This window comes from Phyllostomus hastatus, unplaced genomic scaffold (assembly GCF_019186645.2).
Source record: "Phyllostomus hastatus isolate PE091 unplaced genomic scaffold, TTU_PhHast_1.1 phas_contig_210, whole genome shotgun sequence".
Lineage (NCBI taxonomy): Eukaryota > Metazoa > Chordata > Mammalia > Chiroptera > Phyllostomidae > Phyllostomus > Phyllostomus hastatus.
The window spans coordinates 27170413-27723234 of record NW_025333737.1 but is presented as its reverse complement, the minus strand read 5'-3'; the positions used below and the strand labels follow the sequence as shown (position 1 = coordinate 27723234).

The 552822-nt window shown below is 47.3% G+C and overlaps 9 protein-coding genes and 6 long non-coding RNA genes across 29 annotated transcripts; 6 read left to right on the top strand and 9 right to left on the bottom strand.

Moving 5' to 3' along the window:
• Window positions 1-37274: 37274 nt before the first annotated feature.
• Window positions 37275-61955, top strand: SP2 (Sp2 transcription factor). Its single transcript, XM_045837215.1, has 7 exons — window positions 37275-37374; window positions 52499-52575; window positions 53361-54335; window positions 57702-58017; window positions 59582-59756; window positions 59953-60146; window positions 60745-61955. The coding sequence occupies exons 1-7, from the start codon at window positions 37368-37370 to the stop codon at window positions 60843-60845; spliced, it is 1845 nt and encodes a 614-aa protein (XP_045693171.1). The 5' UTR covers window positions 37275-37367; the 3' UTR covers window positions 60846-61955.
• On the bottom strand, window positions 46748-53352 carry LOC123817496. Of its 2 annotated transcripts, XR_006785434.1 has the most exons (5): window positions 52932-53352; window positions 51241-52306; window positions 50701-50823; window positions 47442-48081; window positions 46748-47017 (listed from the first exon to the last, which is right to left on the bottom strand). It is a non-coding gene; the product is annotated as an uncharacterized LOC123817496 (long non-coding RNA). The 2 variants fall into 2 exon arrangements; XR_006785433.1 differs by lacking the exon at window positions 52932-53352 and having other exon boundaries at window positions 51241-52489.
• LOC123817497 lies at window positions 54342-69632 on the bottom strand. Its single transcript, XR_006785435.1, has 4 exons — window positions 69575-69632; window positions 62690-62837; window positions 55375-55500; window positions 54342-54506 (listed from the first exon to the last, which is right to left on the bottom strand). It is a non-coding gene; the product is annotated as an uncharacterized LOC123817497 (long non-coding RNA).
• A 142-nt stretch (window positions 69633-69774) lies between these two features.
• On the top strand, window positions 69775-75618 carry PNPO (pyridoxamine 5'-phosphate oxidase). Its single transcript, XM_045837406.1, has 7 exons — window positions 69775-70031; window positions 71200-71324; window positions 72531-72630; window positions 73520-73573; window positions 73803-73931; window positions 74281-74351; window positions 74560-75618. The coding sequence occupies exons 1-7, from the start codon at window positions 69987-69989 to the stop codon at window positions 74726-74728; spliced, it is 693 nt and encodes a 230-aa protein (XP_045693362.1). The 5' UTR covers window positions 69775-69986; the 3' UTR covers window positions 74729-75618.
• LOC123817629 lies at window positions 71341-72629 on the bottom strand. Its single transcript, XR_006785466.1, has 3 exons — window positions 72506-72629; window positions 71631-72142; window positions 71341-71488 (listed from the first exon to the last, which is right to left on the bottom strand). It is a non-coding gene; the product is annotated as an uncharacterized LOC123817629 (long non-coding RNA).
• A 284-nt stretch (window positions 75619-75902) lies between the features above and the next one.
• LOC123817628 lies at window positions 75903-76898 on the bottom strand. The gene is made up of 2 exons (XR_006785465.1): window positions 76560-76898; window positions 75903-76469 (listed from the first exon to the last, which is right to left on the bottom strand). It is a non-coding gene; the product is annotated as an uncharacterized LOC123817628 (long non-coding RNA).
• Window positions 76899-78966: 2068 nt separating this feature from the next.
• PRR15L (proline rich 15 like) lies at window positions 78967-83709 on the bottom strand. Of its 3 annotated transcripts, none has more exons than XM_045836861.1 (2): window positions 83472-83709; window positions 78967-80097 (listed from the first exon to the last, which is right to left on the bottom strand). In XM_045836861.1, exon 2 carries the CDS (start codon window positions 80067-80069, stop codon window positions 79767-79769), a length of 303 nt encoding a protein of 100 aa, XP_045692817.1. In that variant the 5' UTR covers window positions 80070-80097; window positions 83472-83709; the 3' UTR covers window positions 78967-79766. The 3 variants fall into 3 exon arrangements, with proteins under 3 accessions (XP_045692817.1, XP_045692819.1, XP_045692818.1); XM_045836863.1 differs by having other exon boundaries at window positions 83668-83698; XM_045836862.1 differs by lacking the exon at window positions 83472-83709 and adding an exon at window positions 81676-82011.
• A 12988-nt stretch (window positions 83710-96697) lies between these two features.
• Window positions 96698-106770, top strand: CDK5RAP3 (CDK5 regulatory subunit associated protein 3). The gene is made up of 14 exons (XM_045837501.1): window positions 96698-96817; window positions 97046-97091; window positions 99805-99936; window positions 100253-100353; window positions 100725-100773; window positions 101456-101634; window positions 101842-101978; window positions 102201-102345; window positions 102734-102844; window positions 103240-103327; window positions 103912-104000; window positions 105624-105829; window positions 106158-106329; window positions 106431-106770. Exons 1-14 carry the CDS (start codon window positions 96812-96814, stop codon window positions 106494-106496), a joined length of 1527 nt encoding a protein of 508 aa, XP_045693457.1. The 5' UTR covers window positions 96698-96811; the 3' UTR covers window positions 106497-106770.
• A 34977-nt stretch (window positions 106771-141747) lies between these two features.
• On the bottom strand, window positions 141748-151649 carry COPZ2 (COPI coat complex subunit zeta 2). Of its 3 annotated transcripts, none has more exons than XR_006785472.1 (10): window positions 151511-151649; window positions 150687-150761; window positions 149032-149113; window positions 148424-148515; window positions 147549-147604; window positions 146763-146840; window positions 144692-144743; window positions 144086-144124; window positions 143254-143369; window positions 141748-142085 (listed from the first exon to the last, which is right to left on the bottom strand). XR_006785472.1 is itself a non-coding variant. In XM_045837478.1 (9 exons), the coding sequence occupies exons 1-9, from the start codon at window positions 151619-151621 to the stop codon at window positions 142038-142040; spliced, it is 633 nt and encodes a 210-aa protein (XP_045693434.1). In that variant the 5' UTR covers window positions 151622-151649; the 3' UTR covers window positions 141748-142037. The 3 variants fall into 3 exon arrangements, 1 of the variants encoding a protein (XP_045693434.1); XR_006785473.1 differs by having other exon boundaries at window positions 150687-150755; XM_045837478.1 differs by lacking the exon at window positions 143254-143369.
• An 8619-nt stretch (window positions 151650-160268) lies between these two features.
• Window positions 160269-172066, top strand: NFE2L1 (NFE2 like bZIP transcription factor 1). 4 transcript variants are annotated; one of them, XM_045837601.1, is made up of 6 exons: window positions 160269-160394; window positions 161918-162948; window positions 167595-167810; window positions 168223-168312; window positions 168532-168690; window positions 169474-172066. In XM_045837601.1, the coding sequence occupies exons 2-6, from the start codon at window positions 162439-162441 to the stop codon at window positions 170815-170817; spliced, it is 2319 nt and encodes a 772-aa protein (XP_045693557.1). In that variant the 5' UTR covers window positions 160269-160394; window positions 161918-162438; the 3' UTR covers window positions 170818-172066. The 4 variants fall into 4 exon arrangements, with proteins under 4 accessions (XP_045693557.1, XP_045693558.1, XP_045693556.1 ...); XM_045837602.1 differs by lacking the exon at window positions 160269-160394 and adding an exon at window positions 160653-160799 and having other exon boundaries at window positions 167628-167810; XM_045837600.1 differs by lacking the exon at window positions 160269-160394 and adding an exon at window positions 160653-160799.
• LOC123817758 lies at window positions 171190-175883 on the bottom strand. Its single transcript, XR_006785485.1, has 2 exons — window positions 174849-175883; window positions 171190-173988 (listed from the first exon to the last, which is right to left on the bottom strand). It is a non-coding gene; the product is annotated as an uncharacterized LOC123817758 (long non-coding RNA).
• Window positions 175884-178524: 2641 nt separating this feature from the next.
• On the bottom strand, window positions 178525-197127 carry CBX1 (chromobox 1). 2 transcript variants are annotated; one of them, XM_045837537.1, is made up of 5 exons: window positions 196918-197127; window positions 183782-183958; window positions 183128-183305; window positions 182242-182336; window positions 178525-180049 (listed from the first exon to the last, which is right to left on the bottom strand). In XM_045837537.1, the coding sequence occupies exons 2-5, from the start codon at window positions 183919-183921 to the stop codon at window positions 179905-179907; spliced, it is 558 nt and encodes a 185-aa protein (XP_045693493.1). In that variant the 5' UTR covers window positions 183922-183958; window positions 196918-197127; the 3' UTR covers window positions 178525-179904. The 2 variants fall into 2 exon arrangements, with proteins under 2 accessions (XP_045693493.1, XP_045693492.1); XM_045837536.1 differs by having other exon boundaries at window positions 183782-183955; window positions 196918-197044.
• A 12632-nt stretch (window positions 197128-209759) lies between these two features.
• SNX11 (sorting nexin 11) lies at window positions 209760-228997 on the top strand. Of its 6 annotated transcripts, none has more exons than XM_045836795.1 (8): window positions 209760-209939; window positions 212960-213014; window positions 213446-213532; window positions 213831-213931; window positions 215155-215250; window positions 215470-215682; window positions 216415-216490; window positions 226882-227084. In XM_045836795.1, the coding sequence occupies exons 1-8, from the start codon at window positions 209839-209841 to the stop codon at window positions 226948-226950; spliced, it is 798 nt and encodes a 265-aa protein (XP_045692751.1). In that variant the 5' UTR covers window positions 209760-209838; the 3' UTR covers window positions 226951-227084. The 6 variants fall into 6 exon arrangements, with proteins under 6 accessions (XP_045692751.1, XP_045692753.1, XP_045692748.1 ...); XM_045836797.1 differs by lacking the exon at window positions 226882-227084 and adding an exon at window positions 228926-228997 and having other exon boundaries at window positions 209761-209939; XM_045836794.1 differs by lacking the exon at window positions 226882-227084 and adding an exon at window positions 211646-211821 and having other exon boundaries at window positions 209813-209887; window positions 216415-217934.
• SKAP1 (src kinase associated phosphoprotein 1) lies at window positions 227157-492339 on the bottom strand. The gene is made up of 13 exons (XM_045836790.1): window positions 492169-492339; window positions 463333-463438; window positions 437418-437443; window positions 420333-420452; window positions 274969-275046; window positions 274031-274114; window positions 270964-271088; window positions 268382-268445; window positions 266052-266246; window positions 257704-257754; window positions 249370-249470; window positions 229319-229427; window positions 227157-227508 (listed from the first exon to the last, which is right to left on the bottom strand). The coding sequence occupies exons 1-12, from the start codon at window positions 492239-492241 to the stop codon at window positions 229326-229328; spliced, it is 1125 nt and encodes a 374-aa protein (XP_045692746.1). The 5' UTR covers window positions 492242-492339; the 3' UTR covers window positions 227157-227508; window positions 229319-229325.
• On the top strand, window positions 230136-255715 carry LOC123817229. The gene is made up of 3 exons (XR_006785384.1): window positions 230136-230673; window positions 251556-251613; window positions 253800-255715. It is a non-coding gene; the product is annotated as an uncharacterized LOC123817229 (long non-coding RNA).
• Window positions 492340-552822: the final 60483 nt, after the last annotated feature.

Genomic DNA, 552822 nt, shown 5'->3' with positions numbered 1-552822 from the left:
GGGGACGAGGGACGAGGGGCGCGGGCGGAGCGCTTCCCGGGTTCGCAGACCCTCCCGCGGCGGGGAAAGCTGCCCTGCAGCCGGCTGGGTCCGGCTGGGAATGCGCGACGGGGCTCGGACCGCGGGGGGCGCAGAGGAGGGGCGGGCCCTGGGGTGACGCCGAGCCACCTTAGGGCGCCGTGTGCCTCGACGGCCCGCGGCCCACCGGCGTGGCCGCGAACCTGAGCGGAACGGAAGGAACAAGACTGAGCGCCCAGGCTGCGTCCGCTCTACTCCCCAGCCCTAGGCCGTGAGAAACCTATCTTGGGCGCCGCGCTCCTGCCCCGTCCCCCACCCCGCCACTCCTCCGCACCGCCACCTCGCTCCCCGGGCCTGCGCGCGCGCGCGCTCGCTTGCCGGTTCTCGCTCACCGGCCGCTCGCCTTTCTGGGTGACCGCCTCCCCCTCTCTCCCACCCTCTTCACCCCCCCACTGGCCCGTCCCCAGCTGCCCCCGCCGCTCCTGCAGGCCCGCCGGCTCTCACTCTCCAGCTCCCTTAGAGCCGCACCGCGGCGCCGACGAAACCCACCCTCCAATAGCCCCACCACTCGCCCCCTGCGCACCGGGCCCTGGAAGCCGCGGCGGGCGCCCCAGTAGCCCGGGGCAGGGACGCTTCTGGGAAGGACTGAGCGACCCCTTGCTATCACTGCTTCCCGGTTGTCCCGCCAACGTTGGGAACCTTAGGTTCCTAACTTGGAAGGAGGGTCTGGGATGTCTTTGAGATAAACAAACGCGCATAATACGTCATTCTGGCAAGATTTCGGGGCGTTCGTGGCTCCCACCCTCTTTCAAGAGGCGAGTTGATGGAGATGCAGAGCGCGGGTCCGGGCCAGTGCCCCCTTCCCCCGGTTCCCGCCGATCCGCCGCCCCCCGCCCGGCCGGCCCCCGCACCCCCGTAGTCCGCCGCGGCTTTCTCGGCTGGCGTCTCTTCCACCCGCCGCGCTGACCTCCCGAAGTGACCCTTGTCTTGTAAGGGAATTCTGATCAATTCTCGTAATTTTTTCTTTCCTTGTGCCAGTTGGCTTTCCCTAAGCGCTCTGCCATCGGCTTTTAAATTTTTCGTGGCTTATTTTTTTTTGGGGGGGGTGGTTCTTTACAGTTCTTTTCAAACAGCCGAGCCGGAATTCAGATCGATGCCATCTCGCTCCTGCAACCGCGATCCCGCCACCGCTGGTTTACCCGCCTCGCGGTCCCGTTTGGGTTGCGCTCGAAAGGCGAATGTGGAATGGTTAAAGTGAATCCACAAGCCGAGTGAAAATCGATCTTCGTGTACGTGTTTCCCAAGTAACACACACGTTCTCACGTCCGGAGCCCAAGTCTGATTTATCTATGCGTCGTCTTTTCTGCGACTCAGTTTCCTCACCGGGACAATCTGGGTACACGTTTGGGAGAGTTTCCTGGGGCTTGAAGGAATTGATGTACGTAAAATACCCAGCTCCGTGGGCACCTGGCCAGCAGACAGTAAACGAAAAGATGTCGTTGTCGTCGTTGTTAATAATTATTTTAAAAGTCTTCCGGCACCTGTTTGTTGGATTAAAGTATATTCACAAAGGTCTTTGCACTAAAAGTTGACGCACCTAAATTCTAGCTGCAGCCCTGTACTCGCTAGGCTGACCTGGCCCCCGTCAGGTTGCTCTGAGCCTCAGTTTCCTTCTCCTTGAAGTTCCGTTAGATCAGCTGCCTTCCCCCCGACCCCAGACCCAGCAAGTCGGGGCGGGACTTTCTGATGGATCTGTTTCCTTCTTCCTGACGCCAGGCTCCTGAGTGCAGAGGATCAGGGACTGCCCTGGGGGGCCTCCGTGACCGGCTCCGTTGACAGCCCTCTCCACCCTCAGGCTTTTATCATTCAGCCTGCAGACGTTGGCTGTGCAGGTTTGCATCCCAGTTCACTTCTAGAACAGATTGAGGGGCTCATGGCACAGAGCCCGTGACTCGGACTCCCGGGGTTAAGCCCAATCCGACCTCTAGCCATTCTTTGCCTCCTCCTGCCTGCAGCCCTGGAGCCTTCCGGCTTCTCCCAAAGCTGCTGCTCTTAAGGTGCTAACAGTTGCTCAGAGATCTGACTCAAGGTGGGCGACCCATTTCCCACCTCCCGTTATTTACGGGCACCAGATTGTCTAATCTTTCTGGTTTCTTCTGTCTCCCTGAAAAGCAACAGGGAATGAGATCCAGCCCCTACCTGGTCGACACCCCGCCCCACCCCCACCCCACCTCACCCTGACCCACAGACACTTGGGCTTCCAGAAGCAAAGACCCTTCCCTGTGGCTCATCAGCACGAAATCGAACAGCAATGCAGTTGTGTTGGAAAGTCAGCCTTTCTGGTTTCCTGCCCTGTCTCGGTTTATGCTTCTGACTCCCAGCGCGCACTGGCTTCCTTCCGGGTGACCTTCCACTTGCGTTCCTCCGAGTCCAGCCCTTTTCATTGTGCACAGGCCGGGTGGTTTCCCACTGAACAGCGCTCGTGGTCTGATGTGGACAGAACTGCCCAGGACCATCTTACCTCAAAGCCGAACCAGGCTGCCCGCAGCATCTCCCGCACGACGGAGACCTGCCCTGGACGTGGGCCGTGTCCGCTCCTCTCTGTCACTCCCCCAAAGGAGTCCATAGACAGGTTTGGCCACACGTGTCCGTCCCCCGTTCCTGCCACTCACGCCTGTGCCCGCACCTCCCTGAGAGGCGGCGATCCACTTTGTACGTGGAGCAGTCTCCACGGTCCCCGTGTTCCTCATACCCCGCATCTGTGTCTTGAGCATCTTTGGTTCTAGTGAGTGTGCTGCTAAGTGGTCACTCTTACCCCCACGGTATAGATGAGGAGTTCCGCCAAGGACCGAAAATGTGAAGTGGTCTGGCCAGGTCGGCATGGCCATTAAGGGGCAGAGGAGGAAGGCACGTGCGGACCTGTCGGGCCCCCAAGCCTGGGTTCACGCCTGGGTTCAAGCCTGGGTTCGACCCTCCAGCGTCGGTGGTGGCCCTTCTAGTCTAGATCCTGGAGGTGGGGTGGAGAGCATTCTTTTTCTTTTTAAATTTTTTTAGATTTTGTTTATTTATTTTTAGAGAAGGGAAAGGAGGGAGAAAGACAGGGAGAGAAACATCGATCAGTTTCCTCTTAAATGTGCTCCCAACTGACTGGGGACTGTACCTGCAACCCAGGCATGTGCCCTGATCTGGAATCAACTGGTGACCTTTGGCTTTGTGGGCCAACGCCCAACCAACTGAGCCACACCGGTCAGGGCAGAGGGGACAGCATTCTTAAGCTGATCCTTAGATCAAAGCCATCTTGAATTGCTGGGACAAGTCCCAGCTGCAGCCGTGGTCCCTTCCAAGCCTCAATTTCTGTGGTGATTGCACGATGAGAATATCTAAGCTAGACTACCCATAAAAATTGTGTGGTGCATGTCCTCATTTCACTAGTAGGGAAAGAATTCTGGAACAGAGAGAGAGGCAAATAGCTCCAAGTCACACAACAAGTTCTAACTTGCTTCTGAGCAGAGCTGGGACCAGAACCCCCGTCTCCTCATTCCTGACTTCCTAGCTGTTCACTCCTCTCTACTCCCCACCCAAACCTCCAAGCTGCACTTGGAAGACTGCAAGCTGGTGATCTCAGGACACCAACCCATTCCTCCTTTCCTTTCCTCTTCCACCCTGCTGTCCCAGGTTCCTGGGAAACAGGACAGGGTCCAGAGCTGGGGCCAAATAGTTTTCTTTCGTTCATCCATTATTCATTCAGCAAACATTTACTGAGGGTCTACCTAGAGCCCAAGCACTAGGCTGGACATTAACTCCATCGTCAATCCGAGTATCACTAGCATCCGCATCTGTTTTCGGTCTGTAGGGGAACCTAGCTGAGAACAGTGCATCTGTGTGTGTGTGTGTGGGGGGGGGGTTATCTACAAATGTGTGTGTGTGTGTGCACGTGATGCCTGTGTGTGCCTTCCGAGCTGGGTGGTGGGGTGTCTGTCTTCTCCCTCTGTGACAAAGGGAGTTCCCCACCAGACATGTTCGGTGATGTTCGGTGATTTCTCCCCTGCTGTCTCTGCAGGTTTATCATGCACGAACCTTTGTGAGGTGAGTGCGTGCCCTGTACGTCTGTTCATGTTTGCCCATCTTTTCTATCAGAATGAAGCCCCCCATCATCTACTAACTGGTGACTCCACCGGATCCCAGCCCAGCCGTGTCCAAAGACCTCCAAAGAGAATCTCTTTGGTTCCCCACACAGAGACCTCCCAGACCTCGCTGTTCTCTCTCCCTCCCCCACTCAGAGACAATCAAGTCTTCCAAACCCTTCTCGATGACCCCCGTTTAAGGGGAGGCCTCCATCCCCTGAACTGGCCAGAGAGCAGCCCCTCTTACCAGTCCATGGAGCCCAGAGCTGGCAGCGGCAGTGAGGGGCAAGTGGGGGTGATGGGAGAGCCAGGCTTTATAAAGGAGGCGACAGTCAGAGCGGAGGGGGAGAGGAGGGATGCTGGCAGGGGCGCTGCCAAGTCCTCACGGCCTCGGAAGCTTTTAGGATAATCCAGGAAGCAGTGGCCCCCAGCTCTCCTGGGGGAACGGTGGGGGATGAGATCCGAGACTCTGAGGAGTGCCAGGAAAGGCGGATTTCGGCTGGAAGGGGGGGGGGGCGAGCAGGCCTTCCTTCCCTCCCCAGAGGTTGACGGGGCAGCGGGAGAGGGACAACGTGGTTTCTGAAGGATGGAGGAAGGGAGAGCTGGCGTGGCTGGAGCTCTCCAAATTTTACGGCTCCCACCCCCGTCTTTTGAGGTTTCCTCCATGGGCCAGGTGGGAAAGAAAGTACCACTTTTATGACCCAGGACACGTACACACACACACACACACATACACACCCCAAGTCGGTCCCTCCCCGCAGAACCCCACAGCAGTGATGTCCACCCCACCAGCAGGTCTCTCCTGCTGCTGCTGGAGCCTCCCTCCTCCCTTTCCTGTGTCTCCCACCCAGCTTAGATGCCCACAGGGTCCAGTGTAACCTGCCTTGGGGGTCTGGGCTCTCTCACTGCTCCCTGGGGAGGGAAAGCCCTCTCCCTGGCTTAGGGTAGGGTGAGGCAGCTTGGGAGAAATGAGAGGTCACCTAAGAACAGAGGCAGAGCCCAGCCAGGAGCTTTTATAGACAGTTGAGGAATCCTGGGACTCCAGCAGAGGGAAGAAGCTGGGGGACGAGGCCTGGAAGGGGAGAAGGGGCCTGGAGGGAAATCTAGGTGGAGTCCCCCCCCGCAAGCCCCAACTATTTACAGGAACTTAATTTTAGGGTGCTTGTAAGTTCAGGCATGCTGACTAACAGGAGCAGGTCCTGGAGCGGAGAAGGACGAAGGACCAGGAAGGAGAAAGGAGATGAGACGGAATAAGACAGGCTCCCCAGAGCTCTCTGAAGCTAGGAGTCCTGGCCCCCATAGGAGAGTGGCCTGGAGACTTTTCGTGTGTTCACCTTCCATGCTCGGCCACAGCTCAATGCCCTTGGCGTTGAACACAAAAGGTGCCGTGCACCCCCTCCACAAACACCCAGAACCCAGTAACCCAAGGCCTGCCTGCCACCTCCCCCAAGCCCCCCACAGGGTGAGTCAGGCAGTCTTGGCCCTGAACTCTTGTCTTGTTCCTCCCCCTCCACCCCCAGAAACCTCTAGATGGGGGATTCCCAGTCCCTTCATTAGCTTTTCAGTAATTATCCCATAAAGGCCTCGACAGGTCCTTCCTCTACCCATTTCAGAGATGAAAACATTGAGGCCCGTAAGTGAGCTAAAAAGCTCAGCAGAAAGCCACCATCAGGTAGGAGAGAGCAGAGTGGTGGGGGGCTTAGGGGGCAGAGCTGCACCCCTTCCGTCCATCATCAGCACAATTAAGAGGACAGGGCCAGCCCAGCTCCCTGGGGGCACCCAGGCGTCAGGACGGAGGCAGGCTCCAGGGAGGGGCTTCCCTGTCCCTCCCTACCTTCCAGCCCAGAAAGTCAGAGTGAGGGGGGGAGACAGGCTGAGGAGACCACACAGGTGGAGTAAATAATGTTAATACGGGAGCATTATCACTAGGGCATTTCCTCATGGATAAATGTCTCAAATACCAAAGGATGCCTCCAAATTATAGTTAATTACAGAGTTGATTTGCATAAATTATAAGGTGAGCATACAAATTCTTTCAATCGGTTCCATATGCTTAGGTAGCAGGTCCAGTCCAAAAGATGGGAGAATCTTGGGGTGAGGAGAGTTGGGGGGAGGAAAAAGACAGCTCTTGGGCTGGCCCACACCCTTTCTGCAGCTCTGGATCAGTGAAGGGTGTACGGAGACCCTGACTGGTTCTCGGGGAGGGGAGCTATTACCACAACACTGGCCCTATTTGGCAGGAGACCCCCCTTTCTCCTCCATTTGCACCTCAGAGCAACGCACTTTTTCACCACCAATGACGAGGCAGGGAAGCTGGGGGTGGGTGCAGTGGCGCCTGGAGCTACACACGGAGGGTGGGACTCCCCAGCAGGGTTATTGGGAGATACAACCTTTCTCTCTTGCTCTCAGCTCCCCCTGGATCCACAGCACACCCCCCCCCACACACACACACACTGCAGCTCACTCCGGAGCCAACCCTCGGATCCCAAGTTTGATGTTGCCGCTGCCTGCACCTTCCAGGTGGCTCCTCAGGGGCTCAGACCCCCAGACTTCTGTCTCCAGCGCCTGGGCCTATTTCCTCTGCCCTTGCCGCCCAGTCCCCCACCTCCTCGGGCTGCTAAGACTCTGCTTCCTTCTCCGGCTCTCTAATTTGCCCCTCCCTCCCGGCCCCTGTGCTCCCTCTCACCGTCTTTCTCCTCCTTCCCAGCCTCGCTCCCCCAGAGACCCCAGGTCCCCCCTACACTCAGCTGTCAACTCGGCCCGTTTCCTCTCACCAGCAGCTCTCTGCTGCCCAAGCCGCTCGCCCTCCCACCTTCAAATTGTCCTACCTCATGCTGCCCCAAAATTCTTACTGCCTGTGTTTTCTGACTTTTAATCCCCACCCCCACACACATACCTGCTCCGAAGGCAGAAGCCTTTGGATAACTTGGGTTGGGGTAGTGACAGGGGACTGGGCTAAAGTCCCCAGGTACATGTGGGTGAGAGTTGACCTTCGTCTTCAAATCCAAGAGTCAGCAAGAGAGAGGTGGGGGTGGGGGGTGCAAAGAAACCCTAAAATGGTTCCCGGTACTCAGCAAGTGCTTAATAAGTATTTGCTCAGTGAATGAATGAATGAATGAATGAGTGAACGAACAAACTGGGAATGGCAACTGGTCTTTGCAAATCCTAGAGGAGGGCCAACTTGGCCCAGGAATTATTTCTCATCTGGATTATTTTTCAGATCTCTTAGAGGTTTTCTGCCACTGCTGTGCCCAGCTACCTAACCCGTCCTGCAGACCAATAACAGATGAGTCATCCTGAAATGCCGCTCCGTCCTGGAGCTCTCCATCTCAAACACGTCTGGTGACTCCCTGGCGCTCACCATGACATTCAAGACCCTGCTGCCTGGCCTCCATCACCTTTGCCGTCATTACTTCCTTCGGTCCTTGTGCAAACTCTCCAGCCAGGCCAGCCTGCTGGGCTCAGTGTTCACCAAATATGTCCAGCCTTCCTACTTAAAAAAAAAAGATTTTATTTATTTATTTGTCTTCAAAGAGAGGAGAAGGAAGGGAGAAAGAAAGGGAGAGAAACATCCGTGTGTGAGAGATTCATTGGTTGACTCTTGCGCACCCCCCACTGGACACCTGGCCTGCAACCCAGGCATGTGCTCTGACTGGGAATCGAACCGGCGATCTTTTGGTTCTCAGGCCCACGCTCATTTCCCGGAGCCACACCAGCCAGGGCCGACCTTCATACTTTTGCTCCAACTATGTCCACCTTGCCACCCCATCCCTGCTGTGGGAAAGCTGACCATCCCTCGAAGCCCCAGCTCAGAGACGGCTTCTCTATGAACTCCCCTCACCAGCAGCTGCGCTGGCCTGCTTCTCTGAACTTCCCTTGTGCTTCCTGCCGTGCGACCTGCTTCCATGGAGTTGTCTTCTTATCTCTCTACCCGCTGGTCGGTGGGCTCCTGGAGGGCAGGCACCGAGTCTTTTTCACGCCGCACGGTCCTCAGCCCAGTGCCTTTCTGGGAGAAGGGGATGGGTAAGCCACAGCTAAGTGTGTTAGAAAAATGTTTTCCTGAAATCAAAGCTTCCAGAATCTCCCACCTGAGGAGGGTCATGCCTCTCACCGGAGAAGCATGGCTCAGGTTGGAAGACTCAACAGAGGCCTCGAGGCCCAAAGACCCAGGGAGGGAATGAGCCCAGTTTCCCTGCCGTTCCTCCTCCGCCCACCCACGCTCCCACCCCGCAGCCCCTACACTGGCCCTGCGTGTGTGAGGGAAGCAGAGGGACACCCCGAAGGGTGTCTGGGACAGGCAGGGTTGGCGTGAGAGCTGGGCTGGGGGGTTGAGGAACTCGGCCCCGATAGCCTGCTTGGCACAGTAAGTTGGTTGGAGGTTTGGCGTAAAAGGAGCCAGGGTGCAGGGTGGGAGCAGGGAGAAAGGGCTGGCTGGACAGCAGTCGTGGTGAAAGGCAGAGGCATAAAAAGCGGAGAATCCCCTTGTCCCACTGTGGACAGCTGAAATTCTTCTCAGGGCGGCAGTGTCCCGATCACGGCGTGCCTCAGCTCAGAAGCATTTGAGCCCCGGCCGGTGTGGCTCCGTTGGTTGGGCGACAACCCACAAGGGGAAAGGTCACTGGTCTAACTCCCGGTCAAGGGCACATGCCCGGATTGCAGTTCGCCCCCCCCCAACACACACACGTGTGCATGTGGGCACAGGGCATGAAGTGGGTTGGGCTGTGTCTCTGACATCGATGTTTCTCTCCCTCTCCTCCCTTCCTTCCCCTCTCTCTAAAAATAAATAAATTAATTAACATTTTTTAAGCATTTGCTAGCTCCCCATTACCTACAGGAGAAAATTCATGCTCTTTGGTCTGGGACTGAAGCCCCACACCCCATCTGGGCTCATCCCACCTTTCCCGCCTCAGCCCTTATACCCCCCGGGTTCCAGCCACAGGGGGACTCGGCCCGTCCTTACAGCTCATCCATTGTCATGCCCCATGCTGCTCCTGATCGGAGATGATCTTCCCCTCTCTGCCTCTGAGCTCTTGCTGACCCTCCCCAGCCCGGCTCCGGTGTCTCCCTCCCCTCATCAGCCTCCTCCAGTTCTCCAAGTCGCCCTCCTCCGTGTCCCTTCAAAGTCCTGAAGAGCAGGGGGCTTTGCTCTGCCCCGGGGCGAGGCCCTTGGCTGTGTGCGTGTGTGAGGTCACGAGCTCCCTGAGAAGCTGGAATTTTCTCTGTGCATCTCTGTGACCGCCCACCCCCCCCCCCCCGCATCTCGTACACTAACTAGTGCTGAGTGTGCAATGAACATGTGTTGCACGCGATCGAATAGTGCCCCTCGTCACAGCCATCCAGAGTGTGCCTCGCGGGCGTCGAGTCGCCGCACTGGAAGCCTGCCCCCGCCTTCCGCCCTCCGCCCGCACTGCGCCCAGGGCCTGGCCAGGACTCCAAGATCCGGCAGGCAGATGAGGATCCCTGCGAGGCCCCGCGAGGACCCCGTGTCCCGGCCGGCTGGGCACTGCCACCAACCTGCAGTCAGGGTCACCCAGAAAACCTCCAACTGGGCCCCACCAGAGCGGAATTGGGGGGGAGGGCTGGGTACCAGGCCCTGGCAGCCGACCTTGGTGGGTAGGGGGAAGGCGGGCAGTGCCCTGGAAAGGGGGCCGGCCTCATTGTTGTGGTCTGTCTGGGAGATTCCTCCCCTTTTTAATTTGCTTCCTGATTGAGGGGTTGGCTCTGCCTGCCCAGCTCCCCCGTCATTATCTGCTGCCGGTGGCTCAGGTGCTGGCGAGCCTGGCGTGGCCCCTGGGTTATTACCTGGAGCTCTGGGGGTGGCAGAGGCTGCCCCTCCAGCCCGGGTGGGGGCCTGTCTGGAATTTGCCCCGATCCTACCACCCACAGGGGCAGCCCTCTTGGTGCCTAGCAGGGTGGACACCCTCACAAGGTAGGGGGCTGCTTTGAGCTTTTACGAGAGACAGCTGGACCCAAGGGGACTTCAAAATCTAAAAGAAGTTTCATGCGCAAGGCACCTACAATATTGATTCAGGAACTTAAGGCGGGTAAGACTTAAACGCTGGAGCTGTTCCCTAAAGGCCAGTGAAAGGTATTGAAGTCAGACGTCAAGAAGGACTTCCCGGCCAAGTTGGGAAGCAGGAAGGGGAAACGCAATGGAGGCTGGCGATGCCCACCCTGAGAGCCCCCTGTTCTGCATGCAGCATTAGAAAACCAAAAGTCATAGAGGAAAAGGCATGTCATGGGTTCAAGAACCTGGGATGACCAGCACCCAGAATCCAGGAGCTCCCTGCAGTATGGGGCAGGGGGCCTCGGGCTCCTTACTCAGTGCCCTGGAGCATCAGCCCTTTGACCTGTGCCCAGCGCCCTGGGGGCAGCCTAAAAACCTACCAGGGAAGGGCCCCCTTGCCTCACCCTCTCTCCGAGTCCCCAAAGCTCCTGCCCTTTGCCCCATCCCCGGTTGGGCTTGTGGGCTTCAAGGGCCAGAGATAATATCAAGACAAACAGGAAGTGCCCAATTAGAGACACGAAGTTTGTTGTTTTAGAGGGCGCTCAGCGCCAAGCAGCGGTGCCAGGTTGGCCGCCCTGGAGCCTGGCAGCTGCCTGCTCTCCATGCAGCCGGCTGCCCCTTCACAACCTCGCCTGGACCCCGGCCGGAGGGCTCCCTGGAGAGGAAGGGGGAGAGGGCAGGCAGAGCATGACAGGGAGGGGGTTAAAAAGAGATTCTTTTTCTTCGGCAGCTGAACCTCAGGGGTGTCGCCTTTGATCCAGACCGGACATTTAGTCATTTATTCAGCAACTACTTGTAAGCGCCTGCTCTGTCCTAGGGGTGTGCTAGGCCCCCCCACCCCCCGCCCCCGGAGCTAACGCAGGACGCACTGGAATGTAAGCTCCATGGAGCCAGGGGTTTTGTGCATCGCTCCGCTCCCAGTGCTTGGAGCGGTGCCCAGCACGCTACAAAGAATTTACAAGTTTGCGAAATGGATGAATGGAAGGATGGATGGGGGGAAGGAAGAAAAAGAGGGAGGGGAAGAGGGAGAGGCCAGGGTTTTTCAGTTCACCGGACTTCCTAACGAGAGTACTGATGACCCGCAGGTGCGCCCCTCCCCCTCCTGTCCCCCCCAGATGAAGGTCAGGGTCCTGAGGCCAGCAGGTGGCCAATGGTTCATTTTCTTGCCCCGACGCCACCATGGAGGTCAGCTTCTCGGTTGCAATGAGAGAGAATGAGCAAAGGGCTGATCGGAAGTCACGGGCTGTCCACGCAGGAGAGCCCACGAGGTCACGGCAGGTCTCTCCCCTGGCCCTGGTGAGCTGCCTTCTGCCCCAGCCCCCTCCCCCTCCCTCGGTGACGGTGCCAGGGAAGGCTTCGGGCACGGGCACGGCAGCGGCTGCGCCGAGAGCCACCCCACCTTGCTCCTGTGGCTCCATCCCCCTATCCACACCCAAGAGGTGAGATCCTGGGGCAGTTGGCATCTGACAGCCTGGCATCGACTCATGCCAGCAGCTTGGAAGCTGCAGTAATTAGAAGGGAAGAGGGAGAGAGGGGGAGAGAAGGAGAGGGAAGGCAAGCTCAGGAGAGAAACCTTCTCCTGCCTGCCTCCGGGCAAACTACTTCAAACGAATTCGTTTCACTCTTGTGAAACTGAAGACAATTTCCTTTTCTGTCATAAAACAAATTATTGCTCATCAGGAGCGCTGGGCTCAGGACTGTCTCTCTCCTGAGGGTTCGCTCCGGCTCCAGTGCAGGGCCCCAGGTGGGCAGGGAGATGGGGTGGGTCCAGGGAGGAGGCCGAGGCCCAGGGGGCGATTCGTGGGGAAGCACCCTAAGGTGGGGCGGGGAAGAAGGTGTGGAGAGATTAATGTTCCCCTCGGGAGTGAAATGGCACTGTACCCCCCTCATCACCCTCCTCCGCCGGTCAGAGAGAGGGTCCAGGACGAAGCCACTGGCCCCTGCCTCGGGGAAGGCCCTCTTATCCGTCCTCCTGCCTCAGAGCCAGCCTGGAGGAGGCGCCACCTCCTCCCCCAGGCACCTGCTCACGGGGCGGACGGGTGGGAACAGGAAAGGGAGGCCCAGAGAAGTCAAGGGCCCTGCCAAAGATCACTCAGCAAATTAATTAATGGCAGATCCAGGATTAGAACCCAGTGGCTCTTCCAGGCCGAGACTGGAGGATGCCTGGGGGCTTTGGTAAGCGATTCTTATGACTCTGGGTTGCAGCAGTGAGCCCCGGGCATCCACGGCTACTGCTTAGCATGTGGCCTCGAGGAAGAGGAGGCTGACGGAGCAGATTTCCTCCGTCCTCAACGACGGCCGCCAGCGCTGGCCTCCCCCTTGTCTGCCTGTATCACAGGAACTGTCACCTGTCCCAGCCCTCACTTTGGTAAACTCTTCTGGGGAACTTCTGGCCAGACCCACCAGAGGCGCCATCAAAACTGTCTCTCTCCCCACCCGCTCCTCTCCGCCGAATGTTCCCATCTCCTCCTTTCTCTCCTCTGCCCCGCCCCCTGGGCCAGGGCTCAGGGGGGACACAGTGCCTATTCACACCAGTTCTTTCCCATCCCTTCCCCTCATGATCGTCCTCTTCAAGTGAGGGAGGACACGGGGAGGCTCCTGTCTCTGGGGTGTCTCTAACCGGGGTGAAGGGAGATCTAGGCCGCATCTCAGGGAACTCCTGGCTTACCTGAGCAAGATCCAACCCACACACCCGGAGAGACCCTGGCGGACTCTGGCTGAAGGAACAACGGGGGTGGCGGGTGGCGTCAGGACTGGGGAGAGGGGGCGGGGAGGAAGAAAGAAGCAAGGCCGGGTGGTGAGGGCTCCCTGGAGGAGGAGCGGGAGGAAGGTGTGAGGTGTTTGGAGTGGAAAATCCAAGCCACAGAATCCTTGGAGATGAGGAGGAGGATGAGGAGGAAGATCAGCCGCGATGGCTGGGGAGGGTCTAGAGGCCTGGACCCAGGGTCAAGCAGGCAGCCGGGAGGGTCCGAGGTGGGCAGCATTTCCAGTGGCGTGGAAACCCGGGGCCGAGCCAGGGTGCACGGGGAATTGTTTGGGGACTGGCTGCGGACTGGAGCAGCCAGACATCTGCGGGGGACACAGGGTCAGGGATGGCATCCAAGAGCGGAAGGGAGAGCGGAGATGTCACCCTACCTACTCTTTGCCCCGCGGCACCCGGGTTCCCTTCCCTCCCGGTGTGCTGACCGGCACTGTTCGGCTGCAGGGACACTGGGGCCTACCGCCTGTCCAAGTTTCCCGTGTGAGAGTGCCCCTAAAAGTTCTTCCTCGGGTCTGACCACAATTGCCCTGGTGGCAGGTGGCAGCTTGGCGAGGAGAGGGGCAGGAGGGGGACTGCGAGCAGCTGCCCCCTCCCAAAGGCGGTTTCCCCACGGCTGGGAGGGAGGCGGGGAGGAGGAGGGGAGCAGAGGGCAGGGCCGGGAGCAGATCGTGTCCGGGCGAAGACTCTGGCTCATCGGATACGCCACGCTGGGAATCCGAGAATCCACTGTGGGAATGGGCCGGGTCGACGGGAACAAAGGATGAAAGGGAGGTTCTGTGGCCGGCTGGGACAGACACACCCACCGCTGACGTCCTCCAGTGGCCGGTGACCTCAGCCAGGCCGGCAGACCCCATCACATCGCTCCGTTCCAGTGGGGTCCCCCTGCACCCAGCCCCCAGCCCCCAAACAAGGCCTGAGGACATGAGGGAAGTTGGTTAGACTCTAGAAGGACCTGCTGTCTTTTGGGTGAGCTTGGGGAGTTATCTCGCCTGAGATGGACAGGATCAGAGGAGGGGACGTGAGAGGGTGAAGAGAAACAATGAGGTTGAGAGGGAAAGTGGAGAAACCGTGATGTTAGCACCTCCTGACTTGAGGTTCCAGGGTTTCCACGCGCCGTGGTTCACGTCTGTGTAAGGATTCTGACAGTGGGAGGGCAGAGACTGGGTTGGCCTGGAGTATAGAGGGTTTAGGCTAGACGCCAAGCAGAACTTCCTTGCATTGAGGTAATAGGACCATGAAGGGCCCGAGCGCAGAACCCTGCAGCCAACACATGAGGTGTGAGTCATACCTTCCATTCAAGGGCGAATCACCATTTGCTTCCAGAGGCAGTCAAGGGCTCTGACCCTCCTACCCCCACCTCGCTTCCTGGCCTCCCAAGGAAACCCACTGCCAGCCCCTCAGCCGCCCCCTTGAACCAGGAGGAGGCGGAGGACTGTGGCGTTAGGGTGGTGGCTGCCTCCAGCTTACTCTGCTTTGGGGGAGGGGTGCACCCTTCCTCTTTCTCTCCCTGGTCAGGGACCTTGGAAGGAAGAAGCTCCCTGGCTGGGGGTCTTATCTGCTCTGCGAAGAACTCGCCACCGCTGAAGGCCCTAAACAGCCCCTCAGGCACAGCCACGCTTGCCTGTGCCCCCACCGCCCCCCTCACACCCGGGACACAGATGACTACAGCTCCTCCCGCTTAGAGTTTCACATGAAGTCACACACGTAGATCCTCTGCCGTCACACACATGCACGCACGCATGCATGCACGCATGCACACACACACCCTCAGATGTCATCATCCACTAGGAGGCTCATCCAGACCTGAGCTTAGACAGGCGCTGTGGACTCACCCTGCTCCTCATACGCCCGCAGTGACCGCTGGTGTGTCCCCACACGCACATCCCCCCTCGGGTGTCACTGTGGCGCACAACGGCCACGCACACTCATGCTGACTCAGAGACCCTCACACTCTTCGTTCACATGCCCCCGTCACAGTCCACACACACAGCAGCGCGTGGTACAGGCAGCACCTGCCGCTGCGGGGCACTGGGCTGCAGACAGATGCAGTGCGGCGGGCACCTCAAGGGATCTGTCTGCGGGGTGACAGGCGACTCAGACTAAAGGCATTGTTGCAAAGCAGGGCATTAAGAGCTGAGAGAAGAGTAAACGTCACGAACCATGGAGACTATAACCCAGGCTTGGGGGTCCACAGAGCCTTCCCATGTAAAGTGGTATCTCTGCCATGCCCAGGTGACTCCCTGCTGAGGGCTAAGGGTTTTATATGCCCACGTTTGCCAGAAGAGGAAACTGAGGCTCCAATAAGCGAGAGGCAAAGTCACGCAGCCAGTAAATGATGAAACTCGGGTTCCAACCGGGAGCTGCCTGACGCAGAGCCCAAGTGCCCGGCCTCCGTGAAACTGCTTCCATCACACACTTGAACTTCCACACTCCGGAGGCTCGATTCGCCTCCTCCCCAGGGCCTCTCGGCAACCGTCCTAACGCCGCCCAGCCCCTCCAGCCCCTGACCCTCATGTCCACAAACAAGCCCCCCTGCCACCCTCTGCTCTCCAGTGCCCTCCCTCCCGGGAGACGGGGCCACTTGTCACCAGAGGAGCCATAATTGGCAGGTGCCGAGGCTGCAGCCAGAGCTTTGAAACCGGCAGCAGGGAGGGAGGGGAAGGGTTCCTGAGGCAGGGGGCTTGCGAGCTGGAACGGGGAGAGGGAGGGGCTGGCTCCAGTGCCCTCTCCTCCGATCTGCAGGTGTAATTAGCCCTGGCAGATGAAAGGGCGTCTTTGAAAGCGGGAGAGATCCTTGTCTGTCAGCAGGGCGCTCTGGGTGGCATCGGCAGCTTATCCTGAAACCACACACGGCACCAGAGCCGAGCTGTCTGGGCGCTACCTGGGGGTGGGAGGGCAGACCCTGGGGCCCGGGGCCTGGACTCCCGCTCCTCAGTGTCTCGGCCCGGGCTCCCTGCCGCTCTGGGCAGGAGCGTCTCCTGCCCAGGAGCCTGGCAACGCCAATCCCAATAGGCTGACGCCCATCCCCAGAGCCTGAGGGGACGGGGTCCTCCCCGCCCTCCCCCGCTAAGCTGGACAGGAGGCCAAGGACAATGGCCCTAGGCAGTCCTTTCATCCTGAGATCTCAAAGTGCCATCTAATGTACCCCACCCAGGCCGGGGACTTCCTCTAGAGTCCCTATGGAGGGGTGTGGTCCGGGGCCAACAGTTCTCAGATCCCAGCTCGGATAGGAGCCCCAAGAAGACAAGGTCTTCCAGAGTGTTCGTCCTGCTTGGAACCTGGGAGTCCGGAGAACCAGCAAAGTGGGGGTGCTGACGCGGGTCTCTGAGAGCGGGGTTCAAAGGACTCTCCAGGGAGCCTGAGCTTGACATCCGAAGGGGGCGACCCCTGATACATCCCACCCCTCCCCTCACGGCTGGGCTCAAACTCAAGCAGGGCACGCATGTCACAAACGTGCAGAGTGAACGCGGCCAGATGCGACCCTACACGGGACACGACTCCATCAATATGGAGGACAAAACAAGCGAAAAATGTCTATGCTCTTTGAAGTCAGAACAGAGATGCCGTTACCCTTGGGTGGGGGGGTGCTCAGTAACCAGAAGGGGCACAGCGAGGGCTTCGAGGTGGGGTTCTGTTCTGTCGCGGGAGACGCCTGCCACTTGGGGAAAGCGCCTTGCAGTGTTTACCTATGACTTACTTATGTCACCTGTGTGTGATGGTTCTCTAGGTGCATGTCATAGTTCATAAACATTTACGTTAAAATACTTTCACAGGTCAGGCCCAAACTTGGCTTTACGGTTCCTTTGAGGGGCCCTCACATGCGTCTCCCTTCTCCGCGGGGAGACCGCAGGGCTCCCTCCAGAACGAAGACCCCGAGGGGAAGCTGCGCCGCGTCTACGCATCGGGTGGGATCCTGGGCCCGTTCACCACCATCGCCGTCACCACCACCACCACACTCAACACAAACACCCTAGTCGGTTCTGCTTTGCTGAAAGCCGGTGGATGCTTTGATGCCAAGGACACCAAGGAGACTGTCAGAATCCCTGCTCTTCACTGCCCCACACCCTCTGACTGCTCCTGAAATCCTTCCCGGTCAGGTCCCACCCGCTCTCCCCTCTGCCCACCCCACCCCTGCCCAGGGTCAGCTCTGTCCCTTTCATCTCCTCTGCTGCAGGGCCTGGAAGAGGTAGCTGGGGAGAGGTGGGGAGGGATGTTTGTGGAGGAGCCTCTGGTCCCCACCTCATCAAATGACATCCTTGCTTCTGTGTCCTTCCTCCACCCTGAAAAGGGGCAGGAGGCACTGCTTTCTCTGATGCCACGGAGGGAGAGGGCTTTGAAATAGAAAGAACAGGCCAGTTCTTTCTAGCTGGGGTGGCAAGAGAAGTCCTCTCGGAAGAGGGAAAAGAACCAGGAGGGTGACGCAGATTTCTTTGAAGACTGAGCTGCCTGGAGACGGAGGGAGACAGGAGAGCATGTGACAGGCCCCTGGGTGTGCTGGGCTTTCCCTGCGACAATCCCCGCACCCAGGGGAGGAGCTAGCTCCCGACATCACAGCACCTGAGTGGGAGCTCGTCCTCCACGCCTGGGTTTCCCAGCTGGCATCGCAGAGCTCACAGCCACACCGGATGCCGAAACTCTGCTTCTGCCGTGTGGCCTCGGGAGGGATCCGCCCCTCCTGCCCCGAGCTCAGTGGGTATACCATTGGAGGCCTGGTCCCCGCTGGTTGGATGGTCTCCGTCGTAACCTGGAGCCGGAGCTCACCTCCCCTGGTTTTTTGGCAAATCCCACCACCCTCTGAGCACATCCTGTCTAAGGAGCATTCCTAAAACGTGCTGAAAAGAGGAATTTGTACTTTGCCGGCCTTCCTTCCAGCAGGCAGCGTCCATAACCCCAAGTATTCCCGAGGGTCTCGTTTTGCTCACTAATTACGTCAGAAACACTCAGAACAGTGTCAGACACATAGTAGGAGCTCTATAAATGTTTGTTGACGGCTGTGACTGGCGAGGCTCGGTTGGTTCGGTGTCATCAGGCAAAGCAAAAAGTTGCTGTTCATTCCCAGTCAGGGCACCTGCCTGGGTTTTGGTATTGACCCAGGGGGTCAGGGCTCAAGGGAGAAGCAACCAATTGATGTTTCTCTCACGTGTCGGCGTTCTCTCCCTTTCCTTACCCCTCCCTTCCCCTCTCTCTAAAAATAAATAAATAAAATCTTTCAAAAAATACTTGTTAAGTGGGCAGATGGACAATAGACACATGAAAAGATGCTCAATATCACTAATCATCAGAGGAATGCAAATTAAAACCACACTGAGATACCATCTCACACCTGTCAGAATGGCTCTCATCAATAAATCTACAAACAACAAGTGCTGGGGAGGGTGTGGAGAACGGGGAACCCTTTTGCACTGTTGGTGGGACTGCAGACTGGTGCGGCCACTGAAGAAAGCAGTAAGGAGATACCTCAAAAAATTAAAAATGGATCTGCCTTTTGACTCAGCAGTCTCATTCCTGGGAATATAGCTGAAGGAACCCAAAACACTAATTCGAAAGAACATAAGCCCCCTGTGTTCACTGCAGCATTATTTACAATCGCCAAGATACGGAAGCAGCCCGAGTGTCCATCCGTAGATGAGGGGATAAAACAGCTACGGGACATTGACACAATGGAATTCTACTCAGCTGTAAAAAAGAAAACTTTACCATTTCCGACAGGATGGATGGACCTGGAGAACATTATGCTAAGTGAAATAAGCCAGTCAGAGAAAGACAAACACCACATGATCTCACTCACACGTGGAATCCAGTGAGCAAGCGGAACTCACAAGGGAAATGGGGAGGGCTCGGACAGAGAGCTGAGTGACAGCTGAGGGAGGGGGGAGGCTGGGGGCGGAGGGCTCCAGTACAAAGGGAAAAGGACTCATGGACATGGGCAACAGTGGGGTGATTGCTGGACAGAGGTGGGTACAGGGGGACTAAGTGGCAATGAAAAATATACAATGAAAGTTAAATTTTAAAAAAGAAAAACCAAACAAAGCATATTTGTTGATGATGGCTGGTTCTCACGGGTAGAAAGTCCCTCCTCCAGAACTCCCCCCCAATATTCCTGTGGCTGCCATTTAATACTCAATTGTCCTAGTCGCAGCAGAGAGGGGTCACCTGCTGCCAATTACGCCGGACTGAACACCTACTGTGTGCGAACCTTTGTGACATGTGCCTGTCTCTTCATGATCTGAGAGTCCTGGCTTATCTATCCCGGGGCCTCTGACTGCCCCTCCCCACCTCCCTCTCCAGCCTCCGCTCCACCCCAGCGGTCTGTTCTCCAAGGGCTGCCTGAGATTTAATAAATATCTTGCTTTTTCTCATTATATCGGCCCATTCTACTTCTAATGCTGCCTCGGTTTGAGAGGAGTGAAAAGCTCTCCGTTCCTCTGTCCCTCTGCGTGCCCGAGGCTCTGGGAGTCGCCTGCCCTGCGGCTCCCCTGTGTCTGTCTGTCCCTTGGCCGGCGTTTATCTCTTCCTTGGCGTGTGAATGTCTCAGGCACGCACTATCTCTCCTTCTCTCTCTCCTTCCTCTCCTTTACAACAAATAGATAAACTGGTGATTAAGGGGAAAAAAGAAGAAGAAGAAGACGAAGCCGCAGCTGCTGCGGAGTGTTTTCTCTCAGGCATCATCAGGGTTGCAGGTCGCTCCAGCCGCGGCCGGGAACGAGTCCCGACAGGTGCAGCTCCTGTCCAGATGTTGCGCAACGCGAGGCGCGTGCCCGGAGCCCCGTGCTGGGGCCGGTTCTCCGGGGAAGGAGACGAGGTAGGGATGTCATGCAGACCAGAAGTGGCCTTTCAGGTCCCCGTCCCGGAGACCGACCCCAGCCGGGTCTGCTCCTCCCCTCCGAGCTTGAGGGAATGGGGGGCGGGGAGGGGGGGTGCAGGCAGAGAGGCTGTTTGCCGGGAAAGGGCAGTTTGGGACGGGGAGGGGAGTTCCCTGCGTCTGGGCCGTGGGGGGGGCTGCAGGCCGGCGGGGTGAGTAAGGCCCAGCGGACGCAGGAGGCTCAGTGGCGGCGGCGGCAGCGATGGGGAGGAGGGTAATTACGCAGGGAGGCTCTCGCCACAGCACGTCCCCACAAATGAGAGGCCCCGGGCCCCAGACACCACACAACAAAGCAGGAGGCAATTATTTGGCTCCAGTGGGAGGGGACAGCCCTTTGCCGGCCCACTGCCGCTGAGGCCCCAGCCTCTGCTGCGGGCGAGGAGGGTGGGGGTGCGGGGACCACTCTCACCAGCCCCGCGGGCAGGGGAGGGCCCGAGGGACTCCCGCTGGGCTGCCCTCCGTGGGTCGGGGGCTCGGCAAGGCCGAGCGGTGGGAGGCCGTCAGCCAGCCTGGAGCCTCCCGGCCAGGCCTCCTCCGCCAGGCCTCGGCGCAGCCCGCGGGAGTGAGGCGACTCGGGCCTGGGGCCCGGCTTGCAGGCCCTTTGTGGGTCCCGGGGGCTGCCAGTGGCCACCATCTGAACCCCCTCTTCCCCGGCTGTGGCCACACAACTGGCAACCGGGAGGCTCTCAGACAGGTGGGGAAACCACAGAGGAGGGAGCCGGAGCCAGGGAGATTCCAGAGCGCTAGGCCAGGCCCGGGATTCACACAATTGATATGCAAATAAAATGCAAATCTGGCAACTTTTCCCCCCTGAAAAATCTTCAGATCTGGCCCTTTTGGAAGGAGAGCACTTCTGATCAGCTGGGGGGCTGGCCTGCCCCTCCCGCCCCATCCACCTGTGCTCGCTGCAGGGGAACTGCCAGCAGGCCCCACCGAGAACTTGGATTCATCTGGGACCTTCCTGCGAAGGACTTTCCCGCCCTTAGATGAAAGAGCCCAAAGTACAGATGGGGAAACAGAGGCCTTAAGAGATTCAGGTACTTTCCCCGGTGCTAACAGCCCACCTGGAGGATGGCAGGGCTCTCGCCCCCCCCCCCCCATTGCCCAGGCGCCAGCTGGGGGAGGGGAGAGAGTGCGGCAGGAGGGGCCTGAACACCTGCTCTCTGGTCTCAGCTCTGCCTCTCAGGGGCCGGGTCATCCTGATCAAGCCATTTCTCCCCTTCGAGCTCCGGTCTCCCTGAATGCCAGCGACCCGTCTCTGGAACAGAGGCTCTTGCAGAGGTGGAGACTCCCCCTTCCCCAGGGCCACCCAAGCCCCGCTGCCCAGAGGTCTCGGAGTCAACTGTCCCCTCTCCATCCTCACCAGCTCACCCCCACCCCTGCTCCAGGCCAGGGGAGGATGAACCCCCAACCCCTGTCTTTCTGCCTCTTCAAAGCCTCCTCACTCAAAATTCCCTTTTGGGGAGCCTCCTGGGGTTGACCCTGCTGAGCTGTTGCTACTTTATCTTGGGGTCCCAAGACAGGGGAAGGCTCAGTCTGTCCCCGTGCTTATATGTTGCTGAAAGAGCCCCCAAGTCATTTTGAGAACGTGTCCAGGACCAGTCTGTGCCCCACCCCCACTGCAGGCCGGAGGCAAGGGCTCTGTGTCCTCCCGTGGGCTGTGGGCCCCCAAGGACCTGGGTGGTGTCCTTGGGACGGAGAGCTCCCTCCCTTCAGGGTGGGACTGTGCTCTGCCAGCAGATCAGGGTTTTCCTCTGAGGTTGAGGACTCCGCCTCTTCGATCCGCCCCCAGCCCGGTTCTGCAGGAAACATTCTATAGACACAGCAGGGAGCCACCGGGACAGCCCGCCTCTGCAGTCCTCAGTGGCTGATTTCTCAGCTCTCCCTTCAGCTCCCAGCCGCGGAGAGGGCCGGGCGGTGGCCCTCGTAGTCGCTCTCTCCTGCCCAGGAGGATTCTGCCTCTTCCCTCTTCAGGAAACCGGCGTGGCATCTGTCTCCTCCTTTTCCTCCTCCTTCTCCTCCTCTCCCAAGCCTCCTGCCTCCAGCATCTCTGCCTAGGGCCTCGGGGCAAGCATTTGCCCAGTGCCAGTGCACTCCTGGGTCTGGCTGCCAGGCTCCCCGCTGCCCCAGGGGTCCTGGGACCCCTGCCCAGCTGACCTTCCTCAGCAGAGCTGCCCTCCCTACCCCCAGAACACCTGGGTCCCTTGCTCCCTTCCTTCCCAGGCATCCTGGCTCTCACAACGCCAGGGCTCCTGGAGTCCTGGACCAGCTTCTCTGCTTGGAGCTGGAAAGGCTTTAGGGGAAGCCCGAGGGTCCACCATAGCTTCAGGCTCCGTCCTGTGCTTCCCTCTTGCACATCTTCCCTGTCCACCTCAGAGAGCCTCCTTCCCTGGGAAGCCCACTACTTTCTATTCATTTGCATACTCTGGTACCACATTTATTCATGCAAATGCCATGCAAATCAGATGCAAAGGGCAGCCACAGTGGATGGCCTTGACAGGAGAGGAGGACCCCACACCTGCAAGAGCCTGGGCTCTCTGCCCAGAGATGGTCATTTGTCAGGAAAACTGAGGCTTAGAGGGGAGGCGTGACCAAGTCACACATTCCTGGCTGGGATGCCTGGTCCTGCGGAAAACTCCAGGGGCCACTGACCCGAGCTGTGCTCGTCTCTTCCTTAGACCTCCTCCAGCTGTGTGTCTTCTGCCACAGAGTTTTGATCATTTTCCTTCTCTCTGATGTTCCTCTTCCCTGGCACCTGCCACTCCCTGCCCCGGGCACAGAAGCCCTGTACCCCATCCCTGCGGATGGGCGATGGAGGTGGAATCCAAGGAGAGCCTCACCTGCCCCAGTGAAAACTGCCAACCTGCCCCAGGCACCCAGAACCCCTCCCTTGAGATGGTTTCTGTGAGTGCCAGTGACTTGTGTAGGTGCGTTCTGTTTAAAGACAGGTGACCCTTGTGTGTGGGGGGCGGGGCTGGCTGAAATATTCTGGCATTACTCCTTCAGCAGAAAGCAAGGACTTGAGATTCCGCCTCCCCATAGATTGGGGTTGCTGGAGAGGCCGGGGAGAAAGGCCTGCGGTGAAAGAAGGGGCATTTACTCTCTAGAAATGCATTCAGTCATCGGATGCTTACGGGACACTTACTAGGTGTAAGGCACTGAGCTGGGCACTGAGCTGGGCACTGAGGATGTGTCGGAGAGCAAGAGAGCCTGCCCTCCCCTGGCACCAGGGGGTGGTTCTCTAGCTTGAACTACACCAGCATCACGTGGGACGTTTCTTAACATGGAAGGTCGCTAGCCCCTCTAGACTTAGTAAGTCTATGGGGGCCCAGGCACGTGCATTCAGACAAGCATGTCCCTCTCTCTTTCTCGGTGACGTTGGCACAAGCGGCCTGGGGAACCACGCTTTAAAAAGCTCTGCTGGCATGTCCTGGGTTCGAAGAACAGCCCAGCGTTTCCTAGGACCCCAGGAAAGCAGAGAGGGGAGGAGGGTGTTCAGAGGAAGAGCCAGCTGAGGTAGGAGGGGACAGGCAGGGTCTTCTCCCCAAGGCCACCACATCCTGGGGGAATTAGGGCTCCATCTACCAGGCTCACTGCTTGAGCGTCTCTCTCCTGGCCCCTCAGCGTCACCACGGAGCAGGCCCAGCTCCCTCTCCTGGCGCTGCTCCTTGAAGACACTCAGGTTTCCCAGCATCCTGTTGGTTCCCACCCTTCACCTCCCACCCGGCCCCAGGCATCTTCTCTGGAGTCCAGTAAGGAGAGATGGATGGCACGGCTGTTTGGCAGAGACCCCAGACCAGGCTCCCAACCCTACCTGCCCCTGCCTACTTGTCCCGGAGGGCCTCCTAGAATCGGCGGCCGGGCTAAAGCGAGAGGGGCTGAGAGGAAGGGATTTGAGGAAGCAGCAACGGAGGCTGAGAGCGGAGGCCAAGGGAGGGAGGCCGCCCCCCCTTCCTTCGAGCGCCGGTCGTTTGATGCCAGGGGTGCTGAGACATCCCCTCTTCCGGAAACGCCAGGCCAGACAGATAAACACAGATGGAGGGAGAGACTCAGATGCTTTATTTATGGGCCTGGTGACAGGCCCTCTCCTGTCTCAGAGTCACTAATCTACCGGGCGGAAGAGACATCCCACCCCCTCGCCACCGGCTTCCCTCCCTCCTGCGACTGGGGCTCAGCCAGGCTCTGAGCCGCCCCCAGCCAGTCAGGCGCGGGCCTGCGGTGCCAGCTCCCGCGGGCTGGGGAAGAGCGTCCAGGGGCTCAAGAGACACCCTCCCCCTGCCTCTCTTTCCTCCTACGGGAATAGGCAGTGCACATCTCACCCCTTGCTTCTCTGCCTGTGGCCCGTCCTGTCCTGAATGGCTGTCAGGACCCTTAGGCTCTGCTGAGAAGACCCACCCCCACGGACGTGCCTGGGGGCAGGAGGATGGCCTGGGCCATCTGGGTCTTTCCTCCTGAGAGGGTGGGCAGTCGTCCAAGCGTCAGGACTTGGAAAGTACCTGAGAAGACCCCCAGGGCCGGCCCAGCTGGGGCTAACCAGAGCAGGGGCTGGTAGGGTTTCCCCGATGTCCCCACGGGGTCAGACCCAGAGCTGAAGGGTCCTGTCCCCTGCACCATTTCCTTCTAACGAACCCCCTCTAATGGGAATTAGCACCCACATGGGGGGGGCTCTGGAGACCCGTGTTCATTCCTCCTTCTCTCCGCCTTCCCCTTCTCTCCACCTGCCCACACTGCACAGGCCTGCTCCTTACAAAGGGCTAAATTTCTCTGTGGCTATTGGAGAGGTGGCCAGCAGTGGCCAGCAGTCCCATTAGCTGGACAACATGGATGTCTCTGGCCCCTCTGGTCTGTGCCCAGCTGCATAGCCCCTTCCTTGTGCCATTTTTATCCATGTCTACCCCGAATTTGGGTAGGGGGGCAAGTAAGGCAGCTTTCCAGGGAGAATGGGTTCTTCCAGCTCTGGGGTCAGAGGTCAGAGAGCAAGAAGAGGGCAGGAAGAGGAGGAGGAGAAGGAGAGGGCAGATCACTACCTGGCCGGTGGCTTTGAGGCCAGACACAGGGAACCTTTAAAGCCCCGGAGATTCTGAGAGTTGGCTCTGAGGATCAGACGCCGTGGCTGGCACCTGACTCACTGGGGCCACCACTGGGACCTGTTCGACTGGCCTCTCTCTCTCCTTTTCATGGAAGTGACTCTGGGTCATCCGCGGGCCAGGGAGGAACTTCACCAAAATAACAAGCTTCCCCTCCCTGCCCCACTCACCCCTTCCCTGCCTGTCTTTTAGCCCCTCCACCTCCTCCTCCTTCTGCACCTCATCCTCCCACCCTCCCCCAGCCCGGGGGAGAGGAGGAATTTGGAACCCTGACTCAGATTTACGGTAGCCTCAGGCAGTTTCTTCTTGGGATCAGCGGGCATAGCTTAAGGATAAATGCTGTCCATTCATTGGCCTCTCCTCCCGAACCTTTTGCATATTCTCCTCTAGGAAGCTTTTTTCCCCCCAACAACGGCACTCGGCTCCCCTCCCCAGATGCTCCTCTAGCACAGCCTCAGGAATCCCATTCATTCGCTATCTGTCCTCATTCCTGGACTCTGATGAAGGACCAGGAATGCATTCTAGCTTCCGCATCAGGCTGAGTGATCTTTGTGGTCGAGAACGATGTCTCCCCCGTCTGACCAACCGCCCCCTGACAGTGTCTCCTCCTGGGCCTGCCTGCGGCCTGGGGACAGAGCCCTAAGTCCAGGCAAGGGCGGCCAACAGCAGACGGGAGGGGGAAGGGGGCAGTGGGGGAGGCACCTGCATTCCCGCACTCCCGCGAACAAGTCCCTCCAGAAGCAAGTGCGGGGAGGTCGGGGGCGAGTCACCGCAGCATATGGAGAGGCTTCCCAGTGGAGGCGACTTTTAAGTTGAAACCAAAAAGATGAAACGAAGGAGAGAGAGCATTTTCCTTCAAGATTTTCCCAAGAGCTTCACTGCCCCTCCTCCTGCTCCACTTCCCCATTCCAGCTTGCTTCTGCCTTGGAGGCCCAGCACGAGGCCAGCGGGGTCGTCCTTCCTCCTCCCCTTTGCCCGCCCCACCTGCCCAAGGGCTCTGGCTCCGGGCCAAGTGTCAGAGTGTTCGGCCCCACCCAGGGTCCTTCCTCAGGGTGGAACGGGCTGGAGAGGCAGCGCCTCCTCTTCCTCGAAGCCGCTGCCCTGCCGGAGGCCCCCTTCCCTTCCCTTCCCTTCCCCAGGAGAGGGAGTGTGGGTAGGAGAAGCAGCTTGAGGACCACTCTGCACTCTGGGGCGTGTCTCTAACCGCGAAGGAGAAGGGGCCTTGTGCTCAGCTTGGGTGTGGTTCTACCGCCTCCTGCTCTCTCCCCTCCTTTGGGAGACTTTGCAGTCCGTGGTCTGGGAGACATCATGGCGCCCGTCCTCCTGTCCATGCCCAGCCCTCCACCGTCCTCCAAGCGTTTCTGTTGGGTTCGAGACTGCTGTCAGCTGGCAGAGAAGCCGCTGTCCTCCTCCCTGGCCTTCTGAAGCAGTGACACACAGCTCCTCCTCCTCTCCGCTCTGCCGTGGCAGTTGGGTCGCAACTTGATACACATTTTATTACCGTGCTCTTGGCTCCGGGGCTCTGAGATGGCCCACGCTGGCCACAGGTCTCCTCGCTCACTCCTGGAGGTAATGGACGGGATCGGTCCACCTGGACTTCAGCCAGAGACCCACACACAGCCTCCAGGCCAGCTGGCTCCTGTCCCTCCCAGCCCCATCCTGTTTTCCCATGGGCAGAAAGCTGCTGCCCGGGAAGGAGTCTCTTCCCTTTTGCCAGATTCCCAAAAAGCCAGTGAGTCTCTCGTTTACGGAGCTCTCCCTGTGGGCTGGGCTTCCATCTCCCCAACAGCCCCTACGGTGGGTCCTAGTATCACCCCATTTTACAGATGAGGGAGTGGAGGCTCTGAAAGGCTCTGGTGGCCCGTCCTAACCAGAACGTAGGCCCCTGTGGGTCAAAGCCAGAGTCACAGTTCTGAGGACAGCAGAAGTGACCTGCTGCAGACAAATCTCTGCCCTGGGCACCCGAGGGAAGGGGCACGGGACAAGTGTGGCAGGGCCCTCTCTGAGGAGTGTTCAGTCTGATGGAGGAGACAAAACCACTGTCCTCGGAGAGCTCCTGGTCGGACAGAGAAGTCAGAGGGTACTGCGGAGCCTGGAGCTCCCTGACCCCTGAGCCAGCATCCGGGGAAGCACCCAGCAGAGGCCTCCAGGACTGTGCAGGTGGCCCGCCCCCCGCTGACCCTGTCCTGGGACACATGGGGATGGGACACTAGAAAACCCCTTTCTCCTGTGGAGGGGCTCTCGGCAGACTCGAAGACCTGTTGGTTCCAGGGCTGCAGCCTCACTCGGGGAGACTTCTCCTGGATGGCATTTGGGCTCTCCCACGGGGAAGCTTGGGAGGCTGGGAGGGAGGGCCCCGATGCCATCCACCCCGGGGAATGACTGGGGTGCACTCTGAAGGCAGCTTGGAACTCCATCCCATTTCCTCTTCTCCATCCTGGCCAGGCTGTGAGGACTGTGACGGCGCGGGCGATAAAAAGTGCTTAATTGGTTGTTGCCCAGCGGAGGGTGCTCCCCGTTTCCCTCCGTGGGGGCGGGAAACCAGCTGAGTCAGTTTCACTTTTGTTATTGCCCAGTTTCCGGGTGGCTGCTGGGCGCTGGTGGAGGCAGGCACCCAGGGGAGTCAGCGACTGGTCCCTGATGCTGCCTCAGAGGCGGGCCATCCCTGGAAGCCAAGGGGACCGGGAGGACCTGAACATTATGAAGTCTCATTGCTCGGGAAAGAGGCCAGCACCACTGCTGGCCTCTGCGGGAGTCTGGAGGAGATACAGCAACGTCCTTGGCCCTGGCCTTGGTGATCGCGCCCCTTATTTCTGCTGTAAAGGGCAGAGGCCGAGAACAGGGGCTCTGGTGTCTGACTGCCTGGGTTGGAACCCTGACCGCGCCGTTGCCCAGCTGGGTGACCCTGAGCAAGTCACTTCGTTTCGCTGTGCCGCAGCTTTCTCGTCTGTAGAGTAGGGCTGAGTACACGGAATGCGCCCAGAGCAGTGCCCGGCATGTAGTAAGTGCTCAGTGCGTGCTGGCCGCGCCCTGACCGCTGTGGCTCGGTTGGCCAGGCATCGCACCACAAAGCAAGAGTTTGCCAGTTTGATTCTGGGTCAGAGCACATGCCTGGGTTGTGGGTTCCACCCCCAGTCGGGAGAGTGTACGAGGGGCAACCGATCGATGCTTTTCTCTCATGTCAGGGTTCCTCTCCCTCCCTTCCTCTCTCTCTAAAAATAAATAAAATCTTTACAAAGTGAAAATAAATGACAGCAGCTAGCAGTATCGCAGCCCGGCAGTGACAGTGGGAAGGTCGGGTGTCAGGCAGGCTGAATCTGGGCACGGCGGGAGGGCAGAGCGGTGGGTGAGGGGACTTCCACAGAAGAGAACATGGGTGTCCTAACATCCTCTCTTCTGGAAGGAAGCCAGAGTCCTCCCGGAAAGCTGGGAGTTTGGGGAGACCCTGGGGTGAAAAGTTCTCTGCTTGCAAGGCTGCGTTCGATGGCACCACGAAGCCCTCTCTCTCCCAGCCCACCTTGCCCCTCCCAGCCTCCGGTTTCACCTGATTCCAGGAAGGGCAGAGCCAGGCACGGGCTCCTCACCTTCCTGGCAAACCTGCCCGTGTCCTCTCCCCCTGGGGAACCTTTGGACAGACTGTTCCCTCCGCCGGAGACACCCTGTCCCTCGGCAGCTCTCCCCTTCTCCTCCTTTCTGAGCCTGCCCTGCCTTCCGCTCCTCTGGCCGGAGGTTTCCGGGCACCAGCCCGTCCCTCCCTTCCCACCCCGGCCCTGGCACTCACCCCAGGGCCTGCAACCCGGCCCCCTTCTCTCTGGCCCAGTCCCTGGAGAGTGTCTCTCGCCTCCACCACCTCCCAGACTGGGAGGCCGAGAATTGTGTTTTACTACCGAATCCACCGAACCCTACGAGCCGTCTATGGCCCCTCCAGGTCTCAGCCACTATTATTCCCACTCCCACCCTCAGGCTCATTTTGATTCAGGAAAGTGGCACAGTCACTGGGCTGCCTGCCACTTCTGGCTGCACCCGGGGGCTTGGCAGACAGACAGCCACCTGTCTCGGGAGGCTCAGCTGGGTGCTCGCAGGCAGTGGAGGCCAGTGGCCTTCCAACTGGAGACCCCTGTCCTCCCCCAGAAGCCCCACCAGCACCGAAGCTGCCGCAGCAGATGCAGCAGACCTTTCAGTCCGAGCCCAGGCCCACTGGGCAGCGGCTGGTGCCGGAGGGGCAGGGGAGGGGGAAGCCCCCAACAACCCCCGTCCTATCGCTGCCTTTCCCAGGAGTCCTTTGCCTCGTTCCCTGCCAGTGCTCTGCAGTCTGCCATCTCTCTGGGGGAGTGAGGCTCATGGCGGGGAGGTGGAGTGGGAGGAACACTGCTTGGCCCTTAGGGGGGCAGCCAAGATTTATGGGACTGGATTTTTACAGGCTGGGGAGAGGCCCCAGGCAGGAGCTGTGGAGCCTGATGCATGAAACCTCCTGACATGAAAGTCCCGGCAGCTGGGGGGGGGGGGCGGGGGGGGCAGGCCTGTGGGTGGTGAGGGATTTACAACTCTTGCACAAGGCCTGGAGGGGGTCTGGGGAGCCACGAGGACACTTCAGAGCCAGAATAACTCCCGCCAAGGCCTTCACCTTTCTCCTCTAGGAAAAAATATTACTCACCGATAGAACAGGTTGGAGCTGCCAGAAAGATGGTTATCGCTATAGGGACCCCGCCCCACCCGGAGACTGGGCGGCTCCCAACTTCCTTCCCCACCCTGAACTCTCCTCTCTGCCCCCAGTCAGGGGGAGGTGACTGGGGCGAGGTGGGGGGAGCCCCTTCTGCAAGTGTCCCTCCTCTGGGGAGACTAGGGCTCACGTTGCCATGGCCACTGTTCTCCGAGAAGGACAGGGCGGCAGTGGCCTGGAAGCGGGGGCAGGAGTGGGGGCGGGTTCTGGCGACGAAAGGGGTCTGCTATTGAGGGGACACTTTCGGAGCATGCGCCTGTGGTGGGAGCCTTACCTGGAGGGAAAGATGGCACAACAGGGACACAGAAACACACACACGGCCCCTGTTCGTGGTGGGCCTCTCTCGGTTCAGCCAATGAGTCTGAGCTGGGAATCTCAGGAGCGGGAGGTGCCCGGCGCCAACTCCGCATCCTCTGTTCTCGCCCCCCTCCGAACCCGCAGCCGGTTTTTCCCCGTGGGCCAGACCTCTGGCTCCTTCCGCCTGTGGAAGGGTTTTTTAGTGGGTCAGTGGTCCTGTGTCTAGGGCTGGACGTCACTGGGGACAGCTCAGCGGGTGTAAGGGAGTGTTTCTGCTTTCTCCCAGACTCTGGACTCTGCACCCCACCACCCTGGCCCCCAGGGTTCCCTGCACCTGCATGGAGAAGCCCTGATCCTCAGCTAGGTGGGGGAGAGGTGCCCTGCTAACCACTTAAAAGGGCAGGGAAGCATCTGGGACAGGTGAGGAGCCAGAGCCTTTGAAATGGGAGGGAGGCGGGGCTTCTGCCCCGGAAGGTGGAAATCCTGGGCTAGGGCCTTGCAGTGCTCCAGGGAGAGGAAAGGAGAGGAAGCCCCATTATGGGGAGACACAGGGAGACAGTGCCCACCCTCTCTCCAGCCCAACCTTCCCCTCCCTACCCCTCAGTCCAGCCTCCCAAGCCCAGAGCTGGCACTGAGACAGCCAACTGAGTAATGTCTGGGGTGCCCAGCCAGGTGGGCACAGACTTGCCCACGGCCAGGCCCCACCCGAGTGGTCGGTCAGCACTTCCCAAGGCAGGGCCAGAGGCACAACAGGGAGAGGACAGAGACACTGCCCTTCCGAGCAGGACGCTGCTCTAATCCAGCCCCATAGGCAAGAGGTTTGGGTGGGGACCCCAACTGTCGGGGGAGTTGGTGAGGGGAGCAACTGAACTGTCCTCATGTCCTTTCTCCTGCGGGTCTGCGGGCAGGTGGGACTGGAAGAGCAGCCTGAGGCCAGTGCCCCAGCAAGGAAGGGAGGACACCAGAGAGGAAGGATGCCTTTGCTCCCTTGCCCCCCAACCTGCCTGCCACCAGCTCCAGACTACAGGCTCAGGGAGGAGTGGGCCGGGCCAGTCCGGACCTGCTTCCAGCCCGCCTTCCTCCCCAGCAGGTCGGGGAAATTACTCTCCTGGTAGTGCTTTTTATTTTTTGAAGCCAGATCAAAGGTGGGACCCAGCTGGGAGCCCTAGTAAAATCTCAGCAATGTGGAGCCTGGGAGTTTCTGCTGGGGAGACCGGGAGCTGGGGGCGGGACCATCCACCCCAGGCCCTGGCTGCAGGGGTCAGGGGGTCAGAGGCAAGAGGAGAGTCAGGAGTGGAGCTGGTGGGTGGGGGCCAGTCGGGAAGGATCAGCGACTTGAAGAATTCAGCCTGGGCTGCCTTCGAGTTTGTTTGGTTCCCACAGCTCTTCTCCAAACTCGGGCTCACCCACGTCTAACTCGCCCAGTCCCGGCGTCCAAGCCCACGGCCACCGGAGTCCACGCTAGCCAGATGTCATCCAGCTTTTACCTCCCTGCTCTGGGCTGCTACCTGCTCGAGGGCATTATTCTGTGGAAGCAGGAAGCTCTTAGATTGGATAACCTTGCTCCCTCCTGCTATAAATAAAAGCACATTGGAATTCAGGTTAGAAAGAACTTCTTGTTTCCGTTCTGCTTTTCTAGTAGAGACTGGAAGTTCAGGCTGAGTCACGAGCTGTAGCACCATCTGGCTCCTGCCCTCAGGTCTTCTTCCGGAGGCCGAGGCCGAGGAATCGCCATTCTGGCTGGGGGCAGCCTTCCCCTTCCCCTCCAGCGTGCCCCCCCCCCACCGCTGGGAACCGCATTGCCGCCCCTGACACTGTAGCTGGAAGGGGTTAATGGGGTTCTTCATTCACGCTGGTTTTTAGGGTGAATGTCTGCCCGGCACTGTCAGTGACAGGCATGCTGTGTGGGGGCCCCAGACATGCCACAGGTCTTTCGTCATGAGTTCTTCAGTCAGGAGCGGCTTGGTCCCGACCAGCATGCTGGCGGACGTGAGGCGTGTCCCGCAGAACAGAGAAAGATTTCACCAGAGCCTTGGCTGGCCCCGAGAGGGCCTCCTCGGTGACAGCTGGGAGGTCCCTTCTTATTACCCCAGACAACCGCCCTTTACCCCCGTTCCAGCTTCTCCCAGATCCTGGGGTCCCTGGCAGCACCTCCGGGGTGGGCAGTGAGCGTGCGTGTTCGGGGGCACACACATCTAGGCGGGTCTGGATGGAGAAGAAAGGAAGGAGAGAAGCTGCTCTACGAACTCTGCTGTCACTGGTGCACTGTGTGACCTTAGCCAGCTCCAGCACCTTCTCAGGCTTCGGTTTCTCCCGGCCATAAAATATGGGGCTAATTGTCCCTCGTAGGGAAGCTGGGAGGGTTAATTGGGCGATGGCTCTGAAGTATCTAGGAAGAGAAGGAGATCTATAAATATAAGGGATCATTAGAGGCTATTTCACAGCCGTTTTGTGGGCCCCGGTGTTATTATTAATAGTATTATTGTTATCGCCATCACGGCCCACTTCCCGAGTCTCTGCCAGCCAGATCAGCACTGCCAGAGCCTGTGAGCCCACCATCCCAGCCAGTGGCCTCAAGGAATCCACACCGTCCACTCAGGGTGTCTGGGGGACCCGCAGGGAGCTCTTAATGGCAACAGAGAGGGGGCTTAGACAGAGGGACCCAGAAGAGAGAGGGAGACGGTGCCCGCCCCCAGGAAATTCACAGCCCACCTTTTCTCTAGGGGTGTTCCCAGCCTGCTGTCCTGGAGTCCGAGAAGCAGTTAAGGAGCTGGTGTCAGGAGGGGTGGAGAGGGGAGGGGAGGGGCTGCGTGCAGGGAGGAGGTTGAAGTGGAGAGGGGACACTGTTACCAGACGCGCTAAAATGGGCTGATAGGAGGAAATGAGGCCTTGAAGCCAAGTGGCTCTTTCCAAGGGGTCGCTGTAGAGGCTGGACCACACTCTGTTTCCAGGGGAAGCAGGGAACTGGTGAACAGGCAAACAGTGGGCGCTCAATGCATGCTTGTTAAATGGAATTTTCGTGACTGCCTTTCTTTCTGTAAGATTAAAAACCCTGCGTATTGGGCCCTGACTAGTGTGGCTTGGTTGGTTGAGTACTGGCCCACAAAGTGACCGGTCTCCAGGTTGATGGATCGATTCCGGGTCAGGCCACCTGCCTAGGCTGCAGGTTTGGTCGCTGGTCGGGTTGGGGCAGCGGACTGATGTTTCTGTCCCTCTCTTTCTCCCTCCCTTCCCCTCTCCCTATAAACAAGCAGGCAAACAAACCCCAATGTTGGGTATTTAACAGCGGCTGGGTGAGTGCAGATTGAACGTTCTCATGACCAGAAAAAAAGGTAATTTTGTAGGATGACAGATGATGACCAGACCTGATGTGGTGATCTACGTACACAAATATCAAATCATGATGCTGTGCACTGGAAAGTAATATAATATTATATTTCGATTGCACTTGAAAAAAATACAACCAGCATCTGCTTTTGGGGATGCCTTGGGCTTGGGCGCCCCCTGGTGGTGACATGCAAAAGCTGAGGGACACCAGTGCCTTCCACCCTAAAGGGCTCCCTCCTTCCTGGGGGTGGGGAGCTGCCCTTTCTTAGCACCACACAGACCTCATCCCAAGGGAACCGGGGTAGAAAGAATCAGGGAAGAAGAAAGAACCCTGCAGGAAGGGATGGGTGGGGTGTCTTTGCTGCAAGATTCCATGGCAGTTGGTGGACAGCCAGCCACGGGCCTGGGCGGGGGAGCCAGGGGGCAGAGGAGCCAGGGGGCAGAGACAGTGGATGAGTCCGGGGCACAGGTTGGAAGGGGCATCCCCGGGCAGAGGAGAAAGAGGGGCGGCTGTGGGTGCACCCTGGGTGCTGAGTGGGGTAGCTGCCGAAGCATGATAGGGAGATGTGTTTTACAGCTTCTGCCCATGTTTTATACTCTCAGAAGACTGGGGAAACTAGGTAACCGAAATCACAGGTGGCCTGGGGAGGAAAAAAATAACCATGACTTATTTAAACTAGGTGTTCGCCTCATCACATCCTCCATGAGCGTCAGGGTGGTTCGAAAAGTCTGCAACGTGGATTTCGCTGCAGGTGGGAAGAGAAGAGACCGTAGAGAACCAGGGGAGGGGAAAGGGAGAAGCAGAGGCTCCTGGGAAAAATCCTTACAGCAGAATGAGCCGCCTTTAGAAGGCTGCGTCGGTTGTAACTCTTCAAAAATAAACAATAAAGCTGAGGTCATCGCTATGAGAGTGGACCGACAGACAGTCAGCAGCTGGGACATTGATAGTCTTCTCGTTTCGGGACATCCAGCACCAGCTGGAACATGTGCTTCCTCTCAGAGGAGGCCCCAGAGCAACTGGGAGCTTAAGGGCAGAGACAGTGGTTGTGCATCCCTCCCTCTCTCCTTCTGGTTCCTCAGCGTCCTTGGGGGTAGACACTCTCTCTCTGGGGCTAATCAGACGAGGGCAGCCACATTCAGCAGAGAACAACGGCGATGTTAGGTAAAGCATGGGGAAATGAAGAGGGAAGGGAGTTAAGAGGCAGACAGGGAAGCAGATGTGAAATGGAGGTGGAAGAAGATAGGCCTGGAAGAGAAGGGGATAAGTCCTTAGAAAGTGTTAGGACCCAGTTAGTCAGTCAACAAACATTTAGTGTGTACCTAATATATATCGAGCCATGTGCTGGGAGTGGGAGGTGCAGCAGTGGACAAGAGAACATGGGGCTTTTTAGGGGTGGGGTGTGGTTAGCTTTGTAAATTAGACATGGGGAGAAAGCGACTATTTGGAGCAGGAAGGGGCTGAAAGCCCTGGAAACAAGAAGAAAAATATCACCGAGAGAGAACGGGCCCCAGACACATGGGTAGCGACTGGTAGGGAGGTCTCTCACATCGAAATACAGAAGGAACCACCAGTTGGCTCTGGCTCTGCAGACTGATGCAGGGAGGGTGGGGAAGGCGAGAAGTCAGAAAGGGGAAGGACGGCAGTGGGTGTGTGTGGAAGGTAAAGACAGTTCAAGTAAAAAAACTGTTTACTTGAGCACGGCCCCCCACCTTGTGGGAGGACACCTTTGGGCGAAGGAGCGGTTCTCAACAAATGGCGGCTGCAGTCACCTGGGGAGCTTCCTCGTACATGCGTCTGGTCCCAACCCAAGGTTCTGATTTCCTCTGCGCAGGGTAGGACTCAGTATTCAGAACTTAGGAGAAGCTCGCTGCTAAGTGTCCAGTGCGGTTGGGGAGAAAAGGGGCACTTGGAGGCTGCCTGGCCTGGCCTCCCCTCCCCGCCACACCCCCCCCCCCCCCCCGTGGAGCACAGGGCCCTGGTCAGAGATGCCGATCTGTGAGAAGGGAAGTCTTGAGGTGGTTGGGGGGGGCGGGGTGCGTGTTGAAAGTGAGGCCCAAAGACTTCAACGCTCCTGACAAAAGTGTAAGGGGGCCCTATCCTAAGGGAGCGCCCCTTTCCTCGGTGGTACCTTTGGTGTGAGAGAGGCCAGATGGACTAGAAATTTTAAAAAACAAACAAAACAAGAAAGTGGCGGCGGCTTTCAAGAGCAAAGAACCATTCAAGTAACTCAAAACTGCTGCCAAATTCTAAGTGTTTGCACCCTGTCTTCCCACATGCGCACGTGCCCCCCCTTTTTTTTTCACTTCCGCTGTCTTCATGATGGGGCTCCTGGGGTTGGAGAATCACAGCTGACCCCAGCTTTCATCCCACAAAGGGTCTGGCAGTGGCCCAGCAGGATATGCAACCCCACCTCCCCCCCAAATCCCTGAGTCACTGAATCCGGGTGGAGTCCTCAGCTTGACAGTGAAGCAATCTGAACATGAAAAATGGCCTGGGAACAGAATGTGTGGTCTACATAAACAAGTCACATGTAGATGTAATTGTATGCAAATATTCATCCTTTAACTCAGCAAACATTTCCTGCCAGTCCTCTGTGTACCTGCCTCAATCCTTCCAGGGTAGTTCAAGGTCTAGCAGGGAGTCAGAAGTGAACATAGGTGTGCAATTGACTCACGCTTGTGCCAAGAACTGTCCAGAGAAGGAAGATTGTATGGCTGGGTGGGAGTTTGGTGTTCAGACTTTAAGCAGAGTCTCTGAGGATGCATTAGGAATTTACCAAAAGAGAGGAAGGATTAGTAAGGAACAGAAACGGTAGAGAAGTGTACATTTAGGAACTTACAGGTAGTAAGGATAAGCATTGTTTTTGGAAACTTTGTTATCCACGCTCATAGAAACAGGAGTGTAAGTGTACTGGGCCAGGATGCCAATGTATTTCTCACTGTGGGTTATGGTTTAAAAAAAAAAAGAAAAAGGAAAGCCACTGTTCTAAAGTGTAGGTGTGGTTAGCCTCATTTTACAGGTGAGGACACCTAGCTTTGGTATCCAACCTCTCTGCACGTGGGATGTGTAAGTTTCGAACCAAGGCTTGGGAGGAAGCCAGAGTGGATTCTTTCTCACTAACTAATGTGAGGTGGCCTTCCTAAGTTACAAGGCTTAGAGATCTGGGAGAGAAAGATAAACCTACACAGGCAGCACCTGCCAAGCACTGTATTCCCAGCACCTCCTTCAAAGAGAGAATTGAAGAAGACACCACCTCCACACTCGAGGTGCCAGTTACAATGCTTATTCCAGGAGTGCCTCAGTGGCACGTAATAGGATTAAGAAAAGCGGCCCGGGAATCTACTTTTAGAGAGCTTCAGGGGATTCTGATGCCAACTTTTGGGGACCGCCAGTTAGGGGGTGGCCACAATAACCAGGTGAGGATTACAGGGGCTTGAACTGAGACGTTGAAAATAATCCCCTCTTAGAAGTCGCGCAGTCCCAGCTCCTGCATTGTCCAATGCATCGTTGTACAAAGTTGCCCTGGAGATCTTTTCCGTCTCTCGAGGCAATGAGGAGAGAGAGATTACCTAAATGGCTGGTGGCTTTCCACTCACCAAGAACGAGACTACAAGGCTAAGAAGCCGGAGCTCCCAGCTACACCACAGCGACGCGGGATTGAGGCGTAATTTATACACTACGTAGAGGACTTTTCAGGGCCTTACCCTGAGGACTTCTGATTGGCTTTACGGAAGATCTATCATTCATCTTCTGGGTTAGAGGTGGGTGGAAGGTCAACCACAACCAATACAAAACCAGTCCTCAGCTAGGCCCCGCCCCATCTAGCTTCCTGTTGCTGTCCATCAACCACCTCGTGGGCGGGACTTTTCCTCCTTCCAGTTGGCTAGGGGACATGTCATTTACTCTACAGTAGCTTTTCGGTTGGTGCGTTCTACAGTCCATCAGTTACATTTCACATTTCTATTGGTCAAACCAACGTCGCTCTAGATTACTCTCTTTGATTGGTTAGTAGTGCTGTCGGTCCCCAATGTACAGCACTCTTACTGGTGAACGCTGCCGTCGCTCGGGCGGTGGCGGGCTCCGGGATTGGCGGGTGCTGGGCGGGCGGTGTCAGGCTCTCGGTGGCGGCGGAGGCGGCGGAGGCCAGGGAGGAAGATGTCGTAATGAGCGGTGGGTCCTGGCCACTGCCGGTGGGGTCTTCCCGGCCCCCAAGGGTCGGGAAGACGGGCAGAGGCCGCAGGGAGGGGGAACCGGGGCTGGGGGTTGCCCCCTGGGGCCGGGCCTGGCGCCGGGGCCCGGCTCCGGGAGGGGCGGGGGAGGAAGGATTCCCGCCCGGAGGAGGAGCGGGGCTGGCCAGCCGGGCGGAGGCACCCGGAAGGGGGCGTTCGACTCCCCGCCTCCTCGGAGCCCGCTGGGCGGGAGGGCAGCGCTTCCGGGGGCTGGAGAGAGGAGCGGGCACCTGGGGCCGACTGAGCACCCCCTCCGCCAGGTCGCCGACCCCTCCCCGCCCTCCACAGCGCTGTCTGGCCTTTGGATAATGCTTGGGTCTTCTCCGAGGAGGCGGCCAACGCCCCTTCGTGCTTTGCCTTGTGTTCAGAGGACCCTTCTGCACTCTTAACTCGAGATGCCCACCAGCGATTCAGGGCTCGCCCGAATGCAGAGAGGGGCAAGGGGAATGGTTAAAATTCAGACAGTGCCAACCATATGGGCACTGCTGGATATAGAAGCCAAAGTGGTTACCAGTGTATCCCAATTGAGAGATGGTGTCAGGACACAGGGGCACTCCCTAGACAGAAGACCTTTCGCCTTAAGGCTGCGAGTAGGCAAGACCTTTTAATATGTTCGTTTCACTTGGATCCTTGACCCTCCAGCTAAATATTTTGCAAGAACTGTGAGATGTTTAAGAACTTGTTGACAAAGCTAGCCTGTTAACTTGCTGTCCCGTTGGGGGTGGGGGAGGCAGGTGAATCCCAAAGGCCAGGCACAAACTTAAGAAATGAACAGAAAAAAAATAAAACAAAATGGATACTTTCCTTTCATCCTGTCCCCATCCCCTTTGGTGACTTATGAATCAGCCTCTTACCCGTGCTTCTTGGCATATGTGTCTGGTGGTTTTATAATTTTAGTTGAAAAGGAACTGTCTTCTCTGGGCAATTGAGAAACCTGTCTTTACTGCATTCTTTGGTTTTGATTCCAATATCCTGTGATGTAATTTTTTCTGAACTAACTTGATCCAAGTCAGCTGGGTCAGTCTGGTTTTTCTCAGGGCACATGCTCCAAACTTTGTTTCTTCTGAGGTCACTTCTTATTCACTTGTTGAAAAAGGGTGGGAGGAGCCAGTAGTCTGGCCCTCCGTTACACCAATTGCACTGCAGATAGCAGGGTGATGACTGTTTTAAGGTACACTGGTAGGAATTGTCTAAAAACCCACATGTTCTACACCAGAAAGCATTAAGTGTTACCCTAGTGGAGGGCTAAGTGTTGAGTTGGTAATTTGGATAAAATTATTAGGGCTAGAGAGTTTAGGGTGTTGGCCAGCTCACAGAGGCAGTGAGAAGAATGATGGTAGCATTCCTACCACATGAGTAATTTTGATGAATGGGACAGAGAAACCTGTTGTCTGCAATAATGAATATAACTGCACTGACTTGTTTTTGTTTTAAATTCTCATGTGTGATGAAGGGGGCACGTCTGTCTGTCATACAGCCTATCAGTTGGGTTGATTAATAGGCACTAATACCTTTTGGAAATGGATTCTCTTTGGGACAACTGGGAAGATTTCTAATTCTGGTTTTTGCACTTGGTTGTACAGAGGCTTAACCTCTTCATTTAAAAGTAGCAGCAACAAGAAAAAAAATGCTGTTCTGACACATTATGAACCCCTGAGCTAAGCTGTTAAAGATACGGTCTCTTTTTAAAAAATGTATATGTATACATATACATATACACACATACACACACAGTTACTCTCTTGGCAAAGAAGACCCAAGTAGGGTAGTTCCTAAACTTACCCTGACTGCCCAGCAGGGAGAAGTAGCTCCAGGAGGCAGAGTTTGGTATCACGGTTTTTTTAAAAGATTTTATTCGTTTATTTTTTTAAGATTTATTTATTTATAGATAGAGGGAGAGAACCGTCAATATGTGGTTGCCTCTTGCACCGCCCCCTACTGGGGACCTGACCTGCAACCCAGGCATGTGCCCTCACTGGGAATCAAACTCATGGGTCTGGTTCGCAGGCTGGTGCTCAGTCCACTGAGCCATATCATCCAGGGCTTATTCATTTATTTTTAGAGATAAGGGAAGGGAGGGAGAAAGAGAGGGAGAGACATCAATGTGTGAGAGTAACATTGATGGGTTGCTTCCTGCCTGTGCCCCAACCTGGGGTGGCCCCACAACCCAGGCATGCCCTCTGACTTGTAATCGAGTGGTGGGGTGGGGGGCATCCCTTTGTGGTACACCTACCCAGCTGAGCCACACCGATCAGAGCGGCATCATTGTTGATAGCACTTAGATTAACTGGCTTTTTCTCTCAGAGTCTATTAAAGTTTGTCTCTCTGGAGTCTTGTCAGAGGAGAGAGGAAGCTGTAAGAATATTTTGGCAAATGTCTGGGTAAAGATGCCTCACGACCTAACAGCAGGTAGGGTAGTTCATTTGAGTATCTCGGCCTTGAACTTCCTAGTTGTTGATTATAAGCAGTCTTTTGGAGAAGTTGCAGGGTCCCTCGTAGCTGAACAGTCCTTTGCTACAGGTATGTAGTAAGTCTCAAACTTGCTTTAAGCAAGTATTGCCCAACTAGGGCCCTGTGAAGACATTCTAAGCTTGTTGCAGCCAACCAGTACACCCTGGTATTGACGTGGGTTCAGCAGTGTTCGAGACCTTGCTCACCCCCATTTCTGTGATGGGGATGCAGCACGGTTTTGTGAGACTCCCCTTCACTCATCTGTCCTCTGCATGCACACAGAGTGGAAGATGCAGAGAGACGCTGTTTTAAAGGGTGTGTAGAGCATCAGGAAGTTTAGAGGTACAGTTGCGTGAACACTTCTGAGTTTACACAGTTATAATCTGAGGCCTTGTGGGCTGTAGACTTGGAGTAAAATCTTTTTGGAGAAGCTGCAATACTTACGAGTTTATTGGGTGACAGTATCCGTTTGGGCAGCTTACCTGGATTTGTGAACTTATTCCCACCAAGTTTGAAACCAGGGACCCTTGGTCTACATGCTGGGCCAAACCAGTACCAGCAGGGCTGAGAAATGGACATTCTTGTGGAATACGTTTGTCGATGTGTTTGCTTGCTTGTTTTTTGCTTTGCTTTCGTTTTGGATACACATGCAACTCCTTGTGACTTCTAGAGCTCTTGAAGGAGGGGGCAAAGCTTTCTCTCCGTTTCTTCCTTCATAGAGCCAGTGCTTGGATCTTTGTATTTCTGAAATGCAGTTGAAACTCTCTCTCCTAAGAAGTTCTTCCTCACCCAGGCCAGATGGCTAAGTTGGTTGAAGCATTGTCCTGTCCACCAAAAGGTTCCAGGTTCAATTCCTGGTCAGGGCACATACCTAGGTTGTGGGTTTAATTCCAGGTCAGGGCATGTGAGGGAGGCAGCCAGTCAGTGTTTCTCTTTCACACTGACGTTTTTCTCTCTTCCTTTCTCTCTAAAATCAATAAACATAGCCTCAGGGGAGGATTTAAAAAATGACTAAAAATAAGTTCTTCAATTATCAGCAGCACTTTTTTGGATGGCAGCATTCTCTTAGGAGACCTCAGGGTGGGGAGGTCTCACTGTTCTGTCAGTTATCTGCCAGAATTGGGGGAAAGAAGCAGGCGAAAATGTGAGGCATTACCAGTTCCAGGGGCATTGTCGGCCTGAGTAGGAAAGGGATTAGGGATTACCCTTGAGGAGATGCTCGGAGGTTGCACTGGTGGATTCGTTCCAGTTGACAGGATTCCCAAATGGAAAACTGATTTTTCTGTTGCTGAAGAGAGCCCAGGAGCCAGCTCAGCACTCGCAGCCTGGGGGAGGCTACAGCTTCCACTGCGGGTCTGGGAAGAGTTTTTCTGAGGCTCTGAGGCCGCTGTTGGCACAGGGAATGACTGCACTTCTCACCGGGGTGGGCTTCTGGCTGGTGGACTCTGGACTGAGGAGCAAGGGCGCATGGAAGGGTGAAGCTCCCGGTTTAGACGTTTCTCAGTTTACCCCCCGGCGAGTGGCTCTGAGCAGTGTGGCAATTTCAAAGGCCATTTGTGTCATAGGAAGAGCCTGCTGACCGACCCAGCTGTTTGAACCCTCCCTTTGGATGACAGCTCACTCCTTAGCGACCACTTGTTTCCATGTCACAGGGGCGTGCCGTACCCAGCCAGGAGCCCCAGAACATCACAGTGCACTGGGGTGACTTGTTTCTGATGCTAAGGGCCCTGAGGTGCCAGTTTGTCCCCAGGTTGTTAGGTGGCCTTTTTCATCTCAGCAAGAGGGTGACAATGGCTCAGGAGCCAGGAGGCACTGGCCTGTACATTTTCAAATGTCCTCTTTCTAGAGCTTCCTGTCTGGGTTATCTGTTACATCTCCTGTGGGACTGGGTGGAAGCACAAAGCAGCGTCTCTGGAGAGTGTGAACAGAGTGAGAGAGAGCGGGCAGGGCCGTGTGATTGCGAGTGGAATATTTCTGCTCCAGGTCACTGTCTAATTGGAAGTCTCAGATTCGCCTAAAAACAGACCAAAACATTTCCCAACCTTCAAAAACATAATTGGTAAGCCAACCCTCTCTCCCCAGGACAAATGAAGTCACCACCCATTTCAGAAGCTGATCTTAGCCCGGGGTTGACTCACAAAGAAATGTGCCAAAGCAGAGGAAGCATGCGTTTTCACATACTGTTATTCTTTTTTTTTGGGGGGGGGGCAGTATATTTTGGTTTCTTTTTTCTTCCTGTTCTCCAGAACAGAATTCTTTTTAATTTTAAGACTTTATTTATTTATTTTTAGAGAGAGGTGAAGGGAGGAAGAGAGGGAGAGAAACATCAATGTGTGGTTGCCTCTTGCACACCTCCTACTGGGGACCTGGCCCGCAACCCAGGCATGTGTCCTGACTGGGAATCAAGCCAGCGACCCTTTGGTTCATAGGCCGGTGCTCAATCCACTGAGCCACACCAGCCAGGCTCCAAGACAGAATTCTGAGGACCAGTATTCTTTGCACCATTTCCTGGGACTGCTTCTCCGAGAGGGAAGAGTTCTCAGCATTCCCTGCTGCCCCGTGTTCCCACTCCTCCAGAGTCCCTTCCAGTATTCAGAGTGTGACCCAGGCAGTATGCATAGTAGCCCATGACAGTCACATTTTGGGGAGAGGAATTCAGGGTGGGGACAGATAAGAGGTATTCATGTAGGAGGTACCCTCATCATCTTACCTTACTTGGAAAAGAACTTCCCTCCAGCGGATGTTAATTGAAAGCAGCACTGAAATGTAGTGCCTGGGGCATGGTGGTGAGAACACGTGTGCTTTGCAGTATTTGTCCGGGAGCAGGACTGGACTCATCCTATGGGAGGTGACTGACGGGGTTCAGAGTTCCATCTGGGACTGGATAGGCTGAGCCGACCCAGTGAGCAGAGCCCAGCTGAGTGCCAGGATGTGCAGCCTGCAGGTTTTCTCCTTTGGTTCTTAGGCTCCGTGTGGGCTTTCCCACTCCACGGTCTCCAGGATTCACGCATCCATCCATCCAACAAATATATATCAAGCACCTACTATGTGCCAGGTGGGGTGGTACATCAGTGACTGAGGCAGACAGAGGTCCATGCCTTTAGGAGGCTTACCTCTCAGTGGGAGACAATAAATAACTACTAGATTTTAGACGGTGAGACGTGCTGAGGAGAAAAATAGGGTAAAGCACAGGAAGAATGTGAGCACTGCAGTTTACAGAGGGTGGTTGGGGAGAGTCTCAGTGAGAAGTGACATTGGAGTGAAACTGTGAAGGGGGGGAGCACTGACCCATCCTCAGTCTGGGCGAGGGGCAGGGGGTGAAAACTGAGGCAGAGAGAACAGCAGGTGCAAAGACCCCGGGAAGGGGCCACACCTGCCGTGTTCAGGACCAGCAGGGAGGACCGCGGGGCGGAAGCCGTGCAGGAGAGGGACAGGGAGAGGTCGGGAGGACAGGCCCCACGGGGCTCTGGCTCTTTCTTCGCCTCACGGCGGGATGCTATGGGGGGACTCCAAGCGGAGGAGTCATGTCATGACTTAATTTGACGGGTCTCACCAGATGCGTGTTGAGGGCGGGCCAACAGGGACAAGGTGAGAAGCCCAGCTAGGAGGAAGGCGTTCGCAGTTACACAGGTGAGAGGATGGGGACCTGGGCCCAGGCGACAGCCAGAGGGGGTGGCAAAAGCAGTCAGATTCCGACTGTGTCTCCAAGGTGGAGCCAGAAGTGTTTGCCGACTCGCATGCCGAGTGTGGGGAGGAAGAAGGGTGACTCCCAAGGCTTTGGGGCTGAGCCGCGGGAGGGCTGGAGTGCCTGCCGTTCACTGCGGTGGGGGGCTTTGATGGAGGCGCAGAATTAGAGAGAGATCAGTAGCCCTGTTCAGGGCTAATTAGATTTGAGTTGCTTATTAATGCAGTTGCCAGTAGTCAGTCAGATATGCAAATCTGAAGACATAAATTTGGGAGTCACCATTGTGTAGAACCTATATGTTACTGGTTTTTAAAACCACGAGACTTGATGAAATCACCCAGGAAGTATGTGTAAACTGAAGAAAAACAGGTCTTAAGCTAGAGCCTGGGGGCAGCCCAAGCATTTAGGATTCGAGAGTTGGGGAGGACCCAGCCAAGGACGTCCTAGAAGAGGTGGCCAGAGACGTGGGCGGCCAGCCTGGCAAGCGTGTCCTGGAGCCAAGTGAAGAGAGTGTTTTCCAGGAGGAAGACGGGTCAGCTGTCGGAGGATCCACTCAGAAGATGAGGCCTAGGAATGAAACCTTAGACTTAGCGAGGTAGAGGTCAGTGGTGGTGTGCGCAGGCTCTGTGTGTGGGTGGGGCAGGGGCTGCCTGGCTGGAGCAGGTTCAAGGAAGACTGGCAGGAGAGACACTTGGGATAGCGAGTGCAGGTGACGCTTGCAAGGAGTTTTTCATTGAGAAAAAGAGAAATAATAGATCCTAGCTAATGAAGGGAATTTTAGCTTCTTGATGAAGTTGTGGACACACATCAGGGTCCTGGGCTCAGGCTGGGGTCAAAGTTCAGAGTCGGGAAGACTGGGTGGCCCGGTGCGGTGCCTAGGTGGAGACACAATCTCCATTCTTCATTCACTTTTCTCCTTTGGCTAGTGGTATTAGCCAACCAACACCCCGAGTTGTTCCTCTTTAATAAAAGTCAAAGGAATTCCTTTTACTGTTTGTTATTGAGCTCCTTTACAAGGTTACTGTGACGGCTGGAAACTTGCTTCTCGGCGACGCTCAGTGCGGTTTGGAGTCGTGCACAAGCTGGTTCCCTTAGCTCGTTTGTCAGCTCCCTCAGAGGCTCAACTCTGTTCTCCAAAACCAGCCTGGCTCGCTCTTCCCTTACCAGCTCCGAATCCTTCCAGGCCAGGCAACTGGGAAAGACGAGGCTTAGAAACTATTTTGTTGGCTCTTGGCCCAGCTGCGCTGACCAAAATAGACAGCAGAAGGACTGTTTGTGTGGAGTGAAATTCCTGCAGGCGAAATACCAGAGCGGGAGGCCAAGAAAGCCGTGGCTGGGGCGGCAGGAACCTTCGGGGGTGGGGAAGGCTGGGTGCCCACGGCCCGGCTGGGGAGTGTGAGCCAAGCGTCCCTCCCAGAGAGAGGGGAGCTTCGTGAAGCCTGCTGTCGGGGTGTTTCTTTCGGCCCCTCTTCTCGCTCGTTCCCTGTCTCAAGGGAAAGAGCAGCGGAACAGCCCCTAGCCCACAGCCAGGGCTTCTGGGCCCCTCGGGCCGGTTCCTGTTATGCGGAGCTGCCAGTGTCCATCTATCCATGGAAAGACCCCCAGGACGGAGACGCGCTCCCGCCGGCATGGGGCATGGTGGGGGAAAGCGGTGCTGCACACGGCCCGGCCCCTGCCCCACGCTTGTTGGGGCGGGAGGGAAGGGGAACATGTTTCCGGGGCGAGTTATGCATGAGCTCCGAAGGAGGACTGCGGATAGACAAATGGAGGAGAGCACGCTTAGGTTCCGAGTGAGAGGGCTCGTCGGGAGCTGCAGAAGCGGAGAAGGCGAAGGCGGGCGAGAAAGGAGGGGGGTGGAGGGGGAGGAGAGGTAGGAGGGCAGATGGTTTTGGCCTCTCTGAGTTTATCCTAGATCAACTGGAAGCTCCTGCAGGGTTTATGCTGGGGAGTGGCCGAATGGGATTTGCATCATGGGAAGTTTCTTCTGCCCCGGCCCGTGTGGCGCAGGGGGTTTAGCGCGGCAGTGAACCAAAGGTCTCTGGGTGTGAGTCCCAGGCAGGGCACAGGCCTGGGCTGCGGGCCGGGTCGCCAGGTGAGGGCGTGCGAGAAGCAGCGGTCGTATTTCTCTCGCACGTCGCACAACGGTGTTTCCCTTCCTCTCTTTGTCCCTCCCTCCCTCTCTCTCTCTAAAAAATAAATAAATGAAATCTTAAAACACAAAAAAGATTCTCCTGACCAGAATAGGGAGACTGGACACGAGGGGCAAGACCAGCGCTGGGAAGCCCTTTGGACGGCTCTGGGCAGTATTTCAGGCCGAGCTGACGGCGCTTAGTGCCGGGACAGCGGTGATGGCGACGAGGGGCGCTGAGGCTTGTGCTTGGGAGGTAGAATCACAAGGACTGGATGACTGGTGATGAGGGTGGCGCTCAGGTTTCACTGTGATCGGAAATACCAGCAGAGAGGATGTTTTACCCAGACCTTCGCTCAGCCTGCGCCACGGAAGAGCTGCCTTCGCCGTGGGCCGGCCGGCGTGTCTGTTTGGTGGTGCAGACAGACCGGGTCCACCCGGGGCGGGGGCCTCCCGTGAGCACGAGGGAGACGTCAGGCTGTCGTTCCTTAGTGGGCGGTGAGCGTCACCAGAGGCATCCACCTCCTCTCATCTCAGGGGCCTGGAAGACCCCTGTGAGGAAGTCCCCTGCCTGTCACACACTGTGCTGTCAGTAAGTCTGGCTGAGTAGGCGTTAGCTAGTAAGAGAGGAGAAAGCTCTAAGCAAGGAAAGGGCATCAGCAGAGATGGAGGCTCCTCCAGGGTCTAGAGGAAGGCCCCTGGTGCCCGGGGACCGGAGAGCTAGGGGGAGGGTGGGCGGAGGCGGCAGCTCAGTGTCGGAAGTCCTGCGGGCAGCCCAAGTGGAAGGCGCCCCGAGGGCTGGATGCACGTGGTCTGCACTCAGCGGAGAGACCTGGGCCCCGCGCGGCCGACCCGTGGAAGATGCCTGCAGCCATGTCTGTGGGCACGGTCACTCACGGAGTGGGTGTTGGCTGAGAAGGACGGATTCTGAGAAACGTCAGCATTGAAGGGGTGGCAGAAGGAAAAGGAACCCACAAGGGGAAGAGATGACCAAAGAGGCAGAAGAAAATCCATGGTGTTGTTTTTTGTTTGTTTTTTTGAAGAGTTTATTTATTTTTAGAGAGAGGGGAACAAAGGGAAAAGAGAGGGAGAGGAGCATCGATGTGTGAGAGAAACACAGTTTGGGCGCCTCTCGCGTTCCTGCCGCAGCCCAGGCACGTGCCCTGACTGGGAATCGAACTGGTGACTTTTCGGTCTGCAGGCCGGCACTCAGTCCACTGAGCCGCACCAGGCAGAGCCCATGGTGTTTTCGAGGAGGCAGGAATGGTCGAAGGTCAAGAACTGAAGAGGGTCTCTTGGCTTTGGTAATGAGGAGGTGACCTGTGAGGAAAGGCAGAGAGCCAGGGTGAGAGTCCCAGTGCCACTGCTGGGGGTGCGAACAAGTGAGAAATGAGGGGACGGGGTCGGCCAAGGACAGAGGAAGAGACGGCTGTAGCTGGAGGGGACAAAGGTAGAAATACACTCTCGGTCTGCCCACCAAGAGCTGGGATGCTCAGGGCATGCTTTACTCATGGCCTTAGAGTTTAACTGGCTTCCAGTCAAGGGAAAGGAAAGACAGGCGTGGCCCCATCGGGCACTGGACGTTTTCCGTGGAGCCAGAGCGAGCTACTATTGCTTGTATAGTAAATCACTGTGCAACTTCACCGGCCAAGGGACTCTGCTGGGGAAGTTTTAGCCAACCTGACACAGAACTCTGAAAGAAATGCTTCCTTTTCTTCCAAGAACATGCAGCCATCCGCCTTACCAGTGTTGTTGCTGAATGTCGGTCTCAGTGACTGGACATAAGCTGCTGGAAAGGGCAAATGGCCCAGTTAAAACGGTGGAAGTGGTGTAACACAGTTACGGTACATAACTGCCTGAGAGTCCCTTTGCAGCCTCCACGCAAAGGAGAAGCTCAGCACAATGTAGGTCCAGAGTACACAGTTTAAATATAAGCTTCCGAGTTAATGAGGTTCTAAAGTCTTTGATCACAATCTTGTAGTTCCGTACCTGCGCCATTTCTTAGCCACTTTTCATTTCCAAACACCAACGGGAAATGCTTCTCGTTTCCCTCGCGTGGTCAGTTTGAGGGTGCAGCTCTGTTCATCTCAGGGTACCATGGCAGGGAGATCGGTGGGTCTCGGTTTTGGCTGCCCAGGTCCGCAGCGCAGGGGCCACAAAACTCTGAGTGGTCCCGGGAGAAGTACTTACAAATGCTGGTTTGCAGCCTAGAGGAGTATCTCGAGAGCCAGCTGGGGAGGGAAATGAGACCCCACTGAAACGGTGCGACGGGGGGCGCCAGCAGGCTGCAGCTCACTTCAGTCAACTGTGCTGTCGCTTCCAACGGAAGGCTCACTCAGAGCCCAGCCCAGCCTCCCCGCGGTTTGAGTCCAGCGGAGTAACAACTGCGGAGGGACAGAGGGAGATGGGGAAGGGCGATGAGTGAGAGGCTCACGGCCAGTTTTCATTTCCTTGGCGCTCCGTCCTGTGCTGATGTCCTTCCGCTCCACAACAGAAGATGTCTGCGGGAGGGTCACTCACCAGTTTTCGCTAAGTGAGCCCGAGCCCAGGGAGCCCCCCGGGAAAGCCTCTGCCTTCCCTTCCCAGGCCTGCCAGCGACTAACTCGTCGTGTGTGTGTAGGGGCCTTTGTTTTCATCTTGTGTTCTCATCAGTAGCACGGTCTGAGAATTGTAAAAATCTTAGAGGTGATTCAGGCCAAGTGTCCACCCCTCCACCCTGGACACCCCGGCTCTGGCGGACACACATTCTGCCTCTGGTTAAATGGCCCCAGGGAAGGGAGAACATCACTTCAAAAGGCAACTGATTGTATCTTCTGAACGCTTTCCCTGTATTAACCTGAAAACTGCCTTCTTGAAATTTCTTCCCTGAAGTTTTGGTTCCACCCTTTGAGCCCACGGGTGGAACAAAGACCCTGGTGACGGTGGCTGCTCTGCATCCCCGTCACCGCTGCCGTCCTCCGGACCAGCTCCCCGGCAGGTCCCGCCCCCTTCCAGAGCACCCCCCAGGATGGAACCTGACCCTCCAGATGTGGCCCAAGTGTGCAGAACACACTAGGACTATTCTTTTTCTCCTGTGACTGAATTTTTTGGAAACGCAGCCCAAGATTGCAGTAGCATTTTTGGCAACCGCGTCTAGATTCTGCTGGCTCCCATTTAGCTTTGAGTTAAAACCACTGGGGCTTTTTCATATGACTCACTATTAAGCTCTGTCTTCCTGTTCTGTATACATGTGACTTAAAAAAAAAATCTTAAGTGCAGAATTTATTCAACTTCAAAGTTTAAAGCCACCATTTACTGATTACCCACTGTGTGCTTAATGCCTCTCATATCAATTGCCGGCGCCTCCTGGAATCCCGAGGATCACATCCCACCCCCCGTCGGACAGGACGGGGCGGTGGGGGCTGGGAGGGGAGTGCCCCGGACTCCCCACAGAGGGCCGGCGTGGGGCGGATTCTCCCTGAGACCTGGGGCCTCCTGCACACCCCAGTCCCTTAAGGTCTCCGTGGACCCAGTGCTGACTCCCGCTGTGTTTGCAGTCCTCCTCGGTCTTGTGACATCTGCAGGCTGAACTTGCCTGCGAGGTCCTTGGGGTTTCCCAAAGCTGGGAGGTGGTTAGACTGCTCTAAAGCGTCATCTTCCAGCTTCTCGGGCATAAAACCAGTGTTTAAAAACACGAAAGAGAATAGAAAAATATCAGCCCCTCACATGTAGTAAGGGCAGATTTTGTTTCCGGAAACCTGCTGCGTGAGCACGGGGCAGGGAGGTGTGTGAGTGTGTGTGTGTTTGTGGGTGTGCGTGTGCCCTGGGTCTTTGGGTATTTTGTGTTTGTATAACCGTGGTTGATGGTCTGAATAGTTTGAGCACTTTTCCAAAGAAAAAAATGTTTTTGAGTCAACTGAGACTGTTTTCATTATAACACTACAACTTAATTATGTACACACATAAATCTGTGTATCAACTCAGTGATCTAGCTCCTCTAAAATTAATTGAATAGCTACCAAAAAGCCAGTAAAATTCAAACTGGCCGCACCACTCTGTGAGGGCGACATTGGCTGGAACCTGACTCGCTGCCGTCAGCGTAAGTGCAGCGCGGACCTGACACCCTGGGCTCCGTGACTTCCGCACGCCCACCTCGCAGTGTCTGGTGTGCAGACACCGCCTGCCCACGCTGCTGGGGAGCTGTCATCCCTCCCGTCGCACCGACGCATCATGAGTTAATTGTGCAGAATTCCGTTGCCTTCATTAGCCCACGCAGTGAGAGGGGTGCCACTCGGCACTGATACAGCTGTAAACACACGGGCCCCGAAATGTGCAGATCTGGGGGTGCTCTCTAGTATTTGTCCTTTTTTAGAAGATGATCTTTGCAGTGAAAACAAGAATAAGACATTCTGGTAGAGAAAGTGTGAGCCTCCACGGAGAGGCCCACAGGCCTGGGTCCTGGGACCCATCCCTAGCCTGAGGTGCCCTGGTGGACAGTGGGCTGGGGGGGGGGGGGCGGGGCAGCAATCTGAGACAGCACGGATCTCAGAGCTTGGGTGCAGGCATGTCCGGCTTAGCCCCCAGATGAGCCTGTCATCCTGCCTGCAGTATCTTCCTTTCATGTTCATAAAAATATTACAAAAATTTGCCCTGACTGGGGTGGCTCAGTGGATTGAGTACTGGCTTGCAAACCAAAGGTCGCAGGTTCGATTCCTGGTCAGGGCACATGCCTGGGTTGTGGCCCCGGTTCCCCAGTTGGAGGCGTGCGAGAGGCAGCCAGTCGCCCTCTCTCTCACACATTGATGTTCCTCTCCCTCTATCCCTTCCCCTTTCTGTATAAAGTAAATAAATAAAATCTTTAAAAAATATATTATAAAAATTTCAGTCAGGTGCCTTGTTGAAGGAAAATGTGCACTGTAGGCCTTTCTCCTGATGCGTCCCCCCCAACCCTCGTAAAACAGTAGTTCAGCCTGGATGGTTTTTAGCACCCCCGAGCGTATTCCCGAGGATCACTGCTTCCTTACCCCCATGATTGTGGCGCCGTACAGTCACGTGTTCTGGGGTGTTTGCTGTACAGTTACTTGTTATTTCAGGGTCCCCCTGTACTCCGGGTGCTGCTCAGAGTGCCCTCTGGCTCCTCGCTCGCTCTGCAAGTGGAGTGCAGGTTGTGTGGCCTTAGGACCTGGGAACCATTCGGGCTTTCAAGGCACAGGTGTGCTTTCTTACCCATCCATCCCCTGCCCTGGCTTCAGTGCCTCCTTTGCCTGCACTTTTTCCCATTTAGGAATCTTCTTCCAATAGAGAGATCAGCCAGAGGCCAGCCAGGATTAACTGGTTCCACTTTCTCCCCAACTTCTGTCCTTTTCTGGACCAGATATCCCGCAGGGGCTCGAGGCCCTATGAGTCATTCTGCCTTGTTGAGCCTCTGAAGTAAGGAGCGCCCTTATCGTTTCAGTGCTTCCTGAAATCTGCCTTCTAAAGGCCTGGGGCTGCTCCCCCCACCCCCCCGGGGCACGCCCGCCTTTCCCGCCCCCTCCTCCTCCCCGTGGGCACGGCTCCTTTACCTTCCTCTCTCCTGCACTCCAAGGGCCCTCCTCCTGCCTCTGGAACTCGCTTCCTGAGCCCAGTCTTCTGTGGATTACTTCTTCCACCTCTGTGACTTTCAAAATGGACTTTCCCTCATAAAAAAAGGAAAAGAAAAACTAAAGGTCTCGGACACAGGCCAGGCTCTGCCCGTGTGCTTTTCTGTAGTGGTTTGTGGGCCGAGATGGCATGGGTTCTGTCCCCCAGCTCTCACGGTTTCCACTGCGCCTGCGTTCCACTTATCTCAGGGCAGAGGTGAGAGGTTCCCCTTGTTGCTTCCTCCACACTCTTTATTGTTCTTTATTTAAGAAAAGTACAGTAGAATACATTTACTGTGAGAAAATGACAAAATACAGAAAAACAAGGTAAAAATTCTTCTAAGTCAAGCAAAATTCAACCACCAAGCTCTAATGGTTTTTTAACATTTTAGCATGTTAAGACTTTTTTCTACTATATTCATATATTAAAATATATACACATTTAAGCAAAAATAGCACTTACTCTATTTTCATTCTCATAATATTCAGTGATTAGCTTCCTAGTCTTGATGATACCTACGGGGCCAACTAGGCGACACCTAGTATGGCCCGCACCCACTGTCCTGCGTTCAAGTGTAAATGCACGTAAAGCAGTTCTCCATCTGCTGTGGACCAGTACTGGTGGGCGTCGGGCCTCTGGGGTAGAGGCAATCGTAAAAGACCCCAGACTTTCTCATGGGGCGGGAGTGGGGACATCCTCCTTGTCAGGGACCCTGACTGAGTGAGGCTTCTGTCCCAGGCTGGCTTGGCACCTGGAGACAGCAGCACTGAGCAGGAAGTTTGGGTTGACGCTGGAGGGCCCTGCCACCCAGCGTACAGGGGTTCCGACCTTGCTAGGGGGAGTCAGCATGCCCTGCAGAGAGGGCTCCCTGGGCGGTGGCGTTCAGTTACTGAAGCTCCTCCTGCTATAATCTCAGCCTCTTCGTGTTATCTCAGGCTTGATGATGGCTGGAGGGGACAGTCCAGGGAAGACAGGACCAGCTGTCCTCACAGCCGTGGATGGCTGAGTCTGCGGAGAGGGGGCGGGGTGTGTACTGAGACCAGGTGCGGAGCTGCTAGGCCCAGGTGGGGTGAGTGTGGGGAGAGGTCGTCAGCCTCTCTCGGAGAAGCAGCAGCAAACAGAGACAGAAAGAAAATCTGAGACACGTGGGTCTGGGTTCTGTTTTGGCATCTTGTGCATTACCTTCTTTTCTCCCGGCAGATCCACAGACCAGCATGGCCGCCACTGCCGCCGTCAGTCCCAGCGACTACCTGCAGCCCGCTGCCTCCACCACCCAGGTGAGTGGGCTCCGAGGGCGCGGGGCTGCATCAGGCTGGAAGGACCCACTGGAGCGGCCATTCAGCCACAACTGAACACTCACTATAAATACCCCGGGATGTAAGCCAGGGAAGGTTCGGTTATCCACTGTTTCTGAACTGAGGAGCCATGGCCACTTAATCCGAGGTGCCACAGTTGGGTCAGGGGCGAAAAGCAGGATTCAACTCTGGTCCCGTCCACCAGAACCCGCTGACTGACTGTATAAGGAGAATAGAGCATGTGTCCCCCGCCCCCCCCCCCAAGTCTCCCTGTAGCCTCAAAAGAACAGCCCTCTGTGGTCAATGAAGTCCTGTCCCACGCACTCGGAAACACTCACCCAGAGGGTTGATTCCTCTTGTTGCCCCTCCTTTATGCTTTCCCTCCTTGCCTTCCTCAGTCGAGGAATTGGGGATCCCTGAACCCCTGTGACAGGCCAACAGAACTCCAAGAGCTGAGGGTGGTTGTGTGTCCCTGTTAGAAACGAGGCCCGGGGAGGGGGAGTAAGTGGTCAGTTTATGCTGCTAATTCAACCTGTCATGGTGTGCTTTAGGGGTGCTCCCTGAGAAAGACATGCCCTCCCCTTTTTCCCTTAACTCAGTGGAGAACCCAGCAGGGGGGATAGCACCTCCGCAGGGGAGGACGCTGGCACCCAGCCTGCCACAGAAGTGGGGAGGGGCCTGCCGAAAGGGGAGGATCGGAACGGGCAGAGGGTGCTGGGCAGCGGGCCCTCACGCCTAACCCCGTTTCCGCACTCGGTGTTTTGCAGGACTCCCAGCCGTCTCCCTTAGCCCTGCTCGCCGCAACATGTAGCAAAATCGGGCCTCCGGCTGTTGAGGCTGCAGTGACACCTCCTGCGCCCCCCCAGCCCACCCCACGGAAGCTCGTCCCTATCAAACCTGCCCCGCTCCCTCTCAGCCCCGGCAAGAACAGCTTTGGAATCTTGTCATCCAAAGGAAACATACTTCAGATTCAGGGCTCACAGCTGAGCGCCTCCTACCCTGGCGGTCAGCTGGTGTTTGCCATTCAGAACCCCACCATGATCAGCAAAGGGACCCGGTCGAATGCCAGCATCCAGTACCAGGCGGTCTCCCAGATTCAGGCGAGCGGTTCCCAGACCATCCAAGTGCAGCCTAATCTCACCAACCAGATCCAGATCATCCCCGGCACCAACCAAGCCATCATCACCCCGTCGCCGTCCAGTCACAAGCCTGTCCCCATCAAGCCAGCCCCTGTCCAGAAGTCGAGTACAACGACCACTCCCATGCAGAGCGGGGCCAACGTGGTGAAGCTGACAGGAGGGGGTGGCAACGTGACCCTCACTCTGCCTGTCAACAACCTCATGAACACCAGCGACACCGGGGCCCCCACGCAGCTCCTCACGGAGAGCCCCCCCACTCCGCTGTCCAAGACTAACAAGAAAGCCAGGAAGAAGAGTCTCCCTGCCTCCCAGCCCTCCGTGGCCGTGGCCGAGCAGGTGGAGACGGTGCTGATCGAGACCACGGCGGACAACATCATCCAGGCAGGGAGCAACCTGCTCATCGTCCAGAGCCCTGGCGGGGGCCAGCCGGCCGTGGTGCAGCAGGTCCAGGTGGTGCCCCCCAAGGCCGAGCAGCAGCAGGTGGTGCAGATCCCCCAGCAGGCCCTGAGGGTGGTGCAGGCGGCGTCTGCCACCCTCCCCACTGTCCCCCAGAAGCCCTCCCAGAACTTTCAGATCCAGACGGCTGAGCCGACGTCTACTCAGGTACCACGCACACCCTCTGCACCTGCCTCCTCTTCCTCCTCCTCCTCAGCCCCGACTGGCTAGCGCTCCATCCTGTCCAGCTTGCTTTCCAAGATGATGCTGAGGCATCTCCCAGTGCGATCCGAATGTTGGGAGTCAGTATCGTTTGGGGTGGGCGGTGCGCGGCCACTTCTGTAGAAATCAGACGCAACATACCTATTACCTATGTTTTGGCCCCCTTTTTCTTTATGGGGGTCTTTTAGGGGGTATGGAGGGGATAGATACCTACTTCTTAATAATAAAATGTATTTGGTATTAGAGAATGACATACTGAAAACAGTAGCAGGAATGAAAAAAATCCCAGTCAGAACCATAGAATCCGATGTGAAGTGAGACTGCGAGACAAACGCTGACTGTTGCTGATGACGAGGGGAAACAGGAAGCAGCAGACGAGCCCAGGGACGGGGGCACATTCAGGCTGGTCACCCGGGACGGGGACCCTGGCGAGCCCGCTCCTCTCCTTGGCATTCGCTGAGATGCTCTGATGCTCGGCTCCACGAGGTAGGCTTTACTCGCCATGTGTGCCCACGACATGCCCCTGGCGCGGGCAAGAGACCCAGGGCCCAGAGAAGGCACAGGGTGCCCAGACCTCACTCACAGTGCACGGGTGACAGGGACCGGGACTGAGCTCGTTTCCCACCCCAAACTCGTCTCCATCTTTTCCACCTTGACTCATCGTGTCTCACGTGTGGCAGGTGCTACCACTAAAATTGAGGACAGGGATTTTTTAAAATATAAAAAAACAGCTCCTGCCCTCGAGGAATCGGTAATCTAGTCATCTGCAGAGAGCTCTGGGCACCAGTGAGTCACAGCAGGAAGTCGGGCGGTCTGCCGGGGGGAGGAGCGCCCGCCCTTGGGTTTGAGCTGTGGGCATGAAGTCGGGGGAGCCTGGCCTCAGATGCCTCCTCCCTCCCGGCACACTAGGTATCGCCAAGTGATTTCTTCTAAATTATTTAATTCACTTATTACAATACCCGCGAGGTTCCATTCTCAAGCCTACCTTGCAGATGGAGAACGGGGTGATGACGCCCTCCCAGGTGCACACGTCCTCAGCGGCGCCTCCCCTCCCTCTCCTGGGGTTCTGGGTCTGAAGATTGGCGGAGGCAGGGTTTGAACCCAGGGCTCCCTAAGGAAGTAATTATACAGATGGAGAAAGGTTTAGCTACAACATAATTTCTTAATGATAACACAGTTCTCCATTATCCTCAGGTGCCTGTCTACTGTACAGCTAATACTCTTCTAACTGTGTATCTAGGCTGTTTCCAACCTTAGAGCTAAGTAAATTCCTAAAAGTAAGTCAAAGGATATGCACATTTTTTTTAAAAATCTATTGTTTTCTGCATCAGAGATTGTCAGTCCACAGCCCTCAGATCAAGCCTGGCCCACCCGTCTGTTTTTATAAAGAAAGCTTAAGGCGTGACCATTGAAGCTGAGACACGCCCAGGAGTGCAGCCTGTGCTCTCCAAGGCAGCGGCCCTGCGGCCCGTAGAGCACGCCACATCCCCTGCCCGCCCTTTGCAGGGAGAGGCTGCGGGTCCCTGCTCCGAGGGGTGAGCGGGACGTGTTCTGGTAACAGAGACTTGAAACACACAGAAAGTAGCAGTGACTTTCAAAAGGGCACACACCGGAGCACTGGAGATGAGATTTGTATGTTGGGATGACCTGAGATTGGTTCGTTGGCTTTTAACTGAGGAACACGGCCCTACATAATTTAGGAATCAAAAATAACCCCCGTCGCAATCACAGCAGGATTTTTTTTTTTTTACAAAGAATTTTTCCCCTGAACCATTGGAGCATAAGTTGCCACCAAACGTTTTATGGAAAGTGTGTAATCCTTACACACGGGACCTTCCACACAACAACTGCACGGCCATTGGACGTGGGAGATGAGCGGTGAGACACGCAGATGTCTTAATTCAGAGACCCGTTCAGGGCTCGCTGCTTTTCCTAGTAACTCCTCTGTGGCAGCAGTTTCTCGCCCACTGCCACCCACTGCGTGTTGTCATCGTGTCTCCTTCATCTCTTAGTCTGGAGCAGTGCCTCCGTCTTCACACGCTACAGGCCGTTCATTTTGTAGAATCTTCCTCAGTTTAGGTTTCTGCGACGTTTCCTCAAGACTGGATGCCGGCTGTGTGTGTGTGTGTGTGTGTGTGTGTGTGTGTGTGTGTTCGTTCCCCAGGAGTGTCGCTTGGAGACTGTCAAGACCCCATTCCTCATCAGACCTTTGCCCACTTGTTCTGATACCTTGGACTATGGTAGAGATTGTGAAACTTTACTTTAGAGTAAGTCTGTGTTTACAGAAAGTCTGCGGTGGTGGTGCGGTGTGTCTGTCCCTGGCGCCCCCATTGTTAGGCATCTTAACGCCAGGGTGCGTTCGTCAACACTAAGAAACCGACGCCGGACATTACTGTCAACCACACTCCCAGACTAGTTTTGGATGTTATTGGTTTTTCCATTAATGCCCTCTTTCTGTTCTCTCTCTCTCTCTCTCTCTCTCTGTCTTTCTATCTATCTGATAGGTGCATATAGATATAGATATATAGATAAACAGATAAACCCAAGAGTTTTTACCAAGACCTCTAATTCCCACCCAGCACCACGGGGTTTGTCCTAGTTTTCGTTCCTCCCGTGTTTGTGGCTCCCTTCTCTGACAGTGCGATCCTCACTCCCACTGTCCTTAATGTATGTCCTGTCCGGGTCAGCTCCCGTGCACGGGACCGGCTCCCACGGCCGCCGCGGCCCTCCCAGGCCCTCCTTACCCCATCAGGCTCTGACACGCACATTTTTAAGGCTTCCGATGCAGACTCCCAAAGTTCCCTCCAGCGAGCCTAGATACTCACTCCACACCCCACTCCTGACAGGAGAGCGAGTGCCTGTGCCCCTGCTGTCCCACCAACAGTGAGCGGTGCGTCTTCTTTCCCCATCTTTGCCCATCTGAACTGGAGAAAAGCCTTTTCTCCAAGTTAAGAAAAGAGCTGTCCTCATTCATTTCACAGTGATTGTGTCTTTTGTGAAGTCATCGTTTAGTTGCCTTCTGATTCTCCAGTTCTGAGATTTGGCATTTCTCTTTTTCCCTGCTAAATAAATTAAATGTGTGGTTTCAAATCAACAGCCACTGTTTGCCAGCTTAGCACAGGGATGCCATGAGACCTTTGGTGGGCGTCGGCATGGACGTATGGAGGTTTGGGCAGGTCGGAGACGACTTGGGCAGACAGAGGGGCACTCCCACTTATCACGTGGGCAGGGAGATGACGCTGCCCTCTCCGAAAGGTGCTAGGAGCCCAGTTGCTACTGGGACACTGACTTTTTCCCTCTGGTCCCTCCCAGGTCTACATCCGTACGCCTTCCGGTGAGGTGCAGACAGTCCTAGTCCAGGACAGCAGCCCCCCAGCAGCAGCTGCGGCCACCTCTGCCACCACTTGTAACAGCCCTGCGTCCCGAGCTTCCCATCCGAGCGGGGCCAGCAAAAAACACTCAGCAGCAATTCTCCGGAAAGAGCGTCCCCTGCCAAAGATCGCCCCTGCCGGGAGCATCATCAGCCTGAGTGCAGCCCAGCTGGCGGCGGCAGCTCAGGCCATGCACACCATCAACATCAACGGTGTCCAGGTCCAGGGCGTACCCGTCACCATCACCAACACCGGCGGTGAGAGAAGGCCCCGGGCCAGGGTGTGGGGGGTGTGCCTGCACACTCCTCACGTGGGAACTGCGGGCCAGCCCCGTGCTGCCCAGTAACACGGCGAGGGTACTGCCTAGCGCTTGCCTCATCCCTGCCAGCTTTAAAGCATGTCCACTTGGCCCGTAGGGTAGCCCTGCGAGACAGTTTAAGGTGTATGTTGACTGGCATGGCTCAGTGGGTTGGGCATCACCCAGCGAACCAAAGGGTCACAGGTTCGATCCCCAGTCAGGGCACATGTCTGGGTTGCGGACAAGGCCCCCAGCTGGGTGCATGTGAGAGGTAACCTATCATTGTTTCTCTCATAAGTTGATGTTTCTCTCCTTCCCTTCCCCTCTCTCTAAAAATAAATGAACACAATCTTTTTTTTTAGATTTTATTTATTTATTTTTAGAGAGGGAAGGGAGGGAGAAGGAGAGAGAGAGAGAAACATCAATGTGTGGTTGCTGGAGGTCATGGCCTACAACCCAGGCATGTACCCTGACTGGGAATTGAACCTGCGACACTTTGGTTCGCAGCCTGTGCTCAATCCACTGAGCTACGCCAGCCAGGACTAAAGAATACAATCTTAAAAAAAAAAAAGGATGTATGTTGGCCCCCTCTGACAGTAGAAGACCTTGAATATGGTAGAGAAAATAAGATATACTCAGGAAAAGTCTCCAGCTGACATGCAACTGCACGTTAGTTTGGTCCAGACCATAGACGGATGTTCCAGGGAGGCCCTGGGTGAAGGAACTCGGAGGAAGGCCCCCGGGATGAGGACAGCCCGAGTCAAGGCTGGAAAGAAGGGAGGGAGCCTTTGGCAGCAAGAGTGGCTTGTGCTCCACTTTAGCTGAGTGGGAATATTTGGTAACACTTAAGGGCATGAAAGCAGCCGTGCAGATCATCAAGGGAATGTTGTAGCTGCCTAGCGAAACGGTTCCCCGCCAAGCCCTCCGCTCGCCGAAGGGCCCCGTCCGGGCGGCAGCGCTTGCACGCTGGCAGGGGGTCAGCGGCACTCCCAGCTCTGACAGGCGTTATGCAAGTCCTAGGGGACTTGATTTTTCCCAGAGCCCTTAGAACTGTTCTCTCACTCCTGTTAACAAAAATCCCTGGAGACCGCTGAGAGCAGAGCTGCTGTCTCACAAGGCCCTAGGGCTGGAGGACATTCTGTAAGAAACGCTCCTCGAGACAGCCCGAGACAAGACCCTTCCAGTTCAAATGCGTGGGCGGCGTCTGAAAGCCGACCCGGCCGGTGGGGTGAAGTGCAGCGCACTGCCTCTGAGGCTCGGGTCTGAGCTCTGCCACTTACGGGCTGTGCGACCTCGACAGGGTATTGAGCCTCAGTTTCTTCAGCAGCGAGAGGAGGATGATAGCACCTGTCTCACAGGGTTACGGAGGTGGAAGGAGTTTCAGGCCTCCCAAATGGCACTCGGCATGTAACAGGCTCTCGAATGGTCACCCTTGTGACGTGCAGAAGGGAAGGAGGGCATCAGGCCCCTGCTCTGCCCCATCAGGCCTCTCACTGCAGACCACGCCCCCCGGCTCCCCACAGGGCAGCAGCAGCTGACGGTGCAGAACGTGTCCGGGAACAACCTGACCATCAGCGGGCTGAGCCCCACCCAGATCCAGCTGCAGATGGAGCAGGCCCTGTCTGGAGAGGCCCAGCCCGGGGAGAAGCGGCGCCGCATGGCCTGCACGTGTCCCAACTGCAAGGATGGGGACAAGAGGTAACTGGAGCCAGACCGGCAGCCTGGCACGCGCCCCCTTCCCGGGACACAGATCGAGAGCAGACAAGGCAGCGGCCCCATGCCGCCGGCCACTGGCCTCTCCATGCTCTCTGACCTGACCCCACACCCTCTCTGCACCCTGTCCTGCCCCCCTCACTCCTCATCCCCTTCCCTCCACCGCGCCCCCCACGGCCAGGTCTGGAGAGCAGGGCAAGAAGAAGCACGTGTGCCACATCCCCGACTGTGGCAAGACTTTCCGGAAGACGTCCTTGCTGCGGGCCCACGTGCGCCTGCACACTGGCGAGCGGCCCTTCGTCTGCAACTGGTTCTTCTGTGGAAAGAGGTTCACGCGGAGCGACGAACTCCAGCGGCACGCCCGCACCCACACAGGTCTGTCCCCCGCCCGGCAGCACACTCCCACCCAGACAGGGCTCCTCACCCCCCCCCCCCCGGGCAGGTCTGCACCCCCTCGGGTCTGCCCCCAGCCTCTCCCTCCACCCCCCCCCTGCATGGCCCCCCGAGACATCCGGGTTCCGGGGCCTGCCAGGGCGCTGCTGCGCTGAGCCAGAGCCGCAGCCTGTCTTCCAGGGGTCCCAGCCTGCCCGGGGCCGCTTTCCTGCCATTCCTTTGTCTCGGTGTTTCCTTCTTCACAGACCGACCCGTTTGATCATGTGGGACTCTGGGGAGGGCGCTCTGGTCATGCCCGGTTCACAGAGGCTTGGCGAGGGGGCCGGGTCGCGCAGCCAGTGACCCGTGGGGGCGGGTTCGGACGCGGGCCCTCTGGCTCCCAAGTCCGTCCTCTTAATTGCTTCCCCACGCCACCTTTCCTACTATCACTTCCTGAAATCGTGTCACTGTTTTTACTCACTGATGTCGTCACTGTTGTTTTGACATCACAAGCTCGATGTCACGTGTGCTTCTCCTCTTTGGGGGCGGGGACAACGCCCGTGAATGGGCTCTGTGAGTGACGGGCTCCTCCTCTTCCCAGGGGACAAACGCTTCGAGTGTGCCCAGTGTCAGAAGCGCTTCATGAGGAGTGACCACCTCACCAAACATTACAAGACCCACCTGGTTACAAAGAACTTGTAAGGCCCACGGGGGCGGGGAGCCTCGGAGATGCAATCCCCCCGGCGTCCTGCCCGGGCTGCTGGGGGCGAGGAGGCCCGCCGCGGCCCTGGGCCCGCCCTCAGCCCCTCCCCCCTGTTTCGCAGCTGTCCCCCCAGGAAGGGGCTCTGCTGCCCCGTACTCGCCTCCTTCCGAAGCCCCTTGGCTCTGCCCTGGCCCTCCCCTCTCACCAGACCGTGGACACTGGCTATGCCCAATGAGACGTTCTAAACCAGGACGAGTGGGAACCTTTATTTCCAAAGGAAAAACATGAATTTCACTCCGTCGAGGAGCAAAGTGAGCCCCCCACCCCCTGACACTGCCCGAGTCGCATCATTGTGCCATGCCCTCCTCTCCCACACCTCCTTGGCCCCCGGCCACTTCGGGTGCTCCGGGCCCTGCACCCAGGGCACCACGGCATCCACCCACCTCCTGAGGCGCCCGAGAGGCCGCCTGCACTCCACAGGCCCCGGCCCCAGCCCCGCCACGACTCTTCTCCAGCACATTCCAACTTTCTATTTAAAGACAAAGCTGCCCACGGACTCCCTGACCCCTTTTCTATGGAGAACGTTGCCTTATACTCGACTTCAGATAATGAACACTGTGTATTGTGTGTGCTTTAAAGACGTTTTATTTAATTGCTCCCTCCTTCCTGTCCTTGTTACTTGCCTCCCCCATGCCTGCTTTCAGTTTAGGGTTCTGGGGGGCAATGATGAGCATATGGATTTTTTTTCTCACTCTAGCAATCCTCTTTTCTAAATGACACAGCATTTCAACTCGAATTTGAATCCACACCCCGAACCCGCCGCGCTCCCTTCAGCTCCCCCAGCCCTGCTGGCCCGAGCTCTAGTTGTGTACAGTGTATATTGTATAATAGACAATTGTGTCTACTACATGTTTAAAAACATATTGCTTGTTATTTTTGAGGCTTTTAAATTAAACAAAATCCAACTTTATTTTTAGTTGTAACTGCTTGAGGTATGTTTTATGATTGACAGATTTGTTATCCTTTATTAACGATGTACTTTGTTGTTCAGCATTGGGCTGACAAAATTTTTTCTTGCTAATAAATTTAGTTGCCTGAGGCAAAATCTGCATGTTGGCAGTGCAGCTTCCTTTGTCTCTGACCCCAGAGGGCTCGGTGACCCCAGAGGGCTCGGACGGGGGGTTCCGGGGAGGGAGCCCTGGTTTCCCAGAGTGACCTGCCCTGGGACCAAGGCAGGGCCTTGCTCTCCAGACCCGAGAAGGGCCTTGGCGACACCCCCCAGAGCACCCGGGTGGGACCTCCGGGGGACAGGGCCCAGCAGAAGTGGCTCTGCGAGCCAGACCGAAGCAGGCACACGCTGCTTGGACTCAAGTGACAGTGGTGTCCTCCTCACCAGCAGACTACTTCCACTCCACTGTGACCCTGGACAGAGGCTCTGGCCTCAGAGCCTGCTAGCTAGTGAGGAGCACAGAGAGCCAGAGGGGCTCGGCTCGGTAACGTCCAGAAGGCCAAGAAGTTGGGAGAAAAATGAAATTTCGTAAGGGCCGAGATCCCTTCCCAGGGCGGAGTGCCAGGCCAGGAATCCGTCTCTACCGAAGAGATTCTGCTTTTCTTCTGCCCCTCGCCCCAGCGCCGGGGAGAGCAGCGAGCTGATTCCAGCAAGTGCTGCAGACCTGATGTGCAGGTGCAGAGTGTAGGGGGAGCAGGGCCACTCAGGAGGTCAGGGCTGCGCAGCTGCGCAGCGTGAGACGAGCTAGCTCAGTGCCCCGGTGGGGGCCTGAGAGCGTCGGGCTGGAGGGAGAACAGCGTGTGCTCTGCTTACGCCACGATGCCTCTCACTCACCTGGAAGGGCACGCCCAGGGTGGCGTGCTGGACCTGCGCCACAGGGCTCTCTGTGGGCTGTCCATCCCGTTACTCGCTCCTGTGTCACCAGCGGCCTGTGTGTGCAAGCACACAGCTCTTCCTTAAAGCCAGTCCGCTCTCACACCAGCTAAAGACAGAAGAGGGAGATGGATCTCAGACGGGTCACGGATTCTCTGCCCCGGTCGGGTCTTCATTAACAGGCAGGAAGGCCCGAGACCCGTCCTACCCATACGCAGGTCCTTCGGGTGACACCAGACCAACACCTGAGCCTACCCTGGCATAGACGCCTCTTAATGAGCCCATCAGCCCTACATCTCATCGCGGCACCGGCAGCGGGAGGCAGAAGGAGTATTTCTCTCTTCCTCACACGTGGACTGTGCGACTGGAAAACTGCCTTGCGGAGTTCTGAGTTGGGATTGGTGGAGGGAAGGGGAATATTAACAAATTGATCTCTTTCCCCCATATGTTCCCCAATGGCTTTCCTGAGAGCTGATTCCAAGTCATCTGCTTCAACTGCGGAAACCGACCTGACTCCGTGGCCTCCTCTGGAAAGGATGTGGGTGCCGGCCCCCAGGAGGCAGGACTGAGTGCCGACACTTGGGGTTTCCCTCTCCAGTGAGGCGGGTTCAGAGTGAAGCCCGGCCATCTCTGCCTGCCACGGGCCGCCCGAATGACACAGGGGGCAGAGAAGGTATTCTGCCCCGCCCAGGGATGGCATGAGGACAGGATGGAGAGGCCTGGTGGCATATCAGCCCTCATCTGCTGGAACCCATCCCCTAATTGACTTGGCATTGCAGGGGGTGGGGGCTGTGGGTGCGATGCCTCCCAAGCTCACCCAAGGCCAGAGCCCCCTCCCAGGACACCTGATGGGCCCTGGTTGAAATTTGGGGGCAGACTATTCCCAGCAGCTTGAGAGTGTGGGGCCATGCAGCCCGAGTTCCCTCCTCAGGGTCTTCTGCATCAAAGCCACTGCCCTGCCCCTCCCGTCTGCTCGGTGATGCTCAACACAGCAGCTCTTCGACCCCAGATCCCAGGATTACAAGCTGGAAGGAAAAGGGGGCTGGGGAAGTTCCCCTCATACTGAAGGCAAGTCCAGGCAAAGTACCTTTAAAAAAAAAAATCAGCCCTGGCTGGTGTGGCTCAGTGGGTTGAGTGCTGGCCTGCAAACCAAAGGGTCACCAGTTCGATTCCCAGTCAGGACACATGCCTGGGTTGCCGGCCAGATCCCCAGTAGGGGGCACATAAGAGGCAACCACACAGTGATGTTTCTCTCCCTCTCTTTCTCCTTCCTCTCTCTTTAAAAATAAATAAATAAAATCTAAAAAAAAAAACACCCCAAAACAAAAAACAACCCAGCAAACAGAACTTCCTTCAAACCACTCAGTCCATTTTTACAATCACCTTTTGAGGGCACTCTGAGGCCCCACACGAGTATGACGACGGGAGCCACCTGCAGCATCTCAGGTGCTGGGACCCATCAGGGGCTCCTGGCTCGTGGATGTGGCTGTGGCCTACATGGTGTGGGGTCCTGGGGACCTAACCCGGGGTGAGACACTGTCTCAGACCTCTGAGACCCATTATGACCTGACTGAGGTCTTTGGGGCGGGGATAAAGCCACTAAAAGAACTACCGTCATCTCAGGACAGGCAGCAGCTGGGTTTCCTCGGGAAGGGGTCCTCAGGGAGTGGAAGAGGCAGGAAGTGAGTCTGGGAGGATGGAAGAAAGGACAGGGGTGTGGGTGAAAAGAAAGCAGACCGTGGTGGGAAATGGCAGAGAATCGGGGCTGGAGAGGAGAGTCACACACCTGCTTGTTCATGAGGATCCCGGGCAAGAGGAAATGGGAAATGACCACTGGGCAGGCCAAAGGCAAGGACCAACCAGATTTCTCAATAAAACTATGAAGCCGCCAGGTCCTCTCCTTTGGGCCTACCTGGGAACCCGCCATCAGGCCTCCTTCCTCGGCCTGTGGCTCACGCGCTGGCTACCAAGGCAGCCGGTGCCCGGGCTAAGACTGATGCCTTCAGACCTCACTCAGTCTGGGAAAGCTTGACATCCCTCCAACCAACAAGGACACTTGGCCTGGCTCCCACCAGGTGCAAACCACCCCCAAGCCCACTCACGATGCCCAGCACTCGGCTACAGAGAAGCGTAACCCAGCAGTTTATGCATAAACATGACAGATTCACATTTCCTGGCCGGCATGTTGAGAAGGAGCCCTAGAAAGTCCATGATATGGTGGATCCCACAAAGAGGCCTCTAAAGGGGAATGTGTATGAAAAGCACGGGATGTATTTGCAAAGTGACCCGTGAGCACATACATGCAAGGCTCGTGTGAGGGGTCAACCACACAACCACAGGCAGGACGCTCGGGTGAAAGTCAGCCCCCTCTGCATCCATCCCTCTTCTGGGCCCTCTGATAACCGCACTGGGGACTCGGGCATCTGTTGGCAGAGCACCACGTACCCACCCTTCTGTGGGTCCTGAGTTCACCCTGAGGCTGGGCCCGAGAATCCCTGAGCTTTTAGGGGTCCCAGCACATCGACCCCCGGCCTGCCCTCAGCCTCCTGGAAAGCTGGGCGCTGTATACCACCAGCATCGCTCCCGTCCTCCTGGGCCTCTCCCCTCCCTCACCGTCTTCCTGAACTCTCCCAGAAACCTCTGCCTTTCCCAGACACTCTCATCCTCCCTTGTGGCTTCAGGTGCCACTTCGGTGGCTTGTGACACCTACACAGGTCTCATTAGCCCGGACCTCTATCCTAAGCTCCAGACGTGATTATCCTGCCAAACCAAACATGAGTGTCCCATGAACCCTCACATTTCACAGGCCGGGTAGTGACTTCATCCCCGCCCCCCGCCCCACCCCAGACACCCTCCTCCAACATGCCCCACCCCAGTGAACAGCACCACCCATGTCACCTGAGGTCATCCTGGTGAGTCAACCCCCCCTTCTCCACCCACCCATGCACCCAGGCACCAGGGTCCGGCTTCCATTTAGACAACACTCCAGTCCTGACCTCCCTCACTATCCGCTTGGTCACCAGGTCCCAAAACACAACCACTAAGCCACAACTGAACTATAGAGCCCAACCAAACCATTAGACTGAAAGACAGTTCAGTTCCGATGCAAAAGCATCGGAAAGGAACAAGCAAAGCACAGGCTCCAGACCCACCCACAGCCTCTTCCTTTCACGTGGACAAACCAGTGTGCCTTTTTGTGCAATGAACTATTGCAATATATTTTCTGTTCATTTAAGATTCTCTCAAGAAAAGATTAATAAATTTACAAAGCTTGGGGTGGGGGGGAGGGTGGCAAAATATTTAATGAAAAGCAGTAACCATAAAAAGTTCAATTCTCCCACCCAGGCAAAAAAGCCCTTGCTGAGGTTACAGCCGGAGAGGCCCAGCCGACGGGAGTGCCCCCTACCCTTTGTAAAAGCACCACGGGGCTGTTTTGTGATCCAGACACCAAACCCCGCCCGGCCGAAAAGCGCAACACAGCCTACTTATTATTTTCAAGACAAAGGGAAAAATACGAAAAGGCCACCAGTTGCAAGCTTCCTCGCTAACTGCCAAGGATGGGAGAGGCTGTTGGAATCTACTTTTTTTCCCTCAGCTGGCCTTTAGAAAACAGGATTCAGACGCTCGGTTTGGACAGCAGCACAGGATAAAGAAGAATCGTGTAAAAGCCTAACCCGGGCACCCACCTGGCCTGTGACCTCACCTCCCGTTCACGCAGCATCCTACCTCGGTGCCACCTTTCCCCACCGCACCCGCCCTTCGCTCACGCTGTCCCCTCTTCTGGGCATGGCCCTCCCACTGTCCACCTGGCAGACACGTCCTCATCCAGACAAATCAAGTGTCTGCTCCTTTACCAAAGCGTCCCTGACTGCTGGAACCCCAGACCACTTCCTCTTTCTTGCTCCCCATTTCTTCACAGAAGCACCGGTAACTCTTTGGCTTACAGATCTGTGTGCCCCCAACAGGCTACAAATCCCCGTGGGCGGGAACCCTGCCATCTTCCTCTGAGTATGCTCAGACCTAGCTCAGTACCGGGCCCAAAAGAAGTCTTTTTTTTTTTTTTAATTTATTTTAAGGTAGGTGTTACCAATTCTTTTTTTTAAATATTTTATTTATTTTTAGAGAGGGAAGGGAGGGAGAGAGAGAGGGAGAGAGAGAAACATCAATGTGCGGTTGCTGGGGGCTATGGCCTGCAACCCAGGAATGTACCCTGGCTGGGAATCGAACCTGGGACACTTTGGTTCCCAGCCCGCGCTCAATCCACTGAGCTATGCCAGCCAGGGCCCAAAAGAAGTCTTTAACAAATGTCAACTGAATGAATAAATATCTACACAGCGGACCCTTGAACAATATTGCTTTGAACTGCATGGGTCCACTTATACACAGATTGTTTTCTCAATACTGTTTATGTGTTTTCTCTTCCTTATTTATGCTTTTCTCCATAAAATTTTCTTTTACTTTTTTCATGTAACATATAAAATTTGAGGGGAAGCCCCCTCCAAAAACTGGAATTATCTTCTGGAGGGCAGGCCCCTTGTAGTACAGGTTTCCCCCACTAAGGGGTGTTATAGGAACCCCTCTGTATCAGTGTACCAGCTGGCATTGTTGTGAGAGGCTGCGTTCAGCTTCAATGAATTTTTTTTGAAGACTCTTTCAATGAGGTTGCCTATTTCATGATGGCTGATTTATGAGCACACGTGCCCACACCGCATTGAGTGTTCAGCATTTTTTGACCAAAACTGGCATTACTCCCTGTGTCCCACCTCCCAATCTTGCCCTGGGTGACTTTTGTTTCCCCATATGAAAAAAGTCAACAAAGGGAAATGTTTTGCCGATGTGGAAGAAGTGAAACAAAAACAGCAGAAGCCTAAAAGCCATCAGTTCAAAAACTGTTTTGAGCAGGGGAAAAAAAGTCTCGACAGGCGGATTGCATCAAATGGAGCTTACTCTGAAGGCAACTGACACTTAAAACATGTGAGAATAAATACCCAATTTTTTATAAATAAATTCTGGAGTTTTTTTTTTGGTCCCTCCTCGTATGTGGCAATCAACTGTTTATGTTATTGGTAAAGCTTCTGGTCAAGAGTAGGCTACTTACTCGTAGTTAATTTTTGAGGGAGTCAAAAGTCATATGGGAATTTTCAACTGGGGAGGGGTCAGCAGCTCTAACCCTTGCGTTGTTCAAGGGTCAACTGTACTAAACTCTTGGCTTTTGAGCAAACCACTCAAACGGTCCTTGTCTTGGCGCCCTGGGATCCTGGACCTAGGGTAGCCCAGCCCAGGAGTGCTAAGAGTACTGACCCATGAGCAAAACTATCTGCATCGAAGGGCACTGATGACTACATACACAGATTTAAGTGCAGGTGCTTGGAGGGAGGGGAGGACAGTAACGTTCATTTGTGGGAAGACAACCTCAACAAGAAAGAAAGTCCAGTCAACTCTCTCAGTCACGTTGATGGAGGAAATCAATGCACCAAACAATTCCAACCAGTAGAGAATCCATAGATCACCCTTATTAAGCCCTGAGACATGTATTATTTCTTTGCAGAAATGTGTCATCCAGACTCTATTTGGCACAGGCTCTGTGCACATGATAAAGGGTGATAGGGACCTAATGTAGTGCCTTAGGAAGCTTAGCAATAATGCAGACACCTGGGCAAAGCAGGCAGTTCCCTTACCTGACACAGTCCTGAGGTGCCTGCCTAGACGGCTCTTGCAGCTCGCCTTTCTGATGACGGTGGAAACCAGGACTACAGAGAGGCCCTGACCCATGGCTGCCCCGGCCAGATAAAAGCTGGAATGGGCACTTACAGGTTTCCCATGTCTCAGCCCTGCATCTGACATCCTGGAAATGGCTTTGCACAGCCACTTACTCTCCTATGCCCTCAGCTATGGTTGGCGTTGACCAAGGTACCAGACCCCAGCTGTCTGGGAACAGCAAAATGTGAAAAAGGGGAAACTCAACCCTGTCTGGTGTCGCTCAGTGGACTGAGCACAGGCCTGCGAACCAAAGGGTTGCCAGTTCAATTCCCAGTCAGGGTACATGCCTGGGTTGCTGGCCAGGTCCCCAGTAGGGGGCATACTTGAGGCAACCACACATTTATGTTTCTCTCCCTTTCTCTCTCCCTTCCCCTCTTTCTAAAAGTAAGTAAATTAAAATCTTAAAAAAAAAAAAAAAAGGCAGTGGGAACCCAGCAAACAGGAGGAAGGCCCAGGAGAGGTGGGGCAGTGGCCACCTTCCCACCTACCTGAACACTGACTAGTCTGCTGCACCAGGAGAGGGGAAGCCATGAGCATGCTCTGGTCTGAGGTGAAAGAAACGAGGCTGGAGAGAGGGGGGTTCAGAGCTGGAAGAGGAATATGGCCCTGGTCTGGGAATAGCTTGATTGTAAATTTCCTCCTTGTCCTTTCCCATTCATCTGTCTTCCTCCTCACCCCACAGTCTCTTTCTAACCCCACTGCACCTACCCAAGCCCCAGAGTTGCGCCCCCCCGCCCCCCCCCAAAAAAAAACAACAACCCACATACACACTACTACACAGCGCCTTTTTGGAAGGATCACAAGTCACTTCAACCTCTCCCGCTCTGAAGCACCGATTTCTTCCCCTCACCCAGATGGCCCCTTTCTCTATGTCCCCTTGCCTCAGGGTGCGGCCCCTAATTCCATTTTCCATTTGTCTTTCCCAGGCCACCAGCCTCCCATCTAGGGAGTACTTCCTGCACTGGGCTCGCTTTTAGGCACCTACCAGGGGCCAGCCGCTTAACACTGATCACTACCTCCAAGCTCCTAGCGGCTCATCCCCCGACCCCAGCTAGGGTAGCAGCAGTCCCTATATCTTTAACAAACCTCCACGTGCGTATTAACGGCGGTGACAGAATTTCCTTGTCTCCCTGCTCCCTCCCCCAGAGGCGCCACCCATTGGCCGCTGGGCTCCTCTATTCTCGCTGTAATTGGCCTCGCTCTGGAAAACTGAGACCAATGCTCTTCCAGCGCCAGTATCCCTCCTCCAACCCTGGGCTCCCATTGGCTCCGAGGATTTAGGGGGACCTAGGCTTGGCGACTGACAAATTCTGCCTTTCCCCGGGTAGACTTCGGACTGAGAAACTGGCTCCGAACACAACCGAACCCGGCGCCAGGCGACGCCGGGTCACGTGGCTGATGGCCCCGTGATGTGCAGGCTGCGGGCGTCACGGTGACGTTCGGGCGATCGGCCAAGTGTCCCCACTACCTTCGTCCCCTGTGCATCCGTGGAACTATCATGGACCTGGGACCGATGCGCAAGAGTTACCGCGGGGACCGAGAGGTGTCGTCTCTGGGCAGGGTCTCCGCAGGGGCGGGGAGTCGCAAGTCGTTTGAGGAGAGGAGGGGGAGTGGGAGGAACTCCACGGGGTTTATGCGGCCACCCCATGGGGCGAGGGGGCTTGGGGTTATCCTTGTGGGACAAGGGCGTTCAAAGACGACCGACGTGGGAGGCGTTCTGGGGAAACCGGGACGAAGATGGGCTCAAGGGGCAGCTTGTGCTGGCGGATAAAGGCACGGTCTCCCGGCTCCGCGGCTTTAATCCTGTCGTTCACGGGGTGCGTCCCCTCGGGCAGAGTACTTAACCTTTCTGGCCTCAGTTTCCTCACCTGTGAAGTGATGGTGCCTACCTCACAAGAATGTGATGAACTCAGACGTTCATAAAGCGCTTAGAACGGGGACAATCAGCATATAAATGTTTGTTAAGTAAAAGCGAGGGGGAGGGGGACTAACGCACGGAGGAGGCAGGAGAGCGCTACCAGCTCTTTTTCCCTCCTCTGGAGAGGAACCAAGAGACCTGTTTCAGAATGAGGCCCAAAGCACTTCCAGACATTATTTTTTTATCTTAATTTTTTATTGATTGATTTTAGAAAGAGTGAGGAAGGGGGAGAGAAGGAGAAAGAGGGAGAGATTGAGAGACACACCGGTTTGCTGTTCCCCGTATTTATGCATCCATTTGTTGGTTCTTGTATGTGCCCTGACTGGGGGGAGGGGGGGTGGTCCGGCCACCTTGACTCATTAGGACAACGCTGTAACCAAGTGAACCACCTGGAGGAAGCATTTCCAGAAATTCTTGTTAAACACGTGGTTTTCCGTTAAACCTTAGACCCACTGAATGAGAATTTACAAGGGCTGAGCCCAGAATTAGTCTTTTTCTTCTTTGTTTGTTAAGGCTTTCCAAGTGATATGTTTGACACCCATGACATGAAACCTTGATTCGTCACCCCCCACTAGCCAGGGGACCCAGCAGGTTATTCCACCTTCTTGTCCCCACGTCCCCACCTGCAATATGGGGCCAACACAACCCCTTGCCGGGTCGTTTTTTGTGAAGAGGTCATCGTTACGAGGACTGAATGCGTTAACATTTGGGCTGTGCCTGGAATAGTTCTACACACACAGTAAGCAATATAGGTGTTGTATTTGTTAAATGAAATAAAACTCTCCCTTCCCAGGCATTTGAGGAGGCTCATCTGACCTCTCTGGACCCCGTGAAGCAGTTTGCTGCCTGGTTCGAAGAGGCCGTCCAGTGTCCTGACATAGGGGAAGCCAACGCCATGTGTCTGGCTACCTGTACCAGGTGGGCACAGCTGTGGGCCCTTCCACGAGTGGGTACAGAGGAAGGAGGACACTAAGGAAGCTCTCAGTTGGATGGATGACAATTTTATGGTTCTAGCTCTTTTATTAACGTGCTGTGTGGCGGCAGGAAAGTGACTTGTCCTCTCTGGGCCTCAGTGTCCCGACCTGTAAACCAAAGATCATACTGCACTGAATTCCATTTCAGTGATGAAATGCAGTGCCTCATTCATCTCTGCCTTTGACACAACCCCCCCACCCCACCCACGCCCCCGCTGTACATCCTTGCCTCCCTCATCTCCCCACCTACCCTGTTCCCAGCTGCCATTTAAGAGCTGTGTCTCCCGGGGCCTCTCCGTGAAGCTCTCTCTCTGGAAATGTAGACAATGCCTGGCGGTATCATTCACTTGATAATCAGTCATGGAGACATCTCTCAGATTAGCCTCTTATCCAGCCCTTCTTGTCCCCCCTCCCCTCACTAAAATGGGGGGCCTGGAAGGCAGGGCTCTGGTGCTGTGCCCTGGGTGTCCCCTAGAGCCCCGGGCAGGGGATCTGATATAACCACACCTTCCATGATCCCTAAGCACCAGCTGATCGCATTATTGCTTGTGGTTGCCCTTAGAGCCTCTCCACTTTGCTAGGGCTGCCACAGCAAAATACCACGGCCAGGGTGCCTACAACAACTGAAATTTATTTTCTCGCAGCCCTGGAAACTAGAAGTCCAAGATTAAGGTGCTGTCAGAGTTGGTCAGTAAGGCCTGTCCTCATGGCTTGCAGGTGGCTGCCTTTTCGCCGGGTCCTCACGTGGCCTTCCTTTTGTGCCTGCAGGGAGCGCCAGGGAGAGGTCTTTGGTGTCTCTTCCTCCAGTAGGGACACCAGTCCTTTTGGATTAGAGTCCCACCCTTATGACCTTGTTTAACCTTACTTCTCGGAAGTCCCTAATCTCCAAATACTCACACTGGGGGGTTAGGGCTTCAACATAGGATCGTAGGGGGACACAGTTCCGGCCCTAACAGGGCCCTGGGCAGCAGTGTCATACTGTTGGTCCAGGACAAATCCCCAGGGGCATGTGGGGGTGGGTGGCCTGAGTGCCCAGACAGTGCAGAGTAAGGGGACGCAGACGGAGGGCTGCTCAGTCACCCTGTGGGGCGGGGCAGCAGCGAGGACATTGAAACAGGCTCTGACCGTGGCGCCGTGCTCTTCGTCCCAGAGATGGGAAGCCCTCCGCCCGCATGGTGCTGCTGAAGGGCTTCGGCAAGGACGGCTTCCGCTTCTTCACTAACTCCGAGAGCCGCAAGGGAAAAGAGCTGGTGAGGGTTCACGGTAAATCCTCAGCGCTGCAGAGTCCAGCGCTGCCTCACTGGTCACCTTCTCGTGCCACCCCCACCCCACCCACTTGCGACCTGTGCTCACGCACCACCCAGTCTGCGGGCCCCTGCCCTCGCCGTTCTCCTTGCCGTGCGTGTGAGCGCTCTCTCCCCGCACCCCCAGCTCTGCCGTCTATTCACCCGCGTCACTCCTGTCCCTCCGGTCTCAGCCCCAATGTCGCCTCCTCGACTGCTACACTGAGTCAGCCGCTCCTGCTTTTGCTATCGTTGTAACTAGCCACTTCCCTGCCCTTTTTTCGGTTTCTAAGTGTGCATTCCTCTAATCACGTGACTAGCGTTTGTGTCCTCGGTTAAGTGGTAAGCTCTGCGGCGGCAGAGCCTGCATCTGTTGTATCTGCTACACCCCCAGGACCTCTTCTGGCGTGGAGTAGAGAGCTGGCACTTCATGGACATACGATTCATAAATCCAAATGAGTCACCCTCCCTGAGTCCCTGCCTGCCAAACGTGCGCTTCTCAGAACTTGCAAATCTGTGGGTTTGAGAAGTGGCAAGCATCACTTTGGAGTCCAGCTGGCTTACGTTTCCAGCACAGACCTGCCACTTGCTGTGTGAACTTGGGCATGTTACTTAGCCCCTCCGTGCCTGTTTCCACAGCTGTAAAAGTAGGCCCGCCTGTGAGGGTTTAAATGAGATGTTACACGGAGTGCGTCACCTGTGAACCCGCACGCTGCAGACTCCCCGCCTTCCCCCTGCACGCTGCAGACTCCCCGCCTTCCCCCTGCACGCTGCAGACTCCCCGCCTTCCCCCTGCATGCCAGAGGCGTCCTCCCCACCATCCTGATTGCTGTCTGCGGATTCCCTTCCTTTCCAGGACTCTAATCCCTTCGCTTCCCTTGTCTTCTACTGGGAGCCCCTAAACCGGCAGGTGAGTGAACACGCCCAGGACAGCCGGGGCAGGGGGACTGCATTGGGAGGGGCCTGAGTTTATATATGAGCTCAGTGGAAGTCCCCGGGCTGGGCAAATATCCTGCCTCTCAAATAACACTCAGTTAGCTGTTCTAGTCCAAGCCCACAGTGGTGGGGCCGTGGGGCCTGTGCTGGTGGGGAGGGGGGGCGGCCCCGAATGCCATGCGGCCGGGGCCATCCCTGAGCAGGTCCGTGTGGAGGGCCCTGTGAAGAAGCTGCCCGAGGAGGAGGCCACAAGCTACTTCCGCTCCCGCCCCAAGAGCAGCCAGATTGGGGCTGTGGTCAGTCACCAGAGTTCCGTGATCCCCGATCGGGAGGTGAGTGGGGCTCCCCCTTAGTCGTCCGGGGGGGCACGGCGAGGGCCCGGGCTTGTCCCCAGCGGTTGTGTCCCAGGGAGGAGGCCGGGGCCTGCCCTCTCCCGCCAAGTGGGAAGGATGGTCTCCCCGGGGGAGCGGGGCGGGAGGGGACCGGAGTGGCGAGAGGCGGGCCTCCTCTGTCTGTCTGACCCCCCCCCCCCACCGTCGGACTGTGTTCCTGGAGAACAGGCCAGCCCGCCTCGCTCACGTGTGTCCCCAGCACCTGGCACAGAGCACAGGCTCGGTGGGTGGTCACTAAATGCATCATTGACCGGGTCTGGCCCTTCCTCCGTCTGCTTCCCCCGGACAGTATCTGAGAAAGAAGAACGAGGAGCTGGAGAAGCTCTACCAGGAGCAGGAGGTGCCAAAGCCCACATACTGGTGAGCGATGCCGGCCATCACGTAGGAAGGGACCCCAGGACCCCTGTGTTTACTTGGAGCCACCCTGCCTGTGGAGTTACGGATCTGTTCCTCCCCGTCAACCCTCATCAGACACATCCCAGCAACCTCTTCGGGGGGCCCCGGGGGGGGGCGGTAATATGGCTGAGAAAAATGCACAGAGCCCCAAAACCTCTGCTTCTCTTTGTAGGGGTGGCTACGTCCTGGACCCACAGGTGATAGAATTCTGGCAAGGCCAGACCAACCGCCTGCACGACCGGATTGTCTTTCGGCGGAGCCTCCCGACAGGAGACGACTCCTTGGGGCCCATGACCCACCGCGGGGAGGGGGGCTGGCTCTACGAGAGGCTTGCTCCCTGACACCCGGGCTGCGTGCGGCGCCCACTGGGGCCGGCCGGGCGCTGAGGGAGGGTGTGGGGTTGGGAGCCAGGCCCTTCTGAAGCCAACGTATTTCCCTCCCACTCCTTGTCTCCAGGGCTCTTCAGAGTTTACCCTTCAAGCACCCTGTACCTACCTGGCTCCTAATCAGCTGTCTGATGGAGGGTGACGGAGGCACAGAGGGTCACAAACGGAAATAACCCCACAATGATTTTCTTGATTTTAACAATCATTGATTGGTGTAGCTCTCTCTAGAGCAGGGGTGCCCAGCCTTTTGGCCTCTCTCCACCACACTGGAAGAAGAGTTGTTGTCTTGGGCCAAACATTAAATACATTGTGACACGTAATCACAAAAAAATCTCACAGTGTTTTAAGTAAATGTACGATGTTGTGTTGGGCCGCATTCGCAGCCATCCTGGGCTGCATGCGGCCCGTGGGCCGCAGTTTGAACGCCCTTGCTAGAGGTAGCAGCGGATGGGATTCCCTCTGCTGGCAGCTGGGTGGGTCCCCAGCAGCCCCGACTTAGCACTGTGACTGAGCCATTCCAGCCAAAGCTGACTGGTGCCAGCATAAGCCCCTGAGCTGACCTAGCCCTTCAGTGTTTCTTGTCAACTGTTGGATATTGGAAATGGAGTGGCCCGGAGCATGGCGCGTCATTGTAGCCAAGTCACTAGTGGCCGCCAAGGAGCATTAGGCCCTGGCTGCTGCTCTCGCCGCTCCCTTAGCGACCCTGGGTCCCCCCTCCCATGCCCGGGCTGTGCAGGGCCTCCTCCTGCCTCGAACACCCACTGTCTCCAAAAAAAAAATTCTTCTGTTTACATAAACTAGCTGGATCGATTTCTGTTGATTGCAAATAAAAGAACCTTAACTTATTTATTAATAGATATTCAATCTTTTATAGTACTGACCCTAGTGATAGCTGCTTTTTGTTGTCTGAAGCACAGTGACATGGAAAAAGGTTACACTTATTCTCTGTAGCTCCAAAGGACCCAAAGGTGACTATCACCCAGAAATCGATTTCATCTCAATACGGGGAGAGACTTCGAGAGGGGGTGTGTAGTGAGCATTCGGTAGTGAGTGTGCTGTTACTGGAAGTATTCAACTGCAGTTAGGAGTTTTGCAGGAAGGATTCCTGTGCTGGTGCCTACAGACCAGGGAGATTTTAATCAAGCTTTACTTTCTATGTTTTTTTATGAACAGCATTGATTGATTTTAACTTCCAGGTATCAAACTAATTACAGAGATTATGCCTTCGTGACTACCCCGACATCCCCTCCCCCTGCTCCTCCTGTCTCTGGTTGTCATCTACACTGGAAGTGCCCAGGGAGAGTGGGGGGCTTTAAAAATCCTGATGATGCCTAGATCCTCCCGTTAGCGAAGATTTCTGAGTGCAGCCGGGTCTCTGGGAAATTTAAAGGCTCCCCAGAGCACTCTGCAGCCAAGGTTTTACCCCCTGGTCTGGATCCTTGTGTGGTGGGCAGGACGCAGACAGCACTGGCATCATCAGGAGCCCCCTTGAATCCCATCCTGCATTTAGCACGACCCCCCAGGGCGACTGCTGCCCTGGCCTCAACCTCTAAACCTACTGCCTGTCCTCCCGCCCACCCCCCCACACCCGTTGGGGTCTTCAACAACGCTGGGCCGAGTCCTGTGTTGAACTGTACTTGCCTTCCTTGAGCACACGTCTGGTGACCAGGGACATCCCGGATGAGTGGCCTATGGGCTGTGGAGAAAAGCCAGGCTGGGTAAATGTTTGCTGTGACTAAGTCAGGATAAGAGAACTATTATTTGCACACATTGGCGTTGAACTTACCACTCTGTAAACGGCTCCATTCCCACTGTGGGCGTGCACCTCGGCATCTCTGTGGTTGACCAGCCCCCCAAGGGCCTCCCTCTCCGTGTTGATTCCCCGCTAAGCCTGAGTGCAGGAAGACTCAACGGCTAACCTTCCTAAGGCCCACAGAAGAGGGTGTCGGGGTGTCCTTGCCCACCTTGTCCTGTTCGTGTTATGGGGAGCTGTGTACCCTCCCCCCAGTTGTGAGCCTGGTCTCAGCAGTTCCTTTCCTGTTCTCTGTCCGGTACTCACTTTGCCAAATCTGTAATAAAAGCTCATCAGCTGTGTGTGCTGTAAATGTTCAATCTGGCCGGGTCTCGCCGGGAACCCTGGGAAGGAGGGGATTTAAGCAACGCCACACTTCTCCTCTCCTGGGAGGTGGGGCGTCCAGCAGGGGGAGCCCGCTGCCCGAGGTTGGCCCCTTCTGGGCAGCGCAGGCCAGTCCATTCGGCCCCTCCTGCCTCCCCCTCCCCCTCCCCCTTGGGTTGAGTCCCAGTGAAACTGTGGTCGATAACCCATAGCCTCTCCCTGGCTCCTGCGCATATTTGCACTTTCGGTTCCTCCTTCTCCAGCCTGGTGAAAACACACTGCTCCCTGGGCTCTGACCCTCTGGGCAGGCAGACCTCCCTCTGGCCTTTCCTACCCATCCACTGATACCCAGCTTCGGGGGGGATGTGCAGCCTCCCTGGGTTTTCCTGCAGCCCTCACTGTGGGGCCGTGGAGCATGGTCGCATGCACGGGGCGGAGGGGTGCGCAGACCCTCTCACCTGAGAGAGGACTGGTGGCAGTGTGGCGCCGGCATTAGGTCCCTATAGGCCGCAGCAGGATCCGTGGCCCAGGGCCCAGCCCCATCCCCCATCCTCGTGTCAGGGAAGCTCGGGGCAGGCTAGAGCGGGAGGTCCCTACCATCGGGGTCTCAGGGCACGCTCAGCCTCCAAGCTGGGTGGCTTCCCCTGGTTGGTCCCAGTCTGTACAGCACCCTCAGAAGGTGCTCACCCCCCAGAGCCCCGGGGTTCAGGCCTTGCCCTCTCTCACCCCACCTCCCCTTCAGCAGAAGGTGACCACGTTCCTGTCTTTGTCCAGAGCCTGAGTTTCCCACCCCCTAAGCAGAAGAAAATCGAGAGTGGAAGGGGCCGTGTGGCTCAGTGGTCACAGGCTCAGGCCAGGTCTGCCTTCAGTCCCAGCTCCTCCCTGGCTGCGAGGGCAGGCCCTCAGGTGAGTGACTCAGCCTCTCTGAGCCTCAGCTAACTCGCCTGGAAACTGGGAGTAATTCATGATAGCCCCTGGCTCGCGGGATGAGAGGATTAGATAAGGAACCCTGGGGAGTCCTGGCCACCGGGCCTGGGTCAGGTACGAACCCTGGGCGGGGCTGGAGTAGGGGAGAGTCTGCTCCTCCCCACGTGGGAGGCCTTACGGACTGATGATTGAGGAGACCCTAGGAAGCTCCAGGGGATGAGGAGGGGTAAGGGCAGAAGGGTCCTCCTTCCCTCCCTCCAGCTCCTGGTCGCCCTCACTCATCCCCACCACTCCCCTGCCCTGAGTGAGGCCACCTGACAAAGGCCCCTTGTGCGGTCTGTTTGTTTGGCTAATACATTTCCCGGGAAAGCTCCTTGGGGTGCGGGTGGCCCGGCAGCCTACAGGGAGTGACCTGGAAGCTGCTGGACCACATTGTTTAGTCTGGTCTCCACCTCGGTCTCTCCCTCCGTGTTCCCAGTACAAGCTCCAGTGATCTGCCCGTTTTTTTCCCAGTTCCCAGCTTCTGGGGCTTGAGAAAGATCTAGACCCGACAGACAGCGTAAGGAGTGTGGTCTCTCCTCTTCCTTAAATGGGAGCTGTGGGCTGGGGTGCAGTTCCTTGGTACAGGGAAGGGGGGAGGGAGCCCACGGTCACTGAGCCCCTGCCACGGGACTACTCGCGGCGCTGCACTCTGGCAGCTCCCCGTGGAATCGGTGTCATCACAGCCCCCTTTATAGAGGGCAAAGCTGAGGCTCAGAGTTGTTTGTTTGTTTGTTTTCCCAAATCACCCAGCTACTAAGGGGTGGAACCAGAATTTGCATCTCGATCCCAAACCAAACCGTGGCGACTCGGGGGCCAGTCACTGAAGGTCTGCTCCATTCTCTGGGCTCCCCCGATGGCCTGTCTGTTGACCAGAAGAACTGACCCCTGAGGCGTCACAACCTCCTTCCTCTGTTCTCTCTGTCCCCAGATGCTGAGGGTGCCCAACGGTGAGATCAGTGTCCCAGTTACTCCACTCAGACACCTGGGGACCTTCTCTGAAGTTGGAAAGGAATAGTTTAAGCACCAACTTCCAATGGACTTACATGAAGGGAGATAAAGGCATGAGAAACAGTTAGTGAATGCAAAGCAGGCATAAAAAGCGTATAAATAGGTTCTCTGCTTTTGCAGCATTGTTTATTACAAAGAGAGAAACCTACAATTATTTTTTTAAACAAAATTCAAGGCTTCGGGATTCATGGCTGGGGCCGATCGTCTTAAATACAAGGAGGGGAGAGAACTGGCTGCTTTCGGCTCCCACCAGGGCCTCCTCACCCCTCCGCTAATCTGGGCCCGTGGGGTCCCTAACCTGGCCTTCTACAGCCCCCCCACCCAGGGCGTGCCAGGGTCCGCCTCCCCCTGCAAGAACTAGAGTCAAGGTTCCAGCAAGTCTCCCACACGCGTGAGGAGGTGAGCTCAAGTTCAGGAGACCTCTGGTTCCTGGAATCAACCCCCCGTCACGTGGCCTCTGGGAAACGCACTCTCAGAATGGGCCCAGGGAACAGTCATGGGTAGAGAAAGCAGAGGGAGCGGCTTTCTCTACTCACCCTCGACCCCGTGCCCTGGGAGGAAGTGAAGTCGGACGGGCTCCCTCTGTCCATTCCGTGGCCTCCTCCCTGCCCGCCCCCGATGTGGCTTCAAGGAAGACTGTCCTTCCCAGGTGGAACCTGTCATCCTTGAACTGGAGTGCCTTTGTGTGTGGTGGGGGGACAGTGGGAGGACCCTGGGATCTCCCAGGCTTTCCAGAGAGCTGAGGCACATGAATACAAACCTAAAACCACACGTTTCCTGCCCGCAGGCACAGCTGCCCCCACGGCTCCAGCTGCGGCCACAGAGGCCAGCGTGGCAAGCTCCTGTCGGTGCGCCTGGCGGCAGGGAGCAGGGAGGTGCTAGCATCCTCCACGGCCCCCTTCACTGTCCCTTACCCTCCCTGTCATCGAAGAGGTTGGGGTTCTCCGCCAGGGTGGCTCGAACTTTTTTCTTCTCCTTGAAGCGGCCGGAATTGGAGACCTTGACATGCTTGCCCTTTGTGCTCTTGTCCACAATCTTCTCCAGGCGGGTGTTAAAGTCATGGTTGGGGTCCGTGCCCTCGGGCCGCGGGGGCTCCGCGCCGCCCTCCGTCTGGGCGTAGGTGTCCGGGATCTCATACAGCACCTTGGGGGTGGATTTCTTTTTCCGGAGGAAGGTCAGCTTCCACCAACCAACTTCGGTCATGGCGCTCCCTGAGTGGAGGGGGGGCTTTCTGCAGGAGCAGGGGGTTGGGGGAGAGAAAGGGGTCAGTGGGGAGCAAGAGAGGAGGGCCTTGGAGCCGCCCTGTCTAGACCCCTAGCCACAGGCTATTTGAAGAGCCCAGGCCTAAAAGAATTAAAGGAGGGGCAGAGCGAGCCTAGGATTCAGGTCAGCGACGCAATGCGCAATGCGTTTGGAGAGAAGGAGAAGGGCGAGTCTGGGGAAGGGGCGGCCAAGTACAGGTCGATGGGAGAGCGGCCCGAGCCGGGCGGACGTGACCCTGAGGAAAACCACCCGCCACTGCCGTGCAGCTGCCAGCTTCCAGGTGCCCCGGGGCTGCAGGAAGGTGAAGGGGGTCAAAGGCATCCAGGCCTTTGACATCCTCTGAGCAGATGGGCAACTGGATGGGAACACCCTGTGCATTTTGCTTGGAATTCATTATGACATTTAATAGGATCTGTTGTTCAGAGTAATTTGGACTTCCCAGGGGTGACCAGCAACACTACAGACGCTGCCGGGCTTTTTTCTAAGGCAGAGGGACCTCAGGCTGGGAGTGGGAAGGCCTGGGGACTGTTCCAGCTGCGTGACCTCACCCAGCAGGTCACTTTCCTGGACCTCAGCGTCCTCATCCGTCCTTTCCAGCCCTCATATTCAGCTCTGACATTGATGTCTGCCCACAGGAGCAGATACGCCTTGCGAAGTACAGCTGACCATAATGGTAATGAGTTATTGAAGGGTGAGTCCCTTCCCGCACCCAGCTTCCATGGGGACAGGAATTTGCAGGGGAGCTGGAAATTTGGGAGGAGGTTTGGTGGAGCCAAGAGGTACCTGTGAGGTGTGGTTAGCACAGGTCGGACTCCCCACTCAGCTCGGCTGCCCACAGAGATGCGCTATGGGGGCCGAAAGGGCTGACATCCAAGCGATGTGCCCTGGATGCTACTTCGCCATGGAGGCTCACTGTGGTGAATCCCCACAAAAGTGCTGTCTGAGCGAGTGGACATTTTGGGAGGTAACATTCCCTGGACGCCGCTGACAGGCGGGGTGTGTGAGGCAGAAGGAGACAGACAGGAAACCAGAGGAATCGAGGTCCGCGCAAAGGCAGGCAGAGTGCTGAGAAGTCCAGGCACCTCTGTGCCCGCAGAGGGGTCTCCGGACTCCGGGCTGTGGCTGCGAGGGGGGAGGAGGGGCAGTAGCCACAGTGCACCAGAAAGCTGGATGGGTGGTCAGCCCGCCCAAGCGCGGGCAAACACATCACCCCACTTCAAAAACTGATGGTTTTAACTACCTTTTCTAAAAAGACCCGTGAGAAATACGATAAATGATTAGTAGCGGCTTTCTTAACGTAGAAGTGATATGGGATGCTTTCTCCCATCCCTTGTTCTGATTTCCAGATTTTCCATGGTGAGTACAGAGTTTGTGGGGGTTTTTTTTAGAGGGGGAGCATAACAGACTCAGGAGAAATGAAGCAGGAGCTGCCCTAGGCTGGAATGAGCTGAGTGCCTCCATCCACCTGCCCCCTTGTTGTTGCCCCCTGCCCCCCCATACACCCGTCTCCTAGCCCAGAACACACACCCAGACGACTCCTTCTCACCATTCTGTCCAGACAGCAGACCCCACATTGCCGGCTCCGTCCCTCTAGCTGAGCTCAAGTGGCAAAAGAACCCAGGGGAGCTCCCACTTGGAAGTGAGGGAAGGCTGAGAGGGCCAGATAAATACTTTCAGGGCACTCTGGAGAGGTGAGCGCACCGAGGGGACAGCCTGAGAGGTTTGCTTTGGCAGCGTGCCCCGCCTGCGCTTAGCACGGCCTTGCACAGAACTCGGCGTTCCAGAGTGGGCGTCTGGAAGGAGCTGCGAGGAGGGCAGGGAAGGAGGCACAGGACGCTTGTTTAGCCTGTGCGTGCCCCGGTCGCCACCTGGTCTGCCACAACCGCCCCCTCTCACCCACCCGGGGCTGCCAAGGAACTTGGGGAACTTCAGGATCCAGCCCCTGAACCAACAGTAATAATCAGCTGACTGCCGAGCTGCACTGGAGGAAGTGGCGTGTGCCTGTGCCAGTTAAAATACACCCGCGTTCACGGGTAGTTCAGCTTGGCATCGGCAGGGAGGGGCAGACCACAGGGGCCTTGTCGGGAAACCATGCAGTCGGGAACGGCCCTTGGACCCTGCCCTGGCCTCCGCGGCACCAAGGCCTCGGTACCCTGGTCTCCCGGCTTGAACTCTGGTCTCGCTAGAATACTTTTGGCCGGGCTTTGCTGTCCCTCTGTGTAGAACATTCCAGCACAAGTAAGCAGGTATTTGCCCGTTTAGGCAAGCCTGACCTATGGAAATCTGAGTTTGCAAAACAGCTCAGTTATTTGTTTTGCAGAATAATCCAGCCAACTATAAGATTCTTGTAAATAGTGAGTTACTCCAAGAGGATGTAAAACCTGCCTTGCTTTTAGAAAAAGAAAAAGAAAGAAAGAAGTGATTGCCAAACTTCCCAGCTCCCCAAAGTAGCCAAGAGCAAGGTACCTACAGCCACACGCCCATGCCTAATCACAGGAGACTGGAAGGGAGCGGGGGCGTACTTGGGATCTTGAGCAGATCCCGTAATTGGTGACACACGGCCTGCAGTCTGCTTGTGCGGAGCCCTGAGCTGGCCACGCTGAGGGCTCAGCCCTTGCCCTGGGGCCCTGCAGTTCATGGAGTGATAGAAATCTGCCTCTGAGGAGGCCCGCTACACCTCCGCTGTTTGCACAGCTTGGGAGCCCAGCCTCTCGGGGCCTCACGGGATAGCCTGCCGCCCCTTGTCTAGGACGGCCAGCACAATGGCCAGCATGTGGGCACCCCCAGTCAGGCCCCACCGCCGCTGCTGAGTTCTTTGAGCTGCTCTAAGGGCCTTGTCCAGACCAGGGAGAGCGCCTTCCTAGCTGATTCAAGTTAACCACTGCCTGGGGCAAGGTGGAGGGGTAGAGGGATGAACGGAACAAGTCTGCTTCTATGTTGCGAGACGAAACCCAGCGCCCCAGGCCCTCAGCCCTCTGCAGGGCTCCTATGGGCATTCTCCACTCGGGATAAGACTGGGGTACCCTCCACAGGAACAGGGAGAGGTTCCCACCAGCCAGAAACAGTCTCTGGGCTGGAGGGCAGGAGCTGGAAGGTTCCAGTTCAAAAAGAGTTAATGGGACTGCTCTGGAGTGAAACTTTCCCAGAAGGAGCTCTGCTGAAGGCCTGGATTAACTCCAAGAAGCCATGGGACGAGTCCTGAATGCTGCCTGCTCACCTAGGGAGAGGTGGGAGCTGGCCTGCCTGGGTTCTCCTTCCCAGCTGGGCTCAGCAGCTGTGGAGGCAGAACGGGGTGCCCTGTGCCTCGGTTTCCCCACCTGCCCACCCTCTCTCTGCCTGTACCTGTGATCCTGACTGCTGCAGGCTGGAGGTGAGACCTTCCCTAGAGAAGGAGCTGAGCACAGGTGTTGCCCGGAGGGGAGCCTGGGGGAGCTGGGGGTGCCGCCAGGGTGCTGAGCCGGACAAGGCTCAGTCCAGGCAAGCCGAGTAGGAGCAGCTGTGCAGCAGGTGCAAGAGAAACAGGTGGAGGAGCGGGTACCTGCTCACAGCGCCTCCAGGAGTCAAGGTGAACCTGAAACCCAGCCCCTCCCGGCTAAGTAAACAGAAGCAGAGGCCGGCTTGGGCTGATGAATATTCATTACCCCAGTAATCCAATCCCAGTGCCCCTGCACCCACCCAGAAGCCAGGGTCCTCCAGGGACCGCCTTGCCTGGAGGAGGAAATCCCAAGGGAAGGCTGGGGTTGGGGGAAGAGGGGAGCCTCTCTCCTCAGTTTCCCCACTCTCGGGGTGCCTGGTTGCCGGCCAACTGTAGCCAAGTTCACCTCCACCTGTTTCATGCCCCAAGGATGTTCAGACCCCTTCCAGCACCAAAGAGCCTGGACTTTGCCCCGGGCACAACTGGGAAAGGGTTAAGGCCCGCTGCTCTCGCTGTTGGCTGAGAAGGACAGGGTGCACCCAGTGCCTTTGAACTCCGGAGTCGAAACCAGTCCCTGGTTAAACTGGTTGGCAGACCGGTTCCCTGGCGGACCGCTCCGCCCCAAGTTCAGTGCTCCTCAGGTGGGCGCTGGCTGGGGGGCTGTGCTTCCCCCCTGACCCAAACGGCTCCTCCTCAAGATCTCCCTGGGCTAGGGTGGGAAGGGGACCCTGGCCCCTCCTGGGGCCAGACTCTCTGACCCACCACAAGCTGGAGCGTCCTCACCCCCACCCCCCTTGCTGAGAGGTGGGCTTCCAGGTCCTTAAAATCATATGCAAAACCCACAACAACAATTTAAATACAATTTTTAAAAAATCATATGCAAAATCCCATGTGTGGGGGCAGAGGGGCGTTCATTTTTCTGTGTACGAGATCGTACTTTTTTTTTAAGATTTTGTTTATTTATTTTCAGAGAGGGGAGAGAGGGAGATAGAGAGAGAGAGAAACATCGATGTGCGGTTGCTGGGGGCTGTGGCCTGCAACCCAGGCATGTGTCCTGACTGGGAATCGAACCTGCGACACTTTGGTTCGCAGCCCGCGCTCAATCCACTGAGCTACGCCAGCCAGGGTGAGATCATACTTTTATTAGCCTCTACAAAGAGACCTCTGATAGCCTCCCCTGCCCCAAAGTACCACTTCATTCAACTGCCCCCAAACATCCAGCTGTCCCGTGGATGGACCATACTGGGTATCATAAAGCAAACAAACGCTGGGGCAAGCTCTCCGGGAAGGAGGTGGGGAGGGGTCCTGGTGAGGTGGGCAGAGAAGGGAAGACAAGGCAAGAAGGCAGGGTGTGCGCACACTTGGCGGGGGTGCCCTCATTGGCCCCTCACTGATCTGCGGCCACACCTCCTCTTACAGAACTCGGTCAGCCAGGGCCGGGCGCAGCCAGCCCCCAGCCCCTGCTGCTCTTACAGATGGCGTGCGGGTTGGAGAAGGTTATTCATAGCCACCTTTAGGTGGCCTGTTTGTGTGTGCATTCTCTGTCCCCTCACACAGAGGGGTGTCACTGGAGAGTGGGAACTGGCTGCATGTCGAATGTCCCTGCGGCTTCCTGTCCCAGCACTGGCCAGCTTAGACGGATGCTCAGTCCGCCTGCCCAGCCACCTCCCTCCACAGACTGAGCATGTACGTGCCAGGCTCCCAGGGCGGCACTAGGTAGAGAAAAGGCACACAATTCTCCCTTCCCCCGTCTCTCCCCCCAGGTTATATTTTTAACCCTAACTAACCCACTCTCAGACCTGCCGCACTGTCTCCAGCTCTGCTTCTCCCCAGTTCAGCTTCTCGTGGCCTTGTGAATGTATCCCCCCATCCTACACAGGGGCCCCTAGGCCTCAGAGGGACAGTCCTTCAAAGGCTCTGCGTGGCCCACAGTGGTACCTGCCCGGCCTGGCCCTCCTAGGATGGAGCTTCTGCAGCCTCCTCTCCCAACCTTCCCGGAAGGTGTACACTAGGCCCTTCCTCTGCCCACCTTCCTGGGCGCAGAGGCTACCTAGGAGGGTGGGATCAGGGATGCACGCTGTGCTCTCCTGGCCGGGAATGGCCTCCCCACCCGCTGTGTAAACCACGATGAACTCCTATTCATCCCTCAATACCCAGATTAACTATTTGTCCCTGAAGTTTCTCATTCCTATGGAGCTTGCTCATATGCTTCTATTTTACATGATATATACCAGAATTGATTATATGTGTGTGTATATATATGTATGTGTGTACATGTATATATGTATATATAGTATACATGTACACACACGTAGTATTATAATGATCCATTCATATGTTTACCTCCCTTATAGAGTTTTAGGTCTTTGAGTGTAGAACTATCTATCACTGCTGCAGGCCTGACATATAATATAAATGCAAACTTTAAACCCCAACTGAGAAATAGAAGCAGTCTTTGCCCGAAGAAATCCGTAAGGCAGCCACGTGCTTTCATCCCGCTCTCCCTGGGGCAGGTGGGTGTGGGAGAACCCCGCTTGTTTCCGTTCCCACGGCTCCGGCTACAGCAGGCTTGTTGTCGCCTCGTCTCCCCAGGGTTTATGTGAACTGAAGACATTATTTTTGCAGAGTCCCTGGGCTCTAGTGAGAAGAGTACATAGTTGTCCCAGGAAGACGCCCACAGCTTTCTAGCCCTGTCACTTCTCTGGAAGCCTGGTCTGTGTGAATGGGGACGTCCTGCCCAGAAGACACTGGAAGAGGCTAGAACCTCATCCAAGCTCAGGTGCTGGGAAGAGATCGGACAGCCAGACTGAGGGACTCTAACCAGTGGCCAGGAAGCCATTTCCTTTTTCTTTTTTTTTTTAATCTTCCCCCAAGGTATGTTCATTGCTTTTCGAGAGAGGAAGAAAGGGAGAGAGAGAAACATTGATGTGCGAGAGAAACATCCATTGGCTGTCTCCGGTACGCGCCCCGACTGGGGATGGAACCTGCAACCCAGGTATGTGCCCTGACCAGGGATCGAACCCACCACCTTTCTGGTGTATGGAAAGATGCTCCAGCCCACTGAGGCAACCCGGCCAGGGTGCCATTTCCATCGTTACAGGAAGGGGCTCATGTTGAAAGCCCTCAATTCCCCTGGACTCTGAAACCCAGGCCTCTCTGATTCCTGGGACCCACAGGGGCAGGATCCTGTTCTCTCAGCCCCGCACTGCAGAAGGAGCCCCAGTGAGGGCCGCAGTGGCCAGGATTCCAGGACCAGGTCCGCAGCCCACCCTCCGGGGAGAGACCAGCCTAGGAAGTCAGGCCCAGTCCCTGGCCTTTGCGAGATTTGTTTCTAGGAGGAGCGGCGTTGGGAGGGAGTTGGAGATAAGGCCGCAACCACGAACAGCCCTGTAACAGATGACTCCCACACAAGCTGCTGTACTGCTGCATGAAGTCTCACCTTTCAATGCCCCCTCTTAAAACTAGGTTCAAGTGTGATGTTCCACACACACATCCACGGGCACGTTTCCAGAAATGCGTCCTTGCTGGGTATGACAAGGAAAAGACACTCAGGGAGTTCCGTGGACCTTGCCGGCCCGCTGGGGCACGGAGCCTTGTCTTTCTGCCATCTCTGCGGATCCCGTCTGGCCCGACAGAGGTTCCTACTGTGCCGACCTCGGCCCAGGGAGGGGACCCAGGCTCCAGGGCTATTTCTTTCCCAAAGCAGGGAGGAGAGAGCAGCTGTCACTCTCCTCAGCTCTGCCCCTTCTCCGGAAGGCCAGGACGCTGGAGACCCTGGGGGTGCTCCACCCGTTCCGGGTGGCAAGTGGGGCAAGACCAAAACTGGTCTCTGGGGGCCAGGCCAGGTGCAGCTGGGAGCCGGGCGGGGGTGGGCAGGAGCTGCATTCTGATCTGAGGTGGGGGGTGGGGTTAGCGCTGGAGGGAGCTTTTTGTGGAAAGGCTCCCCTTCCAGGGGCCTGCCGGAGGGGCACAGTGGGAAAGCAGAGGGATGGGCGGGCAATGTTCACAAGGGCTGTGTTCCAGCACAGTTCCAAATGCTCTCCCTGTGTGAACTCTTTTTGTTTTTAAAGATTTTATTTATATATTTTTCAGAGAAAGGGGAAGGGAGGGAGAAAGAGAAGGACAGAAACAGTGATGTGTGAGAGATACATCGATCGATTGGTTGCCTCTCATGCTCCCTGAGCTGGGGACCTGGCTCTCACCCCGGGCACGTGCCCTGACTGGGAATCAAACCAGCGAACTTTCGGTTCAAAGGTCGGCACTCGGTCCACTGAGCCATACCAGCCAGGGCTAAATTTCTTTTTTTTAATGTTTTTTTAATTTAAATTATATTTCATTGATTATGCTATTAGAGTTGTCCTGATTTTCCCCCTTTGCCCCCTCCACCCAGCACCCCTCACTCCCTCAGACAATCCCCCCACCATTGTTCATGTCCGTGGGTCATGCGTATGTTTTGGCTGCCCCATTTCCTGTACTGTAGTTTACATCCCCATGGCCGTTCTGTAACTACCTAGCTGTGCTTCCTAATCCTTCCCCCTTCACCCATTCCCCCCAAACCCCCTCCCCTCTGGCAATCATCAAAATGTTCTCTGTATCCATGATTCTGTCTCTGTCCTTCTTTGCTTAGATTGCTTTTTAGATTCAATTGTTGATAGATACGTACTTTTGCCATCTTATTGTTCAAAGTTTTGATCTTTTTCTTAAATAAGTCTCTTTACCAGTCCATATAATAATGGTTTGATGAGGTTGAACTCCTTTAGTTTTTTTCTTGTCTGGGAAGCTCTTTATCTGCCCTTGGATTCTAAATGATAGCCTTGTTGGGTGGGGGAATCTTGGCTGTAGGTCCCTGCTTTTCATGGCTTTGAATATGTCTTGCCAGTCCCTTCTAGTCTGCAAAGTTTCTTTTGAGAAATCAGCTGACAGTCTTCTGGATACTCCCCTGTAGGTAACGAACTGCTTTTCTCTTGCTGCTTTTAAGATTCTTTCTTTATCTTTAACCTTTGGCATTTTAATTATGATGCATCTTGGAGTGGGCCTCTTTGCATCCATCTTGTGTGGGACTCTCTGTGCTTCCTGGACTTGTATGTCTATTTCCTTCACCAAATTAGGGAAGTTTTTTTTTCTTTTTATATATTTTATTGATTATGCTATTACAGTTGTCCCATTTGCCCCCTTCACTCCCCTCTACCCACATTCACTCACACCCCCTCCCACCCACATCCCCCCCTTTAGTTCATGTCCATGGGTCATACATATAAGTTCTTTGGCTTCTACATTTCCCGTACTATTCTTACCCTCCCCCTGTCTATTTTCTACCTACCATCTATGCTACTTATTCTCCGTACTTTTTCCCCTTCTCTCCCCTTCCCACTTCCTTGTTGATAACCCTTCATGTGATCTCCATTTCTGTGGTTCTGTTCCTGTTCTAGCTGTTTTCTTGGTTTGTTTTTGTTTTTGTTTTAGGTGCGGTTGTTAATAATGATAAGTTTGCTGTCATTTTACTGTTCATAGCTTTGATTGACTTCTTTTTCTTAGATAAGTCCCTTTAACATTTCATATAATAAGGGCTTGGGATGATGAAATCCTTTAACTTGACCTTATCTGGGAAGCACTTTATCTGTCCTTCCATTCTAAATGAAAGCTTTGCTGGATAGAGCAATCTTGGATGGAGGTTCTTGCCTTTCATGACTTTGAATATTTCTTGCCAATCCCCTCTAGCCTGCAAAGTTTCTTTTGAGAAATTAGCTGACAGTCTTATGGGAACTCCCCTGTAGGTAACAAACTGCTTTTCTCTTGCTGCTTTTAAGATTCTTTCCTTATCTTTAATCTTGGGTAATGTAATTATGATGTGGCTTGGTGTGTTCCTCCTTGGGTCCAACTTCTTTGGGACTCTCTGAGTTTCCTGGACTTCCTGGAAGTCTATTTCCTTTGCCAGATTGGGGAAGTTCTCCTTTATTATTTGTTCAAATATCTTTTCCACTTGTTACTCTTCCTCTTCTCCTTCTGGTACCCCTATAATTTGGATGCTGGAATGCTTAAAGATGTCCTGGAGATTCCTAAGCCTCTCCTCATTTTTTTGAATTCTTGTTTCTTCATTATGTTCCGGTTGGATTTTTCTTTCTTCCTTCTGGTCCACTCTGTTGATTTGAGTCCCAGTTTCCTTCCCATCACTATTGGTTCCCTGTGCATTTTCCTTTATTTCACTTAGCATAGCCTTCATTTTTTCATCTAATTTGTGACCAAATTCAACCATTTCTGTGAGCATCCTGATTACCAGTGTTTTGACCTGTGCATCTGATAGGTTGGCTACTTCTTTGTCGCTTAGTTGCATTTTTTCTGGAGCTTTGATCTGTTCTTTCGTTTAGGTCATTTTTTTTTGTTTATTTCGTTTTGACTCACCTGTTATGTATTAGGGCAGAGCCTTAGGTGTTCACCAGGGTGGGGCAACCCACGTGGCTGCGTTGTGATGCTGTGTGGGGGAGGGGTCTGAGAGGAAACAATGGCACTTGCTCTGCTTTCTGCCGAATTTCAGTCACTTTCCCCACTTCCCACAAGCAAGCTGGGCCCTTATGGTGCTGTTTCCCGGTGGGTGGGCTTGTGTTCTTTCTAGGACCCTGTGCATCTCTCCAACAAACTCTCCTGTGAGGCTGGGAGTTTCTCCTAGCACCTCAACCCCCACAGGTGTTTTCAGTTGGTGTTTTGAGGCTTTATTTCCCTGAGCTGGGACCCTGGGTTGTGTGGTCTGTCTGGCTCCCTAGTTTCACTTGGTTTATCTGCACGAGAATGTGGGACCACCGGGTCCACCAGCTGCCTTGTGTGCTGCGCCCCTCTACAATTCACTGCCTCACTGAGTCTGCCAGCTACCGCCTTGTGCTCCTGAGGTCTGCCAGCCACCACTTTGTCACGACCCCTCTCGGCCCGGCTGCTTGACTCTGCCCTTCCTACTGATCTGGATGAATGTGTCCACTTTAACTCCTTGGTTGTGGGACTTCCATACAGTTAAATTTTCTGTCAGCTTTGGTTGTTTTTGTTTTTAAGTTGTTGTTGTCCTTCTTTTGGTTGTGCAAGGAGGCAGTGTGTCTACCTACACCTCCTTCTTGGCCGGAAGTTGGGAACTTTTCTTTTTGTATTTTCTCAAATAGAGTTCCAATTTCTTGCTCTTTTCTCTTCTCCTTCTGGCACCCCTATGATGCAAATGTGGGAATGCTTGAAGTTGTCCCAGAGGCTGCTTATACTATCCCCATGTTTTTGGATTACTTTTTCTTCTTGTTGTTCTGATTGGTTGCTTTTTACTTCCTTATGTTCCAAATCATTGATTTGATTCTCAGCTTCATCCACTCTAATGTTTTTTCCCTGTAAAATATTCTTTCTTTCAATTAGTGTGTCCTTCATTTCGAACTGGATCTTTCTTATACTGCTGAGGTTCCCACTAAATTCCTTGAGCATCCTTATAACCAGTGTTTTGAACTCTGCACCTGATAGATTGTTTGTCTTCATTTCATTTAGCTCTTTTTTCTGGAGTTTTTATCTATTTTTTCATTTGGGCATGTTTTCTTATCTCCTCGTTTTGGCAGCCTCTCCATGTTTGTTTCTATGTATTAAGTAGAGCTGCTTTAACTTCATGTCTTGGTAGTGTGACCTAATGTAGTAGGTGTCCTTTAGGTTCCAGTGGCACAGCCTCCCCTATCACCCAAGCTGGGTACTCAAGGTGTGCCCGCCCTTTGTGTGGGCTGAGTACACCCTCCTCATGTAGTTGAGCCTTGATTGCTGTTGGAAGATCAATGGGAGGGATTTACCCAGGCCAGTCAGCTGCAAAGATTGGCTGTGACCACTTACCATCACCCTCTGCCCCCGTGGAGGGTCAGCTGTGCAGGGGCAGGGTGGTGGTGCTCCAACATGATCTGTAGCTGTCCACTGGGTGTGCTGGCCCTGTGGTTTCCCAGGTGGCACAGGCCAAGGTCAGCCCCCATTGGTGTTTTGCCTGGGGCTACTCTGCCTGTCTTATAAAGCAATACGAGATGGCTGCTACTTGTGCTGGGCTTGGAGATTCCCAGGTGAAGCTGAGCTGTGAATCTAGGCTGGCTGCTGCTAGTGCCTGGCCTGGGGCTCACTGAGGCCAGATGTTCCTTGTTTGAGGGGATTTAGGAAGTAGTGAAGCATGAGCCAGGACACAGCCATTCATATGGAAAAGCAGCTTGGGTGGGGCAGGGGCTTTAGGGATCTCCAAGGCGGGTCTAACAGTGATAGCCAGGTTGATGGAAGCTCAGATACGGCACCAGCTTGCCGGCTCTGTGGCTCACAGGCTCTCTGTGTGGAGGGTTTAGAAAAGGGACAATGGCCTCTGCTCACCTTGATGTCAGACACTTCATTTCCTCCCAGTATACTGGTGCCTTTCAAGCTGCTGCCCCAGGGCTGGAGCACATGCAGAGAGAGTGAGTCTGAGTAGATGAGTCCATGTGTGGGTTCTTTAAGAGGAACTGCTTGGGGCTCCAGAAGTTTCTTCCACCAACCCAATCCCTGCTGGTTTTTGCAGCCCGAAGTTGTGGGGACTTATCTTCCTGGCACTGGAACCCTGGGCTGGGTAGCCTGGTGTGGGGCCGGGACTGCTCACTCCTGAGATATCCCTTCTGAATTTTTATCCTCCACACGTGGGTGTGGGACCAGCCTGTTCCACGTCTGTGCCCCTCCCCCTACCAGTCTGGATGGATGTGGTTTCTTTAATTCTGTAGTTGTCAGACTTCCATTCAACTTGATTTCTGATGGTTCTGAGCAATGGTGGTTCTATATTTTAGTTGTAATTTTGATGTGGTTGTGCAAAGAGGCGAGCCATGTTGACTACACGCCATCTTGACTGGAAGTCCTCCAGGATTAAATTTCAACCCATTGTCATGGACTTGAGCGTCCTTCGTGATCTTCTCTGGCCAGTCTCTTCGACCAAATGTCTTTCCACTCTCCCCGTAAACATGCCCTGCTCCCGTGCTAAACTTCTGGGAGAGCCACACTCTCTCTTACCTTGTGCTTCATCCATGAGGTTCCCTCTTCCTAGAATGACACCCGTCACTTCTGTTCCTCTCCTCTCTTCTCTCCCTTCTGCCACAGTTCATCCCCATCCTGCAAGACTCAGCTCCCGTGGCACTTCTCCTGTGCCGGCCTGTGCTTAACTTGGGACACCAGCGAGCCCTGATGTCTTCACTCTGGTTTCCTCCCTCTGGCTCCAAGTGGTTCAGGGTGGACTGACTACAAGCCCTGAGCTTTAGAGAGAGGGAGAAGGAAAAGAGCTGGGGAACACCGACCCCTCCTCCCAGACCAAGTGGTCCTGGTCCCCACTCATCACTAACTGCTTTCGTGCTCATGCCGCACCCTCTCTTATTCCTTCCTTTACAAGCATCCACTAAGCACCTCACATTCAAGGTCAGGTGTCAGGCCAGGTGCCAGGCCTACAGAGGTAAATAAGTCTGTCCTCTCTGCCCACAAGGTGCTTGCACACTCGTTGGGGAGACAGATTGAAAAACATTACACAGAGATTATACCGCAAACAGCAAGAGGCCCAGCTGAAGCTGCTGAGTTTCCAGCCCAGCAGGCAGATATTTCACACACACACACACACACACACACACACACACACACAGAGTTAGTGTGGCTGTAAGCAAACACACAGAAAACATGAAGCATAAAGTAATACACATATGGCAGATTTTAAAAAATGGATTGCTTGAATGTCAAGGGTAAGCCCTCTTTTTATAGATATGGCAGGAAGATGAGTAATGGGCGTCCTTGCCCAGGATGGGGTGTGGTAAGAAAGAACTTTGGAGCCCTGACCGGTGCGGCTGAATGCCGGCTGCACCCTGATAGTTGGTTGAACGTTGCCCTGCAAAGCCAAGGATCACCGTCTCACTTGCTGGTTGGGCGCGTGCAAGAGGCAGCTCATCGATGTTTCTCTCCCACATGGATGTTTCCCTCTTTCTCCCTCCTTCCCCTCTCTCTAAAAATAAATAAATAAAATCTGTTTTAAAAAATAGAAAGAAAGAACTTTGGAAAGGGGCAGGGTCGGAGGGTGGGGGTTCTGAATGTTCAGCACAGCAACGGGACAGAAAGTGGAAGCCGGGCTGAAGGGGAGGGAGGGAGAGGGCCCCGGGGCCACGGCGGCTGAGCTGCGGGAGGGGGCAGGCGGGGCTGCAGGAGAAGCCACCGCCTAGAGAATGGGAATGCAGGCTGGGCAGCTGGACAGGCCTGGGGCTGAATCCCAGCCCCACCAGCTGTATGATCTTGGACAATTTTCTTAACTATCTAAGCTTTGGATCCCTTGCCTTTATTATTATTATTTATTATTGTCGTTGTTATTATTATTATTATTTTGAAAAGAGGAAGAGGGGAAGAAGGATAGGAGGGGGGAGAGAGAGAGAGAGAGAGAGAAACATCAGTTTGTTGTTCCGCTTAGTTATGCATTCATCGGCTGCTTCTTGTACATACCCTGTCCGGGGATTGACCCTGCAGTGTCCGTGTATTGGGGATGATGCTCCAACCAACTAAGCTACCTGGTCAGGGCAGGTCCCTTGCCTTTAATATCTAACTAATAATAATAGCCCGCATTATAAGATTGTTGGATCAAATTAGATAAGACTTGTAAAACGTGTAGTTCTGGCCCGGGGCACCTGGTTATCACTTAATAAGAAAACCAACAACAACAGCAACAGGGAGGAAGGCATCCTGTACGCACGGCACCCTGAGGGTATGTGCTCTCCTGTGGAAAGCTGGCACGGGCTTACGAGATCCTCCCCTCCTCCCTGCCTGTGCTCCTCTCCCACCTGCCAAATCAGCAGAGAAGTGAGAGGCGCACAGTCAGAGGCATCTCCCTCCTCCCTCTGCTGCTTTCCGAATGCTGGGAGTCCCTTGGAGGCCAGACCACTATGGGCTCATCTGCCCATGGGCCCTGAGGTTTTCTGCAGCCTTGGAAAAGGACAAGCAGTGCAGAATGCTGCCTGAAGCTCACACTCCCCTAGGGCAGCCACCCTGAGGCCAGCAGCTAGGTGGGACTGTTCTCAAAAGTCCTCTGTTTCACATGAGTCACTCGGGAGCTGAGGGCGAGGCAAAGTGCCAGTGGTCTGTATTCCCTCCAGGTCCCCAGGGCTGGGCCTTCCAGACTCATCACACCCTGCTCTGCCTCGCCTGCTGCTTCTGGGAGAGATGCCCCCTGAGGGTGGGGCAGGGCCAGGCTTCCTGGGATGTCCCAGAGAGCTGGAAACACACACAGGCGAAGCCCAGTCAGTGTTTGTTTGATCAAGGGGGGAGCCCTGGCAACTGCTACAGCCTGAGTACGGACTCTGAGATGGGAGCCCAGTTCCCGGGAGAGAGCCACTCAGAGGCCCTCAGTTCTGCTCTAGGAGCCATTTTCAGGAAAGTCTTTCAGCTCATGCTATCATAACCATGAACGTTCCACACAAACCGGGTTTACAGAGCATGAGAAACTATATTAAAGCGTGCTGTAAACTGTAAAGAGTTATGTACACCTGGTGTGTTTATTTAAGTGCATAAACAGACATACCTTGAGCTTGTCAGGATGGGTGCTATCTCCGTGTTGAGGAAACTGTGGCTGGCAGAAAGGTTATGGCAACAGTCCAAGATCTCACTGGGCAGGAATCTAGATCTTCTCACTGTTGTATCACACCATGCAGTTTAATAAAAAATTTATGGGCCCCAAGTGCTGCGCTGGCGCAGAGGTGGGGGTCATTTAGAAAGAACCTCCCCTGGAAGGGGAGGGCCACAGAATGGCACACTCGGCTCTGTGAGGTGCCAGGAGTCTCTCTCATACCCTCCCCCAGCCTCAGCCACCGCCAGGACCACAGATCAGTCAGCCCGTGGCTCTCTGAAGCTGTATCCCCGCCCCATGGCTGCTCTGAACTCTACACCTACAGACCCTAGTGGCTCCTGCGCCCTTCCTACATGGGGTCTCCCAGCACCACCAACCCTACAAGCTCAAAGCTGAGATCCCCTCTTCCCCAACCCATGCTCAGCATCCCGCATCCCTGTCTTAGGTGGTGGCTCCCCCATCCAATCATTTAGGTGTCATCCTTGCTGTCCCACATCTCCCCCCCCCCCCCACAATCAATTGCCAAGTCCTGCTTATTTTTCCCCCAAATGTCTTCAAATCCAGCCCTTCCCTTCCTCCTCAGGCCCCCCTCCCAGGTCAGGCCCTAACTTCCACTTCAGCCCCTGACAGTCTTATCTCCCATCAACCCATCCTCCTTGCAGCCAATCCGTGCAGCTGCCTCCCTGCCTCAAACCCTTAAAACCCTTCAATGGTTCCTCTCTGCAGGTGTGAAGTCCAAGTTCTTCAAGGAGCCTCCCTATGATCTGACCCTTCAACCTTGGTCTCTTCTCTGGCCAATCCATGCCTCACGCTTTTTGCTGCACGGGGGCTAGACCACCTGCAGTGCTCTATGGAGTGTTCTCTGAAATTCATAGTTTTGAGCAAGGGCTCTGCATTTTCATTTTGCCCTGGACCCCACCAATTATGTTGCCAGTCCTGCTGCCTCTTGTTCCCTGCACCCTTCTTGCAGTTTGTGGTGTGGCCTCCAAAGCGTTGTCTGTACAGTCTCCTCCACCCGGAACACCCTCCCCACATCACGCCTGTTTCTGTAGCACTTCCTTTAAGACTCGATGTGTTACGTTTGTGATGCCTCCCTTGACCCTCTTCCCTCTCCTTCCCTACCCTATCAACACGTGACACGTAGCAGGTGCTCAGTACATGTCTATTAGATAAACCGAATGGGAAGGCAAAGTGTGACAAGTGCCAAAGAAACCTACAAAATACAAGAAATAGTAAGACGACGCCAGATGGGAACAACGCATTTTTAATGTCCTCCAGGTACCGCATCGGCGCTAGGACCCTGGCTGCAGACGCGTTAATCTGTGCGTTGAGGGCTCCAGGCGGCAGCGACCAGCTCTCGTGCGCCGCCTGCCGTGATGGTGCCGCCACTGCAGCCCTTCCTTGGCGCCCCGCCCTTCTCCGGGCCTGAGCCCGCCTTGCACCTCCCATTGGCTGTCTCCCGTTCTCCCGCCCTCCCCGGGCTCAGCCATTCGGAGCCCTGGGGTGGGTGGGGCTTGTGGCTGGGGGTGGAGCGAGCACCCCGATTGGCTCTGAGGAAAGCGGCGACGTGGCCGGAGGAGGCTGGTTTGTGCATAAGTTGAAGCTCTGCCACACAGGCGCTGGGTTGGTGGTAGGCGGGGCGTGCCTGGGTCGTCGGCCGGAAGCAGAAGTGGAGGAAAGATGCAGGTGGGGGGACTGGAGCTGGAGAAATGGGGGGCTATCACGGGATCCGTGGGCTGGGTTCAGTTCATCCGTCCCTGACTCGCCTCCTCGGCCACCTTCCTGGGCTTGCTCGGTGCTCCCGGGCTACTCGTTCTGGCCCCGCAGGGTGGCGGTTTGTGCCCGTGAAATTAGCGCGTGAGTGGCACGCCCCCTCCCCGCGCTCATACCCCTGTTTGTCGTGTTTCCCGCCAGGACCATCAGCACGTGCCCATCGACATCCAGACCAGCAAGCTGCTCGGTAGGGCGGGGTGTCCCCGCAAATCCATCTTTAAGGGGGAGTCCTGGTCCCTTGCACCCTGACCTCAACAGCTGGGAGCCCTGACGCCCCAAGGCCCTTGTTAAATCGCTGGCCATTCACCTCGTTCTATGTCCCTCTCTGTGGCCTGACCTGTCTCACTAATAGGAGCAGGAAGGAATCGTATATAGTCTGTACCTGACCTGCGTTTTCTACTTGTAACATTTATAGCGTGTGTTGTCAAACCTCAAAGATAGTCTTCAACTAAGTGGCAGATCTGAAATTGGAACTTAAGTGTGTCAGGCTCCAATGTCTGTGCTTTTTGTATTAAACTGAAAAACGCCCTGGCTGGTGTAGCTCAGTGGATTGAGCCCGGGCTGCGAACCAAAGTGTCGCAGGTTCAATTCTCAGTCAGGCCACATACCTGGGTTGCAGGCCATGGTCCCTAGCAACCGCACATTGATCTCTCTCTCTCTCTCTTTCTCTCTCCCTTCTCTCTCTAAAAATAAATAAATAAAAATCTTTTTAAAAATCTTTTAAAAAACCTGAAAAAACACTCTCCCTCTTTTAAAAAAAAAAAAAAGCTTCCAGTCTTCCCTTGACTTTAGGAAGAAGAGGGACATAGAACCAGTTGGAAATAAAGACCTTTTAGTGGCCAGGCTGTCTGTCTCCCTGCTGTCTGTGTGTGATCTGCCTAACTCCTTCCCAGTTCAGGACCAGGGAAGGATCTGTTCGTTCTGACCCCTCCAAGGGCAAGTGCACAGCTCTGGGGTTTTTAAATTTTTTTTACTTACTGATTGATTGTAGAGAGAGAGAAGAAAGGAGGGAGAAACACTGATTTGATGTTCCATTTGTTTATGCATTCATTGGTTGCTTCTTGTACGCGCCCTGACCCGGGATCAAACCCACAACTTTGGCATATTAGGACGATGCCCTAACCAACTGAGCTACCCAGCCAGGGCAACTCCTGGGTTTTTAAATGTTCATTGGATTAATTGATTTGTTGCCAGTTTTGCTGTTTGACTACCTCGTTCCTTTGCTTCTACTTCTGTGACATCCACAGAATTTTTCTTTCTGAAAAATTTAAAGGAATACAGCAGAGGGACAATAACGGTAGCTAGTGTAGGGCCCCAGCGTTTGGCCAGGTGGCAGATTTACTGATGAAGGCAGGGTTCTGAATTTCCCTCCGGGGGCCGTTTAGTCAGCCCTGTGTGGGGGCCGCTTAGTTAGCTTCATTTCAGATTTGTCCCAGGTCTTTTAGCATACATGCACTTGGTGCATGAACTTGCCATTGGCCATGAAAAGCACAAATAAAACAACCACCACTCACTGAGGAATTGCTCTGTACCGGCTTCGTTGTTGGGCATTTGCCATTGTAAAAATAAAGATCACTAAGATTTTCTGAGGCCTTGCCATGTGCCAAGCTCAGTGTTCAATGTTTTACCTACATTTTTCCTTACACTCAGTATCTTATTATCCCCATTAAAAAAAAATTTTTTTTAAGATTTTGTTTACTTGCTCTGGCTGGTGTGGCTCAGTGGTTTGAGTGCTGACCTGCAGGCTAAAAGGTCGCTGGTTTGATTCCCGGTCAGGGCATATGCCCAGGTTGTAGGCCAGGTCGTCTGTTGGGGGGTGTGCAAGAGGCAACCCATGGATGTATCTCTCACATCGATGTTTGTCTCCCTCTCTCTCTTGTTCCTTTCTGCTCTCTCTAAAAGTAAATTTTTAAAAATGAAATAATAAAAATGAACTGATAAAAGGAATGAATAATAAAAGTGAAATAATAAAACTAATGAGTAATAAAAGAATGAAATAGTTTAAAAATTTTTAGTGATCTTTTAATTTATTTTTACAGAGAAGGGAAGGAGAAAGAGAGAGAGAGAGAAACATTAATCAGTTGCCTCTCATATGCTCCCTGCCTGGAGATCGAACCCACAACCCAGGCATGCACCCTGACCGGGAATCGAACTGGTCAGGGCTTTATTATTCCCATTTTACATGTGCGGAAACAGGCACAAGAGGTTGAGAGACTTGCCCAAGAAAGCTAATACTCGGAAGCCAGGACCATCTGACCCACAAAGCCTAGCCCCTAGCTCTCTCCCACCAAGAAAAACATGCCTGGCTCTCAGCCACCCACGCCTTCTGCTAAAAACATGAGCCTTGGCCCCGATCCCAGGAGGTCAGCCACATCGGCATTCCCGTGTCCGGGGTGGTGCTTCCCTGGTAGGAACAGACCGGTGCTATCTAGTCTTTAGGGCGCTGTCGGCGTCAGGGGCTTTGCAGTTGTTTGCGCTCCCGGTACTTGGCATAACCGTCCTGTATTTTCCATTGTCTTGGTTAATCCCGGCCCTGAGGACGTGGAAGTGGAACAGCATCCTCTGTCGGGAAAGTTATAATTACCCCGGGAAGCAAAAATATTATGGAGAATTTAGAGTGGTCACAAGTGGCACTTTGATGTCAGGACCAATGTAAAGTTGTGCTTTATCCCTGTGCCGAGGCAATTGCTCTGTGCAAGTCAAGGTGCCAAAGTCTGTTTAGCCCCAAGCACCCCCTCGGGCCGGTCTTTATTTCTGTCTTCGCATGACCGCCATCCCTTAACCAGCGTGAATAGAACTTGTAGCCACAGTCTTAGCGTTCGTCCGTCACTTGAATGAGTGACGGAATTTCGACCGTGTGACTGAGGAGGCTGTGATTTATTTGAGTGTCTCTCACGTAGACTGGCTGGTGGACAGAAGGCACTGCAGCCTGAAATGGCAGAGTCTGGTGCTGACGATCCGAGAGAAGATCAACGCCGCCATCCAGGACATGCCCGAGAGCGAAGAGATCGCCCAGCTGCTCTCTGGCTCCTGTGAGTGCTTCGGGGCTACGTGACTGGGGCCCCCCTCTTTCCCGGAGTGGTCTTTTATCAGCCGAGCTGCTCCCCCGTTGTTTAGCCATGGGGGCTGATCCCTAGAGAAAGAGATTTTGTTGGGGGCATAGCTGCTGGTTCCTTCCAGCACAAACTGGTGCAGGGGAGAGCTGTGCGTGGTGGGAGAGCTGTGCATGATGGGAGAGCCATGCACGCAGACACTGATGGCCTACGTGAGAGTTAGCACACGCGTTGGCCAGAGTATATGGGGAGGATGCTGGCATTCTCGAAGCCTTCGCTCCGCCTTGCTTTGCAGACATTCACTACTTCCACTGCCTGAGGATCGTGGACCTTCTCAAAGGCACTGAAGCTTCCACCAAAAATATTTTTGGCCGGTACTCTTCGCAGCGAATGAAGGCAAGTGTGGGCGAAGGGTGGTAATGGGATCAGAGCCTCTCTGGTCTCTCGGAGGATCCAGCGGACACGCCCACGTGGAATGTTTCCTGAACTTTTCCTCTGTCCCCCTCGTTGATGCCAGAAATAGCTCCTACCCCGGGTTTACATTTCAGACCTGCTGCTTTGGGGGATTGCTCGTTGGCGCCACACTCTTAAAATACAGTGGGTGGTCCAGCCAGCGGTACAAAGGAGGACAAGGAATTTGCGTTTAATGCGATGATGATGATGATGATGATACGGAGACTGGGAGAGCGTCCCCCGTTTGGGGGTTGAGCTGGGCTGTGACTGCTGAGTGCAGTTCTGACTCGCTTCCTGTTTCTCTTCTTCCTCAGGATTGGCAGGAGATCGTGGCCCTGTATGAGAAGGACAACAGCTACCTAGGTGGAGTGGCCCCGTCTGGGCATCCTGGCGTCCAGGACGCCGCTGGGGGAGCCCACTCCCGCAGTTCTAAGATGCGACTAGGCTTCTGGGAGGCCCAGACTGTGGGGGCGGGGGGCAGAGGCTGGGCTGTAGCTGTTTGCAAGGCGGGAACACAGATCCCACAAAGAGTGTTGTGGCGGGGAGAGCCAGGCAGGTAGTGGGTAATTGCCAGGCCTGACCCGGCAGGTGTGTGTGAGTTCTCTACTACTGACGTCTTGATATGGGGAGTGTGGAGCCCCCCCCCCCATTCTGCACTACACAGAAGAGGCCTGGGTCGTCCTTGGGGCCCTACTGGGTGCCTGAGACAGTAACCGAAGGGCTGATTATAGTTTGGGTGCGTTTTCTAACATTAATAATAATAATAATAGTATTTACCAAGCACCTACTAAATATAAGGAATTATGCTTGGTGTTTCATATAGATTCCCTGTTTTAATCCCCATGGTCAGTATTACTATCTTTGTGACACAGATGATTCTGGACTAGAGAGGTTAAATGACTGTCTCAGGTCCCACCGCGAGGAAGGGGAGGAGCTTGGAGGCCGCCCCAGGCGCTCTGCCACCGAGCTGGGGTCCGTGTGCGCGTGCCCTGAGGCTTGCCTTACGGGGTGGGTGTCTGAAGTGCATTCCCCGGGCCCTTCCCAGTGGAACTCTCCAGCCTGCTGGTTCGGAACGTCAACTATGAGATCCCGTCGCTGAAGAAGCAGATCGCCAAGTGCCAGCAGCTGCAGCAGGAATACAGCCGCAAGGAGGAGGAGGGCCAGGCCGGGGCCGCGGAGATGCGGGAGCAGTTCTACCACTTGTGCAAGCAGTACGGCATCACGGTGAGCGGGCGGGGTCTCACTGAGGTGGGGGGGCACCCGGGGCCTCTGCCGTCCTCTGGGCCCTGCGCCTTGGCGCCTGGGTGCCCTTCTCGGCCTGCCCGCGCCCTTTCTGAGCCAGCTTCCCTCCAGTCTTCGCAGGTTTCCTTCAACCTGTCGGGCCCCGCCTCCCAGCGCTCCGTGTTAGCCCACTTCTTTCATCCTCTCCAGGGAGACAGCGTCCGCAGAGAGCTGCTGGCCCTGGTAAAGGAGCTGCCGAGCCAGCTGGCCGAGATTGGGGCGAGGGCACAGTCCCTGGGGGAAGCCATTGACCTGTACCAGGCCTGTGTGGAGTTTGTGTGTGAAAGGTGAGGAGGACCTCGGCTTCTCGCCTGCCGGGGGCACAGTTTGCCTCTTCTCCCTGGCTCTTCTCTCCTCTCTGCTTGTATCTTTCCCAGATGGTACCTGAGTTTTAGTCTGCACACTTGAACCCATGGGGCTTTGCTCATCGGACCTCAGGGCCCAGGCCGCAGCCCACAGCTGGCTTCACGAGTGGGCGGCAGGAGGGTCAGTTGTGTGCTCCGTTGCAGCGCCGGAGAGCAGGTGTTGCCGATGCTGCGATTCGTGCAGAAGCGGGGAAACTCCACGGTGTACGAGTGGAGGACGGGAACGGAGCCCTCCGTGGTGGAGCGGCCGCAGCTCGAGGAGCCTCCGGAGCAGGTGGAAGAAGACGCGGTAAGACAAGCTGAGGGAGAGCTGCACCCCACCCCCAGCCCAACGCCTCAGGACCTGAACTCGGGGTCCCAGAGGAAGAAAGGGGGGGTTGTGTGAGAGGCTGCGGGCGGAAGGGCCAGAAGGCCCTACTCCCTTAGTTCTCTGGACTCCTTGAGGTAGGTGAGTGCCGGACAGTCTCAGCAAGCTGGTTGGCTTTGAACGAGGACTTCTTCAGTCCCGTGAGCTCTCCGAAATGGGCTTGGGGGAGCCCCAGGCTCTTTGGGGAGCTCGGAGGCCACCTCGTGGAAACAGTGTGCTGGCTGGCCCCCCTCCAGAAGCAGTGGAGCCCGTGGGGGGGGCAGCTTCCTTCTTCACACCCGCCTTCCGTGAGCCAACACTTTCTTCCTAGATCGACTGGGGCGACTTCGGGGTGGAGGTGGCTTCTGAAGGGACTGACCCTGGCATCTCAGCCCAGGCCGCTGGCATCGACTGGGACATCTCCCTGGAACCAGACTCAAAGGTGAGGATGCCCTCTCCGTCCATCCCTAAGGACTTTCTGTGGTTACTGCTTCGGTGAGAAGAAAAGGATCGTGTGTGTCTTTAAGGGCATCGCTCAAAGCTCATGGCTCTCAGGCCAGGTGTGGCCCAGGGGGGACGGAATTCCCAGAACAACGTGTCTGAGTCCTGACCTCCTTTCTCCTGCTGTTTGGGGCAAGGCGAGGGGGTGTCGGCGGGTGGCAGCTCCGCCAGCAGGGGTGAGGGGTGGCGGCACTCACGGGCCCACTCTGCCATCCCCGCCACTCGCCTCAGTCGAAATGTGCGGGCGTTGAACTTACCGAGGGCTTTGGTTTATCTCGGCTCCCTGTGCTGGGGACACTCTGCCAACGCCCCTGGGGTTCTTTGCTCTCCACCCAGGAAGCCGGGGATGGTGGGATAGACTGGGGCGACGATGCTGCCGATGCTGCTGCTTTGCAGATCACTGTGCTGGAAGCCGGAACCGAGGGTGAGTGCACCGCCCCTGCCCGAAGGCCCCCGTGGCTCTAGAAACAAGAAAAAATGCATTGCGCAGACTGGGCTTCTCACGCATTTGAATATTTTGATGAGGGTGTGAATGCAGGGGGACCGAGAGTCCTTAAAGTTAGGTCTAGAAACGCTTGACTTTTTGATTGTGCGTCAGCCATTCCGGTGGCAGGTTCCAGGAATGCTGATAGGCTCTTAAGTCAGGCCCGCTCCCGCTGAGAGGCTGTAGCAGTGCTGTGGCCACTAGAGGGCAGTGCAGGACGACACTTCACCTCCCGCCCTCCGAGCGGAGGACTGGCCTTCCCACTCCTCAGAACCCAGTTGGGGGGCGGGGTGGGGGGAGGGGGGCGGTCCTCACGCTCCGGGTTGGCAGTAGGGTTGGCAGTAATGCCCGGTTAAGGCCGAGACCTGGGGATGGGCGAGCCTTCCTCTTTGCGTTGGAACAGAAAGAGGCTTCAGTTCAGTGAATCCACGACCATATTAACCCATCAGAGCTTCTCAAATTGGGTGGAGGGGGTCTCCTCTGGTCCTCAGTTCCTTTATCACTTCTCTGTCTCTTCCTGGCAGCTCCAGAAGGCGTGGCCAGGGGCTCCGATGCCCTGACACTTCTCGAGTACCCCGAGACCCGGAATCAGTTCATCGATGAGCTCATGGAGGTACTCTCCTGCTCTGGGAGAGGCGTGGGGAGGCCTGGCGCCAACCAGCGTGGGGGGCGTCTCTCCAGACCTGTGACCTGACTCTTCCTGTTTCTGTGAAGGGCGCCAGAGGTCTCCTTGTTCTGGAACGGGGGCGTTGCGTATCAGTAGGATGCCCCCCCATTCAGTCAGCGGGTGTTTATCGTGCCCTTCCTAAGCCCCGGGCCCTGCCCGAGGTGCCGGAGGTCAGCAGGGAATGAGGTAGTCGAAGTCCCTGTCCTCCTGGAGCGTGTGTTCTAGTGGGGCATGCGGCCGAGAAGCGAGGCAAAGTGAAGTGGGCAGTACGGTGGGCGTGGACACACGTGCCGGGGAGGCCAGGGAAAGCCAGGAGGCAGGTGGGGGTTTTGGGGCTGCCGGGCTTTCCCTTGGGTGGTCAGGGAGGGCCTGGTAGCGAAGGGGAGCAGGAAGGCGAGACCTGCAGGGGTGCAGAGAGAGCCGTGCCGAGGTCTGGCCAAAAGCTCTTCCGCCAGAGAGCACGTAGGAAGGCCCCGAGACCGGTGTGCGCGTGCCCTGCACGTGCTCCGTGTTCGGTGGACGCGGAGGCCGGCGTGGCAGCGCCAGGAGCTGGCACGGGTAAAGGAGGCCAGAGCAGCGAAGGGCCGGAACTTCGGCTTGTGCTCTGAGCGAGCTGTTGGAGGCTCTGAGTGGGTTCGGAGCCACGTGACCTCGCTTGCGTTTCAGTTTTGTCCCTGCGGCTAAGGTGTCAGCTAAGGTGTCAAGCAGCCCAGAGGAAGGAGCCAGTGTTCTTGGGCCATCTTTGTGGGACTGGGAAGCTGGGGGCCGGCTCTTGTCTCTCTGGGCGTGGTCCCTGCCCAGGGGCCTGATGGTTGGGGAGAGCCTCATGGAAATGCTTGTCCTCACCAGTTCTATCCTCTTTCTGCCCAGAGAGTTCCCTCCGAGCCTCCATGGGAGAGGAGGGTGAGGGGGATCAAGTTTCCATGGTTGAATAAGAGTGACAAGATATGTGGCTGGGCCCTGGCTGCTGTGGCTCGGAGGGTTGAGCGCCAGCCTGCTAATAGAAAGGTTGCCGGTTCGATTCCCGGTCAGGGCACAGGCCTGGGTTGTGAGCCAGGTCCCCAGTTGAGGGCATGTGTAGACATTTCTCTCCCTTTCTCTTTCTCCCTCCCTCCCCTCTCCCTAAAAAAATAAGTGAAATCTTTAGGGGGAGGGAAGACATGTGGCTAGTTCTTAGATTCTTTTGAGCCTTTTCTTCTTCCAGGGCTCCTCAAACATGGGTTCTGTGCCCCGAGTCTCATTCCTCCCACGGAGAGAAAGTCCCTTCACTGGGGCTGAGGGAACCCTTGAATCTTCGCACTCTTAGTTATCTGATCCACAGGCTGCGGGGAGGCAGTGGGGTCCAGGGCCAGGTGGGGCTGAAGCCGGGGAGACCGAAGAGGGGCAGCTCAGGCTACTCCCAGCTCTCACGTTGCAGCCAGTGAGTTTCTACAATAGAAGCGTTGAGAAGAGAGAACCCCTCCTCACCCGGAGTCTAACCTTACACCTCAGTCTTCGTTATGAGCAGTTTGAGGGCCCGGCCTCTGGGTTGTCCTCTCGGTTTGACCCAAAATCCTCCTTGGTCCTCAGCTCGAGGTCTTCTTATCCCAAAGAGCGGTGGAGATGAGCGAGGAGGCAGACGTCCTGTCCATCAGCCAGTTCCAGCTGGCGCCCGCCATCCTGCAGGGCCAGACCAGAGAGAAGATGGTTGCCATGACGTCGGTGCTGCAGGACCTGATTGGCCGGCTCACCAGTATTCGGATGCAGCACCTGTTTATGATCCTGGCCTCACCAAGGTCTGGCTCTCCTCTTGACGTTGACTGTCCGGGGACCTGAGGCAGGGTTCCGCCATCTTAAGCAGCCCCGAGCCCTCGTGGTCTTCTCCTCCTGGACCCCTTAGACCTCGTCCCATGACCCGTCCCAGCTGGGGACACTGATTCTCCATGGGGCGGGGTGGGGTGGTGCTTTGATGTATGTAGGAGCGGTAACCCTTCCAACGAAGGGGGGAAGGCCGAGACTAGTCGGGGCTTTGGTTTCTGGAGCTGCTCTGCCCCAGCCGTCGAACGGGAATGCTCAGGTTGCGCAGCTGCCCCGAGCGCTTACCTGAACGCCCTCCCTGCCCAGGTATGTGGACAGAGTGACCGAGTTCCTCCAGCAAAAGCTGAAGCAGTCCCAGCTGCTGGCGCTAAAGAAGCAGCTGATGGTGCAGAAGCAGCAGGAAGCGCTTCAGGAGCAGGCGGCTCTGGAGCCCAAGCTGGACCTGCTGCTAGAGAAGACCAGGGAGCTGCAGAAGCTGGTAGGACAGCAGAGGGAAGCCCACCCGCTGGGGGAGGGCCCCCGGCGTCGGCAGCGTGAGGCCCCTCTGCTTCCCACCTACTTGGCATTGCTGTCTTTCAGATCGAAGCCGACATTTCCAAGCGGTACAACGGGCGCCCCGTGAACCTCATAGGAACCTCTCTGTGACACTCTCCACGTTCCCCCTGCTCGTCCCCTGGGCCTTCAGGACGGAGCTGGGACAGCCGGGGCTGATGTCCTGGGGCCCTTCTCGGCAGGAGGCCAGGCCGACTGGAGGGTGGAAAGCCACGCACTGGAACCATCACCCAGGCGGTGACCTTGGCATTCACTGTACTCTGCAAGAAGCTGTCCTGATGGGCCCTGTGGCCTGTCAGCCTGAAACCAGCCCCTGCTTCTTGCCATCGAGTTGGACTTAATAAAAGAGGAAGAGACTCTGGCTTCATTCCTGGCAGTTTTGACTTCTCTGGGCCTGGAGTTGAGCCCACGCACCTGTTTGCATGGGGTTCTCCACCCCCGTTGCTACAGAGAGCCAGGTTAGGGACTTTTCCTCTCTGGGTGTCAGGGAGGGCCCAGGTTAGTACCTACAAGTGGTTCAGCCAGGGCCCCTGGGGTAACTGAGTCAGTTGGGCCCCTTTCTCACTGCGAGGCCCAGCCTGCGGTCAGGAGCCCGAGAGGAGCAGTCAGGTGGCAGCCTCGCTGGAGCCGGCAAAGCCGTGTCTCCCTTCTAACCACAGCTCACCAGCAGGCAGCGGGACGTGCGGTTTGGGGAGGAAGGGCCTGATGAGCAAGGTGGAGACAGGCGTCGTCACCTTCACTAGCTGCCCGTCCACTTCCTGCCCGTCACGGCCTGCTCTGCGATTGGGCAGAGCCCACCCCGGGATCGCACCCCTCTCCCAAGCCACCTACCCATCTCCGTTTCCCAGGGAGGGTAGGGGCTGGGGGTGGCCGGCAATTCGATTTTAATTTCATAGCAGAGCAGTTGATTCATGGCTCTTTGTCGCCGGCGTTGACTCCCGTAATGACTTTCCATCAAAATGAAAAGTGGAGTGACACCACTCATTATTCCTGCTGCTTGTTATCTCAGTTCTGGGGAGGGCCGCCCCTCCCTGCTGCCTCTCAGCCGTCCCGGACAGTGAGTGATGGCCCCTATTAATCACCGACCCCGCGGACTCCGGCGGACACACGCTCTCCGAAGGAGAGAGAGATAAGGCAGCGTGAACTGCTTGGAGCTGCTCCTATCAATTAATGTCAGCCCGTCGCTTCCCCCAGTCCTTGCCCATGCACCTCCTTTTGGGGGGACCGGGGGTCGAAATAAAAAGTCGGAATTGGAAAAGGAAAAATATTAGTGTGGCCTGCCGAGGTAAAACTGTCCTTGGACCAGAAGATCGTAAAGCGACCTGAGTGGGCTGCGTCTTGCCCTCGGCCGCTGCGGAGGCTCTCGGCCCAGGGACCTGCCTGTGTCTCGTGGCCCCTTGCCCTCCGAGAGAGTGGCTGCTACCTCCTGCCCCACCTGTTCAGCTGCTGGCTCCATTGGCCTCTGGCCTCCCTCTTGCTGCAGCCATCAGCTCAGCGAGGCATGCTGCCCTTGCCCACTCTAATGTCCCTCATCCAATCACCAGCTGTTGCCCAGACGCTATTGCTTACTGGGCACCGAGCTTTAGGGAGAAGCCCTGTGGGTCATGTGACCCCACAGGCAGGGTCGGCGGAAAAGCTCTCACTCCTGCCCTTCCAGAGGAGCTGCTTGCCTGCCTCCTCTGCCCTGCCGAGGGCCCACGGGAGGAAGTCGTGCAGGCTGAGGCCTGGCCATCTGTGCGGGAAGGGAAGTGGGTTTGGGTAGAGAGGGTTTCTCAGCAGATTTTGGCCTCCTTGGTAAATGGTGTGATGAGGCAACTCCTCTTGCAGAGGGATTAGGCCCATTTCACTGCTTATCTGGTGAGAGGAAGGCCCACCCGACCCCTAGGCTGCTGTTAAGTGTTTTTTAAAGGCCGTTAAACATGCACCTGGGTTTGCTCTCCAGAACCTTTAGCCCCATTTGCCTTTGGCTTTGTGCTTCGCTTCCTGAGGCCCCTTTCCCGGCCGCCCTAGAACCCTAGAGCCCGGAAAGTGCTGCCTGGCTGTTGCGCCTCGAGGGACGGCAGCCCCCCCCCCCCCCCCCGTGTCTTTCCGACCTGCTCCCAGGTCGCCCTCACGTCACTCTGACGCCGTCTGGGTTCCTGCTCTCCTGCTCCTTTCTCAGAATCGCCTCAGTGGTGGTGGTGAGCGCTAAATGAGTTAGTGCTTGCAGAGCCCCCAGAACGGGGCCGGGCACAGAGGGAGTCCTCGCCGCTGCCGCCGGACGAACGTGGACTCATACTTTCGGTTCGTGGGGGGATGATAGGGCTCTTCGTGCTCGTCCAACCTGCCTTCCCGGGAGGGAGGGGTGAGAGCCTCCTCGTGGGGCTTAAAGACCAAGTTTTGAGCAGCCACGTTTTTAGGATTGAAAAAAAAATCTGGGGAGAGACGGAGGTGGGCCAAGATCACACCCTCAGAATGTTCCAGGTGATGTGAATTTGCTGCCAAGAGCACACCCGACTTCCATGGTTAACTTTTATGCCACCACTTTGCAAAGAAGATGGAAGGCTCTCGCTGCTCAGATAAGACTCGTCGCCCCGCTCCAGGTGAGGAAGCAGAGTCGCCTTTTCAAAATCCTCTCCCCCTGCTCACTCCAGCCACCGCCCGAGCCCCATACTGTCTGGGCTCAAAGGAAGCCTTTCCGCCTGCAAAGAGTGCGCGGCTTGGGGCTCTCCTGACCGTCAACAGCAGGAGGGTCCCCTGGCGCTGCAGCCTGCGGCGGCTGATGGGAAGCATGGGCTGCGTGGACTGTCCTGGCTGCCCACTGGGGGAGGCGGGGGGGTCCTACACATCCAGAGCTAATCTCCCATTGCCAGTGCAGGGCCGGGAATTAGCTGCACGATTCAGACCGAAAGTCTCAACCATCTAAAGAATCACCCGCTCCAGACAACTGGCCCAGAGCTGCGGACCAAAGAGAGAAGCGCGTGCCAGGCCCTCAAGTGCGGGCCGAGCCTTGAGCTCTCCATCGAGAAGCCTCCCCGTCCCCCGCTCTCCCTCCCCCTCATCGATTCCCAAGATTGTGCTTACAGTTTCTCTTCTAGAAACACAGGTCCTGGGGCTCTTCCTTGCCTTTCCCCCACCCCTGCAGTTTATATTCCATCTTTTAGCTGTCGCTTGTTTGTCCTCCTCTCCTTCCCACTCCTGTACACACACACACACACACACACACACACACACACACACACACACACATCTCAGGACAGTAACAGTTTAGGAAGATGGCGGGTGAAGCAGGGTGGTAGTGACTCATCTGTTCTCCAGACCCGGGAGGCCTGGGTCAGACCCTGGCTGGCTCTTGCTGTCTGTGTGAGCGGGAGGCGAGCTCCTGGCTCTCTCTGAGCCTCGTTTCCTGCACCTGGTAAATGAGGACAAAGATGCTGCCTCCCCCAGGGGAGGCAGCTGCTGTGGGTATATAAGCACCAGGACAGCGCCTAGAACAGTGAGACTCAAACGTCAGCCGCTGCGAGAGGCCGGTGGATGGGAGACACCCTGGGCCGAGGTTAGAAACCTGCGTTTGCTTTGGGTCCTGGCTCTGGATGTCCCAGATGTTCCTACATGTCACGCCCCACCCCATTTTCACCTCAGTTCCATCAACGGGCCCCCAGTCTGCGCTAGCGCCCCTCTCACCCACCTTTTCCATGTGCTAAGGGCTTCGCCGCCCTGATCATTCCTCTGCTTAGAAACTCTGATAGCCCCTTAGCTCCCCGAACTCCCAGTGGAGCAAGCCGCCTCCACCGGCCGTTCCAGCCTGGATATCCATCCAGGACACCAGGCTCTCCTGGTTCCCAAAGCCCCCGCCTTCTTCTTGGCCCCTCCTGGCCCTCCCGATCCAGAGGTCCAGACATGTCTCCATGGAGATTCCCAGCCCCTCCCTCCCCAGCGACACCCCTGAAGAAGCCGTGTATATAGACAGGTGCCCTCCCGGCAGCATCTGCGGCCGCACCACAATGCCCACCCCGAGTCCAGCCCCACGCAGGGCTGTTCACAGGCGGGGACTGGGTCTTGCTCATTTTCATGTCCCTTTGGAATCTCCAGCTTCTCTGAACTCCGGTTGTCTTCACGATCTCCACAGTGACTTTGACCTCTCAAACATGACCATCATATGGATCACAAATCAGGAAGAGGAATAGTCCCACAGAACATGAGACATTCGGGAAGAAAACTGGGTTTGAGTAGGCCTTTCGAGTGGACCGATGGTCGGAGTGAAGTCCTGTCTCCCAGCTCCCCAGTGAGAGCGCCGCCCTGAGAACCTTGGTGCCTCCTGTCCCCTCTTCCCTGTTTGCTGAGGACTATGGGAGAGGACGGGAGGAGGCAGGGGTGGGGAGGGGCGGAGAGGGCTGTCACCCAGCTCCTGGAGATAGCATCGCTTCACAGCCCAGGTCTGCCGCCTTGAAGCTGGGGTCAGCCCCCACTTACTGAACGTCGCCCATATGCCAGGCTCCGGAGTTGTTCTGCACCCCGAGAAATCAGGCCCCAGGAGCTGCTTCCAGGCCGCCAGGCTGGCATCCTGCCTGGCAGATCCCCGGGCCCAGCAGGAGGGTGTCAAGCCTGCTCCAGGGGTGGGGGGGCAGGGGTGCCAGCTGACCGCAGATTCGCCTTGTCCTCCAAATGCCCTTCCTCGCAGCCGGTGGGCGGGGCCTTTCTCAGGAAGTTGGCCCTGCGTAAACTCTTCCTTCTCCCTGTCTGCCACCCTCCTCTCGCTCCCCAGGCTTCAAAGAAAACCAGTTTGAATATTTAAACTTCTCCTGTGTGTCTAATAAAAAGTTCTGCACTATTTAACGCCCCAGCTATCCATTACTGTCGGGAGCTGCCCTCTCCTTCCCAGCCTCCTCCTCCCTCCCTCTCTCCCAAACCACTCGCAGCAAAGCCATTTGTCAAAGCTCCCTCCGCAGGCTGCGCTTGGCTGTGTCTGAAAGGACAAGCCGCCCCACAGGGGAAGGTGGGGATGAATAAAGGGGCTATGCAAATTGCCGCTTAATCTGCAGAGAAACACCCAGGCTTTAGGGAGACACTCATTACTTCTTTTAACTGTGATTAACGGGCAAATTAAACCCAAGCCCTTAACTCTCTCCTGGCAGAGGACTCGAACGCAGAGCCCTGGGCGGGTGAGGGGAGAGGCAGGCTCAGCTCTGGGGCTCTCTGCACTGCAGCCCCTGGGACTGGGGCAGAGGAGCCTGAGGGAGGGGAGCCCCGGGTGGGCGGGGCAGATGCAGTGCGGCTCTCCTTAACTCGTGCGGAAGGGAGGCCTTCGTGCTCTCTTTCTGGTTCCTGCCAGCCCCCCAGGAAAGAACCAGACCAGTGGCTCCTAGATTTGCTGCTCTTTCACCTACAAAAAAAAAAAAAAAGAAGTGGGAGGACCCCTGGACCTCACCTGCCGTGTCAAGCCGAGGGTGTGACTGGGGTGTCTTTAGCCACATGCTGAGTTCGTGGTAGTCGGACTGGCCCCAAACTGGGGCTGGGAAAGTGTATATATAAAAGGAACTTTGAGATTTTTGCCCCCAAATCAACCTTGAGCCCAGGGTAGGGGCAAAAGGCCCAGGAGTGAGAGGTGATGGGTGGAGCATTTTCATGGGAGCAGAGACCCCTCCACCGGTCTTGCTACAGGCACAGGCTGTCGAACACACGTGTTAGAGATCCGAGGTACCTCTGTTTCCTACTGTGTGTGTGTGTGAGAGAGAAGCTCTCTGACCCAGCTCATTACGTAAAATTGACCACTTTACCCCTTTTGAGCGCACAGTCCAGTGGCATTAGGTACGTTCCCACTGCTGTGCAACCGTCCCGACCACCCACTGCGTGTGTTTCAGGAGGTGGCCCAGCCGTCCTGTGAGACCTGTGGCCACCTCTAGCAAACAGCAACAGGTGAGGCAGAGCCCCGCAGGCGGAAGCGCTCAGTCCGAACTCCGTGAAACGGGAGCGCGCCAGCCAGCGCGCCTGGGAAGGAGGCCCGCGGCTCGGGAGGCAGGTCGGGTGGGAATCCCGCAGGGACTCCCCGTTACACGCAGGTCCCCGAAGCCCCAGTGATTAGGAGGTAGAAGATGACATGCGACGGTGACAGACTGTCTGTCAGCCTGACGGGGCCGAGGACAGGCACGGCCCCGTATTTTATTTTGTCGTCGAGTGGATCAGTAGGTCTGTCATAGAAACCAGGCCTGACAGCTCGCTCAGCGACTCAGCCCTCTTTCCTTCACTCCCGCGGCCCAGCTCCGCCATCTATTAAAACATCCCGGGCTGTCAGGGATATTAAAAGGCTCTGTCACTCCTTCTTAAAACAGTCATAAATACAATCTGGACATGAGCATTTGGGCAGAAGCCCCGGTGCTGAATGAGAAGAGACAACAGCAGGCAGGCAGGCCTGCCTTTCGTGACAGCCGAGGCTCTGCCCCATTCAAACAGGGAGCTTCGGACGAATCCCCTCCCTCTCTCTCTCTCTCTCTCTCTCATCAGGGCCAGCTCCAACATCTGCTGAGGCCTGGCGTTTTGAAACAACTGCTCCTGAGCATAGGGTGTGGCCTTTGTCAGCACACCCACAAGCCTCAGCTTATCTCTGGCGCCCAATGCACTTAAGCAGCACCTACTCGGGATGTCTGCCTGTGTGGCCTGCTTCCCAGGCCTCCGCAGAGAGGCGGTACAGCAGGTGGAGGAGGGGAAGGCAAGGTAACAGAGAGAGCCCTAAGTTCTCCCTACACAGCAGACTTTGCCTCCCGTCCCTCTTCCATCCTCCTGGCCCCACGCAGCCTCATGGCTGACCCCTCTTGGTAAGGAGAGTCTTGCAGGGGCCAGAAGGAGACCCGAGGCTTCCCGGGTGGACAGAACGCAGGCTGGGACTGGTCCTCTTGACCATGGAAGGCCTCCCCTTAGCCCTGAATCCCTGACTCTATCCAAACTGTGGAATCTCATATATTTTTTCATCTGGAAACCTCCAGCTCCCAAAGAGGGAGGTCCCTTCCTTTCTACATCTCTGATGAGAACACAGGGCCTCTGGCTGCTCGCTAGGAGCTGGTCCCTCTTTTCAAGAGCATCCTATTTGGGATGGAGGAGGGTTCTCCAGCTTGTAGCCGGGATACTGAGGCCTAGAGCCCAAGGCCAGCCACGGTACCCCAGCAAGTTCTGACTCTGAGCCCCATCTCTGGGTCGGGCTGGCTATTCACCGAGCATCTCCTTTGCTGGGATAGGCTGCAGGCCCTGCCCGTGACCTTCCTGGTGGACGTCAGAGCAGCACCCAGGACCCTGACATCTTGATCTGGCCTCTCCTCTGCCCACCCAATGTCATTCCAATGGCTGGAATTGTCCTTTTTCCCAACACAATTCCCTCCTAGGCAACTTCTTCCAAATATTTCACATTGAGAATTGTCAGGTGTTTATCCTCTCTCCCTATGGTATTTGTTAAATGCCGCTTTCCTGCTGTGCGGTCCCAGAGGGCAGAGCTAGGCCTGTGGGTAAGAGGGAGACAGGTTTCTCCCCAATACAAGGAAGCCCTTTCTGACAAGCGGAGGTGCTCCCCAGGGCGCCGGTGAAAAAGTCACCCTCACTGAGGACCTCAGGCTGACACTGGGTCGATGTCTGGTAGGGACACTGCCCAGGGCGGGGACACTGGTTGGGTGACTCTAAGAGCACTCAGGGTGTCCAGGCACTGGACACGGCCTGGCAGCTGTTCACCAGCTGCCCTCCATGTGGCCGTCTTGCAGTTGAATCCCAGATGGTCAGACCCCTCACCCTCGAAGGTCAGAGGGCCAGCTGCAGGGTAGTGGGCAAACCCTTCTTGGCCCGGGTAGCTGACCCCCCTCCCTGGGAGTGTCTGTGACCCCACAGGCAGAATGTGGAGAGGAAGTGATGGGAGAGAAATGAAGGTGAGAGGTCCCAGTAGCCCCCCCCCACCTCTGAGGGTTGAGAAAGAGGAAGAGCCTCCTGCTCCCACTGCTCCCCTCTCCCTGGTTCCCACCACCACCCCCCTTCTGCCATCTCCTCCCGTTTTCACCTGCCTAGAATTCTCCCTCCCTTTTTCACTCTCTTGTGGTCCCCCCTCCCCCTCCATCGTCCCTCATCTCCATGGGGATAAAAGGGGAGGTGGAGTGAGCTGCGCCCTGTGCTCTGAGTCGCTCCATAATAGCCCCTTTCTCTGGAGACACAGGGGCTGCCTGTGGAACTAATCTCCCCCTGCCCATCGCTCACAAAGGGCCAGGGAAGCCCCTCCCTCAGCCGGGCCGCCCTCGGTGACCCCGGCCCATTTCCGGGTGCGCTTCCAGCCCTCGGGGCCTGCAGCTGGGCCTCTCTCATGGGATCCTGCACACAGGCAGGGTCGCCCCGGCTGACCTCCCCCGAGGACAGAGGTCAAGCCCCCTCTGGGGTGTCTGATGTGATTGGAAGGGAGCCGAGGCAGGGGGAGGGGAGGGGCCTGGGGGAGGGGCCCTTCCCTTTTAATGTAAAATTAAAAGACTCCCTGTGCCTTCCCGTCTTTGCCTGTCTCCGACCGACCAAGCCGCCTGGACCTAGGACCCCACCCTGGGGCATCTGGGCATCTTAGACATGGGTTAACTCCTGCCAATGGGGCTTGGTCAGACCTGACCCTGGGGCATCACAGCCATAAAAACCCTGGCATAAGTTGGGGTGGGGGCGAGACAGTCTTATGCTGCAGCCAGTCACACCGGCCCCCACCCCCTCCCGTTTGAACTCTGGTGCTTGCTCCCTGCGGTCTGTCTTTCTGAGCCTCGATGTGCCCATCCGCAGGTGGGGACGATCACAGCACCGACCTCACAGGCACTGGTGCGGCGAGATCAGGCGCAGGACTGAGCTTCCCAGCACAGTGCGCGGGGCTCACCGAGGGCAGGACGGCTGCGCCTGCGCCCGGCAGGACGGAGTTCTCGGGCCTCGGGAATCAGCTCGTTAACTCAGGCCACCGGGGCGGCTCCATCTCGGACAGTCAAACGTGAAGAAGCCACATCCCCATGGAGAGCGTTTGTGGTGGCGTAGCCGGTGGGAACACAGCTGGGAAGTCGGGATGGGGCTGGGAATCGATCCCAGATCCACGACCGGCCAGCGGGAGACCTCGCTCGCTCTTCCGTGTGTCGAATGGGAGTCCTGACGGTGCCTGCTGCCGGGGGTCGTCCTCAAAGGTGCTCGCACACGAAGAGGGGCGAGCTGGCACTCGGTCCGCGCGATGTACATGTTACTTAGGATTAGCACTGATGTTATTACTGGGTCTCTGTGGACCCGATTTTCCAGAACGGTGCTTGTTCCAAATATTCAAAGCCTTTGTCCCTACAAGTCCCCTCTCTTTTTCCACGTCACAGGGCATGTTCTGATTTCCGGCCAAGAATAATATATGATCACTCTTACTCGCTTGGCTGATGGGGAAAAACGCGCGTTCTGCCCACACGCGCAGCAGCTCTGAGTGAGAGGCAGGGCTAGCCCCGAGGGGAGTGATTGCCGTACAAAACGAGGCCGAGCGAGAGAGGGGAGTTCAGCAAGGTCGGAGGAGGTCGGGCGGGAGCCGCTGGCAGCCCTGCTCACCTGCCCAGCTTGTTACCGGAATCATTTCGCGAGATAATTTAATGTTCTCCCTCTGTGACCCCGTTTGCTCCTGAAGAGAAAAATAAATATAAGCAAACAAACCCCCCCCCCCCCAACCAACACGTGCTTCATGAGAGCATCGCCGGCTGGTTTATCAATACGACCGTCCCGGCACCGCCCCTCCACCGGAGCAGGGCGGAACACGGGCCTCGAACTCTGATGGCTGCTCGGGTTCCCACGGACGTTCCCATCGGTGCTGACGGGAAGGGCGAGCCAGCCTGGCCGGGGCAGGGGGGCTCGGGGGCTGGAGCAGGCCTGGCCTGCTCGGCGCTGGGGTCGAAAGTGGGGGCGAGGCGGAGGGGCGGGGCGGGAGGGGGGGGGACAGAACCGGCTGGGCGGCGCGGGAAGGCGCCCGTCACCGTCTCTGCTTCCATGATGAGGCCCAAACGCTCGCCTTCCAGGACCTCATTGTCTTCACCTATAAAACAGGGATTTCAAAAACAAGACTTTTTCCCGTTGCCACTTTTAAGCATGTTATAATGTGCCAGGCGATGTGCTAAATGCTTTATGTTAGAATGATCTCATTTAACGGATTCCCGTGACCAGTGGGTTTGCTGATTCTAGTTTAAAGCCCGTTTAGTAGAAAAGGAAACTCAGGCTCCCAGAAATTCAGCCGCTTGCCGGAGGGCACGCGGCCCGTGAGCCGGGACGCCAGTCGGTGGGCAGCCCGGACTTGTCTGACGCCAGGGCCCCAGCCCCTGACTGCTGGGCTGGGCTGGGCTGCCTCCAGGGACAGTAGCCCTGTCCTCCTAGCTGGCAGCCTGGGGAAACGCAGGTTTGCCCAGGGGTGTGAAAGGGCTCTGACTGGCGGTAAAGAGCTTTTCCCATGGAGGGCAAAGAAGAGGTTGGGGAGGGATGAACTGACACGGAGGAGGCACCAACCCCCTCCCCCCAGGGGAAACTGGCAGAGCAGCATCCGGAGGAGAATGGGATTCAGCAACAGGCAGGCCACATCTTAACGACACTCCCTTGGGAAGAGTGTGCTGTACTCGGTTGCATGTGGCAGTTGTGGCTAGACAATGACAGGGAAGACTAATCTCATGTCCTGAGTCTTTCCACCACCATTGCAAGGGCGTTTTTATTCTGGTCTTGCTGGGCCGTCCTCAGAGGCTCCGAACTGAGCAGGATTCTGATCCGGTCCAGTGGGGGCAGATCCTGCTGTTTCCTGCTTCCAAAGGACCCTGGCACCACACGCGGCTGACGACAGCCCTGGGAAGGTGACACCCCGAGGAGAACCACCCCCAGGCTCTGGGAGTTCGGCCACAGGGAGCTGGTGGAACTGGCACGATGGTGCAGAGGTGGCCACCGGCTGCGGAGGATGGGAGTAGACTCCCTCCCCACCCCACCCCACCCCTGCTGCCTTCACTGGCCCAGCCCAGGTTTGCTGGTCAAGAGGGGCAGCCTCAGGCTGAGCTGCTTGGTACTCCGCTCAGGCCCCTGCGTCCTGCTTCCCAGCTCCTCCGCCTCCTCCCCCAGCCCAGCCTGGGCCATGCATTATCCTCGCAAGATTGAGGACCTAATGGAGGCCATCAGCACCCGGGGGAGCCATTCCATCCAGGCTCAGAAAGGAGGGCAGAACAGTGTTAGTTGGCTGCTTTGCCCACCCTGAGAGCGGGGTGTGCTCGAGGGATCCCTGCAATTGAGGAGGGGCTCAGGGCCCCCTTCTGGGAGAGCTCTGGGCAACTTCAGTCCAGGCAAGGTGGCAACAATCCCTCTCCCCCTCCACACCTGCGGTCCCTGTGGGGGACGACAGTGACTACCAGCTCTCTTGTACTTTCTGCTTGCTTTGGGAGATCGTGCCCCCACACCCCACCCCGCCCCCATCCCTCCCCACCCCCTTGCCTGACTGCCAGCTGTCCAGCGTTGGAGCCGGCCCTCCACTGTCCATTGTTCCTCAGCTCTCCTCCCACGGTGGCCGGGAGGAGCTCAGGGCAGCCCCTCCCTTCCTGGGGGCTTCAAAGGCTCGGAGGGACTAACCCTTGGCCCTGTGGGGCCTCCCGTGGGGGGGGGGGTGGTGAGGGGCACAGCTGCCTCCAGAGCAGCGCTCAGCAGCTCCCTGGGAGTGAGCAGGCCAGGCCAGGAGGTGATCCTGGGCATGTAGGAGGTCACTCCCGTGACGGGAGGTCCCGAGCAGAAGGCCTGGGAAAAGCCTGGGGAGGAGTGAGAGGCGGCAAAGGTGATCCGATCGTGAAAACCACACTGCCGCCTCCGAGAGCAGCTAATGCGCACTGAACACGCGCAGTGGACCAGGTGCTGTGTTTTCCACGCACCGGGCCGCGTCTTCCTCACGGGAGCTGGTTACGTGAGATCCACACTGTACGGATGGAGACCTCAGGCTCAGAGGGGTTAAGTAACTTACCCGGACTCACACAGGGAGCACATGGACCCACACTGGATTTGGACCCACATCGTTTAACCCTGGAACCTGGCTCCTAACCAGGTGCTTGCTGGGCCACTAGAACACACAGCGAGCGGGAGAACAGAGTGGGTCACGGGTACCCAACCCAAAACACTCACCTGACTGCATACCCATCAGCAAAATACGTGTTTCTCGCCATAGAGCATCTAGGGATCCAAGAGGCTTTTTTTTTTTCACTGAGCCCACATAGAAAAGGATCCCCCCCTTCTAGCCCTTCTTCCCCTTTTAAGCTTCTTCATTCTTCTTCCCAGGCTAACAGTCTCTCCTCCTACCATCTGCTCCCAAGATGGCCCACACTGCCCACCTAGCTTCCCCGGGGATGGATGGGTCCAGAACATATCCCTCCCCCAGGTGCTGTAATTTGAGGGGCTGCCCAGCTGGAATAGACCCAGGGCCTCCCCAGGCTGCCCTCCGACACTGTGAGTTAGCTGGCCTCTGCCCTCTGCCCTCTTCTGCCATTAACCCTGTCACCTGCCGGACATCAGCCCCCGGGCCCAGTCTGTCATCCGTGGCCAAAGATGGATGGGGGGCGGCTGGGAAGCATAAGCAGCGACCCCTTAATGAGATCTGGCGGGGGAGGGCTGGGCTGTATGGGGCAACAGCAGGGCCGCGTCGGCCATAATGGCCCTTGCTTAGCCCCGGCCCGTTTTCCTTCTGTGAAGGGGAAGATGGGGAGGAGAAGGTGCAGGACAGCCTGGTGGGGGTGGGGGGGGGGCGGGTGTCACAGGGTTCTGCTGCCACCACCCACACCCTCCCTCCCCTTCAGCGGCAAACCAGACCGGCGGGGAGGGGTGTGGGGAGAGATGGGCAGAAGCTGGGGATGACCCCTCCTCTCATTCTTCTCAGCACAGCGACCCCAGCTCCTTGGGAAGAAGCACAGACACAAAGAGTCACTAGGAGACAGGAGAGCAGCTGCGGGACTGGGGCAGCCCCAGGGCAGTCCCCGAGACTTCGTGTCTGCTGCCCCCGTGCGTGCGGAGAACCCAGAGGCAGGGAGCCTTTCCGGGCGTTGTCTGCAGAGTGGGGGGCACCTTCAGAGAGAGAGCGGAACGCAGGGGGTGGGGGGAAGAAGCGTTACTGGGTGGCCTCCTGCACATCCCCCCCTTAGTGACTCGTGGACTTTTAAAAGAAAGAGATGCTGGGAAGTTTCCATTCTCACTTCTCAGTGTACGGATGGGGAAACTGATGCCTTAGGGGAAAGACACCCCCCAAATTAGCAGCAGAGCCAGAGCTAGAATCCAGGATTCTAGAAAACCATGTCCCTGTTCTTAGCATCCACCACACTCCCAGCTTTCTTTTTCCCCAGGGAGAAAATACAACAGCAGCTAAAATAATCTGGGCTCCTCTGAAAGGGGCTTGTACTGGCCCAGTCCCCCCTCCCCCAACCATACACAATGCATCGCCCTGGGGCAGTCAGTAGCCCTGGGAGCCTCTGCACCTGGGGAGAAGGGGAGGCTGCTTCCAGGGTCATCCTAGCGGGGCCTGGGGAGTGAGTCACTCCCCGAGGACTGGAACGAGGTTGGTTGAACATAGCGCTCTTTGAGTTTGAGGCTTTTTGATGGCTGAATCTTCATTTTCTTCATGAAGAGTAAAGAGAAGCATGGGGAATACAGCCAATGATATTTTAATAACTCTGTGTGGTGCCAGGTGGGGACGAGACTGATCGGGGGACCACTTCATCAGTTATATAAATGCCTAACCACACCTGAAGCAAATATAAAATAATACTGAATGTCGGCTCTAATTGAAAAAAAAAATGACTTAAAGGCAGAAAGAGGTTCAAGTGCAGGAAAAAAAAAGTCAGGAGAAACACCGGATGGGCACCAAGCAAAGGCCGGCGGCAAGACGGTTTGGCCGCCAGTTTTGACGCGGCTGTGGCCAGTCCTCCCCAGGGCCCCTGCGCTGGTGCTGCCTGCGGTGACTCATCAGCCTGCGGTGACTCATGGTCCCCTCCCTGCTTCCTGGCACAGGCTCAGCGGCGTTTGCAGTGCTGTTTCAGGAGGTTCCCCCAGAGGGGGTCAGGAGGCTTGGCTTCTGGTCCTGGTTAGCTGTGGGACCCTCAGCATCTCTTTTTTAAAAGTGTTTTTAAATTTATTGATTTTTGAGAGAGAAACATCGATTGGTTGTTCTACTTATTTATGTATTCATTGGCTGATTCTTTCATATGTGCCCTGATAGGGAATCGAACCTGCAACTTTGGCACAGCTGGACGACGCTCTAACCAACTGAGCTACGTGTGACCAGGGCTCGCAGCAACTCTTTTCATCTTTCCGGGCCTCAGTTGCCTCATCTTTAACAGGTGATGCTAGTCAGTGGTCCTCACACTTCTTTTGAATAAAAGGACCAGAACGAGTGCTGAGACTTGCTGACGGGCCCCGGCCCCCAGGAGCTCCTGAGACCCCGTCGTGCTGATCTCCCAACCTTGCGTGAGAGGCTTCCGGTCGGTAGCTTGGAATGGGCTTTGGCAGGAGGATTTACGCCACAGAAACTGGCGAAGGCTACACGTCAGGACTTCTCCACTCCCACCCCAGCGAGAAGTGCGAATCGACCGTTAAAATTTTCACCAGCACCCCGCTGGCCAGGCTCCAATCTTGTACAAGAACACAGCACCGCTTTGGCTGACGCCGGAGCGCCCCTCCTCACCACACTTTGGCCAAATCCAGGACTTGCTTGCGACCTGTCAGACCAGAAGCAGCCTGAGAGTCACTGCAGATCTAAATGCTGCGAGTCTCAGTGACAGGCCGAGGAAGTGACGCAGGTGGGAGAATGAAGGCTAACAGAGAGCCCTGACTCGTGTAGCTCAGTTGGTTGGGTGTCGTCCTGCAAAGCAGAAGACCACCAGTTTGATTCCTACTCAGGGTACCTGCCCGAGTTGTGGGTTCGATCCTGGGTTAGAACATGTCCAAGAGCCACACTATTGATGTTTCTTTCACACAGATGTTTCTCTTCTTCCCTCCCTTCCCCTCTCTCTAAAGATAAATAAATAAAATCTTTTTTTATATTTTTTGGCTAAAGATGTCATTTATTTGTAGAGAGAGGGGAAGGGAGGGAGAAAGAGGGAGGGAAACATCGATGTGCAAGATCCATGGATCGGTTGCCTCTGGCTCACCCCCTACTGGGGACCTGGCCCGCAACCCAGGCCTGTGCCCTGACTGGGGATGGAATCTGCGACCTTTTGGTTCGCAGGCTGGTGCTCAATCCACTGAGCTACACCAGCCAGGGCTAAATAAAATCTTTTTTAAAAAAGAATAATAAAGAGGCTTGGGTTTTACAAGTATATTTGACTAATGAAGACTTGCCTGTGTGGGCTAGTTGGCTTCAAGAAGACGGGAAGCAATTCCAGGAGTTACTGGACCCTGAGGTCCCAAGGCCTTGAGGTGGCTTCTGAAAGTGGGGACCCTCAGGAGAGGTCTTGCCCCAGAAGGCCCCTCCCTGGGTGGCAGGAAGATGGGCTCGCTTTAAGGGAGGGCACTTTATCCATCTCTCCTGGCCTCCCCTCCCCTAAACTGTCCCTTGACCTCCTGGGTGGAAGGGAAGGGATGTCCTCTTGGGCTCATTCGGGCACAGACAGAGCTGGAGCCATCCATCTGGGGGAAGCCCGGTGGGCTTATCAGTATATGGTGAGGACAGGCCCAACCAGGAGAGCTGCAGACCGGACATGAAACGCAGGGCTCCCCCTTAGTTCCAGAAGTCCCTGACCTTGACGGTTTTTTATTTCAGTACCATTTTGTGGGATGGGGCTGCTACACCGGGGCTAAAATCATATTCATTTTAACTTTGGTCTTTTCAATGCGGAAAATACAGGGTGGCCACCAGGGACCATAACCTCATTCCTCGTGCAGGGAAAGGTCCACTCAGCACGCAGCCATCGCTCCCACATTCGCCTAGTCACTGCGAAGGGCACGGAAGTCAGCATTCCCAGAGCTTGCTTTCTTGTAGGCCTCCTAGAATCAGCCAGGCTGATCTGTTCTTGCGGGGGTGGGAGTGGGGGTGCAGCAAGCAAAAGGAAAGGAAATCTAACATTTGTAGCTGAAAGAATCCTGGCATTTACTTCAGTGGTTTCTAAATCTGCCAATCACCAGAATTACCCGGGAAGATTTAACAAGTGCCGTTTCTTGCCCCTGCCCTTAGCCTTACTGATTTAGAAGTGTCCAGTGGAGGAGGGGTCCTGCTGTTGGGGAACCATTAAATTCCCTCTCCTGTATGGATGGTGCCTGCGGTGGAGACAGAGCTACACTCGGGGTTGACCATCGATGAGGCTTTGTCCTCTTTCCGTTTCTGAAGGAGATTCCCTCATTCTTCCTTAGCAAACCCAGAAAGATTTTGAAAGCGCTTCCCTACCACTGACCTATATATCTCTGCCGCAATGCTAGCCCTCTCCTCTGTACGACTTTACCGATGGTTTTCTGAGTTTGTCCGTGCACTGAATGTTCTGAGTTTGTTTCTTCGTTCCACAAAGCTTCCTTGAGCGCTTACTATGAGCCGTGCTCTATGTCAGGTGCTGGGGAGACAGCAGTCAGCTAAATGGACGTATGTGACCCTTAGCCTCTGAGCTTCCAGCCTGTGTGGGGGGTCAGAACCAAACCAGCAATACTGGGATGCTGGGGTAGGGGAGATGGTGGGATAGGGGTAAGGCGTGAGGGATAGAGTCCTGAAGAAATGGGGGGGGGGGTGCTGTGGCCTTAGAATAGTCTAGAAAGAGAGATGAAAGGGTGGGGAGCGTAGTTCCTGGTAGCAAGAACAGCATGTGTGGGGCTGAAGGTAAGACCGCAAAGCCAGCCTCCATGAAACGGGTGAAAACCCATGCAGCCAGGCATTGTGCTTCTGGAACCTTCCTGTCATTTCCGCGGCCCTTCCCAGAAAACCCTCTGAGCTCCTCCACGACTCTCTGGGCTCCAGGGAGCCGGGAGCAAGACAAAGAACTTTTGTCTGATCAGCTGAGCTGGAATGAGAGAGTGACCCCCGGGTTCCTTATTTATGCATCCACCCGGAGCTTGCTTTTGCCAGAGCGGGCCTGTGTTACGCACTCATGGTCCGCTATGCATTTCACAATAATTCCACAATGTCTATCTGGCATTTTATTTCTGCCTAACTTCCCTTTCGGCTTTCTTTTTAAAAGCCTTGTCTCTTTGCTCTTTTTTTTTTTCCCCTTATCTCTTCTCTGAAGTGGAACATGTCGAGAAGATGTGGGTTTCGGGGAAATCTGCCATCCCCAGGGTCCTTCTCCAATGAAATGCAGGTCAGACTGAGATTTGGAGTTGAAAGCTGATTAGTCTAAATGCCCACATTTTAGAGAGTCGAACCAATCTGCCCATCAAGGCTGCTGATCCCATCCCATCTTAGTTGCTGCTGAGGGGCGGGGGCAGGGGTGGGGGGGAGGGGAGGAGAGGATGGGGCCGAGTCAGCACCGCACAGAGATGGGCCAGGCAGCAGGGAATCTCTGCACAGTGGCTCCTGGAGGGGAGGGCGGTGGGGTGGGGGGCAGATGCCAAGAGGCTCATGGGAGCCATGCCAACAGCTGGGCCCGCCTGAGTCCCTGACTAAACCAACTAACCCTTCCCTAGCCGGTCAGGGTGAGGGGCCAGAGCCCCTTATTCCTCCCTGTGATCCCAAGCGAAGCAATAGGGGCCACAAAGGAATTCGCCGGTCAAAGCTAGTTTGGTGGGTGGGAGCGGAGAGGTCAGGAGGAGGCGGGCGGGGTGGCGAGTTTGCTTTCATCGGCCCCTGGGAGCTGAGCCAGCTAGGGCAGGGAAGAAGCGTTGCTTTGGCATTCTCCCGCAGTTACCAGGCCTCCCGCCTGCCAGACTGCTGGTGTGTAGAGCCCAGCCCCCTCCTCAAAGAGCCCCTGAGAGGGGCCAGGAGTGGGGGGAAGGCCACCCGTGGCCTTGTGAGGCTGAAGCACAAGCTCCTTCCTCAGCTGCCAGGGAAGAATTTAATTACCAATTAAAGCCCCCTCCATCTGTTTCGGGCCTGCCAGAGAGCTCTCTCTACCCTTTAATTACATCTCTGACAACAATTTAACTCAATTAGCTGGTAAACACAGCAGAATGCAGGCAACCCAGGGCACCCTCTTGTCCCTGCCATCTGTCTGTCTGTCTGTCTCCCCACTCGCTCCCGGTCTGTCTGTCCTGCCCCTGTTCCCCATCCCGTTCTGACCTCCCCCTCATTTCCCTCTCTGCCTTCTGTCTGCCTCCTCCAGCACCCCTGGTCTGTCCCACACCAGCTGGGTGCCCCCACCCCCCAATCTCTGTCATTCCATTTTCTGTCTGTCCATCCTTATCTGCCGTCTGTCTGTTCCTGTTCCCTTCTGGAGTGTTCTGTCCATTCTGGCTTTCTCTCTTCTGCAGGGCAGTCTCTGGGGGTCCTTCTTTTCCTTTCCCTTCCCTTTCCCAGTCTCCTCTCTCCTTCTTCGCATCCCTCCTTCCTTTAACCAAGTCCGTCCCTTTCAGCGTCTCTTCTTTGATCTTCCCTCCTGGTTTGCTTCCCTGACCCTCAGCAGCTCCTTTTGTTCTGTCCAGTTAGCACAGGCAGATGGCAGCCCCAGGAGTGACACCTGCCGTATTTTGAGCACTTACTTTGCCCATGACTGGCTAAGAGCTTTGTGGATAGTATTTTATTGCATCCTCACAAAAGTTCCGTGAGGTGGGTAGAATTCATCCCATTTTACAAATGGAATCACTGACTCGGAGAGATTTTGCAAGTTGCCCAGCGTCACACAGCTTGCAACAGATAGAACTAGGGTTCAAACCCAGGCCTGTGCACCCAGTGCTGAGTGCGAGAGATGGCCCGGGCGAGGGAGTGGCTTTCTAGTCCCCGAGAGGGTCTGAACGTGTGGGGACAGCTCCTGTGTGGCTGAAAGGAAGAGCAAAGCAGTGGGTTCCCAGGGAACACTGAGTGAAAATTCGGGATGATTTCTGAGGCTTCAGCCTCACCAGTTCTGCTGGAGAGAGCCTTCCAGATTCTAGTTTGCCACAGTATGGAACAAGTTTCTAGGTCCCCTGGGAAAGTAAAACATTTCTAGGACCCCAAGGAGTAGGGCAGAAGGAGGGAGAGAGAGAAGGAGGCTGTAATTACCCTGGCAACCCTCTGCTGGAATGAGGCTGGGGCGGAGGGCGGGGGAGAAGGGCAGCCTGATCCGTCTTGTGGACAGGCGGGGACGTGATGGAGACCCCAGGTCGGCCAGGTAGTCACATGGCAGCGACTCAGGCAGACCCCGGCCAGATAAAACTCATCTGCTTTCTTCCCCTGTCCTTCCTCGGCTGACTAATCGTTCTTCTTGTGATTAAAACAGAAAAGAATTTCGGGAGTCGTGGGGGGGGTGGTGATTACAGCGGAGAACAGGGGCCTATTTCTTATCTGTGTTTCCTACTTTCCTTTGGTTTTAAGATTTGCAGGCCATCCTCAGGGGTTAGCTTCACTTTAGCCCGAGAACTCAGGTATGCCACTGATGGACACCGCTCCCCGCTCTCGGCCACCTTGAGCAGAAGTGCTGGGGTCCCTACTAAATGCCCCAATTGTGGGGACTGTGCTCAGAAAGCAAGTGTGGACTATGGGTTTGAATCAGCCTGGAGAGGGAGACTGGTACTTCACCTAGAATTTTCTTTTCTTGTCTTTTTTTTTAGACCCCTCCCTCTCATATTCCCAACTAGGGACCTGGCCCGCGACCCAGGCATGTGCCCTGACCAGGAATCAAACCGGCGACCTTTCAGTTTGCCAGCCGGCACTCAATCCACTGCGCCACGCCCACCAGGGCCACCTAGCATTTTCGCCATTACAGATCTCTCAGGGGACGCCCCATCCTGCAGGCAGATAATGGGAAGTTCTCAGCAGAGGCCCCCAAGGGACAGATGGGAGGCTGGAAAAGAGGCCTGGCCAGAGAAGCAGGGAGAGCTCAGAATGAGGCCGCTCTTCGTTCAGGCTTCCCCAGCCTCATGCAAGTGCTGGGTTTGTGGGCAGTTCTGTAAACATGATACAACGAAGACCACAGATCAACGAGGTTGGTGCATTTGCTATTGTTGCATTTTTCCCCTAAACAGACCCATGATTACCTAGAATTTCGGAGTTCAAGGTACCAGGAGGTTTACCTAACCCGGAGTCCTTTCTGCTGCAAGAATTCTTATTACAGTAGCCTTGATAATATCCTTCTTTGAATAATTCCAGTGACACGGAACTCACTGCCTTACTAGGTAACCCCTTTCCATTTCCAGACTGTTTAGGAAATTCTTTCTCATGCTAAGTCCCCCTGTAATTCCCATCTCGCCGTCCTATTTTCACCTTGCAAAGCAATGGGCACTGCCAGTCCAATGCTGTAGAAGGCAGCCAGCAGGAACCCTTGCAAATTAAGTGTTCTTCGTTTCTTCAGTTATTCCTCAAATGCTCTTATTTCAAATGTCTTTCTCTTCCTTCTCTGTCTCTCTCTCTCTCTCTCTTTTTTTTTTTATCAGGAATGCTCTTCTTTGTAAATACTGTCCCAGGCCTAAATCAAATGCTCTAGATTAAGTCCAATGAGCACGAGACAGAGAAAGCATATCACCCCTCTTGTTCTGGAGACTGTATTTTTATTAACGCAGCTCTGACTCTGTGATTTTGTTAATGGCAGCAACAGATCATAGTGGTTTTTACATCATTAGCATATGGAGGTTGCAGTCAGCTAAACTTACAGTTTGGGGTGCATGCCACCCTTAGGCCACACCTTTCTCATCCCTACTGAGTTAATGCTTTCGGCGATAAGTATCAAACATGTCATTGAACCCTTTTAAATTCCATCTAACTCAAATCAAATAACCATTTGGAGCATGATGACGAGCCCGTGTCCCCATCCTGCCTCGGTCTTAGATCCTGTTCCCCGCCACGGCAACCAGCTCTGTGTCATCTCCAGGTGTGATGAGTTTGCCTTCCGTGTTTTCATCTGATCCCCAGCGAAGTGTTGAAGAGCATCACACCTTCTGAGGGGATTATTTTGGAAAAAAAAATCTATGTCTGACTGTCTCTTTCCTTCAAAGGGAGGCTGTAGTGTTTTTCTCTTTGATAACTTAAAAAACATTTATTTTTACTTGAGAGAGAGGTTTGTTGGTCCACTTGTTCAGCATTCACTGCTTGCCTTGACCCAAGATTGAACCCACAACCTTGGCGTTGAGCAGGACAATGCTCTAACCAACCGAGCTACCCAGCCGGAGCTCTTCGGTAACATTTCATTTGGATTTCAAATTTACAGAAAAGTATCTAAAATAGTACCAAGAACTTCCGTGTTCTCTCTACCTAGATTCATCCACTGTTTACATTTGCTTCATCCTGCTCTATTCACGTGTTTACACAGGCATATGTTTTCCGAAGTTTTTGAGATTAAGTTAGAGACATGGTGTCCCTTTACCCCTAAGTATGTTAGTATGTACTTCCTAAGAACAAAGGCATTCTCTGACACAAACAACCTCAGTGTAATTAGCAAAATCCAGAAATTTAACATTGCTGCAAGACTACCATGTAATTCACAGTCCCCGGTCAAATTCCATCAGCTTCCCCGGTAATGTCCTGTATGGCTGTCCCCACCTCCACCCCTGCCACCCAGCCCGGGGCCAGCCCAGGGCCAGCCCAGGTCGCACTGTGTTCAGTTCTCATGCTCTGCAGCGGGAGGCCGTGGTTTCAGCTCAACACTTTGCTCAAAGCAACTTGGAAACTTTTTTGAAAAATGCCACCTTAAGAAAACAGTCAGACCACCACACCTTCCAAGGACAAAGAACTGGCACCTCTGAGGACAGCGAAACGAATGTGCTGCAAACTGTGAAGGCAATTTCCTGGAAGACTTCACAAATGTTTTAAGCAATGGAAGCAACTGGAAGCAATGACTAGGAGTCATTCCTGGTGAAATGATTTTGGAGGGAAGGTCCTCAAAGACAGGAATGACTCCTAGCACATTTGCTTATAAATTCGCCTCATCACTTGATAGTCAAACTACACGCCGTCTTAGAGTTTCAGCTCCCAGAGAATGAGGCTCATGTGATAGGTGTGTCCTTGGCTCAATTGTGAAGGTATTGGGCTGCTGGAGCTGAGCCCCAGGTTTAGCCCCCCGAAAGGGCTATTCGTATCTGCCATAGGATGAACCCTTAACCTCTAAGATCAGTCATGGGGAATATAGGTGGACAAACAAAGACGAACTGGTAATCGATTGCCAACTACTCAGAACATGCATCAGGCTGATGGAGGAGGGTTAACCTTGACTTCCCAACCGTACTCGCTCCAGAGTGGACACCCAATAAAAGTGAAAGCGCATCAACAAGCACGTGGCAGCAGGCTGGACGGTCAACTGCTAAACTGAGGCAACTTGGGCTCCAATGAGAACTCAAGTTAACGATGACCAGCATTTCTGTAGGTTTCCTTCCCAGCACCCAGGTTCAAAGCTGTAGAACTTAATGCTTAATCGTTGTTTCTCTCCATCTCTCCCTCACATCCAGTCAAACTTTTTCGCACTTCTCGCATTCCTTCTTTTCTCTTCATTCTGGTCCAGGGCCTGCTTCACTGGTTCCCTGGTCTCCAGTCTTTCTCCTGTCACTTCATGCTACAGACTGCCGCTAGGTTCATCCACACACATCTATATCCACGGCTCAATACCCTCCTCGTTTCCAGCTGGACTCCTTCATCCATGAGCAAGCCATCTTCTTAGCCTTTGCTCTTGACACCCATTCCCGTTTCCACTCCACTCCAACCCTTGCTTCCTTAGAGACCTTGTCTCCTGGTCTCCATGGCTCCCGGTCCTGCAGCCCTCCCCTCTGAGCTGTGTGTTTGCACTTGGCATCTGTACCACTGATACGGTGCTTGGCGTATGACCCTTTAGATGATTCGTAATTTTAGTGTAGCTACTCTTTCTCCTACGAATATGGTCCCATCTTTTTTTTTTATCTTCACCCAAGAACATTCCTTCATTGCTTTTAGAGAGAGAGGAGGGGAAAGAGGAAAGGAGAGAGAGAAACATCAATTGAAGAGAGAAGCACTAATTGGTTGCCTCTAGTACACTCCTGAACCAGGGATCAAACCAGCAACCTAGACACGTGCCCCAACTGGGAATCGAACGTGCAACCTTTTAGCTACGGGATGATGCTCCAACCAACTGAGCCACACTATCTCTTCCTATCTTATATTTAATGTAACACCATTGATATAGTTGGAGCACAATGAACGTTCAATGCTAGGGATCATAGAATTTGTTTGTAAAGGGTCTATAACCAAATAATAAATACAGCCAATGCCTGGCTAGTGTAGCTCAGTGATGTGAGCACGAGCCTGAGAACCAAAGGTTCGACAGTTTGATTCCCAGTGAGGGCATATGGCTGCGTTGTGGGCCACGTCCCCAGATGGGGGCCTGTGAGAAGCAACCGCACGTCGATGTTTCTCTCCCTCTCTTTCTCCTTCCCTTCCCCTTTCTCTAAAAAATAAATAAATAAAATCTTTAAAAATAAATAAATAAAAACAGCCAACATGTATTGCACCCATAATAACGACCAGACACAGTGCTATGCACTTTATGTGGAGTCTCGCATGTATCCCTCCCGCAGCCCAGCAACCTAGGGACAAGGATAGTCTCCACGTCACTGGGGAGCAAACCGCGGCTCAGAGAAGCTGACGAATTTTCCCATGGTCATCCAGCTAGTAAGCAGCAAAACCAGGATTCGACCCAGATGGTCTGATTCAGAGTCCCCGCTCTTAGCCACCACACACACACACACAAAAGATAATCCCACCACCAAGACTTCGAATAATAACAGTCGTGATGCTGATGATAATGAAAATCTTCCAAAGAGAGTGAGACTTTGATCTGCTCGAGCAGCTCCTTCACTGTCTAATAACTTCACCCTTGCAAAGCTCTCTAGAAGCACGCCTTCAGTCCTTCCTTGCACAGGAAGATGAAATAGGCTGCAAAGTCACATTAGAATGTGGCCTGGGCTTGAGAGGGCTCCACTCTTCTTTTGGTGTGTTTTGTCAAAGGATGGAAAAGCAAGCCTCTGCCCTCGGATCAGTCCAAGTTTACAGGCCCCCTCCTGGGTTTCAGAATCTCAGCTCTGCTAGAAATCTGCATTTTGCAGCTTCCACCCCACATTCCTAGTGGGCTGGGCTGAGGAGGATTTGGTGAGGAGGGTTTCCATAATTCAGGCCAAGTTTGGGGTTCCAATGGGGTTCCCAGTTCTCCCATGACCCCGGAAAAGAAGGGAAAGAGCATGGGAAGCATTGGATGCGTTCAGGCTGTGTCCACAGCAGACAAGCATCCAGGCCGACCCTATCACATCAGCTGATGTCACCGGGAGAGGAGGGGAAGAGGCAGGAAGGAAACAATGGGAGAAGAGACAAAGAGAAAGGGGGCAAGATGGAGCCAAAAGGGAAGATGGGAAAGATGGCAGAGGGAGGCGGTGAGAACGAAATCAAGACAACCGTGGAGGAAAGGAAGAAAGAGGGAGACTTCGAAGCCATAGTCTCCTGCTCACCTCCCCTCTGACATCCCTAACCCCTCGGGCGAAATCTTCTTTGAGCTCCTTGTAACCCAGAGGGGACATGCACCCCTGTTCTCCGCCCTCTGGTGCTGTCTCAGGGCCCATAGGTTGCAAACTGGGGAGACATGTAAACACTGTGCGCAATTTTCCTTCGGTTTCCCCAGGAGTTGCCAGTTTCCTGGGGCCATTCCTTTCCTTGCAGCCCTCGGGAGTACCCTCCCCACAGACCCCAGCCCGGCTCCAGCGGCCCCCGTCCCCTCCTCCATTCCCCCAGCCCTCCGGAGGGGCTTGCGTCTCCCTGATGCGCTCCGGTCTCTGTCTGAGCCATCCATCAAGGGTGGCAGGCTGAGGGAAACATGAAAAAGAGCCTATTTGGCTATTAACATCCCCTCCCGCTTTGTTGTCTCTCTCCTCCCCACTCCCCGTCCAGCCCCCCACCCCACCCCTCCCTTTCCCCTTTTGCAGGAGACAAAACCAGACTGACAAGCTGAAGACTCAAACATTAATCAAACTGCGCTCCGGAACAACCTTTCCCTCGCATTAATAAATACATTTGCGGCCCCTCATTGGACAGTTGGCCTAATTTGTTTCTTTTTTGCGGGGTGGGGGAGCAGCCGCGCCCGCGCCCCCCGGCTCCCAGCAGCCGGGTGCAAGGCAGATGTTCCGTCGCGGACGCGATGCTGCGCTGAGCCGCGCGCCCCGGAGGCCGCGGTTGCCATGGCGACGGCCGGGCCGCCTGCTGTCGCGGAGCACGCTGTCTCGCCCGCTCAGTGATTACCTCCATCTCCTCAGCGTTCGCCATACGGCCCTGATTCTAATCAGATGCCCTCCCCTCCCCCCTCTCTGAGGCCCGTGGAGCCCACTCTCCTCTGCCCAGCCGACTGCCCTCCGGCTCCCACATCCTTGGGACTCATTAAGAACTGCCCGTGCATCCCTGATGGTGCTGAGGCAAAAGGAGGGGGAGACAGGCCCTTGTATTCCCGCGTTTAGGAATGACCGGCCCCGGTTGTGCACCTGAGCCCACCTTTGGTAGTACTGCCCCCGGAGGACCACCCCTCCGCCCTCCTTCTTGGTTATGTTGAGGCAGGTCACCTGAGGTCCCTGAGGTCAGGTGATCCTAGCTCCCCCTCCACCTGGGCAGGAGTCTTACATTCGGACTGTGGAAGTTCTAGGAAAGATTCCTCCTGCGCAGATGGAGGTACGGAGGGTTTCTGGAATGAACGGAGCATCGGTCCAAGCTACGTCCCAGAGGCTCTCAGATTAAGGGAGGGAAGCAGCGGCACAGGTCTGGTACGCAGACGACGCAGGCCTGACCCGAGGGAGGCCCCTGGTCACTTTCACACGCTCAGCAGGCTTTCCATGCTCCCAAGCCCAGGTGACTCGTTTACAGGTCGTCTTAGGTGACTACAGCGGGCAGCCTGGCAAGAGACGGTGCACTGTGTCCCTTCTCCAGCCTTGGCAGTGGGCAAGGGTGGCAGTGAGGTATTTTGGGGGGTGGGTGTGGGGCAAGAAGGAGGGTCCTTTCCCTGAGACTTTGAGTCTTCATTGCAAGATCCCAAACAGGACTCCCTTTCCAGCCATTCCTGGCTCCAGGAGAAACAGGGTCGTAACAGAGGCCACTGGCAAAAGAGGACGAGGGACTGGGGTGAGGCCAGCACGGAAGCAGCGCAGAGCAGAAGGGGCAGGCGAACAAGACTTGGGCGATTCCACATTCCAGGCAGGAGTCACAAGCCAGGATGTTGGAGGCGGTGGGAGCAAAACGTTTCCAGGAAGGGGCGCCCTCGGAGTGATGGGAAGTGGGAAGGTTTGCTTCAACGTTCCCACAGCATCCCGAGTGCCAGCTTCCTCCCCACGTTTGCCTGCAAAGCCCTGAGCAGTACCAGCGAATGGGAAGAAATGCTGCTATTCAGCGATCTCTCTCCCGAGTCTACTAAGAATCTTCCTGTCAGAGCTGCAGGGGCCTTTCGGGATCTAAACCAGTCATTTTACAGATGGGGAAACGGACCCAGAGAGGGGCCTGAACTGGCCCTAGGGCCACAGAATAGCGGAACCGGCTCTGCTTTCTGCTCCGGTGACTGCGAGTGCCCTTCCCTTCCCTCTGTCAGAGGCCCTGCGTGGCTGGGAAACTCTGGTTTCCAAGAGGCCCAGGCAGAATCCCAAAAATCTCAGGCCTTTCCCAGCCTGTCGTCACCCTGTCTCGGGAAGGCCTGTCGCCTGAAGGCAGTTCCACTGAAGTGACAGCTCCCCTCGGCCAGCCCAGGGCCTCTCTGGGGTGGTGGGTGGGGAGCGAGCTTTTGTGGGGCCTCCTTCCACCGATTGTCCGCAGCTCTGTCTTTGTCTGTCTGTCACTCAGACGTGAACCGCTGCGGGGGGGAAAGGTCAGGCTGGTTGGTGGAAAGGAGAAAGGCCTGTCCCTGGCAGTGAGGGGTGGGGAAGAAGGCAGGGAGGGAGGCGGGGTGGGATGAAGGGGTGAGGGGCAGACCGCAGCTCCTCACCGTTCCCTCCCCCACTCCCCGGCCCCACCCTGCAACTCCTAAGCTCCCCTCGGGAATTCCAGGCTTTGCTCACTTTAAGACCAGGACAGCAACTGCCCACAAGGACCCTTCTCTCCTTGCCCAGTGAGATGTTGAGTCCCCACTGGAGATCTACTCCCTATCCTGCCCTGTCTGGAAGAAGGGGCTTCCAAGAAGTCTAACTCAAACCTATAAGGAAAGGGGTTCCATTGTGCCCCGTTTCACACAACCGCCTCTTGACTTCACTCCCATGTCTGCGTGTCTTCCTGCCGCAGCCCCTCATCAGATTCCCCAGGCTCCCCCAACCCCCACCGCGTGCCCCCACACATATCCTCCCCTGAGAGCCCCTGTTTGCAGGCTGCCCAGCTCCGGCTGTACCCTGCCACCTCTCCCCAGATTGTGCGGTTTCCAGTCTCCCCCTGCTCCCCCTGCACACGGATCTTCCTTCCCGGCTTCCACTGTTTTCAGGCTTCTCGCTCTCTCTGCCCCCCTGTACACGAACTGTCTCCCCAGTTCCTGCTGTTTCCAGGTTCCCCTATGTTTCCCCGGTACACAGATCGGCCTCCCTGGGTTCGACAGTTTCCAGGACCCCCTTGTTCTCTCACTAGGCAGTTCCAGCTCCCCAGATTCAGCTGTTTTCAGGCTCCCCTCATTTGCCCTGTACACGGATAACCTCTCCCAGGTTCTGCTGTTTCCAGGCTCCTCTATTTCCCTTGTACACGAATCAGCTTCTAGCTTATGTTGATCCCAGCTGCCTAAGGGATTCGGTGGTTTTAGGGAGAGTGGAAGGAAGAAGTGAGTCAGAAAGAGGAGGAGGAGGAGAAAGCATGTCATCAGGGAAGCTTCTTAACTTCCCTTGCAACCCCGAGCTCTCAGCAGCTTGCGCAGGGCAGGTTCGGACTATGCCAATTGGTCTCTTGAGCCCACCTGCCCTGGGACACTCCAATTCCCCACTCCTCGCTGCTGCCCAGGGTCTGAGCTTTAAGTTGAGAACCTTCTGGAAAGCCCCACCTTTGATGTGCTTGGGCATGGGCACTTGGGGGGCAGGCAAAAGCTTTCCCAGGCCCTGGGCCCTTTCTCAGCCTGGCCTCCTAGTCTCTCCCCACTGTCCCCTCCTTTCCTTCCAGCCCCTCCTTGTCTCCACCCCACCTGCTGCACCTTAGCGCCTCTCAGTGTATCCGGGCAGAACTTAAGTGAGACTCCACGCACACCCCCACAAGAACAAAGGGGGTACAGAACTAGAGACCCTACTTTTTTTTGCCCAGTTTTTCAGGATGAAGTACTAATCTAAGGTCCTGGGAATTAATTGTGCCTGAACTTCCACCCTGGCATGCTTCTCCAGCCTGGGAAAACACTGCTTTCATCCTTTTTGCATAAAAGCAGCCTCCCTGCATCCTGATCCTCCTTTTGGGGGGAGGGCGCAAGAGGGGGTGCAGTGTTCCGCAACGTTTCATACTGGCAGGGGCGTCCAACCCGCAGCCCATGGGCCACACGCAGCCCAGGATGGCAATGGATGCGGCCCCACACAAGATCAGAAATTTACTTAAAACCTTTATTTTTGCTCACCAGTTGTCATTAGTGTTTGTGTATTTAGTGTGTGGCCCAAGACAACTCTTCTTCTCCCAGCGTGGCCCAGGGATACCAAAAGACTGAACGCCCCAGGTTACCTTCTCCGATTCCTTTCAATGTTGCCCTCACAGGCTCTGCTGGAGTCTGGGCAAGTGTGTCTGATTCCCCATCGTCTTCCTCCACTCACCCATCCACCCACCGGTTAGCCTCACCCCAGCCGTTTGGTCAGGCAGGGGGCGCCATGCTGCTGGCTCCAGGACCCTGTCCCAACCAAGGAGAGACCTCCTTCAAAGGGGAACCCCCTCCTCTGTTCAGACGTCACTGCTTCTGCTCTCTGCTTTAGTCTCCCCACCTGTCAAGTGGAGGTGACGGTGACTGCCCACCTCGCCGCGGCAGGGAGTGCAAATACAGTTACCTGTGTGGAGGGGAGACTGCTTTTACAGAGCTTGGAAGCATGAGTTATTTGCGTAAGTCTCATTTTTTTAAGGAAAACCCGTGCAATAATTCTTTATTTTGTAGATAAATTCTCCCTCCTTCATTTCTTTGAAAATAAATGCAGCTGATGGCACTCATTGATTAATTTCAATATTTTGAGAACACTGTTGGAGCTTGTAGACCTAGAAACTATACCGCAAATTCATACGCAGTTGTTAATACTCACGAAATGTAAACTTAAAATGGATGAATTTTAATGTATGTCAATTATCTCTCAATACAGATTGCAAAGACAAAATGTGACTGGGGGTTCAAGTCAAGAACCCTGCTTTTTTTTTTATTGCCCAGAAATGCATTCCTTGTCCTGGGGATTCTGTTTATAAACGCTGGATTCCGACGCTCGGCAGGAAGCGTGGGGTAGCAGGACACAGGGAGGGGAGCAGGGCTCCAGGAAGCCCTCATTCCTGTCTCAGTTGTCACCTGTCAGCTGTGTGACATCGGATAAGTCGTCCTTTGAGCTTTACTCTGCTCATCTGAAGCCTCTGGCTTGTTCTCCCAGAACCAACCAAAGAACTTCATTTTCCTACCTCAGAGTATAAACCTTGTTCATCGCCCAGGCCCCTCGGACCCCTTCTCCCAACGGAGCAGGGTCGGATCTTGAGTGTTGACAGGGGTGTCTGGCTTTCTGAGAAGTGTTCATCAGGGGTCCAGTTTTCTCAGCACAGCAGTCCCTGGCTCCTAGAGTCTCTGCACCCCTCCTTCCCACCAAAGTGCTCACACCTCTCCTGCGGGACCCCCGCCCAGGGTTCTGCGCTGTGGCCTAGGGCATCTGCAGGAACGGACTCCAACGCGCAGCACCGTGGGACGGATAACCGCGCCAGGCACGTAGTAGACAGAGATGCGCCTTCGATCTACTTCCTGCAGGTCTTTCCACTGCCCCATCCTGGGACGAGCCGGGCAAAGAAGTGGCGCTTGTCCTCCAGCGCCATCTTCTGGACGGACCTGTAAGAGCTGATTCTTGGTGCTCTGCAGAGAACACCGAGATACTTTTTGGTCTCAGGTTTTTGTTTTGTTTTGTTTTGAAATCTCATGGGCTTCCCCATAACCAAGTTCTGAATTCTGGACTTTCACAGCCATCTCTTCGAAAAGAATGTTCCGAGAGCCCTCCAACTCCACAGGACCAAACCCTGTGGACTGGCAGGGATGACCCCTAACCCACTGACAACCAGAAGCAGCTGAGGCTGGTCTCTCCCAGTCATTCCGTTAGGGAACTCCCGTCTCCACCTATCCACCCGGTATGTCCCCAATACACGCGTCTCAGGACTCCCTGTCAGTCAGCACGACGCTGTGGCCTGGAGGCAGTGCCAAGCCTCATGACTCGCGGAGTTTTCTTTTATCCTCAAGTTTTCCTGGCTGAAGGCGCACTGACAGCTATGAGAATAACACACACGTGTTCGGCATCTTAAAAATCAGATGTCTGCATGGAGAGAAATTGTGGTTCTGGTCCTGTGTGTGTGTGTCCGCACGCGCGCGTGTGTGTGTGTGCACGGGTCAATTTTCAGAGTGGGGGCAGGCGAGAGTGACAAGCAGGCACCAAATATGGAAGCTATGCAATGGATTCACTACTTTTTAATATACTTTTCATGAGCTAAGTGTCCAAATGATCACCCCTAACCAAGTGGTCCCTTTGTGAGCTCTCTTTGGGAATGTATTGCTTGAAATTACCTAAATTAATTCAAACTCCGGGTGGACTTGATTTTTGCACGTGGTTTGGTGACAAGACCAGCCATCAGTCTGCCGGGCACTGTTTTGTATAAAGCACGAGAAGTGACTGTAATGAAAAGAATCGCCTTCTGTGGATCTTACACTGACCCTCAATTCTTATTCCCCCTCTTCAGGCCACCTTCCGTGTCGCTGGCAGAGTTCCCTGCTCAAAACACAGAGCTGATGCCACTTAACTGCTTGAAAATTCAATGGCTTCTCATTACTTTCAAAATGCAAGCCAAGCTCCTGTGCTCTGCAGTTGGGGCAGAAAGCTATGGGCAATGGAGTCAGGCCAGCATGGGTTTAGACCTCACCTCTGTGTCTTCGGGCAAATGATCCAAATTATCTTGCCCTCAGTCGTAAAAACAGGGCTAACAACACCTACTTTGTTAGCTTGTTTTGAGGACAATAGAATTTCTAAGGGGTACAAAGTAGTAAACTCAGTAAATGGCACTTATTCTTCCTCATGTCATTCAACGCTTGCTTTGATCCAGCGGCAACCAGTCTGGGGAGAAGCTTCAGGTCTCGACACACCCCAGGTTTCCCACGGAGACACACAGGCTCCATGCAGCTGTATTTGCCTGCCTGCGATTCCTTAGACAGCTTCTCTGCTCCTTTGCTTTGCTGGTATCATCGCTCCCTTTTTAGTGTCTCTTTCTCTGCCTCCTCTCTGCCAAATACTATGTAATACACCATCACCTCAGTGAATGTTTATGATTTCTGCAAACAGGACTTCGTGGTAGTCGGGTTGTGCGTTTCTTGGGTGGGAAACTGTCTTCCAATTCAGCTTAGAAGCTCCCACCAAGCCCCAGCAAGGTGCCTGGTTCAGAACAGCCACCTAGTAAATGTCTGCTAAAAGAATTCCAAGAGAAACTTTTTTTTACTAGTACTACTTTTTTTTTTAATTAAATCAATGCTGCTTCTTACTAGAGAGTCCACTTTGAGGGATCACACTCATCTCCACGTACAATGTCAAGTCCTCGTGTGTTCCACGAGCACTCTCATTTCTTTGGATCCTCATCTAAGATATTTTCAAGTGTTAGCTGGTAGAGATGAGGAAGAGGAAGCAGATGAAGGCCATACAGATGCTGATGATACAGTAAAATTCAGCAGCCATTTGGTTTTTGAATGAAGTATGAATTACCTACAGGAAGAGCACACATCTTAGATGTAAGCTCTGTGAATTTTCACCAGCACTCGGACCAAGATTTAGAACACCGTTTGATGTTAAACAGTATTTCTATCTTGAAAGATCTCTAAAATCCCTTCTCTCCTTCTAACTCCTGCCCCGCTGCCGTGTCTGAGCCCAATCACTTGCTAATCAGTCTCCTTCCCCATTCCCCGACCCGCTCAGTGGCTGGCTTCTGGCAAACACTCAAATAATTAAATAAATGAATGAGTGAGTGAGTGAATGAGTGAATGAATGAACGGACGGACGGATGGACGGAATACACGGATAGTGTTAAATGGAGGAGGACCAGTTTGGAGGGCCCGGGAGGTCTATAGGGTTGTGCCCAAGCGACTGGAGTAGATAATTCTACTTTGCCTACATCAGTTCAGGTTCCGGAGTTAAAGGATAGCTACTGGGAATTCAAAGGTAAGATTTTCTTTTTTCTTTCTTTTTCTTTTCTTCCCCCCTCTGCAAAGAGTTTCAAACGGAGACTGAGGGCATGGAAAGTTTGAGCCGCAGGCGGGTCTCGGGCCCACCGCCCGCGCCACTCCCAGGCCCAGCTGGCTCCGCCTCCCCCAAAAGCGCTACGGGAGAGAGACGCCCCCTCCGCCGCAGTTCTGTCCGCTGGGGGCCATCTATCACTGTCTGGGTGCGAGCCAATCGGACCAGCTCTGCCTTCCTGCCAGCCAATGACCGGAAAGCAGGGGGCGCGCGGTGTCAGAGAAGGGGGGGGGGGGTGGCCGGCTCGGGGTGGTATAAAGGGGATCTGAGCGCCTGGCGGTACTAGTTCTGTGCCCCTCACCCGGTGTAGGTGTGGGTATCGTCCCCCCTTTAACCAGGGCCCCGGGGCCAGTGCTTCCACGTACGCCCTCTGTCTAGACCCAGGCCCGCGAGGTCTGCGTTTCTGACCGTCCTGGGTACACATCAGCAGGAGGAAAGGGAGTTCCCGAAAGCTCCTTTCCCCACGTATGCTCAAGACCCTCTTGGTCGCCCACGAGGGCAAGGGGAAGAGGGATGCAGACAGACAGAGAGAGGCCCTGGGGCGGAATGCCGGCCCCGATGGCCACTCGCGCCGGGAACCGCCGGCTGCCCTTCCCAAAACCCGGTCCTGGGCAGACGGCGCCGGGCCCACCCGGTGCTCCGCGCTTCCCTCCGCGCCTCCCTCCGCGCCGGTCGGCTCGCGCTGGTGGCAGCGTAAATTAGGCCGTCTGAGCACAGCCGGTGCCAGCGGTCAGAGCTGTAGGCAGACGCCCAGGCCCGCCGTCCTGGTGGCTCCGCGGGGCTACAGGCGCCGAGAGGAGGCCGGGGACACTACGGAGTCTCTGCTTTTGCCCCCAAAGTCTTTTGCAAAGACCTGGGCGGGTCTTGCAAACTGGGGCTCTCCAGGAAACAGCACTGTCCCTCCGTGCCAGCCTTCTCGGCTTCTCCCGCAGTTCTGCGCAGCCCTTTTTGCGATGTCCTCTTTCCCGCTGCAGGCGTGGGTCGGCTGCTTTGTAGCAACTTCCTCCCCATGGTTCTTTAGCTGCAGCGAGCGAGGACACCTTTCTGGTCACTTCTGTGCATTGCCATGCCCGCTCGGCTCATTGCTCTTTACCCAGAACAGTCCCTGTGTGGGTGAGGGGTGAGGGACGGCTCCAGAGCAGGGGTGCGAGAAAGCCTCCTCCAAGCCCTGCTCTAGGGAAACTGCTGCAAACACTTGAACCTTTCAGAGCCTCGGTGTGCCCCTCCGCGAAGTGGGGATAGGATCGCATAGTCCACGGGATTCAATGAGCCAGTTTGTGGAAACCACGGGCCTTCAAATTCTTGTTCCTACACAGTTGGAATTGCAGGCCCGGGTAGGACGCCACTAGATTGCTAGGAAGCGAATTTGCCCTTCCCGTCCTTGAGGTCTTTCAGAGGCGGTGGATGGAGCCGGATGAGGTCTCATGTTTGCCAAAGTATTTCTGGAGAATTTTTCATTTCCCGTCTCCACACTGGCCCCTGAACTCTACAGCATTTAATTGCATACTCTGTTCCCTTTTAGAGTTGCCTTTTTGCATTATTTACTGGAAACGATTATGTACACGGTGTTTACAATGTATATGTTTACATTGTATGTATATGTTACATTATATGTATATGTTACGATGTATATGTTTACATAATTATATCTTTATCGTTTTCTCTAATTACGGAAGTACTCACGCCCATTATAAATATCCAATCTAAGAGAGTTTTATAACGGAGGACGTGAAACCCTCAAGGTTTCAATTAACACAGGGCTCGCCACTTTCTTACCATAGCGGCTGGCGCGGAACTCGCAGGGCGGGTCAAGCAAGCTGATTGCTAGTGTGGCGCTCTCAGTCCTCGGCGTAGGAGCCCACCACTGTCAGGCAGGAGCAGGGGTCGGTTCCGCCCTGAGAGGTGGAGTGAGTCAGGAGTACGGGACCCAGAGGGAGCGCGTTTCCCTCCTTTCCCTCCAGGTGGCGCTACAGGATTGCGGATGCGGTCCTGGGGCGGAGCTCCCAGCTTGGGCGCCAGCGAGGGGCGGTGCCGGGACGGGACGTGGACTGGCGGCTTCAGTTAACAAGGTATCCAAGGGAAACACGTTCTCCGGGAAATGAACGCTAGACACTCCGGGAATTTAAGTACATAGACGCAGAAAGTGTACGCGTCAGAGAAAGAATGGGAGAAACAGGGGGTTCTGGGACGGAGACAGAAAAGAGGAGTCGCGTCTCCCAGAAAGTCACTCCATCCTTCTCGTTTGCCGCCGATGTCTCTCCCCTCCCTTCTCTCCCACCGGACCTGCAATTCTTCACACCCTCTGGAGTGCACTGGGGGCTCTGGACACAAATGCACGGGGGCTGGGGATGGTGCTGGCTGATGCTTCCTCGCCCCCAGCATCCGGTCCCAGCTTTGACAAGCTTGCGGGGCTCTAGTGCCCAAGGTATGTGCCAGTATAGGAATTCCGCAGTCCCAGCCATGCCAAGAAAAACGGGCGTGCTGTTCCTCAGTTTGTCCAGAGGAAGCCTTACGCCCTTCCCTTCTGGAGGCTGGTAATAGGAAAATGACTCAAAGAATCCCCAGCGGGTCCACCGGGTGTGCGCCTTCTTTTGTCTCCTTTTCCTGAACATGCACCATTCCTCCTGTTACTACCCTTTTACTGTATCACACAATCATAGTGTCACATATGGGCCCGGGGGGTATTCGTGTCACACCCCCTCACTATGTTAAATTGTCCCCTTTCCCTTGACCCACCTCTCTCCAGTCTCACAACCACTGGGATACGCCCTGGTGAGGGGCAGCCTAAGGGCAAGGCACAGAAAGTGCAGGGGCCCTTAGCAGAACACACACACACACACACACACACACACACACACACACACACACCAGGCCAACAGAGAAGGAGACCATGACAGGGGACAGCAGGTTTATTTGGGCTCTGGGGTCGGGGATGCCTGAGGTCTGAGTTAAGGCGGCTCAGCTGGGTCTCAAAGCCCGAGGGGCAGGCCAGGGCAATGAGGAGGGGTGACTCAGTGCTAAAGCCAAATCTCTTCATTTCGGAGTCCCCAGCCAGAAGCTTCAGGAGTCAGTTCTGGGAGGGCCTGGGGATACAGAAGGGTGTCTTCTGTTCCCTGGGGTCTTTGAGTTGTTTGCCAGGATCACGGAAATTATCTGGGGGAGGGAGCCTCAAATGCACAGCTTTCATTTCAGTAACGACCATTTAATTTGTTCCTTGGCAGACTGAAGAACCTGGAGGTGGGAGGAAGGATGAGAGAATTTGGGAGCGTGTCAAGTACCTCCCTACCGCAGTGAGAGGGAGGTCTACAGCCCACCTTCCTTATGTGTCCCTGCAACTCCCGGTCACTAGGTGGCAGCAGCTCATCTCTGCCTGACTTCAGCTGGGTCAGGCCAGCCGGAGAAAGAGCAGTCCAAACTGGCTGCAGCCAGCTCCCAGCCCAGGCCCAGACCTGCCCAGCCCTCTGCTGGTGTCTGCATCCGCAGCGGTGGGTGTTGCCCGAGGCCCGGCTTTCCCATACCCTGTCGTGCTAGCTGCCGCCCACAGTGCCACGTCCAGGCAGGAACTGGGGCCAGGCCTGACACTTCTGAGCCCAGACACCTCAGCAAAACTCTAGGGCTGGCTCTGGCTGGCAGTGTGTCTGCCCTCCACGCCCCACCCCAACCCACTGCTGATGTGGCACAGCTGGCAGAGGGGGGCTGGCCACAGGCTGCCTCGGGACACCTGCACTCAGATTGTTCATCGAGTCCCCTGCAGCTGAGAAAACAGGCTCATTCGGTGCTTATGCAAATCCCCACAAATGTGCACACACGGAGGTTGTCTGTCCCTCCAGCCACCAAGCCTCACTGCCTTTGGAAGGTTCATCCCAAACTGTCTGTCCCTTCTTTCTGCACAGCCTCCCTTCCTCTCTCAGGGACCGCCTGGCCCTGGGGGTTCTCCTGCTTCTGGCCAGACCCTAACCTCCTCCTTGTTTCATCTCCCACTCACTCCCTGCACCTTCCCTGGTTTTTACTCAATCATTCCATTGAAAGTGCTGCATCTTCATTCTTCCCCCCACTCCCTGGAAAAATAGGAGCAAAGGGTTTTTGAGCACGTGTTAGCTCATCTGATGCTCCTAATAACTCCGTGAGGAGCGCGCCGTGATCACGTGAGGCCCGGAGAGGCTGAGGGGCTTGCCCAGGTCACCCAGATTCTAGGGGGTAGAATGGAACAGACACACTGGGGTGACTCACGCCAGCGCCCATGTTCTTATCCACTCTGCCCATGCTCCCTAACCTCTTTGGGTCAGAAAACTGCCACGGGGCTGCGCTCCTCCCAGCAGGTGTGAGGGGGCCTGGGGACCCAGGAGGAGGGAGTGCAGGGTGGGCACCAAGGGCAGTGACAGGAAGGTGGGCGCCACACCTGGGGCTCCACACGGGACATTATGCACCCATCTCGGCCTGGGCCACCACAGCAGGAGGTGGTTAGTGCCAGGGCAGGAAGCTCCGTAAACTCAGGATTAGTCTGTGCAGGGAGACCTGAGGGCGGACAGAACAGAGGGCAAGTGGTCAGCCTGACGAGCAGGAAGTTTGCGCAGCTGGGAACCAGTCCAGCCGCAGATCCAGGGACCTCCCCCTGGCCCCACATGCACCCCCAGACAGGACCATGCACCCCAGACAGGACCATGCACCCCCAGACAGGACCATGCACCCCCAGACAGGACCATGCACCCCCAGACAGGACCATGCGGGGGCCTTTTCCTCAGCCAGGTCACTCAGGGGTTAGGTGGCAAGTGAGGCGGGGAGAAAGTTAGATGCTATCACAGGCTTCAAGTTCCCTTAACAATTCCAGCTTGGACCTCGGCGTGGAGGGGCAAGGGTTTGGAGGAGAACTCCTGTTTGCCATCCTTTCCGGGCTAGGGGGAGAATCGGGGACTCGAGTCCTCGGATTGTGTTAGGGCACAAGTGACTCAGCCATCTCTAGGGTGGGCAGCTTACTACCCCAGGGGTTCAGCCTAACAATACTGAGCCAGGAGAGGAGGTGGTTACCAGTGAGGACTGGGCATCAATTATTAATGCCCAGCTCAGCACCACCTCAGCGTCACTAGAGGCCCCCTGTGACTGTCCCCAACAGATGGCCTGTCACTGCCTCATCCCCCCCACACCCTGACCTCTCAGCCTTGATAGCCCCCGCTGGGTCCCCTGGGAGGCTCCGCTCTCCTCCCTGGAGTCTGAGGCAGATGTTGGGGACCTACCTGAGCCACGCTCTGTTCAGTCAAGCCGCTGTCATCTGCCTGTGGGGAAGCAGTGTCATAGGGTGGTCAGGTCCGGATGATAGGACTGAGTTTGGAAAGGGAGACGGAGGGGCTCGGGGTGGTGGCGAGCGATGCAGTGGTTTAGGAGGATCCAGGACCAGACCTGTATCGCCCGTTAGTGGACGCCAGGACCCGCGCCCCCCCGCATCTATGATGCATGGAGAGTAAGGGAATGAAGTTGGTAGAAAAGGTTTCATTCCAACAGGAAAGCCAAACTAGGCAGGGTGGTTCTATCTGGAGCCCCACTCCCCAAGCTCAAGGCCAAGGCAGCCACCTGGTGTCTCTTTGAGAGTTTATTTCTCCAGTCTGTACTTCCCACCAGGGAGGGTGGTGAGGTGCTTGGGGCTTCTACAGGGGAAGAGGGCAGGAGGTATCTTCTACTAACAGCCACGCCCCGAACTGCCACGCCCCCCACGAGTGCATTGCCGGGGGAGTTGCTTCTGCTGGAGGACCAGCGGCCCCATGCACAGGGAGGACGGACAGCGGGCGAGGAGGACGGCGAGGGCAGCCTAGAGGAGAGGAGGGGGCATGGGGGAAGGCTCTTACCCTAAAATTCACTTTCTGGATCACCTGCTGGGGGTCACTCTCCAGAATCACGCTGCAAGATGAGAGAGAAACCGGAAGGAAAGTCGGTGACATGATTCTCCCCTCTGCCACCGCTCCGTGCGAAGGCCTCTCCCCTCAGCCGCCGTACCCTGCAACATCCCCCTCGGGGCTCCTTCCCTCTGGAGCTCCTCCAGCCAGGACTCTCCCTACACTCCCCCGGCTCTGGCGCCTCTACATTTCAAACCTGGTGGTCTCACGCTTGGTTGTCTCTGGGCAAAAGCTGTGAAATCGAGGGAGTCCAGTCCAGGACAATTGGGGTGTCAAAAGCAGGGGCTCAAAAACCGGGTGCTCTCAAAAGTCCGCGGTCCCTTCTGGGTCAGGGATGGGTTCAGACGCAGCGAGGGAAGGGAGGTGCCTTGGGGTCTCTAGCTGAGCTGACTTCACTATTAGTCTATGCCATAGACGAAAGAAATGGAACTCTAAAAATCAGAATCTATCTTCCCGTTTGATGAACCCAGATATCAAGACTTTTTTCAGCTAGCCGCACTCTTGCACGGTGTCTTGGGGTGCTGTGTGGCCATTTGCCGGGGGTATGTGTGGGTGCGGGTGGGAGGGCCTCTTTGTGGGAGGCACAGCAGCCACAGGGACTGGGTGAGGCTCCTCCCCCTGTGAGGCTCCGCCCCCTACCCCACCTTGAGGCTCCTCCAGGGCAGAAGCCTAGCTGTATCTCTGTACCAGCTCTGGGGAGTGAGGAAACATTTCCTGGGCGCCTTCTCCAGTTCTCCAGGCCCTATTCCTGGGGCACCCCCAGTCCCGGGTTCCCTCACCAGAGGTCTTTCCTCCGCAAAGACAGAAGCACCCCAGGCCAATGCTCTGATTGAGGCCATTGACTTGGCTGACAATTCCCTGATTTTCCTGGGAGGGAAACTGAGGGCTACTGGAGGGGCAGAAACTGGGCCTGCTGGGGACACAGACCCAGAACCCCACAAAGCGTATGCCCTCCCTTGCCCGGGCCCTTCCCGGGCCCCGCCCCTCACTTTGTGGTTCTGTGTGTGGGCTTTCCGTAAAGAGGTTCCACCCAATGGGATGTCCTTCTGGCTCCACACAACCTGGGCTTACTCCACTCTCTTTCGGGGGCCCGGGAAACAGCCCCAGGCCTTGCAGGAGCAGGCAGTCAACAGGGAGAGAAGGGGGAGGAATTCCACCACCCAACGTCCCAGAGCAGCCTGGTCCCTGGGCACATGGCACGGTGGTGTGGAACCGGGCCTGTGGCTTTGGCTCTTGGCCCTGCCGTGTGGCCTTGGGCAAGTCACTTGATCTCTGAGTCTCTGTTTCCTCACCTCTACAATGGGTGTAATGATAAAGGAGCGTGGATGTTTTTAAGATGATCAGTTTCTACTATTCTTTGCTCTACAGCCGGCCGGAACGTCTTTTTCTCCCCAACTACTGCCCCCCATGGAAATTCCCTAACCAACCCTTGTCAAAAGGGCACCCAGCTTCCAAGGACATAATGGCACCCCAATAGCAGGTGATACTTGTTGAAGGAGAATCAGGGGCTTCACTAGCATCCCCTTATTTCCTCCCCGCCCCCTGCGACATAGTTCCTTTACATCCCCATTTGAAAGATGGGGAGAGTGAGTAAGTGACTGGCCCAGGGCACGCGTCTAGCCGACACGTGCCCTGACCAGGAATGGAGCTCTGTGAGTGGGAGGCGTGGACGCGGCAGGGCTCTGCCAGGATGAAGCCCTTCTAGGGAGGGGCGGGTGTCTGCTGCCTGCTTCTCCCGGGCCCTGGAGAGCACACCACTCCCCCCTGAACCCTGCCTCTTCCACAGTCAGCCACAGTTGGATGTCGGATTCCTTTCTTGTTTGCTTGACTTTGGCTAATGCGGACACCAACCTCCATCCTTGTGAGTGGGGTTGGGGGGATGAGATCACCGGGGATATGCTGGGGGAAGGGAGGGAGGAGTCGGCCCGAGAGAGCCAGCAGTGTGCTGGGTGCAATCTAGAGCGAGTGACCTTCAAAGAAAGGCACCTCCCACCGTGAGTCTCCCTGACCACCTGCTCCTCACCCGCCATCCACAATCTCGTCCAGCACCAGGAAGGCTCCGTCCATGTTCTCCAGCAGCCAGCGCTTCTCCACGTTCTTCCTGAAGGGGACACGGCTCCTGAGCCTCCCCTGGCCGGGAGGAGCCAGGCCCCTGCCCAGGTGAGACAGGCCCCCCTCTCTACCTATACCTTGCCACACCCCCAACAAGCAATGGGAAGGACAATGTCAAGGGCAGTGAGGGCAGGGCCTGGGCTAGGGACTCCTAAGCAGAGCACAGGCCTGCTTCCTGAAGCGCTCCTTGCCCAAGTTCCCACCCTTGGGGTGTAGACACGGTGCCCCCCATGGTACCCCTAGTGCATCTCACAGCTGATTTCGATGCTATAGCTCTACTATAGTCAGTTGTGTGGACCGGGGAATTTATTTATTCTTGGATTATCCTAGTTTGGTTTCCCCAGGTCATGCTCACTGGAGTAGACACCAGATAACAGAATGGGGGTCCAATGAAAACCACCCCGAGCCTCAAGTCAGAAAGCCTGAGTTTGAGTCTCTCTTCTCATATAAACCATCTGCAACCTCAGGCAAGTCCTTTAGCTTCTCCAGGCCCCGTTTTCTGGACGCACCCTCACGGGGCTCTGCTCTGGGCAGTACCATGGTGGTTAGGTAACGGCAGAGGCCTTGCGGGGGATGCTCCGGCTCCAGCCTTAGTGTTGTAGGGACTTCGGGACAAAAGCAGGGAGGAAAGGCCCTGCCTCTTTGACCTAAGAAGGCACGGGGGTGGGGGCCTTGAAAGGCGGAGAACCTCACTCACCTTAACATGTGGTTCAGGGACTCAAACAGGCAGGTGAGAACGGACATGAGCATCAGCTGGGGGAGGGCAGGCGCGGGAGGAGAATGAGAGAGCGTGAGGCTGGGAAGGCCGGAAGGAGACCTCAGAGTCTACCTGAAGGGAAACTTGTCCCTTTCTGGGACAACAAGGCTGGAGCCCGGCTGCAGCTCGCCCTTGGAGAATGCCTCCTGTGTACAGGCGGGAAGCACAAGAGCGCCCCACTGTGGGACACGGAGTGTACCCTTCTGTAGAGATGATTTAAAAAGAAATAGCCCTGGCTCGTGTGGCTCAGTGGACTGAGTATGGGCCTGCGAACCAAAGGGTCGCCGGTTCGATTCCCAGTTAGGGCGCATGCCTGGGTTGCAGGCCAGGTCCCCGGTGGGGAGCATGTGGGGGAAGCCACACATTGATGTTTCTCTCCCTCTCTTTTTCCTTCCCTTCCCCCTCTCTAAAAATAAATAAATAAATTGAAAGAAAGAAATAGAGGCTCCTGCAGAGAGTGTCATTGCTTGTTCCTAAGGAACCTAAGGGGCATGGTGGGTATGCCTTGTCCCAGAAAGAACCACTGTGGCTGCTGACCGACCCCCAGGGTCTAGAAGAAGGGGGACCAATGGGACCTACTGATGCCCTCCCTTGTACGGCCCTTCCGGGGCCCTGCCCCTCACTTTGTGCCGGTGTGTGTCCTTTCCATAAAGAGGTTCCACCAAATGGGATGTCCTCTGGTTCTACAAAACCTGGACTGACTCCACTCCCTTTTGGGTCCCAGGAACCAGCACTGGAACCCAGCTTCCACCCCAGACTCCAAGCCATTCCGCCCACGAACAGACCCTCTTTGTCACCCCAACCCCTGAATTCACCTCGTTCTCGTAGGACGAGCCCACCACATACAGGAAGAGGTCAATGCTGCTCTTGTAGACGATGGTCATGCCCCCGAAAAACGCGATCTCACCTAGAAGTTGGGGCGGGGGACGTTCAGCTCTGGCCGCCCCAGCTTGGCCCCTCCTCCCCATCTCCAGCTCTGCACCTCTCCCTCCCTGCTTCCCTCTTCCCTGCCCAGGGAACCCTCGGTAAGGCTAGCACTGGGGACACCACCAGGGCTACTCTCTGTCCTTCCCCCCACCCTTTTTTTCTAGCAACTACCTCGTTCTGATGAATCAACAAACCCAGTTCAAGGTCGACCTTCCACGCCCCTCCCACCATGTGCAATGCCTTGGACCAGCCCCACAGCTCAGCTGGCCTCTTCCCCCGGGAGGGGTCCAGGTGTGCTGGGGGTGGGAGGTGTGAGCGGCATGGGGTGGGGGGTTCCCTGGAGGTAGAGATGAACAGCTAGGCAGGGCAAAAAGAGCCTCCGAAGAAAAGGAAGTGGCCTGTGGGCGTCCAGGGCCGTCGGGGACAGACATGGCCAGACGGAGAAGGGGACAGTGAGTGTCTGAGAGCGCCGGGTGAGGAAGAGGAGGACACTTACTGTCCGTCCGGCTGGTCTTATTGAAGACATTTTTCTCGAAGGCCATCTGCTCCTTCATGGAGGGAAACGTGTCATCATAATACTACGAGAAAGGGAAGGAGAAGGGGTGAGAGCCGTCCCACAGGGTGTGGGCGCTCCAGGCGCGGGTGGCAGGCAGCGGCGGGCGCCGGCCCACGGTCCCATCTCACTGCCCTCCAGGCCCGACAGCTCACACTGTTCCCCGGGAACACCAGTTCTAAGCCAAGAAAGTAGTAAAAAGTGGAGACACTTTGAGGCCTATTTTTGAAGTCGTCTCCGATGCCTGGAGGTGTTTGGACACTGAGCAAACGTGCGGCGTGCTGAGGACTGGGGCGGCCACCAAGTCGTCACCCAGAGTCCACGTGAGCCTGAGTCTGCTGGAAGGAGGGCAGAGCCCGGGGGGCCTGCAGCAGAACAGTAACAATCCTGGCAGCCACTTCATCCTCCCCATTGTACTGATGGGCGCTGAGGTGCGAAAGGTCTGGGGAACTTCCCTGACACCTCCCAGCTGGAGAGGCGGAACTGGGACTCAACGCCCAGGACAGCCGACTGGCCGACTTCCGACTCCGGCAGGGCGATGTGAGGATGACACATCTAAGGAAACGTTCCCGGCATACATTGCACGATGAAATTGGCGCCGTTTTGCCTGGGTTTCGTGAGCCTCTCTCCCTGACTCCATTTCTTAACCTGAACATGGATGTGCCCTTCTGGGAGGAGGTCCTAAAACCTCTGGCATTGCCAGTCTACCTCTGGGGAAAGGTGTGGTGAGGCAGGGTGTGGTGAGGTCGGCTTTCAATTTTCTGGATGTGGATTATCCTACTTAGTACCCAACTGTGGGCAAACTGTCTCCCTGCTGACCACTACAGGCATGAAGACAAAAAGTTTCAGCCCCAAACAAACACGGTAATGTATTTCATAGCTAGTTTACATGCTGTATCCCTACTACAGTTAGTCGTACTGATGGGTGACAGTCACTTTTGGGTTATCCTGCTTTGGTTTCCCCAGGCCATGGTCACTGGGACAGATGCCAGGGGACTGACGCGTTCGTGCGGTGACAGCCATCCTCCTGAGCTCCGAAGCAAAATACCTGAGCTCAGCCCTCTGTTCTGATGTTGATACTCGTGAGCCCAGGCACCTCACGTAGCTTCTCTAGACTGAGTTTTCCTCATTTGTGAGAGTCGAACTGTGCATGTGGACTCTAAAGCCCCGACCGGTGCTAAGTTACGAGACTCTTCAGACTAAATCCTGAGTGTTTACTAAGCTGTGGGAGAAAAGTACAGGTTGCTTGTTTAAAATGTGGGGACTAGAATTCCTGGGCCCCAGGCTGAACACGCCATTGACCCCAGAGAGTTCCTGTCCGAGCTCAGGGCCCAGCTGGCCACTTGAAAGGATGACGAAAAGACAGTTCAGGGGACAGGATTAGAGACTGCGAGGCGCCCTCCCCCAACCAGGGTCCAGCCATCTGATGAGGCAGGAGGATGGACACAGTGACCCTTGGAGGGTCTAAGCTGAGCTGCTCTGAGGCACAGAGCCCGCAGTGGGGGTCTCTCCTGAGACAGGAGTCAGCTGGGTGGGGGCTTCTGTTCTCGGGCACTAACACAGTTTTCAGGGGCCCTCGGGTGAGGGTGGGAGGTTACCTTGGCCAGCAGGCGGTGTCCGTCATTATCTAGGATGAAAACAGCCTTGATGGTGTAGAGAGAAGGCTCCTGCAACTGACACGGGGTGGGGTGGGGGAGTCCATTGGCCCCTGACTCAAGGCAAATACCCTGTCATTGACCTTATGGGATCTGCTGGCCCTAGGAGTCCACGATCAGGGTCCAGCGAACCCAGCCCCAAAGGTTCATAGCTGGTTCTTGCCCAACCCTGTGCCACATGGGCTGCCTCCTGTCCTGCCCCCCGCAGATGTTCCACTGCAGGCCCCTGGCGGGCGCGCTGCACGGTGAGTGCGGAAGGTCCGCCCGGGCCCAAGTTCTGTCATGCACTGACTGCCGCAGAGCCCGAGTCGGAGTGTATCACAGAACCTGGGCCGGGGGGACAGCGGTGTGCCTCCTCCTTCCAGCGGAGCTCGGGGCGAGGCTGGCCTCACTCTCGGAGCGCGCCCCCAGCCCCCTGGCGCGGGCGGGCTCCGAAGCACGCACATCCGCCCACCGGCCCTCCGAGCACCTTCCCCCTCCCTGCAGAATCTCAGTCCACCCCACCCCCAAGCCGTCTCCATCGCTGCTCTGAACTGATCCAGAACTTCAGCCCCACGCGGACTTTCAGGACAGGCCTCCTGGAGAGTCCACGCCCGCGGGAACTTTTTCTCGCCGGCCCGGCCCGGGCCCCTCCCAGCGCTGCTCAGTGGTGGCACCAAGTTCCCGGCGCCAGGCGTGCGAGTTGTGAGTTGGCTGCCCCCGCTCTACCCCACCCCGGCCCCGATTCCTGCCCCCCGGACCCTGGCGCCCGCCCGCCTGCTCCGTACCCGCGACCCCGCGGGCTCCCCGGCTCGGGCGGGCGGTGCCGCGCCCCCGGCCTGGGCGGCCGCGGCCCCCTCCCCCGGGTGCGGACGTGGCCAGGCCTCGGGCCGCTGCATTCCGCTCGCCGCCCTGCGCTGACAGCGCCTCCCGCCGCCCCGCCCCCGAGCCCGCCCGGCCCACCGGGCCGCCCCCCACCCCCCCCGGAGGCCACCGCCCTCCCTCCCCCCCCGCTCTGTGCCTGCCTTTCCTTTTCCCTGAGGCCCTTTCCTCTTTCTCGCCCTCCCTCCTTTCCCTTACCCCCCTCCCCCTGTGCCCCACACCCCAGCTCTCCTTCCCCCAACTCTCATTTCTCTCCTTCTCGGCTCCTTTCCCCTCTTGAAAGTCCTTTCTCCGTCTGTCCCAGACCAGCCCCCTCTCCGTCCCCTCCTGCCTCCTTTCTGGCCTGTGGGTTTGTTTGCACCCGTGTCCAAAGGCTATCCTGGGGACAGCAGAAAACACAGCAAAGTCCGGTTTTGTCTCTTTACTGCTAGGTGCTGGGCGGACAAATACAATCGGGTTTCAGGGACGGTGACAGCGGTGGGAGCAAGGGAGGACAGCTCTGGAGAGACCCTCCGTTCCTGACAGGTTCTCCCACGCCTTCCACTTCCTCCCAGGAAGCCCATGGTTCCTGGGGACCCTCTGCAGTCTCCCAAGACACAGGACACAACCTAAAGCAAGACAGACAGACGCCTAGCAGCACCGATGCTCCACACCAATGGCATCAGGCTTTGCCACACTTCGGCTTCTTGGGTTGAAGCGATACCAGAACACATGCTTCCCCTTCAGGGTCCTCAGGGCCAGTGGGAAACTCACACTCCAACGCTCCAGAGTGAACAGTGCTTACCCATTTCCTCTTAAAACCGCCAGGCGTGTATTTTGCACTCAGTTTCACATGCATTACCTAATATACCCACACCTGTGAGGGAGGTGTTTCCACCCCCATTTTAAGGGAAGGGAGGCTCAGACCTTTTCCGGATTGTGCAGCTGATAAACAGCCGAGGGAGATAGCATCCAAGGTTCAGGCTGGACATTTCCCCCGTGCTTCGGTTCAAGGCCTGCTGTGCGGGGCGCCAGCGGCACTGGCCGCAGAGGGCTGGCGAACGGGGCCTCCCTCCGCGGCGCGGGTCCGGTCTTCCCGTTCTTCAAGTCCCCACTTCGGTGTCGTCACCAAAAGACCGTCTCTGACGTCCTCCAAACGGTCTCTCCTGCCACATTCTCTAACTCAGCACCCTGCTTATTTCTTACATCGCCCTTTTCTCAATCTCTAAATATTATTTTTACGAATTTGTTTACAGATGTGTAGGATCCTTCTCCTCACCAGAGGCTGAGTCCTCTGAGAACAGAAATGACGTCTATAGTGTTCACGGTGGAGTTCCTGCCCCCCGCCCCCCACCCCCACCCAGGGCCCAACGCAGGACAGGTACTTAATAAGCATTTGAGGAGGAGGTGAATGAGTAAATGAATTTAGGATGAAGGAGAGCGTGTGTAAATACTCAGACGACCTATTTTAAACAAAGAATTGAAATGTACTTATCAATGAAACCATATTTTGTGTTCTGTACAAGTACTTATGGAGTGCTTGATGAGTCCCTGGGCTTCGAGAGTGGAAAAAACAAACAGAGTCTTTTTGCTCTCGTGGAGTTTAGATTCAAATGTTGCTGTTTGTGTGCAAGACAGGAAATAAACAGAGTGGATGTTGCGTAAGTTGTTGGTACGTGCAAGGATGGAGAGTGGAGCGAGACGGGGATGGGGAATGTGAGGGCCGAGGGGAGCAGGGCAGAACGCCGTTCTCCTTGGGGAAAGCCTTCAAGAAGGTGGCGTTCAGAGAAAGGGCTGAAGGAGGTGAGGGAGGAAGCCATGCAAACGTCTGGAGAAAACGCCTGAACTTCTTTCCATGCTTTAGAAGGCATACCTGAGTCTTCCTTGCAGGCTGTCAGAGCTGTAACAGTGAACACTCACCGACACTGCTTGGTGCCATGGGGGTTAGGGGAGGGACAGGCAGTGTTTTCTTTGGCTTCCGAGTCATCAGAAGCTATGTCAATGGTCATGCCAGCCTGGTGTGTTATTAAAAACACTGACTTGATTATTTTGATCCCTTAGCACTTCTGTGAGCTGGCCCATTTTTTAATTCATACGTACAGAAAAGCCTCCTAGCTTGTGTGTGGTATATGCGGTACCCACAGGGGGACGGTCAGTTTGCGGAACACGGGAGGGAGGGAGGAAGACCTAGGAAGACAGGGGCCTTAGGGGGCTGGCGTGGCTCGGTGGGGAGAGGCGGGGGAGGCGTCAGCTACAGGAGGAGAAGGTGCTGGAGAGGGGCACAGGGGCTGGCACCAACAGAAGGTCGGGGAAGGAAGCTTAAGGACCACAGAAGCCTTCTCGCCACCACCTCCATCATTTGGCAGCTCTGGTTTTAATCACCAGGACCTCTTTCCATCTTGAGTGCTGTGGCGAATGTCAGTTCAGAGCCCTTGAGTTGAACTTTGCAAGGAAGAGATCCTCCTCGTGGATGGCTGCGCCCTAAACCCCCTCAATAGAGACCCCAGGGCTCCTGTCCTTTCTCAGGACCCCGTCAATGAGGTGCTCCTTCAGTGAGATTCTGTGCGAAAATACAAACTCAGTGTGCATAGTGCTGGGGCAGTGTCATGCGCAGAGCATCAGCTCGGGACTGTACAGTGTCAGCCTGGCAGAACCTGAGCGCGTTCGGGTGGAGCAGGAGAGGAGCAGCCCGGGAGCCTCCCCAGAACGGGGAAGGCAGAGCCGGGTTCAAAAAGAGCGCAGCCTTCCTGTCTCCCTGCTCCCTGCGGGGGGTGTGCGCTGGGATGGGGCGTGCACACCTCTCACCTGGCATCTGTGGAGTGGCTGGGCTCAGAGTCGGGCCTGAAAACACACACGTGTGCTTGCGCACGCACACACTGCCCTTCAGAATCTTTGGGAGGCAAGTGATGCAAATAGGTTCTCCTCTGGACCTTGGTTTATCTCGGAGGTGAGACCATTCTGTTTCCTCTGACTCACCCTCCTGCCACCACATTGCCGCGCTGTCTGTCCTAGGATTTTGGCATCTGTTTTTGTGTGACAAGAAGAAACAGCTCCCTTGGGTAACAGTCTCTCTCTCTCTCCTTCCTGCTATAATGTCAAGAGGGGGAGGTGTGTGCGGAGTGTGGGGCATGGGTGTGTGCTTGTGGTAGCCTCCAGAGAGAAAGCGCAAGCTTCGGGGCGGGTTTCCAGGGGGCCATGCTATGGACGACGGCTCTGCTCTCTTCCACGTGGTCAGCTTCCTCTGGGAGAATGAGGTCCTAGTGTGGGCAGAGAGTCGGGCAAGGAAGGGACCTCAAGCTCAGCTCTGTGCACTAGTGGCTTTACACATAGGATCTGATTTTAATGTTTTTAAATTTATTCTTAACCCTCACCCAAGGATATATCCACTGATTCCAGAAAGAGTGGAAGGGAGATCGAGAGAGTGAAAGAGAAACATGGATATTAGAGGAACATCGATCGGCTGCTCGCTGAACATGCCCCCCCAGGGGACCAAACCCGCAACCTTTCGGTTTACGGAATGACGCTCCAACCAACTCAGCCACGCTGGTCAGGGCCATAGGATCTGGTTTTTAAACTTTGAATATGTATATTGTCATTTTCACCTAACTCAGGAGGCCCCAGCTAGCAAGTGGCAGAGCCAGATTTTTGAACACGGCTCTGAGTCCCAAACACCCACTCTTCCCGCCTCACGGTAGCGCCTCCCTGACTGCCCTGTGCCATGCTGAGAGCTGCACAGAGCAATTCCTCCCACAGTTTGGGACAACATGGTGAGGGCATGCCGGACAGCCGAAGTCAGCCTCATAAAATGTTATGCCAAGACATGAGTGAACAAGGAGGTGCTTTCATTGGCCAGGTCTGGGAAGAGAGCAGTATGGGATTGAGAAATGGTGTATTCTTTTCCAGGTGGTGATGCTCGTGTGTGCTCATGCATTATTACTCCTGTTGTCCTTTTTCATTCAACTGGGATCCCTGCTCCAAGCTAGTGATTCTCTGGCTGTACAGCAGAATCACCAGAGGAGCTTTTACAAAATCCTGATGCCCAGGGCTGCTCTGGGAGACTGATTTAACTGGCCAGGGATGGGACCTGGACATTAATATATTTTTAAGATTTTATTTATTTATTTTTAGAGAGGGAAGGGAGGGAGATAGAGAGAGAGAGAGAGAGAGAGAGAGAGAGAGAGAGAAACATCAATGTGCGGTTGCTGGGGGTCATGGCCTGCAACCCAGGCATGTGCCCTGGCTGGGAATCGAACTTGTGACACTTTGGTTCCCAGCCCGCACTCAATCCACTGAGCTATGCCAGCCAGGCATTAATATTTTTTTAAAAAGCCCCCCCACCAGGTGATTCTAATGTGTAGCAGAGTGGAAAAGCAACCTTCTCAGACAGGTCAGGTACGGGTACACAGAAAGACAGGCTGGCTTGCAGAAGAGCTTTACCTGTTTTGATGGTTTAATGGTAACAAGCTTGCTAATGATGTTTACCATGTAAGAAAGGTGCCAGATGTCTGGATTAGGCGGCAAACTGATTTCCTTGCAAGACACGCTAACGTTTACTATTGATGGGATGTAATCCTAGAATCTCTCCGAAGGGTGTAAGGCAATCTCAGGCAGACATCTAATCCATTCCTCTGGGCTAGATGGAAGCTGGAAAGGGAAAAATAAGGACAACCAAAATAGCAGAGAGATTGCATTTCCCCTTAGGGGAAAAAGCAATTCCCGCTATTCCAGAACAAATCCAGTCCCAGCCAGTCCACCTTCCCACATCCCCTTCTTGGAGGGTTTCCTGGCAGGTGTTGTCTTTGCAGCATGCCTGGAAGACGGCTGTGCTGGCTGGTGCCTCGGCAGCTCTTCCGAAGAGGAAGCTGGGTCAACAGATACAACCAGGACGAGTGGGGACTTCACAGTTAGCCGTCTCCTTTCATGGCCTGGAATGCCTGTGCATTACAGTGAACCCTCTTCCTGGCTCCCCGCAGCTCTCTCTTCTCTCTTGGGCAACCTGGAGCTGCAGGGGCAAGGCCTCGGTTCTGCAAAAGGCTCTCAGCCTCTCCCTCAGGGAGAAAGTGCATGTGCTCACTTTTTCCAATGGTCTTTTTGGTCTGATTTAATGGACACACCAGGATGGATGACACATCAGCATGAGATCTTTCTTTCGCTTCTTAGGTGAACTTCCTATTAACAGCTTGTCCCCGCAAAGGGTGGAGGTGTGGGGGCGGGAGGGAGGAGGGGAGCTCCCTGGGAGGACACACCCGGATTTTGCAAGGTTACTCAGGGGATTCTGGGAAGAAGGTGTGCACCTGCTCCGACTTGATCTGGAACTCCAGACAGAGTGGAAGTCAGTTTTTCTATCTCAGCTCCCGACCTCGGAGCATTCAATGTCCTGGGAGCCCACGCCCTGCCAGGCCCAATGGCCTGCAGCTCGCTGACATTTTCTCTGTATCTGGATAGTAGCCTCCTCAGTCCTCGCAATGGGCCAGCAATTCTTTGTCTTTCCCTTTTTTTTTTAAAGATTTTATTTATTTATTTTTAGAGAGAGGGTAAGGGAGCGAGAAAGAGAGGGGCAGAAGCATCAGTGTGTGGTTGCCTCTCATGTGGCCCCTACAAAGGACCTGGCCTGCAACCCAGGCATGTGCCCTGACTGGGAATCTAACCAGTGACCCTTTGGTTCACAGGCCGACACTCAATCCACTGAGCCACACCAGCCAGGGCTGTCTTTCCCTTTTGTGTAACTGCTAAGCAGTAAACTTTTCTAACACCAATTATCGGGTTCCTTTAACTTGATAATACAGTTCCTGCTACGTCTTTCTCCTTGTACACTGAAATAATTCTTTTACGACTTTAAACACAGTATTGGAAGTGGGGAGGCAGAGGACCCTGAACTGGGCAAAAACAAAAGACCTCTCCACCCCACCTCTAAGAATTAACATAAAGCGCCCTCCCCCCAACTTTCCCAGTGCCTGCCACTCCCTCCACACCCGGGACCCCCGCCCCCCCCCCCCCAAAATGAGGAAGGAAAGGGGAGGACGGGTAAGAATGCTACCTCAAGAAACTGAGTCATCAGGGAGAGGCGGGTGGGTAGAGGTAGAAGGGGGTGTAACTGTTCATGGGAAAAAATACAATAAAAATAAACTATTAACAAAAAGGAACTGTCCCCTGGCTGGAGTGGCTCAGTGGACTGAGCGTGGGCTGCGAACCAAAGTGTCGCAGGTTCGATTCCCAGTCAGGGTACAAGCCTGGGTTGCAGGCCATGACCCCCGGCAACCGCATATTGATGTTTCTCTCTCTCTCTTTCTCCCTCCCTTCCCTCTCTAAAAATAAATAAATACAATCTTAAAAAAAAAGGAACTGTCATTAAAAAGTGACCAAATGAATTTAGGCAAAGTTGTGTGGAAGACCACACGGCCTTCCCACCTGCAGCAGCCATTTCATTTCAGTGAATATCTATCTTGTTTGAATTCACGTTGGTCCTATACCAGCTGTACAACTTCATTTCTTGTTCTAGGCACCCGGTGCCTGCTATACAGCTGAAAAGAAACTTGGAGAACACAAATGGACTTTTCTGAAACTCAATTTGGTTGGAGCTAAGGTTTTCTGACTCCCCAGAAAGAACTGCCCAGTTTATTTTTGTGTGTGTGTCAGGATTTAAAATTGTTCTGTATTTGCTGTGTCAAACAAATAACCACACCTACCTCCTCAAAACAGTCATGTATTTAAGCCCCATAACTTTAGCCTTGAAATCTTTCAGTTCTATGGTTTTTAAATTATTTACTTATTTTCAGAGAGAGTGGAAGGAAAGAAGAGGGGGAGAGAAACATCCATTGGTTGCCCATAGCATGGCCCCTACGGGGGACCTGACCCACAACTCAGGCATGTGCCCTAACTGGGAATCAAACTGGCAACCTTCAGGTTCACTGGCCAGCACTCAACCCACTGAGCCACACCAGCCAAGGCTCAGTTCTATGAGTCTTGTTTTTAAATATTTCCTTTCTAACTCCCCCCCCCTTAGAATGTCCTTAGAGTTATTGATCACACCTCATTTCTACTCCTTTCGTACCCAATAGTTCTTACCTTTATAGCCTTATTAGTTCAGGGACCAGTCGGTCTCTCATTTCCTTAATAATATGCCCTATCCTTCAAATCCAACTCCTTCAGGTATTAACTTCTGCTTTAAACAGAAATCACAGGCCTGCCTGCTTGAGCTCTCCTTCAGTTATTCAGTATTTATTGTCTACCAAGTTCCAGGCACTGTTCTAGGTTTTGAAGACTCAACAGTTAATGGAGAAAATGCTAGTCCTCATGGCGTGTATTTATATTCTAGCATTTACAGGAAACAAATAGGAAAAGGAATCACTAAAGCATGTCCTCTTTGAATTAGTGTATTAAATGGGTAACTAGCTGGGTAGTTTTCTGAGGACTCAATGAACAGGTGCTGGCGTATATTTCTATGTGGTGAAAGTGGTTTGTAATCTGCAAAACCGCCCAAATGAAGCCTCCTAACTCTCCGAATACGTGATGGACGCTGTGTTCTCGTTGAACCAGTTACCAATTGGCCTCCTCCTTAAGTCGTACAAGGACCGATGGATTACTAGCATCCTCCAGAGTCAAGAATTTGAGTTGACGCCTTTTTGTCCCACAGCTGGGAACAACGCAGTACAAACCCCAACTCAGCGATTGCCTACATGTGGTCTTGGGACCAAGCTGCATAAAATTTACCCAAGTCATTTAATAAGCAGGCAGGTTATTAGGCCGCCACCCCAGAGTAAGTGAATTAGAATCTCTAGACTGGGGCTTCACAATTTGCGGGCTTAACAAGTTCCCCAAGTGATGCTGGGGATAAACAAATGTTTGAATATCACAAGGATGATGGCTAGACAAGATTGGAGAACACCAGAAACTGAGAAAAGTTCCTGAAAGGCTAAACTCGCGGGAGGTTGGGCGGGGAAGACCAGGGAGGGGAGGCGGAGCTCTTCGGGGTGTTTTCATGGTAACAAAAATCTCTAATTATGCCACATCCTTCACACAAGCAGCGTCCCACCATTGCCGTGGCAACCCGTTCCCAGGGCTGTTCCCGCGTTAACTCCTGCTTTGGACACAGATGCACTCATCCCAGACTGGAGAGAGGCGTTCCTCCAGGCCCGGAAGCTAACACAGCTGTTTCCGCTGCCAGCACCCAAGATGGCGATACAACAGTCGCCACCACCCGAAACACATGCTCTGTACTCTGCCTAGACCCGCCCCCACTCTCGGTCTCACTGGACTTTTGCAAGTCACTGTGGGAACCCTCAAAGGGGTAATCCCGCATTCCGGCGGTGACACCGCCTCCCATCCCCAGCCATAGGCCTTTATTCTCCAGCCGAAGAAAGCACTAGAAGCGCTCAGCCTGCACGCTTTGCTCCGCGCCCACCTTGTAATACCTCCTACGGCCGGCGCATGGCGGAGGGGGCCAGGATGTCGGGGGCGGCAGGGCCTTCGCCCCACTTATTGGTGGGCCCACGCCGTGAGGCGGGCCTACATGCCCATTGGACAGTGGATCATGCCCGTCTTGGGAAATCGGGAAAAGAAGGAGGAGGCACACTCAGCCATTGGGCTCTTTCTGCTGTCAATCAAAGTGACATCCGGCGACGGCCACCGTCTCAGTTCGTTGATTGGAGGAACGTGTTGGCCGCAGAGGGTGGGCTTCCGAGTGAGGTGGGAGGAGGGGGCGGGGAGGGAAGCGGAGGCTCGGGAGCTCTAGGCCGGCCGGCGGCGGCAAGGCCGGGACTCGGTTTGAGGACCTGCTGTGGCGGCAGCGGCGGACGCCGAGCTCAGCAGCGGGTATCCGACACAGTCCTTTCCCTGACGGGTGGCGCGCAGCGTCGCGGGGCCGAGGGTTAGGGGCTGAAGGGCGGCGGGGTGGAGCTGAGGGGCAGGAGGCGGGAGCGGGCGGCCGAGCAGGGTTCGCGTCGGGGCCGAGCCCTGGGCCTGTCGGGGAGGGGCCGGGAGTCCGAGGAGACTGCGGGCTCCCGGGTGGGTTGGACTGGGGAGGGCTGAGAGCGCGAGAAGGCGTGGTGGTAGGCCCGGGCTTGGGCGCGGGGTGGGGCCACAGCGCAGGGCGGGATGGGGTTTGGCCGTAAGGGTGGGTCACGGCCAGGAAAGTAGCACTTGTTCGTTGCTGCCCCAGAAGGCTGGAAGCCGAGGACCCGAGAGCGGGCATGGCGACTTGGTCTCAGGCGGACTCTGGTATCCGGGACAGGGTGGGACCGGGCTTAGATCAGAGGCCTTTAGCCTTAACTTGATCTTTAAGGGATCTTGTTCGGTTTCTCGAACTTAATTGGCTCTTGATAGTAATAAATTGCGTGAGAACGGGCAGGCAGTGTAAGCTGAGACTCTGGGTCGCAATTGTGTTTACTCTAACCAAGTAAGCGTGCGTGTGTGTGTGTGTGTGTGTGTGTGTAGGTAGGTGTAGATCCCTATTATCCCTTAGGATGAATTTGGTAGGTGGATCACAACAGTGAAGAGAGCTGTGTCTTGCTTTAAAAGGTTAATTGAAACTCAAAAGTCGAGACCAGAAACTGAAAGACAAGCAAATTTATTACCTCCCCACTTGGCTATCTGGGTTGAGAACTTCGCCATATCCTTCTGTTTTGGCTCAGAAGGTCATGTGAATGAAAATAAAACCTGTCTGTTCAAATGCTGGACCGAAAAATACTGGCTCAACTCCCCCTCCCATATTCCTCTTCGGATACCCTCTCCTGCCTTTTTTTTTTTTTTTTAAATGTGAGGATGATGGGAAAGGGAAATCAGATTTCAAAGTCGAGAAAACAAAAGGCGTTATCCTTCTCTGCAGAGTGGTGACCTGAACGGAGTACGGCCGTTTACACTCTCATCCATTAATAACCTCTTCCTTCCCTGTAGAACTGTGAAGGGGCAGAACTTGTAGGTAGTTTTCTCCTGAGAGCTGGACAACCAACTTTCCTTTAAGATAGGAAATGGACTTCTCATGCTAAAAATAGAAGCTGGGTAGTGGTGTGTGGGGTAGAGGGGAGGGTTGGTCAATCCGACAGCATGTAAACTATTCTGGATGTCCAGGCAGCGTCTGACTTGTCCCCAGCAAGCTGCGTGTTAGGGTGTTGCAGATTTCATATTCAGAAACGGGATCCTTTGATCCTTCGTGAGCAGTACTTCCTTTTATAGTTGTTTTGTCTATAAAAGGTTTTTGCTTTTCAGGGAGTATAATAATTGACTTGTTTTTTCACTCCTGTAAAAGTGGCTGTATAATGTATGTCCTACCTTCTGCCTTGATCCTGGTGTGAAAATTCTGGAACCTTATCCTGGTGCTCTCGTGATTGTCATTTCAGGTTTCTCTGGAAACCCCCCTGGTAAGTGTGGAGGAGGCGGGACACTCTGACCCAAGACAAAAGGCCGGTACCTCCAGCCAAAGAAAATAAACCTTAGGAGAGAGAAGGAAAAACAAAACAAAACAAAACAAAAACCCATCGGCTGTTCCAGAGAACAGCCTGCAGTGGAATCAACAGCGAGGACGACTGACGTGAGTGGGGAAGTGACTGTATGTGGACTGTGGAGAAAGTAAGTCACGTGGGCCCCGAGGGCCTGGACTGGGTGAGGAGCAGCCGTGCTTGCAGAGGTGAGGTGTCGCGAAGGGAGAAGTGAATGTGGTCTGGAGTGTGGCCTTGGCTCCACGGGGTGTGCGTTCCTCCGAGGCCGTCAGGGAGCTCAGCCCCCGTGTTCCGCCGGGGCGGGGTACAGGGTTTGGCACCGAGGGGGGTAACTTGCTGGCTGGAGCAGCAGAACAGTGGCCTTGATTTGTCTTTTGGAAGATTTAAAAACCAAAAAGCATAAACATTGTGGTTCTTCAGCAATGCTTTCTCTGAAGAAATACTTAACGGAAGGACTCCTCCAGTTCACCATTCTGCTGAGTTTGATTGGGGTGCGGGTGGACGTGGATACTTACCTGACCTCACAGCTCCCCCCGCTCCGGGAGATCATCCTGGGGCCCAGTTCCGCCTACACTCAGACCCAGTTCCACAACCTGAGGAACACCTTGGATGGCTATGGTATCCACCCCAAGAGCATAGACCTGGACAATTACTTCACCGCCCGGCGGCTCCTCAGTCAGGTGAGGGCCTTGGACAGGTTCCAGGTGCCGACCACTGAGGTGAACGCCTGGCTGGTCCACCGGGACCCGGAGGGGTCTGTCTCTGGCAGCCAGCCCAGCTCAGGCCTTGCGCTCGAGAGTTCCAGTGGCCTCCAAGATGTGACAGGCCCCGACAACGGGGTGCGAGAAAGCGAATCGGAGCAGGGATTCAGTGAAGATTTGGAGGATTTGGGGGCTGTAGCCCCTCCAGTCAGTGGAGACTTAACCAAAGAGGTTAGTGGCCACGTGGAGGGGTCGGGAGGGGGGAGGGGTCCGGTTGGGCGTGCCGGTGGGTTGGTGCTGGAGAGCTGTGGCGGTCACAGCACTGACCCCTGTAAAGAACCAGAGAGGTTCTGGTGTGTGTGTGTGTGTGTTGGGGGGGGGGTCTCAGACATCGTTCTTGGGTAGAAATGGGCTGAATTGTCTGACGGGGACTGGGGGCTGGAAGCATTTCCTGTGTTGAACCGTTGGCCCACCTCTGAACGTGCTGTCAGGGCGGTGGGAGGTTCTCAGAACATGCCAGTGTGTTCACTGCTCAGATTTCAACATGCCTTCTGGAGGCCTGGGGTGGGGGAGGGAGTCACGTTGTGATGGGCTCCGGCGCGGTGTGTATCTGTTGCTAAGATGCAAATACTTTGTGGACTCTTGCCTTCTGCCTCCCCCCACATCCAAAGCATACTTATCCTGAAGTTCTCCTTTGTGGTTAGTCTCCTTGTTTTAAGGTCCTGATAAGTACTGTCCTGGGCCTGAGCCAAAGGGTAGATTTAGATAGTTATTCTCGGTGCAGTGAGGATCAAGGCTCCATCTTTGCTAAGGCCCCCTGCAGGGAGGAGGAAGGTGAGGCCTGGGAGCTAGAAGAGGAACTGTGTTCTGCGACCTAAATCAGCTTGCTTGGAGCTGTCAGACCATTGGCTCCTGACATGTGGTTGACACACTGTTCTGGGCAGAAAGTGATGCAGATGCCTTTAACGATAGTAATGGCTACTGCTGCGCCTGCCCTACCACCGTGATGATAAGATGGCTTTGAACTCTTACGTTTGGGTCTGGTTTGCCTCTCAGCTCTAAGGAGCTTTAAAGAATGCCCACTGCAGTCTCCTGGCCATTAGGGAAAGAGAATATGAGGTTGCACTGGGTTGGGCTTCCCAGAACCGAGTTTTGGGCATTGGGGTTGGGGAGAGGGGATGTAAAAAGTGTTGGAGACGGTGAACTTGCCTTTTTCTGCCCACCAGTCAGACCAGGTTTTGCCTTCAAGAGTTCTGCCCTTGAGCCTGTTCCTGAGCTCAGTTCTCTGAATGGTAGTGACTGTCAAAACATATGGCTTCCTCTGGGCCAGAGGTCTAAACTGGGGGGATTTTGCTCCCCAGGGGACATGTGGCAGTGTCTAGAGACAGTTTTGGTTGTTACAACTGAGGCAGTGCTGTTGGCATCTAGTGGGGAGAGGCCAGGGATGCTGCTAAACTTCCTAAAAAGCACAAGACAGTCCCCAAATGCCAGTAGTGCCGGGGCTCCGCTGGCTCACACTGGTCTACTTTGAGAGAGACTATAGTGGTCTGAGCATGGGAATGCGTCTTTCCTTAGATCTTACAGTGCCGCTGGGAACTTGGACCTCTCTTCCGCTTCCTCTGTCCTTTCCCTTCAGGTGGACTCCAGCCTTGGTCCACAGTGGTCTGAAGAAGTAGGCCTCCCAGCCTCCTGTTCGGTCCTCCTGCTGCACTGTAGCTCCCCCAGGGGTGGGTGTGACCGGGCTTGCTCTTGGGAACCCTGTAGGGTAGCTCCATTCCCCTTCCTGCCGGAGCCCTCCTGGGATGGCACGTTTGGGTTGTGACGTGCACGGGCGGACTTTTCACCCTGCTTTCCTCCGTTTCTTGGCCTTCACGATGGTTATGTTTTCCCTGACACCAGGCCTTCCCTGCTCCCTTGGGGGGCTGGTGGAGGGTCAGCATTAGGGGCCCAGGTTGGGCATGGGGCAAGGGAGGACTATTATGTGTCCAAAACATTCCCTCAGCAACTCATGGATAAAAATACCCAGGTCTAGAGCATGTGACAGGCGTCACTGGAGCTGGTATTTCCCTGGGTGGCAGCGCTCCCCTGCTGTCAGGCCTGCTCGATGGACAGCCATCGCCCAGGCCCTTGTCAGGGATAGGATTCCCCTCGAGGCTGGCACTCTGCCCAGAGCGAGGTGGCCGGTGTACAGCTCTTTCCAGGCGAGGAGCGGCCTGTGACCAGGGGAACGGACTGTCCCTGAGCTGACCTTAGGCTCTAGGGGAGCAGCAGTGAGGAGGGGAGTCAGAGCTGTGATCTGATTTGTGTCAGGGGCTTCTTTCCTGCTCTCAGAGATGTGGGCCAGGGGCCAGGCAGCCATGCTCCAGGACAGAGCAAGGGTAAAGAGAGTGAGGGGTGCTTGTGGCCCGGCCCTTGGTGTTCCAGAACACCTGCCTACCTCAGAGCTAGCTAGCCTTCAGGCTCGTGTCTTCCTCCTCCTGCCTGGGGCTGGGGCTGGGGCTGGGGCTGGTCAGCACTGTGACATTGCTGCACATGTGCAAGTAGCGTTTTCCCTTCCTCTGGTTCGGCCCGTTGCGGGGCGACAAAGCCACTGGCTGGGTCTGGGTGTACTGGGTTCTCCTGCCCAGCCTGGCGTGTGATCCTCAGGCTGGAGGACGACTGGCCACAGCCCTTGTGAGGAACCGGAAAAGAAACTCCTTCCACTTCCAGGGAACAACTTGAATTCCCGCAGAAGCTTTCAGGAGGAGTGTCTGCCCAGTCCTGAGTGGGTTGGGGAAGCTGGATGCGACTGGAGGGAGAGTGGCACCCCTTCCCCCCAGGGCTCTCACTGCGCCACCCCCGCTGGCTGACTGGGCTGGGTGGGGCTGCCCGCCCCTGGGTGCGTCTCCTTGAGGAGACGGAGGCGGCTCAGAGATGGGCTGGTTCCTTGCGGCAGCTTCTCCAGCTGCCCTGGTGCAGAGATTGGCTACCGGCTGCAGCTAGGTAACAGGCGGTGGGAGGGGATTGGCTCTTTCCGCATCTCCAGCGGAGACTTGGGGGAGGAGATTGGCTCTCGTCGCATCCTAGGTAACGACAGTGGGAGGGGATTGGCTCTTTCCGCAGCCCAGCTGCTGACCTGGGGGAGGGGATTGGTTCTCTGCAGCCTCAGCAGTGACCTGCGGGGTGGGAGGGGGAGGGGATTGGCTCCTTGCTGCAGCCTAGGTAACAAGTTTGGGGGGCGTGGGGAGGGGGAGAGAGGGAGGAGTGGGAGGATAGGCCCAGGAGGGAGCTCGCTTTCCTCTGCAGCCTGAGCACGGAGCATGGGGTGGGAGTCCCATCTCACTGCAGCCTCTGCGGTGAGCTCAGGGTGGGGGCTGCCGGGTGCCTGAGTGGAACTGGGGTTGTGAGGTGGGAGGGGGCTACTCAAGGATGGAGGAAGAGGGCTGGGCTGGGCCGCCCAGGCAGCAGTACGGGCGGGGCACCTCCTCAGGCCCCTCGGAGCTAGCTCGGGGCCACCCTTCCAGCCTGGTGTGCTCCCTGCAAGCCAAGAGCTCCTTGCAGCCCCCTGTCCGGCTTCCCCGCACCGGCTGCCCCGGGGCTCATCTCGGAGACCATGACCCGCCTGGACCGCAGCTCTCACAGTGGTGGGGGCCCTGCCAAAGGGAGCAGACCCCTTAACTCTTTGCTGGCTGGTCACCGGGTGGCCCAGCCCCCCTCTGCTTCTGGGTCCAGGGCTTCTGTTCAGGTTGGTGTATGTGGGGAGACCAGAGGGAAAGGTACACGTGGTGGGAGGTCTCAGGATCCGGGAGGGTTGTGGTGGGGAAGGGTACTTGGTCAGGGCTAGGGGAGGTGGGTCTCATCTGTGGATACTGCTTTCTGAAAAGTGCCGGCTTTTTAACCTCTGAGTGGAAGGCAACAGTGTAGTGTTTCTTTAGCCATAGGGGGTGGCGTGTGTAAAAAAAGCCTGAATAGCTCTTATTTATTGGGGTTCTATGCTGGTGGCAATGGGGGTGGCAGTTGGTGCAGGAACTTTCAGATCCACCAGGGTAGGGCAGAAGGGAGGCGTTTTGGTACCTGAGGCAGCAGTTGCGGCCAAGTGGTGATGGGGGCTGTGTCCTTGAGTGGATTGACTGATGGGGAGTGAGCCCTGGGGTGTGGTAAGGAAGTGAGAGCTCTGGTGGAAGGGGGCACCTCCGAGCAGGCCTTGGCAGGGGTGGGGTGCCCAGTGAGAATCAGCTGACTGCTTGAAGCTCTCCTGGGATCAGCAGCTTGCTAGGATCAGCTGAGAGTGGGGGTTCTGGCAGGGATGGATCTTGAGGTGAGCCTGGGCTTTAGGAGTTGTGGGTGTTCAGCCTTACTCCTGCCTTAGCCAGGGAAGGGGGAATGACTTTAGGAAGGGCTGGAGACAGCCAGTCGTTGTCATTGGTTGCATCAGGTGGTTGCAAATGCAGGGATTTTCCTCTCTAGCCCACCCCACCCCTTTATGCAAATGAAATGGCACCACAGGCTGATGCAAGCCTGGCCACCACAAAGCAATTCTGCATGACAATTCACCTTTGCTTGCTGTGGCCAGCTTCCTACAAACCATGTTTTAAGGGATTCCCATTTCCCCAGTGATTAATGTCTGAACTTGCCCTTTCCTCCTCAGAGGAGGTGGCTCTACCTTTTGGCTGGGCTGTTTCTGGTTCAGTTCCTCAGCCCACAGACCTCCTGGGGTGTTTTGGAAGCTGGTGTCTGAAAGTGGATAGATGGAGCCTTGCTGGCACAGAGTGGCAGGGAGTAGAGTCTGGGAGGGAACAATGGGAGTGATGCTAGGAAGGACCTCTGAGAAGCAGGGCAGGGAGGGAGGGAGGGGCCGCTGGACCAGCGGGCTAAAGTCATGGTGATCTGTCTTTCAGGACATAGATCTGATTGACATCCTTTGGCGACAGGATATTGACCTGGGGGCTGGGCGTGAGGTTTTTGACTATAGTCATCGCCAGAAAGAGCAGGATGTGGATAAGGAACTGCAAGATGGAGCGGAGCAGGAGGACACCTGGCCAGGCGAGGGCGCAGAAGTTCTGGCACGAAACCTGCTAGTGGATGGAGAAACTGGGGAGAGCTTCCCTGCCCAGGTACTCTCACCTCTGTTCAGTCCCAGAAACTTCTTAGAGAAGGCAGTCGTGTCCATGGGAGGGACGTGTATGTATATTTTGGGCTGGGGTCTCCAGGTCAGTCCCAGTGAATGGACTGAGAAAGGAGGAGTGGATGAGCAGAACGGAACAGAGGGGCCAGGCCTTAGCAACAAACAGTCCAGAGGAGGCAGAGCACCTAGCAGACCCTACCACCGTCAAGGCTCCTCCACCCTCTTGTTCTCCCCTAGAGTTGGGGACCTAGGGTTAGTCACTGGCCCAGGAGTGGAGGGAGAGCGCAGACACAGACACAGGTCCTCGGTCCGCAGCGCCTTGGGGAAGCTGAGGAAGAGGCTTCAAGCCTGCAGGCAGCCAAAGCCCAGATGAGTCAGACTTACAGTTGCTGTTGCCACAGGTGCCTGGTGGGGAGGACCAGACAGCCCTGTCCCTGGAAGAGTGCCTTAGGCTGCTGGAGGCCACCTGCCCCTTTGGGGAGAATGCTGAGGTGAGCAGGACTCCAGGAAGAGCCCCCAAGCCAGCAGGGCACACGGAGTTCCTCTGTGGGTGCCTGGGGGCCGACTCTTGGTGCTGCTGGCCTTGTCCTGGCTGCTGGGGGTGAATCAGAGGAAGGAAGGAACAGAGCCTCAGGTGGCAGTCTTTGGGAGGAAAGCAGAAGGCTGGTCTTGCCTTCTTTCTCTGTTAAAGCTTCTGTGTTTTGCTCTAGTTTCCAGCAGACATTTCCAGCTTAACAGAAGCAGTGCCTAGTGAGAGTGAGCCCCCAGGTCTTCAGAACAACCTCTTGTCTCCTCTCCTGACGGGGACAGAGTCACCGTTTGATTTGGAACAGCAGTGGCAAGATCTCATGTCCATCATGGAAATGCAGGTAGGACTATCAGAACAGGGCACGAATCTACCGGACTTTGTGGTGTCTTAGCACTCAGTTGCTTTCCCCCCGTGGAAGAGAAAGCCTACCATCTCTACCTAATCCATAGGAAAGTGGGGACACCGAGAGGCAACTGTCTAGGTGTCTCCCTGGGCCAGTAGGGGGAAGTCAGGAGTAGGGTTTGGGTGAAAACCCCAGGGCTTGAGCCCTTTGGAGTGGGCCTGCCTCCGAGGCATGCCGTCTTTCCCTTCAAGCAGACAGCCACTTGGCTGGGTGCTCCCAAGGGCCAGGGTGAGTAAAAGCTGCCATCCGAGCAGGGCTTCACAGCCACCGTCATCTCATTTGGCTCTCGAAGTCATCTAGTGAGCCCTTTATCACCTTAAAGGTGCAGAAATGGAAGCTCAGAGAGGTTGAGAGAGATGCCCATGGTCATAGAGCAAGTAGTGTAGCTAGGTGTTCGCACTCCAAGGCTTGGTTTTCTTTTTACTGTGCTGATTTTGCAGTGAAACGGTAGTCATTGTGAGGTGTTTTCTTGAGTCTCCTTCCAAAATGAGGAAGAGTGTGGCCAAATACGAGCTGGTCAGTCCCGCACTGGGGTGGAGTACATGGGGAGGAACCCATCTCTGCCCAGCCTAGTGGAGGGACCGGGGCCAGGAGCTGATGCTCTGGTCTTCATACCCATGCGATTGTGTCTGTGCTGGGTGCCTGCTAGTGTTAGCCCCCAGCCTCACCTGGGGAGGGAGTCTGCACTGAGTGAAGGGTGACACTCTTCTTCCCTCCCAGGCCATGGAAGTCAACACATCAACCAGTGAGATCCTGTACAATGCCCCTCCTGGAGACCCACTGAGCACCAACTACAGCCTTGCCCCCAACACTCCCATCAATCAGAATGTCAGCCTGCATCAGGCGTCTCTGGGAGGCTGCAGCCAGGACTTCCCGATCTTCAGCCCCGAGGTGGAGAACCTGCCTGTGGCCAGCAGCTCCACTTTGCTCCCACTGGTCCCCAGTAATTCCACCAGCCTCAACTCCACCTTTGGCTCTACCAACCTGGCAGGTCTCTTCTTTCCGCCCCAGCTCAATGGCACAGCCAATGACACCGTAGGCCCCGACCTGCCTGACCCACTTGGGGGTCTGTTAGATGAAGCCATGCTGGATGAGATCAGCCTGATGGACCTGGCCATAGAGGAAGGCTTTAACTCCGTGCAGGCCTCCCAGCTTGAAGAGGAATTTGACTCTGACTCAGGCCTCTCCTTGGACTCCAGCCATAGCCCTTCCTCTCTGAGCAGCTCTGAAGGCAGTTCTTCTTCCTCCTCTTCCTCTTCCTCCTCCTCCTCTGCTTCTTCCTCAGCCTCTTCCTCCTTTTCTGAGGAAGGTGCTGTCGGCTACAGCTCTGACTCTGAAACTCTGGATCTGGAAGAGGCAGAGGGCGCTGTGGGCTACCAGCCTGAGTATTCCAAGTTCTGCCGCATGAGCTACCAGGATCCGTCTCAGCTCTCCTGCCTGCCCTACTTGGAGCACGTGGGCCACAACCACACGTACAACATGGCACCCAGTGCCCTTGACTCCGCTGACCTGCCACCACCCAGCACTCTCAAGAAGGGCAGCAAGGAGAAGCAGGCCGACTTCCTAGACAAGCAGATGAGCCGGGACGAGCACCGAGCCCGAGCCATGAAGATCCCCTTCACCAATGACAAGATCATCAACCTGCCTGTGGAGGAATTCAATGAGCTGCTGTCCAAATACCAGCTCAGCGAAGCCCAGCTGAGCCTCATCCGGGACATCCGGCGCCGGGGCAAGAACAAGATGGCAGCACAGAACTGCCGCAAGCGCAAGCTGGACACCATCCTGAACCTGGAGCGGGATGTGGAGGACCTGCAGCGCGATAAAGCCCGACTGCTGCGGGAGAAGGTGGAGTTCCTCCGGTCCCTGCGGCAGATGAAGCAGAAGGTCCAGAGCCTGTACCAGGAGGTGTTTGGGCGGCTGCGAGATGAGAACGGGCGACCTTACTCACCCAGTCAGTATGCTCTCCAGTATGCCGGGGATGGCAGTGTCCTCCTCATTCCCCGCACCCTGGCTGACCAGCAGGCCCGGCGACAGGAGAGGAAGCCAAAGGACCGGAGAAAGTGAGCCTGGGGTGGAAGGGGGGTTGACGCTCACCAAGATTGAAACTGGAGAAGGGCTGGGCCTGGACCTGGACCTACAGCAGGGGGACTTGAATGCCTTCTTATCCAATAGATCTTCTCAGATGGGATGACTGTCGGTCAGTGGAAGAGGCGGGCGCAGGTGCTGTCTGGCTCAGCTTCCCCCACTGGGGAGAGTGGAAATAGCCAGACTGTTTGGGTGGACAGGGTCCTCACTCATCCCCCTTTCATTTGAGGGAAGGGGCAGGGTGGTGATGGCAGTGATGGAGGCTGACAAAGGGAAAGGAAGGGACTTGTGAAAGGAGACAAAGGTAGTAGAAAGTCTCATTCTAGGAAGAGGAAGGAAAGAAACCAAAAAAAAAAAAAAAAAAAAAATCAAAGCTTGAAGAAAAAAGTGCAGGTTAAGATTGAATCTGACCAGGATTCCAGGCAGCAGGTTTTAGGTGGGACTAGGTCATTGGTGTGAGTAAACCCCACTTCACCCCAGGGGAGGGGTGGAACAGACAGGGTGGGTTCTGGGAGGGGCTTTGTGAACTCTTTCTGCTCCCACACTTTGGCATCCCTGAAGGGGAGGCTCTTCGATATCTCCTTGAATGTTTCAGTGCTGGGGAGCCACTGGGACCCGATACTAGCTAGCTTGGAGAAGGTTAGGGTTAAAGGGTGGGGCGAACAGGAGAGGATCACAAGGCCCAGTGTTGCAGGAGCCCCAACACCAAGCATGCCACTCACTGCCCTGCCACTCCATCTCCCTTGGTGCCCAGTCACCCCTGAGCTGAGGCTCCCACAACTCCATCAGAACCTGCATGCAAATGCTGTTCTCTTCCTGGCCCCTCACTAGCTGCCCAGAGCTCTTCCGCAGCTGGGGTGCTGGCAGTGCCCCCAGTGATGGGCCTGCAGCCTCTTGGGGGCTGTTTTGAGGCAGGGGGACGATGTGGAGAAGCCAGGCAGTATTCAGCACAATACTGAGGAGTGACCCCCTCAGGTCTCCCACCAACAACTGGGCTTGTCACTGGAAAAGACAAACTACAAAACCCAGCAACAACAAAACTAGTCCTCTTAGAGTTTCCTGCGCTTTTTTTTTTCCCCTAAGGGCTTTGAGCCCTGTTTCACTTATAGGGTCTAGAATGCTTGTGTTGAGTAACAAGGAGATACCCCAATATTCAAAGCTGCTAAATGTTCTCTTTGCCATAAAGACTCCGTGTAACTGTGTGAACATTTGGGATTTTTCTCCTCCATCCCGAGGTCTCCGTCTGCTTTCTTTTTTGGGTGTCTTCCTAGGAGAATGAGAAGTGCATGTAATGGCGGTTGAGAGCACCTTCCCCCACCCCAGGCTCTTGGCTACAGGCGGCTTGTCAGCACCCCCAGCTCAGCTAGGGCTCCTGGAGGACTGCCTGGGGGAGGCAGAGAGGGAAGTGCCAAGGTGGCCATATGGTTCCAGGACCAGTGTCTTTATTTTTTAAAATGTCTGCTACTGCTGCCCCCCGCATCCATTTGGAATAACAGGAATGCTTTGAGTGGGGGAAGTGCCGAGTCTCCCCATTTGGAGTGGGGCGGGCAACACATTAACTGAGCAGTAGGAGCCTGGGAAGTGCTTTTATAAATTATTTTCCTTGTAGATTTTATTTTTAATTTATCTGTGACCTGCCAGGGAGGGGAGAGAAGAGAGAGGAGGTTGTGAACACAAGACAAAATAAAATAAAATGGATGATTCATTCTCAAGTGCAGTTTTTCCCTATCTTGGAATTAAACAGTGAATAGGCCTCACAAGCGCTGGCCATTGTGTGATTGAGGCAGAGCTCACACCAGAAAGGGAGAGGCTGATGAGTTAAGTAAGACAAAATAGTCTTAACTGCTGTATTGGTAAGCCTTCCACGCAGGTGTTACGTACCTCTACAGGGTTTGCCAGCTCTGACCTCTCGGAGGAAGGATTCAGACTCCTTTTGGTCTTTCTCATAGGGTAGGCTAGGTGGAGCTGGTGTCACCTGGCCCAGCTCTGTATTTCCTGTCCACCTGTAACAGACTGCATTTATCTTGACTATGCTGTTACTTCTCGGGTGGCCCCACCTGCCAGAGAGCTGCAGAGCACTGGAATGTAGTCACACTGACAACTGTGATGTGAAAACCTGAGAATCAACAGGACCAACACATGCCAGGTGCTTCTGTTGAAGAGAGTAAGGCCATAGGGCTTGAGAAACAGGAAGCCAGACTCCAGGTTTTGAGGCATCGGAAAACCCCAGCTGAGGTGACCAGAACCTGTCCTCCCTCCAAAACACTGGACAATACCAAGCCTTTGACGTGTTGAATGTGACAAGGTACTGGGTGGTTTCTGGAACTGCCACATGCCCATCTTGAGGTAGGTAGCAAATGCCTGAGGAATGATGGCTCACTGGCAGTCTGAGATGCTCGGACAAGGTTTACGACCAGAAGCTGTGATCTTGAGTTCCCCTGTACCACTGTGTGACCTGGCTCGGCCTCGTCCTTCAGTGATGCTGCGAGTTTATCCTAAGGAATGGAATAAAATTCCGGGAGTAACGTTGATTTCTTAAATTTGTTTCAGTTTATAATGGTTTTCCCCTCATCTCTAGTTGGAAAGATTTGGTCATATAAACAAGCTCTTCCCTAATTAGAAATTAGTATTTGTCAGCCAGATAAAACCAAGACTCTTAAAGGAAAAAAAGACTATAAAAATGTTTGAAAAACTGACTTGTTGATAAAAAACAAATTATATATATATATGAGTAAACTGACAAAATTCAGAGAGTAATACTTTTTTATCCCTTCTAGAACTGTGTAGGTACTTGGGTCTGTTTCATATAGTATTAGGCTATAAATTTTATCTTTTGCAACTTACATTTTTTAGCTTATTTGATGTAAAGATTTTTCAAGGGAAAAACCCTCCCTCACCCCCTTTGCTAGAGTTGCCTCTGCTCTTGAAGTATTTTGTCACGCCCCTCTCCCATGTCCCCTTGTGGAGACATGCACCGTTGTGTCTGAGATCACACTGCTGATTAGCTGGGGCTGTGAGCCAAGTTGGTCAGCACTGCTGTGGGGCTGACCTCTTTTGCTGCTGGCAGGTGGAGTTGGTGTTCAGCTTCAAGGTTTTTTCTGGCAGGGAGATATGAGGACTCAAGTAAGGTCTGTGAAAGAGCTGTTACACCTAAGACAGGAAGTGAGAAGAGATTGTAGGGTTGGCAAGGAGATGAACAGACTTCGATCCTTAACTAAGGACCAAACTTCAGCATGACCTGCTAGGGTGGGGATAGGAGGTTTGCTTTGTCTTGACCTCAGCAGTTCTGGGCGTCATTCAAATCAATTTTCCATACATCTTAATTCATGCAAGAAGATGAAAAGAGACCCATTGTTTCAACATCTGCCCTGCACAGAACTCATCAATGAAGGGGGTGGGGGGAGCGCTATAGTGATCTAGAGCCAACGTCTGCAAGACCTGGCCTCGGAGGGTGACTCCCTGCCCTCACTAGGGAAAACTAGAAACAAACTAGTCAAACAGCTGGCAGTCTGGCAGGTACTTTCCAAAGAACCTGTCATCTTCAGGGTACCTTAGTCCCCACTTTCACAACCCCAGGTTACATCAGACCTTGCTGCTCTACAGGTTCCTTTTGCAAATAGCTGGAAAAACAAGTGTCTTGCAGGCAAAACAACAGCCCCACCACCCTCCCGGTCATCTACGTCATACCCAGTAGGCACTGACCTAGAGCAACAACGTAGAAGCTCAAACAGTAGTTTCAAAGGCACATCCAACCAGAAGTTAAATCCCTTAACCTAATTTCGTTAATTAATGCTATCTATACACAAATACAAGTACCAGACTGGTGTCTCTCTGGAAGTCCTTTTCCCAGCCAAGTGTAGAAATTTTCTAGCAAAACCCATGTGCTTGACTGGTTATTGTTAAGTGGTTAAGCCCTATTTTAGTACCATGAATTCACCCGGGAAGTGGATAAGGACCCAAAGACCCCTGACTTGACCTTTTGTCAGTGTACCAAGAACAGTAACTCTCACCTTTCTTCTCACACAGAGGTCCATGATCCTCCTTGCCTCTAGTTCTGACTTCATCGTGGAACATGCAGGGACTCTGGGGAATACATGGGACTTTAACATCTGATTGGAGTTCTAGTCCTTGTTCTGCCCAGGGATTCTTTGAAAGTTCACATCTGCCTGAATTAGTTGAGAAACAGAACCCAGCGCACAAGTTGTCTCCTGAGGAGAGGATGGGCCTTGCTAAAGAGGTGTGTTTTCAAAACTAGTTGCATAGAAACTCATCTCCCTTTTTTGGTACACAAAAATACCAGTGACAGTCTTCAAGTTGGTTCTTTTCCAGTCTAACTTTAACTACAGACTGGAAGAGAGAGGCTGCACAGTATCTGTTACTTCATTCCAGATGCTATTTCATCCAAGGAAACAAAACCTGGTTCAGTTCACATGGGGAGACGTGGAAGAAGACCAGAGTTGGTGCTCTGCCCTGTCCCAGAGCCAGGCCCCAGAGCTGCCCAGCTTGACCCCAGGCTATGCAAACTGTAAACAGGGCAGGACTGGTCAAAGTCAACTGGACCGAAAAGTCCACGTGGGGCAGAGAGGAGAGTGGCTTTGGTACTGTCACCACTATGCAAACCAACAAGGTCACAGTGCAGACCCAGACCTGCTACTGAGTGTTTTAACACAAGTTATTTAAAATAAAAAAAAAACTATAGAAATGAATTGTCAGCACATACTCTAATTTAATGTTTCAACTTTACCTTGAAGCTCTGCCACATCAATGGCCTAAGGGGGAAAAAAGCCTTAGACACAGATTACAGTTGACCTTTGAACAATGTGCTTGAATCACACAGGTCCACATATGTGGATTTTTAAAAATAAATACTGTAATTGTATTTCCATTTATGATTTCAAAAATAACATTTTTTCCCCTTTAAGAATATATATAGTATGTAACACATAGTACATTTTATAGTACTTAAAAATGTGTTACTTGACTGTTAGTAGTATTGGTAAGCCACCTTCTGGTCAACAGCAGGCTACTGACCTACTGTTTTTCAGTAGACGGGTTACTTGTGGATTTCAACTGCGTGGGGTAGGGGTATCAGTGCCCCAACCCCCGTGTTGTTCAAGGGTCAACTAACTGTCCTACTCTACTTGCTGTCACAGAGCAGAGCCAACTATACTTTTCATCCCTGCAGATGGTTTCATTTCAGATTTCATTTGCTTTCAACGTTTAGCAGGAAGCTCTCAAGGCCAAGGTCAATTAAAAGTCATTCATAAAAGGGATGAGCAACTCGAACACATTGGCTAGGAGAGCAGTAACTTTTGGAGAAAACCTCAATGCTGGATAGTCAAACCAAGGGTAATGTACATACAGATCAGGGAATGAAGGTTGTCTGGGGATCTTTTAAGCTCCTCTATCAAACTTCCTCATCCACACACCAGAACACCAGGACGCCTCTGGTGAAGCCAACTCCTTCCTTTACTAAGCTGAATGCTGGCCTGGTAGTGATTCTAGTACTTAAATTCTAGAGGAGGGAAAACACTGAGTCTGGACTTAATTCAGTCCTATTAGGTCTAAATTTTTAAGTGAGAATATCTTCATAAAAAGATCCAACTTGCAGATCAAACTAATACTAATACCAATCAAATAACCTAATCGGATTAATTTGATCTCAAACAGAATCCAGCTCCACACATAATTCAGGATCTGGAGCCATTGCCGAAAATTTGCATTTCAGAGTTCCAGTTCCACCAAATTATTTTGTAAATGGGCTGCCAAAACAAGCACGCTACCAAATCATTTTGGAGTAGCAATTTCCTCTATCATTTTCCCTTCCTGTTTGAAGGAAGTGATTACTTTATAACAGACTCCCAATACCACAGGCCATAGACTACAAAAATGTGCTGAGCACACATGGCCCAACACCAAATGGCCATGGGTTAAAACCAAACTGAGCTGAGTGTGAATGAGTTGTGGCATATAAGATTATATTTGAAAGTAAATACTTAAACACTCAACTATTAAAAATTAGTTAAAATTGGATGTCAAAACTTTCAAATGACACTGAAAAGCAAAAACAATTATTCCAGAGCACTCCTGTGGGCATTACACTGGTCATTTACTGTACTAACTGGAAACTCAGCTGAAGACAGTGGAGGAGCAAGGTGTTTGGTTTTTTTTTTCTTTTTTCTGACTGGCTCTGCCAGTGTAAGACACCACCAATAATGATGCTGTCACCGTATTAGTAAGCTCTTTCTTTTGTAATAGTAACTAAGGCCATAACCTATCTCCTCTTGAACTCCTGGACAAGAGGTCTATGATGATGCAATTTCACCGAAGCCATCCAACAAACATGTTTTGCACTACATAAAGAAATGCTCTCCGCGTGCTTTATGAAAGGGACTTGAGATTTCTTATGCCTATGTGCATTTTTCATTTCTAACATTTCTGCACGTATTTGTGGCTTCAATAATCACATGAGAAAAATTTATTCTTAAACCTTGAATCTAGCCCTGACCAGGTAGGGTAGCGCGGCTGGTTACAGCACTGTCCCGATACGCCAAGGCTGCGGGTCTGAATCCCAGCCAGGGCACATCATGAATCAACCAATGAATGCATGAAGGGGTGGAACGGTAAGCTGATCTCTCTCTCTCAAACCAAGAAAAACAAAAACTTGAATCTAGAAATGTAAAAAACTGGCTTTTAAAGATAAAATTGTGAATATCTCCACTTCAATTTCCATCAAATGCATTATTAATTTCAGTGTCTACCCTGGAGAGAATGATCTGGCCTTACAAGAGTTCAAGAATCCAGATATGACAATGAAGTAGGTTCCAAAGGTGAAGGCTATAACTGAATAGCAGCACATTCTGGACACATACCAAGGTCAAAGGTTAATTTCAGTGCATCTTATTATGATGCACAACAGAACCAGAACACCACTGCCCACTTCACCTCACTCTTTTATCTAGCTACTGACTGCTTGGCTGCTGCCAATTACAAGGACACACTCAGACCTCTGCACAGAAAAAGCCTTCCAACTCCATCATATTTATGTTTCCCCAAACTCCTAGGAAGCTTTTGGAATGGAATAAAGTATCAACATAGCAGTTTACTTAAAACAAATGCGTTGTGCTAAAGAGCAGATCTGAATTATTACACTGATTTGATCTCAGTGGAAATCCCACCTTCCATTTTTATAAATGACCAGAGTCTAGCCCCATTTTGGTTCTAGAATTATAGGCAGAAAGCGACATTAAGGAAATAGATGACATTTTAATTCAATATCAAATCCAAGGCCAAATCCTGAAAATTCTGGGAAGCTGACTTCAGCTAAGGTCACACAAATCTATGAAATACATAAGCTAGGATCTAAACCTAACTCAAAACCCCATGTTTCCAAACACATAGTTTGGAACTGCTATCAGGTCACAGGACGCTAAACAAAAAACCTTTGAGTAATATGAAGACAGAATGATGTGATAATATTTACAGTCTCTGCATCAATATAAATGCTCAATAAATATTTACTCAATTTATGTGGTGAGACCACTCAAAGATTCAGGCCAGGTGCCAGATTCTCAAGCCTCCCGTGTTCAAGAAACAGGAGCATCCGAGTGTGGAAGTTGTTTTCAACAGTGAACCTGTCACACAATAAAAGGCAAGGAGGGCTTCTGGCAAGACTTAAGACAAATCAAGGATTATAAATCTATATAGTTTTATTAAGACAAAAACTGACAGTATGGTATGAAGTTTACATTTAAACAAAGTTTTCACAGAAACCTAACACATGCCTAAAAATTTTACAGTGAAGTTCTAGATGCAGGTCTGGATGATGTCAAGAATTGATGGATCTCATGAGCCAAGACAGCATTTTGGGTTATTAGTTAATTCTTAGGATTAAAAAAGTGTGTGTGTGTGTGTGTGTGTGTGTGTGTGTGTTTAAAGTGAACCACTGCCCCAGTATGAAAGTTTAATCTTCTCCTGAGACCAGGGCTATTGAAATAATCCAACTCTTGAAGCGAGTCAGTGAACTTGTGCTGTCAGTGACTAAACCCTGCCATCAACAGTTTCAGAGTCTAAAGTTCGAAAAACAGAGGCTCCGAGAGTTTTCTACCCTAAGAGCACGGGCCTTCCTCTCAATGCTCACGCCTCCTATGTCACCCTCTTCCCCTCCCCAGATACCTCAGCCAGTAACCTGGATGGAAAAGCTATTATTTGTGGCATCATAACTGGAAAAGAAAGGGTCTTCTTGTCAATTTCAAGAATTAGCACCTCTAAGACAGAATGATCTGCCTATTGTATATGCTCCAGTAAAAGACTTTCCCTTCTCAACCAGTTTCCATCCGTAAAATGGCAGCTTTGGTAACTTATCAACTGGCTTAGTCCTTTGTTGGGAAGAGCATTCAGTTCAGGCAGGGAACACCTTGGCTTGTAAGTTTCAGGCATTCACAGCTTTTAAACAGTCTCTTACAGTCCTCAGTTAGATTGGCAATGACATTTTTTGAAAAGATGAAATATTCTGGACACAGAACCAACTCATTGTTTGTTCTATCCATTGTTTTACCATTTCCCCAACATGGCCCCAAATTTTAACAAAACAATACTACCCATCTTCCTTCCTTCCCGCCCCATCCCTCCCACCCCAAAATAATACACCAGTAATAGTCAAAAACTACACACATGCTACGCTGTAAAAATGCAGTTAACACTATTGGGAAGAAGGCTGTGGGTTGTGGAGATGGTCTTTGAAGATCTACAGTATCTTTCTGCTCTCCCACACACCCATTCTGCAAGTTTTGTCCTTCATAGAAGGCCCTTTGCTTTTCTCGGCACAGCGCAGAATGGGTTGCCTTGAAACACTTATCCTTCTTCCCTTCCACTTGGATGGGTGTGCAAACTATACAGCATGGAACGGCTTTAAAGCACTTGGGCTGCTGTAGGGCACAGAAACTATACTGGCTCTTCAAAGGACATCTTCTCAAGCCACCTCTATGGTGTCAAGACAAGTAGAACTCCTTCCCCTCCCCACTTGAACCCACAGTCAGATGTGACAGGGGCTGGTACTCAGGAGAGTTAATTCTTGTCATCTTTTTTATCATCATCCTCCGAGGGGTAGGAATGCCACGTCAGCCTTTCCTCATAGAAGGATATGACAACCTGGGGGCACTTGACATTGGCTTCCTTGGCTGGGACCAGGTCAGCCTCATCAGAGTTTTTCCTGCAGAACAAAGCACAGAGAGACTTTGAGACCAGGTGCTAGTGGTCTCCCAACTTGGATCATCCAAGAGATAGAGCTTTAAAAATATTAATTCCAGAAGCATAAGCTAAGGAAGGGGACTAACAGGCCCAAGGAGAGCATTTACTGTCAGCTTTTAGTTAAGTGATATCCTTGTAGATCTCCTGTTAAAATCCCCTTCTGGGTTATGTTTGTCCAAAGGTAGGTGATCTAACTCTATCACAGTTTTTGCCAACTCTGGGAAAGGCAAAAAGACTCTTGTATTCTGAGGGAAGAAGAGAGACTAGCACACTCTTTCAAAAGCCAAATACCAGCTGCTAAGAGCCTGTGGAGAGATCTTGGCTTTGCAATACCTTTTCCTACCATGTTGGATATGTTGGATAACATTGAATACCGGTATGACACTGGCCAGAGCCAATGCAGGTGGCCATACAGAGATATGCCACAACTCCCAGGTGCTTTGAAATGGTTCTTCAACATGGTTGGCAGAAAATGAACGGACTATTATGCAATTCTCTATACTCTTCTAAATTATAAAATGTTCTCAAAATTGGAAAATCACATCCATATTACAAGGGACAAAGGACTAAACTCTATCTTCAGGTCACTGGGAATGTCTTAGATAGCAGCAGTAGTGTAGGGCAGGCAGCAGATATATGACAGGATCTCTGACAAGGCATCACTCAAAGGTTCCAGAAAACCAGCAACAGGTAAACCAAAGCCACACAGCAGCACAAAACCAAAGAGTAAGCTGCTGTGGTATAGTTCTGGACAACTGACTCAAGAGAATGGAAGGGAAAGGAGTATAACAATATGGGAGCTGAAGCAGGCTTCCCCTCGACAATTCAATAACACACTCAGAGGTAAGTTTGGTCATTTGACGGCACAGGAATATCTGCTATTTTTGGAAATGGACAAGTATCTCTACTCCCCAGGAAAATAACTTCAAAAGGAACTTAGTTTTATAATCAACGTCAATCTTAACCTGTGCAGTTATATTCAGCTATAATCCTTACACACAGCAGTAAGTCAGCCAAAGAGGTGTAATCTTAAGTAATACAGAGATACTACTATAACTTAAACTGGTCAAATGCAGAGAAAGTATATTCTAGTTGGACCGCATAACTCCTGGAATCAATTCTTTCCCCTCAAATGCAGCACCTTAAAACAAAACCTCTTCTTCTACAAGGTGGCAACAAATCAGTTAAAAGGACAGATTCAGTAAACATCTAGGGAATGCATAGGAAGAAGAGAGAAGTTTAGCTAGTGGTGACACAGGCTTTCTGTGGTGTTTAAGTTAGGCTCCTCTGGCCACCTTCTAAAAAAGACGAACTAGCACACACATAAATTTCAGAGAAGGTTCTAGACTCACAAAAGGACAGAGTACCTACAATGCTGCCTTCATAAGCAAAGGCTTAGAACTATTCACTCTTAATTTATATTTGAACAATGACTGAGATACACTTGAGGAGGAAAAAATACAAGAATTTTCAATAAGCCAAAAAAGCCTTCCTTTTGGAGAGAGTAGGGAGATTATATAAAAATTTGGCTTAATTACAGTTCTTAAGATTCTCAAGACAACTGCTTCCATTAAGCTGTTTCATGGGGTATTACTATCATTGGTATTTGTAGTTAATGGAGAAAAAAGTAGGCTTGCTCTATGTTCAGTATATAGGAAAAAGGTCTTGCTGCCCCCTGCTGGCTGATCCTGAAATTGTTGATTCTGCACAAAATTAGAAAGAATCTAAAGATTATGGAACAAAGCAAGAGCTATAGAAACTCCTTCCTAACCCAGAGAAGTTAACAGAATTTCTGAGCCTGGGGCCAGCCCAATCTTTATTAAGGAGGTGGTAGAAGGGGAGGGTAGTTCAATCACATTTCACATTTTTTCCTTTCACTTAGAAAAGTGAAATGTGATTCCTCCCCATACCCTCTCCATTCTGGATTTTCTCCCACCTCCTAAAAAAATGGCCAAAGATCTGAAAATCCTAAGGGCCCCTACCTGTAAATGAGTCCAGGTTGGCAGTCAGGCCGAGGGTCACTATCGAAGGACTATGCCATCTTAAAGATTTCATACTTGGGTGACTGGAATTTCGAAGGTCCAGCTCTTTTCTCTGGCATGGAACAAACAGGAAAAGAAAACAACAACCACACACAGCCACTGGCAGACTCACCATTTCATCAGGAACATGAGTTCTCCACTGGAGTCTGTAGCTCCAATAATCCTTTCCGGCTCCAAACCCCGGGCAAAGCCCCGTGGCTTTTCTGACTGCAAAAACCAGAGGGATTGAACAATTTTAACGATGTGGGACTGCTATGCAGATCGAAATCACTCCTGTTTCTCTGATCCATGCCTTAAAACTCTTTTTGCAAATATCTCACCAATACATGAGTCACAGGCCTTTTCGAATAGTTGAATGATATTCCATCAAGGTCTGACGTGCTTGAGGTGTCCCCGCATGTAAAAAGGGACATACACCTCAAGCAAACTAAATGTTCGCAAGTGTTTCTTCACTCTCAAAAGACAACTTACTTTAAGGTACTGAGAATAAATTAAAATGGCTACTTCAAACCTATGACTGAAACACTGAAAACAATCTACTAACAGGAATGAATTGTTCTTGAACCTTCAGATAGAAAAAATGTAGATTACGTGCCTTTTGAGAATAGTGAGCTCCCAAATCCTTTATAATACTAGCCTATCTAAGATTCCAGAAGGACTGAGAGATGACCGCTGATATTTAAAAAGAAGTATAGCCTGGACAGGTGTGGCTCAGTGGCGTCACGCCACCTTTTGATTTACATTATCCCACAAATCAAAAGGTCACCAGTTGATTCCCAGTCAGGACACAGGCCCTGGGTTTCAGGCCAGGTCCCCAGTTGGGGGCACAACTGATCAATGTTTCTCTCCATCTCTTCTCTCTCTAAAAGTAATTTTAAAAACTAAAAATGAGTTTTTCTTCTAAAGCAATAGAACAAAAGTGCTAAAATTATCTGCTTTCAGCCTCTTTGACAGCAGTAAAAATTCTGGCTAGTAACAATTCTTACTCCTACCCCTACCTCTTCTTTCTTCTTCTTTGGTTTGCTCTCCTCTCCTTTATCTTCAGAATCAGAGTCGGCTTTGCGCTTGCCTCCTTCTGATTTATCTGTCTCATGTGCTGTTTTCTGGGACTGTAGAAACTCAGCAATAAGGTCAGGGCAATCCAGGTTCTCTTCTGGCTCCCACGTGTTGTCCTCACTGAAATGAGAGGGCACAGTGAGTCACTCTCCACTCCGAGTTAGCACACTCATACAAAGAAGATGCACAAAAGGACAAACTTGGTGTCCTTGGAAAAGAAAAGCCGACAATGAGTGACTACGTTTTGCCCAAGACCAAACACTGGGCAAAGTTCAGACCTCTTGGTGGAATGCGGGAGCTTTTCAATACAAAGTTAAAGTTTAAAAAGTTGCCTCTTTCAAAGGAAAATTACTTTCTCTTTGCAAATCTGGATCTGTCTAAAGTCACACGCAAAACTGCTCCTCCAAAATTATTGTCTTGTACTATAGCACTTTACACATATAGATCATTTCCACAGTTAGACTGACTATAAGCCATGAAGGCCAGGCCTGAATCACACTGTAGCCATCAGAGCACCCTAGGCCTGGCACATTACTAGATTCCTAAGAAGTAGTTGGCGACCAAATGGATGGATTTCCCCAGGTCAGTGAACTTACTCTGAGAACCCCTTCCACTTGAGGAGGTACTCCACTTTGCCCTTTACCACTCGACGGTCGAGAACTTTTTCCACCACATATTCCTCTTCCTCCTCTTCTAGCACCTCCTCCACTTTCTTCTTGTTTTGTTTTTTCCCCATAGTGCCCGCCAGCTTTCTAGTATAAAGGGTGACGCTGCTAAAATATAAAAAAATAAAATAAAATAAAGAGGACATAAAGGCATACTCTTGTCGGTTAGGTAAATATATGGATGGTAAGAAAAGCAGGGACATTGTAGATGACTCTAACAGTGTGCACTGCTTATTTAAGTGCTATGCCTGTCCATCTTCAGTACACAAGGAAATTTCTGATATACTCGCCTAGAAAGCAATTTCATAAAACAGCCCCAACTAATCTCACAGCAAAACTTCTTTATTCTTGCATAGTCACTTAAAACTTTTACATGTATTCTAAGTTAAAAAGTTGCCCATAGCCCTTTTACTCTAAAGCATGGTATCTAAAATATTACGTTGGATTGAAAGAAAATCCTCCAAAAAATAATGTATATATTTCAAATATTATGTGTACACCCCCCCGCCCCCCGCTGATCCATACTTCCTCCTATTCTGTTTTCCATTTCATTACAGTACCAGACCTGACTATCTACTGTGGGAAATAGCTGGTTCTATTTATTGAACATCTAGTTTAATTTTCTCTTTGAATGCCTATAGCCATTCTTTCATAATGTTAAAAGATCTTCTCTTTTGGAAAATAATTTTTTTAATTTACTGGTTTAGAATTCGGTGCCCTGGCTGGTGTGGCTCAGTGGACTGAGTGCTGGCCCGCAAACCAAGGGGCTGTCAGTTTGATTCCCGATCGGGGCACATGCCTGGGTTGCAGGCAAGGTCGGTGGTGGTGGTGGTGGTGAGCGCACAACAGGCAACCACACATTGATGTTTCTCTCCCTCCTTTCTCCTCTCTCTAAAAACAAATAGAGAGAGGAATTGGGGATGGGGAGGGAGAGAAAAAACAATGACTCATTCTACTTATTTATGTATTCACCGCTTGATTCTTCTATGTGCCCTGACCGGGGATCAAACCCACAACCTTCGCAAATGGGACAACCCACTAACCAACCAAGCTACCTGGCCAGGGCAAAACCCTCTTCTTCCGAATCCCCTTAAGGTTCTTTGTGCAGTCTTTTCTGAATGCCACCGTTAATTTACAATTCACCAAGTTTCTTGTTAACATACAACTCTGACTGCTGGTAGGCTTAAAGCCTTATGTTTACCAATTTGTGTCAGTAGGTGGCACCATAAGATATCAACACAACTAAAGTTATCTACAAAATTGGCCAAAATCTACAAATTGATGGATCAGTTGACCAGAATGGGATAGGAAGAATTAAGAGTATGGCAGATGATCCAAACAAGAACAGAGTTACTGTGGGCTGGGATGGGAGTAAAAAACAGAAAACTGTACTTGAACAACAGTTAAAAAAAAAAAAAAAAGAAGAAAGAAAGGAGTTACTACCATGTCTGAATTTAAGTCAATGCCAATTAATGGGAACAGACTCATAGATGGAGAGCAGGATGATAGGTAGTGAGGGGGAGGGGAGGTCAGTGGGTTGAGGGATTGAGCAAAAAGGAAAAAGGACTCATGGACATAGATAGCTGTGGTGATTTCTGGGGGCGGGAGAGGAGGGTATATAAGGAAACTAAAAGGTAACATAAAAATATACAATAAATTTTTTTTAAAAGACTGCCAATTTGGGGTTAAAGTGATTGTTCTAGCATCCTTGTGAAAAGGAGTCTAACTTAGTAAGGAGAAACTCTTCAAAATACTTTAAACTGGACTGTGTAGATAGAATGTATTTTAGAAACAGTCCATCTATAGACTATATGAATATAACAAGAAATGAAATATAACAAACTTCACAGAAGTCAGGATTGTCATTAAGAACCAGTTATAGTATCTACAGATGCTCAGGCTTCCTTACACTCACGTATCTCCATGTCTGTATAAAGGAGAAATGGTGACTTAATGAAAGAACAAACATGTTTGGCTATTAGAAAATTCTAGACATTGATGGATACTAGAGATTCAGTAGAATAAGAAATGGTCCCTGTTTTCCTGGTGCTTAATGTCTGGTTAGAAAAAATGTAGACATTCTCCCACTAAACGTATTCTGAACTTTTGTAGAGTGACACAAAACAGTGTCTTCTAAGATACTTTTAGTGTGGCCTACAGCAACACCCAAGCTCTCCCCACCTTCGGAACACAAATTGATGCGTATCTTTTCAACACTCTCCCTTTCCATTTACATACTGGAGACTTTCCTTGCCTCTCCCCAAATCCTCTTTCTACCTTTTAGAGAAAGTGCCAGGAGTCGTCCTTTCCTTCAGTTCCTGAACAGACTAATCACTGGATCGAATGCAATCTCTGACTAACTTTATCGTGCCTCTGATTCAGAGGCTGTGCTTCCAAAGGGAGACAATTTCAGGTTTCCAGAATTCTGATTGCCATATGACGTGTTATTTTATGAGTACAGAAAAACCTAACTTTCCTGTTGGATAAATGCAGTAGTGTATTTTCCCCAAGGGTAAGTGCTACTCCTTGACTGCTTCTTTTCACTGGTGATTGACGGGGTGCATGATTTGTGGTCAGTCTTTGGTTTAAAAAAATGCAGGGAAAAGTAAACTGACGATCACCTTTAGATGACAAAGGGCTATACAACCTCCTATATGAATTTGTTCTTAAAAAGTGTAAGACATTCCCCTTCTCAATAGACGGAAGGAAAACAATGGGTTACAGAGAGTCCAAAAACAGTAACTGTCCCCTAGTAACCCTTACTATGGTTTCAAAATTCAGGGCTATTTAAGGCTCCGTGTTATCTACATTGATAGCTTTAATTGTCTTACAAAAAGAAACAGCACTTCATTTACACGGTAAAGGAAGGAAATGATTTCGGGCGGGGAGCACACAATGCAGTATAGAGATGTCGATTTATAATCTTGTACCTAAAAATTATGTAATGTCATTAACTAATGTTACCCCAACAAACATAATTTAAAGAATGATAAGATCTATCCTAAAAAGGAAAAAGAAATAGCATTGAACACTGCCCCTCTGATGTCTGACCCAAAAGGGTCAGCACAGCTTCTGACTCATCTTCAGCTCCCGCAGGCCTCTCCTCCCCTTATCATTAGCATGCCCCAAGGAGCAGCAGTCATAGAAAAGAATAATAATAAAACTCTTTAGGTTAAGTAAAGAAAATCGCCCCAATTGGGGAAAAGACCTCGTGGTTGTAGCTTAAATCACTGTCCTAAGAACAACTCAAATAAGAAGTAAAAAACGCAGAAAACAGACTTTCAACTTTCTTAACTGGCTCATCCCAGCATCTGCCTCCAGAGACTGGATTCTTCTTTATATAGGAGATTCTCAGCCAGGCTACCCGAAGTGAGTCCCCCCCACCCCTTTTTGTAGGTAGTTCTCCAGGGTCCTGAATAAGCTGTTTTCAAAATCAGTAGAGAAATAGACTAAATACGCAACCCATTCTTCCTAGCACCTTCAGGAGAGTCAAGAGCCCCCCTTAAATATTATGACAGGCCAATTATTCTCATAGTCTCCAAATGGGTTATATCAAGAGAAGCTGCCTCTACCTGAAGATGGCAGTCTCTAAATACCAGCAGAGAGATCTAGAAGGAGAGTTCACAGTTGGAATGGCTTGGCAAGGAAACTTCAAAGTAACGCAGATCAGTGTACCAGCAAAATAGAAAATTGCCTTTGGCCAACACTATTTGCCACTCTCCCCAAGGATCCTGGCACCAAATTACAATATCAAAAGTGCCCTTTTCTTTGTTTTTAAAGATTTTATTTATTTACTTTTAGAGAGAGAAGGGAGGAAGAAAGAGAGGGAGATAAACATCGATGTGTGAGAGAAATGTTAATTGGTTGCCTCACCCCCAACACCCAACAGTGGGGTGGGGGTGGGGTGGGGGCATCTAGCCTGTAACCCAGGCTTGTGCCCTGACCCGGATTTGAACCCTGCAATCTTTCAGTTCGAAGGCCAGTGCTCAACCCACTGAACCACACCATCCAGGGCAAAAGTGCCATAATTTTTTAACAAAGGGTTAAAATACATGAAAGAATGTCATAAGAGGTCTACACAAGGGCAAATAATTCTAGATTAATTTAGAACTCTTAATCCTTGGATAAATCTCAAAGTTTATGAAGTTGCAGACAAAAAATCTAGTTAAGCCCTACCTGGGTAGGTAGATTAGTTGGTTGTAGCATCATTCCACCCCAAGGTTGCATATTTATGAATGCAAAAATAAGTGAAACAACAAATTGTGTTTCTCCATTACTCCCTTTTTCTAAAATCAATAAATAAAAATTAAAAACAAAAATAAAAAAATCTAGTTAAATATGATTCTATTAACTTTGACTAAATATTTACTGGGTCTGCTACATTTTAAGATGCCTAGAAAAACAATACTTTACATTTGTATTGCACTTTACAGGTTATAAAGTGCTACTACATACCTTATTTGATCCTAAAACAGAAACCACCCCGTGAAAAAGACATTCAAATGTTACTGATACCTCACAGACCACAGAAGAGATTTATGTAAAATAAACCATCTAAGGTCACACAATTAACAGAGAGTGTAACACTTCAGTAAGGACATCTCCTAGCAGAGCTGGGCTAAGTGGCCCTGCTGCACACACAGACTTAGTAGCCAGCTACGCCGGGAGCATTCCCTCAGGCTGCACAAGGGAAAGGACAGGGAGGGCTCTTGAGATGGATCTTCCCTGCAATGTCATCAGTAAATAAGGAAATGACTGACAATGATTTTCTTTCAGAAAAGACCTTGGGAGATATCCCTGTTTAAAAAAACAAAAACAGTGATTTTTAATTGGATGCTGGAATATGAAGGTATTCATTGTTAATTAAATCAGCAAGCAGTAACAAAGCCTTTGTCTTTAGTGCCCACAAGGCTTCGGAGTCTTTTAAATAGACAAATGCTACATGGGGCAGAATTTTTGAAGTTAAACAACTTACAAGTAGTCTGGAGAGACGACTACTGGGAAAAATGCCAATTTAAAGAAATCAAAATACATCTATAGTGTCCCAATGAATCCAGGAATGGTATACATCTGAAGCAAGAGTCATGAACTTATAGCTGTTTTTTTTTAAAATTATTTTAGGCCTGATGATGAGTGTGGCTCAGTTGATTGGGCATCTTTGTCACCAGTGCAGCTCCTGTTCAGGGCACATGCCTAGGTTGTAAGTTCAGTCCCTGGATGGAGAGGTCAAAAAAAAAAAAAAAAGACAAACGTTGATTTTAGAGAGAGAAGAAGACAGGGAGCGAAGAGGGTTGTTTCTTCTACATGCCCTCCCGGGGGATGGATCCCACAACCTTGGTATGTCAGGATGATACTCTCTCCAAACTGAGCTCCCTGTCCAGGGCCCCAGAGCTCTTTAAGAGAAGTGGGGAAAGGACTATTGCAATTCTCTTCACACACCCTTCACTCCTGAAGTTAGGAGACAGAAAATGGGAAGGAGGGACAATGCTACTTGAAGGCAGAAGGCAGTAAAGTATCAGACACAAGATTAGGTATTTTATTTTGAGTAGTTGTTACTGAAAGGGTATGAGAAAGATCTGGGAAGATAACGTGGACATAGGCTCCTGATCCATCAGACACATGAATTATAAAGGGCCACCCCAGGAATATCCCATACTGATTTCTTGCCAGCTTGAAGTATCAAACTCCAGATGTGAGGACAAGGTAACACCTGCAGACCTCTGAAACCAAACCAGTAGTAGAGTTTTTAGCTAAGCACTAAGGTGACACATTTAGAATGTTAGTCAGGTGAGGTGACTATCTTTACTAAGAAAAGATTCACAGAAAAGCAGACCTTGAGTAAATAACTTTCACCTATAATAGCATCAGAATCACCTATGGAGTTTATAAATACAAATGCTGAGATCCCAATGAATAAAAAAGTAGGGTGTATTATTTTATTTTATTTGTAAAAGATATTATATGTAAAGATTTTACTTTTTTATTTTTAGAGAGAGGGGAAGGGAAGGAGAAAGAAAGGGAGTGAAACATCAATGTGTGGTTACCTCTCACATGCCCCACCCCACCCCAATGACCTGCAGCCAGAGCATGTTCCCTGACTGGGAATCAAACTCACAACCCTTTGGTTTACAGGCCCGTGCTCCATCCACTGAGCTACACCAGCCAGGGCTTTAAATTGTTTTTCTAATTATGATATAATACATGTATTCACATTCAATTACAAAAATACTAAATGAAGGAAATCAAAGTTCCCTGGCTCAAAACCTGTCAAAGCTTGTTTTGTTCTTTTATATATAAACTAATACAGATATACACTTGTGAAAATAGATATTACAGTTCTACAACTTGCCTTTTTATATTATATACTTTTTCATTGTTCCATAAAAGATCTCCATTCTCACCACCTGCACAGAAGTCTATACTGTATGGACACACTATACTCTAACCACTGACCTGGTGACAAAAATTTGGGTTGTTTCCAATTTTTCATTATTGCAAACAATGTTGCTTTGACCATGCCATCTGAATCTTTAAAGTCTCCTTAAGCAGCCTGATGTACACTCTTGGATAAAAGCCCTGCTGTAACAGGACTGGCAGGAACTACATTCTTCAGGTGAATTTACACACATTATTGCAGATATAAATCAATTCTCATAGTTAGCTAAAAGGCAAGTGAACATTTTACTTTCTCCGTAAAATTTAGAATAAGGCTAGAGCAATAAAAAAAAACAATTGATGTTCTTGAAAACAAAAATCTTCTCGCATCACATTCCACATCATTTAATCTTAGACTTTTTTTTGCATTTACAATGCAATTGAAAGAGTACTGTTTCAAGTGTCCTCATAGTTTCTTTTGCCATAAGAAAGCTAGTAGGAGCACCAGAAGCATCTCTCTTTCTTCCCGGATTCCTCAAAACAACTTTATGTCTACAGATAATTAAACATATATTCCGCATAACTCAGTTTCCTCATCTATAAAATAGGTGTAACAATCCTCATGGGATTCCTTTGAGATGAGCTTTTATGACCTTCTGGCATTAATCATCTATTTATATGTTTGCACCTACAGCCTACTTCATTAGATTATTTACTGTTTTAAGCTTAGGGATAGCTCTCTGAAACCCAGTGCATTATGAGCTCAAAGGGCAGCTCGGGTGGTTAGAGCATCATCCTGATACGCCAAGGGTGCAGGTTTGACCCCTGGTCAGGGCACATACAAAAGTCAACCAATGAATGCGTAAATAAATGGAGCAAATCAACATTTCTCTCTCTCTCTAAAATTAAAAACACACATGCACAAAACTTAATGAGAAAACACCATTTTTATTCTATGTATCTGGCAGAAATTCACAGCTAGCTTTTTCTAAGAGCAGAGCAGCTCCAGAACAAACTCAAGAAGGCCCCAGGTCTGGTTGGTATAATCCAGTAATTATAAAACAGAGAAACCAAGACCTCATTTTGGAACACTGAGACAGAGGAGCTGCCAGAAACTAAGAAATCACATTTCATATACCTAAAGGGCAAGATTTTCTTGTGCTCTTCCTTTTATCTGGCCCAGGCAGGAAAATAAAGTAACAAAACTCTTATAGTAAATGGCAAAAGGAATATAGCTTCCTATGAAGATAGATAAGTGAGAAAAATAAATTTTGGATACAAACGGAAAATTTCAGTAAAATAATTTATTTGCAAAAACAATTTTAAGATCTCTGAAGACATTTGTCAAAACTCAAAACAGTTGTGATGATCCACATGGTAAAGGTCTTTAATAAACTTCAGAGGTTAGGACTTCAGTCTCAGATTTTACATATATACTTTTTAAAAAGCCAGTAACACAATGAAGTGAACAATGGTCTTTTTAAGAGTTCACATAGCTTTACTGAGTTCAACACAAAAACATGACAATCACCCTTGATTTCTCCTCACCCATCCTCCATGGATCTAGTCTCTTAGTAAGAGACTATTGATTTTGTATCTTAAATATCTTTCAGTTCAGACATTTTCCTAGTCCCACTACTACCATCTTATTCCAAGTCACCATCACCTCTTGCCTGGATGACTCCTAATTCAATTCATTCTCAACATTAGACACTGATTTAAAAATGCAGATCTCACCCTGGCTGGCGTGGCTCAGTGGACTGAGTGCCAGCCTGCAAACCAAAGGGTTGCTGGTTCAATTCCCAGTCAGGGCACATGCCTGGTTTGTGGACCAGGTTCCCAGTGGAGGGTGTGCAAGAGGCAACCACATATTGAAACAAAAAAATTAAAAATAAAAATGCAGATCTCTTCATATTATTATCTGTGAACATTTGAGCTGAAGACCACTGTACTTAACCTATTAATCACCATCACCTTGCCTTTTGCACCAGTCTTTACGTGACCAATTTTTCCTTAGCCAAAATGTCACTGCGTCAGAAGCTTCCCTGAAGCCCCAGACTAGGTTTGGTTAACTCTTTCTATGAACATGTTCCTACAGTATTCACTCATTTAACAATTACCCATTGGGCGCCTAGTATGTGATTGGGGCTAAAAAAACAGGGTGACTATGACAGGCAAAATCCCTGGTCTCTTAGAATTTTTCTTTTTCTTTTTTTTTTTTTTTAAAGATTTCATTGATTTATTTTTTAGAGAGGGAAAGGAGGGAGAAAGAGAGAGAGAGAAGAATCAGTGTGTGGTTGCTTCTCACACACCCACTACTAGGGACCTGGCCTGTAACCCAGGCATGTGTCCTGACTGGGAATCAAACCAGCGACCCTTTGGTTTGCAGGCTGACGCTCAATCCATTGAGCCATGCTAGCCAGGCAATAGGTAAAATCTTAAAAACAAAAAACAAACAAACAAAAACCCAGTGAGTTAAAAAAATTCTTAAAAAACAAAACAAAACCAATTGAGCTCTGGCTGGCTGGAGCATCCTCCCGTAAACCAAAAAAGCTCAGAGGTTCAACTCCTGGTAGGGCATGTGCCCAGGTTGTGGGTCTGGTCCCTGGTCTAGGTGCGAACAAGGCAACCGATCAATATCTCTGTCTCTCGCTCACATCAATGTTTCTCTTCCTCTCTCTCCCTCCCTCTGTTCCTCTCTCTCTAAAACCAATAAGCATGTCCTTGGGTGAGGATTTTTTTATTAAAAAAAAAAAAAGTCAATAAGCATTTACTAAGAACCTGGGTGCAATATAGGGTGACTAAGTCACCCTGGTTAGCGCAAGGAAAGTCCACGGTACAGGAACCCTCTCAGACCCTGGCGAATGAGGCTGTCTGGTCAGGCTAGTGGGATATGAGGACAGGCAAGAAGTACAAACTTCGGAGAATCCCTCAAGAGTAATGATAATAACATAATATTAACTAACACTGGTTGAATACTTAACAACACATAAAGGCACTTAATTCAATCCTTGTAACAACTCCTCTAAATCCATTTCACAAATGTGGAAATGGAGGCTTACTGAAGTAAAGAAAATTTCCGAAAGTCCCCCAACAGTAAGACACAAAGCCAGGACTGAAAGATAACACATAAAAAGGTAAAAAATTTGAAGTTCATTTCAGCAGGACAAAGGACAAGTACATGTAATAACAAAAGAAATATACGCAATAATAAGTAACCACAAAAGCACTACAGGACTTGGAGGAATAAATGGCTAGAGTAATTAGGGAAGGTTTTGAAAGGTGGGACTGCAGCCAAACTCCAAGAGCATTTATTTGAAAAGGTGGATTGGAGGAAGGCAATTTGGCTCAAGGAACTGCCGTGAACAGACGCAATGAGGCATGTCTGAGGTAGATGGTGTGTGAACCAGCTTGGGCGGGATCAGACTGAATAGGAAGGTGGCAGGTAGGTAACTGCTACAAAATTTTTCTCCAAGGCCTCTTCCTCCTTAAAGTCCAAACTCCACAATGTTTTAACATCTAACACCCTTTGGTTCCCACCATTCTATACTCCTACTTCCCTCACAAATCCTACACTGCAGTCAAAACAGAAAGGTGCCACCCGAACGCAGGCTGCACGTTCGTTCCTCAGTGCCTGGCCTGGCTCGTTCCTTAGAAGTGCGCTCCTGCCCAAGACCAGCACTCAGAACCCGACCTGTCCTTCCAGACCCAGCTTATGCGCTACTTCTTCCGTGAAGCCCACGCAATCAAGCCAAATACCACTTCACTTTTCCTTGCAGTCCGAAAAGCATTCTGTTTCTATTTTCACTCCAAGGTAGGCCTGGCTCTGTGAAAGGTGTTGAGCCCTACATGGGCAATAAGGATGAATGCCCCAGACTCAGATCACCAGGGAGTAAAAGTCCAAAGCTGTCAGCTCTTTAGGGAATAAGCAACAAGACTAATCTGACCTACCAACCCGAAACGGAAAACAAGGAAGAAGTACCTTTGCTGAGCATCGGCAACTCCGTACCGGTCTTCAAAAGGCAGGTGAAGGCATGTGTAGTGTATTTTTGTAGTTCTCTGATTCATGTTTCTACACGCTTTCAGTCTGTTAGCTGTGGGTGTTTGTGAGGCAAATGCTTTCCAAATGGAAAACTTGACTGAGCAGAAAGCAAGAACTTGTGCCACATACCAAGTGAACAGGTGTTTCATTTTAAAGGAATCCCTGCCTTCAAATCCCAGGATTGAGGACTAAAGTACTGGTGTGTGAATAAAATCAGAATACTATCTGAGATGTGTCCCAAAACTTTGCTAACCCCATCCCAGTATGTTGACATGGATGAAACTATAGATTTGGGGTGAGAGGCCACGGTTATAGACGAAGCAAATCTTTTAGTTTAAGATGAAATAAAAGTGATTCTAGTTTAAGGTGAAATAAAAATGACCAGAATTATGACTAAATTGAAATTAAAAGCAGAGACCAGAGCATTCACAGATCACACAACAAAACCAGATTACTGACATTAATCTGTCAAATACCACAGTTCTATTAGGACTTCAATGTGTTAGCTATTATCAAAGAGAAAGGCACAATTTCACAGACAAATTACGTTACCCCCTTTGGTCAGCAAATCATGGAGACCAAAGGTAGGAAAGATTTAACACAAGTTATTAAATTCAAATACAGAGAGAATCTGAATTTTGTCCATATTTGAAAAACTTCTCCAGTTAACCTTAGAAAGGCTATTCACTTTTCCAATAGAGTTCGCTACTGGAAAATACTTATTTACCTATACAAAGGCACAAAAGATTTTTCGAATACTTTTAAAACAGAAAATATTCAAACTACATAGCTTGCTTTTGAAACCCACAACCTGAGGCTTTCCCTAGTCCTTGCCTAAGGTACTTAAAGTTGTTATCTGCACATTCTGCATACCTTTTCTGTATTTAATGCCAAGGTGAGTATATGAAAAACCGAGGTTACGACAAGCAACAATTTTCCTCTGCCGTAGGTCGTAAATTGAAGGCATGCAAACTGACTACATAATTGCACATTAACTCATCCTGCTGATTAACACATGGAATTCTCAGAAAGGATCTCAAGGCCCTAGCCATTCGTTCAACAATTTAAACTGCTTACCATGTGCCAGACACTTGGATAAACAAGAGGCATGGCCCCATCTTATGTAGGCCCATAAACTAGCTCTTAGCGTTTTATTACAAAAACTCTTCAGAAAAATTACCTATGAAGTGAAAAGTATATCAAGTCTAATGCAAAATCTGTTAGACCTCCAGAGGGTTAGAACAGGGGAAATCAGAAATGACTGAAGACCCTTAACTGCCCGAAAGCTTTATTAAGGGGCAACTGATCCCAACACGGTGCCCTTCGACCACACCGCTTTCTGTGTGCACGTCTGCCAGCACCTACGAGGGAACACAAGCACTGCGTTCCCAAGTGGACTCATGCATCTTTCCCCACACCATGGGCCTTTTAGAACTATTTCAATCTAGCTATTCACTCTGGGCCAGAGCTTCTAGTGTATTTGGTCTTTTAGTAAACTCCACTTCAATCGATTGAAACCAAAATATGTCTGAATACAACACAAATGCACGAAAAACCTTCATATGAAGTTTTGAAAAAGGAGCAAGTGGCGGTCACTCTGTGTTCAATTTCTTCAACCACAGGGGAAGGCGGGCCAAAAAACTGAAGAGCCCAAGAGGGAAAAAATGTCACCATCTAACGAACTTTTTCCTCTCTGTCTCCCAATTTCCCACATCCCTCAAAATCTAACTTAATTCCTTAAATATTAACTCATGTACACATTTCTACAATCCCAGATGAAAACATATGAAACTAATTCTGAATCAAAGCAGGAGCTGAACTTCGACTTTTTAGCTTCTCGAAGGAGTCATGGAATGAAGGTAGCAGAAAACCTGGAAAGGGGAAGAAAGCGTGGACCATCCTTGCTCCACACGTTATTTTTACAGCCTCCTCACTGTTCAAGGACCCTCAGGAATGAAGGGCAGCCAGGGTTCCCCTTTTATCTTCACCTTAGAGAAATGTTTAAGGGACCCTCGGAACGTCCCGCTCCGTCTACACGAACAGCTCTTTCCTCCTCTAGAGCCACGCCGTCAAGTAACTGCCTCTCCTTCTACCCCCCTCCCCAATTTATGAAACAGAGCTCCCCCAGCAGCACACCTTGGGCTGCCCAGCACCCTCCTAGAACTTACTCGAAGTCACTTCTCCCTAGCCTTGCAAGCAAAATTCCTCCGAGAGCCCCGTCCAGACACCAAATTCTCAGGTTACATTTCTAAACCTCGGTCTCGAAGTTGCGAGCCCTCCCCACCCGTGTCCCAGCATCGAGCCTGCCCGACCCACAGTCCAGACTTTCCGCTCCAGCCCACTCCCGCAGCCGCCCACCCGACGCAAACAGCATTATCCGAGTCCACCCCGGCCGCGAATGAGCGCCCCGCCAGGGCTGGGCCCACCCCGAATCGCTACAACGTCCTCCTCTGGATACACCGCCCCGCCCTCTCCATCCATCAGGCGCGCGGCGGGAAGCGCGGCGCGGGGAGGACGCAGGACCCGCTCGCAGCCTCCGCGGTGGGCGGGCGGCCCCCCGCTCGGGGCTCCCGCTGCTGCCGCCGCCGCCGCCGCCCGCCTCCCTCAAAACCCCCTCCGGCCGCGTCCCCGCCACTAGCAGACTCTTCACCTCAAAGCAGCGCCCGAGAGCAGGAGAGGAATCGGTGCCGCGCTACTGGCAGGTCGCGTCAGGCGGGCCGAACGACTGGCGCGCAGAAGAGCAACAGGCCGGCGGCGGCGACCAAGCCCCTCACTGAAGCGGCGTCCCGCAGGCCCCAACCAACGGCCCTCCCCTCTGCCGAACAAAAGAGCTTCGCACTCTGCGCGGCCCGCCGCCCGCTCTGCGCAGGTGCAACGACCTGTCGCACTGCTCTATGGGACTCGGAGTCCGCCAGAAACTACAAGATCCGACGGGCTGCGCGCGTCTTACGCCGCCACGCACTATTCGTGAGGATTTCAGGGAATTTTAGTTTTCCAACCACCGAGTGGTTGAGCAGTGTAGTTTAGAACGTTGTTACCGAGGAAATTAGAGCATGTGCTTTTACAAGCGAGTCCATGGATGCTTGGTCCTAAAAATCAACTACTTCTGGACAGAAATTCACATTCTTGGCGTTTTTGAATCTTACCAGGTTTCTCACCAGAACTTCACAAAATCTCCAACGATCTCTGAAACCCTTAATTTCTTCTTCCTCAAATCTCTGTAACGCTCCTACGTCTCAGCGTTTAGATTACTTGCCCTTCGAGGCCTCCCCTGACCCCTTAGACTGGGTTAGGTCCCCCTGGCAGGTGTCATCACGGTCTCTTGAACTAACCTTTTTTTTCATGGGCTATGCCAATGTGTAGTTTTTGTGCAGAATTCCTCCGTTATCGCCATGAGCGCTCCTCACCCAGTCACCCCAAAGAAACAGAAATACGCCAAAAGCCATGCTTGTGTCGAAGGGTTCAGAATAGCCAGAGTAAAACCAATGAAACACCACTTGTAATGAATTACACGTAGTAATTAGTAAAAACTTACTGTGCGCACACACAAAAAAAAGACAGTCTGCAGACTGCGAACACTCAAGCCAAAATATGGAATGGAGTTTAGAGTTATATTTTTGTAAAGCGTCATATATGAGAAAGCAATGACTGCTTATTATTCACGGTGAAAATAGAAAAGTCGGCGTTGGAGCTGCCTGTCCCTACTAGAACCAAAAAGTAGAAACAAGGATTGAACCTTTATGGGTGCTTAATTCAGATGCCAGCAGTCTGAGAAGACGGTGGGTTGTGTACCCTAAAAACCGTCTTCACATCTCATCTCAAGTGAACCTTTTTATGAGAAGAAAAGGGTAGGTAAGTGGTTTGGAAAAAGGTTAATCAGATAAGAGTCACAGTCCTGCAGCAATTTTCCTAGTATTTCTTTACTTGCTAATCCACAATTTTTTACCTGAATTACTGCCCTTCCCTCCCTGGAACACAGTGGCTCAGATACCATCACCTTCCTTGCAGACCCCCTGGAGCACAAAGGCCAAATTGCTTGTGGACCTCTGAGAGTCCCAGAGGTCATACATTACAGTTCCTGGAACAATAGCTTTCCACATGCATAATCACATAAGCTTATCAACTATAACTAAAGATCAAATCTCTAACTTTTGAATTCCCCTATCAACAGTTATTATTTACAATATTAGAATTTTCTTAAATGATAGGGAATTGGTCAGTGGTTACCTCACATCAACCTTGGGAAACAGTTCAAGTTTTGCTTATGATTTCCAGAGGCATAAATAAGAAAGACCCAGATCAAGCCCTGGCTGGCGGAGCTCAGTGGATTGAGCTCGGGCTGCGAACCAAAGTGTCGCAGGTTCGATTCCCAGTCACGGCACATGCCTGGGTTGCAGGCCACAGCCTCCAGCAACCACACATTGATGTTTCTCTCTCTCTCTCTTTCTCCCTCCCTTCCCTCTCTAAAAATAAATAAATAAAATCTTTTAAAAAAATTTTTAAAGAAAGACCCAGATCAAGTTAGTCTTTCAAAATAAGCTAAATTAAGCTTTGCATGTATGACTAAACTGGTTTTGTCTGCTCAGAGAATTTTTAAGGTTGGTCTCCGTTTGCTTTTTATTTTAACTGTTTCCCCCTTTAGGTCACTCTCTCAACAATCTGAGAGTATGACCAACCATTATATTGCAGTATTCCGTTACTACCTTTGATCTAGTCAGGCCAAAGAATCACACATTTGCAATTTCCATTAGTGAGTCATCAGGTCAGAGGACCATGTAGTAGTCAGTTTTCATCATTTATGTGGTTATTATTAATTTAACCCAGTTGTCTGATCCTGATGGATTCCACTGGCATGTGAGTGGCACCAAAAGGCATTTAAAAACCTCAAATGTAGCCGTGGCTGGGAGCTCAGATGGTTAGAACATCGTCCCAATACACCAAGGTTGCAGGTTCCATCTCCAGTCAGGGCACATACCAGAAACGATCAATGAAAGCATAAATGGGTGGAGCAATGAATGAATCAATGTCTGTCTGTCTGTCTCTCAAAAATCAATAAAAATGCCCTGGCCAATGTAGCTTAGTTGGTTGGTCATGCAAACTGAAGGGCCACAGGTTCAATTCCTGGTCAGGGCACCTGCCTGGGTTGTGGGTTGGGTCCCTGGTCGGGGTGTGTATGAAAGGCAACCAATCGATGTTTCTCTCTCACATTGATATTTCTCTCCCTCTCTTCTTCCCTTTCCTCTCTCTAAAGCCTCTCTCCAAACCCTCTCTCCCTTCCTCTCTCTCTTTCTCAAAGCAATGAAAAAAAATGTCCATCGTGAGGATAAAAAATAAATGAAAATGCAATTAATTTTTAAAAAAATCAATACAAATTCAAAACCTTGAGTGTATACATCCACTAGAGAGGTTAATATGGCTGTAAGGAGAACTATAACCAAGAACTGAAAAATCCCCCAGAGCAGAAACTCCCAGGAGCCAAGGTTTAACCAGTTAAATAAACAAATGGGTTTCAATTTTTCTGCTATTTACACAGACATACATAATGTATGAGCAACCACATATCTCTATGTGGTTAGAACAGGAGGAATGTGTGGATGTTTCATGTCAGGAGGTGGTGTTGCAGGTGAGTTTTCACCTGAAGTAGGTCTCTATATGATGTAATTAATAGGCAATTTAATGAAAGGATTTTCCATAGAAACAAAAGAAAAATAAAGGTTACTTCAAACAAATGATAGATTTAGTTTCTGAGTCTGGACAGTGGCCCGTTGAGAAATTTCTACATATCGGGTTCCAAGCATCTTCAGATGGAGTAGGGCAAGCAGTGGCACTTGGACAGACTTTCCTGGGTTGCAGTTTGAATGTCTCCAGCGACCTTTCTGAGTGGCCAGATAACAACAAGCACAAAGACTGTTTACACAGGAGCTGTTGGGATTTCTCTGAAGTTTATATCAAATAGTCCATCTTAACCTTTCCTGGCTTTGGGAGAGGGACAGATTAGTTTCACAGTGATTCCAAATCAAAAGAGTGGTAGAAAATTGGAAGTGTTAGTTTGGAGAGTTCTATCAAAATATTGGAGGAAATTGGAAGAATTCAGGATACAGTCCAATATCTAGCTAGAAAATAAAACCTCAAAGGTACTTAACAGATCTAGAATTCAATATCCACAAAGGTGTATTACTGAAATATAATTATTCTCTTTATAATCATCCTTATTTCTATCAAAGATGACCTTGTTAAGACTGATTTGAGTGGTATCAGAAGAATGGCGGCGTGAGGGGTCCTCCTGGTCCTCTCCTTGAAGTTGCAACAAGTTGAACAGTATTATTCAATAAAGGATTCCCTGCTTGGCTCACGGACACAGCTGAGAGATCCATGCATCAAAACACCCGAAGCATTCCTCACAGTGGCCAAGACAAGGAAACAACCAAAGTGTCCTTCAGTAGATAACTAGATAAAGATGTGGTATACTCACATATATATAAACCTTCTTCCTTACCCTCTTTTTCCTTATTCTAGTGATTTTTCAACCAGTGTACTGCAAGAATGTTTAAAACATGCAATACCTGACTATTTTAGTCAGGAGCACATCTCTTTCCCTTAGATTGTCAAATAAAAAAAATGACAACAACCAACACGTCAACAGCTGTCCAGGGTGAATGCCTGTTTGGGACTATAAACATACTCGTATAGGTCATACAATAGAATTGCATTTTATTGGCCATTTTGCGTAAGTTTATGTCTGATTGGTCAATTCTGGGTACCAAAAATCTTTATTTTATTTTATTTTATTTTTTTATTGTTGTTCAGTTATAGTTGTCCCCATTTTCCCCCAATTACTCTCACCTGCCCTACCCACTCCTTAAGAAATCTTTGTATACAAAGTATAAGCGCCTGACATTTTTTTTTAGCACCTGATTTTTTAAAAAGTCACTTTGGAGTAAAAAAGGGTAGGTAATTTTTATTACTGTTTTTTTGTGAATCAATCAAAATTATACATATTTTTTTCAGATCAGCAAAAATACATTTTTGTTGTGCTGCAGAATTTTACTTTTTATCTTTATTTTTAATTTTTTTTTTTTTAGAGAGAGAGGGAAAGGAAGGAAGAGAAATATCTATATGAGAAACATCAGTTGGTTGCCTCACCTGGGGTCCGAACCCACAACCGAGGCATGTGCTCTGACCATGAATCCAAGAGGCAACCTTTCTGTTCTCAGGATGATGTCCAACTAACTGAACCATGCTGCTTAGGGTAGAATTTCAGTAATTAGTTTCCTAAATTGTGCCACTAGATGGAAAAGGTTGAAAATTGCTGCCCTATCCAATCAGGAACTAAACAGAACTACCAGAAAATGACTTTTTTTTCTCTCATTCTGTGTATTCAAGTATCCTGCTATGGGGCGGGGAGGAGAAAAGCAGCTAGTCTACAGCATTTTACCCACAACGCAGAAGCCTGCATTTACGTAACAGTTTTACTGAGCCAGGCTCTGTGCAGGGCTCTGAAAAATTACCACATAAGAAACCCAGCTCAGCAATATCATCATAGTGTTACCTGCATTGGGGTTCTTGAGTTCCCTAAGATAGAAATGGAGAGGAAACCCCAGAGATATTTCCAGACAGGCTTTATTAAGCTTACGTCCCATCACAGGGGAGGCAGGGCAGAGGAAAGAAAGGTCTCCTGAACTGGCTCCAGGACTGGCTCTATTTGGCTGCTTTTCTAAGCTGGGGAGAAAGCGGGGAGAAGGGCAAGGGTGCTTGCTCCAAAAGGCAGGCTTTTTGAAAAGGTGGGTCAGGGGGTGGGATTTTCCATGTCAGGGTGGGATTACTTTGGCCTGTGGGTGGCTTGCCAACTATCTCCTGCCTATGCTGTGCGGGCAAGATGCTGAAATTGCTAATTACTGCCACCCTCAGTTGCACATGCAGAAAGGTGGTTTCAACATCTTCTGGCCACCTGGCCTTAACTTGGCTTCCTGGTCAGTTGGTATTTTTCTGTTCCCGGGCTGAAGTCCTTACACCGTCTCAATGGAGTTTTGTTGAAAGAGCTGCCAGAGCACACAGAAGAGGCCAATTCTTCCCGAGACATTTGGGCTGGGTGTCCACGACGAGTCAAACATTTTGCTGCTCACTCCCCTGTCCTATTTTGTTTTCAATAACTTTAGTTATAAGAAAATTAGTTGTAATAATATCAGCTAATATTATTGAGAGCTTATCCCAGTGCTAGGACTTTTAAGACTTTGATGAATGTTTTTTAATCCTCACAACACACCCAGCAGGTGGGAATTATGATTTCCATTTTGCACCCAGCGACAAAGTGGTGGAATCAAGATTTGATGTTATTTCTGTCTCACCCCCAAACCATATTTCTGCCTGCATGAAATGCTGCCTCCCCCGATTTCTCATTGAGCTGAATTCTGCTTGCCCATGTTAATGGCATCTATTTCTGATGGGGGAACCCAAGAGTTAAATTTTTTTTTTAGCTTTAGTTGTAGTTAATGACTATAGTTTAGTGGTGAATGCATGTAGAAAGCTATTGTTCCAGGAATACCGACTCCAGGATGCTTGCAAACAATTCAACCTTTGTGCATTAGGAGGCCTGCAAGCCATCAAGATAGTATCTGAGCTATTGTGCTCTGGAAAGAGAACTGCGCACTGACCAGGGTGCAACTAAAGAATCACTGGTCAGCAGATGGGGAAATGCTAGGAAAATTTTGCCAGACTGCAGTTTTTATCTGATTAACATTTTCCCCTGAATTCCAAATCCCTTATCTATGTTTTTTCCTGAATTCCAAACTCTTTTCTTTTCCTTATAAAAAAGGTTGGCTTGAGATGAGACGTGAAGATTTTGTTTAGCACACATAACCCACTGGTCTTCTCCGATCACCAGCATCTGAATAAAGTGCCCATAAAGATGCAGTACTTGTCTCGACTTATTTGTTCTGGTAGGGATATGCAGTAACAAATGCTGACTTTTCTGGTTTCATTTCCTCTACTTCTGGCTTCTTTAGCTGCATACAATTCTGTTCTGTAAACCTAATTCCTCCTTCCTATTGTCCTTCTAGTATTCAAATTCAGCCTTTATGTTCCCTAAGGGCTCACATTTCTAGGCTCAGTGTGACTGTTTTCTTGAACTGTACATCACAGGACAACAGTTGCAGAGCTAGCATGTCTACTTTGTTAGTAAATTCTGGCTCATATGTGCTTATTTCAAAGTACAGGGAGCATGCTGTCCTGGTACTCTACACTACTCCTTGAATTAAGGGAGTCAAAGGCCACCTTCTCTTTTTAGGTAGCAGAGCACCACTGGTTTATGCTAATCTGCAATTAATGTAGAGCTCTTAATGATCTATTCTAAAATTCTGCCAGGGAGGGATGTCAAACTCTCAAGTCTAGAATCTCCGCATTAACAAGATTTCTTTTCTTTTCTGTTCTTTTTAAGTCTTTTGGGATTAAATGGGTTTAATTCTTTTCCCTCCCCGGGAGAATGGCGACATTTTAAATTATTCAGACCCTCAGAGTTTCTTTTCTTTCTAAGGGTAATGGCAACTCGGTCATACTAATCTTGCTCAAGACACATGAAGCGACATTGTTCATACCCACAGGAGATGTGTCTGTCACGTGGAGTTTCTCAAATCACAAGCAAAGAAGTGCGATGTTGCAAAAAAGAACAAGGGCTTGGAATCGGGCTGGACTGGACTCAGTGCTGTCTGTACTATTGTTTGCCTGCTGTGTAACTTTGGACGAGCTGCTTCGCTTCTCTAAGCCTCGGCCTCCGTGAACATCTAAAACATGAGAATATTATTTAAGATCTACTCTGCAGCATTTCTGTAGGGTTAACAGTTCCACGTAAAGGAATGGCCTATGAACAGTAGCTCTTCCAGGTGTAGCGGATAGCTGCTTCTGAGGCGTGACCTAAAAAGTGGAGGAATGACAAAGCTTTCAAAATAGTTTCCTCTGCATTATCTGAAATTCTTTGTTGCATTTTCTTCCCCAGTGTTAAATATTGTGGGAAATATACGTATGTATATGTAATTTACCATTTTAGCCACTTACATGTGTACAGTTCAGTGGTATCAAACACATTCATAATGTTGTGTGGCCATCACTACCGCTCAGCTCTGTAATGCTTTTCATTTTGTAGAACTGAAACTCTATACCCATTCAACACTAACTCCCCATTCCACCTCCCCCACCCCGTCCCTTGTAACCACCACTCTAATTTCTGTTTCTGTGATTTTGACCACTCTAAGTATCGCATACAAGTGGGATTATATAGTATTTGTCTTTTGGTGACTTGCTTATTTCATTTAGAATATTATTTCATAATGTTCTTGAGGTTCATATGGACATATGTTGCAGTATATGTCAAAATTTCCTCCCTTTTTAAGGCTAAGGATATCTCATTGTATGTATACATCACATTTGCTTATCCATTCATCCATTGTTATACACTTGGGCTGCTTCCACATTTTACCTATTGTGAATAATGCTGCTATGAATATACGTATCCAAGTATCTCTCCCAGAGACTCTATTTTCAGTTCTTTTGGTTGTGTACCCAGAAGTGGAATTGCTGGATCAGATGGTAATTTATTTATTTATTTATTTATTTGAGAAACTGCCATACTCTTTTTCTATTACTGGACAGGGCCTCGGGCCGGCCTGTAGTGTGTGGGTTCTTGACTTCATGTAGGAGAGGTTTCACAACAGGAGTCCAGGTGATTTGGACAGTATGTTTATTAAAGCTGGGGACAGCGAGACAAAGGAGGGACTTGGGGTGGAAGAAGTTACAGGAGAGGAACAGAAGAGATAGGTGGTGCTCAGCTTTGGCTCCCTACAAATGTCCTAGGAAAGGAGGAGCCAAGGCTTGGCTGCTTTTAACCCCCCGGGGAAGTCAGAGAAAAAGGGGCCCTTGGAGACAGGATCCGGGGGTTACCTGGGTCACCGCTGTCCACTGCTCCCCTGGCTGCAAATCTCATGAGGACCCTTAGAGTTTAGGGGGGAAGTAAAAAGTTCCTGCCTTGCAAGGGGCATGGGGGAGCTCTAGAGTGAACCCTTCCTGCGTCTTTGTCCTGGGGGCTTTTTATCTCCCCCCCACCCCAGGGGAGAGTTCTAGGGGAGGGTTTCAGTGGAATATTCATCAACTTTCGGGTGCATTTTTAATACGTCGATGAGTCCACATGAGGTATGGGGGTGGGGGTGGGAATATTCTTTGGTCTGCTGCACTGTTTTACTTTTATCTTCGGTCTGTCTGGCTTTTCATGGGGTTTTTGTTATTTGTTCCCGTGACTTTATCTGTCCTTGGGTTTCAAAGTGTGCCAGCTGGCACAAATGGCATTAATTGGGTCTCTGTTCTTCATTTTCCCAGACCAGAGAGATTTAAGCTATGTATTCTTTGGTTAGAGAGGACAGGTATAAAGTATTTGCTCTCCAATGTCCTCGGTTAGGGGAGATAAGGCCTTAGAATTCACCAGCTGGCTGTAAGTTGCTCAAGCTGTTTGGCCTTGTTTAATTTTCTTGTCTCAGTTTCCCCATTGTACTTGCCTAGGAATTTTCCTAGCTCTTTACTATCCTGTCTCATTTTTCACAGCGGCTGCGTCATTGTTTTACACTTCCAATGTGCACAAGGATTTCAGCTGTTCCCGGAGAGGGGCTTTCAGGGTTTTTTTTCCTTTTTAATAGCAACCATCCTACTGGGTGTGAGCGTCTTTGTTTCACTGATTACTACTTGAAATTCTATTGCCAAAGCTTTATTCATTTGGGGTTAACAAGCGCTCTTTTAAGAGGCAAATATCCTTAAGAGCTGTCTGATTCTCTTACTTCCCCTTGTCAAACTGATTCTCATGTGACTTCCAGGAAGTAATGGGTGATAATTAAAACCTCCACTTCTGCCCTGGTGGGGTGCCTCAGTTGGTTGGAGCCTTGTCCTGTGCACCAAACAATTGCAGGTTTGATCCTCAGTCAGCGTACACACCTGGGTTGCAAGTTCAGTGCCCACTGGGGTGGGGTTCATACAGGAGGAAAAGCAATAAACACCCTTAGCCCTGACATTGATTAGTTTTCTTCAAGTGAAGGGATTACTGCTTGGAGAAGTATTTATATCCTTCGCTAGCATTTCTGGTATAAGGATTGGCCCCATTATCAAGTGTTGGAAATTATTCTTAAAAAATCAAGCTCCGGATAGGGCTCCACCTGTCTGTGAAATTTATATTACATTCAAATTATTTAATAAATGTATTTTGAAACAGTGATTGAGTAATATTCTGGGTGGATGGTACTAAGCTAAGCCCTTATACTCTTTAAAATATAAGCTCCAGGGCGTCAGGATATTTTTCTGTTCGGCTCACTGCTTTCTTGTTAATGTCTAAAACAGTGCCCAGCTCATAGAAAGGACTCATTAAATATTGGTTGAATGAATGGATACATTCTGCAGATATAATCTATGGTTTCCAAGTGTAGTCCATAGTCTGGGGTGCCTGAGAAGGTTTCAGGCAAGTCTGCATGGTCAAAACTATTTTCCTAGTAATAGTAGGATATTACTTGATCTTTTCCAGCGCTGACATTTTCACTGATGGTACAAAGGTAACAGTGGGTGAATCGGCCAGCATCTTAGTGTGAATCAAGTCAGCATGGCATCAACTTACAGTAGTGTCATTATATTCTCCACGGCCACCCCTATGCAAAAAATTAACAGGTGCCACTTTCATTTAAGACTAACCTTGACAGTACAAATTATGAACTTTATGAAATCTCTTTCCTGGAGTATATGTCTTTTTAATGTTCTCTGTGATGAAATGGAAAGTGTATATAAAACACTTCTGTTTACTGAAGTATATGGCTGTGCAGTTGTTTGAGAAGTGTGAGTTGAACTAGTTGCTCTATTTCACAGAACACCATTTTTGTTTGAAAAAATGACTGGCAGAAAAGCTATGGTTATTCAAAGTAGGATATTTGAGTGAAATGAGCCTGCCGCTCTGAGGAAAATGACAGAAAGTATCCTATTTCAATATTTGAGCTTTCAAGCCAAAATGGTAACTTTGGAAAATATGGTATTCACCAAAGTGAGATTAACAGCTTCACTGAATGTCACATTTTAATAAATGTGATTTTTAAAAAATATTAAACAATGAAATGCACCAATATTTGGAAGATCTGCATTACTTACTAAACCAGTATTTTCCAAATGTTTTCAGATACACCATTGTAATTAAACTTTAAGAACTACTGTTTGTTGAGTTTTGCTAATATCAAAGGGTATCCACAATAATTGAAGAAGGCTAAAAAAAATCTGTGTGAGATATGATTTCCTCATTTCCCAGACCTAAATAACATAGTACAACAGAGAATGGGGAAGCAAATATGATAATTCAGCTGTTTTCTGTTAAGCCAGACATTAAAGGAATTTGCAAAATTATAATACAATGCCACTCTACTCAATTTGTTTTTAAAAGTGTAGCTCTAGTTCATAAAATATATTCTTTTTAAAAAAATATATTTTGATTATGCTATTAGTTATCCCATTTCCCCCCTTCATTTCCCGTCACGCTGCATACCCCTCCCACCCACAACCCCCCCTTTAGTTCATGTCCATGTGTCATAAGTTCTTTAGCTTCTACATTTCCTGTACTATTCTTGCTCTCCTCCTGTCTATTTTCTCCCTACCATCTATGCTACCTATTTTCTGTACCTTTTCCCATTCCCACTCCCCCTCCCACTCCCCTGTTGTTAACCCTCCATGTGATCTCCATTTCTGTGGTTTTATTCCTGTTCTAGTTGTTTGCTTAGTTTGTTTTTGTTTTAGGTGTGGTTGTTAATAATTGTGTTTGCTGTAATTTTACTGTACATGTTTTCTATCTTCTTTTTCTTAGATAAGTCCCTTTAGCATTTCATATAATAAAGGCTTGGTGATGATGAACTCCTTTAACTTGACCTTATCTGAGAAGCACTTTATTTGCCCTTCCATTCTAAATGAAAGCTTTGCTGGATAGAGCAATCTTGGATGTAGGTCCTTGCCTTTCATGACGTGAAATACTTCTTTGCTATTTGAAGCCCCTTCTTGCCTGTAAGGTCTCTTTTGAGAAATCAGCTGACAGTCTGATGGGAGCTCCTTTGTAGGTTACTGTCTCCTTACCTCTTGCTGCTTCTAGGATTCTCTCCTTCATTTTAATCTTGGCTAATGTAATTATGATGTGCCTTAGTGTGAAAATATATTTTATCTTAATATGTAATGGTTTATTATTGTTTTGGGTGAATTAATACATATATTTTTTAAAAAGTTAATTGAATTTATCAGGGTGACATCGGCTAATAAAATTACATAGGTTTCAGGTACATAATTCTATAATACATCACCTGCATATTGTCTTGTGTATTTCACTACCCTAAATAAATGTTTTTAATTTTTCAATTTCAATTTCTGATTTGGTGAATATCCCACATAAAAATAAAGTTCCCTGGGGTTCTTAATCTTTTTGAAGAATATAAAGTGAGCCCTGGCAGGGTAGCTCAGCTGCTTAGAGCAATCTCAGACACCAAAGTTGAGGGTCCACCTCCCGTCAGGGAACGCACAGGAAACAACAAATGAACGCACAAATAAGTGGAACGCATGGGTGTTTCGGTTTCTCTCTCTCTAAAAATCAATTAAGAAAAAGAAAAAAGACTCTAAGAGGATCCTGAGATCAACAAAATTCAAGAAAAGCTGCTTTGAAGTATGTGCAGTAATCTCCACTTTACAGATGAGGAAACTAAGACTTAGAAAGATTTAGGGACAATTTAAGGCCACGGGGTCAGTGTAGTGCTGGGTATAGTACTTGGCTCCAGAGCTTGTATTTGTGACCCCTTTTCCTCGATATTATCTTTTCTAACATTATCTTTAAACTGGTAATTAAAAGACATTTCAACAACAGAAGAAAGTCTTCGTCATACTCAACAGAATGCTCATTGTTATGAACTAAGCGGCACCATCCTTCTTTGGGGTCTTTTAGGTGAGTGAAACGTTGCTGAACCATCTCAGTCCCGGTTTTCGCTCTGACAATCTGGGGTTTTACGAACCTGAGTCGGAGTCTTCTGATAACTCCGCTAGGGAACTGCAACCACCCGGGTTGAATTGGGGACTCTCTGGAATTTGCGAAACTCCAAAAGCAGGGGCGTTTTCTTCCATAACCCTCCCACAATCAAGACCGTGCCTCGCAGAACCAAAAACCCAAGGACAACCTCCCCTCAGCCCCTGGGCTCCACGGACCCTCTTTCAGACCGTTGATTATTCCCCCTGGCCGCTGATTGGATGGACTGACGACGATGGGCGGGACGCTGCCCGGGATTGGACGCCAGAACCTCCGGGGTCACCCATCACCGGTGTTTACCGTCCAGCACCCGGAATGATTGGCGCGCAGTCCCGACTGCCGCCAGGGCCTGGGTGGGGCCAAGCGCGCCTCGGGGGTAGAGGGCTCGCCACTAAGAGCCTGGGCCTGCAGGGGTGGGGCGTCCTGGGCACCCCGGATTGGAGTGTCGGGAGCCGTCTCCCGTCGTGCACTGGGGCACCGGCCACTCACCCGGAAGGAGAAGCCGAGACCGGCTATATGGTGGGGCGCTGGCGGTGTCGCTGTGGAGAGTGGGTGCTGCTCTCAGGTGAGGGAGCGTGGGCGGGGCCGCGGCCGCGGGGAGCAGGTGCTGCTTTGAGGTGAGGGTCGCTGGCTTAAGCGTCAGTAGCGACTTTTGGGATGGGGATTTCGCTTGACATCCTAGGGGCTGTCTTTCCTTCCGTAATAAAGGCCGTTACTTGCTCGGGAACCAGGGAAGGAAACCCGGCTTTTGCATTTATTTTTAAAGGAATGTAAAGCATCTTTCCTTCCCACTCCCCAAGATTAATAGGAAAGAAGAAGAAGCACCATGTGGCTCTTTGCTCCTAGTTCGTTAAGAACGGAGGGGGAGTGGCCGGAGCCAAAGAGTTTGTGTGTCTTTACCCAAACGGCTGGGACTAGGGACAGTGGACAAGGATTTTAGGGGGACAGGGGAGGCCCTTGCGCTGGACTGCGGTAGCCTTTGTGACTGACCTTCCAAGTGGAAGGAGTGGCATATTACAGAGGGACCAAAAGAATGGAGCAGAGCTGGTTGAGAACACTCGGAGGTTGGTCAGACAGGAAGCTTCCTTTGCCACCTGTGGGGGCTCAGGAAGGAGAGCTTTTCGAGTTGCGTCTGGCTCAAGAATAGGTAAGAAGGGATGGGAGTCTCGGTGGCTCAATATACTTCTACCACCTGATTGGTTTTCTAACCTGTCTCTTGAAGTAGTTTAAATGGGAATGAAAAGCGTGGAGCTGAAGCCTTGAATTGTTGTGACATGGGAAAGTTTTACGAGGAATCTACTTGGCAGATGGCAAACAACTAGATTCCTCTTGCAGTTATTGGTGCTGGCACAGAGGGAGAAAGGAAAGGAAGCTTCAGATGTGGTTGAAAGGGCACAGGAAATGGAGTTGGCGTTGAGTTGCATAAGTAGCGGAGAGAGTCACGGACTCTATCCTTATTTGGATGACAGATGGCTCCATCTCCCAGATCATGGAGCTAAACTTTAGAACTTCTTCCTTTTTGGAGAACTGGACTTCATTTCCTTCTGAGGAAGTGGCATCGATGGGGAGGAGAGGAAGCTAATGGAGATTGCTAGAAACTATTACTTGAAGTCTAGGTTTTTGCATTTGTTCCAGTGTTTTTAAGGAAAGTTACAGCTGAAACTTTCTTAGTGACCTTTGAATTTAGATTTAAGTACACAGCATCTTGGGGGACAGGGGTCATGGGTTGTTTTTTTTTTTTAAATCTGTTTATAGCTATTTGTTTCTAAGTGGCATTAGCCCCAAAGGAAAGGAGAGGAATTTGCAGCGGAGGTGGTACAGGGCCCTAGGCAAACTCTTGTTGAGTCCAAGAGAGTGATGAGCATTTAGTTACTAAGTTATAGTTCTGTCTTTGGTAAACCTTTCAAGGCGCAGGAGGTGTGTGAGCTCCCTGGACCTTGGCATGGTCTTTCCTGTTGTTACTTCTGTGAAAAGACACTATGGAATCTTTTAACTCTGCTCCTGTGCTGGCAATTTACCTAATGCCTGGGGAAAAAAAAGGGAAAAGTATTTTAAAATCTGAGTAGGTTCATCTTTCATAGTAAGGTGGCCTGCTCTTTTTGGTCACAGCCGTTTGAGTGCCTACATTGGGCTTTTATGCCTTGGTTGTAACGGCCTTGGGATTGCTATTTTTTCAGTTCAGGAGCCCTTTGCAGTGGCGACTGCATCAGACAAAAACTAGATGGTCAGCAGGAATGCTGTTTAAGATGGTACTGCAATCATAAAGCCTTCGGTTTGCTTGACTGTGTCGCCCGTTTTTTTTTTTTTTTTATCTGCTGTGCAGCTTTTCTCTGAGTGCAGTGTCTGTGTGGAGAGACCTCCTGGTACATTGGAAAGAATTCGAAAAGCTGTTTGCTCTGCTAATTTTGTGGTGTAAATGAGTTCCCCTTCTTTTGAAACATTTGCCTTGTGTTAGCAAAACATAGGAGAGAAAGAAACTCATTACACGCTCTTCTAATGGTAAGGCAGAACTAATAAGGGAATGTGTTTAAAATTAATTGTGGGACTGTAAAAATGAGTGGATGTGAATGGGCATGGGGGGAGGAGAGGGAGATCTTAGAGAGTCTTGTTTTCCCGGGAGCCAACGCAGATCATTTGTTGGCAGTACATATTGGCTGAAGTCAGTTTTCATTTCAAGGTAAATTGAAAAGGGAAATTAAACCTTATTGTTCTGCTCTTAAGAGAGGAGAAGGGGGTGCAGGTGGCAGCCAGGGTGGTTGCTGTCGGAGTGGTTCTAGCAGTGATAAGATTAGTGCTGTATTTTAACAGAAGGTGACATCATGGGCCCCTTTGGACTTGAGTAACCCTGTGCTGCAGCCTTCATGGTCCCCTTGTTGGAGTGGGCCATGTCGCTGCATATGTAAAGTACCACGTTGGGGGAAATCAGCAGCTTAGGCTTTAATGAATCTTTACAAAGGAGTGGAAAACATCCCGAGTCGACCTGTGTAGCTGTGGGGCGTTTGGGCAGAGGTACAAACCGGGTGGCATGTCCAGCAAGGAAATAATTAGAAGCTTGGGCTTGCGGTCTGGAGAATAAATGATTAGATAAGGGAAGGTCGGAACTGGGTAACCCACTATTGGGGTGCTCCTGGTGCTGTCAGACTCTGATTTACCTCTGGGGAGAGGACTGGTTAACAAGACAAAGAGAGACTTAGGAGCATCTGTGTTTTGGGGGGGGCTTGGCTGCCTGAACAGCCAGAAGGGGGCGCTGTTAGGTTCCCTTGCAAAGCTGTGCTGTGTGTGCCCACAAGGCCACTCTGCCTGCAGTCTTCGGGCAGACAGGGTTTGCCACCCAACCTCCCTGTTCGTGGGGCTCGAGGCCAACACCGCACAGACCCAAACGTGCCTTGGTTAGAGGTGGCATAGTTAAGGGTCTTGGCTGTGGTCTGAAAAGGGAGGCAAACCCCCAGGGCTTGTAGCTGTCCTGATGTGGGGGAGTTTTTTTGCTTCCTCTTAAGTCGTACAGGAGAACTAAAAGAGGTGCCTGGGTTTCCCCAGGAGGGTTGATGAAAATTTTTAGGGTTTTGCCCTGGTAAGGACTGATAAGAATAGAAGCACACTAACCACAGTTGTTCCCTTGTCAACTGTCCCTCTTCAGATGTTTTCTTCCAATGGGCCTTTGGTGTAGGATGTTGGAGAACCAAGAGCCGGAGGTAAGCAAGTGGTCTCCAGGGAGCAGTGGGCAAGTTTGAGGGGGTTTAGGGGAAGATGCGAGTCATTGCTCTGAGGTGTCCTCTGACAGGAACGCCTTGGCGATTCTGATGGGCTCCAAGTAGAGCCAGGAGAAGGAAATCAGTGGTAAAGGCATCTCTGGGAAACGAGCTTCCGTTTTGACTGACTTTTCCATTCCTTAGAATAGACTGGACTGTAAGCTTCGTGAGGGCAAGGATTTTTGTCTCATTGCGGTTTCCCCCCAGTGTGTTAGAAGAGCGCCTGGCATATCCTGGGTCAATAAGCATTTGTTGAATTTAGTGAACCAATGAATAAAAGTTGGTGCTGTTTGGAAAACTCTGCCCGCCTGTGTTGTCAAAGCTGCCTTACTGTGCGGCCGAGCTGAAGCTGACGGAGCATTTCTTACCTCCAGGAGGTGATCACTGTGCGTGTTCAGGACCCCCGTGTGCAGAATGAGGGCTCCTGGAATTCTTACGTGGATTACAAGATCTTCCTCCATGTAAGTGCATCACACTTCTATACTGGGATCAACACTCCCAGGGCGGAGGGACAGTGCTGAGGCAGAACCTGTCTGGGGGTGTTTTTGACAGGCCCGAGACAGAGACAAAGGAGGGAGGAGAGGAGCGAGAGCGTGGGCGCGCCTGAGAGTTGCTTGCAGGCTGGTAGCACCTTGCTCTGGGTGCAGCCTGTGAGCAGGACTGTGGCCTGTGGCTTAGATCCGCAGTGAGAGTGATGATGGGGAGTTGCGTGCTCTTTGTCTTTTTCTGCTAACCCCTTTCATGTACGTTTTCCTGCAGACCAACAGCAAAGCCTTCACTGCCAAGACGTCCTGTGTACGTCGCCGTTACCGTGAGTTCGTGTGGCTGAGAAAGCAGCTACAGAGAAACGCTGGTTTAGTGTGAGTCTGCGTGTGCTTTCTTTGGGGGTCTGAGGCTGGCTTTTAGATGCTTACTTGGGGATTAAGAGTTGACAGTGGGGAAAATGTGGCAACGTGCCAGACACTAAAGAACTTGAGAAATGTGTTCTTAAAGTATGTTTCTAAATCAGTGAAAAAAGGAAAGACAGAGTTCTTATTTCTAGTATTTTGACCTAACTGTGCCATAGGAATAGCAGACATATTTTTTGTGTGTGTATTAGTATAGAGCTAAACAAATGTGCTGCTAGCATTATAAATGTTCTTGTCACTGGTTATCGGGAACTCTAGCACCTGGACTTATTTGACGGGTGATCTGGTCCATTTGACATGTAAAAATTGTGATTTTTTTGGGGTGCAAAGCCCTTTTCTCAGAGACACAACAGGCTGAGAACCTTAGGAAAGAGCTCCCACACCTTAGGAAAGCCCTAACACTGGAGACAGTGTAGAACAGTGATCCCACCACAGAATGGTCACAAATGCTCTGGTGATGGGTGGCCTGTTGACGACCTAGCTAGTGAGTTACCATGTGGGACTGGTGAGGACACTGTCCTGGGTCTGGCCCTCTCAGCCAGGCGGAGCTTCCCCCCGACAAGCTGCCTGTCTAGCCTTGCCGTTGTCTTTCAGAGTTGTGTGCTGAGCCTCACAAGAGAGGCGAAGGAGGTTTGGAGTGTGTGGATGACAACTCAGCTACTTTTAGGAAATTCCAAGCGTGTGACTTTCTGGGATTGGCATAGGGAGTCTTAATCGACACATGAGGACCCAGCATTCTCTGTGTCTCTATGTCTGAGTCTCTCCCTTTTAAGAATATAGTTGAGGGTGGGCGAGGGTTTTGTAAACAGTGTAGTATAGAGCATGGGGTTGGAAGTCATAGGCCTGTTTCGTACCAGTTCTGCTGCTTACTAGCTGTGTGCACTGGGACATTTTCTCAACTTCTCCAGTTGTTATTTCCTTGTAAAATGGGAGCGCTAATGTCTTTCTCGTGGGGTTTTGGGGCAGATTAATGAAATAAGGTGTGTACAACATTAAACGTAGTCCCCGGCACAAGGCATGCGGTCAGTCGTGGTTAGCGTCCCACCCCTGCCATCTGATTAGAAGCCGTGTGTATTGATTTGTGCCTCCTTTGGGAGGATTTCCTTGATCAGGGGCTGAAGTGACAGTCTCGGATGTGACCCTTATTTTGGGCGCTACATTATGTGACCCCACAGGCCTGTCCCTGAACTTCCGGGGAAGTCAGCCTTCTTTGGCGGCTCAGATGAGTTCATCGAGAAGCGCCGACAGGGCCTGCAGCACTTCCTCGAAAAGTAAGTGGGCGCGCCGGCCGGCCGGCACGGGCCTCTGAGGCGGGGCGGGGAGGGGCGCGGGGAGCGGCAGCACAGCCCACGGAGCATGCAGGCGCTTTGGGGTGGACCCCTTCTTTGTACCCCCATGCTCGCTCGGGCCAGAGTCCTTCAGAGGTTGGGGCCGGGGAGAGCAAGTCCTCGGGGTGATGCTGTGTGTTGTCCCGCCTGTGTTTGCCCCAGGGTCCTGCAGAGCGTCGTCCTCCTGTCAGACAGCCAGTTACACCTCTTCCTGCAAAGCCAGCTCTCGGTGCCCGAGATAGAAGCCTGTGTCCAAGGCCAAAGCCCCATGACCGTTTCCGATGCCATTCTTCGCTATGCTATGTCAAACTGTGGCTGGGTCCAGGAAGAGAGGCAGGGCTCTTGTCACTTGGCTAAAGGAGACCAGCCTAAGAGGTAACTGAAGCTCTCTTTCTTGAGACGCTAGGAGCTAGGATTACTGTAGCCTGCGCTAGAGAGGTGCCCGCTTGATAGAGAGGAGAAAGTCGCAGCAGCGTTGGTAGTCTTTCAGAAGGAGCCTCATTCTCCTCGCGTGTGTCCCGCATTCCATGCGCAAGAGTCAGTGTTAACCCTTCCCTGGGTAGCAGGCTGTCCTATAGAGACCGGGGGAGAAAGAAGAGAAGGCTTTCCTATTTGTCCTATCCTTTATGTTCCCCCCACTTTAAAACAACTTCATTGAGATACAATTCACATTCCATAAAATCTACCCTTTCTGTGTACAATTCAGTAGTTTTTAGTTTATTCACAACGCTGTACAACCGTTAATCACCACAGTCAATTTTAGAACATTTTCATTACCCCAAAAGGGACCTTGTACTCATTAACGTGACTCCCCATTTTCTCCAACCCCTAGTCCCCGACAAGCACTAATCTGCTTTCTGTGTCTGTGGATTTACCACTTCATGCAAGCGGAGTTGTAAGACAACGTGGTCTTTTGTGACGGGCTTCTTTTACTTGGATGTTTTCAGGGTTCATCCATGTTGTAGTGTGTGTCAGCGCATAACTCCCTTTTATGGCTGAATAGTAACCCATTTGTATGCACATACCGCCTTTTGTTTGTCTTCATGTGTGTCTATCTGTTCACTCGGTTTATCTGTGCCTTCTTTCCCCTCTCCCACTCTTTTCTAGTTGCTGCTTTTTTCCAAGATCGGCCAGGAGGAGTTCGCCCTCACCGCCTCCTGAGGAGGAAAAGAATCATTTTGAGGTGTGGGCTCCTGTTGTTGACTCTGAGGCCCCCTCCGTGGAAAGCCCCCCTCTGCCACCCCCTACCTCGCCGTCATGCTGTGACTTTGCAAGACCTGATGAGGGACCCTCTGATCCTCAGCCTGTGAGGAGGTCCCTGGGAGGGGACCATGCTGTGCCTTTGGGTCCGAGTCAGTTAGGAACAGTTTTGGAAAAGTGAACTCTGCTCCGAACTCGAGGGCCTGCTCTGAGGTGGACAGAGGAGATGCAGACGAGGCGATGCAAGCGCCCGGGTGGGACTGGGCACAGGGCAGGTGTTGGCGAGGCCGGGCTGCTTCACAGGTGCCTCTGTGCGCGTTGGTTGCATAGAGGTCGGTCGCGACGACTCCTCAAGCTCTCTCCGTAGAAATAAACACTGTGCAGATGTTTGTAAGCTAAGCGCAAGGTGCAGGGGCTGTTGGTTTTGAGCAGAATCCCATGTTTACTCCCTTGGGAGCTGAGTTTCTTATGATGTTTGTTAACAGGCCCAGGAGCACTGCCCCAAGTGACTGATTTTGGGAATCTGTAAGTGGCAGATGTTAAGCTGCCGTATTGAATATTGTCCCGACAGAATTGCTGTGCTGTTGTATTCCCACTGGCTCTGCTTTGCTGCAGGCCCTGGAGCACTTCGTTTCTGGCAGGCTGGCCCCTTGCCTACCTCCTTGCACGGCCAGGGCAGTGAAAATTTATTCTCCCACCTCCTTGCTTTTCCTCCACTGGTACCACTGAACGGAATGGTCCTGTGGCGGCTGCCATGGGGGTTTCCTGCATATCCCGAGGCCTCAGCCTGGCTGTGTAGGGCCCGGGGCCCACAAAGTAGGTCGTGACTACCCATGGAAGAGGAGTGGCTGTTCACGGCCAGAGGAAAGGCAGACAGCCCGGGGAGCTTTGTTTTGGAAAATACTGTCCTGGCCTGTCACTGTCTCTTCTGGTTATAGAGCAGAGATGCAACCATCTTTTCTGCAGAGGCGGAATGGGCTCCTGTCTTTGTTGAAACCTTTTCTTCTCCCCCAGTGACAGCTCCCTGCCTCCAGGGCTGCAGCCTCCGCAGTGCCCCTCTGCTGTGCGGCAGGGAGGCCGTGTGCTCAGTCCAGTGGGGCGCAAGGGCTTTGTTTCTTCCTGGAGAGGACCTGGGGGCGGGGGCGGGGGTGAGGAGCAGCATGCCTTCCTTCAGACAGCGAGGCATCCTGCCGTCCTGCTGCCGCGGTTCCTCCCCGCTGAGAGCCAGAGCTGGGAGGAGAAGAGCGCCGCTGGCACTCCGCATCGCTCTGCACTTGGGTTTGTGTGCGGTTCCTGCCCACGCCTCCGCGCGCCGGCTGCCCCACCTGTCTGCGGGCTCTTTAACTACCAGCCTAAGCTGTGGGACTGTCATGGCATTTAGTTCAGAGTTGAGGGGCTTTGGCCTGAAATAAAATTCAACTATTTAAGACTGTTGTTGCAATTTGTGTCTAACAAGCTGTAGCAGAGAAGGAGGGAATGGAGGCTGGCAGTAGTTCCTTTCATAAATCATGAATTTATCAGTGTGGAAATAATGGTTCAGAGCTGTGCACCGCAGTTCTCCTGCATTGTGTGTGCAGCTCAAGTTCACCACTGGAGGAAGGACTGTTTTCCAAAGAGCCAGGATGCAGCTCTACTCACGGTTATGGGCATGAACCTTGTTAGGTATAATTTACCTGATGCTGCTTCCGTCCTCGCAGCCTGTCTGAGGTGCCAGGTGCTGAAAGAGAAATAAAGTTTGTCAACAGGCAGATGCAAAGCCCTGGCTGGGACTCATCCCTCTTTCCTGCCTGCCTCCCCTGAGTCTCTCCTTTATATGATGCAGCAGAGCAAGGCGAGGATTGAAAACCTACAGAGGCAAATCCAAAATGTCAAAAGAAGTTCATTTAAAAGGGGAAAAAAACTCCATACACAACCCTCACAAAAACCCGACAGATGCTAAGCTAATGGCATCCGCTCTGCCGATTGGTGGGGATGACTCATGAATATTAATAAGTCCAATGCTCCAAATGGTGCAGCTGTGAACCCAGCTGTGCCTGAAGCTCTCTGATCTCGAAACTTCCAGACAGGAGCCGGAGGTGGTCTGTGTCAATTCCCTACTCAGCCAAAAAACAGCAAGCTGGGTTGGCCTTCTTCTGTTTGTTCCTTTTCTTCCTGGAGTTGGTGCTCAGCAGCTAGTTCTGCCAGCAGGGTAGGCTGCTGGGACAGCAGGAACCATTCAAAGACACGAATGCAATTTTTCTGACTCCCAGCTTTTTAAATGATCCATTAGCAGCAGTGCATATAACAGCACTTCAGTTACTCTAAGGCCAGGAACCATCCCCTCATTCTCTTCTGCGGAGTTGAGTGTAGTCCACGGAAGGAACTGTCCTAAGAAGGAAGATGTTTTCTTATAATGCAGGCGTGGAGTCTGCAGAGGAGCAGCAAAAGTGGACTTCCTTCTCCACCCACGAAATCCCATTCGCCTCTGTTTTGCTGTGGTTTGGCTTTGTCCCTTCGTATATTAAGGGCTAGCCACTGTGGCTGATGACCCCTGTGTGTGACCTACTGAGCACTGCTCAGTAGGAAAGTATTTTTTTGTTAGAATTTAGAATTGAGGTAGGTTCTATGCCTGATGTAGCCACCTTCCTTCCAATAGCCACTTCCACAGCCCAAGGCTAGTCCTCTCCCCCGTTACTCAGGATAAGTGACCCCAAGCTCATGGGGTTCATTTTGTTTGGGGGAAGGAAACGTGTGTGTGTGTGTGTGTGTGTGTGCATGTGTGTGTGCATGTGTGTATGTGGGTGGAGGGGGGTGGGATTTCTTGAATGAAAATCATTAGTTGCACATGCATCATTTTTTGACTTTGGTGCCCAATGAGGAGGGCAGAGCAAGTATTACACTCAATTTCTATCTGAGGAAACTTTTGAGTTGAGCTAAGCATGGTTTTTAAAAATATGCTTTTAGATGGTGTTAGAATATATTCAGGTGAGAGGTCCTTTATAAGCTCTGTAAGACAAGGTTGTTCCCCAACTCCCACTCACCCCACCCCCGTGGCGGGGGGGAAGCTTTTTAAAAAGCTAAAACCACCACTACTCAAGGGAAAAAATCCCTCTGCTTTTCAGTTCTCAGAAATCAGACCTCCTCCACAGTTCCCAGTATTCTGACTGCTGAGGCCTTCAATCCACACTACCAAGTCCTAAGCACCTTGTACCGTCCCTGGTAGCTTGGGAGGTGACCAGGCCTTGTTCACGATCTGATCGAACATTCAGTTAGCTCCATGTTTGTGAATATGTTTGTATGCCTTAGTGGTTGCTGAGCATTTTTATAGTATTTAGGGATGAGGAGGACAGCGGGCCAGGAGGGTGCAAGGTGGGATGGGCGTAGCAATGGAAACAGACCAGCTCCTGGCTTGCCTCACGGAGGCCGCAGGAGCATTCAGTTGGGCTGGAGTGGCATCTGCGGATTTGTGTGTGAGCAGCCAGCTGAGACACAGCTAAAGCCAAGCAGATAACCGCTGTAGTGCGAGATAGTGACTTCCTCAGTCAAGCCTGGGCACCGATCCCAAGCCACCCCTCTCGGGCGGCCCTCTGCCAGCAGGGACTCGGCTCTGTAGAGGGCATGTTGCCCAGCACAAGGTAACCTTTCTTTGAACTGTAAATGAGTGTCCTCGTTCCTATTCTTAACCACTGTACCACCGTTCCTGAAGGTTTCCTTCATCGATTTGGAAGTCCCCCCCGCCCCCCCCCGCCCCCCCCCCGCCTTTACCTCTCTCTCAGTGATGGCCTGCCCCAGCTCTTCTCTCTAAGGGGCTGTTTCAGGAACTGCCGCAAAGACCAAGTGGGTATCTGGCTTCCAACAGGGCAGCAGGAGCTGGTCCCCGAATCTTGCTAGAGAAATAACTTGGGTAAAATCAGTTCTACCTTAGTGATGGAGCTGGAAAGCTGCAACCTCAACTCTCAAGATACAATACATCCAGACAGTTTATACTCAGAAGGATATCAAGAGCCACAGTTTTTAGGGGACAGCACTCCTGACTCGCATAAGCGGAATGAATAATTTTACTTCCTTTTCGTTACGGGGAGACCTGGTCCACTTCTGCAGGCAGAGGAGGAGAAAAACAAGCTGTGCTTACATAGCAGGGAAAGGGGCCTGGACAATATACAGGGAGAGACGGCAAAGCTAGAGTGTGAGAACTGACATCACCTGAAAGTCTTGAAGGCTTCCTTCCCCCTGGAAGGGCACGAGCATAATATGCTTCTGGAATCTTTGGGTTACGGGAAGCCACCAGCCCCAATTATTACCTGTGGCCATCAGGTCCCTCCTTCCTGCCCTTTCAGCCAAGCACTTTTTCTTTATACCACCCATTTGGAAGGGGCAGTTCCTTCACACCCTTCAGCGTTCTTGCCCTGTGTGTGTGTCCCTTCCCTGGAGGCCATGCTATGGGGAGCCAGGCCCACCAGCAGCCTGACCTGAATTCCTCCCGCAGAAGGCCCAGAATAGCGAGAGCCCGAGGCGGTTTGTTGGAGGCAGTGCAACCTGCCCGTACGAGACTTAGATATATTCTACCAATTAGGGCACATCTGTTCCAAATGCTGAAAGGCGGGCACTGTCTCTTTAAGAGCCATCCCACTCCTCTCCTTGAGTGATGAGGGCTGGGAGCACAAGGGAGTCAGATGCTGATTAAACAGTCCTACTGCCGAGCTCTGTTAGAAAATTACTGTAATTATGATCTAGTCCCAGCAGAGGGATGAGTTCCAATCCTGCTAATAACCCTTCCAGGTGCCTCAGATTCAGGCCCATGGGAGGCAGTGTCGACCGGGCTCTCGCTGGCACCAGGGCCGGCGATGGCCCTCCTGTCTGGCCCGTGCAAGCCAACACGACAAATGCACTGGACCCTGCATCCTGTCTCGGCCTCCCGAGAAAGCAGTAGGTTTTGGTTGTGTCGTGGGGTTTTTTTGTTTGTTTTTGTTTTTGGTTCTTGATAGCTCCTGGGAGTCATTTTGTGGGAGGAAACTTTCCCCTAAACTAACATGAAGGACCAGGAAAAATCGCAGCTGCGAGATGCCAGTGTGTCCCGACTCCTCACGTCCGCCTGGGGACTGCCGGGAGGAGCACTGCGCCTGCCTGACCTACGGCAAAGCGGAGGGGATCCGAGCAGCAGCCTTCCGCTGCACTGTCTCCCGCACTTGTGTCTGCGAACCTGCGTTTCTTGTTCTGAGGTAGAACAGCATTTCCCTTGGTCCTGACCAAGAATTTCAGGGATCCTGCCACTGAAAAGGGAATCAGGGACAGTGAACAAAGCTGCAGAGAGAGATTCGCTGTCATTCAGCTCTCCAAATGGGCGAGTGCAGGCTTATTTGTGTGAAAACGTCAGTTTCGTAGTGCAGCTCTGCAGCAGTGCCGGACGGCAAATCTCAAAGGTGCTTGCGGAGCGTGAGGGCTTGCTTGCTGTCTCCTAAACCAGCAAGGAATTCATGGCATTTGTGCTCTGTCTGTGTTCCAGCCTAGCCTTGAGCTGCTCCTTATTGTTAAAGCACAAACTTCTAAAAGGTAGGGCAGCCTCTCAGTGCTTGGTTCTAAGCACACGCAAATGCCCCAAGACAGCGGTTCTCAGCTAGTGGTAATTTTCTGCCCAGGGGACATCTGAAAGCATTTTTGGTCGTCAGAACTGGGGGTGGGGGTGGGGGTGCTGGGTATTACTGATATCTAGTGTCTAGAGGCCAGGGATGCTGCCCAACAACATAAAATTATCAGGCCTAAACCGTCAATCACTCCAGGTTGAGAAACGCTGCACTAACAGAGGGAAGTACTAAGCTCCAGGTTCTGACTCCGCCCCCCCTCCCCAAACGCCCATTACACCACCCTGGAGATGTCTAAGAAATGATGGCGAGTTCCCAGACACCAGGTGCTTTTCCAGGGGCGGAGTCTATCAGTGGCGGGCTGAGCGGGGGCGCCTACCGTGGGAAGCTTCCAGTAAATGTGGGTGGCGTGCATGTGCTCCCGGCGATTCGAGGCAGGACATGCTGGACGGAGTGTCTGACTGTGGGGAGGAGGGGAGCGTCTGGAGCGTGTTTTCTGTCCCATGATCAGACGTGGGGGGATAAACGGTGGCCAGCTGCTCACCATCAGGTTAAGAGTGTCTGCGGTAGAACCAGATGCCCTCTTTGAGGACCAGCACTGGAAGACTCTTGGAATTTATTCCCATCACAGGAGGCAAGGAGGTGGCCCACTATTGCCCAGTGCCACAGAAATGCTTTCCTCAGTGGCACTCTGCCAGGTGGAGGGGTGGCAGGCTGCGATGGGGCCCCACGGGGGACATGAACACACACGGCTGCTGACAGACGCCAGCCCCACAAGCAGCATGACACCAGAGACACCAGGCCCCTCGGAACTGCCTGCGTGTCTGGAAAAGAAGGCCTAATTGGCAGGGTTTGCCCAGGAGTCAGGCCTGCAGAGGAGAGGACTTCATCAGAGGGACATCGCGCCCGGCGAGCCAGGCCATCTATGGATCGGCCTCCCGCTGCCCTGGCGACGGGGCAACTCATTTTGCCTTACTGACCACTCGTCCTGGTCACACCCGAGGTCTTGGAGTCGTTTTTGATAACTGTCCCTTTTGGTCTCAAAAGTGACCTGGAAAATAAGTTGTATGGTCATTCTATTAATAGATTGGGGGGGCATTATATAAGATTTTTTTTTTTTTTTTTCACAAAATGGGCTACATCTTAAAATTAATTGAATCTTCTCAAAAGATTGAATTGAATTGTCATTGATTTTTACTAACAGAAAAAAAAAACACCCCAGCATGTTTTCTAAAGTTAGTTTTTGATAAGGAAATAGGGCGAAAAATTCCAGTCCTTTGAAAGAAAAAAAAATCTCTTTTTAGTTGTAAGTTTCAAACTCCCTACCCAATCTCTGTAAATTCTAATGGGAAATGAAATGGCTGGACAGAAGGGGAGGGGAGGAGCAAGGGACTATGGTAATCCACAAACTAGAAAATTAGTTTGAGTCACTGGGCTGTGTAGCAGAGAGAACCCTCTGTGTAGACGGCTGCTTTTTCTAAAGTCAGCTCCGCTGATTTTGCTGGTGCTCTGGGAATTGGCAACTCAGCGCCACTCAAGATTTATCCTTTCCGAGCCACGCCTGGTGGGAGACCAGCTTGGGGGGAGGGCTTCTTTTTGGCCAAAGATGAAAGCACCTCTGTCCCTGGCATCTGAGAGTGTTGTTCTTAAGATGCAAGAAAAAGAGAGAGAGAGAACATACTTTGGTGTCTTTTTTTTTCCTTTCTTGCTTTGCTCCATTGTTTTCAGACTGGGTTTTGAAAAGGCAGGAGCATGCACAGCTCCCCCCACCCCTTCCATCTTGCTTTTTGCTTGGACACCACTGCTGTGCTGTGTCGCAAGCACGGAATGTGGATTTTGAAAATGTGTCATTTGGAGGTGTCTAACTGCGACCGAACGTGAGTGATTCGAGAAGCAAAGCAGCAGGCCGAGAATTTGAAGTCATTGCATTTCCCTTCTGCAGCAGATTTGGTGTGAGTTCGTCTAGTCACCGCCTTTCAGACCCTCGGTTTTGCCACTTGGCAAGATGAGCCGATCACCAATAAGGTGGTTCGACTGAGGAAGCTGAAGTGCTACCAAAAAGCAAGTTAATGAGAACTTGAAATCTAGGCCCTCCCTGCCATGTTATGTTCGGGTGAAACATCTCCCCGAAACAGGGGAGACCACATCTAGCCCGCCCCGCCCTTTGGCATTGTTCTCACTTTACGTGGAGTCGCACTGTCTGGGTTTAGGAAATGAGACTTCACAGGAACTCTCCTTCCCATTTTCAGTCACCAGAGGGAAGGATGCAATCGGTTTCGAATTAAATTCAGATTTCCAAGAGATGTAACAGGCCATTGTATGGGAAAATTTAATATCGAGGTTAACGGCAAAACAGTGTCTATGCTATTTTGCTACATGGATGACAGAGAAAACACACCAGAAAAAGGGTGGTTTTAATGAAATGTAGCCGAAAGATTGCTGTCAGTGCATTGAGTATTCTCAGATATTAGTTTGGACAACACAGGCCAAACTCAACCAGCCCCGGGTCAGATTATCCAGTGGGTGTCGGTGAGCTCTGTGTAAATAATTCATCTGTAAAAGGCAGATACACGTTTGCTTCTTAAATTCAGGATCTGAGCGTTCTTATTTTTTCTTCTTCACATGAAATCAAGGAAGGAAACAAGTCTCCCACCCCTAACTCTCTCCTATCTCACGTGCCAGAGCAATTAGTGGCGATTAAGAACCCATTCTACATTTAATGTGGTTAGTTAAGTGGTCTAATACCCCCAGTTACCCAGTTAGTCACAGGCAGTAAGGTGGGGATCTGGTTAGTGGCGTCAAGCAGGGAGGTGTTAATCTGATTGGCCAGTTGCCTTCGGAGGCTGTTGGCTCAGATGGTGGCTGGCGAATTGAGTGGGGAGCAGTTTTGCTAGGTGAGGTTGATCTCCATCCAGAAAGATGGGAGGAATCCGCTGTCTCCAAAAGGTCTCCTTTCAAACCCTGACAGAGAATGGCCTTCAGCCCGGAGATGGTCTCACCAGCACTTGGGACGTGTTCTCTCTTTTCCTGCATGTAACAATGCCAGGGATAGCTCTGTGGCTACGGGCCGTATTTGCAGTCAGTTCATTTGCTGGTATCTTCTCGGGCCATTCTGATCGCTGTTCCCACTGAGTTCGGCAGCTAAAAGGGCGAGAGGCCTAGGTGTGGTGCCTGCCCTGCAGGTAACAGAGGTGCCGGAAGACCTTTGCAGTTTGGCAGACGGTGGTTTCCTTGGGTCCACAGGTACAGAAGGGACTACTGCACTAAGGGGATTTTGTTTGAGATGCTGGGAGCCAACGGCCGTGCTACCGAGAGGGCCTTGAACTGTGCAGAGAGTGACATACCTCCATCCCTTGACCTTGTGCCTTTTCATCCCCTCTGTGACCCCGCCCCAGGTACCTGCTCTTCTGGCATGTTTCTCAGTCACAGCGGTGGCGCAATGGTGTCTCTCCTCTTAGCCACCCCCCACCTTCCAGACTTGGGTCCCTGGGGGTTCTCCAGGGAGGGGATAGTCAGGGGCATGGAGGGGCTTCTGTTTGCTCCCTCTGTCAAACACTTGAGAACAATACCCATTGTCCTTACCTGTAGGTTGGGATTGGTGCAAAGGTTCCTAAAGCTGGAGGCCATTGGTTCTCTTTGGTTCACCTGCTCATATGCTGCCACCTAGTGGCTCCTTCTCCTTCAGCACCCTGTGCAAAATGGAGGGGACATTAGGGATAGTTCTGTGTTGTCTTTTATCTCTTTTCTCCGCCCCCCCCCAAGACCGGAGGCTTCCTCTTTTCTTACCTCTTTATCCAGAGCATACACCAAAAGTGCCATTGTTTTTACTCCTGGGTCAGAAAACCTGGCAGTAAAGAGCTGGCATAGGATCTTTCGAGAACCTTGGGAATCACTGATGACATCCCCCATGCTGCCTGGCGTCTCTCTTTGGTGACGTGAAACGCACATCTCGCTGCGGGGCTATGGCGCGGTATCGGGGTGAGATGCACGTGTCAGTGCAGGGCTATGGCGGGGGGTCACGGAGGCGGGAAAGGCTGCCACCGACCCAACACTGCTCCCTGGGCAGCTTCAGAGAGAAAACATTTTTTCTTCTTTTTATTTATTTTCTTCATTTTTATTTTTCAGTTACAGTTTATATTCAATATTATTCTGTATTAGTTTCAGATGTACAGCATAGTAGTTAAACACTCATGTACTTTACAGAGTGGTCCCCCCACCCCAATATTTCAAGTACCTACCTGGCTCCATGCAGAGTTATTAAGATATCATTGATTCTATTTCCTATGCTGTAATTGACATGAGAGAAAATTTCTATAGCTGCTCTGTTGCCCATTTTTCAAAACTTGTTGTGTAGACAGTCAGGCAGCAATAATAGCTAATCCTTACTGAGCAGTTACTATATACCCAACATTAGTTCTAAGTACATTACGTGTGTTTTTTTCCTTTAATTTTCCTGATGACCATGGTGAGATGGAGAATACCTTTTCTAAGGTGAGGAACTTGAAGCGTAAAAGGTCAAGTAACTTGCTCTAGAGAACGTATGTAGTAAATGGGGAACTGGGGGTTTATTTCCAGTCTGCCTGGTTCTGAGTTTCTGTTCTTAACCACTGTGTGTTGCTGCCTCTTCAAGGTACAGGTAGCCCGAGCGCTGGGTGCAGGCGACAGGGAAAGGAGCGGAGCTGCGTGTGCACACGCCTTCCTCAAAGCTCTTGCTCGGACCCTGTCTAGGACTTGCTGCCTGCAGGACCCAGTGGGGTGGTTAACGAAGGCCAAAAAGGAGCTCTCCAATGTGCTGACCCCAAGGACGTTCTTCCAGTCCTGTCTCGTTTCAGAGAGATTCGGCACGCAAGAAAAAATAGCAAGGGAGGCAGCCATGGAAGTCTGAGAGGCCAAGCAGAAACCAGGCAGGTCTGGGCTCCAGAGACGATCCTGCCCCGAAAGACGACCGCGAGCCCCCTCCTCTGTCCGGGCTCTTGTTTTCCGTCAGGCCATCCCTTCCTGCCTTGCTTGGGGTTGGCAAGGATGCCCAGAACCAGCACTTTGACACCACTACGGAAAGAAACTCAACACCATTACACATGGCAGGGAACCAAATCTGAATTTATTTGTGCTTTTAAAACCAGTCGAAACACCCAGAAGCTCCCTTCTCCAAAGACTTCCTTCTCTGTCGCCTTCTCTGCGACAAGCCTGTGGAGACCGCAGAAGTGGCTGTGTGGACGTGTTTAGAGAAGCAACGAGCTATGACGAGGCAGGTTTAGTACCAGGTATGCGGAATGCGCCTCTTCCCATTTGTCTGGCTGGTGTTTACGGTTGCTAGGGAAACGGGTCAGTGAGTGTGTCTCTTCAGTAAGGAGCCTGCAGTGGTGGTGGTGGGTGGCAGGGGTAGAAAGTGGGAGCTCTTGATGATCAGTTTTCTCAGAAAGGCAGGGTGGAGAGGTGTGTCCTAGAGGAGGGAAAATGCATACATTTGCTTTTCTGATTCAAAATATAGAAGGTACAGAAGGGCACAGGGTAACAAGTGTCTCCCTGCCTCGCAGTCATGCAGCTTCGCTGTCCTTGGAGGCAACCGCTGTTAGCATTTTCTGTCTCCTCCCGGAGGCGTCTCACACACATGGACACAACCGGAACTCCCTCTTTACACCAATGGATCAAATTAGGCCGATGTTCTCTGCTGCGTTTATTTTTTAACTTACCGACGGATCTCAGAATGTATTCCATATCAGTGCAGAGAGCTGCTTTTTCTCTCTCCCTGCTGCATAGTATTCAGTTCTGTGGATGTGCTACAGTTCCCGGGCTGGGTGTCTGTGGAACACTCAGGCCGTTTCCAGCGGTGTGCGGTTACAAACAAAGGACCTCGTGTGCATGCGGTTGTGCGTGTGTGCAAGTGTAGCTGCGGGGTAAACTCCTAGGCCCGGAATGGTTGGGTCAGAGACAGTGTGGAGAGAAACAGCTTTGTCATTAGGTAAATCGAGTGAAGGAGGGTGAATCTGCGTAGACTTGACCGGAAGAACCCAGCCCTTCTACAGTCACGGCCAGGGACGGAGCCCTCACTGGGGAAGCCGCACAGTCAAACCTTGTGCGGCCGGCCCGAGCTGCCGCTTTCTGGCTGTGCAGGGGCACTGGGAAGTCAGATCAGTCCTCAGGTGTCTTACTCAGCACATCCACCCGGCTGCTGCTGCACACTGGAATGGGCCTTGGTCCGGGAGGTTCCGAGGACAGTTCGTGTCACTGTCACACACGTCACCCCTCACCCCCAGCAATAAAGTTGGCTCCCATAGGTTGGAAGATGGAGCTAGCGACATCATGCTGGCTTGGGGTGCCTTCCATCACCATCCTAATTCTAAACAAAATCCATTCTGTGCCAAAGCAAGTGCAAAGTTACCCCACCCAAAGCAAGCACTCCACTGTTTTAAAATATGATATGGTTCTTGGTCATAAAATGCAAGTCACATTCTTTACGACCTGGAAGTTCATTTCTGTTTCCTAGGAATCCTCATACTGGGCCCCTGGTCCTGGCCAGCCATTGTTAATGCACGGGCACTTGGAGGAGGCGGTGCCCGCCTGGGTCTGAAGCTGGGGACACAGACACCCAGACCCATGCTGGTGGCTGGTGGCAAGCATTCCTAGCTGTCTGCAATACCCATTTTGCCCTCTTCACTGTGTTAACGAACCCCTCCTCCACTTTTAACCTAGACACAGGTTCTACCAAGAATGAAGCTTTTTTGCAGCTTTGTGTGTCTGTTTGTTTAAGTTCTGGCCAAAGAAATGTAAGCAGAAGTGGTGTGTATGACAACTGTAAAGCGTCCTTGAAAGGACAGGGTGTGCCCTTCTCTTTTCATTGTGTCTTTCCTGCTGGGTAGGAAACAGATGTGATTGCTGGAGCTGGTGCATCCATTGTGGGCCACGAGGTAACCTGAGGGACGTTGGCCACGCACCGTGGAACAAGAGAAGGTGTCTGGGACTCAGATACCTTGCATCACTTACCACCAGATTTTTACTGAAGAGAAAAATAAATTTGTGTGTTAATGACATCGGTTATTTTTGAGTTTTCTGTCACATGTAGTTTGAACCTTAATCATAACTGACACAGTCCCCTCATTTAGGGAAAACAATTCCAGAATCACCTTCTTTCAATGGTGAACTACTGGCATCACTTTTGGAAATGAGGAGGAGCTGCTTCCTGGCAGCTCGCATCCTGCACAGAGAAGCGCAGGCACGGCCCCCAGAGGCATTGGCAGTGACAGTCCCCCTACCTGGGCTTCATCTTTCTTCCACTTCAAAGGCAGTTGTGAGGTACTCCTTCGGAACGATCCCGACAAGGCTGTGCAGTTCTCCTACCCACCAGCCGTACATGTTGTACTCCTGGAGAACGAGAAGAGGATGGTTGCGGCGGAATCTGGTCATGCTTCTGCTCATCTCTCACGGTGACTGCACGGGACATTCTGTTGGGGGGTTTCTTTGTTGACACTATCAGGATGACTTGTTAACGCCCTTGACGAGACTATTAAGTTTTAAAAAGTCATCCAGCCCTGGTTGTCGTAGTTCAGTGGATTGAGTGCGGGCTGCGAACCAAAGTGTCGCAGGTTCGATTCCCAGTCAGGGCACATGCCTGGGTTTCAGGCCATGGCCCCCAGCAACTACACATTGATGTCTGTCTGTCTGTCTCTGTCTCTCTCTCTCCCCCTTCCCTCTCTAAAAATAAATAAATTAAATCTTTAAAAAAAGGCATCCAGAGGGGGAAAGCAAACATCATTTTGCCATCTTCCTGTCTACACTGTAAACTCGGCACATTTGATGCCATTGCTGGACCGGAAGAGGTGTTTTTTTTTTTTTTTTTTTAACTAAAAAGAGTGAATGGCTTTTTCAGAGAAAGTTGGGCACACTCTAAAATGTCAAAACACTAAAAAAAATTCAGGGAGTCAGGTCAGAGTTCAAATCAATATTTACCAACCACCATCTACGGGCAAAGTGCTGTTTGAGTTCCCGTGAGACACGTAATGATGAATCAGAACATTGTTTGCTCCCTGGGAGCTCACAGCAGAGAGTAATGGGTTCTGGAGTCAGACAGACTGGGACCTAATCCCCGCTTGGTCACTTAGTAGCCATGTGGCCTCAGTTCCCCTAGCTTTAACTTCCCCTTCTGTAAGAGTAGGGAGGCCATCGGCCCCTCCCCTATGCTGTGGGGATGTAAGTGACGTCAGAGAAGTGAAAACAATTCATGGTGTCTGATACATAGTAGGTGCTCTCGACATTAGAGGTGGAGACTGACAGTTCCATCGATGATGACACGCAGGACATAAAAGCCACAGGGAGGGACAAACAAGCCAGGAAAGGAGAGGGTTTAGAAGGCGGGGCAGTCCTGGTGTTGAGAATGGGGCTCCCTGAGCCCAGAAGACCCGCTCAAGGCACAGCGGACGTGGAACACGATAGGAGTATTCCTGAAAACACCAGAAAACGTTTCCTTTGAAGGGAGTAAAATTTAGGAATACATGGGCAATAGAGTGTATTCCAATTCAACTGCGTCTGGGGTGCCACAGAGTTGACTATCTGCATCTCCACATCTAGCTGCTGAGTTCTACTAAGAAGAAAGAGAAAGAAACAAAACCAGGTTGGTGACAAAACTTCTGGGTCAAGTGGTTATCTTTTTTTTTTTTTTTAAGATTTTATTTGTTCTTAGAGATGGGAAGGGAGGGAGGAAGAGAGGGAGAGAAACATCAATGTGTGGTTGCCTCTCACGTGGCCCCCACTGGGGACCTGGCCTGCAACCCAGGCATGTGCCCTGACTGGGAATCAAACCTGTGACCCTTTGGTTTGCAGCCCACGCTCAATCCACTGAGCTACGCCAGCCAGGGCCTTTTTGTTTGTTTTTGATAGTGTCGCTCCCCTCCTCCAACTCTGCCTCTCCTCCCCCTCTCAGCAGATAACCACTTTTCCACATCCAAGGGGAAAAGAGAAGCCGTTAGACTTAACTGCCAGCCACTGAGACAGGAACGTCCTTGCGCTGACAACCAGCCTTCTGTCCCATGACCGTGGAGGGGCGTCCTCCCCTAGTTTAACACCATCCCTTGTCACGTGTGGTCATAACCCTTCCACTGTCTTAGAAACGAGGCTCTAGGGAGTCGGACCTCTGCCTCTACTGTAAATGGTTCCTTCCATCAGCCTTGAAATGTGTTCAGGTTTCTTTTACCTTTGGAAACAATCACTAAATAGTCCCCCCAACATGTCTTCTTTCTGTGTCCGGTAGTCTATGCTGATTGCCAATTCCATTCAAACTTACTGAGGTTCCTTCACTTCACTGCCCCGCCTTCTGGCTTCCCATCCACTCTTCAAGCCAGTTTAATCAGGCGCCTGCTTCCCCGCCCCACTTACACTCTCTCTCCATGGTCTCCTATGGCCTCCTGTTGCTCAAGCCCCTGTGGGTGCTTCTCAGTCCCTAACTGACCTGATCTCTCAGCAGTGCTGCCCCTGCAGACCCTTCCCGAGGCATTTTCTCCTCTTAGTTTCCATGGTAATTCTACTCTCCTACTTTCCCTCCCACTTTCCAGTTACTTCTTCCCATTCTCCTCTGTGAGCTTATCTTCCCCTCTCCCCCTCCTTTCATTGTGGAGGTCTTCCAGGGTTCTGTCCTCGCTGTCCGGCTTGGGGCACCTGCCTTGAGCACACGCCTCTGCGGTTTAGCCATTGTGTCCGTGTGAATGACTCTCAGCCGGAACTCCAGCCCGGCTCTGAGTGATGGGTTCCCAGTACCCAAGTGCATGTCTGTCAAGCTGCTCAAACTCCACAGATCCTAAATTTAACCCATCACTCTGCTGCTGTTTCCAGCCCCACCCCCAAACTTTCTTTATCTGCTGGCTTCTCTCAGTGAATGGCACCACGACAAAGTCAGTTACTCCAGCCGGAAACCTGAGAGTCATTCATTCCCAGCTGCACCCTCCTTTTCCAATCGGTCCTTGAGTTCTGTCTGTTCTTTTTCTAAAATATTATGGGAATCCACCTACTTCTCTCCATTCTCGCTGACAATACTCCAGAGTCATGTCACTGTCATTTCTCGTGAGGACTGTGGGAACAACCTCCAGACTGTTCCGTATACCCATTCTCCTCCCATTACTCTTCATTCTGCAGCTAGAATCTTTCTAAGATTTATTCTAAGATGCACATTGAAAATATCACTGCTGTGCTCAAAACCTTGAAGTGGGTTCCCACTGCCTACTGTCAGCTTCTTAACCAGGCCGACAAGGCCCTGCGAGACCTAGTCCCACCCACCGCCCAGCACTTCCGCTCACCCCCTTGATCTGCTGGACCCACGGTGAAACAGACCTGGTCTCAGCCATTCCCATGGGCTACAGGCTCTCTCCTCTCGGAGCCCTTCCCCTGCCTATTAGCCTCTACGTCCTTCCTCCCTTTCCTGAGCTCAGTCCTGAGCAACCTTCAGATCTTAATTCCTGAGTCTTTCTAGATTCTCTAGAAGCCTCTCCTTGCCAATCTCTGCATGGGGGGTGGGGGGCTCAGCTACGTGGTCCACAGCACTGCGCCCTACACTTCCCCGGAAACGAGTCCATCATGCTGTCTTGTCCTGGTCTGCTTTCGTCTCAGTGCCGGTCATCAGAGGGAAGTTTTTATGAGAGCTGGGGTCTTGTTGGTTTCTTTTGCCGTTGTAGTCCCAGCACTCAGCACAGAATGGGGCCCCCCAAATCCTTAAATGAGGTTATGGAGAAATGAAGGGCGCAGTGGGGATTCGTACTCCCAGTTGAGCAGATCTAGTTACAACTGACTCCCAAATATCCCCCTGGCGATTGAACCGGTTGTGGCAGGAAGAGAGCGACTGCCTTTGGGAACGGTTTTCCCACACGGCTCCCTAAACACCGTGAAGACAGCCTCAAGGGGCCTAAGAAGTGAGACTACTGAGTTGGTCCTAAAAAGGAACAGAGCACTACTTTTAAACGTCAGTCTGAAATAAATGACTGTGTCCACGGCCTCTCCCCCATTGTCCCCACCGCACGTCAGCCCCTCCCTCCCCCGGGCTGACTCCCCTACCGTCTGCACTGCCTTCCGGGAAACTACCCAGAGTTCCTTAGCCTACGCTGTTAGAACATTTTAAAGCTCCGATCGGTACAAGTTATGTTCCTGTCCGTCTCCCAACACTGAAGTTGGGGCAGTTCCTGCCGTCAGTTTTCTTGTAGGAGTGCCTCGGTCAGCAGGTCACTGCAGTGGCCGTGTCTATACAGAGCCGTGCTGTGAAGGGGAAACACGTCCTCCTGTCTCGTGGTAACTCATAAAAACTTTAGCTTTAGCTCTTCCACTACCTTACGGGCGGGGTGCAGGGGCACAGTGTTGTCTGACAGTCTTCTGATCGTGGTCAGCTTGCTTAAACATGCGTGGGAACTGGCCTCCCACCTGCCAGGTGCTGTCATCGTCATCACCCGAGGGGGTCCGAGAGGATACTGTCTCCCCGGGGACCGTTCAAGCCCCCTACTCTGCCTCGCACTTGGCAGCATCCGCCTTTAGCCGTCATGCCAGGAGTAGGGGCTGAGCCCCGGGAAGGTGCTCTCTGCCAACTCGGAGAGGGTGCAAACGGGAAGCAGATGAGGCCCGGCAGGGCACCTGCGAAGGCCAGCCGCCCAGTCAGCGTGCTCTTGCTCGCGGGGCACACTGACCCTGCCGACCACAGATGTGGCAGTTCTCGCAGTGGTGCGAACCGAAATGAGTGAAATCAACTCTCTGCCCTTCAAAACCAAAGAGCAGGCGGGAGTGAAAGGAGAATGGCCCAGTCTCAGAGACCATATGAATCTTGCTGGGGGGAGCCGAGGAGCTTAATCAAAGCACCCACAGGTCTTGGGATCTGACTGCCTTTTCCAGATTTCATCCTTGGCTGGATACCCGCAAAGGGCTGCAGGGCTGAGACGCTTAAAGCATGAATGGAAAATTTCTAGCCTACTCTTTCACTGCCACCCCCCACGCATTGCTCCAGCCCAGTCTGAACACCACGAGGTATTTTAAAATAATTTTTACTTTGATGAATTGCTGGGGAGTCCACAATTGCTCATAATCAAAGAGAGAAAAATGCAAATGAGATCCGGCCGAGAACTATCACCACCAAACGTTTATTTCACTGCACAGTGCCAAAAAGAATTAAAACAACATTAAACTCACAGCAATCATGTTTAAGCCCTCGTTTCCAAGTGCCAAATTGCACCACTCTGGATCATACAGATGTTCGTTAATTATGCTAATTTTTATTAAACTATTAAAATGGAGAGAGCACTGGCTCAGCCAGGCAGACCCCGGCTCTGAATGAACTCTGCTCGTGTCTAGAGGTGCTAATTTACTGCATTTTTATTAAGTTGCTGATTCTTGGATTTCAGTTCTGGGATGGCAGAGGGAACTGAATTCCTGGGATCAACAATTTTCAATAAAGTTTGACTTCTTTTTGCCCAGATGTTTGGGAAGATCGGAAAAATGCTGAGACACTCCCAGGAGACCTGAAATCCTCCATGTGGGGATACGTCCCTACAGGTGACAGTGTTAGGGAACCAGAACTATAAAGGCTCCCCACCCTGTAGCCCTGTACACACTGTGTATGGCAGAGCTGAGATGTTAATTATACAGCATTGTTAATTGAAGATACTTTAGATAACATTATAAAAAGCTATTTAAAAAACCCTCCACATCAGTGCTTGCTTCTCGCCCCCCAGTCTTCAGAAGCCTTTCGCTTGAAAACAGTACAATGTATGGTTTGTTCTCATCATCGTATTTCCAGGCTCGATTAAACATCTGTTTCCCTCAACATCAAACCTGCCCCACCTCACTGAACCCCCGCCAACGAAGGAGTCTTAAAAAGGACGGTAGGCTACTGGGATTCCATTATCTGGTTGGAGAAGCTACAGGCCCGGATGGGCAGAGCACGGAGAGAACCCGGAACAGACACAAGCACTCACCATTAGCAACGATCAAAAGTGTTTATGGGGGATTGCACGCCGCCATAAAAGGATTTATGCTGCTAATCTCCATCGACAAGGAAAAAAAAAAAAAAACACCCACCCTACTAAACCTGCCATAAAAAGAACAGCAAATTCTATAAACAAAAAGCAGTATGGCCACCAACCACGGGCGCATCACGCAGCGTGACGCTGCCTCCAGTGGCTTCCCATTGCTGTTTATGGTTTCGAGGCTGTCACGGACCTCCTCAGTGCTCCTCCTGTCACAGGGCCCCGAGTCCCTGTGCGGGGCTGCAAATACCCTGTCAGTAGGTGTCAGGGGATATCGGGGGGAAAACCAGCAGGCGCCCATCATAAGCCTTAAAAGAGATTACATACCCCGACGCCGTGATTGCTGCATTTTAATTTCTCTCCTCCCTGCTGGTTCCTATTTGTATAAGCTCTTCCATGGCTCCCCTGGAGTAGCACAGACATGACCTGGAATGACCATCCTGTCTTGGGATGAGAATTCAATTTCCAGGCTCAGTGACTCCTAGGCTGTTCCAACAACAGGAAATCACCATCCTCTAGGACAGATTCTTAAACTGGAGTCTGTGAACCCCTTGCCTGTCTGTGGGTGGACGCCAGGGATCTTTGAACTCTTTGAGACTGGTGTGAAATTTTGTGTGCGCGTGTGCACACACGTCCTGCCCCTGGGGTGAGGCCCAGAGCGTTCATCGGATTCTCAGAGGACTTGTAAACCCCCTAGAGTTTGCGGATGGCCACTCTAGGGGCGGGGGGGGGGGTGGGGGGAATGCAATGGTCTTTGTGTCCTGGATTGGCACTGGGGCCCAGTGTGGCCCTCGTCACCTCCCTCCCCCCTTCTAAAAAAAAAAGTGAAATCAAGAATCCTTGTTCCTGCTGCCCTGGGTTTTGGTGGCTTCAGTCCTCTAGCTGCAGAATCTACTTCTTCTTCAAATGTTGACCAAGCTTGCTTTTCTCTCCTATGGCATCAGCCCTGTCATTGTGACTTGAAAGTCGTGGTGTCTTCCCATAGCTTCCATTCGAATTCACATGATAGCTTTTGGAACAAGCTGCTTGACACTGTCAGCCCCCCTGAGAATATTCCTAATAGAAATGTTCCCTTTTCACACTGAACTGGGCTTCGACAAGCCTCTGTGGAACAAGGTTCCCAGAAAAATGTCTCCTACTTTTGTCCTAACCATCAAAGTTCACTGTCTCAGTGCTTGTAAACAAGAGAGCTCGTCTTCAAGAGAACAATCAATCAGCCCCTAACATGAAAGATCAATAAATGCTTGATATATGTATGGGAAAGGCCAATCAATCTCAGAATTACTCATTTATGATTGCTTATTTCTCTTATTAGTGCTTGTTGTGCAACATACACTATCATCAGTAAAGATGGGGAATTGGAGTGCCTAGGTGGCGTAGGTTGTAATATTCTGGGGTCAGCCAAAAGCATCATATTTTTACTCTGGACTGGCCCACAATTTCTGTATTCTTAAAACCCAGCTTTGGAAATTTAATGCTTTCCGAAGATACCATAAATTATTAAATAAATTGAGGGCTCTAACTCAGCACCCTTCCGACTTCTGAGAAAAGTAAGACTGGGGACAGGAATTGCTGGTGAAAGGCAAACAGGTGCCTGTTTTCCAGCACAAGTGGTTCTGGGAAGAGATTCTGCGGAAGGAGAAAGGAAGTGGTCAGCTGGGTGGACAGTGGGTTAGTGGCGGTATTGGAGCCTGTGAAAGGGTTGGAACTCGTGTGTGGCTAAACCCGGGGTAGCTTGGTGGCCTCTTCAGGCTGTTTCATACTGCATTTTAAGTTGGCAATCATTTTCTCTTGTTTCCATTATTCAGAGTTTTGGTCTATGAATCTTGAAAATGAATCATGAGATTTGCCTTAACTGAATCGGTTGTTACATTTCAGGGAGCTTGCTAACCTGGAGGTTGGAAGGTGCCAGGATTCGGGGTAGTAGGGGAAAGGTAAACGTGGGGACACGGAAAGCCTGGCCGGTCAGTGAAAGTAGTTGGGGGAGGCGCAGGGCAGCAGCGTGCAAAGGCCACTGCCCGGCCAAGAGCCGAGTGTTCCGAGAAGAGGAGCGGTGTCAGCCGGACGGAGGGTCTGCGAGCGCTCCAGTGCAAGGGAGCATTCGGCCTCAGGTCTGGAGCTTACGTCCTGTACTGGGTGTGAGTGGATGACGGTTAAGTCAAGGCCTGGGAGGTGTGCAGGACCTGTGCACAAACTGGACATAACTGGTGATGGAAGTGTGCAAAACTCGGAGTGTGCATGGCAGAAATATCATGAGCTGTAAAGGGAACAGAGGCGGTGGAACAGGGCGATAAGGAAAGAGAGAGAAGGAAAACATGCAACTTGAACTTTGCCTAAGGAACAGAGAAAGGGTAAAGGGAAGGTAAACACTCTGTGGTTGGGAGAGAACAAGGTGCCAAGTGAGGAATCCAGGAACAATAGAGACAGCACCATTTTGGAGCTGATAGAATTGTGATACCATGTGAGACCGGCGTATTAATATGTATTCCATAAACTGTGCAGCTCGCAGCTCTGCACCGCTCTGTTTTGCTCTGACCGCAGTACCAGCCTCAGGCACCACAACACAATTTGGAAACAATGTGACGGAAATGTTTAATCTGCTCGGCCCATCTGTGCTGCGTATTTCTCCAGATCTCCCTGAGAGAGGCGCCTTGAATCTCCACATTGCCTTTAATATTCTCCTAAATCACCTCCCCACTGCACTTCAAGGGCCATTGCTACAATATCACAGGTTCATCTAAAGTGCAATGGGGAGGGGGTGGGGAGGAGGCACAGGCCGGGATATTTTTTATTTTAAAATAATTTCCAGAGATGGTCTTTTCTGCTTCCTTTAAAGAAAAAAAAGGAGAAAAGTTATTCTACTGTTGCCGTAAGGTTATTGAGGTTGTTTGGTGCAAAACAGGGTAGGACAGAGTGGAATCATTCTCCAAAGAATTATTTTTATTAATCTCGATTCCCTCAATTGGACATGGGAGGGGGTGCGCAGATGCTCGTTTTCCCTTATCTCTTTCCCTCGCACCTTGCTGGGGTGAGGTGCCCCTCTGAGGCTGGTGCCTCTCTGCTTCTCTGTTTATGCCGCCACGTTGGGTATGGGCTCGACTCTGCCCTGCCCCAAACAAAGCCATCTTGTTCAGGACAGGTACACATTTAGTCCCCCACCGACATGCCTTCATCAGAAAGGGACACTGTCTGTCTCATTCATTTCAGTTTAAAATCTTAGGTGTTTCTCTTTAAGTGCAGACGTTGAGTGTCAGGTTTCTGCTGCCTTTGCCCCACTCGGTTTTGCCAGATTCTGTGACTGGGGGGCCAGCCTGTAGGAGGCTGGGGTCGGTTTCAGGGAACGAGAGGATGACAAGTCACCATGTTCCAGACTGTAGACAAATGGAAGTGAGTTGCACATCACCATGAAAATTAGGATTCCTTTTGCTTTGTGAATTAAAGAAATGAATAATTTAATCCTCAAGATTGTTCCGGCGAGGGAACGGCAACGTCCCAGTTGCGGAGCCCTACAGCCTGTCGGTGTGTTACATCATCTGCACACACAGGCGTTTCCATGACAACCGCTTATAGCTTCATTTCCTGGATCCCTCTAGGGGGTGTCACAGCCAGATCCACCTGCTTTTCACCCTACCCTCGGTGGGGTCATGGTAAGGTCGCCAGAATAAATGAATGCGGGCACTAATGATCTGTTTACTGCTGTTTATGCTCTGTGTGTGTCAGGGGCACGCACATTTAGAGAGCTCATTATGGTTGCAATTAGAATGCACCATCGCTAGATATTTAACTCCTTTTTCTTTTAAATTAGCATTTTAATAACATTCTTTGAGCAGAGAAACAAAATGACCATTTTTCACGGACAAACTTCTAGCTGTAGGTGCAACTTTAATGGCAAAGTTGTGAAGGGGAAAGAAGGGAGGAAAAAAAAAAGGCCATTTTTACTACTTTCACCCTCCTCTTTACCAAAAGGATATTTTTATTTGCTTTCTAACACACTCAATTTCCTAAATTTGTTTTGAATCCAATTATTTTGGGTGGTTTAAAGTTCCGTGTTCTTGTTGGACGGAAATTAGCAGCAATTGGAATTAACTTTCTTTGTGACCTGTGAAAGGGGCTAAAATAATTACCAGTGTGTATAAGCAACCCTTTCTCCAAAAGACCCTCGCTGTAGGATTGGGCTGTGATCCAATGATACTATTATCAGAATATCTTTATACAGTAATTGCACGGCTATTTTCTTTAAAAAGGTGATTGCAATGATCATTTCTGTTTTATAATTCTTAGGGTCATCTTAAAGAGGATCAATGATGACAAAAGCATCATTGATGGCAGGATAAATATGAAGCAGAAAGAATGAAAATAACACCCCATGATTTGCCAGTAAAAATGGCGCGATCTTACAGTATCAAAAAGCACGGGAGACAGACCAGGAGAGATACAATGTAGAGACCCAGTGGCTCAGGCTGTTCCATAAGGCATTTCCTTTTAGGAACCTGCCAACACCTTTGCTAGGTGTTTATAGATGCTGCGTTTGCGAAAAGTACAGTGAAAAATAACAATTTGAATGTTTCGATTATCTTTCCCAGTCCATTCCATTTTCATTATTTATTTCCTATAAATCGGGACCTTGCTGCACATAATTCTGCAGACAAGGAGGTGGATGGGACAGCCAATGTGAACGGGGAGATGGATGGTGGGTGCGTGGAAGACAGATGCTATGCGTTTATGAAAAGGAGCAGTATGTCTGCATGTGGACATCCACGAAGTAGAGCAAGCGAGCGTGTAAGCTGTAGCTGGTATTTATAGGCGGGAAAAAAAAGTGTGAGGGAGATGGTATGGGAGCGAGCGCGCCGAGCCCGGAGAGGGTTTGCCTCTTTCCTATCCTCCCGGAATCCACGTCCAAGTCCCGCAAAGATGCCCTGCGTTTGCTGTGGCTCCTGTGATACCTCTCACGCCTTTCCATGACGACAGACGGGGGTCTGCACAGCCAGAAGACTCAGGAGGTCAATAGTTGAAGAGCAAGACTTAGAAAGAGAGATATTTATTGACACCATAACAATCCCACTAAGAAACCCCCCATAGAAGGAGGAAAAAAATTTAAAGACGCAGCGGGGTGGTGGTGGGGGGGGAACAAGCTGTTCTAAAAAAAAATTCAGGTTTAAAATGTTTATGCTTTTTGAATCAGCCTCCTTGCACCTTAGAAGCTGCCATTTCATAAATAAAATACGGGTGGCATAGCTATAATTTGGTGATAGCTACCCCAGGACATATCTGGATGCACTTCTGTTATTTTAATTAAATACTGCATTATGGTTTGTGACAACTACATAGCTACAGCGTAAATGAATTCGGAATTAAAGTGTTACTTAGGCATCCAGTAATTTTTGTTTCATTCCTCAGTTTTACAAAGCAAATAGCTATAAAATCAAGATGTTTGTTCATTTACAGATGGAGCAGGGTTGTTGCTGCTGTTTTTTTTCTCCTTAATCCTCATGCACAGAAAAGGAAGACAGAGCTGGGTCTGGCTCCTCTCAACACTCTCAGCTTATGAGCCACATCACAAAGAAAAACACATCCTCTTCACTGTGATGCGAAATGCTGAATATTAATTGCCGGTATTATGCTTATCTTTCTAGCCGGGTCTGTCTTTCCACAATTATTCTGATGAGCTGCAGTCTTGCACTGCCAGGAGATTTTTCTTCTTTGTTTAACAATTAGAAACCTATTGTATTTTATTTAAAAAAAAAATCTTAAAGTTCACAATGCTCCTTGGAAGTTTTTAGTATCTGGAACTCTTCCCAAAGACAGAATATTAGTGGGAACAGAGAAGCTGCTGAAGCTCTTTGCTAAAAAAAAAAAAAATGCACATTTCTGCATCTAAAAGAAAATATATTTTTTCATTTTAGCAATATTAATATTTCCTTAATGAAACTGGAGCAGGTATAACAATTTGACAGAACAGCTGGTTAGTTTAAATGTCACTTCAGTAGCAAATCATAAGAAAGGTTCAGAATATTCTCATTTAACAACAGATTTTCACTCAAAATTAATGTGGTCAAGTAAAGGGAATTTTGTTCAAATCTGGCCATTTAATTGTAGCTTTAATGTGTCATAGGTCAAGATGAAAGTTTTTAGAGAGCAAGTTTTCTGAAACCTTGTCTTGTTTCCAGTTTGACAATCCATATAATTTTTTATTAGTCCTAAACACCGTATGTCTGGCAATCTCTGCTAACTCGAGCTTTTCTGTGTTCTCACCAATTACCCCGGGTCCCACATTACTAATCCTATAGCCTCATTTGCAATGAGGTTATAATTTGCTTCAATATTTTGCTAGTTTGGTTGGAGAGCTGGGTGCACACGCTACCAGGAAACACTGGTAGATAGAGGTTTAGGGAAGCCGAGTTCCCTTTGAGAAAATAATTACACGGAAACAAAGCTTTTGTGACTCCTTCTAAATAGAGCATCTCACTGAAATGTCACGCAGCCTCTTTGGCAGTTTAGTGAGGAGTTTATTACTAAATCTCTGTCTAATAAACGTGCAGTTGACTCTGGAGGAGCTGCTTGTTATAAGACTGGCGGTGGGAAATGGAGGGAATGTCACAGTTAAAGACACAAATTTTCCCCATAATATATTCGAATGGAAACCTCTGAATCCAATACTACATGGGCATATCTAATAAATTCACAATATTTCAGTCTCAACAGCCTTCACCGGTTAGTTTTAAAGATTTATGTGGTAAAAAATTACTCAGTGATGAATATGGTTTATTCTGTGCAGTATTGGAGGTATAAGGAATTAAACTACCGTCTTTAACAGTGAATTTATTATTACCTCTGTCAAAAGACGAACACTTTAACAGCACTTGTTATAAATTCACTGCAAAATAAATGGCTGGAATTTTTTTACGCTGGAGTTTGTACAGCACTGGGCGATGCTGAGCATTAACCTAAACCTGCCGGGGCTTATGTGGTTCTAGGTAAACATTTCTGTCTGGGCCTCATAGTTAATTATCTGATCTGGGGCTCTCCCCCTGCCTGAGGAGTGTGTGTGTGTGAGTGTGTGTGTGTGTGTGTGTGTGCTTGCAGAAAGTGCAAGGTCCCGTCCAGGATGACAGTTGAGGAGTAGTAAGGAGATGAGAGTGGAAAATGCCTATTTTATTCTCTCCCTTTTTAAAAGTGGGTTCTATAATAAACGGCCAGGATTTGGAGGGCACAGTCGTGACGGGGAGCGGTCTCTCGTTAGCAGGTCTGTGTGCACGTGTGTGCACACACACAAACACCCTCTCCCTTTTGTCCTCTCTCGGAATGGGTGTCCCCTCATTTATAAAAATTACCTGGAAGGAATGAGGCTGCCAGGGTTTGTTCTAGACGATTGGTTCCTGTCTGGGGGAAAGGAATGGCCCCGACTGAATTTGACCGGTGTGTGACCGTTGCCTTCCAGCTGACCCCAGATCTCATTCCCATCCTCCTAACTCTGTGGCTTCCCATGGGGGTTATTAATGAGAGAAAACACCATCATCATCATCATCTTCGTCATCACAGCACAGTGTTGACCTGCTTGTTAACATGGAATGGGGTGGTGCGGACAGCCTCTGCTTCTCTTTCATATCATCATAAATAAGAAAAGATATTTTCCGACGGCATCCCCCTTGCCCGCCCCCTTGGGTTAGGTCAGAGGTGAAGAATAGCTCTTTGACAGGCATTGATCAGTTTCATCACACGGTTTGGGCGGCCAGTGCCCCAGGCCTGCATTCTCCCCACTTTCTACCCCCGAAATTACCTCCCAAACAACCCCGCCCATCCCCCACGCGGCCAGGCGGAGGGCAGCGGTGCCTGAGGAAGTCCTAAATGGACACTAGATGTCACCAAACACCTCCTTTCCCTCAGAGCCCTGAAATTAAAAACAAAACAAAACAAAACAAAAATCCCTTCATTTAAAGCAATTGAAGGAATTAACCTATCTGTTTTTACGAGGGTTCTTGTCACATTCAACTAAGCACACTTAAAAGAGGAAGTATTGCTGCATTCGGTTGATTTTCACAACTTACAAACCTCTTTCGGAGGGGACGGCGGTCAAGGCAGGGGAGAGGTCTGCGTTCTGTAAGGGGTCCTTGGAGGGGGGAGGTGGAGAACGCTGGGCTCTCAAAAGCCCGTCCTACCGGCCACGGGGCTTTGTTAGCAGGGGCCAGGTGTGGGGAGCGGGCCTGCTGCGCTCAGACAACCGGGAGCTGGGTGTGGGGCGAGGATCCAGCCCGGGTTTAAGCAGCTCCAACCCTGTGCTGGAAGCTGAATATCACTCAAGGTGACAAAATCAGTCCATCCTTGTCCACATACAGCCCATGGCCACCTCACAGCGCCGTGTATTATTTGTTAAACTTGGACTTAGCTCTAAGGCTCCCTGTTTCCATATCAACTGCACTAGGAGAGAGGACAAGCGAAGCCTGGTATGTTTGGGCCACAAGAATAGCGCCCCCACCCCACTGCAGCTAAGCCGCCATGTAACTATAAACCTCATGGGGGGCCCAACTTGTCGTTCCATGGCTGGCTTCCGGGGGAATAAAGTGGCTGGGCGGACCTTGCAAGAGCCTCAGGCTAGCTCATGAGGCACATAACACAGCCCAGGAGACGCAGTCCGCTGACTCGGTCTACCTTCAGTGCGAGACCGCGTTCATTCAGGGACCTCCTGTCCCTTCTAGTCCACGGAGAAAGAATTTCTCTCGCCTTTCCTCTCTAATTCACCCTTATCTGCTGGACATCTCGTGTGATCCATATAAACGAATTCCAGAAAGGAGGCTTAATTTCTAAGTGGGCATCGAAGTTACCTTGCATGGTAGAACAAGCATGTTTATTATTCTGAAAAGAGGTTCCCTAGTGAGGGACCCGGGAGCCAGGAAGACAGAGTCACCTCTCTGGAAGCCGGGACCTCTGACTTGTCCCAGCCACACAGCGACTTCGTACCTCCCTCCCTCCCACTCGTAATAAAGGCCCGCGGCAGTGCTGGTCCACGGAAGGGCCTTGCAGCCCCCACGTAAAAGAAGCGAAGCCAGGGCACAGCGTTACTGCACGGAGGGTGATTCAGCACCTGCCCTGTCATGCCTGGTGCCCAGGCTGAATGGATTTCTGGAGTCCACCTGTTGTTGAACCCCTGCCAAGTACTGATGGCCACTAACCCCCAAATCACTTTCCCCCGCCGTTGATGTTGGGAATGTCAGACAGGACTGAGCAGCAGCCGGCATGTATTTCAAACACAGCAGATGGATTTTTATATTAGCTCCTATTTCATGTTCAGGCAGAGCGACCGCCACACTAAAACCGCAGCCTCAACGCTGCCGAGTTGCTTCTGTGAGATTAATTCTGTGAAATTAATTGGGACAAGATTGAAAAGGAAATTAAAATGCAGCTGAGTGAACAGGCCTTTCAAACACCTTTTCCCTGCTCTATTCAAACTCGAATTCTGCCATGGTCGCAGGCATCGTGGGAAGTAATTTACGAGAGGCAGGCTCTCAGGAGCCATCGGTTACGTATGAGGGGACTTGCATAAGCGCCACAATCTGGAGGCACTGAGCGGCGCTCGACACCCCGCTGCGGCCTGAGCTGTGTCCCTGAACCGGGTGGCAACCGTGCTCAGTCCCTGCCTCAGAAAGAGCGGCTCAGACTCTCTGGGCCTGCAAGGAACGTGGGGACATCCCCATCCGCTGGGCCCACGGATCTTCTGCGTTATTAAAATCTCCCTTTAGTCTATCCGAAGACCCCGCCTGGAGCTCAGAGAACTGAGTGGGCATGAATGGCCTGGGGCTGAGGGATGCACGGACGGGGCAGGGGTGGGTCCGCGGGCGCCCTGCTGACTGCGCCGTCGGTCTCGGTTTCAGAGCCTGGACACAGGGCTCTGGCCTCTCCACAGAGAACGTTGAGTGACCGATTTGGTTTGTCAGTGATGAAGTCCCAGACCAGGAAAGGCACGGTGGGCTTCCATGCAGGCCTCTTCGCTTCCACTTCTGAGTGAGAAACTTTTGTGCTTTTGAGCGTCTCCATGAAGAGGTCTCGGCAGGACAGGCTACCTTTTTCTCTCTCTCAACCCACCAGTGATTTATTGAATTGCTAGTATGTACCCAGTATTGACCCCAAAAGTTTACCATCCATGGAAAAAGGGGGCCGATGGTTGCCATCTCCTAGGTGACAGGCACCTTATACAGAGTTCCTAATGTAAGCACCACAACGCCCTGCGAGTAGACGTTAGCCCGGTTTGTATAGATGAGGAGACTGAGGGTTAGCGAGATTAAGTGACTTCGCTCAGGGTCACACAAGTAGCCCATGTGTTACAGGCTTGCTCCCCTAAGAGTGGGACAGGTGGGGGGCATTTGGTTATCTGCGGGGTGCATCTTTCTTGCCCTGCCACTCACCCGCTCTGGAATTTTTTTTAAAGGGTAAACAACTCTCTGGGAGCCTTCCTAGGCCCTAACAGATTCAAGATCGGGTCGTTCTTGGGCAACTACTGAAAAACAGCAGGGGGCAGCATGACCCCAAGAATAAAGCTGTTACCGCCCCCCCCCACCCCACACTCCCACCCCAATTCCCCATCCTGGGGCCATTATCCACCCACCACCTTTGAAATATTTCTTTTATCACACAATGAGAGGCGGCAGGGAGGGGGCAGACACATTAATGAGGGCCAAAAAATGTAAAAAGCCTACAATTGGAATTTTTTGTTCATTTACTCTGACTAAACACTAAAAGCTAAGGCACATTGTTGGGTGGAATTTCTTTGGCGGTTCTGCAGGGTCAGGCGATGTCTGAGGTGGAAGGAGCCTTAGAAGTCATCCAACGCGGCTCCCTCCTGGTATCAGTGAGGAAACGAACTGGTCCAGGTAAGCTGAGCTGTGTGCACCCTGGCCAGTCTCGCCTTGCCTTCCTCAGGGAGAGAGACTCCCTCAGGTTCCTTCCTACACAGCAGGCCTTTCTTGCCTGACACAGGTTCTACTGGCCAGAGAGAAAAGCAAGATGGAGAATTCTAGAACTCTTTTTCTGGACTAACCTCAGCTTGGGTCAGTTTTGTCCCTCCAGATGTGAGGGGCAGGCTGCAGAGTGTAACGGACTCCAACAGGGGGAAAGCCAGCTGGGGCTACAGTGGAATGCGTTTGGGAGCCGTACGGGGGAAAATTCCTGGGATTAGGTATTACCGGACATACGAATGGAAAGATAGCTGAGAGGGGTGGTGGAATCTCTTTTTCTGCCTGTCCGAACTGGTTAATTTGGGTTTCTTGGAGGCGAGGGAATGGATTGGGTGGCCTTTTAAGGTTCCTTCCTGTCCGAGGACTTTTATTGAGTTAGGTAATGTAATAAAGGTAAATCCAATCAGAAAGGCTCCCCAAGCTGATGTTAACAGGAATGGAGCTTTATGAGGGAAACTTCAGTTGAGCTCCTAGTTTCTCATTTCCTCTTCTGCAGTTGCAGGAGTTAGCAGCACGGAGAAGGGAGGCAGCTGGGGTGGCTTTGGGGGGAAGAAATGTGCTATTACAGTGGTGAGGGATGAAATGGACTCATGACCTTCCGGAGATGGAGAGAGCAGCCTGAGAGAACCAGGGAAGCAAGGCATTCTCACTGAATTAAATTCTGATATATTAGTTTTGAGTGATGGAGGAAGGGAAGGGGGTTGGTTAAAAAATAAACAGGCCTGGGAGCTCCCCATGTTCTTCGTTATCTCTTAAAAATACAACAGCCATGGCAACTACGCACAGCTCCTTACGGCTGGGCAAGTCACCACACGGCCCCTTCTAAATGGAGGAAAGGGACCCCCAGTGAGAAGCCATTAACAAAGGCAAAAGACATGCAAAACAAACAAAATAATCATGACCCAGAGAGAAGGCCAGCAGACAGTCTGGCTCTGTTCTCCCCACCTCCTGCTGCAGGCACCTCAGACAATGTAAACAGCTAATTTGTTCACCTGCAGGCTCTGGGCAAACAGAGGCCTGGTCACACCTGAGTGGATAACTCGATTACCCCTATAATGCCAGCGTGGTAATGTACACAAATTCTATTACACGGCAAACCTTGCTTTCGGGCATTTGAAATACCAATCAGGCCAATGTCCACTCCCTTCTTTGCTTCCAATTTATTTTTGGTGTTAGGGCTGCACGGGAATGGCACGAGGGGGGTGCCGACTTAGGACTTGGGAAGAAATGACTAGAAGACTGTGATCTCCCTCGGGAGGGTTCTTGCAGGCCTCCGAGTCCCTTGAAAAGCGTGAGGTCTGACTTTGGTCCTGGTTCGGAGGGAACTCGTTAGAACCACTGAACGGTACCTTGGGCCGACCCTCGTCTGTTTCCTAAGAGCTTACAGTGTATTTCAAACTGGGACAAACCTTAGACAAGGTGGTTGCATTCACAGAAAACACATAAACTGCCAGTGACGGGCTAATGACACAGTGGGTTTTCAAGATTCCTTTATGGGATCCACATACTCATCATTTAGAGAGCAGATTGTGCCTAGTTCAAAAATGTGTTTGTACAAATGTACTACATCAAACTAGAAAGTTTTTTCACAGCAAAGGAAAACATCAACAAAATAAAAAGACAACCCACAGAATGGGAGGACATATTCGCCAATACGTCTGAAAAGGGATTAATATCTGAAATTTATAAAGAACTTACAAAACTCAACACCCAGCCCCCCCCCCCCAAAAAAAAAAACATAACCCAGTTAAAAAATGGGAGAAGGAGCTGAACAGACACTTCTCCAAAGAGGACACGCAGATGGCCAACAGACACATGAAAGATGCTCAACATCACTAATCATCAGAGAAATTCGAATAAAAACCACAATTAAATACCATCTCACACCTGTCAGAATGGTTCTCATCAATAAATCAACAAACAAGTGCTGGCGAGGATGTGGAAAAAGGGGAAGGAACCCTTTTGCACTGTTGGTGGGACCGCAGACTGGTGCAGCCACTATAGAAAGCAGTATGGAGATACTTCAAAAATTTAAAATTGAATCTTCTTTGACCCAGTGGTCTCACTTGTGGGGATATATCCAAAGGAACACAAAACACTAATTCAAAAGAAATAAGCACCCCTATGTTCACTGCAGCGTTATTTACAATTGCTAAGATACGGAAGCAGCCTAAGTGTCCATCCGTAGATGAGTGGATAAAACAACTATGGGGCATTTACACAGTGGAATACTACTCAGTTGTAAAAAAGACAATTTTACTCTTTGTGACAGTTTGGATGGACCTGCAGAACATTATGTTAAGTGAAATAAGCCAGTCAGAGAAAGACAAACACCATGTGATTTCACTCATATGTGGATTCTAATGAACTAAACTAACAAGCAAAATAGAGTCAGACTCATAGATACAGAGCAGGATGACAGCTCAGGGGTGGGGAGGGGAGGGGGTGGAGGGATGGAGCAAAAAAGGTAAAAGGACTCATGGACATGGACAACAGTGTGGTGATTATGGGGGGGAGTATAAGGGAACTAAATGATAATGGGAAAATACAATAAAAAGGTTAAAACAAAATAATATTTAATGTCATGAGAAAAAAATTGTGTTTGTAGATCTTGATTGGCCTCATGGAGAGAGAACTTTTTAAAACATTTTTTCAGGGAGGACCTACTTCCTTAGTCCACCTAACACAGAATACATGCAGTCTTTCAATACAATGATGCTGCTGATTCCTTAGTAGTCAGTACATTCTGAATCTTCTTCACACTGGTGATGGATCTATAATAATCTATCCTCCCCACCCCAATTCTTTTATGATCAGAAACACTGTTTGTGAGGTGATTACCCGGGGCTAGGGGTTCACTTTGTGACGGAGGGAGAAAATAAAGTTGGCTGGTCCTTTCGGGGTTCGATTCACTGTCTTGGCCTTATCAGCACTTGCTCAGAGCAACTGAGCCAGCTAGCTCTGACTCCCATACATGGTTATCTTCAGTTCTGTGTATCGATAAATGAAATAAGAAAGCCGCTGACCTAGCCAGAATGTTTTCAAGAGTAATATATGGTAATAAATGATGCTTATGGTGATGATCTTTTAAGCATCACAAGACCCTAAAAAAATCAAATTTTGATTGGTATCATTCTAGTATTATGTGTACCTAATTGTATTTTTTTTAATTTGAAAATTGGTTCCTGGATCTGGATTTTCAATTGAAATTTTTCCTTAAGAATTATAAGTCAATGGGAATTGATATGTGAAGCAGCCGAATACTACACACAGGAGGAGAGCACGACACGGGGCCATGCTGGTTACGGCGACTACACCATCCAGAGCGAAGAAGCAGACTTGTGACCCATGCCCCACACTCTGAGTCCTTACCTTGCTCAGGATGCGGATGAGGTCGCCCCGCTGGAAGGACAGTTCATCTGGCTGCTCGCCGTAGCAATCCCATAGGCCCTGGTAGTAACTGGCATAGTCCACTGGTCAAAGACAGGAGAAATCAAAGTTAAAAAGACTGTCTTTTTCTACAGAGCCCACATTTGTGCTTCCAATGGAAGCCAGTGTTCTGATATCGCCCCTAGGAAACCTAAGATCCATGGGGGCCGGGATGAGATACAGCTAGACCCTCAGCGTGAGCAAAGGACTGTGGGAGAAGGAGATCATTAACTAACATTAAATATTTACAGACCACCCTTAGTCGGATGCTATTCAATAATATGATAAACATATTCACTTATTAACAAAAGAAAATCAGGCAGGTGATTTTTCACTTGGGTGGTAAGTAAGCAGCACAAAGTAATTTCCTGCTAGACTTTTCTTGATCCGGGGCGTCGAAACCATTGGTGTGCTCCCCTTCATTACGCATTTGAAGGAGTGGGGTAAGTCTCTGACTTCCTATTTGCAAGCGAGGCCACGTCCGTCTGCCAGCGTGTGTCTCCGTCAGTCTTGCCAGCCGGCCTCCTCTGTTGCGGAGGAGCTTCTTCCTGGGCCCTTCCCACCCAGGTACCATGTGAGGTAATCACCAATAAATATGGAAACAAATGGCCCGGTCTTTAAGTGGAACCAAGGGGGTGTCTCATCCATTACAACTGAATTCTGGGTGGGCTGGCCCTTTTCCAGCATCTCATTTGTAGACCCTGCACATGTCTGCCAAGATTTATCTGCAAGCCCCCAGGGGAGCAGAAACCAAAGTGATCTGCATTAAAAATGAAAGCAACTCAAGACGACAAACCAAGCTTTAGAAGCAGCGGGAGAGATTTACTGAGCTTCTCAGCGAGACTAGATGGCAGTGATGCCACAGGACAGCCATCGATTCTTAACAATGAAGAATTCGTATTGATCTTCTCCTACCCGGAAAGGTTAAACACTAGAGTACAAAGTGGGAGAGGATCTGGGGATTTGAATGGCAGGAGAGCTAATGCCCACTGGAGCGGGGTAATGCCGCAGTGCTCCTCCTGCCTGAGGATGCTGTGCGTGGGAGCTGCGAGCAAAGCACCTGTCGTTGGGAGTCGAGAGTCCTGAGTTCTCATGAAAACCTAAGGGATTTGGGGGACCCGAGTTTTACTAGTTCCCACCCTTCCCTTCATTTGTCTTGCCCCTCCCATGAGGAGTGATGGTGCTAGTTGCTGAGGATGGGAATCGATCAGGGGCAAGTGGGCATTCAGGGGACACAGGCCCTGGCTATACTTCCTTTTTTTCCCCTGCTTGTTACTAACTTATGAGCAATTTAAATAATAAAGGCACAGGGGAAACAAAATCCTTATATATGTCTCTGGAAAAGAACTTTAGTAGGAACCTTAAAGTGCACAGAAACAGAGGAAGGACGGAGCCATTTAGCTAAGACTCAGCTATTGCCAACAGAAGTAGACACGTTAACCGTGCAGAAACTCGGGTGTGTTTTCTCGGCACAGAGAGTGGTTTGTACGTGCAGCGGGCAACAGAGGGCAGCAAACGAGACAGCTACGCTGGAAACGTTCTGCCACAGAGGTTAAGAGTATTTTTGGAAGGAACAACACTTTGGGATAAAAATGCTACCTGTTGAAAGGGCAAGGCATCTACTTCTTGGATGTCAATGCATGAAATAATAGAGAAATACCAGTCCCTGAAAAGTAAAAGTAGTTTTCCCAGAAGATACATTAATACATTTCAGTTGTAATAGAGTTGATTAATCACCCAAGAGTTTGACTAAGTTTAGGGATGAAAAGTATAGTAGCATCAATGTAACATGGTAGAGAAAATAATTTTATAAAAATAGATATTTAAAACATAACTTGAGCCCTGGCTGGCGTAGCTCAGTGGATTGGGCGCGGGCTGGGAACTAAAGTGTCGCAAGTTCAATTCCCAGTCAGGGTACATGCCTGGGTTGCAGGCCATGACCCCCAGCAACTGCACATTGATGTTTCTCTCTCTCTATCTCCCTCTCTTCCCTCTCTAAAAATAAATAAATAAAATCTTTAAAAAAAGGCTGAGAGCAACTGGCTACCACTTTAAAAAAATAAAACATAACTTGATATATCTAAATGGTAGGACTGACAACATTATCTTGTCTTTTTATGGCCTAGCAGATGGTCACTGCGGAGCACTGCTTCCCACAGGCCTGCGTGTGGGACAGCGCCTAAGACTGTGAGTACCTTTTGGCTATACATGTAAGAAAATGATTCGATATTAAGGATATAAGGCAACTGGGGAGAACACCCACACAAAGATCGATTGTAGAAGCACAATAGATCACAGAGAAAGCAAGAAGATAGGAGGAAAAGGAAGACCTTTTAAGAAAAAATAAAGATAGAAAATGGAATACTACTCGGCTGTGAAAAAGAGGAAAATGTTACCATGTACAATGGCATGGATGGACCTGGAGAACCCTATGCGAAGTGAAATAAGCCAGCCAGAGGAAGACAAATACCATACGATGTCACTCATATGTGGGACCTAGTGAACGCGCAGAATAGAGATCAGCTCACAGACAGAGAGCAGGTGACAGCTGGTGAGGGGTGGGGAGGTTAGAGGGCAGGGGTACTGAGCCAAAAGGAAAAAGGACTCGTGGACATGGACAATAGCATGGTGATTGTGGCAGGGGGAGGGAGGTATAAGGGGACTAAATGGTAATGGAAAAAAAAACTAAAAAAAAATATATAATTTAAAAAAGAAAGATACTTTTTGGTGTGATTAAAAAAAGAAAGAAAGAAATGCCTTCAGTTCTCTATCAGCTGAAGGCCAAACTAAGACAGAACTCAGGAATCTGGGAGACAGGTGAGCCTAGCCCAAGAACTGGAATTGTCAGAACCATAACAAAAAAAAAAGGTCTAAAAAAATAAACAGAATGAAGGGCTACAATGGGCAAAAGGTTGAACTTGCTGTTTGGGTAGAAATATTCTGGTATTAAGAAAATCAGGGAGGAGAAACTCCTTAACTGGACAAGGCTGGATTCCGTATTTTAAACTCTCAGCTTAAAACCACATGTACTGCCCTGGCTGGCGTAGCTCAGTGGATTGAGCGCAGGCTGTGAACCAAAGTGTCGCAGGTTCGATTCCCAGTCCGGGCACATGCCTGGGCTGCAGGCCATGAGCCCCAGCAACCGCACATTGATGTTTCTCTCTCTCTCTCTCTCTCCCTCCCTTCCCTCTCTAAAAATAAATAAATAAAATCTTAAAAAATTTTTAAAAAATCAATTATATGATTCTTTAAAAAAAACCCACATGTACTCTCATACTCTCAGTGCGCGTGGTTTGCACTCACGTGTAAGTGTGAACACAACTTCGCTGCATTCACTCCTCAGCATTCACCAAACATTTCCCTAGTGCTAGGGACTCCGCTAGAGGCTGGGCTTTCTGCACCGGCCACACGTGGTCCCTGCCCTCAGGGCTACCATCCGGCGGGGGAGGCACCGTGGGGCAGTCACACGAACGCCCCCTTATTTGTGACTGCACTATGTCATGTCTGCGAAGGAGAAGTTGAGGGTCCTGTGGGTGACGGGGAATCTAACCTAGTTCCGAGGCTTTAGCTATGGAGTAAAAACCTGACGGAGAGTGCGTGTTATCTACAGATCTTGCAGAGGGGAAGAGGTAAAGGCTCTTGTTGCTGAAGCTTGGCCCCAGGAAGAGCTTGAAGGCGGGAGTCCGCAGGGTCAGCGAGCTTCTCCCTAAACTCGCTCAGCATAGCCCACAACGAGGGGACGCGTGAGGGCACTTCGGTGTCTTTAGGTCAGTGAGGAGGGGGGACCCCGAGAGAGGGAGCCACTGCGGGGGCCGGACGGGGGCTCCTTTGGGTTTGCGCCACTCCGGCAGCCGTCTGAGATCGGCAAACGGCGCGGCGTTCTGACCATTTAATTAATTCGAAACATCCTCATTCTCATTTTGAAGACATTATTCCATCTAATTATTTTTTTTCCAGTCTGTCCATTTGGAAGGAAAAACAAAAGAATAAAGCTTAATGCCAGTATTTCTCAACGTCTCTCCAAAAAAACGAACTCTGCACTAAATAAAGCCTGGTAATTCAAAAGCAAAGCGCTAATATATTCAGCATAAAACAGACAGAGGACCTAGAGCAATAATGACACCACTAATAACTAAAACAGTTATAATAATTAACAACAATTACAATGATAGAGAAAGCTAATGGATACGATCATGGCGTTTAAATTGCTAGCAGAGCTCAGAAGGACTTTTACTAGAGAAAAAAGTGGGGGGGGGCAGCGTGTTACCCTGTTTATCTCATGTAAGAGAACCTAAGCTCCAACCACACAAAATGTCGTAGAAAAAATTGCAACAGACCAAGTTAAAAAAATATTGTTTCTCTCTCTTTTGTAGGTGTTTCCTTCAAAGCATTTGTCATTGCACACCACGTCCTTTGTAACCAGTGGTAGTAAGTTCTCCTGTGACTGAGGCCAAGCTGGTGCTGCTGTTGACAGAGTTAGTATATGCAAATGATCCTCTAGGATGCAGAGTGTCCTAGGGCAAAAGGGCCAGGATGCCCTTCTGCCTCAAGCCTTCCTTAGGGACAACAGAACCTGACCATGTTCCTTCCAGAGTTCAAGTGTGGCCTTGGGCTTTTGTTTGGGGGTCACTGGGAAGTTCCAGAATTCAAGCTGTGACCAAGAAAAAGAGGCTGAAGGCAGGTCAGCAGGTGATGAGCGAAAGGATTGTGCCAACGAGGCCTGGCATCGGGTCTTAACTACTTAAAGATTACAGAAAAGAGAGACAGAGTGGGAAGACAGGTGAGGCCAGTCCCTCCGAGAGCCTGGGTTGCTAAGACTTGAACAAAGGAGACCAGAGCAGTGGCCTGAGGGAAGGAACTTGGCAACGTCACCATGTTAGGTCCATTGAAGCAGTGTGAGTGTCATTCCATGTAACTAACTAATTCAGAAGGAAATGGCCCCGGCTGGGTAGCTCAGTTGGTTAGAGCATTGTCCCAATATCTCCAGGTTTGATCCCTGGTCAGGGCACATACAAGAATCAACCAATGAATGCATAACTAAGTGGAACAATGAATCGAAGTTTCTCTCGCCCTCTCTAAAAATCAATAAATTAAAAAAGAGAAAGAAAAATGAAGCAAGATGCTAGGGCATTGTTTAAAAAAAAAAGAAGGAAATGCGTGAAAAGATTTGCCAAGCTTATTGACTATGATGGCAGAACAGAAGAGCAACTGACCAATAATACCATTTGCTTGTTTTCATAGCCCTTTAATCTTGCTTTGTGAGGTTATTATGTTCTTTCATGTTATAAGTCTTATCTTCAAGCGGGAACACTCAGAGACCCAGATTCTCATCTCCTGTGCCCTGTTTACTGGGCCAACATTGTAGCTGGCTGAAAATCAACTCCTGTTTGGTCCTGGGAAATAAGTTTCAAGAAAATAAGAGCTGCAAACGCCCCTGTGGTTTCCGTTTCTATGTGTAGCCGTTTACTCCCTGGCGGGCACCACAGCGGGAAGAATGCCTCCGGGATGGAAGGCTCATCAGCGACATTTCTCCACCCTGCGGGAACGACAGAACATCGGCTCTTCCTTGGCTGAGCTCGCCCACACTTTTCAGAGTAAAATGAGACTGTTTCAAGGCCTTTCTTGGTCAGAGATTTTACGTATCTAAGGATGGTATGTGTCTCGAGCTCTGCTTTTTATTGGACGTGGCCGACCCAAGCACACGGCTAGCAGTTTTCATAGAAACACCAGAGAATGAGCTTTACTTTTGGTTACCTGGACGTTGCCTTCTCCCGATCGGCAAGGGAGATAAACGCTCATCGCCGAAGACACTCGTGTTAGACTGTTAGGCTGATGGGTTGGAATGGAGCGAACATCTGAGGTGTTGAAGAGTCGCTCATTAAAATAACCCTGTTACTAACAGTCATGCTGTAAACCAAGCTCTTTATAGATTGAGCAATCAATACTACAAGGCTGTGATAGATTTTCTAGGTAACAGAATAAAATAAAAGAAATTACATCTTACAGGGTCATTAACACCCAATAAGGATAAACTGAATTCCTTTTTTTCCCCTCCTTCTGATACGATCTGGTTGGGCTTTAAAGATGTTAGCAATTCCATTAGCAGAAAGCACAGCATCTTGGGAACAAAATCCCTGGAATGGTAGGGGAGATGAACTTTAAAGGTAGGCTTGCTAACCACAGTATCTTTTAGGAGAAAAGATTCTGCCCCCCTCTCAAAAGGCATGTGTCACCTGAGAAAAACTAAGTGAGCCAAACTTGTGTAGCTTGTCTATTACATAAGAATTCACATTGTTTTATTTTTTAAATATATTTCATTGATTATGCTATTACAGTTGTCCCATGGTTTTCTCCCCTTTATTCCCCTCTGCCCTGCACCCCCTCCCACCAGCATTCCCCCCCTTAGTTCATGTCCATGGGTCGTACGTATAAGTTCTTTGGTTTCTCCATTTCCTGCACTTTTCACACTGGTTTAGAGCTCCCTGCCATTTTCATGCCTTTGTTGGGGCTGCCTACCTTTCCCCCGGACCTCTATATTTTATTGTTATAACGCTAAGTGATGGCGTTTGGATGCTACATATTTGTGGCTGTTTCTATAGCTCCTTTGGAGAACAGGCACTATATAAATTTAATAAATACATAAGTAAACACAAATCATAAAAATTCCGCCTCAGATTCGGCAGAGAGCGCAAAGCCCCCTTCTGTTTTTCAACCACCACGTCACCAGTCACTGTGACTGGTGGGACGTAGAAACCGCAGAAACATATTTAGAGCCTACCGCACTTTAACAACACCTATTTCGGAGGCACGAAAGGGGATTCTTAATGCACAAAAACCTACTTGAGTTATAGCTGCTGGAACAGTTAAGAAATAAGTCTCCCCTCCTCCCCCTCCCCCAGCTAGAACCTCAGAAAGGGAGGCAGAAGGAGCAACTGAGAGGAAGGAGGAATCTGAAACGGAATTTCAGAATTTGCCAGCAGACCGCAGCTTGCTGAATGCAGTTTGCTATGACGCTGGCCCCAGGAAGCTTGCAGTTGTGCCACGCAGGCTGCCCACGTGACCGGTTTCCTTCCCGCTCTGGGGGTGGAAGTCGGGGGGGGAAAAGACGTACGTGGGACGTGGGTGGGCCAGCAAACGGAGTTTCTGTTGGAAGTCTGTGTAGCAAGTAGAAAACGGTAGAAAACTGGTGCTAGAAGGGACTAAACCCCATGTGTCAATTGTCATGAGGTCCTTGAAGCTACTCGAACACTCGCCTCTCTTCTCTCTCTCTCCCTCCTGCTTTAGCACATGCCTCTTTGCAGCCTTCTCTCTCCCTTGGGAGAAGCTGGGCTTTTATGAAGTTGGGTCCTTCGCTAGACCTGTTACATATTCGCTCCCCGTAGAGAATGAATGAAGGAAAGGGATTTCGCTGAGTGGATAAAGGAGAGAAGAAAAGGCACAAGGGAAGGACGGGAGAAGGAAAGGGAAGAAATGGGAACAGAGAAATGGAGAGGGAGCAGGGAGGGGAAGGGGAAAAGAACTCCGAGGCTTAAGACTTTAATAGAATCTCTAAGGAAAAACCAGCCAGGGTCTGAATCAACCACGAGGAAGGCTTTGCTGGTGGAATGAATGTCCTGCAGGTGGCCCTTGCAACACCTTCCTTTCCTGACGACGACAGAACAGGCCCGTGGTCCACTTAAAGAGGCTTTAGAGGGGCACCTGACCTCAGAAAGGATGGGCTCACTAACCGCCTGAAGCATGGGTAACGGTCTGGGATGAGTAAGATGCGATTCTGTATTCAGCAGACCTGTTACATATTCATCGCCGAGTGTGCCTGGAATCAGACCGGGCCATCAGGAGCCAGCGCCGCCACGCAGCTCCATCCTTTACCCCTCGCGCACTTTGCAGATCTGACACATCTCCATTCCCCTCTGAACCCCCCATCTCGGGCCTCTCAGAGAGGAGGCGTTTCCATTCTTCCCATGCTCAATCCTCCGATCTCTTAGAGATGAGGCAATTCTATTCCCCTTGTGCTGATTTCAGAAATACTGATAGGAAAAAAAATAAATATCTGGTTTGGCTTCCACCCTCTCTAGGATCAATCTCAGACGTTCTGGGAACATTCATTAAAGTGAATAGGTGGCCGCTTTGAAAGTTAAGATACTTCCCTATGCAGTCATCTTAGTTGGGGCTTTTGAGGCCTGCAGACCAGTATCTTCCTAATTAGCGAGCCCTGTATGATGAGGAAGCCGGGGGGTGGGGGGGGCCCGCGTCCCACCCAGCACGCCGCGCTCGTACCTCCTTTGGGTCCGGCGCCACCCTCCTCCTCCTCCAGGTCGAGCTCGTCATCTGTGGGGGAGACACAGCATCAGCACCAGCAGTTCACGGGCAACGGTCTCACGTTGTTTGTATCTCTCACCTCCGCACGCTCTCTGCTTTAAGGAAATAGTTACCGTGTTCCTTTAAAAAACCATCGTTCACCTTCAGACTGGCTGTCTCCTTCTCCCTTCCCTGTACCTTCACTCACCAACATGTTAAAGGGCTTACTCTGTGCAAGGTACTGCATGCGGAACCGGACAAGCCCGGCACAGCCCTGCCCTCGCGGAGTTTCTGATCCGCTGGATTATTCGGGAGCCTATCCCTAAATCCTAGGCCTTTCCCTCAAACCCGGTTTCCTCTCCTCTTCTGGAATTCTCTTCCAAATGTATCGACTCCATGTAAATGTCCACACTTAGAGGGCGTGTGTGTGTGTATGTGTGGAGTTGAGCAAGTGTTTAAACCCTCCGTGATTAATTAGTCCTTAATGTATCGAGCTTTGTTCAGCTGTAACGGAAGCTGGCCATGTACATGATTTTATGTTCCTAGTACTCGGGGCTTGTAGTTCTCTTTTTACTGGCGTTGTTCAGCCTGCCTTGTTCATTAGAGTGTAAGCTCCTGAAGGCAGTTGGAATGGCCTTGTAATTAATTGCTACAGGTGCACAATGGGTTCTAAGTCAGCGCTATTGTCTAACTCCAGTCAAGGGTTTCCGCGGTCAAAGTCACAACATGATTGGCTTGTGTTTCTTACCCTCATTAACCTGTTCCAGCTCAGGCGTCACACTATCTGATAACGCCGGGCCTTTGTGAAGGAAGCACACGTCCTTGCACACTCACGCAGAGTGAATGGGGCATAATTAGTATCATCCTGAGCTCTGAATACTTCGTTTCTTCTGGCTACATTGCCTTTCCTTTCTCTTTTGGGGTCTTAGGGCACTTGCCCCTCTTGCTTCCCCATAGTTATGCCACTGAGTGGAACTTCTTGAGGAGATGGCTTAGGGGGATAGTCCCCCCACTTATTTGAAAATATAAGGTTTATGGGGCAATATAAGTTCTGATATGTCAGACTAGGGGAAATAAACTCTAAGCTCATAAATAAGAAGAGACAACATAACAGAGTTTAACAGAGTTTAGACTATTAATGAGATCATTGACTTTGTATACAAAACGATACAATTCCCCTGCAAAAATAAAAACCAATGGGTTAATATTCTGGAGGAGTAAGTCACCTGTTATCAAGGCAACAGGTACATGTATATATGTTTACCGTACAGGACACTTCGACTCAATGCTCCTTATCTCTGTGTGGGACCGAGCGGCAGAGCACTTCCCCCTTGCCACTTGCAGTGCTCTCTGTGCCCCTCCGTCAGGACTGAGGGTGCGACATGTTGGAGGAGTAAGGTCAAAGGTCAAAACGGATCATGATAAAAGAATTCATGTTAGACATCAGTCTTGGCACATTGCCTGCCTTCCTTCCTTCCTTCCTTCCTTCTTTCCTTCCTGATGATGCTTTTCCTTTTTGATGTGGGACTCATTTCAGAGGGTTGAAAATGGCTCTTAAGAGTTGGTACGTCCTCTGTTTTAGAGATGCCCAGTGATTTGGACGGAGCGCGGCTCCTTTGCTGATACGGAGCAGCTCAGTCCCGAAGCCCAGCAATCTGCTGTGCTCCGGCACTTTCGCAGAGAACCTCTGCCGTCTGTGCGCGGATGTCTCTTCCTCCCAATTCTAATCAATGTAAATTGGGTCAGATCTCCGCTGTGAATTACAAATTGGATCCGAAGTTGGAGGGTCACCGTGCCTGCTGCTCCACCTCCTTCCCACCGCCATTAGATGGGAAGCTGCACCGAAGATCTTTTCTAAATAAATCAGACTTTATTGTAAAACTCGGCCACTGACGAGACATAACCTCATTAGCATTGATTTTAAAATAAATTATTGAAAGTGGCTTGCCTGCTCTTTGCATTTGTAAAATAGGAGAACGTAAATGTATTTGCAATGATAAAAATGAAAACTAAAACTTGGTTCCTTTATCCTTTCAGGCAACAGCGCTTAAACCAGTCATGACACAAAAGTGGAAAAAATAAACATTTGTTTGTGGGGTTTAAGTCCGGACAGAACACTCTGATTTCCATTGCGCCTGTGGAGACACCTAGAAAGAAAGTGAAATGCTGGCCACAGATCTTATACATCATTCACCACCACTGCTATGCTCTACGGCGGTGGATGTGAATGGGGAAGCTCCCACCCCCAGGTCTGTTCTGTCTAACGTTGTCCTTCCCAGGTGGCCGGAAGTGGGCTCCAGTCAAGAAGCCCGCTGTTGATGTGAGAGGCTGGGTGCTGTGCCTCTGCTGTGCTTGGAAGAGTGAGGATGGGGGCCCCACCCCAGAGCGAAGGGAAGTGCCCTCCACAGCGGGGGGTGAATGGCACAGCTCTCAGCATGTTCCCAGCGTTGGATGGCACCATGTAAACAGAGGCATACAGTTCATCCTGCATCCTTCAATGAAACCACACTGGTACGTTTCAAACTCGAAAGCCAAGAAAACCGATTATATGGCAACAGAAAAAAAAAGTCTCATTGCTCACAGAAGAGGGCGTGTTAATCAGCCAGATTTTGAATTTTATTCATCTGTAGCGTGAGGCTTTGGTTTTAAAGAGATTATTTTGAAAGATATTTTTTTTTTAGTCTAAAAGCTTATTGTACTTCTTTAGAAGAATATTATTAGGCATCTTAGCATTACATCTACTGAAATACATCTTCATTTAAGAGAGAATTAAAATTTATGTGCTAGCTCAACTTTAAACAGTAATAGATTATAATGGTCCTTGCTCCTAACAGGGCATATGGGACCCCAACCTTACACAGGTTTTAAACAAATTAACCTCCAAAGATTATTGTCCACTTATTACATTAAATGCTCTGCTTGATTCCCAAATATCTTGACTCAACTGGGAAAACAGTTGAGGAAGATTCTGTTAACTGTGCGAACATGTAAGAGAAGCATGAGGCATCACAAATGAGCACTAGCATCCGGAGAGTTGATTTCAATCAACACTCTTGGCACAGTGTCAAGGACGCTAATGAGAGGCTGAAAGGAACAGGACACTGACTCCACTTCGGGGGCGCAGAGAGGAGCCAGCTTCCCATGACACCTGGCTCCTTTCTGAAGTGCTGCTCTGACATGGGCCGAGCCAATGCAGGGAGAATAACATGAAAAAATGACTAGATCAGAAAGAGGGAGATCACTTGCCCCGTGCAAAGCAAAGTGACAGAAGCTTAAAAAATGCCAACTGTATCAATGTGCAAGCAGATGTCAAGGTGCTCTGGTGACAGATGCAGCAGAAATACAGACTCGAAGTGCAGAGGGAACGTGCAGAAAAGCAGAACTGGAAACCACTCCACAGCATGCACATCTACCTTATAAATCTGCGGGTGCCGTAGCACGTCTTTAGACAACACGGAAAATATGAGCAAGATGCTAATAACGCATTTAATTCTCTGGTGTGTAGTTGGTAATCTCAACCGCTACCTTAAAATATTTGCATTCTATCTCTGTGGTATGGTCTTGATGTACAAGATATTAAACTCAATTGCTGCTAACTGCAATACTTGGAATGCACTGAACTTAATTTCACAAATAATAGTTGAGTGCCTACTAATTGGAGGGAGAAAGACCTGAATACAAATCCCCGCGGTAAAGGCTAAAACAGAACTCAATTCCAGTTGAGTCACTGAGGAGACACATTTGAGCACAATGTGTAGGATTTCATCAGCTGAGATCAGCGGGGGGGTGTTCCAGCCAGAACAAAACAGCATGAATCTGGCTTTGGTGCTGACCAAACACGGTGTGGCTAGGACCCAGCGTGCTTGGGAGTGACCGGGAAAAGGCCAGGGCGCTCAGAGGGAGCTTGATGGTGGCCCCGACTCCTCTTTGATGTCCCCCCTGCCCCCTACGCAGTGCTGCTTTTCTATGAAATTGAAATTTGCTTTCTTCATAATCTTTGTATTTTGGGTGTCTGCTTTTTCTTCCCTTAGACCTCCTATGATCGCTGTTTCCTCTCCCTGTGAGTCTGGACAATTCTACACGGGAAAATAATTCCACAGAATGCTTGTTCCCATTAGAGTCAAATTAAAAACAAACAAACAAACAAATCCAGTTATATGCTTTATTCTAAAGCAATCTGGTTTCTGGGTCTCTAATAACCCTCGGTGGCAGTGCGGGCAGCGTTGGAATGTGCACAGAAATTCCCAGGAAGGGCTCTTTGTCTCTCTTTCTGTTTGCTCTCCCGAAGTCTCTCTAGGGGACAGAGCCGGATTCTATTGCCACTGCAGCCGCGGCAGGGCCCTGGTTACAGCTCTTCAACGGCCTCAGGCGCCTTGCTGGATTCCGGCCTCGAGGCCACAGAGAGAAACCTGATAAAAGTTGTCCTTTTATGGAATCTCGAATCGTGAAACTGGGCCTGTGCTAGCCTGTAAAATGATTTTTTGGGAGGGGCGAGAGAGGGCTGAGGAAAAGCCTGCCATTTTCCACATATTGCTTTAGCATTTCTGCGTGGTAGTTCCCTGCAGTTTAATCTATTGCAAATGAGATCTTAAAAATCAAGGGCCCCCATATGCTCAGCGAGGATGTTCAGAAATCCCTCTGGATGCCAACCTTGAAACCACATGATCCAGGATGAACATTTCTGTGGTCTTGGCTGCAAACCTCGAGTGTTCTGCTTTTCTCTCATGGGAAGGAGGACGCTCGCCACGTAGCAAATGCTAATTATCCTGTGATGAATGCGATGTAGTGCATTTAATTTGATGACCCGTACATTATTTTGATTAGGAAAAAGTATTTTTGCATTGACTTGTTCTGTGTTACAGGCACTTCTCTTTCTGCTGGGAGGCCCACTGAGGGAGATGTCACCCACGAGGTGACATCGTGGCACAGAGACCACGAGGTGTGTATGAGCCCCATGGCCAAGAGGAGGGAGGCAGAACCATCAACGCTAAAGCGTCTCTACAACGCGCAGTGACCTATGATAATGACACAAATGTTAGGGGCCCAAGTCGCTCGACTCTTGGTGGGCGCGCAATGGTAGCACAACCCAACGTCGCTGTCGCTGTCCCTCTACCTGGCACCTGTCCTCCCCGTAAAAATGGGCCTGAGCAGAAGGTGTGCTCCGCATTCCATCTGCTCAGAATGTTCAATTTCACCTGCTTCATCCTTAGAGCTTGGAAACGTCCAGCTGAATTTCCAGCTGGATTGTCTCAGGCCTGGCTGGTGGAGGCGGGAAACCAGCCATCACCCGACTCTTCAAGGGAGTGACACTTCCTGTTCAAGCGCCGCTGCACTAGCGACAGCCCGCGTTTGTGGAGTGCTCCCTGCATGCTGGGGCTGCGCTCTCAGAGCTTTACACGCGTCGGTTCTAGATTTCCCACAGCACCCCTCTCTCACAGCTACTACTGTTACCCCCGGTTCACGGATGGGAAAGTCACGCGGAGACAGGGCAGACGACTTGCGCAAAGCTTCACAGCTAGCAGATGGCAGAGCAGGTCCATCCTGACTCGGGGCCAGGACTCGTACCTGTGGTACCTGTGATACCACACTGTCTCTGGCGGGCCGCTGCTCGGCAGGTGGTCTTGCGAGATGGGGGCAGAGGGGAGACAGCGTCCAGCGCCTCGCATTCCCTCCCAGGCCCCCCAGGACTGGTGGTGTGGCACATGCCGAACTGACAGCAATCTCAGAAGCGACAGTCTGAGCGGAGTGGGCGGGAAGCTGGGCGATGGGGACTTGTGGCTGAAATACTCCTACCACCATGAGATGCCAATATGTTCTCACCTCCAGTGCTAACGCTAAAACCTGTGATGGATAGAAGGAGGCTTTTGGGGGAAAACCCGTTAGCTGGGTACAGCACTGTCCTTTGGAAGCTTATAAGCAAGTTAGCTGCCTGGAGAAAGAGACCCCGGCTCTCTCACAGTGGGGCCTTCCTCACTCCTGAGGGACAGCTGTGAGCACAGGCTCAGTGGCTTTCCTTGAGGAAGCACACCAGTCTCCATGCCCTTGGAGGCCACTCCAGCGACTCTGGGGGGAAGGCCCTGGGGGTCTGGACAGTGCCACAATGGCCAAGGGTAAGAGTGTCAAGGGCAGGGGAAGGATGACACTTAAGAAGTCAATCATACACTAAGTGATCCACCTGAGTTAAGGTGACGATCCAAAACTCATCTTATTTTTAAAAGATTATCTATCTATTTATTTATTTGAGAGAGGGGAAGGGAAGAGAAAGAGAGGGAGAGAAACACTGGTGTGTGATGGGTTGCCTCTCACAGGCTCCCAACTGGGGACCTGGACGCAACCCAGGCACGTGCCCTGACTGGGACCAGGTGATCTTTCCAGTTTGCAGGCTGGTGCTCCAGCCACTCTGCCACACCAGCCAGGGCAAAACTCCTCTTATTTTTTAACGCTTCTGTCCCTTTCCTCTCCTTTGCTCCACTTCTCTGAGCATCCGGTCCCTCCCCGCTGGGTCCCTTGGGAACTAGACACGCTGCAGGAAAAGGTCCGTGTTGGCTCCGGGGCGGGGAGGCTGAGCGACTCAGGGAGGTTTTCCCAGCGCACTCTTCCCCCGCTGTAACCCAAAGCCGAGGGTCACCCGGATATTTCCCCAAGCCTGAGCAGGAGTGAGCGAGAGTGCGAGCTCACCGGGAAGGTGCTGGCCAAGCTGGGGCGCGCATCTCCTTTTAGGGAGCGTTGTGAATTAGATCCGTTTCTGCACCCTGCTGTTGCAATGGAGCAGACTGTGAAAGGGAAGATTCTCAGAGGAGCTGTGTTTTAATGTAGCAATTTGATTCAATTTTCCACTCTATAAAATTACCCATCACTGCTCGTTGCTTTCTAACAGACACCTTCACTCTTAATTTAACAATCCTATCGAATTCTGCCAGGGAAATTGGAAAAATTTATCACCTGTGAAATTTTATTTTCCTTTGGTTGTATCTGTTTTTGTAAAACTTCATTAACGACGATGACTTGCTGAGGAAATTATCATTTTTTTTTTAACTTCAAACACAAGAAATGGCTCGACCTCAACCAAGATATCATTTGCATAATAAAACACAACAGAAAGGCTGGGGAAGTTGGGACTGGCAGAGGCTGGAAGTGCTAGGAGAAGAAGCAGGCTCTGCTTGGTGGGTGGTGCGTGGTGGGTGGTGGGCGGTGGGTGGTGGGCGGTGGGCAATGGGTGGGTGGCTGAGGTCCCAGCAAGGAGAAAATGTGTGGCCACAGCCCTGACCCTTGACTCTGGAAGCAATGCTGTGTCTCTTCAGCCCCAGGGAAGAGACACATGCAGGGTTGGTGGGGTGGGGCCCTCTTCTTAGGAAGCCCTGAAATACACGTTGTTTACTCAGGGCGCTGCTTAGCAACCAGCCCTGTGTTCAGGAGCTGCAGTGTTAGATTCACCTTAGCTCCCAAGTTTATCTGGGATGGAAGTTTAAATTGCTATAAATTTAGGCTTAACTTGAATTTCTCAGCAGAGCACTGAACTCCTGGCAAATTTCCACAGGAGCCATCTTTCTGAATGGACTTGAAGATTCAGCGTTCCCGCGGTCTAACTACCTCACAATTAAAAGGCGCAGGCTTCGGTTTTCTACAGTCTGACCCCCACTGTGCGCTGCGCTGCTCAACAGCTGCTGCTCTCCCCGCAAGAGGTGGCTCCGTGGAAGCAGTGATGACTGTACGTTTTTTTGAGATGCCGGTTATCATGCCGTTGGAACAGAAGAAATACGTGCAGTAGACCTGCTGTGATGGTGGGCGAAGGAAACACGTGAGGGGGGTTCGTAAGAGACGCAGTGTGATGCACGGTCTACCTGAACTAGGGAATAATGAGCTGTGCTCCACCAGGGTTTCCCTGGGTTACAGAAAAGGTTTGTCAGCATTTGTTCCTTCAGACTTTTAATATAATAGCCATAATTTTGGGGGCAACTTTCTGTTATTCTCACAATGACCCAGAAAAGAAGTTGAAACTGGAGTTTTGAGGATTCACACCCAAACTCACAGGAAATCAATGAAAACCAACTTAAGCATTCTTAACTCTTTCACCTTGTTGACATAGTTACTACATTCCTTCACACTCGCACAGACGTGCGGACGAAAGACCCTTCCTGAGTAGTTCACTTTCCTCCCAGGGCAAGGGAGAACTTCTGATCACAGAGGTTCCGTTGAAGTTTCCTTCCCTACATGCTCTCCTCGAGAGAGCTGGCTTCCTCTGAGTTATATTTTCAGAGTTATATTCTTCTAGCAGGTTAAGAGTTTCTAAAACAGGAGAAAGGTAATCAGAAGATGAAGTTTCTCACCTGGTAAGACTTCATAAATATCTTCTTCTTCTTTCTCCTCTGAGGCCTGCTTTAGCCCCATGCTCCCGGGCAAGGTAATGGGTCTGCGCTGGGAACCAGAATGTTGGGAGTCAAGATCATCGATATCGTCGTACATCTCCTCCTCTTCTTCCTCCTCTTCTTCCTCTTCATATGGAATGGTTAAGGAACTCAGATCTGCCAAGGTCGAGATGAGAATGAATCAAGATAGGGAGGACAGGAAGGGAATAAGGCCGGGAAGAAAAGAGGGAGAAGGAGGAGGGGGGGGATGAGAATAAAACATGTCAGGAAGAAATGAAACACTGGGTTAAGTGCTATTATTTCTAATGTGGGCCTCGGTGGCAGGAAATCTACAGAAAAGGCCAGGCCGGCACTGCATCAGGTTTAAACCATCAACATAAATCCTTCCTTGCAATAAAACTTGATCAGGATGAAGCAGTTCTGAAAAGTATGGGTGTGCGAATGAGCGCACGAGGTGAAGGGAAGAAAAGAGGCCAGAGGAGGAAAGGCCAGCGTGCCACGCACCACTCGCCAAGTAGAAAACTGGAGGGGTGAGTGATGGCCGGTGCCTCCCTGGGGCGCACGGAGCTGTGGGGACGGCGGTGGCTTCTGCAGGGGGTCTGAGCTGTCGGAAGCTCATCTCTCCCGTGATCTCACGGCCGAATTTCAGACAAGTTGTCTTGTAAACAGAAAAAGGGGCAATCGTGGAAGAGGAAGAGATAGCGCGAGGGATGGGAAAAATATAACAGCAATACGAGACCGAGTGGAATGGCTTAGCGAGGTGGTTACCATGTCCTTTTTCAACTGTACGGTCTGGCTGACCTTAAAGTGGGTCACCGCCTAGAGGATGTGGCGACATTGCAGCGCCGGGGAGCCCAGGGCAGGGGAGGGAGATTGGTTTTTTATTTTAGTGGGGAGCTGGGAAGGCTCGCTCTCCGATGTGCAGTACGGAGCGCTCCTGGAACCCCCACCGAGGGCCCCGTGCGGGACGGGCGGGCGCAGTCAGGGTGCCCTGGGGAAGGCCGGGACGCAGAGACATCCGGCGTTCATTGCGGAACACAATCTAACCGTTGGGCTTGATTAGGCTTTTAATAAAGATTTCGCAACAATTTTCATCTGAATTCTGGTGCCACCTCATATGAGGAAAGGATCAAAGACACATTTGTGGCTTAAACCATATGTTATTATTCTGCGGGTTTTAAAATAAAATGGAATGAATAATTTCTTCAATGCGGAATTCTGAAAGTACCACAGGGTACAGCTCAATAAAGCTGCTTTGAGTTTTATTGAGGTTTACACACTTAGGGGTATATTACACGCATAAATCTGAGGCACCTAGATGAGAGTGTACCCTGTAGTCCCGCCGTCAATGTTCATGTTTGCCTAGTTCCACTCTATTATACGTGGCGCTCTTGGTGGAAGCGATAGTTTGTTTTTGTGAGAGCAAAGGCATAAACTGAGTAAAATAGGCAATTCTTGTAATTAAAGCTCGGGTGCTCCTTCCTTTTTATCCACAGTAAAATCTTGGAGCAGAATGAAAAACAGAGAGGCAAAGGCTTGGTGGTTTGAGGTGGATGTGCTCCCCCCACCTCCCCCCCCATCGTGGGCCATGCACGGAGTTGGAAGTTCTGTCTTTCTGCAGAGGCAGGGTCCCGCCATGATCTGTACTGTCGCGAGGGTCATCGGATGCCAAGCGACAGACACAAGGTTGGCTACTTCCACCTGCCAGGCCACACCCAGACAAGGCTTCCTGGGCCACGGCCACTGCTGTGCCTGCAGGCTGGCCAGCAGAGGGTACTCTAAGAGCAGTCATTCAACATCTCCAGGCAGGACTCTCCCCATCCTAAGGCAAGGAACGTTTTGTTGTGGGTTGGGGACAGCAGTTTGTTTTTAATGGCCAATGTTGTTGAAGGCCACCTGGATGAGTTTAGATTTCTAAGACCAAAACGGCAACTGGAGGACTTAAGTTTGATATCACAAATTTCCTTTCCGGAATATAAGGGCTTAGTAGACAGTAACTTGACCTGAGCTGGTTTTCAGAATCTCCTTTTCTAGTGATTATGAATATTCCAGACTTGCCCGTAGGTAGGTGGACGCACTGGAATGACATCAGTGGTCATCTCCAGGTTGACGGTTTCTTTACCTTCCGATTTACACGTGGCACTATTTGTTGTTATAACATAAGGAGTGTGGTAGGGAGGGGAGAAGGGGGCAGGAGAAAAACACACATTCAGACATGTGGATTATATTTATGCCATGTAACTTCAACAGCAAATCCACTCAAGTATTGTTTCTTTAATAATGACACTTACCCTTTAATAAGAAACTTATTTGATCCACCCAGTCTCTGGCTTCAGCGGGATTAATAGCTGTAAACTAGAGAAAAATTAATGAATTAATTTTTCATCTTCACTAACATTTCCATGAATCCTACTGGGAGGTTCAAGGGAGGCAACTTGTGAGTTAAGTTTCAGAGTCACGTTGAAAGCTCAGGATTCTCTTCCTGCTTAACATTTTGAAAAAAGGCCAAAATATTCAAAGTGATCTCTCCCTTTGGCAATTTTGTATACCCAACGTTGGCAGCTATTTGAGTTCAGAATTCATGTCCGTGTGCATTCATTTGATTATCCATTCATTCATCGTCAGACATGTCTTTCATAAGAGGCTAAGAAAAGAAAGCAACCACAACCCCTAACCTCAAGGAATAATGCATCTGTTATGGAGACAACACACACACTGGAAGTGGGAACACTGCAAAGCAGGTGCATTTGATGACAGCTGAATGCTGAGAGAGGATCAGGAGCACTTGCCACCTGGAGTAAGCAGGGAAGCTTGCGGAAGTAATACTGCTCTGGCTGCATTTTTTATGCATGTATTGATTTTGAGATGGGTGGGTGGGGGTGGGGGGGGGGAGAGAGAGAGAGAGAGAGAGAGAGAGAGAGAGAGAGACCCATTGTTCCACTTATTTATGCATTCATTGATTCATTCAAGAAGCATCTTGTATGTGCCCGGGCTGGGGATCGAACCCACAACCTTAGAGTATCGGGATGATGCTCCAGGCAGCCGAACTACCTGGCTAGGGCTGTTCTGGTTGGATTTTAAAAAGAGTTATTGGGAGCTGGTGGAGGAAACTGGACAGTTTAGGGAGCGAGAACCATGTGCAAAGTATTAGGAATGAGACCGTCATGTACGGGGAAGGGAGGCAGATCAGCTTGATTGGAGAACAACTACCGATGAAGCTGGAGGGTTGAGGGTCAGAGGAGAAGCGATGAAACCGGGAGTGCGGGCTCACGGTGCAGGCAATAGGAAGCCACTGTCTATCGTAGCAAAAGGAGCGGGGGGCTCAGTAGTTCTGGGCAGGAGAGGCTGGAATAGGGAGGAACTGGAGACTGAAGACCAACCAGAAGGCTATTTAACTAATCCTCTGGGTGAAGCGATGAGGACCTAGCTGTCGTGATGGCTGTGGAGATAATAAGAAGGGAAAGATCCAAAGGGGATTGCAGGGGAAGAGTCCACGGACCATGATAATGGCCTGGATTCAACGGGCCAAAGAGAAGAGGAAGTAAACAAACTCTACATTCTGATGCACAAAGCAGGCCAGTCAGGCATCAGCTCTTAGTGATTTTTTAATTTTAAACGAATCAACGAGAAATGACTGCTCCTGAAAACCATTTTTATTACCTGGCCATTAGGGTAAGACAAAGGTGTGTGCTGTATTAGAAACCTATATTCCTACTTAATACTTATTAATAGACATTGTCATTCTCGATTTCTTAAAAACACATTTCTATAAAAAATGTCTAGGGACATGGATTTAGACTTGTCACATACATTTTTGCCTGGATGATGCACCATCAGAATGGAATACTAAAAATAACTTAGATACATACCCAGTGCATACATCTATAGAATAATTTAAATTAAAAAATTAACATTATATAATGAAGACCTAGGACATTTAACAAAATAAGGGTTAAAATATTGTGGAAACATACAAGGATGAACGTGGAGAAAACCTCGGAGTCGAAGGGTTACATAAGTGGTTAATAGTAACCTTAGCATAGTTTTTCCCTTTTTCACCAGCTAGCTAAAGGTTTTCTAAATTGTCTCAGTAAAATTTTGATGAGATACAAATTACCAATGAGCAGGAAATAATATGTATACACACACACACAAATATATTTTTGGTGAAAATCACTATATTCTCATAGCTGGATTTTTTTTATTGCTTTGATTTTGTAATAGGTAATAAATACATTGCGTGTTGTATTTTATATTATATCAAAATTATTACAAATGAATACAGGGAGGAATAACTCTTCCTCACTCCACCCCCCAGGTCCGTTCCCTCCGTTATTGCTACTACTATTCAGTCATCAGTGTCACCACTATCTTAGAAATCCTTCCAGAGATATGTGGTGCATCCACACACGGGAAGATTATTTTGGATAGCAAAATGAATATGGGAAAATAAATTAGTTTTCACTCGACAGTCAGATTTTTCTTGTTCTGGATTTCAGGGAAAGAAGTGAAGATAGTCCGTTGAAAAATAGAAAGGGAATTAAAGCTGTGAAAGGAGAGGCTGTGAATGAGGAATTGGATTGCGGGCTGCACTGGACCGGCCTCTCGGCTCTGGAGTGAGTGAGACCAGGAGCGGGAGGGATGAGGAGACGGAAGCCCAGCAGAGGCAGCAGCTAGGATGCGACTGGCAACGGGCAGGAGAAGGGAGGGCACAACACAGTGAAGGGGAGGACATGTCGAGAAATAAGATCTTGGTGGAAGATGAGCAGGTGTCAGAGAAAGGATGGAACCCGGCACAGCAGCCACACTCGCATGCAACGCGGAGGGACACGGCAGTGCCAGTGAGGACCGCCATCTCCTCGGGTCATCCTACCTCATAGCTGCGTCTATCCTGGGAGGTCAGTTCAAAGCAGGATTCTTTCTTGGAATCTTTCCGCAGGTAGGGGGCCATCCGGATGCTGTAGCCCTTAATGGGAAAGGTCCCTTTGGGCTGCTTGCCTGCAAGACAGGAAAGCTCCCTGCATCCCCTGAGAGACACAACTGCCAAGGGAAGACGTCTTCTCTGGTGTGTAAAATAAAAGCACGGGAACAGCTGTCACGTCCCTGAGGACCCACAACAGTCAAGGAAGGGTTATTAGGGAAGCTTAAGAAGAGGCTACCGCGACAGCAAGGCAGATATCACTGCCAAGCTAGGGAAATGCTACATGGAAGGTTATTTTGCCAAAAGAGTACAACGGAGACAGAGAATTTATTAGAATGTTAAGATATCTATAATAACAGAAAGAAGGAGTTATTACAGCAGGGAGAGCGTGGCTGTAAACGTGAGGCCCTTGAAGGCTGTTACAGAAATGAAACATGATTATCGGGTCCAGCAGAGCTCGCATTGGAGGGGAGGGCAGCAGCACAGGGGCGTTAGGAGTTCCCAGGACCACCTGCTATGCCCTCGGCAGCACTGGGGCTAGACCATTCTCCCCCTCCTGCCTGCTGGTCAGTAGCAACGAATGCTGGAGGGAGAATAACTAAAACTCAGTACTTTACCCTCTTTCCAAGAGGTCAGATTGGGAAGTAGCAGAGCACGGTTGAGCATCACTAGCTGATGAGGAAGGAGATAAAAGGCAAAGGACCCTAAGTGAGAGAAAGGAGATAGTACTCCTCCTGGCACTCCTTTAAAAACAATATGAGAAGTAGGCAAAGAAGAGGTGGTTGCCAAGGATTCTGGGTCCTCATGGTGTGGTTGGGGCAGAACGTGTAGAGGGCAGGCACCACGGCGTTTGGCCGATGCTTTGCGTCCTGGATCGCAGAATGAATTGCTTACTAAGTGAATTTTGCTAATGATGATGGTGAGGATGGCAGTGGTCTGACAAAAGTTAAAAGAGAAGAAAAAAAGATTCTGTCCTTACCTGGTTGAGCTAAAAGAAATACACAAACATTCTGTACTCACTAAGAAAACGTCTGGGGCACAATAAGAAGTAACTGGCGAGGAGGGAGCCATGCAACGGTGCTTTTTGACACCGGAATCTTTTTTGTTAAAGTATCTCGCCTTGTTCTAAGTGGCCACTGAAATGTTTTGTTGTTTCTTTGGTCACCAGATTTTATTTTACCCTGACAGCAAAATGGTCAATAAAAGCCTCCTAGTCTCCTGCTCCTGTTCTCTCTCACCTTGAGTGCAAAGGATTCTGAATAAACGGACACGACACATTATTTTCTGTCCAGATATGCCAACCACCTACTCAAATGCAAGGGAAATGATGACCATTTTTACGAAGACATAAATGTTATATTAGTTCGAAGGTTTAAAATAAGAAAATCACAGCTGGCTGGCTGGTATGCCTGGAATTCAGGGGAGAAATTGTGGTTACCGGGTTTGGAAGAGGGCTGAGGTTGGGTAGGGAAATCGTTACTCAGTTTTGGAGCTAAGCTGCTACATTTCCAGGTAGGGCTCCACCCTTTACCCCTAGGTGGGGAAGACTGAGGAATCCAAGATGGCGAACCCAAGGTGAAGGTCAGTGATGCTTGCTATAGGCAGACAGGCAGGGTGGGGCAACTGTCTCAAAGCCCACAGGCAAATCTTAGGGATTCCAAGTCCTTTAAGGTAGCAGTCTTTTCTGCTACCTTAGTGTCAAAGATGCATAAAGTGCAAATCTCTTAGACTGGATATCCAGGCATTGGGGGTGGAAAAAATCTGGGAAAGAAGGGAGACAGGAGAAACAGAAAATGATCGGAGGGAAAGAAGGAATTTACTGGCCTCTGTACCAAGACAGTGGAACACAAGGAAATCCACCCCCGCCCCAACAAGAATTGATGTTTTACTTTGCTTTATCCCCGCTTTGTTTGAGGCAGTCTGACTCTGTAAGAGGATATCCTATTTGAAAGTTTGCATTCACCTACAGCACAGGTGGAAAACGCAAGGCCCCTGGGCTGAATCCAACCCTCCACCTTGTTCTATCTGGCCAGCACCTTGTTTCTATCTGGCAGTGGTGCTGAGCTCCTTGCCCCTAATTAAGAAGTAGTTACATGTATACAGTCCTCAAATTACATTCGGCCCTTTGAAGGCAACCGCGAGGCTGATGTGGCCCCCGGTGAACATGAGTTCGACACCCCTGACCTGCAGTGATCATTTGTACCTTGTGCTTCAACTTGGGCTTATATCTTCTATTCCTTCTCATGAGTTAGGCAACTGTGTGAAGCATGGGTGGGGCATCTTCTAGTGGTAACTCGTGAGGGTCATGTTTGACTGAGTCAGTGGTGGCTGATTAAGAAACTGCTTCTGGCCTGAGTCGACACTTTGCTGGGGCTGCCAGCTGGCTGATGGCTGTCCCCTGAGCACAGCGACTCTTTGGGCCTCCACACTCCTCGGCTCTAGGGATGAACACTGGACTGCGTCCCAGGTGTCAGCCGGATAAAGCTTGGAGCGTGCTCTTAGAGAGTCCGGACTTGAGAGTTCTTTTTCTGGGCCATTGGTAAGCTCTTTAAATCTTTCTCAGAGTTCATTTAGTTTCCATTTTTAACTATATTATTAAGAGTTCAAGGTTCTTTTGGAAAAAAGAATGCCAAAGTGTTCAACCTTGATAATGCTGTTATTAATCATAATAAAAGATAAGCCTTAGATATGCTGACCACAATATCCTAGTGTTTAAGGGGAGATAAATCCTATTTTTATTTATTTATTTAAAGTATATTTTATTGATTATGCTATTACAGTTGTCCCATTTTTTCCCTCCCCTTTGCTCCCCTCTGCCCAGGGGAGATAACTTCTAAATTGGCATCTGAGTGTTGGGTGATAGGCGAGGTATCATTTACCCAGGCCTACTTCTTTCCCCGAGCAGGTCTCTTTGTGGGTGTTAGTTAAGGACTGCTATCATGAGATCTAAGTGCTTGAGAATTTACGAAGTGTTTGTATCCAGGAGTGAGGCGCTGCTGTGCAAATGAAGAACACTTACTTTTCTCATTAGCATAGTAGTAGAAGAGGCCTCTGCTGACAACACACCATCTCTTCTGCCACTCCGATCCAAAGAAACTATGATCTAAACGGAACAGCAGTCAGGGGCATAAATTCAGGTAAGCACAGCCGCCGAAGAGTCCGTAAAACCCAACAGCACAGTCCAGTGTGTTATTGTTTTATTTCCCAGGTTAATGGGCTGTGAAACCCTCCCGTTCACTCCCACAGGTTATCCCGTATTGACTCGGGGGCCCAGAGGACTGGCTCAGTGAAAGGTCCAGGTTCTAAACAGGGTCTGCCTGCTCTGACCCCTCACGGCTGTCTATCTTCTTTTATGTCAGCTTCAAATCTCATCTTGTACTTTTCAAATTCGTCATGATGTTGTGTGTTGCCTTTTAGCAAATCAAAATGACGCTGTAGGCCACAGGCACGAGAAAGGCTTCCTTTGTACGAGGCCCACGTGTCTGACGAGTGTTAAACCCGGGACTCCGGCCCTCGTGGAGCCTGCGCTACTCAGATGAGAGCTGGCTTAAGATTTGCGCCCCTCTGGAATTTGAAAGTGGCCGCTTCACATGTGATACAAAAATTATACTCTTGGCCATATACTTTCACTCTTCATGGGAGCACACTGAGAGATGAGAATAAGAATATCACTCGTTCATTCATTCATTCATTCAACAAGCGCGTATTAAGCTTTTGTCCTGTCCCAGGTGAGCAGGGGAGGAGCAGACCCTGTCTGGCTGAAGCTCACAATCTGCTGAAGATTCTGAGCCGTCTCTCTTTAGCCCGCACACCAGACTTCTCTTCTTCCCTTCCTTTTGCCTTCCGCCTGCCTGGCCCAGCACTGGGCACAGAGCAGGCGCCTGCTACATTAGCCCTCTTTTTCCTCATTTCCCTTCCTTTCTGGAATGTTCTGACATTGATGGGTCTGATCAGTACCTTTACTTTTCTTCTCCAGGTATCCTTGCTTGATGACGTTGTCAAGCTCTTGAGCTCCTCTTATGATGTCTTCCATTCCTGAAAGGAACGACAGCAAAATGCTTTGTTGAAACTTGACAGAATTCTCATTTATTCAGGCTACTTTTTGATCATCTACATTAGTGAAGGGGTACAGAAGGGCAATTGCTTAAACACAGCACAAAATAAAACAACTTCTAGATGATTGCGGGGAAAAGCACATCTTCTTTCTTCCTAATTCTATCTAATGCTAAAATTGCTTAAAATGATCTAAATATACATTAGTTTTTACAAGGGGGGTGGGTAGCCTAAATAGGTATTGATTGGAAAGGAAATCAAGAGTTCGCTGTGGATATAAGCTCCAAATTGGATAACCTGCACTGAAATAATCAGAAGTCAAATGAACATAGACAAGCTTTACTGAGTGGCAGTGTTCACCACGGCCATAGTTACCTCAGGAGCCGTAAACACAAATACACTTTTTAAAAAACAAACAGCCACCTTCGTGAACATAAATTTTATTCTGTTCACACAAAGAAGGGCTCTGCAAGCTGAACTTGGCAATAACTGCCAAATCCTGGTTTTGTCAAAGTATGGGAAGAGGGCAAGAATGGTAGAAGCCTTTACAAAGAGAAGATACTGGAACCGACACCAGTCTTTAATTGCACACTGCTAACGTTCTTGGCTTTCAATGAGCCTCATGAGGTAGGAATTTATTGAGGAGTCCAGATCCTAGTCCATCTCCCACCACTGGAGTTTATATTTATTTTGCAGAAGGGAGGGGCAAAGGACAGAGACAAGGAGGAAGGAATTTACTCCTCAAAAAGTAAAGGGAAAAGCAACAAAAAATCCAAAAACTCTTAAAAATATAATTTTATATTTCTTTTTAAAAAATATATTTTGCATTTTCTTTTTTTAAAAGATTTTATTTATTTATTTTTAGAGAGGGAGATAGATAGAGAGAGAGAAACATCAATGTGCGGTTGCTGGAGGTCATGGCCTGCAACCCAGGCATGTGCCCTGACTAGGAATCGAACCTGCGACATTTTGGTTCGCAGCCCAAGCTCAATCCACTGAGCTATGCCAGCCAGGGCTATAATTTTATATTTCTTAGTCAGGAGAAATGAAGGGGGTGAGCTAGTATTATCTGTTGATTAGTCTGTTCTTAAAAAATTTAGAAACCAAACAAAATATACACCAAATTAAGGCACAATCTATGCCAGCAATTTTTAACCTTTTTCATCTCACGGTACACATAAACTAATTGCTAAAATTCTGAGGCACACCAAAAATATTTTTGTTTTGCTGATCTAACAAAAACTATGTATAACTCTGATCCATTTACACCAATGGCTATTGTGTTGGCCGTTGTCATTTTTTTATTTGACAATCTAAGGGAAAAGAGGTCAGTGCCCCTGACTAAACAGTCAGGTATTGCATGTTTTAAAGATTCTTGTAGCACACCGGTTGAAAAATCCCTGACCTATACAATATCTTGGGACTTCTGGATGGAATAACTTTTTTTTCAATTACACAATTATTTTTTGAGTATCTCCTACAATAACTAACTTTTACTCAGTGATGGCCACTTTGTTCAGTGCTTTACATACTTTTTATTGAAAAATAACATTTTAAGACAACGTAAAATGCAACTAAAATGACCTCTTGCTTCTAAGCTGTTCCAAGCTGAGTTTTAAATATGTGAATTAGAAGAGCTTTTCTTTTCTTTTTTCCCCCCACTGTGTCTGATAAAGAATCAGGCGATTCTTTATCCTATTGGTTCTTGTTGTCACTTTCCTTGTTCATGGGCTGATCCCCTTTCTGTGTGTTACAGTTAGCAGACCCCGTGGCTGCTGTGAATCCTCCTGGATGGGTCTCGGGAAGCACACATGAGAGTAACAGCAGCGAAGGAGAGTCTGTCTGCAATCCTGTCATCCTCCTACCCCTCTGAAAATTCTACTCTCTCTCTGAAAATGGTCTCTGAGAGAACAGAAACAAATCCCACTGCGGGTGGGCTGAGGACCCAGCAAGTCTGAGGAGGCCCTCTGGAGCAGAGCCCATCCTCTGCAGCGCTGTCAAAAAATTGCTCCCAGAGGCCGAAAAATTAAATGAAAAACACGGGAGATAAGAAAAACAGGCTCCCCTAAGCTTGAAGTTTCCATCTCTTCTTTCCACGTTTTTTTTTTTTTTGGTCATTTTCTCTATTTTTAAGGTCTTGTTATACTTAGGCACATAGCTACCTGTTAAAGATGCTGAGAGTCTGAACCGTAAGAGACACGTTAAACGTTCTATTAGAATTCAAACCTCCTTTTTTTAATGCAAATCTAAATGCCATTTTATGGAACATCTATAATTATGAAAATGGGAAGACATTGCCTCGTGCGCGGGGAGAGTCCGTGAGTATGAATATTACATTAATGTGCCCACACCAGCTCGCTGATCCTGCTGGCAGGAGCATAAAAAATGCTTGAGTGAAACTTTTATTTAGATGTTAAGACTCCAGGCCCCAGCGGGGTGACAGAGACAGTCCCTGGGAGTTGCCATCAGAGAGAGAGCTTGAATTGAATTACCCAGGGGGGAAGGAAGTAGTGATGAGCACTGCTTCGCTTATTTAATTTCATTTACTTTCAGTACATTATCAGCATGAGGCTTTTCTCTCCCTACCAACCGAAACCCAAGAATGCCACCACCAAGAAAACAAAGGCATAATGGGGTGGACATGCTTGAACTTCAAATCGCTAATTCTGGGAGACTGGAGACAGCACCATCTCCACCTTCTCTCCGCGGCGTCACCCTTGGTGTTCTAAAATTGGGCACGGAACGAGTTGCTGAATTTCCTTTCTTGGTCATTTACCAACAAGATTCTGAACAGTCACAGAGCTGGAAAATGGGGTATTATATACTCTGTGTTTTTGTAAGATGTGCTATGTGGCTTTCTTATTAGAGGAAGTCTGTCCTGATGAACTCTGCTGCCTGGTTTCTCTTGTGGGCAGTGGAAAAAAATGGGATTCGAGGTGCAGTTCGGAATGGCTATGGAAAACCCTCAGGAAATCAAATCAAATCGATCTCTGCTCTCGATTGCCTTCTCCGTGCGGGGCACCGCACAGTCACAGAATTGTTCTCCGTGTGAAGTGGGCTCCGGGCACAATCTCGGCGGCCCCGCGACCTATCAGAGGGATCTAGACGACCGAGGTGGGAAGCCACTGTGGCAATCACGCCATCTCCCTTTCCGGTGCCAGTTCGCGGTGCTGCTACCCGAGAACTGGCGACCCCGAGGACGCATGCGTCGGCCGGCCGCAGTCCCGGGCGCGGAGAGGGGAGGAGTCTCGTGTGCCTGAATTGACACCTACTGGCAAAGGGACAGACGTGCAGGGCCGCTTAGTGCAGAATAAAAGTATGTAAACACTTTGTGAGGAGAGAATAAGAATAGGAAGAGACACAATTACGACTTTAAAGCAAAACCACTTCTATTTAAGTATACTTAAACAAGAAATCAAGGCTTTTTGTCCACTACCTGAAAAAAGATGTCACCACCTTAATGAAAAAAAAAAAAAAAAAAAAAAGAAACGATTTAGGTTTATTGGGAATAAATGGCCTGCTTGGATAAACCTAAGGGTGTATCATGTTCTATCAGCACAAAACAGAGTTACGTTAGCGTCATAATCTCTCTCTACCACTGCGCTTAACTAAAACTGTCAGAACAGTCTCTATAAAGAAAAGATTCACTTAGTCGAAGGATGTGGGGCCATAAAGATAAGATCAACAGAGAAGTGTGTTACCCAGAAGTGATGGCCACCCAACTTTCATGGCAGATAAAGATAAAAGAAATTCTCAGACATCTCTCTTGCCTCATCCGAATTCCTTTAAACCCTGAATCCCACCCATCCCCAACTCAGCAATAAAAACGACAGAGTGGGATTCCATCTCTCCGTGCTAAACGTGACTTGTCAGTCAGCTATGCACAGCAACAGCAACGGGGACCTTTGGAGTGCGATACATTTCCGTGAGGCAGTCGATAAAAAAGACACGGGAGCTTATGTGAGTCACGGCCTATTTAATCAGCTGCGTTCTAGCCCACTGAGAAGAGAGAATTGGAGAAATCAGTTGGCAAAACCACAGCACAAGGCTAATAGCACAGGAGGCCACTGCGAAAAGGCCGCAGCGCCTGCAGGACAAACCAGGTGCCTGCGAACTTTCACTAGAGGTGGCTGGTTTGGTCTCTCGCTAACACAGGTTGAAGTGGAAATCAGTTCATCCTTTATAAAAACCTTTTCTTCAAGTCCCCACCTCCCATTGTGGACTTCTCCCATCCTCCCCTTTTCCTTTAATTCAAGTTCTTCTCCATTGTATGAAAAGGGGACCAAATCAAGTACACCCCCGCCTAGAGGCTGATAGCTACTAGGGGCGAATTTCAGGCAGGGGGAAGTTTACCAGGTGCCTTCCTTAAAGCATGCGTGCTAGGGGACCTGGGGAGTCGGGGGGATGAGGCTGGAGAAGATCTAATACTTGAAGGCTGCGAATGGTCAAGTTCTAATTCCCTTGCAGGTTGCTGGCGTGTGTGCACTGCAGCCAAGTGACAAGCACACCTTTCACGATGTCTCAAAGGTACCGAAAGGGGAAGAGCTACTGCAGGCGGGGTGGGTGGGTGGGGCTCTCCTGTCCTTTGGGTTGTTGATCTCCGATCTGCTCATCACACCCTCTCCTTTGTATGACGTTTGGTTTCTGTGGCCTTCTTTAACAAGTTCATTACTGTTTTTCCTCCGCGTCTCACATCTCTGGGTTACTTTTTGCTTTTTTTCTCAATTCGCAGGAACCGGCCAATAAGTGCCAGTTCGAGGCATCTGGCGAGCCGTGTTCACCTGAGCAGGATGCTGACGGGGAAGCTGGTTTCCATGACTCTCCCTGTTATTAGTCCCTTGGGGCAGGCCTATAGATACAGTTCTTTCAGCCCCGTGGTTCCTTTTTGATATTCACGCGAGTTTACATGTATTCCTTCCACTTCTCTGTCATTTTGCTTCACTTAGTAAGGAATTTAGACCAACGCAGGTAAGGTAAAAAGTCCTAAATCATTAATAATAGCCTGAGGATCTAAAAGTTTCAAAGACATAGAAACCACTCAAACAGCTTTAATTTCCTGCAGAAATATATTGAGTATCAGGTGGAAGGAAGGAAGTGAATGGAATGTGCTCAAGTTCTTTAACGAGCTGTTGCATAAGCTAAGAAACAAAACACTGCCCTGGCTGGCGTAGCTCAGTGGATTGAGCGCGGGCTGGGAACCAAAGTGTCCCAGGTTCGATTCCCAGCCAGGGTACATTCCTGGGTTGCAGGCCATAACCCCCAGCAACCACACATTGATGTTTCTCTCTCTCTCTCTCTCTCTCTCTCTCTATCTCCCTCCCTTCCCTCTCTAAAAAAATAAATAAAATCTTAAAAAAAAAAAAAGAAACAAAACACGGCCGTCGGAGCTGGACTGGAGGACGTCCGAAAACCGTAGAAACCGCACACCTGTAGCAAGCAAACGACACAGGAGACGGCGTTCGGCCGACCCTGGTGGACTCTTGCTGCCCCTTTGGTGTTTTAAGGCCTTTAAAGCAACCTGTGAATCCAGGTGACAGACCAAATAGTGCGAAAATCTGTGGGCGAAATCTTGTTCTACTGAAGATAAAGACAATTCCTGTAAATGCCAGGCCAGTAGTACCACAAAGAAAAAGCAGATAACCAAAGAACAAAATAGTTGTAACTAGTATATCTTACTACAAATGGTAAAAAAAAAAAGAACAAGTTTTTAATCCAACATTTTATCAAGCGTTTTTACATCTCATTTAAACTTCACGATAACCCTGTGGGGTATGTATTATTATCAGCTGTACTTTGTAGAACGGGAAACTGAAGGTTGCTCAGCTGGAAAAGCCCACGCTCCTTCCACCCCCCTGAGCTTCCCGTCAGGAGACACACTCAGAAGTGGCTGAGGAGAGACCGGGTCGCCCCGCCTCGCTCTCCCACAAAAGAGACCCCACGTAAACATGGAAAAAGGAACAGACATGATGTATGGTTATTCTAATACTTGATGTCAAAAATTGCTTTAAGACCTTACATTTCTTCTTTACTTTTTAATATGTCCAGGCTGGTTGACCTGTGGCACTGCTTTCTAGAGCAAGGTCTCCCCAGAGGTCAACAGATCCCAGAGGTCAACCGATCCCAGAGGTCAACAGATACACAGAGCGAAATGAAAGCAAGCACGAGAATGTAATCAAAGGCCACACAGGATAGAGCAAACACCAGAGGAAGCTACCTGAGGCCCTCAAAAAATGCTGCTCGGCCCCCAGAGTTTATAAAACCTCTTCTGACACAAGAGTGGTGTCTGGAAAAGCGTAGCCCTGTTCAGGCGGAGGATGCACAGGCATCTTGGACGTGACGCTCACTCTTTAAGGAAGAAGCATTGGCTTAAAGAGAGAAAGGAAAAAGTTAAGCCAGATATCCAAACTGGTTTCTCGTCATGAAACATTCGATCAGTAACGCTAAGCTGCAAGGTGACATCCAGAAACCGTTACTATTCATGGAGGATGAAGGTTCTTGTTCTTGCACTAAGTGTCTCACAGGCTTGTGGTCTTAGGGAAAGATCTTCCTCAATGTTGTCGCTGTCAGTGGGACTTGACTCATAAGAAGTGAAAGGAGCAGAAAAAAGCCCTTCCAATTCCAGGTGTGATAACTTCTCCACACTACTTCTGGCATCGTAATAAATGGTAATAGCAATAGCATCTGGTAGGTGCACACAGTTCATCTTAAAGAATGACTAACTCAGTACATATAATAATCATCGACTCTCAACCGTGGTATCATGACTCATTGGTGTCTTTTGACCAGTTTAAGGTGTTGACTTAAAGGGTGGAGGCTTTGGGTAATTCACTTTTAGAATAAGAATGGATTCCAAGTTTTTCTTAATAATAGCATTCATTTGTGTTCTGATGTGCTTCCTCAAGGGAAAAAGTCAATTAAAAATGACTTTCAGCTTATAATATTTATGCCACAGTCTACGATGACTAACTACATCCGATGTGCTATTATTATTGTGACAATCAAGAATTCGTGAAGGCCGTGGCCTGGCCAATGATGAGGAGCCAGGTGGGGCTCACAGCTGGCTGCCCGGGCTTGCGCACGGCTGGTGGTGCCAACGGGTGACACACCGAGGTCATGTGGGGCGACTGGCTCGGGGTGGCGGGCAGGGAGGCCTCCAGGCCCGAGGCTTTAGGGCTCTCACCCGGGGCTGACGGACAGACTGATGCTGCACGGCAGTGCAGGAGGCGTGCTGTGGGCATGGCGCTGGCGCTGGCCTGGCAGCAAATGCCCTGTTCGCTACCAGTAGCTGCTGGCCAGGGTGCCCTCCGTGCGGGAGCCCTGGGAGCAGACTGTTCGTTTCCTTGCTGGTTCCATCGAGGGGACGGCACGACACACAGGATGTGTCTTCTAGCTCAGAACATCATGGCGATATGGCACTAGTTTGAAATAGCACAATGACCAAGGTAGGACCAGAAGTGAGAGGTTCCTTAGGAGAGAATCACCAGACTTCATCAGAGATGTCCTAAGAAACGACTAGGTGTTGTGTAACCACCCCTATGAAGATGAAGAGCAAAATTCATGTGTAGAACGGGAAAATAGTCCCGATTCATGTGTAGTTCTTGTGTATTTTAACGTTGTAGTCATATGTACTTTGATATTAGTATTTTCTTAACCTTTGTGACTGTCTAAATAGTATCCTGTGAAAACTTTTCTTAATGCAACGTTGAGTACCTTTGCATTGCCTTCTGTTTCTAAAACACAAAGTGGTAGTTGGGCTTTCCTGTTCTTGCTATTGTCTGGCATATACATCCGCCTGGATCTAGCTCTGCTCTTGACCAAAGTTTTATAAGAACTGGGGCAGGGGGATGGGGAGGGAGGATAATTTACTGAGAACTATTTACAAAAAACTTATCTGTACGTTTGAACTCAGGAGTACAGTTTTAGCTATCTAGGCTCTATTCTAGCAGCTTCTGCTTTGTTTATTTAAAATATTTTATTGTTGGCCCTGGCTGGCGTAGCTCAGTGGATTGAGCGTGGCCTGCAAACCAAAGTGTCGCAGGTTCGATTCCCAGTCAGGGCACGTGCCTGGGTTGCAGGCCATGGCCCCCAGCAACCGCACATTGATGTTTCTCTCTCTCTCTCTCTCTCTCTCCCTCCCTTCCCTCTCTAAAAAAAATAAATACATCTTAAAAAAGATTTTATTGTTTATGTTATTAGAGCTGTCCCAATTTCCCCGCCTTTGCCCCCCTCCGTGCACTCCCCCGCACTCCCTCAGGCAATGCCCACACCGCGGTCCATGTCCATGGGCCGTGCGTCTGGGCTCTTTGGCTGACCCCCTCCCCTGCTTTCAACCCGTCCCTGCCTTCCCCCTCTAACAGCCTCTGCTTTAAAACTATTAAAGTATATCTTCACAATGAAAAAGGAAGAGCTGGCCGAAGTTAAAAATACGGAACATTGTTATCAAGAATTAAATATTTAATTCTTATGTCGACTCATTTCCAGAAAACTTTAGTGATGATTCTTGTGACGAAAGGTAGTTATGTAGCATTACTGTGTAATGCTTGTAATACCACGGAGTTTTTTTTTATAGGAAGTAAATCAGTCTCCTCTGAGGTTCATTATTGACAGTCTGCTTCTTAATTTCATGGTTGTAATGGGTGCTGAAAATGTATTTCAACGTTGCAAAAAATACGATGAGATAAATTATTAAAAGCTATTGCAGAAAGAAATGTAAACTTTGTCAAAATTCTTTCACTCCTTGTATTTTTTAAAAAGATTTTTATTCCTTAAATGTAAAATGACTGATTTTTAAAAAATGTAAACTCATTAAATTCAGAGAGAGGGAGGGAGAATTCCCACAGTGCTTTACTTTCTGGAGAAAACTGTCTCTTCAAACTTGTGGGTGTTCCGCGGAAGCGAGTCACGGGACATGCATTACGGTGGGGAAAAGGCTGAGAATCCATGTGATGTCTGCACAAACTGCTTAAACCCAGGAAGCCTCTGTGTCTTCTGATTTCTCCAAGTCACCTCTCTGTAGCCCAGCACCCTCAGCTTGACTTTTATCCTGGAAACTCATCCTTTAATATAGAAACACAAAGATCTAACTATATAGAGTCTCTTGAGCAGCCAAACTGCAGCGAGCGGCAACAGTAAAAGTGAGAATCCTGGTAAAATCCAGGCAGCAACGCTTAGATGGCCTCGTGATTCTAAAAAGGAGGAGGAGGGGATTTAAAATGCTAAGTTGTCTTTTTACACACCTTGAAGCATCACTGTATTCCTCCCTCATCTAGAGGCAGACCACATTATATGTATATCACTTGAGAGCCTGTCTTCAAAGATGAATGACAAAATGTCATTTTCAAGTCTATTTATTACTCCACTGGACTGTGATAAGAACGTAGGGAAAAGGCAAGAAAAAGAAAAGAGACTCACCCGGGTCTGAAATCTTTTTTGGACTGGTTTACCTTCTACCTGCTCACCACCCTGTGGCCAGAAACCACCTTTCTGAAACGGATGTGGTCATGCCACATTCCTGCTTCAACCTCTCCCTTACTTACAGGGTGAAATCCGAACTCTCCATCACACACAGAGATGTTTCATGTTTGGTTTCACCCTGCCTCCCAGTTTCATTTCCTCCCAAACTCCGCACCTCCCGACACTGCAGCAACAGTAGCTAACAGACTCTGCCTTCCGGAGCACGCCGTGTTCTCCGCCTTGCAGGCCTTTGCTGCCGTTTTCCCTGTCGGACAAGACGGTTCCCTCTCTCCATCTCCATGTTCTGAGTAGGGGGTGCTCCTTTAAGACTCGGCTGAAACGTCACATTCTCTCTGAACCTTTCTCCGCTCTCCCCAGGTAGAATTACACACGCCCTCTTCTGTGCTCTAATATTATTTTCTACAGGGCAACATGACAGCACGGGCTCGGCTCCCAGGGAACCTAAACCCTTTCCCCAGTACTTCCCTTCTTGTCTCTTGGTTGAGGTTCACGCAAGCTATTAGATACTACGTAAGGGTGCCGGAAGACTTGGACAGGGAAATGGAAACTTGTTACTCCTGGGAAGAGGACTGTAGCTGCGGGTCTTGGGGGAAGGCAACGGGGAGGATAGCCTAGAAACGGGAGGGAGGGTGATACTAGCCCCTGCGTTTATAGGAAGAGACGTGGCGTTATGGAAGCAAATGCTCTGTGAACGAGACGTCGCAGTGAAGAAGCCAATGCGGCTGTGCATCTGGGGGGTGGCCCAGCGCTTGCAGCACAACCGTCTGGGTCAGAAGAGTAACAATGAGGTTGAGGAGGAACTGGACCATGTGAACAGCTGAGACTCATCACTGTGGGGCTGGACTGTAAATAATTGTTGAATTGATGTGAGATTACAAAGAATCCTTGGCTAAAATATACACAGTAAACTACGGGGAGTTTGAGGCTAATTACTTAATTTTTTGAAGCCTAAAAAAGAAACTGCTACTAGGAAATCTGGTCCCTTCATAGAGGGTAGAGCGATTCACTACTCATGTACCTGTTTCTCTCCAAGTCCCCAAAGGCACAGCGTATACAGTAGGTGCCTGATAAATGTGTGCTAAACGGAACCGAAACCCCTTCCAGCCTAATGGGATTTGTGATCTAAGAAGGCAATATGGGAGTGAGTAGTTGTTAGGTAAATCATTTTCATCCGAGACACGAACGGTAATTTTTGTTCTGTATATTCACTGTTTTAATCTTCAGGTTGGTAATGCGCAATAAGAAGTTAACGAAGGGAAAGAAAGGAAGCTTCGGCCAAGAGAGCAAGGAGGAGCTGGGGAGTGCCGACGTCAGGATGAAGAGCAGTACTGGGGACGCCCGGAGGAGGGCAAAGAGGACTTGGGGGAGCACTCTGGGAAGAAACACTATGAACCCCAACCGGAGGGAACTAAACGTCTGAGCCTGTTTCACAGCCTCCACGAGACACCGATTCTTCTCACCTCGGACCCCACCGTCGTCAGGGAAGCACCAACGCACCAAAGCTGAAAGCACCAAATGGCTTCAGAGGAAGCTGTCAGGAGACAAAGGACCGAGCCAAGCGCTGACAACTTAAATGAATAATTGAATACTTTTCAGAAAATAGCTGTCGACAGCAATTTCTGAGCGAGAGACCCTGAACGGCTGAGAATTTGGCCCCTTCTTGGAATGTTTTCCCAGTCGTATTCTTTTATTTCCCTGAAAACCGGTATTTCTCTTTGACCTTCTGCAGGTACGTTTGCTGCATCCTCCACGTAAACATCCTACGTGTGCGTGAGCACTTAACTGTGCGGACGGTGGAGACTGTGTGGAGCGTTAGGTACACTGGGACCTGGAGTCTCTATTCTGGTTACTCTCCAAACCAAAAGATTCCAAGGGGGAAGGGAATGGCAATAATTTTGTCTTCTTCCTGTCTCTCTAGTTAAAGACATTCGGATATCATCAGAGCACTGCATTGAGAAAACTTTAAAGCAAACAAAGCAGAAAATAAAGAAGATGACTCAGAAACTAATTACTGTGACTCTCTGGGGTACTTCGGGGTGGGATCTAATGAGAACTCCGACACCCCAACAGGAGGTACTGGATGGGAATGCAATGATCTTAGCCATGTAGCTTTGACCGGGTATGTATCACCCAGTGGACGAAGCAGCACTCCCAAACCAGGCCCCGCTCCTGGCCAGCTCCCTGGGTGTCTCTGTGCAGCAGCGTGGAAATGGAGACAGAAAAATGAAGGCTGATAAGGAACCTTAGGACAAAAATCACCTCCCTTTGCAGTCACACGTTTGAGATGAAAATCTTGCTTGATTCTTCTGATCCATCTGACAAAACTCAAAACTTTGCAAGGGAAATAAATTAGAGAGGGGAAAATGAGGGTGATGTTTCTAGACCCAAAAGTTTCCAACCAAATTGAGCCAGTAATTGCAAAATAAAAACACTAAATCTCAATATCTATTTGCACAGCTCATTAACCAAGGGCTCACACTCAGCAAATGGAAAAAAAGGACAGAGAGAGAAAGAAAAGAAAAAGAAAAAAAAACTTCAGTACCAAATACATTTGGAAAGTTACTATGGAGACTGTCCTTCCCTAGGATCTGAACTCGGCCCTGTCATATTCTGCTAGGCTGCTGTCAGATGAATCTGTCTGTCTGTCTTTATTGCTTATTTAGAAAGTAGTAAAGTGGATGAGACCAAGTATCTTTTGTCAGACAGTGCTGGGGAGAGAGAGAGAGAGAGAGAGAGAGAGAGAGAGAGAGAGAGAGAGAGAACATTCTTTTCCCCACTGCGCACGGTGCACATTATGGCAGGCACTCGACCTGCTCTGCTACTGGGACAACATGATTTACAGCGTGAAAAGGGAAAACCTAAATCACCAAGTAATGAAAACATTAAAGTTAATGCATCACAAGTGAGGAATTTATTACCATTAACTCCAATAAACAGTTATAAAACACTCGTCCTTTCCTGTCCGTGCACAGGGACACAGACACTGGACTTCATTAAGCTCAACTTTCCTTTCTTCTTCACTAGACCAGTCATGTGTTTGAACCAGCCACCATTTATTGTTAAGTGGACTGGTTCATTTTCCACGGCTGTAGAAAGCTGAAGGCACATCCATTTTGCTTCACGGTGCTTGGTACAGACGGATGAAATAGCAAAGTTTAGAAGACGTGCGGCTCTGCATTTCTGTACAAGTTTATTTAAAAGTCCCTAAAATGTATGTCCGATAAAAGCGGGGTAGCTCTTCCAGGCAACCCTTCTCCGAGGCAGGTATATAAGTAATAATGCCTGGCGAGGAGGGTGGCATATTGGATGCCAACGCACGTCAGGCACATTTAGCTGAATAATTTTTCCCTTGTTATTGTTTGGTACGGCACCGTAGAAGCCTGAGAAGGAAACCCATTTCCTTCCAACATTTTTCTCGGTCACAGGGGCACACCAGTTTATTACCTTAAGATTGTTCATGAACAAAAGAGGCTGCGCATATTGGGTGGTTAAGGTAGATTGGTTCCGGATTCATTTGTTTTAGAGGGGGAAGAAAAGGATGAAAGTCTTTTTTGGAAAGCGAAGTCTAATCCTGGGACTGCTGGGTGTTACAAAGCAGGCAGGAGAGGCGGCAGGAAATGCGGGTTTCCCTGACCAAACAGAACAGTAACAATGGCAACGGTAATACTTTACAGTTGGGTGGCACTTTATTTGGTGTTTGTAAAATGCTTTCAGCCTGGCCTTCAGAAGTGGCAACTCAGGCTCAGCGAGGGTAAGGGACTTGCTCACACAGCTGGAAAAAAAGAATCAGACGTAAACTCAGGGTTGTTTTTTTTTTTGTCAAATCTCCAAATCCAGTACTTTTTTTTTTTTGGTTCAACCATGCGATATAAACATTTTCCATAATGAATAATGCCCTAATCATAATGCAAAGTCAAGATGAAGAACGTTTTAATTCTAGATTTCTCGGCCCAAATTTCGTGGATCCCAGCGCCAGCACTGCCAGATGGAGCCCGGGCGTTGTCCAGGGTGTCGGCCCCAAAGCGGCCTCTGACCTTCCGCACCGCTAGAGGAGGGGCGGGCGTCTGGGAGACCCTCCTGCCTGAGGTTCGTGGGAACCTTCGGCCCCGCCTATGGGGTGGAGCTGCGGGGCCTCTCAAGGGCCAAACCTTGCAGACATGTGAAAGGAGGGGCGGGGAGAGAGAGGCTCTGACGCAGACGCCGAGCTGCGGGTCCCACCTTACCAAAGCCAAGATCACCGTACGTAGGAGCAAGCACTAAAACGTGGCGAAATTTAAGAGCGTGGTAATGCTTGTCAAGGAAATTCTCCTAAATACATTTCATCCCTTATTTCAGCCTCTCCGTGAGGTGCCGTAGTGAAGGACGCTCAGGTGGAGAGGTTACAGGGCTCGCCAGCGGGGATGAAGCAAGACTCTGTGCTCATTTTGCGGTCCGGAAAACTCCAGCCCAACCAGCTAGAGTATGTGACTCACCCAATGATGTCATTATGTGACTCATTCAAGGATGTCATTATGTAACATCACCCAAGGTAATGTGACTAATTTGTTGCAGAGTTGAGAAGAGCAATAGAGTTTTCTGACTTCAGTTCAGCATCGTATTACTCTTTCCCTCCCTATAGTTAGTTAACAATCTTTTTCTAGCCCTGGCACGGGGCGTGGGGGGGGGGGTGGCGGTGGTGTTTAGTTTGTGTGGAGAAACTAAGCCAGGGAGGCCCCAAATCTTGGGACATGCAGTCCAGAGTAGAAGGAGACGCATTCTGAAACAGGGGAATTAAATAATAGTCTACGCGTCCTGACTCGTGAGGCTCACAGCCTCCTTTTACTGCCCGATTATGAAGACCCTGGTATAGTCGTGCGTAACGGACCACCAGGACAGTTGTGGATCCTTCTCTGGAAAAAGTGAATGGCCTCAAAGAAAAGACTTACAGGTGCTACTATTTGGGAGAACCCAAGCAAAATGGCTGGGTCCCCGCATCGCTTGTAACAGTGAAGCCCTTGAACCGACGCGCTCCGCCCTGGCACACGGGAGTTTCCATCTCAGTGCCCTACTTTCACATTTGATCAGCGCCCAGGGATCCCCAGGCGTGTGCAGAAAAGCTTCCAACATGAAAGACAGAGACCAAAACATGCGACAGACGAAAGAGAACTCAGGGGACACGGAGTTAATTTAGGAAGCATAAAAGAAAATTAAAAACCAAAGTAACCAAACAAACGAGCCATTATTTAATATCCCCAGAGGAACGAGGAGACACTGTATCTATGGAATAGGATGCTTATAAAGAACCAAAGAACGAGAGAAGAGACAGTTGGAAATTAACTATGTGATAGAATTAAAAACAAAATCAATAGAAGAGTTGGAAGATACAATTGAGGCAATCTTAAAGAAATAGGGGGGAAAGACCAAGAAAAACAAAACACAAAACAGAAGAGATGAAACTGTTGGAACACAGGAAATAAAAGGAATGCAGTGATGAAAGACACAGTACAATGTCTCAAGATGAGGGATGCGAGTCTTCAGACTGAAAAGGCGCTCTGTGCACCTGGTGCACGAATGGAAAGTGCCGCACACCTTTGTAATCCCGGGGAAGTTTCAGAACACGGTGGATAATGAGAAGCTCATAGACGCTGAAGCGAAGGGGAAAGTGGGTCATACACAAGGAATCCAGAAGCTGGGAGCCAATGAGGCAAAACTTTCCAAATTCTAAGGGAAAACGATTCCCATTGGCATTTTCACACCCAAACTGTCAATCAACTGTGAAAGTAGAATAAAGAGGTTTCCCGACGTGCATGGTCTCAAGAAATTCACCTCCTAGGCAGCCTTTCCCGGGAGGCCACCAGAGGAAGTGCTCCCCCAACCCGAGGGAGTCCACCAAGAAAGAAGGCGAGGCTGCCCTGGTGCATCTCTGACAAGGAGAGGGATCAAGGGCAGTCTGGGGCGCCAGCGGGCCACCCCGTGAGTGGGGAGGAGGACAGGTCTCCAGGAGGCTGCTCCGAGAACGGAGCTGCGGGGTCAGCTGCTGGGTCTGACCACGTGGAAAGTAGTGGCCAGAGAGAGGCGGGATGCCGTGACGCGACGACCCCGCTGCAAAGTTTGGGAAGCGTTAGAGACAATGCCTTAGAAAGCTAATCAAATGAAAACCCACGGCATTCGTCAACTCTGGAAAAAAAACAGGAGATAAAATTTAATTATAGAAGTTTATAAGGGTTGGCAGTAAATACAATTTACATAGTTAAAATCCTGTAAACCCTGAAATGAAACTAACTAAAAATTATGACATAATCACGTTGGGAAGACGAAGGGAGGAGAAGTGAGGGTTGGGATGAGATAAGAGCATTAAATCCTCCTCTGCCATTATATGAGATCAATAGATAACGCCTGAGATTGATAAATAAAAAATCTCTGTGTAATGATATTATTCGGGAGTGTGGAGCGACACGCCGGAATGGGAAGGGGCTGCCCCTGGGGGGTGTCACTCTGGTTCCGGGAAGTGATGGCTGCTGGTGGCTCTACTTAATTTTTAAAAATGATGTATGTATATTATCCTGACAAAAATAAAAAATGTAATTAGAGAGTGGAAACATATAGCTTCGCAACTATTTCACAACGAAGCCACATGCCTCCATATTTACATAATATGTCCATTCCGAGTGGCTGAGTATACCAGATTCCTGTGCTTGGCAGGAACGGGATATAAAGCAAAGGAATCTAGGAAAGAAAGAAGAAATAAATGCAGAATAAAGAGAAACGATGTTGTTAAAACACTTACGCAAAGACGTATTTGAATCAGGCGTTCTTTTAAGACTATTTTAATAATCTGTCGTCTTTGTGTAATTTTAAGAATCAGTGGCGATGTTGTACTTTGTTTTACCATTGGTTTAATTCTGCTTAAGCTCTTTCTTTTTTTAAACAAGATTTTATTTATTTATTTTTAGAAAGATGGGAAAGGAGGGAGAAAGAGAGGGAGAAAAAAACATAGATCAGTTGCCTCTCACACACCCTCAACTGGGGACCTGGCCCACAACCCGGGCACGTGTCCTGACTGGGAATCGAACCAGCGACTTTTCAGTTCACAGGCCGGCACTCAATCCACTGAGCCACACCAGCCAGGGCTGCTTAAGATCTTTCTACATTGTAAGGGGACCTACAAAAATAGGAGGACTCTTTCCACTGGAGATCTATTTTATTTCACAAGCAACAAGGGGTATGCAGTAATCTCATTGTGAAATTTGGGGTCGGAAGCCCAGGGTGTAAACTTGGGCTGCAATTGGCAAAATAGTACTGTGTCATCGAGCATGACCAACACTGGATCAAGTACCTGCAGATTGAATCCTAGCGGGAAAGGCTTACTCGGAACCTACCATGTAGGAGGCATCGTGCCGGAGAGCACAGGACCCCCAGGATGTCCTAGGGAGACAGCTTCGGATCCGTGCAAAGGCACGGAGAGCGCAGACGCGACTTTGATTTACAGGGCTGGGGAGGTACAAGGCCATAAAACAAGACACCTGTTGTCCTTCATCGATGTTAAAGGTTTTGCCTTTTTAAAAAATAATCAGAAACACATAATCATTATTCTTGACATAAATTACACTCTAGGTGGGGGGTGGAAATCGTGTTTTAAGAATACGAAGGGAAGGGAAAGTAAAACCAACTGCACGCAATTTTTCAAGTGGAAACCACAGCGATATGAAGATATATGGGTGTCAGACCCACCGGTAGAGGAAGGAGGCTGTGCTCTCTTACCTCTTATGGTGTCACTCCCGTGACCTCTATCATTTGAAATGCTTTGATTCCACCTTGCCCAAGGGACCTGCGAGCACCGGGATAAGGGATGAAGGATGCCCATGCCTGACCTCACCTTCCCATTGTCTACGACTGAAGGTATAAATCAGCTTCCCCCCCTTGAAGACCAGAGTGTCGGAAACTCGTGAAATGCTGGCGATATTAAATGATGCCCCTGAAGGTTTTACTGTGGCTCGGTTTTCTCCTGTAACTGGGAGGGCTGTTCACATGAAGGATACCGTCCCCCAGGACCTCAATTTGTATATAAAATGAAGTATGAAGCTCCAACAACTTCTTGTCACTTTGGAAAGAAAAGAGACAATTAGAGGAAGTGGTGCTCGGCCCGCTGTCCTGTACATGTTTCAGTGATTTCTCCGCCTGTTCCCCGAGAGCAGCGAAGGCCAACAAAGGTGTGAGAACACCCTCCTCACAAGTCCTGTTTCCAGGGCAATACACCTGCAATGGTTAAGAAGATCTCTCAAGGCAATTCGAGGTGTTTTTGTAATGGGGAAAACCAGAAACTCTTTCTTTTATCCCACCTCGCAGAGGAAGTGCGCGGATAACCGGGAAGCAGGTGCCTGGATGCCAGGGTTCCATTTCTAGCTCACCACGGTCATGTTGGGCTGTATCTGAACCTTCCTTCCAGGTTCTCTCTGCAGGAGTTTTCAAATCTATGGACTCTGAAATCTTCTAAGACACGCTGATTCATTAATCCTGACCACTACCCCTATAATAAGAATTATTATCTGGAGTAAGAAAACGATCGTTTCTCTCTCGATGGAGAGTTAAAGTGACGTGCTCAAGTTGCCCAGTGAGTAAGCGGACGAGGCTGGGACCGAACCGAGGAATCCCTGTGCCAGCCCTTAGCACTGATCCCCTGACATCTCTCAGTCTTCCTCCCTCTTCTCTCCAGCAAAAATGTGAAGTACAGCTACACGAAGAATGTATTTCCCACTACGGAAGTATTACTATATATTGGTATAGAGCTTTAAAATTTTTAGAGCAGAGCCCTGGCTGGCGTAGCTCAGTAGATTGAGCGCAGGCTGCAAACCAAATCATCGTAGGTTCGATTCCCACTCAAGGTACATGCCTGGGTTGCAGGCCACGGCCCCCAGCAACTGCACGTTGATGTTTCTCTCTCTCTTTCTCCCTCCCTTCCCTCTGTAAAAATAAATAAATAAAATCTTTAAAAAAAGAATTTTCCTTTAAAAAATTTTACAGCACTTTCAAACCTCTTGATGAGTTAGATTTTTACAATAGCTTCATGAGGTAGGTTTTACAGAACCTGGAATGAGAGGGTAAAAATAAGAAAAAATAGCTGAAACACTTAAGAGAAGTGAAAGATTAAGGATTACCTAAGACACTGCAGAAGCTTAGTTCGATGCCAGGTTTGTAAAAACGGGCCGGGTATATGAAAACATTGATTAGCCTGCCCGTCTCTGTATGATAATAGAGGACTGATGTCTAAACAACCCTCTGCTCTGTGTTCTAAGTTCTAAGATCATCATCCAGGCATGAAAGAATATTTAGAATAGTGTAATGTGCTCTTTTAACATGGCTCTCTTGCCATCTAACTATGGCTGAGTGACATTGCCTCTCTAGGGGGTGAGAGAAAGTGTGAACCGAGGGAGATTCCAAACTGCATCTGGGGGTGGGGGGTAGGGGGGTGGGGGGACAACGAAGGCAGGCCGAAGTGTGTTTTCTTCCCAGAAGCCCAATCTTCTAAAACCAAGTAGAACTGGTGCTGCTTAAGTTGCGTGTGTGCAAGGGAACTGGCAAGGGTCTCTCTTCCAAAATACCTTTTCTACTGACTTCCTTAACTCCCGAAATTCCCCCATTAGGAGGAGCCCATTCCCTGAGAGTAAAGCATCATTTCCTGTGGAAGCACACATGCCTTTGGAGAGGTAGTGCGTCAAAGCGAGGCACTCTCACCCACAGTGTGGGGCCACACTGGTGCATCACAGGTTGTTGGGAGAGGGCGGCCCAAAGCTCAGGCTCTCCCAGGGGCAAGGCACAGCCTTCTGTGAGTAAGTGTGCAGTGGGCCCCTGAGCAGAGAGAACCGACAGAGGCATGTCGAGCGGTGACTCTCGTCCGTGAGGTGTGCGTGGCTGACGATGCCGCACTGAGCCATCGCCAGTCACTAGCACCTTAGAGCTGTGGTTCATGGCCCTGGCTGCACGTGAGAATCACCTGCCAACCTCCCCAAAAATGTAGATGCCTGGACCGCACCCTAGACAGGCTGAATCAGGATCATCTGGGAGCAGAGTTGAGATATGTTTATTTTTACAAGGCCGTGTGGGAGTTCTGATGCTCAGCCAGGGCTGAGGATCACAACACCTGGAGTGGGTTTGCATATTAGGTCCTTGTCAGGCTGATGGCTTGCTGGTGGGCTTCGGTGAGGTGGGCCCCCAGGTGGGGCGGGGTGGACCCGGACACTGAGTACCTGCAGAGCAGGTGGTGAGAGGCAAAAGAGGTGTCATAGGACAAAGTAACCTAAAGCGACCTGGAAAACAACCAAGACAACTTGTCTACACCGCAATTTTGACAAACTACCCAGGAGTATTATTACCAACATTTGGGGAAACAACATTAATGGATGAAAGTAGGGCTTTTGCATAACAACATTTAAAAAATGCCAGGGGAATTACTGTCTAGGCTCATATAACCTAGGTTCATCTCATCACTTCAAATATTGTAGTCTTTTCATTACTATCATATCTCTTCCCATCCCATTCTTTATAGTCCCCTGCTTAAGACTTAACCCTGCTCAGCTGGTCCTTGGTTTTCCTTCTACTGGAATCCCTATCAGGTAAAGCAGGATGGGTTTGGCCAGCGTGAGAGGAAGCCCTCAATCGCAGAGGACTTACTAAAACAGAAGAGAAAATCATTTCTCTTTCTTGTACACCACTGGGAGGGGGCAGCCTGGAGACGGGACACTCCATGTGCCCAGGCTCCTTCTCACTGGCCTCCGCCACCTTGAACACGTGGTTTCTTCCTCATGGTTCAAGCCGGTTCCAGCTCTAGCCATCAGGAAGGAGGGAAGGGGCAAGAGAGCATCACCGTCCTCCCACCAGCTTAAGGACGCTTCTGCGTGACCCTAGAGGTTGACACTTCCCTTTTCCACTCCACTGGCGGGAACTTAAGTCGCATGGTTAAACCTAGCTGACAGGGAGGCAAGGAGGCAGGGGGTTGTGCCAGGTAGCTGTGAGGGCATCCAGACATGCAGAAGGGGGGACTGCCCCCTGGGGGAAGAGCTAGCTGTCTCCGGCACACCGGGAACAGTGCACGCAGCTAAACCAGTGCTGGCGGTCACCTTGTGAGCCTAGAATCCCACTGGAAAGAGAGCAAATGCGTGTGGTAAGAGAAGGCTGCTTTCATCCCAGGTGTTGGGTAATGCGTGGTGATCGGCGGAGCATGTTTTCCACTAATGAAGAGTGAGAATTTGTTGGAAGTACTTCTCTGTGGCCCAGGAGGCAGAAGAGAGACCACCAATGAATGATGCGCTTGGTTTGCCCTTTGAGAGCTTGTTTGCTCTCAGAATCACGTGCTTCGGAAGTCCACCCCTTGCCTTCGTGAAGGGCTAGAACGTGAGCCCTCTGGCCCGAGCCCCCAGAGTCAGCTTCTGCATCTGCCAGGAGCAGAGCAGCGCACTAGGCCGTGGGTCTCCGTACTAGCGGGTTCCCACAATGCTAACTAGGAGCAATGCTGATACTCACTTCACACAAATTCTGCTTAGATGTGCTTAAAAGAAGATTCTGATCAATGAAAAGGCGTACTTTCTCCTGACTCCAAGAGCCAACTGCGTAACTCCAGGGCTACAGATGTGTCAGTACTAATGAGACCAAGGTCAGGTTTTGCTCCTAGACAGACCGATGGGTATGCAGAGTAAAATTCTGTTCCATGCCTAGGTGATTTCTTCTCTGCCCTTGGCTCGCCGATCTGATAGGATGCATGTGTCTCAGACGGGGGGCCGGGTAGGAAAGAGCAGGCATCTGTCCTGTTGGGAAGACCCTGTAAAGACCCTGGTGCGGAACTGGTGGTTCGGAGGTATCTCTCTACGAAGAGGAACACAGAGCGCTATGGATATGCATGGGAAGTGAACTGAGACATCAGGGATGGAAAAAGAAAGCCAGAGTGGCAAGAACAACCGTCATTCCCGTCGTCGGCTGGGGGGCCAGAGCTTTTCCATTCCTGCTTTGTGCTTGCTCCGGGCACCACACTCTGCCTCCCGTTTCGAACCCCACCTCAGTGTCCCCCACCCCGTGGGGAGGGGTCATGATGTTGCAGAAGAAAATCACCTCCAACATGGGAACAAAAACTTGCTACTGCGTTTGCTTGTTCTGGATAGAAATGTCGTTCCTCACTGCAGGAACACCTGCCCCCTGGCACCCCCCCTCCCCGCACCCCATCAGAAACCTGTCAGTCTGTCCACACCACCTGGAGAGCAAATGTGTTTTCTCATCCCTCCGCGAACAAACAAGCGCAGCACCTGCGCAGCGCTCAGGGGTGGCTGGCCCTCGTCCTGACTCCGCGCCGGCTGCTGCTCTTGAGCGGAGAAAGTAAAAATGATTGATTCAACATCTTAATTAAGATAAACAAACACGGAGGAACATCAAATAATGGACTTGACAGTTTGAAACAAACTGAAACTACAGCTTAGCATTTCATAAAAGAAAAAGCGTTTGATGTGAGGATGGCGGTTTAATAATTTGTAAATATCGCTGGCTTGGTATTATGGCTAATCCAAATATTTTTATTTCTCATCATAAGTTACCCTCTGCTGATGGCTTGTCCTCTTCAACCCACAGCTTTCACCCCGGAGCCTTCGGCAGGGGTGGGGAGGAGAGGAAGAGAAAGGGTCACAGGTTCTCTGTGGAATGTGAATTGTATCGTCAACTTCCTTTCCGTTTCCTGACTCAGATATTCCCTGGAAAATACCACGGACTAGCCCGAAGGATTTACTGCCCTTTTCTTCACGCCCCCCGAAATGTATCAAAATTTAATCATTATAGCTTTCCATTAGCATCTGACTGTTCTGCTAATTGAGAAAGTCTGAGCTTTTCTGCCTTTCCTGAAATGTAAAGACATGGGGAAAGGCAGTGACCATACTAACTGTAACGCCCCGCAATGCTGTTTTTATATCATAACGAAGCAGTCAGCTATCGACCCGCACCAAAACTGTGTGCGAATGCCCTAATGCCCTACAAAGGAGGGTGGCCGGAGGGTAAGGACATCCTTGTTAAGACCCGTGTCTCCCACCAAAACACCCTCTGGTGGGTGCCGAGGGTGAGCAGGGAGTTGGTGGACAAGCATAAGAAGATGAATGTGGGGATCTCTGTGTCAGCCAGAGCACTGCGATTTAGTTTTTGTGAAAAAAAAAAATTCAGAGAAAATGTAGGCACTGTTACCAACTTATTTGGTATTTGTGAGGGTGCAAGTCCGAACCTAGGTCCTTGAAAGCAGAGAGGAAGAGCACCGTGGGGCCGATGGAAGACCGGGGGTGGTGGGGGGCTTCTTCAAAAGTCTGGGAAGAGGGAAGGGCAGGGAATCAGGTCCTCAGTCAGATACACCTCTGCATGCGGGATGTCATCACTCCCTCACGGCTTTCCTGCTCTCTTTGCAGAGGTTCTTAACAGCAGCAACTTTTTCTTCTCTTTTTATTGTTCTCAGATGACAGCAAGCCCAGGCCGGAGACCACACTGGGTGGGTGTGAGCGGCAGGGCCCCGCGGAGGGAAGCTGCAGTTCTGAGGCTTCTCCACAGGGAAGCAGTATGAGATCAGGGTTTAGATAAAGGTGGCCCCGGCCCCACCAGCTTTCCCCGATTCTGATGTGAGACAGTTGCTCTTCTTTCCTTCCACTGTGGACAAGGCGGGTGCCCACAGGGCCAGCTTGCCTTTCAGGGGCGCCCCCAGGGCTTGACTGCAGCCTTCCACGTGGGCCTGCGCCCCCAGGTCTGTTTCTCCCAACTCAAACAGCGGGCTCCTGGAACATGGCTTTGTCGATTCCATCTCTGGCCCATGCCTTATCTGAGGGATGCCAAAGGACTCAGGATACCCTCTCACCTGAAATGGCCTTATTTTATTTTATAAAGATTATTTATTTAATACTAGAGAGAGGGGAAGAGGGAGAGGGAGGAGGGAGAGAGAGAGAGAGAGAGAGAGAGAGAGAGAGAGAGAGAGACAGCGATATGTGGTTGCCTCTCGCATGCCCCACACTGGGGACCTGGCCTGCAACCCAGGCATGTGCCCTGACCGGGAATCAAACCCACGGCCCTTTGGTTCACAGGCAGGCGTCCAATCCACTGAGCCACACTGGCCATGGTGAAATGGCTTTAAGTTGCTGGGTTCATATCATTGCCACAGAGAGGAAACCTGCTGCGGGGACCTTAGCGACACATCAGGCATACATTTTCCACGATAGTCCGAGTCTGGCAGCCTCTCAATGGCCGGGTAACTCTGAACATTTCTCAAAAAGTAATCGGCTCTGCCAGTTGATGGCACTCTGAAGACCATGGTGCCAGCAACAACTGGATTTTGTTTGAGTTCTAGGAAGGAATATTACATTATGGGAAAAACTCCCAAATAGAGAGTTCATCAGTTAGGTTCTACCTGGACAATGTCCCACTGATACACTGTGTGATAACAGTGAAGCCGCTCCTTATCTTCCTTGCATGTAAAATAGAAACAACACCTGATATTTACGTGAAGCCTGAAGAACTATATAGTCTGCGTGGACTTGGCACGAAGCGCTCAGTACTGTGAATATTCGTAAGGCAGAAATGTTTTAGCTTTCTTTTTTATATATGTACTTCAGTTGACAAATTGGCACATACTACGTGTATCAAATTGAAAACATTCTAAGAAATTTAGACCTTGGAAAATTTTCCAACACTGTGAGCCGAAATTCCATTTTCAGTATTTTGTGGGGTTGGTATGAAAGGGGGGCAGGGGGTGAAAAGGAGAAGTGCTATGGCCTGGGTTTCCAAAACAGACCTCGGGTAGCTTATCTGCTGCGGCGGATTGTATCTCTTTCCCGGGAAGACTTCGGAACGCAAGTGTTTCTGCCAGGTTTGAGAAGGGTGGGTGCGATTGAGCTCTTCACACTGATCTCATGTTGCCCCCTTTGCAGTCTATCCAAACCATTTCAGACCCCTACGCCAGTGACCTTTCCTCGAGGGGCAATCAATAGAAAACGAGTAAGAAGCCAAAAGGAAAGACCTGTCCTCTCAGCGGTCTCCCGGTGACTCTGCCGGCCAAACAGGGGGATGCAGGCCTGGGCCTGAGCAGGGTTTCAGAACGGGTCTCTGGCAGGACCGCCCTCGCATAGGGCCAGCTGCAGCAGCACGGGACGGAAGCTGCAGCTGGCCGGCTCCACCCCTCTGGGGCGCGAACTGGGCCGGAGGGGTAGAGACTAAGACATGTGTAAAGCAAATGGAGTACACAAATAAAATACCGATTCTCTTCCCTGTGTTTAATTTCCAAAAGATAAGTAAGCCAACTCGCAGTAGGAAGAATGCTATCCTCATAATAGCAGGCCATTTTAATTTTTCTCCTATTTAAAAAAATTAAGTCTATACCTGAGGATATGTTTATTGACATTAGAGAGAGAGGAAGTGGGAGGGAGGGAAGAGAGAGAGACAGAGAAAGAGGGAGAGACAGAGAGAGACATCAATCTGAGAGAAACATTGATTGGTTGCCTCCTGTGAGCACCCTGACTTGGGAGAGCACCTGCAACATTCTGGTGTATGGGACAATGTTCCAACTAACTGAGCCGCCTGGCCAGGGCATTAATTTTTAATAAAATGCAATAATGTGCAGATATCAGTATAGACATCATGCTCTCTCTTCTGACTTGATACAACCAGGAATTTCTAGGTTGAGATGATCCTATGTCCAAGTGTGTTTTAATATCAAGGTTAGATGCTGCTGCTAGGGTCTGTGTCACCCATGACTTTGTGTCTGTCTAGAAAAGGTTAGGTAAAGGTAAAAGCGATATGGAGCCCACTGAAACATCTCTTATCAAAGGGAAACTTGTTAAAGAAAGATTTTAGCAGCTCAAACTACCTTGGAGGCCAATAAAAGCACCAAAACTGATTATTAGAACGTGATCTGAGGTTAGAAAAAGGACTCCAGCTCTGACTGATTGGAAAGCTATTAGAAATAAATAAAAAGGCTACATTATGTGAAACGGAGGGTCACAGCACGGGAACATCTGAAAGCCATAGGTGCATGGATGACATTTATCATGACATTAGTGAATGCTTTGGGTATTGCTTGTGTTTGCAGGTCTTTTGTATAAGACGGTTTTAGATAAACTGATTCCACAGAAGAGGGGAAGGTAATAAGTGTCACACAGTGTTAATACACAAGGTGTCTACCTTTGGGATCAAATTTGGTTCAGGGCACAAGTGAAATGAGTTTGGTGGCCTCGAGCAAGGCTAACACCAATAGTTATCCTTAAACAAAATCACCAATCATTGGCTGGCAGCCGGAATCAGAGACCCGGAGCTGAGACAGCAAGAGTGTTGTTACAGGTCGGGAGGAAGAGTCGGGCAGGAAGCTGACCCTCACTTCTGGGTCTCCAGCCTGCCTTCAGCTCACGCCACCGACCACCCCTTCCCACCCATAAACACTGACATTCGCGGTGACTTTACGACCTCTCTTTGCCTGCCAAACCCAGCATCGATATTCTCAATGTTTCACGAAACCTCCTGTTACCGAAGTCCTCATCCCTCAGTCAATTCTAATAATAGTAATTTCACAGTCACTATGGAAAGGAGTCTTATTTTTAGAATGCTACTTGCCCTTATCAAAATAATGGGACTTGTTGGTTCCAGTGAATTCTAAATTGAAACATGGCTCGCTCTCTGCCTCCACTCAGAGAAGGGCTTCCGCGCTCCTCTGCTGAAACACAGAATTATAAAACAATGACTGTGTAAATGACATTTATAGAGACCTCGTACTGGAAAGGGCACATTTTCTTGTGACTCTTTGTCAAAAGTGTAGTTTTCATCAGAGGACGGGAGGCAAAAGAAAAGGCAATCAATATTTGGGCCTCTGGTATCTGAACTGAGAAAGAAAATCATTATCCTGTTACTTTTATTGCGGCATGATGCTTGAAATACTGCACCTTGTTTCCATAACAATCCAATATTTGGGGGCGGGGGTGTTACAGATTAAAAGACCTCTCACAGGGTGCAATCAGAACATAAAGCAGAAAGGGGCTGTACAGACATACATCTTACTTTGGGAACTTGGAGAAAAGCAGATGGAGAAAAAGTTAACCTTTTGAAAAAACATAATAATCCAATTTCTGATTTGTACTTATCTAACAGCATATGTTTAATTGCTGAGTTTCCAGAGTTGCCAGTAAAGGGTTTTTTGTTTCCAACTTTGGGGCACAGCATACAGATTTCCAGCAGGTAAGAATCCCCTCAATATTAATGAAGTTATTCGGACAGCCTTTGTACCTCTGTATTTATTGAAAATTGTATTCCATTGTTAAGAAACTAAATGAAACCAAGGTGGGAAGTATGTGGAATTCAACATTTGATTTTAAAGTTAGCTGTGCTATTTGCTTCTCATTGGGAAAAAAACTGATCATTGAACTGGAATTTCTTGCTGGGAAAAGAAGAGCAATTATCATTCACAAACCTTTTAAAAAACTCTTATGTGTCCAGGTTTAAGTACTGTACCGGTTCTGTCTAAATGCTCCTGATATAACTGTGTATCGGTTAGTATTTTCAAAACACGTCATGATGACCCTCCCCTCTCTAGATTTCAGCATCCAGTTTAAAACTCACAATGTATATGGTGGAGAACGGGGTCATGTTAGGCACATGTAGGTTGCAAAAGCAAGGATAGCTGCTCTTAACCTGACTTTCATCCTTTCGTGGGTTGGTATCATCATCCAGTTATTTAAATTCTGTTTTTTTTCTCTTTGAACTGTTATTGATGAGATTAACATCATGTAGTCATACAGCCAGGGCCTGCTTTCCTAGGCTGTCTGCGGCAGCCCCATGAAGAGAGCTAAGTGGGGCCTTCATAAACAAGGAAAGGTTATCACGGCTGCACGTGGTGTCTCCCGCTCTGCTCTGGCTAGAATCTCCAGCAGCCACAGATAACGGCTCAAAGTCATGCAAATGAAGGCCAGGCTAGGCTTTGCTCCTCGCGGGCTGTGGATGTTCCTGGGACTCACTGGCAAAAGCACAACAGCAGGAGGAAAGAAGGATGTTCCCAGAGACCTCATCCATCTGGGCAGCTGGTTTATTTCAAGTGAACAAACTACTACAGCTACCCACAAGAGTCGCTAAAATGAAGAAAAACTGACACCCGATGAGGTGGGGAGCGACTGGGATTTTCACATACTGTTGGTGGGAGCATAAGTGGGTACAAACTCTTTGAAAAACTATTTGGCGGAATCTACTAAAGCTGAACCCTCTGATTCAGCACTTCTTCTCCAAGGTATACGAGGTCTGTCCAGAAGGTATCCAGTCATATACTATGAAAACTAGAGACATGTACTGAAGAAGATATAAGATACAAGGAACATTGTACACAGGACAATGATGCCTCAGTCCCCTTCAAAGTAGGCACCTTGGGACCTCACACAGTTCTCCAATCACTATGACCTGACCGTTTTATTTTCCTGAGTCTCAACAGTCTGAAACCTCTTCCCTTTCAAAAGTGATTTTAGTTTTGGGAAAAGCCAGAAGTCATAGGGCACCAGATCTGGGCTGTAGGGGGCTGAGTCACCTGGGTGATTTGATGTTTTGCCAAAAAACTCTGCATGAGACGTGATGCATGAGCTGGCGTGTTGTTGTGATAAAGCTGCCAATCACCAGTTGCCCATAGCTGTGGCCTTCTGAATCATCTGAAGAGTTTCCACAGAGGAATGTTTAAGTTTAGTGCAAAATTTGATTGCAGATTTGTTGCTGTACTTGCTCAGTCATTTTGAATGTGACAGCCACACAGTATACATGCTCACTCAATGGTGTCTACTGCTCCCACTGACTAGTGCGGTACAGTTGTCATTGTTCACACATGAGCATTCCAGTCCATTCTCCTTGGCTGCCAGGTTACACTGATGTCATGCGAACCGTTCTCATTATACCAACAACGGCTGGGCTTTTTCCAGACAGACCTCGCATACCCAACAGAAACATCAACGTAATGTGCACCAAAGGACACGTACAGGGACATTTACAGCAGCGTTATTCGTACTGTCTCCCAAGTCGAATCAACCCAAATGTCTGTCTACAATAGAATGAGATGAAATGAATAAATGAAATACTATATATAGTGATGAAGGAACTACTGCTACATGCCAAAACACTGGTGGTTCTCACAAACGCAATGCTGAGTGAAAGAATCCAGACACACAAGAGCATGTGTTGTATGACTGTTCACATGAAGTACAAATATAGGCAAAATTAATCTCGTGATAGAAGTCAGAGTAGTAGCTACTTTTGGGGGAGATGATAATGGGGAAAGGGCACAGAGAAAAGCTTCTGGGGTGCTGGTGATGTTCTAAATCTTCGTGTGGGTGATTACATGAGTGCGTTCACTTTGTTTAAAAAAATCACTGAGCTCTATGCTTACGATTTGGGCATTTCTCTGTATATCTGATATACTGCAATAAGAAAGTCAACAAAAAGACATCAGTATCATTTGTTTAATGCCTTTGTCAACTTTTGAAATATTAAGAAACAAAGGAAGAATGACTAAGGCAGTTTCTCTTTCAGTGAAATTAACTACACAGTTACAAAACATTTCAGAGAAATTATGTAGGCATGGTTTTTAAAAATTGTGTTTTTTTTAGCTTGGAGCTCTAAGGCTAAGTGGTGATTAGGTTTATACCTTCAAATGTTGTATAGTGCGAGCTATATAAGGAGGGTGCTACCCACTTATTCTGTTTGCACAGCAAGAGGAAATGGGCTTACATGAAAACAGAAACAATATCAGCTGGACATTAGGGGAATTTCTGGACCAGGAAGTGAAGCAATTGTGGAATCAGAATTGCTGGATATTTTTTAAGCAAAGCAAAGAAAACCATCTGGCAGGTGGGCTAATCACGAGATTCCTTGAGATGTCTTTTCAGTAATATTTTTTAGTTCAACAATGGACTGGTAGAATAGTTTTTTTTAAAGATTTTATTTATTTATTTTTAGAGAGGGAAGGGAGGGAGGGAGGGAGAGAGAGAGAGAGAGAGAGAGAGAGAGAGAGAGAGAGAGAGAGAGAAAGAGAGAGAAAGATCAATGTGTGGTTGCTGGGGGCCGTGGCCTGCAACCTAGGCATGTGCCCTGACTGGGAATCGAACCTGCGATGCTTGGTTCGCAGCCCGCGCTCAATCCACTGAGCTACACCAGCCAGGACGGTAGAATAGTTCTAAAAAAATACTCTTCAAAGAACTTAGTACAATGCTTGATAAGAGTAGGCGATCAAAAATATTGCCTCCACTGTATTATTGTTAATAATACTGACAGAGAGCACGAAAAGTTTTAGGGTTCTAGCTCTCGGCTCACCTACGGAGAGGGAAACAGCCTTAACAGTTTCTCTCTCTGTAAATCTCTGTGGTCTTCTCCTCCCAATGGCCAAGGAGGGAGAAAGCACAACAGGTTAACATCTGTAAATGATTTTATGATAAAGTGATTTTATGATAAAACATGCCATGTAAATATAAAGACTTATGATAATGAACCCAACCAACTGCGACATCGACGGTGCCAGAACTGTTGACTTAAACGGTAACTTGGAACTCTTCTCACTGACTCAGGGATTAAGTTGCTACAGGTGCCCACGAGCTTTGAGAAGAGGGAGTGAAGAAGAGGTAAGAGGCGGTGAGTGTAGCAGAAACCCTTTAGCAAATGTGATAAAAAGGTTTTCTCAAGCAGATGCAAGTCAGTAATAGTTTTAGCTATCATTTAGAGTTTTCTAGAAATTTTTTTTGCATTGATTATCTTCCTTCATATTCCTACACTGGTTCTGCCATTAAGAAAATCCATATTCCAGAGAAGTAATTGAACTGCCTTGGTTTTGGGTGGGGTTGAAAAATATAGTTAGCTAAAATAAGAAATGCATACAGAAGAATATTTTTAATGCTTCCTCTTGAAAGGTGCATGGTTTGAAATCAAGCTTTTTAGTGTTAAAATGCTACTAGATTTTTAGTTTAATTCACACGTGGTTTTGGAGATACTGGCATTCTAAAAATTGCTGAGTCTTGCTTGATAAATGGAAACTGAGTTACAGCAATTAAGGTCTAAAGAACCAGAAACAGATTTATGTGTCATAAAGACCTATGCAACAGAAATAGTTACAGTACGTAGAAATCTAAGGCCCTTCCAATTTCAGGTTTCTAACGTCTCCAGAGCGGCTTTCTGGCACAACCAGGGTACGGGTGCTATTACATTGCAACACTCCAGGTGTCTGAATTATATGACCAATCCCTTATCTTCTGCACACTTTCCCAGTTACTACTACATTTGTACATTGCACACTGCACAGTATACAGCAATGTCCTTTTAGCATGTACCTATGAGCTGCTGAAGCCTGAAGTGTAAGCTAAATGTCCCGTGTACATCTCTCTCTCCGCCCGCCCCTGCGCGTGCGCTCTCTCTCTCTCTCTCTCTCTCTCTCTCTCTCTCTATATATATATATATATATATATATATGTGCATAAGCCAGGCCACAGAACTGCTGAATCAGTCTGAGAAAGTAATTTCCACCAATCGAGTCTAAAACAACTATCACATACATTTGTTCTACCAGCACAAGTCCTGGGCTAGAGATGGAGAAGAAAGGCAGATGGCCGGTAGGAGCTGGTAGGAGCTGGCCATCACGTGATATGCCGAATATCTGAAATTGTTAGGAATGGCGCAAGGAAGCATATGATTGGGTACCACAATAAACATTTAAAGTTCAGAGAGGCGGCGCTCTCAGACTGGTGGGAGGGGTGTCTTGAGCTGGACTGTGGGGGGCAGGGCGAGGAGGGAGGGAGGGGGAGCTTCCCAGACCCGGAAACCGCAGAGCCGGGGCTGGGAAGCCCCAGCTGAGCAGGGCGTGTTTTCGACCAACAGGAACTTGACGGGAGCCTAGGGTTTTTGTTGGATGTGCAGGCGTTGCGCGTTCCGGAAAATAAACTTGGCACTTATTTTATAAGTTTAGGATGAACTGTGAAAGATTTCAAAGGTCAAGCTAGGAAGTTCTAATAATGATTTAGTTTTCCTTTCAGTTATACAAAGTCACTGGAAGTTTTCAGTCAGGAGAAGACATGATAAAACCAGTGTCTTTCTAGCAACGGAGGTGACTTACATATAGTTGTTCTACAACTATTCTCCTATTGACTGAGTGATTCCATTTTTCAAACAGAATAAGAATTCTTTGTTTTTTTAATTAAAAGATTTCACCCTGGCTGGTGTGGTTCAGTGGATTAGGCGCTGGCCTATGAACCAAAGGGTCGTGGGTTTGATTCCCAGTCAGAGCACATGTCTGGGTTGTGGGCTGGGTCCCCACTGCGGGGCATGTGAGAGGCAACCACACATTGATGGTTCTTTTCCTCTCTTTCTCCCTCCCTTCTCCTCTCTCTAAAAATAAATAAATAAAATCTAAAATTTTTTTCAATTACAGTTTAAATTCAGTATTATTTTGTATTAGTTTCAGGTATACAACATATGGGTTAGACAATAATGTACTTTACAGTGTGTTCCTCCTGCAGAATAATAATTCTTGATAAATAAATTAGTCCTTGCCTTTCATTCTTTCTGGAACAATATGGCATATCTATACCTAGTTAATGGACAGAAAATGTTATCAAATTAAAGTTTTCTTCCATAATTTTCTCTTATAGCTTGGGTTATTTTTACCACTTTCCTATAGGAAGCAAAACAAAACAAAACAAAACAAAACTAGAAAGCTAATATATGAATGGAAATTTTGGGAGACCATACTGATTATGCTTAATTCAGCAGTCTTTTGGGGAGGGAGGGGAGGCGGGTATATTCTGTTGAAAGTTTATGTTGCAATATATAATATGGCCATATTTTCTGTTAGTAGAATTGTTTATATAAAAGAGTTAAAAATACATTTAATGAGGTTTTGCTAAGTCTACTAAAACACATTTGAGAATTACGGCTTTTATAGATCCATATTTGAATCTATTCCATTTCAATAGATTTGAAAAGAACTATAAAGAACATTGTCTTTACCGCTCAGGAATTTATAATTTAAATGAGCAAGGCAAGTCTACTCTGGCCCCTGGCTGAATCATGGTAAACTGGAATGGTACTTGCATGCAAATCCTCCGAAGTCAAAGGGTGTATTTCCACATACTTCCCCTCCCCTAACAGGGCTAAACGGGACCGAGAGAGTTAAGGGCTGCTACACAGAGGCTTTCTGTATCCGCAGCTCTTGGCATACACAGTAGGTGCTTAATAAACATTTTATAAATCAACAAATTAAAGGACTTAATATAGCAGGGAGTCAGGGATTTCAGGTCCCGTTATTGATTTTTGCCGTACATTTATTTAGCAAGTGGATTTGGGTACATAGCCCTTCTGTGCTCATTTTTTTTTCCCTCTGAGAAATCAAGATGATAAAACTTCTCTTGCAGAAATATGGTGATACTTGAGATACTGTGTGCAGAACGATTTGTATTCCTGGGAAGAAAGGGGTCTTATAAATAGAAGGCATTGTTCAGGTTACCCCCACCATTCAGATTTAATTTGTACCACATGGAATACGTGGAAGGTCCATGACCTCGGTAATGAAAGCTGCCGAGCCCGTGATGCCCGTGGTAGGGAGGTTTTCCTCCTTGCTTTTCTGGCTGTGAGAGAGTGGCTGCTGTTCCTCCTGCCTGCCTGCTCTAACTGCGACGCAGCTATTTTCTCCAGCCTCATCCCGGCTTCTCATTAGGAACACGAACGCGAGCAGGTCCTTTAAATTGGAGAGGGTAGAGAGTGCGTACATCTGAAAGAACAGTAATAAGGGCCCTTAACTTAAGAACGAGGAGTTGAGAGAGATGGTTAAAGAACACCGACTAGGACGTGCGAGAAAAGACAGATCAATCCCAACGATTCATCATGCCAGGAGCTGTCCAAATAATCAAAGGTATCAGCCAGCGTGATGTATAGCTGATGTCACTTGGCGAGACCCTTAACAAGGCGGCTAGCACAACAGCTGCTGCTGGTCAGTGAGTAGCACAGCACATGCCAGGCCAGGGCAGGGGAACACAGACCATCCATCATCGACCCAACCTAATGGCCAGGCTTATTAGTAAACATTCTCCGAGGCTGACAGCCTGTAATGGTACAGGATGTTCCCCGACTGTCCCCCAAATAAACTGACCCACCTGACAGATGTGTGAAATCTGTGGTCCCTCTTCAGATGGTCTGGGTAAGTATAATTTATTCTATTTTGTCGATAGAGGCAAGAGTGAGTCTTTGGGAAGAATAAGAGAAGGGGGATATGGATGAAGCCCCCATTTAGCAAATGCACTCCTAATCTATTCTTCCTTCGAGATGTTTTTTCCCTTCTTAACCGTAAATCAGAAAAGTGACAGTGTACATTGTCATACATGCATTATTCCATAGGCAGCACTGTAGGTAAGTTTCATCTATAGCTCTCCCTACTATGGATCAGAAATTCCCAAAGTGGAAATAAAATCCACTCTCCGTACTAAAGATACCTGAGTCTACTTTAACTACATTATGTTGTTGGAGAGGATATCTTAATGGACTAAGTATGAGGTTTGAAATATCTAGACTTCCTGGAACCACAGGTTCAATTCCCCGCTGAATCGGCTCAGTCCTCCAGTCTTCACTGGCAGATAAATTAAGATACGGAGAAGCTTACTGTGCACGAATCTCTCCGATGAGTTGTAGTGACCCATAATCTCATCTATTGTTTTAAAATGGACGTTAAACTTGGTTCTGGTGTTTCTGACCTTGTTGAAAAATTCTGTACAATATGCATGGTAAATCTGATACTTATTATTCCAAAACGATGTACCATTTAGGGTGAGAGCTCTTCTTGTGTATCTTCTTAAGTATCTGGGTTTTAAAATGGGCAGGTTACTGCAATTCCAATTACTCCTTCCTAACTCTTCGCCTTTTATTTGCCTGGACTTGAGCTACCTGCCTGGCCTCACCCTTCAGTGCATCTTCCTCTTGACCTGGCCTTGGTTTGCCGGTCTAGTTTTGGCCATTGACCTTGCTTTGATTTCTGGCACAGGCTAAGTCTTTTTTTTTTTTAATATACATTTTATTGATTATGCTATTACAGTTGTCCCAATTTCCCCCTCTTTGCTCCCCTCCACCCGGTACCTCTTCAAATGCTACTTAACAACTTAGATTCTAGATTTTCTTCTACTGTGATTTCTAAGATTGGTGTGGTCCTTCAAGTCTTACTTCAGTTTCTACGCATGAAGAGGAAACGTGGTACAAGGAAAGAACCCTTGCTTGGGAGAAATTAAGACAGTTACCAGCAGAACTGTTTCCTCCACTGTCCCTATTCGTTCCCTGTCCTGTGCTGTAGTACCAGCATGGCTACTGAGTGGTCCTATAATGCTGGGCGAGTTATTTGAACTCCCTGCACTTTTGATCTGTTAGGATGGGGGGCTGGGCCTCATGAGTACACGGCTCCTTCCCAGTTCTAAGATTCTCAACTCCTCCTTTGTTCCTACCTGGGACAAAGAGCCCTGGGCTTCAGCTAAATAAAGAAAGGGACTGGAAAGCATTTTAAAATCTAAATTTTATATATTATCATCACTAATAAGTGCTGACCAAGCATTAACACTCTGTGTTAAGAATTTCAGAACTTTTTACAGTGCAGGGAGTTTTGGCACTTCAGACATTCACGTCAAGTGAGAGGAGAGTTAATACACAGTCTCAAAGAGAAACGTGTTTTTATTTTTTTGTTTTGAGGACTGGAAGAGGTGACATATACTGGTCAAATAGAGTGGTGGTAAAGAGCATGGACTGGGACCGAATGGTTCCAACCCCCAGTAGCTGTGAGATTTGAGCAAACTGCTCTCAGTGCCTCCATTTCTCATCTGTAGGATGGGGTAACAGTAATGTCTCCCTTATAAGGTTGTGTTGAGGATAAAATGAGTTGTTTAGAACTGTGCCCGACACACAGTAAGCACTATGCAAATGTCAGTTTGAAGACAAATACAGGAGCTAAATTCTCTCAATCATTTCAAAGTATGCTTCTATGTACGCCCTGGCATTAATGAGTTGCAGAAATATTATGACCCATATTTAATATCTAGAATTAAGTTGTAGGATTGTGTGTACAGAAACACTGATATGGTTCAATATCATTAAGATTGCTGGAACCGTTACCATATAAGTTGTGTGTGTGTGAGAGAGAGAGAGGGAGAAGAGAAGGGAAGGGAAGGGAGAGGAGGCGAGGGGAAGGAAAGGGAGGGGAGGGGAGCGGAAAGGAAGGGGAGGGAAGGGAAGGGAAGGGAAAGAGGAAATCTTCCTAACTCAAGAAGGAAAAATCCATCTATAAATTTCTTTAAAATTTTTTCACTGGTGTATTGTGCCTAGCTCAAGAATAGAACATAGAACATTTGTGTTGTTAATAAACCTCCCATAGAGAGCACTGACACTTCAATAGCCCCGAATGTTTTCTCACATCTGGCTGGAGCTAGTAACAGATGCTTCTATAGGCTGGTTTCTGCTTTTGGAGCGTCACTCAGATACCGCTGCAGGACTGGGTTAGATTCTTAAACTGTATCCAACATGTGGACAAAGGCAGGCATACTTTAGGCCTTGAACCAGGTGCTGTGCCAGAACTGGGGCAATTGTCCTGCTGACATTCATTAGACTCCATTTATGTGCCAGCTGTTGTCGCAAGTGACTTACACACATCAGCCCTTTCAGTTCTTATAACAACCATGTGAGGTAGACACTTTCCCGTTTGACAGATTAGGAAACGGAGGCACAGAGAGATTAAGTAACTAGTCTAGGTTACATCACTAGTGGAGACTTCAGAGGTCATAGTCAAAACTTTTAGCTTAGGAGCTGGGGTTGAAGGCCAGGTTTCAGGCACTCGAGGAAGTTGAAGGGAGAACTGGACACCACTGGACTGTGGGGGAGGCTGGTGTGGCGGGATTCCTACTGGCAACAACAACAACAACAACAACAACAACAAAAACTTTATTTTTGCCAGGCATGTTGTAGGCTCTCAATAAGCGTGTGGATAGTATGACCACTCTCTTTGGCTTAGGGAGTTCTGAAGCTTTAATACGAAAAATGTATTTTGGCTTTTATTATATAAGTTTGGAAATGAAGAGAATGATGAGCATCAGTTGTCTGGAAAGATCAACTCAGTTGGCAAAAATAAACTTTTTTTTGTTATCATAAAACATTTGCATTTTTTTTTAGTGACAGGTTCAACCCATCACCTCAGCTTCCCCGCCCCCTCAATCCTGGGGATGTATTTGGCCTGTTGCTGAACACCCACATTAACCTCCTAAATTAAAAGACCAGGGAGACATTTTAACCTAAACACTGTTTTTCAGATTAATGAAATCCAATAGCAACTCTTTCACCTCTGGGCTATTCCAAACCAAGCGCTAATGACCAAAGACCATTCCTCATCTTGCTCGCACTTGGGTAGGGAACTCTGAGAAAAGAGTCTTGGGCTCCGTCCAGTTCGCAGTGGAAAGGGAACACATCATGACACTTCGTGTCAGAATTCACCTCCTCGCTGCCCATTTCTGCGGAAAGTGCACACCCTCCAGGCTCGGCTCAGACCCCGGACTCAACGATCCTTCTCACTTTTCAACGATGCCCCTTGGGGTTGGAGTACAGGTCACACACACTTGTCCAGCCGTGGCCACTACTGGGCTGTTTGCTCTAGGGCTAAAAAAAGATGCTGATCTTTTTTTTTAAAGATCAAAAAGATTTCCTGGAATATCTGCCTTGCAATTTTTACAGGAATAAGCTTCATTAAATTAAAAATAATAAACCAGGCAATTTTCTTGTTGAAACCTGTTTCTTAGAACTTGCTGTCCTAATGGGGGCCTTCCAGGATGTCTCCCCATGTCCGTGCCAGGTTACAGCATCAGCCACGCTGCTTCTGGGTCAATGTGGAAGGTCTCCTTCTACAGATTCTTCCAGAACTGCTAGATGGGGGATGGGCAAGATCACGCTCAGCAAAAGAATGATTTGCTGACTGACTACTCTAAACAAACACATGCACACGTACAGACAAACGAGATAAACAATCGTCTCTTAAATTTGTTCTTTGAATGAGTAAACATATAGGACTTTAAGATCCTAAATCTTTATTAGAAAAGCATATATTGAAGTGGAACAGAGTAGAGGCATAGTAAAATATTCACTTGACTGAATCTCATATAAAAACATTTGCATAAAAAGATATTGTGCAGCCCTTGACGGTGACCAGGGGCCTTGCGAACATGATCTCATGCGGCCCACGTGACGGAGGACGTGGACGTGCCGCAGGTGCTGGGGAAGGCGGGCGCCGGCATGTGAGCGACATACACAGGTCTCACACCCGCTGCAGGACAGATGCAGGTGGGGTTTCGGTGTCTCCGTCCCAGATTCTTGAAACCACGTGGGGCTCTCAAGTGAGTCACCTTAAAGGTAAACTCTCCAGAGCCTCGCCCCTGTTCCACTGGATCTCAGAATGCATTTCTGGCTGAGGTCATCAGGAATTGACATTTTAAAACAAACTCCCCTACATGATTCTCTCATGTAGCCATGTCGGAGAGGCACTGTGCACACCAAGTGCTCTTTCGGACCAGTACTTCGCCACCGTTTCAGAAGCAACTGATAATCATGCAGTGGGGCTTATTGCAGCAACTGTTGTGAAAGCATGCACTCCACAGGGGGAAAAAACCCCACTCCCAAGAGGCCCCCCAAAACCCTAGCATTCTGAAGAAAGATGGCTGAGTAAAAAAATACCAAACAGACAGGAAAACTCAGGTTCAGAAAGAATAAGCAAATTAATAACCAGCATCATTTGAGGAAGGGTACTGTACAAACCCTTTGCTTAGATCAGAGGATTTCAGCAAATGAATTAATTGAGGAACAGTTTAAGAAAGCAAGAAATTTTAGCCTGAGACATGCTAACTGTCCACAAATACTTGAAGGGCTGTCCCGCAGAAACGGGGAGCAGAAGGAGTACTAGGACCTGCTAGTACTCCTGGGTTAGGCTCAGCCTGAGGAAGATCCCTCAGGCCCTGGAGAGCTGTCCCCATCCCTGGCCCCAGGACAGAGGCAGGTGTGAAGCAGGAATCTCCACCTCCCGCAGGGTTCAGCAGTGACTGGACCATCTCACATTAATAGAATCCTACACTGATTGGGACGTTGGCTTTATTCTTTATAATTCCTTGTTTTCTCTATACTGGCCTATTCATTCTTCTCAAAATTCATGTAAAATAAACACAGCTATATATTACTGATATGAATTTTAGAGCTAGAGGAACTGAATCAAGAAGCCAAGGTGAGTTGTCAAAAGCGGGGCTCTCGCGAGCAAAGCCGAGAACAGATCTGTCCGTCCTGCCTTCCCTCTCGTCCCTCCTTGCCCTGCTCTACAGAACACTGAGGGGCTTTTAGGGAACCCTGAGGCATGATGCAATGTAGCAGGAAAGCTGCTATTTTAGGCCAGTCACCTTGGAACTGAAAATGTAGATTCCTGGGCACCGCCCCCCCCAGATGAACTGAATCAAAACCCATGCGAAGGGGACCCAGGAATCTGTATGCGCAGCCAGGTTGGGGTGCCACCGTTTCAGACTTCCCTCTGTCTGAAGCAGGGCACAGGAAAGCTGACAACTGTGTGCCGTACCTGCTGCTCTTTGTAGCTGCTGATAGATTTCTGTGAGGGCACAAACATCACCAGGTGGGGATCTTTCCATGTAAATGTTTCATCATCCTTGCTTTATATTTACATAGGCGCAAATATTTATACAGCGATCATACATTTATGTATTTACAGAAGTAGCAGATGGCTGCGAAGGTGATGTGAATGTATCTGACTCACCGGTAGGGGTTCCCTGTGTATTTTCCAGGCCTGAGTAAATGTCAACTTCGACTCACATTAAAGCAGCATAGCGTGTATGGATATGGGAATAGCACGGAGTTAGAAAAAAATTCCCTGCCCTTCCCAAAGGCTCTGAGTAAGTATCCCATTGGATTAACTGGAGTCCACTTGATTGCTACAGTTTCAATAGCTTGTTCAGACATCGATCGCTGTCATGTCACTAGGAGAAAAGGATTAATAATAGGGTGCTCAGGTTGGCTCAATACTGCTGATAGTGCCTGACAAAAGACCGTTAGGAGGACTCCCTGGGGACACTGCCTGCATAGGAAAGCTACAAGCAACATCATTCAGGATTCCACAGAATAATGATTACCTCCAGAACTTCGGCGCATGAAACCCTACCAACAGTTTTTGTTGTTTCTAAAGAAATCCACTTCCTGATTTTCCCCTTCATGGGTTCCCAGGTGATCCAGAGCCAGATTTCCTAGCGGATACCCATGACTGTGACTGTGCCCTTGTGCGTGTCACTGTGTCTTATTCTCAAGGGGAACTGCCACTCCCAATCCTGGGAAATAGTAAAATACTAGGACTAGAGACGCTTAGTTTGGGGAGCGCTTCCTGAGCAAATTTTACAAAGGAAATGTTCCATCTCCACGGGGAGCTCTGCAGCAGTTGTGGCTAGAAGGCGTCACAATCTGGGGAGGCCACCGATTTTGGCCAGTCCGTTGAAATGAAACCCCATTTTGCCCTGGCTGGTGTAGCTCAGTGGATTGAGTGCGGGCTGTGAACCAAAATGTCGCAGGTTCGATTCCCAGTAACGGTACATGCCTGGGTTGCAGGCCATGGCCCCCAGCAACCGCACATTGATGTTTCTCTCTCTCTCTCTCTCTCCCCCTCCCTTCCCTCTCTAAAAATAAATAAATAAAATCTTTAAAAAAAGAAAAAAGAAAAGGAACCCCATTTCAACTGCAGAACATTAGACTGTGCTACTTCACAAGGGAGTCCCATGTTCAGCTGGAATCAAGGAGGAGGATGTTAAGAGGAAACGGCGAAGACCTCACGCATGAGAAAGCGAAGGAACTGCAGTGCCAGGGTGCGGGGTTTCCCTTGTCTGTGTCTTCCTCCGTAAGCCCCGGTGTGGAGAAGGGGACTAGAAAGAAGGGAACTTCCAGTAAAAAAAAAAAAAAAAGAAAGAAAACAGTTTGTAATTTAAAGAGACCAAATGCAATACTATAAAATGTAAGCCCAACAACCTCTGCCTCTGGCTCCCCGCATCACCCTTATTGGATGAGAGATCCAAGGCTTCGGGTTGTTTGTTTTTGGCGGGGAGAGGTGTTAAGGGCATTTATCTCCATAGCTAGCAACTCAGTAACTACATGACTTCTAATTCAAGTGCATTTAGATAATTTCCTGAGTTTTCACAACAGCTTTATTTATTTATGCCTTAATGCCTTTCCTCTTAAGAGCTCAAGATACTAGTTATTTAACATCATACACCCAGATATGAGAATTAAAAAGGCATTGGGTGCCATACTGCTGTCTCCAATGATAGCTCCACTAAAAATAACACAATTAACTTGATGTCAGCACTCAGCTTGTTCTTATATATAGGTTTCTAAAAAATATCCAGACTACTTTAATTAGAGCTACAGCCTATTTTAATTATTCCTAGAAGACTGAGTATACTCCACTGACTACAGTAAATATATGAGACAGAAGAGAGTTCTCTAGGAACTTATATATGCTAATGACTATGTTCTTTAGTCACATTTATGGGAAGACGTGCAGGATGGAGTTGGTACGGGGCTGCACACAGACCACTGCTAAGATAACTGAGGCTGCGTGTCACCTGGCGGGAGGGAAACAGCACCCAAGACATCATCAGAAATGCAACATTGTGAGACTTAAGTCAAATACGTCATTCAATTCCACTCAGTTGTAACGTCATCCAATCCAATCCTGGAAACCTGTATTCAGCATCTGTTATGTGTCAAGTAATGTTCTGAGAGCCCTGGGGGCACCAAGATAAATAAGAAATAAATTTAACTTTCCAGAAGTTATTTTTTTTCCGGTAGGAAAGACAGTCAAATGAATAACGCGATAGACGTGATGACTAAAAAGCAAAATTTAGACACAGGCTCTAATACAAAACAGATAGAGAAGATGAGCAGAGGTGGGATACGAAATCATGCGGGCCTGGGTTCTAATCCTAGATCTTCCGGTTGCTTGCCATAAAGCTTTGGGGAAAATATCATAACTGTTTTTAGCCTTGGTTTTGTTTTTGAGAACAGGGATAATGCCTATTTTGAAACGCTTTGTGAGGCTTAAGCTACGTAAGACTTGTAAAAGTATTGAAGAGTTCCTAGCAAGAGCTCAAGAAATGTTAGTTCTCTCTCTTTCTTCCTCCCGTTTTCTTCCCTCCCTCTTCATCTTTGTGTGAGTCTCTCTGTCTGTGTTTCTGTGTGTGTGTGTGTGTGTGTGTGTGTGTGAGTGCATCACAGAGGAGACAAACACAGAATCGGGTTTAGAAGGATAACTAGGAATTCTCTAAGAATAAAGTACAGCCCTGGCTGGTGTGGCTTAGTGGTTGAGTGCCAGCCTGTGAATCAAAGGGTTGCTAGTTCGATTCCCAGTCAGGGCACATGTCTGGATTGCTGGCCAGGTCCCCAGTAGGGGGTACGTGAGAGGCAACCACACACTGATGTTTCTCTCCCTCTCTTTCTCCCTCCCTTCCCCTCTCTAAAAAATAAAATGAATAAAGTACAATATATGGGGGAAAAAAGAGATGTAAAAACTGAGGAGTATCTGGTATTGTTGATACAATGAGCAGCAAAGGGAGAGGAAGCTAAGGAGATGGCACTGATCTACAAAGGAACTGAAACCACGGAGCAGTGGTAGCACCTGCTGTGACGCCCCTCAGGTGTATACATTTTTGTTTAGCAGAAGGTTGTCCTAGCTTGTCATGTGAATATGGAGTTTGAACAGGGTCTCAATAGTTAGCTTTCATTCTTCTAGTGAGTTCGTCAGTGTTGCTCATGGGCTCCATTTAGTAGCAAACTTCAGAGCAAAATCAACTACAACGGAACTCTGGAATGAAAGGGGTGGAAAGGACTAGACAAAAAACATGGATGCGTGACCCATGGACATGGACCACAGCGTGGGAACTGACTGTGGGAGTGGGGGGTGGGCTGGGTGGAGGAAGGCAAAGGGGGGGAAAATTGGGACAACTGTAATAGAATAACAATAAAAAAATTTAAAAAAACCTCTGGAATGCAGAATGCTCAGGTAACCAGAGCCAAATAGCTACAATGCTACTGGGTAATGTGTTAAATTGGGAAAAGCATGAGCAGAGAGATACTTAATTGCCCGTACGTCACAGCTTTCAGCAGTGCAGCAAAACCGAGGGTGGCTGGGAGCGTTGTTGCTCACCTCCCAAACCGGAGAACATGTTTGCAAATGTCAGACGATATTCTACTCCCAAAATAACATCACCCAGAGGCAAGCCTCACATGTACTTGGACTAGAAACCATAATTCTTGCCCTTGCTTTACTCATTAGAATCCTATAGTCAAAGCATTGAGTTTATGACAACAGTCTAGTACATAGCTCAAGGGACCACACACCTTTTTTTTTGAAATGGCTTAGGATGACTCATGGACTTAAGAGAGAAACCACCCCAGGCTTTTGCATGGAGCTTCAGACACAAGTTGAGTGACAAAATTCATGTGGACCCACCTGAAAAGATGTTCAGCCCCTTTTAAATAGTTACAAATGCATGGGATGATGGTATTCTGTCAAAGTCAAGGACAATACAATCAACCATAGAGTTGGCAGTGCTCAACCACACTCTTTACAGGTGAGAATGCTGATCTTCCTTTATGTATTCAATGAATGTACACTGAACACCTTCAAAGTTTTACGTGTAGGGGAGACAAAAAGGAGTAAGATAATTGCTCTCAAGAAACTCAGTCTCGAGAAGAAGGAGACAGAATGTGGTCAAATAATTATAATACAAATTATCATTTGTATTAATGTTCTACAAGATTCCACAGAATGACAGAGAGACTAACTAACTCTTTCCAAATCTTGGATATTGCATTACTGTTATTGAACTACACCATATGCAGAGGTTTATGGACCACAGTGGTTCTCAATGACTATTCATTGAATTAATGAATAAAAAGCAATAAAGCCCCAATATCAATTTCTCTATAATGTTTTTATTTAATCACTTATTGAGATTAAAGAAATATAACAAATATTTAGTGTAATTTTGGCAATCTACAAAATGTTACGGGACCACGGAAGATCTTTGCCAATGGAGGGATGACTAGGGATGCTGAGAATGAAATTTGAGTTGACTGAATCTTAAAGGAAGAGTAGGACTTCACCAGACACACACGTAGACAGAACAAGGATTCCAGGCAAAGAAAAAAGCAAGGACCAACATGTGCAAGAGGCTGTTTGGTCCAGGGAACCACCCGAATATGCTTTTAGAGTATCTGTAGACAGAGGGCACTTACAGGAGAGTGATAGGAGATGCGGCTAGAAGGTCAAATAGTAATAATACTGTCAAGTGCTTACTATGTGCCAGACACTTTATATGCACATATCGTATGATATTCAAAACAACAAGGTAAGAACTGTTACTATCTCTATTTTAAAGATAAAGGAACTTGAATTTAGTTACGATAAGCAACTCACCCATGATCGTAAACCTATTAAATCACGAAGCTGGATTTCAAATCCAGCTCTTTCTAGATTCCAGAGACCATCTACTTAACCAGCCTTAGTCTACTTTCTATATTAAAAAGGTACTTATTGTGCCCTAACCACTCCAGGTTCCCAAATACAATTATAGAACATCTTCAAATTTTTAGCACTACAGTAAAATAAGAAAAACAAGAGCCACCAAATGTTTTTTCATAAACATATAAGAGGCTTTATTTTTAACTTGTGTTCTTCCTAGTTTCTGACATCAAACTCTTTCTTTCATAAAGTTGTTGATAGAAGGTGATGGCTGTTTTAAAAATATTCCTGTCAAAATTAAAAACCTCGTGATACTACTCCAAATCCAGGAATCACTGCTCTGAGCTACGAAGCTATTGCCTTACTAAAGGCGGTCTAAGTCATGCTCCAGCATTTAAATTCGTCTGTGATCAATGGAGAGTCATTTCAGTATTTTTAGCGGTAACATTACCAAATCTGCATTTTACAAGAGGATGGACTCGAGGGGGATGATGGGAGTAGAGGCAGGGATATCAGCGGGAGGACGACCAGAACAGTCTAACAGAGAGATGATTGAACCTTGAACCAGGGCGAAGGCAGGTGCACACAGGAAAGGGGATGGTTGCGGGAGACACTGACGAGGCGGAGCCGGTGGGCCTTTGTGACCAGCGGGATACTGGTTTGCAGGAGAGAGAGACTATGAGATGTGCCCCAGTTTTCAAACCGCGACAATTAGAAGGGTGGATCCTCTTGTGTCAGACTTTGTACACAGGAAGAGGACTGGGTTCATAATGAGGGAAGAGACAGATAATGACTTCAGGCCAGACACGTTTTGATGTTAAGAACAATTAGATGAACATGATTTACAATTTTAAAATATTGATTTTTATCTTGCCAAGCTTCTGGAAAAAAAGAAGATTATGTCATATGTATAACCATGAACCTTGACATAAGTTTAATACTCAAAGCCTAACAAAATAGATTTTGCTACATGAGGTAAAAATTTTAGTAAATGCATAAAATTAACCTTAGGCCTGGGTGTGGGGCTCATCACATGACGACCATTACATTGCGAACACTGTCTCACGTCATGGTTAAGATGAATCAGGGAAATGTTAGCGGACTGGCAAAATGTTTGGAGGGCTAGTAGGTTATTTTGGATCTATCGGAAAGACTGAAAGAATGATTATGAAGTGCTTTGAGGTCTTCTAAAGGAAGATGCCCAGGAGAAGACAGTATTCATGTCAACTATAAAAATGTAGAGAGAGGCATCTGTAGTTCCCCAGAAAAGCCTGTAGATAAAAGGTAATGACTTAGTGACTCAGAAATAGAAAGACCTGACGTTATTTCTGAATTTCTATGGGAGTAAGCAGTCACACGTCACATACATCCTTTAAAAATATGAACACTTGGGGTGACTGCAGCTTCCTGAAGACAGAAATGGATTGAACACAATATCCATCTCCGGACAATGAAATTCACATTCCCTCCTCATGTCACCCCAATTAAAGGGAAAGAGTCTCAACCTGACAATCTGCCCTTCAGTACCTCAGACCGGGGCTTAGGGCAGATCTGGTGACCTCCTCCTGAATAAAAAGGAAAAGGGGATTGGGCAGTAAATTCTGTCCTGGCGAACGTGAGCCCGGCAGTAAATCGGAATCCTCTCCGTGCCCTCTTTATTATCACATTCACAGCATGAAGTTATGAGCTTCCTCACAGCTCCTGCTATAAAAATGTGATGGATGGTAGGGAAACCTCAGGGAGTTAATCTATTCTTCCATTAAATTTTACTTTAATTGGTCTGTGAGTCAATCAGAAGCTCACTAGACAGTGAATTAAGAAAGAAAAGAATGAAATAGAAAAAGAGCTTTCTTTTGCAGTTACTATATTATAATGCAAGATTATCCTTCCATTGAAAGAAAAGAAAAGACCATTGGTCCATACAAAGGATTCCTGGCCCTGGAGGGTAAATGAGAGAAAAACAGGCAACCATGAATCCTGCGCACGGGTGACATTAATACATATGACATTTACACACGCTCACACATACCCCACCCAGAAGAAGCAGGCGTCTTAGGCCTCCTCCACCTCCACTCCCAGTAATTAGTAGGAGCGAGCGAGAATTGCTGCCTCTAGGAAAATTAACACAAAGAACAATAAGCTGTTAAGAAGCTCTGTTTATCGGTAACATAGCTCTGTAGGTGCAAAGAAGGTAGATGCTAAAGACCAAGGATGGATCAGCTGAAATTTCCATGGGTTCAGTTAGTAAAATGTTTGTGCAGTATTTAAGGCCATAATGGGCTCTGATAAAGATTCTCAGAATCTAATAATGGCCTCTCCGGACTTCTTGTCTAATTAGTAGAATAAGGAGCGAGCCAGCTTGGAACTGAGCATTGCTGGAGATGCGGGAGAGGGAGAAAAAAAAAAGCCAGAGCTGAAAGAAAAATAAACCGGAGTGAAGCCGAAGGAAAACAGGAGCAGCTAGGGCTTTAAAACCTGCGCTCCCGAGCTGACAACTGAAGTTTATGCCTTGAAATATATGATAATAAGGTTTTATGGGAGTGAGCCCGAGGGACCCGAATGTCTCTCTGTAAACAACGGACTTCAGGGAGAAGCCAAGGTTTGAGTAATGTACTCAGTCTCCACTCATGATAAAAAAAAAAAAAAGGAAGGGCGAAAAGCTGCGAAGACAGGAAATAACTCCCCTCCCTTTATTCTAACTGTAGAACCCTGAACTGCAGCAAATGCCCTCTGAGGCCAAAGACAATTGACAACCGGTGTAGACATACAGTTGTCCCGTGTTGGGGAAAGGAATTTAAGCCGCAGCTGCCTCAAAAACCGGAGGTGGTATGAGAAGACCATAGTGAGGGGCTGCCGATCCACCGTGGACACATGGGCGATATATGTCCAGAAGCCAAGTGGTTTATTGTGCAGTGCAGTTCCAGCGGAATTATGGGAGCGCTGACAGAATGACCGAATCCTTGAAGCGTGCGCTCTTTATCCCCCAGTGCTGCGAAGGGTTAAATGTGAAACCGCTGCCTGTCCCCGCGGATCCACATCTCAGGCCAGGTTACCTGGAGGGATATTACCAGCTGAACTCCATCCATAGCATGACGCTTGCCTTTGGGGACCAGGGTCAGGTAGAGCTCAAAGGTAGCCTTAAGCAAATCCTAAATGATCAAAGTCCCCAGTGGACTCTGAGACGAAATCAGGTTGCCTTTAAAATTCTTCATCCTCAGAGACAACAGCCCTATCCTCTTTATAAACATGTAAAGCCACGAGACAGTGAAGTGCTATTTCTATAGACATTAGTTCCACCTTATATATTAAAAAGGTATTTGTTGCGCCCTAATCACTCCAGGTCCGGGATCATAAGGGACCTTGTGTCTTGGTGGGAGGCTATAGTGCGAAAGGTTACTTAGTTATCACTAGCCTCTAGCGATGCTGGAACACCACACATGGGGCTCCTCAAACAGGAAGTCAAAGCCGGGCAGGCCTGACCTCTGGATGAACCCGGTGCATTTTCGGCCAAGGGGCCTGATGAATCTCCAGGGACAGGGCTGCTCTGTGCCTCTGCGTCTGTATGTGCTCCTCTGTGTGCATGCGTGGAGGTGGGTGGGACCGAAGGGGAGGAGGGTGTGAAGGTTCTGGATAATTATGAAAATTAGATCTTTTACAGCAGCCTTCAAGCTCAATTTGGGCTGACAGCTCATGAACAGATCATCTGAAGTCTTAATAGGCCAATGCTGGTTCAGTAGTCGCGTGGTTAAATCATGCACGTTTGTGCCGCAGCTGACACAGAAAGCAGACCCAGGTGCTTCAGAGGGGCCGTGAGGACGAGTCTATATTTAACATCCTTCCTCTCTGGGGAAGGCTGCACAAAGCAAAACAAAACATCTAAAATCATGCTTGTGACTTTTGCCAGCCAAAGAAATATTCCAACGTTCTTTTCATGCTAAAACATCTACTGGTACAAACGATACATGATTAATAAAGCCATTCTAAATATACTTAATACTGATGTCTTCTTGAAATATTTCCGAATTCGGCAGTAACATATATTATCTTCCCAATTGCCTATATTCAAAAACCAACTGCCTGGGTCAGGGTGAGAATTCTTTTTTTTTTTTTAAATTTTCTCGTTCCCTGTCCCCAAAGCACTGACTCTCCTGCCTTCCAGTCTCTGGTGTTAGCTTTGTACAACGATGTTGAGATATCCAGGTCCCCGACACATCCTGAACTCTGAAAAGAATGTGTTTCCTGCATTTCCTGATAATGGGCCTAGCACCAAAGGGGTTAATGAGGTTGGGCAAGGCAGCGTTTCCCGTCTGAAGGAGAACCAAGTCCAACAACATTAGAATCCTTTTCTTATTTTTCTCTGTGTTTGCAGGAACGGCCTCTCCCGGCGGCTGCACGCGGGGGCAAGGACAGAGGCGTATCCGCGAACCGGCCTGGCATCTGGCTTCCAGCAGGGAGAGAGGCTCATCCGCCTCACCCCTCAGGCTCCTTTAACTGAATTAGCCGCATTAAGTGCCTTGGTAGCCCAGGGAATGAACGTCGTCGATCAGTGCCTGGGAAGGCATGTTCGCAGGGTATAATTCTGCCCGAGGAGAATGGACTCCCCGGCACATGGGCCTAAACTGCGGAGTAGCAGAGCCCTAAATCTCCGGTTGCAGATTTACAGCCTCCATTCTCCTCCTTTACTGCAAATACAATCCGGCAGTAATGGTCTAACACAGCAACACCATCACCAACTGGCTGATGGCTCGCATAAAAGCAATGTCAACCAAAAACTATGAGTTTATAAAAGGGAACAAACCCTCAACAGTGACAAGAACATGAAACCCATTAACAATTTAAACACTCTCCATTTTTTATTTCCTACCTTGAAGCTATTATTGCTGATAGAAAGCTTCTCAGTGGAATTAACCACTGCAAGGGAGGTTTAGGGAGCTGGTTCAACTCCTAAGACAGGAGGGTTGTGTGGTTTGAACCACCTGATGGTGTGGTGTGAACCTTTGTTAATAAGAATGCCACTTGGTAACCTGTAACTCAAAAGAAGGTCTCAGAAAATTGCAAGTGTGCGAGGATCTCCCCTAGTGGGCCCATCCAATTATTCTCGGGGATCGAGCGGAATGAATGTGGTTGGGATTGGACTGGCTGGTCTACTGAACAGGCCGAGACTTGGACCCATATTGTCGAAGGGATGGGAGAATGTTTTTTGGAGAAAGTTACATAAAAATCAAGGATTAAATCTTGGCGTTACGACATTCGGTGTTTATAGGAGTTTTTATCTCAGCGATAGCTCTAATCCCTGGAAGGGACGTTGCCGCCAGAATATCTCCCCTTTGTGAGCTGGCTATACCTGGGCTATAATGTCAAATGTCACTTGTCACACAGTGTTACCTACCAGTCTTTAGGTAACCAGTTACAAAGACTAGAACTCATTTGCTCAATCTAACTACAAGACTCTCCCGTTTAAAAAATATTACTATGGAATTCTCTGGGCGGGGGGGAATGCTTGAGTAGCCATCTTCTCCCCCACCCTTCACCCACCCGGTGAAAACAAAGAGGACCTTCAGGAGATATACAGCCCCATCACTGGGTGATCACCCGCAGACGAAAATTCTTCCCCCTGTTCTCTACATCAGACAAACCCAATGGCAATAACAGAGTCGTTCCCTTTGTAATTCTGAGCTTTATGTATACGTAATTTGGTAAACAATTCATCTTTTAGAAATAGGACCTTAGTACTAAAAGGAAAAGAAAGCTGTTTTTGCTGGGTTGAACATGGTCACGTCTATCTACACACATAGTGCCAGAGAAGTTAAAGCTCCTGATTTACATATGTTGTGCTAATTATTTGAGCAATTTAATATAAAATTTAATCTGTTCTAATGGGCCTGAGGGAAGTGCAAATAAAACTGAGGAATAAATACTTATTTTGCAGTAAAATGAATACCATCAATATATATATATATATATAAACACCAGTTTCAGAGATACATGAAATATTGTATTGGAAGCATATCCCCACATTTTTGGTGCTTTAAAAATGCATTACCTCACAAAGGAATATCAACCAATCTTCAGGTTCTCTAACATGGGCGAGTTTTAAGAAAGGGATCATTTCATGCTGCGTTTGTTACAACACATAGATTTTTTGAACTGGGCAGACAGGGCACCTGTTGGTTAAGTGTCTCCTCCTCCAAAGGGTGGGGGGAGAAAAAGACATTGAGAAGAGGGAAGTAAGAAAAGTTAAACAAAAGACAAGAAACAAAGAACTAACAAAATAAAAGTCATTGATTCCACTAGTGGTCAAGGAAATCAAGCTACAGTAATTCTTGTTATAATAGTGTTAGAAAACGGTTAGCCCTAATGCCTGGTAATGACCAGAGCTAACACGGTTTTCCTTTAAGTGTGTGTAACATTTAAGGAAGCAGCAGAATGCGTGGCAGCTTTCTGGACCCACACAATCAACTCCAATGAAGCCCTTTCTCCAGCTTGAGTCATAACCATAAATACTACCCATCCCCACATTCCAGTAACAAAGTCCTTCCTTCCTCCCGTGCCCCTAAACAAAGGGGACAACAGTGTGTGCGGTGGGAACATCTTGAAATAAGATATCGCTCCCCAAATGGAAGGAAGTCACAGGGGAGGTTGACGCCATAAAGGCAGTTCTAGCCTATTGAAACGCCAGCAGATGGGGTCATAAACATTTCCTTCTCCCCTTGCTAACAGCCACCGAGTCAGCTTCATCTTTATCTCTATCTTTATCTTCCTGTCAGGCCATAAATACCTCTCACTCAAACCTCACACACAGCTGGGCCGTGCCAGGCCAGTTTGCTTCCTGTGAAGGGTTCATTTCGGCAAACATGTGCAAGTAAGTGAGGACAGAAAACTGAAAACTTGGCTGACGCCACATAGTTACAGTGCAGAAAAGGAAGCCTGGGAATCTCGAAGAAGGGGTTTGGTCGGACGAAGAAATGACCAAGCTGCCTAGCAAGAAGCGTCAAGAGCCACTTAGAAGGAGATGCTTTCACAGGGAAAATGGCTCTGGGAATTAGTTACAAATTATACTGGGTACAGACAGACTAAAGAGCTGAATAGTATCGATGGCTTTTGTGTTTTCTTCTAGAACCTCCCAAATGCTGCGTGGGTTCTTTCCATTTGTTCACGGGTCTTGAGAGTGGACCGTAATTACACACGATGGGAAGAAGTGTCCAGGATTAGGTAGCTCAACGCAAAGTCCTTGCTTAGCCAGAGGCTGGAGAAAGAAGGCACCCTTCCACTTAGGGAATTTGGGCGCATGAAGGAGGAGTGACTTTCTGACTCTCCTTTCTTCCTGGGGAGCAGTATGATGTTTGGGGAACCATCTGCCTGAGGGACTCTCGGCAGCTCCGAAATTGTGGGAACTAAAATGGTAATAAACTGGAAGCTAGTGGGTACCTTCCCCCACCTCTTGGCTGGAGCAACTGCCCGTCCTGAATTGCTGAGATATTTGTGCTCTTCAACAATGACTGTAGTCTTTATAAGACACAACCCACACTCTGATCTTTTAAAAACTAGCCTTTTTATGAACCCATTCGGATAAAATAGGTTATGTCTTCCTAATAATGACAGTGACAGGCTGCTGGCGTTAGAAGGTGTTTCTTACTCACACTGGAGCTGGGCCAAGTGCACCCGCTGTGCTGTGAGAATAGGTGCTCTGTAACGGCTTACGTTACTCAATGTTTTGAACTTTACATGTGCTTTTAGACGCCGTGTAACTCCAAGAGAGAAAAACGAAGGGAGTACTAGTAAGTTTTCTACAGTAGTTCCAACAGGTGAGTTTGCCTCCCAGCCCTGGCGCTTCACCAGCTGTACAACCTTGGGAAAGTTACTTAACTTCTCTGTGCCTCAGTCTTTCTCGTCTACAACACGGACGCAGTAACAGTCCCTTTTCCTTGTGCTGCTTTATTTTCACTAAAATCTATTTTAAAGTCGTAATTTATGTGCATCTCATTTCTTACCCATAGGATTTCATAACTCTCCTATTCTGTTCCATTTTGGCATATCTTTTCTCTTTTTCCTTCACTGTGTTCAAATTACTTTTCTCCATATTCCTTTTCTCATTGAGTATTATGAAGATGAACTAAAGTGACCTAAGGAAATCACTTAGAACAGAGTAGGGGGCTATGCAAGTGTCAACTTGTTTATAGAATGAAAGGCTTAGGCTAATGTCGTCATCCAGATGGCGTCTAAAGCAAAGCATGTTGATGACATACTTAAAAAGCTTCAACTAAGCTGAATGTTAGGCCTCAGGCTGGCATTCAAAGTTTTTCATAGCACAGGCTGATTCACCTACAGTTCTCTCTCTTAACATCTGTCTACAGTGAAGTAGCCCTTGTTGGACCGGACTGCTTAGTGCTTCCTGAGCACCTCCTGCATTTTCCCACAGCTACACCTTTGTAGATGTAGCCCCTTCCTTCCCACTTTTATCCCCCCCCCCCCGCCAAGCCCCCCACCTCTACCTGTTGAAATGATAGTGTTGCAGGGAGTCTCTCATTCAAACGATAAGGCTTTATTTTATTCTTCTATCTATCCTTTAAAGTTTGATTCAAATGTAGCTACTTCATGAATCATGCAGTCTTGGAGCTGGAAGAACTTTAGAAACCAAAAGTTCTCCTTTCTTTTACTAAGGCTGGGAGACATGCAGTGACTTCCCAAAGACACCAAGCTGTAGCTCAGATGACAGCTTGGGCCTCCTAATTGTGCAGAGATCTCTGAGAGCAAATAGCCGAAACTCTTGGTCCTCCTCTCCACTCTAATCTGAACCTGACTGGCCTTCCTGGAGTTGCTACAGTACCTACAGCACTTATCCCGTGGTGTCTTGAATTGTAGTGATCTGGGTACAGGCCTCACCCCCCAGCCATGCCCTTTTGACACCTCCATCTCTGTCCCCAGAAGACTTAGAACAGAGCCTACAGCCAGGAGGTACTCAGTACATATTTGAATGGACATAGGAATGAGTGGTAAAAAGGAAGGAAGGAGTTAAACAGCCTTCCCATACCATTACCTCGTATCTGTCATCCTCTCCAAGTTCTTTCTAAACTAACTATCTCAACAAAATGATCTATTCCAGGGCACAATAAATAAAGACTTCCACATTTGCAGAAAAGTGAGTGGAAATTAAGTATCATTATACTTTATACCAATACACTAATTCACTTGCTTCGCAAAACATTCTAAGCACTGGTGTGCATTTCACCGTAAGGTGTCCACAGGGGGTTTTGGACCAACACGTTACCAAAGAAGTAGGAGACCAAACCCTGCCTTGCAACTGGTCACAATTTATTGGGAAGAACCAAGCACAATACAACTAGAGAGCTGTTAACTAAGCACCACCAAAGCACATATGTGACAGTGAAGGCAAATGACCCCCCAAAAAGAGGTGCAGGGAGGCTAAGGGCACAGTAGTTACTAGAGGAAGCTGCTGGTATCATGTAGTACATCTTATGTTGTCTCTTTTCTGCTCCTCCAATTTGCAAACTAATCCCAATGCTGCCGCTTTGATTATCTCCGGCAGTAATTTTTTTTTTTTTTTACTGAATGATTTAAGGGTAACCTTTGCCTTCCTTATTAAAGTTTTCGTTGCTGATCTAAGTTTGATGAAAAACTATAACATATGTACTTTTTTAGCTAGGGGCAGTACTAACCACAATATAGGAACCATTTTTAATTTTTCCAAGTGCTTTTATAGATGTCTTTCCATCTTTTCCCCTGAACAAACTCAGGAGGGAAGTGTCAAGTGCAAACCAGATGCCACAGTAGCACGAGGTCTGGCCAGAAGGTATCCAGCCATGTGATATGAAAACTAGAGACATGTATTGAAGGAGATACAAGATACAAGGAACATTGTACACAGGACAATGTTGCCTCAGTCCCCTTCAAAGTAGGCACCTTAGAGCCTCACAGTTCTCCCAGTCACTGAGCTGCCCTGTTTATTTTCCTGAGTCTCATCAGCAGTCTGAAATCTCTTCCCTTTCAAAGGTGATTTTAGTTTTGGGAAAAGCCAGCAGTCACAGGGTGCCAGATCTGGGCTGTAGGGGGCTGAGTCACCTGGGTGATTTGATGTTTTGCCAAAAAACTCTGCACGAGACGTGATGCATGAGCCGACGTGTTGTTGTGATAAAGCTGCCAATCACCATTTTCCCATAGCTGTGGCCTTCTGAATCATCTGAATAGTTTCCACAGAGGAATGTTTAAGTTTAGTGCAAAATCTGATTGCAGATTTGTTGCTTTACTTGCTCAGTCATTTTGAATGTGACGGTTACACAGTACACATGCTCACTCAATGGTGTCTACTGCCCCCACTAGCTAGTACAGTGAAGTCGTCATTGTTCATGCATGAGCATTCCAGTCCATTCTCCTTGGTTGCCAGGTTGCACTGACGCCACACAAACCTTTTTCATTATATTAATAATGGCTGGACTTTTTCCGGACAGACCTTTTGTATGTGATGTACAACAGCCATCCATCAATTTTGCAACATTGTTCTGCTTTATTTTTGAAACCTCTCTTCATGAACTTCCAAAGGAGGATAGGCATATCTGGGTTACAATACCCTGCTTATTTTCTTTATCACCCTAACCACCATCTATAATCATTTTATTAATTCGTTTCTTCTTTATGGCTATTTCCCAATAGGATATAAAACCCCATGAGGACAGGAACCTCATCTACCTTGTTGTTTCATTGTAGGCTCTCAGTAAGAAATTGCTGAATAAATAAATGAATGAATGATCAATAATACTATTTCTATTAAGGTCAACGGGTCATAATGATAACAGCCAATGAACACACCTCCTAGTGTAAACTGATTAGCTGTACTTTTACTCAGTTATTCTCTTAAGGAGGATGATCTACAAGGAACAAATAGTCCCCTAAAGTTTTAGTTTTGCCAATCCTTCACCAAAAAATTAGCGAGTGTGTTCTCTGTACAGGATCCTGCATCAAGAGCTCCAGGCGATAAGAAGTTTAAGACATAATCCTTGTCCCCCAAGGAGCTCGTGATAGTAACATATGGCAGTAAAGACAGATTCAGAGTAAGTGCTGCAGCCCACCTGTGTTCTCAGAGGAGGGAGCAACTAACTGCCTTCAACTGGTGTGACCAGAAAGGGCTGCCTGCGGGTGGAGAGGTTTTAAGTTGAAGAGAAGTTGAACTTAGGTCAATAAAAAGGGCTCACTAGAGAGTCTTTAAAAAAAATCCCGTAACTTCATTGTGCCTCAACATACCCCACAATTAGGTAAGCTTAGTTACAGAAGAGAAATACTCAGATCCTTGAATAGACCGTAGCTGTCAATGCAAAATGGTTCTGTTAGATTATTGGGTAGACTCCCTTAGCAGGTTTTTAATGGCTCTATCTACGTTTAATCGCACTCACTTGGTCTAGCTCTCTCAGCTTTGGTCCCATTAGAATTTAAAAGGTCAACTTTCAAAAGCCTAAAAAGGTGATTTAGAATAGAAATGCCAACTTAACCTTCACCTCACAGCTAAACTCACGCCGTAACAGCGTTGAAAAGCATACATACCTCACATAAAAAAAGTGAGCAAAACAAGAATATTAAAACTTTATCATTCTTTCCTGAGGTTATATTTTAAAAGCCAGGATTTCAGTAAAATTTAAAATCACAATTTGAATTTTACTAAAAATTATGGCTCGCCGATCACTGTTGACACATATTGCTTATCTGGGAGGGCACAGAGGCCCCATCAGCGAGTGAGAAAGGAGACAAGGTGGACCTAACAACCTGGAAAGGGAGCAATCTCTGGAAAATGACAGAGATTTGTTACAGCTCTGAAGGGCACGGGAGGACCTTAGGAGCATTCTCGAAAGCTCGCTGGTGGAGCCGTGGCTTCTCGCCGGAAGCGTCCTGCCCACAGCCTCCGGGCTCTGCCGGGGCTGCCGTGTAAACGTCTCCTACCTTTTCCCACGTAAGCGTTCCTTGACTCCAGTTTTATAATGTAATTTACATTAAGATGACTTCAAACCGTTATGACCTTTTATTATTTTAAGGATGATATCTTTTTTCCCTTCTGCCTTAGAGAGAGAGATGGGTTTTTAAAACTGCCCCTTATCACTAACTGAAAAGTCAGAGATTAGCCTAAACGCGTAATTCTTTCCTTTTTTTAAAAGATAGTTTCTTGGTATTATTATTTAAAATCACCATTCTTTATCTTTATAATCATCTCTTTTATATTACTCCATCTAGCAGGAATTATAGTTCCACTCCTGCTATTTCCACACCTGCAGATATATAGGGGATTACAAAGTGGATTAAGAAATGTCACCACAAGGCGGGCAAAGTCCCGAGGGAAATGGCTTGGGAGACGAGTAACTTATAATAAGCGGAAGGTGCCAAATGGTAATAAAACCAAAATGGGAAATCGTGAAAATAAAATAACCGTGTATTAAAAATATATTTGGCCCAGCTCCTCTGTGCTGGTGTTTTGTAATATTAACTGTTGAAGCCTGCTTAAAATGAGAGCTTTGAGTTCTCAAAATCCTTTAATTCGGTTAAACATCCGCTATCCTGAAAGGGCTCCACAGAATCCCATAAAACATTATTTATCTGTGTGCGTTAACGGCACGATACTGTAATTTCCAGAATAAATGCTGGGTGTAAATTGTTGTTTATGTTGGATCCTGGCTGTCTTTACGAGAAACAAAGTGAAAACGGAATCTTCACAGCTTTATTTCTTCCGTTAAAGTCTATTCTGCAGCGGGAAACGTGCCTGGTGGAGTTTCTTAATGAACACTTACGAAGCCTATTGGTTAAAACTAAGTACACAGAATCACCTCCAAATGTACACCCTCTCTTATTCCACATTCTTTGCATTTAAATCAAGTGAAATTAACGTGAAAGCAGCACCGTTCACACTGTTATAGTTAAGGGTCTGTCAGCATTCTCACGCCAAGCCTCGTTGTCACAAGTTTATATAACGTGGAAGGGACAAGAAGAAAATTAAAAAAGAAAAAAAGGGACCTTATGATACAGCAGCTTGGCCTGGAAATTTTTATTTACCTTTAATGACTTTTAAAAGTTCATTTTGGGGCAAAAGGTGTGAACATCCTAGTGATGTAAGACATTTATTTAGTTCAGGTTCCCTTGGTTTTCCAACAAAACAAAACAAAAACCAGCATTCAAAGGCATTCTAGCTATAAAAGTAATTAAAACATAATATTCTGTACCTGCTTGGATTTTCTAAAGGATATTAAATCTTAGTTGTTCTACTGTATTACCTCCCATCACACACAGAAAACATGCAACAAATAATTCCCTCCTGCCCCCACCTTTTTTTGCAAGTGGAAACTCATGGAAGGGAAAGTTAGGAGGGTTCAAGGTCAAATATAGATAGGACTGTGTCAAATTTCAATTTTCTCTTTTTGATTCTTTCCCTGAACACGTGGTATTTTTTTTTTCCGAAACACCACTGCTAAATTCTAAACAATACTGAAGAGCCATTCACTGCATGCATAGAGCATTTATTTAACATTTCTTCTGGAAAAAAAAAACTGCACAGATTTTTAAGCCCAAGAATTTACTGCGCCTGTGCAGCAGCTGCCCTTACCTGATAAAATTGTGATGGCTCTTTCTGAACCATTATGACTTATCAGGTCAGTGACCAACAAACTATAAAATAGATTCTAACGGCCCCCAAAGGGTTGGCACAGACTCGTGAGTAAATAATATATGTAAGGGAGGATGGAAGAGGAAGAGAAACAGAAAAAGAGAAAGAACGAGGGGAACGCACACACAGCAGTGATGTGGTTCATCCATTGAGGCGACACAGGGCAGGGAGACAGGGTCCTTGATTTGAATCCCGGTTTTCTCACTCGGCAGCACCTCTTGAGACCAAAAATCAGATGAGGAGACATGACTGTTTTTAGTAAGAGCAGGGTCCCCTGGCAGCCCTCCCTATAGGATTTTCTGGTATACGATGTTTTGCCCTGGATTTTATGTCATCCATGAACTAGTTTTTACTTTGTTTGTATTTATATGTGTATCTGAAAAGACAGCCCGTGACTCCTGGGAAAATCTACCCATCCCTATAATGAACTGTAAGAGAAGGACTAAAAGAATGGAACATTACCATTTTAGTGTCCTGTTCTACTTAAGACCTTAATGAATAGAGCTGCTAGTCAAATAAGTTTACATTGGCTTTAAAGGAATTCAAGGAAACCGTAATAAAATTAGGATATCTTGATAAAAATGGCCAAAGCTCTAAGATACTGTGTGTGTGTATGTGTGCGTGCGTGAGTGTGCATCCATGCCGCTTACAACCACAGCCAATACGAGAAGAACTTTGATCTATATGCTGTACTTAAGTCAAGTTTTCCTAATTGCATCAGCTTCCCTGGAGGTCTCCGCTGCTTTATTGCTGGAGTAGATGCTATAGACCTTCTCTCCAGTTTAATGGCATAGTAAGAGTTGTATTTGCTTTTCAGATCTTAAAAACTGGATACAAATTGTTGCTTAGGTTTTAAGACCACAGATTGAGTGGCATCATTCTGGTCCCCAGTGGGAACATAGCACCGCGGTCCCCCGGTCACTCCTCCCTTAAAGAACTGCAACATGAAGTAAGCATGGTAAGTTTCAGGTTGTAAGCCATTTGAACTAAATGAAAGGCTCTGAATCTTTACCTCTCTGGAGGTTTGCAAGGTCAGAGCAGGAAGAGAGAAGCCTGAGGCTGAGACATGAATGAAATGGTTCCTGTAAGTCCCACTGAGCTCCAGAGCCCAATGAGACTCTTAAGAATCTAAGTCCGAAACTTTAAAGACTCAACTATTTTTTCCGGGTCACAACTTGGGCCTTCAAGCTGTGTCAAGGCCAAGAACGCAATAGCAGATGGAGCGAGAAGGAGGAAGGGAAGATAAATGTAAGGACTGAGATGGTTTTCCAGAGACGAGTGTGGGATGTTTGCCAAACAGCCGACACTAGGCCTGACTCAAGACAGTGCTAGCACTTTTATGAGCAATGGCTTCATTTCCCTCTAAAATTACACAAGCGGCATTTCTTGGTGTGATTTTATAGAGATCATATTATGGTGGTTGTTTTCTCCAACGGGGCCCGAATTAGGAGTGGGTTAGGATGGCTACTGGAGACTTCTCTTAGACACAAGCGTTGGCTTTCTCTTTTCCTGCCCACCTGAGACCCTGCCACGTCCTTGAATAGGTCCTCTTTTTGTAAAGGACTGTGAAAGGGACCAGGACCAATGCTGCCTCACACCCTCCCTGCCTCTCCCGAGAGATCAAGAGATGCATTGGCTGCCACCAAGGGGAGGCGAAGGAGCAGAGTTTGAATAACTTTTGATAAAGTGCCATACCAAACCCCTCATCAGAAGGTGGGAAAGGCTACACAGTAAAAAAAAAAAAAGAAAGAAAGAAAAGAAAAAAGAAGAAGAAGAAGAAAATAGAACTGCTTTCTTATGAGGAAAATATTATGAGTTCTTCCCCCTTTTCAGCTTTTATGGAAGGAGATTCTGCCAGTTCCTTCAGAAAAAAATAAGAAAAAGTAGTTTTAAAATGAGATTATGCACCTTCAGGGTGCCATTAGGAAGTTTTACTGTACTGAGATGACATGAAAGCTCTGGAATTAATATCCCTGAGATGCTTCAAACCTGCAATAGCAATTATTGTACTACGTGTCCCTGGATAAATAATAGGGCCATTCAACTAATTAGCTTCAATGATTTCAGCTCCCTGTAAATTCTCTCTCACTCAGCTATAAAAATAACACTAGGAAAACTTTTGGTAAGAGAAACTTCTTTCAGGGAATGTTTTCTTTTCTTTTTCCCCCCCTTCGGTTCATGAATCATAATGCATAAACTAACTTTCACTCCTAGTCAAAAGGCTAGAAGGGAATATACGAAATCTGTACCTTACTAATTATCATTTGCTGCTACTGAACATATTGTTAACTCTCTAATTCATGCTTTCCACAAAAGATAGAAACATTTTGAGAAATGTAAACTAGTTTCTTGATACGCAGGATAAGCAACCGTGTGTGTGTAAATAGGGTATAAACCCCGAGGGCATGTGTACATACGTGTCTGATTACAGGTAAAAGTAAGAATTGTATCCACCCTTCATTACATCACCACCTTGCTATTCGAGAGAATTTTGACGACGCACTAGCTTTTGGATGGTGCTCATGGAACACTGATTCATTCCTTCATATTTACTGAGTGTCTACTAACTGCAAGACACGAAGTTTCCTCCACGTGTTTTCTCGGAAGAACAGTTGATTAACTTAAACTTGGTGACAAGGATTCCCCTATACCTCTAAAAATACCGTTAAATTCTCGAAATCCAAAGTGATGACAATGCGAACTTCAATCGTGCAAACAAACACAGTTCTAACATGATTGGCAAGTCTGCACATCTACGGTGTGATCCCCAAAGACCCGAATTTTCTTAAAGTTTTGAGGTTTTGTTTCCTTTTTCTTTTTCCTTTGGGTAAGCCCTTGAGATTTCTTTTCATGGAATGTCGCTACACACGGATGGAAACAGAAGCTCCTCCCCGGGATGGGCTGGCACGCCCCCTCCGGAAGCTGAACGTCATCACAGCCCGGGAACCCGCTGCGAGGTGGATGGGGCTAAGCCTCATCCTCGGTGAAGGAATGAAGAGGTAAAGAGTCTGCAACCTCTTCTTGGGCTTATCTTGTCTTTAATTAACAGAATATAATGAAAAGTAAAGCCAGGCAAAATGGCTGGATCTTAAATCAGAATTATGTCCAATAGCGGAGACTGCAGTCATCCGTCGGCGCTCATTAGAGGTGACCTGTACCACTTTCTGGGTCTCCCGTTTTGCTCCGCCACTAAGAGGCGAACTCTTTTTAATTTCTTAGTCACATAAACAAAGATTCTTCTTCTTCTTTTATTTTTTTTACCGATACTCATTAAATATGTATATGAAGACAGATGTACTGCACATCAGAATGAAGAACAGAGTCAGAGATAAAAAAAAAAAATCATGACCTTCTCCTGAAGCGCTATGTAATTATTAAATTCAAAACGATTTCCCCTAAAATGGACAATTACGTAATCTGGCAAAAAGATGAACCTTCCAGTCAACAAGTTGAAGGTTTAAAATTTTCCCTAACTGAAGCAAAATGTGGCTGGCCAGAGTTTATAGTGTTTGCTATACAGCGATTCCACGTTATTCAAACATCCTAGTCCCCCTCCCCAGCGTCTGCGCCCTAGGAGCCACCTGCGAGGTTTGCACCAGCCGCCCTCATAATTTCCCTTCGCGGAGATCTGCAGCCTCAGCTTATGAGGGATGCAGTCGGCTCACCCTGGGAGAACATAAGTCATAACGTTTGTTTTGGAAATCTATTTTATCCAATATTTCTCAATGAAATAAATTGTGTAAATGAAATAAAACTGACACCGCAATATTTACTAAATTGCTACCGTCTGCTCTCTGCTTAACACTATGACTATCATTGGTTTCTCCTCCTTTTCAGTGTCGCAGGCAAAAGAGCGGCAGAAAAAGGCTTCTGCAAAGGATGCATTTTCAAATCAATATAAATAAGGTTATAAAATGGCCAGGCTTAGCATGGTTTTCTCCTTAGTTGTTACCTCTGCGCATTTGTCACTTTCCTTATACCCATGTGTATCCCTCAGCTCACCAAAATGTGTGTGTGAGTGTGTGTGTGTGTCAGGAGTTTACACATGGAATGAGGTCAGAAGGTCCAGAGAGTAGAAGATGGGAGAAAAATTCAAAGAAATGAATCCCGGATAAACCCTATTAACAGTCTGACATTACATGATGAAAATGAAAAAAAAAAAAGTAAAAATAACACTCACAGTTGAAAGTACTGTCAATGGGAATTGAATGAAGATGAAAACACTTAGCAAAAACAAAGTTTTTAACATCAAGTGTGCACAATAAAAGGAAATAAACACATTTCCAGGGTTCCATAACAGGGTCTGTCTCTTTCAGTCGGTGGCATTCATGACACGGTTGTACTTTTTGCACCGACGATGACGGGAACTGGACCTCCGCCGGCATCCCAGGCCTCGGCTTCCCAGGGCAGCTATGGGGGAGGCCGTGCTCTCAAAGTCTCACGAAGAGCAACTCCCCTGCACTCTTTGGAGGCCCTATGGTTTGTGGAACAGCGGGACTGAGCTGTTCATCAGGGCGCAGAGCATCTTCCAAAGGACAACGCCTGAGATACGAGGGAGGGAGGGTAACAACGGGGCGGGAGGCTCTGAGGGCTCCTTTGGCAACTCGAGGTGGGGAAGGAAGGAGCCAAGCTATAAATAAAAAATACTTCTAGAAATGGTATGTGGTTGATGCATTATTAATGATTGTGAAATATATCTCAATATGGAGGGGAGAGTAGCCACATCTCAAGATGGAACGGAGCCAATATCACCAGACACGTGGTCCAAGCACTGCTGGCGCTCTTGTGATTTTAGAAGGATTCCAAATATCCTCCAAAGTCAAAGTGGCTTTATGAAGTGTTTATAAGTCTACTTGATGAAGCACAGGGATGATACTGAAGAATCGATACGCAATAAAGGGATGAAAAAAAACCAGAATGTTATTTCGACAATCTCAATTTTTAAAGCTACTAATAATAACGATGAAAACCAGAGACATTGAAATGAAGAACAAACTGACAGTACCCAGAGGGGAGAAGGAAAGGGATAATGGGGAGAAATGCGGGAAGGGGTCTCAGGAACAACTATAAAGGACACATGGACAAGACCAAAGGGGGGTGGGACTGAGGGTGGGAGGTGGGGACGGCTGGGGTCGGGGGGGAGTTGGGGGGAAAATGGAGTCAACTATACTTGAGCAACAATAAAAAAAAAGTTAAAAAAATGAAAAATAGCATATTGTAGTTTTAATAATGTGTTGTTGTACATTAAAATCTCTCTTTTTTAAAATCCTCACCCAAGGATATGTTTATTGATTTTCAAGAGAGATGAAAGAAGAGAGAGAGTGAGAGAGAAATTGATCCATTGCCTCCTGTATGAGCGCCCTGACTGGGAATTGAACCTGCAAACTTTTGGTGCACAGGACAGTGCTCCAACCAACTGAGCCACCTGGTCAGGGCTAAAATCTCTATCTTAAAACGTTTTAGAACAAGTCTCATTTCCCACGGAGTCTGGAAAGTACCATAGCTTCCTGCATGTCATGGAACTCAAGGATTCCTGACTTAATGTTTCTTGTTTTAACCACTGGCTGCATCCTATTGCCTGTTCATGCATCTGGGGCTCCAAAGTGTTTGCCTTTTCATATTCGTCTGCACTCATGAATATGTACCCAAAGAATATTTAGACATTTTATCACAAACACCAATACTACATGTGAAGCTACATAAGCAGTTACAACTATAGTAGTGATGCAGGTTATGGCTAAAGAGTCACAAAACAGGTGACAGATGGTCACAGACGAGATTTATAACTTTGACGTGCAGTTTCACTTAGAGGGATATACATGGGACATTCACGGACAGTGATGAAATTCGCTGGAAGTCATGAGGGAGGGAGGGACGTAGCAGGTTAATATACACCTCTCTTTGCTCTCCCATTTCTTTGCGATCTAGATGGGAGATTTAGTCCTGCCGCCTCGATCTGAGGGTCTCTCACACGGCTCATCTGAACAATCAATTTTTACTGCTGTAGAAGATAATAATGGTAATAACGCTGCAGAAAAAACTACCATGACCCATAACTGTAACTTATTACTGTCTTTTAAAAATAAATGTAGTATATGGAGCTTCTTCATTTCTTGAAAAAAAGAAGCTGACAGTGGGAGCCTCCGAGGCTGCCTATATATCTCCCGGATGCATGCACGAGGCTGCTCTGCTCACAGAGGGAGCGGCTTTGGGTGTGGGCTGCGTGGGTGAGCAAAGTGACCCAGCTCTAGAAATGTGCTGAGGACAGTCACCTTCCGGCCTGCCTGTCTCCTCGTACCAAGTGCCGGCGAAAAGCTCCGTCGGTATGACGTGCTAGTCCTTCTTCATCCCACACCAAGAGGGTCACGGATCCTGGCCAGCTGCAGTGATGCTGGAAGGAATAAATTGCCAGTATTCCCACCAGGACATCCTCTGCCCATGTTTTTTGATGCTGAAATTTCAAAGCTCTCTGTTCACCCGAAGAACAGCCATAAACAAAATCTCCCATAAAGCCTAATATGTTGCTCTGGTGCATTTGTCAGAGAGGGGATGTAAAATATATAGAAAACTTGATTCCATCCTAGTGCACAGACTTCCACGTGTTCAGCAAGAACTTACCTGGCTTCTATATTATGTTAAAGGATTGCTCTGATAAGACAAATTATATTCCAGACACTTTCCAATGAAGTGGATTCACCAAGTACACCATTTATCTTCAGATCTGGAGGCCTTCCTTAAAGCATGACTTTGCAACAAAGGAGTTTTCATGCTACTCTGTTCCGTAATGCACTGCAGCAAAATTTATATACATTACTGGTGCCGTTAAGGAAGCTTGAATGACTTGCAGTTTCTCTAGATAATATTTTAAAAAAAATCTTAAAAAGGGTGTGCGGCATACAAATGAAGTCAGATGACGTTGGAAGTTGTTTGAAAGAACAAGCGTAATACTGCGTGTGTGCCAGCCAGGGAGCACACAGTGAAGATTTGTTTTACTTCTCTTCGACAACCATTCTATAGTCACTGAACATAAACAACCATAAAGTTACAGCTGCTTTTAAAATGTCACTTAGGGACAAACTGTATAGATGGGAAGTTAGATAGCACTGAACGGCTCAGAAAAGGCCCAGCCCTGTACGCCGAGCTGCCAGCTCTGCATACGTGAGAAACCACAAAATATTTCTCATCATAAATCATATATGTTCTCACGTGTAGATGAATACATTCACAATATGATCCAAATGATTTTTCAGATTAAGAATGGTTAAGTAACACTTTCTAAAACATTCTTAAAAATCTAGTGGAGTTATTCAATATGAAAACTGAGAAAAATGAGGTAGAGAAGTTGGGGATATAATTAAAATTTTAGGCAGATGCTTGGATGGCCATGTTTTTTTTAAACGGGAGGCTCTACAGAGCATGCTGCAAAAGGGCTCAAGCTAAGTGCGCTAAGTTAAGTACGCTAAGACAGGGCAATATACTTTTAGTAGGCTGAATAAAATGTAGAATAACCTGTATTTAAAAAGCACATAATAATGTCAAATCTTTAAGCTTCCATCCAGAGGATCTGCAATAAAATGAAATCATTAGGCAGAGAGCGGTTGGTCACTGCTATGATGAGAAGGAAATATTACTCAAAATTCGTAGACCTGTTATTATATTAGAATAGTTCACTTTCTTCTCTACATAATAACATTGGACATTAAAGAGCCATTTACACATACCTTATTATTATTTATGAAATTACAGGTACACACAGTGTCTGATAACTCATCTCTCTATATTAAATAGTGGCATACATTGTTTTTTAAAATGTCTTTTGCAATGTGCTAGGTAACAGCTCCCACAGCACAATCATGGATGCGTTATGTAATGTGCTTTATAAGAAGTTATTAAGGATTATGACTACAGCAATGTAAACCTAATATAAATATGAATAAAGCATTTAGGAATAGTATTTTCACTTAGACTGTTACCTATATAATTTGTAGCAATACAATTATCATAGGAGAAGCCATACCACAATTACAGAAAAAGCCGTTTTCACGAATGTTAGTAAAAATCCTATAATGTAGATATTTTTTCTAGCAATTTCACAGAACCCGTGCCTTTAAAAACATGAGAAGAATCCACAATGCCACCTACAGTATTCTCAACAGTAATCTTGCCTTGCAGGAAAAAAAACACACACACATACCAGCTTTAGTTGAAAAGCCAGGTGCATGTAAATTTCCAAGCTGCAAGTAGGTGGCAGTGGAGACATTTCTGGATGATTTCTCTCCATTGGAAATGTAAAAGGAGGAAAAAACCTCCTTAAAAACAAGTTGCAAACATCTAAAATAAATAATGTCCTGAAATGTAACCTTCAATAGCAGATCACCATTAAGAGCTAATAAAATATTTGTCTTTGGGGACCAAAACCCTACCGATGCCTTAATGAAGACATCCACAGCGTGGGCGGTAGGCAGCGCAGATAACAAAGTCAGAGAGACATGGAAAGAGGGAAGGGCTGGACAGTCGTTTTCCACGAAGCTCAGGGCAAGAACCAGGAATCTGATGTCGACAAGAGACTGAGTTCGCCAGCATGAAGCACATACATTTAAAACTAGTAAGTTAGCATGTTAAGAAGCTGTTAAGAAATCTCCTGTTTGAATGTAAACTCAAGAGGAAGGCAGATCAGCTCATTAAGACCTGGTCTTTAATGAGGAATGTCAATTGAGCCCATCAAAAAACTGTGTGCAACAAGAGGCGATGGAACAATGCAGGAATATTTAAAGTGCGCTCAGTTCGAAACAAACCCTAAGAAACATTAGAACAAGACCACCTACGTTGTCTTTCAAGGTTAATGAGTTGTTAGTTAGATTCATTCTGTTCTCAAGTTTACCTGCAAAGACAAGCAGGGAAATTAAGTTGTATTATCAGTTCGACCTAATTGATTTGACTTGCGGAGATCATATTAGAAACTGGAAAGTGCCTAAGAATAAACCCTGGGGATGGGTGTGTGTGTGTGTGTGCGCGTGTGTGTGTAAGAGAGAGAGAGAGAGAGGGAGAGAGAATATAAATGGGAAGAAACATGTGGTAAATGGGTTGTGACAGGAAAAAAGAAAGTTAATGATGTTATCCATATCAGAATCACCATGCGAAAAGAAAGGAAAGCAAGCAACCAGATCAAAGCTTTGTCACACACAGTTATTTCAAATCAGCCTTTCTCTTTGCTTTAATTGGTTAACCAAGCAGTTAGCAACAAAGGCAACCAAGAAGTCAAGAGAAACCACAAAACCTGGTGAAAACAAATGTCACAGCAGCAATACGACTGTTCCCCTGGCCTGGAACATTCTTCTTCAAGTCAACTTTTAGGATTCAGTTCAAACCCCACCTACTCCAAAATCCCCGATGTGGAATTAATCTTGCCCTCTTCTACAGTATTTTTTAAAAAACCTATTATAGTAATGATCGCATTCTAGTATTAGAATGATTATACCTGTGTTGGGTTGGGGTGACCCCAAGTTTGCAAGTCGCAGGGGTCATTCCTTGATAATTTGGGGGAAATTTCTGGTGCCATGCTCTCCAAGGGAAGAACGCTTCAAGTGTGTTTATCTAAATTAGTGGAAAAGATTACGAAAACCATCCCTCAAAATATCACAATATGACCTGTTTCAGAGCTGTGGGTAGTGAGAATTCTGTGCTCTGCTAATCAAGAGCAGGGTAGCTTTCTCTGAACAGACCCTGATAAAGCCGCAGGAAGGGATGCAGCACCAAACTAAACGCTCTCCTTGGACCTGTCTATCTGCACAGGGGGGTTCTAGGAAGCGCAGGCCTGAGAATCAATGAGTGGTGCACTAGCCTCATAGGAACAGTAGGGGGCACTTTACAGCTGAGGATGCCGGCAGAGGCTGCGCTCACAGACAGTGATGGGAGGAGCCTGCAGGAAACCCTGTGTCATTATTTTGGCGACCTTTTAAATGTAAGCAGCAGGGGTCATAAGTCAGATCCTGTAGCAGTCCTCAGAAACCTGGGGTGCTGGGTGGAAGGGGGGAGGGTGAGGGGGTAGGGAATGTAACAACTTTAAAAGCAGGGGCCAGCCTGAACCCAGAATTTTCAGATTAAGGGGGAAGTTCTTAAACTGAATTAGTAGGGTTTGTTACATTTTCCATTATCAAAAGAGATCTGGTGTGGTCCCTCTTACCCCTTCTGTTCCTCCCCTCCATGTGACATTGGGGGTTACTACTTTTGTTTTATGGTGGGGAAAACAAATCTCATACACGATGAAATAATATTGAAAAAGTTCCGTAAAAGCTCCCCTGAGAGAGTAAAATCTCTGGAAGGCATTCCCCCCCTCTCTCCGAAAGGCGCCGGATCAATTTCATTCTTCTCCAGATAGCGCATAAAACTCGGCGCCAGGCTGTGTAAGTGCAACCAAGTTTCTGCAAGGCTTCATTTCTGGCTGCCAAAGACCTGCAACTTATAATTGACTGAAATACTGAACATACTGAGACATTAATGTTCCGAACAACTGACAATATTAGCAGGGTGGCTACGTATGCAAAAGGTGGAGGGCCCAGCGGAGGTGTCAGAACATTTCAACTAGTCATACTGGATGCCAAGAGATAAAGTGATCTCGCCAAAGGCATGTATTAAAATGGGACCAGGGCACATATTTAAGAGTGACAGAAAACTCTAGGAGCGCAGCTTCGGAATAAGAACAGCACACGTGTTTTCTTGTTGTTGGAATACTCTACTTTTGGATTGCCTTCATCCATAAAATTTTGTTCTTCACTGTGTTGGGCAAGAGTGACATTGTATTTTAGTTTATTTTATTATAAAGTATTATAGTATATTTCTGTTTGATGAGTAAAGGTTTGAGCAATTAAGAGAAACAAGTACACTGTAATATCATTTCATGAAGATTTGATTTTCCTATTCTATTATACACTTGAAATTTTTTAGCCTGTTTAAAAAAAAAACCCCAAAACAGATTTTGTGAACACATGTTTTATGAGTCAATGCCAAAATGAGTGCTAAATCCCTCAATTACAGACATAATCTTTAGAAAATGGCACTTAATTATTCAGCCCGTGGATTTTCTGTGTTTCCTGCCCCTCCTCCTTTTCCATATTTAGTTATTTCATTTCACACAAACACTTCTTTTAGAAAGTGGGTAGACAAATGAAGTAAAAGAAATGAAACCCAAACTTGATGATCTGACTTCTAACATCACTCTGAAAAGTAGTGGGCAAGGAAAAAGAAGTTGAAGCAAAAAGATAAAAAGGAATTGGTATTAAGTAAAAATCATCGAAGAACAGCTTTCATTCCAACACAATATTCCAGGTGCAATTTTTTTCCTAATGCCTTTTCAAAAGTTTTGGTAAATCAGTGGTGGCTGGGATACTGCAAACTAACACAGTAAATAGATTTGCATTGCAAAAACTTACCTACTTAAAAACATTTAAGTTTTATTTAATACTGACTCTTAGACGGAGTTTTCAGCAAAGTAAGATCTTGTCATTAGCTGCCAGCAGGTGGTGGTATTCACAAACAGGGTATAAGGATGTGGAAAGGGCTGAGAATATAACCAATACCGGCTTCAGATTTATGGATTATGGATTTTAAAGCATTTTTAATGGAGTTCCCCACACTCCGAAGCCACTTCCACTCCCATCTGTTCCACACGAATGTGGACACTTGGAAGTTACTCTAAAACATGCCTGAAGAAAGTTTCAGAACGCCAGGTCTCTTGATAAAAGAGAAAAAGAAAAATTTTAAATTTTTAAATATTAAAAAATTCTATATAACAATGCACTTCAAACAAGCACACATATTCAGACTCTTCCAATATCTTGGGAGCATCTAGGTTGAGATTCCGGCCCATTGTCCATTCAGGGCAGGCGTGGATCAAGGAGGGGCACTGACTGTGTCCTTCCGCCAGGCTAACCTGCGCCAGTGCTGAATGGCAGGCGCTGTGTACACACAGTTGCTAGGGAGAAAATATGTCCATTCTCGTCTCCAAAAATAAAACTCCCAGGTTTCAGAGGATACAGAAGCAACAAGAGGCGGTGAACTCCAGTCATCAAGTCAACAGCTTCGGGGGCTTTAGGAACAGGCTGAAATTATTTGGTTTTGACCGCCAGATGACCTCTGTTGCTGTCCAGTCTGATGGACAGTCGGACCATTAGTTCTTTTAACACACATTCTTTTCCTGAAACACAGACACCGCTCTGCGTTCGCACAGAGCGCGAGAGGAGGGCAAACGAAAGCGTCTGAAAGGGAGAGACAGAGAGATGTGCCTCCACAGAGAACCTTCTACAGCAGCTGCTGCCCTTCCATTGGTGCAAGGCCCGGGGCTGGAAGAATTCATCCCAAGCAAAGTGATATCAAAGTATTCCAAAAATCCAACTTCAAAATGTGACTCTCGACTATAATTAGGGAAGGTTACATTTAACATATATCCAGAAAAAAAACATGGGGATGCTTAAAACTGATTTTTTTTGTCTTTCCTAAACCAATTTGATTTCTAGCTTGAAAATCAGCAATACTATTTTTAATATACATATCAGAAATGAAAAAGTCTTACTGTGTCCCTCCTGATGTTAGTTCAGGCTTAATACAATATTGTTTTCCACTATATATTGCCCAGTTTTTTGGTAATCCACTTAGTGAGTATAATTCCCAGGGCACTTCACTGTGGTGCTGAGATTTAAAATACATTTTAGGTGTTTTTTTTTAGGTATGTATGTGTCTTGATGTATGTGAATAAGAAATAACTTTTGGTCTTACTATTTTTGCAAAACAAATCAGGAGCTAAGCTTTGTTCTTAAGCAACCTATTAATCCAAAGCAAAACTGAAAAGCCTAAAGATTGTACTCCAAGAAGATTCATCAAAAATACTGAACTTTGCCAGAAAGAGGGGAGAAATAAGCGAATAAAAAAAAAGGAAATTTAGGTGGAGGGTAAATTTTCCTGTAGATGAATTCTTCCATCTTTAAAGAAAGCAAAGTTTAAACTTGTATTTAATCAGATTTAGAACACACACACACACACACACACACACACACATGCACACACATGCACACACACACACCCTCCCTCTCTCTGTCTCCATTTTCCTGTGGCTTGGCTGACAGAATTCCGCTCGTCCCCAGCCTCTTCTGATTTCCCTCCTGGGATAAGTGATGAGCTAGGCTGCAGTAAACGAGGAAACATCTGTTTGACTTTCCGAAGCTGGCACGGGAGCTGAAGTCTGAATCACAAATGCCACTTTCACAAACAGGTCTCCCACAGGAACCCCGCTTAAAACATGACTCTGCTGGGGTGAATCACGGCCCCGGTGAGTGATGGGTAAAGCTGCTCTCCTCTCAGGCTACTTGAAACAATACACACTTTTTAAAAAAGGATTTGTGTGCAGTGGGAGTTCATGGATCCCAGTCTGTAAAAGAGAGAAAAGTACCTGGATCCAGTTTTAATTCGGAAAGTTAAGCTCATATTCAAACCCCGAAGTCTTTTAAAATGAAGTTTGCTTCCCACAAATTGGGAGCCTCTTATTAGCAATAAACCGATGAAACGGCGATGTGTGGTTACTCTATATTTAGAAAAGGCACACAAAATCTAATTATTTTTTAAGCATATTGACATGGTAGTTAAAAAATCGGCACACTGTTTTCATATTTTCTTTTATTATAGTGTTGTTGCCATCAGCGACAGTGAGGATAACTTAGGAACGTCACTCTGGCTAGAGGTGTGGCTAGCTCACCTGGACTGGAACGTTTTCACTTTTTCTGCCTCTCAAAGGACGGAGGTGCATGTGCCCAAAGGCAACCTCCTGTGGCAGGTGGGACGTGCTGCTGGCCACACTCCCAAATGCCTCCTCCATCAGAATCCTACCATCTGCACCTCTTTTTAGGTTGTCCAAGTTCTCAGCTAAGCTTCTTTTTTCAAAACCTCTTTTCTTTAGTTTAGTGATTTTCCTCTTTATGAAAAATGACTGCTTGCTGTTTGATTCCCCTCTTGGGATATTTGCTCGTCTCTCTCTTGCACACGGCGCCCATTTCCTTGTCAGCACTTGATTTGCCTGACATCACCGTGTGATCATTAGCCTGTGAGCGAGCTGGAGATGTTTCAGGGCCCATGCAAACCCGAACCCAACCCGAAGACTGGCTCGGTCTTTTCAAAGGAAGTCTTTACCGAAATAACACATTGTCTACGATAGAATCAGATAGGTCTCGATGTAAACGATAGACCGAGGCCAGCCCCGTGCTGCACCTTCCGGTTCAGCTCTCCGGGGCACAGAGCATTTGTGTCAGAACAGTTTCCTTATCGCTAAAGGTGGTTTCCACCTGTCAGAACAGATGGATGGTTGTTGCCTGTAAGATACTAATTGTTCTGTGTACATCAGTAAATACAGTTTGGAAACTGTTTCTGCAAGAATCAGGTCTGCAGCTGGAAAATCAACTAAATTTTTAAAATTCTGGGGTTTTTTCTTATTCCTTTTCTCTCTTCTTTAAAAAAAATTTCTACCTTGTAATTACTATTGAGAATCCTTAGGTGGGAGAAATGGACATGTTCAAATATATACGTGAAAATTTTTTCTTTCTGTGACTACGACTAAGATTAAACATATAATGCTTTCACTGCTGTAAGGAAAGCCCTCATACAACACAGCAAAGGACAGGATTAGTGCACTGAATGTTAGTTTACCATGAAAAAAATGTGATGGAGAGCAATCAAAAAATAATTTTTTTCAAATGTGTTTTCTACATTGCTCCCTATGCCCGGAGCCCTGGATGCTCCCGCAACATACAGGGTCTCCTTTAGACAAAATTCCAACTTCTGAATTACGAACACTAAGGAGCCCATGCTAGGATAAAGTGAAAGTAAGACATGAAGTAGATATATAAGTTATTAGGCCTGAGAGAGAAAAAACAAAATTAGATACTTTTCAACATACACAATTTAACTGAAACTGTACCTAAATTTTACTTTGTCTTCGCAAGCAGAAAATAATGTTGAGCATAGGAACAGTAGCTGGAGAATTCTTCCAAAATCAATTTTAATTAAACACATACACTTTAATGTTGAACATTCCCATTTAATCAATGATTTTGGCTCAAAGGTGACAGGATCAGCATTTATACTTAGAATTACCACTTGGCACTAATAGACGCTCTGTATACAAGTCCTTAAGGTCAACACCAAATTATTGCCCTATGTTAATCATTAATAACTTAGAAGATTATAATTTTCCAAACCTCGCTTATTTTTCTAATGGAGGGTATAAACATGGACTTAGCTTCATTTGCTATTATTAAAATGGTTTGTAATTAATTTAAGATCAATTCATTTAACACCAGATTGCTTACAAAATTATTGCTCTATTTCTGTTCTTTCCCCATTTGGTCTTAAGTACGGAGCCAGGGGAAAAGTTTCGGAAATCCCTTAGGAAGGGTGATTACACAGCCAAAGACAGGGAGGGCTGACCAAACGGACATCGACAGAAACATGGAGGGAAGCGAGAGATGTAACACCGTTTCTTGAGGGATCACACAGAGGCTGTTTATCAGCATCTTTACATTGATACCGCATGTAGGTATTATCATGCCCATTTGACAGGTGAGAAAGCTTAAGATCAGAGAATTTAAGTGACTTCCCTGAGATCATACAGGTAGTTAACGTAATAATCATTCCAGGAGTTGGAATGCTTTACAAAACGAATCTCCTAAAATCCTTGAACGACAGACATTACTCCCTAGAGTTTCAAAAAAGAAGCCTCACACCTAAAATAATAAGGCGGTTATAAAAACGGGGCGAGGATGCAAAGTACATGAGAGCTGCGTTACCTAACAACTAGTAGCTAATGCTCAGAAGGGCAGACTGAAATACTAAAATGACAAAGGACTGCTTAAAAAACCAACAAAGCCTTTATCACACATTGAGCTTAACAGTGCAAGGTCCCAAATGGCACAGTTTTCTCATTTATGAACTTTACGTGAATACACAATCCCTGACTTACAAAACCCTGATTTACCATAGTAAAGTCTATGTCTTGCCGCCACTGCCCATAGGCAGCTTCTGTGGGAACTGCTTAGGAGACTGAACGTAACTTGTTGGTACAGAGAGGAGAGATTCAAATCAAGTTTTAAGTTGCATGCTATACTTACTAAAAACCACAGTAATATTTTAAAGGCACTTGATGAAAACCAACTCTACAATTTACAGAAAAAAATAAAAAGGGGAAAATACCACCGTGAAATTTTGAAAAAGGAAGGTAATGACTGACAGTAGCAAGTTTAAAACATCACAGAGCTGTAGTAAGTCCTGGTACTGGTGCAGAAGCACTTAGATCAACGGAACAGAATAAAGAGCTCCTTTTAAGTATAACAAATTAATGTTTGATAAACAGGGCACGCAAGTAAAAGAAGGTGATTCAATAAGTGATTTTGAGACAAGTAGCAATTTGGAATGAAGTCAATTGAAATCCTCATCTCACACTAGATACCCAAACACATTCCACCTGAATTAAATGTGTGTGTATATATATATATATATATATATATATATATATATATATACACAAGTCAAACTCCAGAAAACTGGAAGAGAATGGAATGTTGAACAAATTTCTGGAGATGAAAAGGACACCCTAAGTTGGAAGTGATGAGATAAGTAAATAAATGTGACCGGGTTAAAAAACAAAAACTAACTTAAGTGCGTAACAAGTATCCACCAGTAACGGGACTGAAGAAGGCTGCATGAGTGGGATGGGCTTTGAGAAGGCGACCCTGAGGGATGCACATTCCCAGGCAGGGCTGATCCGCTATGGGGTCAAATGCTTGTCCAAAATTACCTTCACCCCCGCTGTCCAAATTCTTGTGTTTCACTGTTCCTCCACCTCGAATGCCATTATTTGGAGATCCATTTATGTTTTCAGAAAATAAATAAGTTTTGAAGGGTAATGGAGACACTAATCACTCACAAATTGGCACAAATTAATTTGATAGGCCCAGCGCCTACCTCTAGCTGAGAGAAGCAACACTCAGATAGAGTGGGGAGGGCAGGTGAGCGATTTGGGAGTTTTAAACACTCTGTATTACTAGAAATATTTAACTTTATTGCACTTTCTGAGATCTAAAATAGTAGAGAGATGTAGTAAAAATTTAAACAATAAAGAAAATTTAAATTTAAAAATATTAACACTTGTAGCTTTGTTCAGATAGCTCCTTTGCCTACATGCATGTGCTCACACATATACACGTAATTTTGGCAAAACTGTGTTGTTCTTCACACGAGGTTTTATAACATTCTTTCCCACCTTCTAAAATGCCATGATGGCTTTTCCAAAGTAGGTTGTTGTCACTGTGCTTAATGAGCACATGCTATTCATGACGTGGGTATACCCTATTTTATTGAACAAGTCTCTCACTGACAGACGCTTTGGATGTTTCCAGTTTTTCACTATAGTAATCACTACAACGAGGATGAAGGCAGGTTTGCTCAGATTTGATTGTTACCCACTACTGAAGAGCAGTGCAGATTTTGGAGGTGCCCACCCCACTCTTTCAGTCCAGCCACCCTCCTTGGAAGGGAGCACCTCCTTGTTACTACCTCACTTTAGAGCCATTTCACGTTCCTGGTTCCTCAGCCAGGGCTCAGGGGGAACCCCTGTCGATTCTTTGTCCCCTTGGGATCTGTCAAACTCGCTCTGCCATTCCCCCCGTCCTGGCTCAATCTGAAGATTTGCTCTTTTGCTCCTGGGCCACTGAAGACATCAGAAAGTATCAGAATACTTAGGTAACTGACATCTTTAAATTCAACCTCAGGTAAGTCCTTAGTGCTCTCCAGGAATCCTTTATTTCTGCTGGGTTCTATTTCTGGTTTCCCACAGTGGCTTTGCCAGGCCATTGTAACTCGTTAGCTCCAGCTCCACCTCCACTTCTGTATCATCTCTATCAGTGATCCTTCCATTGTAGTGTGCCTGTCACCTGCAACTTGTCAGTAATGCACATTGGGTACCCTGCCCTCTAGGATTCTGATTCACTGAGTGTAGGGTACGCCTTTGGAATCTCCATGTTTAATAAGAACCAGGATGACTTTAATCTTTATCTTACCTCTTCTAGTCTGGTCTTCAAAGAGGAAGGGGCTCTCCCCCCTTCTGAGGCCAACCATTCCACCTTGCTACAATTTCCATGTCTCCTTTCTACTCCAAGGTCATGCTCCATCATCTACCCCTCCGCTACGGAACACCTTCAATCTCTCCTCTTCTAATAGCTCTTCTGCTTGAACACACTCCGTTTTCCTCTAGTGAAAAAGCCTTCTTTTAACCCCAAGTCCCCCCCTGGCTGCTGCTTCATCCCTTTCCACTCCGCTACACTGCTGCTTCCCCGTCACCTCCCGTTATTCCCTTAGCCGCAGGGTGCTGGCTCCCACCTGCGAGGCTACTGTACATCCGTTCGCTCAAAGTGCCCAGTGACCCCTGATTGCCAAACCCCAGTGGCTTCTCAGGACTATTCCGTTTTATCTCTCTGCAGTATGTGATGTATTTTCTCCTCCTACCTCTCTGATACTGTTTCAGGGCACCCTCGCTAGCTCCTCTGTCTGCTTTTTCATATGTGGGCACGTCCCAGGGGACTAGTTCTGTTTTCTTTCTCTGTAGCCTCTCCCTGGGTGACCTATCTCCTGGGCTTTTAGTTCTGAGTTTTAATACAAGGGGTCTTCTCCATCTCTGAAAATTCTTTTATTTAAAATCCTGAACATATAGTTATGAATTTCAAGTGGATAACTCCTTGAACTGAATAATGAATTTGTTTTTAGACATTATTCAGTCAGGGTTCATAGCTGCAAGGCAGAAATTGTCTCCAGGTTGGAGCTGGGGGGACTCCCAAGGGCCCTGGAACAGGAACCACAGCAAAAATCCTGCAACACACCTGCTGTAGATGCTGCTGCTGCTGTAAGGACGACTGCCAGGTGTCCTCGCACCTTCGTATCCCTCGATCAAGATTCAAACTGTTCGCCCTGGCTGGCGTAGCTCAGTGGATTGAGCGCGGGCTGCGAACCAAAGCATCGCAGGTTCGATTCCCAGTCAGGGCACATGCCTGGGTTGCAGGCCACAGCCCCCAGCAACCGCACGTTGATGTTTCTCTCTCTTTCTCTCTCCCTTCCCCTCTCTAAAAATAAATAAATAAAATCTTAAAAAAAAGATTCAGACTCTTCAAAGAGGGAGCGTCCGAATCCTGTGGTTGGACCCTGGCAGCACCGGATTGGGCTGAAGGGTCTGGTAGTAGAAAGGGACCACCACCTCTTACTAATACATAACAGAAGATGATACACAGAAGGGTCCGAGAGTTTAGAGGAAGGGGGAGGAGTTGATTACAGATGGCCAAATAAGGAAAGACGCCTACCACAAGGTACTAAAGTTGAGTGGTCCCCAGTGTCTTATTAATACAAAATAAAGTCTAAACTATCAACACGAGGTGATGGGAGTGGACCAACAAAGGAGAAATATCCATATTCTTTACAGCTGACCCCTACCGACCTCCCCCACCCTTCCCCCCATGCGTTCTCCAACATCCTAAGGACTTTCACACAACTTGTCTCTGTTCCCTGGTGCTTTCTCTTTCTAACGTATTCCTACGTTCCTTCTTTACTTAGTTCAAGCTTACTTATCCTTCAAGAGTCAAGTAAATGTCACCTCCTCCAGGCAGTCTTCCCGGATTCCCTTGGGCAGAATGAATTTATTTTGTTCTCCCTCCACTTAGGCCTTTTCTGAAAACACAATAAATCTCAGTGATTAGAGTTGGCTGTACACATATGTTTTCCATTGGATTATTAGTTCCTTGAAGGCAGGGACTGGGTCTTATTCATCTTTATATCTTCAGAGTCTACATCAGTAAGCACATTTTAAGGGAGAATTGGGAGGCAGAAGAGGTGATGTTGCTATAATGATGAGGTCTCTTAACTTACGGTTTACATTTTTCAGCTTAATTTCGTTTGTCCCATACACTGTACTTTCCTAATCATTTCAAATAAAAGAGTCTATAGAGTTCTAGGTCAACTTCACCCTGGGTCGGGTAACTTTTCTTATCTCTTATTCTTTAGCCGAAGGAAGGGGAGAGTAATGTTCCCATTGCTCTTCACAACTGAGGTGTCATCAGTACTTTCAGAGGTCTTACAACCAATTCAATTTTGCTTAATTGACAAATGTTTCCTGCAGTAGCACAGATTGAGCTGGTTGCACGCATTTCTCTGTATCTTAGACACTGGGCTCAAAACTAGGAACGCTAAAATATCTTGTGCAATAAGTACATCGAGATTTTTATGTGACAGACTTGAGACAGAGGATATTATCTCTAACAATGGAAAGAGTGTCTGTGGCTATGAATCAGTTTCCTTAGGGTAAAAATGCTTCTAGGAAATGTCTGCAAAATAATATGGTCAATAAACATCACAGGCATAAAAGAGAATTTCAGTTTCTCTTTCAAGAATATTTGTTTCACATTATGGAAATTATATCAATTGCATAATAAATTTTTCAAAATTTAATTAAGAAAATGATTTTGATTACCCAAAAGTTTGGGAAATAAAACACAATCAGAAGGCTGAATTTTAAAGGCAACTGTTATTGAGTTAAATTTATCAAGTGGACATTCAGTAGCAGCTGAGTATTAAAGTAGCATTTCTAGAAAACTAGATACTTCATACCTAATGTGTGCTTTGGGCAGGCCACAAAACCTTAAAGTGACAGACCTTCTGTCATTTGTAAGTGATCTAATTCCTCTGCACTGAAATTAAATATTAAAGAGGGTCTGATTTACATGATGACTATATAGAGCATTTTGTTAAGAAACCAGTTAAAAAGACTTGAAGTCTGAAGATGCTGAATTGATTTCCTTTCGCTTGATTTTGACCTTATTCTACAATCAACAGCTTTTTCGATCTTCCAGTTCCTGGGATACGTTTCAAGAGAATGGAAATTTGGGGATCTGGACTGGCCACTCGAAACAAGTGGAAAGATTTTAACACAGGTGACAGGAAAGTACTCTTCATAAAAAAGGGATGTTTCGCCAGCTTTGTTTGTTCTAAGAGAAATTATCAATAGCTAGTGGTGCTTATATATGTAACCTCAATGACGTGGGAAACTATTAAGCACCATCTACATATCGTAAAAGAGAATTGTGTTTTGGGTTTGTATTACAATTATAAAAGTTTTCTAGTATGAAGAATTTAACTTAATCTCTCTCTCTCTCTCTCTCTCTCACACACACACACACACACACACACACACACTATTTATCCTTCCAGATATAATATTGACAACTGTCACGACAAAGCCTTCTCTGACAAGCCAAACACAATGCTAATCACTTTCTCGTCTCTGTTCTGTTACAATATATTTTACCATTTTAAGTCATTTTCTTGTGTCTCTGTCCTTCATTAGGCATCGAGCTCATCCTAGGCGGTGACCAGACCCCTTCATTTTATATTCTCAGCATTTGCCCTATCCCTGGCACACAGTAGCGGCTCAATAAATGTTACTTGAATGAGTGAGTAAATGAAAAGCAATTTTACCTATAAATCCTAGCACAACAATAGCCGAGAGGCGTGACATGAGGGTGGAGAAAAGGATGAAATCCTACAAAGCCTTTTGGATGTGTCAGTGACACTGACTCTGATCCTAGCGACAACAGTCGTCATCGATGATGGCAGCGTGGCGACTGCGTTAAAAGAAGCTAAGCGTGAATTTGGGGGATACGGTTAGATGACCAGGAGTTCAGGTAAGAAATGGTAGTGGCCTGGGCTTGGGCCGCACTGGTGGGGATGGAGAGTGATGGATGTATTCAAGGAAAACATTTAGCAGGCAGAGCCGCTAGGGTTTGGTGACTGCGGGATGTCAGGGTGGGGTGAGGGAGAGAGCTGGTTGAGGAAGACTGCACTATTTACAGAGATACAGCAGAAGAAGCACAGGTTTGGGGCAGGGCGGAAAGTGAAATCTGAGGTTCTGGTGAGACATCTGTGTGTACACTTAGGCACCCGAGTTTGAGATCGTTGACGCAACTTGCCAACCAGCAGAGCCAGGAGCCGGGCCCATACCCGCCTCCCAAATCTTCACTGTTAAGTCCCGTGCCACACATCATTATGGTCCCTTGTTTAAAGAATGCAAAGAAATACACAGCAAGCAGAGTTGCATCACTTGCTGTCCTCCTCCTGAGGCCTGAGTGTGTCCCCAATGAGGCAACCATGCTGGAGGGCAAAGCCACTTGGTTTTCTTAAAGCCTTCCTTCCCACACACCTCTCTGCCTAAACAGATGGCAGCGAAGCCACCGGGCGGCGGAGAAAGACATGGAGCAGGAAAAAAAATGGAGGATCCTCAGGGCACTGGTAGGAGTGCAAAGGTCTTGTTCAGGTGAAAGAAAATGTGTAATAAAATTCACCGGTTCAGCTGAACAGGTAATTACAGAGTTAATAAAACAAGAATTCCTGACACAATAGATTCTAACGCTGCCATGGGTGTCATAGTCACTAAGTGACTTTTTAGTTTGCTGATCATTGATCCACTAGACACTAACAGCTCCGATCGGATCAATGCGGAATAACATATGAGAAGGACTTTTGCATGTTAAAAATCTACTGGAAATTTTACATGAAAGAGTTCATTATCTGGGTAATGTGACCTGTGTCCAAATGATACATGTGGCCCATTTGTCAGGTTTTTTAACGGCAAAAAAAAAAGAATTTTTTTTCTAAAAGCTTAATTATGTGAGAAATTCCACTGCCGAGAAATTGAAGCCACTTGGGTGTCATGAATGTGTAAACATGTTAATTTGAGAGCTGTGATACCTAAAGAGGTAGATTTCATCTTGTTCTCTCAGCTCCCCTTCCCCCCACAGGGTCACCTCACCCCCCCTCCTTCGCCAGGGCCAGGCGACACTCCGCTCCGGGCTTTTCCTCTCTCTGTGGCCTCAGCCACCTCCACTTTCCCCGAGTCAGTTCCTTCCAGAAGCTTGTCTTCTAAGCTCCAGGATTTCACCTAGCATCCCTTATACTATCTTTTTCTGCTGGTGACCCTGTTTACCAGAAGAGAATAGCTAGGGAAGAGAATACGCAGGGTAGAACAAAAGTAGGCTTACAGTTACAGTGAGGACGTGAAACAGTTTATTCTTATATGATTATGTTAATTATTGTATTATTAACATATTTCACGCGAACAACTGTAAGTCCACTTTTGCCCCACCCTGTATAATCACTATCAAATCGGTAAGGGATATTTTCAGCGCTCCAAAAGCTCCCATGCGCCTGCCGCTTTGCAGACAATCCACTCCCTCCCTCCCCTGGCCCTGACAACCATTGATCTACGTTTCTGTATATAGTTTCAACTTGTTAACAATGTTCTAGAGATGAAGTCATATGGTAACGAATCTTTTATGTCTGTCTTCCTTCAGTTAGGAGATTCCTCCACACTGCTATATTGTATCATTAGTTTATCACTTTTTATTACCGAATAGTATTTCGTTATGTGGATATCCCAACATTTTTTGAATCCACTTACTAACTGATGAATATTTACGTTGTTTCCGTTTGGGACTGTTGTGAATAAAGCTGCTGCGAACCCTCAGGGCGACCTGCAACCTGTGTTCAGACGTAGGCCGTCTGGGTCTACAGCCCGCCTGTTTTACCGTCCAACTGTGGGATGCCACCACAGTGTTTTAAGCATTCCACTCCACCCGGCCTGAGGAACCCCAGAGCTCTCTGCCGCGGTCACGGCCCCCTTTTTCGTGTTCTTCTGGCTTCTCCTGGCGCCTGCGGTGCCCTCTGAGTGCGGGCTGCCTGGCCCCGCGTCAAGTGCCACACACGCAGGCGGGGGCGCAGAAGCGTCGAGCCTGCAGACCGTGCTCGGAAGGAAGCCCTTCGGAGACAGCCCACATGGGCACGGGTAGATGAGCAGGCAAAAGAGCTGTGCTCCATTTACACAGTGGGCTCCTACTTAGCTATAAAAAAAAGAAAAGAAAAGAAAACTGTACCCTTTGTGACAGCATGGATGGGCCTGGAGAGCATAATGCTACGAGACATGAGCCGGTCAGGGAAGGACAAGTACCGTAGGGTTTCACTCACAGGCGGAATCCAGTGAGCAAAACAGACAAAAAAGAAAGCCCTTTGGATCCCCAAACGACTTAAGGAAATTTATTTATAAGGAAATCGTCTAATTCAGATATCTTTAAAGGGAGGACTTAGAAAATAAGAAATCAATATTCTGGCCACCGTCTAGGGGTCCGAGGTATAAGTTCTAACGTAGTACTTAAAGCTTCTCTTACCCGTAAGTGTTGATCCAGTATAATTTACTGTCTTTGGAACAGCGTACATGTATTATAAAAACAATGGGAAAGTAACTGTCAATGGTGTGACATTACATTCACATTGCTTAGAAAACAAAAACTAAACTCGTAAGTATTACCATCTAGTAGTCTATGGATAGATAAAACAACCTTTTAAAAATGTCTAGTCTATCTTAGGTATATGTTTTTAGCACTGTAATATTAAAAAAACCCTTAAGAATAATAGCCAAATATAACCAATAATTTATGTTCTAGAATTAAAAAACATTATGGAAGTGTATCCTTTACTCTTTGTACACCAAAGGGTAAGAATGGAAAAACCTCCTGAAACCCAAAGGTGATACAAGTTTTGTTTCAGCTAAGAATATCATTTAGAAAATTCCTATGTTTGCCCAAAGTCAAACTGCACAATCCTCCTTCTTATGTCTTTCTTTTTATTTTATTAGATTAAAAATTATTATTAAAAATGTCTAACATGGACAAGTACAGAGAAAATGTACGCTAAATCTCCGGAACCCACCATCCTGCTTCAATAATTATCAACTCATGGATGGTCCTGTTTCTTCTCTCCCCCACTCAGTCCTCTCCTCCACCCAAATTATGTCTTTAAAAAAAAAAGACTTTTTAACTTTGAAATACTTTTCAATTTTTTTGAAAAAGTCACTAAAATATTATAATGTTCCTATAACTCCTTCACCAGCTCCCCTCAGTGCTAACATATTACAAAATCACAGTGTAGCCACCCATACCAATAAACTGCTTTTATTTTTCTCTAAGAAAAACTGCTCAATTTTTGTGCTCCTCTGCTGAATGCAAATCCACTCATTTGAGGGAACGATAACTATAAAACGCCATCCACCCTTAGCAATTTAGTAATTCCTTGTAATTATTTTCTTAATTTGGCTAAAGAAGAGCAAGTACTTTAAGATCTCTGAAGTAGCCATAAACTAATGAAATTTTTAGTTAACAAGATGATTGGGAGAGTCGAGCTCCTATTTTAGGGACGGAATATGATCTAATAATTATCCGAACACAGAAATACCAATAAAATGCTGGCCCAGACACACTGGCTGTTTCTAAACTAGAGATAATTACAACGTGAAGAGACTCCTGATCCGAGTCCCCTGTAGGGTGTTCAAGAGCAAACGAGTTCCCGTGGCCACCCGGAATTCCACTGTTGACTATGAAGTAGAGTAAGTTATCCGAGCCACCGAATATTCGGGATCCCTGGTCTGAGGACCTTGCAGGGGGAAGCTCTCCCGGTTCCCCTACAACGACAGCTGGCAGACCCTTGGGAGCCCGCAGGGTTGGCTCCTGTGTGCAGCTCCGGGGAGTAAGTGACCCGAGTCGGGAAACACAGGGAGGCCGTTCCGGAGCCCCCAGTTTCGTCGAGGTCATCAAAACAAGTACGCATCTTAAGCAACTCGAGAAGAACTCCAAAGCAGCATTAACAACAGTGAAAAATAAAGGATTTAGAGTCTTTCGACAAAACACGTAACTGATGAGAGAATACAGAGAAAAGTTGTGGTTAGGGTGGAGTCCGAGAGAGAACGGGAGAAAGGTTCCTAAGGGAAGGGTCTGTTTACGACTGTATCTTAAATTTACGTGCAGGTGCCTAGGGCCCATGACATAGCGGTTAAAGCCGGATCGGCTCCGGAGTCAGACGGCCTGGGTTCGAATCACAGCTCCGCTCCCTCTGGCTCTGGGAGCCGGGGTAAGTGACTTAACCCGTTAAAACTCAGGTTGTAAAGGTGCTTGGAATAACCGCTGCCACCTACAGATGCAGCAGGCTTGGGCCAGTAAGAACCACACAGAGGAGATCAAACGTTTTTGACCCGGCTGCCTGAAGATGGAACGTGGGGGCAGGCGGGGGCGGAGTCTCATTGGTTCCTTGAACACTCATCCGCGGTTTCAAGTGAGGGCTGGTGAGGAGCTGCTTGCTGCTCCCCATCATTTCCCTCAGGGTGGGGAAGCAGTTCAGGTGTCTGAAGGGCCCCGGTGGTCATTCCATCTGGGTTCCTCGTACCTGGTTAGCTCCCCGGGGGGCTTGATTCCAGCCGGGGCGGAGGGGGGAGTCCAGCCAGCCTCCTCCCCTGAGACTACACTCCACCTCCCTCCTGTCCCCCACGGACCTCCCCAACGAATGTCCAGATTCTCACCCGCCATTCTTTGAACATCACGCTTACTCAGTCTCTTTTGACGCCGTTCCCGGCCTAGTCCTCTTCGGCTGAATGCCTTGGATGTAACTTGGAGATTGTCTGCCTAGCTTGAACTCAGTTCACAGCAAAGCCAGCTGCTCCCTCCATTTCCCATCCCTAAATCTCCCTTTACCGCCCCACCCTGGTGCCTGCGCCTCCTTAGCTAACTCCCACACGGTCCCTTCTCCTAGTGGGAGCTACCACCATGGTGGCTGGCCAGCCCGACACCGTTTATGGCAAGTATTTGTAGTTGTTACCATTTTAATGAGGAGATCCTTTATAATATTTTAAAAAATGGGTTATAAATAGGGCTACTAATAAAGGTAAGTAATACTGTGTAGAGGTCAGCTTTTTTTTTTTCAAGACATTCTATATCAGGTAGAAACCTAATGGTGAGTTTGAAACATTGAAACAGGCGACACAGCGCAGTTGTCGGAACATGCAGAAAAAACCGTTTGCCGCCTTAGCCGCCTTAGCCTAGGTGCTTCACGAAATGGCCTTCCTTTCAGTGTACTCAGAGGCAGGTGGGCCTGCCGTGGGCTCCGCCAGTTCTGCAGACGGTGACCTGTGAAGGAGGCGTAGACGTGAGCACATAGGTGACCTCAGTGTTCACATGTGCTCTCCTTCCATGTTCAGAAATAGCTCCTGAAAAGCACAACTGGCATATTGTGGGGGGAAAACAAACCTAGATTTGATCTGTCCCTTTCCTATAACTAGTGAGGGATTTATATATTCCGTGACAATTTCACTCTCCCCTCACACTAGAGGACATGATATCTATGCCAATCAGTGTATATTTTAGCAGTCCTGGAAGCTTAGAAATCTTACAGAAAATTGGACCTCAGCTAAAGTCTGGGAGAACCTGGGTTTCCTGAGCTGCCAAAGAATCTGTCATAGATGTACGTGATAACACTTGGGTTTTGTTCACAGTTTAACGGAGTTCTCCCGCAGTGGTCGTTAGGTCACCAGATCTGAAGTTTTCAGCCTCAGATGCCAGGCAGCGCACACTAAAATCTTTAGTTGCTTGCGATTCATGGAAGTCATATGGGAAGACACGGAGGTATGGATTAGTCTACAAAGCAATTAAACGAAGAGTTCTCTCATAGCAAGCCTGAGTTTCTTCAGACACAGAGAAAAGGCCATTTTTAATGCTTTTGGTATAGTCACTCTCTAGGCTCTCCAAATCTTATAGCCATCTCTAAATATTCTTTTGGGGTATGTTCTCAATGGTCAGGATGTTATCAGGGATGTGGAAAGAAACAGCAAAATAGTTGGGCTATTTCTGCATCAGTGGTAAATAAGATGGGAGATGTGATTTTTAGGAGAGGATCAGAGGCTTATTTCTACAACTGTCCTTTCTTTTCTTCCAGATTTAGTGAGATATAATTACCATATAACATTGTGTAAAGTTAAGGTAGATAATGTGTTGATTTGATACACATATATTGCAAAATGATCACCACTGTAACTCTTGCTATTACCTCCATCACGTCACATAATTACCATTTCTTTTTTGTTGTGAGAACGTAAGATCTACTTTCTTAGCAACTTTCAAGCACATGGTACAGCATCGTTGACGGTAACCGCAAAGCTGTGTGCTAGATCCCGAGGGCTGAGTCCTCTCGCACCTGGAAGTTTGGGCCCTTGGACCAACCCTCCCTACTCCCCCACCCCCTGCCCTGAGCGGTCTCACATGGCAGGGATGTTCCTCCATGTGCGCGCGTAAAATCTTCTCTCCATTTATCTGTTACGGATACTTAGGTTGTTTCCATATCTTGGCTATTATGAATAAATGCTGTAATAACATCGGGAGTGCAGATACATCTTCAATATGCTGTTTTCATTTCATACATATATGTACACACACACACACAAGTGGAATCACTAAGTCATATGCTAGTTCTATTTTTAATTTTGGAGGAACCTTTGTACTGTTTTCCAGAGTGTCTATACCAATGTACATTCCCAGTAACAGTGTACCACGGTTCTCCTTGCTCCACCTCCTTGTCAACACATATCTCTTGTCTTTTTGGTGACAGCCATTCTAACAAGTGAGAGGTGATGACCTCATTGTGGTTTTGATTTGCATTTCCCTGATGATTAGTGACGTTGTGTATTTTTTCAGGTACCTATTGGTCGTTTGTATGTCCTCTTTGAAAAAAGGTCTCTGCGGTTCTTTTGCTCATTTTAAATTGGATAGTTTACTATTGTGGTTGTCACTGAGTAGCAGGGGTTCTTCATATATTTTAGACATTAACCTCTTCTCAGATATGTCATTTTCAGATTAACTCTAAATGAATTAAAGATTTAAATATAAGACCTGAAATTGTAAAACTCCTAGAGAAAACACAGGGAAAGTCTCCTTGACACTGGTCTTGGCAAAAAAAAATTTTTTTTGGAAACGACACTAAAAGCCACAAAAGTAATCGCCAGTAAGTGGGACTAGATCAAACACCTGTACGTGTTCACAGACCACCACCTCCTTCTGCTGCTCCTGCCGGGTCGGTCTGGAGAGAAAAAGGAGCCCGTAGGCTGGAATTGCCCGTGAGCCCTTTTCGATCCCGTGGCCCTAAACAAGTGCCGTAATTTTAATTATTCCTCTTTCTCTCCACCAGAAATCAGAAAAGCCTTCAAGTGCAGTTGTATGATGAGAATAGGACACAGGAATTCTGGATATTTTCCCTTACTCTGTTCCTCCTTTTCTCAGACATCCACTGTTAGAGTCAGATGTAAGTTAACTCTCCTGCTTTGCCACAGCTGACTATTACAGTCTTCGGAAAGTTACTAAGCCTTCCCGGTTCTTAGTTTCCTCATCTGTGAAATGGGGACGATATCCAGCTCGCAGAATTACTGTGAGAATTAAAATGAGATATGATATGGAAAGCAGCGAGCGCAATGCCTAACATAGCACTCTTATTAACAAATGGTTACAATTTTAATTTTTGATAGTAGTTACTTAGCTTGGATAGAAGTCTTTTAGAAGGTTGGGGAGCCTACCTCAAATGCTTGGTGGAAGTAGGGAATATACAAACAAACAATGAACAAGAAAGACAAGTAAGGCATCACTCGTCTTAGGGAGAAAAGCTGAAGCATGATGCTAATTTTGGGGTATTTTTCGGTGGAGGGCTATTGTTAGACCACAGTAGAGAAGTTGTTCCAATTACACAGGGAGGAATAAAAGAAATGCGAAGCCTGGAGTACATCACCAGACTTATTTTCATAACCTTCAGTGGAAGGTGTTATGCAAGTATAAATTATATACCTTCACTTTTGTAATTACACCGAAACCACCTACTCCCAGAAGATTTCATTATGTAATTCTTCAGACTTAATTTTGTTTCCTCTGTAAAGCAATGTGCCATAAAAAAACCTTCTGTATAAGAAATCATTACTAATCATGTATTTACTATATAAAGAGAAAATGCCCCCTAAATATTCATATTTATACTCTCACATTAGCTTCTCTGAAATTGTTATTGGACAAAATTAATCATGTATTCAAGGCAGGTAAAATATTTATAAACATGAGTCAAATTACGTACATTCAGAGACTTCATAAAATCTTTTTCAAATAAATTTCCCTCTAAAAATTCAGAAATATACTAACGGTCGCGGAATTGCCGCGTACGCCGTGGGCCGTCCGCCTCCACTTCTGGCTCAGGATGGGGACCACGCAAAAAATATTTACTCCCAAATTTTCTCCATGCAGTGCTACATTTTCACAAGAGTGTTTTCTACAATATTGCCACACTGCAATGGCATAAGTACGACTTTTCAAATGGCACATGTAAGATCTCTCAATATTTGAACTAGAAAAGCAAGGAGAAAGTCCGTGAATGCAGACCAGAGGCAAACAGCCGACTCGGAATTGCTGAGTGGGTCTAAGCTGCGTCAACATGCAACAGGCACACAGCCCCTACAGCCAACAGCGGCGACACCCCCACGGCAGACACGCTCACCCTTCTTCCTTAAGAGCCAGAGTTCTCTGTGGCTTGAAATCACTTTGATAATTGCCCCCTCCCTTTCTTATTATTTCTCTTCATATTGTTCATCTTAATTCACTAGATGACTTTAATCATCACAGTCACTCGGCAAGTCACACCGGGGCCACAGCTACAACACAGGAGTGGCTCTTACCACCCAGTTGCACATTTCTGTCACCCATAGTCAGCAACACCCCCCAAACCTACACATTTCCCAGTAATAACAGAAAATGGAAAATACATAGCCAATAAGCAACTCACATTTTACATGAGAATGACAGGGTGATGACATTTATTGTGTAGAAACAAAAGTGCCACTATAATAATTTGTTCCAAGATTCTAACTAAAAGAGTAAACACAAAATATTACACTTAAAGGTGTGGGAGAATGTGATATATGATTCCTAATAATAACAGAGAATAATGGTATCATTCAAAGCAGAAACAGTTCCTGCAAGTCCCAGGAATTTGGGGTATGAGAAGAAAAAAGGGAGCACCTTCTGAAAAACAAAAATACCAACATACAGAACACTTGTACAGACATGTCTCGGTACTCATTTTTATGTAGTTCTGTCTATAAACTACTAAGGCAGAGCTAAATTGATTAGCCTATTTGTTATCAGTTATCAGTTGGTTAAATGTGCATCAGATTATAGGGATCATTAACTTATCAATCAAATACAAGCCAGCCGCATATAAGGTCTCATTCAAGACACCAGCCTGCATATCAACAAATATATACAAACTCAAGTGGAAAAGGAAGTCTATTTTAAAATGCATGTTCTTAATTGTCCACAATAAATATTTGACACAACCAAAAGGTTTTAGCATACTCTACACCTTACTAGAGACAAGATAAAATCATACAATTAAACAACTCAAAGTAGAGAAAACTTAAACGTAAAGCTGAACCATAAACTTGTATGTAAAAAATGTGAAAAGAGCCCTGGCTGGCGTAGCTCAGTGGATTGAGTGCGGGCTGCGAACCAAAGTGTCGCAGGTTCGATTCCCAGTCAGGGTACATGCCTGGGTTGCAGGCCACGGCCCCCAGCAACTGCACACTGATGTTTCTCTCTCTCTCTCTCTCTCTCTCCCCCTCCCTTCCCTCTCTAAAAATAAATAAATAAAATCTTTAAAAAAATGTGAAAAGTAAAAACATGAATTGACTCAAGGGGAACCGGGTGCCCCTTTAATTACCGTGTGCTCAGTAACAGTGGTATTTAATATGACAAATATTCAATTCTCTTACAGATTATTTGCTAGTCTGTCTGATTTCTATGAATTCCTGGGAGAGTGTAAGCCAAGTGGTAACGTTTAATGAAGACACGTTTTGATTGATTATCTCTCAGTGATCAGTCTGACTTACAGTGAATTATGAAAGTCGTCAATAATTTCCCCTTATTTAAAAATGGCAATAACTCTATTGAAAAAGTTATTTTCATGGGTTTATCAAACTATAACTCTTCTCAAAAACAATGAAGCACTTGCTTAGATTGCATCAGAATTGTGGCTGACTACTAGATTGAAAATAAATATGTTGGTACTGGAGGCAGATTGCTAAGGTGTCTTAGCTAACTTGTTATAACTGTCTACCTAAAGGCAAGCAGCAGGAATGCTGGGAAATAGCACAAAACAATGATTTTAAGAAAATGCAAAAATGATATATACGCATAAAAGAAAAGTATATAAACTTGTGCAGTTTGTGGCAATATAGCTACTCGTAATATAATGTGAACAGTGTGTCTGCAGGCAATTGAATAGAGAAGCGAAGCTGAACGCAGCTACACCAACCAAATGGCGAATGTGACACCTGATAATGCAAAACAGAGGCATCCCCAGGGTGCCGTGTAAAATTATTATAAAGTGGGGAAATAACAATATAAAGTTAATTTTATTAGAATTAACAATACTTCCCATCAGCACGAGACAATCTATATTCAAAATTAAAACAGTGGGAATGTTTATCCATTCAAGCATTCTGATAGGCTAAATACTGTTGACTGTTAAAAGAAATAAAGTTTCCAACCCTTTTTTTCTTATACATTCATAAATAGCCATCCTTATGAGCAACACCTCATTCAAAGGCCTGAAATTAAAAACATGTTTCCTTAGGAAATTTGGTATATCTACCATGTTGCTATAGAAATACCCCAGCCTACTGTTTTAAAAAATATCTTGATGTCTTGGAAATAAAAGATAAATTGATCAGATTTTGCATGGCACTTTTCAAATACAATGAATACAGATAGGTTAGATTAGTCATTTCATGGTATCTAAATCTTGAAGCTTGCTGATTTCTACAACTTTCTATTTGCAAACAGATCTGCATACACTTGCCAACTGTGAGGTTTTGTGTTAAGTAAAAAGATCAATTTCTCGTCTCCCTTCGCTTTCAAAATATAATACTGAGATACTTCATTACAAAAGAATACAAGTTCATCGTTGAAAAAGTTGAAATAAAAGTGCAAAGAAAGAATAAGTGCTCTCCCTAATGTTATGTTGTAACCTGTAGCCATTAACACTTTGGGGCACGTCTGTTCAGTATTTTTGTAAATGAAGAAATAAGCATGTATGTTTTTTTATCCTTAATATTTAGTTGAAAAATAAACCTGAATTAAGACCATGCCATATCACAAAATGAATTTTACCTTTTCACCTACACAAAAGAGTATCTCACAGCATGAACTGTATTTTGCCCAAAGAGTAGCTGCAGTTATGTAATAAAGTACTTCTGGTGAAGAACTGAACGTTAGTTTAAAATCCAGGAGTGAATTAGTCAGTAGCACCATGGAGTGGGATAAGGAATATATTCTTTGGATTGAGATACATTTTGTCATTAGGGGACAGAAGGATTATTTTATATGATCCCCAAATTGTGAGGAGCTTCCTATATTTTAGACGTTTGGAAAATCTGTTCTATATGTTTGGGAATCTAAATCTACTAACTATACTGTGATAAAGATCCCCATAAAAGGCCAGTTTGATGCCTTGATATTTATAATCAAGAAAACATGGATTATGTAAGGTGGAGAAAGGGACAATTTAAGAATGTTATAATTAAAGATAATATACTTTTATTTTTTAGATGTATTGATTTTGGAGAGAGGAAGGGGAAGAGAGAAAGAGGGAGGGAAAGAGAAAGGGAGAAGGACGTCCGTTCGTTGTCCCACTTGTGGACGCATTCGTCGGTTGCCCCTTTTGTGTGCCCTGCCTGGGGACCAAGCCTACGACCTTGGCATGCAGGGATGACGCTCCAACCAGCTGAGCTACCCGGCCAATGCCATTAACAAAGGAAAGAAACCAAACCATAAAAAATTTATGTAACACTGTTAAATTTAATTTCAGCCCAGAAAATTCAAGCTCACGTTGAACTCCTTCCAACTCTTTAATGCTGGCCACTGAGTTGAAGCTGTGACAGCAAGTACGTTCTCAGACAACTCACTAGAACTTTCCCATGATCGATGACGTTGATAAGAACTTTCCCAGCCTCTTGTATTGCTCTACACGATCTCTTTTATGTTTTAAGCAGATCTTAAACTCATATACTCTATCTTAGCATATTCTATCTTAGCATACTCTCTCCATATCTTCTCATATCATGACATATCACATCATATCACATCATATATTGTATCATAGGTTGCCCTCTCCTCAGGAATGTAAACTCCACGAGGGTAGGGTTTTCACACTGATGTATCCCCAGCGCCTAGCACAGTACTTGGCACATAGTAGGTGCCCGATAAGTATCTGTTGAATAGATGAATTTTCTTTAATTAGAGCATTAGAGTTAGCAGAAGTCCATTTAAATCTTAAAAGAAAAGAAGGACATTTTACAAGAAATTAAATATACTTCTCAGAACTTGGGGCTTCTCTTTAGAAACACACATTTTTATAACTTTTGGCTTCCTTTATAGGATTACTTTTATTTATTTATTTAATCTTTATCGCATTTTCCCCCATTACTGTTTAGTCCCCACGTACTCCCCTCTCTAGGGTTGTTTTAGTAACAGTAATTACTAAAGCCTACTTCACTGAAAACTTGTGACTTCATTTTAAAACATTTCTGAAAACGCTATTTTTTTTTGCCACTGGTGCTAGAACAAAAAAAATGACTCCCCTGTCTGTTTCCTGTAAAAAATACAGTGCTAACCACACAAATCCAGGTAGCCACCTCATCCGTTCTCATTTATTCTACCTCATCCATTCTCCTGCGAAGGACCCTCTGTGTTGTATATTTCTATTGAACAACAGGACCATTTTGAAAAATTTGCATTCTAGCAACCAAACTGTTTGGCAGTCTGCACACAGCGAGACAGATTCCAGTGATAAGATGAGTGAGCAGGATGCAGGAACACCTTACAGATCACCTGCCGCACCCGTGTTCGAGGTGCTCCGTGGCTGTTTACACCTAGTGCCATCTGGCTCTATAGATATAATAACAATTATTCCATCGAGGTGTGTAGCTCCCTAAATCATATTAACACACAATGACTCCACGAGTCTTCTAGGAGTCGATGTCTTTGTGTGCTCCCATTTAACCTGGGTAATGTGCTAACACAAGTCTGCCTCGTCATTAAGAATTGATTTTTTATTTATGGGAATGTCACTGGCAATCCCATGATATCCCTTTGTAATTCAGTTGAACGGGGCTGCATGCTAGCGTTAATCTATTTTTATGGCATATCTTTAAAAATTTGCAACATCTTGCTATATTTGGATATTTATATAGAGATTTGTGTTCCCACAGAAAGCTGTTGTTAGCTTTGGAGATCCATTTCATGCGGCAATAGGGCAAGTATCTAATATACTTCATTAGCTGTTTTATATCAGATAAGGGTTTATTTCTTTAAATTATTTAACCTTGGTAGGACCTACTAAGATCACATAAATTATAAATACACTAATGAAAATGATTAGTTAGCCTATTTTTTAAAAAGTAACTACAGCAACCAACAGGAATAAAATAAAAACATTTAAAAATCAGCCCTTTGGAAACATGTTATGGAAATAACTTGGCGTATTGACCACGATCAGCCATTTCTTAACGTTGTCATCGGTCACTGACTTAGACATTGACATCGACAACTGTTCAGCCACGCTAGTATTTGTAAAAAAGTCACACTGCTTTTTTTTTTTTTTTTTGGCTAATGCAGGCCCTGATTTCAAAAGTCATAGTTGTAATTATTTATAAATGTGTTTCAATGACTTTTGCTAATTTAAAAATATTATAATAAAAATTAGCAGTAATAAAGGAAAGAAAATAAGTATTTTAATGTACTGGGAACAAACAGTGCACTGTAAAAATTACACTTTACATCTAATTTTACATCTAAAAATTACACTTTACATCTTACACTTTACACTTTTCCTGAGAATACTTACAGGATCATTAAATAATGACCTCCTGGGGAAGTTCTGTCAGAACACCTTCCACATTTGGATGAGTATCATAGGCTTAGACTCTGTTTGGAAAAACAATAGTGAGCACCTTCCAAAAATGACAAAATTTGGGGTGTAGGGAGATTAAGGTCTGTTAGACACGAGGTTCTTGACCACTGTAGACTGTTGTTTTTCTAAAGGGAGACTTGCTCTTATGCTAGTGAGCATTTATAATATGTAACTAGTAATACAGCAGCTCATAAGGACGTTGAACAAGTTTCAGGATTTTTGAAGAAATGGGGTAATACTTCTTTAAATCCAAAAAAGATTTTGCAGCAGATTGTCACTGTAAACTATAAACTACTTTAAGATTCTTGGCCTAGAAAAGTCTCTTGTGCTTTGTATGGATTATTTATACAATGAAAAAAAAAAGAATGCTGGGGAAAATTCATTATTCTAACTTGAAAAGGTATGTCCTAAAACTTAATTATGGGCTCAAATTTTAAGAAATACGCATTCATAAAAACTACATTTGAGCTAGAAGTATGAAATCAATGTAGCTTTCAATGTAATCCACTACTACTTATACTCATTAAGTCATAATTTTTACAAATATGCTTCTTAAGAGCTATGTAAATTATATTCTTCATGTCTTGTAATGTTATAAATAACAAAGAAGCCACTATGTGCTTTTGTATTCAATAAATAAGCACTTAATGCTGAAATATTTTCACTAAAGACAGGTTCACAAGGAAGCTGGAGACATGTCTTGTGTTCTTCAGGACTATGTGTGGTGAGCAATTATCAGGAATAACATGCATGTCGGTTTTTGAGTACAGTATTGCTTCTAAACGTTATTAAAAACAACCACTCCACAAAGATGATAAAAGGTGGATGAATCACCTAAATGCCTGCAAATTGAGATTTAAGGTCACAGATATTGCCTTCCCTCACCCTGTTGTGACACGCGGGGTTGGCTGGTCACATATTATGTCCTGGGGCGTACAAAGTCTGTATGCACTGTGGTTCAGAGTTAGTACTGGGGATTGGGTTCACAGGGCTCACAATTCGGATTTTCAGGCGTAATAATGGTAGTGTCTATATACTACTCTAATGATCCTAACGCTTTCTGTTCATGAAAATAGCTCTTTATTTTAGGGAGGAGCCGAGTACAGAGGGAACATGGAGTCGGTCTGAAGTGACTTCAGGGCTCACCTCAGTTGGGTGAGCCGTGACCGCTGTGACAATGACATTCACAATAGCGTTGCTGCTGGGCAGGGCTATGATTTGCTCTCTATGATTGTCCCTTTAAACAAAAAGCTCTGCACTCAGCATGCAAAGAAGTTAGAAGTGGGGAAAGGAGGGGCAACCTCCCATATAAGAGGACAGCGAGGAAAAAACTGCAGATCAATCATTTATAATTAACAAAAATCCGATTGGGGCTTTAAATAGAGATCAATGTGCTCCAGGCTGCCTGGATTGTGGGGATGTATTCACCTTCTCGTAACTCTCCAAGCAAGCTGTCACACCTACAGAATCACCATTTGTTTTCTTAACAAAGCTTCAGGGGGCGCCAGGCTCTCATTGAAATTTCATTAATCTAATGGAGTAAAGTCCTATAGAAAAAAATCAAATTCTCGTTGGACGAGATGCTACCTGGGAAAGATAACCTCTGTTTGAACTCTCAGACTCAGATCGCTCTGCTATTAGTCTGAGGAAACAGACAGCAACAACGCTGATTACAGCCACCGGCCTCAACAATTTTTTTTTCTAACTAGCAATTTCGAGTGCAAGTGCCACAGTGTCAGCTAAAGAAACACAACTGCGGGCTTTCTGCAGAGCGAAATGGTTCTGAAATGTCACTGAATAGCTCACAAAGGACGTCAATCTACGACAGCAGAGACATAAGCATATAGGAGAAAGGGCCCACACATCCTCCTTTCAAAGGTATGTTATTTACATGCATGTCATTTGTGAAACCCACAGCGACTCAGCTCAGGGGTTTCACAGAAGTCTAAACCAAAGTCTTTGTGGAAAGCAGTAGTGAGATTCTTCCAAAAGTCAAAGATCTGGGGGCGTGGGGAGACTGTGATGTGGTATGCACATAAGTAGATGTCCTGCAGAGTGGAGGACAGTCTTCAAGTTGCCCAGACAACAACTGTCATTGTTACTTAGTGATCCTACTTCTGTATCAACTCCATGTAATTCATTTCACAAGTCTGCAAGTGTGCTTATGTCAATGGGCAGTAGCGACAGGATCTCTGGGAGGAAAATACGGAATGTCCATTCCTCAAAATCCCTTCTACAAATGTCCCCGTGGCTCACCTGACACGCGGCAAGAGTACAGGGTGTCAGGCAAGTGCGTAATAGAACGGCCAACGTGATGAGGCTGTGTTTATGCAAACTAAGACAGCTTCCCATGCTGCTTGTTTTCCCCTGCTTAAATATCTGTTTTCTAAAGATGAAAATGACTAACAGACCAGTGGCTTGAGGTTCCCTGCACCAGAGTCCGAAGAGAAAGTGCAACAACCTGTGGAGAGCCCTCTGCTAGGCTCCCATGGACATACTGGCAATGGGGAAGCAGGCTTCAGTCACATGCGATCGCAGTCGGGTTCAGCACTGCTTTCTGACTTCACACACTCCTAAATCTAGAAGTGATTGTGCAAACCTTACTCATGTTAAGGGAAAAAGCAAATCTTACTTTAAAGTCAAAACACAAACTAGTAATTTTGATAAAAATGACAACTTGTGTATTCAAGTTTTTTTTTAAAAAACAAGGATCTAAAAGTGGTAGCATATAAATAAGAGAAAAAAGCAATACTTTAAAAAGACAAAAGGAGATTCATGACATTCTAGGTAAGTGATTGAGATTATTGAGAAAAATTCTGAGTTCATCTTTAAGATAATACTCTCATTTTATAACAAATGTGCTGTTTTTCACCTCGCTCATATAAAGCTTTCTTTGGGTCAGGAAATGTCTTCTGTCTCCAAAGTACCTCTCAGGAGTGAGTCACTTCCTATTATTTATTTTTTCCATTGCTCTGTTTATGGATGGACATTTTCCTACTTGGGATAGACTGAATATTTTTTCTTTTGGTCTAAATTAACTCACAAAGATGTAGCTTATGTTCATACATAATTTCTTCAGTTTCCTGAGATCCACCTGTAGAATTATACTTCCGCTCTCCCTCTGCATCCTGTTTCAAGATGCCACTGAAAGCCTATCAATTTTTTTTTATTTTAAGCAACAGGAAAATGGGTAAATAACACATTATGTGTAAACACTGTTTATAGAAACATGCATAATGCACGCAAATCTATATACACTCAAAAGTTAGTTTACTCAAGTTCAGATTATTAAAATTGGTCCTGGGAACAAAATAATACACCTTTTCTAGGCATTCATTCCTACTATAGAGACGGAGAAAGAAAAATTGTGAGAGGGAGACACACACATTCAGATGAGCCTTCAGGGAATTGTATGAACTTTTGAACCAGAGGCGGAGAGCCAGAGCCCAGCCTGTTCCCACTTTAATAAACATTTTTTTTCTTCAATTAATTAAGGTTTGGAAAGAAAAAAATCCACAGAAGAGAAGTAATTTAGCATGCAACGCATACTTTACAGATGGATCCTACCTTCAGATGCTTATTAAATCTATGCATGATTGCGCTGGAGAAAATTAATTGCATTGTTTCTCACTATTCAAAAGGGGGTTGCAAACCGCTCAAAAATCAAAAGGAAAATAAAGCAAGATTGTTGTTGTTGTTGTTGTTGTTTTTCAAAAAACAGCTACAATATAAAAAGAATACTTCAAAGTCCCAAAACAAGTCATACCCACAATTGGCATAAGAGCATAAATGATTCCTTTCAATGTTTGTGATATTTCAAAATACTGTGTATGTTGCCAAAATATATACAAGTTTCTGTAGTTTAAGTTTACATATATGCTGGTCTATTTGAAATTTCCTCCTCAATGGTGTCTGAACTATTCAATTAAGTGGCGAGTTTTTGTTCAGGCCCTGCCTGCGAAGGGAGATTTACGGAGCGGTCAGGAGCGCACGCTGCTTGCACAGCCACCCTGTCGTGGTTCACTAGTGTCCTCCCCGTGCCAGTCTCCGGAGAAAGTGAGAAATTCTTACATTCGGGGGGTGGGGAATGTAAAATGTTGTTATAAAATATTCAGAGCATAGGTAATCATTTGCATTTTTATTAGCTTTAATTTTTTAAAAAAGCACAGAAGCTTCAGAAACTCAAGCTTTTTTTCTTTTCTTTTTTTTTTTTTGCTTTTCTGAAGCCCTGCTAGTGGAAGTTGAACTGTAACCTCTCTCTTAGACTGTCCTGAAAATGACCTTCACCAAACTTAAAAGGGCCACTCTCTTTCTAAGGAGTTCAATGAGCCATTAGTTTCCTTAACTTGCTCATTTCCAGATTCAGAAATAATGCTTGTGTTGCTTCGCTGCAGATGCACTTTTTGATGTGACCGGCCCTGTTGTCGAATGCAAACGTGTCCCATAAGAACTTCTGAACTTACTTGATTCCACGACCCAAAGACAGGGAGGTTGTATTTTATTCTACCTCCCACTCCAAATCTATAAATCAGTCTCTCTAGTGCCCGATTAACGTGTATAACTATTTTAAAGTATTGATCATAACACAGACTTTGCTAAGAGTAACAAACTAAGGACGTATCATAAATGAACTTTTCCTATGTACAACGGAGTTAGTAAGATATGGGTAAAACAAAGATATATTGACATTAGGATTAATTTATACATAGTGCCCTTCACCAACAGCTCTCAAAGAGCAATATAAATGACCTCATACCTAATTACAGATATTATTGTCCTTAGTTAGGGTTGGGGCAAAACAAAGTCATACAGTGAGACAGGTAGGGCAAAACTTCTAAGACAAGTATTCAACTTTTATTCCCTTGCACTAACTTTAAAAATCAAACCCACCACCCTATTAGAACATCAACCAATTAAAAGTAGGGTCTCATCAACAACCAGAAACATGCCTGCTTTAGTCTGGGCACTACTCAGAAGAGAGGAATACAGGCCACCATGAGAAACTCAGGTCAAAACCGAGCCCATGCCTGGTGCGGCTAGAGTTTTTCTAAATGTGACATAAAAATGTAGGGTGCTTATTTTATTGGTTCTTAAAGAGAACAAACAGGAATATATGGGTTGAGCATACAGAACATGACCATTACGAAAGGCAGTTTAACTAAGGTATTCAAATAGGGCCAGAGGCAGAAATTTTGGCAGTCTTACTTAAGCCAAACTACATGGATAGGTATGAAACGCCTGAATAACAGGTAGGAAAAAGTCCAAGGAGGGAGATTTCTAAGTTCCAGGCACCTGAATTAATCTCCTTGTCCCAGAAAGATCTCTTTTACTGGTTGCTGCTCTGCAACCTTGAGCAGCCACCCACCCCCCCAGAGGGCTGACTGTCTTTATATGCATTTACCTGTCTTTTTACTCCAGATCCTTTTCGGATGTTCCCACATTTACCTTTGAAGTTTCTCCTGCAATTGACATAATGCTCCCCAGCTCAAGCAGGGAGTATTGTAAACGAAAGTCCTGTATGCCAGCCATCCCTCGCTATTGGTCACCTAAAGTTCTGGGACATCCTCTGTAAAGAACCTGTCACATTAGGCTACTCTGTCATCTTCCTGCTCAAGTTCTGGAACGAGCACTGGGAAACTTCTGACAAAGCAGTTTTGGTAGCCTTAATGACGCAGGCTCTGCTTGAACCAATTCCCACTGGGTATATGGAAGGGATTAAAAAAAATGCAGATACCAGAAGCACAAAATGATTCTGGAAGACGGTTAGATTCATTTTCCACAATCTAAGAGTTTAGGATACGTTTCAGATTGTAAGATACTTACTGTATAAGTAAGAGTGGTTTAAGAAAATTAAAACTCTTACTTGACTTAATCTTTATTTCATATTTCTTACCCACTTTAAAGTGAATACATTATTCTCTTGGAGCAAAGAACTCACTGATGCCTAGGGAATTAGATTCAAGACACTACACTTTGATTTAGCAAACCTCTGTATTAATTTACTACATGGGGTCCTGTGTTCCCGAAAGAGTTAAACTCCCTCTATAAGGTAAAGAGCTTAATCACTCTCGGATGAGATATTTTTTCTATTTTCCAATGCAATTACTCTTTGTCTTAAGTCTAATTGAATTCACTTTCCATGTTCATTGGGGGAAGGGCAGTGGGTAGGAGAGATGCAGCCTATGTTAGAAGACAGTGTAAATTGTAGACTTTTCCATCCAGAGGATCTTTTAAGACCAAAATTGTGATCTGCTGAAAATGTTTAAATATTCAGTGGTGCATTGGAAGTGGGGGAGATTTTGGCTGTCGGGAACTGGATCTCGTGTGTGGAGAACATCAGGGACAATCGCATAATGAACATTCATATTGATAATTTGTAAAGTACCTTGGGATTCTCTGGGTGAAAAGTACCATCTAAATGTGAGCATGTTCATTTCATGTGGGTGACCACAGACTGTTGCCATCTGAGCATAAACACATTCCAGTAGCCAAAGGGAAATACACTCTGATGCGGATGTGGTTTTCCTGCCATCTTCTCTTCCCTGAGCGTAGCACACACAGTGGAGCATGTCCTTGCTGCCTGCCTCTTGTCCCTTGTCTAAAGTTCCTGTCCCGGTAATTTATCTTTGTAGTGCCAGAGTACTGTCCAGCGTCTGCCTTTGCCCTCATAAGCTCTGTTGAAGGAAGCAAACATTTATCTTGCATCTATCTGGAAAGGTGTTTTCCACCCTTAGTGTTTCTGGTGTTGAAGGGAGGAAAACCTCCAGGTATCAGGGAAGGGGCGCGAAGGAGAGGTTGTCGCTCTGGGACACATTAAGAAACGTAGTAGAACGAGAGATTGCTATTATCTCAAGGTTCTCTGAAGGTTTTAGGATATGACAAATATATGTAATTTGAAAGCCTGGATCACATAACCACACTTTGAGGGGTTTAAGTTCACAAACACTTATTGAATGCCTACCATGTGCTGAAACCTGTAAGAAACATAAAAATAATGAAGACAAAACCCCTGTCCTCTGGGAGCTCACAGTCTGCTGGGGGAGCCAGGACGTGTAAGTAATAAAATGCAAGGCAAGAGGTGGTAACAGCTCTAATAGAGTTATTGATCAAGTAGAATGCAACACAGGGACATGTTGAGTCTAACTTGGGGCCACTAGGAAGCCACCTTGAGAAGAGTTGGGACAGAGCCTTGACGGCTTAATGGAGTGTGGATGGCTGGAGAGGGCGGGAAAGTCACTCCAGGAGGAAGGCACAGGCTGGGCTGGGTTTAGGGGAATAACGAATAATCTCATTAGCTGAAGCTCAGGGCAGAGTTTCGAACACAGGCGGTAAGAGGAAAGGTGGGTCAGAACTAGGACACACATCTGAGATCGCATCCTCAAGATGAGGTGAGACCGACCAGCTGCAGTGGAGCCAGACGGCAGTTGTCAAAGATGAGTGTTCCCAGCCTGTTATCCTCGCTGTAGGCTCAGTAGCTTCTGACTGCCCCGGTTCAGCTCTTTCCTAGCTCTGCCCTCACTCAAGGAGGGCCCTGCCATCCTCTGACAAGCGTCTTGGCCTTTTATAACACAATATGGGGAGAATACGGAGAATGAGACGGGAACCCGAAAGGACAGGGCACTTGGGTCCATCGCAGAGGACAGAATGCAGAGGAACGCCCTCCGTCCGCCGAGGACCGGGAGGGGCAGGGCGGGATGGCAGGCTGGAGAGGGCTCTGGCCTAAGAGGCCCCAGGGAGTTGTGGGGGTTTTGAGGAGGGGAAAGTTGCATTGTACGTTATACTTCAGGTCTTCTGGGGGACTGAAATGCTTACTCTTAATGTGCTTCTGTGAATGTGACACTTCTTTTTTTTAAGGTTTTATTTATTTATTTTTAGGGAGGGAAGGGAGAGAGAAAGAGAGAGAGAAACATCAATGTGCGGTTGCCAGAGGCCATGGCCTGCAACCTAGGCATGTACCCTGATTGGGAATCGAACCTGCGACACTTTGGTTCGCAGCCCATGCTCAATCCACTGAGCTACACCAGCCAGGGCATGACACTTCTTTAGGACTGGGTCCTGGTGCCAACAGGGGCCACAGGTAAACCAAGATTCAGGGCGGCTCAGCAAGAAATCATATGTGATTTTCCATGTACTAAAGGCTAAATTAGATTAGGAGTTTTACCACTTTTACCATTTGATTCCTCAATGAATTCTCCATTTAACGTTTAATGCTTGTTAAATGGATTGAGATGGCTCACACTGTATATTGATCACTGTTAAGCAGTGATTCTCGATGATGTCTTATTTCTTTAGCGCTTCCCTAAACCTCCATTCTCCGTTTTCCTCCTGCCCTGGTCCAGTCCCTACCCACGTTCTTTCCTCTCAGCAAATGGCGTTGCGCTCTCCTCCCTCCGAGTAAAAACATCTCTGCACCTTCAGCCCCTTCTACCCTTTAACTCTCTAAGGAGTGAGTGCCTCGCCTTTTCGGTAAGACTGATTCTTGAACCGTATTATTTGATCCGCTTCGACCTTCTCTAGGACTCGATTCTATCCGTTTTCTTCTCTTTTTATATCAATTCTTTCTTATCTGCTGGAAAATCAGCTCAGGGTTGCTTTCTCCTAAAACAGAAACAAAACAAGCAAAAAGTTCCTCTCCCCTACTACCACTTATCCCCTCCCTTCTTTTTCACCAGACAACTTTTCTAAACCAGCGTATGCCCACAGCCTCTGGTTTCCCACTCCTCACACAGCTCTGAACCCCCAAAAACCAGGCTTCTCCTCTCACTAGTCTACTGAACTGCTCCTTGAAAGACTAGCAAAGCACTTCTTGTTTTGCTTCGCTCTCTTCCCACCACCCTTTCCTCCAAGCTCCGTATCTAAAAGCTTATAAACACCAAGGACGGATTGTCAGTTGTTTACCTTTATAACCCTTCCACGCCTAGCATTATGCCTTGCATATATGGTAGGGGCACCGTGAGTATCTGGGTTTCTTCAACCTCCCTCACGGCCGCCACGGCTCCTGCTCTTCCTTCGCCACGTTAGGAACCTAGCAGTGGTCTCGGGTGCCACCGCTGGGACCAGGGCTTTCTCTAGTGGCTTTAGAGAATTCGGAAATAACACATTATTTAAAAACAAAATTATTTTTAAATTCTCATTTACCACAAACTATGCTAAAAATTATTATTTTATTTTGCTGCTAAAATATACTAAACCAACTATAGATACCCAACATAAAATGCATATCACAATGAGTACAGTAGTGGTCAATGGCTCCCAAATGGAGAATTCAAGACACGCTGACCTGCCAAACTTATTAAGTGGTTCTCGTTGACCCAAACACAAACCACTAACAATGTAATAATATACTATATTGTTCAATAAGCTGTATTTTCATGAGCATTTTCCCAGAAAGTTCTACAGGTGTCTGAGACACAATATTCACTAAATTCTTACCAAGAATTAGGCCAGTCACTACTACAATATTGATATAGTATAGTTAATAAATATGCTTTTCGGCAGACGGTCCAAGAACACATATCCTTACTTCAGATCCAGATCCATAAGTATAGTCAATGAGATGTAGAGATTTTTTATGCCTATATTTCCTTTGGATGAGATACATATGTATGTGTATGTAATATATAATTCCATATATGTGTGGAATTTCATGAACAGGAAATGTAGGTTCCTCCTCCCGTCTCTCACGCACTCCGTTGCCCTGAGAAACGTTCGGAGCGGCAGGAACAGAGCACAAGGGTCGCACAGCTCCTTTCACACATGTGTGCACTGAGGTCGCCCTGCCACTCCTCGCCCTACACTGCTGTCCAGCTCATTGCAGGCAACGTGACATACCCCAGAAAGCCGGCGACTTTGGCCCGTTACAGTTGTTTGCTTGCAGCATTCCTTAGAAGGGTCCTACCCACCCAACCACGGGTTTCTCTGCGGCCTTCTAATGCTCAGTCTAAATCCACCCTCTTTGTCACTAGTTGGTTCAACAGGTCACATCAACGGGCACCCTGGGAGCACCTACCTTGAGACACAGCGCGCTGGACCTGCAGGGAGCCAGAGTCCAGTGGGGGACAGAGGTTTGTCACTCGGAATTCCAGTACAATGTCCATAGTGGTTTAAAGAAGTCAAATCACAGGGATTAAAAAAAAAAAGAATAACTATGTCTTGGGAGATTCTATAGTTTAAGATAGTTTTAAAACTTAAAATTTGTTTGAAGTTTTTAAAGATCATGTAAATGCGAACCAAAGGTACAAACTAAATGAAAAACACATTGACTAGTGTAACTGAACAGATTCTTCTCAACGTAAAGTTCTTTAAAGGCAGCAAACTTTTTTATCCAGGCAGATAGAGTAAGGGCAAAGGAACACGAAGGAACATCATTACGGCCAGCAGCCTCAGGTTTGTCTCTGGGTTACGTGGAGAAGTTACCAGGCGGGCAGCCTGGCGCCGTTGTCCTGCGGCCGTTTTAGGGGAGGGGATCTCCTCCTCCTGCTCCTGTTTTCCCTTCTTAAGGCTCTTCTCCCTGGACATTTTCCTAGATAAAATCATATTTCGTCTCAACCTCTTCAAATAAGCTGTTAATAGCCTTTACAGCAATGCCTATGTAATCTGTCAAATAATACTCCAGAGCCTTTGAAATATAAATAGATGAGCATTTTACTCTAAGGAGCTCTTTATTCTTCTGGTCTCGCTACAGCCCTTTCGGCGGAGTTGCTGGGCGAGTACTCCGGCGCCACACGGAACACGCGCCGAGGAAGCAGGCTGCTTTCCTCTACTTAGGTCTGATTTGGTGGCTTTAGAACCATCCTATATCAGAAAACTATTTGTTCTAATATTAGTTTTCTTGGGGGGGGAAGACACAGGCTTGGGGAAAACCTTTGAAAATTTGACTCTGATGGCCATTTCTGAGAGTGAAATACAGCCCTCTAAGTTTATCACACCTGGGACATACAGGAGGTTATTAGACAATAAAGAATATTTTCTTGCTGTGTATGATGTGAACGTTTGGAAAGGTATAAGGCATAGACCTCGGCAGAGTATTCAGGAGTTTGAATGCTAAGATTATAACTGAAGATAATATGTACAAACATCATGATATCTGAGGGATTTTATATTTTGCTTTTATTCCATCACCTCGACAGACACTAAGGAAACAGAAGTAACCTCTGGAATGGCTGTGAGTTTTAAAGCTAAAAGAAAAAGTTTTAAATTTACAACCAGCTATGCTACTTGGCTTTAAAGGGAAGGATGATTTGCTACATCTATCATAACACTGAAGTGTCCTACAACTCAAGCAGTTGTGAGTTAAACATATGGACCCTTGCAAAACACTTATTTTAGGTAATAATGACATGGGAATTCTTGTATATGAAAGTTGAGAAAAATCAAACTTTTAAAAATAGACTAGGAAAAGAGGCCCCTAACCTGTACAGTTCCCGATTCTATCATATAAGACATTTTGGAAAGGATTCCTTTGACTATTCTAATGATAGCTGGCACAATAAAGAAGAATGTACATGAGGAAAGAATAAATGTCTGGGAAAATGACTGAAGTTCTCACCTTCACCTGCAGCAGATGATGTGGAAGTTGTAGGAAGGAGCGTGGGATTGCGGACAAGACAGAAACAAGCTCATTGTATCTAAAAAGCAGGGCAAGTGGGCTTCCGCTGCATTATGGAGGATTCGAGTTAAGAGATTGGGGCTACACACCTGATAGGCACAGCCATGAACAAAATTTGTTCCTCAACATATCAATTAAACAAAGGTTAATTCTTCATTCTTTTTCAGAAAGATTTTATTTATTTTTAGAAAGAGGGGATGGGAAGGAGAAAGAGAGGGAGAGAAACATGTGCAAGAGAAACATCAATTGGTTGTCTCTCATACACTCGCAGCTGGCCCACACCCCAGGCATGTGCCTTGACCGGGAATCAAACCTGTGACCCCCCAGTTCACAGACCAGCGCCCAATCCACTGAGCCACACCAGCCAGGGCTCCTGCTTCATTCTTTTGAGATAGTTTAGAGATAGTCTCTTCCTGAGAAAACAAATGGGCAGGGCTTCATTTTCCAAGGCAGCTCTCAATTCTTTAATTACATAGTATTGAATTCAGAGTGGTTATCCTACTAGCTAGAAAGTCACTGAATAGGTTTTTGAATAGCGGCAGTTTTACAGATCATCTGGTTCAACTTCCTTATTCTGCGTCGACAGGCAGCCTATTGCCCATCAGCCAAGTCCAACCCACCATGGTTTTGGAGAGCCTGCAAGCCTAGAATTTTTTTTTTGTTTTACTTTTTTTTTTTTTTACATTTTTACTGAAGAAAAAAATCAAAATAATATTTCATGACACATGAAAATTACATGGAATTCAAATTTTAGTGACTATTTAAGAAGTTTTAGTGGAATGCGGTCACACTCATTTAATGACATTACCCATGCTGCTTTTGCACTATTTTGGCACACTCATCACCTATAGACTGTGAGGTCGGAAAATTTGAAGATACTATCTGGTTCTTTCCAGAAAAAGTGTGCTGACCTCCGGTGCAGTGGATGAAGCATATAAAATCTAAAGCTAGCCTGGCTGGCATAGCTCAGTGGATGGAGCATGGACTGCGAACCAAAGTGTCGCAGGTTCGATTCCCAGCCAGAGCACATGCCTGGGTTGCAGGCTATAACCCTAGCAACCGCTCATTGATGTTTCTCTCTCTCTCTTTCTCCCTCCCTTCCCTCTCTAAAAATAAATAAATAAAATCTTAAAAAAAAATCTAAAGCTAGAGCATGTGGGTATGATCCTGGAAAAGACAGTGTGCCTCTCTTTCCTGATCTGTACACTGAACACAATTATGGTACTGACCTGGTGGGAGTGTTGTGAGAATTAAATGAAAGTGCTTAGAGTACTAGAGGTTGATATAGAGCCAGAATTCAGGATCTATTAGATATTTTTATTAGTACACATGAGAACACGGTGGCCCACTGAGAAAAGGTGACTTCACAGGGTCACAGAATTTGCTTGCGGCAGACTGGGAGAACTTTCTGATTCTCTTTGCCTACCCTATATTGTCTTTTAAAATATTTCTTATATTGCCTGACAAAGAAAAACATTCTTGCGATATTTTGGTTGCCGTTTTCAAACTACCTCAAGGCCACCCGAAATGAGAACTTCAGTTTCATCAGACTGGGCCCCTATCAATCCCGGTACCTGTAGTTGCCCAAAGGCAACTTGTGAAACATTTGCTATTTTCAGGTCTCTACCTCAAACTTCTAGAGATTAAGATTTTATTTATATTTTCTCAAAAGGACAACAGGAGTCCCTTACGAATCAAAACCGACACGCCTGTTTTTAAATGCATATACTTACAGCCCTGACTGGCATAGCTCAGTGGGTTGAGCGTGGGTTGCAAACCAGGCATCGCAGGTTCGATTCCCAGTCAGGGCACATGCCTGGGTTGTGGGCCACGGCCCCCAGCAACCGCACATTGATGTTTCTCTCTCTTTTTCTCTCTCTTTCTCTCTCCCTTCCCTCTCTAAAAATAAATAAATTAATAAATAAACAACAAAAAAACCCCATATACTTACTGCACAACTTTAGCAACGAATAACCGAGGCATGCGTGCAGACCCAGGACCTGAAGGACAGCATGTTAGTCCACGAGGACGCAAGGACACTTCTTATTCTTGGTATAATACAGCTCATTTCCACGGGTTACTTTTCTCCCTGATCAGCCCTTACACAGTACCAACACCATCCCAAGTTTTGCTTATTCTATGAAACCTCTTAAATCTAGCAGAATGTTTGTTTACTAGCCTAGTACGACCACCTTTTGTTTTTGAAACTTTCTTCCGAAGAGGACTTTCTTCATTAAATCCAGTCCCAAATGGCCACTTCATTATGTCATGTTTGCTTGTCAGTTGGTATACCATTTTAAACAATTCTACATTTGTCACTGCTGTCTAATTATTCTCCGGTTTTTCTCTTTCTGTGCGATACCTCCTCTCTTGCAACAAAACTAGAATTCCTGAAGACCGGGCATGCACTTTTTTCGAATACCCCGCAGTACTTAGTTGAAGTTACCCACATGGTAGTCACTCAGCAAATGCTTCTTGCATCAATACGTGAATGGCTACAAATGCATCCTATGAACAGAATTTTAACTTGAGAGATGAATAAATAACATCTTTAAACTACCCCAAAGACAGTGAGATAATAATTTGTCAGTATATGGATTTCAACATCAATCATCCAAATTAAAACAAGTTAAACACACTAAAGTACCTTTATTAAAATGAGAACTACACCCATAATAGAAAGATTAACTCTAGATCCACAGTATTTACTCCTTTTGGATACATTAGCTCTAGGACTTTGGAAAGTGGATACTGTGGACACTGGTGAAAACCTAATCCAAGCGTTTTTCTTAAAAATCCACCTATAAAGGATTATGTTGCAATCCCACAGAAGTATAATTTTTATCTACATGTATAACATACCTACAGCAACATTACCTAATATATGAGTATGTGACATATATTTTATTATAATAGTAGTCAGGCAAACCGAATGTGTCTCAGGAAGGGGTCTTTTCCATTCATTTTATAAAGGCTTTCATTTCAAACTTTCATTAACATCTGACAAGCGCGCTGAAAAAGCTTTGCTGAGAGCTTGGGTTGGGGGCAAAATGCATTTTGGCAAAACTACTCCAAGATTACACTGACTGGCTGTGCGAGAATATACTAATTTGTTTTGTTTTGTTTTGTTCCGTTTGCAGTGCGGAGAAAAGAGAGCGAAAGGGAGGGAAGAGTCATGGACCCGACTTTACGGTTGCCATGGAGGCAAGGTCAGCCTTCCACACTCGGATCTACCAGCAGAGTTCAGACAGGTCAACGTGTGACCGGCTCAGGCCCCAGGGTTAAAAGTTCAAGCAGCGATGGAAAAACCAATATGTCCACGCAGGGTATGCTGTACAATTTATTTCAATTTACATCAAGCCATGCATATAAAATTTAGATAAATTCCATTCAAATCTGATGTTGCCTGACACACAATGTATGCAAACAGATGTCTGTGGGGCTTTTTCTGTGCTCTAGAAAACAACATTAAATTTAAAAATATGTCTCTGGGATTTCTTTATTGAATTACAAAATGAACATAATTTTAACTTAAATGTTTTCATTCTTTCTTCCAATTTTTTTTGTGGGGATCTTAATAATTTCTCAGTTCTCAATCTACTCTATGTCATATTAAGGAGGATAATGTATATTTACAACTACAGCTTCAGTGTTATTGTAGTTATACATTCTATTTATATCCTTTACCACTTTCCACAAATATTTAGTGATTGATACGTCTGATTTATCTCTGGCTTTTACCCTCATCTTCTTTCCTCGCTACTCAAAACAGAGCGAGGGTCCTGGAGGCTGCTGGGTCGCCTTCCAGCCACCAGGTGGCTCCCCCCACCCCTTCTCGCAGCCAACAGGGTGTGCAGCTTAGCTGAGTGCTGCGGACCCACTAAGATTCCGAGGCTAATTATGACCCATAAATACTGTATTTTCCTTGTGAATTGAGAGTGGATCACAACCCAGACCCTGGTACAATAAGATAAAATGCAAATTGGTCTTTAGAAAGAGGAGAAAGAGAAAGACCTCTGTGGCCTGCCTAATTTCTCTTCCTCCACCCTTCCAAGGGTTCAACTGACTAACCTCACAGCCAAATGAGGAACACAATGATAACACTTTACAGGAACCTGCTTTTGCCGCCAAAGAACACAGTCACAGACTAGCCAAGGCCAGAGTGGAAGAAAAGTACACAGCACTCAAACTGAAAAGTGTTCTCAAGTTGGAGCCGCATTTGGAGGAAGACGGGGCTTTGATTTTCCGATTCTGGAAACTTGCCCACAAAGAGGTTTTCAGGAGGACTCTGCTCCACTTTCTCAGCAGTCCCGCAGCGAGTCATGGACGAAGAACAGTGATCTTCAACACTGCGAAGCTCTAAAAGGACTAGAAGTATGACTTATTTACCTCTTGCTGCTTAGGGAACGGGATCCATATTTCACAAATGTGGTTTTTACAGAGAACAGCATAATTTTCTACTGATGCAAGAGGCACAGGGAGACAAATCATTTGTCTGATTACATGGAAGGACTTTCCAAAACTCTGAGTCTAATTTCTCACACTTTCCATGTTCTGTCCCAGGGAGAAGCTTTTTGGACAAGTTTCATTTTCCTCATCTGTAAAATGGCGATAAAAACAGGACCTGTTCCCCATGGAATTTTTGTCAGGATTAAACGGGTTAATACACGGAAGAGCTATGTTAATGTTTGCTCCTATTACCACTTATTTGAGCTCAGGACTTCCTTGTTTGCTAGTACTTTACGACACAAACGTTTGACAGAAAGAGAACTTTTACGGGTTTTGTAAAGACACGAAGAGTATCATTTTCTAGATACCGAAATGCTCTCCTGGAGGTAACAATAGTGTCTGGGCTTTTTCCTCCTCAAGAACTTAAAAATATGTATAAGCATTTCCTCCCAATTCATGCTATTACTTAAAAAAGAAATGACTGATTTCCAAATCTCAGCCTTGTTTTAGATAATATTTTAGTAAATGCATCATTTTACTAAAACAGCCATAAGTAGTGGTTCTAACAACTTGGCTACGATATTATTGTAAACCTTTTATTTTTCATTTTTCACTATATTAAAAAAGTCTCTGGGACCTAACTCATGCCATAATAAAACTTTGTTAAGCCTCTTGTTAAACTTAGGACATATGAGTTGCTTGCTTCTAAAGTAAATAAACATTTTTAAATTCCTTGGTAAGCACCCCCTTGACAATTCTCAAATAAATTTTCTAAGGATATAAATGATATCCTTAACTTAAGGTGACCTCCAATAATTCAGCCACAAGCAAAAGTTTATGTGGACATAAAATCCTGCGTTCGCATAAATCCCTATTTGTATGAGGAAGGATTTGTATACACAGATGCAAACACACGTGCGCATGTCAGTATGTACATGCACATATTTGTCCACATTTACCTTCCACATATATTCCAAATAGATGCAAATACATATTTAGAGACAAGGTGAGATAAGAAAATCAATTTCAATAGCCAAGGAAAGGAGTACGACATTTTTTAATACCTACTATACTGTCATGCAACACTTTTATTCTTTATTATGTCTGTCAGCCACTACTAGGTGCCAGCAGACAAATGCTAGTCCTAGTCCTGGCCATTGAGTTCTACCTGGAATTATTTCAAACCTAACTCTCTAGAGCTGCTTGAAAATGCTGCCCTGCTGTGTCGGCCTGGCCCCCTAGGGTTAGGGATAGAGGAAGGGGAGCTGGAAAAGAATCCTCATGCAGACAATTTGGCACCTTTTTAGTGGGGCGCCTGCCTTGGTTTTTCCCAAACTTGTACAAATACAACTTCCAAAGACCCCCCTTCCATTCCGAGCGATATATATGCATTGCCAGAAGTGGTGTCTTTTGTTACCAGGAGCAGTTTTTGCTGCATGCATCAACTTTCACTACACTCTCAGTCACTTTTTCTTTTATGCCAGTTTCAGACATCAGTTAACAGAACCCCTTAAAGAACAGATGTACTGAAGAAATGCGTCCATTTGTTATTTGTTACAGTTTGGGGGTGTCTGTCCTCTGGGTTTTCTAGCCAAAGGCTTGTATGTTTCCCAAGAGAAATTTACTTTCATGAGAAAAGAAAATTGAGGCAAATCACTGCTGTTAGACCCTGAAGTCAGAGACACTGGTTTGCTGTCCTTCTGTACATGCAAAAGAAAAAGCCCACAGTTACAGAAACAGTCACGTTTCAATCCATCTCTCGTTCTTTCCCAGTGTGAAAAATTACAGACGAGACCAAATTTTTCTCTGTCAATAGAATGTGCATGATTACAGCTGTTCATATTTTCACTCTAATGAAGGGCTGCACATTTAATTGTAAGATTGATTAGGTACTGTACATTGCTGTGTACATGCAAAACAGTTAATTGACATCTAAAATGCTGGTTGTTTATTCTGACATTAATGATCATATTTCTTAATTTGAAACAAAAAGCATTTGGGGAAAATGTATTTTGTTCCCCTTCAAATATGAAATTAATAAATTCAATGTAGGAAATAAAAAGGGCTGGAGAAAAAAAATGTTGATTTATACTCGTGAGGCTGGTGAAAAAATAAAGATGCTTTAAAAAAAAAAGTCCATAATCTCCCATTCTGCTGGAAACAAGAGAGTTGATTGCCAGCTTTGTTTGATTTCACAGAGATCTCATACGAGGCTGGGTTCATAAACAGGTGAAATGATGGAGTTTATTGCAACGCACATCAACACTGAAACTAAATAACTGTGTTGCCATCTCAGTCCCGCTGAAAGACGGATGGTAAACTTGACCTGCCGCTGGTACTATCCGATTGCCATTTTTTATTCCCCCTTCGCGCCCCCCCCACCCCCCCAAGGCTGAGCCACGTTGAGTAAATGCATGTGCACGGTCAGGTCAGGCCCCGGGATCGGGTGAAACTCGGTTCACATTTGCATACAGGCGGAGCCTCACAATGAAAGCCCATCTGTTCCCGTCGCGGAGTACAAATCGAATGTCACCCAACTCACTGCAGACGACAGCAGCATGGCCATTAGATGGAGGAACACTCAGCTCAGGTTACGGATATGGAACTGCTGATTTGGGTTTAAATACCTGATAACTGAAGACTTTTCATTATACGTGAACAAAGAATGAACTTTGAACTGCTCAGGAGTTACCCTCTCCCTACACTGGACACCCCTAGTTCGAGCCATTACTAATAGTTAACTGCTATATTTCCCACTGTTTCTATTTTTGTACAAAAATTAGCCGGGCTGAATGTCACCATGTCCTAAATAATTGCTTTTTTTTTGGAAGGGGGAAGGGTAAGAGGTGGAACAGCAAGAGAGGTTGTAAATAGAGAATGAACTCTGAACTCTATATGCCCTCAAAGGTCATTAATATCAGGGCAATGTTGTTCCTTGAACTTCTACATTTTACCAGGGTGGAAATTTTTGTTGCTAGAGTTTAACCAAAGTGTGAAGTGCCCCAGCCCTGGATCCCCCCACTTCCCCCGCCCCCCCAAAACCCACTCAGTCAAGCAAAGCACCTACCCTCTTCTTCACTCACAGGCTTGTTTATTTCAAAATAGTTTATCAATCATGATCTGTGTCAGAGATTTTTTGTTGTTGTTGTTAAAATCTGGCAAGTATCTTAGGTTTTACAGACAGAAATCCCATACATTCTGACACAAAAAGATAGAGTTGTTCAAGAAGTAACCCCATGATAATAAGTCCGTCTAAGCACCGCACGTGACAAATACGAGGGTTTTATTAGCAAAAATCTGGGTAGGCTTTCATCAAATGCCTTCTTGTCCTGTTTAATGGCAAGAATCTCCTTCTATGAAAATGTGTCTAAGGAAGACACAAACATCTGGGGTTTGGTTCCTTGTGTTTCTATTGGAGATATGTCTGTCTTCTGTGACATGAATCACGTTTAATATTACAATTCTGTTTCCATCAGTAGCCCGATTGGTCTGAGCCCCAGTGCCCGCCCGGCCGCAGGTCCACACACGCCGCCCCACCGCAGAGAACACAGGTCGGCTGGTGTTTCCTTGGCCAGTGATGCTTCTTGGTTTCCAGTCAGTAACAGTGTCACCTTATGAATTGCAAATGCAATACGTGATAGGGTAAAAAAACAATTTTAAATGTCTGAAAGCACTTTCTTGATTTGCTCTAAGCAATTATGTGCTTTCTTTCTTGCATATATTTCTCTTTCTTAAAGTACTCACTAAAACAGTCTTACAGAATCTAATGTATTGAGGTGACACATGGGACCCAGAAGGTTTAAAGGCCACTGGGCTGTCAAGGCTGGGTCTCTCCAGCCACGGTTTCTTCACCACTATGTGAAACTGTGTTCTCATTGTTTGTCCTTTAAAAATAATACCAGTGCAAAGAAAAGATTTGAGGGCTTTTTCTTTTTTTCATCCCATGCAAGAGTTTACGGTCAACCTTAATGGAAGTCCTACATGCATTAAAAGGGAGAATAGACCCTTTGTTTCAGAAGAATGACCAAGAAAGGGGTGAATTCTGACTCCACTTTGTCAAGTTTAAGGGGAAACTAAATTCAGGATAAGAGAGAGGGAGGGAGACAGAGACAGACAGAGAGAGAGAGACAGAGAGAGCGAGCCCTAAACAACTTTCTCAGCTGTCTCCCCCTTGCCTCTAATCTTAAAATATTTTGTTGTCTTGTAAACAAGTCAAAAATTTGTATGAGGAGACTGTGTCCCTGAGATCCCTTGGAGATGGGCTGTTCATGTGCATTCCATGCAGCTGAGTGTCTGGTGTGCGACCAGCACCAACGCAGGAGAAACCAACAAGCAGGACATCCAATACCAGAGGTATTCTTTTGGTCCATGTCAGGAGAAAATACCCCATTAAGGAAGTGTCACTGCTTTAATTCTAGATCCCTAAAGGGATATGAATGAGAAAGGTTCTGCTTATTTCAAAAATAATAAAATAACTTGTTTATAGAAAGAGCATTAGCTTGGTTTCTTGGTATGCAGTATTGGTGGTGGTGGTGGTGGTGGTAGTGGTGTGTGAACAGGACCCGAACCTTGAACTTAATTTCCCCTTTGAACTTGTGACCTTTGACAAGATTCCCCATGCGTTCCCCTTCAGACAAATTTCATCACAATTACAGTCCCTTCCACTTGAGTTAAAGATATATAATCATTGATTTGACCTAATTACCTGATACATCCCTTTCTTTGCAAGGTGAAAGCTAAATGTGTGAACAGAAGCTGACCCGTGAAGTCCTGATATCCAATTTTTATTCTAATTATCATAAAACACTTTCAGTCTTACTCTATTTTTCTCAAGTTTGCTTTTGGCCCCTTCCCTGAACCCTCTATTCCTTCCAATTCAACAATGCCCCCTAGGTTTCAAGCTGCTTGGCGACAGACCTTCAAATGCATTATGCACTACATGCTCAAAGTGTCATTTTTAAACAAAAAAGCTAAAGACTGCCTCTGCATTAGAAAGTCGTCCCTAATCCCTGTCTTTCATGAAAAAGTCTTCTGAGGAGATAAAAGAGTGGAAGCTAGAAAGTTCCCACAAGGTTCTGAAATTATATGACTTCTTAGCATCAATCTATTATGATTCAGACTTTCTCCCAATAATTTACAAACTTCAGGTTACAGGGCAGACACAGGCAATGTCAATAGAGTTAGTATAATCAATTTAAACTATGGGGGAATTGTCTTTTTTTAAAGGGAGTGTGTGTATGTGTGTGGGAGGGGGAGGCATCTGCTAGGTTTACTGCAACAAATCCCAGACTCTAACTGAAAAGGTTAAACTAGGAAATACATTCTTAACAATCAAATATGTACTAAGCAAAACTAGAGTTGGAAGAAACCATGTAAATTGACTCTAAAAAAGAACTTGTATTTTCCTCTACTACAAATTACATTTTTAAAAGGAATAAACTAAAACCAGAGTTTTCAGGATCTTGTCTTAGACAATTGAAAAATAAAAATGAATTGCTAAAAGTGAAACAGCAAAGAGTAAACAAAGAAGAGGTCGCTGTCACTTCTTTAAGTCAGAGTTTATATTCAGAGGTGGCGTGTTGTCTTAGAAATGAAATGACACTTTTCCTTTATGTCATGTTTGCATCATGTCACTCCAAACGTTAACAGGCATTACAGGTGGAAGGGGACAAGAGGCTTGGAAAAAACACACCTATGAAGGCAAACCACTTGTTCTTTTCTTGTGGAGCCGCGTGTGCCCTCCCTTCCAAAAATTAAGTAATACAAAAGTAATCCTTCATCTGATCACCCTGGTGGACCGACATCCTGAGTTTTCTCCTCAGCAATGTTTTAATTACACTTTGAAACCAAAGGCCTAAGCAAACGGGGAAAGAAAAAAAAAGGTATGTGGGCAAACTTTCTAAGTAGGAAATTATTACAGTGTGCACTGAGGCAAATCTTTAAAAGATTAACATTTTATGATGTCAAGTGTAGCCAGGGTTGAGCAGACGTTACAGAATAGGCTGGAAGGTTCCCACGACGCCAGGCCATTAGGTATTTTCTAAAGGGGGGAAGTCAAGTCTGCTACCTTCCTTCACTTATAAGAGTATAAATTATAAAGAACTCTGAAGAATTCTTGGGAAAAAAAAAGCCTGATCTCCACTCCCACTTCTGTCCAAGGGCCTCAGGCATAACCAAGGAAACACAGAAGAGTGTCACAAAACTTCCCAGATGAAAGCAACGGTACAGCCAGATGGCTGGGGTCCATGTTAAAATGACATCATTTATTTATAAAAACAGTGCTTCCAAATTTTGTTTGGCTATCATAAGGACCTTTACCGATATATATTAATGTTGGTTTCCCAGGCAACACTCCAGGAAACAGAAAAACAGGGTACCTATTCTGTGACAGAAATCATGGACTTGGCATTATTCGGAACCTCAAGATAGTTCAATGTCAAGGCAGATGGATGGCAAACTATAACTGAAACTGTGCTCATCTGAAGGTCAGAATTCTAGGCTTGAAAAGTAAATTAAAAATCTGCACTCATACAATAATTTTAGGGCTGACACCAACAGGGGTAGGAACACGAGAGTAGAGTGTTCCGGAAAAAAGGACAAATGGGGCGGGGGTGTTGTCAAATGAACCTCTACAGTCGAGACTCTTAATGTGGTGTCTGTGAGCACCCTGAAATTATATGCAAATGTGCGTGTGTGCTCGCCTGTGCATGCTCATTTTTATGGCAAGAAGAACCACTGCTACCCAGTGATAAGAAAATGAATAAAAGCACACAAAAAATGATTATTACAATTTCCAAAGGAGAGATGTTAGAAGCCAACTCACGGCCACCATCATCTCTCACTTGAACGGTGGTTTTCAAACTTTTAAAAACTGATTGCCCCAGTTGTAAATTTTTATTAGACACAAGTATATGTATGCTAATTTATAAACTACATGCAGCGCTGTGGGCGGGCATACAGACTGGTGCGGCCACTGTGGAAAACAGTATGGAGATACCTCAAAATATTAAAATAGGACCTGCCTTTTGACCCATCAATCCCACTTCTGGGAGTATGTCCGAAGGAACCCAAGACACTAATTCAGAAGAACATAAGCCCCCTGTGTTCACTGCAGCAGTATTTACAATCGCCAAGATATGGGAGCAGCCCGAGTGTCCATCAGTAGTTGAGAGGATAAAACGACTACGGGACATTTACACAATGGAATACTATTCGGCTCTAAAAAAGAAGAAAATTTTACCCTTTGTGACAGTATGGATGGACCTGGAGAACATTATGCTAAGTGAAATAAGCCAGTTGGAGAAAGACAAATACCATATGATTTCACCCACATGTGGAATCTAATGAACAAACTGAACAAATAAGCAAAACAGAGACAGACTCGGATGGGGAGCCGATGACAGCTAGTGGGGGGCAGGGAGGTTAGGGGGCGGATGGACACGGACCACGGTGTGGTGACTGCTGCAGGGAGGAGGGCATTAGGGGACTAATTGGTAATGGAAAAAATACAGTAAATATTAAATTAAAAAATAAAGTATACGCATATACTACCACTAATCCATTCATATTAGAAGTGCTTCATTTTATACACACACACATTCTAATACTTTCTTCCCATCATCGAAGTGGGCCTCAATCTGGTCTTTCCCCTCCTCCACTCCTATACCTCTTATAATCAATTCTACAAAGACTAATTAGAGAAATCATTTAGAAATATAAATTATATCATGCCAATCTCTTGTTAAGATGTACTAGTGAGCCCTGGCTGGCGTAGCTCAGTGGATTGAGCACGGGCTGCGAACCAAAGTGTTGCAGGTTCGATTCCCAGTCAGGGTACATTCCTGGGTTGCAGGCCATGACCCCCAGCAACAGCACATTGATGTTTCTCTCTCTCTCTCTCTCTCTTTCTCCCTCCCTTCCCTCTCTAAAAACAAATAAAATCTTAAAAAAAAGAAAAGATGTACTAGTTGCCATGATATGCAAAATAAAATCCAAATACCTTCCTATGGCTCACCAAGCCCTCCAGGATTTAGTCCTTTCTGCCTCTTCAACCTCATTCCCTCATTCTGCTCCACTCATTTAGCCACACGGGTTTTTAACTGTTCCTTGAAGTCTCTGGTTTCTACCTCCAGGACTTTGCATCTGCTGCTCCTTCTGCCTGGCACGCTCCTGCTTCCGATGGCTGCAGGGCTTGAGCTCTCACTTCATTCAGGTCTCTGCTCAGAGGCCTCCTCTGTGCACTCTGTCTCAAAGAGTCCCGCTGCCACCCTTTCTAAGTCGTTTTCTCTCGGTGTCCTCCAGGCCTCTTTCGTTCTGGCCTGTTTCAGAGCGTTCGCCATGGCCTGGCACTGCACCATACACCTCCTGCAATAAAATGTAAGTTCCACCTGGCTAGGGATTTTGTCAGTTTCATCCCTGCGTCCTCAACAACCTAGTCAGAGGTCTAGCACACAGTAGGTACTCAATGATGAATGAATGAAAAATAATCAAGGCAAACAGACATTCCACTGCTGTTCATTTGAAAATGAGCCTCAAAAGAGTGTACACATAACAGAAGCCACCACACGTGGATGAACTATCAGCTAAAAATCAGCGCTTTCTGTTTCCAACTTCCCTAACACTAAAACGTATCTTTCTTATCATACCTACTACTTTTGCACAATACCATGCCTATTTGCATATAGATGTTCTCTTGCTAGTAGCCTTTGTGGAAAAAGTCCAAATCTAATCCTTTATCTAGTCCTTTGCCACATCCAACATGTAGCAGGTGCCCACCTCTGGACTGTGGGTGGAGCTGGCAGTCACGTCTTGCCGTGACAAACTGACGTGCAGTTGCTCAGGCAGGAGTGGAGGGCGCCAGCCCCTTGGGGCCACCCTGAAGGACGATCCTTGACTCTGCAGTCAGACGGATGGATGTTCACGGGCATTCATCTGTTGACAAGGCTGAGTGAAGAACAAAGACTCACACTGGAAATGAGTCTATGAAAAATCACCTATTCCTTGTATGATAATGGAGGAAAACACTATCTCCAGGTGGATAAAATAATGATGAACACAAATAGAGACTAAATTTTATTTTTAATTATTTTTTGTTGTTTGATATAGTTGTCTCCATTTTCCTGCCGCCATTCTCCTCTGCCCCACCCACCCCTGCTTCCTACCCTCCATCCTTCCCCGCTTTGGCTTTGTCCATGGGTCCTTTGTCCATGGGTCCTTTATACATGTTCCCTGACAACCCCTTTCCCTCTTTCCCCTGTTACCTCCCTCCCTCCTCCCCTCTGGTTACAGTCAGGTTGTTCTTTATTTCAATGTCTTCTGCTTACTAAACTTAAGTTACTACATGAACTTCATTTCTTTTCTCAGAGGTCCATTCCCAGACAGGAGTAGAAATATCACACACATGACACAAAATAATAATGCTTAATATATATGTTGCATTGAAACAGTTGAGCATTCAATGATATAATAGGAATAATTTTAAGGGTGATAAAATGAGAGTGCTCCAAGCTTTGGGCTAAGTAAACTATAATTCTGTATTAGACCAATAGTCTGAACTTATAAAATATACATAAAAATCTCCTTTTGAAAGAAACTCAAATATACTTGAACACAAATAATTTTCATATACCAAAAGTTAGATAAAACTTGAAAATGAATGGTAATAAACAAGTGACTTAACACTTCTGCATATTAGTATTACTAATACTATAAATTAAAGGACCTGAAATAAATAACTTCTTCAGGTCTATTTTCATTTGAATTGTTATAATTACCATAATTATATGTACTATATAATTATAGAACATATACCTTCCTATGGCTTAAAAGACTCTCCTTTTAAACTATATAATACGTTATATTATAACAATTCAAATATGACTCTAATCGGGGTTCTCAGGATGCTTGTGTGTTTTATGTCTGTTAATGACCAAAACCAGAACAAATACTACACTCTCATGAGACACTAACTTAGAAGGTATCATAGAAGTCTGCAAAAACAGAGAAGAAATCAAATGGTAGAGTGGAAATAGAATCTGAAGTACTTCAAGAATAAAACAAAATGGAATTTAATCAAGAAAAAGTCACAATCAGCCCTGGCTGGTGTAGCTCAGTGGATTGAGTGCTGGCTGTGAACCAAAGGTTGCCGGTTCAATTCCCAGTCAGGGCATGTGCCTGGGTTGCGGGCCAGATACCCAGCAGGGGCCACGTGAGAGGCAACCACACACTGATGTTTCTCTCCCTCTCTTTCTCCCTCCCTTCCGTTCTTTCTAAAAATAAATAAATGAAAACTTAAAAAAAAGAAAGAAAAATCACAATCAACAGATTTGGAGGGAAATAATCCAAAGTACAAGTATCAATAAAAAAGAAAGGTTTAAAAAGCGTAGTACTGTAAAGGTATTATGGCAACAGAGAGGAGAGAATGAGCTTGTAATGTGACACATTAGCAAAAACAATGGCTTTTAGATTTCATATACAGCACCCTAATTCATAATGGCCTGCGAAGGCATCGGTGTTTCCATATGCTACGTAGGAATTGCCACGTTGAAACAGACCACTGGTCCATCCCTTTTGCAGTGCTGCCCTGACAGTGGACAGATGTTTCAAAGGAGAGCTCTACTCTCGCCAGCCCAAATCTAATAATACACCTAATGGTGCAATTCTATCTCAAGATCATCATTTCTTTTTGACCTCAGATGGCAATTATCTTCCACCCCAAGCAGGAGGCTGGCTCACTTTGATTGCATGCTGGGTGGCCTGCTTTCGAGGTTCCACTTAAAATTATATCAAGGCTGCCATCTTCATCCGCCTGGCTTTCCTGACACACTAAACTACTCCCATCATTTGCTGCCGCCACTATCGGTATTAGGCTCTCAGGGGTCTGGAATTATGTAGGTAATGTACAAATGGTTGTGTTGGCACTAGTAACGGATGGTTTAAAAATCTTTGCTTTCTTAAAAATGAAAGTTTTCCATTATTAGCTTCAATATTTTCAAAGATCTGAGTATTAGCAATGTAATATAAATGCTCACCTTGAAGTGGAAACAAAAAGGAGATACAAACTTTCAATGTTTGCAGGAGACCATAAATAACAGAGTGGTAAGAATAAGCCCTGGCTGATGTGGCTCAGTTAGTTGAAGCATCATCCCATAACCCAAAAGGTTGTGGGTTCAGTTCCCGGTCAAGGCACATACCTAGGTTGCAGGTTAGATCCCCAGTGGGGGTGCATGTGGGAGGCAACCAACTAATGAATTTCTCTCTCTGTCTCTGTCTCTCTCTTTTCCTCTCTCTAAAGGCAATAAACATATCCTTAGGTAAGAATTTTCTTTAAAATGTATATGGAATACTATGCAGTGGAAAGAAAGAAGGAGCTCTTACCCTTTGCAAGAGCATGGATAGATCTGGTGAGCATTACGCTAAGTGAAGCAAGCCAGGCGGTGAAAGACAAATACCATATGATCTCACCTGTAAGTGGAACCTAATCAACAAAACGAACAAGCAAGCAAAATATAACCAGAGACATTGAAATTAAGAACAAACTGCCCTCGCTGGCGTAGCTCAGTGGATTGAGCGCGGGCTGGGAACCAAAGTGTCCCAGGTTCGATTCCCAGCCAGGGTACATGCCTGGGTTGCAGGCCATAACCCGCAGCAGCCACACATTGATGTTTCTCTCTCTCTCTCTATCTCCCTCCCTTCCCTCTCTAAAAATAAATAAATAAAATTAAAAAAAAAAAGAAATTAAGAACAAACTGACAGTAACCGGAGGGGAGGTGGGAGGGGATAATGGGGGGGAAGAGGGGGAAGGGTCGGCAAAGAACATGTATAAGGGACACATGGACAAAACCAAAGGAGGGTAAGATCGAGGGTGGGAGGTGGGGATGGCTGGGGTGGGGAGGAGCCGGGGGTGGGGGGAGAAAATAGAGACAACTGTACTTGAACAACAATAAAAAAGAGAATAAATTAAAAGTTTTTTTAAATATATAAACTTTTTATGAAGTTCTCTTGGACAAATGTGTTGTTGGGGTTTGTTGTTGATGGTTCGCTGACGGAGGGAAAAAAAGAAAAGAAATAGACTGGAATGGCAAAAGACAGGCAGGCGATCGGGACTGTGACACTAGAGCTGTGTCTCAGGCGTTTCCAGGCCCCTGTAGGTTCAGATGTCCGTTACAGAAGCGCTTTAGCCATAAACCCCAAGGCCTTCTCAGCTGCAGAGGAATCTGCTTTGGGAAGGATCTTCACTCGCCACGCCCTTTCCATAGCCCCGGAGCAGGCAATTTAAGGATGAGGGCTAGAATGACATCTAAGCTACTATGAAAGAATAGGTGACACTTTTCCCCAACTGGACAAATAATGACAAACTCGGAGAAGCCGATCATTTTCTCCACCAGTGTATTCTGGACACAGAAACGTCAGCAGGTCATGGTGGTCAGTGATGACACTCCACAACTTAATCAGGACAGTTATATCAAAATTCTGAATGTTGTTTTTTTAAATGGCTCTTCTCTTTTAATAAAAATTTGAAGGTGTGAAACCTTGATGACAAAGCTTATGACTAAGTGTCTAAAATGTCCCTTATATAAAAAACATCTACCAAACAGACCAATAATCCAAGGTCTTCTACTAACCAACAGGAGAAAAAACTGAGGAGCAGAATTATTGGAAGTTTGATAAGAGAGAACCCAGGAACCAAAGATCAAGCCAAAAGGAAAGAAGAATGGGTTTCCTATCCGTGATGTCAGTTATAACAGGAAATAGTCTCTCAAGAACCACAAATAACCAAGTAATAATTCACAAACATGTCATAAGGAAAGACTCTGCCTTAAGTATGAATTAAATGATCTTATAGGCTCTCTGTATACCTTAGAAAGCCTCTAAGTCAATTCTCAGAGCTAAATAAATCGATAATATTCCTTTAAACTTCAACTGATATTTCTGGAACAAGGAGGTCCTTCAAAAGCACAATTTTCCTTTGCTACTCTGGAAATAAGGTTGCTCTAAAAACCTAAAACATGATAGAAACTCACAGTCCCTAGCATACTTATACAGGTTAAATAAAAATAAATTTACTGGGACTGGACTTTGTAATCCCTGAAAATATTAATAATTATTGAGTATAAAGAAGAAAGTAAGCTTCTAAAGTCTTATTAAGGCAAAAGAAACAGAAACAAAAGTAATGCAAACTTCATCAAAAGAAAAAGCATTTCTTCTTACCAATAATAATGAGAGTTAAAGAGCAATAATAAACCATGATACTGTATACTTGAAAGTTGCTGAGAGTGCATCTTAGACATGCTCACCGCACATACACACACATGAGAGAGAGCGAGAGTTAAGTGAGATGATGAATGTGTTAATTATCTTGATCTTAGTAAATGTTCCACAATGTATATGTATATGAAATCGTCATACTGTACACTTTAAACTATATGCAATTATATTTGTCAATTATTCCTCAATAAAGTTGGAGGGGACGAGCAATAATAAATATAATTCACAGATACTTAAAAACTCATTCAACTGTTATCATGCTGGCCAGGGAGGGGTAGAAGGCAGTGATTACTGAACTCAGCACACATCTAATGCTTTCTGTTTCTCGTGGAAATCTGTGCGTTTAAGCTTAGGCCGCCCGAGCCAACAGCAGACATCTGGACAGTGGAAACCTTGGCACGTGACATCTTAGAATTTCTCCAGCATCTTTGAGAGAATGTCACAGCAATCACAAAAATCGTTAGCAGTCTAAACCGAATGGAGAGGAAAAAAGCAGGGGATGTAGATAATCAACAATCCAACCAGATTGTAGAAGGAGCTCCCAGTTTAAACACATTTTCCCTTTACCCTAAGGCAGGGAGTGGCCCTTTAAGAAGTCATTTGGGCCAATTCCTTACATTCTGAAATATAAATGTGTAACTCATTCAAGAGAGATGGTTTGAACCCAAATTTAAAAGATTTTCAAGGAACAATATTCCACAATGACCTTCAGCGTCCGGTTCATCCTTCCGTTCCATTGTTTTTAAAGAAATATCCTCGCCACTGCTCACCAGCACGATGGGAAGAGCCTCCGTATCTTGCCTCTAGTGTTCCCTTTCTCCCAAACACAGATCTGACCATGTAGATTCATGACTAAACATGTTTTTCACAGCTGCCTACCTCCTACTAAACACAGGTGAAGCAGTCTTCACTGTCCACACCCAAACTCTTGTCCCGCTTTGCCTCCTGCTGTTCTGACCCAAGCAGCGTGCGCTGCAGCCGGACCCAGCTACCGAGCTCGACCCAGACCATCTCCTTCCATATCCTCGCTCACGCGTCATCGTCTGCCTGGAATGACCTTTGCTCCATTTTTAACTGTTGACTGTGCTTCAAGGCCCACTACTTTCTCGAAGTTCCTACTCAGGATGAATCTTACACTCCTATGCTCTCTTGGCACATCACATAATTGCCACATTCTACCTTCATTACATTTGCACATAAGTCTACTTGTAAGCCTCTCAAGGGCAGGGATGGTCTTATTCTCTCCTCTACTTCTCGGCATAAAGTTTGCACAGGAAGGCACTCATACGTTTGCTGAGTTATACATATTTATTTAGACTCCTTTCACTTGAAAGGTGGTTCACGGAGGGGGCGGTGAATTAGTACAGTTTATAATAAAGCGAAGTTCCACTAATAACTACACTGGAGATATAACAGAAAGAGTGGCCTGGATATTTATATTCTTTTAGCTTTGCTACTTACTGTGACTAGCCCGAGTACGCCACAGTAAGTCTTGAGGAAAGGGCTGCTCTACCCTCCGCAACAAGTCTGTTCCAGGCAGGAAGAAGGGAAAGAAAGGTGAACACAACAGGGGTAAGGGGATTTCTCAGGTTTTTTGGTTTGGAAGGGACACTTTCTCTAGTGATGTCATCTTACACCATGAGGGCCAGAAGTCTGTGTCGCGGCCACCTTACTGCAGTTTGTCTAAGGAGGCAAGTGTTTTCAGCTGGGCACCTGGCCACTCTGAACAAAATCAGGGATCTGTAAATAAGAAATAAAGTGAAAGGGATGCTGACACACAGTTAGTAGAGCCTGTAACAATTTAGGAGAAGGAGGATAGTAAAATCGCTGTGGTTTTAGATACCAGTAAAACAAAACTAAAGAAAAAAAAAGTCAAGTTAATGTGAACAATTTGCAGGAAAGCCTCACAATACTGCACCAATCACTGCGTAGAGAAATGGCAGATGAGCTCCCAGTGTAGCTAAGTGGTAACTAATGTTTTGTTTAGTACGAGGAAAATATACCAGAAATGTTATTTACAGAATCCAAATTAAACTTAATGGATTATGGCCACTCAATAATTAAATCCAAAGAGAAGTTTCTCACTTAGATCATTAGAAAGTGATCCTTGAAGACATTCGTCTGACGGGCTGCTCTGGGCAAACAGGACACGAAGTTGGAGGCATGAGGATGGAAAGCATCGTGACCGTTATTTTCAAACTCGTTGAACACGCATTCATTGAGCATTCCTGTCTGAAAAGCACCACGCCAGCTGCTGGAGGTTGGAAACAGAAGAACTACACAAAGTTGCTCTAGGCATTACCACTCCCTTCACAAAAGATTATGATGGAGAAGGAGACACAGGTGAAGGCCCGGACTGGACACAGGGCTGAGATGGGCGATGCTGAGGGGGGGCAGATTCCAAGTGGGGCCGTGGGTGTTGGGATGTTTGCGGCGCTAACTCTTCCCCGGGCACAGGATGGAGGAGTGTTCCCAGGTCGGGCTTGCCTATTTCACGGGGCACCCAGCCCTTTACAAACACACGCTGGGTGCGTCCTTTGCTCCTTGTGCGTACTCATGTCCCTGCGGACTCTTACGTATCTATCCACAGCTGTTAATTGACCCTTATTTGATATCATGACTAAGAGCACAGCCATGGAAAAAACAACTTTTCATTTTAAAAAGTAACATGCTTAAACCAGCAAACAGGAAATACAGAGAAACACAAAAGGCAAAAAAAAAAAAAATCCATAACCCTGTAACTCAGAAAAACCCACTGTTACCATTTTGGTATATGCCCTTTCCCTGCTGCTTCGTATCCTGCCTTCTTCCCTTTGATGTATCACGAACGTTTTCTTAGGACAACGATGACGTCGTCACTGACAACGTGAGTTTTGATGGCTGCACTGCAGTTCATCGTATGGTATGCCATAATTCATTAAACCAGTTCCATGTAATTAGACACGTAGGTTGTTTCCAAGGACTTAAGGTTCTAGGAGCTATGTTGGCTTATTTCCTTAGGATAGATTCCTAGCAGTGAAACTTCAGGGCCTACGGCTCTGCACATTTTCAAGATTTTTTGAAAAATAACGTTCATTGCTTATTTTTATTATAAAGACAATACAAGTTTGCTACATAAAACTGAGAGAAAAAAGCATGTCAAAATATTTTGGTGAAGAACATTATAGTCTTTCTTTTTATGTACACATATTTCAAAAATCGGAGTTTACTGTATTTGCTTATATTTTCATGTATTAAAGTATGAACATCTTTCCATAATCATGAAATATTCTACAAACATCACTTTTAATGGTTGCATATATCCACCGTATGGTAGCAGCTTAGATATTTAGCTTATTTCCAATTTTGTGCTTTTATAAACCAGCCTGCAATAGATATCCTTAAACATTATGTAAACTTATTTTCTTAAAGTACATTTAAAGTTGAATTGCTAAGTCAAAGGGCATTTCTAATTAAGGGTTTTGGGTACGTTTTTTTCCAGTGTCTCTCTGGCCAAGTTGTACCTAGCAATGCAGCCACCTGCCGTTGTGGCCGCTTCGCGCTCTATGCCCAGCACTGAGTGTTGTCACTCATTGCTGCCCAGCACTGGGCAGCCAGATACATTCCCGCTGATCCAGGGTGGGAGGAGGGGATGGGTGGGGTGGAGGGGAGTGGTGGGAAGAAAATGGAGACAACTGTACTTTAACAACAATAAAAAAAAAAGACCTAATTAAAATATCACTTCCTCTGAGAGGCCTTCCTTGATCTCCAGTTTCCTGTCCAGGTGCGCTCTGATAACATAATTTACGTTCCTTCTTTTTAGTGCTTACTATATAATGGCCAAATTGCTCATTTAAATGTTGTCTTTCCGACTAGCCTACATGCTTCTTGGACACAAGGCTCCCATTATTCATGGTTCGAGTCCCAGGGCTTGTCTGCATCTGACGGGCTCAAGGCACCAACCAATCCTTGCTGGGTCCGTGGACAACTGCTGTCAGAACCTCCCCAGTTTTTCTGCAGAAAATGCTACCGGCTGGTTTGCAGATTTCAATTCCTGATGCAATGTGCTGCACAAGAACCCATAGGTGTTAATAAACAAAAACCGGAAGCATCCAGGGTTTTAATAGTTTAATCTAGTGGGAAGTGTTCATGAGTAATCTTTATGGAAGGGAAAACAAGACTTGTATTTCCAAACTTAAACCTTTTATTTCAAAATCCTTGACAGAAAAGCTCTACCAAATACTTGCAAGCAAAAAAAGTCTTAATATTCTAAATAGCTTTCATTTTAAAAGGGAAATTGCTCGTTGGTGCACACGAACACATTTTGCACGGTCAAAAATACACAAACACGCCCTTTTACGCAAACAACCTACAAGTTCCAACCAAGCAGGATGGGGGAAACTTAAAAAGTTACCTTCTACTAATGTTATAACACTTTATAATCCTTCCAAGGATGTAAGGCATCAATAATTCCACCTTCATTATAAACAACCCCAAAGATGGCCGTCTTGGAACATACATCTTGCTCTTGCTAGAACTCTCCCCGTAATGGAGGGAAATACATTTGTTTATTTTAGCATGAGCCAGGCTAATTAGGATGCCTGTCAAAATCTTCCTGTCCCATATTATTCTTGAACCTTGGATAAGTTCATGTGTTTCAAAACTAGGAAAACAGGATAAGAATGAAAGGAACTACCATAGGCTATGGGAAAGCCGACAGGTCAGACGGTCCAGGCTCTTCAAGCCCCTGGAGCTTTGGAATTGACTGGAAATAGCATCTATAAGGTTGTCATCTCTCATGGAAATTTTTTTTCCTGCAAACTCAGCACCCCTGTAAGTGAAGAACTGATTGTGTTTTAAATGGTTTATTTAGACCAAATTTAAACACTTGGACGGTTCACAGTGCACGCACATTCATTTGATGTTTAAAATCTTTTCTTTTTTTAATGTTTGTTTTCATTCTTATATTGATTGTAGATCAGAATTCAGAGCAGCACATTAATACCATATTCAATAATTTCTCCTCACTGTGTTTTTCTAGATTTATCCTTGTATGGATGACCATAAACTCAAGCATTATCAACACTTACAGAATACTGGGAACTTGCTATAAAGCTCTTTAACCCAAAATGTTTTCTTTCCAAAGAATCATTTTAAGTGATGCCCACAAGATGTGTGATAAGAAAACTGAATGGGCAAAGGTTTTATGGCCATTCAGAATGAACCATTAGGGTCAACACACGAAAGAGCAACTACGGCTTATTTATTTTTAAAACTTTTTAAATACGTGTCTTCCAAAGAGATTGCTAAGTATTAAGCTAATGGAATACTCTTTCAGGGTAAGTCAAGAAACTAAGTGATAGGCCAGAAAAGAAATCATGGTTTTCAGATTTCGATTCTAATACACCTGCACATTTTTTTTTTAAATCTTGCCCATGTAAACATTTGTTATGTCTTGTAAATCTCTGTTAATCTGTATGTTGCCCTTCATCCTTTACTTTTCCTTATGATGTATCTGTTGAAAAACCTGGGGCGCCCAGCTGGCAGTTTCCCACTGTCCACAGTTTGGTAATCGCACACTCACAGGACAGCTGCACCGCTTCTCTGTCTTGTTTTCCCTGCAAATCGATGACTCATGTTGGGTGCTTTCTGTGCCTCAGTTTCTTAATTTGAAAAATGGGGACCCACACGTGAAACTGCTATAGCTCACTGGGACATCGATCCTTACTACTGCAGAGGGCGTGGAAGGCTGAAAACCGACTGTGGGGAGCGTGCCGTCACAGATCGCAGGCCCTGCGATGGCCCAGCTCCTACCCGGGGCCCAGCTCTGCTGCACGTGAGATGCGTGGCCACCGATCAGACAAAGAAGGCCCACCACTCACTTCACAAGATTGCCATGAGGGCCGAACTCGGGGATGCGTTCAAACAAGATTTTGAAACTGTAAAGCTCTGTGAAAGTGTACACATTAGTGACGGTGTTTTACATATTAGTAAAGGCTTCAATACTTTTATACTGAAAAATGTTTTAATGTTTCGTAGAATTAATTTCTTGAGAAAGGGTAGCTACGGCACCGACTCGAAACAAGGAGAGGATCTGTATGACTGCGAGAACTCGGGTAAAGGAATAAATGACAGTCTCCCAAGCCCACCCGGAGACTTGCAAGCTTATGACTCAGGAGCTCTGGGGCTCGGCGGGCGGGAGCCTTGTAAGCTTCTACACAAACATCCCAGCACCATTTAAACAGCTCACACCAAAAAGCCACTCATCAAAATGTCGAGAAATGATTCATAGCAGGTGAATACTGGGGAAAAAAAATGCTGATTTGTATTTACCTTTCAATCTGTGCAAATCCATTAACGATGGATTCTAATGCTCTTCTTCAAAACACTTCCCTCCATCCACACCACGTCCTGTTTTCTCCCTGCTCTCTCACATAAATTTACGGGAGGGCCCTCTGCCTGCTCACCTGCCTCGCACTTCTGACCTTCTCCTCAGACGGTCTGTGCCCCAGCGCTCCTTTCTTCTCTCCCTTGCCACCCCGACCCGACTTCCATCCCATCCATCTTTCAGGAAGTTTTTGAAACGCTCTTTCTAGGTTGTCTTGACTATCTAGTTGAGAAGCTGCCATTTTTCTAGAGCTGCCCTCTTTTAACATGGTAACCATTAGCTACATGGGCTATGTAAATATATATTTAAATTAAAAACATTTCATTAAAAACTTAGTTTACCAGTCTTGCTAGCCACAGTTTCAAGTGCTCGGTAGCTCCGAATGGTGGAGGCTGTTCTGCTGGGCAGTGTAATAATTAGGAATAATTATTCGTCACTGCCGAAGCTTCTACAGACAGCACTGTGGCAGAGCCCCTTCCCTCTTCTTCGTCTCTACCATTTTGGAAGACAACGGAGTGTGGTAGAAGAGACAGAAGCTTCGAAATTAGATGCCCTTAAGCTTCTGAATATTGGACTTAGAGAGTGACCACATGGAATCGTGGGCGTGCCAGGCACAACGGTGGCCAGCAGGTAGGTGCCCGATTAACGGTAGTCATCATTAACGCACGACAGCTTTCCCAGGTATCAACAGAGGCTCCGGTTTCTCCTTCTGGCAGTGCACGCGAATATCCGGGGGGGCAGTGGCAAATGCTGCTTCCTTTTCTGGGAGGCAGTGTGGCATTTTGGAAAGATCGTGGGCTTCTGACGTACAGAAACTTGTTCAAACCCTTCCTTTGCCTCTTTATTAGCTGAGGACCTTGAGCAAATGCTCACCTCTCCAATGCTCAGTTTCTTCCTCCGTGATATGGGAATAATAATTTCTTCACTGCACAGTGGTAATGATAATTATGGATAATGTATGTAAAACACCATGTCTGGCATATGGTAGGCATTCCATAAATTTATTATAGAGAACAGGTACTATTAATTAACCTTATAGAGTGCCATGTATTCAGCATAGCTAGACACTAAAGTAATTGTTGCTCTTGGTAATGAAGGACAGGCTAGTAAATCTTCTGGAGGATGCTGTTATGCATTGTTTAAACACTTCTCCCTAAATAGGGCTTCCTCTGGTATTCCTAGAATGCAGCTAAACTCAAGTTTTTCTCTATGGTATTATCAATTCTATTCATAATAGTTCCCTGAAATTTATATGGTGTAGGGGGAAAATCGAGTATTCACGATTCATCAGACAGGCTTTAATTTACCATTACTCAGTAGTTTTTACTGTTTTAAAAGCATCTGCAGAGTGGCGTGCTGGATTGGAGCTGCAGAGATTGGCATCCAGAACTGTCGCCATCACTGTCACCAACCAAGGCTGCAGCTTCAAATTTTGCCTGTACAGCAAGTCTGAAATTTCTGCCTTGAGAGCATAATCCAAAAACATTTTTTCCCATTTTCAAGCAGAGACAGAATGCATGCATGAGAAATTGGATGGCTGGGAGAAGGTGAAGGGAAGTGTTTTTGCATCCTCAGACCCTCTTACGCATGCACGTAGCCAGAAGGGCAAACAAGAACCGAGACTCACTTGCTTCTAGTGGTTGGTACACCCTAAGTGACAACACACTTCAAGGAACTGTTCTTTTCGCTTGAGTTGTCTGGTTCGCATCTGCTAGAACGAGTGCGGGTCCCTCTAAAATATCCTTGAGGGAAGAAGTGGAAACTGGTGAGTCACCAATTAAGCATCCAGACATTCCACACATTCCCCAGGGTAGAGAGGGAGAGGGAGAGGGGGAGAGAGAGAGAGAGAGAGAGAGAGAGAGACCAAGTAACCAAATAAAGAGAGCTATGAGTTCAATAACCGGGATTATCCCATAGCGAGGATTCTGCTATCTCGGAGCACGATTCCTTTATCTTTCAGAGACAATCAACCTTTAGCCAGAGGAGTGTAACCTTAAAACCTCATAACTCAATTTAACATAGTGTTAAAGTTTGGGGGGACATTTGTCAGTGCTGGGGCTGATACAATCAGTCTGAGGGACTCCGGAACAAAGAGCAGTGGGTGAAGAGCATGTCACCTCGCTGCACATCCGTTTCCCTGATGAACAAGGAGCTATTAGTTGCAGAGAAAGCATTATCTAGGTGAAGAATGATGCCGATTGTTTTAGCTGCTTCTCCTGAAATGGTGGAGTAGGACACAGGGTCCCAGTGAGTTGAGGAGCAGTTTTTGTCACTGCAGTGTTGACGATGTTTTTAAAAATTAAGTTTAATTTGGGAGGGTATATAGACACATAGCTCTTCTTCAACAGCAACCGGAAATCAATTGGAGACATAGATCTCTTTTTTATCTTTGCTCTTACCTCATTGAATTAAAAAAAAGTTTTAAAATATTCAATCACATAACATCTTCAAAAAGCCTACTTGGATAAAATGCTAACTTTTATGTAAACTTCAAGAAGGACTCGTTAATGAAATATCTAAAAAAGGGGATAACATATTCATTGAGCATGTGGCTTTTTTGAAGGGCAGGCACTGTCTTCAAAATTTACTTCTCAATAAATTACAAACTTTATGCGTGAACTTCTATATAAAATATTATTTCTAAATTCATCTTCCCAATAAAACTGTTTAGCACTTAGAGTCCCTTCACATTGTTTTACATTAATAATTTCTTTTACTGACTCTACGTAGAAATGTAATCTATTTAGTTTCTTTTTTAAAAAAATGACACATATTTTAAACTACATTTGTTATTTTTAAAATGTTTTTTCTTTAGTTACACTACTCAGGTGTTTGTTATAGTGTGACAGCATTAAATATAACATTTATAAACATTTATAAACATTTATAAACATGATAACATTTATAAAAGAATAACCATGTTAACTCTTCTCTGAATGCAGGTTTCCTGGTTTCTGATGTAAACCTTTTCTCTTACTTTTGCTGAATAGGCTTATTTCTATCATTTCTTTTTACATGTTCTGTGAATATGCCGGACCATGGACCAATCATTTAAGTTAGCACCTTAGAAATCCAGGAACTTTTCTATAACAAACTCATTAAAATATATTTCCAGAATCTGACTCAGACAACAACATAAAATATCTGCTTTTATCATTTAAAAAATGACCAGCATATTTCATTTTAAAAGGATCGTAAAAGTTTCTTAATCAAAAACTTCTCAGGGGTGTTTTACCGCATGGATTCCCTGCAAACCTGCTGTGTCTGCCGGCCCAGTAAACCTGCCAGCCCACTTCAGTCAATACCTCACACCGAGACGCCGCGCTTTAAAAATCGTCCTGATCGAGTAAATATCCCAGGATATATTCTTTTCTAAGCCTGCGGCTATAGCTTTCATGGAGACATTTATGAGAGCTGAAAGGATTGAGGGAAAAATAAAACCTAGACTGCTTTTTAGGTTTTTAGAATTTTTCTTTATTGGGATTTCAATAATTCATTTAGCAGAGTGGGCAAAAAATTTCACAGAAATCTTTTCTTAATTTTACATCTCTGCTATGTATTGAATAGCGTACCCAGCATGCTCTTACATCACTTGGGCTAAAAAACAGAGTGTGTACGAATTATTTTGAGTGATAACTTGGGGAAGAGTTTAAAGAACATTATAACTAAATCTGACAGAACTCAATTTTTGCCTACTCTGTGTAGAAAAAGTGAACTCAGGGTTGCGAAACTTTTCCCTGGGTCTGGCCTCTGCAGTGCTGGACCAGGGTCTCGGCCAGTTCTGTGCAGTGGGTCACGGTATGACAGTCATAGCTGCTGTACACAGTGTGTCCCCCTGTAACAGTCACGGGAGAACTGTCCAAGGGGCCCTGACTACCAACTCAGCTTCCAGAACTTATCGGATCGCACTTGCGCAATTCCAGAACATAAGAAACAACAAAAATGCTGAAGGAAGGCCATCATCACACATAAAAAGCACACATCCTAAAGGTTTATAAATTAACGTACCTTCACAAGTTAGTTCTCATTTATTTTTCCTAGACCTGTTCAGTGAAGGGACCCAGCTTTCCTACTGAACTGGAATTAACATTAATGTTTTCAACTTTGGTTTTAAATTTTTTTGTACCAGATATGCAAAGTCATTCATTCATGTACTTTCCTCTCTCAATTACATAAAGCTGGGGCTTCTTATACAGCTGAAAAACGTCTTCCCGTGGGCAAGACAAGTTATATGTATCGTCTCTTAACACTAAATAAAACATATCTTTTTAAAAAGTTAACATACTGAGAGTCAAATTATATTACAACTTGATCATTTGTCCACGGAACAAAGGAAAAAGCAGGCTTTGAGTGAGTCAACAAAGTAAGTAAAAAGTTTTTGCTGTGTGGCTTCTTTTTAATGTGTCCCATCTTAAATGAAAAGGAAATTTTAATGAATTCCAAGTTAAGGGGGAAACACTTAAAAAGAACACTATCAAACTGAAATGAATGTGTCATTTTTGAAGAAGCAAAGATGCCAAAGATTCCACAGGAAGCGCTCCCTGACCTGCCCCAGTGTTCCCTGGGAACACTCAGAAAGATGCCTGCTCCGCAGCTGAAGGCATCTGCTCGCACGGAGTGTGAGAGCAAGGAAGGAAGAAGTAATCTGCCTTCCTTGAAGCTCCAGAGATGTGATAAAGAAAGTGGTATTTATGATAAGACGCTTAACAAGAACTCAGATGTAGTTTCCTAGGAATACTTCTTCCACCCTGTACTCTGTCAAAACCTGGACCCTTGGACACCTCCTCGTAGCTACAAAAGTCAAGCTTCGCAAACAATTTCTATATTATACAGCTATGAACTGTAACCATCCAAGAAATTGGTTATTATAATTTATCTAGTTTTAATGCTCAAATAAAAATACAAACTCTTAAACCGATGAATAAATGTGGGTTAATAAATAATTGCTCTGAAATGAATCTTTTCCCCAGTAGCCACATACAGACATATCTCCAAGTAAGAATGTGTATTCCAGAGAGCTCCGTGCAAATACATGCACCTAATTTAAAATCAATAGTCAAAGAACGTGTATCCAAGAGCACTCGCGATTTTTTGCTTACCAAACCGACTGAAATATACATCGCAGTAAACAGCGCAGGCATAAGAACTAAGGGCCGTTTTCTGTTCTTTATAAGAACGTTCCAAAGTTTTTACGAAAGTTCACAATTTATTCTCTCATGAAAGGTACAGCATTTACATGAAAAAAATCAGACCCAGAATTTCCCTGAGAACCCTGACACAGGTAAGGAGGCTGGGTTGTGTAAAGCCACTTAAATTGATGGCAAATAAATCTCAAAAACACATCAAAGTATTGTTTTTTAGTGTAAAAATTAGGCTATTTTTGATAAAGATTCATAAATACTTTGTATGAAGAGGTTTCACCTTTGAATTGTTAGTTTTTGTCTTCATATGTTCAGGGGAATGTCAATACTAAAAACTAACAAATAGCTGAGATTACAATTTTATCCTCACGCTTTAAGGGGAAAACACATAAAGGAAATTAATTTTCCTATTAAAAAATAGCAATGATCTCTTCAAGTGGGAGAGGAAAAGAGAATCAGTCAGAACTACCAGTTTTCTAGTTAATATTTAAATCAATACAATATTCTCCCTCGTTTCACCTGTGCCCAACCCCTTTTCACTTTGTCTGGCTATGTCTACGACATTCTTCTCTCGCCATTCCTCAGTCAGCGCCATTTTTATATCCCCTTTTAGAAAAAGTTAATAACTATGCATGATGCCAGGGAGGTGCTGGAAATATCAGTGGGGGGGGGACACATTTGTAAAGTATATGATGGTCTAACCACTGTGCTGTACAACTGAAACAAATGCAAAATAATATTAAATGTAAACTGTAAAAAAATAAAATTAAAATAAAAAATTAAAAGGCACGATCTCAAGTTTATTTTTAGAGTTCTCAGAATTGCTAAATAGGACCCTATATTTTCACTAGAATATGACTTGAGCATAAAGGCAATCTACCTTAACCATTATTTTTTTTAGTAGCTTTAAAACATACTTAAGGACAGTATCTAATTTTAATCTCTTCTTGGACTGTCATGTAAGGCATAATAGCAACTGTTCATTGATTCTTTTCTGTAGGTCAGCTGACAGAGAAGTGTTACTTTCAGTGGTCTCCCAGAAGAGCAAACATAATTTTGGGCTACCTGTAGACATTTTTCCAGAGGCAGTGCACGTGAACTCATGTGCATGCCGCTTCCGTCTTCCCTTCGGCTGCCTGCTACTCGCTAGACCGCTGTGGATATCTGAACTGTGTCCACCACAGAAGAGATACTACAATAAATTATAAAACTGGTAAAATTGGTATGTTATAGGAAACGTAGAATATCTGTTTAAATCCATTAGAAATGCTCGCATATTCATTTATAGTGCAAAGAAAAAAGTAAGTGTAAATTTTGCTTAAAATTCATATTCAAGCCTCCCTTATTTATCTTTTTAGGAGTATAAAACCCTCGAGATTATGGTTTTATTTTATTTGTCCTCCTCCTGATTTCTGTGATAAGAATATACGTAAACGATGGCTGTAAGAAAGTAGTATCTTCTCGGTTTTAGAGCATTAATAATACAAAAGAACAGGAACTTCTCATAGCTGAGGGAGTGTATAATTTGAAATATATACATATAATTTTTAAATTCTTAGATTCATTTCCCATGCTCACATGTAGAGAACTGGTCTATTTTAACCTTCCTCTTCAACGAAACAAAATCCAGAAAAACCCAAGAGTAGTATTTTCTTTTGCCACAAGAGGGGGCTAGAGAATTCTGATCTCTTTTAAGGTCTATAAAACCCTCTTAACTGCTACTTTATAGACATTCAATTACAACAGGCCATAATACATTAAGGCTTTAAAATACACATATATCCCGACATATGCCAAAGCAAGCACTACACTCGCATGCGTGCCAGATGAGCACCAACACCAGCATCAAATAAACACTCAGGCCCCTTCTAGTGGTTTATATGAGATTTTATGCGTCCGCACTCCCCTCCCCAGAAGGCAGGGCCTTGGAATGGAAAATATCAAGGGGTGTTATAAAATACCCAAGGATTGGACAGTGTGACAGGGGCAGAATGAGGTAGGATTAAGAGAACTAAAATTTATGTAGTTTGGAAAAGTAAAGACTCTGGGGACAAATGTTCACAGTCCTTAAATATCTTCTAAAGGTAACACTAGAAATGAATGGAGGGAATTATTCCGTCTCAGAAGATGGTACAGGAAAGAGCAATGGCCTGAAACTAAGGAAGGGGAAGTTTAGGTTGGCCGTGAAGGATAAATGAGGAGTGATAGCTGGGCGGGGAGGGTGTCCTGCAGAGGAAGGCCGCAGAGCACAGTCGCCGTATGTGATAATTAATTAAATGAGATATTAGTAAGAAGGATGGGAATTCATTAGAAGGGCTAGATTAGATAACTCAAGTGATTTTTTTCCCCCTAAGCTGTGACAATCTCTAGGCCCGAGTATGTTCTTGGGCATTCATACACGTCTTCCACGGATGTTAATGACCATTTATAGAGAGAGGAGGGCTCACGAGCCCAGTTAGCCCTGTGTGTTGTTGACGTTGTTTTGTGGGGTGGTATTATGAAATGACATAATTATACAATCAACCATGACAACAACGAAGTGTATCTTTCAGGGCACTCCAGTAAAACTCGCTAAACCACATAAGCTATGTATCCTAACAGTTTACAGAAATGGGTCTGTAAGTTGGATCAGGCTCCTACAAGTGAAAACTTCCCATGAGGGAACAACGCCCCTGCGAACCCTAATTTTACAAGCCAGGGAAACCGCTCTGCATCATCTTCCTTTCCCCCTGGACTGTGTATGTGGGCTCCAGCTCCTTGGGGCCCGGCATGGAAAAGGCTGTCATTCAAAGTCAGAAAGGCAGTCTGGACATCAGGCTGATGCTGTTTGTGAACTCAACAATGTTTCCCTAGTGGACCATGATATTGTAGATTATCAGGTGCTTTGGCATTGTTTTAAATAATATTATTAATATTTACCCACTATTTGAAAAGTCAGAGTTCTATGATAGGTCAAAAAGAATTGATGGCTAGTAAAAAATAAGGTCACCCAAGCATGAATAGTACAAGAGCATATATTAAGTATAAATATATATTTACATTTATATAAATTAAGTATATGTATCTATATATTTGGCCTGAAAATTCTTAAACAAAATTCTCTCACATTTAAGTAAATATTAAACTTTGAGGTAAAAATGGTCGACAGCTTTGGAGCATGAGGAAAGGCGGTCTGGCGGTCAACATCACAACTAGAAGTCCACGACTCTAGAACTTTCCACGAGATCGCCCCAGGTAAGGCGGCCAACCCTCAGTTAATTCAGTGTTCATCTATCACGCAGGTGCTACGTTTAATTACAATGCATTTATAGATTCGAAGAATGAGGTAATTAAGCACAGTACATAAGACTTTCTAATAAACAAAGACATGTAAACCCGAATCTGAATTATTTATATATCAATCAGATAAATATATTACATTAGCATCCAAAACACTGTAGATCATTTCACCACCACTGTTGGGGCCACCCTAACACCCCCAATCATCACCAAATTCCATAGAATTTGGAAAGAAACAGAGAGGATACTTTAGGCAGTATGAAACAGCTTAATCTCATTTGCCAAGTCACTCACTTAAAAACCAACTATTTGTACTTTAAAGCAGCCACTGTTATTTTACTGCTAATTGTAGTGGGAGCTCAATAAATGGTTGACCTTTCAGAGAAAGAATGGGCTTTTTGCTTTTACTCTCAGTCTGGAAAAGACTTCTAAAAACACTTGGGCCATGGCGCAGGCCAAATATTATCTTGACTTTCTTCCAAACCACTAGAAGTCCAACCTATTGTTTTTTTTTTCTTTCTGAAAATTCTGTCCCTAATAGGCAGCACTGGATCATGTACCATGTACTTTGTTATGGAGTTAGTTGTCTAATCTTCACACTGAGACTATTTACTCACTAGATTATTTCACTCACTAAGGAAAGAAATCACACCTTATTTCTCCTTGTGTCCTTGAAACAGCCTGTAAACCCATGCTCGATGAAGGGCATCCAATATAGGCAGTCGGTAACTAACACTTCCCTGGCAGTATATTAAAATCTATAGCAGACAAAAAGGCTAAGAAAAGATAACTAATTAGTTCAATGTCAAATTGATTCAGGGACTTATTTTATGTTGTTCATAATTATAATTGTTAGCATTTATGGATCCCTTTGAAATTTTTAGTAAGATGTACTGCTCCCAAATTATTCTGAGAAGAGGATAAGAACACACATAGGCCGGAGAGACACATATGTTTGAAAAATGACTAAAACTTTCAAGACATAGGTTAAGGGCCCCAATCAGGCCTCCTGCAAAGCTGTTTGGGTCTGCAGGGAAAAGCATGCTGAGATCATGCAGGTGAGGGCAGGTACGTGGGGTGGGCTGGGGGAGGCCCCTCCTAGGGAGGTGGTCTTGGGCACTGCACTAGCTGTGTCTTGTTAGTCAAAGGAACGAGGCACTTAGCTTCTGAAATGTAGTTTCCTCTTTGGTAAAACAGATCAGATCAGGCGATTACCAAGTCTCTTCGAGCTCTACAATGCCACGATTCTATGTATAAACTTGGGTTAAATTTGCCAAGAATTCGCCCCAGTGAAAGAAGCATTATGGACGATATCCAGCCATCAACACGTGTGAGAGTGCTTTACTGGGCACCAGATAGAAGGTTAGAGTTTAAACAGGAACCAGCAGCCCAACACGCTGGGCTGAAGAATGAAAAATGGGTAGTTCACAGACAGATAATTGTTATTGTTTTTTTACTCTTCATAAAACATGTATAATCCTTGGTAATCATTTGTTTAAGTTATATAAATTACTGTTAACTTTGAAACCCAGTTTGTCATCTTCATCTGTGATTTATACCAGACTATATAAACGACATGATGTCTTCGCTCTAATAAGACATCCGTCTTCATGAAGGAGGCCACTGCAATCCTGAGTGACAGCTCACTTACCCTTATCACAGCTAACTCCGCCTCGGGTCCTCAATTGCTCGCGGTGATCTAAAATCTGATGGGCTCACCTGAGGCCAACAGAAACTTGTTCAGAAATCCACCGTGCTTATAAAAGTATGTGCTTTACAGCGGAATTCATTCTTTGGCCCCCAAACCACAGGCTTGGAAACAAGTTTTGTGTTTCTGCACAACGTGCGCCCCAAACACACACACACACACACAACTTCCATTAGGGTTGACAGGAGCCGTGTGCTTTTATTAAAGAAGAATATACCTGTGAGCAACAACGATAAAGGCGACTGACTAAAGAATAAAAAGAAAATGAGATAAATGCTTATTGAACATATGCATGTGTGTGCTCATATGTTTATTTCCATGTTTATACGTGGAGAGAGATTATCGTGAGTCACTTGCATTATCTTCCTATTGCAGAACAAACAGAAACGAAACTCTCTGGATATGCACACATAGTTTATGTCATTTAAAAAAATACACACGAAGAAATACTGGGCTTGAGTCCATCAGTGAGAAGGAAGCAGACGGCTTGCTGCTTCTAGGCTGTTTCCTCTTTTCACCAACTAGGGCAGCAACGACTGAGCCCGCCAGAGACACGTTAAACTTTCCAAATAAAGCAGCAGCCCTAGAATACGCACGTGATCCGCCCAAGATGTCAGTGGGATCTGGCCTGAGATTTACCTGATCAGGGAGGTTACTTACGGCCAATCACTGCCTCATTAATTCACATACCTCAGTAAGCACTGTAAGAAATGCCACTTCCTTATTCTGTGAAACAATATAATTTACATGCTAAAATCAGACCTTCTACAAAACTCACAGCAACGGGCGTCTCACACTGACTTGGGAACAAACATCTTTCGTTCTCACCCAGTATAAAGTCTACCGGGGGTGCTACGAGCAGACCTCGATGGCAGAACTAGCGTAATAAGTGGAAACTGTAGGTATAGGATTGCAGCTCAGCAAGAGGAAACCTTTTGAAAACAATCAGAGCTCTTTCTGAGTATCTAATAACATGACCTTGAAAATGTAAAACAAAATATGGAAAAATGGATACATCTACTACTGTAACTGGAGATCTTAATATAAGTCTTTCAGCAGATAAAAGAAAAGCTAGGACACGGGAGATCTCAAGGACACTATTTATACATCTAAAAACAATGGGGTGCATAGACACTTTGGGAACACATAGAGCCCATAAGCATAAACTGATCATGGGCAGGCCACAAAAGAAGTCTCCATAAAGTCCAAAGAATTGAAATAATATAGACTATGTCCTTAGACTATAATGTAATACAACTAGAACTCAAGATAAAAAAGCAAGTTTAAAAATCCCTAGAAATGAAAAAAAAACCCCAAAACCAGAAAAACACACACACATAGAAAAATGCTTCTAAATAGAAAGCACTTTGTATAGCATAGTAAGTGCTCAATAAAAGGTTCCTGTTATTAGATGACTATCATTCCTTCCAGCTCCCAGAGTCCAAAATTCTAACTTTTGGTACAATTCTAACTTTGGTAAGACAGACATGAATTCCAGCCACAAAACCTAATCAATAACTTAAACCTTAATTTTTATTTCACAGTACTAAAATAGTCTTGTTTAAAATAGATTCTTCCCATTAAAAAGATATCAAAATAATATCCTCTTCCTATTATTATAGAAATAAAGCATATAATGATCAACAAAAGCTATGCTATTATTATTCATAATATTAAAGCCCAAACCGACTTCTGTTTCAGAACCAAATGAAAGCAGAGAAATGTTAAAAAAAAAAAAAAGAAAGAAAGAAAAAAAAGTGGGGATGGGGCTACAAATAAAGCTGTAAAAAAACTTAATCTATTTATTTTCAAATTTTTCTATATGCTTTTTCATGTACCTTTCAGAAAAGGTGCAGAGTCAGAAATGGCCACTGTTGGTACTCTAACAGGTTTGCCGTTTCTTTTAAGCCCAGTAGCACACCGGATCTTCAGTCATTCATTGTCACTCTTCCCCAGAGATGGTGGCCGGCCTTTACATTTCCGAGTCTATTTTTCATGTTGCTGGAGAACAAGACCTTCTCTAAACCTTCCGCTTCCCGATGTAAAATCAAGCTCTAAAAACATTCTTTCCCGCTTCTTCCCAAATATATCTGTCCAATATCCATTCATTCCATTTTCCTTAATTAGAATGTAATCATGCATAGGACATAATATATAATACATTATTATAGATTTTAAGTTTCATCTCTTATAAAGTATTTTTTTCTTTTTCTTCCGGGAGGAGTAGCTATACCCTATTTATAGAGTGATCGCTTTCCCCATCCCATCTTTTAAAAAAAGGAATGTATATAGAGGTTATTCATTATACTAATAAAATAAGTTTACAGATACGCTGAATTCCATTGTATATTTTGGACCATGAAAGCAATCGGATCTTGGGCTTTGTAGCTGGCTGACTCTTGTAAAATTATTATATTCAGCATCTCATACTAAGTTTTTTTCCTTCAATATGGTAGAAAGTGTGCCTCCCTAGGTATAGAAATCTAAATGTTATTACTTGTTAGCAGGTGTTCATTCCCAGTGGTGGGGCTATGTGCTCATCCGTGGTCATGTCTCTGGCCTTCTCTGACTGAGGGCATTTATTTACAAAGGACAGGGAGAAAGAATTGTGACTAGGTAGCGTCGTATTTTCACTTTTATGCATGGTTTATCCTGTAACCTCGGTTTCCTTTTGTCTTTCGTTTCTGCCGTGCACCTGGCCAGGGTTTTATATTCTTCTAGACCTCTTCGTAATTCGCACAGAAGCACGCCCCGAACATGACACGCACCATGGTTCTTGCTTCTCATCACTTCAGTTATGGGTGGATGGGTCCGATCGTGTGTCCTTTTATAATTGTACCTCCAGGACACTGCTCTGGCTGGAGGTGGAAGGCAACAAAGCTGAAATATTTTAACAGTGACCTTTCATTTTCTAATAAAGATAAATTTCCAAAAGCCTAAAATAATGGCACTTCAAAGAAAGGTAAAGAATCTTTTTTTTCCCTGCCTAAGGGATGGCCTTAACTATCCCACCAGGAACAGAGGACAGTGAGTTTTTATGTTCGTCTGTTTATTAACAGCGTGTTTTCCCAGGGAGAGGGGAAGCTCCATGAGGGGAGGGACTGCGTCGGACTCCTCACTGCATGTCTCACTCATAGTCTACAGCACCGTGCCTTGCTATTATTACCTGGTAATCTCTAAACAGCGTCTGAAAAATAATAAATGAGCACCGAGCACTCCTGTTCTCTAGAATGGTAAAGTCTACTTAAGCAGAATTTTTAGCACCTTTCTAAGCCTTTCTTTAACCTCACGGGAAATGAATCTTTATCTGTCAGGGGTAGGAAGCCAAACACGGTGGTGCTCGCTGTGCACCAGCGCTCAGGCCACGCTGGGCGCGGTGCTCTGCAGACACTCGGGTTTACGGGTTTACGTCGCTGCACCATCATGCGGCCGAGTTTTAAACCCGTAAACCAATCTGCTCTTGCCTCTGTCGTTGACTGCGTCTCTCTGGGAATTCTTCTCATTTTTATGCACAGAACTAACAAAGTTATCAAGTAAGGACTTAATATTACTAATAGAGTGAAAACCTCTGTTACGGGAAACCATTACAGAACAAAGTTCTCCACTTTGGAGTTTTTCAGATAAGGGGAAAATGTCAACACTGATTTTTTTTTAAATTTCAGCTATTTTTAGTGCAAATATTTTTAAACATGCCATGTGTATCTGTACCGTCTTAACCAAAATGTCTGGAAAAAGAATCCATCTCGTCGGATAACTGAGGTAAGGATAATGGGAAGGACACTAGGGCGATTAAGAGCAGCAGCTCTGGAACCAGACTGTGTAAGCACAAACCCTGACACTGCTACTAACCAGCTGTGTGATCTCAGATAAGTTAACTTCCCTTGGTATCCGTTTCCTTACCTGTAAAATAAAGATGGTTCTAATATCCACCTCTTAGGGCTTTTCTGAGGACGATATACACCAAGAGCTTAGAATACAGATAACAAGGCATGTAGTAAGTGCTCAATAAATGCTGGCTAAAAAGGTTTACTTCGTTAGGGAACTGAGCTCCTAGGGGACAGTTTGAACTGTTTCTTGAGTTTGTATATAAATTTTGTTTTAATTAATAATGTTATTTTCTACATAAAATTTTAACAGCTGTCCTGTCTCTTACCTCAGTGTTATTTGATTGTACCTCAACGGATGCCTTTAGAGCACCCCTTCTTCTCATTGGATGCTTCACTCTACTGTGGGCCAAGAGGTCAGAACACTGCGATGGTTAGAAATTCCTGCGATGAGGAATCCCCAGTGAAGGCCTCGGGGGCTCTCCCAAGAATAAGGTAAGTAAGTGTTAACACGGGACACAGAAACATCTCTTTCTACTTGGGGGTGTTTCTGGCTTACTTCATTGTGTTTTCAGCTGCGCTTGGGAAAGTTGGAAATACCAAATAAGTGACTTATGGATTAATGAGGTACTATTGTTCCAATTCTGTCAAGCATTAGATTAATCAAAACAAATGAAAGATTGTTTCTTAATGTTTTGCACTGTTAATTTTCTACAATTATTAATCAGCTACCAATGTAATGATTAAGCTCTCCATCCAAACCATGTTTTTAGTGTAATACCTGAACCAATACACAGATCTCACATTACAAGGCCTAATTTCTAAAACTTGTGTATTACTAATTGTGCCAGTGTACAAAGCTTAAGCAAAATAACATGTTTCTGTGCGATTGAATCCGTAGTTCCTAGGTGCAGGTTATCAATTCAACGAAAGGGAGAAAAACGAATCACGGAAAGACCTAAATGAAATAAGAATTCATGGATAAATAAAAAAGAGGAGGGACTATCGAGATTAAGAACTCTTGGAAAATGCCAAAGTCGTAGGGAGATTTGGAAGAAAAATAAATGGAAAGATTACAACTAATAAAGAGAAGTAAGAAATAATTTACCAACTTTACTCCCAACTCCTAAATGAATAATAAGCTTCCAATGTAATACTCAGTTTAGCAGCATCTCTACCTTCCTCCCCCCCAGGAAGGCACGAGAGAGACTCGGATAAGATAACGTGTGCATCAGTGACGATCAAACCTTCCGTCCCAGCGGCCGGGTGCCAGGAGAGGCGCCGTGAACCCCCACCCTTGAGACAGCAGAGTCTGAGCCAAAACCTGGCAGTCACCAAGCCAAAATTTTCATATTCATGTATCTTAAAAACTCTTGTATATGTGGCATCCCATCCTATGACACACCAGTGTGTTTTAATATAAAAATAATATTTATGACAGCCGAATTGTTTTAATCCTCCCATCTCCAAATCTTCAAGTAAAACTGATGTTCCAGAAAGATTTGCATTGTGTTCCTGTGGCCGCCCCTCAAACACCACCACTGTGGCCACGGGTACGTGAGGAACATAGGTGAAGATGGCCCTATTATAATACGACGATCTTAACATTTTCAAATAATCCACAATAAACCAATAGTCCAATAACCATTAAATGAAAGCTCTAATTCTCGTGCAACTCAGTGAGGCCAAAAAATCTGTAAGAATGGCAAATGGGGCCCTGCAATCTTAAAATGCCTTTTTGAGTCGCAGGTCTTGTAAAAAGATCGGTAATGATGTCTTCCTGCTCTAATATGGAATTAGTGTTGTCCTAAATACATTAACTTCAGAAGAGGTATTGAATTACCCAGGAGGACCAGCAACGAAATGAAACAAATAGTTGTCCTTGGCAAACTAGTGATTACCAACACAGAGAACCCACCGAAGGCTGCTTGAGTAAAACGATGGTGGGCAAAGACACCGGGACAAAAAGTCACAAAGAAGGATGGCCCCAGATGCAGAAGAACGACACTCACCCTCATCCTGGTAATCTGACGGAAACGGCGCATCTGGTGTGAGAGAGGGGCCGTGGGTTCCGCCGCTGTAATCGTCATCGGGGCTGTCCTGTCCCAGGCAGTTTTCAGCCTGGTCTCCCCCTGAGGGACAAAAAAGAAAAAACAGGAAGGTCATACTTTGGGCACCTTTATAAACGTCTTTGAATATTTCTAGTATTCACACAAAAAGATACAGCTTTTACTTGATGGACACACCCACTATTCATTAACACATGAGAAGCAGATGAAAAAGTTCAAAGCCAACTTACCTGGACAGGAAGTTTGCCATTCAACTACTCTGTAACTAGACCTTGGAAACTGTTGACTTAGAGTGGGGAGAACTCTTGCCACTAGAGAGAAACTTCTCCATCACACTTAAAATGAAAATATAGCTGTATAAATATGTATCCATATATACTATGTCTCCATTAATTGTGGCCTTTACTCTGAATGCCTCTTTCCCTTTATACTTCCAAATGCCATAGAATAAATTAAACAAAGGGTTAACATTCCATGCATAATATAATGTAGCCAGGTCAGTATGCTTTCCTGGTCTGAAAAATAAGAATAGTAAAAATACAGAGAACCTGGACTTTGCTGGATTTGACTCCAATTTCAATCACTACTTGGTTCGCAATCTTAAGAAAGTTCTCTATCATTCTACTCTGCAGCCTGTGCGACCAACCTCTTAGGAATTCTAAAAGCCCTGAGAAGGTAATATTTGTTCTGTAAAATGGCCTTGATGAAAGGTAATGTATATACAATACTGAATTATGCAATTAAAACAATGCTAATCTCTTTTGGGTGTTTTCAACATACATTGAATTATATTTTGTAGAAGTGGCCCATGCTATTATGATACTTTAAAAGGTTCAGATGGAGGATGTTAGCTCATTCAGGAACCGGAAGAAAAGGCTCTGTGTTGCAAATGGCTTTCCTTAAAATCCCCTCAACAGAGGTACATTCTGCTGACAAAGGGAGACCAACAGCTGCTCAGTTCATTTCACAAACGTGAAAAGAGGATTTTCAACTGAATTTAATATTATCTCAAATACTAATTTCCAAAGGAAATCACCAACGCTAATCTCCGTAAACACTGTCGTGTTTTGGCCCTGGATTTCGACAAGGGAGCAGTGAAACCAAACAACCTACATAGAATCTGTATTGCCTCACTTTAAAGGTTTATTTCCTACAATTAAACTAGAAGGATAGGGAGGGTATAAAGTGATAAAAAGAGAATGGCTGTAGCCTTCTCCTTCCATAAATGAGATGGTCATATCTAGAGTCTTCTACGATCTATGGCAGGCAGATGTCCATTACTGAGTCGATCACCTGCAGATACAGGATTTTAGTAAAAGGCGAAAGATTTATACGATCTGAAGAGAAACCAGAGTATACAGGATTTCAGAAATAAACTGTGGAGTTTTGTGGAGAAGAAGAGTAAAACTAAAAAGAAAAACATTTCGCTCTGGCTGGCGTAGCTCAGTGGATTGAGTGTGGGCTGCGAACCAAAGCATCGCAGGTTCGATTCCCAGTCAGGGCACATGCCTGGGTTGCAGGCCACGTCCCCAGTGGGGGCCACGTGAGAGGCAACCACACATTGATGCTTCTCTCTCTCTCTCTTTCTCCCTCTCTTCCCCTCTCTAAAAATAAATAATAAATAAAATCTTTTTTAAAAAAGAGTCTTCTTTAAAAAAAAAGAAAAACATTTCATACAAGAGTTGCTAGCCAGAGCCACAAGAAATGCTCTCCTTTACTAGGTTACTGGTCAAGATATAAAGCTTATGATTATGCTTAAAGAATCACCATGAAATTTTCATTATAACCAGAAAAAATTTCAGCTACTGGACTGAGGGTTCAACTACTTAAACTTTGCATCACTGCTGCAAAAATCCACGGAAATTACATTAGCAACACAATCTAAATAGACTCCCTGGCAGGTAACCTGAAAGTAAGCTGTGAAGTTAAAGCAATTTAAAAAATTTTGAGCCAAACCTAATTGCATTTTTTTAAAAAGCAATAGTTTGGGTTGCCATGCAACCTTTAACATTTGTAGGACAGTTTATCTATACTCACAGTTTTCTTTTTATTTAATTTCATTTAATCTTTATTGCATTTTTTTTCCATTACCCCCAGCGGTCACCACACTATTGTCCATGCCCAGGAGTCCTTTTTCCCTTTTGAGACTCACAGTTCTCTGCTTGCCTCGGAAATCTGACAGATCTACTGCCACACATTCTAGCATCCTGGCTTTTTTGTTTCTTATTTGTTTTTAATAAGCAGATCAAGTTGGACTTTGCTTTGTTGTTTTTTTTAGTGAGCTTTTTATTTTGGAATGATTTTAGATGTACTGTGAGTATTTCAAAGATAGGACCTAGAGCTTCTGTGTACCCTTCCCCCAGCTTCACCAAATGTTAGCTTCATCAGCAACTAGGGGGTATCTGTCAAACCCAAGAAATGAACATTGGTACATTGCTGATAACTAAACTACAGACTTTATTTGGATTTCCCCAGTTTTTCCATTGATGTCCTTTTTTTTTTTTTGTTCCAGGATCTATTCCAATTATATTTAGAGATTCCACTTTTAACAGTGAAAGTTTTTTTTTTTAAGATTTTATTTATTTATTTTTAGGGAGGGAAAGGAGGGAGAGAGAGAGTTAGAGAGAGAGAGAGAGAGAGAGAGAGAGAGAGAGAGAAAGAGAGAGACATCAATGTGCGGTTGCTGGGGGTTATGGCCTGCAACCCAGGAATGTACCCTGGCTGGGAATCGAACCTGGGACACTTTGGTTCCCAGCCCGCGCTCAATCCACTGAGCTACGCCAGCCAGGGCGAGATTCCACTTTTAAAGTCTCACCCCAGATACCTGTCTGGATTTGGCCTTTGATTTACTAACTTCAGATGGGAAGGTCACGTCCACATGATTCCTGTGGTTTCTGAACACAGTGACCCAAGGTGGGCTTTCGACAGCCAAGTACAAGACCATACCCCCATAAAGCACATGACATAAAGCATGGAACAGTAAAGGTACACAGCTCAACATGGCAAAAACAGACCTAAGGTCAGCACTAAAAATGATCGTGGTGAGGGAAACCTTTGAAAATATGTTTTACACCCAAGCATAATTAGTTCCCGATGATGGAAATGTTGCTAGAAGTGTTTTTAGTGTTGTATCAAGTGGCCCGACTCCCTTGGGCACACACTGAAAAAACGCCTTTAACACCATATAAATAGACACTCCTGTGTCATTAAAATGATTACAACCACCCGAGATGCATGGGTGAAAAGTTTCATAGAAGAAACAGCAATTACTACAGTCATTTTGGGTTTAAGTTTATGACATCATTTTTTGTTAAAACATAACCGCAAGTGATTCATCTGCAGCTCAGCTCTGAGAGCCGCAGTTCCAAGTGGCCACTGCTGCAGCCCAGTGGGATCAGACATAAATGACCACAAACTGTAGTGACAGACATTTCCACGCAGCAGCTCTCCAATTAGGGCTCAGAACTCCATTTGCTTAGAGTGGTTTTCTCCAAGCAAGAACCCTTGCCACTGGAGACACACTTTCCCTTTGCAACTCAGAATCAGTGCATTTCTATACAGACGTACATATTCCAACATACAATATCTCCATTCATCACATCCACTACCTGCAGTCTCTTCTCTTTGTATTTCTAAACAAGATCTAGGGGAACTATATCAAGTGTTCACCTGCTATTAACTGGTAATTTGCTCTTCCATCCTAAGTGTCATAAGAATTGGGCGCCAGATACACTCCTTAGTATATTCAGTGTCAGGTTCTCCACTGAGTATTGTGCTGAGGGGCCTATAAGGGGGATATTTCTCTCTTGTTCTTTCCTGAGAGTCAAACTCAATTTCATTCATGCTCCACAGAGTGATAAGTTGGGAATTTCTTAGGGTTGGAGCAGAAAGATAAAGCAGCTTTGTGTTAGGTGTAAGGTAATTATTTGCTAGGGTTTCTGTGCTATTTGTTTTTATTCCCTGTGTTTTCATTAACAGTTAATGAGTCCCCCCCACCCCTAATTCTAAAACAATAGCTTGGCCACTAGAAGTTGGATTTTTCTGCCATGGATTCAACCAGCTGTTGCTGCTCCATAAACTTTATGGAGAAGTGAATTAAACTGCTAAAAACTTTCATTTCCCAATTCGATTCCAAATAAAACAGGGTTGGGTGGGGATAAACCATGATGATGTTCCTCTTGTAACTGTTGGCCAAGAAGTCCTTACAGTTTTTTCCCATAAAATGAAAGATGCATTTTTCATTTTCATCAATAACTTTATTGATTTGTATATTTCAAGTATGTCAGTTATCTCCCGCATGGTGTAATGTTGATTGTTAATGTCTCGATTTGATCGCTGTCAACTTCCACTGGTCTGTCCAACCATGGAGCATCGTCCAGTGAGAAATCTCCAGCACGAAACTTCACAAACCAATTTGACATATTCGATCTGTCACAGCACCTTCTCCATACACTGCACGAATCTTTTTTGGTGTGTTTCAGTTGCATTTTTTATCTTTCTTGAAATGATAAAGCATCATGTGCTAAAAATGTTGCATACTTTCTGCCATCTTCAATATTAAAATGGCTACACAAAAATTCACCAGTTTTGATAAGTTTTTTTTAAAGGCGCGCTGATATGACCACTGTCACAATACAATCTAACAAAACTGTAGTTAAATGATGGTAAAGACAACTGAGCACTACTAAGAGCCATGTTACGGCAAAAAACAGGTGAACTTTTTGGTCAACCCAATACGGTGGCTCACTGCAAACCCGTCCTAAACTTGCACGTACTGGTTAGTGACAGAAACGGGCCATAATGACAGTTTCACCAAAGAAACGAGAAGGAAATGAAAAAAGACAGAACGCAGTTTGAGCATAAAGAAAACCCCATGAGAATAACAGATAAAACATAAGTGTTTGCTTATTCAATGTATAAAGGCTCAGCGACTTTTCCCATGTTCACACAGAGTCATTATCTTTTCCTTCTTTCCCTTCACTGTGCGCTATATGAAGGCTTATTCACACCCGCAGCCGTTTATATGGCATGGTTCAAAACTTTATAGGCCTTGCTATTACTTCATCAAGCATCTTTGGATAATAGAAGGAAATTAAAGTTAACGTAGAATTGTCTTTTCTTTTTTTATTTTTGTTTCCATTGTTGTTGGAAGGGAACACCTGGCTTCTGGCTCTATTGAATATTGAAGAGCCCATGAGACATACCGCTCCCCCTTTAAACTAATCAGTCCTAAATGAAACACTATAAATAAAGTCCCTGATCCAAATCCAGTTAGTTTTCATGCTTGATAGCATTGATATTGCCAAATTTTCATGGACCAATTTAACAGTAATGCAGTTCCCAAAGCTGAACTAGGGTAGGATTAGCAAAACTGCAGCTTAGTATTCCTGATTGCAACCACCCACCTGCATTACTGGATACAACGCCCACTAAAGAAATATGTTGGGTACATACGTGTCCATATATATGAAATGGGACTCGCATGTAGATATATTATGGAGCATACGTGCAACACCAAAACTCAAGTTCTGTCAACACTTCCATTACAAATAACACGTTCTTTTGCACATACTCATGCATTAGAAAATATATGGTGTTCCCCACAGAACATCGTGGAGGCTTCACTGGTTTCTAAATACCCATTTGGACTTGCGTGGCTAGTTCTCGTGATTAATCCACATGTAGTGAAGGTCTCAAATTCTTCTCTGTTCCATACAGTCTGACTTCCTGCCCATCTCTCCTTTTTTCTCCTACATCTAGCCATAACTCAATGTGTAAATATCCTTTTTTCCCCCCAAGGCCCTGGCAGCGAGTGTAATTGTCCTTACTGCATGTCATTAAGTCTACAGAACAAATGATGGGCCAGGTAAAGAAAGTTTCCATTCATCATTCTTTTAAAAAGTTGCTCCAACTAGATCTTGAATGTACGGGAGACAGATTGAGCCTAAAACTAAGTTTTCTCTAACTTAGAACACTGTCTACTAATCATATGATCATGCTAAGAATAACAAACTGCTGAGGAACCTTTAGGGATGCCATTTGCAGAGAGAAGCAAGCGCAGCCTAAATGATCAGAAATGGAACCAAACTGAGTAGACACTTATAGCACAGTCGCTACAACACCTGTGACCCCAATGACCGAAAGGGCAGCGGGGCTGAGTAATATTTCCAAAATGAGCTGCATCTGTCTGTGGTGGGCTGGACAGGAAGATGCCTGTGGGAACCAATTGAAAAGTTCTTTTTTCCCCCTCGCCTTCAAGAAAATGGTCCTTCATGATGCAGTTTTTCATTTTGGCCAGTAGGGTGGGCTGCAGCGTGTAGCATCATTCTAGTTTGTAAAAAGGAAAAAAAGAAAAAAAAAAGGTAGCCACCATACAAACCCTCCTGCTCTATCTTCCCCAACCCTTGCAAAAAGCTGAGATTTTTAACCCTTCTAGGTTCCACATAAAGGCATAACTCCTGGACATTAACAAACTGGAAGGCTGGCAGCAACAAATATAAACCAGATAATTGTGTATGTGACAACACACACTTCATAAAGCAAATTACAGCCTGTCAGCAATCATTCTGGCGTTACACTAACGCATTCCGTCTACCACTGTTATTGTTCAACCGCTACTAAAACGGAGCCTGCTGAGTTAGTGCATTTTCAATAGTAATGGCATCTGACAGAATTCAAAACATGCAAAGCCAGGCAGGTATTTGGTAATACGTGGATGAATATACTGTAAAATAAATGCATCTACCAAATGACAACCAGGCCATCATAACTTAGAATTATTTGTTCACAGTTCTGTTTTCCTTGGACCGCTATATTCTCAGTGTTTTATTTTTGCCATGAAGCTGCTCAGCTAAATTTTCAACATGTTTTGGTTTATAGAAGGAAGTCAGTTATAGTAACAATAAAAACACAATAGCTTACTCCTACTGGGTACAGGCTCTGGGTGAAGACTCTTTGTGTACTATCTCATTTAACCCTCAGACTACTCCTGGGATGTGTTATTAACCCAAAGCTGCAGACAAAGGAAGCGAGACACAGAGATTAAATAATTTACCCACAGTCACATAAGTGACTCATCGGTGGCAGAGCCAGGCTTTGACCCCACCTTGTCTGACTACTAAACTCTTGTTCTAATCCACTGAGCTGTAAGTCCCTAAATCTGCGTGCTTTATAAATTACAATCATTACTCAAAGGCAAAACATACTGAAGGACTTGGATTTATGGCGTGGGCTATAAATTATTCTTTTTGCTTCAATTAAGTAAATCTATAATAAAAAGTATAAATTATTATAAGTAGTGGTAATGCTAGTAGTCACGTAAGGTGTGAAACCAACGGACAAAGCCAAATGCGGCCAGAGGTTTGTTTAAGAGGGAGCTGGTCCTACGGAAAGGCTCGGATTCACTGCCGTAGGGCTGTTGCAGCGATGTTTTCAAACACCACTCTTCGGCATGGATTTCGTGCTTACAAAATTTAATAACAACTCCTTTGGGTTTGGTCAGATCAATATATTAAGTATTTTCCAGCACCTCCTGTTGGATTTTCTCGGGTCCTTGGTACGTTGATGCTGCTTCACAGAAAACGAACCAACGAGCTCCAGATCCAAATACAGCTTTGACCTGGCAGAGTCAAACAATGCGTTTCCTTTCCGGCACTCTCGTGCTCTAGGTCTCCTCGGAGGGAAATGCTTTGAGAAATACACAATGCCACGTAATGCAGCGATTGTGTTCTGTTGCTTCCTCTTGCTCTCTCTTCCCACCTTTTCCTTTCCTTTCTCCCCAACGACAAGTGGTAGGAAGACCTTAGCGCCCACGTCTCGCCCTGATGAATTCGAGGATCTTTTGGACCCAATTAGTTTACCGGCATCACTTCTTTTTGAGAGAAACTGCAAAGCCGGCTGCATGCCGATGTCTCCTGCTAAATAAGAGGGAGACTACACGATCTCCTCCAGACTATGAGTAAATAAAAGAAAAGTTTTACAAACACCCAAGCAGTAAGAATGAAACAATATATCATAAAGAATGATTATGGGTAGGATTAGTAGGCCTGAAAATGTAAACCATGTTTTAACTACTGAATAAAAGGGTGAGTTTTCTTTGTAATACAGATCTCTGAAATCAAGGAAGCCGTAGCGGCCAAGGGTGACAAGATTTAGCCTCTCCATACCCCAAAACCACCCCAAACAGGGACCCCTGTTCGTGGATGAAAATAACGTCTGTGTAACAACACGTAGGTAACAATATCATCAACAATCACGCCTCTCACTACCTACAATTCTGTTCAATGTTCGGTTCCTTTTGGAACAGAAGAGTATCTCCTTATTTTTTTTTTAGTTTATTTTTCCCTTTTTATTGGGGTATAACTAACACAAGTAAACTGCACAAATCTTGAGGGTAAGTGGTATCACTTTTGAGGGGTGGGAAAATACCTTTTAGAGATGAATTGTGACCGGGAACTTTGCAGGCGGGCAAGAGTTAAATACACATCAGCTGCCGGGACAGATCGGTTCACAGCCTGCACTGCTAGCCTCACATGAGTCAGCAGCAATTGGAAGCTTTATTTTACACATCATATAGGTCCCCTTATCCATAGCTAAGTAGTTCCTTTCTTGTTTTAGTGACCCTTCAGTCGTCCTGGTAAACAATAACTCCTAAACAAGTTTCCGAGAGAATTGTGGTGATGGGCAGCACAGTGTAAAATTAATGCATTAAAATAGAATTGGGCTCAACCATCACATTCTTTAGCTTCCAGGTATCAAACAAATTCACTGTGTTTCAAGCCCAAGGGCTTAACCTATTATATTTACAAAAACAAAAACAAACCTTTTAAGAAAAGAACAAAAAAATTGTATTCAAATTAACCACACATTTTCTCTCAACATTTTGTGTCCAGAACATGGAAATTCATTAGCGGCAGAATTCCTGAGGTAGATGAACTCTTATGCCGAAATTCTCTGTTCAGAAACGGTACTCCTTACCTGATTTTCTGCATTGCTGTAGGCATAACACTACATAAGAGAAATAGTGTGTGCTATTTTTGTCTCAACAAAATTTCCTAGACTTGTTAAATAAACTTAAAATGGTAATTAATTTATCAATTACTTGATTTTCCTTGTCATCTACATCAAGACAAGCATCAGAAGGTCTATAAACTTTTAGTTACCATCTATGGGAAAATACGGAGGGCACAAAAGGTATTCTTGATCAGTTATCATGAGTATTACATGATAGTATTTTATCATTCACTTTTAAATTCATGTTTAAGTGATATCACAACGCATCTACATACTGCTGGTTCTCAAGGACTACACAACAGAGATTGCTGCTAATTTTTACCATCATCGGGGTATTGCCCATAAATTCATAGGTAAAAATCAATAACTAAGGAGGAAAAAATGGAATTGATGTATGACAATATCAGATCATGACTCTACTGAAAAAGAGCTCACTGCTATGTCAAGTCAAGGGTTTTTTGTAAGCTTCTTTATAAGATAAAAAAAGTTAAGCATGTCCAGAGCAAAAGTTACAAATGTTATAGGAAGACGCGTAATGAAAGCTCATCCTTCCCTTCCTTCTCTTGGTTCTCTCCGGAGGCAACCGCTGTGAGGCTCCTTGGGTGTTCGGTGAATTCTCCACCTAAATGTGACGTGTGTCTGGGTGGTGTGGCTTTTTTCTTAAAATAATGGTAGCGCTTGTCCTGTTCTGCAGTCTGCTTTCTTCCCTAATCCTTTATCTTTGAGGTTGGCCCATATCAGCACGTATAGATTTGTATCATTTTTCATTTTAGCTAATTTCACTTTTAAAATAATACATTCATATGCTGAAAATTCCAATAGTACCAAAGGACATGCATAATGAAGATTCTCTCTTCCACTCAGACTGATATCCCCTCAACAGAGGTTACCACTGTTAACAGATTCATGCGTGCCCTTCGGAAAACATTCTACACACAGATAAAAGCAAGCATGTGTGTGCGTATGTGCGTGTGTGTGTGGACAAACTGTAAAAAGTTTGTGCAAATTGCTCTTTTCACTTAGCCTTGGAAAGAGCTCTCCATGTTACAAATATATACGTATTATGTTCTTTTAAACTCTATTCAGTATTCCATTAATGGATGTGACATCATTTATTTAACTAGTCCTCTACCGCTAGACATTTAGGCAGTTTGGAGTCTCTGCTGTTCCAAACAATGTATAATAAACATCCTTGTACATAATATATTGTGTAAGGAATATAGAAGGAAGCAGCATCTGATTCCAATGATTTCTTTTTTCACCCCTGTGAAAGTCAGTTCTTTTTCTTATTTATCAATATCATCTATTCCAAGATAGGATATTTATAAATGATATAAAAATCGTAGAAAATTTTAATGTTAAAAAAGTGAGTCTATTGATTTTTTTTAAAAAGTTTTAATTTATTTTTAGAGAAGGGGGAAAGGAGGGACAAAGAGAGGGAGAGAAACATCAGTGTGTGCTTGCCTCTCATGCGCCCCCTACTGGAGACCTGGTCCCGCAACCCAGGCATGTGCTCTGACTGGGAATCGAACTGGCAACCCTTTGGTTCGCAGGCTGGCACTCAGTCCACTGAGCCACACCAGCCAGGGTGAGTCCATTGATTTTTTAAAAATCTGTCTTTGACATTAGTTGCAAAACAGTGTATTAATTTAAATATGCCTATTCCACTCTTTAAAAAAAAAAACAGTCAATGTATAGGAAGTAAAATATTTGAAAAGGTATCAAAGTCAGTAATTAACTTCAAAAACAATTTGTGTGTATATTTACTTTCTACAGATTAATTTGTATAAAATGAAGCAAATAAGGAAAGGGGGAAAGGCCTAAAGGAAGTCAAGTCACGAAAGCAGCTGTCAAGATTGTTGATGCTAAAAGGCTGGGCTCAAGCCAAAGGCAGGAGTATTTGTCCTGTGTACATTTCCCCCCGTAAAACCCCCAAAGCCATGGAGAGCATTCTGGAAGATCTCTTTTTTAAAAGTAGTATAGGTTAGGCTATTCTAGGTTCATAACCAACACTTCTGTTTATAAAATATTAGCATTCCAGGAATAGTGATAGAAAGATACTTAACAATAAATTACAAATATTGTAAATTCAGACTTTTTCTTACATTTGCAAACACGTCATAAATTTGAGCTATGTTTCTTTGTATAAATCCTACTTACAACTGTGCTAAAACCTTTTGGCATGAATGCAAAGGGTATTTTCATAAATAAACTTAGTAAAATCACTGTACACTCCATTAATTCAAAAACACTTCTCTTGAACTTCAAAGGGAAACCCTTCTCTCTCTTTCTTAGTGCAAAGATGGTGTTTCTTTGCTGCTTTAATGGTTTGCTTCTTGTAGTTGTCATAACTACATGCTCCAAGTATGTGATAGTAGGAGACAAGAAGTTAAGTGACATCCATGCTTCAATTCAACATGTCTCAGACATTACAGAGCAACAAGCTCATAAATCTAAACTCCGGAGGGCCTACCAATAAAACTTCTGCACACAAATCCTTTAAATGCAAACCTCACAAATACGTACATGGGGAATTAGGTGGCCCTGCATCAGAGTTCAGCTGGAATGAATGAATTTTCTAAAAAAAAGATATGTGAAATAGGAGTACATATTGTCTAAGTTCTGTACGTGGATTTACTGGCACAGCCCTACTTTGAAACATAAAAATAATACTTGCTACCACTTTAGTTAAGTGCTAACCAAGGGGCAAGCGTTCCTCATGAGTTCATCTAACTGAAACTCATTACAACTCATAAGGACTGTTGAGTAGATGCTATTAGCAAGAGTTTGTAGATGATGAGGTCATGTCACTTGCTGTAGCTCACACAGCTTGTTAAGCAGAGGAGCAGGATTCGAATTCAGGTCTGACTTCAAAGCCCAACTGTGCTCCTTCATCACAGAACATAAAACTCAAAACAACCATTTAAAAAAAAAGCTCACTATGTTATGTGCTTTTGCGTCCGATGCATGAAGTATCATGCATTTATATGTGAGGTCCCACAATAAAAATAAAAGAATAATGTCACATTTTTTTCTTCATCTCACCCTGTATTTCTTTTGCTTTTATCTTTGCATCATGGTTATTTTAAACATGTACAAAAGTAGACAAAACGGTGTAAGAAGCTCCCGTGTGCACATTGTCCGGCTTCCGTAAAAGTCAATCCATGACCCCCACCCACTTTTTCCACTCCCCTTCCATGTTATTCTGAATAACATGTCAGCCATCTGCCGCTTTATCTTTAAATATCACAGCAAAAGAATAAGGGCTCTTATTCTTATTCTAAGATAAGGGCTTTTAAAAAATAAGCATAATACCATTGTCACACCTAAAAAATTAAGAGTAGTTCCTTAATAACATAAAATGTCCAGCCAGTGTTCAAATGTCTAATTCTCTCATAGATATCGCTTTTTATTGTTTGACTTGGGATGCAAATAAGGTCCACATGTTACTTGATATTTCTTTTAAATCTCTTTTAATCTATAGTTAATGTGGCTTTATAATAACATCTTCTTACTCACTTTGCACTATTTGCTTTTGGCAAGCTATATTTCTAGGGATAAATTTACTTTGACAAGGGATATAGGCTTGCCATTTCAAAACAAGCTTTTTAATATTCATGCAGTGAAAAAATCTTCATATTGAAATATACTGAATAATGTTCTCAGAAACCCTCTATGCTATCCATGCAGAACCTTCACGTTGGCAAGAAATTTTGCTGGCCCGTATTTACCACTATCACAAATGTGGTATGAGTGGCCACTGGACCAAAAAAAAAAGGATTTTGTTAGATATACTTCAATGTTTTCATAGTCTTTTAAGATTTTTTATTGAACTATTGTGTCATTTGTTTAAGACTCTGGGTCCACGATGGCAATTTTTCTAATATTATGAAGATGTTTTCATTGCCATGAAATTTAAATGTCAAGTTATAATTTGAATTTTGGATTAAACAATAACTGTCAACAATTAACTTATTTTACCAAAGGGGGAACTAAACTAAATGAAGTATATCAGTTCTCTCGATGCCATAGAATGGCAATGCCGTCGTATCTAAAGGGCAGAGCTAGTACTGTTGTTTGGGTGTCTGACCAGTCATCGTCGAGACGTCTGATCGCTGAAACGGTACAAGTTCCACGGTGAAGAATCCAGTGAGTTTTCTTTGCAACTTTAAATGCAAATTAAGTAGACAAAAAGTCCTTAAAGGAAGCACAACTGGAAATAGCAAATGAATCTGTGTCTTACTAGAAATGAAAATGAGGCTTTCCCATGTTCTCCAATCACAATTGAGCTCATTCAAAGAGGTCTTTCATTTATGTTCCTTCTACAGTAACTAATAAATATTTTGATTGTGTTTTGTTTTTCCTGTGCTTCATTCTTTTTTAATGAACATAATTCAGGAAGTTGACAGTGGTCCAATAAGAAAATTCCGGTGGAAATGTTGAAGGGAAAAGAATTACCATTAACACTATCATGGATTTAAACTACATTTTCTTACTGTTTACAATGTCTAGGTTTTGTGCTAGGGCTTACCCCTATTACTACAAGTTCGTGTAACAACCCTGCAGTGAGACAGTAAGATTTAGTCATGAAGAGTATGGACTCTGGAACTACTAACGAGTACAGGGCTTCTTTTTTTTTTTTTTTTTAAGATTTTATTTATTTATTTTTTTAGAGAGGGAAGGGAGGGAGATAGAGAGAGAGAGAGAAACATCAATGTGTGGTTGCTGGGGGTTCTGGCCTGCAACCCAGGAATGTACCCTGGCTGGGAATCGAACCTGGGACACTTTGGTTCCCAGCCTGCGCTCAATCCACTGAGCTACGCCAGCCAGGGCTAGGGCTTCTTATTAGGGTAATGAAAATGTTCTGAAATTAATAATGGTAATAGTTACACAGCTCAGTGACTGTACTAAAAACCACTGACATATACTTTAAAAGGGTGAATTTGATGGTATGTGAATTATATCTCAATAAATGTCTATATATATATATATTTTCTTTTTAAATGTATCCTACAGAACTAGACTGACCAAATTAGAATCCTTGAGAGGCACGACCTTGATCAAGTCTCTTAACCTCTCTGTACCTCAGTACACAAATCTGTCCATGGGTATATTAACAGCACCTATTTCATGGGGATGTTCTGAGGGTTAAATAAGATAATGCATGCAAAGGACTTATCACAGTGTCTGGCACATCCCTGTTTTATAGATGAGAAAGCCGAGGATGAGAGAGATTAAGCAACTTGCTAAGGTCAAATGACCTTCAGCTCAATAGTGTAGTTGGGCTTTGAACCTGGGTCTGCCAAGCCTCAACATTTATGTTCTTTCTACCATGCATGCTTCTTTTCAAGAACAGGGAGAAGACCCTCCCTAATACTATTAAATGGTTACTCCTTCAGCACATTGATCCTTGGATTGAATGGAAAACCTGGGGTTGATAAGAAAAACTTTGCTTTCAGCCCTGGCTGGCGTAGCTCAGTGGATTGAGCGCGGGCTGGGAACCAAAGTGTCCCAGGTTCGATTCCCAGCCAGGGTACATTCCTGGGTTGCAGGCCATAACCCCCAGCAACCGCACATTGATGTTTCTCTCTCTCTCTCTCCCTTCCCTCCCTAAAAATAAATAAATTAAATCTTAAAAAAGAAACCAAGTGTGTGGTGATGTTTAAAAAAAAAAAAGAAAAACTTTGCTTTCAATCCTTCCCTCCATCTGGGCAAGCGTCATTCTTTAAAGGTTATTCCTTCCGCCTATTGTCCTGGATCATCACCGTAAACAGATGTTTACACATTTGCTACTAGAGGGCTTTATAGACACGGGATCTTTTATAATTAAGGACCATTTTCCTCCCAAGCACCAGATTCTGGTTTAGTCCAAATATCCCGATGGACACAAATCCATATTTAGTGTGCAGAGGTAATAAAATGCATTCCATCGTATTCCTACACAGGTGCTCCTGCCATCGACAAAAATGCCAGCAAAGTTTGGGACCATCATTCTGGGCTTCCTCACTCCCTTCCCAGTACCACCTAGTTTTCCAGGGCTTTTAAAATTCTTCCGCCAGCTGATCTCTTTCTTATAGATTCCTGTTCTTTTCACGATCCAAAACTGGGCTATAGAACCTTATACAGACCTGTTACCACTTCCACCCACTCTACCGGTTTCTGAAGCACCCAGTGAACCAGGACCTGATCAAAAGGGCAAGGTAAGAGATTCCGCACCGCGCCCCCCCCCAAAAATGTCTTAAGAGGAGGAGCAAAGCTGGGGAGAGACACACGGCTATGGGTTTTTCTACTTGATCTTTCCTTCCATTTTCTTTCCACATGAGCAAAGACTTTGCTGCACACATTCGACCATGGTCAAGAAGCAAAGAGTCTTCTGCTCTAAATAAACTCTTTCCCGTGGTCTCCCTGGCTGCGCTACCTCCGCCCTCTGTCCACCAGGAAGGCTGTGCAGAGGCCGCCCGGTGCTGGGGGATGATGGCGGCAGTGTGGCTGCTACAAGAGTCTGGTAATACGAGCCCTTTGTCTTTCTAGCCCCACAGAGTCTCCTGTGTTGAGCTCCAAAATTATTTTCTCTTCTCCACATATTATTATACCACGTCGCTGACACTGGTTCTTTATTTCTCCTTTAGGTAATTAATTCTACCCTCACGGTTCCATTCATTTCTGCCAGTTCACACTCGTGTTTCGGCCCCTGTGGACTTTGGTTAACATCTGTTAAGCCCTGAACTGTAGGGCCATTCCCTGAACAGCATATTTCACATCCTACAAAGCAAACTGCTGCATTATTACATATAATCCTCCATTTCAGTCTATGCTTTTAGCCACGAATGCTTTAGGACAGTGATACAGATGGTAAAAACACATTATATTATTTAAAATACCATAAATAGTGTGACTTTTCAAGAAACTTTAAAAATATATTTTTATTTGTTAAAGTTGACTTTTAAAAAAATTGAAGTACACAAAAGCAAAGCATGAGCTAGGAAAATGAAAATTTTCATAAACACAGTATCATCATTTATAATTTACATTTCTTTAAGGCATGACTGTTCACTGAAATGGGGTACAGTGACAATATTAAGAGTAAAAAGAATGAGAAAAAAGTTTAGAATTGGTTTAAAAAGTTGTAAAAGCAAAATAATTCATAGTTACAAATTTGATTTATTGTTCTCTGTGATTATCTGAGAAAAATAAAAATGTTCATTTCTAACAAGACAATTAACATTCAGGATGATGTTCCTGACATTCCAAACCTGAGCCCTGAAAGGAAGGGATGCACACCGTTGAAAGACACCCCCTCAAACGGTTTGAATTCAGAAAAAGAAATATTCTAATTTGAACCTTTTAAAAATGTGTTCCAATCCCATCCTTCTTTTTTTTTTTTTAAATCTTGCACACAGCTGTCTGTTGTACTTTTCAGAATCACGCCAGATGCTGGGTTCATCAAGCAAAAGCAGGGAGACAATGGGTTGAAAGCAATTAGAGGCACCGAGGCTGCAGCGAGGCTCATATTAAAATGTGATAACACGGTCCTAGTGGGAATTTCACCACGGCTCCATTTCTGACATTTCTCTTCTGCCAGACAGGCGGGCCGTGCGGAAGAGCACTGTGGTCGAGGAGGGAACACACCGGAATTTATTTCTGGCGCGAATGAGGGGTTAGTTGGGTTGGAGCCCTCCCAGGGTTTTTATTGCGGACTTGGCCACCATTTTATTCGAATGCTGGTAGGTCCTGTTGGCGTCTAACACGGCTCAAGGAATGAAAGCTTATTATCGTTTTAGTTCTACAAAATAATCTAGCGCCAATCCACTCAGAAAGATGAAGCATCGGAGAGCCTCTTGTTGCTGAAAAGCAGGGCAGGGGGGCCCAGCAGGATGAAGGTTAATTAAACACTCCACTAACTCTCCTCCGAAATGGCTAATGCCGCTCTGTGGAGGAGCTTATTTAGAAGGGACAGAAGTAAACAATATCATCCCCACATTCTTAGTGTAAACCATGAAAGGTCAGCGTACTCACCTTGGGGCTGCAAATCCCAGTAGTATCTGAAATACAAGGAAGAGAACAGAGAGGTAAGTCACACCTGTATTTTCCGATCTGGGTTGGCATGCAGTAGCTACAGCACCTGGTCCGGAAAGCTTGCGAAATACTAACTAGATAAAGCCACCACCCACTTTGAGAAAAACCTAAGGGTTGTTCCCTGAGATTCGAAGATTCTCAAAGGCTCGAAAGCAGCATTCATCCCGCCTTGGCCCCTTGGATGATTCTGACCACGCTGCCGGAAATGCCCTAGGAGGTTTGCTAGCCACGGTCCGGGGTGTCTCATCAGGCGCTCGCTCTGCAGGCGCTGGGCAGGACAGTTCTTCGCCGTGACAACCTGCGTTGTGTATGACAGGACAATCGGCGTCACTGGTCCTGGGCATCAAATGCCAGTGGCCCCTCTGGCTGTCACAATAACCAAAACATTGCCCCCAGCACATCCCCCAATACTTCTAGGCCTAAAGTCTTAATTTTATAGATGAAGCTCCAACAACTGACTCAAGGTCGTCAAACATTTTAGTGTCCCTCGAAGTCTGCCATCTCCTTTTTTATTTTGGGAAGTGACTGGCAAAACCAATAACCATTAAAGTCTTAAAACTAATGAAATGGCAGTGGTGGGAAGGGTCCTGTGTAAGTGACGTGTTTGGAATCTGAACTGCGTTTCCCCCCCAGAAACACTGTTTGATGTGGTGGCTGCCCACAACAGTCTGTCTCGTACTTTGGGCTCCATTTCCTCCTGTCTTCACAGGAACCTCACATTATTTCTGCATTGATTTTCTCCTGTGTATATTCAACCTCTTCCTCTCAACTCGGCCCTTTTCACCAGCGTTTATGCTGATACAAAAGTAAAGCAAACCCTCCCTCACCCCTGCATACACCTCTGTCTGCTGTCCTCTTTCCCCTCACACCACAGTGAAATCTGCAGAAGTGTGGTCCGCAGTTTCTCTCTTGATCTCCTCACCTCCTACTGACGCCTCAACATGCTCCAATTTTGCTTACAGTCACCACTTGCGAATTCCTGCTGTGGACACGGAGACCTCCATGCCACTCAGCAGAATGAGCAGTTTTCCATCCTCATCTCGACCTCTCAGGAGTGAACGTGCCCGTGACCATCCCCTCCCCACCTCCCTCTAGAGAGTCACAGGGAGTTTTTTTTTGACATTTTTTTAAGATTTTATTTATTTATTTTTAGGGAGAGGAAGGGAGGGAGAAAGAGAGAGAGAAAGAAACATCAATGTGCTGTTGCTGGGGGCCGTGGCCTGCAATCCAGGCATGTGCCCTGACTGGGAATCGAACCTGCGACGCTTTGGTTCGAAGCCCGCGCTCAGTCCACTAAACTATGCCAGCCAGGGCATAGAGTCACAGTTTTTATCAAATTCTTAAACAAATCCATAACCCAAAAAAGATGAACCAAAGGGCAATACATAGATGGTAACGGCGTGTCTCGCGGGACATGTGTGACTGAAATAATGTGTGCTCACTTTAGGGAGGAACGTCAATCCAGTGAGTACCTAAGAGTTATTTCTTAATAAGGTCAAAAGTTAAGAATGGAGAGGAAGACTGGTGGGGAGGATGCTGCCATAATCCAGAGATGAATCTACGGTAAATTATCAGAGGAAGAGAAGGTGGAGAAGCAACCTCACTACTGGCTTTTCTTCTTCCTTCCCTAGAAGAGTTCCGGGCTGACAAGCAGGTGAAGTGCCATGTGGGAGGCTGGGGTTAGACGGCAGGGAGAGTCCAGGACAGCTCTGACGTCCGCAGTGGAAAAGGGGAGAGGGAATACGAGGAGGGAAGGGTGGACAAATGTAAAGTTGCAACAGCTGGGAAGGCACCCGCGTGGAGGGAGGGACGTGCAAACAGGAACTGGCCGTCACTTGTGAATACGTTGTATGTGTTAGCACGAGGGCATGACGGGTCGATCTCCACTCAGCAGACAGTGGGGCTGCACTCTGTCCCTGGCCACTGAGAGGAGTTCTCCATAAACACCCTCTCTGTAAAATGCAGCTAATCGAGCTCATCATCAAAGGGCTGAGGCATTTGACAGCTTCTCGTACTGATTTCCATCTTCTTCTGAGGCACTGCCCTACCCCCCCACCATTCCAATCATTACCCGACCTCTAAGTCAATATGAATAGAAATTAGGGTGTGAGCGTATGCAGGTGTGTGCGTGTACTCCTCTTCCCGAAGTGTGAACGGTGGCAACGGCAGGAGCTTTGATAACCAATGTTGTCACGAGTTACCCAGGAAAACATCTACCAGGCAGCAGCGGTTAAATGGCCAGCTCTTGGAACGTTGTTAAGGAGGTAAAATATGTTATTAATGATTTCAGCCTCTTCTTTGGCCTGTCTCCCCATAAGCCCCACTCCGACTCACACACAGATTTTCAGTTCCCTTCTCTGCCTACCGCAATGGGCCCCTGGTCTTCTGGCTCCTCTTGCTACTTGAAAAGATAAGTTCACATACACTAAGAGTGAACTTCTGCCCATGGTAGCTGTGTCTTAAGGAGGATGATTATGGAGAAATGTCAGATTTATCAGTTTCAAGTAAAGTAGCTGGTCTATCTTGATGTTAAATAGCAGAATCTGCTTTATTCTTTTTTTAAAGATTTTATTTTATTTTTAGAGAGGGAGGGGAGGGAGAAAGAGAGAGAGAAACATCAATGTGCGGTTGCTGGGGGCTGTGGCCCGCAACCCAGGCATATGCCCTGACTGGGAATCGAACCTACAACACTTTGGTTCGCAGTCCACACTCAATCCACTGAGCTACGCCAGCCAGGAATCTGCTTTATTCTTGAAGGCACTGCAATGAAATATTTCCACAAATAAAAACCATCTGTAAAGCGGACATGGGATGACACAGAGAGGAATGTTAGCTCCCTTCTTTTTCAGAAGGTGTAAAACTGTCCTGCTACCTTTTTTCCCCCGCTCCTCTTACTCTAAGTATTCATTAGCAAATGCTAAAGAAAGTCTATTCTCTCTCTCACACACACACACACGTTTATCCCACAGTTCACAGAAGATACCGCTAAAAGCCAAGGCCAAAAGGTGAGCAACCTCGTCCTTCGCTGGAGGGCGCCGTGGACTGTTCTCTGCAGGACACACCCAAGGTCTTCACCTCGTCTCGTGAAACGTTTCCTGAGGGCGTCCTGCGTCACGTTCCCTGGGAAGACGAGTCCGCGCTACAGAATTCTACACTCTCTAGGAGGCATGTAGTCGAACCCTGCCAGCATCTTCTAATGTGTACCCTTCGCTTGAAAAACAATCATCCCTTAGCCAGAGACACCAACAAGTCTGAAAATAGAAATTTTGAACCGAACACAAAGACGACAATAGAAGTATATGAAAGACAAAAAAAACTCATACAAACACACAGAGAGTCGTGTTTATCCTAAAAACCTCTGAGAATTTCACATCAGGCCTGCGCAGATAGATAACAAACACTTCTTTAATCTTCCCTTTGAAGCTTCCGCTTCAATATGGAAGGGAAGCTATCACTCCTCAGCAATATCCATACTCGGCATCGTCAGGTCCATGCAAATGAGATGGCAAACTGAGAAAAGATGCGCACAGAATGAGCACAGAGAAAACGCTGAAACCATATTGATGATTATTGTTTTCACAGTCAATCCAAATAAATACATCTTTTCTTAAGCCTCCAGAAGTGAAAATGGGAGAATAAAGATTCACAACATTAAGTCTACTCTACAGAACAACCTCAAAAATTTAGGGTTACGTTACACATAAGGCAAAGGCAAAGGGTGCAGTCCGTGTTTTCAAATTAAAGAGGTTTTCACTAAACTTTATTTAATTAATTTATTTTTAATATTAAAGTAGAATTGACACACAATATATTAGTTTCAGATGTACAACATGGTGGCTTGACATTTATACATGTATCTTGTGAAGTGATTACCGCAATAAGTAACCATCTGTCACCTTACAAAGTTATTACACTACTATTGAATATATTCCCTACGCTGTACATTACATTCCCAGGACTTATTTATGCACCCAGGTTTGCTTGCTTCCCGAGTGCAAGCTCTTAAGTGCCACATGAACTGTTTTTCAATTGGCTGTAATATAGAAAACAAACTTGGTATTAAGAGAAAGTATAATTGTTTTGTCGGACAGCCTACTATCACAGAGTAGACAGATCAGACGTTTTAACGTGCAGTCAGTCCATAGCTGAGCTTTGGGAGATAAATGAACTCCCTAAAATTATAAGTGAAAAGTAATATGTGTTTTCTTTTCCCTTGAAAAAGAGTCCAGAAACTTCATTAGATTTCCAAAAAAAAATATCAGTCAATAACTCCAGGTCAGAGGAATCAATCAGGTTGTAACAGCATTACAAAACTAGCTATCCAGAAACGTCACCATCTGTAATGTCATAAATCTAGAACACCTCAATGACATTTTTTTGCAACTAACTTATCACAAGGGTTATTTTCCCTGTGACTTATGGAAATGTAAAGCTCATCATGTATTCCCTGCTACCTGGTAAACAAAATCAAATCTCTTCTTGCTGACCTAAGGATGTCTACATGTAAGGTTCGGTTTCTGCACCAAAACAGAGGCCCCTTCTAAATGGATAGGCTGTCTGCGATACTCAACGTCCAAAGACACCTTCTGTTTCCTTCCTGACCATGCCTGTTCTCTGGTCATGGCTGTTTCCAAACAGACTGCAAAGACTAACACTGGAGTATTATTCTGGCGTTAAAAAAAGGAATCTTAGAACTCAACGGACACCTGGTTGAGCGGCGTTTCAATGGCGAGTTGATGAGACTAGCAAAGCCCTTGCAACTGACCTTAAGCAATGAACCATGGTAGAGACTGATGCATGTCCAAGGAAATGGGCTTTCTGAACAATGCTAATAATCTGCACACCATAGATATTTCCTACAATCTCTTTTCTCGCTTGAGAAGACTCACTTGATTTCAGATTCTCTTTCTGCCAGCGTTCCAGAAGGAATGGGCAAGTGGCAAAGGCTAATACGGCCAATGATACCCAGGAACAGAAATGGGATAAGAGCACCATCTGGTGGAGGCATCAGAGGCCTGGGACCCGGAGACTGGGGTGCCAGCCTTAGCAGCTGTTGGGCAGGAAGGGGAAAGTCCGTGGAGCCTCTAGTCCCAGCTCCTGCAGTCCATGAAAGTACAAGGTCTAGTGCCTGCCTACAAGAAGCTTACGATCTAGTCTAAATTATGACATATTGACACATGGAGAGATGCCTTCTAAGATAATAAATAACAAATACTACGGTAATAATAAACAACAAGCATTTAACTCAAGTAGCAGAAGAACCTGCCATAAAAAGTACTGTGTTCCTTTTTGAAATGTAAGATTTCTATGGTCATGAGTCTATGTCCACATATTTTAGAAGCCCACTCCAGGGTTCTCCTACTTTCAAAACAGAAGTCACAATTAAACTTTTATTAAATGATAAATAAGCAATATTGTCTGATGTCTACCATATTACCCATGACTTAAAAAAAATTTAGAAGTCTATTTGCAGACACTAAAAAGGAAATAAAATTCAAAAATAAATAAAATCCTATTTCCCAGTAGAATCTTCTATAACACTTTCACTACATAAAATCCCTGCTATGGTCAATCAAAACCCACTCTGGATACTAACATTAAGAAATCTAGCCCTGGCTGGCATAGCTCAGTGAATTGAGTGTGGGATGCGAACCGAAGTGTCGCAGGTTCGATTCCCAGTCAGGGTACATGCCTGGGTTGCAGGCCATGACCCCCAGCAACTTCACATTGATGTATCTCTCTCTCTCTCTCTCTCTCTCTTCCTCCCTTCCCTCTCTAAAAATAAATAAAGAAAATCTTTTAAAAAAAGAAATCTGGGAGCTCTTCCTGATTAGTCAGCAATCATGCTCTTTCACGGAACACTGGGAACCTGCATTCCAATATTCCCTCCCCTGGTTCGAGCATCAGGACTGCCGACTGTGGTTGTGTGTCTACACAACCCCCATGTTCACTGCATGTCATGGGCAACCAAATGTAACTCGATGAAGTATTTTTTAAAATGCTAGCCAGGTCTATTGTGGCAGAACAAAAGACCCTAAACGTCAGGTCAGGGTGTAGATTATTATTTGTCCCTTCCTATAGATAAAAGGGAGCAACTGAAGGGTTGGTTGCTTTGTTTGCTCGTTTTTAAGGACAGGGAATGATGTCTATTACGATACAATCCAGCAGAAATGCGCAGCCCGGCTGGGAGGGAGAGAGGCTGGGAGGCAGTTTCGGAAGCTGCTGAAGAGCAGGAGAAGGAACAAGAGAGTTGACACTAGACTTGGAGGCAGGCTGGGAACAGAGCATCAAGACGAATGTAAAGGTATCTTTTGGTTCCAACCGTGTGTGTTGGAGAAACATGGCAGCACTCACACACAGGGAACTCCAGCTGATGACCATGTTTTAAGCTGCACTCCCTTGGGCTCTTGCTCTGCTATTTTTGTCACTGTTGATGCTTGGAACCTAATGTTGTTTTCTTCAAGAAATAGCTACTCTTGCACCATAGAGACTCCTAATGATCTGATTACTGAATAACAGATAACTACACGACTCTGTGAATATGGGCCATACACTCACTGACTTTTACGGCTAGAAGGACACTGAAGGTCATTTAATCCAGCCCCTCACTTTACAGATGAGAAACATGAAGCATGGAGAGGTTATCTGATTGCACCCTGGAAGTTTAAAAGCCCACCTTGTGGAGCTACCACAGTTGATGTTGTACAGAACCAGGGGCAGGTTTGAAAACGTGATATGCATTTGAAAATTCTTTTGACATTTTCCTTGTTATAAACATGGTCACATTATTCATGTTTAAATGTTACAGACAGACAAAATCGAAGCTGGACTAGTTCTTAGAGCTCATCTGGGCAGGGTAGATTTCTCAATAGTAACATGCCAACGTACCCTCTGTATCTCAGGTTATGAAGACTGCATTCTCCCAAACATTAATAAATCTTCATTCTTTGCCAGATCCTCTACGAGGGACTGAAAGCACAGAAAGCCTGAACTGTGAGCCAGTTTGGCAGGGATGTTCAAATCGTGCAGAGTGATGTGATTGGCCCAAGACACACACACACAAGGTAAAAATGGGGGCCAGAAGGACCCAGGTCTGGCTAATGCCAGAACCTGTCTTACTGCCTGCAGATAAGGGTTGCTGGGGGAGGATCTGGGGTCAGAGAGAAGAAGATGCCTGGCGGAGGGGGGGGGGAGGCGGGGTCACAGAGAGGCCAGGCCCAGGACACAGAGGGGGGCCAGGCCCATCAGAGTAGGTGGCAGAGGTCCAAAACAGACATGGTTAAGGAGGGGTTAGGGCTGGATTCTGAGTGGGTTCCAATACGAAAGCCTCTGTTTTACTTTGTGAAGAAGGCTATGCTGTCGTGCAAGAATGAAAGATGACATGATAAATACTGCTATGGACTGGGGAGAAAAGAAACATTAAGGAAAACTGGAAAGCCTGCGGATATGGGGCCTGTGACTTCCAGGCCATAACAGTAAGGGTTCCGTTGAGGCTGGCAATCCAATCGTACATTTTGCCCCAGCACTGATGGGCTACCAGGTGTAAGAGCACCAACGGTGGACAGGGGAATTGATCCAAGGTTAGGGTCTTTCTAGGCTTGTGCGATATAAGGACGAGAGAGTAAGGAAGACTGGAGGGTCATGTCATGGAGCTCGAGCTGGCCAGGGAAGAAATGAATGGCCAAAGACTTGATTATAGTGTCTGCCCATATTAAATACTTTTAACAAGCAATTACAATATTAAAAATGAGAGACATTACTCTACAATTCTCTCTCAAGACCGTCCTTTGTCCCACACGTCGTAAACTTCTCCTACCCTTATGTTTCAATGATTGACATCTCCATACACCCAGCTGAAACCTAGGACTCATCCCTTTACTTCTTTCTCTAGTCCTATGCATATTCAATCAATCACCAAGATCTGTAGATTCTATTGCCTTAGTATCTTTTTATCTACCCCTCCCATCTCTACAGGAGCTGCATTCAGTCAAGCCCTCAGAAGGCCTCACCTGGATCAGTACAACACCCCCGAATCGGCGTGCCTGCCATTTCGCTCCTCTCGGACCCACTGTCCTCAGTGACGGCGGGGAAGGAACAGCAGTGACTATGAAGAGCAGAGCCTTTGCAGACAGGTCCAGGCTGGGCTCCCAGATCCTCTTCTAGCTGTGAGACCTTAGCTGCAGCCCAGTTTCCTCATCTTTAAAATAGCAATATCAATCATACCTGCCTCACACGGTTCTTGGGGGAGTGACTGAGATAATAACGCACACAAGAACTGAGCGCTAGGTCTGGCACCTGGGAGGCCTTCAGTGTGAGTCAGCTGTTATGTCATTAGCACCATCATTATTCCGATGACCTAAGACGCAAACCCAGTCTTATTAGCCTCCCGCTTGAACGCCAGCCCTTAGGTCCTCCTCGGCTCTGCTCACACTCTTCCTGCTACGTGCCACTGCTTTGTCTGCCAGCACGCTTGTCCCTTTGTGCCCTGTCTTCTCCTGGGGAATTCTCGATGGTCCTTTGAGGCTCAGCTCAGCCTCCGGTGTTAGGTGCTCCTACAGCACATCCGTACACACCTCTCCGCAACACCCGTATTGTAACATGGCACGACGATGTTCTGGTCTCTCTGCGTCACTGAGCGCTCAAGGGACAGTGGCACACAGCTTATGCTCAATAACTGCTTGCTAAGTAAGCACATGAAGGCGAGAAACGGAAGGACTGTCTGAGCTGAGCACGAGTGGAACACAGGGTGCACTTCAGGGGGGAGAGGGGGCGGGGCTGGGCGGGCGGGCCGGGGCAAGGCTCTCCCAGCAACGCAGTGGGGTGTGGGTTTTATCACAAATCAGATGGGGAGAAATATCTTCATTTTCCTCTAAATTACTTACAAAAGGCAAAAGGGAAAAAATCAAAGAAAGGGAAGAAAAGCTAGAAGAGAAAAATAAAAATAAGAAAGCTTTGTTAAATGAAAGCCTTCCTCCAAATGAAGAATCCCCCTACCCCCCAAAGTGTGGCTGCAAAAGGCTAGCCAGGATGGCCAGCAAAGATACACTTCAAAAGACACGACTGACTACACATCGCAGTGGCAAGAATCCAATATATAAATACAATCAATTTGTTTCCTCATTAAAAGCTTTCATGAAGAAAATGATTTAATACAAATGCTAAAGCTACTGACATAGATTAATTGAAAAATAACAACAGAATCCTAATTAAAGACATAATATTATTTCATCATTCATACTACACCAAAATCTGAATAGATACATAAAAACAGAATCCAGAGAGCAGGCTTCTACTGGTAACCACTCCAAGAGGTACAATGAATTATTGAAATTAAAAAAAACAACAACTCCTACCTTTATGTGTACACCTTCTTCCAGTTATGAGCTGAGATGTACACAAATTCAGAAATCATTTCTAAATTATTTCACAGTTTAGCCCTCAACTTGACTTTTTCCCCTCATGGTACAAGATTCTATGCTAAAATCTTGTCCTTCCCCATTTATTTTGTTGTACAATACCGACGGTAGTCATAGTTAAACCCTCACGTGGAGGTCCCCAATTATTCAAATCACAAAGAGTGAAACTGACTTTCATCTAAAGGCAGAGAGCTATGTGACCAGTTCTATGGCTGTATCAGTACAGGTCAGGGGTCACCAGCTGTTCAACTGCAATCAGCAGGTCAGTTCTAGGACTTACCTGACCCTTTGTGGGGCCAGGGCTTTGGGTTCTGTCCCACTTCAAGGGGTTTTTCAGCACCAGAAATATCTCCACATGTTGCTAGGCCGCAGGGAAGTGCACAAGTGCAGGCAAACACCAGGCCGAGGCAAGGACAAAACAATTTGCTACTGACCCTATCCCCGTCCTTCACTCTAGAAGCTAATTAGGTCGAAATGCTGTTAGCTACTTGCCAGTAAAATGCTTCTGTAAATTATTCCCAGTCCTATTGGGGGACCTTCCTCACCACCCAGATCAGTAGCCTCTACCCATACTTCCCAATGAACTCCTTCTTCCCTCCTTCCCCTTCACTGTTAAACATTCTGCTGGAGCCCTGGCTGGTGTGGCTCAGCAGAGCGTCGGCCTGGGAACTGAAAGGTCACTGGTTCGATCCCCAGTCAGTGCACGTGTCTGGGTTGCCGACCAGGACCCCAGTTGGGGACGTGCAAGAGGCAACAAATTGCTGTGCCTCTTACACATGGATGTTTCTCTCCCTGTCTTTCTCCCTCCCTTCCTCTCTCTCTAAGAACAAATAAATACTTTTAAGAAATTCAGTTGGAAATCAAAGTAGCCTCTTAGCTAAAAAAAAAAAAAAAGGCGGGGGGATGTCTTCTGATAAAATCTTTTACATATACTTGTCTGATTTTAAGAATCCCCTGGAGCTCTTTTTAAAACATGGATTCTCAGGGTCCACCTAAACCTAATAAATTAGCATCTCCAGGACGGGAACCTAGAAATCTGTATCTGTAACAAGATCCCCAGGTCATCACATGATGGGGTAAGTTCAGAAGCAGGCATTTTGCCAACAGGCACCTGTGACAAGAGTACTCCAGACAGGCAGCTCCCGGTTCGGGGACAGACTGTGCTCCACTTCCGTTGTCTGGACCTTGGAATGCATTTTTTTTCTAATTAAACAAAGTAATGGGTATTGGTAACTTTTCTGGGCCTGCTTCAAAAATCGACCAGATCTTGTTAACGGATCTGAAGTATAGTACATATCATTTTCAATGTACAAACTGATTGCATTTCAAAAGTTGAAGCGTCAAGTCAGCTGTTCAGACTGTACCTTCCCATAGAATAAGTTCTAAGAAGTGGGCAGGTTACCTGGCTGTCCTTAAAGGCTTATTAAACCCACAATGAACCAAAGCCAGCTGTGGAAGCAAGGTTATAAGCATGAGTTTGGCATCCTCACAGCAAAAGATAGTGGGAAGGAGAAGTGATTTGTCTTCCTTCTGCGGGCGTACAGAAGAGAGGGACCTTTGACGCCCGTATCCTCTCTCCCTCTGCAACCGTCTCCTGCCTCCCAGTGGCCTCGGCCCGAGTGGCAAGGACTCCCATTTACCCGTAGCTCCCTAATGCATCCACCCCTGCTCCGTGCTTTAGGCTCCCCAAAGTATCTGCCTCGCCTCCCCACATCCAGTCAGAAATCGTTTCCATGATTCAGTTCCATCCTATCTTCTCAACTATATGTATCTTCCTACACCTAGAAACAGAACCCCTCTTTGGTTCTCAAACATGGCTAAACTGTATCTCCTCGGCATCTCTGTACCTGCTATTTTTGTATGCAGTGCATCTCACCAAAAACCCATCCCTTTCAACCCACAGACAGGCCATGATGCCATCTCATCCATGAAGGCCTCTCACAGCCCACCAGCCAGGAGTGATTTCTTTCTCTGGGATTTTACAGTACAATCCATTCTCCCAAAATTTTAGTTACACTATATCTTAAATTACAGTTTTTGTTCATGCTTATCCTTTCCATCAGGTGATAAATTTCTTGGAAATATTTTTGGGTGTCTACTCTGTGGTGTGCGTCAGGTTAGGCACTTTTATATTTGGAGCAACAATCCTACAAAGTGGATGTATTATATAATTACTTGTTTTACTCTGCTCAAAAACAAGTTACAGGCCCTGGCTGGCATAGCTCAGTGGATTGAGTGCGGGCTGCGAACCAAAGTGTCGCAGGTTCGATTCTCAGCCAGGGTACATGCCTGGGTTGCAGGCCATAACTCCCAGCAACCGCACACTGATGTTTCTCTCTCTCTCTCTCTCTCCCTGCCTTCCCTCTCTAAAAATAAATAAATAAAATCTTAAAATAAAACAAGTTACAGAGGACTGAAATGTGTCATGTTCACCACAAAAATGCTTTGCACATAGTATATGCTCAATAAACACTCATTGAATGAATAAATGAAATAACACTGTTCACTTTTTATGGAGAAATTGAGCCTCAGTAAGAGTGCTGGCCCAGCAGTCACTGGGGTTCAAATCCCAGTGCAGAACTACTAGATATGTAATCTTGAGCAAGCTGATCACCTCTCAGAACCTCAGTTTTCTCATATTAAATGGGGATTATAACACTACCTTCCTCACACACCTGTTATGAGAGTTAAATGAGATAATGTGTGCACAGCCCTTGACACTGGGCCTGGCACGTGGTACACGTGTGATGAATGTTAGCTGTGACTATTATTCGTAAGTTGCAGAGATAAGGCCCTCATTCTTCCTTAGGAAAAGGGTCCTCTGTTACTTTTTTATCCCTCAGGGTCTCGTACCACTATGTATTGCCTTTGATCGAGATTTAACAAACCTCCCGGGCACTGAATTTCCTCAGCACATGCCATCTGAACCAAAAATTAGACAGAAACCATTGAATAGGGCACGGCACAGTCGGGTCTCCTAAGCATCCAGGCACATTGGTATTCCGTAAGAGGATGATGAGCCCAAATAAATCTCTAAGTAGTGAAACTCCACATAAGTAACAACTTAAAAGGAAACATTTCAGACCTTCTAAAGAAGAAATCTCTGGGCAGTGGCCTCCACGGTGGCTGTGTCCGTGAGTCTGGCCACGCACTTGAAAAACAGGGATGAGTCCTCTCTGCCTTCTGTCTGATCATCTGGCGCCGCGCCCAGCGACGGAGTAAACAAACAGCCAGGACGGTTGTTAAGTAAATGAACTGCTTCCGGTTTGTCATCCTCACCCTGCTTTTAGTTCATTCCATTTCTCTTTATGGCCAACGTAAAAATCAATCACAGTGACTGATGTTTTGAGAAGGAGGAAGTGAATGATTTTCTCAAATATCATCTCTTTAAAAAACTAGTCCCACCGATACAAATGTGTTACTAACATTATCTACACACAGAGCGTAGATAATCCTTTTCTAATGAAGGATTCATTCTGTAGCAGTTCAGTACAGCTCAAAGGGATAATATCTAAGAAATGGAAGTTGTTTCCAGTCAGTGATACCTCATCTAAAGAAGACCTTGAGAATAAACTTCCTTTATTTAAAAAAGCATTTTAGAAAAATCATAAATTATTCAGAGGGTTTCTGTATTTCATAGGGCTCACAAAATTTTTATTTTCATGTGTGTATGTTTAGTAAAACATCTCCTAATACAGCTGGGATTTTTTTCCCCCCTGCAGCAGTGACCCAAGGTTAACTCTACAACTAAAACCTAAATCTTCTTTCCGTATCTTTTTTTCCACTTAGTACGAGCTCCTTTCCCACCTAGAAACTAAATCTTCAGCTCTTAAACCCCTGTCCCTTTTTAAAACAGGAAAGGCTCTGATATCAGTGACTTGTGATTAAATACATATTTACTGTAGAGTGTTGGAAAATACAAATAAACAAACAAAAGAAATTAGAAATCACTCAAACTCCACCTGCTCCAGATTACTATCATTAACATTTTGGTGCTTTTTTTCCCCAGGCATTTTTCTCCGTGAGATTTTATATACATATTTAACCTTTTTTTTTTTACTTGTAGTATATCTTACTGTTCTACGTCAATAAATCTTCCACAGCATGAATAAATACACTGTCTTTTTTCAAGTTTACCCTTTCAAGAGAATGGAGGAGCAGGATAAACCGACACAGGGAGAAACCCGACGCAGAAAACCAGACGAGGGGGTTTCACAATGCTCCAAGAAAGACTTCCCAAAGGCTAACATGACAGAAGGGGTAGAAAGGAGGAGACAGAGTTAGGATGAAGAATCAATGGGCTTGTTGACAGTTTGGGGAGGAAAGAGAGGAGTCAGGAATGACTCCCAGGATTCTTCTGCCTGGAGACACTGGGTCGCAGAAAAGCATAATTAGACTTTAGGGGTGAGCAGAATGTAAAATAATGCGTTCTGTTCTGGATACTCAGTAAGTTAGGATTCTCCTGGCTACAAGGAACAGAAAACCTGACAGAAGCTTAAACAAGCAGAAGTTTATTTTTCCTCCAAAAGATGATTCCAGGGTAGACGCTGGCCCACCAATGGCATGAAGGACCCGGGCGCTTCCCGTATTCCTGCTCCGACACCTTAGAGCAGAGGACTGGCTTAAGGTGGCTAGTGCGCTTCAACTTACTGCTGTCTCCCAAGCACGAGACTGTGAGAGGCTATCGGACGTCTTCTTCTTACATTTCTTTGGCCAAAACTGTATCGGATGTAAACCCTAGCCCAGCCACTGGCAAAGCACAAGGGCTTTCAGACCATGACCCATCCCCAGGCGGGCAGCGGTCCACCCACAAGGAAGAAAGGAGCGTGGCTGCGGCCCAGGCATCCAGCAGGGTCTGTCCCAGCTAAAGTCAAGTCCGCGGAGTCTGAGGTACCTCTGTAAGACACCCGAAAGGAGCTACCCAATATACTGTCTGGTGACTTGCAGAGGGAACTACAGCTGGGCGCTAGAATGGGGAAGTCACCCACGTACAGAGGAAACCGTGAAGTTACAGGGGTGCACACATTTGCCTAAGAAGAATGCGTTGGGGGAAGAAGAGCGAGCCTGAGGGACAGCAGTGAAGAGGGCAGGGTGGAGAAATGAGCTCCAGGCAAGAGCCCTTGTTAAAACAAGGAGGAAGGTAAGTCAAGAAAGATTATCATCATGAGAACGAACGGAGGGAGAGTGTTTTTTTTTCCCCCAACTTTTTGAGGAAAAGGAAGCTATTAACAGTGTCGCATGTTATGGAGAGACCAAAGACGAAGACTGAACAGTGTCATCTGAGTGCGGCAACCGGAGACTTACTGGATAGAAACAGAGCCAAGATTATAGGGGACTGAGAGTGACCACACAGGAGGAAACCAGAAATGGCTAGTCTAGGCTCCTATTTCAAGGAGGAAGGAAGGAAGGAAGGAAGGAAGGGAGGGAGGGAGGGAGGGAGGGAGGAAGGAGAAAGGAAAGGGAATGGATCATGCTCCTTCTTCATCATAATTAGACATGTCATCTGCAATCAATTTACTGAAGTCTAAAAGAAGATTCCAAGTATCTTTTGGTATTGATTATTTATAATGTTCCAACAAAAATGTACTCCATAAGTCTAAGAATGTAAATATTCCATTAAGCACTAAATTTCAATAGAGAAAGGCCATTCCTGGATCTGATCCTTTTTGTCCTAGGTTCTTTGAACAATTAAAAGTAAAATAGTAAAAAATCATTAGAGAGAGAAAAATACGTACAGGACGGTAGCTAAAGGGAATCACTGTGTAGGATGCAGTGTTTTTAATAATATTAGAAGAGATTCGGGTATATTTATATGATGAATGAAGAGATATAACAGAGAGAGAAAAGCTACATTTAAGAAATGGAGGATGTCTGGGTTGTCTTTTTATTTTGCTGATGATTTCCTTTGCTGTTTCCTTTGCTGAAAACGTTTTGGTTTGATATAGTCCCATTTGTTTATTTTTTCTTTTGTTTCCCTTGCCTAGAGAGATATATCTGATAAAAAATTGCTATAAGCAATGTCCAAGATTTTGCTACATTTTCTTCTAGGATTTTTATGGTTTCCGGTCTAACATTTAAGTCTTTGATCCATTTTGAATTTATTCTCGTGTGTGGTGTAAGAAGGTGGTCTAGTTTCATTTTTCTGCACATGTGTCCAATTTTCCCAACACCATTTATTGAATAGACTATCTTTAGCCAACTGTATGTGCTTGCTTCTTCTGTCAAATATTAATTGACTATAAAGGTGTGGGCTCTCTATTCTGTTCCATTGATCTATGTATCTGTTTTTATGCCAGTACCAAGCTGTTTTGAGTACTATGGCCCTGTAGTATAGTTTGATATTAGGTAGCATGATTCCTCCGACCTTATTCTTCTTTCTCAGGATCGCTGTTGCTGTGGGGGGCCTTTTTTGGTTCCATATAAATTTTTGAAATATTTCTTCTAGTTCTATGAAATACATCATTGGAATCTTGATAGTAATTGCACTGAAACTATAGGTTACTTTGGGTAGTATGGACATTTTAATGATGTTAATTCTTCCTATTCATGAACTCAGTATGTGCTTCCCCTGTTTGCATCTCCTTCAGTTTCTTTCTTCCATGTCTTACAATTTTCCAAACACAGTTCTTTTACATACTTGGTTAGGTTTATTTCTAGGTAGTTTATTCTTTTTGAAGCAATTGTGGATGGTATTGTTTTCTTAACTTGCCTTTCTGTTAGTTTGTTATTGGCATATAAAAATGCAACTGATTTCTGGATATTAATTTTGTATCCTGCTACTTTGCTCAAATCATTATCAGTTCTAGCAGTTTCTTGGTGGAATCTTTGGGTTTCTCTGTGTACAGAATCATGTCATCTGTGAATAAAGAGTTTTACTACTTCATTTCCAATTTTCATGCCTTTTATTTCTTCTTCTTGTCTTATTGCTGTGGTTAGGACTTCCAGTACTATGTTGAATAAAAGAGGTAAAAGCAGACATCCTTGTCTTATTCCCAATATTAAGGGGAACACGTGTAGTTTTTGCTCATTGAGTATGATGCTGGCAGTGGTTAATTTCCAAAATTTAAAAAGTACTTACAAAACTCAACACCAGAAACAAAAACAAAAAACCCAAGACACTTCTCCAAAGAAGACACGCAGATGGCCAACAGACATGTGAAAAAATGCTCAACATCACTAATCATCAGAAAAATGCAAATTAAAACCACAATGAGATACCATCTTACACCTGTCAGAATGGCTATCATCAACAATCCAATAACCAACAAGTGCTGGGGAGGATGTGGAGAAAGGAGAACCCTTTTACACTGTTGGTGAATATGCAGACTGGTGCAGACACTGTGGAAAGCAGCATGGAGATACCTCAGAAAATTAAAAATGGATCTTTCTTTTAATCCAGTGATCCCACTTCTGGAAATATATCCGAAGGTACCCAAAACACGAATTCGAAAGAACACAAGCACCCCTATGTTCATCGTGGAATTATTTACAATTGCCAAGGTAGGGAAGCAGCCCAAGTGTCCATCAGCAGATGAGTGGGTAAGACCATTATGGGATTTACACAATGGAGTACTACTTGGTCATAAAAAAGAAGAAAATTTTACCCCTTGTGACAGTATAGATGGACTTGGAGAACATAATGCTAAGTGAAATAAGCCACTAAAAGAGAGACGAATACCATATGATTTCACTCATAGGTGGAATCTAATAAACAAACTGAACTACCACGGAAAATGGGGACAGAGTCCGATGGAGAGCAGGATGACAGACAGTGGGGAGGGGAGGGGAGGGAGTGAAGGGATTGAGCAAAAAGGAAAAAGGACTCATGGACAACAGTGTGGTGATTGCTGGGGAGAGAGGGGTATAAGAGGACTAAAAGGTAATGGAAAAAAATACAACAAAGATGAAATAAAATACAAAAAAAAAGAACTTAAAAGTATGTGTTACAGCAGTCTTGTCAAATGTTAACATGCATATAAATAACATTGGGATCTTACTAACATGCAGATTCTGAGTCGGTAGGTCTGACTCAATGGAGCCTGAGAGCCCACATTTCTAAGAAGTTTCTAGGTGGTTTGGTGTTGCTGGCTCATGGGCCACACTTAGAGTATCCAGGAGCTAAAGACTCTAGCAAAAAAGATTCCTTGCCTTACCTTTTCTGTTACACTAGCCCGTCAAGTCCTGAGAATCTTTCCTCATTTCCTTCCTACGCATCCATGTTTCTAATAAATAAAAAAAGGGAGGAGGGGGTAGAAAACCTCAGAAAGGGTGGGGGCTTTTTCTTCTAAGCAACTATTAGCTACACACACTGCTTTCATGAACATGTCAGATATCTCTCTCATGTGATTAAATACCTCTGTGGAACCTCTAATGTTTCCAACAGAGCACCTAGCTATTCAGTAAAAGAATAAGAGACTGGGAACAGCAATTAATTCTAGTTATGCCATATGGCAGTATAGAACACTGGCTGGAACCTGAAAACTCAATTTCACAAGAGTCTTACTTATTCTGAATTTTAATCATTATAGGATCAGCAAACATATGCCTACCAACCTGGTCCATTTACACAGAATTCTAAAGAATAATCACATTGCGCACTCAAGAAATGATTGGTTTTTCCCAGGTGGACTTCAAATGTCTCTCCTACCAGATTTGCAAAATAAAGTGGATGCTGACAGCTCCAGTTTAATTTCCCTGTTAAATAAAATCTTCAAACAGTCCTGCAATGAATAGTATCGCTTGCCTTCCTACCATGTCATTGTCAGCTCACAATTTTGCACAAGTCCTGTTTTCTCCGGTTCTGGATTCCCCAGCCCGGGGCCGGCTCGGGGGCTGGCGCTCCTGTCCCCGTGCACGCCTCCATCCCACCACATTCTCTCCACTTCGCCTCTCTTCAGAATGGAGACATTATCATTTTCAACACATACTCCATCCCTGTCTTCTTAGAGCTAAGATACTTTCATCTCCTGGACATCTAATAACTTCAAGATAAGGACAGAAAAATCAGTTCTTGTTCTGTGAACTTTTGTCTCCGGTGCTTGAGAGACTATCCTAATACCCCCTGAACATGTTTTAGTGATAACATTTACTGCACTAGGGCCAAAATGATTTTCTGCCACTTTCAATTCTAGTTCAATAAAAGAATAAGAGCTTTGTTTCTAACCTCTGTCATTTTTAATGCCATAAAATGATTTTAAAAATGTAAAATTGAGTTCTATTTCCTACTGGACTACCAATCTCATATTAGCTTTCCTTTTATCAAATTTATGAGGAAAGTCAGAAATTGCCTTTCCTTTGAAAAAAAATCAAAATTTCAGGATCTCCTGGGCAGGATGTTTGAATTGAATTTCAGCTCTCAATAATTGCTGTCCTGGAAGTTTTAAAGAAGTATAAAAGTTAGCTACTTAAAGTTAGTTATGTCAGAAAGAACACATTGGAGGATTATCCCTTAGTCTACACTCATCCAAAAATAATGTTATTCCTAGAAAATTACCTTCCTAAAAAAATCACAAATATGTCTATTACAGTTCCAAATTAAGGAAGTCTGTGGTTTTCTGAAACCACAGTGAATGGAGTCAATGGTTTCTGAACTACGAAGTGAAACATATCATGTTTTTTGCAACCTTATAGTATTATGAAAACTTTCAAATATGCATAAAAGGTGAAAGATCACCCATATATGTGTACAACCTAGACTCTGTGATTCACATTTTGTTATATTTGCTTTGTTACATATTTTTCCATCCATCTTATTTTTTGATGCATTCCAAAATAAACTGCATCAGTACATTCCAACCCGAAACATTCCAGCATGCATATATAATTAACTAAACTTCAATATTTATCTACAGTTCTTTCAAATCAATAATCTTTTGAAAGATGCCAGTTCGGGTTTTTTTGTTTTTTTTGTTTGTTTGTTTGTTTGTTTGTTTTTTGCAATGGCTTGTCTAAGCAAACTAAGCAACCAATTGGAAGTTCTACATTCTAAACCCTAATCTTTCATTAATTCTGATACTTCGAGTAATTTCTTATATACCAGTTCTCTCATCAACAAAGGAACAAAGGCATTTGGTAGACATGGTAGAAAGTCTCAATTACTAAATTGTAGAGTGGACTCTGGTTATGGCGGAATTCACAAATGTGAAACACTCACTAGAATAACTTAGGGGAATAGCGAATTGGAGATTATGTGGGTATAAATTTTCTGTAAATTATAATGAGAACCTCGAAAAAGGCTCACAAACTCCAGGGAGTTTAATCATTATAGGATCAGCAAAGATCCTATATCAGCTTGAGTTTGAACATTTCATGATAATGCATCGTACATAAACCACAATGTGTCTATGAGAAAACAGTTTACAGTTGGCCTATTGAAAACTGAGTCACTCCAAGGGGGAATTTCCTAACAAAGCACTAGCACCGTGTTGGAGTCTTCTTGGCTTTACAAAGGCAAGGTATTCCTGGTTTGCAAACTCCTTATTAATTGGCTGTAGCTAAGAGTTGCCGCAGGAACAGCTGTCCTTTCCTTTGTGAGCTATCGGCTCCCCAACACAACATGTTTTTTTCTTCCAGAAGATTGGCCCTGGATGGGGCATCCTTTGAAGCCTGAAGAATCAAAAACTACTGCAAAACACTGCTGAGAATTTTGAAAGAAATATGAAGAAACGACACTGGACCTGGGGCAATAGGCTGAGATCCTCCCAAACGGGTCAGCAGTTGGTCCATAAAGTATTCCAGTTGCCAAGGAGGCGGTGACATCTTGTGTAAATCAAAAACTAAAACCCTAAGATATCTCATTTCCATTTTAAATGCATGGGGGTTAAATATGGATATCTAGCACTGGAGAAGTTCCTGTGGGATTGATTTTTTCCCCCGTCTTCTCTGAGCTCTTTGCCGAGCGTGATAAGTAGGACCGCATTTCATTATCAACCCTGCTAGCGCTGCACTTCGGGGAGACTAGATGAGGCTACACAGTGGGAGAGAAGATCCGGCTTCCGGAGAAGAAATGATTCACATGGTGTGATTATAGAAACCCATTTTACACCCAACTCGTTTTCAATAGAATCAGGAAATAAAAGAAAATCCTAAGGAAATGACATTTCCTGCATCCTTTTCCAAATTAAAAAAAAACAACAACATCATAGCATTACCGTATAAGAAATCGAATAGAGATTTCAAGGTTTGGTTGGTCAGACTTGCATTTTTGTAACATTTGGGCAAACAATAATTGGAAACAACATTTCGGGGGAGACAGCTAAAAAGTGAAAATGTAAGATCGTCATTAGGGAAATCTTCAATGGAGTCGGCCAGTGTTACAGACAGAGCGTCAGAACAATGGGTTGGGCTCCTGACAGCAGCCCCAGCTCTTGCGTTTCTCTCTCCTGGGCTCCCATTTCACTGTCATGCAGGAGAGGAGAGGGTGTGGGTCTGTATCAGAAATAAGAGAAAGCAAGAAAAGTAGAGAAAACCACAATCAGAAGGTCCCACGTGCCAAGGTTCCTGGAGATCCACAGACAGACGAACAGAATTCCACATTCCACAGAATGCCTCAGAGGGGCATTTTTTCATTGGCTCTCTGTGAGCAGTGAAAATAGTACAGCGCTGGGACGAAAGGCTGGCTCCAGATTAAATGAGACCGAAAATCAAGGCCAAAGCAAATGGTGGTCAAATGAAGACAGTCAGTTCACAGAAATGATCTTTTCACACAGTGTATGAATTAAAAGCCTCCATTAATAAACAAATAGAAAAGCTTCATGTAGTAAGAAACTGAGGATTTTCTGAGACCTTCCAAGACAAATTCACACTGAGTCGATAACAGGAATGTGCCCAAAGGATAATAGCTACAATTCTATCAGGAGTAAAGCAAATTTCAGCAACTTAAATACGTGGCTGAAGAGTAGTGCTAATTACTCTAACCAGTTAGTCCAGCCTGAAGGGTGCAAGCTTGGTGACCCGTCTCCTATGTCACTTTTCAAAATTCCTTTCACTCTTGATAAAACATATTGTGTTTAAAGGGCTCAACACTGGAAATTTTTAACAAAAGTTTTGAAAGGAACAAGTATATTCATTCAAATTTTTTTTAAACCCACCTATCATTTTGCATAAAAAATACTGAAATACTATTACAGTCAGTTACTTATATAAAATATTTACTTATTTTATGGGACAACCGAAGGGAGAAGCTTCTGCCCACTAACACTACCATAATAGCCCAAGGTAAAATAAATGGATCAACTTGATCTTGGAGCTGGTGTCAAATCCAAGAGACCCATATGAGGGAAAGAATAAACAAAATAATCGTCGTCATGAAATTACAAGGAGAGCTGTGCATTTCAAGGCTGCTTTGAAAGGACAGGAGACGCGCTATGAAGAGCACCGTACGATGCCCTACCGCTCCTGGATACGCCAAGGGACCAACAGCAGCTACTCTTACATGAGTCCCACCTGTAGAGCATTTCAGACTAAAAAAAAGAAATAAATACGACTCCCCTGCTCCCAGATACGTGTATCTTTAAAAGTCTTTAACACAATCAGTTGGGAATCTCAACGTACTGATACATTCACTGAATAGCAGAAAACTAGTGCAGGAATTTGGCATAAAATTCAACAGCTGAGAGCGCTGAAGTGGTTGCGGGTTTTTGTTTTCATTCTTGCTTTAAGGATGGGAGGAAGGGATAGGACTAAAAAAGGAAGAAACAAAGTTTTAACCTTCAAGATGTGGTCAAATTATTATGATGACGTTTGAGCCTTTTCAGAGCTCTTTAAACTTAGATGGATTTGTACAAGTACCTCCCACTCTTTTTTCTCTCTGTGCTGGCACTGAAACTGCAGTATAAGGAGCAAAATGAACAACAGAAGGAGATGTTATGACCAAATACCTAAACTTGCGAGCCACACGTACGTATGAACAGCACATTACGTATTAGTTCTCTCAATAAGCACACTCCATTTGAATGTGTTTTTTGGATTTTTAAAACTCAATAACCAGCACTTAGGAAAAGCAAAACTCTCTGTGTAACTAATGGTAATGATATTTTACAGAACTTATAATACTCAGAAACTCTTGTTCCCAAGAGTTGTATCGGACTAACTTCTTGTCTTTCTTCCTATAATACAAAGACATCTGAATGATGTATTCTCAAGCTAAATCCTGTTTTAAAGCTAAATCCATGTTAAGCTGGGGAAAAAGAAACTTGGAGTTCCCAAAGAAAACTGGAATTACTTTTATAACATTTGTACTAACGTATCATGTTTCATACAGAGCTATATGCTAACCACCCACAATGAGACATGTTCACGATACTCTTGTCAGCCTGTACTTTAAATGTCTTGGGTTTTGTGGGTTTGGTGCTATAACCTTGGTACATAAAATTATTTTTTTTATTTCTTTCCATTCCAACACGCTACCATCAATCTACCTGTCTCTCTCTCTGGAACTCCTCTAAGCCCCACAAAAGGAAACAATACTCCAAGTTTGTTTCTGTTGGCTCTCACCTTCACTTCCAACAGTGAACATAAAGGACTAGTTGTTCCAGAGTGGGCCGTTGAGAGACAATGTATCCCTACCTCAGCAGTGAAAACCTTCTGCTTTCTTCATCCCCTCCCCCACTCTGAATGTACTCTTGCCGTCAGATGGCTTTCCCCCCGAATCAAACGCAAGAACTGCTTGACGGTTTCTCCAAATGCGTAAGGACGCCGTCCAGCATCTGCGTGTAGATCATGTCTGCTTCGTGCCAGGTGTCTCACATCTGGCGCTGCTCCTGCAGTGACCACCGTAATAAAACAAGAGGAGTCTCTGCCTGGCTTTCATCCTAATCATTCTCTAAAGAGCTCAATGAAAACTTGGACTAGGAATGTGAAAACCGTTAGTTTGCAGGGAGAAGGTTTAAATGGGAAGGCGGTTTGAAGGGGAGCAATAAACATCACAGCTCGGGACATCAAATGCCACAACAGCGCTTCATTTCCTTGCAGCCACGGATCGCCATCCGTTTTTTATTTTGTCTTACATGGAAAACATTATCTTTCATTGGGAACACCTTTAAGCCCAAACCACCCCCCTCATATGTAGGTAGAGATACAGATACAGTTTTGTTTTTCATTTTTAAATCTGGGAAGGGAGGGAATAGCCCAGCTACTTGTACTTAAGAGCAGATGAGCGCTTGGAGGATACCCAAGCCCCTGAAATATTATTGCTTTAACATGACTAAAGAGGAAACTTTTTAAATGACTTTCGGTAATTCTGTTCATGTTACTCAGCATCTAACTCTCAAGTTTGATGCCTTCCAAATTTCTTTTCACACCTAGCTTTTAGGGGAGATCCGACTGTCACACAGGAGTAAGTGTGCCTGGTATTGCTTTCAGTGCTTTCAAACCAACTGGTATCTGTACATACGAATGCAAAGCACTGACCAGCTATATAAATGGGGCTGTAGAGGCAGTGTGGCTGAAGAGGAGGATTCAGTGAAACAAGGGTGATAGTAACAGGAGAATGATTGAATGGGTGGACATAAGGCAACTTTAAACAGCTTGCCAGAGGAAAGAGTCTCCTTTTCCCATTTTCTTGTGCGGTATCTAATTTCTGGCTCCTCATTTCCTCCGTGATGTGATAATTATGAAATTCTAAATAATGTGTCATCTTTCTTGCAACAAATCAATGAACAGAAAGCTCCCATCAAAATGCAGATGTTTCCTAAAGCTCCTGCTGGCTATTTCCTGACTCTCTATCCCACAAACCACACAGCAAGTCCTTCGAGAACAGGGAACCCTCCGTACCCCATAACAAGTACGGCTTCTACGTGTGCGCGTGTGTGTATGTATTTAAAAAGAGGACTAAGAAGTACTATGGAACTGATAACAAGTCACCACAAAATCACCTTTTGTTACCAATTTCAGGTTGGGAATTTCACATTTCCAAATGCTATGGTACAAATGTGAGAAAGGAAAATTCCTACTTGTCCCTACAAATGCAATAAAATTGTTTGGCATTCCTTAACACAGATTTATACCAATAACACCCCCATGCACAAAATTATATTTTGTGCATTTCCTCTCCCTATAATACAATTTAAAATAATTCTACCCCAGTAGAAACAGAAAATTTTAAAAAAGAAAAAAAATAATTCCATCTTTATTCCTCCTGTGATCCTTATTATACAAGGGTCAACTATGTATTATTAAGAAATAAGAAAGTCTATGGGTTACTAACTAAGCTTTCAGGTTCACAACCAAGTCTGAGCTTATCTACTAATAAAGAACATTATGAAGAAGTTTGTTTTAAACACTCTTCCAGCCTACCAAATATTATAGATATTTTCACTTTTGCAACAAGCTCCTATCTTCTGCATTCTGTTTGTTTCAATTATTCAGGGCAACCCAGGCTGATAATTACACAGTCCCCAGTTGCTGAGTAAAAGTGATGCTTAATTAGCCAGCAGGAAAGATCGATTAAGATCCAGCAGAGCATCTTGTGAGGTTCTCTCACATTCCTGGAGGGAATAGAGTCTGGCTGTGCCCTTTGAAAGGATAAAGCTCCCTGCTTCCAAGGCGTTTCGGTGAGGTTTCTAAAGTAGATGCTGAGATCGGTCAGCCACACAAATTAACTCCCAGTTACAGCCCCGCAGATGCTCCCCTTTTTCCGAGAGCACTCAGATCCAACAGTCTGAGTCACATTGCCACCAGGTTGGAAAAGGCTTCAAGCAATGCTCACTTATCCCCAACCCTCTCGCAGTCACCACATCCCAAGTCTTTGAGAAGTATATTGTAAAGGATAGTTCTTATTTCTTCCTGCCCCATTCAGGTGTATGCATCCATCAGCTGCTCACGTTGTAAAAGATGCAAATTAGGTTAGGGCCTCTTATTAAAAAAATAAACACGATATCCCAACCCAGCCTGAGACTAAAACATTCCAGTACTGTCAAGGAAGTAACTGGCTAAGTCCGGTTTACATTTTTTTTTCACTAGGAAAGGAGATGTGAAGTTAAATCAGGACCAAAAACCACAAAGAAAACGAGTGATCTCGCACTGGCCTGACAGCTTCCCTTCGGTAGCTCGGACAAGCACAGAGGTTTCGTTTCTCCACTCGTTTCGCAAACGTGTTCAGGAAAGACCAACATCATCCAATGCCAAAGGCAGAATAATTATCTCAAGATACATAATTATCAAAATATTCCTATTTTGTTAAACTACGCTAGCTATACCTGCCCACTTCCAATTCAATTCAGTAAATATTTATTAAGCCTCATGGAAATGGCTAATTTATCTTGCATTTAAGTAAGTAAATAAACAAACACATTAAAATATTCATTAGGCCTATATCAAGTATAAAGAACTATGAGAGGTATGTCTTACCTTGTTAATTTATACACTACTAAGGTAGATTTCACTGATTATAAACTGTTTTAAAGCTTACGAAGAGGAAGAATGGAACCGTCTATACAAACCTAGTTTTGATTTGCTGAAAGCCCCGAAGAATGTGGTCTCTGTGGTCCCTCGCGACAGCACTGAGGTTCTCATTCCTCAAATCTTCTGCTAGAAACTCCTCGGCGTCTAAAAGAAAAAGAAAGCTGGTCAACAGAGAAGAAGTACTAAGGGAGAAAGAGGAAAACCTGAAGAATTAAGAAATGAATATTAAGCCCTGGCTGGCATAGCTCAGTGGATTGAGCGCAGGCTGTGAACCAAAGTGTCGCAGGTTCGATTCCCAGTCAGGGTACATGCCTGGGTTGCAGGCCATGACCCCCAGCAACTGCACATTGATGTTTCTCTCTCTCTCTCTCCCTCCTTTCCCTCTCTAAAAATAAATAAATAAAATCTTTTTAAAAAAGAAATGAATATTATTTTCTCCTTAAAAACTTTAAAGTTGCAGAACGATGTGAATGCACTTAATTCCATAGACCTGTACACTTAACAATGGTTAAAATGGTACATTTTATCAAAATAAAAAATAAATAAAACTTTATATGTGCCTGTAAGTGACACCTTTTGATAATCTAAGACACTGCAATGGATTTAGAAAGTTAAGGCATATATCAACAAGATAAAAACTATTTTCTAAATGATTTTAAAGGAACATTTTAGTAGTATTATTGATGGCAGAGGATGGACTACCATTTTCATAAACATAAGTATCACAAGCAATTCATGAAATGTCACAGATCAATAGAAGCTAGAAAAATACCAGTAAATAGAGCTGAAATGAAAAGCAGAGCTGAACTGCAAAGTCAAGAACAAAAAGGGCAGGAATCTGAAGAAGAAAAATTAATTAGCAGATGCATCATCAATGAAAATGACAATGCAACCAAATGAAGGAACCCGCATGGAAAAGAAAAATGTGTCCAAGAGAAGGAAACTTCAATTAATATGAGTATATATTATAACATAGGGACATGGTAGAAATATCTAATATGAAACAAATCATGATATATTGAAAGAAATTAGGGGTGGCACCTGTTAAGTTATCAAAGACAAAATACATTGATAATGGTTATGATGGTCAGACATACTAGATACATACTTTATTAGGCATAAATGGGTTATCATCCCCCAAAAAGTATATAATAACACAGTTAAAATTTTCCACTTCTAAAAATAGCACCTGCAATATGATAGCTTATATGATATAAGCTATCAAAATAATTTTAGAATGTATACAGTTGGGTTCCATAAGCACACTTAAAAATCTGTTTTACATTCATACCATTTAAAATCACCAAACAAAAAAATCCTAAGTAGCCATCACCAACATTTTTGATGAGGTATAAGATTCAGAAAATTAAAATTTTCACAGAGGACCACCATCAGCTTCTAAGCCCTGCATCACATCTATTGCATATGTCATTTAGTGGGTTCCTCCAAGGTCCTATGAAGGCTAAAGATTGAGGAGATGGGAAGTTAAATTAAAAGGTAAAAATAAATGAAATCCATGGGGAGCAGTGGGACAGGGGGGATTGGTAGGGGGAAATGGAGACAACTATACTTGAACAACAACAAAAAAATGTTAAAAGAAAACACATAAAGAACACATGATGATCATCTCAAAAGCTACAGAAAAAAATTGACAAAATTCAAAAGCTCTTCATGATAAAAATCATTCAACAAACTAGGAATTGAAGAATATTTTCTCAGCCTGATAAAAAACATCTACAAAACCCCAACAGCTAATATCATACTTAACAGTAGAAGACTCAATGCTTTCTCCCTGTTCCTAGGTCAAGAACAAGATGAGAATGACTGCTCTCACCATTTATACTCAACATTGTACTGGTGCTAGCCAAGGCAATTATGCAAGAAAATAAAATGAAAAGAGTCTAGATTATAAAGAAATAAGTAGAGCTATCTCTGCTTGCATATTGATTGGTCTTGTATATTGAAACTCTACGGAATCCACTAAAAATGATCAGAACTAATAAATGAGTTTAGTAAGTTTGAAGGATACAAGATTAATATACAAAATCAATCGATTTTCTATATAGCAACAATGAACAAACTAAAAATGAAATTAGGAAAGTTCCATTTAAGACAGCATAAAAAAGAATTCAATATATGGAGATTTAACAAAAGAAGCACAAAACTCAAACTCCAAAAACTATAAAATATTACTGAAAGACATTAAAGACCTAAACGGAAGGACATCCCATGTTCATAGATGAGAAGACTTATTATTGTTAAGATGACAATATTCACCAAATTGATCTAGTGACTTAATGCAATCTCTATCAAAACATCTTTTTATTTTTGCAGAAATTGACAAGTTGATCCTAAAATTCATTAGGAAAGTCAAGGAACCCAGAATAACCAAAACAATTTTGAAAAAGGAGAACAAATTAGGAGGACTCACATATTCTGCTTTCAAAACTTACTAAAGAGCTACAGTAATCAAGACAACATGGCCCCGGCACAGAGGTAGATGTAGATCAAAAGAACAGAATTGAGAATTCAGAAATAAACACACAGCCCTGGCTGGCGTAGCTCAGTGGATTCAGCATGGGCTGCGAACCAAAGTGTGGCAGGTTCGATTCCCAGTCAGGGCACATGCCTGGGTTGCAGGCCATGACCCCCAGCAACCGCACATTGATGTTTCTCTCTCTCTTCCTCCCTTCCCTCTCTAAAAATAAATGAATAAAATCTTTTAAAAAAAGAAAGAAAGAAACACTCACATTTCAAGTCATTTATTAGCTTTTGACAAGGATACCAAGACAATCCAATAGGAATGAACAAGGTTGGTTTTTTTAAAAACAAATGGTTTTGAAACAACTAAATATCCATCCACGTGCAAAAGAACAAAGTGTGGCTCCTACCTCATGCAATATACAAAAGTTAACTCAAAGTGCACCAAATACCCAAATGTAAAAGCTGAAACTGCAAAACTCTCAAAATAAAGTCATGGCCTCATGACTTCGGATCAGGCCATCTTTTCTCAGGTATGCCACCAAAAGAACAAGCAGCATCGCGCATCATCAAAAGTAAAAACCTGTGCTTCCAAGGGTGCTAACACAGAAGTGGAAAGACACCCCGCAGAACGGGAGAAGACTTCTGCACATCACATAGCTGATAGGAGACTTACAATGTCTTAGAACTCAATAATGAAAAAACAAATGGCCCGATTTAAAAGTGAACAAAGGATCTGAATAGTTATTTAGCAAAAGACATGATGTAAATGGCCAATTAAAAACATGAAAAAGATGCTCAGCACCAATAGCCATCAGGGAAACGCAAACCCAAAGCACAATGATGCACCACTTGTGTACTGTGTTCTCGCCACCCAGAGCCAGTCTCCTTCTGCCACCATATATCTGACCCCTTTACCTTCTTCTACCTCCCTCCACCCGCCTCCTCCTCTGGCAAACACCACACTGTGGTCTGTGCTTATGAGTTTTTGTTTGTTTCTTTTGTTTGAAACTCATATAAGCTGATTAACAAATGTCACTCCAAAAAATTTAGGAAAATTTAAAAAGCACAGTGAGATACCACTTCACACTAGGATGGATACTGTCAAAAAGCAGACAATAATGATTGTTGTTGGACATTCAGAAAAACTGGGCCCTCATACACTACTGCTAGGAATGTAAAACGGTGCTGACACTTGGCAAAATAGTCTGGCAGCTCTTCAAAAGGCTAAAGAGAAAGTTTCAACATGACCCAGCAATTCTACTACTAGATATATAACCAAGAGAAATGAAAATGGATGTTTAAACGAAAACCTGTACACAAATATTCCTAGCATCTTATTCTGTTAAAAATATATATATTTATTTATAGTTAGAAAAAGGGGAAGGGCGAGGGAAAGAGGAGGAGAGCAACATCAACGTGAGAAACATCTCTCTCGTGTGCCCCAACCAGGGACCAAACCCACAGCCCAGGCATGTGTCCCAACTGGGAATCGAACTCGTGACCTTTCCCTTTGTCAGATGATGCCCAACCAACTGAGCCACACCAGTCAGGGGAGCAGCATCATTCTTAATGGCCAATACGTGGAAAGAACCCAAATGTGCATCAACAGATGAATGAATTAATACGATGTGGTATATCTATACAAGGGAATATTATTCGGCAATAAAAAGAAATGAAATACTGATATATGCTACAACATGAATGAATCTCTGAAATCATTATGCTAAGCAAAATACGCTAGTCATAAGGACAGCATTTATATGCAATATACAGAATAGGCAGATCTATAGAGAAAGAGAGTGAATTAATGGATGCCTAGAGCTGTGGGAGGGAAGGAGGGAGAAGGATTGAGGGTTAGGTTTTCTTTTGGAATGATGAAAATGTTCCAAAATTTAGTGTGCTGATGATTGCACTACTCTGAATATACTAAAAGCTGTTGAAGTGTACACTGCAAATGGATGGGTTTTATGGTATATGAACTACAGCTCAATAAAGTTGATAAAAATATAAATAAACATCTTTACATAACAAAATATAAATAACAACATACTTTCAAAATTTAAAGAAAATAAAACATCCCTCAAACACCCAGACAGAAAAAATAAGTTGCCTACAAAGCAACAGAATAAAAATGGCCTCTCTACAAAATGGGAAGATGGAATATTTACAGAGTTTTAAAGGAAAAAAAATGTGCTCAAGAATGTAAAAAGCCAAGATATTGGTTACACACAAGGAGATGGGGGAAAAAAACAGTTTCAAACAGTTATAGCTCTCAATGTCTACCACCTTCATTCTTTCCTGAAGAAAAGCCTCTTTTTTAAAAAATTTTATTTTAATCATTGTTCAGATACAACTTTCTCCCTTTTACTCCCAATCCAGCCCCCCGCCCAACCGTCCCCACTTCCCTCCCATTACCACCCTCCCCCTAGTTTATGACCATGTGTCCTTTAAGTTTGTTCCCGTGAACCCTTCCCACTGTCCCCTTAAATTCCCTCTTCTCTCCCCTCCGGTCACCATCAGCCTGTCCTCTATTTCAGTGTCTTTGGTTATATTTTGCTTGTTTCTTTGTTTTGTTGTTTAGGTTCCTGTTAAAGGTGAGATCATAAAAAGCCTCTTAAGGATATACCCTGATCAACAGAAAGGTGGTGACGAGTAGTAAAACCACAAAAATAATCTAGGTAATTGTGGTAGGTATGGTTTAAATTTATAAAAATATCAAAAGTAACTCTGTAAGCTAAAAATAGGATATACCTTTTACAACTAACATGGGAAATTTATAAAAATTTATTAAACACTAGATTATATCGATAATTTCTTAAAAACTAAAAATTAGAAAAATCTTACTTTTGTGACCACAATGGAATAAAAGGAATAGAAAGGAAAAAAAACATGTTAAATTACTCATTTACATAGGGCCAGTGAGAACTATTCCATCTTTGATAGTGATAATTAAAGAAAATTAGTTAAACTATGATTGTTCAAAATAATAATGTAATAAAAATATAATAAAAAGACTTTTTAAATAGTCAATACAATAAAACACAGAAAAAAGAGAAACAAATAGCATAGAATAGAACTTACAACATAACACTGAAGACAATGTAAAAAATAGACTCCTTTACTAGAAGCAAAAAGTTTCAGATCATGTCAAAACATAAAATTAATTTAATTACTCTTCCAAAACACTCACCTGAAACAAAATGAACTGAAGTTAAAAGGAGAGAGGTATACAAAACATTCCTAGGCCAATTTGCTTTAAAAGCGAGAATAGCAATAATCAATATCAAAATAGAACTCAAACAGGCCAACACGGTCACTTCACCAGGTACAACCCACAACAGAAAGGACCAACTGTTCTGCGCTAAACAGCACGGCACTGCACACAGGGTTGGGCAGGAGTATCGCCTCAGTGTGGCTGGCAGGGTAATAATATGAGTGTAAAGAATTTATAAGTTTTAATTTGAACATTTCAGCTAAAATGTCATATGGTGTGCTTGAGTGTGATAGTGTTATGTTACATAATGACATGTTTAGGATTTTGTAACAGAAGATTTTGTAATAAAAAAGGGGTGTCATTTGTGCTGGACCCTGTATAAGTGAAAGTTGTAAGAAATATAAATAGAAATCATTGAAAAAATTGTAATGTTATTACTAGTATTTAACAGGTCAAATGGACAAAAATATATAATTATATAGGCCAGTTATGTCCCATAGAAATAAAGTAATCACACATGTAATTTTAAACTTTTTAGTAGCCTCATTTCAAAAAGCACCCCAGAAAGAGATGACGTTAATTTTAGTGACAGTTATTTATTTAACTCAATAGATTCAAAATATTTTCATTTCAATATGTAATCAATATAAAATTATTACTGAGATATTTTGCCTTTTTTGCATTAAATCTTCAAAACCCAGCATGCATTTTATACTTAATATCACATATCAGTTCATACCAGTCCCATTTCAAATGCTTGGTAGCCACATGTGGAGAGTGGCCGCTACGTCAGATCAGGCAGATACAGAGAATTTAAATAATATAAATAAGAGTTAATAGAAGTGAACTAAACTCTATAACCTAAAAATAGAATACACATTTTACAACTAGCATGGAAAATTTATAAGAATTTATTAAGCACTGGAACACAAAGAAACATCAATAATTTCTTACAAGTTCAAAATTAGAGAAGATCTTATTTTATGACCACTATGAAATAAAACCAGAACTTACTATTTAACAGAGTGAACAAATCCCCCTATACGCAGACATTAAAAACGCACTCTTACCTATACTGTGGGTCAAAGAGGAAACTCAAAACTATAATAACCACCTATTGAGAAAACAGCCTTTATAAAATATCACTTGACCAACATTGTACAGAGTGACAAACTCACAGACTTAAATTTTTCCAGTATTAAATAAGAAAAAGTGAAAATAAATTCAATAGGAACCAAACTAAAAAAAAAAATCAGAAAAGAGCAATCAAAGCAGCCTGTGGAATACGGGAGGAAGGAAACAATAAAGATAAAAGCAGAATTAATAAATCAGAACAGCGGCTGTCTAGCAGTGCTCTCTGGAGTCATAAGCTTCTGATAAGGCAGAAAAGGAGTGGGGGGGCAGGTCCAGTGAGAGGGACTCGAAGAAACTCCCCCTTTCCCCTCACTCCCATTTGTTTTCATCACCAGCGCGTTCGTCTATTTATAGACTGGAATTTCACATAAGAATTTAATTTTGAAAAGGGTCCCATTGCACAGCTTAGTGGTTAAAAACCCACTGAACTTAAAAATAGTGGAAAAACAGTATGAATGCTAAGTAAATGTAAGAGCTGGGATTTTCCGGAGGTGAGGGGGAATTCCGATAAACTGATAAACCCTGAGCAAATACAATCAAGGCAAAAGAGAAAGCACAGAAATGAGGCAGAATAAAGGGGAGTAATGACAAATACACAAAAAATGAAAAGATAATGAAATATTTCAAAATGGTGAGATTGCAAGTTATTTACGTGAATTTTCTTATCAGTGCTTCCATGTGCAATTTTAGTTTTACGACAATGGGTATCATTCTTCCCCTTTAAAAGGTTATTTTCAAAAATAAAGTATTATGTAAACAAAATAAAATGTCATGGAAATAAATTGTTTTAGACTAAATAATTTTAGTCTAAAATCATAATTTTAACTGAAGGGATGGAAATAATATAATTAAAATTATATTACAAAAATAATTAAAACTGAAGGGATGGAAAAAGGTATTTCATGCAAATTAAAATAAAATAAGCTGGGATTGCAATGCTTATATCTGACAAAATAGACTTTAAAACAAAGGCTACAGTAAGAGACAAAGAAGAACACTAAATAACGATAAAGAGAACAATCCAACTAGAGGATACAACCTTTGTAAACATTTATGCACCCAGCATAGAAGCACGTAAATATATAAAGCAAATCTTGATGGACATAAAGGAAGAGACCAACAGTAATACAGTTACAGTAGGGGATCTTAACAACCTATTGATATCAATGGGTAGATCTTCCAGACAGAAAATCAACAAGAAAATATCAGCCTTAAATGACACCCTGGATCAGATGGATTTATTGATATCTTCAGAGTGTTTTACCCCAAAGCAGCATGATATACATTCCTTTCAAGTGCACATGAAACAGTTTCTAGAATAGACCACATGTTAGACAGAAAAGTCTCAATAAATTTAAGAAGCTTAAAATCATACCAAGCATCTTCTCTGACCACAGTGATATGAAACTAGATATCAATCACCAAAAAAACTGAAAACCACACAGGGACATGGAGGCTAAATAACATGTTTCTAAACAATGAATGAGTTAACAATGAGATCAAGGAAGAAATTAAAAGACACCTTGCAACAAATGCAAATGAGAACAACCCAAAATCTAAGGGACATAGCAAAAGCAGTCCTAAGAGGGAAATTCATAGCATTGCAGGCCTACCTCAAGAAACAAAATCTCACATAAACAAGCTAACTTTACACTTAAAGGAACTAGAAAGAGAACAACAAACAAAACCCAAAGTGAGTAGAAGAAAGGAAATAATAAAGATCAGAACTTAAATAAACAAAATTGAGTCTAAAATACAATACAAAAAATCAATGAAACAAGAGCTGGTTCTTGGAAAAAAATAAACAATATTGACAAATATTTAACCAGACTCTTCAAGAAAAAAGGAGAGACGACCCAAATAAATAAAATCAGAAATGGAAGAGAAGTAGTAATGGACACCCAAGAAATACAAAGGATTGTAAGAAGATATTATGAACATCTACATGCCAACAAATTGGACCATCTGGACAAAATAGATAAACTACTAGAAACAAACAATCTTCCAAAACTGAATTAGGAAGAATCAGAAAATCTGAACAGACTGATGATAACTAATGAAATTGAAGCACCAATCAAAACCCCCTCCCCCCCCAAAAAGGTCCTGGACCAGACGGCTTCACAGATGAATTTTACCAAATGTCCAAAGAATAACTAACACCTCTCCTCAAACTATTCCCAAAAAATTCAAGAGGAGGGAAGACTCCTAAGCTCATTTTATGAGGCCAGCATTATACTAATTCCAAAACTAGAAAAAGATCCTACAATGAAAGAAAATTATAGGTCAATATTCCTGATGAACATAAATGCTAAAATGCTCAACAAAATCTTAGCAAATCAGATTGAGCAATACATTAACAAGATCACACACCGTGAACAAGCAGGATTTATTCCAGGGATACAAGGTTGGCACAATATCCACCAACTAATAAATGGGATGCACCACAAAAAATGAAGAATAAAAATCACATGATCATATCAATAGATGCAGAAAAAGCATTTGATAAAATCCAGCACCAATTTATGATAAAAAGTCTTAGCATAGTGGGACTAGAGGGAACATACCTAAACATAATAAAGCCATGTAGATAAACCCACAGCCAACATCATACTCAATGGGCAAGAACTAAAAGCATTTTCCTTAAGATCAGGAAAAAGACAGGATGTCCACTTTTACCACTCTTACTCAATATAGTACTAGAAATCCTAGCCACAGCAATCAAACAAGAAGAAGAAATAAAAAGCATCTGAATTGGAATGAAAGAAGTAAAACTGTTACTATTTGCAGATGACATGATATTGTATACAGAGAACCCTAAAGATTTCACCAAACAACTACTAGAACTGATAAGTGAATTCAGTAAAGTAGCAGAGTGCAAAATAAATACCTAGAAATCAGTTGCATTTTTATGCACCAAAAATGAACTATCAGGAAGGAAAACTAAGAAAACAACTCCATTTACAATTCCATCAAAGAAAAAATAAACTACCTAGGAATAAATTTAACCTAGGATGTAAAAGACTTACACTCAGAAAATTAAGGCACTAAAGAAGGAAAACGAAGAAGATACAGATAAGTGGAAGCATATACCACATTCATTAATAGGAAGAATTAACATCATTAAAATGTCCATAGCAATCTACAGATTCAACACAATTCCTTTCAAGATACCAATCGTATAACCACTTTGGAAGACAGTTTGGAAGTTTCTTACAAAGCTAAACATAGTCTTACCATATGATCCAGTAAATACACTCCTAAGAATTTACCCAGCTGAATTGAAATTTTATGTCCATGCAAAAACCTGCACATGGATGTTTATAGTAGCTTTATTCACAATTGCCAAAACTTAGAAGCAACCAAGACATCTGCTGGTAGGTGAATGGATAAACAGACTGTGGTACATCCAGAGAGGGGAACGCTCTTCTGCACTAACAAGAAATGAGCTATCAAGCTGTGAAAGGACATGAGGGAAACTTAAATGCATGTTACTAAGTAAAAGAAGCCAATCTGAAAAGGCTACACGTTGTATAAGTCCAATTATATGACATTCTGGAAAAGGCAACACTATAGAGACAATGAAAAGATCAGCGGTTGGCAAGGGGTTTGAGAGGACCAGGGGAGGGATACACTGGTGAAGCACAGGGGATTTGCAGGCCAGTGAAACAATGCTGAATGACACTTCAATAGTGGATACACAACCTTGTGTATTTGTCAAAACCTGTAGAAATCTACAACACAGAATGAACCTTAATGTCTTCAGATTTCAAAAACTCATTTAGGAGGTTGGAGGAACTCAGGAAAGAATGCGAAATAACCTCAGTGAAGGGGGTGTGGAAAAGGTGCTGTCCTAAGAAACTTTGGAAATGAATAGCTTAAGAGTAAGGGCAAAAGGAATTGTTACATAAATACTGGACTCTGGTCAATAAAGTTGTTTCTCATAGGTGTATGGGGAAACAATTCTTAGACTGTATATGTATTTACTTTTTTAAAATTTTATTTTAATTGTTGTTGCAGTACAATTTTCCATCTTTTACTCCCATCCCAGCCCACTCACTCAACCCTCCCCTCCTCCCTCCCATTTCCACCCTCCCCTAGTTTTTTGTCCATGTGTCCTTTACACTTGTGCCTGTAAACCCTTCCCCTTTTCCCCTGAAATTCCCTCTCCTCTCCCCTCTGAACACTGTCAGTCTGTACACGTATTTACTTTGATCAAACAACAAATGGATGGTGATTGGTTGGAGCCAGGTTGCTCACTGTTAGAGCACAATGAAGAGGAGCAAGTAGCAAGAACAGAAAAAGGAGAGGAGTATAGAGTGCGTTAGAGTTGGCGACATCTGTAAAAGAACTCATTTAACTTTATCTAGACACAGATGATTACATATAGAATGTTAGTAGTTATATGTATATGTAGGATTATAATAACATATATTTCTTTGTTTTGTCAGCTGACAGAGCCTAAAAAGAATCCCAGTAACAATGAGCACACCTAGTGTCCAGATTTTGGTTTCTAATACCAACCTTTAATAAAAGGAACCAAAGCTCCTGGGACAGATGGCTGATTTTTAGGACTGGGGCAAGCGATATACAGGATGAGCCTGGAGCATCTTGTAGTGCACCAGAAAGAGGTGAGCAAGTGCCCCAAACACACACAGACACACACACACACACAGACTGACTAACTAATGAGGCACAGAAGCCAAATAAAGGAGTTCTCAACAGTCAAAGCCAAAATAAGGTAACAAAAGAAGCTAATATTCAGCGATAACTCAAAGTATAAAATAAGTATTCATGAGTCCATAGTGATATAAATAAATAACTAAATAAATTAATAAACGAGGGAGCAGAGACAAATCTCCAGTGCAGAAGTAGTCCAAATAATTTATGCAAATACTTCACCTTAAAGAAGGGAGAACATAGCTCCCACCCCATAAACGCGGGCTGCACGCAGAGACTTCCTTCCAAAGACTACAGTATTGAAAGGGGGGACAAAGAGTAACTTCACAGTGCAGAAACCTCACAGACAGTAATCAGCCAGGGGGTCAAGGTCAACATCAACAGTTATAAATTATATTAATAGTATATACCCTTGACATGTGTGAGAATGGCACTTTGCCTCTGTGATCCTCCTCCCCAAAACTCATAGCCCTAGTCTAATCATAAAAAAAATCAAAGAAATGCTAATACAGGAGTATGCTACAATATAGTGACCAGCACTCCTCAAAACTGTGAAGGTAGCCCTGGCTGGCGTAGCTCAGTGGATTGAGCGTGGGCTGCGAACCAAAGTGTCGTAGGTTCGATTCCCAGTCAGGGCACATGCCTGGGTTGTGGGCCATGACCCCCAGCAACCGCACATTGATGTTTCTTTCTCTCTTTCTTTCTCCCTCCTTTCCCTCTCTAAAAAAATATAAATGAATAAAATCTTGAAAAAAAACAACCCAGACATTTAAAAAAAACTGTGAAGGTCATCAACAACAAGGGAAGTCTGAGAAACAGTCATAGACAAGAGGAGTCTAAGGAAACTAAATTAAATGAGGTATTCTGGCTAGGATTCAAGAACAGAAAAAGGACCTTAGGTAAAAACTAAGGAAATCTGAATAAACTATGGACTCTAATTAATAATGTATCAGTTCATTATTCATAGTGAATATATCATATTAATATAAAATGTAATAATAGGGGAAACTGAGAGGAAGGGAAAATAGGGGAATTCTTTACTATGTTACAGTTTTATAAATCAAAACTTAAAAAAACAAAGGCTATTAATTTTTTAAAACTGGTGTATGGTATAATCTTAACATTTTGAGGCGGGGTGGAAAGGAGAGCCTGGGCTAAATTCACTCATTAACCCAACCTTTACTGCGTTCTTCCTACAGGCCAGTCTAGGACTGCAACACTAACCACGGTTGTCTCTAGGGAGTGGCATTACAGGCATTTTTAAGGTCTTCATGCTTTTCTATAGTTTCTAAATAAATATTTTAGAGTAAGAAAAAATATGTAAAGTAAAAATTACCATGCAGCCATAAGGTAGAATCACTCATAATTTGGATAGATAGACTTTAACTTTTATTCCTCATCCTGCCTCCCCTCGGTGGCAGTAGGCTGCACTGGCTCACGGGTGTGAGCAGGAGAGGGGACCACCCGGGCGGGGAGGACGTGGGGGATGGAGAGAACTCTGTGGGAGACGAACGGTACACTGTATTCCTCTAGATGACCAGTGTATGTATTATTGTGAACTCCTGCTCCCCTTAACAAATTTTTTAAAATACAATATCCTATATAATTGTATCTATATACTAAAATGGAATCAATAGGATATCATTATCCTCCAAAGATGTCACTAAGGATGATTTGATATTTTTATGATGACTTTACTCTTTCAGTTTCACTTCAAATTACTTTGTTGCAAGGCTTCCTTTCAGAACACTTTAGGACTCATTTAGTGTTAATTTAAGCCCTTGTTCCTTCCCCTGCAAGTGTCAGCTCCTCGGGGGAATAAAATGACACAAAGACAACCTCTTCCATCTGTCTCATTAGTCTTCTTTTTTAACCTGGTCTAAAAATACCCCCCAACTTACTAGAGGAACCAAGAAGGCATCAATAATCAAAAGAAAGGGCTAGGTAAGGAATGATATGTCTAGTATTATATATACTCCCCAACTCATTTTATAAAGCCAGCATAAACTGGATATCAAAACTTGATTAAGATGTTAAGGAAAGAAAATTGCAGACCAATACATAATATATTTGTCTGTCAATTGAGAAGATGATGCCGCTTACAGTGACCATGATCTGAAGGCGCCTGAGTAAGTGGCCCTGCTCAGAAACACACTCCTCACCACCGAACACGCGAGAGGTTTTAAAAGGTCCCTCAGTGTATCACTCCCTGTATTCAACCAAGCTCACCGTTCTGTCTGGTGGGCTTTCTACTCAGTGATCAACCTTTTAAGAATTTTATAAAATTTCCTTAAGAGTTCTTAGAAGATCTCTTCTAATTCCACTGCTGGGACTATATCCTAAGAACACTAAAACACCAATACAAAAGAACCTTTGCACCCCGATGTTCATAGCAGCACAATTTACAATAGCTAGGTGCTGGAAGCAACCTAGGTGCCCATCAGTAAATGAATGGATCAAAAAACCGTGGTACATTTACACAATGGAATTCTATGCAGCAGAGAGAAAGAAGGAGCTCCTGCCCTTTGCAACAACTTGGATGGAGCTAGGAAGCATTATGCTAAGCAAAATAAGCCAGGCAGTGAAAGACAAATACCATATGATCTCACCTTTAACAGGAACCTAAACAACAAAACAAAGAAATAAGCAAAATATAACCAAAGTCACTAAAATAGAGGACAGGCTGACAGTGACCAGAGGGGAGAGAAGAGGGAATTTCAGGGGAGAATGGGTAGGGTTTACGGGAACAAATTTAAAGGACACATGGACAAAAACTAGGGGGAGGGTGGTAATGGGAGGGAAGTGGGGAGGGTTGGGTGGGTGGGCTGGAATGGGAGTAAAAGGGAGAAAACTGTACTTGAACAAAGATTAAAAAATAATAATAAAAATATATTTAAAAAAGAAGATCTCTTCTAAGAGTTCTATAAGCGTGTCCTGTTACATCAAAATGTCTTAGGCTCCTGCAACTGCAGAACCCACTGGGAAAACCGTCACTAACTGCGTAAGAACACTTTGGGCACCTCTAACATCACGGCACTCATTATCCATAACACTCGATGACCTTCGACTGCTGAGTGGGCAATACCACGTGACACAAATGTCCTCCACCAATGAGAAAAGACGAAATCAGAAGCACACCATAAATATGCCTCTTTTTTCCTAAATGTCTTTATTCTTCAACAAATATTTATTGAGTATTTATTACATTCTGGTTACTAAAAAAGTGAACAAAATAGATCTTAACTTTAAGAGTTTAGAGTCTAGAAAGAATACAGACTTCAACAGACAATTAGAATAAATTGTGACATAAGTTAGAGTAAGCGAAGTGAGGGGGCACAGGCCCAGAGTAGAGACACCTTGTCTACAGAAGGTGAGTCGGGGAAGACCTCTCACACAATGACCTTTCACTTGGAAGCCCCAAGCTAGCGGGCCAGGTAGGCATGTTGCAGGTGGAAGGGAGATGGGGAGTTGGTGGGATGAGGAAAAGAATGGCGCAAGCATGGAAACATCATGTGCAAAGGTCCTGAGGCGACAGATCTCAGTGGAAGAGACTGAAAGAATTTCAGCTTGGAGAGCAGAACATAAAGGTGAGGGGCCAGAGGGACAGTGGTGAAAGATTATTTTTCAAAGCAGGCTTGTGGCAACACACAATATTTGAAGGGGAAGGGTCCAGTCAAGGAGCATGTATAAAGGACCCATGGACAAGGACAACGGGGCGGGGGAGGACTGAGGGGGAAGGTGGGGGGAGAGAAGGACAGGGGAGAGTAATGGAGGGAAACGGGGACAACTGTAATAGAACAACAACAACAAAATTTAAAAAATAAAAGCAATATACAATTACTTTACGTTCCATGTTTAAAAGGTAAGCACAACTCTGGCAAATGTGCATCTTCCTATTATGATTCACAGCTGCCCTAAAACACAGATTTCTCAGCTTCGAAGTAGGTTATTTATTCTGGAAACAGTAGAGGAAGAAAAGAGAAGAGACAGAAGAACAAGAAGACAGAGGGTATGTGGGGCCCTGTAGGCGTGACATGATCAGCACATCCCTGGGAAATCCCACTGCAGGGCAGGAGGCCATCTGAAAAGGTTCTGGCTTAGCCAGATGCGCCCAAGGTCACTAGCTTTTGTAAACCGGTGAAAGTTTCTGACATTCACCCAAGTCTCCGACTCTGTCCATTTACTAGGCTACTCTTTTATTTGGAGGGCAGTGATCCCTTCTGGGTCACATTTTTCAAACCACTAAAAGATAACGGTTGCCTCCATCGGTTTCCTAAGTAATGCTCCTAATACACTGAAAGAAAAAAAAATTAAGTCAGTGTTCCCTAACAGTTGCAAATGGGTTTTTTTTGTTGATATGTTTCTACAACTCAAAAGTCCGCTTCAATCAACCTTCCGTATGGGGGCAGGATGAACGTCCAAAGCTGCTGAAAACAGTGTCATCAACCAAAAACCAGTCAAAGTATTCCTAGAGGGGATACTCTGTGAAAGTATGTGAACAGCTAAAGCTGAATTCACACTTCTAAAAGGAATACCGCATAAATTTCTGCCTCTACTGGCATTACACATTTGATATTTTTGTTGAGATGCAAAAGGGTTGTTGGCAGAAGCTAAATGACTCATCAAATTAATTCTACGAAGTTCAAATCTGGGCAGTATTTCAGGTCCTCTCTTGAGTAAAAAGAAGTCTCCAAGTATTTGCAAGGATTCTTTAAATGCACATGGTTGTCCCGGCTGAGCTTGAGCAGAGAAATATCCATTCTCTTGCTGCTGCTGCTGCTGCTGCTGCTGCTGCTGCTGCTGCTGCTGCTTTTGTTGTCATTTCACTTCAAAACCTTCTGCTGGCTTCTGCCATCGTTCCGCACCCCATCTCCCAGCCCCCTCCTCTTATCACGGCACCTACAAGCCTGCTGGCAGCCCTACTTTTTCAGTGGGAGATGGACTTGGAGATGAGGAGGCGGGGGAAGAATAGAAAGAGATGAGAAGTGATTCTCTTCTTTCCCTGTGGGTCCTTCCACGGGGTCTCTCCTCCCATCTGGGCGAGGGCCCGTTCTTGCTCTCATTCTGGCGCTTTAAATGGTCTCAGCCCAAACGTGGCTCTCACCCAGCTCCTCACTCCTTTCCCAGCCCTGCCCGTTGGAGGCAGTCCCCAGTCACAAACGCTGTCGGAGCCTGGTGGTAGGGAGCAGGTAGAGAAACGGTGGGTTCCCACAGAGTGAGCCAGGCTTCAGGGCAGAGAGGCTTTCTGGAGTCCCAAGCTAGATGATCGTCCCCCACCAAAATATTATGCGCATAGTCCTCTCCTTCAGCGATATACTCATAAGGTGGGGCTGTTGGTTGTTTTTTTTTTATTTTTGGTTTTGCTTTGTTTCATTTTGTTTAATGGGCTGGCCTGGGAAGCAGCTTTAAGAACTTGGTTCTTTTTCCCATAAAAACACCGTTCTATAAGAAAAAACCTATGTAAACATTGGAAAACTGTTCATGGGTATAAAAAAAATCTAGGAGCAGGATGCTACTTCAGCCTCATCTTTGCTTACATTTTCAATGACACCTAATGTTTTTTTCTGATAAAATAAAGTGTTTATCTTGTAGATTCTTCATTCTGAACACTTTGAAGGAGTTAAAGCCTTCAAGACTAGACCTCTCCCCTCCAGGTTGGAGATGGAACCCTGTGTGGGGCCTGGGGGTGCGTGGGGCGGAGGGTGAAAAGGTTTATTGGGATTACAGGGAAGAAAAGAGGGGAGACAAAGAGGAGGAGGGACTCCCAGGGGCCCTCTGTTTGGATGGATGACTGTAGGGAGTAAAAATGTAAGAGTAAGAGTAAGACTAAGAGTAAGAGCCCTGGCTGGTGTGGCTCAGTGGATTGAGCACCAGCCTGCAAACCAAAGGGTCGCTAGTTTGATTCCCAGTCAGGGCACATGCCTGGGTTGCGGGCCAGGTCCCCAGTGGAGGACATACTAGAGGCCACACATTAACATTCCTCTCCCTCTCTTTCTCTCTCCTTTCTGCTATCTAAAAATAAATAAATAAAATCTTTTTTTTAAAAAAAGAGTAAGAGTAAGACATCCTTTCTAGTGACAGACTGTGCCTACTCGCCTTGCCATGCCCCACAAACCATGTTCGCCAAACCACACAATCTCCACCCTGGAAATACTAACAGAAAACCACATTTCATTCTAGATATCTGGGTATTCTGAACACTACATTAAACATCACAACTATCTCTTTAAGCTTGCTGTTTTGCAGAAGAAACCAGCATGGTGGCGAATCCAACTGCTGTGAAGTCTCACTGACGGCTTCCGGTAGAAACGAACAACTATTTCTGACCCCTTGTCACTGTAACACTGAGGATATCAGGCCGGTAGGACTTCTGCAGTCACTCAAAAATATCTCACTGAAACCGAACCTCTAAAACTTCAGTGCTTCATTTTCCTACCCTAGTAACTGAAGGCTTCCTGGAACTCTTGTCTTTTTTCATACCGATTACATAAAAGTATCATAATGGGGGAAAATAACTTTCAGTTTGTTCAGAACTGGTTTTAAACCTCGCATATTCTGGATATGATTTGTTTCAATCTGCTGATTGTTTCTGCTCCATAACCCAAGAGATAGGTGGTATTTATGTTTTTAATTCTCCTACCTCCTGAAGGGGAAAAAAATGACAATACCCACATACTCACAGCACAGAGGAAAAAACACAGAAACTAAAACACAGAAAGTACTTTAAGTTTTCACTAGTGGCCAGACTAAAAATCTAGGATTAACACTTCTGCAGTCTTCATTTGGTAGTCTAAGAATCTATCCAACTATAAAGGACACATGGACAAAACCAAGGGGGTGGAATCAGGGGAGGGAGGTGGGGCTGGCTGGGGTTGGGGGGGAGAGGTGGGGGGGGTAGCAGATAACTGCACTTGAACAACAATAATTTTGGGGGGGTGAAGAGGAAAGGTATTAATATTTATTCAAAAGTTACACAGACTTAAGACTAATGACTAAATGTCTTCATTAAAATCCCAAAGTCCCTTAAAACACCCATAAACACACACAGTCCTTCTTTCCCCCCTTTGCCTGGTCCCAGGTACCGTATCACAGGAAATGAAATAAAAGTCCGTGGCTCAGGCAGACCCTGGGTCAACAATAAAATTTTTAAAAAGGAAAAAAAAGAATCTATCCTGCAGAAATATCTGCATATGTACACAAAAATGCACATACAGCTATGTTCTCTACAGCACTGCGTAAATATAAAAAATTTGGAAACAACCTAAACATCCACCAATAGGAGAACAGTTAAATGAAATCTTAAATACCGTGTACCAGTCTAAATATAGACAAATAGGTAGACAAATTCACATGGAAAAATATTCAACACTGCTATGTTTAATAATCAAGTTGTCCATATATGTCTATGTTGTGCAATTATTCTACAATAAAAATATGTTCACGAATTATTGCTGTAATCAAAAATAAAACGCATGGACCGTAACGTCCACCAGAACACCTGAAAATAAAAAGACCGCAGGACCAAGTGCCGGCGAGGGCGTGGAGCAAAGGGAGCCCGCGTACACCGCTGGTGGGAGTGTGGGATGGGCGCCATCGCTCTGGAAAACCGTTTGGAGTTGCTAATAAAATCAAGCACATGCCTATCCTACGACCCAGTACTTCTCCTCCTAGATATTAATCCAAGAAAAATAGTGTTCATGCTCACACAACATGTTACTCAAGAATGCTCATGGCAGCTGTATTCATGATAACCCAGAACTGAAAGCTCTGTGTCCATCAGCAGACGAGTGGATAAACAGACTGTGGGATATTCACACAATGGGATACTACTTAGCAAAAAGGATAGGATAAAACTGATACAGGGCACAACATAGATTAACTCTAGGAAACATTACATTGAGAACAGACAAAAAAGAGATCATACTGATTGTGTGAAGTTCCAGAACCAGAAAAGACAGTTTCTTGGATAATGGTAACATTTTTGTCTGGATCTGGGCAGCAGTCACACAGGTATATACATACATTAAAATCACCCTGCTGTAACATTTAAGATTTTTGCATTTTATGGGCATAAATCATATCTTAATAAAAATACTAGGAAGGAAGGAAGGAAGGAAGGAAGGAAGGAAGGAAGGAAGGAAATGATGGATAAAGGGGCTCACAAACCATGTTATCAGAAAGGAAAACTATTTTAAAGGAAGTGTAATTTTAAGGAGGTTTATTACAAAGCGGATAACAGATATTTTCTGTAGCTAAATATCCCAGCATACTTCTCATACTGGATTATAAGCAATACCTTAATTCGGATTCAACTACAATATTGATTCAAGTAATTATAAATATGTGGCACTGAACACATTTTAGTAAAGCTCCTGTTATGTGAAGAAGACTTTTATTCCCCTATAACGTACGAGTATTAGAACATCAGCAACGTTAGGTAAGAACTTAAGTAATTCGTAAATGGTTCCACCCAGGCCCTCAGCCTTCAGGAAGACGTGCTCTCTGGACGCTAGGACCACTCTGTTCTCGGGCCCACGTCTGTCCTGTCTCCCACGAAAAGCTGAACAGTAAAATTAAACAGTGGAACTCAAAGACTCTGAACCCGCAAGGCCATCTGTTATAATCACCTAACCTATAATGCAGCACTGACAAACCGGAAAAGCAAGCAATGAACTTGGAAACACAGGGGAAATAAATATGAATAAATGTAGCAGAAATTATAGGATTTCTGTAGGGTTGTAATGGTTTATAACGTGAAAAAATTAGATCTATGATAGTTATGTCAATATGTTAAGATTCTCAGATGATGGTAAAACTTGAAACTTACCTATTTTTTCTTATATTTAAAATGATTAAAAATGGTTAAGTATTGCACGTATGTAATGAGGTAAAAATGTTATTATCTTAATAGCTGGCGCTAGAATTCCTCTCTGAGCGAGAACTGTCATTGTTTGGAAAGGGGACTTGTTTCTCCGTGTGTGGGTGTCGCTGGGAACCTAGACAACTAAACAGATAAATAAACTGTCTTTTCATATGGCCAGAGAAAACATATCTTTTTAAAATTTTGTTCCAGGTAGGATGAAGAGAGGAAGTGCCAGTGAGGAGGCGCAAGGACGGGAACCACGCCAGGGCAGAAGGGCCAGAGGGCGCTCTCTGACGGCTGCGTGGCAGAAGGGCATTTAGGAACAGAATGTCCGATACTCACATTGCAAGCATTTGCATTCCCGCCATGGAAACCCCTCCTGCCTCACCCCGCACCCCCTGAATCTCTGGAGATGTCTTCTGCTCTCGCAGGGTCTGCACGTGGGTAGGCTTTTGTGGAACTCGAGGACAACTATATGTCTAGGCCATGCCTTTTCAACCTTGGCACAACTGACATTTGGGGCTGGGTAATTCTTTGCTGGGGGGGCTGTCCTGTGCGTTGTAGGAAGTTCATCAGCATCCCTGGCCTCCACCCACTAGATGCCGGTAGTACCTTCCGCAATTGTGACCATGAGAAATGTCTCCATGTGCTGCCCAAAGTCCCTGGGGAAACAAAATCATCCAGCTGGGAAGCACTAATTTAGGACTTACACAACCCAGGACACAGAGAGCATGTGCAGAAGCACGGGGGCCTAGAAGGAAAGGGGACCTGGAGAACGCTCCTTGAGAATTACCCAGATCTTGAGATGTCGGGGCTTCCACAGAGAGTAGATCTTACCTGGAGATCAGTGAGCTGGGCAGTCCACCTCACGTGTAGGCTGTACCCACAATGAAGCTCAAATACTTCTACCATTTTAAAAAAGATTTTCTTTCTTTCCTTCTTTCTTTCTCTCTTTCTTCTCTCTCTCTCTCTCTCTCTCTCTCTCTCTCTCTCTCTCTCTCTCTCTCTCTCTCTCTCTCTCTCTCTCTCTTTCTTCATGGGGGAAGACAGGGAGAAAGAGAAGGAGAGAAACACTGATGTGTCAGAGAGACATCAATTGGTTGTCTCTCACATGAGCCCCAACCCAGGACCAGGACCACAACCCAGGCATGTGCCCTGACCGGGAATCGAACTGGTAATGTTTTGCTTTGAGGGACAATGTTCAACCAACTGAACCACACCAGCCAGAGCAACTTTACCATTTTTTTTTAAATTAGCAAATAAAAAGGGGGGAGGGGGAGAGTAAACCATGTCCTTTTTTTAATTGACAGTTTCACAAAAATACTATTTTTTTCACACATACATGCATAAAAGCACTCTATAACAAGGTAGGAAATTATCTCCACTTTGCAGATGAGGAAACTGAGATTCAAAGTCAGACAGCCAGTAAGCAAGGGACAAAGTAAAGGTCTGAATTTACACAAACTTAACACACAGAAAATAGGCAGGACCTATGAGAAAACACTAAAATTCAAAAAGAAAACACCATTTTGAAAAACTAGACAAGATGTCTCCCTCTGAAATAAATTTATCATTCAAGAACAGAAATGTTTAGAAAATTTCTAACAACATTCAAAAAGTTGTTTATAAGCCAGAGCTTTATAGAGATAATGAAAATGAACCAATGAACGACGAGGAAAGACTACACGGACATTTAAACAAATACTGAAGTCCAGGAGGGATGAAACAATCCAGGAGATAGAAGAGTAAGTAGATCGAGAGTCCAATTTAGGTTTTACATAAACCCCAGTATGACAGAATAAAACAGATGGAGTAAAAGCAACAACAATAGTAGAAAACTTTCCCAAGTTAAAGAAAGACCTGAGCCCTGGCTGGTGTGGCTCAGTTGGTTGGAGCATCATCCGGTAGACCAAAAGGCCACGGGTTCTATTCCCGGTCAGGGCACACGCCTGGGTTGTGGGTCCAGTCCCCGGTCGGGGTGCATGCAGGAGGCAACCAACTGATCTCTCTCTCTCTCTCTCTCTCTCTCAGCTTTACCCCCACCCACTCTCTCTCAATATATCCTTGGGTGAGGATTAAAAACAAACAAAAAAGACCTGAGTCTATAGATTAAAAGTGTTCACTACCTACCAGGCAAAATTATTAAAAAGTCTAAGACCTTGAAACTATCTAGTGACATCTTTGAGGGCAAAGACAAATATCATATAAACATCCAGGCAGGAAGTGGGAGGGAGTATTATACAAGAAACATATCAGGCTGGCATCAGACTTTTCCTCCACAAAACTGAAGACCAGGAGATAGTGTGAGAGCTTCCGGAGGCTGAGTTGGAAGGAAAAGGAAGGAAGTGGGAAAGTATGACCCTAGAACTTCATGCCCACAGCTAAGTTTATATGAAACTAGATAGACAGATATCAGACCTTCAGGGTCTCAGTAAGTGTAGTATCAAAGAACAGTTCCTGAGAAGTTCTCTCAGTACTATATTCTAGATCGTCATCTACTAGGATTTTATGCACTTTCCAAAACAATAGTACACATATATTGATACAATGCAATACTACTTGGCCTACGAAAAGATGAAATATTGCCATTTGCAACAACATGGATGGACCTTGAGAATGTCATGCTAAGTGAAATAAGTCAGACAGAAAAAGTTAAGAGCCATATAATTTTGCTCATATGTGGGATATAAAACTGAAAGCAACAAATGAACAAACAAAAAACCAAAAGCTCATAGACACAGACAACAGTATGGTGGTTACCAAAGGGAAGGGGGTGAGGGACTAGAAAAGGGTAAAGTGATTCAAATATATGGTGGTAGAAACAATTTGACTTTGGGTGGTAGGCACACAACGCAACATGAAGATCATGTATCATAGAAATGTAGCCCTGGCTGGTGTGGCTCAATGGGTTGAGAGCCAGCCTGTGAACCAAAGGGTCGCAGGTTCTATTCCCAGTCAGGGCACATGCATGGGTTTCAGGCCAGGTTCCCAGAGAGGGGCACGCAAGAGGCAACGACATATTGATGTTTCCCTTCCTCTCTTTCTCCTTCCCTTCCCCTCTCTCTAAAATAAATAAATAAAATCTTTTTAAAAAAAGGGAAAGAAACGTACACTTGAAACCTATATAATATTATTAACCAGTGTCACCCCGATAAATTTAATAAAAAGAAAGAAAAAAAGACAAAACAATAGCCTCTGTGGCTACTGAACAGCTGAAATGTATATAGCTGGTGCAATTGAGGAAATTAATTTTTGTTTTATTTAATTTTAAGTAATTTAAGTGGAAATACCCACATGTGCTGGTGGCTACTGTCTGCATAGTCTGAATATCTGAGAGATTCAAAGAAATGTTCAGGTGCAAAAAAGCCTGATATAAAAAAACAAGTGATGAACAAGTTAAACAGGACAAAAATTGTAGGATAACAATGGTTTAAAAATATTATTAAAATGTCAATAAATAAGTCATGTAACATAAGATACATAATAAAGACATTAATAATTCTGAGTCTAAAATCTCAGACTATATTAGCGATTCCACATGGAGAAAAGAGTCAAAAGGTACTGTTTCACCCTTAACGTTGCTAATCGGAAACACATGGGGTTTTTCATTTGTTTGTTTTCTGTTTTAAGCCATCAAGGCAAAACTACCAGTGGAATAAGACCAGAATGCGTAATTTCTAAACCATTCAAAAGAAAAAAATTCATGATCTAGAAAAATGCTCAGGAGATCATAGCAAGTGAAAAACTGTAAGTGGAAAATTCACTGTCCAAAATTATATACATAATATGTCCCAACTTTTAACGTATGAAGATATAATAAAAACGGAAAGAAATACATGAGAATTTAACAGTTGTTGATTATGGATGACTGCACATCATTATGTGTTTTCTAAATATTCTACAATGGGCATTATTATTTTTATAATCAGAAAAATCTAACATAAGAAAGAAGAATGGGGTGGAGTGGGCAGAGGCAGGCGAAGGGGGCAGAATTCAGACAGCCGTAATAGAATAACAATAAAAAATGATTTTCTTTTAAAAAGAAGTGTGGTCACAGCTTAGCTTTCAGAAATCAACTTATCTGTAACTTCACCTATCTAGAAGACAACCCGGTATCAAAAATTAAGCAGAAATACTCTAAAAACAGCCAGAATACAAGTCACGAAGGCTGCATCTTTCATGCCTTCTTTTACACATATCTGAACTCCAACAAACTTGATTATCTGGTGTTCCAGTAGCATTGGGAATGCAGATATACTGAGAGTGGTGTAAAATGATAAACCTGGCCTACGAGTAGGAAAAGAGTGACAAAAATAAAAATATAGAGCAGATAGGCATTCACAAAGCAATCCAGGTGTAATTATGGCAGAAACATCCCTGACTAACCCAGTGTATTTCCGAAAGTATGACAACATTTATTCACTACAACAACTCTGAATTGAGGTGTTCTAAGCACAGACTGGTTGGTCGAGGAAGTGAGAAAAGTTTCTAGTGCATTTTAGGGAGAAAATGATCACAAATGTTTACCATAAAAACGTTAGAGAGCTTAAAGAAAATATCCTCAGTTATCCAGAGCAAGTCATGCCTGTGACTTCCCCAGAACTGGAGTTTTACTATGTTAATAGGATTTTATGGTTGGCTGCATCAACCAATACAAATCTGGAGAACAATCTGGAAGGAAATGATTAATGACTGCTCCTTTCCAAGGAAGTTTAAAAATAAGTAACCATAGGCATATCAGAATCAGCACTAACACAGCAATTGCTACTAAATGCAGCCAGGTTGTAGATGTTATTTTGGCTTTCATCCATATTCCAAGCAAGATTTAGGTACTTTGTAGGTAGTTGGGCCCTGTTAGCTATTAAGGTAAGTAGGCCCCATTCCATCACACAAGATACACTGTTTATTCTCCCTCCTTCATGCTTGCCTCTCATACTTCTGACTTCAAAAGCCAGGCTAGAAAGGCAAGGGAGAAACTGACTACGTTTATATCTGTGGAACAAAGATTATGCAAACTGCCAGCACGCCATTGTTTTTGTTTTCGGCATGGTTATCACGAAACAAAAACAAAACGATAACCTCTATGTCTGAAGCCTGGCTGTTTGAAAACAGACCTGAATATTTCCTCCTCTTTCAAAAATGCAGTAAGCAGTCTTCATTTCACTTATCTGTAAGGTACTTCTGCTGATAGTGACCAGTGACTATTTCTATATGAGATCTCAACAAGAGTCCATCTGAGGGAGCTGTTTCCTGAGTTACTCTGGAAGCTTCCCCCTGCTTTAACATTTGCCAAAAATCCAAGCACTAAAAAAAAAAAATTCCACACGCCCACAGGGCTAAGAGAAAAATATAATCACAATCCTGGTTAATGGCCCCTTAGTACTATGATCTCTCCAAGCTTCTATTTGTCTTTTGTCTGTTCCCTTTTCTTTTTTTTTTTAAGATTTATTTATTTATTTTTAGAGAGGGAGGGGAGGGAGAAAGAGAGAGAGAGAGAGAAACATGAATGTGCAGTTGTTGGGGGCCGTGGCCTGCAACCCAGGCAGGTGCCCTGACTGGGAATCAAACCTGCGATACTTTGGTTCACAGCCCGCGCTCAATCTACTGAGCTACACCAGCCAGGGCTGTTCTCTTTCCTTTTAAATAACCTCAGTAGTTGTTTTCTCCTGCTTAGAAACGTCATGCATGGTCATTGTCACAGTTCACAACTCAAAAATATGTGAAGTATAACTAATTCTCTCTCTCTCCCACCCTCCCACTCCCCTCCCCAGGAAACCAATGTTAACAACTTGTTGTATATTCTTTTTTATTCCTAGGCTTCAACAAACATATATAACATAAAGGGTTTTATGGAGGGTAGTTTCTTTGTTTTCAGACAAATGGGATATATATATTATGGTGCACCTCGCTTTTTTAGTCTTAAAAATCTGTTATGGATACTTTTCAAGCATATCTATCTATATATCCATCGCATTCTTTTTAACGGCTGCAAAATACGCTATAAGATGAATAATTCATTCATACATCGCCCCGCCTTCCTCAACTCATGGACATCAGGATGTCCTTGAACTTCAGTAACACAGATTCCTAGAAGTGAAGTTTCTGGGTCGAATGAAACATTTTCAAAAGTTTAAAATGTTATCCTTAGAGAAACTAATTTTAGACCTTCTGAATTTCTGCTCCCTTCTTCATTATGCAAAATTTTGGCATCAACCTTTCCCAATGCTTTGCATATTTTAGTTTTTAAAGCATACACATTACATCAAAAGCACTCTTGTCGTTTATGCTCGTATGGTTATAAATAAATAAATGCTCAAGTTATGGCTGTGATGGCTAGCATTAAATCACTGTGCAAATGCTCTCGCCCTGGTTTATGAAAGTAGTGATTCATTGTGGAAGCCCCGCCCCCACAGCACGTGGCAGCACCCCAGGGGCAGCCTTCTCACCCTGTGACTCCCTCTGCTGAGTGACGATATAGAGATCAGGACCTAATTGTCAACAGTCAACCTGAAGAGGTGTGTGTGTGGCAGGGGACAAGGAAAGAGCAAAATATGCTAAACTGATAGCCATTACGGGTTTCTAATATCCACAAATTACCTGCAGTACCATGAATAATTCTGCTGGTCTACACCAGAGACAGCGTCTCATGAAAAGCAAAACCTATAACCAATATGTTGCTATGATTACACGAACCTTTCAAAAGCATATTCTTCACGCATTTTTCAGTAGAATTATTGGTGGAATCCCACCTTTGCATTTTTTTCTCCACTTCAGATTCAGACTCTAATTGCAATTAATCTCCATTCGTACCCTGCTCTACTTGTCAGCAAACAAAGGTTCTGCTCTAGAAGGGGATCTGAAGACTTCCATTAAAAACAGTCTGCTAACAAGAAAATAATCTAAGCTAAGGGAAGGTGGCAGGTGCAGAAATGAGCTGTTTACCAAAGTGTCAGTTTTGAACAATGAAGAACCACACATCAAAAATGTTGAAGGAGTGGGTTTCACTGAAAGTCTCTGAAAATAAAAAGGCATTTTCTACCAAGGCTGCACACGAAATGGAAAATACGGTTTAACAAGCTTGTAAGATAGGTTTCCTCTCATAAAATGACAGATGCCAATAAAAAAGAATCACTTCGTATCTTTAAATATAAAGACAAGGGCAGGATTCAACTTTCATCATAGCTCCTTCCCTCCTTGTACAATCAAACATGTACAGTCTGTCTCGGCACACCAAATAGTAACCGAAAGGCAGGGCTGGATGGCTTCTTCTTAGACACCCAGGCGATGCTCTCGCACCCTGCAAACACTTTCCCACTCTGAAATTTTGCATTTACTCCGGTCACAAAGTTTGGAAACTTCACCTCAGAAGAAATACCTAGTTGACAGCTCTTACACAGAAACAATCCAGAATGGAAACAGTGCTACAAACAGAGACCAAAAGGACTTGCCAAATATTTGATTAGGAGGCATTTATACTGAGATAACGAGGTAATGGAGATATAAAACCAATTAAATCGAGAGAAACTGCACCAAAAAAATAAAACCCAACAACTTGCCAAAAGTATGACCTGCCCAAAGCAGGCCATCTGTTATATATGTGTCAAAAATGTCACTGGGATGCCAAAATGCTTAACTCTGAGCAGCTGCCTCCGGGGACCCTTGCGCCAGCACAGAGTGCGGGCCGTCTTCCCAGGCAGGTCAGTTGCGGGAGAGCACGTAACTTTCACCACGAGGAGTGCGAACGAGGCGGATGACACTGCGCATCCGCAAAAAGCCTCTGCGGAGCGTCAGAAGGACGTGTTGAGTGTTCGAGAGCGCGGCCTGAACTCTTAAAGCGCTGCTTAGGCCCTCGCCTCTGCAGGCGAGCACGCCCGGCGGGGCCCTTCTAGAGCAGGAAGGAGTGGAACGCCGAGGGGAGGCCTGCGGGGTGGGTGACGGGGCCCCAGCAGTCTGCAGGCCGGTGGAGGGAGGCGGGGTGTCCGCGCTGACAAAAACTCCCAGTAGCCAGGGAGCCCCGCACAGCCCCCTGGAGGGCCTCGGGGAGCTGCAGGCGGGAGGGTGCGGGTCTTGCGTGAGAGATGTCAGTTACCCGGGCGAGGATGGGGGGGGGCGGCGCGAAGCTCCACACCTGGGGCAGTCCCAAGGGGAACGCGACCGGCTGGAGACCAGGCCAGGGGGCAGGGGAAGGGGGCGGGGGCGGGCAAGACCTGGCCCGAAGTTGTTCCGAAGCCTGGAAGGAGGGGAAGCCGACGTGGAGGGGTAGCGACGCCCAGATGAGAGAGAATGTGGAACTGAGGGGACGGAAGGGGCCGCTGAGGTGGCAGCGTGAAAATCTGGCTTGGCGTGATAGGGGACTCTGGAAGCCTCGAGGTTCTAGAAGGCGCAAGGTGGCGGAAGCCGAAAAGAAAGCCCAGGCTGGCGAGGCGCCCGCGTCTCCTTTCCTGCCCTGCGCTCGGCCCCGGGGGGGGGGCGCGTCCCGGGGGGGGGGGGCCGCGGCGTTACCTGCCAGGAGCCAACGGATCTCCTCGGGGAGGACAGCGGCGGCCTGCATTTGGCGGGGCGCTGGGGAGGCCATGTGCGGGGCGGGAGGGGGCCGTGAAGGCCTGGAGCCCGGGCCGGCGCGCAGGAAGGCGACAGCGGCGCGGCGGAGGCACCTGTACCTCTGCCGCGGGCGCCGCGGGCCGGGCCGCAGGGCGGGGCGGCGGCAGGAAGCCGCGCGCGCAGCGGGCGGGGGTGCCCGGGACCAGAGGGGACACCTGTGCGCGCTGCTTGCGCCCCGAGGGAGAAAGCCTGGGGGGGGCGCTCTACTGGGCGGCGCCCCTCCAGACCCTCCGCTGAAACAAAAGGACCAACCGCGACTTCGAGGAGCCTCGCCTCTCGGAGACTTCGCAGCCCAAGCACTGAACCGTTGACCTCAAGGGGCAGGTGTGAAAGCCACGCTGCTGCCCGGAACGCGGCACCGGGGCGGGGAGGGAGGACAGGGGGACTGGAGAGTAGAATCGAAGGAAGAACTGGTCCCCGCACCCAAGAGCCTAGCCACACTCAGTCCCCCATCCCGTCCCCGCATCCACACCCAGAAACCAGCGAAGAACGTTGACTCTTGCAGGCAAAGCAGGACGTTTAAAGGGAATGACTCAAAGTCCCAATAAATGATACAAAGCCACCAACATGTGGGAGAGTCAAAGCGATGGACACAGGGAGCTAAAGAGTCCTTTCCTCCCTAAGGCCGAAAGGATGGGAGGAAGGGAAGGGGTAACCCAGGGAGAAAGCTGCGGGAGAGAGGAACCCAGGCTCTTCCCCGTCACAGCTGACAAGGGAGGAAAGTGAAGGACAAGATCGCAGAGACGCCTGTCTTTTCTGTCTTTTCCCTCATTCACGCACAGCAGGTGCCAACGTCCTGGTGTGACACGCGCTGTAATATTGCAAGATGTTACCACTGGGGAAAACGGGTAGACGCGATCACTCTGTATCATTTCTCCTAGTGTCTGTGAACATGCAGTATCCCAAAATAAAGTTTATTATTTTTTTTAAGTACAATGGACCAAGTGCCATGAGGAAAGTATCAAGTGCCATCCATGGGTGTTAGAATCGGGAAGGTGAGTAGGAGAAAAGGAGGGAAGTGCTGTGTGTGTGTGTCTCGTGGTTCGTGTGGCATTTGAGGTGGGCTTCGAACCCCCAGACATTGAAGAGGCAGGAGGGCTTTCCAGGCAGAGGACCCGGACTAAGCACAGACCAAAAAGCCTCCTGCCTGGGGAACAGTTAATAACCCTCTGTTACTGGGTGGTGTAAGGAAATGATGGTTGTCAGGAAAATGGAAGCACGATTGTCCAGGAACGGGAAAGTCAGATTGAGGTTTTGAACTCAGTGGAATGGGCACAGGAGAGCCCCTGACAAATTTTGAACAGGGGAGTGACCCGGCCTCAGCCCCTGCAGAGTGTGTGATCTTGCACATCTCCCTCCACCTCTACCCTTTTCCTTCTTTGAGAAAAAAATGGAGTTTCTGTTATCACACTCCACCTGCAGAATACGTGGGGAAGATTGAGGGTGGTAAGAGAGGATGCAGGGAAAAGACGAGTGAATCGGTTTTCACAGCAGCCTCGGGGGAAGGAGAGGTGGGCGTTTCCATGGATATGAGAACAGGAGCGGCGAGGAGAATGTGTCCAGAAGGACGCCTGGTAGCTTGCCTGCCTCCTGGCCTCCTTTCCCCTTCAGAGGCTCAACGTTTGGGGGCCTCACCCTTGAAGGGATGCAGTGGCTTTGAGCATCTTTACAGGTCTATGCTCTTCAGGGGTCACGCAACCCACCCACAAGGAGGATATACGAGTATTGTAACTTTCTGTGCTATGGTTGCAATGCTTCTCTCAATCTAGAACTATTCTCAAAAAAAAATTGCAAAGGAAAGAAAGTCCCTCCTATATGTCACCCCAGCCCTTGGCCTTGCTTCCCCTCTCAACAATTGAAGGAAACTTGACAACCGCCCCCTCTTCTTTAAGGATATTTGTCAGATGCTAATATAGGCTACGAGCTAATGAGTTGTTGGTTAAGGAGCAATAAACCCAGGTAGCTGCACATCCTCTCCGGCCTCGTTACCTGGCATAGCTAACTTATACGGAGGGATGCAGCAGGAACTCAGGGAGCAGGTATTCTACATTCACTCCGGGTGTTAGAGAGACGGGGGTGGACGGAGGTGCAGAGCTGGGTAGTGTGCAGTGGGTGACTGGCAGGTTCCAATACGGCATTGTCATGTTGCATCAAGGTTTCTCATTGCGGACAGAAACCTGCCTCCGCACATGAGCGCAGCCCCTCCTTAATCATCTGAGGAACCTGGTTCAGCAGTCAGCCTCACTCCTAATGACATTCTGTTAAATGGACAAATTCCTTTGAAGCCTTGTCCTTCTTTGAAATCCAATTTCGCAGGAAGCCAAATCTGATTGGGGGTAGCCATGGAAACCACACCAAGGAGTCTTAGAGGAGGTGGAGAGAGGCAGGGCAAAACGTGATAGTCAAGAGTCCTTTACTACTCTGTCGGAAATATCAAAGGGATCTGGAGAGGTTGGCAGCAGACGAGTCCCTGCCCCGGTCCTGTTCTGTGTGGCTGGGTACCATGTGGCTGTCATGAAAGTAAGCAGCCAGCTGTCTCCGCACACAGGCAGGGGAATGGAGCAGAATACACAAATCCCAGGTCTGTCTGCCTTTCTTTCCCTCCCCTCCCCCTAGCCCCAATTCCAGCAAGATCTTACCTCCCCCCACCCCCGCACCCCCCTCCCACCCCAGCTGCCTGGCCTTTAAAGACAAACAACAAAAGAATGACAAGGTTAAAATACAAGGCCCTCCCAGATAAGAGGTCCTTTGGAGCAGAGGTCACAAAATTAATCTGAAATTCCTTGTAATTAGATAAGATAAGGGTATCTAAAGAGATGCAGAGCAGGCAAGAATGGAGTCCAGCAGCACACAGGCAGAAAATGTACTGCCTGGTCCATCAGGGCCCGTCACACACTGTCAGCAGACAGAAGACACAGGAAAACATGGCCCACGCCAGCCTCTGGGCTGCTTGGAGATGCCATCTACATTTTCTCATGCCAGGTGGGCACTCACTAAATATGCATCCATGGGGTGTCCAGAGGGCTTAATCAGGAAGAAACAAGAGCATCTGGCACCCAGAATGGCATGAGGTGGAAACAACTGCAAGCAAAGCAGGGGCCGGCTGGCATGGCTCCGCCCTGGGCGAAATGGGTCTGGAGAGGAGACTCGGAGGGCAGGCTGTTGGGCTGCATTCTGAGCCGGCTATTGATCCCTGGATGCTGGGTCATGACACACAGCAGAGCTGACGTCTGCCCTGTGGATGTGCGGCCAGTGAATCTCAGCCCCTCGGTCCCAACCCCATCAACCGGGTTTATTGACTCTTTTATTGACGGTGCTGGGGCCTAATGAGGACAGGAGCTGCACACTTCATTAAGAACTATGGAAGGAGAGATGATGCACCCTACCAGCGCCAAGACCCAGGCTCGCGGCATGCTTTGCAGAGCCTCAGAACCCAAGCCTCATGCCACCTCGAGGCAGAGGAGACAGACACGAGACGCTCACAGGTGCAACGCTTCGGGGGTCTTAAAATGCAGGTTTTCCAAGTTTGCCAGAAGCTTTGCTCTCACTAATTAGCTACCCTTTCGACTTCGGAAGTTCCTATTAGACATACACTCACACAAATGCACTTCTACCATCTCCCCTTCCAGCTCACACTCCTAGATCCTCTGCACTAATTTGACAAAACAAGCAGGTTCTCCTACCATATCAAGGAACATTCCCAAAGCAGGTTCTCAAGGAGGCACAGGCTCAAAACAGCAAGGAACTATTAAATCTCAAAGGAGTCTTCAAGGTGTTCAAATTCAAGTTAAGGAACAGACCTAGAGCTCCGTCCAGGGCCACTCAGCTCATCGGGGGCTGCACTAGCACTAGAATCTGGGTTTTCTAACACCGGTGCGAAGCTCAGAGGGAGCTAAACATTGGAGATGGATGCGTACAGCCCGGGGGTCACCGAGGAACTCTGTGAAGCAATCGTTGCTGGGCCCCTTCCATCTAAATAGTAGCATTTCTTTCTTTGTTCTTTATCTTATCACTCTATCAATACCTTTATTATTTTCCTTATATTCTCCAATCACATTTTTTTTTGGTGTCTTCTTTGCCTGCTCCCTAGACCCCATTAGACATCCCTCATGGGCACTGCCGAGCCCAGCAGAAGCCCTAAAGACCACAGAGGTTGCTGACGCTGACATTCTCTGTCTTTGATTGGTTCTCTTGGGTAATCTGAAGCGGCGGGGGGAGGGTGGCACGCAGACTGTGTCAGCTGTGGCCAGATGAGGCTGTGCACTCTGAGTGAGTTGCGTGGGCAGTTTATGGGGTCAATGTGCACGAGAGGCAGGTGGGGCTGACGTTAATTTCATAGGCTAGATTATTTGCAGACGTGACAATTTTGGGAAAACTATATAGAAGAAGTAAGCCTTTCTTCCGGGGATGATTAAGGAGATTGAAGTAAATAATAGTGAGTCCATTTCTAAGGTTGAACTGGCTCTCATTGGTTCCTTTTCACCTAATATTTTCAAAAGATAAAAATGTAAGTTCTCTAAACCTTTTCCTTTATTTCTGCCCTTTCTTCCCCCTCACTTTACTACGGGTCATAGAATTCAGGGTTAGGGCAAGAGAATTCAAGGTGAGAGAAGAGGAAGTTATTTAGAATCTGATAGAAAGCTCTGGCCTACATGGCGCACGCACACGCGTGCTTTGGAGGAATACGCACATTAAGAGAAGCTGATGCAATCCGACCAGAATTACCAGTGTTCACAAATACCAACAGAAGCACTACCTGGATTCAGAGACAACACCAGCAGTGTGAGCAAGCAAGTTTGCGAAAGTACCTTTCCCCAAATGTACATCTATGTGGAATGAGCTTTAGGTCTCCAAAATGTGCTCTTTCCTTGTCTTCAGAATTGTTGGCGTCCATTTGGGTGTTTCCCTTTCTAAATGTCTGTTCCCAAACATCCTTGGGCTTCACTTACAGCAGCATTTTCTGTCCATGTAAACCACGCTCTCTGTTTTATATACAAGGCAACACGTAGTTCTTGTGTGTTGCTTCAGGTTTCACTTTTCCTTCGTTTCTAAAGGATGCATTGTCCCTCCTTTTGTTGTTCCACTAGAATTCATGATCCCACCCTCTCCCCCTATCCTTTAGCTCTTCAATTTCATGTTCTCCTTCATCTTCCGTCTTTCCCTCTGTTTGCTAACATTCTTGGTCTCCTCTATCCTAGAAACAAAACAAAACAGAGAAACAAAAAGCTTCCTTCAACCCCGCTACCTTCTCCAAATTTCATCTTTTCTTCTCCTTCCTTTCCCCCGTCAGGTCTCGTGTCTTTTTCTCCTCTCCTTCTCCTTGCCCGCCTCTCGCTGCACCACTGAAGTGACTCTCTCGCAAGTCACTTCAACACCCTCCTTCCTTCTCAAATGGTCCGTATTTCCCAACCTCTCTCTGCAGCATTAAGTGCCCCTGACCACTTGCTCTTGCTCTAAGTACCTGTCTTCCCTGGCACTGCCCTGCCCTGGTCTTCTTGCTGTCCTCTGAACTATTATTTTTCTGCTTCCTTCTTTGGTTTTCCTCATTTCATCTTCTAGTCTCAGGTACTCGCAGGAGTTTTACATTTGCCTTTCTCCTTCCCACTCCCTCCCCTTCTCTTTTCTCTCTTTGCTCTCTGGGTTCGCAGTGGTTTCATTCTCTCACCATTCCAGCTTTCTCCCTGATGCGGTTTGCTTTTCTAACTTACACCTCCACCTCGCATTTCCACCTGGATATCTAAACAATTTCACCAGCTTGTTGTTCCCTCTCGCCCTAATCCTTGTAATGGCAACAAAGCTCAGTGAAAAGGGCATAAGTTTATGCATTAAAAAAAAATCTCAATTCTGCCTCAGCCACCTACCAGCTCTAAGATTCTGAACGGATCTCTACAAGCCTGAGTTTCCTCATCTGTAAATTGAAGCTCATAATTCCTACCTTACAGGGTAAATGTATTGAGCACATGCCGTATACTATAAACCTAACACATGGTATGTGCTCAATACATTGTAAGAGTTGTGAAGGAATTGCCGTTCTTCAGAAATCCAAACTCAAAATGTAGAACTCATCTGGGATCCTTCCTCCTCCTCATTGCAAATATCCACTAGGCCTGCCAGTCTCACCTCTGCACAGTGGCTGTTGAATTCCTACCCTTCTCTGTATCTCCGTCTGGGGTGGGTTCTCATGATCTCTGTAGAGAAATGGTATTGAAATGGCTTCCAATCCAGCCTCTGGCATCCATGCCACTCCTCACCCAAGTTCCAGAATTCACATCCTAAACCACAGTCCTGACCACACAAAGAGGCAATAGAGTACAGTGGCCCTAAACTGAGTGACAGTCCTGTGCTCAGATCTGTCACATGTCTGCTGTGACCTTGAGTGAGCTACTTATTTCCTCCATGCCTCAATTTCCTCATCTGTAAAACAGCGATACTAGCACAGTTTTCAAGGTTGTTGTGAAAATTCAGAAAGTGAATATATATCATGTTTATAACTGCATGCAGCGTGGTAGGCGCTTCGTAACTGTTAGCTATTATTATTATCTCCGCATTCCCTGCGACAGCTAGCACCTAGGAGGTGCTCCATAACTACATATTCTGAATCATCCCTAATCTCTCCCTTTGTCCTCCTTGCTCACTAAAAATATATCTGAGAGGGGACTGGCCAAGATATGGGTGACATTGGTCTCCAAGGATGAGAAGTTTTCCTCTTTACGAAGGTGACTTGCCTTCAGAGAGATAGAAGGAGTGGCCTTGGCTTCCTCGGTACGAGACTCTTAACAAATTGGGAGAATCAGCCTGCAGGTTCTCCCTGCGTACCCCCAAAGACTTCCTCCCTTCCCTACCTATTCTGGAATGTGTGTAGTGTTCTCCAAACCACAGGGGGAAAACACTCATTTGGAAAGCATGAGATATTAACTCCTCTTTTCACTCCTTGTGGCAGAAACCAAGTTTCCACTATAAACACAGACTCCAGAAAAAACCAATCAGAAGGCAGATTGTATCCCAGGAGTCAGGAGCCTCTTTCATCTGGAAGGCTGCCAGCAGGGCTGAACTCTACAGAAAGCGGTGGTGGGGGGAGGGGGGTGATGGGGAGGAGTGATGGCCTAGGGATAGGCAAGCAAGAAAGAAAAAAGGAAAAGCAGAAAATGAATTGAGAAACCAGACAAAAAAGTGAAGAAATAGAAATAAAACATAAGGAGAAAACAAAGAGGTCTTCATACTTTGGAGGATTAGAAACTAAATCGAATCGATCCACTCCGTTTCCCAATTGAGATTTCAGGATATACCACGTCCCACCCCCAAGGACATTGAGCAGCTTCAGGGAGTGGCTGTAAATCCTTAAAGAAAAGTGCCTGGTAGAGATTCAAGCTGTTATTACCTGCTGCTGTACTTTTTAGCATATGCACTATCAACACAATGACGCATCTTATTGAGTAATATGTGATATTCTGCATCGTAGGTCTACTGATGCAGAATTTTCCTTTTCAGAGCTCAATATCCCAATCAAAGCCTGTTGCTTCACATCATTGGGGCCATCCACTTAATGACAGGTTGTAAGACGCATATTGCAGAATATTCATGTTCATTTTATGCTCACAGTGCTTAAAATCTCCTCTAAACAGCCTCCGCTTCCAGCCTATTAAGGTGCCTGTGTTATCTACACTCCATTCAATGGTGTGGAAATAATTGTCTTGAGACTAAAGAAAAAATTGATGGTCACGAGCCGAGTCAGCACTTGTGTTCTTTTCTTACTCCGGTGAATCAGGTGTTATTTACCTCTTCCAACACCTGGGCCTCCTGATAAGTCACTCCCCTGGTAGCTTTTTCCAGGACAGTGCTGTGGGGTCTTTGGGAGAAGCAGGGATCCTTCATAAACCCTATTGTTATCAGTACAATTCACACAGCTACCTGATGTGCAAAATCGACACCACCAAAGGCACTCAGGCAGAGGGGGCTTCTCCAGCTTTCTCTGGCCTCTCTGAAATGTGCTCACGAGTTGGAGAAGGGGTTAGAGAAGGAAGGGCTCCATCAGCGCCAGGCTTCTGTGCTTGTAAGAATATGTTTTTATTCTGGCAAAATGGGGGTGCTTTTTCATTTCCTTCATCTCCTATTCCAGCGCCTCCATCCCAGGGCCCGTCTCCCGGCAAACCTGGCACCCCTGAAAAGGCCTGCCTGTTAGAGACAGGTAGCCCTTCTCTTCATCTCTTGCCTTCCCCTTATCTGTGGGATGAAGCACCAGGATGCAGGCTGGTGAAGGAGAGCGATTGCCCCTGGCAGCTGATAGTGCGAGGCAACAGGGCCTGAGACTTTGCCTTTAAATTCAACCACACACACAGACAACACCCTGGCAGCATGAGAGGTTTCCATGGTGACAGAATGCAGGCCATGACCTCTGTAAATGTAATCAGAGCACTGGGATTGGTATGTGAGACAGGTTTAATTTCTCCTTCAGTGGAAGCTCTGTGGTCCAGGCCATACATAGGCTTCATACGTTGACAGACAACCTGTTATCTCCACCAGGGCAGCTCTGCCCCAGAGCTGCTTCCCCCGCCGCCTGAGCAGGCTGCAGGACGTAAAAGGTCACTGGGGACTGGAGCAGCAGTCATATCAATACCTGGCGTTCCTGCCCAGCGTCCTCGGGAGGTACAATTGTCCGTCATACGAGGAACAGCTGTGGAACGGTCCAATAAAAGCCAGACTAGGCACTCAGAAGATGGGCTGAGGTTTTCATCGCCACCCTGCCACCGACAGTGTGACCTTGGGCAAGTCATTTAACCTCCAAGGTTCAACATGTCCACCAAAGGGGGAAAAATGACTAGGGAAGAGAAGACTGAGGACTTCCAAAATTCCCAAGAGAAGATGTTACAAAATTATGCTTAATGAGGGTAGGTTCTGCAACCCCCTTTGAAAGCCTGTCCCGGGAAGTCAGTTTTCAACCTCACAGTGCTAGTCACTGGGGCATCTAACCCTACCTCCATGGTTGTCAACAGAGTGTGTGGGGACTGCCACTGAGGGCCTCAGCAGGACTTCCTCGCCTCGCTCCTGATATAGAAACAAAACCAGGATGCGAATTTTTCCCCTGGGCTGGTGCAGAGCAGGAGACCAGAGTTTTGTGCTAAACTGATAGGAAAGAAAGCTTCAGAGAGAAATGTAGCAATGTCCCTGTGACTATTTTTGTAACTGCCAATTTGTATTATACTTCCTAATCCCTTCACTTTTTCCACCTATCCCGCAAGACCCTTCCCATCTGCTAACCATTAGTCTGTTCTTTGTATCTACAAGTTTGTTTCTGTTTTTGTTTGTTCACTTACTTTGTTTTTTAGTTTCCACATATACGTGAAATCATAAGGTATTTGTCTTTCTCTGATTTACTTTACTTAGCATAATACCCAGTAGGTCCACCCATGTTTACACAAATGGCAAGCTTTCCCTTTTTTATGGCTGAGTAATATTCCATTGTATCTGTGTACTACATCTGTATAGTCAATAATATTGTAATAACTACACATGATGTCAAATGGGTACTAGGCTTATATGAGAATCACTGTGTACGTTATATAAATATCTAATCACTATGTCATACACCTAAAACTAACATAATATTGCATGTATTGTATAACTGTCATTGAAAATTTTAAAGTTTATTAAAAAAGAAAAAGTAATGTAGTAATGTCAAAGGCTGTGGGGGGAGCCCACAGCCTTTCTCCTCGAACTTTACTCGGCCTCAGCAAAAAGCAGCTCTGGTCATTTCAACGCTGGCATCCTCTGATTCCATTTGCTAATTCACATGTGACGTTCGCAGACTTCAGATACCAGACTCTCTGCTCCTCTGATTTCTTTCATTGCTCCAATACAGTGCTCTGAAAGCAATAACAAGGTCTGGATAGAGGAGAGATTCATAAGGCTGTATGACCCATTTTCCTTACCAAAGGGAGCTGGCCCGTGAGAGTCTCCTTTCAGAATCCTAACAAAGAATTTCAAAATTTCAGAACTGGAAGGGACTTTAGAAACCCCTTAACTTACAGGGGGGAAAAAAAAGCGAGGCCTAGACGGGAGAAGGAATGGGCCTGAGCTACAGAAAGCTAACAGCAGAACAACAGAGGTGCCAGGGCCCCACTCTGCTCAGCATCCTGAATGCTTTTGAACCTCAAGCTGAATCAGAAAGGAAGTGGGGGAGGACTCGAAAGTGGCTGTTGAACATCAGAATCAGGAAATGGTGATTCGGCTGTATCTACAGATACTAGCATTACCACTTCCTGTGTTCGCTGATGTTAAAGGAGGGAAGGTGGTGGAAGATTCTGGAGAAGACAATACGATAGCTAAGTGACAAGACTGTGGACTTCCACACAGTTGTTCCCAGCCAATCCACGTTGTTTCTCTCAGGTCACTGAGGGGAGCACAGATATGATTGTTCAGGGGGTTTATTGGTTGGTGCTCAACACGGAATCATGAAATCAAAGAATAGTGGAGTTTATAGGCACTCCAAGAGGATATCTAGTTTGGTATCATGTCTCTGGTAGCTAAACCATCTAAGACAGGTATCAATAATTGGATTGTCTTTCCTTTTTATTAAAAGAAATGAGGAAATAAGGTTTGTTCCAGCTCTAACACCCAGAATTCCACGATCTCTAAGAGTGAAGACTCCCCAGCCTTTCCCAGTATCTTTTTACACTGTTTGATTACACAAGTGGTAATACGTATCTTGTAAGTAGCTCACTTTCCCTTGCCCCAAGCTTTGATCGTCAGTGTGGCGAAAACCGAGGGTATGCTCATCTCCCAGAGGTTACTGTGGATTTCAGATCAGAATTGGCACGTGCAACAAAACTCCTTCTAGTGTTTCAAGAAGGAAGAGGGGGAAACCTGTTATGTTTTACTCATGTTGGTCTAAGTTGCTAATATTCCAGCTAAAAGGATAACTCGAGGCAAGGCAGGCATGTTGTTTGGGGGCAAGGTTCCAGGTTCAGTCCTCCATGGACCCATCAGCTTCACAAGACAAGGAGAAAGGAAACAAAACACAACAAACCATTTCTGCTCCTTGGAACTTCTGTTAACCTTAACTGCAAAGTGGCCTTGGGAATTCCTTTAGTCACAAAGGGAACCAGGAATGCCATTGTGGATTCCTTCTTTCTTTTGTTCATTCAACATTTATTAAGCCCCTACTAGGTTCAGGGCACTAAGACACAAACATGTAGAGACAATAGATCTGCCCTCAAAACACATATGACCTGCTGTTTGTTGCCTGTTCCCATCCTCATACCTGGATCCCAACATGTGGCCAACAATGCTATACTAACACCATCTTCATGCCCAATGACAATGTGACGCTCTTTAGTCACCAAAATAGTTGCCTGTTTAGTGCTTCTGTATTAACTGAGTGCCCAAAGATGTTTTGTGCCAAAACGGGGGCTTCCAAATAAATGCTCAATTGATGTTTCCTGTGGCCAGTGACATGCAGCCTAAGGTCCATCCTATACGGAGACAGGATGGACAATTGACCTCATGATGTGGTTGGAGGGATGTTATAAGGCCATCTACTTCCAAATAGCTTTCTCATTCTGATGTGCTACAATGCTTAATTTTTTTTTTGCCATAACGGTCTTAACTTCGATTAAGGCATTGCCTCCAGCAAGTGTGAGTGAAAAGGAGCATACTCGATCACTTTCATTTCAGCAGACATGAACGGAATGCCTGGTATGTGTCAGGAACAGCGTCAGGTAGTATAAATGCATAACTAAACGGGACACAAATTACCTGGCGGGGCTAACATGTTGCTACGTTCACACTCTTTATCCCACTAAGACACATCATTTTATCAGATTAGTAGCTGTCCTGAGAGGCTGATGTAGGACAAGGGCAGGTAAATTTTGATAGGATATGAAGGCAGGAAATGGCTGAGACATTGAGCCTTTGCACAGGAGAGTTCAGGCCTGGGTGAATACGAACACCAACGTGAATGGCTGGGTACCCAGGACTTAAGGAGAACAAAAGGGATCTGAAGACAAGAAATGTTTATTTCACAATAATTTCCCTAGGAGCTCTGATCTTCCCTCTGGAATCTTCCCATCTTTGGTCAACCTTACTAAATTCCTGGCTCAGATTTGGGCTTCCTCGGTGCCTTCCCCTCGTGCTAATAAAAGTTTTAGTGTGGTCTCCCAGGTGCTACTAGGTGAGCTTCACCGAGCAATTTGTCTCAAAGTTCATTGAGTCAACAGCTTCCATCTCTCGAATGCAATGATCTCAGTCTTCTTTCTCTTTTCTTGTGTCTTTCTGATATTTCCAGGGTTACTTTACAGATTTGTATCACATCTCCCTCTGCTAACCCATCTGATTCTCTTTTGTTTGTTTGTTCTCTCGGCTCATTTTGAGAGCCCCTACATTGGCTACGCTGCACATAAGTGTGGCATCAGTGCCCCCACGGATCGCGGGCCAGGGGGGCTTCAGGACAGCCACATGCTGCCTTCCACTCCGACTGTGACCCTGTCTGGCCCATCGGCAGACTTCACCCTTACTTTCGTAAATTTCTTTCTATCTACAGTTCCATCTTTTCAACAGACTGGGTTTTTTAAGGGCCCCTTGTATGAATCAAGATTCTTTTGACTGTAAAATACAGAAACCCAAATCAAGCAGCCTTGGGCAAAAACAGAAATTGTCACCAAGATTCCAAGGAAGGATCGGATCCTTGAAGATAGAAGGGCAGGAATGTAACTAGGCCTTAAGTACAACTGATCTTTGAGCCCTGGATGCCATGGCTTCTCAGGCCGTAAGTCAGTTGTGGCCATGGGGGCAGTGTCACATAGGAACACAGCAGCTCCCACAGAAACCAAGTGGCTGGAAATGGGGGAGAGAAGACATACCTAGACACTACCAATTGCTATTTCTAGAAGTAGAGAGGGTTGCTGAGCAGAAAAAGAAATCTAATCATTACACCTCTTATTCTTCCGATCTGCCTGTATATGCCTGAATCACTACAGAAGAGGTATAAATTCTCACAGGACTTCTAGGCCATTGAAAATCAGGGCTGTGGTCAGATAGGGAGTTTCCATCCTTACCACTCACTGCAGACTTACTTCTAGCCCGACTGGGGCCCTTCTATGCTTGCTTTATATTCTTGGTTGCACCACGTACTAGGTGGACCCAGATTCCAGAAATAACAGCTTGCCCCCTTCTTGGCCAACCCTCTCCTTCCTTCGATCTTTCCCTAGGTCCATAAATGGCACTGTGGATAAGCCAATAGCTCAGTCTGGAAACCTGGAGGTTATCCTTCATTTCTCTTTCTCCCTCTACCAGTTCTACCTGCTAAATATCTTTAAAACTATCCACTTCCCTCCAGCCCTGCTGCCACCATCCTCATCCAAGCCACCATCACCTCCCACCTGTAGCCCTTTCGTCATATACCCCATCAACCCGTTTCTCCATCTTAGAGCCAGCGATCTCTCTTCTTTTAAAATTTATTTACGTCTCTCCCCTAATTAAAACCTTAGTAGGTTCCTAATATTGTGTTTCTAACCCTACGCCCCACCATCGCCACCACACTTGACCTCCTGCTCATCTCTTCTGCCCCAGCTTTCACATTGTCCCCTTAGAGTGTCTCCCCTTACCTGAGGTTTCGGTTTCCATGGTTTCAGTTACCTGCTGCCAGCCATGGTCCAAAAATATTAAGGGAAAAAACTCGAGAAATAAACAATTTATACGTTTTAAATTGCACAACAGTCTGAGTAGAGTGATGAATGAAATCTTGCACCATCCCCCGCCACCCCCACCCCCAGCACGTGGACCAGCCCTTTGCCCGGTGTGTCCACACTGCACGTGCCACTGGGCTTCAGTCACTTAGTAGCCACCACGGTGCTTGTGTGCAAGGAACCCTTCTTTTACTTAACTATGACCCCAAAATGCAAGAGTAGTGACACTGGCAACTTGGATATACCAAAGAGAAGCTGTAAAGTGCCTCCCTTAAGTGAAAAGGTGAAAGTTCTCCACTTAATCAGGAAAAGAAATTATATGGTGAGGTTGTTAAGATTCACAGTAAGAATTAATCTTCTGTCCATGAAATTGTGGAGAAGGAAAAAGTAATTCATGCTAGTTTGCTGAAAAAGAGAGAAGAGAGAGAGACCACATTTATAAAACTTTTATTACAGTATAGTTATAATTTTCTATTTTATTAGCTATTGTTCATTTTTTACTTTGCCTGATGTACAATTTCAACTTCATCATAGGCTTGCATAGGAAAAAGCATAGTATATATAGGGCTCAGTACTACCCACTGTTTCAGGCATTCACTGGGGGGGCAGGGGGTCTTGAAACGTGTCCCCCGCAGATGAGGGGGGGCTGCTATATTCTGTCATCTTCAGTCTTGGCCTTCTTTAAGTTTCTCCATGAGCCACACTCTCTTCCACTTTCATTTTTTCACATGTGCTGTTCCTTCTCTCTGCAGCACGATTCACCCTACCAGCCAACCCCTAATCATGCTTCAAGTCTCAGTTTAAACATCATTTCCTTTGCTAACCATCACTGGTTCCCTAGGCTGGCTTGTTTCCCTCTAATACATTCCTGCAGCATTCACGACCTGCCATTCAAAACTCACCTCTCCCATCTGTAATTACTTACCTACCACCTGTCCCCCTTCCCAATTGCAAGCTCCCTGAGGATTCAGACGTTTCTTATCTTGTTCACCACTGTATGCGCAGCACCTACTATGCCTGGCGCACAGTAGGTCCTCAACAATGCCTATTGAGGAAGTCTGCAAGGTAAGACTATTGGGTATTTTTTAAATAGTTTTTATTTTGAAATCATTGCATACTTACAGAAAAGTTAGCAGAATTCCTAGCATTCTTGCATGCCATTTACCTAGATTCATCTATTGTTAATTTTTGCCACATTTGCTTTATTATTTTCTATTTATGTAAATTTAATTTTTTTTCTGAATCCTCTGAGAGTAAGTTAACAGACATCATGATCCTTTTCCCCTAAATATTTCAGTAGTGTTTTTTAAGAATGAGGACATTCCCTTAAATAACATCTGGTACAGTTATCAAAGTGAGGAAAGTTAACAAAGAGACATGAGTTCCATTTTTTTTAAGAGACGTAGAAAGCACTGGGGAAGGGTGGCAGTTCAGGATTAAGTGCCTGCATTCACAGGGCCACCTCCCTTTCTCCCTCTTCTCTCCCTCTCTGCTCGTGTTCAAGGGATTCTTCAAAGACTGGAACTGGGGTCTGGAAGGCAATGCCTTGCTGGTTGCATCTGCTGTTCCCTTTGTGTCCCTCCTTTGCTTCAGTAACTTCTCTGCACCCATGTCCATAGCTCGGGCCGCCCACGGTCCTGGAACACGAGGCTGGGGGCCTCCCGAGCTGGAGGGCTTGGCTCCACGAGGTTCCAGAAGGAGCAGTAAGCCCGGTGCACCGGAAGTGGGGGTCGGAGGGAAGGATGAGGCCCCGGAAGTGGGAAGTTGGCACCCAGGACTCCTAATCGTACGTGGGCACGTCAGCGTCTCAGCGAAGGGAAGAAGACAAGCCGCGGGGGGAGAGTGCGATTTGCACACCTTGGGCCCTAGGACCATCCTGCTCAGCTGAGCGGAATACCAAACAAGAGTGTCTCCGAGCTGCACTTCACCTCGGCCAGGCAATCGACAGGGGAAGCAGCGAGCGAGACCGACAGACTGTCACTGGCAAAATGAACTGTCACCTCCCATTTTTCAGAGGCGCGGCGGGATGAATTGCAGCCTTGAACCGTGCGGCCCGCTGCTGATTGAGTTCCGCTGTCTTAGAACCCCTTCGAACAAGGCGAGTTCATTTCAGGCTGACGTCCCACCGCTTATCAATTTAGGCGCCAGTAAAATTAACCGCTTCGGAGCTGATGTGTTCCCTCCCCCTGCTTGGATTCCGCATCCAGAAAGGTCACCAAATAAATCTCTTTGGGTCCTGCTGGCATCGCTCTCAGCTCGGAGTCGGGGTCTCAGAAGGGGAGGCGGAGCCAAACGTGGCCCAGGACTGAACGTTTACGGAGCCCACGGAGCCCACGGAGCCCACGTCACCGCCCAGCGGCCCGAGGCAGCCGTGGGAGAAGCCAGGCCTGGGCTAGCTCTGCGCCAGCCCACATCAGCTTCTCTCCCAAGAAACGCTATTGTTGAGTAGGGTTGGGCAGCCGAGCTTGGAGGTGCTGCAGAAGACCCTCTAGTCTTTCATCAGAGACCTCCCTCTGCATTGCTTAGCTTCACTGAATGTTTTCTGCCCTCCCTCCTCAAACGCTTGTGTTGAAACTCTAATCCCCAAAGTGATTATATTTGGAGGCGGGATGTTTGGGAGGTTCAATAGCATCAGATTAAGTCATGAGGGTGGGCCCCCTCGCCACGAGATTCATGCCCTTATGAAAGAGGAAAAAACACAAGATCTTTCTTTCTTGGCCACGTGAGGAGGATACAGCAAGAAGGCGAAGGCAGCACTCTGTAAACCAGGAAGAGGGTTCTCACCAGGGGCAGACCATGCTGGCACCCCGATCTCCAACTTCCAGCCTCCAGAACTGTAAGATAATAAATGTTTGTTTAAGGCATCCAGTCTGTAGCGTTTTGTTATAGCTCAAAGTAAGACAACATCCTGTAGGCCTTACGCACGGTAGGTGCCCAATAAATGCCCATTAAACCAAGTGAGACTTGATATTTGCTGGAGCATCAATGATAAGTTTGAATAAGGAAGCATGAGCACGACCTTGGTGGGAGGTAATGAAAAACGGATATTTGTACAGGGATATTTTTACTGTCACAGCCATTTATTGGGCCCCAGTCCATGCTAGAAACGCTGAGACAAGTTGAAATGCAGCTCTTTGGAGCAGAGCAGAGTCTTCTGTCTCTAGAAGAAAAAGTGCCTTTTGTCCCCCCTCCCCCCGCCAGCCCCCCCATACCCATACATACACAGCTTTTCTTTTTACAAAGACCTACTCATCAAGTCTCACTAGCAAATCATAGGGCTTCCCTCCTCTTCTGCATCTGGGGCACAAGTGGTTCCCTCAATACTTGTTTGAACCCCTTCTCCCCACAAGGCATTGTGGCAGTGTTTGTTTCTGGGGATGCACCTGAACATCCTCGGGATGGTTTTGAAGATCTGCACTCCCAGGTACTCTCGACCTCTACCTGAAGGCATCATCTACTTCTCACCAAAGGCGTCCCACCTTAGAGGGACAGGGCTTCCCCTATGCAGGGGAGAAAAGACTGGGAAGACTTCGTGCAGAAAAGCTGGCGCTCTCTTTGGCAAGGCGTCTGGATGAGGACCCCATGATGTCCACACGCCAGCCACTGTCTCCCAGCTGGCCACGTGAGTGGTCTCTGCTGCCTGCAGAGAATGAGTTGACATTTTTGTTTTCATCCTAATGGTTTATTTACGTGTTTTCATTGGGAACTTTTGGCCCCACACCTAAAGCAGGAAGACCTTGTCTTCAAATCTAGCTCTATATTCCCTAGCTATAGGACTTGAGTGAATTACTTATCTAAGCCTCATTTTCCCCGTCTATAAACCTACTCAGTTGTTAAAAATTTCCCATGACTTCATGTATGTGAAACCCTCATTAAACTACGGAGTTATGTGTGGATGTTGGGGTTTATTCATGTTGGTCTTAGCAACAAATATACATATTTGAGAATATGCATGTGACAATAAATGTATCTATGAGAATAGATGCCATACAGTATCTCAAAACTTGATCCAGCAATTCCACTTCTAGGAATCTGCCCCCCAACAACGCTCACATGTGTGCAAAAGGATGTATGTGTCCTGGCTGGCGTAGCTCAGTGGATTGAGCACGGGCTGTGAACCAAAGTGTCGCAGGTTCGATTCCCAGTCAGGCCACATACCTGGGTTGCAGGCCACGGCCCCCAGCAACCGCACCTTGATATTTCTCTCTCTCTCTCTCTTTCTCCCTCTCTTCCCTCTCTAAAAATAAATAAATAAAATCTTAAAAAAATAATTTAAAAAAGGATGTATGTGTGAGGAATTTCACTGCAGCTTGTTGAAAAATTGAATATAAATTACATGCTTTCAGTAGAGGATTGGGTAAATATATGATCATGCATATATAATATACAACACTGCACAGTGGTAAAAAATAGTAAGATAAAACAAAGGAGAACTTTTATGGTTGTTACCATCATGCATCAGTGTCAACTTGTATAAATTAACGTTGTGGCTACCATTGGATACTTGAGTGTTTATGAGATACTTAAGTCAAGTGGGATCATAGAAAAACACATCCAGCTAAACCTTAGGGAAACAGCCTAAGCTTTAAACAAAATGCGATCATCCCGTATATAATAGCTGTATTTTCATTTACCATATCTTGGACATCTCTTTAGGTCCGTACTTTTTTACTTCTATCATTTAAAAAAATTTGCATGATGAAACAGGCAATGGATTAGAAAAATAATTCCCTGGGTCAACTGTTATGAAAAGGAAGATCTGTAGGTTGCTTATGCGTGTTTTCAAGAACCCAGGTCTATAACATTCCAGTGGAGTAAGAGCAGCCTCTTGTTACGAGATGAAACAGCTTTAACTCAAGAATAAGACGTGCCGCGCTCTTGGCCCAGCTCTGCTATTAACTTGCAACATGACATCAACCAAATGACTTATCTGGGCCCCAGCTTCCACGTCCAGAAAATGAAAGTGTTAAAGTCCGTGTTCTCTGAGGTCCCCTCGAGCTGAAAATGTGATGGTTCTATGAAGTCACTTTTCAAAGATTCAATAAAGAATGTTTATATGTAATATAACAGTCTGGTCATTTCTGACACTAATAGGATGACTTTAAACAGGACTTAAATACTCAATTGACAATGTAGAGGAGCACACTAAGAATTTTTTTTTATTTAAATAAAGTTTCTTGCTCTCAAGGAACCTGTCATTTTCAAAAGAAAATGAGACAGTTGAATTAATAGAAATACTGGAGTACCAAGTTTTGCCAAAGGAATGGACAAAGTGAGTTTGCCTAGATAGATCAGTGAGACTTAAATTTATGTTCCTAGAAGCCCTATGTTTCTTCCGAGGGGTTCCAAAGCTGCTTCAGGGATGGGGCAAGAAGCTGCGGGAGAGATTGCTGCCACCTCTCCATCCCTGGCTTAATCAGGGCAGCTGTGCTCCTCCGTACCGTGTATCTGAAAAACTCTAAGAAACACTTCTAAAGAAATAGGGCTGCAACAATAAAATTTTAACATCTACTGGCTTAGATGATTTCCAACGCCCATTCCATCTTTAAGGTTTCGCAATTCTATGATCTAAGATGTATGGGAAATAAGTTTTTATGTTCTGTGTTCAGTTTTGCATGTTCATGGGAAATTAACTCCATCAAGGTTAATGCTCCTGTGAAACAAATAATTATTGTGCAATATGAATAATGAACTCTGGATGTGTCTATTTAACAGACTCAGATTTTTCTGCCCTGAATTTTCTGAATGTGAGGCACATAATTAGAAAAGAATTAGGTGGGAACATGAGGCAGGCAAAGGGTTATAAAAAAGATTTGCAAGATCTCCGAGACACACGGAAAAGCCGTCGGTTTCATCGGTGAGACAAAAGACACCGAACTGGAGCTGGAATCCCTGTTTCATGGAGCACTCCTCAAACAATACATGCAAATTGCCGCGATTGCTGACTGCTTTCTGTGGGCTATTTCACTTCGTCCTCCCAATTCTGTGAGACGGGTATCCTTTTATCCCCTTATCTGACAAACAAGAAAGCTGGAACCAGGGATGGTAAGTATTTTGCGGAAGGTCACAGAGCCAGGGTTCAGCCCAGGGAGTGTGACGGCAAAGCCCGAGCTCTCAGCCGCCGCGAGCTCCACTCCACGTTGCCATGAACGACTCGCAGGTGCATATCGTCAGGGAAATAGGAGGGCAGGCAGCTTGCCCTCCAACCACCGAAGAAATCCGATGGAACTCTGGCTCCAATTCTTCTATAAATTTATTTTGTCTCATTATCCAATCACAGAGAAGGGTTTTCACTTCCCTTATCAAGGCTGGCCCCAGATAAAAATCAAGGGAGCTGCGGTCTGTTCGCCCTCCCTCTTCCTCTTTCAGCAGCTGCTTCTTCACACCAGGAAGACCAGTATTCTCTTCCAGATCTGCTCTCCGCCTTCCAAACTGGTGACTGGTTAGTTAACCTCATGCGTAGTAAGCGCTAATGAGGTGAGCTGGGGTTAATATGCTCATGTATGACTTCTTTTAATAATGTGTTTTCACTTTAACTAGAAACAACTAACTCCTTGGCCTTACATTAGGAACCATTGCTAATGGTGATCGCGCGATGCCAGCATTCAGGAAGGCTGGGGGTTGGGAAATAATTGGCAGAAGGGTTTTAAGAATGCCTATTTAAGAACTCCTAAATCCATTTCGCCCACCCTCTCTGTGTAGAAGAATCAGAACTCAGGTGGCAGAGCATGTAGATGCTAATACCAAGAGTCTGTGTGGTCTCTACCCTGGCCAAATGAGTTGACCAAAGAAAGAAACTTTGATCTGCTTCAAAAGTTTGAGGTTCTCCTATTGATCTTCAAGCCAGACTAGGGTCACCTGCATGACGGACTGTCCCAGGGAGAAAGGAGTCAGTACTGTATTTGATTGGTATGAGGCGAGGCTGTCCGAGATGGCAGGGGTCATCTACCAAGTCCCTTTCGGTGTACAGACCAGGAAATCAAGAAGACCCAGAGAGACAGGTGCCTGTTTAAGACCATGAAGCCAGAGCCAGGAATGGAGCTAAATGCTTTATTTCCTTGTGTTAATATATATCTCCTTGCTTTTTAATTTATTTAAATCACTATACACGTTATTCGTTTTAAAAAAAAAATTTTTAAGCCCTGGCTGGCATAGCTCAGTGGATTGAGCGCGGGCTGTGAACCAAAGCATCGCAGGTTCGATTCCCAGTCAGGGCACATGCCTGGGTTGCAGGCCATGACCCCCAGCAACCGCACATTGATGTTTCTCTTTCCCTCTCTTTCTCCCTCCCTTCCCTCTCTAAAAATAAATAAATAAAATCTTTAAAAAAGTTTTTTTAAATCCTCACCCAAGGATGTTTATTGATTTTAAAGAGGAAGGGAGAGAGAGAGAGACATGGACGTGAGAGAGAGACAAACCTGCAACCCAGATATGTGCTCCAGCCAGGAATCAAACCTGCAACCTCGTGGTGCACTGGACAACACTCCAACCAACTGAGCCATCTGGCCGGGGCACATGTTAGTTATTCTTAATCCTATCTGACACAGGGTTTTCAGTAACCTAAAGAATCTAACCCAAAGGGATTGTGGCTAAGCTTCTGGACAGCAGCATCCAAATATCAGAAAAATGCATGTAACTAATGGAACCTAATTCACATACAGAATCCTAGCTGGAAAATATTTAGCTTTCCAGCCTCTGTGGGACAAAACAAACAAACAAGGAAACAAAACAAAACAAGACACCCAAACCTGTGAGGACAGATACCAAGCACTGATTTATTTTCTCCAACACATGAGGTATTACATTTTTAAAACCTTCTTAAACCTTTATCAAGCTGACACAATTGTTAATGTGTTTTAATTTATATTTATTTAATTATTAGTAAAGATGAACTTTTAAAAATGCATCTATTGGCCTTTCGCTTTACTTCTTTTGTAAATTGCTAGTTCTCCTTACCTGTTTTTCTTTGGGAGTAATTTGTCCTTTTTTTTTCTTTGAGATTTGTAACAACTCTTTTTTTTTAAAGACTTTATTTATTTATTTTTAGAGAGGGGAGGGAGGAAGAGAGAGAGAGAGAAACATCAATGTGCGGTTGCTGGGGGCTGTGGACTGCATTGCAACTCAGACATGTACCCTGACTGGGAATCGAACCTGCGATGCTTTGATTCGCAGCCCACGCTCAATCCACTGAGCTACGTCAGCCACGGCTCTGTAACAACTCTTTATATACTAAGAATATTAACCCATTAACTAAAGACCGTTTCAAAATGCCTAACTTTGCCAGGAGCTGGCCCTGATCTGACTAACTCAGCTGATGGTCCCTGTGTTGGGCATCCTCTCAATGCTTACATATTTAGTTTGTTCTGTAGATGTCAGCTTTATTCAGCATGTGCACATGCCTTCCTCCCACCCCCCACACTCTCAGCAGCAGAATCAAGTGTGTTTATCAGGGAAATAGGACCACTGCAGAGCTCTGCAAATGTCAAGACAGACAAACACCAACGGTGTGGCGTCTGGAGACAAAGACACAGAAGCCAGAAAGTGGGTGGTCTCCCTCGTTCAAGAGTATGATGAAGGTCTAAAGGCTGTGAGGTCAGTTAGCAAGACAGGGTAGAGGAATCAGATCCTGGATGATAGGACACTGCTGTTCAGGAAGACATCGTCTCATCATACGTTTAAGCACATCTAAATGGCCTTGATCTTGCTTTATGCTTCCTGCCTAGGTAGGAGGATGTGGTTTCAGGAGCTAGCACTGCAGAGATGAATAAAATGGCTTTAGCTGGTTAAGAAAGTAGAGCGTAGAGTGGCAGCTGCATTTAAGTCCTTAACTGTTGTTGTAGACATTTTATTGTGTTCTGTCTTATCAAATATACTGTAATTTGGCAGATTCCATAAATAGCTTACCCAATACTGACACTTCATGCTTTTTAGCGGAGCTGCCTCTAATGATAGAAACTGAAAATACCAGGTTCTTGGTTTCACAGGTTCCCTTGCAGCTAAAGATGGCCACGTGACCCACTTCTGGACGCCGAGAAGGAAGAGGAAGATTATACTGAAGGATGTCTGGGGACGTTTCCCTCCTAGTTAAAAGGATGAGTATGCATGAGACTCCTGCTCTTTCCTCCATGTCCGTGAACATAGTTGTGTGAGGCCACGATTCCTTCAACTGTGGCAACCACGCAACAACACGCAGAAAGACCAAGAGCCAACATGGGGTAAAGAAACAAAAGGATGAAAGAAGCCTGGTTAGTTGTAGTAGTTTTCAGCTGATGAACTAAAATACGACTGCTACACTTCTTATTTTGTGAGACAGTAAAAACTGCTGTCGAAACTTTTTGTTAGGTATTCTTGTTGCCTGCCTCTGAAAGCATTTTTGAGCTTTCTAAATATAAAATAATACTGGAACCACAAGTATGTAAAATATGTTAGTGTGTGGATAAGGACCACGTGGTATGATAACTGATACCAGGATATGCTATAGACATTCTGATTTCATTGACCTGGGTACCACCCAAACACTGGTATTTAGAAAAAAAAAGTCCCCCCACCCCAGTAGCTCTAATATGAACAAATTTGAGAATCTCTGATCTAGTCCAACTCTTTATAGTTGGGGAAACTGAGGATTAAGCAGTGTGACTGGTGGAGATCATATGATGCAAAAATCTCTTTAAAGTCACTTCTTTTCCTTGTCTTGGCCTCTCGGCAAACCTCCCACTGATATCCAGCGTCCTCTTTCCAACCCCTGTCTGCACTGAGCCCCCAAATGCTTCACCCTCAGGGAACTGCTGGACAACTAGCAAACTGATCTGTTTTTCTTTTTAAAGATTTTATTGTTTACTTTTAGAGAGAGGGGAAGGGAGGGAGAAAAGGAGAGAAATATCAGTGTGTGAGAGATACATCTAACAGTTGCCTCTCACATTCCCCTAGGTGGGGCCCTGGCCCTGGCCCTCAACCCAGTCATGTGCCCAGACCGGGAATCGAACCAGCCACCTTTCCTTCCGCAGGCTGGCACTCAACCCACTGAGCCACATCAGCCAAGACCAACTAGCAAACTAATCTTAAATGAATTCTAGCCAAGGTATTAATGACAGATAATGGCTTAATGCATGCTCCTTCCAGATAACATTTCCGTTTTAATAGAAGCCTTTAAATGCCTTAATCCAAAGGAAACAGCCTGAGAAGTGCTGGGACAGCAAATACCGGGCACGGTTGCCTCCTCTCTGTTCCTGGAAGACATCTCCAAATTGTTACCAAAGCCCTCCCTGTTAATCTTGGACACAGACTAAAAAGTCCACAGGCCTCTGGGCAACCCCTACCAGCCAGTGATGGGAGTTACCAACCATTTAGGACGAAGTCTATTTGCCAAGCTTCTCATGGGACAAATATTAGTGCAGGAGTAAGGAGACTTGGCTCCTACTTCGGAGGTTTGACATTATCTGGCTATTTGGCCCTAAAGAAACTATTAAACATTTCCGGGTCTCAGTTCTCTTACCCGTAAAATAAGAGTCTAGACATTAGAATTGGCCATCCCTGATGAATAGTTCATGATCTGCCAGAGACTCAAAGCCTGATTGGAAAACTCTCCCAGCTGGTTGTTGTTACCACCTACCTCTTCCCGTTTTTGCATTGCTTCCCATCCGGGAAGGAAATTCACTCCCAGCGGGGGCACCACCTTTCTAGTTCTATTGGGGGTTTTCCTGTCCCTAATAGACCCTGGGGAAATAATGTAAACCAACATTTGGGGCAAATGCTAAGAAGCCAAATCTTATGACACTGAGAACCCAATCCGACCCCAGAGTGTCGGGTGGAGAGCGTTCTATCCCGGCCAGAGGGGCAGAACCTCCACACTAGACGTGTCAGGAATGGGTGTGCCCCTGTAGAAGACACATCAAGTAGGAGAAAAATCAGGTGTGCAGATAACGTTTTGTAAGTGCCTATCTAATTCTCAATGCTGCAGGAAGGAATCTCAGAGATTAAATTAAGCTGTTAACCCTCTAGGCGCTCCTGTCGTTTATTGTTAAGGAATTAATAGGAATGTGGGAATGCAGATGGCCTGGCTGTCAGCTCGCAGAGGCTATTTTTCTGATCTCCACGGACGTTTCCAGCATCTTTCATTAAGCGCTCATGTACCAATTTGTCATTTTAACCGAGCAGGAAAGAAACTCCCATTGAACTCCCTAGCTCAGGTGCCGGGAGTTAAATCCTCCCACCACAAGGCCAGCGGATTGCGAGCACCCTCAAGAGAGGCGCGGCTCCCAGCAATGTTGAGTGGCTTCTGATGGGGGTGGGGCGGGACCGGAAACTGTAGGAGAGCCCGGTCTAGCGATCCTAAACCGGGCAGAGATGTAAAGAAACTTAGTTCTTTCAATTTTCTCAAGCTCTCGGGAACGCAGATGGCACGCTCAACCACAGGACGCGCCACCTACAGGAGAGAGGAAGACCTGCAACCTGGTCTCAATTCAAAGGCTCAGTGGCAGGGACTGACTTAGGCACGCTCTTCCTGGTCTTCGTGGTCCCCAACGTTTGTCGAATGTTTTTCTTGTGCCACTCTCCTAAATGCCTGACATTATATGAACTCTTTTAAACTTTAAAACACCCCATATGAGGTAACTGCTTTTGTCACCCCCATTCTATAGACAGAAAACTACAGCTCCAGAAGAGTAACTTGCCCCAAGTCACACAGTTAAGGAGTGGGAGGCCAGGAATCCAACGAACCCTGAGAGTCGGGCTCAGAGCCTGGATGCTCAGCAGCATTACACCAAGAAGGGCGTGGTGGAGTGGTTAGAGTCAGTCCCATTTCCACTCATGATTCACAGGGTAACCCAGGGCCAGGTATTTAACTCAATGAGCCGACAATTCTGCACCTTGGGGTTCCCCTATTTTTAGACTCCCTTACTGATTTGGAGAGGAGATTGTTGCTAAGGTAATCATACTCTCGTTCAATAAAAAGTGGGAAGGGGTAGGAGTAGTAGAGATTATGTAGCTCTTATCTTCTTCACTTTTTTTAAAAGTATCTTTTTTAAAGATTTTATTTATTTATTCATTTTTAGAGATGGAATGGAGGGAGAAAGAGAGAGAGAAACATCAATGTGCGGTTGCTGGGGGTCATGGCCTGCAACCCAGGCATGTACCCTGACTGGGAATCGAACCTGCGACACTTTGGTTCACAGCCCGCGCTCAATCCACTGAGCTATGCCAGCCAGGGCTCTCTTCTTCACTCTTTAGATGAGAATCAGAGAGATAAGCAACCCAACCACGGTTATATTCGTTGTCAGGATAAGAAATAGAACCCAGCTTTTTTTGTTTTACTTCCAGGCCTGTGATTTGCCCCCATACAACACTCCCTCTTTAATCATCCATAGCCAAGACCAACTCTATACATAGAAGAAAGTTAATGACTTTAGAGGCCTAACTTGCCTCTGTATGACTTTGGATACACACTATACACACTATTAAGGGCTCGTGTATCAATTGACTTTAGGGGCTCCAGGTCTACACTCTGACCAAAACATGGTTTTGTTTCTTTGTTTGTTTGTTTGTTTGTTTGTTTGTTTTAACTTGGTGGCTCTTATCTGAAATTTTACCATTAGTGACTCTTTCCTTTCACTAAGACTTTGATCTTATCCACTCATGACTAGTAAGGCTTTTACTGTTGACCATCATATCGTGTGTATGTGATTGAGTTCTATAGCAATGCTACTCAAAGTGTGGTCCACAGACAGCAGCATCAGTGTCATCTGCATATTGTTAGAATTGCAAGTTGTGGGTTCCACCCCAGACCTACTGAGTCAGAACTACGTTGGTTCTCCAACTTCACTACGCTCAAACTGTCACCTGAAGAGCTTGTTAAATACAATTTCATGGGACCGTCCCTTCCCATCCCATCACCAGAGATTCTGATTCAGCAAGTCTAGGGGAGGGACACAATAAGTTGCATTTCTAAAAAGTTTTCAGGCAATGCCATTTCTGATGCTCTGGTGACTATAATTTGAGTAGCACCTACAAAGTTCCTGACAGCAGATATGAAAGGGGAAAAGAAAAAGAAGAATCACCCTGGGATAAAAAAAGAGAGAGAAATAATAGTTATTATCAAGGGAGAAAGGGGCACAGAATATAGACCCTTGGAGTCAGAACTGCTGAGGGTATGGATTCATAATTGTGCCTGTGTCTTTACATTTGAATAAGTTCAAATGTTAAAACCATTCATGATTTAATACAAAGTATAAATGTTTGTAAGCTGAATTTACTTAGCCATGGTAAAATCCATTCTTGCTTCATCTTTTGCTGAGCCCTGCCTGTCTCGGTTACAAATCTTCCCCTCCGTCCCCTCTGACCATCAGTTAGCTCTCCAATTTCATTCCGGAGTTAAGTGCACTGCGGCGGCAGACAAAGCTGGCCCAACGGCAGGAATACTGTCCCCTGATGGTATCAGAAGCTCTTCTGTACGTGTTTGCCGTGTGACTGTCACTTGTATACAACCACATAGAAATTCCGATATTAAGACTTGGGCTGCAAATCACCCCCATGGCGCAGCTTTGGTAGAAAAGGAAAAGGGACTTCAGTGGCAACCAGATATCAAACACGAATTACATTGCCCTTGTACCAAAATAGGCATCTTTTAAGAAATCGTGTCTCCTGGTCCTCCTTTGCTTTAGTTCAGACAATGTGGTATGCAGAGGAATCCAGACAGATAACAATCTCCTCTGTGTGTAAAGGTCATTGTGAAGGAAACCCCATAGCCTCCCTGTGGTGGAGCGTATTGTTCAGCAAATACCCAGGCTCCTCTACGCCCCTCCACGGAGGGAGGAAACTTCCTCATTCCCCTGATGATGAGTTCAGCCACATGACTGGCTTTGGAAGGTAAGCAGGGTTTTAATTCTACTTGCTTTGTTTGGCTTGACTTCTTTCATTTCTACACGTGGCCCTGAGAGGAGCATGCCCCCATCACTGTGGCCTGGGTGCCGGAGTGAGAAGGCACACGGAGTAAACCTGAACAAGATCTACAACCTAGAACAGAGGCACTGCAGCCGATCTGCAGACGTGTGAGCAAGAAATAAATGCTGTAACCTCTGACACTGTAGGTTATTTGTTATTCAGCACTACCGCAGTCAAGTTGACTGATACACTCCCTCAGGAGCCTGTTCTACTCTAGTGTTGGCAGGAAGTTCTTCACTGTGTCTAACCTGAATCCCTCATACGTGAAGGTAACAATCCATTCCCTCTGGAGTCCAAGCAAGGGGTCACTAGATTACATCCTTGATTCCAACTGTCAAAAAGATGTAGCTCGATTTGTTTAATATCTAATTGGCTAATGAAATAGAGAGATACTCAGGGAATTATTTGTTTTACAAAGTATTATGTATGCTTGTCCTTATTGGAGCTATTAGAGGGTGGGTCCCCAAACAGTAGCCATGCCCTTCAGGAACCAGAGAGGGAGAAATGAGTTGAGAGACTGGATTAAAATATTGTAGAATTCACTTATTATCTATCAGCTATGTCTTAGCATTTACTGCAGTTTGCAATTATTCTATTCATTTTCCTGTTTTCTTTTTCCCCTTTTATTTATTTACTTATTCATTTTTTATTGTTGTCCAGTTGTCTTTGTTTTCCCGCCATCACTTTCCCCCGCCCCACCCACCCCCACCTCCCACCTCCCACCTTCAATCCTACCTGCCTTTGGCTCTGTCCTTGGGTCCTTTATACATGTTCCTTGATGACCCTTCCCCTTCTTTCCTCTATTTCCCTATCCCCCCTCCAGTCTGGTTACTGTCAGTTTCTTCTTTATTTCAATGTCTCTGGTTATATTTTGCTTGCTTGTTTGTTTTGCTGATTAAATGAGCGAATCAAAAAACTATGGTACATTTACACAATGGAATGCTACGCAGCAGAGAGAAAGAAGGAGCTCCTGCCCTCCGCAACGGCATGGATGGAACTGGAGAACATTATGCTAAGTGAAGTAAGCCGGGCGGTAAAAGACATTTTCCTGTTTCTTTTTTAATGTGTGTGTCTCCCCCACTAGAAAGTGTCTCCATATGGTCAAAGTCAGTGTGCACCATGTTTACTGCTGTCCTCTAATACTTAGCAGACTCCGGCATGGAGCAGTAGCTTAAAAAATAGTTGTTGAATAAATATATTCTAATAAGGTGTGTCACGAGATCACATAAGGGGGAACAGTGAAGAAACTCATGGGATTTACAATCGAAAAAGCTGGCTCTGACATCATGTCCTCGTAGACAGTTCAATGGATACCTAATTAGGGAAAACTTCAAATAACAACAACAATAATACATCAATGGGAGCCACTGAGGAATTTTTGGTCTGGGGAAGAACTTGATCAAGACAGCATCTTGCCCTGTCTAGGTTGCTCAGTTGGTTGGAGCATTGTCTTGAATACCAAAAGATTGCAGGTTCGATTCCCGGTCAGGGCACACATCTGGGTTCCAGATTCAATCCCCAGTTGGGGCATGTACAGGAAGTAGCTGATCCGTGTTTCTCTCTCGTATCGATGTCTCTCTCTCTCTCTCTCCATAAAATCAGTGAATATATCCACCATTGAGGAGAAAAAACGACAGCATGTTGGGATGATGTGGCTAATTGCCACATTCAGGGGTGGTTTAGCGGAGAGAAACCAGCGAGCAGACGATGTCAAAGGGAGGTGATAAGAGCCTGAAGTGTGGGGTGGCGGCAGAAGTTAAAAGGAAAGAGATTGGGATGGAAGATTCAATACATCTAACACCTGATGGGAAACAGGGGCAGCACAGGAGGAGAGTCTGAGATAGTGCCATGATTTTATACCTGGAGAGCTGAAAGCATACTAGGGCTCTGAACAGAGACATCGAGATTCCGAGACGAGGTCGGCTGTGTTTGAGTGAGATGATACACTAACTTAGACAAATAGCATCTTAGACAATGACTGGCCATCGAGTGAAAACACCGAGGCTCCAGTTAGAAATTCAAGACTGCATCTTGAGAGGGAGGTCCAAGCCGGAAAACCACGCGTGGATATTAGACACGTGATGGCGATGGGTATAGGAAGAGAAGAGCCACAGACTGAAGCACGTCTTGCAGCCGGCCGAGTTGGAAGGGACAGACGAGGAAGGAGTGATTGGTGAAAGGGACCGAGCCGGTAGAATCAGCAAAGGGTCTCAGAAGTCAAAAAAAAAAAAGCGGGGGGGGGGGAGGACTGGGGGCAGGATTTTGATGTCCAGCTCTGTCTCCTGTCAGAACAGCGTGGGCTGTCAAGGCTTCGGGAAGCCTCCTTTAGGGGCAGAAGAGAACGTCCTTTAACCTGACTCCCTCGCCTCTGACCACCTGGGTGGCTGGGGCCCCCAAGGCTTTGTGTGCGCCTTTGAAGAAAAAATCCCGGGAAGGGAAAATGGAGAAATGTAATCAATAACAACAAGCCTTGTTTTTTTCCACTTCATATGCAGGAAGCAATCCAGCGCCGTAGCTGGTGCTATGATGGGTGTATTCTGATGTTCAAAAGGTCATCTGGCATGAAGACAGGCTAAATTATGGCTGGAGTGTATGAATCTGAGGAGGTTCTCCATTAACATTTATTAGGAATTGTCATCGCTTCAACCCGAATGGGCCCCAGATGTGGAAACCCCAGCTGCCCCAGACTTCTCTTCCGGGCTGCGATCTCTCCCCTGATTTATTGTTATTAAACATGACCAGATTTTGTAGAGGGGAAAATTGAAGAAAGCAACACACACATGGGGAACTCTTGGGTAGAGGCTGCCAAGAGAAACAAACCATTTTATTACTTCTGGTGGCAGGGGGAACACAGGGCGATGCAGAGCATTGTTACGAGGCTCCGGAGCGCCTCTTCCCTAAATCAAAGAGGCGCACGCCTGGACTTCTGGGCAGCGTGTTTAAAGGGCAAATGTCTTAACGGGGAGGGTGAGACAGGGGCATCGGGAGGGAGTGAGAAATGCTAAGAATAAAGAGTCAATGCTTCGGATTTCAGAAGCCGTGGCAAGAAACATGCTCCTCAAAATATCTTACCTTGCAGGGCAGATGGCTTCCTGGGGAGTCCGTCACACCCACTGGATATTAGGTCATTTTTCTTATCGATAACATTTCTTCTCCCACTGTGTAACTATCACGAGGCATTCCAAGAAATCAAAGGTAGAGGGGCCCCCCCACCCCGCCCTCTGGGGCTCTACAAGCTTGTAATCTGTTTTATTTATTCACATATTCAACACAATTTTATTAAGCCCATACTCTGTACCAGGCATTGTGGTAGGTATTGAAGAACTATTACTAAGGAAGAGAGACAAAGTCCATGCGTCAGAGTACTTACATATATCAGTAATGGAACAAAAGCAGAAAACGCCCAAAAAAATAGCTACTAGACAAAGAAATCTGTGAAAAGAAAAGTGTCCTAAGGAAAGGGTGCTGCATTAGAAGTTGGGAAACATGAATTCCAGCCCCGGCTCCACTACCAGAGAGCCGTGTGGCCGTAGGACAATTATTTAACTTCTTCAAAACTCAGCTCTTGTTTGTAAAATGATAATCAGCCTGCCTCGCCTTATCTCGTAGGTTTGTTGTAAAAAGTAAACAAGGTAACGTTTTTTGAAGAATTTCTTATAAATTGTAAATTGCTCTATGGTGCCCGATGTTTTTCTGACGGTGCCAAATAAGCAGCACAGTGAGTGTGATGGGCCAGTGCGTTCCCTGGCCAGGGATCTGGGGATGCCTCCTCTTCTGCCTTCTCTTGGAAAAAGGAGCGAGCAGGGTTATCCCCAGGCTGCCGGGCACACGTTCCTCGGGGAGTCTTTTACGTCCGGTCTGGATATCTGCGGCCACTCTTACTAACAGACCGTCCCTGGGAAATCCTCACTTGACTATGCCTTTTACCTAGGCCCATGCACGGAAATTGTCCTATGTGGGAAGTGTAGTGAGGGGATAGAGGTAATGAAGACCATCTTGAATGGCGGTAGGCCTAATGACCTTTATTGTTGCATTGTCCCTCTTTCAGAAGATCATCCGTGTTCTGAAGAGAAGGAATTGTTAAGCCATCATAATCCACTCTCCAGCTTTGCATCCCTTGCCCACCCCGATATACTCAGATGATATATTCATACCCGCCAACACACACATCTGCGTTATGCCCAGAATTAACAGAGATATTCCTAGAGCCAAGGTTTCTTATACAGGAAATTGGACCAAGTGTCCAGGGGCTAAGGCTGCAGCTGCTTCCTCCTGCCGCAGGGGTGAGGTCAAGGGAAAAAAAGAAGTAGACTGGGGGGGGGGGGGTTGTGGAGTATTCAGAGTATTTCCTAATGGTTTCATCCAGGGGAGGGGTCTGCCTTCAAGTGCTGGGGGTCTGCAAACCTGCCTCTTTCTGCATGGTCTTGGGAGAGCGGGAGGAGAGAGAACATGACTCTGGGATGGTGCTGGATAGTGGGGTTGTACCAGAAGGACATTTTGCGGGGGAGAGAGAGAGAGTGAGTAGTGAGAAGGGAAGGATGAATTAAGCAGGCCTTTTAGCATGTGAGGTGTGGGATTAAAAATAGCTTGCTTTTACAATAAGTGTGTAAATACCGTACTGTAAGTACCTCTATTTCCTCTTTCATCTATCAAGTATTTGTGTGACCAAAGAGGGAATGACAGAGACCCTCCTTCTTAGAGACAGGAAAACTGAGGTCCAGAGGGGCAACGTGGGACAGTCCCCAGAGCCAGACACTGACACGCACCCCTTCTCTACCGGCGACCACGTGTGTGATCCTGAGCAAGTTTTCTGAGCTTCAGTTTCTCCGTCTGTGGAAGGTTACAGAAAAATAAATGAAAGAATGTGTGTAAGTCCCTAGGCGTATGTGTGTGCTGCTCCAAAAATAGCGAGTTTAATAGATACACCCAAAGATTTTGTAGGGGTGCAGGAGGCAGAGCTTATATTATGCAACACAAACAGCCCCAATGAGCACAATAAGCATCATTGTTTTGCTTTGGTTTGAATTTTTTTAATTCTCACCCAAGGATGAAAGAGGGAGAGAGAGAGAGACATTGATCGGTTGCCTCCTACATGCGCCCCAACTGAACCTGCAACCAGAACAGCGTCATTGTTTATAAAACATCCACTGATCCCAAAATGCTCCACTCCAGGCACTAAGAAATTTTACATTGATTACTTCATGTGGTCTTCAGGACAGCTCTGTGAGACGCTATCCTTATAGTAATTTTAAAGATGTGGAAACAGGCTCCAAGAGCTTAAGAAACTTGTTCAAGTTCATCTAGGTGCTAACTGACGAGATGGGATTGAGAGTCTCGACTCTGAATTCCACCTTCATCTCCCACACCACGCTGTCCCTCTGAGTCCGTTTTCGGAGGTGAGTCCAGGCACCTAATAACCTCTCTGGGTCCCAGATCACACTGCCATCAACGGCTGGACTATGTTCTTCATCTGGAAGGAGCCTTCAGGCTGGAAAACTTCATGCCGTTATCAATCTTCTCCCCAGTTCAGAGGTCAGAGGTTAGAGGATCTGATTACTCCAGCACCACACCCCCCCCTCCCCACCAACTGCCCCTAGGATGATGCCACATGTCCTTTGGGGCCAACAGTCACACCTCCCTACTTCTGCAACATTCTTCAGAATGCGGACTCCCCACCCACAACTCGCACCCGGCCTGGGGCGGACTGGTCATGAAAGGCAGGCGGGGAGGAGGCGAACCAAGACAGCACAGAGATCCATCAAGGTGCTGCGCTGACAGGTGCACACACCTGCTTCCAGCCCGAGGAGCTAGTGGGAATTTGCCTCACAGTGGAGGGCTTTATCTGAAAAGGGAAGGGAGGTCGGGGAGAAAAAGGGAGATCCAATCGCTCTAATTATACAGCTCTAAATCACCGAGAAGGACCTTGGCTCAAACATCCAAGTGGGGCAGGATGGATTTTTACCTTGACTCCTGCTAATTTCCATTGATTTATGTGGCTTGAAAGCATTTATTTTCTGCTTAGAGGTGGCCCTGCTCCTGCTAAGGAGGCTCAGGACTCCTCTAAATGCTCTCACCGTGGAGAGACAGGAGGCAGAGGCGGTTTCAAGGCAAGAATTAAGCTTCCCGCTGGGTCTCAGTGGCCGCCCGAGAGCCCCAGAGGCCTGAGGGGCGCCGCTGGCCCGCCTCAGCCACCTCCCCGCTCCCGTACCCCATGCCCACCTGCTTCTGGTCACAGCTCCTTGAGTTTAACACTCCTGGCAGCTCAGCACTCTGGTTTTTATGTGCAAGGCCGTAATATTTGGTGAGCTGTGAGATGAGGTGGGAGCATTTGCAACTTGTGCTTCCCTTCTGGCCCTGCTCCCGGATGCAGGCCAGTGGTGTGACAAAATGAGGCCAGCCCTCCTCCCCTTGGTGGCTCCCACCTGTGGCTGTTGGGCATGATGTTCTTCCTTCCTTTTCTCCTCTTCCCTGCGATAGCATGTCTCTTAGACGTGCGTACTCTTGGCCATTGAAAGGGGGTATTCAGTCCTCACATTCCAAACCATCCTTTTAGTTAAACATTTTCAAGAGCAATTCTGAGTCTGCCCAGGACCACATTCTAAAAGGGGGGGAGGGGAGTGGGTGCCAGGAGGGAGGCTTTCTAAATGTCACAGGCTTTGTAAAAATCTTGACCAGTGATGACAAACCGATGAGGAAGCCAATGGATTGACTATTGAAGGTCAAGTCTTCTTGGGAATTAAAAACGGAAGAAAGCAGTGTGCAGACTTTTTGAAAACTCCATTTCGTCCACCAGGGGCTCAGGATGAGTCATCTGGGCACCTCTGGCCCATTTCCACAGCAGGGCTGCGGTCACTGAGCCCTCCCTGCTCCTTCACGAGGCCCATGGTCCGAGTGCAGATTCCTGCGGATCCCTCCAGGCATCCTCCACCTACCGTTGTCCTATTTTCTGCTCCGGCTTCCCTCCCTTTGACCTTCTAGTTGCAGCTGCTTTCCAGGAATAGAACAGGCTTTTTTATGAAAGGATAGGACAAGAAAATGCAACATAATTTTTAGGAGGAGATTTTTGTGTATATATGGATAGAGAGCTTCTTAATAAAATTATTACCAGGAGATGACTCCGAATTAAAAGCAGACCCAGACTTCAAACACAACAGGAGCAGTGGAATCTCCTAATGTGTCTTTAAAAAATGGAGAATGGTTTACACATCTGCTGTTGAGGGGCCTGGAGATAGTGGGTTGGGGTAGGGAAACTGCTGGACTCCTGGGGGACATGCAACGCACATACATAATTAGTTGTGATGAAAGCTGAAAGTCTTTTTTTTTTTAAGATTTCATTTATTTATTTTTAGAGAGGGAAGGGAGGGAGACAGAGAGAGAGAGAAATATCAGTGTGCGGTTGCTGGGGGTCATGACCTGCAACCCAGGCATGTACCCTGACTGGGAATCGAACCAGCGACACTTCGGTTCGCAGCCCGCGCTCAATCCACTGAGCTACGCCAGCCAGGCCGAAAGCTGAAAGTCTTATATAACTATTCCCAAATGCAATGGTCCAACAAGATAGGAGTTTATTTTTCTCTGACAGAGCAGCCTGAGTTCTAGGTTGGCAGGAGGCTCTCCTCCATGCTGCCATTCGGGACCCAGGTTCCTTCTGTCTTGCCTTTCCACTATCCCCTATGGGGGCCTTCGTCTGCCTGATCCGAGCTGGATTCCGAGTGTGCTATGTTTGGATCCCAGGAAGAAGAAAAAGGATAGCAGAGTCACACCCATTTCTTAAGGTCCCGGCCCATAAGTGGCTCCTATCACTTCTGCTCACATTCCATTACCAAGAGTGTAGTCATATGGCCATCCTAACTGCAAGGGGGAGGCGGGGAGGCTGGGAAATACACATGTGAGCAGCCATACGCCCAACAGTTCAATTATTATAAAAGAAAAAAAGAATGGATTTGGGGATAGTGTGGCTACATCAATATGCATGTGGCCCAAACGCCACCAAATAGAGGACCTTAATTTTATGAGCAACTGGGTTTTTGTTAAAGCTGGAAACAAAAAAAAAAGTGAGATTCATAGAAAACATGAGGACAAAGCATCCCTTCAAACAATGGAGCATGTCCCATGGGCTTGAAGGGGCTCGATTCCATTCGGTCTTCCCGAGAACCCCAGAGCGGTCAGCAGCGGGCAAGAGGGACAGATGCTGAGAACATGGCTTGTAAAATGCTTTACATTTGAGTAGTGATTTATGTTTAATAAGGGTCCTTTACATAGATGATCTGATTGGATGCTGGAAACATTCCTGATTCAAGAAAGTGAAGCTGGGAAAGACAGAGGATCTCACACAAAGTCACGCAATTCGTAAGTCGCAAAGGTGGGATCGGAACCCAAATTCAAGTCCAATGCTTTTTACACACAGACACACACAATGCTGCCCATTCATTTGACATCCTGTGGGCATCAGAGCTTTACTTTTCTACTGGACCTTACTTCTGCAATCTCCGGGGGATTTAGATGCCACTATTGAGACATTGAGAGTCATGTGAACACGACTTGGCCAGGTAGCTCAGTTGGTTGGAGCACTGTCCTGATATGCCAAGGTTGAAGATTTAATCTCTGGTCAGGGCGCACACGAAAAGCAACCAACGACTACATAAATAAGGGAACAACAGATCCATCTCTCTTTCTAAAGTCATCTGCACAATAATAATACTAATTATTACCTGATGGCCACCTACTTTGTGCCATACTCGGAGCTGAGCATGTTATATGTACGTACATCTTACCTTGTCCCCTCCTCATAATGCGTCAGCAAGGTGGACATCATTATTCTTATCTTACAAAGGAGGAAGCCGAAGAAGTTAGGTAACTTTTCCCAAATATATGGCTAATAACTGGTTGAGGCAGGATAGGAACTCAAGTTAATCTGTATCTTTTCTCTCTGTGCTGCCTTGAAAGAAGGGTATTTGCTTCTTAGACCTCAGGAAAGGACACACAGGCAATGCCTGGTAGCCTCAAGCCCGAGGCAGACCAGGTTGTTTCAGCTTGCCCCAACCTCCTGACCTCTCTTGGGATATCCTAGAAACTGAAACTGTAGCTGGTCTTCACTGGCCATGATCTCCCAATGTCCTCGTCCTTTGGGTTCACAGATATTTACGGTGTCTGAACCGGAAGTAATCAAACTGCCTCTGGTCTAACACGTTCCCTTTACAGATGGTGAAACTGAGACCCAGAAGAAAAAAATAACTTGCTAGGGGCGTGAGCACTAATTCCTGGCGAAAACCAGCACGTGTCTTTGACTATCCAGGCTCCCAGCCCGTGATGCTCTCCTGCACCAAGAACTGGCCTAGCTCGCCACCTGTCAAGCCTGTTTCAAGAGGGGAAGAACTCACCCGAGTCCGTGCTGCTGCAGCTGGAGCTGGCCCTTCTCCCCACGCCATCCCCACCCAGCTGGGCGAGCTTGCAGTTCTTCCAAAGCAGGGCCAGCCTGTCCTGAGCTGCAAGATGTATTAATCAATTTGATGAGGATGTTAAAGCTTTCTCTTTGCAACTAATTATGGCCTGATTTATAGGCCTGGCCTTGGTTTGATAGAGCTCTCCTCATGACAGGGATGAATGCAGTACTGGCATGGACCCCTTCATCTCTTCCATTTCTCTCTCTTCCTTCTCTCCTCCCTCCTCCCTCCCTCCCGCATCTCCTGCCTCCTGACTCTGCTCCTGGCTCCCACAGGAACACCCTAATGACATGTTGACAAGCTGGTGAAGCATAGTTCCCTCTTCGTTGCATCTGCCTCTGGCACCACCATTCCCCTGTATTCTCCGACATGGGCAGATGGAGGCCCTGGCAGGCTCCAGCCACCACTCAGGTGCTGAGCTAGAAGCTCTCTACGCCCCCTTATTCTAGAAAGAGGATAATAAAAATCTCTTGGGTTGACGCAGCATCTTCCTTTCCAAACACACCAAGAGCTTGTTGAAATAAACTTCATCCCCAATTCAACAGGGGATGGATGGAAGGTTCCAGGTAAGTTTTATTCTGATTATTTTACAGATGAGAAAACTAAGGCAAGGAGGTGAACTTGCCTGCAGATCCACACACAGGAAAACAACAAATGTGAGAAATGGATCGGTGCCCTGACTGCCAGCTCCAAGATCTTCCCAATGCTGGGGTCCTTGAGTAATCTTCCTATGCTGTCCCTAGGAACTCCTGCTTCTAGATTGGCTTCCTTGTACCTGCAATGATTTGACAGAAGGGAAGCCCTCAGTAGGCACTGGTTTCCCAACCTTAGGCGCGAGGATCTCTGTGACTGTAGTATGCAAATAAGATATGCAACATGATATAAATAGGCACTTGGCACAAACGGATCGGGCCAGTTTCCTGCCGTCTCCATGTCATACACAGAGATAAGGAGCAACCCCAGATAATCACCCCCCTGGACTTGAAGGCCATGATACACTCTCCACAGACTCCGCAGAGTTCTAAGAGAAGCTCCCCAACGTGAGGCTGTTCCCTTGCATTCTGCACCCTAAGTACTACAACCTCTTCCCAGCAGTGCTCATGGAGAGACACCAACCCATTACATAATATTCCTGTAATACCTTTGTCTCCACAAGTCGCTAAGCTAAACATAATAACATACAACTCTAAACCCAACCCAAAGCTAAACCTGAGCCTTAACCTTTCTCCTAACCCTAGATCTAAATAACTTCCCAACCCTCACTCTAACCCTAATCTAAACTCAGTCCCAACTCAAAATCTAAACAGGACCTGATCCCAGACCTAACTCACACTAACACAGTCCCAACACCAACCCTAACCCTTATCTTAACTCAGTGGTTATCAACCAGGACAGATCCACCCCCACCCCCACCTCCATTCCAGGGATCATGTAACAGTGTCTGGAGACGTTTTTGGTTCCTACAACAGGGATGAGAGTGGATACTATTGGAACCTAGTGAGTAGAGGCCAGGGTTGCTGCTAAATGCCCTAAAAAGCACAGGATAGCCCCACAACAGAATTACCCAGACTCAGAGGTCTTTAGTGCCAGGATTCAGAAACACTGCCCTAATCGGAACCTAACCCTAATTCTAAATGAAATTAATACTACTCCTAACTTTAAATGTAAACTTAAACCTAAGTTCTCTACACCAACTCTAAACTAACTGTAACTTAAACCTGAATCTAAACTCAAAATGCAAACCTAACTGAAACTCCAACCTTAACTCTATCCTAACCTAGACCCTAATTATAAATCAAACCCATCCAGATGGGTAAGGGTTGTTAGAATGAGCCGAGTGAACCCAGAATCTTTTTTTAAAGTCTTTTTCAAAGATTTTATTTATTTATTTTTAGACAGAGGAGAAGAGAAGAAGAAAGAGAGGGAGAGAAACATCACTGTGTGGTTGCCTCTCGAGCGCCCCATCCTGGGGACCTGGCCCATAACCCAGGCATGTGCCCGGACTGGGAAATGAACTGACAATCCTTTGGTTAGAGCAGCCCACGCTCAATCCACTGAGCTACACCAGTCAGGGCTGAACCCAGAATCTTGTCCTACTGTGATTTCCCTTGTTTCTTCTTCACAATCAAGGTAAGATTGTTCAGGTCCTCCATCTTGCCTCCTGACCTCTGTTTTGGCACAACTCAGCAGCCCCCTCTCCCAGGAAGAGCAGATATTAAAAGAGATGAAATGCAGGCTCAGTTTCTCAGTTTACAGTTTACCAATGTAATCTAGAGAGGAAACTGGTAAAGGAGGATGATTTATAAAATATGTATATACTTTATATATATACATACATATATACACATATGTGTGTATTTATATGTATATATAATGAGATTGGGGGATCCTAAAAGTCATACTATTTCATTGCAATATTCTTTTTTCTTTTTTCTTAGCACTATTTTTTTAAAGATTTTATTTATTTATTTTTAGAGAGGGAAGGGAGGGAGGAAGAGAGAGAGAAAGAAACATCCATGTGCGGTTGCTGGGGGCTGTGGCCTGCAACCCAGGCATGTGCCCTGACTGGGAATCGAACCTGCGATGCTTTGGTTCCCAGCCCGTGCTCAATCCACTGAGCTACGCCAGCTAGGCCGCAGTATTCTTTTTTCAATATTTCTTTGAATTAACTAAAAGTTTAAATCTGTTCTCCCACTTGATTTTTAACATATCATAAAAGTCAATACATCAGGCAGTACTTTTTTCACTTGATAAATACGGCACCGAAGTACAGAGATGTTAAAGGCTTGACCCCTACCCCACAGCAAGGCAGCAGAAAAGCCTAGCCCAATGGCTTGATTCATAATCTATTTTCTAGTCCTTTACCCTGCCTGTGCTCTCAACTACCAGTATCTTTCGTTTCCCCTGATTTAGTGCAGATAACCGAGAATCCTCAACATTACTTTAGAATTTGGAATGACATCAGGAGTGTGGCTGGGGTTTAAGCAGAGGAAGCGGAACCAGTTACACATGCGGAATGAGGAGAATTAATCCAGATGCCCAAGTGGCCAGTGACAAACACTTTTGAAAGCGCTAGTCCTTGAAGGGGACGGCGTGGGAGCCGGGGGGTGGGGGAAGGTAACTAACTAGGCAGTCGACGTAGAAAGCCTGGGAGGACGGGGCCTGGTGTCAGGTCGAAGAGCTGACAGTGGGCACGGAGAGGAAGTGGTCTGGAGCCTCGGGAAGAATGAAATAGAGTCCTGACTTCCCTACATCTTTCCCTGTAGAAGGGAATACCCACTTTTTAGGCAAAAGCATTCCCTGTCCTCTCTTTATTCACGTAGAACCTGGAGCGCCACATCCACAACTGCACAAGCTTTGTGGAGGCTTTTGACAGAGCGGAGTTTGCTCGGAGGGTCATTAAAAAACAAAGCAGTGAGCAAGTGAGGGGTGAGCAGGAGGAACCCAGCAGAAGGAGGCACTGGTGGGAAGGCACAGAGTTAATGAGTCACGGAGCCCTGGAGTGCGGGGCAGGCCAGATGCAGAGGAAAGGGCCCAGGGCTGGGGCCAGAAGACCTGTGTTTGAATCTCCTCTTTAATGCGGACTGTAGACAAGTCTCTTCTCTCCATGTCTCCATCTGGAAAACGAGAGGGTTGGACCAGAACTTAAAGTCTCTCCCAACTTTGATATTCTAGAATTCCTGACTTCCACAATCAAAACCACTCTTCACACATCTTTTTCTAATTCTCTCTTCCCCCCGCACTGCTGAACCATCCCGGTCTTCCCCGCTGGGCATGTATGCTTAGGTTACATTGGCTTTGCTTTCAGGTGGGTAGAAGTTCTCGGTTTCTTCTATCGGGCATGAGCCCCTGAGAGACGAAAGCCATCGGGAACTCCTAGTTCTCAGAGCCTCCAGTATGGTGCTTTGCTGGCCAAAGAGGCTCCATCAGGTCCCCGGGTGGGGATGCCGTGTCCTGCCAGGTGGCTTCCCCTGTGTTCCCGATGCTGCCCCTGCCCTGTCCCCAGGTCCCTGGGCCACCCAGCCGGGAGCAGAGCATGCTGCTAGCCCTCCACGACTGCACATTAATCCTACTGGAGCTGGAGGTGCCCCCACCCCAAGGAGCTGATGTTTCTTGATGAAGCGCCTGGCTGCACGGAGTAGATAAAAAGCTGCCTTCGCAGTGGAGTGAATTCCCTCAGACCCAAAGCAGCTGCTCCTCAAAGTCTCCAAAAACAAAACTCCTCATGAATAAATATTAGGGAAGAAATGTTCTCAAGAACAAAAGCAGACTTGAGGAAGTGATTGAAAAAAGTTGGGATCTTTCATCTCACGAAATATGTCACTTCTGTGTCCCCCCGGACTCTGCCTGCCAACCCCCTCCCATTCCACTGATCTGAAGCCACATCCTGCTTCTCCCTCACATGGAAACAGGCAGCACCTAGGAGCTCATCTGCTCAGGCTTTCCTTCAGAGGAAAAGAGAAACCACAGACAGCTGCCCTGCGAGCTCTACTGCCAAATTCCAGCTCAGACAGGGGTCTCGATGACCTCATCGGTATCTGAGCTGGAACGCACTTCTCTGGAAACGGAGGGGCTGCCAGCATCCCTGCAGAGTCCCTGGGAAAATAAAAGGCCACATGGTGAGATCACGGCTTGGAGTTCATAGTCGGAGAGGCGTGCTAAGACCTCCACCCAAGGGCTGAGTCCCCTACCAGTCAGCTGCTTGGGCTAAGTCCCACCCTGCCGACCCCACCTCCATCTCCCACCTTCAAAAAGCCTCTTGCTCATCCAAAGGAAACCCTAAATTGAAGCCTCATTCCCTCTCATCTGGATTCCAACATAAATGCAAATGCCCTTGGGAGAAAAGGTGCTTCTGCGTGAGTGAATTTATGAGAACCTGTCCAGAGCAGTTTTGTTGAAACAAGGCATGTGGTGAAAGCAGGAGGACCCTGGCGAGGCACTGGCATGAAGGGGTCAAAGTTCCCAGGCTCCCACTGGAGAGGGAGCCTTAGATATCATTTCGAACAAAACCCTCGAGTTTCAGATGAGGAAACCAAGGCCCAGACGAGGAAGACATCTTTTCCCGTGACACACAGCAAGGTAGTAGCCGAAGCTAGAACTCAGGTCTCCTGACCCAGCCCTATGCCAGCCGCAGACAAAGAAAACTCAGACTTAAAAAGTAAATGTTGCCTGCTTCACGGGTCTGCCGGAGCCTGGCCCTCTCCACGTCTGTGCCTTTGTAATACTTGACTCCACTGAGAACGATCTCTGTTCTTGGCTCGAGGAGCTGCAGAGCAGAACTAGCGGGCAGAAAGGGGGTGGGTGAGGTTGGGGAACAGGGTGAGGATCATCCTGAACCAAGACTTGCAGAGAGTTTTCCATTGCATCTGACTCTGTAAACTATGTTAAATTTTGACTTGGAATGAAACTACTGGTTATTGCCTCCCTTTTCCGGCCCCAGCTGCCCAAAGAAAAATCGTAATGCTTCATCTTTAGACGGCAAGGATGATGCGCTAGTCAATTATACCTTGTCTGAATTCATTGAATGCCACATTCTCTTCTGCCTTATCTTACAACTATTTTTGTGGTAAATTTAAAAAATGGGACCTTAGCCCTGGCTGGCGTAGCTCAGTAGATTGAGCGCGGGCTGTGAACCAGGCATCGCGGGTTTGATTCCCAGTCAGGGTACATGCCTAGGTTGCAGGCCATGGCCCCCAGCAACCACACATTGATGTTTCTCTCTCTCTCTTTCTCTCTCCCTTCCCTCTCTAAAAATAAATACATAAAATCTTTTAAAAAATGGGACCTTAGAATCAGACCTGGGCTACGAGGCTTAAACTTTTTAAAAAATGTTTTTAATTGTGGGAAAACATATGTAACAAAATTTACGATCTTAACTATTTTGAAGTGTATACAATTCACTAGTGTTAAGTATATTCACATTGTTGTGCAACCGATCCTCAGAACTTTTTTCATCTTGAAAAACTGAAACTCTATACCCATTAAACAACCAGCCTCCAGCCCCTCCTCCCCACAGCCTCTGGCAACCAACCATCCCACTTCCTGTCTGAACTTGGCTGGGGAATCACGCAGCATTTGCCTTCTTGTGACTGGTTTATTTCACTTCGCATAATGTTTGCAAGGTTCATCCTTGTTGCAGTATGGGTAATGTGGAGTTTCTTTCCTTTTCAAGGCCGAACAATGCTCCAGTGTATGTATATATCACATTTTGTATATTCATTTATCTCTGCATGGACAGTCAGGTAGCTTTCACCTTCTGCCTCTTGTGAACAATGCTGTTCCGAACGAGGTGTACAAATATCTCCTTGAGACCCTGCTTCCAATGCTTTTGGGTATATACTCAGAAGAGAATTATTGGATGGTACGGTAATTCTATTTTTAATTTTCTGAGAAAGTGCCATATGATTGGCTTAGACTTTTGGGGGGCTTTTACTTTCCTCATCTATAAAGTAGGCTCAGGGCTGTTATGAGTGTTTTAAAGATCGTGTACCTAACACTCTTGGCTTCAGTTTGATACATGGTAGGAATTTTTAAAAGTGGTTGTTTCCCATGGACTTTCAAAGAGAGGGGCCGTGTTTCATTTCTATATCCCAAGCATTTAGCATGGTGTCAGATGGACAGTAGGTGTTCACTATGACTGTCAGTGAAAATATGAATAATGAATAAATGTATCCTTATAACTCTTGGAGTACTTAGAATACTTCCTGCATCTTTTTTTTAAGATTTTATCTATTTATAGAGAGGGAAGGGAGGGAGGGAGAGAGAGAGAGAGAGAGAGAGAGAGAGAGAGAGAGAGGGAAACATTAATGTGTAGTTGCTGGGGGCCATGGCCTGCAACCCAGACATGTGCCCTGACTGGGAATCGAACCTGCGACACTTTGGTTCGCAGCCCACGCTCAATCCACTGAGCTACGCCAGCCAGGGCACTTCCTGCATCTTGTAAGACCTAGATAAATGTTAGTAGAATGGAGGCATGTAATATTTCCTCTATAGGGCTGATTTCCTCTACATCCCACTACATGAGAAAAGAAATTTGCCCACATCTCCAAAGCTCCTGGCAAGACAATTCGGAATCAAGTATGTGATTCTGCCACTCATGCTACTGCTGACAGAACCTCCCACTTTCCGGGTCCCTCCCTTCCCATCACCCACGGCAAGGGAATTTCCTTGGGCAAGGGCTGTAAAGGAGGAAGATCTCCGGGTGGAAGTTACCAGACTCCTTCCAGGCGGCACTGGGCCCGGTAGGGCTTCTTTCTTCCTACCGTGCTCACAGGACACTTTCCTTTGAGCTCCAAGACACATTGCAAAGCAGAGCTGTCCATGTTGAACCCTGTCAGTCCCCACAACTCAGAGAAGGTTAGTCACCTGGCCCAGGTCTGACCGCAGTTGCCAGGCCTCGCCTCTCAGCAGCATTTCCATTCTGCGGCTGCCGTAGCGACGGGGGAGGCTCACCTGCTCCCACAGCGGAACCTGCTCTTGTTTTCTTCCCACGAGTTTGGCTCCTCCTTTTCTAAGCACTACCCCCAATACACCCAACATCACCACTCAGCTCCCCAGAACCTCTTCGACTGCTTTTTCTTCGTCTGAAATTTCCTTCCCATTCACAAGGATATTAGCCAAAACTTGCCCAGTGTGATGCCTAGAAACAGGACCAAAAGCAAGGGAAACTCCCTCCCAGGTGCATGGATTGGGAACTCACTTAGGCCCTCCTTAGCAGCTTACACAGGACCCAGCACACAGTAGGAGCTCAATAAACACATGCTGAATGGATAAACATTGGTTTAATATATCACCTTTGTATATGATTTTTCTTTAAACTCCCCAAGCACAGAGTTAAAAAACTGTTTCCCCTCTCAGACACGATGACTCCTAAGCCAGAGACACTATTTCCCAATGATACGGGGACCCTCTGGGGGCAAATCCTTGCCACCTCCACATTCCGTGAGCTCCAAACTTCACCAAGGGCCTCGCTTAGTGACGGCTTAGGCCAGACCAGGGCTTCCCAATGCTTACATCCTGAGACATATAATTCTTTGGTGTGTGGCCTGTCCCGTGCGTTGTAGGACATTGAGCAGCATCCCTGGCCTCTGGATGCCAGTAGCAACCCTCCTGCCAGTTGCAACACCTGAAAATGTCTCTGAATGATTCCCGAGTTCTCCTGTGCTGAGCAGGGGTGGGTGGAGGATGGCAGAAATCACTTCCATTTCAGAACAACTGACTTAGACTAAAGCAAAAAGAGAAGCCATTTCTCTACTTTTTAATTGCCTTCCAGGAAAGGGAAATATTTTTCTAATACAGGAAAAGTTGCATATTGATTAGATTAAGAACTGATGAGTAATGTACTTCTAATCCCAGGGGTTTCTCATAATTAAAACTGAGAGCACTCCAGGTGAGATCATCCCTGCCTGGGACAAAATTTCCCTGTCAGGTCGCTGGGGTACAGAATGAGTGACAGAAGAAAGAAGTGGAAAATTGTGAGGGCGTGCCCCATCAGAAGTGATTGGAAATGGCATTTACTCTCCACTGCTCCAAAAGGACCTGCCGATGCTCTCAACCTGAGATCCAATGCATAGAGGCCCACTCTAGTCAGATCCTGCCTGCCAGCCGAAACTGGGGACCAGAGAGACAGAGTGACTTCTCTGATGTTGCACAGCACAACAGACCAAAACAAAACAATAACAACAAAAAAGCAGGACTTGAACTCTCTTTGAAGTTAAACATATGAAAAGCATAGGAATATGATGTACCCTCAGCTGCCCAGGGCCTTTTTTTTTCCCTGTTCGCCCTAATCTGACTATAGAGGCACAGACTAGGTCAGAAAGAGAGGAGAGCAGTGTCTGTGGCCGATCTCTGCCTGGGTGTAGGGGCGAAGTGGGGGGAAAGGACTGTTCGCAACAGCAGGCCGCTTCCCAAGATGCTCCGGGTTGCTGGCATCTGCGCCCACTATCTCACTTTCTCCTTGCTGTGTGGAGATAAGCTATCGGCTTCTGCACAGGATCAACTGAGGAAGTGGGGAGGGAGGGGAGGCCTTGGCGGCTGGCAGGAAAGGGCTGGCAGCAAAAAAAAAAAAAAGCAAAGCATCCTGGAGACAAAACTGCTGACTAGACTGTTAAGAAGGAGGGGAGGGGAAAAAGGAAGAATTGAGGCAAGGGGAGAAAATGGGAGAGGGAAATGTGGAGAAAGGCAGACAGACCCCCCAAAAAAAACAAAGGGGTTCAGCAGAATGAAACACCAGGAGAGAGTTTTTCTCCTCTTCCTAGTAAAAATGTAGTTTTTCATCCCATAGGTACGCCGTTTTAAAATGTACTTTTCCTCTGTCTTGGCAGTCAGAGAGCTCATGCTAACTAAATATTCTTCAAACCTGTTGTAATCCCATAAAGAATCAGGCCTTCAAGAGTGATTTACCATGCGACTTCAGGAACATCGTTCGACTGTTCTGAGACTCTGTGCCCCCTTTTTTATTTTATTTCATTTTTTAAAAAGCAGAGATGGCTCCATCAAGCTATAAGGAGAGGTCTCACTGTCTAACCCACTGGAAGTGCTAAAGAGCTGTTCTTTCATCTGGAACTACCTAGGGAGAGATTTTCTTACCATGAGCTTTTACATCCTCATTCATTTGAATTGGTGCTCTGGGAGCCAGGCGGGGAACAGGTATTTTTGTCTTACTGTAATGGATAAGCAGTGGTATAACTAGTAAAAAAAAAAAATGGAAATGGATCTCTCTTTCGTTACACTCCTCTGTGTACTATGGAAAAGGCCCTGGCTTTTTCCTTTGAGCAGTATTCTGAGACCGGCTGAACAGATCAGATTGGGGGTCGGGGGGAAGGAGGGTCCCCCGCTCTTTGGGAAGGGGAGGGACCCACAAACTGGCAGAGAGGTTTCTGGTGTCATCCGAAAGCTTGAATCAAGAGCCTCTCTCCTAAATCCAGCTGCCAGAGCCCCTGAAAGTTATGTGGGTCCATGGTGTTGGCTGCTGTGGCTTGGTTTCAACACTGGAACTAAAGCAGGGGAGTCTACATCCCATAACCATCTGACAGAGCACGCCAGTGTGGATGAGAGGCCAGCGTGGATCTCCACCAGGATGGAGATCGAAAGCAAATTCAAGGTTAAAAATTCCTAGGTCTATGCTCTTTGAGCAAGAAAGTTCCTCTCCTTGTTCTGTCTGATGTGCCCAGTCCCAGTTCCCCTTTCCTCAAGGTCTCCTCTCCATTCCCAGGCAATTGGTAAGAGGCGGCCCTTTATGTATACCCTTTTCCAAAGCCCACATCCTCCAGGGGGCTCTGGTCCTCCAGGGAGCCTTCTCAGATTACACCTGTCCTTGAGGAATCCTTCCTTTACTCTGTTATCAGATCCCCAAACTCGTGTGCAAGAACAGGACCCTTCATATACAGAAAGACGGCCGTAAATTAGGGGTGAGTTATATGCCTGGCATAATGCTAGCGTGTAAGTTAACACCACGTGGGTGACGTCCAGAACTGCCCCCTGGGCTCTGAAATTCCCACTTTTAGGAAACGGGTTTCAACAGGGTTGAAGGGACTATGATTCCATCAGTCATGGGGCTGTTTCCTTTGGCTGTTATTCTTACCCTGTGCGCAACACACCCCTGACCTTACGCCCCACCTCCCCAGGGCAAAGACCGAGTTGAAGAGGATGCCCCAATGGTGGTTGGTCCTGAACCACCCTGTGATATCACTGTCCTGGTTGCTGTTGAAGCATCTGCCTCTCTGCTGTAACATCCTGGTCGAAAGAGTCTCCAGAGGAAGGAGGTCTCCCACATGCGCAAGAGGAAGAGAGTTCCAAGTTCAAGTCTGGGAACATGGACTGGGAGACAAAAGATCATCCAGCAGGAGGAGGCTCTCCCCCCTCCATGGGAGCACACAAAATCACCAAAGAACAAAAAGAATCTTCTCCTTTCTCGACCCAAGACCTTCCCACGCCCAGCTGCCTTTCCCGATCTGTTCTACCAAAGAGAGAGTTGCCTTGGCCTTGCAGGAGTTCTCTGCGCCAGTCTAGACCAAGTGACCGCAACCTAAGGAAGTTCCCAGGACAGGGAAAGAGTGGGAACAACCAGGCCAAGGGTCCTCTCAGCCCCTTGCAGCCGCTGGACGGGTCCAGCAGGGGCAGCTTCCTGGTAGGAATGGAGACGGTGCCTTCGCTCTTGGCAAATTATTTTCAGGGACGTGAAGTGGTGAGTTCACGAAAGAGGGGCGGGGGGATGGGGGGCATCAGGAGAGAAGCCGGGCCGGGCGGCCGCGCCGCAGCCAGGAGCCCGGGTGCAGCGGCCGCCGCTAGGGTGCAGCTGTGGGCTGGCGCGGCGCGGGAGCCCGGGGCGGAGCCGGGCAGGAGAAGGGCTGGCAGCGATGGCGAGGAGGTTTGGGTGTTGTGTTTCCACTGTAACTATAATTAGGCGGATTCTGTGTTTATTTAGGCTGAGAGCTGTAAGATAAATGACAGCTTCGAAGATGCTTTTCAGCACTTCATAAATCACCCACTGATCGGGCAGTTTGCTGCCGCCACATCTCGGTTCTTCCTGCGCCATCCCCCACCCCCACTCCCTGGGACCGGGGCACACCCGGGACGACCTGGGCGTTCTCCTCACAAAGGGCAGAAGAGCAAAGGGGACCCGGTGGTGTCTGTCCTTCCCAAAGCTCCAGGGCCCCAGAATCGGGCACCGGGGCAGCTGCCGGGAAACTCAGGAGCTAGGCTTCCGCCTGAGACAGTCCCTGCGGCCGGCCGGCTGGCCGTGGCGGGGCTCCGATGACCTGCAGGCTTGCTCCCCTCTAGGAGACTATGGCCTCTAATGGGCTCTAATCCAAGCTTTCTTCTTGGTGCCTTAAGGACACATTTGGAGATTTACAGAGGTTTGAGAACTATTTATAGTACGGGGGACTTTTCTTCCCCCCTCCTATGACTGCAGCTCTCTGGGGGGGGCTCCTATTGGAGGGTTCCCTAATCTTTTCCTATTGGAGAGCACATTTTTGGAGACGAGTTGTGGACACAGGTCATCCCCCAGTGGGAGCTTGGAACTCCCTGGACCTCAGGAAGTGCAAAGACCGGATGGTGCTTAGCCTGGGTCAGGCCGGCTCCCTGAGTAGGAAGGCGGAGCAGGATGTGGGGAATCAAACACTGAGCCTATCCAGCTTTGCCCAGAAGCATGCAAACGGCATGCGGAGGTGATGAACTCAACCATGAAGCGAACATGGTCTGGACCGGGCACCTACGCAGAGATTTCAAGTCAAAGCAGGTTCTGCGGGGTCTCAGGTCAGACAGACATCAGGACCAGCAGCATGGACCCTTCTCCCCGTTTGGAAACACAAATTTGGGAAACCTGGCCTTGTGTAAAAACAGTGGATTGTCCTTCAGGGGGCAATAAGCCTCAATAATCTCATGGAGCCCCTGCTGCCAAACCAAAGTCATTTGTGGCTCGGGGAGGTCCAGCCAAGCCAGCAAGGAGGGGAAAGGATTCTGCTGAAGTGAGGAGGGGCGCCCCACCACTGCCCTGTTCCCCCTGCATAGCCCTCGCCAAGGGGTCTGTACCACACACCACAGACCAGAGCCGTCTTCCCGCGAGGAACACTGGCTGCCGATAGGTCAGGCCCTGCAGCCCCGAGCCTCTGTAGATACCATCTCCACGGCCGGTGTCCTGCGTGGGCCGCCGGAACGTGCCCAGTGAAGGAGTAAATGGGCCAGATGCTAGGCTTCAGAGATTGGAAGATCATCTACTGACATTTCTGTTGGGAGGGCACGTTCTTTCTCCCAGAAGGAAACCAAGCAGGAAGAACAGATGCAGTGGATCGAGTCCCCATCTCGGGGGCTCCGAGTATTATGCTAGTGTCATGTAACCCTGTGAGCTCTGTCACAGTTGCATCCATCTACTCATTTATTAGGCACCTTGTCGGTGCCTGGCATGGTGCTAGGTGTTGGAATGTTTTTACAAAGGGAAAGACACAGCCCCTTTGACTTCTACTCTAGAGGAAGAGATGGGCATAAAAACAAACCATTGCAAACAGCTATTGAGATTCTCACAAAATAGGGCGGAGCCTTGTACTTAGTCGACAAAGAATGATGCTTTTTCAGCAAAAGTGCTCAGTTCTGCATAGTGGGGTATTGCTTAAATCTGAGTAAAGTTATGAAAAAAACACAGGACAATGATGAAGAACATGGATTCTACAGTCAGACATATTGAGTTTGAATTCCAATAGGCAGGTTGTTTAACTTCCCTGTGCCTCTTCTATAAAATGGGAAGAATAATTGCTGCTGTTGTTAGGCCTGCCTCGTAGGGCTAGAGGGAAAATTAAGTGAGAGCATGCATACCAAAGTGCCTGGAACATAGTAAGTGCTCAATAAATATTGGCAATAGGAAAGGGGGAAGGGAGAGACAAAGAAAGGTTGGGAGAGAGAGAGGGAAGCAGGCTGCTGTGTGTGTTTCAGCAGGAAGGAACTAGAAGAAAATGCTCAGATTTCTTGAATAAGAGAGAAGCAACTCGTGCACAGCCACTGCCCTTTTCTCTATAGTTTCCAAGCATTTTATTGTGGGTCGGTTTAGGTTCTAATCCCCATCTTCTGTTAGCTAGTGATATGTTCTTGCTTAGTCTCTGAGCTTCTTTTCCTCCATTGTAAAAAGAAGGGGGTGAACTTCCTCCTACAACCTTTTCACCTTTGACATTTTATGGTTCTGTTAAAAACATACACAAGCCCTGACTGGTGGGATTCAGTGGATTAAGCATGGTCCCCCAAACTGAAAGATCCCCAGTTCGATTCTGGTCACGGCACATGCTTGAGTTGTGGGCCAGGTCCCCCAGTTGGGGGTATATAAGAGGCAGCGAGGCAGAGAGAGAACTCAATGTTTCTCTCTCACAGTAGTATTTCTCTCCCTCTTTCTCCCTCCCTTCCCCTCTCTCTAAAAATATATAAATAAAATCTTTTTTTAAAATGCACACAAAAATGTACGCCAATATGTATATCAATAATTTTACAAATCAATTAACAAAATGTATTGTTGCAACAGTTTCTAAGCAATGCTTTATTACTGATCAATGTTCTTTGTGGCATTCAAAATGATGATATTTTAGCAGCTGCCCTAGTCCTGACAAATATCTTTGTGACACTATCAGCAGCACAATCACACTGAGGCTGTAGCAATGTCAAGGTTGAAGAGGTCAAATCGCCGAATCCAGAATCATTTTGGAAGGTTACCACAGGCCCAGGCTCCACTGAAGAACTGAGATCTGCTGTTTTTCTTTGAGACCTGGATCCCTCTGGTTGATTCGTCTTTACCCTTTCAACCCTCCTTATTCATTGAGTTTAATCAACTATACTGACTATTTCCCAGGTGCCAGACACCCTGGCTAAATGCCTAGGACAAAGTCAAATGCCCCTTCCCTCAAGATGTTCATTGTCTATGAAGCAGAGATACATGAAAACATATCAAGTAAATGCAATCAAATGCTGTAAGTGCCATGACGGAAGCCTGAGTAGGGGACACTGGGGGTGTGTGGCAAAAAGGAAGCAGTCAATACTCTCCTAGGCCTACACAGAGCCTACACATCCATGTTCGTTGCATGAAGGAATCACCCAGCAAATAGACTGGAATCGTAGATTTCAGGGAGGGGAGTGATAGGAAGGGAAAGAAATCTACTTACCCCAACAATGCTATGAGTCAAGCAAACCAATTAAATTAAAGGAAGTAAGAATAGAAACAGATCTGTCTGCACTTGAAGTTGGAAATAGATCTACCCTGAAACTGGCAGTTGTTCTTTCTGATCGAGCTGTTAGAAAAGCACAAGATTTCCTGGCCGACACAAGCTGAGCAGGGTGAAGAGGGCAACGGGAGGGCTTCCTTCCAGCCCCCACACCTCCCCGGATTGTTATGTGGATGCAAAATAGTTACTGTGCTGTCGGCCGAAGGGGTTGGATGAGGATGAACCAAGCCTCTCTGACCTTCGGATGATCAAAGGCCACACTGCACCTTTTGCATCTGGGGCTCACTCACTCTGTAGCTTAGGCTCTGATGCACAACAAGGAAGACAGAGTTATAGGCATGTCGATTGTATGGCTCACAGATTTCATCAGACACCAAGAGGGCCGGATGAGAACGTATGGGTGAAGCAAAGCAACCAGCCCCATTCAGGTAGAAGAACCCCAAATGTGGGCCTTCCTCAGGGGTGGTGAGGCTTGATGACGTCCTTGTAAAAGACAGTGTCTTCCTTTTGTTCATATTTTGGTGCGAGATGCTAACATGTCCAATCTACTACTGGGATTCATCTTCATAGCCCAGACCTTCAGAAAACGTCTCACAGCCCTGGCTGGCATAGCTCAGTGGATTGAGTGTGGGCTACAAACCAAAGCATCACAGGTTCAATTCCCAGTCAGGGTACATGCCTGGGTTGCAGGCCACAGCCCCCAGCAACCGCACATTGATGTTTCTCTCTCTCTCTCTTTCCCCCTTCCTTCCCTTTCTAAAAATAAATAAATAAAAATCTTTTTAAAAAGAAAACATCTCACAGAATAATAATTCAGCCCTTCTTGGAGCACTGCTTCAGTCCTACTCTCCTGGGGAAGCAAGCAAAGAAACCTAGATGCTTCCTGCTCAGCTCTGCATCTGTTGAGATGCAGTGCAATTCCCTGCCTGATGAAGTTCAAGTTTTTCCCATTGTAGACAGTCTCAGAGAAAGCCTCAAGTTTTAGCCAACTTTTCCAGGCAGACCCCAGTACTGTCACCCAGTAATCTCCCTCTGCTGACCCCTGGCTTCAAACTTGGCTTAGTCATTGCTCTCGACTTTTCCCACACTCCGTGCGTCCAGTCAAAGAAAATGCAGCAGAGCCTGTTTTCCAGTGTAAGCATGTAAATTCCACACTCATCAACTCCAGGCAGCTCCTGGCTCGGGCCCTACTCTGGAGACAGACCCAGACAATGGAATTTGTTTTTAAAATCTGCCCTTCAGGTTAAGAAGGTGGTGCCTCTAATTCTTGTCCGGGGGACCTGTAACTTGAATGTTTCTCTATGCCTTGAGAGAAGAGTCACAATGACCCAGAACACTCCTTCACCAGTGCACTTCGGTAATCAACAGCTGAGAGCTCACACTAACGCTAGGTAATTCTATTTGGCTCAACAACCATTTGCTGAGTACCTACTAAATGCCACGCACTGTGACAGGTGCTGGCAATTACTGCTAACAGCCTGTGCTGGAGAAGCGGTTGGCCAGGGTTAGTGACGCTGTTAGGTGGTTACGGAGGAAAAGACTGAAGGCAGAACTGAAGTCATCATCATCATCACACTCCTTCTTTCCGAGAGCATCTCACACATCAGAAAAACATTCAGAAGCACAAAGGGATCGAGTATGTGAATAACTCATTGTTTGCCTCTCCGTCCGAATCATGGCATAGTAGACGGAGCTTGGGATCTGCAGTCCAAAGACCTGGATTCAAATTTCAACTCCTCCATCTAGCTGTGTGAGCACGAGCGAGTCACGTGACCTCTAAGTCTCCGTTTCCACTAATATGAAGTGGAAGTAAAAATAGTTGCTCTGCCTACGTCATGTAGAAGAGAAAATGACATGAGATGATGCAGTATGGACCGGTGTTTCTCACATTCTAATGTGCATGTAAATCAGCTGGAGATCTTGTTCAACTGCAGACTCGGAGTTAATAGACGTGGGTGGGCCTGAGATCCTGCACTTCGAACAAGCCCCCAGGTGACGCTGCTGAGGCTGGTCCACGGATCACACTTTGAGTTGAAGGCTATGGACTGTTTACTAGTCGGATGGAAAGGGCGGTGATGCTGATGAGCATCGCCAACCAAAACTCACTCAGAATTCAGTAGGGCCCTGCTGAGTAATTGGGGCTGTGTTCGGCAGCCACTGTGTGGGCAACAGAAGACATTGATGGCATGTCTTTGCTTACTTAGCAAAGTGAGCTAAGTGAAAGCATTAGAGAATAATACCAATCCATTCAAACTCCGCAGTTAGGTTAGAAAGAAAAAAAATTGGAATTCTCCTATCTCCTTCATTCAAAAACATTTACCCCGGATGTAAAACATTGATTTAAAAATTGGAAAGTCCTTGATGTAGCTAGACCATATCCGGCGCATTATAACTCTCTTCTGCCAAGTTCCCATGGATTCTTAAAATGGTTTGAATAGATATGCTTGAGGTTAGAGACCTCATATCCTCCCCAGGCCTGGGCTTGGCCCTTGTCCTAGTGGTCGGAGACCCATCCGACATCATCCCAACCTGCTTCTGGACACTGACATTGCCCCAGTGAGCAACACATACCTCTCTTTCAGATGCCTTCAGAAAAGCCCTCTTCATTTTCCTAGTGAGAATGGCCACTGGCTCACACCCTCAGAATTATTAATATTTGGTTAACATTTGTCTAACTATTACGGGTCATCCTAGCACTGCGCAACGAGAGGAAATGAGCTTGAATCTGCTAGTCCCAATTACCCACAAAGAGAGGATCCATGTCTTAGAACCCACACGGTCAGGTCTCCAAGGGCCAAAACAAAGTATAAAATTGAGGCAGTTATTGAGATAAATAGGAGGGGGAATATTATAATGAAATATCCCTGGTGGGAGCAATATTCCAAGATTTTAGTCTTATCTTTGCCACCGCCCTGCTGATCTGGGATGGGGGTTTCAACATCTCTAAACGGAATCTACCAGCTTGTAATGTCCATACTTCTGTGGGAAGCAGAGTGATAAAAAGCAATAACGCACACACATTGGTTGTTTTCTTTCTTGTTTGCTTAAAGAACAGGATTTTTTTTTCTGGCTAACAATTCTCAGACTAGAAAGTCCAAGATCAAGGTACTGGCAGGATCGGTTTCTACTCAGGCCTTTCTCCTTAGCTTATAGAAGGCAGTTGTTTCCTTGTGACGTCACGTGGTCTTCCCCAGGTGCATGTTTGAGGCCCGATCTCCTCTTCACGTGAGAACACTGGTCGTATTGGATCAGGGCGCACCCTAATGGCCTCATTTTACCTTAATTGACTCTTTAAGGAAACTAATCTGCAAAAAAAGAAAAGTCACAGTCTGAGGTACCAGAGAACACAATGTTTTTTAAGTTAACATTCCCCCAGCGTTTTTATCTGTATTTTCCTGATAGTTGCTGGTTTCCTGCTTCTATTTAGGCCTGGAGAGATGGGTTCAGCTGGAGCGAAGAGGAATCAAACAAGGTTCTGATCAGAGCCCTGAGAGCCCCTGCTCCCTGCAGAACTTCCCCAGAGAGCAACAGTCGCTGGGGCCGGGCTGGCTCCAAAGCTGCTGCAAAGCGGAGAGTCTTGCCTGGAGCAGGGAGGGTCAGGAGGAGTAAGTGGCGACAGTTTATCTGAAGCTGGCGCTGGGTTCATTAAGAGGCCCGGTGCAGTTTATCTGCTTCTTGTCCACAAGACTCAGCTGCTCTGAATGCGGAGTGCAGGACCTGTCACCATCCCAGTCCTGGCGGCGTCGGCGTCGGGTTGGGAGAGTGTGAAACAGAGCATCCCCTCCCTCCCCCCACCCCACTCTCCCCTTGTCTCCAACTGTCTGTCCTCAAGGGGTCAGATAGGAGCTGCAGTTGAGGAATGAAGCTTGAAGGTCTTCTGTCAGTGCCTTCTGCCCCAAGACAGTCGGGCCCGGGGGTTGACTGGGCCGTTACATTAAAGCAGCAGCCCAGACCTCAGCAGCAGGAGGCAGAAGGAGGACAGAGACATGGACTTACCTTGGTTAAAGGCACCTTGCCTTGAATGTTGGTGCCATCTATTTTAAGCAGTCCTATTTGTCTTTGTCCTGGTCGTATTCTAATGCTGGGGAATGGGACAAACTCTCTCGTTCCAGAAGAGGAGGTCCAGGGATCATTAAGCCTCTTTCTTAATATGCATAGCAACTCAATGGTGGAATCAAAATCAGGACACAGCCTTGGCTGGTGTGGCCCAGTGGATTGAGCGCTGGCCTGTGAGCCAAAAGGTCGCTGGTTCGATTCCCAGTCCGGGAACGTGCCTGGGTCGCGGATGAAGTGTGAGAGGCAAGCTATCGATGTATCTCTTTGCACATCAGTGTTTCTCTCCCTCTTTGTCCCTCCCTTCCCCTCTCTCTAAAATCAATTAAAAATATTTTTAAAAAGTCAGAACGCAGAGCTCCGGGGCCCTGGACCAGCCCTCCGGGGACCGAAGCCTGCGGTAAGAGCCTCAGTCCTTCTTCTCTACTCAGCTGCCAATACTGCCACCAGCTCGGACAGTCAAAATGCTCCAGACCGCTCACCAGGATTGGGTGACAGCCAGGGACGCATCGTCATTGCCCCATCCACGCTGTCTGGCCTGGTTCTCCAGGACGATCAGCGTAACAGGTACCCGGATTTCCCGCCTGTGAAAGAGTCCAGCATCCCTCCAGCGCAGAGGAGGGTGGTGGCTTGTCCAGACCACTGCAAACACCTGTCCCAGGAGGGCGGAGACAGCTTCCTAGAGGGTCCGTGCATTATTCAATTATTTGGAGTAGATTCACCCGCCCCCCCAAAAATGAGATTATTTACTTCCTGCTTTACCCCAAAAGTACCGCTGCTATATCTACTATTACAAATTATTTCCAAAGTGTTATTGACTTTCCCCAGGAAGGTGGAAGGCAGCAAGTGGATTTATCCAAGTGCAAGACGAGCATGTTTTCATGGAAAGCTGCCTCTTCAAAACCCAAAAGTCGTCAGGGGCCTGCTGCGGTCTCCCGCCCTTGCCCGAACTCAGCTTTGTGGAGAGGCCAATTCACACTTACCCTTTGCTATCTGTTCTCCCTAACTCGCCACCTGCGCTTGCTTCCTCACTCCAGGTTCAAGTGCCAGGCTTGTCACCAAGTAAAACCAGACACAAATGCTCCCTAACCACGTGTCGGTGGCCACGGAACTCCGTCCCTTCAGACTCGGCCGCCCACTGCGTGTCTCTGGGCTTCGGGCCCCGAGCAGGGCTGTCGGGTGTTTAAATCTCAGCTCTTCTTTGTCTTGGCCGTACACCTAATCTCTCTAAGCCTCTATTTCCTCGTATATTAAATAGATGTAATAAGAGTATTTACATCTTGGGATTAAATGAGATCAAGTGCTTAGCACAGGGCTTGGGCACATAGTAAGTACCCCATAAATGTTAATTATTAGCATGAATGTCTCTTTATCTTTAGGGGCTTTTAGGGAGGGGGTTTCCACACACACTCCGTCCTTCTAGAATGCTGCGTCTGTCCCAGTGGGCCTTTCTCCACACTGTTTTCATTCTTCATAGAACAAGGTTGTTCCCGATGCCATTTGCCCAGCAGGTGTCCTTTCTTGCTTACTCTCCAGGAGGCAAAAAAGGGCAAATGGGTTACTGGGCCACTTATTCCAAAAATCGGTAAACAGAGAAAGAACAAAACGACCCGCCCACCCAATTGCTGGAATCAAGGCCCACTTGACCTTCTGCGTACACCCTCAGCAGCCCCTACCCCTTTCCACCCTGCTCCCCCCTCCCCGCCCAACCCGGGTGGGGGGCTTCGGAGAGGTATGTAGGCCTGTAAGTGGCTCTCCCCAGCTCCTCAGAAAGCTGCTTATCAGGGAATGAAACACCAGCCCGAGCTTGCCATGACAGCAGGAGCTGCCTGAGAAGAGAAGCTGAGATAAATGAAGGATCCTTCATCCCCGTCAGCGTGGGCCAGACAGAAACCAGGTGCAAGGCAGCGAGCCCTCATCTTCTGTAAACAATCTTCCATCGCCCACCGCCGCAGCTTGAGCCCGAGATGAGGATTAGAAGAACAGCTCCTGCAGGCCTGGGGCCTCTCAGCTGGACGGCGAGGTAAAGGGCACACAAGATAACTCGCTGCCGGGGAAGATGCTTGAGGAAGCACAGCCATTCGTCAACACGGGGTCCGCTTGACCTGGCAGGAGAGAATCTGATATCCAAACAGTTCCCCGCGTCCCTGAAGCGCTCTGAAAGTTCTCCAGCTAAATATTTGATACCACCCTAGATAAGGGCCCAAGGCTCTTCTCGCTAATGTGAGAAGGCTGCCACTAGACAGGAGGGAGGACTAACGGGAGCTAGATTTGGCTAAACTCAGGCAGGGTTTGAGGTGGTGCTGTCCCAGCTATGCTGGGTTTGGTGTCTTTTAACCTTGGCCACTCCAACCTTGCCTGCCAAAGGTTGGTCTGTGAATCCACGAAGAGACATGGAACCTAAATCTCTTTTGAAGGCAACTATACCTCCCCACTCCACTCTTCCTGCTTCCTCACTTCTTTGATAGGAAGTTCACTAGAAGGAACTGAAAAAAAAAAAACAACCCTACAGAAACCCATGACCCCTGTGCTTAGATGGTAATGGATGCCAGCTTCATGCACCTGGGATTACAAAACAAAGTTAAGTGCTCGAATCCCCTAAGGGAGGTGAGGACAGACAGGCCCGGCCAAATGAAAGAGCTTTTCTGTTTGCAAGTCCTCTTTTTCCAGCAGTGGGGATGAGCATGTCTCCAATTCCATGTTCAGAGCTTCTTATAAGCGGGTGAGAATGAAAGCACATCGCAAACAGCATTTCCTCCAAGGGAAGCATGGCCCCCTCCCCACCACCGGCTGTAAGGTAGGAAACAGAATTAAAGCTAGGGCTCTCAGGCTGAACAGACCTGAGTTCAAGTCTCAGCTCTGACCTTTACCAAAGGTCTGATCTTAGGCAAGTTATGTGACCTCTCTAAGCTTCAGTTTTCTCTTCTGAAAAACGGAGTAGTACCTCGCCGTAGGGTGCTTGTGAGGATTCAATAGAGAGCCCTGTAAAGAAAGCACTTACCAGCGTACCCACCTGGTACAATAAACACTCAGTAAACAGCAGCCCTTATCAGTAATGAGATCTTAAGCATTTAGAGGAGACAGGAAAATGAGATTTACCTAAGCAAAGTTTCAAAGGGGTAAACTTTGAGCACAGAACACAGGTTTATTCCTTTTTTAGAAAACTTCTTCTTACAGCAAATTTCAAACATATACACAAATAAAAGAATATAGCGGACTCCCATGCACACAGCGGCAGCAAATAGCAGTGAGGGCCCATCTTACTTTGTCCGCACCCACCTGCGAGGGGTAGTCTGTTTCCAGCCATCTGTTTCCGCCACAGGTGTACGTGATTTTCTTATAGGAGAGGGAACGTGGGAGTTAAGAACATGTTCCACCCTTGATCAGTTGTACGACCTTAGGCAGCTTACTTAAATCACTAGATTCTCAGGTTCTTCATCTACAAAATGAACTTCAAAATAATAATAACTTGCCATACTTATTTCTCAGAGCTCTTGTTTAGAGGAAAGGGGATATCTGTGAAAGGGCCTTATGAAAGGAAGTGGTATGCAAACATCGATTGTTATGACCCCGCCTCTCACTGCGTGTGGCACCAAGTATGCGCTCAACAAACGTTTACTCGGGTTGTTGTTAACTGCTAGGCCATGCCTAGGAAAAACCGGCTGTTCAGTCTTAGGTTGCACCCCTGAGCCTAGCTGGTCACATGGCAAATGCTGTCATGAAGGCACCTAAGCCAGAGAGAATGGGCAACTCAGTACGTCTCAGCCCCACTTTCCGAGAAGCCCCTCAGCGTGCACATCCTGTTGGACCGAGAGAGTCACTTACCATAACTCACGTCCTTGTTCATTGTCAAAGCCTGGGAAATGTCACATCATGTCCAAAGTCTCCAGTGCTCTATCTCTCTTAGGGTTCAGAGCAAGAATTAGAGACAGTGGGCAAGGCCTCAAAATTACATTTCAAAAAAGAAGCTGTCAAGAATAAAACTCAAGTCACCCTTTCGAAAAGGATTTGGAGACAGGTCTTAGATCCAGAATTTAAAGCTGTGAGGGGAAACCAGAGGCCACACCTCACCCAAAGGCTGGCCCTAAAGCTACTTGGGCAGTAGCTGGAGAGGCTATTTCTCTTGGTTTACTCTCCTTAAAAGAGAATTTCAGAGTTTCATCCTTGCCCCAACCTCTGCCTCCTTGTGGCCCGTGAAAACAATATTTTTTCTGCTCAGCGGGGCCAAACCTCTCATTTCCGGCTGTTCTTTCCCCATCTCCTAGCTCCACACTGAAATCCTTGTTATGGATAGATTTCTCCAGCAAGCTATTTTCTCACCACTGAGCCTGGGCTGTTCTGCATCCCTGGAGCCTGTCAGGGCCAGAGCAGAAATGAAGGGGTGGAGGCAGTGTCAGCTACACTGGGGCCCAGGTCACTGGTGATCAGATGTTTTAATGAACATGGAGGCCAGGGACTTGAAAGGAAGGTCGAGGTTCACGGAAGGGTGAGCACAATATGCTTCTGGATTATTAAATCCTGGACGTGCAGACATCAATGTTCTTCCAACGCCCGTTGCTCCCAGGAGTGGTTAGGACTCCGGATCTCCTGGAGGCCTTTGACAGAGGAGTATGAAGGACATTTGACAGTTGGGTTATGTCCCAGTTTCCCACCCTGACTCTTGAGGTTTCTGGCTTCTGTTCTTTTCCCATAAACAATACAAGGCCACGCTTTCAAAGTGCTCCAGGAGAAGGATGTGGCCTT

Bases quoted from the DNA above. Each gene is read 5' to 3' on its own strand.
- NFE2L1 (XM_045837601.1), top strand. From the start codon at position 162,439: ATGCTTTCTCTGAAGAAATACTTAACGGAAGGACTCCTCCAGTTCACC. The intron at 168,313-168,531 runs GTGAGCAGGACT...GTTTTGCTCTAG, and splicing joins CCTTTGGGGAGAATGCTGAG to TTTCCAGCAGACATTTCCAG. The intron at 168,691-169,473 runs GTAGGACTATCA...CTTCCCTCCCAG, and splicing joins TGTCCATCATGGAAATGCAG to GCCATGGAAGTCAACACATC.
- SP2 (XM_045837215.1), top strand. The intron at 52,576-53,360 runs GTGAGTGGGCTC...GGTGTTTTGCAG, and splicing joins CCGCTGCCTCCACCACCCAG to GACTCCCAGCCGTCTCCCTT. The intron at 60,147-60,744 runs GTCTGTCCCCCG...TCCTCTTCCCAG, and splicing joins GCACGCCCGCACCCACACAG to GGGACAAACGCTTCGAGTGT.
- PNPO (XM_045837406.1), top strand. From the start codon at position 69,987: ATGGACCTGGGACCGATGCGCAAGAGTTACCGCGGGGACCGAGAG. The intron at 72,631-73,519 runs GTGAGGGTTCAC...CTTCCTTTCCAG, and splicing joins GCCGCAAGGGAAAAGAGCTG to GACTCTAATCCCTTCGCTTC. The intron at 73,932-74,280 runs GTGAGTGGGGCT...TCCCCCGGACAG, and splicing joins CCGTGATCCCCGATCGGGAG to TATCTGAGAAAGAAGAACGA.
- CDK5RAP3 (XM_045837501.1), top strand. The intron at 100,354-100,724 runs GCAAGTGTGGGC...CTTCTTCCTCAG, and splicing joins ACTCTTCGCAGCGAATGAAG to GATTGGCAGGAGATCGTGGC. The intron at 101,979-102,200 runs GTGAGGAGGACC...GCTCCGTTGCAG, and splicing joins GTGGAGTTTGTGTGTGAAAG to CGCCGGAGAGCAGGTGTTGC.
- COPZ2 (XM_045837478.1), bottom strand. From the start codon at position 151,621: ATGCAGCGGCCCGAGGCCTGGCCACGTCCGCACCCGGGGGAGGGGGCC. The intron at 150,762-151,510 runs GTACGGAGCAGG...ACCCCGTGTCAG, and splicing joins GGGAGCCCGCGGGGTCGCGG to TTGCAGGAGCCTTCTCTCTA. The intron at 144,744-146,762 runs GTGAGGAGCAGG...CTCATCTTGCAG, and splicing joins GACGAGATTGTGGATGGCGG to CGTGATTCTGGAGAGTGACC.
- CBX1 (XM_045837537.1), bottom strand. From the start codon at position 183,921: ATGGGGAAAAAACAAAACAAGAAGAAAGTGGAGGAGGTGCTAGAAGAG. The intron at 182,337-183,127 runs GTAGGGGTAGGA...TGGTTTTTGCAG, and splicing joins CAAAGAAGAAGAAAGAAGAG to TCAGAAAAGCCACGGGGCTT. The intron at 180,050-182,241 runs GTGAGTCTGCCA...TTTGTTCTGCAG, and splicing joins CTCATGTTCCTGATGAAATG to GAAAAACTCTGATGAGGCTG.
- SNX11 (XM_045836791.1), top strand. From the start codon at position 209,839: ATGGTGGGGCGCTGGCGGTGTCGCTGTGGAGAGTGGGTGCTGCTCTCA. The intron at 209,940-212,959 runs GTGAGGGTCGCT...GTCCCTCTTCAG, and splicing joins GGAGCAGGTGCTGCTTTGAG to ATGTTTTCTTCCAATGGGCC. The intron at 213,015-213,445 runs GTAAGCAAGTGG...TCTTACCTCCAG, and splicing joins TGGAGAACCAAGAGCCGGAG to GAGGTGATCACTGTGCGTGT.
- PRR15L (XM_045836861.1), bottom strand. From the start codon at position 80,069: ATGACCGAAGTTGGTTGGTGGAAGCTGACCTTCCTCCGGAAAAAGAAA.
- SKAP1 (XM_045836790.1), bottom strand. From the start codon at position 492,241: ATGGCCTCCCCAGCGCCCCGCCAAATGCAGGCCGCCGCTGTCCTCCCC. The intron at 271,089-274,030 runs GTAAGTGTTCTT...CCTGTCTTGCAG, and splicing joins CTACTATGCTAATGAGAAAA to GCAAGCAGCCCAAAGGGACC. The intron at 257,755-266,051 runs GTGAGAAACTTC...TCTCCCCCACAG, and splicing joins TATTTATGAAGTCTTACCAG to ATGACGAGCTCGACCTGGAG.